At 45.7% G+C, this 576716-nt stretch overlaps 9 protein-coding genes across 19 annotated transcripts; 5 read left to right on the forward strand and 4 right to left on the reverse strand.

Moving 5' to 3' along the window:
* Positions 1-498: 498 nt before the first annotated feature.
* Positions 499-18052, reverse strand: LOC141201614 (gastrula zinc finger protein XlCGF53.1-like). Its single transcript, XM_073663618.1, has 8 exons — positions 18003-18052; positions 3129-3310; positions 2486-2635; positions 2177-2356; positions 1970-2093; positions 1789-1886; positions 1500-1590; positions 499-524 (listed from the first exon to the last, which is right to left on the reverse strand). Exons 2-8 carry the CDS (start codon positions 3150-3152, stop codon positions 499-501), a joined length of 693 nt encoding a protein of 230 aa, XP_073519719.1. The 5' UTR covers positions 3153-3310; positions 18003-18052.
* Positions 18053-93249: 75197 nt separating this feature from the next.
* On the forward strand, positions 93250-469140 carry LOC141201631 (uncharacterized). Of its 5 annotated transcripts, none has more exons than XM_073663645.1 (7): positions 438532-438616; positions 458843-458988; positions 459118-459297; positions 459381-459504; positions 459589-459686; positions 459885-459975; positions 466459-469140. In XM_073663645.1, exons 2-7 carry the CDS (start codon positions 458911-458913, stop codon positions 467817-467819), a joined length of 1932 nt encoding a protein of 643 aa, XP_073519746.1. In that variant the 5' UTR covers positions 438532-438616; positions 458843-458910; the 3' UTR covers positions 467820-469140. The 5 variants fall into 5 exon arrangements, with proteins under 5 accessions (XP_073519748.1, XP_073519746.1, XP_073519744.1 ...); XM_073663643.1 differs by lacking the exon at positions 438532-438616 and adding an exon at positions 457213-458725; XM_073663646.1 differs by lacking the exon at positions 438532-438616 and adding an exon at positions 457213-458725 and having other exon boundaries at positions 466462-469140.
* LOC141201625 (uncharacterized) lies at positions 127439-180372 on the reverse strand. Of its 2 annotated transcripts, XM_073663631.1 has the most exons (6): positions 133713-133792; positions 133404-133583; positions 133198-133321; positions 133020-133114; positions 132731-132821; positions 127439-129377 (listed from the first exon to the last, which is right to left on the reverse strand). In XM_073663631.1, the coding sequence occupies exons 1-6, from the start codon at positions 133788-133790 to the stop codon at positions 127774-127776; spliced, it is 2172 nt and encodes a 723-aa protein (XP_073519732.1). In that variant the 5' UTR covers positions 133791-133792; the 3' UTR covers positions 127439-127773. The 2 variants fall into 2 exon arrangements, with proteins under 2 accessions (XP_073519732.1, XP_073519733.1); XM_073663632.1 differs by lacking the exons at positions 132731-132821; positions 133020-133114; positions 133198-133321; positions 133404-133583; positions 133713-133792 and adding an exon at positions 179508-180372 and having other exon boundaries at positions 127439-128999.
* LOC141201647 (gastrula zinc finger protein XlCGF53.1-like) lies at positions 183227-191166 on the reverse strand. Its single transcript, XM_073663671.1, has 4 exons — positions 191100-191166; positions 183662-183799; positions 183428-183532; positions 183227-183344 (listed from the first exon to the last, which is right to left on the reverse strand). Exons 2-4 carry the CDS (start codon positions 183728-183730, stop codon positions 183291-183293), a joined length of 228 nt encoding a protein of 75 aa, XP_073519772.1. The 5' UTR covers positions 183731-183799; positions 191100-191166; the 3' UTR covers positions 183227-183290.
* On the forward strand, positions 198777-218148 carry LOC141201609 (zinc finger protein 878-like). The gene is made up of 8 exons (XM_073663612.1): positions 198777-198918; positions 199048-199227; positions 199311-199434; positions 199518-199615; positions 199814-199904; positions 217209-217275; positions 217399-217425; positions 218106-218148. Exons 1-8 carry the CDS (start codon positions 198841-198843, stop codon positions 218146-218148), a joined length of 708 nt encoding a protein of 235 aa, XP_073519713.1. The 5' UTR covers positions 198777-198840.
* LOC141201621 (uncharacterized) lies at positions 229351-261955 on the forward strand. Of its 2 annotated transcripts, XM_073663626.1 has the most exons (8): positions 229351-229715; positions 230891-231102; positions 243722-243845; positions 243975-244154; positions 244238-244361; positions 244445-244542; positions 244741-244831; positions 258087-261954. In XM_073663626.1, exons 3-8 carry the CDS (start codon positions 243768-243770, stop codon positions 259820-259822), a joined length of 2307 nt encoding a protein of 768 aa, XP_073519727.1. In that variant the 5' UTR covers positions 229351-229715; positions 230891-231102; positions 243722-243767; the 3' UTR covers positions 259823-261954. The 2 variants fall into 2 exon arrangements, with proteins under 2 accessions (XP_073519727.1, XP_073519728.1); XM_073663627.1 differs by lacking the exon at positions 230891-231102 and having other exon boundaries at positions 258087-261955.
* On the forward strand, positions 274178-281861 carry LOC141201643 (uncharacterized). 5 transcript variants are annotated; one of them, XR_012272957.1, is made up of 9 exons: positions 274178-274668; positions 276449-276598; positions 276728-276907; positions 276990-277113; positions 277197-277294; positions 277493-277583; positions 280490-281276; positions 281356-281433; positions 281510-281861. XR_012272957.1 is itself a non-coding variant. In XM_073663665.1 (8 exons), exons 3-8 carry the CDS (start codon positions 276521-276523, stop codon positions 280816-280818), a joined length of 900 nt encoding a protein of 299 aa, XP_073519766.1. In that variant the 5' UTR covers positions 274178-274668; positions 276159-276249; positions 276449-276520; the 3' UTR covers positions 280819-281861. The 5 variants fall into 5 exon arrangements, 3 of the variants coding, with proteins under 3 accessions (XP_073519766.1, XP_073519765.1, XP_073519768.1); XR_012272956.1 differs by having other exon boundaries at positions 280490-281433; XM_073663665.1 differs by adding an exon at positions 276159-276249 and having other exon boundaries at positions 280490-281861.
* LOC141201624 (uncharacterized) lies at positions 313922-339222 on the reverse strand. Its single transcript, XM_073663630.1, has 7 exons — positions 339134-339222; positions 319671-319790; positions 319437-319541; positions 319230-319353; positions 319049-319146; positions 318762-318852; positions 313922-315675 (listed from the first exon to the last, which is right to left on the reverse strand). The coding sequence occupies exons 2-7, from the start codon at positions 319737-319739 to the stop codon at positions 313922-313924; spliced, it is 2241 nt and encodes a 746-aa protein (XP_073519731.1). The 5' UTR covers positions 319740-319790; positions 339134-339222.
* An 88145-nt stretch (positions 469141-557285) lies between the features above and the next one.
* LOC141201615 (uncharacterized) lies at positions 557286-559210 on the forward strand (the record flags this gene model as incomplete). The annotated part of the gene is made up of 1 exon (XM_073663619.1): positions 557286-559210. A coding segment is annotated over one exon (759 nt), but the record flags the coding sequence as incomplete, so codon positions are not given.
* Between the last annotated feature and the right edge of the window lie 17506 nt (positions 559211-576716).

Genomic DNA, 576716 nt, shown 5'->3' on the forward strand with positions numbered 1-576716 from the left:
AATTTGTAAGGTCCATTTGTTTCCTTTTATCCTTTGTGAAGAATTCCAAAATTATCACCACATAAAGTGACACATGTCAGATTTGAAAATGGGCCCCGATTAGGGACAGAAAACTGGCTGCAGGAAGGGGTTAAATCAGAGTATTTTGGGCACTAACTACTGTAGTCAAAAACTGACTATAGACAAGAACACATCTACTAAAATGATCAAACTCAACAGTCTCCATCAGTAATAAATGAGTAACTAGTGGTGAAACCTCTCTGGGGTAATTAGAGTATGGGGCTCGGTGGCTCTTAGCAATCTAAACTATCATAAGGGACAATATTTTCTGTCAGGTGAGTTTCAAGAAGAAATATTAGACATTGAAACAGAACTTTTTATAATAGTGCAAAGATGAGGGGTCTTAAATTTAGATCTCGGGCATTGGGAAGCGGTAATGGAGACCTTCTTTTAAAGACTACCAGGGAGTTACAGAGTCACATAAGTGAGTCAGGCCGATCACACCAAAATCAAACAAAATGAACCTGTAAAAAAAGACAGAATAAAAAAGATATGTTACATCCCCAACAACAACGTATATACAAGGGAGAGCTCCAACACTAAACCGGAGTCACACTCATTTATGGTGGACCATTGGAGCTACTATGAGTCCTGACCAGAAGAGTAGAGAAAGTATTAGTGCGCCCATTTCAGGAGAGATTGTGCAGTAATCTGAATTCCTTAGGACTGAAAACATAATGGAATTTATGACGCGGTGTGAATCCATGAAACCAGGGCTGGAGCCAACACATCTCCTGCAGGTGTGAATAAATGTATATTTTTGCCATCACCTAGGCACAGCTTAGAGATATATCATGGCACAGGTGTAATGATTTTTATGTAGTTTATCAAGATCCTGTCTGAAGTTAGTTGGTTTAAAAAGAAATTGAAAAGTCAGGATAAAGGGAAACTCTGTTGTTATTGTACAGAAATTCACACTTGCCCCTCACTGCGCATTTAATGTTGTAGATCATAAAAGTGAAGTTTGGCCAGAAAGACTGGACCTGGTCTTGTAGGGACCATATGAGCACATTCAGCCACACAGAAGGGAGAGAAGGTAGATTCATCCAATAAGATATCAGGGATCTAGGAAGCCAACACCATCATTACCCTTCGCTTTCTCTTACAGGCCCATCATAATTTTGATTTTCTCACTTGTCAGCACATTCTATGTACGCTGTCATTTGGCTTTGTAGTTTATAGATCTGGGCAGGTAATGGTCAGCGTCTCCTAATCCCAGGGGGAGGTGGATCCTCCAGGTTGTAAGTTCTACAGAAAAGATATTTTACAATTACACATAGTAATGTGAAAATTTTCGGATGGAGGAAAATGTTGTGGTCTAGCGGTAAAATGATGATCACACGATTGTGATACAGCCGGACTACACCACCGATAAAGCAGCCACAGCCCGTGACTGAGAAGAATCTGTGACTTGTCAGCATTTAGTACCCAGTACTCACCTGGGTAGTCATATGTAGGAATCTCCTCTTTACACCGCTCATCACCCCTCACATATGTCTCTGTAGTATTAATATGGGTCAGATTTTCACCCTGAAACAAATATTGTAAAAGTCACAGACAGATGGAGAAGTCCCATCTATGATCAGCTCTAATCCTGCCATCTCCACCGTTCTCATTACACAAGTATAAAACATATAATACTGGTGGATAAAACAAAACTAAGCACAAGACCTTCACAGCCATCTACACATCATAGGGGAGATCTCATGATATCTTCTCTCCATCTACCTGATGATCCTGAGGAACATTGGGATCTTCTTGTTTACAGTCCTGTGGAAGAAGAGGATGGGGACATCTTTCTGGTGTTGTCCTCTTACTGGATAGATCTGGAGGAAACACATACAGAGATTGAATTCATTCTTTACATACAGATAATTATAGGCTGTGTGTATTTAGTCCTGTCTATTACCTGGTGATGTGAGGGGCTGGGGAACCTCCATCATGACGTCCTTGTACAGATCTTTGTGTCCTTCTAAATACTCCCACTCCTCCATGGAGAAATAGACGGCGACATCCTGACACTTTATAGGAACCTGACACATACAATGATATCGTCATCCCCCCGATCCCTTCATAGCATTACTGTATAATGTCCCAGCATTCCCAGCAGTGTCACCTCTCCAGTCAGCAGCTCAATCATCTTGTAGGTGAGTTCTAGGATCTTCTGGTCATTGATGTCCTCATGTATCAGGGGGTGAGGTGGAGGCCTCGTGATTGGGCTCAGGGGTCTTCCCCGTCCCTCAGACACAGGGTCCTGACAGCGCTCACTAGAGGTCTTCTTCACTACTGTGTAATCCTGGTTATGGAGAGACACATTAATAAATCTCACTACAGACATTTCCAGAGTCCTCACCTCTCCAGTTCTGTTCATCTGTTATTCCCATAGATAAGAATGATGTAATGTGATGTCATCAGAATCTCTCACCTCTCCAGTAAGCCGGAAGAGGATCTCTAGGGTGAGGTGTAATATCCTCTCCACCATCTTGTCTCTGTCCATATCCATCCTTGATAGGTGATTTAGAAAAATTCTCTTATATAGAAGATCTTCACTGAGAGGATCCGATATTGTAGAGACCTGAATGAGAAAAAGAGCTGATGTAAAATCATAAAGAATTCTGTGTAATAATACAATTACTGGAGACAATAAGGGAAATATATCAGTAGATGTGTAGATGTTGTATTCTCTAGTCTTTTATGGACTGGAACATAAGCTGATTTGCTGACTTAGACATCTCCTCCATACTTCCAATCACTGGCTAAGTTGGCCACTGCTGCAGTAAGAATCACCCAGAAACCCAAGCAGCAATGGTATTTTTATTATTTTACAACATTCTGCTTTTGTCCCTGACGTACTAATAAAACCTATATATTTTAGGCCACAGACAACAAGCAGTTTCTTCCTCGGAGTCTGCAGCTGAATACGTTTCTTATAGACTCATCTTCCATAAAGCTAATTCTTGTCATATACATTACACGTGACATGAGAAATAACAACTTCATGATGAGGACGACATCTTCATCTTCTAATACGGCTCTAGAAACAAATTTGGCCAGAGTCCGTCGCTGACCTCATCATCACCGACTGTCCACATGAATGTTTCCCGTCTTTCCCAGGTTGTAATCTTTTATCACGTTAGATCTCATTTATAAGAGCTTGTTTGTAAGAACACCAAGACAGGAGTTATTTGATGCGAATGTCTCCATGTACAGTGTTTTTTTTCCTGGATATTATGTTTCTTTTAGCATTTTCCTGTAGGTTTCCATATATTACATGAAAAACACCAAAAAAAGAAAACCAAGTGTTAATACATAAAATAAAATTGGGGTTGGCGGGACTGTGACAACATTATACTGTATGTGGGAAGACGGCGGTACTGTGGGAACATTATAGTGTATGTGGGAAGATGGCGGTACTGTGAGAACATTATACTGTATGTGGGAAGATTGCGGTACTGTGAGAACATTATACTGTATGTGGGTAGATGGCGGTACTGTGGGAACATTATACTGTATGTGGGAAGACGGCGGTACTGTGAGAACATTATACTGTATGTGGGAAGATGGCGGTACTGTGGGAACATTATACTGTATGTGGGAAGATTGCGGTACTGTGGGAACATTATACTGTATGTGGGAAGATGGAGGTACTGTGAGAACATTATACTGTATGTGGGTAGATGGCGGTACTGTGGGAACATTATACTGTATGTGGGAAGACGGCGGTACTGTGAGAACATTATACTGTATGTGGGAAGACGGCGGTACTGTGGGAACATTATACTGTATGTGGGTAGATGGCGGTACTGTGGGAACATTATACTGTATGTGGGAAGACGGCGGTACTGTGGGAACATTATACTGTATGTGGGAAGATGGCGGTACTGTGAGAACATTATACTGTATGTGGGAAGATGGCGATACTGTGAGAACATTATACTGTATGTGGGAAGATGGCGGTACTGTGGGAACATTATACTGTATGTGGGAAGACGGCGGTACTGTGGGAACATTATACTGTATGTGGGAAGACGGCGGTACTGTGAGAACATTATACTGTATGTGGGAAGATGGCGGTACTGTGGGAACATTATACTGTATGTGGGAAGACGGCGGTACTGTGAGAACATTATACTGTATGTGGGAAGATGGCGGTACTGTGGGAACATTATACTGTATGTGGGAAGATGGCGGTACTGTGGGAACATTATACTGTATGTGGGAAGATGGCGGTACTGTGGGAACATTATACAGTGTGGGGAAATAGAGGTACTATGAGAGCATTATATTGAGAGGCTTAATGACCGCAGTCGCTCCTGTGACCGGGCCCAGCGAACACCAACCCCTGCTGCAGCTGGATGTGTGTTCTCGGACTGACATTCAGCTGAAGTGCCACAATACACGCTGCCGACCAATCAGAGGCCAGCAGCTGACATCGGCATGTACGTCATTAGGGGCGCATGGAAGTAACATCATGCTCTCCTGTCGCTTCCAGCTGAAGTCAGCGGCAGCTCCAGAAAAGACACCGCGCGGTGAGGGAGCGGAGAGAAGGTGAGGATAATGTTTTGGTATTTTTTAAATCAGCGAGTACACGGTGCCCTTGGCCATAATACTACATGTAAGAGGATGGGCTGTGCATTATACTACATGTACGGACTATGGGCTGTGCATTATACTACATGTAAGAGTATGGGCTGTGCATTATACTACATGTACGGACTATGGGCTGTGCATTATACTACATGTACGGACTATGGGCTGTGCATTACACTACATGTACGGACTATGGGCTGTGCATTATACTACATGTACGGACTATGGGCTGTGCATTATACTACATGTACGGACTATGGGCTGTGCATTACACTACATGTGTGGACTATGGGCTGTGCATTACACTACATGTGTGGACTATGGGCTGTGCATTACACTACATGTACGGACTATGGGCTGTGCATTACACTACATGTACGGACTATGGGCTGTGCATTATACTACATGTACGGACTATGGGCTGTGCATTATACTACATGTACGGACTATGGGCTGTGCATTACACTACATGTACGGACTATGGGCTGTGCATTATACTACATGTATGGACTATGGGCTGTGCATTACACTACATGTACGGACTATGGGCTGTGCATTACACTACATGTATGGACTATGGGCTGTGCATTATACTACATGGATGACTGTGGGCTGTGCATTATACTACATGTACGGACTATGGGCTGTGCATTATACTACATGTACGGACTATGGGCTGTGCATTACACTACATGTATGGACTATGGGCTGTGCATTATACTACATGTACGGACTATGGGCTGTGCATTACACTACATGTACGGACTATGGGCTGTGCATTATACTACATGGATGACTGTGGGCTGTGCATTATACTACATGTACGGACTATGGGCTGTGCATTATACTACATGTACGGACTATGGGCTGTGCATTATACTACATGTACGGACTATGGGCTGTGCATTATACTACATGTACGGACTATGGGCTGTGCATTACACTACATGTACGGACTATGGGCTGTGCATTACACTACATGTACGGACTATGGGCTGTGCATTATACTACATGTACGGACTATGGGCTGTGCATTACACTACATGTATGGACTATGGGCTGTGCATTATACTACATGTACGGACTATGGGCTGTGCATTATACTACATGGATGACTGTGGGCTGTGCATTATACTACATGTACGGACTATGGGCTGTGCATTATACTACATGTACGGACTATGGGCTGTGCATTATACTACATGTACGGACTATGGGCTGTGCATTACACTACATGTACGGACTATGGGCTGTGCATTACACTACATGTACGGACTATGGGCTGTGCATTATACTACATGTACGGACTATGGGCTGTGCATTACACTACATGTATGGACTATGGGCTGTGCATTATACTACATGTACGGACTATGGGCTGTGCATTACACTACATGTACGGACTATGGGCTGTGCATTATACTACATGGATGACTGTGGGCTGTGCATTATACTACATGTACGGACTATGGGCTGTGCATTATACTACATGTACGGACTATGGGCTGTGCATTATACTACATGTACGGACTATGGGCTGTGCATTACACTACATGTACGGACTATGGGCTGTGCATTACACTACATGTACGGACTATGGGCTGTGCATTACACTACATGTACGGACTATGGGCTGTGCATTATACTACATGTACGGACTATGGGCTGCGCATTATACTACATGTACGGACTATGGGCTGTGCATTATACTACATGTACGGACTATGGGCTGTGCATTACACTACATGTACGGACTATGGGCTGTGCATTATACTACATGTACGGACTATGGGCTGTGCATTATACTACATGTACGGACTATGGGCTGTGCATTACACTACATGTACGGACTATGGGCTGTGCATTACACTACATGTACGGACTATGGGCTGTGCATTACACTACATGTGTGGACTATGGGCTGTGCATTACACTACATGTACGGACTATGGGCTGTGCATTACACTACATGTACGGACTATGGGCTGTGCATTATACTACATGTACGGACTATGGGCTGTGCATTATACTACATGTACGGACTATGGGCTGTGCATTACACTACATGTACGGACTATGGGCTGTGCATTATACTACATGTATGGACTATGGGCTGTGCATTACACTACATGTACGGACTATGGGCTGTGCATTACACTACATGTATGGACTATGGGCTGTGCATTATACTACATGGATGACTGTGGGCTGTGCATTATACTACATGTACGGACTATGGGCTGTGCATTATACTACATGTACGGACTATGGGCTGTGCATTACACTACATGTATGGACTATGGGCTGTGCATTATACTACATGTACGGACTATGGGCTGTGCATTACACTACATGTACGGACTATGGGCTGTGCATTATACTACATGGATGACTGTGGGCTGTGCATTATACTACATGTACGGACTATGGGCTGTGCATTATACTACATGTACGGACTATGGGCTGTGCATTATACTACATGTACGGACTATGGGCTGTGCATTATACTACATGTACGGACTATGGGCTGTGCATTACACTACATGTACGGACTATGGGCTGTGCATTACACTACATGTACGGACTATGGGCTGTGCATTATACTACATGTACGGACTATGGGCTGTGCATTACACTACATGTATGGACTATGGGCTGTGCATTATACTACATGTACGGACTATGGGCTGTGCATTATACTACATGGATGACTGTGGGCTGTGCATTATACTACATGTACGGACTATGGGCTGTGCATTATACTACATGTACGGACTATGGGCTGTGCATTATACTACATGTACGGACTATGGGCTGTGCATTACACTACATGTACGGACTATGGGCTGTGCATTACACTACATGTACGGACTATGGGCTGTGCATTATACTACATGTACGGACTATGGGCTGTGCATTACACTACATGTATGGACTATGGGCTGTGCATTATACTACATGTACGGACTATGGGCTGTGCATTACACTACATGTACGGACTATGGGCTGTGCATTATACTACATGTAAGAGTATGGGCTGTGCATTATACTACATGTACGGACTATGGGCTGTGCATTATACTACATGTACGGACTATGGGCTGTGCATTACACTACATGTACGGACTATGGGCTGTGCATTATACTACATGTACGGACTATGGGCTGTGCATTATACTACATGTACGGACTATGGGCTGTGCATTACACTACATGTACGGACTATGGGCTGTGCATTACACTACATGTGTGGACTATGGGCTGTGCATTACACTACATGTACGGACTATGGGCTGTGCATTACACTACATGTACGGACTATGGGCTGTGCATTATACTACATGTACGGACTATGGGCTGTGCATTATACTACATGTACGGACTATGGGCTGTGCATTACACTACATGTACGGACTATGGGCTGTGCATTATACTACATGTATGGACTATGGGCTGTGCATTACACTACATGTACGGACTATGGGCTGTGCATTATACTACATGTACGGACTATGGGCTGTGCATTATACTACATGTACGGACTATGGGCTGTGCATTACACTACATGTACGGACTATGGGCTGTGCATTACACTACATGTACGGACTATGGGCTGTGCATTACACTACATGTACGGACTATGGGCTGTGCATTATACTACATGTACGGACTATGGGCTGCGCATTATACTACATGTACGGACTATGGGCTGTGCATTATACTACATGTACGGACTATGGGCTGTGCATTACACTACATGTACGGACTATGGGCTGTGCATTATACTACATGTACGGACTATGGGCTGTGCATTATACTACATGTACGGACCATGGGCTGTGCATTATACTACATGTACGGACCATGGGCTGTGCATTACACTGTGTTCCAAATTATTATGCAAATAATATTTTCTCAGATTTTCCCAAATTACCTATATGAATTGCAGTCATTGTAATTTTCCAGTCAAATAACTATTAGAGTACAATTGAAAGGTTTTTGTACAAACTGCCTATGATAACAGTATATTTAAAAAAAAATAAAACACTCAAACTGCACTCAAAATGCATGTTCCAAATTATTATGCACAGCAGAGTTTTCAACCTTTTCATTTTAATAAAGAACAAAAAAATGGTCATTTTTGAAATTATAAGCATTAGCAGGTTATTACAAACTGAAATCAAACAGTTTTCAACTCAAAACTTTATTCTAGGTGATGTTACATTTTCACATAGGACCCCTTGTTGGAAAGGAGCTTCTGAACTCTCTCGTCCATTGAATTTGTCAGGTTTTGGATGGTTTCTGCTTCAATTGTTTTGCATGAGGACAGAATACCCTCCCAGAGCTGTTGCTTAGATGTGGCAAGCAATCCCCGCAATGTGCATATCCGAGCACCCGATGCAAACTCAAGTAGCGAACACTTGCGCTCAACACTAGTCGCCATATCGTCATCTATTTTTTTTTTAAATATCCCAACCTTACCCCCAACCCTAATACAACCCCAACCCTAACCCTAGAGTTTGTTTTTTGCGCCGTTCCTCGTGCGGTATAAGTGATTAGACGACTTTATTCTTCGGGTTGGTGCGATTGCAGCGATACTAGAATCATATCGGGTTTTTATGATTGACAGCTGTCACTCACTAAAGGACGCATTTTTTAGTAAAATCTAGCTTTTGCATCGCCATATTTTGAGAGCTATAATTTTTCTATATTTTGGCCGACAGAGTCATGTGACAGCTTGTTTTTTGCGGGATGAGTTGACGTATTTATTGGTATCATTTTCAGGCACGTGACATTGCTTTCTATTCCGATTTTTGGGAGGCAGAATAAACAAAAAACAACAATTCAGGAAATGGTTTTTTTTTTTATAATTTTTTTATGCCGTTCCGCGTGTGGTAAAATTGATAAGGTAGCTTTATTCTTCGGGTCAGTACGTTTACAGCGGTACCACATTTATATAGTTTTTCTATGTTTTGGTGCTTTTACACAATAAAAGCTATTTTATAGAATTTTTTTTTTTGCATCGCTTTATTCTGAGAGATATAACTTTTTTATTTTTCTGCTGATTGAGCTGTATGGCGGCTTGCTTTTTTGTGGGACAAGATGACGTTTTCAGCGGTACCATTTTTATTTATATTCGTCTTTTTGATCGTGTGTTATTCCATTTTTTGTTTTTGCGGTATGATGATAAAGCATTGGTTTCTGCTTAGTTTTTTTTTTACCGTGTTCACTAAAGGGGTTAACTAGTGGGACAGTTTTATAGGTCAGGTCGTTCCGGACGCAGCGATACCAAATATGTGTACTTTTATTGTTTTGTTTTCATAATAATATTTATTGATGGGTACATTATATTTTTATTTTTGGTGGATTATTTTTTTGATTTTTTTTTTTAAATATTTTTACAATTTTTTTTTTCATTTTTTAACAATTTTTTTTTTACTTTTAGACTTTTTCCCACAATAGGACTTTTTTCACTCTGATCATCTGTATAGCATAGGGATGGAGCACCATCCCTGTGCTATACAGGCTGTCAGTGCTGCAGATGCAGAAGATACTTTGGTCGTGCACTGCATATGACCAAAGTATCCTCCTGCTGTCTGGTGACCCGGATGTTTTTATGACATGGCAACATCCGGGAAGCCGCGGCAGACAGTGTTGGACGCCGGCAGGAGAGGTGAGTATGGGCGATCACCTCCCCAATCGACTTTGATCGTACATTGCATGGGTTAATGTGCCAGGCACATAGCACCGGGTGTCAGCTGTGACAATCAGCTGACACCCGGCGGCGATCACGCCCGCACAGCCTATGTGCGGGCAAAATCAACAGGGCGCACTAATACGTACCTGGCTCTGAAAGCCCAGGGGGCAGGTGCGTATTAGTACGCCCTGGGCTTTTAAGGGGTTAAAGTACACTCTGCACCCCATCTTGACTGAAAAAAAACTGAAATGTAGAAACTTTTGCAAATTTAATAAAAAAGAAAAACTGAAATATCACATGGTCATAAGTATTCAGACCCTTTGCTCAGTATTGAGTAGAAGCCCCCTTTTGAGCTAGTACAGCCATGAGTCTTCTTGGGAATGATGCAACAAGTTTTTCACACCTGGATTTGGGGATCCTCTGCCATTCTTCCATGCAGATCCTCTCCACTTCCGTCAGGTTGGATGGTGAACGTTGGTGGACAGCCATTTTCAGGTCTCTCCAGAGATGCTCAATTGGGCTTAGGTCAGGGCTCTGGCTGGGCCAGTCAAGAATGGTCACAGAGTTGTTCTGAAGCCACTCCTTTGTTATTTTAGCTGTGTGCTTAGGGTCATTGTCTTGTTGGAAGTTGAACCTTCAGCCAAGTCTGAGGTCCAAAGCACTCTGGAAGAAGTATTCATCCAGAATATGTACTTGGCCGCATTCATGTTTCCTTCAATTGCAAGCAGTCATCCTGTCCGTGCAGCTGAAAAACACCCCCATAGCATGATGCTGCCACCACCATGTTTCACAGTTGGGATTGTATTAGGCAGGTGATGAGCAGTGCCTGGTTTTCGCCACACATACCGCTTAGAACTTTTTGATGATAATTCTATCTTCGTCTCATCAGACCAGAGAATCTTATTTCTCATAGTCTGGGAGTCCTTCATGTGTTTTGTTCAAACTCTATGCTGGCTTTCATATGTTTTGCACTGCGGAGAGGCCTCCGTCGGGCCACTCAGCCATAAAAGCCCGACTGGTGGAGGGCTGCAGTGATAGTTGACTTTGTGGAACTTTCTTCCATCTCCCTACTGCATCTCTGGAGCTCAGCCAAGTGATCTTGGGGTTCCTCTTTACCTCGCTCACCAAGGTTCTTCTCTCACGATTCCTCAGTTTGGCTGGACAGCCATGTCTAGGAAGACTTCTGGTGGTCCTAAACTTCTTCCATTTAAGGAATATGGATGCCACTGTGCTCTTGGGAACCTTGAGTACTACAGAAATTCTTTTGTAACCTTGGCCAGATCTGTGCCTTGCCACAATTCTGTCTCTGAGCTCCTTGGGCAGATCCTTTGAGCTCATGATTCTCATCTGGTCTGACATGCACTGTGAGCTGTGAGGTCTTATATAGACAGGTGTGTGCCTTTCCAAATCAAGTCCTATCAGTTTAATTAAACACAGCTGGACTCCAATGAAGGAGTAGAACCATCTCAAGGAGGATCACAAGGAAATGGACAGCATGAGACTAAAATATGAGTGTCTGAGCAAAGGGTCTGAATACTTATGACCATGAGATATTTCAGTTTTTCTTTTTTAATAAATTTGAAAAAAATTCTACATTTGTTTTTTTTCCAGTCAAGATGGGGTGCAGAGTGTACTTTAATGAGAAAAATGACCTTTTTAGAAGTTACCAAATGGCTGCAATGAAAAAAAGAGTGAAAAATGTAAAGGGGTCTGAATACTTTCCGTACCCACTGTATATATCAGGATGGGTGGTGGTCAAAATCAACAAGCAACAGGTCCCATCATAGTTATGCCTCTGATTATACTGTGTGGGGGGATGGCGGTACTATGGGAACAATACACTGTGTGGGGGCGTCATACATCCTACATAAGGGGCATAATGGGGGAATTACACTGTGTGGGGCATCATACATCCTGCATAAGGGGTATAATGGGACATTACACTGTGTGGGAGCATCATACATCCTGCATAAGGGGCATAATGGGGGCATTACACTGTGTGGGGCATCATGCATCCTGCATAAGGAGCATAATGGGGGCATTACACTGCGTGGGGGGCATCATACATCCTGCATAAGGGGCATAATGGGGGCATTACACTGTGTGGGGGCATCATACATCCTGCATAAGGGGCATAATGGGGGCATTACACTGTGTGGGGGCATCATACATCCTGCATAAGGGGCATAATGGGGGCATTACACTGTGTGGGGGCATCATACATCCTGCATAAGGGGCATAATGGGGGCATCATACATCCTGCATAAGGGGCATAATGGGGGCATTACACTGTGTGAGGGCATCATACATCCTGCATAAGGGGCATAATGGGGGCATTACACTGTGTGAGGGCATCATACATCATGCATAAGGGGCATAATGGGGGCATCACACATACTGCATAAGGGGCATAATGGGGGCATCATACATCCTGCATAAGGGGCATAATGGGGCATCATACTTCCTGTATAAGGGGCATAATGGGGGCATTACACTGTGTGAGGGCATCATACATCCTGCATAAGGGGCATAATGGGGGCATTACATTGTGTGGGGGCATCATACATCCTGCATAAGGGGCATAATGGGGGCATTACACTGTGGGGGCATCATACATCCAGCATAAGGGGCATAATGGGGGCATTACACTGTGTGGGGGGCATCATACATCCTGCAAAAGGGGCATAATGGGGGCATTACACTGTGGGGGCATCATACATCCTGTATAAGGGGCATAATGGGGGCATTACACTGTGTGGGGGGCATCATACATCCTGCATAAGGGGCATAATGGGGGCATTACACTGTGTGGGGGCATCATACATCCTGCATAAGGGGCATAATGGGGGCATTACACTGTGGGGCATCATACATACTGTATAAGGGGCATAATGGGGGCATTACACTGTGTGGGGGGCATCATACATACTGTATAAGGGACATAATGGGGGCATTACACTGTGTGGGGCATCATACATCCTGCATAAGGGGCATAAGGGGGCATTACACTGTGGGGGGCATCATACATACTGCATAAGGGGCATAATGGGACATTACACTGTGGGGGCATCATACATACTGCATAAGGGGTATAATGGGGGCATTACACTGTGGGGGCATCATACATACTGCATAAGGGGCATAATGGGGGCATTACACTGTGGGGGCATCATACATCCTTCATAAGGGGCATAATGGGGGCATTACACTGTGGGGGCATCATACATCCTGTATAAGGGGCATAATGGGGGCATTACGCTGTGTGGGGGGCATCATACATCCTGCATAAGGGGCATAATGGGGGCATTACACTGTGTGGGGGCATCATACATCTTGCATAAGGGGCATAATGGGGGCATTACACTGTGGGGCATCATACATACTTTATAAGGGGCATAATGGGGGCATTACACTGTGTGGGGGGCATCATACATCCTGTATAAGGGACATAATGGGGGCATTACACTGTGTGGGGCATCATACATCCTGCATAAGGGGCATAATGGGGGCATTACACTGTGGGGGGCATCATACATACTGCATAAGGGGCATAATGAGGGCATTACACTGTGGGGGCATCATACATACTGCATAAGGGGTATAATGGGGGCATTACACTGTGGGGGCATCATACATACTGCATAAGGGGCATAATGGGGGCATTACACTGTGGGGGCATCATACATCCTTCATAAGGGGCATAATGGGGGCATTACACTGTGGGGGCATCATACATCCTGTATAAGGGGCATAATGGGGGCATTACACTGTGTGGGGGGCATCATACATCCTGCATAAGGGGCATAATGGGGGCATTACACTGTGTGGGGGCATCATACATCCTGCATAAGGGGCATAATGGGGGCATTACACTGTGGGGCATCATACATACTGTATAAGGGGCATAATGGGGGCATTACACTGTGTGGGGGGCATCATACATCGTGTATAAGGGACATAATGGGGGCATTACACTGTGTGGGGCATCATACATCCTGCATAAGGGGCATAATGGGGGCATTACACTGTGTGGGGGCATCATACATCCTGCATAAGGGGCATAATGGGGGCATTACACTGTGGGGGCATCATACATCCTGCATAAGGGGCATAATGGGGCATTACACTGTGTGGGGGCATCATACATCCTGCATAAGGGGCATAATGGGGGCATTACACTGTGTGAGGGCATCATACATCCTGCATAAGGGGCATAATGGGGGCATTACACTGTGTGAGGGCATCATACATCCTGCATAAGGGGCATAATGGGGGCATTACACTGTGGGGGCATCATACATACTGCATAAGGGGCATAATGGGGGCATTACACTGTGGGGGCATCATACATCCTGTATAAGGGGCATAATGGGGGCATTACACTGTGTGGGGGGCATCATACATCCTGCATAAGGGGCATAATGGGGGCATTACACTGTGTGGGGGCATCATACATCCTGCATAAGGGGCATAATGGGGGCATTACACTGTGGGGCATCATACATACTGTATAAGGGGCATAATGGGGGCATTACACTGTGTGGGCGGCATCATACATCGTGTATAAGGGACATAATGGGGGCATTACACTGTGTGGGGCATCATACATCCTGCATAAGGGGCATAATGGGGGCATTACACTGTGTGGGGGCATCATACATCCTGCATAAGGGGCATAATGGGGGCATTACACTGTGGGGGCATCATACATCCTGCATAAGGGGCAAAATGGGGCATTACACTGTGTGGGGGCATCATACATCCTGCATAAGGGGCATAATGGGGGCATTACACTGTGTGAGGGCATCATACATCCTGCATAAGGGGCATAATGGGGGCATTACACTGTGTGAGGGCATCATACATCCTGCATAAGGGGCATAATGGGGGCATTACACTGTGGGGGCATCATACATACTGCATAAGGGGCATAATGGGGGCATTACACTGTGGGGGCATCATACATCCTGCATAAGGGGCATAATGGGGCATTACACTGTGCGGGGGCATCATACTTCCTGCATAAGGGGCATAATGGGGGCATTACACTGTGCGAGGGCATCATACATCCTGCATAAGGGGCATAATGGGGGCATTACATTGTGTGGGGGCATCATACATCCTGCATAAGGGGCATAATGGGGGCATTACACTGTGGGGGCATCATACATCCTGCATAAGGGGCATAATGGGGGCATTACACTGTGTGGGGGCATCATACATCCTGCATAAGGGGCATAATGGGGGCATTACACTGTGTGGGGGGCATCATACATCCTGCATAAGGGGCATAATGGGGGCATTACACTGTGGGGGCATCATACATCCTGTATAAGGGGCATAATGGGGGCATTACACTGTGTGGGGGGCATCATACATCCTGCATAAGGGGCATAATGGGGGCATTACACTGTGTGGGGGCATCATACATCCTGCATAAGGGGCATAATGGGGGCATTACACTGTGTGGGGGGCATCATACATACTGTATAAGGGGCATAATGGGGGCATTACACTGTGTGGGGGGCATCATACATACTGTATAAGGGACATAATGGGGGCATTACACTGTGGGGGCATCATACATCCTGCATAAGGGGCATAATGGGGGCATTACACTCTGGGGGGCATCATACATACTGCATAAGGGGCATAATGGGGGCATTACACTGTGGGGGCATCATACATACTGCATAAGGGGTATAATGGGGGCATTACACTGTGGGGGCATCATACATACTGCATAAGGGGCATAATGGGGGCATTACACTGTGGGGGCATCAAACATCCTTCATAAGGGGCATAATGGGGGCATTACACTGTGGGGGCATCATACATCCTGTATAAGGGGCATAATGGGGGCATTACACTGTGTGGGGGGCATCATACATCCTGCATAAGGGGCATAATGGGGGCATTACACTGTGTGGGGGCACCATACATCCAGCATAAGGGGCATAATGGGGGCATTACACTGTGGGGCATCATACATACTGTATAAGGGGCATAATGGGGGCATTACACTGTGTGGGGGGCATCATACATCCTGTATAAGGGACATAATGGAGGCATTACACTGTGTGGGGCATCATACATCCTCCATAAGGGGCATAATGGGGGCATTACACTGTGGGGGGCATCATACATACTGCATAAGGGGCATAATGAGGGCCTTACACTGTGGGGGCATCATACATACTGCATGAGGGGTATAATGGAGGCATTACACTGTGGGGGCATCATACATACTGCATAAAGGGCATAATGGGGGCATTACACTGTGGGGGCATCATACATCCTTCATAAGGGGCATAATGGGGGCATTACACTGTGGGGGCATCATACATCCTGTATAAGGGGCATAATGGGGGCATTACACTGTGTGGGGGGCATCATACATCCTGCATAAGGGGCATAATGGGGGCATTACACTGTGTGGGGGCATCATACATCCTGCATAAGGGCATAATGGGGCCATTACACTGTGGGGCATCATACATACTGTATAAGGGGCATAATGGGGGCATTACACTGTGTGGGGGGCATCATACATCGTGTATAAGGGACATAATGGGGGCATTACACTGTGTGGGGCATCATACATCCTGCATAAGGGGCATAATGGGGGCATTACACTGTGGGGGGCATCATACATCCTGCATAAGGGGCATAATGGGGGCATTACACTGTGTGGGGGCATCATACATACTGCATAAGGGGCATAATGGGGGCATTACACTGTGTGGGGGCATCATACATCCTGCATAAGGGGCATAATGGGGGCATTACACTGTGGGGGCATCATACATCCTGCATAAGGGGCATAATGGGGGCATTACACTGTGGGGGCATCATACATCCTGCATAAGGGGCATAATAGGGGCATTACACTGTGTGGGGGCATCATACATCCTGCATAAGGGGCATAATGGGGGCATTACACTGTGGGGGCATCATACATCCTGCATAAGGGGCATAATGGGGGCATTACACTGTGTGGGGGCATCATACATACTGCATAAGGGGCATAATGGGGGCATTACACTGTGGGGGCATCATACATACTGCATAAGGGGCATAATGGGGGCATTACACTGTGGGGGCATCATACATCCTGCATAAGGGGCATAATGGGGGCATTACACTGTGGGGGCATCATACATCCTGCATAAGGGGCATAATAGGGGCATTACACTGTGTGGGGGCATCATACATACTACATAAGGGGCATAATGGGGGCATTACACTGTGGGGGCATCATACATCCTGCATAAGGGGCATAATGGGGGCATTACACTGTGGGGGCATCATACATCCTGCATAAGGGGCATAATGGGGGCATTACACTGTGGGGGGCATCATACATCCTGCATAAGGGGCATAATGGGGGCATTACACTGTGTGGGGGCATCATACATCCTGCATAAGGGGCATAATGGGGGCATTACACTGTGGGGCCAGTAAAGGAGTCCTGTACTATGAGAACAATACGTTTCCTCCCTTCCTGTCTCCATAGATGGGTCGTATGTATCTATTACAGGAAACAGAACAAAAGCCTTATGATTCTTATAAAGGGGCAACACAAGACCCCAAAAGAGTCTCGGTGCTGAAGGGGTTAATGCCCCCTGCGCCCAGTAATGGGGTCTCCACATACCTCCACCGCCACCACATATATGGCTGTTCTGTGCGCACAAGACCTGTGATGAGGTCACAGGAGGGGAGGAGTCAGGGGTCACATGATCAGGGGCCTCAGTGGATGCAGGACTCTGCTGTGCTGGTTGTCATGGTGCTGGATGAGCTGAAGTTTATGTGTGGGGTCAGGAGGGGTTTACAGTGTGGATGTAGCAGAGCCGCGCGTGTACGAGGTGTACGGAGCGGAGCCGTGTGTGTACGAGGTGTACGGAGCGGAGCCGCGTGTGTACGAGGTGTACGGAGCAGAGCCGCGTGTGTACGAGGTGTACGGAGCAGAGCCGTGTGTGTACGAGGTGTACGGAGCAGAGCCGCGCGTGTACGAGGTGTACGGAGCAGAGCCGCGTGTGTACGAGGTGTACGGAGCAGAGCCGCGTGTGTACGAGGTGTACGGAGCGGAGCCGTGTGTGTACGAGGTGTACGGAGCGGAGCCGCGTGTGTACGAGGTGTACGGAGCAGAGCCGTGTGTGTACGAGGTGTACGGAGCGGAGCCGCGTATACGAGGTGTACGGAGCGGAGCCGCGCGTGTACGAGGTGTACGGAGCGGAGCCGCGCGTGTACGAGGTGTACGGAGCGGAGCCGCGCGTGTACGAGGTGTACGGAGCGGAGCCGCGCGTGTACGAGGTGTACGGAGCGGAGCCGCGCGTGTACGAGGTGTACGGAGCGGAGCCGCGCGTGTACGAGGTGTACGGAGCGGAGCCGCGCGTGTACGAGGTGTACGGAGCTGAGCCGCGCGTGTACGAGGTGTACGGAGCGGAGCCGCGCGTGTACGAGGTGTACGGAGCGGAGCCGCGCGTGTACGAGGTGTACGGAGCGGAGCCGCGCGTGTACGAGGTGTACGGAGCGGAGCCGCGCGTGTACGAGGTGTACGGAGCGGAGCCGCGCGTGTACGAGGTGTACGGAGCGGAGCCGCCTGTGTACGAGGTGTACGGAGCGGAGCCGCGCGTGTACGAGGTGTACGGAGCGGAGCCGCGCGTGTACGAGGTGTACGGAGCAGAGCCGCGCATGTACGAGGTGTACGGAGCAGAGCCGCCTGTGTACGAGGTGTACGGAGCAGAGCCGCGTGTGTACGTGGCGTGCGGAGCGGGCGTGTACGAGGCGTGCGGAGCGGAGCAGCGCGTGTACGAGGTGTACGGAGCGGAGCCGGGCGTGTACGAGGTGTACCGAGCGGAGCCGCGCGTGTACGAGGTGTGCGGAGCCGCGCGTGTACGAGGCGTACGGAGCGGATGCTGCCCCTCTCCAGGAGCGATCACAGCAGCACGGCATGAGACGTTCTTGTACTACACGGACTGTCCTGACAGAACACAGCTCGTCAGGAGTAACAGTAGTAACCAGAAACTACTAGAAACTCTGCACCAAAATGAAGCAAATCCTTATTCTGGGACCTTCGCCTTGTACGTAACACCCCCGGATCCGGTACAAGCCGGGCAGATGTTCTCATTCATGTCATTTTCTGCTTAAGGTTCTGCGGTTTTCTGGCCAACTATAAAAAAAAAAAAGCGTAAAACAATATTTGTTTCTGCTGCATTGACATAAGTGCAATCTTTCATTACATATAAATCTATTACACGTCGGGTCAATGCTGTAAAGGACAGTAAAGTGCCAGGGTTGTGGTTGTGGTTTTTGGGTCTCTCTACTTCCCTCCCAAAAATGCAATCAGAAACTTGTAACTACTGATCTCTCCACAAGAAGAAGCCGACAACTCCATCAATGGGATCATTTTATAAAATTAGGTCTTCGCAAGATGAAAATGGTCTCACAAACCACATTTTTTTAAATGTTCCTAAAAAACCCCAAAGAAACAAAAATAATAACCTTACTTTGATTTTTTCCCCATTTTTCAATACTTTATGTGGTAAATTGAATGTTGTCATTCCAAACAACAACTAGTCCCACAAAACACAAGCCCTCCGTCTGTTAATGAAAAAACAAAGTTATATTTTTTGGGAAAAGGGAGGAAAAAAATAAAAAATTGGTCTTGTCAGAATAATGTAATTGCTATATATATATATTTTTTTAAAATTGAATAATTTTACCCCAAAATTTTGATCTCTTATAATATTATCATTCTTCTTGCGAGATTAATCATTAGTCTGTAAATAAATCCAAACATCTGGAAGATGTAGAACAATATATCTCTGATTCTCCTCTGCCAGGATAAGCGCGTCCTTTCTGTCCTTTCTGTGATGGAGAAAACGCTGGAAAGATTCAGAAAGTCCGATGAGTTTTTGGAGCTTATTGTAAAGGGCCTTAATGACGACCTGGGAAAGAAACCACCAGAAACAAAGGATCCAACCAGGTAAGTTCTAATGATCCCATCTGATAAAATGATCAGCTTTATTTCCATGGGATTGTTCTGTAGAAGAGATGGGACCTGCAGCATTTTGATCCTGAACTTCACTATGTATAGATGTAGCAAAGCTTAATGTGACAATTCACACACCGCATTGATAAACTGTCTCAGAAGGTTAGCTCTCATAACAGAATTAACATCACTTATAGTGGAACTAAACTTACAATTTGTTTTCAGAATTGTGAAAATTATGGCACTTTGCAAAGCACTTCATTAGTTTCTTTGGCGTCATATCCATAAAATGATCATATTAAAGTGGCCTCCAGACCCTGCTTTTCCCCAGTGCAGGAGCGTTGCTGGGGTCCTAAGAGATCAGGGACCCCAGCCCCAAAGTACATGTTTCCCCATATAACCTCCCCGCCACTTAAAAGAGGATTTATACATATATAATTACAGTATACCACTGTTACTAATCTAAAATACACTATACAAAGACCAATATTCCCAAAATTACTACTATACAAGGCCAAAATGATACTGCTACACAATGTCCTCTACCATCACCACCACACAGTGAGTACATACAGTACAGACCAAAAGTTTGGACACACCTTCTCATTTATATATTTTTCTGTATTTTCATGACTATGAAAATTGTACATTCACACTGAAGATATCAAAACTATGAATTAACACATGTGGAATTATATACTTAACAAAAAAGTGTGAAACAACTGAAAATATGTCTTATATTCTAGGTTCTTCAAAGTAGCCACCTTTTGCTTTGATGACTGCTTTGCACACTCTTGGCATTCTCTTGATGAGCTTCACGAGGTAGTCACCAGAAATGGTCTTCCAACAATCTTGAAGGAGTTCCCAGAGATGCTTAGCACTTGTTGGCCCTTTTGCCTTCACTCTGCGGTCCAGCTCACCCCAAACCATCTCGATTGGGTTCAGGTCTGGTGACTGTGGAGGCCAGGTCTACTGGCGTAGCACCCCATCACTCTCCTTCTTGGTCAAATAGCCCTTACACAGCCTGGAGGTGTGTTTGGGGTCATTGTCCTGTTGAAAAATAAATGATGGTCCAACTAAACGCAAACCGGATGGAATAGCATGCCGCTGCAAGATGCCTTGGTAGCCATGCTGGTTCAGTATGCCTTCAATTTTGAATAAATCCCCAACAGTGTCACCAGCAAAGCACCCCCACACCATCACACCTCCTCCTCCATGCTTCACTGTGGGAACCAGGCATGTAGAGTCCATCCATTCACCTTTTCTGCGTCGCACAAAGACACGGTGGTGGGAACCAAAGATCTCAAATTTAGACTCATCAGAGCAAAGCACAGATTTCCTCTGGTCTAATGTCCATTCCTTGTGTTCTTTAGCCCAAACAAGTCTCTTCTGCTTGTTGCCTGTCCTTAGCAGTGGTTTCCTAGCAGCTATTTTACCATGAAGGCCTGCTGCACAAAGTCTTCTCTTAACAGTTGTTGAAGAGATGTGTCTGCTGCTAGAACTCTGTGTGGCATTGACCTGGTCTCTAATCTGAGCTGCTGTTAACCTGCGATTTCTGAGACTGGTGACTCGGATAAACTTATCCTCAGAAGCAGAGGTGACTCTTGGTCTTCCTTTCCTGGGGCGGTCCTCATGTGAGCCAGTTTCTTTGTAGTGCTTGATGGTTTTTGCAACTGCACTTGGGGACACTTTCAAAGTTTGCCCAATTTTTCGGACTGACTGACCTTCATTTCTTAAAGTAATGATGGCCACTCGTTTTTCTTTACTTAGCTGCTTTTTTCTTGCCATAATACAAATTCTAACAGTCTATTCAGGAGGACTATCAGCTGTGTATCCACCTGACTTCTGCACAACACAACTAATGGTCCCAACCCCATTTATAAGGCAAGAAATCCCACTTATTAAACCTGACAGGGCACACCTGTGAACTGAAAACCATTTCCGGTGACTACCTCTTGAAGCTCATCAAGAGAATGCCAAGAGTGTGCAAAGCAGTCATCAAAGCTAAAGGTGGCTACTATGAAGAACCTAGATTATAAGACATATTTTCAGTTGTTTCACACTTTTTTGTTAAGTATATAATTCCACATGTGTTAATTCATAGTTTTGATGCCTTCAGTGTGAATGTACAATTTTCATAGTCATGAAAATACAGAAAAATCTTTAAATCAGAAGGTGTGTCCAAACTTTTGGTCTGTACTGTATATGAAAGAAAACCCCGCAGGGTAAAAGACGATCAAAGGAGTCCAGGGAGTATAAAATCTATAATATTTATTCAGCAATAGAAAAATAGGATGATGGGGGAAGGGACACAACACATATGTGATTGTTAGACATGTAAGCAAAAAAAAGCAAGGCACGCAAGGAAGGGGCCATTCCAGGTATAATGGCTGTCTATAGTATCATCATGGGTATACTAAAATATCCCAAAATAGACACCGCATATATTCCACTGGGGGCAACAGTCATCATATGCATGCGCATCTCACTAAATTAGAATATCATCAAAAAGTTAATTTATTTCAGTTCTTCAATAGAAAAAGTGAAACTCCTATATTATATAGAGTCATTACAAACAGAGAGATCTATTTCAAGTGTTTATTTCTGTTAATGTTAATGATTATGGCTTACAGCCAATGAAAACACAAAAGTCATTATCTCAGTAAATTAGAATAATTAACAAAAAACACCTGCAACGGCTTCCTAAGTGTTTAAAAATGTCCCATAGTCTGTTTCAGTAGGCTCCACAATCATGGGGAAGACTGCTGACTTGACAAATGCCAAGAAGGCAGTCATTGACACCATCCACAAGGTCCCAGAGTTCCAATTTTCCTTTGGAAATCAAGGTCCCAGAGACTGGAGGAAGAGTGAAGAGGCCACAATCTAAGCTGCTTGAGGTCTAGTGTGAAGTTTCCACAATCAGTGATGGTTTGGGGAGCCATGTCATCTGCTGGTGTAGGTCCACTGTGTTTTATCTAGACCAAAGTCAGCGCAGCTTTCTACCAGGACATTTTACAGCACTTCATGCTTCCCTCTGCCGGCAAGCTTTTTGGAGATGGAAATTTCATTCTCCAACAGGACTTGGCACCTGTCCACACTGCCAAAAGTACCAATACCTGGTTTAAAAACAACAGTATCACTGTGCTTGATTGGTCAGCTAACTCACATGACCTTAACCCCATAGAGAATCTATTATAGAGAATCTATGGGGTATTGTCAAGAGGAAGATAAGAGACACCAAACCCAACAAAGCAGACGAGCTGAAGGCTGCTATCAAAGCCACCTGGGCTTCCATAACACCTCAGCAGTGCCACAGGCTGATCGCCTCCATGTCACGCCGCATTGATGCAGTAATTGATGCAAAAGGAGCCCTGACCAAGTATTGAGGGCATTTACTGAACATACATTTCAGTAGGCCAACATTTCGGATTTTAAAAACATTTTTCAAGCTGATGTTATAAAGTATTTTAATTTACTGAGATAATGACTTTTGTGATCTCATTGGCTGTAAGCCATAATCAGTGGCGTACTGCAATGGTGGCAGGCCACACCACTGCTATGGGGCCCCTGAGCCTCGGTGGAGTGAGGAGGATAGGTGGGGGATGGGAGGTTGCAGCGGCGGAGGAGCAGGCACACGCAGTAGCGGCTGCTGTAGCTACCACGTGTGCCCGCTGCTAAAGGGATATGAATATTCCCTCTTCTCCACTTCCATGGGCGTGGAGAAGAGGGAATATTCATTCTCTTTAGTAGCGGGCACGGAGGAGCGCTGAGCCGTGGCTCCTGCTTACAGTGCCCGCTACTAAAGAGAATGCATATTCACGCTTGTCAACGCTCATAGTCCCGGCGTGGAGAGGAGTGAATATGCCGGCAGCAGCAGCAGCTCACCCCGACAACTGAGAGCGCGCGCTGCTCAGATACCAACATGAGCTGCTGGCAGACAGAACACAGCAGCTCTGGAGCAGAGGTGAGGAAGGAAGGTGAGTATAAGTGTTTATATTTTCTGTGTGCTGTGATGGGGTCACACATACCAGGATTGGGGGGTGAGAAGGCCATACATACCAGGATTGGGGGATGAGGGGGCCATGCATACCAGGATTGGGGGTTGTGGGGGCCAAACATACCAGGATTGGGGGATGAGAAGGCCACACATACCAGGATTGGGGGATGAGGAGGCCACACTTACCAGGATTGGGGGATGAGGAGGCGACACATACCAAGATTGGGGGATGAGGAGGCCACAGATACCAAGATTGGGGGATGAGAGGGGGCACGCATACCAGGATTGGGGGATAAGGGGTGCCATGCATACCAGGATTGGGGATGAGGGGGGCCATATATACCAGGAATGGGGGATGAAGAGGCCATGCATACCAGGATTGCGGGATGAAGAGGTCATACATACCAGGAGTGGGGGATGAGGAGACCATTCATATTAGGATTGGGGGATGAGGAGACCATGCATACCAGGATTGGGGGATGAGGGGGGGCCATGCATGCCAGGATTGGGGGATGAGGGGTGCTATGCATACCAGGATTGGTGGATGAGGAGGCCATACATACGAGGGTTGGAGGATGAGGAGGCCACACATACCAGGATTGGGGGATGAGGAGGCCACGCATAGCAGGATTGGGGGATGAGGGGGCCACGCATACCAAGATTGGGGGATGAGGGGGGCACGCATACCAGGATTGGGGGATGAGGGGGGGCACGCATACCAGGATTGGGGGATAAGGGGTGCCATGCATACCAGGATTTGGGATGAGGGGGGCCATATATACCAGGAATGGGGGATGAAGAGGCCATGCATACCAGGATTGGGGGATGAAGAGGTCATACATACCAGGATTGGGGGATGAGGAGACCATTCATATTAGGATTGGGGGATGAGGAGACCATGCATACCAGGATTGGGGGATGAGGGGGGCCATGCATGCCAGGATGGGGGGATGAGGGGTGCTATGCATACCAGGATTGGTGGATGAGGGGTGGCCATGCATACCAGGATTGGGGGATGAGGGGTGCCATACATACCAGGATTGGGGGATGAGGAGACCATTCATATTATGATTGGGGGATGAGGAGACCATGCATACCAGTATTGGGGGATGAGGGGGGCCATGCATGCCAGGATGGGGGGATGAGGGGTGCTATGCATACCAGGATTGGTGGATGAGGGGTGGCCATGCATACCAGGATTGGGGGATGAGGGGTGCCATACATACCAGGATTGGGGGATGAGGAGACCATTCATATTATGATTGGGGGATGAGGAGACCATGCATACCAGGATTTGGGGATGAGGGGGGCCATGCATGCCAGGATGGGGGGATGAGGGGTGCTATGCATACCAGGATTGGTGGATGAGGGGTGGCCATGCATACCAGGATTGGGGGATGAGGGGTGCCATACATACCAGGATTGGGGGATGAGGAGACCATTCATATTAGGATTGGGGGATGAGGAGACCATTCATATTAAGATTGGGGGATGAGGGGGGGCTATGCATGCCAGGATTGTGGGATGAGGGGTGCTATGCATACCAGGATTGGGGAATGAGGGGTGGCCATGCATACCAGGATTGGTGGATGAGGGGGAGCCATGCATACCAGGATTGGGGGATGAGGGGTGTCATATGTACCAGGATTGGGGGATGAGGAGTGCCATACATACCAGGATTGGTGATGAGGGTGCCATACATACCAGGATGGTGAAATTTTCCAGTAGCTGCTGCATTTCCAACCCTAGGCTTATACTCAACTCAATACGTTTTCCCAGTTTTTTTGTGGTAAAATTAGGGGCCTTGGCTTATACTCGGGTCGTCTTATTTAAAACATACGGTATTTTAAAATCAGTGAGTACGTGGTGCCCATAATACTGCAAGACTGTGTGGTGCATTATACTATATGGGGGCTGCATTTTACCCTTTGGGGTGTGAAATATACTGTATGGAGGACTATGGGGAGTGCATTATATTCTATCGAGGACCATGTCAAGTTCATTATACTATATGGAGGATTATGGGGGGTGCATTATACTATATGGAGGATTTTGGAGGGTGCATTATACTATATGGAGGATTATGGGTGGCATATTATACTATATGGAAGTCTATGTGGGGCCATTATGATATTTTGAGGGCTATGTGGGGGACCGTTATACTGTATGAAAGCAATTATACAGTGTGAAGGTTTGTGTGGGGTCCATCATACTGTTTGGAGGGCTGTGTGGGGCCATTATACTGTTTGAAAGGCTAGTGTGGGCCATTATAGTGTATGTAGGCCCATCATACTGTTTGGAGGGCTGTGTGGGGCCATTATACTGTTTGAAGGGCTAGTGTGGGCCATTATACTGTATGTAGGCCCATCATACTGTTTGGAGGGCTGTGTGGGGCCATTATACTGTTTGGAGGGCTAGTGTGGGCCATTATACTGTATGTAGGCCCATCATACTGTTTGGAGGGCTGTGTGGGGCCATTATACTGTTTGGAGGGCTAGTGTGGGCCATTATATTGTATGTAGGCCCATTATACTGTATGGAGGGCTGTGTGGGAGTCACAGTTGGGGGATCATACAGTGTTAGGGTCACCATACTTTGCCTTGGGAGTTGAAGTGGGGTACAATAAGGTCATTATACTGTTCATGTAGAGGCTAATGTGGAGGAATGCACCATGGGGGTATCATACTGTGTTTGGGGGGCACTTTTATTGGCATCATACTTCATGGGGGCAATGAAAGAGGGATCTAGGACTTCAGTAGGAGGAACATTAGAAAAGCGAAGTAAAGGCTGGAAAGTTGTGAGATCGGCTCTTCTGTGACACAGACAAATATTTCTTTATTTTTTTGGTGGGGGGGGGGTCCAATTAGAGCTTCTGCTATGGGGTCTCATGATTTCTATGTGCGCCCCTGGCCATAATCATCAACATTAACAGAAATAACCACTTGAAATAGATCACTTTGATTGTAATGACTTTATATAATATATGAGTTTCATTTTCAGCATTGAAGAACTAAAATAAATAAACTTTTTGATGATATTCTAATTTAGTGAGATGCACCTGTGTATATATAAGGGGTGTGGGTGCCATCATACTATAAGGGGCTATGGGAGTCATCCTGCTATATATAAGGGGCAGTGGGGCCATCATATTATATAAAATGGGGAGTGGGTGCCAGAATACAGTTTATAAGGGGCTGTGGGGCCATCATACAGTATAAAGGGAGCTGTAGGGGCCATAATATAGTGTACAAGTGGGTGTGGGGGCCATCATACAGTATATATTGGGCTGCGGGGGCCATCATACAGTATAAAGGGAGCTGTAGGGGCCATAATATAGTGTACAAGTGGGTGTGGGGGCCATCATACAGTATATATTGGGCTGCGGGGGCCATCATACAGTATAAAGGGAGCTGTGGGGGCCATAATATAGTGTACAAGTGGGTGTGGGGGCCATCATACAGTATATATTGGGCTGCGGGGGCCATCATACAGTATAAAGGGAGCTGTAGGGGCCATAATATAGTGTACAAGTGGGTGTGGGGGCCATCATACAGTATATATTGGGCTGCGGGGGCCATCATACAGTACTGTATATATGGGGCTGTGAGGGCCATTATGCAGGATATAGGGAGTTGTAGGGACCATCATGCCAGTTATAAGGAGTTGTAGAGACCATCATACAGTGCATAAGGAGCTGTGGGGACCATCAGACAATGCATAGGGAGCTGTGGAGACCATCATACAGTGCATAGGGAGCTGTGGAGACCATCATACAGTGCATAGGGAGCTGTGGGGACCATCAGACAATGCTTAGGGAGCTGTGGGGACCATCATACAGTGCATAAGGAGCTGTGGGGACCATCAGACAATGCATATGGAGCTGTGGAGACCATCATACAGTGCATAGGGAGTTGTGGAGACCACATACAGTGCATAGGGAGCTGTGGAGACCATCAGACAATGCATAGGGAGCTGTGGGGACCATCATACTATAAGGGGCTATGGAAGTCATCATGCTATATGTGGGGCCATCATACAGTATAAAGGGAGCTGTAGGGGCCATAATATAGTGTATAAGTGGGTGTGGGGGCCATCATACAGTATATATTGGGCTGCGGGGGCCATCATACAGTACTGTATATATGGGGCTGTGAGGGCCATTATGCAGGATATAGGGAGTTGTAGGGACCATCATGCCAGTTATAAGGAGTTGTAGAGACCATCATACAGTGCATAAGGAGCTGTGGGGACCATCAGACAATGCATAGGGAGCTGTGGAGACCATCATACAGTGCATAGGGAGCTGTGGAGACCATCATACAGTGCATAGGGAGCTGTGGGGACCATCAGACAATGCTTAGGGAGCTGTGGGGACCATCATACAGTGCATAAGGAGCTGTGGGGACCATCAGACAATGCATATGGAGCTGTGGAGACCATCATACAGTGCATAGGGAGTTGTGGAGACCACATACAGTGCATAGGGAGCTGTGGAGACCATCAGACAATGCATAGGGAGCTGTGGGGACCATCATACTATAAGGGGCTATGGAAGTCATCATGCTATATGTGGGGCCATCATACAGTATAAAGGGAGCTGTAGGGGCCATAATATAGTGTATAAGTGGGTGTGGGGGCCATCATACAGTATATATTGGGCTGTGGGGGCCATCATACAGTATAAAGGGAGCTGTAGGGCCATAATATAGTGTACAAGTGGGTGTGGGGGCCATCATACAGTATATATTGGGCTGTGGGGGCCATCATACAGGATATAGGGAGTTGTAGGGACCATCATGCCAGTTATAAGGAGTTGTAGAGACCATCATACCGAGCGTAGGGAGCTGCGGGGATCATCATACAGTACATAAGGAGCCGTGGTGACCATCATACAGTGTATAAGGAGCCGTGGGGACCATCATTCAGTGCATAAGGAGCTGCGGGGACCATCATACAGTGCGTAGAGAGCTGTGGGGACCATCATACAATGCATAGGGAGCTGTGGAGACCATCATACAAAGCATAGGGAGCTGTGGGAACCATCATACAGTGCATAGGGCACTGTGGAGACCATCATACAGAGCATAGGGAGCTGTGGGGACCATCATACAGAGTATAGGGATCTGTGGGGACCATCATACAGTGTCTAGGAAGCTGTGGGGACCCTCATACAGTATCTAAGGAGCTGTGGGGACCATCATACAGTGCATAGGGAGCTGTGGGGACCATCATACAGTGCATAGGGAGCTGTGGGGACCATCATACAGTGCATAGGGAGCTGTGGGTTCCATCATACAGGGTATAGGGAGCTGTGGGGAGTATTATGCAATGCATAGGGAGCTGTGGGGACCATCATACAGTGCATGGGGGAGCTGTGGGGATCATCATACAGTGTCTAGGGAGCTGTGGGGACCCTCACACAGTGTCTAAGGAGCTGTGGGGACAATCATACAGTGTGTAGGAAGCTGTGGGTTCCATCATACAGAGCGTAGATAGCTGTGGGGACCACCATACAGTGCATAGGAAGCTGTGGGTTCCATCATACAGGGCATAGAGAGCTGTGGGGAGTATTATGCAATGCATAGGGAGCTGTGGGGACCATCATACAGTGCATGGGGGAGCTGTGGGGATCATCATACAGTGTCTAGCGAGCTGTGGGCACCCTCATACAGTATCTAAGGAGCTGTGGGGACAATCATACAGTGTGTAGGAAGCTGTGGGGACCATCATACAGTGTCTAGGAAGCTGTGGGGACCATCGTACAGTATCTAAGGAGCTGTGGGGACCATCATACAGTGTGTAGGGAGCTGTGGGGACCATCATACAGTGTATAGGGACCTGTGGGGACCATCATACAGAGAGTAGTGAGGCAATGTAGAGGCAATGGTCATGTCATAATACTATGTACTCACTGTGTAGTGTTGGTGGTAGAGGGCATTGTGTAGCGGGATTATTATTGCCTTGTATAGAAGTAATTTTGGGAATATTGCTCTTTCAGTTGTGTATTTTAGGTTAGCAACAATGGTGTACTGTAATTATATATGTATAGGTCCTCTTTTAAGTGGCGGGGAGGTTGTATGGGGAAACACCTACTTTGGGGCTTTGGCCCCTGATCTTTTAGGACCCTAGCAACGTCCCGGCATACAAGGGATATCGGGGGGCACAAAGTGTTCTGGCCGTTTCCTTTACAGTATGAAGCATTTTCGACACAGTATCCTTCCTCTGTAATATACTCCAGGACTGGTGAGGCGCACTGTCGCTCCCTATTTCACCATAACTCGGCCTCGGCACTGCAGTGCTGATCAGCAGGTCTGCTTACTTGTTCTTGGGTTTCGCGCACTATGTCTTCCACTACTGGCGCCCTTGAACCCTTGCACTCGTGACTCCCACTAGTACATCATATTCAGTGCTGCTTTGGGGTCCGTAACTCGGCGTCCAATCCAAGGACCCTTCTCTGTAAGGCCACTCTGTCTCATCGGTCCAAAAAAGTCAGGCGCACTTCATGGCCGCCTCCTATAGAATGAATGGAGCAGCATTTTAGCATGCGGACCACCGTTCCAATCTAAAGGGGATGAAGGTTCCTGTAGATTGGAGCTTGTTTTCATTGGACAACCCCTTTAATTTGTCACACACTGTTTCTGCATTTAAGTCTATTTTTTGGTAAATATTCGATGACCTGGTGTAATTTGTGATGTGTTGTTGTTCACCTGAGGTTGTATTGACCTCATTTTATAACTTCTAAGGACCAGACTTTTTTTTAATATATCCTGAATAGAACACAATAGAATTGTATGGAAAACATTATTGTGTTCTTCACAATTCAAGGTGACGTGTCCTTATGAGATCTTTTTCTTGAAGGTATATGGCCCTCAGGTTCTTTATCACCATGCAATCTGAAGAGCCAACTTAGACTAAGAGTGGCCACCACTGGGCATACACCATGGTGCAGCAAGGGCCAGCAATCTGTCCCTCCAATTGTGTGGGTACTTATTGCTTAGGGAATGTCAGTCCAATTCTTCTTTTTAAGAGGGTTCACTCTCTGTGCATCTCTGTGCCCGAAGAATATTAACCTGGTGTTACTGTATTACTGCTGTTTCAAGTGGCAAGCACGTGGTTCTCTTAGAGACAGGACCCTTGTTTAAACCCAAGTAGACTTGAATTGGAAAGGCCACTGGTCTGGACCAGGACTCTGGTTGTGTCCGGTGATGGCGGCATGCACGGTTTCTATGTACGTGTCTGTGTGTAGTCAGAAAAGCATCTCAGTGGTGGCCTAATAACTGCAAGGAGCGACGGAGGTGATGGAAAAAGGTAAACGAGTAGCTGCAGAACGGTTGGTAAATGTGGCCACTTCATGCACATATTGGCCACTGATGACTGAGGCCTCCCTCCTGGTTTGGTCCTGGAGCCCCCCGGCCACTTGTTGGACATCTTTCCTGTTTTTTACTGTTACACAAGACCCTGTGTCTCCTGTATTCTGCGGCTGCGTCCCGCTCTTCAGTCTTCTTTCTGTAGCATGGTGTGTACGACGTCCTGGATACAATGTTACTGCTCTATCACAGACTGAACCCCAGAACAATTGTCATGGAATTTGGTACCAGAGTTCTCTCTGTGTATGGAGCCCCCATATTTTGTGATTACTCTTATCATTCTCACTGTGTAAGGTGAAATCCAGGAAAAAAACACACAAAACAATATATATATATAATTAATTTTTTTATTGAAATAGCAATAAGCAACATTGTAATGAAAATATTACTGGTCCTTTAAGAAATTAAACTATGGTCACAGTCACTCTCAGATTGGCCCCGGTGGAGACCACAAAACGAGCTGCGGTCATTGGGGACCACCTGAGAGTCATTGGGACCCAAAGATCCAGAAAAAGGCAAAGAAACCCCCCCAAAAGAATTCTGATTCAGGGGGGAAAAAAATTCCTTCCTGACCCCATTTCTGGCGATCGGATATTTCCCTGGATCTGGTGTATCCTGCTGCATATTGCTGTATATAACATAGGCTTACGTCATGTGAACAATGGCCAAATAGCTGTTGGCTGAGAACTCGTCCTGTATGATAAAATCTGCGATGGAGGTTCCTAATACGGCTTCCAACGAAGATGTGACATCATCCAAATGTGTATAAGAACTAGCGAGTGATAAAGGGGACAATGGCTGGTAGGTAATAAGTCATTACCTGTCTGCCAATATCTTCTTCTGGAAGACTTCAAGATATCATGTATTACATATTACATATTATTCTGAAAGAGCACCATGTAATACCACATGTGTCCTGGAGAGGCCACTACGTCCAGCAAAACACAGCTGATTGCTGAGGGTGTTCACTGCCGGACCCCCGACTATCAACTGATCGCCTGCAAGTCCTCATTTGGGGACAGGAGTTGTTCACACTTGGCATATTTTGTGATTCATGAGGGGAGGACAGTAGCCGGATATAGACTTTTTCTATAAAGTCAGGTTAAAGGGGTTTTCAGGAATGTTTTTATGTAATATATAGGAGGTTCCCAGTGGTAGAGAAAACACACAGAGCTTTACTTTCTCCTGCTGCTCCAGCTCTGGATCTTCAGCGCTTCCTGTGGTCTATTGTGACAGGCTGCAGGGGTGATGGCTCAACTTCAGCATACATCATTGCTGCAGCCAATCACTGAGCTTAGAAGCTCTGTCAGCATGGGCCACTGAGCCAAGTGATTGGCTGCAGAGCTGCAGTCATGATGTCACCCTTGAAGCCAGTGACTAAAGATCAGCGGCAGCGGTGAAGTGCTGGAGCTGGAGCAGGAGGTAGTAAAGCTTCATCTCTTCTACTTAAGTGACGATTTATAGGATTTATATTTAAGTGATGAAAAAAAAATTCAGAAATTTGTAAAAAAAATAATAAAAATAATTTGCTTGTGTCTCCACTTTCCGAGATCTGAAAGCCGCGGCGTTTCCATGTTTCGGGAATGGGGCTGCGTGAGGGCGAGTTTTTTGCACCACAAACTGATGGTTATATTGATATCATTTTGGGGTATATACAATGTTTTGATTGCCTGTTATTATATATTTTTTTCTTGCTGCAACAAATGAAAATCTGTAATTCTGGCATTTTATGTAATTTTCTAGTTACGCCGTTTACTAAATGGATTAATTTATTTTATATTTTGATGGATCTGACTTTTACAAACGCAGCGATACCAAATATGTGTATTTTTTAAATGTATTATATTTCTTAATTTTTAATGGGGGAAAACTGGGATGATTTGAACTTTTATACTTTTTTCATTTTTTTTTACTTTTCACTGTATTTGTTCGTCTCTTTAGGGGGCTTGAACCTGCAATCACCTAATTGCTTGTGCTATATACAGCATTGCTATATATAGCAGAAATCACAGTCTCCTATGAACACTAGCAACAGGCTGGCTGTCACAGGAATACAGTGATGACACACAGTGTGCAGTGATGGGGCCATGCATACCAGGATTGGGGGATGAGGGGGTCCATGCATACCAGGATTGGGGGATGAGGGGTGCCATATGTACCAGGATTGGGGGATGAGGGGTGCCATACATACCAGGATTGGTGATGAGGGGTGTCATACATACCAGGATGGTGAAATTTTCCAGTAGCTGCTGCATTTCCCACCCTAGGCTTATACTCAACTCAATACGTTTTCCCAGTTTTTTTGTGGTACAATTAGGGGCCTCGGCTTATACTCGGGTCGTCTTATATAAAACATACAGTATTTTAAAATCAGTGAGTACGTGGTGCCCATAATATTGCAGGAGTGTGGGGTGCATTATACTATATGGGGGCTGCATTTTACCCTTTGGGGTGTGAAATATACTGTATGGAGGACTATGGGGAGTGCATTATATTCTATCGAGGACCATGGGAAGTTCATTATACTATATGGAGGATTATGGGGGGTGCATTATACTATATGGAGGATTTTGGAGGGTGCATTATACTATATGGAGGATTATGGGTGGCATATTATACTATATCGAAGTCTATGTGGGGCCATTATGATATTTTGAGGGCTTTTTGGGGGGCCGTTATACTGTATGAAAGCAATTATACGGTATGAAGGTTTGTGTGGGGTCTATTATACTGTTTGGAGGGCTGTGTGGGGCCATTATACTGTTTGGAGGGCTAGTGTGGGCCATTATACTGTATGTAGGCCCATTATACTGTATGGAGGGCTGTGTGGGGCCATTATACTGTTTGGAGGGCTAGTGTGGGCCATTATACTGTATGTAGGCCCATTATACTGTATGGAGGGCTGTGTGGGAGTCACAGTTGGGGGAATCATACAGTGTTAGGGTCACCATACTTTGCCTTGGGAGTTGAAGTGGGGTACAATAAGGTCATTATACTGTTCATGTAGAGGCTAATGTGGAGGAATGCACCATGGTGGTATCATACTGTGTTTGGGGGGCACTTTTATTGGCATCATACTTCATGGGGGCAAAGAAAGAGGGATCTAGGACTTCAGTAGGAGGAACATTAGAAAAGCGAAGTAAAGGCTGGAAAGTTGTGAGATCGGCTCTTCTGTGACACAGACAAATATTTCTTTATTTTTTTGGTGGGGGTCCAATTAGAGCTTCTGCTATGGGGCCTCATGATTTCTATGTGCGCCCCTGGCCATAATCATCAACATTAACAGAAATAAACACGTGAAATAGATCACTTTGATTGTAATGACTTTATAGAATATATGAGTTTCATTTTCAGCATTGAAGAACTAAAATAAATAAACTTTTTGATGATATTCTAATTTAGTGAGATGCACCTGTATATATAAGGGGGGTGGGTGCCATCATACTATAAGGGGCTATGGGAGTCATCATGCTATATATAAGGGGCAGTGGGGCCATCATATTATATAAAATGGGGAGTGGGTGCCAGAATACAGTTTATAAGGGGCTGTGGGGCCATCATACAGTATAAAGGGAGCTGTAGGGGCCATAATATAGTGTACAAGTGGGTGTGGGGGCCATCATACAGTATATATTGGGCTGCGGGGGCCATCATACAGTACTGTATATATGGGGCTGTGAGGGCCATTATACAGGATATAGGGAGTTGTAGGGACCATCATGCCAGTTATAAGGAGTTGTTGTGGACCATCATACAGTGCATATGGAGCTGTGGGGACCATCATACAGTGCATAGGGAGCTGTGGGGACCATCATACAGTGCATAGGGAGCTGTGGGGACAATCATACAGGGCATAGGGAGCTGTGGAGACCATCAGACAATGCATAGGGAGCTGTGGAGACCATCATACAGGGCATAGGGAGCTGTGGGGACCATCATACAGTGCATAGGGAGCTGTGGGGACCATCAGACAGTGCATAGGGAGCTGTGGGGACCATCATGCAGTGCATAGGGAGCTGTGGGGACCATCATACAGTGCATAGGGAGCTGTGGGGACCATTATGCAGTTCATAGGGAGATGTGGGGACCATCATACAGGGCATAGGGAGCTGTGGGGACCATTATGCAGTGCATAGGGAGCTGTGGGGACCATTATGCAGTGCATAGGGAGTTGTGGGGACCATCATACTGAGCGTAGGGAGCTGTGGGGACTATCATACAGTACATAAGGAGCTGTGAGGACCATCATACAGTGTACAAGGAGCCGTGGGGACCATCATACAGTGCAAAAGGAGCCGTGGGGACCATCATACAGTGCATAGGGAGCTGCAGGGACCATCATACAGTGCGTATACAGCTGTGGGGACCATCAGACAATGCATAGGGAGCTGTGGAGACCATCATACAGTGCATAGGGAGATGTGGGGACCATCATACAGGGCAAAGGGAGCTGTGGAGACCATCATACAGTGCATAGGGAGATGTGGGGACCATCATACAGGGCATAGGGAGCTGTGGGGACCATTATGCAGTGCATAGGGAGCTGTGGGGACCATCATACCGAGCGTAGGGAGCTGCGGGGACCATCATACGGTACATAAGGAGCCTTGGGGACCATCATACAGTGTATAAGGAGCCGTGGGGACCATCATTCAGTGCATAAGGAGCTGCGGGGACCATCATACAGTGTGTAGAGAGCTATGAGGACCATCATAAAATGCATAGGGAGCTGTGGAGACCATCATACAATGCATAGGGAGCTGTGAAGACCATCATACAGTGCATAGGGCACTGTGGGGATTATCATACAGTGTCTAGGGAGCTGTGGGGACCCTCATACAGTATCTAAGGAGCTGCGGGGACCATCATACAGTGTGTAGGGAGCTGTGGGGACCATCATACAGTGTATAGGGAGCTGTGGGGACCATCATACAGAGCGTAGGGAGCTGTGGAGACCATGATACCAGTGCATAGGGAGCTGTGGGTACCATCATACAGGGTATAGGGAGCTACGGGGATCATCATACAGTGTGTAGGGAGCTGTGGGGATCATCATACAGTGCGTAGGGAGCTGTGGGGACCATCATACAGTGTCTAGGGAGCTGTGGGGACCATCATGCAGTGTATAGGGATCTGTGGGGACCATCATATAGTGCATAGGGAGCTGTGGGGACCATCATACAGTGTGTAGTGAGCTGTGGGACTATCATACAATATACAGGGTGCTATGGGTGCACTCATGACATTATTTCTTTTAAATGGGTGCATTATCAGAAATTTCTTCTTTCACCACCCCGAAATCATCGTCCATAGACTTGAAGAAGAACTTTGTAGTTGGGTGTAGTTTGATTGTGGCTTTAAGGGGGCATTATTACTTATAGGGGATACTCAACGGTATTTGTTGCTTGGAGGGAACACTTCAGATATTGAAACTTTCATAAGAGCATATCTGGCATTATTACTATGTAGCACAGTGGGGTCTTTACTACTTTCTATGGGACGCCATTATTTTTATCGGTCCCCTCTATCTGGCACACAGTCTTTGTAGCATTAATTGGTGGAGGGTAATCATAGTAATGACATAATTTTTGAAGTATTGAGGTTCCTATTCCACGTCGGAAGAGCAGGCAGCATGGGGAGGTTGTGCAGGGTGGGAATAGATGGGGACGGTGCTGGAAATGTGAGAAGTCAGATGGTCTTTGTACAGTGTGTTTTTTATGTAGAGGCAATGGTCATATCATAATACTATGTACTCACTGTGTAGTGTTGATGGTAGAGGGCATTGTGTAGCGGGATTATTATTGCCTTGTATAGAAGTAATTTTGGGAATATTGCTCTTTCAGTTGTGTATTTTAGGTTAGCAACAATGGTGTACTGTAATTATATATGTATAGGTCCTCTTTTAAGTGGCGGGGAGGTTGTATGGGGAAACACCTACTTTGGGGCTTTGGCCCCTGATCTTTTAGGACCCTAGCAACGTCCCGGCATACAAGGGATATCGGGCACAAAGTGTTCTGGACGTTTCCTTTACAGTATGAAGCATTTTCCGCACAGTATCCTTCCTCTGTAATATACTCCAGGACTGGTGAGGCGCACTGTCACTCCCTATTTCGCCATAACTCGGCCTCGGCACTGCAGTGCTGATCAGCAGGTCTGCTTACTCGTTCTTCGGTTTCGCGCACTATGTCTTCCACTACTGGCGCCCTTGAACCCTTGCACTCGTGACTCCCACTAGTACATCATATTCAGTGCTGCTTTGGGGTCCGTAACTCGGCGTCCAATCCAAGGACCCTTCTCTGTAAGGCCACTCTGTCTCATCGGTCCAAAAAAGTCAGGCGCACTTCATGGCCGCCTCATATAGAATGAATGGAGCAGCATTTTAGCATGCGGACCACCGTTCCAATCTAAAGGGGATGACGGTTCCTGTAGATTGGAGCTTGTGTTCATTGGACAACCCCTTTAATTTTTCACACTGTTTCTGCATTTAAGTCTATTTTTTGGTAAATATTCAATGACCTGGTGTAATTTGGGATGTGTTGTTCTTCACCTGAGGTTGTATTGACCTCATTTTATAAATTCTAAGGACCAGACTTTTTTTTAATATATCCTGAATAGAACACAATAGAATTGTATGGAAAACATTATTGTGTTCTTCACAATTCAAGGCGACGTGTCCTTATGAGATCTTTATCTTGAAGGTATATGGCCCTCAGGTTCTTTATCACCATGCAATCTGAAGAGCCAACTTAGACTAAGAGTGGCCACCACTGGGCATACACCATGGTGCAGCAAGGGCTAGCAATCTGTCCCTCCAATTGTGTGGGTACTTATTGCTTAGGGAATGTCAGTCCAATTCTTCTTTTTAAGAGGGTTCACTGTCTGTGCATCTCTGTGCCCGAAGAATATTAACCTGGTGTTACTGTATTACTGCTGTTCCAAGTGGCAAGCACATGGTTCTCTTAGAGACAGGACCCTTGTTTAAACCCAAGTAGACTTGAATTGGAAAGGCCACTGGTCTGGACCAGGACTCTGGTTGTGTCCGGTGATGGCGGCATGCACGGTTTCTATGTACGTGTCTGTGTGTAGTCAGAAAAGCATTTCAGTGGTGGCCTAATAACTGCAAGGACCTACGGAGGTGTTGGACAAAGGTAAACGAGTGGCTGCAGAACGGTTGGTAAATGTGGGCCACTTCATGCGAATATTGGCCACTGATGACTGAGGCCTCCCTCCTGGTTTGGTCCTGGAGCCCCCCGGCCACTTGTTGGACATCTTTCCTGTTTTTTACTGTTACACAAGACCCTGTGTCTCCTGTATTCTGCGTCTGCGTCCCGTTCTTCAGTCTTCTTTCTGTAGCATGGTGTGTACGACGTCCTGGATACAATGTTACTGCTCCATCACAGACTGAACCCCAGAACAATTGTCATGGAATTTGGTACCAGAGTTCTCTCTGTGTATGGAGCCCCCATATTTTGTGATTACTCTTATCATTCTCACGGTGTAAGGTGAAATCCAGGAAAAAAAAACACACAAAACAATATATATATATATATATATATATATATAATTAATTTTTTTTATTGAAATAGCAATAAGCAACATTGTAATGAAAATATTACTGGTCCTTTAAGAAATTAAACTATGGTCACAGTCACTCTCAGATTGGCCCCGGTGGAGACCACAAAACGAGCTGCGGTCATTGGGGACCACCTGAGAATCATTGGGACCCAAAGATCCAGAAGAAGGCAAAGAAACCCCCCCAAAAGAATTCTGATTCAAGGGGGAAAAAAATTCCTTCCTGACCCCATTTCTGGCGATCGGATATTTCCCTGGATCTGGTGTATCCTGCTGCATATTGCTGTATATAACATAGGCTTACGTCATGTGAACAATGGCCAAATAGCTGTTGGCTGAGAACTCGTCCTGTATGATAAAATCTGCGATGGAGGTTCCTAATACGGCTTCCAACGAAGATGTGACATCATACAAATGTGTATAAGAACTAGCGAGTGATAAAGGAGACAATGGCTGGTAGGTAATAAGTCATTACCTGTCTGCCAATATCTTCTTCTGGAAGACTTCAAGATATCATGTATTACATATTACATATTATTCTGAAAGAGCACCATGTAATACCACATGTGTCCTGGAGAGGCCACTACGTCCAGCAAAACACAGCTGATTGCTGAGGGGGTTCACTGCCAGACCCCCGACTATCAACTGATCTCCTGCAAGTCCTCATTTGGGGACAGGAGTTGTTCACACTTGGCATATTTTGTGATTCATGAGGGGAGGACAGCAGCCGGATATAGACTTTTTCTATAAAGTCAGATTAAAGGGGTTTTCAGGAATGTTTTTATGTAATATATAGGAGGGTCCCAGTGGTAGAGAAAACACACAGAGCTTTACTTTCTCCTGCTGCTCCAGCTCTGGATCTTCAGCGCTGCCTGTGCTCTATTGTGACCGGCTGCAGGGGTGAAGGCTCAACTTCAGCACACATCATTGCTGCAGCCAATCACTGAGCTTAGAAGCTCTGTCAGCATGGCCCACAGAGCCAAGTGATTGGCTGCAGAGCTGCAGTCATGATGTCACCCTTGAAGCCAGTGACTAAAGATCAGCAGCAGCGGTGAAGTGCTGGAGCTGGAGCAGGAGGTAGTAAAGCTTCATCTCTTCTACTTAAGTGACGATTTATAGGATTTATATTTAAGTGATGAAAAATAATTTGCTTGTGTCGCCACTTTCCGAGATCTGAAAGCCGCGACGTTTTCATGTTTCGGGAATGGGGCTGCGTGAGGACTAGTTTTTTGCACCACAAACTGATGGTTATATTGATATCATTTTGGGGTATATACAATGTTTTGATTGTCTGTTATTATATATTTTTTTTCTTGTTGCAACGGCTGAAAATCTGTAATTCTGGCATTTTATGTAATGTTCTAGTTACGCCGTTTACTAAATGGATTAATTTATTTTATATTTTGATGGATCTGACTTTTACAAACGCAGCGATACCAAATATGTGTATTTTTTAAATGTTTTATATTTCTTAATTTTTAATGGGGGGAAAACTGGGATGATTTGAACTTTTATACTTTTTTCATTTTTTTTTACTTTTCACTGTATTTGTTCGTCTCTTTAGGGGGCTTGAACCTGCAATCATCTGATTGCTTGTGCTATATACAGCATTGCTATATATAGCAGAAATCACGGTCTCCTATGAACACTAGCAACAGGCTGGCTGTCACAGGAATCCAGTGATGACAGACCCCGGGATCTTCAGTGATCAAGTCACGGGTGCGCCAATGAAGAGATGGAATGGTGCACCCCCTGCTGGCGCACATTAAATGCCGCTGTCACACACTGATAGCAAGATTTAATAGGCTAACTGTCGTGGGCAGAGCTCCGCTCAACCTGCGACTGTTAGAGGCATATGATTGCTGAATAACACAGCCATCATCTGCCGAGAAAGATGCAGACTCGGCGTGTGAGCCTGCAAGAAATGCGGGGAGCAAAATTATGACGGATATAGTCCTTCATAAGTTAAGATGCATTTCTTAGTTAAAGAGTGACCGTCATTAACTGTATTTTCTAGACTATATGACGCACTTTTTAACAACAAAAAATCGTGCTCAGTATTGTGTGCGTCCTATAGACCAGAAGCAGCGTCCTATCAAGTATGCTTATCATGTGTCTGGCACCTGCCGGAGCAGATTTCAGCTGATCGTGGGGGTGCCAGGTGTCAGACCCTCCGATCTCATACTGATCAGCTATCTTACAGATAGGTCATCAATTCTTAAGTCCCAAATAACCCTTTAAGGGGACTGGGAATGAAATCACCACCAAGGCACCAACAGAATAATACATATGTCCTTGTATAAACTGTTGGTTCATTATAAGCTCATTTTCTACACAATGCAGAAATGAATGATTTATACAGGGGCATCTTTATAAACTCATTACACAGTGGTATTTCACAATGGTGGTGGTTTAGGGGCCTGAAATGAAGTGATGGGTTACCTTTAATACATACATGAACATTCACACACATACACACTCACCTGAACACACACATACATACACACACAGACACAAATACACACTCACCTCTATACACATACAATAAACACACGTGCACACACCCCTTCAGTGCTGCAGTGCTCGGTAGACAAACACACAGACCAGGGACACACAAACCATCACACAGCCACCCCGTTATTGATGGGGTCACAGACACACACATCTTCAGTGCTGGGGTCACAGACACACATTTCTTTGGTGCTGAGGTCACACAAACAGATACAGACACACACCTTCAGTGCTGGAGCTACACACACAGCCCTTCAGTGCTGCATTTCAGGGGACATGTACACGTGTGCCAAACACACGTGCACACACCCCTTCAGTGTTGCAGTGATGAGGAAACAAGCACACACCCCATTAGTGCAGGGACACGCAAACCATCACACAGCCTCCCCGTTATTGATGGGGCCATAGAGACACACATCTTTATTGCTGGGGTCACAGACACACATCCCTTTGGTGCTGAGGTCACACAAACAGACACAGACACACACCTTCAGTGCTGGAGCCACACACACAGCCCTTCATTGCTGCATTTCAGGGAACAAGTACACGTGTGCCAAACACACGTGCACACACCCCTTGAGTGTTGCAGTGATGAGGAAACAAGCACACACCCCATTAGTGCAGAGACACGCAAACCATCACACAGCCTCCCCGTTATTGATGGGGCCATAGAGACACACATCTTTATTGCTGGGGTCACAGACACACATTCCTTTGGTGCTAAGGTCACACAAACTGACACAGACACACACCGTCAGTGCTGGGGCCACACACACAGCCCTTCAGTGCTGCATTTCAGGGGAAATGTACACGTGTGCCAAACACGCGAGCACAAACCCCTTCAGTGCTGCAGTGTTGAGGAAACAAGCACACACCCCATTAGTGGAGGGACACGCAAACCATCACACAGCCACCCCTTTATTGATGGGGCCATAGAGACACAACCCCTTCATTTCTGGGGTCACAGACACATCCCTTTGGTGCTGAGGTCACCCAAACAGACACACACCTTCAGTGCTGGGGCCACACACATAGCCCTTCAGTGCTGCATTTCAGGGGACATGTACACATGTGCCAAACACACGTGCACACACCCCTTCAGTGCTGCAGTGTTGAGGACACAAACACACACCCCATTAGTGCAGGGACACACAGACCATCACACAACCACCCCTTTATTGATGGGGCCATAGAGACAGAGCCCTTCATTGCTGGGGTCACAGACACACATCCCTTTGGTGCTGAGGTCACACAAACAGACACAGACACACACCTTCAGTGCTGGAGCCACACACACAGCCCTTCAGTGCTGCATTTCAGGGGACATGTACATGTGTGCCAAACACGAGAGCACAAACCCCTTCAGTGCTGCAGTGTTGAGGACACAAACACACACCCCATTAGTGCAGGGACACGCAAACCATCACACAGCCTCCCCGATATTGATGGGGCCATAGAGACACACATCTTTACTGCTGGGGTCACAGACACACATCCCTTTGGTGCTGAGGTCACACAAACTGAAACAGACACACACCTTCAGTGCTGGGGCCACACACACAGCCCTTCAGTGCTGCATTTCAGGGGAAATGTACACGTGTGCCAAACACATGTGCACACACCCCTTCAGTGCTGCAGTGTTGAGGACACAAACACACACCCCATTAGTGCAGGGACACACAAACCATCACACATCCACCCCTTAATTGATGTGGTCACAGAGACACCCTTTCATTTCTGGGGTCACAGACACACATCCCTTTGGTGCTGAGGTCACACAAACAGACACAGACACACACTTTCAGTGCTGGGGCCACACACACAGCCCTTCAGTGCTGCATTTCTGGAGACATGTACACGTGTGCCAAACACACGTGCACACACCACTTCAGTGCTGCAGTGTTGAGGACACAAACACACACCCCATTAGTGCAGGGACACACAAACCATCACACAGCCACCCCTTTATTGATGGGGCCATAGAGACACAGCCCTTCATTGCTGGGGTCACAGACACACATCCCTTTGGTGCTGAGGTCACACAAACAGACACAGACACACACCTTCAGTGCTGGGGCCACACACACAGCCCTTCAGTGCTGCATTTCAGGGGACATGTACACGTGTACCAAACACACGTGTACACACCCCTTCAGTGTTGCAGTGTTGAGGACACAAACACACCCCATTAGTGCAGGGACACGCAAACCATCACACAACCACCCCTTTTATTGATGGGGCCATAGAGACACACCCTTTCATTGCTGGGGTCACAGACACACATCCCTTTGGTGCTGAGGTCACACAAACAGACACACACCTTCAGTGCTGGGGCCACACACACACCCCTTCAGTGCTGCATTTCAGGGGACATGTACACGTGTGCCAAACACACGTGCACACACCCCTTCAGTGCTGCAGTGTTGAGGACACAAACACACACCCCATTAGTGCAGGGACACGCAAACCATCACACATCCACCCCTTTATTGATGTGGTCACATAGACACCCCTTCATTTCTGGGGTCACAGACACACATCCCTTTGGTGCTGAGGTCACACAAACAGACACAGACACGCCTTCAGTGCTGGAGCCACACACACAGCCCTTCAGTGCTGCATTTCAGGGGACATGTACATGTGTGCCAAACACACGTGCACACACCCCTTCAGTGTTGCAGTGTTGAGGAAACAAGCACACACCCCATTAGTGCAGGGACACGCAGACCATCAGACAGCCTCCCCGTTATTGATGGGGCCATAGAGACACACATCTTTATTGCTGGGGTCACAGACACACATCCCTTTGGTGCTGAGGTCACACAAACAGACACAGACACACACCTTCAGGGCTGGGGCCACACACACAGCCCTTCAGTGCTGCATTTCAGGGGACATGTACACGTGTGCCAAACACACGTTCACACACCCATTCTGTGCTGCAGTGTTGAGGAAACCAGCACACACCCCATTAGTGCAGGGACACGCAAACCATCACACATCCACCCCTTTATTGATGGGGTCACAGAGACACCCCTTCATTTCTGGGATCACAGACACACATCCCTTTGGTGCTGAGGTCACACAAACAGACACAGACACACAGTTTCAGTGCTGGGGCCACACACACAGCCCTTCAGTGTTGCATTTCTGGAGACATGTACATGTGTGCCAAACACACGTTCACACACACATTCAGTGCTGCAGTGTTGAGGACACAAACACACACCCCACTAGTGCAGGGACACACAAACCATCACACAGCCACCCCTTTATTGATGGGGCCATAGAGACACAGCTCTTCAATTTGTAGGGTCACAGACACACATCCCTTTGGTGCTGAGGTCACACAAACCAACACAGACACACACCTTCAGTGCTGGGGCCACACACACAGCCCTTCAGTGCTGCATTGCAGGGGACATGTACACGTGTGCCAAATACACGTGCACACACCCCTTCAGTGTTGCAGTGATGAGGAAACAAGCACACACCCCATTAGTGCAGGGACACGCAAACCATCACACAGCCTCCCCGTTATTGATGAGGCCATAGAGACACACATCTTTATTGCCGGGGTCACAGACACACATCCCTTTGGTGCTGAGGTCACACAAACGGACACAGACACACACCTTCAGTGCTGGGGCCACACACACAGCCCTTCAGTGCTGCATTTCAGGGGAAATGTACACTTGTGCCAAACACACGTGCACACACCCCTTCAGTGCTGCAGTGTTGAGGACACAAACACACACCCCATTAGTGCAGGGAGACACAAACCATCACACAACCACCCCTTTTATTGATGGGGCCATAGAGACACACCCCTTCATTGCTGGGGTCACAGACACACATCCCTTTGGTGCTGAGGTCACACAAACAGACACACACCTTCAGTGCTGGAGCCACACACACAGCCCTTCAATGCTGCATTTCAGGGGACATGTACACATGTGCCAAACACACGTGCACACACCCCTTCAGTGTTGCAGTGATGAGGAAACAAGCACACACCCCATTAGTGCAGGGACACGCAGACCATCAGACAGCCTCCCCGTTATTGATGGGGCCATAGAGACACACATCTTTATTGCTGGGGTCACAGACACACATCCCTTTGGTGCTGAGGTCACACAAACAGACACAGACACACGTTCAGTGCTGGGGCCACACACACAGCCCTTCAGTGCTGCATTTCAGGGGACATGTACACGTGTGCCAAACACACGTGTACACACCCCTTCAGTGTTGCAGTGATGAGGAAACAAGCACACACCCCATTAGTGCAGGGACACGCAAACCATCACACAGCCTCCCCGTAATTGATGGGGCCATAGAGACACACATCTTTATTGCTGGGGTCACAGACACACATCCCTTTGGTGCTGAGGTCACACAAACAGACACAGACACACACCTTCAGTGCTGGGGCCACACACATAGCCCTTCAGTGCTGCATTTCAGGGGACATGTACATGTGTGCCAAACACACGTGCACACACCCCTTCAGTGCTGCAGTGTTGAGGACACATACACACACCTCATTAGTGCAGAGACACACAAACCATCACACAACCATCCCTTTTATTGATGGGGCCATAGAGACACACCCCTTCATTGCTGGGGTCACAGACACACATCCCTTTGGTGCTGAGGTCACACAAACAGACACAGACACACACCTTCAGTGCTGGGGCCACACACACACAGCCCTTCAGTGCTGCATTTCATGGGACATGTACACGTGTGCCAAACAAACGTTCACACACCCCTTCTGTGCTGCAGTGTTGAGGAAACAAGCACACACCCCATTAGTGCAGGGACACTCAAACCATCACACATCCACCCCTTTATTGATGGGGTCACAGAGACACCCCTTCATTTCTGCGATCACAGACACACATCCCTTTGGTGCTGAGGTCACACAAACAGACACAGACACACACTTTCAGTGCTGGGGCCACATACACAGCCGTTCAGTGTTGCATTTCTGGAGACATGTACATGTGTGCCAAACACACGTGCACACACCCCTTCAGTGCTGCAGTGTTGAGGACACAAACACACACCCCATTAGTGCAGGGACACACAAACCATCACACAGCCACCCCTTTATTGATGGGGCCATAGAGACACAGCCCTTCATTGCTGGGGTCACAGACACACATCCCTTTGGTGCTGAGGTCACACAAACAGACACAGACACACACCTTCAGTGCTGGAGCCACACACACAGCCCTTCAGTGCTGCATTTCAGGGGACATGTACACGTGTGCCAAACACACGTGCACACACCCCTTCAGTGTTGCAGTGATGAGGAAACAAGCACACACCCCATTAATGCAGGGACATGCAAACCATCACACAGCCTCCCCGTTATTGATGGGGCCATTTAGACACACATCTTTATTGCCGGAGTCACAGACACACATCCCTTTGGTGCTGAGGTCACACAAACAGACACAGACACACACCTTCAGTGCTGGGGCCACACACATAGCCCTTCAGTGCTGCATTTCAGGGGACATGTACACTTGTGCCAAAAACACGTGCACACACCCCTTCAGTGCTGCAGTGTTGAGGACACAAACACACACCCCATTAGTGCAGGGACACACAAACCATCACACAACCACCCCTTTTATTGATGGAGCCATAGAGACACACCCCTTCATTGCTGGGGTCACAGACACACATACCTTTGGTGCTGAGGTCACACAAACAGACACAGACACACACCTTCAGTGCTGGGGCCACACACACAGCCCTTCAGTGCTGCATTTCTGGAGACATGTACACGTTTGCCAAACACACGTGCACACACCCCTTCAGTGCTGCAGTGTTGAGGAAACAAGCACACACCCCATTAGTGCAGGGACACGCAAACCATCACACATCCACCCCTTTATTGATGGGGTCACAGAGACACCCCTTCATTTCTGGGATCACAGACACACATCCCTTTGGTGCTGAGGTCACACAAACAGACACAGACACACACTTTCAGTGCTGGGGCTACACACACAGCCCTTCAGTGCTGCATTTCTGGAGACATGTACATGTGTGCCAAGCACACGTGCACACACCCCTTCAGTGCTGCAGTGTTGAGGACAGAAACACACACCCCATTAGTGCAGGGACACGCAAACCATCACACAGCCACCCCTTTATTGATGGGGCCATAGAGACACAGCCCTTCATTGCTGGGGTCACAGACACACATCCCTTTGGTGCTGAGGTCACACAAACAGACACAGACACACACCTTCAGTGCTGGAGCCACACACACAGCCCTTCAGTGCTGCATTTCAGGGGACATGTACACGTGTGCCAAACACACGTGCACACACCCCTTCAGTGTTGCAGTGATGAGGAAACAAACACACACCCCATTAGTGCAGGGACACGTAAATCATCACACAGCTTCCCCGTTATTGATGGGGCCATATAGACACACATCTTTATTGCTGGGGTCACAGACACACATCCCTTTTGTGCTGAGGTCACACAAACAGACACAGACACACACCTTCATTGCTGGAGCCACACACACAGCCCTTCAGTGCTGCATTTCAGAGGATATGTACACGTGTGCCAAACACACGTGCACACACCCCTTCAGTGCTGCAGTGTTGAGGAAACAAGCACACACCCCATTAGTGCAGGGTCACGCAAACCATCACACAGCCACCCCGTTATTGATGGGGTCACAGAGACACCCCTTCATTTCTGGGATCACAGACAGACATCCCTTTGGTGCTGAGGTCACACAAACAGACACAGACACACACTTTCAGTGCTGGGGCCACACACACAGCCCTTCAGTGCTGCATTTCTGGAGACATGTACATGTGTGCCAAACACACGTGCACACACCCCTTCAGTGCTGCAGTGTTGAGGACACAAACACACACCCCATTAGTGCAGGGACACACAAACCATCACACTGCCACCCCTTTATTGGTGGGGTCACAGGCACACATCCCTTTATTGGTGGGGTCACAGACACACATCCCTTTATTGGTGGGGTCACAGACACACATCCCTTTATTGGTGGGGTCACAGACACACATCCTTGTAGTGCTGGGGTCACAGACACACTTCCCTTTAGATCTGGGGTCACACAAACCTTTAATGCTGTGCCTACACACACACTCACATGCACGCACACCTACCTTCTTGCTGAATCCCAAAAAGTCTTCCACAGATCTCAGAACAGCCTTGAGGAAGGTCAGGAAGAAAGAAAACAATGCAGCTAATAATCATCTGGAAATATCATGGGGATGAGGACACAGTCCATACAGCACACACTGCAGATCTCTTCCTGATCCTACTCTGCTGTTTGTGCTGTGACACAATGCTGTGCAGCCAGTCCTCCTCCCTTTCCGAAGTGACCCGATCCCCAGCTTTCAGTGATGAGCTACTTACCTGGACTGGTCCTCTTCAAGCTGTGACACAAGATGGCTCAGGAATAGAACTTTGTACATTCTGTAGCAGTTATGATGTCATGTGAGGTCTATGATGTCATGTTCTCGTTGCTGTCATGTGCTTTGTGATGTCATCATAACGGACACTGCTGTTTTATGTATCAAGTTTACACTTCAGGAAATAAATTACTAAACAAAAAAGTCACAGACTGCAAATATCCCACAGCCCCATGTTATAATTCATGACAGCTATTTAAATGAACCTTTATTTTAATCCATATAACCTACTGCTATATGAAAAATCCTCGAGACCTGAACTGGAATTTAAATTGTCGTGCATGCAGCATGTAAGAGCATGTTCACACATGGCCACTAACCAGAAAAAAACTAAGACAGAAATACAATACTCAAACACCCTGCAGTAAATAAATAAATCGCAATAGTGCATGAAAATAATAAAGCGTACTTAGTTAACATAATTTTGATCGAAATAATGCGAAAGCCATCCCACCTCGTAACGGTGACCCTTATGGGACAGTCCTAACTCTAATATTTAAAACTTTACCGTTATTTGTGTATTGTGTTTCTGTCTTTGTCTTCTACTGCTATGTGAGTTACAGGAAAACACTGGACTAAAATCACTGACTGCGGTGGATTCCCCAATAAAATGTACATTTTATTTCCTTAAATAACATTTTCCTATACACACCTTACCTAATAATCGTGACATTTTGTGGAGCGTGCCAAATATTACCCTCCATTTAAAGTCTGCCAGCTGTGTTTTGTTGAACCTATTCACACTTGGTCGCAGACCAATACCACACTACAAGACCAGTGCCTAAAACCGTGATTTATACAGCTGACATGTGCCCCCAACAGCCGCGGGTGGAATCGCGATCCACTTGCGGCTGTTAACATGTTAAATGCTGCTGTCTGTAGCGTCGGTGTCCCTGCCTCCTGCTAGGCAGGGACGCCGTTCCCCTCACCTCTCCGCTCCGTGCCCGGCAGCTTCCTCCCGCTCTCTTAAAGGGGCCGCGCGCACCGTCCTAAGGAGTCCCCGGAGTACCTCACCATATATAAGGCACCTCCTCCAAAATGGAGGTGCCCGAGCAATGTTGTTGCAAAGCCTTTCAACTCTGCTTCAGCCCTCAGGTCCCATTACAAGATACCTGCCTGATACCTGCCTGATATCTGCCTGATGCCTACCTGATTCCTGTCTATCTGCTTGCATTCCTGCGGTCCGACAGTCTGCCTTCCAACACCTGTCAGTCTGTCTATGGATCTGCCCGCCCGCTCACCTGGGAGCGCTCACCTGCTACCTGCCTGCTAGCCTACCTGGAGGCTCTGCCGTCACTTGCCGAGACCACCTGCCTGTCCAGAGACTCCTGCCCGCTCACCTGGGAGCGCTCACCTGCTACCTGCCTGCTAGCCTACCTGGAGGCTCTGCCGTCACTTGCCGTGACCACCTGCCTGTCCAGAGACTCCTGCCCGCTCACCTGGGAATGCTCACCTGCTACCTGCCTGCTAGCCTACCTGGAGGCTCTGCCGTCACTTGCCGTGACCACCTGCCTGTCCAGAGACTCTTGCCCGCTCACCTGGGAGCGCTCACCTGCTACCTGCCTGCTAGCCTATCTGGAGGCTCTGCCGTCACTTGCCGTGACCACCTGCCTGTCCAGAGACTCCTGCCCGCTCACCTGGGAGCGCTCACCTGCTACCTGCCTGCTAACGTACCTGGAGGCTCTGCCGTCACTTGCCGTGACCACCTGCCTGTCCAGAGACTCCTGCCCGCTCACCTGGGAACGCTCACCTGCTAGCCTACCTGGAGGCTCTGCCGTCACTTGCCGTGACCACCTGCCTGTCCAGAGACTCTTGCCCGCTCACCTGGGTGCGCTCACCTGCTACCTGCCTGCTAGCCTACCTGGAGGCTCTGCCGTCACTTGCCGTGACCACCTGCCTGTCCAGAGACTCTTGCCTGCTCACCTGGGAGCGCTCACCTGCTACCTGCCTGCTAGCCTATCTGGAGGCTCTGCCGTCACTTGCTGTGACCACCTGCCTGTCCATAGACTCTTGCCTGCTCACCTGGGAGCGCTCACCTGCTACCTGCCTGCTAGTCTACCTGGAGGCTCTGCCGTCACTTGCCGTGACCACCTGCCTGTCCAGAGACTCTTGCCCGCTCACCTGGGAGCGCTCACCTGCTACCTGCCTGCTAGCCTATCTGGAGGCTCTGCCGTCACTTGCCGTGACCACCTGCCTGTCCAGAGACTCTTGCCCGCTCACCTGGGAGCGCTCACCTGCTACCTGCCTGCTAGCCTCTCTAGAGACTCTTATCCTGCTGTCACTTGCCTTGACCACCTGCCTGTCTAGAGACTCTTACCCTGCTGTCACTTGCCGTGACCATCCGCCTGTCAAGAGACTGTCCCCGTCACTTGCCGTGACCTCCTGCCCTTCTACCCAGAGACTGTCCCTGTCACTTGCCGTGACTACCTGCCCGCCTTCCCTGGGAGCCACCCGCTTCCTTACAAGGACTGCCCCTTTGTATAGTTGCTCTGAGGTTCCACCTCCCGGACCCGTTACACTGTCAATCTCTGACAGCGGCATTTAACAGCGCCGCGCCGGAAGCACGTCACTTACCCCGCCCATCTGTGACCCCGTCACGTAATCGCGGGTCACTGATGGGTGGGCATGACAACCCTGGGTCTGCAGCAGACCCCAGTGATTGTCATGTACTGACTCTATGAGCGCCACCTAGTGGTCGGCGCTCATAGCACAGGAGCATTTCTGCTACATAGAGCTGATCTGCTCATCCCCTGTATGTAGCAGAGGTGATTGGACAGTTGCTGCTTCTAGCCTCCTAATGAGACTATAGAAGCAAGCAAAAAGTGTAAAAAAAAAAAATGTTTTTAAAAATATAAAAAAAAATTAAAAATATATAAAAGTTTAAATCACCCCCCTTTCGCCCCATTCCAAATAAAATTCTAAAAATACCACCCACATACACATATTTGCTATTGCCGTGCTCAGAATCGCCCGATCTATCAATATAAAAAAATAATTAATCCAATCGGTAAACGGCGTAACGAGAAAAAAATTCTAAACGCCAGAATTACGTTTTTTGGTCTCCGCAACATTGCAATAAAATGCAATAACGGGCGATCAAAACATCGGATCTACCCCAAAATGGTATCAATAAAAACTTCAGCTCGGCGTGCAAAAAATAAACCCGGCCCCAGATCCCGAAAAATGGAGACGCTACGGGTCTTGTAAAATGGTTCCATTTTATTTTTTAATTATGGCACTTTGCAAAGCACTTCATTAGTTTCTTTGGCGTCATATCCATAAAATGATGATATTAAAGTGGCCTCCAGACCCTGCTTTTCACCAGTGCAGGAGCGTTGCTGGGGTCCTAAGAGATCAGGGACCCCAGCCCCAAAGTACATGTTTCTCCATATAACCTCCCTGCCACTTAAAAGAGGATTTATACATATATAATTACAGTATACCACTGTTACTAATCTAAAATACACTATACAAAGACCAATATTACCAAAATTACTACTATACAAGGCCAAAATGATCCTGCTACACAATGTCCTCTACCATCACCACCACCACACAGTGACTCCATGTATGAAAGAAGACCCCGCAGGGTAAAAGACCATCAAAGGAGTCCAGGGAGTATAAAATCTATCATATCTATTCAGCTATAGAAGAATAGAACGATGGGGGAAGGGACACAACACATATGTGATTGTTAGACATGTAAGCGAAAAAAAGCAAGGCACGCAAGGAAGGGGCCATTCCAGGTATAATGGCTGTCTATAGTATCATCATGGGTGTACTAAAATATCCCAAAATAGACACCGCATATATTCCACTGGGGGCAACAGTCATCATATGCAGGTGCATCTCACTAAATTAGAATATCATCAAAAAGTTAATTTATTTGAGTTCTTCAATACAAAAAGCGAAACTCCTATATTATATAGAGTCATTACAGACAGAGAGATCTATTTCAAGTGTTTATTTCTTTTAATGTTGACGATTATGGCTTACAGCCAATGAAAACACTAAAGTCATTATCTCAGTAAATTAGAATAATTAACATAAAACACCTGCAACGGCTTCCTAAGTGTTTAAAAATGTCCCATAGTCTGTTTCAGTAGGGTCCACAATCATGGGGAAAACTGCTGACTTGACAAATGCCAAGAAGGCAGTCATTGACACCATCCACAAGGTCCCAGAGTTCCAATTTTCCTTTGGAAATCAAGGTCCCAGAGTCTGGAGGAAGAGTGGAGAGGCCACAATCCAAGCTGCTTGAGGTCTAGGGTGAAGTTTCCACAATCACTGATGGTTTGGGGAGCCATGTCATCTGCTGGTGGAGGTCCACTGTGTTTTATCAACACCAAAGTCAGCGCAGCTGTCTACCAGGGAATTTTACAGCACTTCATGCTTCCCTCTGCTGACAAGCTCTTTGGAGATGGAAATTTCATTCTCCAGCAGGACTTGGCCCCTGTCCACACTGCCAAAAGTACCAATACCTGGTTTACACAACAGTATCACTGTGCTTGATTGGTCAGCAAACTCACATGACCTTAACCCCATAGAGAATCTATTATAGAGAATCTATGGGGTATTGTCAAGAGGAAGATAAGAGACACCAAACCAACAAAGCAGACAAGCTGAAGGCTGCCATCAAAACAACCTGGGCTTCCATAACACCTCAGCAGTGCCACAGGCTGATCGCCTCCATGCCACGCCGCATTGATGCAGTAATTGATGCAAAAGGAGCCTGACCAAGTATTGAGTGCATTTACTGAACATACATTTCAGTAGGCCAACATTTCGGATTTTAAAAACATTTTTCAAGCTGATGTTATAAAGTATTTTAATTTACTGAGATAATGACTTTTGTGATTTCATTGGCTATAAGCCATAATGAGTGGCGTACCGCCAATGATGGCAGGCCACACCACTGCTATGGGCCCCGTGAGCCTCGGGGGAGCGAGGAGGATAGGTGAGTATTGGGGGGTGGGAGGTTCCGGCGGCGGAGGAGCAGGCACACTCAGTAGCGGCTGCTGTAGCTACCACGTGTGCCCGCTGCTAAAGGGACATGAATATTACCTCTTCTCCACTTCCATGGGCGTGGAGAAGAGGGAATATTCATTCTCTTTAGTAGCGGGCACGGAGGAGCGCTGAGCCGTTCACCTGTTGGCATATTCACTCCTCTCCACGCCGGGACTATGAGCATTGACAAGCGTGAATATGCATTCTCTTTAGTAGCAGGCACTGTAAGCAGGAGCCACGGCTCAGCGCTCTTCCGTGCCCGCTACTAAAGAGAATGAATATTCCCTCTTCTCCACGCCCATGGAAGTGGAGAAGAGGTAATATTCATGTCCCTTTAGCAGCGGGCACACGTGGTAGCTACAGCAGCCGCTACTGAGTGTGCCCGCTCCTCCGCCGCCGCAACCTCCCACCCCCCAATACTCACCTATCCTCCTCGCTCCCCCGAGGCTCACGTGCTACATAGCAGTGGTGTGGCCTGAGGGTGTTCACTGCCAGATCCCCGACTATCAACTGATTGCCTGCAAGTCCTCATTTGGGGACAGGAGTTGTTCACACTTGGCATATTTTGTAATTCATGAGGGGAGGACAGTAGCCGGATATAGACTTTTTCTATAAAGTCAGATTAAAGGGGTTTTCAGGAATGAGGAGTGCCATATGTACCAGGATTGGGGGATGAGGAGTGCCATACACACCAGGATTGGTGATGAGGGAGCCATACATACCAGGATTGGGGGATGAGGGGGCCACACATAACAGGATTGGGGGATGAGGGGTACCATATGTACTAGGATTGAGGGATGAGGGGTGCCATACATACCAGGATTGGTGATGATGGAGCCATACATACCAGGATGGTGACATTTTACAGTAGCTGCTGCATTTCCTACCCTAGGCTTATACTCAACTCAATACGTTTTCCCAGTTTTTTTGTGGTAAAATTAGGGGCCTCAGCTTATACTCGGGTCGTCTTATTTAAAACATATGGTATTTTAAAATCAGTGAGTATGTGGTGCCCATAATACTGCAGGACTGTGTGGTGCATTATACTATATGGGGGCTGCATTTTACCCTTTGGGGTGTGAAATATACTGTATGGAGGACTATGGGGAGTGCATTATACTATATGGAGGATTATGGGGGGTGCATTATACTATATGGAGGATTTTGGAGGGTGCATTATACTATATGGAGGATTATGGGTGGCATATTATACTATATGGAAGTCTATGTGGGGTCATTATGATATTTTGAGGGCTATGTGGGGGGCCGTTATACTGTATGAAAGCAATTATACGGTGTGAAGGTTTGTGTGGGGTCATTATACTGTTTGGAGGGCTAGTGTGGGCCATTATACTGTATGTAGGCCCATTATACTGTATGGAGGGCTGTGTGGGAGTCACAGTTGGGGGAATCATACTGTGTTAGGGTCACCATACTTTGCCTTGGGAGTTGAAGTGGGGTACAATAAGGTCATTATACTGTTCATGTAGAGGCTAATGTGGAGGAATGCACCATGGGGTATCATACTGTGTTTGGGGGGCACTTTTATTGGCATCATACTTCATGGGGGCAATGAAAGAGGGATCTAGGACTTCAGTAGGAGGAACATTAGAAAAACGAAGTAAAGGCTGGAAAGTTGTGAGATCGGCTCTTCTGTGACACAGACAAATATTTCTTTATTTTTTTGGTGGGGGGGGGGTCCAATTAGAGCTTCTGCTATGGGGTCTCATGATTTCTATGTGCGCCCCTGGCCATAATCATCAACATTAACAGAAATAAACACTTGAAATAGATCACTTTGATTGTAATGACTTTATAGAATATATGAGTTTCATTTTCAGCATTGAAGAACTAAAATAAATAAACTTTTTAATGATATTCTAATTTAGTGAGATGCACCTGTATATATAAGGGGTGTGAGTGTCATCATACTATAAGGGGCTATGAGAGTCATCATGCTATATATAAGGGGCAGTGGGGCCATCATATTATATAAAATGGGGAGTGGGTGCCAGAATACAGTTTATAAGGGGCCGTGGGGCCATCATACAGTATAAAGGGAGCTGTAAGGGCCATAATATAGTGTACAAGTGGGTGTGGGGGCCATCATACAGTATATATTGGGCTGCGGGGGCCATCATACAGTACTGTATATATGGGGCTGTGAGGGCCATTATACAGGATATAGGTAGTTGTAGGGACAATCATGCCAGTTATAAGGAGTTATAGAGACCATCATACAGTGCATAGGGAGCTGTGGGGACCATCAGACAATGCATAGGGAGCTGTGGAGACCATCATACAGTGCATAGGGAGCTTTGGGGACCATTATGCAGTGCATAGGGAGCGTGGGGACCATTATGCAGTGCATAGGGAGATGTGGGGACCTTTATACAGGGCAAAGGGAGCTGTGGGGACCATTATGCAGTGCATAGAGAGCTGTGGGGACCATTATGCAGTGCATAGGGAGCTGTGGGGACCATTATGCAGTGCATAGGGAGCTGTGGGGACCATTATGCAGTGCATAGGGAGTTGTAGGGACCATCATACAGAGCGTAGGGAGCTGTGGGGAGTATCATACAGTACTTAAGGAGCCGTGGGGACCATCATACAGTGTATAAGGAGCCGTGGGGACCATCATACAGTGTATAAGGAGCCGTGGGGACCATCATACAGTGTATAAGGAGCCGTGAGGACCATCATACAGTGCATAAGGAGCTGCAGGGACCATCATACAATGTGTAGAGAGCTGTGGGGACCATCAGAAAATGCATAGGGAGCTGTGGAAACCATCATACAGTGCCTGAGGAGCTGTGGGGACCATCATACAGTGCATAGGGAGATGTGGGGACCATCATACAGTGCATAGGGAGCTGCGGGGACCATCATACAGTACATAAGGAGCCATGGGGACCATCATACAGTGTATAAGGGGCCATGGGGACCATCATTCAGTGCATGAGGAGCTGCGGGGACCATCATACAGTGCGTAGAGAGCTATGAGGACAATCATACAATGCATAGGGAGCTGTGGAGACCATCATACAATGCATAGGGAGCTGTGAAGACCATCATACAGTGCATAGGCCACTGTGGGGACCATCATACAGAGCATAGGTAGCTGTGGGGACCATCATACAGAGCATAGGGAGCTGTGGGGACCATCATACAGTGTCTAGGGAGCTGTGGGGACACTCATACAGTATCTAACGAGCTGTGGGGACCATCATACAGTGTGTAGGGAGCTGTGGGGACCATCATACAGTGTATAGGGAAGTATGAGGACCATCATACAGTATCTAAGGAGCAACGAGCTGTGGGGACCATCATACAGTGCATAGTGAGCTGTGGGGACCATCATACAGAGCGTAGATAGCTGTGGGGACCATCATACAGTGCATAGGCCACTGTGGGGACCATCATACAGAGCATAGGGAGCTGTGGGGACCATCATACAGAGCATAGGGAGCTGTGGGGACCATCATACAGTGTCTAGGGAGCTGTGGGGACACTCATACAGTATCTAAGGAGCTGTGGGGACCATCATACAGTGTGTAGGGAGCTGTGGGGACCATCATACAGTGTATAGGGAAGTATGAGGACCATCATACAGTATCTAAGGAGCAACGAGCTGTGGGGACCATCATACAGTGCATAGTGAGCTGTGGGGACCATCATACAGAGCGTAGATAGCTGTGGGGACCATCATACAGTGCATAGGGAGCTGTGGGTTCCATAATACAGAGCTTAGATAGCTGTGGGGACCATCATACAGTGCATAGGGAGCTGTGGGTTCCATCATACAGAGCATAGGGAGCTGTGGGGACCCTCATACAGAGCATAGAGAGCTGTGGGGACCATTATGCAATGCATAGGGAGCTGTGGGGACCATCATACAGTGCATGGGGGAGCTGTGGGGATCATCATACAGTGTCTAGGGAGCTGTGGGGACCATCGTACAGTGTCTAAGGAGCTGTGGGGACCATCATACAGTGTCTAGGGAGCTGTGGGGACCATCATACAGTGTATAGGGAGCTGTGGGGACCATCATACAGAGCGTAGGGAGCTGTGGGGACCATGATACCAGTGCATATGGAGCTGTGGGTACCATCATACAGTGCATAGGGAGCTGTGGGGACCATCATACAGTGCATAGGGAGCTGTGGGGACCATCATACAGAGCGTAGGGAGCTGTGGGGACCATGATACAGTGCATATGGAACTGTGGGTACCATCATACAGGGCATAGGGAGCTGTGGGGACCATTATGCAGTGCATACGGAGCTGTGGGGACCATCATACAGGGTATAGGGAGCTGTGGGGACCATGATACAGTGCATATGTAACTGTGGGTACCATCATACAGAGCATAGGGAGCTGTGGGGACCATTATGCAGTGCATACGGAGCTGTGGGGACCATTATGCAGTGCATACGGAGCTGTGGGGACCATCATACAGTGCGTAGGGAGCTGTGGGGACCATCATACAGTGCATAGGGAGCTGTGGGGACCATCATACAGTGTGTAGTGAGCTGTTGGACTATCATACAATATACAGGGTGCTATGGGGGCACTAAGGACATTATTTATTTTAAATGGGTGCATCATCAGAAATTTCTTCTTTCACCTCCCAGAAATCATCGTCCATAGACTTGAAGAAGAACTTTGTAGTTGGGTGTAGTTTGATTGTGGATTTAAGGGGGCATTATTACTTAAAGGGGATACTCAACGGTATTTGTTGCTTGGAGGGAACACTTCAGATATTGAAACTTTCATAAGAGCATATCTGGCATTATTACTTGCTAGGTAGCACAGTGGGGTCTTTACTACTTTCTATGGGACGCTATTATTTTTATAGGTCCCCTCTATCTGGCACACAGTCTTTGTAGCATTAATTGGTGGAGGGTAATCATAGTAATGACATAATTTTTGAAGTATTGAGGTTCCTATTCCACGTCGGAAGAGCAGGCAGCATGGGGAGGTTGTGCAGGGTGGGAATAGAAATGTGAGAAGTCAGATGGTCTTTGTACAGTGTGTTTTTTATGTAGAGGCAATGGTCATATCATAATACTATGTACTCACTGTGTAGTGTTGATGGTAGAGGGCATTGTGTAGCGGGATTATTATTGCATTGTCTAGAAGTAATTTTGGGAATATTGGTCTTTCAGTTGTGTATTTTAAGTTAGCAACAATGGTGTACTGTAATTATATATCTATAGGTCCTCTTTTAAGTGGCGGGGAGGTTGTATGGGGAAACACCTACTTTGGGGCTTTGGCCCCTGATCTTTTAGGACCCTAGCAACGTCCCGGCATACAAGGGATATCGGGGGGCACAAAGTGTTCTGGAGGTTTCCTTTACAGTATGAAGCATTTTCCACACAGTATCCTTCCTCTGTAATATACTCCAGGACTGGTGAGGCGCACTGTCGCTCCCTATTTCGCCATAACTCGGCCTCAGCACTGCAGTGCTGATCAGCAGGTCTGCTTACTTGTTCTTCGGTTTCGCGCACTATGTCTTCCACTACTGGCGCCCATGAACCCTTGCACTCGTGACTTCCACTAGTACAGGGGTCTCAAACTCGATAGAGTAAATGGGCCGCACTTAAAAAAAATTGTAAGCTGGCGGGCCGCATTCCTTTCAAATTTAATACAGTACAAAATTATTGTTAAACAATTATCTATTTGAACTACTATAACAATTCTCCATTACGTTACTATAATACTGCTAGGTTTAAACTTAACGGAAATTTGCCGGCTTACTCCACATGCTTATTTTAACAATCCAGTTTTCCACTTCAAGTGTCGCAGAATTCAATCTGGCTGCTCAGTTGGCAGCATTTGCCAGATACGAGAATGTCAAGATTGGGCTTGAAATCATGAGTGTCGGCCAATCGCAATGTTGCACGAAGATGTTCATCTGTAAGTCTTGACCATAATGCTGATTTGTTAAGCTTCATTGAAGAGAAAAACTGTTCTTATACAGTACAGACCAAAAGTTTGGACACACCTTCTCATTTAAAGATTTTTCTATATTTTCATGACTATGAAAATTGTACATTCACACTTAGGCATCTAAACTATGAATTAACACATGTGGAATTATATACTTAACAAAAAAGTGTGAAACAACTGAAAATATGTCTTATATTCTAGGTTCTTCTAAGTAGCCACCTTTTGCTTTGATGACTGCTTTGCACACTCTTGGCATTCTCTTGATGAGCTTCAAGAGGTAGTCACCGGAAATGGTTTTCACTTCACAGGTGTGCCCTGTCAGGTTTAATAAGTGGGATTTCTTGCCTTATAAATGGGGTTGGGACCATCAGTTTTGTTGTGCAGAAGTCTGGTGGATACACAGCTGATAGTCCTACTGAATAAACTGTTAGAATTTGTATTATGGCAAGAAAAAAGCAGCTAAGTAAAGAAAAACGAGTGGCCATCATTACTTTAAGAAATGAAGATCAGACAGTCCGAAAAATTGGGAAAACTTTGAAAGTGTCCCCGAGTGCAGTTGCTAAAACCATCAAGCGCTACAAAGAAACTGGCTCACATGAGGACCGCCCCAGGAAAGGAAGACCAAGAGTTACCTCTGCTTCTGAGGATAAGTTTATCCGAGTCACCAGCCTCAGAAATCGCAGGTTAACAGCAGCTCAGATTAGAGACCAGGTCAATGCCACACAGAGTTCTAGCAGCAGACACATCTCTACAACAATTGTTAAGAGCAGACTTTGTGCAGTAGGCCTTCATGGTAAAATAGCTGCTAGGAACCCACTGCTAAGGACAGGCAACAAGCAGAAGAGACTTGTTTGGGCTAAAGTACACAAGGAATGGACATTAGACCAGTAGAAATCTGTGCTTTGGTCTGATGAGTCCAAATTTGAGATCTTTGGTTCCAACCACCGTGTCTTTGTGCGACTCAGAAAAGGTGAACGGATGGACTCTACATGCTTCGTTCCCACCGTGAAGCATGGAGGAGGAGGTGTGATGGTGTGGGGGTGCTTTGCTGGTGAGACTGTTGGGGATTTATTCAAAATTGAAGGCATACTGAACCAGCATGGCTACGACAGCATCTTGCAGCGGCATGCTATTCCATGCAGTTTGCGTTTAGTTGGACCATCATTTATTTTTCAACAGGACAATGACCCCAAACACACCTCCAGGCTGTGTAAGGGCTATTTGACCAAGAAGGAGAGTGATGGGGTGCTACGTCAGATCACCTGGCCTCCACAGTCACCAAACCTGAACCCAATCGAGATGGTTTGGGGTGAGCTGGACCACAGAGTGAAGGCAAAAGGGCCAACAAGTGCTAAGCATCTCTGGGAACTCCTTCAAGATTGTTGGAAGACCATTTCCGGTGACTACCTCTTGAAGCTCATCAAGAGAATGCCAAGAGTGTGCAAAGCAGTCATCAAAGCAAAAGGTGGCTACTTTGAAGAACCTAGAATATAAGACATATTTTCAGTTGTTTCACACTTTTTTGTTAAGTATATAATTCCACATGTGTTAATTCATAGTTTTGATGCCTTCAGAGTGAATGTACAATTTTCAAAGTCATGAAAATACAGAAAAATCTTTAAATGAGAAGGTGTGTCCAAAATTCCGTCTGTACTGTACGTATGTACTTCCGAACATGGCCATGATCCTGGCAGCGGCTTTAAGAAGATTTGGAAATTTTTCTCGTGCGACAAACCTATAGAGATCTGGAACAGCAATGTCCATATACTTCTGTTTAAGAACAGCGTCGCATTGCAAGTCCACAATCTCCATCTGCAGATCTTCTGAAACACAAGCAATGTCTACCGCAAACGGAGTGGCAAAGAGTGTAAATTCAGCTTCAAGATCCTGAAACCCATGAAAACGTCTATCAAACTCTTGTAGTAACTGAGAAATTATATTGGAAGAGTAGTTCAAGCGTTCTGGTTCAGCTCGTACCAGCGACTGCACAGCTGAGAAATGAGCCAAATTGCCAGACTGCAGCTGCTGGGCCACATAGACAGCTACATCTGATTGCTTTTATACCAGCAATCATCATTGTAATCATCTGCTTTGGGCCCTGGAGCTTCAGGTTGAGTGCGTTGAGGTGTTCTGTGACATCTGTTAGAAACACTAAGTCAGATAGAAAAGCTGGGAAGGAAAGTTGGAAAGCGTCTTTATCTTTCAGCGCCATAAAAATCTATCTCCTGTCTCAAAGCAAAAAATCTTTTCAACCCTCTTCCCCGACTCAACCATCTGACCTCGGTATGCTACAGCAAGTCTCCATATTCACTGTCCATATCAGACAGGAATGAAGTGAACGGCCTATGGTTAAGACCTCTTGCCCGTATAAAGTTACCAGTCTTAAGCACAAAGTCCATAACTTCTTTCATTTGTACACTTTTTCCGCACAGCGCCCCCTGATGCAGAATGCGGTGTATAGCACTGAAAGGACCTGACTATGAACGCTGGCTTCGTTTTGCTTTCAATAATCCCACAACACCAATGTTTTCAGGACACATTGCTGGTGCCCCATCCGCTACCACAGACACCAGTTTATCCCATGGCAGTCCTGCTGGGTTACTACAACCTTCAAGTTCTTTAAAAATGTCCCGACCGGTCGTTGTCCCTTTCATTGGTAATAAATCCAATAATTCCTCGGTTATGTTTAGGTTTTCATCAACCCCACGAATGAACACAGCACAGTATGGAGTATCTGTTACCCTCAGTAAATGGTCGTGAATGATTTGCTCTCATGTTACTGAGTACAAAACTCGCTTTTCCAGAAGCTTCACTTGACCCGTTAATACTTGGGAAGTTTCGCTGTTTTTGAAGAGACGCTTTCAGCTGCTGAAGCTTTTCCTCTCTGTTTGCCAGACATTGCTCCATGCTTTCCTCCATGCTGCGTCATGTAATGTCCACGCATATTGTAGTCCTTAAGCTGCGACAAATGAAGACAAATCAGACTCCGGGCTCTCTCTCCGACCTCTGTGACAAAATATAAGTTTTCCCACTTTTCCTGAAATATTCGTTTTTCATCAGCAATCTTGCGCTTTTTTGATGACGATGCCATTTATGATGTTAAACAGGTGCTTTGTGTATTGAAAAATATGTCTGTTAGCAACTCCGTCCTGCTCCCATAGAAATGCATCATAGTCTGCGGGCGTATGCAGAGTATGGACTATAATGGTGCTGGCCGAGTGAACATGCGCTCTGTCGTGCATCGCCTACTTGAGGCAGACACTCGGACATAGTAGACTGCGTCCAGTAGGTGTATACGCCCGAAAATGATGCAGGACAGAGCACACGTTGACTCTGTCAGCACCATTATATATTCTATGATCCTCGTTGGCACATATGTCCAAATCCCATTTTATATTGGTTCGGACATAAGCCCCGACGGGACCAACACACATGGGCAAGAACACAATGTGAAAGGGGCGTCAGCAATATATGAGGCTGCTGTGTTCTGCCCATACATTGCTTAGTTCACTGCCAGAGCAGTTTTCAACTGATAAAGGGGTGTGCCGGGCGCCCGCACCCCACTGATTTCATATCACTGATTTATTCAATGAAGTGGCCATTTAATCATTAAAGGGGTTGTCAGACAATTTTATTTTGATGGCCTATCATTAGAACAGGTGATGGATATCTGATCGGTGGGATGCAACATCCAGCTCCCCCCACTGATCAGCAGTTCCCGGTGCCCGTGGTATGTGCTCACTTGCGGAGCGGAACTACACAGCTCCATCAACTGCATAGTGGGCACGGCTGGGCCCTTCATATCCACTCTTATTGAATAGGCGTAGATTTGCATTACCCAGTTGCAGCCATTATAAAGGATAGGCCATCAATATAAAAGCAATGGACAATCCCTTTAAGTCCTGCAGAATCTCTTTATGTAGCTTCTCACCATAGCAATGCCATACATGTCAATATTAAAGAGAACCTGTAATGTCAGAAAACGCTATTTACCTGGTGATATAGAGTCAATCTGCAGGTAAATATCTTTACAATGCTACATGGCCGTCTTACTGTAAGTGCAGCTACCAGGAAAGAATTAACTTATTTCCTCCCGGGAGCTATGGGCTTTCAGTCATAGAAGTTACATTCATCGCTCACAGCACTGCGCACTATACTGTAAGCACGCCCCAGAACTTTTGATTTTCTCCGCACAGATGTGCTGCACACTGAGCTGGCAATCCAAGTGCTGGAGCGTGCTTACAGCAACTACTCATAGTGTAGTAAGCCGGCTTAAGCAACTCCTTGCATGACTGAAAGCCAATGGCTCTTGAAAGAAATATAGTTCAGTTTCCCAGTAGCTGAACTTTTAGTAAAGCTGCCAGGAAACGTCGTAACACTATTTACCTGCAGATTATTCCTGTATCTGACATTTTCAGCTATACCATTTTTGGTATATGGGTTTTTGATCATTTTTTATTCTATTTTCTGTCAGTATGATGGAAAAGCTACATTTTTGGTGCGTTTATTATTTTTTATTCATCATGAGGCTATGATCATACATTACATTTTTGCAGTGTTTTCTCTGCAACCAAAATTTGCTCTTGCTTATAAGGGCTCTTTCACACGTCAGTATCTCCAGTACGAGTGGAGACAGTTTCCACACGTGCTGGAGACATCGATACACGATGAATGAATTGGTCTGTGCACATCTCAATGTGTTTCCACAGACCATGTGTCAGTGCGCTCCACGGGGAGAATGAGCGGCTTTGGAGCTGCGCTCAGTGAGTGACAGGACACGGCTCCTGAGCTCAGCTCCGGAGCCACTCATTCTCCCTGGCTCCTTGGTATCAGAGGATTACAGCGGGGGACACCTAGAAGAGGTGAGTATATGGATTTTATTGTTTTATTCTTTGTTTTACACAGGGACACAGCGGGAGCAGACACTACTACTACCCTCATCCTTGTCCCTGCTGGTGCTGATTGCAGCGCAGGCAAGGAATCATGATGAGTGCAGCATTCAGCACCCGGCGCTTGGGAACAACGTTAGCTGTACGCTGATTCCCTGGTGCCGGTATGTGTGATCCTGATGCAGCACATGGGCCGCACACGGATGCAACATGTAAAACGGATATCTCCGGTAACGTAAATATATGCGAAACCGGCCTAAAAAACAGGTTTTGTGGCGTTTTTTGGTGGAGATTATAGGAATCTACAGTACGTTTAATAAAGTCAGTTTTATTCACCAAAAAACCTGCAAAATCAGTGTTTTCCCACTTTCTTATTGCTATGGGTGAAAAACGCTGCAAAAACGCTTTTGTTCAATGTCCCCATTGGGGCATACGTTCAAACCCTACAAGAAAACGGGATACGGATATTTGTGCCTACAGGGCCATAGACTGTAATGATGCCGGCAGAGCAAACGTGTGCTCTGCATAATTTTCGGGAGTGCACGCCTACAGGAGGCGGACACTCAGACATAATAGACTGCATCTGAATGTCTGCTTCCAGTATGTGTACACTTCCGAAAATGATGCCGGCAGAACGCATGTTCACTCTGTCGGCACCATTACAGTATATGGCCCCATAGGCACATATGTCTGAATCCCGTTTTGTGGGGGGGTCCGGACGTATGTCCCGATGGGGACCTTGAGCGTAATGTGAAGGCACAGTAAGCCAGGGATATGGTACAGATTTATACCACAAATGTGTACTTTTTTTTTTCACTTTCAAGTTTAGTAGCAGAATACTTTTATTTCATATTTTATTTAGATTTTTTTATGTAGCTTTTAACTTTTACTTTACAGTCACTGATCTAATATCCTGCAATACTTCTGCACTGCAGAATATTAGGACTGTCAGTCTTATATTGACAGTTCACATGTAGGACCCTGCATATTCCAGGCCCCAAAGATGGCTAACCTAAAGCCATTACTTGGCCTCAGGTTACCATAGGCTTAAGAGTAAGCCCCTCCCCTGAAATAGCCATCTAGATGCCGCTGTCACAATTGATGGCGGTATCTAAAGGGTTAAACGGCTGCGATCGGTGTTAATACCAATCGTGGCCATTAAAGTAGGTTGTCAGCTGTGATGTACAGCTTACCTCAGCGGATGATAGGGTCGGCTCTGCATGTGAGCCAGCGCTATCATCTTGCTGTACATGTACAGCCACAGCATATGTCACCTACAAAATCCAGCAATGGGGGGGAAAGTCACGCCTCTGCTCTCTGTGCACTGGCGTGATGTCATCACGCAGCGCCAGAGGGATGTCATAATATAGTTTGGAAGAAAAAAGACTCAGGATATACAACCGTGCACACCCAATATTAGAAAAATGAAAAAATCTTTATTACATGATTACACACTGACAACACAAGAAAAAATAAAAACATTTAAAAACAGACAAGGCATAACAATATTCATGGGGGAAGAACAATAATAGTGTTCCAAAGCAATAAATCCCCCCTTAGGCCACAGGTATAATATATATAATTTTAATATCTCATAATACAATAATGGTTTTTAACCAAGCTATGTCGCCCTAGTGGAGGGTAGCACAGCACCACTAGACCAAACATAGGTAATGGACCAGGCACTCCCAAATAATCAGACTATACATCATAATAGATCAAGGAATGAAGGAATGAGTGGGAGTAATAACCTGCTAGCACTAGGGGCCCGTATAGTATCAGCATTTACCAAAAAGTGTCATCCCACGTAAGGTACGACATCGGATCATGAGTTAAATCATGTATGGCAAAACGGGCACTCCTGAGTAGTCAAGGGATAAATCAAAAATAATAAATTGACATAGTTACCTGTTGGCACCGAAGACCCTACGCGTTACGCTGCTGGACCGCAGCTTCGTCAGGGGTATGTTGTCAGTGAACACATGTGTACATTAAATAATCTATCCAATTTAGTGTGATTCCCTTCAGGTGAGTATAGATGCCCTCAGAAAGTCTCTCCAGCATCGTGGCAAATCGGACGGTAACTTCCTGTTTCCACAGCGTGCCGCCCACGTGCTGTGATGTAACGCAACCGGAACTGGATAAGACGTCATATCCGGTCGGCGAACCGCCGCCCCTTCCTATCTCTCATGCGTTCCACCCAGACGCTATGGTGGAACGCAACCGGAACTAGGTAAAAGATCATATCCGGTTTTGGAAACCGCCCCCTCAGAGATCAAGAGGGATGTAGTCCCTTGGGATGGTCACAATAGGAAAGAAGTTGGCATTCCCGGGGAAGATAGAACGCAAAAAATATATGTATACCCCCGGAAGTAGCGCGTCCGCTACAAAAAATTACCGGTACAAAGAAAAGAGGGCTGGCCCTGATCAAGGAAAGTGCCTGGCCAGGCCAAAGAGCAAGATGAAAAGTGTGATTGGAGTCAGAAAGTCACCAAATGTGCATAAAAGTGTGACCAATAATAACAATACAAACATAAACATAAAAGACTTACCAGACAAACCAACCACAAACAAACATAGAACAAACAACAATCATGTACAAATTGCGGGCCATTACAAAGGTGGCTAATGAAGCCAAACAGCAACATATATGGATATACGTACAATTATAAATAAGGACCTGGCATTTAAGATGATAAGAATGCTGGGGATTAACTTGTTATGGGATGGAGGAAATGCACAAGCCAGCCACACGAGAAGAGATGGAAGGATAAAAAGGATAAAGAGGAAAAAGGTTGAACCAGAGAGCCCTCAATCTAAAGCGGGATTCCAATAGCAAGGATACCATGGGAGTTTAAGCCAAGTAACCAGTAAATGAAAAGTCCTCATTTATACCCCTAGGGGCCACTGTATCAAGAACAAAGATCCACCTAGATTCAGATCTCAATAGATCCTTGGTGTGATCTGAATTACGTGAATTGGGCCTCATCTTCTGGAGGCCCATGACTCGCAATTTATTGGGGCTACCAGCGTGGCATTGGAAGAAGAGCAGAGCCACCGAAGAGATGGCTTTGCCCTTCTTCAAATCCTGTTCAGCAAGATGGATGTTGGAAACATGTTGCTGTACCCGTCTACGGAGTTCCTGCGACGTTTGACCAATATAAACCTTCGGACAGGGACAGGTCAATGCATATACAACATTAGTGGACCTACAATTGATAAAGTCCCTCAAAGGGTATTGATGGTTGTCAATCGGATTAGTGAAAGTTTTACCAGAAGAGAGAAATGGACAAGCAGAACAATCGCCACAAGGGAATGAGCCCTTAAATTTACTGCCGCCCGAGGTACTACAACTGGGGCGTGTATAGTGACTATGCATAAGTTTATCCCTTAAATTTGGGGCGCGTCTAGCCGTCAACAACGGTCTCTCTGGTAAAATGCTAGAAAGACGACTATCCGTCTTAAGTATATTCCAATGTTTCCGAAATAGACTACCCACTTCATTCCATTGATTGTTAAACCTGGTGATAAATCTAATATGTGTATCCTCCATATTGACACGTGATTGTAGCAACATCTCCCGTGGTTTGACCAAAACCTTCTGGTGAGCCTTGGAAATTACCGCTTTAGGATATCCGCGCTCCCGAAAACGTGAGGTTAAATTGCTGGCCTCGGTTTTGTAATCCTCCTGTGTTGTACAGTTCCTTTTGGCCCTTGAGAATTGTCCCACCGGTATGCTGTCTCTCAAGTTTCTAGGATGAAAACTTTAGTAGTGTAAGAGACTGTTTGTGGCAGTCGATTTCCTATGTAATTTGGATACAAGTGAGCCACCCACTTTCCTGATCTCCAGATCCAGGAAGTTAACTGCAGAGGAAGATATACAATGGGTAAGATGAATGTTAAAATCATTAACGTTCAGCCTATCAATGAAGGTAAGTGCCTCGGCTTCCGTGCCCGTCCAGATAATCAAGATATCATCTATGAAGCGTAGCCACTTGAAGACCCCCCGATTGTATGCCTGTGAGGGGTACACGTGTGTGTCCTCCCACCAACCCAGAAAAAGGTTGGCAAAGGAGGGCGCACACCGTGCCCCCATGGCGGTCCCAGAGATTTGTCGATAGAAGATATGATCAAACACAAAATAATTGTGGGTAAGAATGAAGTTCAAGAGGTCCACAATGAAAGAGTCATGTAAACGATTACCTCCACTTGTAGCATTCAGAAAATAGAGGACTGCTGCTATGCCATCTTTGTGGGCTATATTTGAATATAGCGATTCAACATCAACAGTGATGAATAAGAACTGGTCAGGTAAGCAAAGAGAGTTGAGAGTCCGTATCAGATGAGATGAATCTCTGAGATAAGAGGGTAAACTGGTAACGAGGGGCTGCAAGAAAAAATCTATGTAAATACATGCCTTTTCACAAATGCTTCCTATGCCTGACACAATAGGTCGACCCGGTGGACATTCCAGATTTTTGTGGACTTTGGGCAAGACATAGAAAGTGGGTATGGTAGGTTTCCTCACTATCATAAATTCCCTCTCTTGTTTATTAATGGTTCCCATAGAGAAAGCCTTCAAAAGTAGTCGTTCAAGCTTAGCCGAGAAGACCTGTGTGGGGTCCGAGGGAAGTCTCAAATAAAATCTGGTGTTATTGAGCTGCCTATGTACTTCAGCAGTGTACATGCCACGAGGCCATAAAACAATATTTCCCCCTTTGTCTGCTTCCTTTATCAGGAATTCCTGATTTTTCTGCAGGCAAAGGAGGGCACGCCTCTCCATCATGGTTAAATTTTGATGAGATATGTTATTGACAGGTAATCTCCTGATCTCATCTTTCATAACCTCAAAAAATGTAGAAACTGCTGGAACCAAAGACAGGGATGGTAGAATATTAGAAGGTAATCGATGCGGAAACTTTTTCCTACCTTGGTGTGACTGGTTGTCCTCTAGGAGTTCAAGTAAGTCACGGAAGACCTGTTTATCAGTAGGGGAAGAGAGGTCTGAGAATGAATCAGATTTAGTGTAGATGACTTTGAGAATAATTCTCATACAAAAAAGATACAAGTCTTTTAGCAAGATAAATTTATCGACCGGTACCATGGGAGAGAAAGAGAGACCCTTCTGTAATACAGACCTTTCAACATCATTTAATGTATAAGTAGAAAGGTTGATGATCTGAAGTTGGTCAGAGTTCTGACTTGAAATCTGTTCCTCTTCTTGTATGTCCTGGTGGCCATGGTCCTCACAGAATTTGATCCTGTTTTTTTGCTGCCGTTGCTTACATTTCCCCCGTCTCGTCCGCCGTCGGTATCGCTCGTTTCTGAGCTTAAAAAATGATCACTATGGCCTATACTTGACAGAGATCCTCCTTCCGTATATTTTACAGATGAAGGTTTACGCAAGTTACCCCTATGTTTCCATTTATAGGCTTGGTTCCTGTCATAATCAGCTTTATCCCTGTTTAACTTTGCTCTTTTCCTCTCCATGGTATCTTTATCAAGACGATCAATGGTGTCCCTCAACTCAGTTTGGAAGGGCACTATAAATTTATTATAATCATATTTGGACATCTGTGTTTCCAATGATTTAATACGAATTTTCAATGTCTGAAAAAGATCCCTGTCATGTTGGATTAGCATATTGACTAGGACATTAGAACACTGTGATAGACCTGATTCCCATGTGGCCTTAAATTCTGGGGTAGGTTCCCAGGCTGGAAATATCTGGACTCTCAATCCACGTGGATAGATAGAGAGTCTCTGATATTCCTCAAAGCTAGATATGTTCCACCAGACTCGTATGACTGACTTGTGCAGATCCGTCAAATCCCGTGCGAGACAATTAAATATCAGAGACTCTCTATCTATCCACGTGGATTGAGAGTCCAGATATTTCCAGCCTGGGAACCTACCCCAGAATTTAAGGCCACATGGGAATCAGGTCTATCACCGTGTTCTAATGTCCTAGTCAATATGCTAATCCAACATGACAGGGATCTTTTTCAGACATTGAAAATTCGTATTAAATTATTGGAAACACAGATGTCCAAATATGATTATAATAAATTTATAGTGCCCTTCCAAACTGAGTTGAGGGACACCATTGATCGTCTTGATAAAGATACCATGGAGAGGAAAAGAGCCAAGTTAAACAGGGATAAAGCTGATTATGACAGGAACCAAGCCTATAAATGGAAACATAGGGGTAACTTGCGTAAACCTTCATCTGTAAAATATACGGAAGGAGGATCTCTGTCAAGTATAGGCCATAGTGATCATTTTTTAAGCTCAGAAACGAGCGATACCGACGGCGGACGAGACGGGGGAAACGTAAGCAACGGCAGCAAAAAAACAGGATCAAATTCTGTGAGGACCATGGCCACCAGGACATACAAGAAGAGGAACAGATTTTAAGTCAGAACTCTGACCAACTTCAGATCATCAACCTTTCTACTTATACATTAAATGATGTTGAAAGTTCTGTATTACAGAAGGGTCTCTCTTTCTCTCCCATGGTACCGGTCGATAAATTTATCTTGCTAAAAGACTTGTATCTTTTTTGTAGAAGAATTATTCTCAAAGTCATCTACACTAAATCTGATTCATTCTCAGACCTCTCTTCCCCTACTGATAAACAGGTCTTCCGTGACTTACTTGAACTCCTAGAGGACAACCAGTCATACCAAGGTAGGAAAAAGTTTCCGCATCGATTACCTTCTAATATTCTACCATCCCTGTCTTTGGTTCCAGCAGTTTCTACATTTTTTGAGGTTATGAAAGATGAGATCAGGAGATTACCTGTCAATAACATATCTCATCAAAATTTAACCATGATGGAGAGGCGTGCCCTCCTTTGCCTGCAGAAAAATCAGGAATTCCTGATAAAGGAAGCAGACAAAGGGGGAAATATTGTTTTATGGCCTCGTGGCATGTACACTGCTGAAGTACATAGACAGCTCAATAACACCAGATTTTATTTGAGACTTCCCTCGGACCCCACACAGGTCTTCTCGGCTAAGCTTGAACGACTACTTTTGAAGGCTTTCTCTATGGGAACCATTAATAAACAAGAGAGGGAATTTATGATAGTGAGGAAACCTACCATACCCACTTTCTATGTCTTGCCCAAAGTCCACAAAAATCTGGAATGTCCACCGGGTCGACCTATTGTGTCAGGCATAGGAAGCATTTGTGAAAAGGCATGTATTTACATAGATTTTTTCTTGCAGCCCCTCGTTACCAGTTTACCCTCTTATCTCAGAGATTCATCTCATCTGATACGGACTCTCAACTCTCTTTGCTTACCTGACCAGTTCTTATTCATCACTGTTGATGTTGAATCGCTATATTCAAATATAGCCCACAAAGATGGCATAGCAGCAGTCCTCTATTTTCTGAATGCTACAAGTGGAGGTAATCGTTTACATGACTCTTTCATTGTGGACCTCTTGAACTTCATTCTTACCCACAATTATTTTGTGTTTGATCATATCTTCTATCGACAAATCTCTGGGACCGCCATGGGGGCACGGTGTGCGCCCTCCTTTGCCAACCTTTTTCTGGGTTGGTGGGAGGACACACACGTGTACCCCTCACAGGCATACAATCGGGGGGTCTTCAAGTGGCTACGCTTCATAGATGATATCTTGATTATCTGGACGGGCACGGAAGCCGAGGCACTTACCTTCATTGATAGGCTGAACGTTAATGATTTTAACATTCATCTTACCCATTGTATATCTTCCTCTGCAGTTAACTTCCTGGATCTGGAGATCAGGAAAGTGGGTGGCTCACTTGTATCCAAATTACATAGGAAATCTACTGCCACAAACAGTCTCTTACACTACCAAAGTTTTCATCCTAGAAACTTGAGAGACAGCATACCGGTGGGACAATTCTCAAGGGCCAAAAGGAACTGTACAACACAGGAGGATTACAAAACCGTGGCCAGCAATTTAACCTCACGTTTTCGGGAGCGCGGATATCCTAAAGCGGTAATTTCCAAGGCTCACCAGAAGGTTTTGGTCAAACCACGGGAGATGTTGCTACAATCACGTGTCAATATGGAGGATACACAGATTAGATTTATCACCACGTTTAACAATCAATGGAATAAAGTGGGTAGTCTATTTCGGAAACATTGGAATATACTTAAGACGGATAGTCGTCTTTCTAGCATTTTACCAGAGAGACCGTTGTTGACGGCTAGACGCGCCCCAAATTTAAGGGATAAACTTATGCATAGTCACTATACACGCCCCAGTTGTAGTACCTCGGGCGGCAGTAAATTTAAGGGCTCATTCCCTTGTGGCGATTGTTCTGCTTGTCCATTTCTCTCTTCTGGTAAAACTTTCACTAATCCGATTGACAACCATCAATACCCTTTGAGGGACTTTATCAATTGTAGGTCCACTAATGTTGTATATGCATTGACCTGTCCCTGTCCGAAGGTTTATATTGGTCAAACGTCGCAGGAACTCCGTAGACGGGTACAGCAACATGTTTCCAACATCCATCTTGCTGAACAGGATTTGAAGAAGGGCAAAGCCATCTCTTCGGTGGCTCTGCACTTCTTCCAATGCCACTCTGGTAGCCCCAATAAATTGCGAGTCATGGGCCTCCAGAAGATGAGGCCCAATTCACGTAATTCAGATCACACCAAGGATCTATTGAGATCTGAATCTAGGTGGATCTTTGTTCTTGATACAGTGGCCCCTAGGGGTATAAATGAGGACTTTTCATTTACTGGTTACTTGGCTTAAACTCCCATGGTATCCTTGCTATTGGAATCCCGCTTTAGATTGAGGGCTCTCTGGTTCAACCTTTTTCCTCTTTATCCTTTTTATCCTTCCATCTCTTCTCGTGTGGCTGGCTTGTGCATTTCCTCCATCCCATAACAAGTTAATCCCCAGCATTCTTATCATCTTAAATGCCAGGTCCTTATTTATAATTGTACGTATATCCATATATGTTGCTGTTTGGCTTCATTAGCCACCTTTGTAATGGCCCACAATTTGTACATGATTGTTGTTTGTTCTATGTTTGTTTGTGGTTGGTTTGTCTGGTAAGTCTTTTATGTTTATGTTTGTATTGTTATTATTGGTCACACTTTTATGCACATTTGGTGACTTTCTGACTCCAATCACACTTTTCATCTTGCTCTTTGGCCTGGCCAGGCACTTTCCTTGATCAGGGCCAGCCCTCTTTTCTTTGTACCGGTAATTTTTTGTAGCGGACGCGCTACTTCCGGGGGTATACATATATTTTTTGCGTTCTATCTTCCCCGGGAATGCCAGCTTCTTTCCTATTGTGACCATCCCAAGGGACTACATCCCTCTTGATCTCTGAGGGGGCGGTTTCCAAAACCGGATATGATCTTTTACCTAGTTCCGGTTGCGTTCCACCATAGCGTCTGGGTGGAACGCATGAGAGATAGGAAGGGGCGGCGGTTCGCCGACCGGATATGACGTCTTATCCAGTTCCGGTTGCGTTACATCACAGCACGTGGGCGGCACGCTGTGGAAACAGGAAGTTACCGTCCGATTTGCCACGATGCTGGAGAGACTTTCTGAGGGCATCTATACTCACCTGAAGGGAATCACACTAAATTGGATAGATTATTTAATGTACACATGTGTTCACTGACAACATACCCCTGACGAAGCTGCGGTCCAGCAGCGTAACGCGTAGGGTCTTCGGTGCCAACAGGTAACTATGTCAATTTATTATTTTTGATTTATCCCTTGACTACTCAGGAGTGCCCGTTTTGCCATACATGATTTAACTCATGATCCGATGTCGTACCTTACGTGGGATGACACTTTTTGGTAAATGCTGATACTATACGGGCCCCTAGTGCTAGCAGGTTATTACTCCCACTCATTCCTTCATTCCTTGATCTATTATGATGTATAGTCTGATTATTTGGGAGTGCCTGGTCCATTACCTATGTTTGGTCTAGTGGTGCTGTGCTACCCTCCACTAGGGCGACATAGCTTGGTTAAAAACCATTATTGTATTATGAGATATTAAAATTATATATATTATACCTGTGGCCTAAGGGGGGATTTATTGCTTTGGAACACTATTATTGTTCTTCCCCCATGAATATTGTTATGCCTTGTCTGTTTTTAAATGTTTTTATTTTTTCTTGTGTTGTCAGTGTGTAATCATGTAATAAAGATTTTTTCATTTTTCTAATATTGGGTGTGCACGGTTGTATATCCTGAGTCTTTTTTCTTCCAAACTATATTATACTATTATATCAGGTTACTGTAGCACCCCGTTTTGCTCACTATTCTATAGCAGTGCCCACCTCCTTGCAGAGGGATGTCATAACGCAGCGCCAGAGGGATGTCATAACGCAGGGCCATAGCCACTACAGAGCGGCGCACTCATCCTCTCTGCTAGGGTGAGACTTGTGGTGCACCGCGGGCTGCAGATGCCTGCCTCAGGGGCCGCATGTGGCCCGCGGGCCGCATGTTTGAGACCATGCTTTAGATGGTAAGAAATCTACATATATGGTCATTTTGGAGATAGAAAGTCTGATGTGGAAGCTCCCTTAACATTAGTATTAATTGTAATAATTTACATGATCTTTAATAAGATATTTTATTGTAATATCTATTTACTACAATATTATCCATGATCTGTGACATGGTTTTATTAACCAATTAAAATAAATTAATTATTTTAGATAAAACCCTCGACCTTTCAAATTTTAATATTTCGTTCTTATATAGATATATTTCCTATGATTAAGACATTTAACTATGGTACAATGATAATCTTTTAATATCCTATGTACAGGGTGGGCCATTTATATGGATACACCTAAATAAAATGGGAATGGTTGGTGATATCAACTTCCTGTTTGTGGCACATTAGTATATAGGAGGGGAAAAACTTTTCCAGATGGGTGGTGACCATGGCGGCCATTTTGAAGTCGGCCATTTTGGATCCAACTTTATTTTTTTCAATGGGAAGAGGGTCATGTGACACATTAAACTTATTGAGAATTTCATAAGAAAAACAATGGTGTGCTTGGTTTTAACGTAACTTTATTCTTTCATGAGTTATTACAAGTTTCTCTTTGTTTACAGCCATTGACATGTCACAGAGGTTAACACGTGAGGAGCGGATAGAAATTGTGTTGATGTTTGGTGAATGCAGTACCCGGGTCATTGCAGCAGATTTCAATGCAAGACACCCTATGAGACCACCCATCTCCCATGCTACATTTAGCAAATTCTTGCCAAATTTCTTGAAACAGGTTCAGTGTTGGATTTGCCAAAATGTGGATGCAAGGAAACTGTCACTAATGAAGAAACATCAGTGGCTGTCCTTGCTTCATTCAGCAAGAGCCCACAGCGTAGCACTCATCGCATGTCACCTGAGAGTGGCATCAGTCAAACATCCCTTCGATGGATATTAGCTACTCACAAATGACACCCTTACAAAATCCAGCTGCTGCAGCATCTCAACGAGGATGACCCAGATCGGCGCACTGAATTTGCAGAATGGGCAAAACAAAAATTGGAACAGGATCCTCAGTTTACACAGAACATTATGTTCAATGATGAGGCAAACTTTTTTGTGAATGGTGAACAAAACCACACACAAAACCACACACTGACACTAGCGCACAGTTCATAGATCCCTCCAAGACTGTTGGAACACAAAAATTGATGGTATTGTGTGGTATATGGGGTACAAAGATAGTGGGGCCATTCTTCATCAATGGAAACCTCAATGCCACTGGATATCTGAAATTGCTACATGATGATGTGTTGCTCTCTTTATGCACTGAAGATGGCATGTTCCCTAAGTTTTTCCAACAAGATGGTGCACCACCACATTATGGGTGTCAGGTCTGAGCATTCCTACATGAACATTTTCCTGGAAAGTGGATTGGTAGTCGTGGGTCAGTTGAATTGCCACCAAGGTCTCCCGATCTGACCCCCTTACACTTTTATCTTTGAGGTCATCTGAAAGCAATTGTCTTTGCTGTGAAGATACAAGATGTACAGCATCTGAAACAACAGATACTGGAAGCCTGTGCTAGCATTTCTTCTGCGGTGTTGCTATCAGTGTGTCAAGAGTGGGAGAAGAGGGTTGCATTGACAGTCCAACACAATGGGCAACACTTTGAACACATTTTATAAGTGGTCATAAACTTGTAAATAACTCATGAAAGAATAAAGTTATGTTAAAACCAAGCACACCATTGTTTTTCTTATAAAATGCTCAATAAGTTTGATGTGTCACATGACCCTATTCCCATTGAAAAAAATAAAGTTTGGATCAAAATGGCTGACTTCAAAATGGCCGCCATGGTCACCACTCATCTGGAAAAGTTTTCCCCCTCCCATATACTAATGTGCCACAAACAGGAAGTTAATATCACCAACCATTCCCATTTTATTTAGGTGTATCATATAAATGGCCCACCCTGTATATTTTTTAGATGTCACAATTTTATCAAACTCCCGGAACATCGAGCATTTAGATCTCCATGAAGTGATTGTCTTTTTTTCTCAGAGTATAAAACTCCCCTCATTGTAATTCCAGTCACTACCGTTTTACGTTCCAAGAGAATCCATGTAGCAAGCACGGGATTCCTCTGATGTTCCCCGTCCTCTATTACCTACAGTCCCTGATAACGAAGGCTTGTAGTAAAAAGAAAGATCTCCCTGACCGGATCCCCCCGTGACGTCACCACTGCCCTAGGTGACCCCTCAGCAGATGAAATCCTTCCAAGTTAAGCACATGGCCATATATTTACTCCAGCGGCCGTATTCACGGACAGAGGTAAACCACACTCTCCCCATATTTCACCATCACATTGTATGAGAAACTAAGTAATTAAAAAAGGAAGCGTGGAAATTATTTATAATGATATTTATTTTTCCTCTAATAAAATTATACAGGAATTGATAAAACACACTGATATCAGTATAATGACACAAAATAATATTCTGAGATATGAAACACGACAAATGGACTGTAACCAATATAATAAACTAAAATAATATTTAGAGGAATTCGGATAAGAGCATTTTAGCTCATCAAAAAGACATTAAATAAAATAAATCAAGAATTTATTGACATACAATGAGCTACAAGTTTTTTACACACTTTTCTCCGACCCTTGGATTTGCTTTTCTTTTTAATCATCTGCTAATTCCTAAATACACATAGCGGCTTAACGAGTAAAGAACACAGGACACAGTGGTTTTCCCTATAGAGACAGGTTCTAGCCCAACTCCTGCTATTAGAATAAGTGAATACATACATTTATTTTAGTGAACATTTGAACTTATATATATACAATTTTTAAATAATGCTGAATAGGTTTATAGTATATGAATCGTGATACATTTTTAGGAGGAATTTCTTTGTATAATTGAAATACACACAATTTTGTTATTTTCTGATGTAATCGTTTGCCAATCCAGTTAACTTTGACACAACTCAGACAGTCATGTGTTGATTTGGAGCCTTAATTCAAACCTCAAGCCTTCACATTGTCTTGCAGGATTTTGTCTGTATGTGGTTGTCTCCTGAAGAAGAAGTGCTTGTCACTTTGAAACTCCTCGAATAAAAACAGAAATTTAATAAACCTTTCTGAATTGACGTCTTGAATAAACCAGCAGCCTGGGAAGTATCCACAAATATCTCCAGATCCTGATATTCAATGATCTACCCTGCCAAGTTAAGGGTGGTAGCCCGAGGTACTGTGCACTTTATTCAAGATTCATAAACCCTTCACTGGCTGGATATGAATGAGAGGATCAAATATGAAATACTCCGGGATCACATTCAGGATGTTACAAGTTGTAGATCCTGTGGTACAAACCCTAATTCTTCAAAAACACAGTGATCCGTGAGTACAGTCATATGAAAAAGTTTGGGCACCCCTATTAATCTTAAGCTTAATATTTTCTTAAAATTGGTGTTTTTGCAACAGCTATTTCAGTTTGATATATGTAATAACTGTTGGACACAGTAATGTTTCTGCCTTGAAATGAGGTTTATTGTACTAACAGAAAATGTGCAATCTGCATTCAAACAAAATTTGACAGGTGCATAAGTATGGGCACCCTTATCATTTTCTTGTTTTAAATACTCCTACCTACTTTTTACTGACTTACTAAAGCACTTTTTTTTGTTTTGTAACCTCATTGAGCTTTGAACTTCAGAGCCAGGTGTATGCAATCATGAGAAAAGCTACTTAAAGTAGCCACTTGCAAGTTGTTCTCCTGTTTGAATCTCCTCTGAAGAGTGGCATCATGGGCTCCTCAAAACAACTGTCAAATGATCTGAAAACAAAGATTATTCAACATAGTTGTTCAGGGGAAGGATACAAAAAGCTGTCTCAGAGATTTAATCTGTCAGTTTCCACTGTGAGGAACATAGTAAGGAAATGGAAGAACACAGGGACAGTTCTTGTTAAGGCCAGAAGTGGCAGGCCAAGGAAAACATCAGAAAGGCAGAGAAGAAGAATTGTGAGATCAGTCAAGGACAATCCTCAGACCACCTCCAGAGAGCTGCAGCATCAACTTCCTGCAGATGTTGTCACTGTGCATCGGTCAACTATACAACGCACTTTGCACAAGGAGAAGCTGTATGGGAGAGTGATGCGAAAGAAGCCGTTTCTGCAAGCACGCCACAAACAGAGTCGGCTGAGGTATGCAAAAGCACATTTGGAGAAGCCAATTTCTTTTTGGAAGAAGGTCCTGTGGACTGATGAAACAAAGATTGAGTTGTTTGGTCATACAAAAAGGCGTTATGCATGGCGGCAAAAAAACACAGCATTCCAAGAAAAACACTTGCTACCCACAGTAAAATTTGGTGGAGGTTCCATCATGCTTTGGGGCTGTGTGGCCAATGCCGGAACCGGGAATCTTGTTAAAGTTGAGGGACGCATGGATTCCACTCAGTATCAGCAGATTCTTGACAATAATGTTCAAGAATCAGTGATAAAGTTGAAGTTACGCAGGGGATGGATCTTTCAGCAAGACAATGATCCAAAACACCGCTCCAAATCTACTCAGGCATTCATGCAGAGGAACAATTACAATGTTCTGGAATGGCCATCCCAGTCCCCAGACCTGAACATCATTGAACATCTGTGGGATCATTTGAAGAGGGCTGTCCATGCTCGGCGACCATCAAACTTAACTGAACTGGAATTGTTTTGTAAAGAGGAATGGTCAAAAATACCTTCATCCAGGATCCAGGAACTCATTAAAAGCTACAGGAAGCGACTAGAGGCTGTTATTTTTGCAAAAGGAGGATCTACTAAATATTAATGTCACTTTTCTGGTGGGGTGCCCATACTTATGCACCTGTCAAATTTTCTTTGAATGCAGATTGCACATTTTCTGTTAGTACAATAAACCTCATTTCAAGGCAGAAACATTACTGTGTCCAACAGTTATTACATATATCAAACTGAAATAGCTGTTGCAAAAACACCAATTTTTATAAAACAATAAGCTTAAGATTAATAGGGGTGCCCAAACTTTTTCATATAACTGTATATGGGAAGAAGTGTGTCCCTGCTTGTTGGACAGTTCTTTACAAATGTTGTTTTTTCTTCAGGTTCTATTATGATTTTATCACAGTCCTTATGTATAATTGGGGTTGAATTATCTCCCAAGGAGACGTAAATTCTAGGGGGGATTTTCCCATATGTTCAACAGTGACTGAGCCGCCATTTTTTATACTTTAAAAATGGAAATACTTCGCCCAGTCTCTCACCCGGAGAAAGGTGTTTTATATCTGACTATTATGGTTGGGGTTTTATGGGTGGAGGTCTTTTTTATTTTTTGGGGTATGTTTTATTTTGTTGACAATCTTGTAATTAGTGCTTAACTATCTATGTAAAACAGAAATGCTCTGCTGATAGGATATTGGAAACGACATATCTACTACATTAAATATGGCGGGGTCAGTGCAAATAGCTGGAATGTAAGGGGTCTTTCTTCTAGTGTTAAAAGACAGGTGATCTTTCAGTATCTTTAAATGGAAAAAACACATCTTACCTCTGAGAAACTTCATCTACTAAACAAGAAGAGATTACAGCCGACTATCACTCCACGCGCTCTCCATACTCTCGGGGAGTCAGTATATTAGTACACCCTAGTGCACAATGTGAGCGTCTTACAGTGAGATACAGAGGGTCACTAGATATGTTTGTTCTGTAAATTAATTACTAAATCTCTATTAATATAATCTATCTACATACCACCACTATATTCCAGGAGAATTATACATAAAATTCTCACTATTATTTCCGGCTTCTCACAAATCCCCTATATTATAATAGAGGACTTTAATAATATACCGGACTCTCACTGGGATAGAGGGATAAGAGGGTAGAAGGCAATTGTATGGCTTCCTGTATGAATGCCCACATTCATGCAGGAAGCCATAATAATGGTGTTACGTAAACAAGGCAAGGACCCTAGCTTGCCGGCATCCTATAGACCCATCCCTCTTTTAACAGTAAAGTCAAACTTCTTCCCAAGCTGCCATCCAGGGCTGGCGTCAGCCCTGAGCCAGCGGGGCGGGCCCACTCACCGTCGGGGACATTGGCGCTCTATGGGGCCAGTGAGTTGGGAGAGCCCAGTGCCAGTGCCGCACTTGCTCAGGCTGCCAGCACTTGGAATACTTACCTCTCCCTGTTCCCCACAGCTCCAGCTTCTTCCGCGTCTGCTGACTTGTGACTTCTCAAGTCAGAGGGAGCGATGACATCAGCGCACCCTGTGCTATGAGCATCACAGAGAGTAGGAAGATGGCGACGCTGAGGAGTCCAGAGCTGCAGCCAGCAAGGAACGAGGAGAGGGAAGTATTTGATTTTTTTTCATGTACACAGCATTATATGGGGGCCATCTTCCATGGAACATTATATGGGGCCCATCATGTATGGAGCATTATAGAGGGCCCATCATGTATGGAGCATTATATTGTGCCCATCTTCTATGGAGCATGATATGGGGCCCATCATGTAGGGAGTATTATATGGGGCCTATTCTGTATGGAGCATTATATGGGGCCAATTTTTCTGTATGGAGCATTATATGTGGCCCATTATTCTGTATTTAGTATTATATGGGGCCAATTTTTCTGTATGGAGCATTATATGTGGCCCATTATTCTGTAATTAGTATTATATGGGGTTCATTATTCTGTATGGAGCATTATATGGGGTCCATTATTCTGTATGGAGCATTATATGACGCCCATTATTCTGTATGGAGCAATACATGGGGTCCATTATTCTCTATGGAGCATTATATGGGGTCCATTATTCTCTATGGAGCAATATATAGGGTCCATTATTCTGTATGGAGCATTATATGGGGTCCATTATTCTGTTTGGAGCATTATATGTGGCCCATTATTCTGTATGGAGCATTATATGGGGTCCATTATTCTGTAAGGAGCAATATTTGGGGTCCATTAGTCTGTATGGAGCATTAAATGAGGCCCATTATTCTGTATGGAGCATTATATGGGGCTCATTATTCTGTATGGAGCATTATATGAGGTCCATTATTCTGTATGAAGCATTATATGATGCCCCATTATTCTGTATGGCGCAATATATGGGGTCCATTATTCTGTATGGAGCAATATATGGGGTCCATTATTCTGTATGGAGCAATATATGGGGTCCATTATTCTTCATGGAGCAATATATGGGGTCCATTATTCTGTATAGAGCATTATAAGGGGTCCTTTATTCTGTATGGAGCATTATATGAGGCCCATTATTCTGTATGGAGCATTATGTGGGTCCATTATTCTGTATAGAGCAATATATGGGGTCCATTATTCTGTATGGAGTATTATATGAGGTCTATTATTCTGTATGGAGCATTATATGACGCCCATTATTCTGTATGGAGCAATATATGGGGTCCATTATTCTGTATGGAGCATTATATGGAGTCCATTAATCTGTATGGAGCAATATGTGGGGTCCATTATTCTGCATGGAGCAATATGTGGGGTCCATTATTCTGTATGGAGCAATATATGGGGTCCATTATTCTGCATGGAGCAATATATGGGGGCCATTATTCTGTATGGAGCATTATATGGGGTCTGTTATTCTGTATGGAGCATTATGTGGGTCTATTATTCTTTATGGTGCATTATATGGAGTCCGTTATTCTGTATGGAGCATTATATGAGGCCCATTATTCTGTATGGAGCATTATATGGGGCCCATTATTCTGTATGGAGCATTATATGGGGCTCCTTATTCTGTATGGAGCAATATATGGGGTCCATTATTCTCTATGGAGCATTATATGGGGTCCATTATTCTGTATGGAGCAATATATGGGGTCCATTATTCTGCATGGAGCAATATATGGGGGCCATTATTCTGTATGGAGCATTATATGGGGTCCATTATTCTGTATGGAGCATTATATGGGGTCCGTTATTCTGTATGGAGCATTATGTGGGTCCATTATTCTGTATGGGGCATTATATGCAGTCCGTTATTCTGTATGGAGCATTATATGTGGTCCATTATTCTGTATGGAGTACTATATGGGGCTCATTATACTGTATGGAGCATTATATGGGGTCCATTATTCTGTATGGAGCAATATTTGGGGTCCATTATACTGTATGGAGGACTATATTGTCCGGTCTAAAATGAAAACGTTTGACTCCCCCCAGGGCACACACTGTGCGACAAATAGTACAATCTTTGGCATTGTACTATTTATATTTCTTATCTGTGCATCATGAATTGTGGTAAGTATTAAAGGGGCCCACTCTTTCGTCCCGGGGCCCACGAAAACCTGGAGCCGACCCTGGTGCTAGAAAACAGACTCTGAAAAGTGATCTCAATAATACATCTGGGTCAGTCTGGGTTTATGCCCAATATGTCCACCACGATCAATCTCGGAAAGCTTTATATTAATATGCAAGCAAGGGCTGATAATATTGGTCAAAGGGTGATCCTGTCTTTGGACGCCACTAAGGCCTTTGACAGTGTAGAATGGCAATACTTGTGGGCTACGTTGAGGCAGATTGGCTTTGGTGACAAATTTATATAATGGGTGCAATTGCTTTATTCAGACCCAAAGACTAAAATAAGAGCGAATGGCTCTATCACTAATCGATTTTTATTGCACAGAGGTACAAGACAAGGATGCCCCCTGTCTTCCTTACTGTTTGCAATAGCAATTGAAGTTCTTGCTGCAGTAATTAGATAAATTTATTTAAATATGGGACCCATTGTATGCCGTTTACTCTTATACCTAGGGTATGCTCGGGGGTCTCTGGACAGCACAATGGTATAAGGAATAAGTCTCTAGCGGACTTATTTCTTCCAAAGATGCTAAGGACTAGTGGGCACTCATTACAGGTGGCAGAATGATCATTCCGGCAAACAGGAAAGGGCTTTTTACAGTTAGAGCAGTCAGACTGTGGAACGCTTTACTATAAGAGGTAGTAATGGCAGACACTATAACAACTTTTAAAAAAGAGCTGGATGATTTCCTCAGTAAACATAACATTGTGGATTATAGATAATTTAGTGACAACAAATGTATAATTGGTGGAGAAAGCTTGAACTTGATGGACTTAGGTCTTTTTTCAACATAGGTAACATCCCCAACTTTCTGTATAGCGTTCTCCACCCCAGGACATTCAGAACTTATCTTATAAAATACACCAAAATGGGGATGAAAACCATAATTGAAAAAAACAGTGAGGTTCCAGTGGACTGATTGATCTGACTCTTAAAGGCAAAATCAGCAATAGGTAAGAATGAAGATCAGTCCTCCTGCTGAGCCGCAACAAAACACCTTAAAATTTGTTCCAAAGATTGATTTATCCTTTCTGTCTGACCGTTGGTTTCAGGGTGGTAGGCACAGGAAAATGACAAGTCAATCCCCAGTGTTTTACAAAAAGCTCTCCAGAATTTGGAAGCAAATTGCACTCCCCTATCAGACACAGTGTTAAGAGGAATTCCATGCAATCTCACAACATGACGAATAAACAACCTGGAGAGTGTCTCAGCATTAGGTAACCCTGACAAAGGAACAAAATGAGCCTGTTTACTGAATCAGTCAACCACAACCCAAATAACAGTCTTCTCACCACATCGAGGCAAATCCATGATGAAATCCATGGACAGATGAGTCCACTGTCTTTCAGGAATTAGCAATGGAGCCAATTACCGGCCGGTCAGTTATGACAGACTTTATCGTGTGCACAAACTTCACAAGTGGATGCAAAACCTTTAATATCATTATTCATAGATAGCCACCAAAAAGCCTAGCAATAGCTTTCTGCATAGCTGTGACCTCAGGATGACCATTCAAGATGGAATCATGAAACTCCTGCAACAGACGCAATCTTAGGTACAAAGCTACAAATAATTTGGACCCAGAAGTGGCGGAAGGGGCCAATGACTGGACTTTACGGATCTCAGCTTCCAACTCCAAGGATACCACAGAAAACCGCAGTGCCTTTAGGTAGACTGGAGGATGTAGGTTCTGGAGAAGAAACACGGACATGTTCCTGATGAGAATCCAAATCACGAGAAAAAATTATATATAATCAAGGAAAATCACAAGAAATCTCCCAATGTAATCAGAGAAATATTATTCAGAAAGCTGTGAAATCCTGTTGGTGCATTGGAGAATCCAAATAGCAGAACGAGATTATCGAGTAAACCCTCAGACGTTAAAAACTCTATTTTCCATTCATCACCGTTCTTGGTGCAAATCAAACTGTAGTAAACCCCTCAAGGTTAGAAAACCATTTAGCCCCCAAAAGCTGATTATAGTCACGGCTCCACTCCGCACACACACGGCTCCGCTCCATACACCTCGTACACACACGGCTCCTCTCCGTACACCTCGTACACACACGGCTCCGCTCCATACACCTCGTACACATGCGGCTCCGCTCCGTACACCTCGTACACATGCGGCTCCGCTCCATACACCTCGTACACACACGGCTCCTCTCCGTACAGCTCGTACACATGCGGCTCCTCTCCGTACACCTCGTACACACGCGGCTTCGCTCCGTACACCTCGTACACACGCGGCTCCGCTCCGTACACCTCGTACACACGCGGCTCCGCTCCGTACACTTCATACACACACGGCTCCTCTCCGTACACCTCATACACACACGGCTCTGCTCCGTACACCTCGTACACACGCGGCTCCTCTCCGTACACCTCGTACACACGCGGCTCCTCTCCGTACACCTCGTACACACGCGGCACCGCTCTGTACACCTCGTACATACACGGCTCTGCTCTGTAAACCGCGTACACACATGGGTCCGCTCCGTGCATGTCTTATACACAAAGCTCTGCTCCGTACACGTCTTATACACATGGCTACGCTCCGCACGCCTCGTACACACATGGCTCCGCTCAAAAAACCTCGCACACACCCGGCTCCGCTCCATAAACCTCGTATACACACGGCTCCGCTCTGTACACTTCGTACACACACGGCTCCGCTCCGCACACCTCATACACACACGGCTCCGCTCCGCACACCTCATACACACACGGCTCTGCTCCGTAAACCGCGTACACACATGGGTCCGCTCCGTGCATGTCTTATACACAAAGCTCTGCTCTGTACATGTCTTATACACATGGCTACACTCCGCACGCCTTGTACACACATGGCTCCGCTCCAAAAACCTCGCACACACCCGGCTCCGCTCCATAACCCTCGTATACACACGGCTCCGCTCTGTACACTTCGTACACGGCTCCGCTATGTACACCTCGTACACACACGGCTCTGCTCCCTACACATTGTACACACACGGCTCTGCTCCCTACACTTAGTACACATGTGGCTCCGCTCCGTACACCTCGTACACACATGGCTCCGCTCCGTACACACACGGCTCCGCTCCGTACACCTCGTACACACACGGCTCCGCTCCGTACACACACGGCTCCGCTCCGTACACCTCGTACACACACGGCTCCGCTCCGTACACACACGGCTCCGCTCCGTACACCTTGTACACACACGGCTCCGTACACCTCGTACACACGCGGCTCCGCTCCGTACACCTTGTACACACGCTGCTCTGCTCCGTACACCTCGTACACGCGCGGCTCCGCTCCGTACACCTCGTACACACACGGCTCTGCTCCGTACACATTGTACACGTGCGGCTCTGCTCCGTACACCTCGTACACACGCAGCTCCGCTCCGTACACCTCGTACACACGCGGCTCCGCTCCGTACACCTCGTACACACGCGGCTCCGCTCCGTACACCTCGTACACACGCGGCTCTGCTCCGTACACCTCGTACACACGCGGCTCCGCTCCGTACACCTCGTACACACGCGGCTCTGCTCCGTACACCTCGTACACACGCGGCTCCGCTCCGTACACCTCGTACACACACGGCTCTGCTCCGTACACCTCGTACACACGCGGCTCTGCTCTGTACACCTCGTACACACGCGGCTCCGCTCCGTACACCTCGTACACACGCGGCTCCGCTCCGTACACCTCGTACACACGTGGCTCTGCTACATCCACACTGTAAACCCCTCCTGACCCCACACATAAACTTCAGCTCATCCAGCACCATGACAACCAGCACAGCAGAGTCCTGCATCCACTGAGGCCCCTGATCATGTGACCCCTGACTCCTCCCCTCCTGTGACCTCATCACAGCTCCTGTGCGCACAGAGCAGCCATATATGTGGTGGCGGCTCTGCAGGTGGAGGTATGTGGAGATCCCCCATTATTGGCGCATTAAACCCTTCACCCCGAGGGTGGTTTGCACGTTAATGACCAGGCCAATTTTTACAATTCTGACCACTGTCATTTTATGAGGTAATTACTCTGGAACGCTTCAACGGATCCCCCTGATTCTGAGACTGTTTTTCGTGACATATTGTACTTCATGATTGTGGAAAAACTTCTTCGATATCACTTGCGTTTATTTGTGAAAAAAACGGAAATTTGGTGAAAATTGTGCAATTTTCAAAATTTTAATTTTTATGCCCCTAAATCAGAGAGATATGTCACACAAAATACTTAATAAATAACATTTCCCACATGTCTACTTTACATCAGCACAATATTGGAACCAAAATTTTTTTTTTGTTAGGGAGCTATAAGGGTTAAAATTTCACCAGCGATTTCTCATTTTTCCAACAAAATTTACAAAACCATTTTTTTAGGGACCACATCACATTTGGAGTCACTTTGAGAGGTCTTTGTGACAGAAAATATCCAAAAGTGACACCATTCTAAAAACTGCACCCCTCAAGGTGCTCAAAACCACATTCAAGAACTTTATTAACCCTTCAGGTGCTTCACAGGAATTTTTGGAATGGGGAAGAAAAAAATGAACATTTAACTTGTTTCACAAAAATGTTACTTTACACCCCAATTTTTTTATTTTCGCAAGAGTAACAGGAAAAAATGGACAAAATTTGTTATGCAATTTCTCCTGAGCACGCAGATACCCCATATGTGGGGAAAAACCACTGTTTGGGCGCACGGCAGGGTTTGGACGGAAGGAGCGCCATTTGACTTTTTGAATGTAAAATTTACTTGAATAATTAGCGGACGCCATATTGCATTTGGGGAGCCCCTGATGTGCCTAAACAGTGGAAACCCCCCACAAGTGACACCATTTTGGAAACTAGACCCCCCAGGGAACTTATCTAGATGTGTGGTGAGCACCCTGAACCCCCAGGTGCTTCACAGAAGTTTATAACACGGAGCTGTGAAAATAAAAAAATCAAACTTTTTCCACAAAAATTATGTTTTAGCTCTAATTTTTATATTTTTACAAGGGCAAGAGGAGAAAATGGACCCCAAAAACTTTTGTGCAATTTCTCCTGAGTACGCCAATACCCCATATGTGGGGAAAATACAGTGTTTGGGCGCACAGCAGAGTTCAGAAGGGAAGGAGCATTGTGTGACTTTTTGAACGCAAAATTGGCTGGAATTGAGTGCGGACGCCATGTCGCGTTTGGAGAGCCCCTGATGTGCCTAAATAGTGGAAACCCCCCACAAGTGACCCCATTTTGGAAACTAAACCCCTCAAGGATTTTATCAAGGGGTGTAGTGAACATTTTGAACCCAGAGGTACGACACAGAATTTGATAACATTAAGTCATCATATTGAATAAGTTGTCATCAGTCTTGAGCGCAAGTGCTCGCTACTTGAGTTTGCACCAGGTATGCAGTAACATGCTCGAGTCCCCGCCCCGCATGTTTCACGGTTATTAGACACCCAAAAAAAAACACGCGGGGTTCGCTCATGCATGGCAGGCAATCCCCGCGAGGTTTTTTTGGCCACGAAGCATATGAGGCGGAAACTCGAGCATGTTAGTCAAGCACCCGCGATACTCAGTGCATACCGAAGCACCTGGCACTCAACACTAGTCGCCATATCGTCATCATTTTTTTTTTCTTTTTTTTTTACTTTTGAAAAAATCCCAACCCTAGCGGAACCCTAACCCTAGCACAACCCTAACCCTAGAGTTTATTTTTTACACCGTTCCTTGTGCGGTATAAGTGATTAGACGACTTTATTCTTCGGGTCAGTGCGATTACAGCGATACCAGATTTATATCGGGTTTTTATGATTGACAGGTGTCACACACTAAAGATGCATTTTTTTGCAAAGACTATTTTTTGCATCGCCATACTTTGAGAGCTATAATTTTTACATATTTTGGCCGACAGAGTCATGTGACATCTTGTTTTTTGCGGAACAAGTTGATGTTTTTATTGGTACCATTTTCAGGCATGTGACATTTTTTGATCGCTTTCTATTCTGATTTTTGGGAGGCAGAATAAACAAAAACCAACAATTCAGGAATTGTTTTTTGGTTTGTTTTTTTATGCCGTTCCGCGTATGGTGAAATTCATAAGGCAGCTTTATTCTTCGGGTCAGTACGTTTACAGCGGTATCACATTTATATAGTTTTTTTATGTTTTGGCGCTTTTACACAATAAAAACTTTTATAAAAAAAATAATTTTTTTGTATCGCTTTATTCTGAGAGCTATAACTTTTTTTATTTTTCGGCTGATGGAGCTGTATGGCGCCTTGTTTTTTTGCGGGACAAGATGACGTTTTCAGCGGTACCATTTTTATTTACATTCGTTTTTTTTATCGCGTTTTATTCCATTTTTTGTTTGGCGGTATGATGATAAAGCATCATTTTTTGCTTAGTTTTTTTAATTTTTTTTACAGTGTTCACTAAAGGGGTTAACTAGTGGGACAGTTTTATAGGTCAGGTCATTCTAGACGCGGCGATACTAAATAAGTGTACTTTTTATTGTTTTGTTTTTTTCATAATATTACTTATTGATGGGTATATTATATTTTTATTTTTTGGGTATTATTTTTTTCATTTTTTTTTATATTTTTACAATTTTTTTTCTTTTAATTTTTTTTTTTAAACTTTCTTACACTTTTTTTGCTTTTACATTGTCCCATTATGGGACTTTCACTTTTTGCAGCCTGATCGGCTGTATAGCATAGAGAACAGCAGCAGCTCCCTATGCTATGCAGCCTGTCAGCGCTGCACACAGGGAGGTTACTTTGGTCATGCACTGCGCATGACCAAAGTAACTTCCTGCCTCCTGTTGACCCGGATGTTGTCATGACGACATCGAGCCGTCATGACAACATCCGAGACCAGACTCAGATGCCACGGGACGCCGGGAGAGGAGGTGAGTACCGATTCTTACTTCCGCAATGCTGCGATCAACTTCGATTGCAGCATTGTGGGAGCTAATGTGCCGGGAGCGGTGCGGGACCGCTCCTTGCACATAGCACCGGGTGTCAGCTGTGACCATGAGCTGACACCAGGCGGCGATCGCCCCGCACCGCTTGTGTGCGGACCCCATCGCCGCACGCGTAATAGTACATAGCTGGTCAATAAAGCCCAGGGCGCAGCTACGTAATATTACAGGCAAGGTCGTAAAGGGGTTAATACTAGAAATATATTGCTCAGGGGATATCGCAGCCAATTCCCACAAGAATAATCCTGGAAACACAGAATTAGAGAGAATTATTTCTCAGAAGTTTATATAGGACTTAATACATTCCTGAACTCTGGAGAGTAATATAAATACTTCAGAAAACAGAGCAATAAAGTTCAGAGAAGAAGCTTCATAGAAAGACAATGAAGTTACAGACGTCATTTAACCCTTTGGGAGAAAGTGATTCCAGGGAGTAAATTCAGAACACGTCTCTGTAGAAGTTTACTGCGTTGTGATTGTGAATCTGCGGGGGTCGTCTCTTCTAACACCGACCATCGGAGATCAGAACTTTTATCACCATCCAAGAAATGTCTGGCCACGGTGGTCTCACCAAACTTCTGCTCTTCTTCATTCTTTTTCTTGCAGTGGCCGCAGTGGATTTCATCCTAGGTTCATAGAGCTGAATAGAGGAGCCATGTTCCTTCAGTCTGATTGTAATTGATCATGACTTTTGTCCACTTTACCACAAGGCACTTTACAGAGTAAATCACATCAGAACTGTAGCTGGTAAAAAAACACCAATTTCCACAGGTGTCCCTTCTAATTGGTGGGAAAACTGTCACCTGTAATAATCCTCCAACAGTTCTGACATGACAAACACGGAAAAGTGCCCCTTTATGGATCTGAAAGAAAGTCTGTTTAGACACTTTAGCGTAATAGTATCAGCTCTAATCAAATGGTTAGATAGCGATTTACCCTGAAGATTCACAAATTGTGGGGTTGTTTTAAAAATGTTACATTTAGGGTGTTTTTGTGAAGGAATCATGTATTGCTCCCATAGTACAGTGCCCCTTTCTTGGCCCCCACACACAGTATACTGTTCCCCTAGTATCGCCATCCACCCACACACTGTATAATATTTCGACGGTACCTCCATCCCCAATTTTATTTTTTTGGGGTGTTTTTCATGTATCATATGGAAACCTATGCGAAAATGCTAAAAAAAAATCCCATCATATCCAGAGAGAAAAATACACTGTACATGGAGTATTTGGCATTAAATATCTCTTGTCTTTGTGTTCTTACAAACAAGCTTTTATAAATGTCTCAAATTTCTATGTCTGAATCAGACCTGAGATCTAACGTGATAGAACATTACAGTTCGAAGACGGGAAACATTCATATAGACGGCCGGTGGTGATGTAGTCAGTGACGGACTTTGGCCAAATATGTTTCTAGAACCAAAGTAGAAGATGAAGATGTCCTCATCATGAAGTAGTTATTTCTCATGTCACGTGTAAAATCTCCTGCAGTATTGCTAATGCCGATTCCGGTGTCTGTAAATGAGGCGAGAATTAGCTTTATGGAAGATGAGTCTATGAGAAACGTATTCAGCTACAGACTCCAAGGAAGAAACTGCTTGTTGTTTGTGGCTTAAATTATATATGTTTTATTAGTATATGTATATAAGAAAACTAAATACTGTAAAATAATATATCTCCTCATATGTTTCCCTTATTATCTCCAGTAATTGTATTATTACACAGGATTTTTATGACATTACATCTGCTCATCATCTTCTCATTCAGGTCTCTACAATATCAGATCCTCTCAGTGAATATCTTCTATATAAGCAAATTTTTCTGATTTACCCATCAAGGATGGATATGGATAGAGACTAGATGGCGGAGAGGATATTATACCTCACCCTAGAGATCCTCTTCCGGGTTACTGGAGAGGTGAGAGATTCTGATGACGTCACGTTACATCATTCTTATCTATGGGAATAACAGATGGACAGAACTGGAGAGGTGAGGACTCTGGAAATGTCTGTAGTGAGATTTATTAATGTGTCTCTCCATAACCAGGATTACACAGTAGTGAAGAAGACCTCTAGAGAGCGCTGTCAGGACCCTGTGTCTGAGGGATGGGGAAGACCCCTGAGCCCAAAAACCGGACCTCCATCTCACCCCCTGATACATGAGGACATCAATGACCAGAAGATCCTAGAACTCACCTACAAGATGATTGAGCTGCTGACTGGAGAGGTGACACTGCTGGGAATGCTGGGGCATTATACAGTAACGCTATGAAGGGATCGAGGGATGACAGTATCATTGTATGTGTCAGGTTCCTATAAGGTGTCACGATATCGCCGTCTATTTCTCCATGGAGGAGTGGGAGTATTTAGGACACAAAGATCTGTACAAAAACGTCATGATGGAGGTTCCCCAGCCCCTCACATCACCAGGTAATAGACAGGACTAAATACACATGGCCTATAATTATCTGTATGTAAAGAATGAATTCAGCCCCTGTATGTGTTTCCTCCAGATCTATCCAGTAAGAGGACAACACCAGAGAGATGTCCCCGTCCTCTTCTTCCACTGGACTGTAAACAAGAAGATCCCAATGTTCCTCAGGATCATCAGGTAGATGGAGAGAAGGTGTCATGAGATCTCCCCTATGATGTGTAGACGGCTGTGAAGGTCTTGTGTTCAGTCTTGTTTTATCCACCAGTATTATATGTTTTATACTTGTGTAATGAGAATGGTGGAGATGGCAGGATTAGAGCTGATCATAGATGGGACTTCTCCATCTGTCTGTGACTTTTACAATATTTGTTTCAGGGTGAAGATCTGACCCATATTAATACTACAGAGACATATGTGAGGGGTGATGAGCGGTGTAAAGAGGAGATTCCTACATATGACTACCCAGGTGAGTACTAACCACTGAATGCAGAGAAATCACAGATTCTTCTCAGACACCGGCTGTGGCTGCTTTATTGGTCATGTGATCACCATTTTGCCGTTAAAGTACAACATTGTCCTCCACCTAAAACTGTTCAAATGACTTTATGAAATTGTGAAAGTCCTTTTCTATAGAATTTACAACCTGGAGGATCCACCTACCCCCTGGGATTAGTAGATGCTGACTGTTAACTGCCCAGATCTGTAAATCCACTCATTGCTCTGACAAATTATTATATATCTCCAAAACTTATATTTCCAAAATTCACAGACTAATCCAATTGGAGTAAAGGGTAAAAATTAACTTTTATTTTTTCACGATTAAAACTAGAAATATAGTAGCAAAATGTAAAAATGATTGACTCAGTGGTCCCTGAACTGAAAGTCAGCTAGGATATTAGTAGTAAAGAGTTTGTCACTCAAAATTATTGCAATATACAGTACAGACCAAAAGTTTGGACACACCTTCTCATTTAAAGATTTTTCTGCATTTTCATGACTTTTAAAATTGTACATTCACACTGAAGGCATCAAAACTATGAATTAACACATGTGGAATTATATACTTAACAAAAAAGTGTGAAACAACTGAAAATATGTCTTATATTCTAGGTTCTTCAAAGTAGCCACCTTTTGCTTTGATGACTGCTTTGCACACTCTTGGCATTCTCTTGATGACCTTCAAGAGGTAGTCACCGGAAATGGTTTTCACTTCACAGGTGTGCCCGGTCAGGTTTAATAAGTGGGATTTCTTGCCTTATAAATGGGGTTGGGACCATCAGTTGTGCTGTGCAGAAGTCAGGTGGATACACAGCTGATAGTCCTACTGAATAGATTGTTAGAATTTGTATTATGGCAAGAAAAAAGCAGCTAAGTAAAGAAAAACGAGTGGCCATCATTACTTTAAGAAATGAAGGTCAGTCAGTCCAAAAAATTGGGCAAACTTTGAAAGTGTCCCCAAGTGCAGTTGCAAAAACCATCAAGCGCTACAAAGAAACTGTCTCACATGAGGACCGCCCCAGGAAAGGAAGACTAAGAGTCACCTCTGCTTCTGAGGATAACTTTATCTGAGTCACCAGCCTCAGAAATCGCAGGTTAACAGCAGCTCAGATTAAAGACCAGGTCAATGCCACACAGAGTTCTAGCAGCAGACACATCTCTACAACAACTGTTAAGAGGAGACTTTGTGCAGCTGGCCTTCATGGTAAAATAGCTGCTAGGAAACCACTGCTAAGGACAGGCAACAAGAAGAAGAGACTTGTTTGGGCTAAAGAACACAAGGAATGGACATTAGACCAGTGGAAATCTGTGCTTTGGTCTGATGAGTCCAAATTTGAGATCTTTGGTTCCAACCACCGTGTCTTTGTTCGACGCAGAAAAGGTGAACGGATTGACTCTACATGCCTGGTTCCCACCGTGAAGCATGGAGGAGGAGGTGTGATGGTGTGGGGGTGCTTTGCTGGTGACACTGTTGGGGATTTATTCAAAATTGAAGGCATACTGAACCAGCATGGCTACAACAGCAACTTGCAGCGGCATGCTATTCCATCCGGTTTGCATTTATTTTTCTACAGGACAATGACCCCAAACACACCTCCAGGCTGTGTAAGGGCTATTTGACCAAGAAGGAGAGTGATGGGGTGCTACGCCAGATGACTTGGCCTCCACAGTCACCAGATCTGAACCCAATCGAGATGGTTTGGGGTGAGCTGGACCGCAGAGTGAAGGCAAAAGGGCCAACAAGTGCTAAGCATTTCTGGGAACTCCTTCAAGATTGTTGGAAGACCATTTCCGGTGACTACCTCTTGAAGCTCATCAAGAGAATGCCAAGAGTGTGCAAAGCAGTCATCAAAGCAAAAGGTGGCTACTTAGAAGAACCTAGAATATAAGACATATTTTCAGTTGTTTCACACTTTTTTGTTAAGTATATAATTCCACATGTGTTAATTCATAGTTTTGATGCCTTCAGTGTGAATGTACAATTTTCATAGTCATGAAAATACAGAAAAATCTTTAAATGAGAAGGTGTGTCCAAACTTTTGGTCTGTACTGTATATCAATTATATTTATTTAATCAGGATAACAGATCTTCCTACCGTTTGTATCTAACAGAACAATTTATTCAGAAGAACTGTGAATAAATTCACTGTGGTAAGCTGCTTTAAAATTCATGAAGCCGACACATTGGCAGTTTCTCTTATCTTGTGCTTATAGCAGCAGTTATAGGATATTGAGAGATTCTCTTGCTTTATCCCTAATCTTGTCAACAGTCATATAGTACAATACACTGTCTCCTACATAATGCCAATCACAAGAGCCTGTTAGCTGAACTTCTCATATTATAGCATTAGCGATGAGGATGAAGCTATCGTGATGGACGTCCCTAGCTGCTGCTACAGTGGGGAAAATAAGTATATGCAAGACGGCCTTCATTTTTTAAAGTCGTGACGAAAAGACAACTAGGAAATACATAGCTTCTAATAGCCACAAGCCTACTCAATATTGAATGCAGATATAACAGGAGAAACAGAGTATATATAGGCATAAAATCAATATAGCTTTATTGGATACAAAATAGTAAAAAGGCCACAGCAGTGGCAACACAGAGTAAATAGCAGATTACAAAATACAGTACATGGTAACATATATAGAAAATGTATATATCAAAGGCCCCCCCAAACAAAAAAGGGGGAAGGGGAAAGGCAAGCAAATAGCATGTAAGATATACCATAGATGAGGGGTAGCCGCACAAGTGTGCAGGTATATATAAGATATCAAGAAAAATTCAAGTATCCCTTACCAATCGCTAGTAGGGGGGGCCAGTAGAGAAAAAGTGACAGGCAGACCAGGAACAGGATGAACTTAAGGTGCCAAGTGACCAGAAGAGAACCTCGACGCGCGTTTTGCCCCTATATTATGGGCTTTCTCAAGAGGCAAAAGAATGGGGAAAATAAGTATTTGATACACTGCTGATTTTTCAAGTTTATCGTAGGTACACTTCACCTGTGAGAGACAGAATGTAAAAAAAAATCCAGAAAATCACATTGTATGATTTTTAAATAATTAAATTGCATTTTATTGCATGAAATAAGTATTTGATCACCTACCAACCAGCAAGAATTCTGCCTCTCACAGACCTGTTAGTTTTTCTTTAAGAAGCCCTCCTACTCTGCACTCACTACCTGTATTAACTGCTGCTGTTTGAACTCGTTACCTGTATAAAAGACACCTGTCCACACACTCAATCAATCACACTCAAATCTCTCCCCCATGGCCAAGACCAAAGAGCTGTATAAGGACACCAGGGAGAAAATTGTAGACCTGTACAGGGCTCAGATGGGCTACAGGACAATAGAGAAGGCAACAACTGTTGGCACAATATTAGAAAATGGACGAAACACAAGATGACTGTCAATCTTCCTCTGGCTGGGGCTCCATACAAGATCTCGCCTGGTGGGGCAGCGATGATTCTGAGAAAGGTCAGGAATCAGCCCAGAACTACATGGGAGGACCTGGTCAATGACCTGAAGAGAGCTGGGTATAGAGACAAGAAGACCTGGCACCACACATTTATAAAGGAACGCTGTGCCCCAGCATCCAAGGAAATATATAGAGAAGAACAATAAAAGGGTGTAAAAATGGGCACCAGACATTCTGAATAAGTAAGTCAATAACAATAAATAATAATTTTAAGAAGAATTATAAATTTTATTAAATACCACACACAAGCACCAAAAAGTTAAAACATAATTAAAAAGGCAGAAAAAGCATTAGATGTAAACCACCTTATAAAAGGCACATACATAAATATACATAAATTTATGAAATATTACATGTAATAAGGTGCCCACCCTGGATCAAAGCATATATTTCTGGTAGATGTAAGATTATGAATAATGCTGCACAGATAGAAAGTACAGTGTGTATGGAAAGTATTCAGTCCCCTTTACATTTTTCACTCTTTGTTTCATTGCAGCCATTTGGTAAATTCTAAAAAGTTCATTTTTTTCTCAGTAAAGTACACTCTGCACACCATCTTGACTGAAAAAAAACAGAAATGTAGAAATTTTTGAATATTTATTAAAAAAGAAAAACTGAAATATCACATGGTCATAAGTATTCAGACCCTTTACTCAGTATTGAGTAGAAGCCCCCTTTCAGCTAGTACAGCCATGAGTCTTCTAGGGAATGATGCAATAAGTTTTTCACACTTCCGTCCAAGGATTGGTCAAGTTGAGAATAGGGAGGAAGGAGGTGGGATGTTCCTACCTATAAAGACATGCTTGCTTGGCCGCCGAACATGGCCAGCAACCATGCCGATATGTTTATCAAGAAACTATCATAGTAACGAATTCTATTTAGATATTAAACAGACCGCTAGCCCCTGATGATCATGGCAGTTATAAAAAAATGATGAAACACGTAAGGCTTGAACTTCGGCTTAGTGCTAGCTAGGAAGGTCTAATATCATGTTTTACAGGAGTCGATAGACACTGTGCTATCGTAGGAATCAAAACTAGGAAGCTCAGTGTGTCAGCGCTGTGGGTGTGTGTCAGTGCTGTGGGTGTGTGTCAGCGCTGTGGGTGTGTATCAGCGCTGTGGGTGGGTGTCAGTGCTGACGTCGGCGGTCGAGTGACCTGTCACATGGCTAAATGACGTCATGGAAGGTCCTTTTACACCACTGCGAGACACCGAGGAGACCGGACGCATCGGAGAAGGAGACCGGGGGCCATCGGAAGGTGAGTGTAATGGTTTTTTCCAGGACGTCCCTCCTGACAGCACACCAGGAGGTAGTCCTTCATGTCCGACTAGGGGCAGGAACACACGAGAGGTTAAAGGCCCCTCCCCACCCTCCATCGCCTGTGTTTTTCCTGTCCCTAGTCGGACAGGCACATGAGAGGGCGCAGCAGCGCTGAAAGCATAGGAGCAGCCCAGGGGACGGAGGGGTTGCCATACCTGTCTCCTCCCGCTGTCAAGACAGGCTGCCGGCTGAAACCCGTCCTGGTCCCTCAGCCAGCCCAGTGGAGCGGAGCTCCTGGAAGGCGCCGCTTCCCTCCTCGGAGGGCTCTGGGCGTGCTGCCTCTGCCGGCCAGCGCAATTCCAGTGACGCGGCTGCGGCATGAGTTCCACCCTGGAACGCACTTCCGGTTAGGAGGTCAGCAGGAAGGAGAAGCCTGGGGAAGATGGCGGCGAAGACGGCAGACAGGTAAAATCTGTCCATGTGTGTCTGTCGGTTAGGCACTGCACCTATAGTGAGCTATGGAGGGTAGCCCCGCGCAGCACACGGATTCCACGGCCATCTCCCTGGGTCATGTAAGTGAGCATCTATGGGCCCCCTTTTTTTGTAGCTGAGCTATGGTGATTTATCCTGACAAACTGCCTGTGTCTGATACTGTCCATAGAATAAAGGGACCCCAAAGGGATCAGTTCCTAAGAAGAGGGCTAGGCGATGCCCAACTTGTACTACCAGGCTTCTGGACACATATAACAAACAGCTGTGCAAGGACTGTATAGCAAAAGTTATGGCGGAGGAGCAGGCCACATTTAGAGCCGAAGTAAAGGCTATGATTAAAGAGGAAGTGCCTGGGAGGCTTCAGCTGCAATCATCAAGACCAATATTGCGGCCACGTCCATGGCCAGATCAGCAGGCTTATGGTTGGAGGACCTGGAAGCCAAACTGAGAAAGAGTGCTTCCAGGGAGGATATAGCCGAGGCTTTATACATGGTCAGGATGGCAGTAAATTTCATGGCAGATGCGTCAGCAGAATCTGTCCGGTTCGCGGCAAGTAACGATGCACTGTTGAATTCGGCCCGTAGGGCACTCTGGCTGAGGTCTTGGACAGGCGATATGCAGTCCAAAAACAAACTTTGTGCTATCCCATTTTCCGGCCTACAGGTTTTTGGACCTGTACTGGACAGCATTCGGCTGCAGCATTTCCTAGGAAGTTGGCAGAGAATAACCCAAAATCAGTGGATTTTACAACTTATAGAACACGGGTTCAAGATCGAGTTTTCTCAATTCCCCCCCCGACGATTTCAGATCACGGAAGCCAGTTCAACAGCGGCCCTCAGAAGGCTGGAAGTAGACATCAGGCAGCTTTTCCAGGACGGAGCAATAACACCGGTCCCTCGTTCAGAGAGATACAGGTGCCATTATTCAAGACTGTTCTCCATAAAAAAACCATCGGGAGAGTACAGGACAATTATAAACCTCAGACCCCTGAACCAGTGGGTAAAGTACAAGAGGTTCAAAATGGAGTCAATAAAATCGGTGATACTTCTGGTACCCAAAGACGCGGTGATGTGTACCTTGGATTTGAAGCAGGCATATTACCATATTCCCATACACCCTTCAAGACAGAGATACCTCAGGTTTGCAACAAGAGGGAAAGGTGGCGTAAGCCACTATCAGTTCCAATGTCTTCCGTTCGGCCTGTCATCGGCACCCCGTATTTTCACCAAAATAGTGACGGAAGTAGTCTCCCGTCTAAGGAGAGAGGGCATAGTCATAATTCCCTACCTAGACGACTTTCTTCTAGTAGCAGATTCAGACGCGCAGTTAATTCTTCATCAGCGTCGGGTAATGCGAGTATTGTCAGACTTGGGGTGAGTTCTAAATTTAGGAAAATCAGACCTAGCTCCAAGCAACCAGAAGATATTCTTGGGAGTGCTATTAGATTCGCACTGGGGCTTGTCCAAACTCCCTCAAAAGAAAGCTCGGGACATAGTAAAAAAATTCAGTTCCTTTTGCAGAAAGAGGGAAGTAACGGTCAGGGAAGCTATGAGTGTTCTGGGGACCATGACATTGTGCATCCCCTGTGTAAAGTGGTGTCAGGCACATTCCAGAATTCTTCAGAATGAAATCAGCTCCGCTTGGGACAAACGTCCGTCAGGCCTGGACAAAAAGATGCCCTTAACTCCAGACTTAAAAGGCTCCCTAGCCTGGTGGGTATCCCCTTTAAAGCTGGGAAGTTCCACAGTGGGACTAAGTAAAAAAGTGGAGAAATGTTGTAACAATATTTTTTAAAAAAATCACAAAATACTAATTAAAAAAATAAAAAATATATTGTACCCATAAATAAATATTATTATAAATCAAATGGATAAATAAACAATAAAAGTAGACATATTTGGTATCGCCGTGTCTAGAGCGACCCAACCATATTAAACCATCCCACTAGTTAATACAATTACTAAACACCATAAAAAAGTAAAAATCTAGGCAAAAAACAATGCTTTATCATCATACCGCAGAACAAGAAGTGGAATAAAATGCAATCAAAAAGATGAATGTACTGTACATAAAAATGGTATCTATGAAAACGTCACATTGTCCTGCAAAAAAACAAGCCGCCATACAGCTCCATCAGGGGAAAAATAAAAAAATTATAGCTCTCAGAATGAAGCAATGCAAAAATATTTTTTTTTCGATAAAATTGTTTTTATTCTGTAATAGCGTCAAAACATAAAAAAACTACATAATGTTGTATCGCTGTAATCGTACTGACTAGAAAAATAAAGCTGCCTTATCAATTTTACCATACGTGGAACGGCATAAAAAAAACAAAAAAAAAAACAATTCTTGAATTGTTGTTTTTTGTTTATTCTGCCTCTCAAAAATCGGAATAGAAAGCGATCAAAAAATGTAATCTGCCCAAATATGGTACCAATAAAAACGTCAACTCATCCTGCAAAAAACAAGCCCTCACATGACTTTTTCAGTAGAAATATGGAAAAATTATAGCTCACAAAATCTGGTTATGCAAAAACTAGTTTTTTGGGGGAAAAAAAGCGTATTTTAGTATGTGATAGCAGCCAAACATAAAAACCCGCTATAAATCTATCGCTGTAATTGCACCGACCCGAAGAATAAAGTCGTCTAATCACCTATACCGCACAGGAGCAGCGTAAAAAATAAATAAAACCAATTCTTCACCTGCTGTTGATTTGTTGATTCTAACTCCCAAATATCGCAGTAAGGCTCAGCTCACATTTATCCTGCGCTCTGAATATTCCCTATAATGAGGCAGGTGGAGGCACCATGGATGCTGTCTGGCCTTTGATCTGGCGGTGTCCGTCTTTTTAGGTTTGCATAAAAGTGTCATTGGCCACAGTTCTGTGCACCTCTGGGAAAAAAGGACATCACTGAACAGAGGCCAGACAGAGTCGAGAGTAACTCTGCTGCCTCGGGGTTTCATCTGAATTACGTCACTCTGAGATTTAAAAGGAAACCCTTATGTAAGTGCTCAGCATAGAGTGCAGGATAAATGTGATCCAAAATGTTATGTAAAATGTTCCCAAAATGTTCCCAGCTTCAACTCAATCCACAAAAAAAGCAAGTTCCCACTCGGGTTCGTCATCTGTTAGCGGAAATATAGGGGGCTTCCATGTTACTGATGGCACAAAGCCTCTGGAAAATCGAAATGGCCCTTGCACCCCAAAATAAATTCAGCAAATTCTGTGCTCCTAAAACTAAATGCCCCCTCCCTTCTGAGCACCAGTAAGCCTAAACCGCAGTTAGTGTCCACATGTTTGGCATTTCTGTAGTGATGAGAGCCCTCTTACTGTATGGGTGCATGTCTCCAGAAGCATAAGCCGGGAATAATCTACTGGTCACTACAGCGTACTGGTCACTACAACGGAAGTTTGCAATTTTCACTCAGCAACATCCACTGCTGCTTGTTTCTGGAAAACCCAAGGAGTCAAAATCGTCACAACACCTGTAGATAAATTCCCAAAGGGTATAATTTCCAAAATGGGGTAACTTGAGCGGTGATTGTGCTCTTGTAGCACTTAGGGGTTCTGTATATGGAGTCCGTAAACTAATACAGAAAATTCTGTGCTCCAGGATGCCTACTGTATTACTATACTGGGTTTCTGCTAAAACCAATAGCGCTCTGTCCCTCCCGAGTCTCACCGTATGGCTAAGCAGTTGACATGGATTTACTGTGACGGAGAGGAGCCAGAAGACTGCAGCTTCTAATTCCTCCCACTCATTAAAAGCCTTTCACCTTCATATTAAACAGTGCAGGTTTCTGCCGGGGGTTAATCTGCTCAGTTGTAAGCTCCTAGAAGCTTACCATCATTTAGGCTCTCACCTGTTCGCTGTTAGCCACTCCCCGCTCCTATATATACTGGGCTTTGGCAGGCTATCCTACCAGAGCTAGCTTATGCTGCATGGTTCTAGGAGTGTGCTGGACTGTTGTTGTTTGAGAAGGCGTTTGGAGGATTAAGCTAAGACTGTTGCGTGGTTTAGTTTGTGTGTTATCCTCTTCTTCTTCTATTTAGGTTTGTCCCCCATCCTCCACTTCCCAGTGTTAACCTCTGTTGTTTGTGTGCATTTATTTGTATGATTGGTATTTTCCTTTAGCCCTATTTGTATTACCTTGTTAGTCTGGTTGGGGTTCAGCCATACATTACTACTCCCCTCTTCCCTGGGTGGTGGAAGGGAACAGACTGTGGGCGGATTGAGGAACTCAGACAAGGTACGTGGCGCCCGGTGTCTTTACCTTCAGAAGTAATCCGGGGAGCAGGACCAGCTACGGTGCCCCTAATGTTAGGGACAGGAAGGAGCTCCTGCCCCCGGGATACCCGACAACAGAGTCATGCCAGCAGTACTGTGCAACCACATATGTGGGGTATACAGTCAGCAGAAATTGTGGGACAAATTTTGATGCAATTTTTACCCATTTCCCATTGTAAAAATGTAAAATCTGGGTCTAAAACAAAATTTTAGTGGTAAAAATGGAATTATTTTTTTAATTGCCCAATAGTATAAAATTCGGTGACCCACCTGTTGTGATCACTGCACCCCTAGATGAATTCCTTGAGAGGTGTAGTTTGTAAAATGAGGTCTCATATGGGGGGTTCTGCTCTTCTGACACCTCAGGGGCTCTGCCAATGTGACATGGTACCCTCAAACCAGTCCAGCAAAATGTGAACTCCAATATGGCACCTCTTCTTTTCTGAGCTTGGCACTGTGCCTCAAAAGTAGTTTTCGACCACATAAGGGGTATCTGCGCACTCAGGAGAAATTGCACAACAAATTTTGGTGTCCATTCTCTCCTGCAATCCTTGTGAAAATAAAAAAATTGGGGCTAAAATAACATTGTTTTTGGAAAAATGTGATTTTTATTTACACGATTCAATGTTATAAACTTCTGTGAAGCATCTGGGGATTCAAGGTGCTCACCGCACATCTAGATAAGTTCCCTGAGAGGTTTCCAAAATGGTGTCACTTGTGGTTGCACTGTTTAGACACATTAAAAGCTCTCCAAACGCGACATGGCGCCCGCTAATTATTCCAGAAAATTTTGCATTCAAAAAGTCAAATGGTGTTCCTTTCAAGTCCTGCTGCGCGCCCAAACAGTAGTTTTCCTCTACATATGGTATATCGGCGTGCTCAGGAGAAATTGCACAACAAATTTTGGGTCCATTTTTTCCTGTTACCCTTGCGAAAATAAAAAAAATTTGAGTCTAAAGTAAAATTTTTGTGACAAAGTTAAATGTTCATTTTTCCTTCCACAGTACAAAAATTCCTGTGAAGCATCTGAAGGGTTAATAAACTACTTGAATGTGGTTTTCAGCACATTGAGGGGTGCAATTTTTAGAATGGTGTCACTTTTGAGTATATGTCATCTGTCATATAGGCCCCTGAAGTCACTTCAAATGTGATGTGGTCCCTAAAAAAATGGTTTTGTAAATTTTGTTGGAAAAATGAGAAATCTCTGGTCAAATTTTAACCCTTTTAATTTCCTAACAGACAAGAAAATTGTTTAAAAAATTGTGCTGATATAAAGTAGACATGTGAGAAATGTTATTTATTAACTAATTTGTGTGATATAACTGATTTAAGTTCATAAAATTAAGTTTTTGCCAAATTTTGATTATTTTTACAAATAAACACAAGTAATATCAAAGAAATGTTACCACTAACATAAAGTTCAATATGTCACGAAAAAGCTCATAATCAGTGGGATCCGTTGAAGCGTTCCAGAGTTATTACCTCATAAAGTGACACTGTAAAACTGTAAAATTTGGCCTGGTCATGAAGGTGCAAACAGCCTTGGGGGGTAAAGGGGTTAACTCCTCTAAATAGATTTGGACTTAGACAGAGACCCCTATGTAAAAAAACATCACTAAGTTCTAGTGTATCTGTAGGGCCACAGTATTACCTGTTGTTCTGTAGTGTGAGATGGGAAGAAGAATAGTCCGTTAGCCGGGTCAGAACCAGGAGGGCAGAGAACATACAAAATCAGAAGACACAAGAGTAGTCAGTAAACGGGCCGAGGTCACAACAGGAAACAAATACACAAGCCGGGAGCTGAGCACAGAGGACTGACCCAGAGGAGAACAAGGCTGTATCTGGCAGCTTCCGGCAATATGCTTCCAGCTTTAGTAGGGTGTGGTGCTTTCCAGTTGGCTGAAGCAGGGAGCAGATTACTCCAGCTGGACAGCACACACACCCATACTGCCAGACTGGGTGGTACTACTGGTCCCAGCAACCCTAATCTTAGTGGCTGAACAGAGCCTGCGCCGCCCAGAGCTTCTGGTTCTGACGTCTCCTCCATCACCAGCGCCACCTGCAGGATGAATAAGGCGGCTTCTGGCGAGAGAAGCAGACATCGCAGGAGCAGATCCCAGAGGAGATGGGACCCACCAGAAACCTTAATATGACAAAATGTCAGAAAACCAGAGCAGTAGAAATCCCCATAAAGTGACTCCATTTTGGAAATTATAACCCTCAGTGAATTAATCTATAGGACTAGTGACGATTTTGACTCCACATCCACTTACTGGAAATTAGCACACAGACGATGTTGCAAAGTGAAAATTGCACATTTGCCATTTTATTGCGCAACACATAACAGTTAGGAAAATAAGTATTTGATACGCTGCCGATTTTGCAAGTTTTCCCACCTACAAAGAATGGAGAGATCAATAATTTTTATCGTAGGTACACTTCACCTGTGCGAGACAGAATCAAAAAAAAATCCAGAAAATCACATTGTATGGTTTTTACATAATTAATTTTCATTTTATTGCATGAAATAAATATTTGAAACAATAAACAAACAGATCTTAATATTTGGTCCAGAAACCTTTGTTACAATTACAGAGGTCAGATGTTTCCTGTAGTTCTTGACCAGGTTTGCACACACTGCAGCCGGGATTTTGGTCAACTCCTCCATACAGATCTTCTCCAGATGTTTCAGGTTCGGGGCTGTCGCTGGGCAACATTGAGTTTCAGCTCCCTCCAAAGATTTTCTATTGGGTTCAGGTTTGGAGACTGGCTAGGCCCTCCAGGACCTGAAATGTTTCTTACGGAGCCACTCCTTAGTTGCCCTGACTGTGTGTTTCGGGTCTTTGTCATGCTCGAAGACCCAGCCATGACCCATCTTCAATGCTCTTACTGAGGGAAGGTTATTGGCCAAAATCTCGCAATACATGACCCTTTGCAGAAAAGCATTCCCAAAGTATGATGTTTCCCCTACCATGCTTCACAGTTGGGACGGTGTTCTGGGGGTTGTACTCATTCTTCTTCCTCCAAACATTGAGAGTGGAGTTGATACCAAAAAGTTCTATTTTGGTTTCATCTGACCACATGACCTTCTCCCATGCCTCCTCTGGATCATCCAAATGGTCATTGGCGAACTTCAAACTGGCCTGGACATGTGCTGGCGTGAGCAGTGGGACCTTGGGAGTGCTTCAGGATTTTAATCCATGACGGCGAGGTGTTACTAACGGTAATGTTTGAGACTCTGGTCCCAGCTCTCTTCAGGTCATTGACCAGATCCTCCTGTGTAGTTCTGGGCTGATTATGACGTCTCTCAGAATCATCCTTACCGCACGAGGCGAGATGAAGCCTGCATGGAGCCTGTGAAGAAACAGGGTCTTTCGTGGGCATAAATCTACTCAGACAGCACAGGGTGAGGGTAAAACAGTGTGGCAATACTTTATTGAACCACCAAATGGACAATAAACCCATAGAACAGTCCCAGCAAATACCTAAGATGGTACAACATTACACAGTCTCACCCTTCTGCTGGCCCGCCTGGGATAGAACAGCTGCAACTTTTGGACTTCCAAGGCTAATTACCTCAACCAGAGGCTCCCCGCTTTTGGCGGGCCCCCACAGAGAGAAGGTATCGACAAGCTTAGGAAGCTGACAGTCCATCGAGGTACAAGGCCAGGAGACCCAAGGGTCCCACCCTGGCCTCTCCGAGAGTTTCCATGGGGCCAGATGACCAGCTGGTCTCAATCTGGCTTCTCAGATAGAATGTCTCCATGGGTTCCAGGCTACCGGAGGGTCCCACCTGGCAACCCCAAACAACATATCCAAGGGGCCAGGTGACTTCATCGTCCCAACCTGGTCTCTCCAAATGTTTCCATGGGCTCTCTGATGGTCAATGGAGCAGATACGTATCTTTCCAGTCAGGGCCATATACCCTTAGGCTGGAATCTTGTAGAATACAAATCTGTGTCTCTTTGAATAAACTGATGCTACCAAGCTGATGGTCTGAAGAGAGTCTGATCTTTGATTCTACTTGTAAAGTCTCTTTCAATTCTGCCTGCTACAGAGGCATGGGTTCTTTAAATAGTTCACATTTGTTCTTTCAAGTACACATCCACAGGGCAAGGGTTAGGGAGGGTATTATTCCACAGGGATCAGGTCTCATTGTTTCAGCATTCAATCACCCACACAGCCGACATAGCAGGGGGGGGGTGGTTCTTTAAATCAACATCTAGCTGGCTTTAGTATAATATGCAATTAGTATAATAACAAACGTCATTGTTTCAGAACCAAGAGAAGACAACATTCAGCGTTATACAAATACTGGTCTGTTCTTCTTGACCTACCAAAGAAACACACACAAGTTTTAAAGTCAACACAAACACAATAGTGCATTTCTCTTGGCTTAACAAATCTAGACGTATGGCTGATTAAGATAAGCTGTGTCGTCACAGAGCCTCAGACAAGAAGATTGACGGTCATCTTGTGTTTCTTCCATTTCCTATTAATTGCACTAACAGTTGTCTTCTCAACAAGCTGCTTGCCTATTGTCGCGGAGCCTATCCCTACCTTGTGTAGGTCTAAAATTTTGTCCTTGGTGTCCTTAGACATCTGTTTGGTCTTGGCCATGGTGGAGAGGTTGGAGTGATATTGATTATGTGTGGATAGGTGTCTTGTATAGAGGTAATGAGTTCAAACAAGTGCAATTAGAAAAGGTAGGAGTGCAGAGTAGGAGGGCTTCTTAAAGAAAAACCAACAGGTCTATGAGAGACAGAATTCTTGCTGGTTAGTAGATGATCAAATACTTATTTCATGCACTAAACCTACTCAAATAAATAATGACTAAACAGAAAAATGTATTTAAAATATAACATTTTTTAATTTTTATTAATATAAATGATAAAACCAAAAAAGGAAGAGATTACAAGGAGAAAACTATATATATGGGGTATAGCATGTAGATGACAATGAATGGTTAATCCTAAATATATGATAAAGTGCATAGATATAATAAATAAATGTAGCAACCAATAATCTATATAAAATATAAATAAATTCTTAATTAAATCCCAGTGGATATATAAATAAAAGTTCTATACTAGATACATTATATGCAAAAATAAATATAACATATAAGTAAGGATAAATACCATATGGTCAAGGCCCCACAACCTCCCAAGGGGACCAATTTATTTATTTATATTTTATATAGATTATTGGCTGCTACACTTATCGTATTTTTCAGACTAAAAGACGCACCAGACCATAGGACGCACCTAGGTTTTAGAGTAGCAAAATAGAAAAAAAAATTAAGCAAAAATTGTGGTCATGATGCATTATTTTAGGGGAAGGGGGTCTGCTGCTGACACTGTTAAAGGGGTAATGTCCCCCAATTCTTTTAATATCCCCATCCTGGTATATATGCCCCCCTCCTTCCTGTTATATGTGGCCCCCATCCCCATATGCATGGCACCCCTCATCCCCATCCTGGTATGAATGGCACTCCTTGATCCCCATCCTGGTATGCAAGGCACCTCCTGATCCCCATCCTGGTATGAATGGCACTCCTTGATCCCCATCCTGGTATGCAAGGCACCTCCTGATCCCCATCCTGGTATGCTTGGCATCCCCTGATCCCCAATCCTGGTATGCATGGCACCCCCTGATCCCCATCCTGGTATGCTTGGCACCCCCCGATCCCCATCCTGGTATGCTTGGCACCCCCTCCCTGATCCCCATCCTGATATGCATGGCACCCCCTGATCCCCATGCTGGTAATGCCTGGCCCCCCTCATCTCCATTCTGGTAATGCATGCCCTCCCTGATCCCCATCCTGGTAATGCATGCCCCCCCTGATCCCTGCCCTGGTAATGCATGGCGACCTCTGGTCCCCATACTGGTAAAACATGGCGTCCCGCTCTGCTGCCGACACTCACTGTGTGCGCCTCTCATGGCAGGGGGCGCATGGCGTCCCTGTCATGTACCCTCACACTGAGATGCTGTGCCGGAATAGTCACTGCTCCCCATGCTGGGACTGTGTGTGTTGAGAGCAGTGACCATTCACTCTCCATAACAGCGCACACACTGTAGCTGCAGTGCGGCTCCTGCTGTGCTCGGAGGTCTGTGTGCCCACTATTAAAAACCATGATTATTCACTACAATCCAGGAGAGTGGGTAGTAGTGAATATTCATGGTCTTTAATAGTAGGCACACTGACCGCCGAGCACAGCAGGAGCTGTGCTGTGGCTACAGTGTTCGCGCTATTAAGGAAGATGAATATTCATTGCTCTCCACGCCCTAGGGTGTATTTGTAGAGTATCTGAGCCACTAATAATGTGGAAACCTTTGTTTTTCCACTGACAGATGATGGACCTGAGTGGGGACTTGTTTTTTCGTGAGATGAGTAGAAGCTTTTCTTGTTATTATTTTCACCTATATAACACTGTTTGGTGGCTTTTATTCCATATTTGGGAGGCAGAATCAGTTGAACACCACGGTCAACTGCTTCATGCTATGAGGTTTTCTATTAGACTGTGAACTGTCATTGTCTTGGTGAATAATTAAATTTTTTTACATAAATTTCCATTTTTACAGACAGTTTAAGTAGAAATGTTCAAAAATATAAAATTCAAGGATATTTTATTCAAAAATAATAATTAGTTTTTTTTTTTCTTGTCAGATGACTGTACCAGGAGATCAGAGGGACAGCTGACATCTCCAGTTTTGAAATCAAATGGTCTTGAGATCCCAGATGTAATTGAAGTGAATGCCATTACTCCAGATATACCATCATCCCTTCACAGCAAAGATCTGTCATCTGATCCTATGAAACAGGTCCTGTCTTCTGATTCATTACCGACCACTATGGAAAATCAAAGTCACAAAATAAGCATTAAAAAACAAACTGCTCCTAATGCAAAGAAGCCATTTTCACATTCAGAAAATGGAAATAGTGTTTCCGTTGAAAAGTATATTCTTAAACATCAAAAAATTCACCCAGCAGGGAATAGATTTTTTTGTTTCAAATGTGGGAAATGTTTTAACCAGAAATCAGGTCTTGTTAATCACCAGAGAACTCACACAGGGGAGAAGCCATTTTCATGTTCAGAATGTGGGAAATGTTTTGCAGAGAAATCAAGTCTTATCAGACATCAGAGAATACACACAGGAGAGAAGCCTTTTTCCTGTTCAGAATGTGGGAAATGTTTTCTATGGAAATCAAATCTTGTTAATCACCGGAGAAGTCACACAGGGGAGAAGCCTTTTTCCTGTTCAGAATGTGGGAAAAGTTTTCATCACAAAGCAGATCTTGTTACACACCAGAGAACTCACACTGGGGAGAAGCCTTTTTCTTGTTCAGAATGTGGGAAATGTTTTAACCGGAAATCAGTTTTTGTTAAGCACCAGAGAACTCACACAGGGGAAAAGCCTTTTTTCTGTTCAGAATGTGGGAAATATTTTTCACAGAAATCAAATCTTGTCACGCACCAGAAAATTCACACAGGGGAGAAGTCTTTTTTCCTGTTCAGAATGTGGGAAATATTTTAATCATAAATGTAATCTCATTAAACACCAAAGAACTCACACAGGGGAGAAGCCTTTTTTTTGTTCAGAATGTAGGATATGTTTTAACCAGAAATCATATTTTGTTAGACACCAGAGAACCCACACAGGGGAGAAGCCTTTTTCACGTTCAGAATGTTGAAAATGTTTTGTGAAGAAATCATCTTTTCTTAGTCACCAGAGCAGTCACACAGGCAGAAGTCTTTTTCATGTTCTTAATGTGAGAAATAATTTATACGGAAATCAACTCTAAATAAGTATCAGCCTAATAAACATCAGAGTGTCACAATTTCTCTGCTTAGTGTGTCTCGGATGCTGTGACTGACAGCTCAGTCATGCCATGTGGTGCAGGGGTGTGCTGAGTTGTCGGTGTTTTGATGGACAGCTCAGCCATCCAATCCGAGTCTTGAGAGGTGTTGAGCTTCTTTCAGATGTTCCCTGTACCAGGTGATTACCCAGTAACTTAGCTGAGTCTCAGACCTCTGCTAGACATAGCATCTGCTCGGTTGTTTGCCTTGTAATTCTGTGCTCTGTTTGTTGGTCCTTTGCTGTATGACTTTAAACCTCGTTCTGACCATCCATTTGCCTAGCCCCTTTGCTCTGATCTGCTATCTTCCTGGTATTATGACCTCAGATCATGACTTGACTTCGCCTGTCTTTTCTCTTTTGTTTTCTAAGTGCTCTCTTGGTATCTGACCCCGGTATGTTTGACTAATCTGCCTCACAGCCTGTCCATGAGTGGTGACTAGCATCACATTATATCCAATAATGGATCCAATTCCTACACTCTGTGATCAGGCAGCGAATCTGACCCAGATGATCCAGGATCTGGCCAGGAAATACTACAAGCTAGGATCTTCACAGTCCCAGCTGCAGGGTCAGTTTTCTAGTACTATGAGTGCTTCCCAAAGCTCTCCGCTACCGACTGTAGTTATAACTGTGGTACCTGCTGACGTGCAGTTGGTTTCCTGAAACAGTAGTATGTGGAAAGGAACGAAAAGTGGAAAATCCGCGCTGCTGGAAGATGACAGTTAATCCAGGTCCACACTAGAAAAACATGCTTTATTTTATTGTCTATCCGTGTCAAAGTAATATACTTCCTCCTCAGGGCAAAAAACATATGACAAATGACAGAACACAGCCATATACAGTATATACACTGGTGAATTTGAAAAAATGTGGCGCCAAAAAAGAACACATGATATGTCAAAGTTTAATAATGTAAATAATTTAAGAAGAAATGATGATAAAAGCTTTCAAAATTACATATTTTTATTTTCTCAATTTCATTTATCTTGTAAACAATAATAAAATACACATTTCTGGTGATAAATTTAATCTAAATATAAATATAGTGTGATGTAAAAATATAGTTATGTAGGTTGGGCAAGAAGTCACAGAACAAAAGTATCGACATTGGCGTGAGCGATGTAATGGAGAAGAGTGAATGAACCAGAGGATTAAAAAGGGGCGATTGGGGTGTATAAAACCATAAATTTATTAAGAAGTGGATTGTAGTGAATAAAAGTGTTTGTCACATTGGAATGTTAGAATATTAATTATTAGACATTATATGGACATATAAAACACATTTTTAATGTTAATGTATAAGAGAAATAAGATACTAAACTAAAGATACTGGCCAAAGAAATCGCTAAGAGAATAGCGTGGGAAAAAATCTATGCTGCTGGGAAAGTCCCTCCGCTGAACTTAGATGAACTCAGCATTCGGGGATAACCCAGCTGTTAGAGTGAGAGGCTGGGTGAAATCGTGACATAGCGTGGGAAAATGTTAGTACAATCCTCCAGAGAAGCCATGAAAGAGGAATAAAGAAGAGATCTTCGAGCAAAATGAATGGCAAAACAAAAAATGAAGCGGGAGTGAGTTCAATTCCCACCCGAAATAACAAATTGAGGTAAACTGTGCAAATATTAAGAAATTATACCATACACAAAAATATAATTATTAAAAATATTTAAGATATATATACAGTATTAAAATATTTAAGAAATATATACAATATATATGTATATGATAAAAATGGTGACTGATAAAAGTAAATCAAGCATAACATGGGGGGCAGCATGGTGGCTCAGTGGTTAGCACTGCAGCGCTGCGGCTCTGGGCTCAAATCCCACCAAGGACAACATCTACAAGGAGTTTGTATGTTCCCCTCGTGTTTGCGTGAGTTTTCTCCGGGTTCTCCGGTTTCCTCCCACACTCCAAAGACATACTGATATGGAATGTAGATTGTGAGCCCCAATGGGGACAGCGACGATAATGTCTGTAAAGCGCTGTGGAATTAATGGCGCTATATAAGTTGTAATGTCCTCACAGTACAAGAAATTCAAGAGAGTAGATTTTATCTGTATTTTATTCTTGTCCTTCTTCCTCCAGCACAATGCATTACATGTTTCTCAGCAGACTAGAAACCGAAACTAAAACTCACTTCCAGTCTCTAACTCTCCGGTCACAAGACTTCCTTTTCTTAAAGAGACAGATCTAAACATTATACATTACACACCCCAAGTCATATCGTCCCATTTCTCTTCTATCGATAGACATATTGCAAAGGCCTGGCAAATAGATTATTTCACATTATTACGGAGATTATTCATAAGGATCAATCAGGCTTTATTCCAAACTGGTCCACAGCAATGAATTTACGAAGGCTTTTTCTTCAAAGATCAGATGTAATAATGGGACATAAGGCTATTCTTTCTTTCTCTCTCTTGATGCGGCTAAAGCATTCGATGGCGTAGAATGGAAATACCTGTGGGAGGTTCTTAAAAGGTTTGGGGTGGGTCCCAAATTCCTATCATACATACAGGTTTTGTACTCTGGACCTCAGGCTAAAATAAGAACTAATGGTCTCTTATCGGCTTCAATCGCGTTGGGGAGGGGCACTCGGCAGGGATGCCCCCTGTCTCCCCTCCTTCTCGCGATAGCCATTGAACCTTTGGCCTGTATGTTGATTGCTAGTCCGGATATTGTAGGCTATAAATATGGTATCCTAATGATGACGATTTACTTATATATATATATATACTGTATATACACACACACACACACACACACACACACACACACACACACACACACACACATATATATATATATATATATATATACATATATATACAGTTATATGAAAAAGTTTGGGCACCCCTATTAATCTTAAGCTTAATGTTTTATAAAAATTGGTGTTTTTGCAACAGCTATTTCAGTTTGATATATGTAATAACTGTTGGACACAGTAATGTTTCTGCCTTGAAATGAGGTTTATTGTGCTAACAGAAAATGTGCAATCTGCATTCAAACAAAATTTGACAGGTGCATAAGTATGGGCACCTCACCAGAAAAGTGACATTAATATTTAGTAGATCCTCCTTTTGCAAAAATAACAGCCTCTAGTCGCTTCCTGTAGCTTTTACTGATTTCCTGGATCCTGGATGAAGGTATTTTTGACCATTCCTCTTTACAAAACAATTCCAGTTCAGTTAAGTTTGATGGTCGCCAAGCATGGACAGCCCTCTTCAAATGATCCCACAGATGTTCAATGATATTCAGGTCTGGGGACTGGGATGGCCATTCCAGAACATTGTAATTGTTCCTCTGCATGAATACCTGAGTAGATTTGGAGCGGTGTTTTGGATCATTGTCTTGCTGAAAGATCCATCCCCTGCGTAACTTCAACTTTGTCACTGATTCTTGAACATTATTGTCAAGAATCTGCTGATACTGAGTGGAATCCATGCGTCCCTCAACTTTAACAAGATTCCCGGTGCCGGCATAGGCCACACAGCCCCAAAGCATGATGGAACCTCCACCAAATTTTACTGTGGGTAGCAAGTGTTTTTCTTGGAATGCTGTGTTTTTTTATCGCCATGCATAACGCCTTTTTGTATGACCAAACAACTCAATCTTGGTTTCATCAGTCCACAGGACCTTCTTCCAAAAAGAAATTGGCTTCTCCAAATGTGCTTTTGCATACCTCAGCCGACTCTGTTTGTGGCGTGCTTGCAGAAACGGCTTCTTTCGCATCACTCTCCCATACAGCTTCTCCTTGTGCAAAGTGCGTTGTATAGTTGACCGATGCACAGTGACACCATCTGCAGCAAGTTGATGCTGCAGCTCTCTGGAGGTGGTCTGAGGATTTCCTTGACTGATCTCACCATTCTTCTTCTCTGCCTTTCTGATGTTTTTCTTGGCCTGCCACTTCTGGCCTTAACAAGAACTGTCCCTGTGTTCTTCCATTTCATTACTATGTTCCTCACAGTGGAGACTGACAGGTTAAATCTCTGAGACAGCTTTTTGTATCCTTCCCCTGAACAACTATGATGAATAATCTTTGTTTTCAGATCATTTGACAGTTGTTTTGAGGAGCCCATGATGCCACTCTTCAGAGGAGATTCAAACAGGAGAACAACTTGCAAGTGGCCACTTTAAGAAGCATTTCTCATGATTGCATACACCTGGCTATGAAGTTCAAAGCTCAATGAGGTTACAAAACCAAAAAAAGTGCTTTAGTAAGTCAGTAAAAAGTAGGTAGGAGTATTTAAAACAAGAAAATGATAAGGGTGCCCATACTTATGCACCTGTCAAATTTTGATTGAATGCTGATTGCACATTTTCTGTTAGTACAATAAACCTCATTTCAAGGCAGAAACATTACTGTGTCCAACAGTTATAACATATATCAAACTGAAATAGCTGGTGCAAAAACACCAATATTTATAAAACATGAAGCTTAAGATTAATAGGGGTGCCCAAACTTTTTCATATAACTGTATATATACATATATATATATATACACACACACAGTACAGACCAAATTGTACATTCACACTGAAGGCATCAAAACTATGAATTAACACATGTGGAATTATATACTTAACAAAAAAGTGTGAAACAACTGAAAATATGTCTTATATTCTAGGTTCTTCAAAAGTAGCCACCTTTTGCTTTGATGACTGCTTTGCACACTCTTTGCATTCTCTTGATGAGCTTCAAGAGGTAGTCACCGGAAATGGTTTTCACTTCACAGGTGTGCCCTGTCACGTTTAATAAGTGGGATTTCTCGCCTTATAAATGGGGTTGGGACCATCACTTGTGTTGTGCAGAAGTCTGGTGGATACACAGCTGATAGTCCTCCTGAATAGACTGTTAGAATTTGTATTATGGCAAGAAAAAAGCAGCTAAGTAAAGAAAAACGAGTGACCATCATTACTTTAAGAAATGAAGGTCAGTCAGTCTGAAAAATTGGGTAAACTTTGAAAGTGTCCCCAAGTGCAGTTACAAAAACCATCAAGCGCTACAAAGAAACTGGCTCACATGAGGACCGCCCCAGGAAAGGAAAACAAAGAGTCACCTCTGCTTCTGAGGATAAGTTTATCCGAGTCATCAGCCTCAGAAATCGCAGGTTAACAGCAGCTCAGATTAGAGACCAGGTCAATGGCACCCAGAGTTCTAGCAGCAGACACATCTCTTCAACAACTGTTAAGAGGAGACTTTGTGCAGCAGGCCTTCATAGTAAAATAGCTGCTAGGAAACCACTGCTAAGGACAGGCAACAAGCAGAAGAGACTTGTTTGGGCTAAAGAACACAAGGAATGGACATTAGACCAGTGGAAATCTGCTTTGGTCTGATGAGTCCAAATTTGAGATCTTTGGTTCTAACCACCGTGTCTTTGTGCGACGCAGAAAAGGTGAACGGATGGACTCTACATGCCTGGTCCCCACCGTGAAGCATGGAGGAGGAGGTGTGATGGTGTGGGGGTGCTTTGCTGGTGACACTGTTGGGTATTTATTCAAAATTTAAGGCATACTGAACCAGCATGGCTACCACAGCATCTTGCAGCGGCATGCTATTCCATCCGGTTTGTGTTTAGTTGGACCATCATTTATTTTTCAACAGGACAATGACCCCAAACACACCTCCAGGCTGTGTAAGGGCTATTTAACCAAGAAGGAGAGTGATGGGGTGCTACGCCAGATGACCTGGCCTCCACAGTCACCAGACCTGAACCCAATCGAGATGGTTTGGGGTGAGCTGGACCGCAGAGTGAAGGCAAAAGGGCCAACAAGTGCTAAGCATCTCTGGGAACTCCTTCAAGATTGTTGGAAGACCATTTCCGGTGACTAGATGTGTCTGCTGCTAGAACTCTGTGTGGCATTGACTTGGTCTCTAATCTGAGCTGCTGTTAACCTGAGATTTCTGAGGCTGTTGACTCGGATAAACTTATCCTCAGAAGCAGAGGTGACTCTTGGTCTTCCTTTTCTGGAGCGGTCCTCATGTGAGCCAGTTTCTTTGTAGCGCTTGCTGGTTTTTGCAACTGCACTTGGGGACACTTTCAAAGTTTGCTCAATTTTTCTTACTGACTGACCTTCATTTCTTAAAGTAATGATGGCCACTCATTTTTCTTTACTTAGAATTTGTATTATAGCAAGAAAAAAGCAGCTAAGAGTCTATTCAGTAGGACTATCAGCTGTGTATCCACCTGACTTCTGCAGAACACAACTGATGGTCCCAACCCCATTTATAAGGCAAGAAATCCCACTTATTAAACGTGACAAGGCACACCTGTAAAGTGAAAACATTTCCGGTGACTACCTCTTCAAGCTCATCAAGAGAATGCCAAGAGTATTCAAAGCAGTTTTCAAAGCAAAAGGTGGCTACTTTGAAGAACCTAGAATATAAGACATATTTTCAGTTGTTTCACACTTTTTTGTTAAGTATATAATTCCACATGTGTCATAGTTTTGATGCCTTCAGTGTGAATGTACAATTTTCATAGTCATGAAAATAAAGAAAAATCTTTAAATGAGAAAGTGTGTCCAAACTTTTGGTCTGTACTGTATATATATATATATATATATATATATATATATATATATATATATATATACACACACACACACACAGACACAGTTGAAACCAGAAGTTTACATACACTATATAAAAAGACACATATGCATGTTTTTCTCAATATCTGAGATGAAATCAGAATAAACATTTCCCGTTTTAGGTCAATTAGTTTAAATTTGCCAAATGCCAGAACAATGAGAGAGAGAATGTTTTAAGGCATTTTTATTGCTTACTGCAAAAGTTTCCATACACTACGATTACTATACCTTTAAATAATTTTGGACTGCCCATATGATGATGTCATGTGTTTTGAAGCTTCTGATTTTTTTTTCTGAGCTTTTTGGCAGCATCTGTGTTAATTAGAAACACACCTGTGGATGTATTTTAATGCACATCTGAAACACACTGCTTCTTTGTGTACCATCATGGAAAAGTCTAAAGAAATCAGCCAAGATATCAGGAAGAGAATTGTGGATTACAAATTGTGGGTACAATTTCATGATACCTGAAGCTGCCTCGTTCATCTGTACAAACAATTATACGCAAGTACAAACAAAAATGGAATGTCAAGCCTTCATACCACTCAGGAAGGAGATGGGTTCTGTGTACCAGAGATGAACGTGCATTGGTCTGACATGTGCATATCAACCCAAGGACAAAAGCAAGAGACCTTGTGAAGATGATGGCGGAAGCTGATAAGATTGTGTAAATATCCACAGTGAAACGAGTACTGTATCAACATGGGCCGAAAGGCTACTCTGCCATTACTCAAGAAAAGGAAGAAACCATTACTCAAAAAAAAAACATAAAAAAGCCAGATTAATGTTTGCACATGCACACAGGAACAAAGAGCTTAATTTTTGGAGACATATTCTGTGGTCTGATGAAACTAAAATTGAACTTTTTGGGCATACTGACCATCGTTACCTTTTGAGGAAAAAGGGAGAAGCTTGGAAGCCTAAGAACACCATCCCAACTGTGAAACACGGGGGTGACAGCATCTTGTTGTTGAGTTGTTTTGCTGCAGGAGGGACTGATGCACTTCACAAAATAGATGGCATCATGAGAAAAGAAGATTATGTGGCAATACTGAAGCAACATCTCAAGACATTAGCCAGGAAGTTAAAGCTTGGGCGGAAATGGGTCTTCCAAATAGACAATGACCTGAAGCATACTGCCAAAATGGTAAGAAAGTGGCTTAAGGATAACAAAGTCAATGTTTTGGAGTGGCCATCACAAAGCCCTGATCTCAGTCCTATTGAAAAGGCAGATGCGAGCAAGGCGACCTACAATCCTGGATCAGTTACACCAGTTTTGTCAGGAGGAATCGGCCCAAATTCCGAACAACTATTCTGAAAAGCTTGTGGAAGGATATCCCAAACGTTTGACCCAAGTCATTCAGTTTAAGGGCAATGGTACCAAATACTAATGAAATATATGTAAACTTTTGACTTTGGAGTAAGTAATAAAAATGCCTTAAAACATTCTCTCTCTCATTATTCTGGCATTTGGAAAATATTAAAAATTATGGTAATCCTAATTGACCTAACACGGGAAAGGTTTATTCTGATTTCATCTCAGATATTGAGAAAAACATGCTGATGTGTCTTTTTATATAGTGTATGTAAACTTCTGGTTTCAAACTAATGTGCCTTTGATATCAGCCGTAATTGACAGAGTAACCACAAATAATACTTTTGAACTAGCGGCTGCCATGAGAAATAACACAATGAATAAGTAGGATATTCATTGGTCCTTATGGAACACTCTTAAATGCAAATCAAGATGGACGCCCTTTTGGGTAGAAAATAATACTTTTGTTAAGTTGGTATTAGAGAAGGGAAATACTAAGGGTCGTATTTCTGATATTTACTGAGTCTTTTTAATTCTTATTTAACAATATTTCCTTCTCCAGCTAGACAAAAATGGATGGAGATATAGGTCCAATTTCTGAGGATCAATGGAGAGCGGTATTAGAACTGGTTCCCCAATTATCTTTATATGAGACACAGAGATTTTCCCAGATCATATTAATACATAGGAAATATAAGACGCCTAGATTCCTATGCAACATAGGATACCGGACTGCTGCTGAATGTCCAGGATGTAACATGGATGCTGCGGGCCTATTACATCCGCTATGGGAATGCTGGGAGTTAGGAAAATACTGGAAAGGAGTTCTGTCTATTATAAAGAGGGTATATAAAATAGATATTCAACCAGACCCCAAAAAATGCCTATTAGGTATATTAGAGCAGGGGTTCTCAAACTTTTCAAACAGGGGGCCAGTTCACTGTCCCTTGGACCATTGGAGGGCCGGAATATAGTTTAAAAAAAACTATGAACAAATTCCTATGCACACTGCACATATCTTATTTTAAAGTAAAAAAAAACAAAACGGGAATAAATACAATATTTAAAATGAAGAACAAGTAAAGTTAAATCAACAAACTTACCGGTATGTCAATGGGAACTATGGGCCAGCTTTTGGCTAATGAGATGGTCCATGTCCGGTTCCATATTTGTCACTGCTAGTCGTAACAAGTGATGCAAGTGTGCATCAGTTAGTCTGGATCTGGTTGGAGATTTCACATGTTTCATTCTGGAAAAAGTCTGTTCACAGACATAAGTGCTGCCAAAGATGGTTGCCATTTTGAGTGCAAGGTTCCTGGGATTAGGATATGTCTCAGAGGGGAGAGATGCATAGAAATTAGGAAGGCTGCTTGACTTGAATGCATCTTTCAGAGTCACAATTATGCATTTCAGCCAGTTCCATTTGGTAAATTGTATCCACATTTTCAATGTCAATAAAAAAATGGGTTACGGAAAAGCTGCATGTCCTGTTCATGGAGATGAATCTTTAAATCTACATTGGAACTCCTTTTGGAACTTTTCCAGTGAATCCACACATGTTTTGTTTGGGAATGCAACCAATGGTTTTTCCACTAACAGATTTTGAGTTGTGGGGAGATGGCAGAGATTTTCCTCCTTCACTTCTTTGATGAGGAGGCCTAATTTTACTTCAAATGCTTTCACATGTGATTGCATATCACAGAGGAGCTTCCCCTTTCCTTGAAGTTGTACATTGAAACTGTTAAGTAACTCTGTTACATCGGTCAGAAAGGCAAGGTGCCATTTCCATTCCGCATCATTGAGCTCCGGTACTTCTTTGTTTTTGAAAGCAGAGAAGCTGTAATCTGTGGAAGTAAGCCATAGAAATGTCTCAAAACTCTCCCTCGACTCAGCCAACGCACTTCTGTGTGGTGCAGAACATCTTCATAGGCAACATTTAGCTCAGGCAGAAATTCCTGAAATTGTCAGTGGTTTAATGCATTAGCTCTAATGAAATTAACACAAGATACCACAATTTTCCTAACAGAGTCCCACTCCAGTGATTTACTACACAGCGCCTGTTGGTGGATGAGGCAGTATTGGATGAGAATGGTCATGTTTGTCCATCTCTTGGTTAATGCGAGCAATTACTCCTTCCTTAGACCCCACCATGCTAGGAGCACCATCAGTAGTCACACTGGCTTGTTTAGCCCAGTCCAGCTCCAAACCATTCACAGTTTGGCAAACCTTTTCATAGATCTCCTCTCCTGTAGTTCTTCCTTTCATGCCTTGCAGTGCAGCAAGCTCTTCTGTGACTTCGAAACAGTCATTCGTCCCACGAATAAAAATTAGAAGTTGTGCAGAATCACGAATATCATTACTTTCGTTGAGTGCCAAGGAAAAATAGGAAAGTGTTTTTGCAGAGTTTTGCAAATGCTGAAGCAAATTGTCTCCCATTTCTTCAATCCTTCGTGTAATGGTAGGTCCTGAAAGACTCACTGTACTAAATAATTCGGCCTTCTCTGGACACATCTCTTTGGCAACAGAAAGAAGGCATTCTGTAACAAATTCTCCCCCCAGGAATGGTCGGCCAGTGCCCGCTATTAGCTTGGCAACTTGAAAACTTACTCGCAGTGATGAAATATTTAGCTGCTTCTGCTTCACAGAAGTATTTTGCCGAGTTGTCAATGTATTTTTCAGTTTTAATATTTTATCCTTTCTCCTTTCTCCGACCAAACAATCATATTTATCTTTATATTGAGTTTGATAGTGTCGAAGCAAATTGTATCCTTAGAACACAGACACTATATTCTGACATATCAAACACTCAGCTCTTTCCTTGTACTGCATGAAAAAGTAATCATAAGTCCACTGTTCTTTGAATATCCTACACTCCGCGTCAATTTTTCTTTTTCTTGATATCATTATTTCCTAGGGATTCCAAATTGCTTTTAGTAAAATACCAATTATATATACAGCGCTACAAAAACATTATACCAGCAATAAAATTGCCCACATAGAGACATACAGACTGCACTGCCCAATAATGCAGTCTGATCAGTGCCCATCAATGAAGCCTTGCCAGTCTATATAATTTCAGCCTCACCAGTGCCCATATTGGTGGAACTCCGCTTTTACCTCAGGCTCAGACTGGTGTGGTGCGAGAGTCCCCAATAGGCAGGTAAATATCCCCAATAGGCAGCATAGGTTCCTAATAGGCAAGTAAAGGTCACTCTAATAGGCAGCATAGGTCCCCAATAGGCAGGTAAATGTCCCCAATAGGCAGGTAAACGTCCCCAATAGGCAGCATACATTGGTGGCCAAAAGTATTGGCACCCCTGCAATTCTGTCAGATAATACTCTGTTTCTTCCTGAAAATGATTGCAATCACAAATTCTTTGGTATTATTCTCTTCATTTAATTTGCTTGCAAGGAAAAAACACAAAAGAGAAGGAAGCAAAAATCAAATCATTGATCATTTCACACAAAACTCCAAAAAAGGGCCGGACAAAAGTATTGGCACCCTCAGCCTAATACTTGGTTGCACAACCTTTAGCCAAAATAACTGCGAACAACCCCTTTCGGTAACCATCAATGAATTTCTTACAATGCTCTGCTGGAATTGTAGACCATTCTTCTTTGGCAAACTGCTCCAGGTCCCTGATATTTGAAGGGTGCCTTCTCCAAACTGCCATTTTGAGATCTCTCCACAGGTGTTCTATGGGATTCAGGTCTGGACTCATTGCTGGCCACCTTAGAAGTCTCCAGTGCTTTCTCTCAAACCATTTTATAGTGCTTTTGGAAGTGTGTTTTGGGTCATTGTCATGCTGGAAGACCCTTGATCTCTGAGGGAGACCCATCTTTCTCACACTGGGCCCTACATTATACTGCAAAATTTGTTGGTAGTCTTCAGACTTCATAATGCCATGCACACGGTCAAGCAGTCCAGTGCCAGAGGCAGCAAAGCAACACCAAAACATCAGGGAACCTCCGCCATGTTTGACTGTAGGGACCGTGTTCTTTTCTTTGAATGCCTCTTTTTTTTCCTGTACACTCTATGTTGATGCTTTTTCCCAAAAAGCTCTACTTTTGCCTCATCTGACCAGAGAACATTCTTCCAAAACGTTTTAGGCTTTCTCAGGTAAGTTTTGGCAAACTCCAGCCTGGCTTTTTTATGTCTCGGGGTAAGAAGTGGGGTTTTCCTGGGTATCCTACCATACAGTCCCTTTTCATTCAGACGCCGATGGATAGTACGGGTTGACACTGTTGTGCCCTCCGACTGCAGGGCAGCTTGAACTTGTTTGGATGTTAGTCGAGGTTCTTTATCCACCATCCGCACAATCTTGCGTTGAAATCTCTCGTCAATTTTTATTTTCCGTCCACATCTAGGGAGGTTAACCACAGTGCCATGGGCTTTAAACTTCTTGATGACACTGCGCACGGAAGACACAGGAACATTCAGGTCTTTGGAGATGGACTTGTAGCCTTGAGATTGCTCATGCTTCCTCACAATTTGGTTTCTCAAGTCCTCAGACAGTTCTTCGGTCTTCTTTCTTTTCTCCATGCTCAATGTGGTACACACAAGGACACAGGACAGAGGTTGAGTCAACTTTAATCCTTGTTAACTGGCTGCAAGTGTGATTTAGTTATTGCCAACACCTGTCAGGTGCCACAGGTAAGTTACAGGTGCTGTTAATTACACGAATTAGAGAAGCATCACATGATTTTTCAAAGGGTACCAATACTTTTGTCCACCCCCTTCTTTAGGTTTGGTGTGGAATTGTATCCAATTTGGCTTTAGGACAATTCTTTTTGTGTTTTTTTCATTGAAGACAAATTAAATGAAGATAATAATACCAAAGAATTTGTGATTGCAATCATTTTCAGGAAGAAACTGAGTATTATCAGACAGAATTGCAGGGGTGCCAATACTTTTGGCCACCACTGTAGGTCCCCAATAGGCAGCATAGGTCCCCAGTAGGCAGGTTATATGTCCCCAATAGGCAGGTAAGTGTCCCCAATAGGCAGGTAAATGTCCCCAATAGACAAGTAAATGTCCCCAATAGGCAGCATAGGTCCCCAATAGGCAGGTAAATGTTCCCAATAGGCAGCATAGGTCCCCCATAGACAGGTAAATGTCCCCAATTGCAGGTAGACAATAATACCAAAAATAAAATTGCCCACATAGAGACATACAGACTGCACTGCCCATCAATGAAGCCTTGCCAGTCTATATAATTTCAGCCTCACCAGTGCCCATATTGGTGGAACTCCGCTTTTACCTCAGGCTCAGACTGGTGTGGTGTGAGAGTCCCCAATAGGCAAGTAAATGTCCCCAATAGGCAGCATAGGTTCCTAATAGGCAGGTAAAGGTCCCCAATAGGCAGGTAAATGTCCCCAATAGGCAAGTAAATGTCCCCAATAGGCAGCATAGGTTCCTAATACGTAGGTAAATGTTCCCAATAGGCAGCATAGGTCCCCAATAGGCAGGTAAATGTCCCCAATAGGCAGCATAGGTTCCTAATAGGCAAGTAAATGTTCCCAATAGGCAGCATAGGTCCCCAATAGGCAAGTAAATGTCCCCAATGGGCAGGTAAATGTTCCCAATAGGCAGGTAAATGTCCCCAATAGTCAAGTAAATCTCCCCAATAGGCAGGTAAATCTCCCCAATAGGCAGCATAGGTTCCTAATAGGCAGGTAGGCAGCATAGGTCCCCAATAGGCAGGTAAATGTCCCCTATAGGCAGCATAGGTCCCCAATAGGCAGGTAAAAGCCCCCAATAGGCAGGTAAATGTCCCCAATAGGCAGCATAGGTCCCCAATAGGCAGGTAAATGTCCCCAATAGGCAGGTAAATGTTCCCATAGGCAGCATAGGTCCCCAATAGGCAGGTGAATGTCCCCAATAGGCAGCATAGGTCCCCAATAGGCAGGTAAATATCCCCAATAGGCAGCATAGGTCCCCAATAGGCAGGTAAATATCCCCAATAGGCAGCATAGGTCCTCAATAGGCAGCTAAATGTCCCCAATAGGCAGCATAGGTCCCCAATGGGCAGGTAAATGTCCCCAATAGGCAACATAGGTCCCCAATAGGCAGGTAAATATCCCAAATAGGCAGCATAGGTCCCCAACAGGCAGGTAAATTTCCCCAATAGGCAGGTAAATGTCCCCAATAGGCAGGTAAATGTCCCCAATAGACAGCATAGGTTCCTAATAGGCAGGTTATATGTCCCCAATAGGCAGGTTATATGTCCCCAATAGGCAGGTTATATGTCCCCAATAGGCAGGTAAATGTTCCCAATAGGCAGGTAAGTGTCTCCAATAGGCAGGTAAATGTCCCCAATAGGCAGGTAAATGTCCCCAATAGGCAGCATAGGGCCGCAATAGGCAGGTAAATGTCCCCAATAGGCAGGTAAATGTCCCTAATAGGCAGCATAGGTCCCCAATAGGCAGGTAAGTGTCACCAATAGGCAGGTAAGTGTCCCCATAGGCAGCATAGGTCCCCAATAGGCAGGTAAATATCCCCAATAGGCAGGATAGGTCCCCAATTGGCAGGTAAATGTCCCTAATAGGCAGCATAGGTCCCCAATAGGCAGGTAAGTGTCACCAATAGGCAGGTAAGTGTCCCCAATAGGCAGGTAAATGTCCCCAATAGGCAACATAGGTCCCTAATAGGCAGGTAAATGTTCCCAATAGGCAGGATAGGTCCCCAATAGGCAGGTAAATATCCCAAATTGGCAGCATAGGTCCCCAATAGGCAGGTAAATATATCCAACAGGCAGCATAGGTCCCCAATAGGCAGGTAAATATCCCCAATAGGCAGCATAGGTCCCCAATAGGCAGGTAAATGTCCCCAATAGGCAACATAGGTCCCCAATAGGCAGGTAAATATCCCAAATAGGCAGCATAGGTCCCCAACAGGCAGGTAAATTTCCCCAATAGGCAGGTAAATGTCCCCAATAGGCAGGTAAATGTCCCCAATAGACAGCATAGGTTCCTAATAGGCAGGTTATATGTCCCCAATAGGCAGGTTATATGTCCCCAATAGGCAGGTTATATGTCCCCAATAGGCAGGTAAATGTTCCCAATAGGCAGGTAAGTGTCTCCAATAGGCAGGTAAATGTCCCCAATAGGCAGGTAAATGTCCCCAATAGGCAGCATAGGGCCGCAATAGGCAGGTAAATGTCCCCAATAGGCAGGTAAATGTCCCTAATAGGCAGCATAGGTCCCCAATAGGCAGGTAAGTGTCACCAATAGGCAGGTAAGTGTCCCCATAGGCAGCATAGGTCCCCAATAGGCAGGTAAATATCCCCAATAGGCAGGATAGGTCCCCAATTGGCAGGTAAATGTCCCTAATAGGCAGCATAGGTCCCCAATAGGCAGGTAAGTGTCACCAATAGGCAGGTAAGTGTCCCCAATAGGCAGGTAAATGTCCCCAATAGGCAACATAGGTCCCTAATAGGCAGGTAAATGTTCCCAATAGGCAGGATAGGTCCCCAATAGGCAGGTAAATATCCCAAATTGGCAGCATAGGTCCCCAATAGGCAGGTAAATATATCCAACAGGCAGCATAGGTCCCCAATAGGCAGGTAAATATCCCCAATAGGCAGCATAGGTCCCCAATAGGCAGCATAGGTCCCTAATAGGCAGGTACATGTCCCCAATAGGCAGGTAAATGTCCCCAATAAGCATGTCAGACCGGATCCAGTGTTAAAAATAAAAAAAAATACCAGTACTCACCCATGTATCCCACTGCTCTGAATAGGCGCCTGCTCGATTCTGTCTACTTCTGGCACAGGCGCGTGACGTCATCACGTCGTCTGTGCTGTATACGGAGGGCAGCAAGTCTTCCGGAGTGGCAGCGCATCGCCTTTACTCGCGGCATCGTCGTTCCGCCCACGATTACAGGGCCCGCCGGCATTGAACTGTCGTCTGCTAAGCAGGACAGGCAGCGGCGGCAAAAACACCCGGCAGGCCGGATAAACCTCCTCGGCGGGCCGCATGTGGCCCGCGGGCCGTAGTTTGAGGACCCCTGTATTAAAGGATGATATGGAATTTGACCCAATTTCAATAGGGATTTCACGTATTTTATTTCAAGCTAGGAAACATATTGCATCCAAATGGATTAACCCCTCACCTCCAGAAATTAGTGAACTAAAAAATAGGATAAATCATATTATCAGATTAGAAAAAGGGGTATATAAAAAACAAGATTTAATGTTTATGGTCGGATACACCTGGAATGACATCAAGGAGGTTATTGTTGGAGAGACCATGACTTATGGGGGAGGGGGGTATTGGCGAGGTCTAATGTTTCATTGTAATGTGTATTGGAATTCCTTAAATGTGGTATGGGTAATATAGCACACCTATATGTGTATAGGATTATAATGTTTATTACAATATTATAGTTATATAAAAGATTTCAAGAATGTGGAATGTTAAGTGTAAGATATAGTAACTGCAAGTTATCAGATGGTAATGGGCAAGCTGAAAGCATATATAGGAGAGATGCATGTATGTCATCCCTATGGTATGTTATCTTATTATTATATGTACTGGTTTCTTGTTTTGTAAAAAAAAAAGATTATGAAAAAAAATCTCAAAAATATATTGGATTAAAAAAAAAGATTAGGAAAAAGGCTTCTCCACTATGTGGGTTCTCTGGTGCTTAACCAAAGCTGATTTATGGTTAAAACATTTCCCACATTCTGAACATGAAAAAGGCTTCTCCCCTGTGTGAGTTCTCTGGTGCTTAACCAAAGCTGATTTATCATTAAAACATTTCCCACATTCTGAACATGAAAAAGGCTTCTCCCCTGTGTGAGTTCTCTGATGCGTAATCAAAGCTGATTTATCATTAAAACATTTCCCACATTCTGAACATGAAAAAGGCTTCTCCCCTGTGTGAGTTCTCTGATGCGTAACCAAAGTTGATTTATCATTAAAACATTTCCCACATGCTGAACATGAAAAAGGCTTCTCCCCTGTGTGAGTTCTCTGGTGCTTAACCAAAGCTGATTTATCACGAAAACATTTTCCACATTCTGAACATGAAAAAGGTTTCTCCCCTGTGTGAGTTCTCTGATGCGTAACCAAAGCTGATTTATCATTAAAACATTTCCCACATTCTGAACATGAAAAAGGCTTCTCCCCTGAGTGAGTTCTGTGGTGCTTAACCAAAGCTGATTTGTCACGAAAACATTTCGCACATTCTGAACATGAAAAAGGCTTCTCCCCTGTGTGAATTCTCTGGTGGTTAACCAAAAATGATTTACGGTTAAAACATTTGCCACATTCTGAACATGAAAAAGGCTTCTCCCCTGTGTGAATTCTCTGGTGCTTAACCAAAGCAGATTTAGTGTTAAAACATTTCCCACATTCGGAACATGAAAAAGGCTTCTCCCCTGTGTGAATTGTCTGGTGCGTAACCAAAGCAGATTTATCGTAAAAACATTTCCCACATTCTGAACATGAAAAATGCTTCTCCCCTGTGTGAGTTCTCTCATGTTTGATAAGACTTGAATGCTGTACAAAACATTTCCCGCATTCTGAACATGAAAAAGGCTTCTCTCCTGTGTGGGTTCTCTGGTGGATATTAAGATGTGCTTTGTGGTTGAAAAATTTTTCACATTCTGAACAGGTAAAAGGCTTCTCCCCTGTGTGAATTCTCTTGTGATTAACCAAAGCTGATTTATGGTTAAAACATTTCTCACATTCTGAACAGGAAAAGGGCTTCTCCCCTGTGTGGGTTCTCTGGTGGTTATAAAGATGCGCTTTCCGGTTAAAACATTTCCCACATTCTGAACATGAAAAAGGCTTCTCCCCTATGTGAAGTCTCTGGTGCTTGACAAAATCTGATTTGTGGTTAAAACATTTCCCACATTTTGAACAAAAAAATCTATTGTCCGCTGTGTGTATTTTTTGATGTTTAAGAATAGACTTTTCGAGGGTACAACTATTTCCATTTTCTGAACGTGAAAATGACTTCTTTCCTTTACGAGCAGTTTGTTTTGTAATGCTTATTTTTTTATTTTGATTTTCCTTAGTAGTCGGTAATGAATCAGAAGACAGGAGCTGTTTCATAGGATCAGATGACAGATCTTTGCTGTGAAGGGAAGATGGTATATCTGGAGTAATGGCATTCACTTCAATTGTATCCTGTGGGATTTCAAGATCATCCAATTTAAAAATTGAAGATGTCAGCTGTCCCTCTGATCTCCTGGTACAGTCATCTGCCAAGAAAAAAACAATTATTAATTTTGAATAAAATATCCTTGAAATTTATATTTTTGAACATTTCTACTTAAAACATCTGTAGAAATGACAAGTTATTGACAGAATGACAATTCACAGTCTAATAGAAAACCTCATAGGATGAACCAGTAGAGCGTGGTGTTCAACTGTTTGCTCATTCTGCCTCCAAAATATGGAATAAGAAGCCATCAAACAATGTTATGTAGGCAAAAATGATACCAATAAAAACTTCTTCTCATCCATAAACCAATGCAGCAAAATCCGCTTTCCCAAAGTCAGATCTCCCCCTCACTTCTGAGCCTTGCAGTGCGCCCAAACCACATTTAGCCTCCATGTATTTGGCATTACTATAGTGAGAAGAACCGACATTAATTTACCGTGTGTGTCTCCTGGAGCACAATCTGGGCACTATGTGTTGGGCAATAAAATGGCCAATGGGCAATTTTCACTCTCCACCATTCATTGTGTGCTAATTTCCGAAAGTGCCTGTGGAGTCAAAATACTCACTACTCCTATAGATTAATTCACTGCGGGTTATAATTTGCAAAATGGAGTCACTTTATGGTGATTTCTACTACTCTGGTTTTCTGCCATTTTGTTATATTAAAGAAGTAGTCCAGTACTTTTTTTCAATTTCGCCAATGTATTTAACCTGTGCCCATAAATCTTTTTGTAATTACCTTCTGCTGTCCTTCTTGCCTGTGAGCGGCAATATCGCTGGCCGCCTACAAGCATTACATGACCCCCGGCTGCAGCCGGCTCTTTCTTCCACTGATATCACGTTAAGTGAGGCGTGGCATCAGTGACGTGGTCCCCACGGTGGATGCTGGGCTGTGGGCAGAGTTACCCCGCGCGTCACACCCAGAATCCACCGCGCGCTTTCACAATGAATGAGGAGAGGGAAAGTGCGTGGTGGATGCCGGGTGTGAGGCATGGGGTAACCCCACCCACAGCCTAGCATTCACCGCGGGGACCATGTCACTGATGTCACGCCTCACGTGATGTCTGTAGGCGGCCAGTGATAGCGTCACTTACAGGCAAGAAGGACAGCAGAAGGTAATTACAAAAAGACTTATGGGCACAGGGTAAATACATTGGGGGACATTGGGGCAATTATAAAAAGTACTGGACAACTTCTTTAAGGTTTCTGTAAATAGTGTGTCCCATCTCCTTTGGGATCTGCTGCCCCAACGTCTCCATCTGTCACCAGGCGCCACCTTTATCATTCTGCAGGTGGCACTGGTGATGGAGGAGATGTCGGAACCAGAAGCTCTGGACGGCACAGGCTGTGTCCAGCCACTAAGATTAGGTAGCCTGGGACCTGTAGTACCATCCAGTCTGGCAGTATGGGTGTGTGTGCTGTCCAGCTGGAGTAATCTGCTTATTCCAATTGGAAAGCACCACATTCTACTAAAGCTGGAAGCATATTGCCGGAAGCTGCCAGTTACAGCCTTGTTCTCCTCTGGTTCAGTCCTCTGTGCTCAGCTCCCGGCTTGTGGATTTGTTTCTTGTTGTGACCTCGGCCCGTTTACTGACTACTCTTGTGTCTTCTGATCTTGTATTTTCTCTGTCCCCCTTGTTTTGACCCGGTTACCTGACTATTCTTCTTGGGATTAAAGGGTGATGAGCAAGGCAAACCCTGGTATCTGGAAAATGGAGTAGATAGTGCCAAGCCTGTTTGTGGTAGCCATCTTTTGAACTGCCAGGTGACCATGAACAGTGTCCCCAACACATTGTGTCTGCAAACTATTCTAGCAAGATCTGCATTCAAATAGCTAAATGTCGCTCCTTCCCTTCTTAACCTGCCATGTGCCCAGATAGTAGGGTACAACCGTGTATAGGGTATTGTTGGATTCAAGAGAAGTTGGAAAATAATTTGTAAGGTCCATTTGATTCCTATTATCCTTTGTGAAGAATTCCAAAGTTATCACCATATAAAGTGACACACGTCAGATTAAGAAAATGGTGCCTGATAGGAACACAAAACTGGCTGCAGGAAGGGGTTAAATCAGAGTATTTTGGGCACTAACTACTGTAGTCAAAAACTGTGACTATAGACAATAACACATCTACTGAAATTATCAAACTCAACAGTCTCCATCAGTAAGTAGTGAGTAACTAGTGGTGAAACCTCTCTGAGGTCTAAACAATGATAAGGGCCAATATTTTCTGTGAGATGAGTTTCAAGAAGAAATAGTAGACATTGAAAGAGAACTTTGTATAATAGTGCAGAGCTGAGGTGTCTTAAATTTAGACCTCGGGCATTGGGAAGAGGTAATGGAGACCTTCTTTTAAAGACTAGAGAGTTACAGAGTCACATAACTGAGTCAGGCCGATCCCACCACAATAAAGCTATCATACAAAATGAACCTGTTAAAAAATACAGAATAAAAGATATGTTACATCCTCAACAACAATATATGTATCAGGGAAGAGAACTTCAAATCTAAACCAGAGTCACACTCATTTATGGTGGACCATTGGAGCTACTATGACTCCTGAGCACAAGAGTAGAGAAAGTATTAGCGCCCCCATTTCAGGAGAGATTGTGCAGTAATCTGAATTCCTTAGGATTGAAAAATAATGTAATTTATGACGTGGAGTGAATCCATGAAACCAGGGCTGGAGCCAACACATCTCCTGCAGGCGTGAATAAATGTATATTACAGCCATCAGCCACGCACAGCTTAGAGATATATCATGGCACAGGTGTAATGTTTTCTGTATAGTTTATCACAATCCTGTTTGAAGTTAGTTGGTTTAAAAAGAAATTGAAAAGTCAGGATAAAGGGAAACTCTGCTGTTATTGTACAGAAATTCACACTTGGCCTCACTGCACATTTAATGTTGTCGATCATAAAAGTGAAGTTTGGCCAGAAAGGCTGGACCTGGTCTTGTAGGGACCATATGAGGACATTCAGCAGCACAGAAGGCAGAGAAGGTAGATTCATCCAATAAGATATCAGGGATCTAGGAAGCCAACAGCATCATTACCCTCCACTTTCTCTTCAACTGATTTTCTAACTTGTCAGCACATTCTAAGTACCCTGCCATTTGGTTTTGTATTTTACAAATCTGGACAGGTAAGGGTCAGCGTCTCCTAATCCCAGGGGGTAGGTGGATCCTCCAGGTTGTAAGTTCTATAGAAAAGGGCTTTCACAATTACACAAAGTAATGTGAACATTTTTGGATGGAGGAAAATGTTGTGGTCTAGAGGTAAAATTGTGATCACACAATTGTGACACAACCGGACTACACCACCGATAAAGCAGCCACAGCCGGTGACTGAGAAGAATCTTTGACTTCTCTGCATTTAGTGGTTACTACTCACCTGGGTAGTCATATGTAGGAATCTCCTCTTTACACCGCTCATCACCCCTTACATATGTCTCTGTAGTATTAATATGGGTCAGATCTTCACCCTGAAACAAATATTGTAAAAGTCACAGACAGATGGAGAAGTCCCATCTATGATCAGCTCTAATCCTGCCATCTCCACCGTTCTCATTACACAAGTATAAAACATATAATACTGGTGGATAAAACAAGACTGAGCACAAGACCTTCACAGCCGTCTACACATCATAGGGGAGATCTCATGACACCTTATCTCCATCTACCTGATGATCCTGAGGAACATTGGGGTCTTGTTTACAGTCCTGTGGAAGAAGTGGACGGGGACATCTCTCTGGTGTTGTCCTCTTACTGGATAGATCTGGAGGAAACACATACAGGGACTGAATTCATTCTTTACATACAGATAATTATAGGCCGTGTGTATTTAGTCCTGTCTATTACCTGGAGATGTGAGGGGCTGGGGAACCTCCATCATGACGTCCTTGTACAGATCTTTGTGTCCTTCTAAATACTCCCACTCCTCCATGCAGAAATAGACAGCGGCATCCTGACACCTTATAGGAACCTGACACATACAATGATACCGTCATCCCCCGATCCCTTCATAGCGTTACTGTATAATGTCCCAGCATTCCCAGCAGTGTCACCTCTCCAGTCAGCAGCTCAATCATCTTGTAGGCGAGTTCTAGGATCTTCTGGTCATTGATGTCCTCATGTATCAGGGGGTGAGGTGGAGGCCCCGTGATTGGGCTCAGGGGTCTTCCCCATCCCTCAGACACAGGGTCCTGACAGCGCTCACTAGAGGTCTTCTTCACTACTGTGTAATCCTGGTTATGGAGAGACACATTCATAAATCTCCCTCCAGACATTTCCAGAGTCCTCACCTCTCCAGTTCTGTCCATCTGTTATTCCCATAGATAAGAATGATGTAATGTGACGTCATCAGAATCTCTCACCTCTCCAGTAAGCCGGAAGAGGATCTCTAGGGTGAGGTGTAATATCCTCTCCGCCATCTTCTTTCTGTCTCTATCCATTCTTCTCTAGGAAAATTATATAGATAAATTATTAGTATCTCATATTGTGGGAATCTGAGTGGATTGAAGATGAGTTGGTGTAAAATATTTACAATTCTGTGTAATAATAAAATTAATAGTAAGTGAATAATGGGTGCTCACTGCTTGTGGTGCTCAGGAGTAAAATAGTGAAACAGTCAAAAAATATATATATATTCCAGCAAACAAATTATCATGAAAATGATTTTTTTATTATGCAATGAAGCAAAGAAAGTTTTCTTAATTTTGATAGACCCCTAATGAAATCAGATATTTCCAACGTTTCGGCCTATCATAGGCCTTTCTCATGGTGTCTGGTGTCTAGTGGGTCCCAGTCTGCGGCAGAGCGGCATCTGTGTGTATCGCCCAAAAACATTAATAGCATTGTGATGCCGGTATAAAGCAATAATGTGGTAGAGCACTTCATACATCTTCAGGTCACACAGAGATACCTATGTGCTATCAGTTGGGATTATGGAAGTTATAAAATAATTCAGGTAATTTAACAATATAAAGAACGTAACAGTCTTTATACAGCCAATAAAATATGTTAATGGTTTATTTGTATACTGTATATATTATCTATCATCTATCTATCATCTATTATCTATCTATTATCTATCTATTATCTACCGTCGATCTATTATCTATATATCATCTATCTATCTATTATCTATATCTCTATCATCTATTTAACTATCTATTATCTATCCATTTACCTATTATCTATCTATTATCTATCATCCATCTATTATCTATCTAATATCTATCATATTATTTATGTATCTATTATCTATCTATTATCTATCTATCTATATCATCTATCTATTCTCTATCTATCAATTATCTATCATCTATCTATTTATCATCTATCATCTATCTATCCATATATCTATCTATAATCTATCATCTATCTATCATCTCTCTATTATCTATCATCTATGTATTTATCATATATCTATTATCTATCTATTATCTATCATCTATATATTATATATCTATTTTCTATCTATTATCTATCTATCCATATATATAATATATGTATTATCTATCTATCTATCTATCATATATCTACACATATATATCTACATATATATATATATATATATATATATATATATATATATATATATATGCAAAAGACACCAAGGATATAGCCACATATATATAAGGGTTTTTCAGCAAGGACCAGTTGGTCAGTGTAAAATACCCATAGTATCACAAGTTGTGTGCTATATGGACATGCAATATGAATGGCAGACCATTGGGTTAAAACACACAGCAACCGAGAGAATCACCGAACGTGGGGTCCAATAATGAGCATGACATTTTGGAATCCATAAATAAAAAACCTTTATTACAAAAATGGTTACAATGGCACAACAAGCACAAGAATGCCCACATTCAGAATGGTAAATCAAGAACCAGTATATCAAATACCAAATATGCATAAAAACAATATCTATACAATGAATGAGAAAAATAGAGGCGAGGACCGCCAACCCATATGTAATATAATGACCTATCATTACCCCCTGACGAAGGACTTTGCGTCCGAAACGCGCGTCGGGGAGCGCTCCACATTCAGTTCCTGGACTGCCTATCAGGTATATTATGCCGCTTTACTTCCTTTTTCTCCCATTATGAGACCTTTACAACTACTCCCCTTTACATTTGTGGTGGCCCCTCTTTAGGTGCTTTTACATTCAGCAACATAGCAACATTATTTTCTGTGTCCGTCTGGTGTGCATGTCCTCTAACACCAGCACATGCTTTACATTATATGTTATTGTTATATTATATATTTCTTGTATAACTGGTGGGCACATTGCACTAGATAGTGTGCATCTTAATTGGCGCCTCCTTTCATCTACACATAATATTTGTTCATATCTTTCGCTATGATGTTGTAATGATAGGTCATTATATTACATATGGGTTGGCGGTCCTCGCCTCTATTTTTCTCATTCGTTGTATAGATATTGTTTTTATGCATATTTGGTATTTGATGTACTAGTTCTTGATTTACCATTCTGAATGTGGGCATTCTTGTGCTTGTTGTGCCATTGTAACCATTTTGTAATAAAGGTTTTTTATTTATGGATTCCAAAATGTCATGCTCATTATTGGACCCCATATATATATATATATATATATATATATATATATATATATATATATATATATACAGTGCCTACAAGTAGTATTCAACCCCCTGCAGATTTAGCTGGTTGACACATGCGGAATTAACTTGGCATTGTGACATTTGTACTGTAGATCAGCCTGGAAGTGGGAAATGCACTGCAGCAAATTTTTTTTTTTTTTTTTTTGTTTGTTTTTTTTAAAACGTTAAAAGTTAATTCAGAGTGTCATTTATTATTCAACCCCTCAAACCACAAGAATTCTGTTTGGTCCCCCTAAAGTAGTAAGAAGTAGTTCAGGCACCAAGAATAATGAGCTTCACATGTGTGGATTAAAGATCTCTTTTGCCAGCCTTTTCTGACTATTTAAGACCCTCCCCAAACTTGTGAACAGCACTCAGACATGGTCAACATGGGAATGACAAAGGAGCATTCCAAGGCCATCAGAGACAAGATCGTGGAGGGTCACAAGGCTGGCAAGGGGTACAAAACCCTTTCCAAGGAGTTGGGCTTACCTGTCTCCACTGTTGGGAGCATCATCCGTAAGTGGAAGGCTTATGGAACTACTGTTAGCCTTCCACGGCCTGGACAGCCTTTGAAAGTCTCCTCCCGTGCCGAGGCCAGGCTTGTCCGAAGAGTCAAGGCTAACCCAAGGACAACAAGGAAGGAGCTCCGGGAAGATCTCATGGCAGTGGGGACATTGGTTTCAGTCAATACCATAAGTAACGTACTCCACCGCAATGGTCTCCGTTCCAGACGAGCCCGTAAGGTACCTTTACTTTCAAAGCGTCATGTCAAGGCTCGTCTACAGTTTGCTCATGATCATTTGGAGGACTCTGAGACAGACTGGTTCAAGGTTCTATGGTCTGATGAGACCAAGATCGAGATCTTTGGTGCCATCCACACACGTGACGTTTGGAGACTGGGTGGCACTGCATACGACCCCAAGAATACCATCCCTACAGTCAAGCATGGTGGTGGCAGCATCATGCTGTGGGGCTGTTTCTCAGCCAAGGGGCCTGGCCATCTGGTCCGCATCCATGGGAAGATGGATAGCACGGCCTACCTGGAGATTTTGGCCAAGAACCTCCACTCCTCCATCAAGGATCTTAAGATGGGTCGTAATTTCATCTTCCAACAAGACAATGACCCAAAGCACACAGCCAAGAAAACCAAGGCCTGGTTCAAGAGGGAAAAAGTCAAGGTGTTGGAGTGGCCTAGTCAGTCTCCTGACCTTAACCCAATTGAAATCTTGTGGAAGGAGCTCAAGAATAAAGTCCACATGAGACACCCAAAGAACCTAGATAACTTGGAGAAGATCTGCATGGAGGAGTGGGCCAAGATAACTCCACAGACCTGTGCCGGCCTGATCAGGTCTTATAAAAGACGATTATTAGCTGTAATTGCAAACAAGGGTTATTCCACAAAATATTAAACATAGGGGTTGTATAATAATTGACCCACACTTTTATGTTTAAAATTTATTAAAATTCAACTGAGCAACATAACTTTTTGGTTTGTAAGATTTATGCTTCTGTTCATAAATCCTACTCTCGTTTGCAGTTTGAAGGCTCTAACTTATTTGCATCTTATCAAACCAGCTAAATCTGCAGGGGGTTGAATACTACTTGTAGGCACTGTATATGTATTATCTATCTATCTATAATCTATCATCTATCTATTATATATCATCTATCTATTTATCATCTATCTATTACCTATCATATATCTATTATCTAAATCTATCTATTTATCATCTGTCTATCATCCATGTATTTATCATGTATGTATTATCTATCTATTATCTATCTTTCTATCTATCCCATATTATCTATATCTCTATTTATCTATTATCTCTCAATCAATTATCTATCTATCAATTACCTGCAGGTTAATATTATAATGCAGACCTGGGCAAAGTGTGGGCCCCGGGCCTCACTCGGCCCTCTGGCTGTTCCCTTCTGGTCCAAGACAGCATAGGGGCTGATAACAGTGGTCCACGGGCCGCACCGTGCCCTATTCCACCCAACCGCTGACTCCATCCGCGGTGAATCTCCATCCGCGGTGAACGCACTGGTGGAGGAGGGGCCGCCAGCCCCTTCTTCCACCGATCAGCATGAGAAACAGCTGATGTGATGATGTCATTTCATCGCGTCAGCTGTGCATTGTGGAGAGTTAATGCATCGGAGACAAGAGCAGAGCGCTGGACATGGGGAGGATATGGGGGTCTCATGCTGGACAAGGTGAGGCTATGGGGTCTCGTGCTGGACATGGGAAGGCTTTGGGGGTCTCATGCTGAACATGGGAAGGCTATGGGGGTCTCGTGCTTGACATGAGAAGGCTATGGGGGTCTCATACTGGACATGGAGAGGCTATGGGGGTCTCATGCTGGACATGGGGAAGTTATGAGGGGTTCATACAGTATATAGGGAGGCTATGGGGGTTTCATTCTGGACATGGGGAGGATATGGGGATCTCATGTTGGACATGGGGAGGCTATGGGGATCTCGTGCTGGACATGGGAAGGCTATGGGGGGTCTCATGCTGGACTTGGGGATGCTATGGGGGTCTCATACTGGACATGGAGAGGCTATGGGGGTCTCATGCTGGACATGGGGAAGTTATGAGGGGTTCATACTGTATATAGGGAGGCTATGGGGGTTTCATTCTGGACATGGGGAGGCTATGGGGGACTCATGCTGGAAATGCAGAGGCTATGGGGGTCTCGTGCTAGACATGGGGAGGCTATGGGGGTCTCATGCTGGAAATACAGAGGCTATGGGGATCTCATGCTGGATATGGGGAGGCTATGGGGGTCTCATGCTGAACATGGGAATGCTATGGGGATCTCATGCAGGACATGGGGAGGCTATGGGGGTCTCATGCTGGACATGGGGAAGCTATGGGGGTTCATACTGTATATAGGGAGGCTGTGGGGGTCTCATTCTGGACATGGGCAGGCTATAGGGAACTCATGCTCAACATGGGGAGGCTATGGGGGTCTCATGCTGTTTATGTACAAAAAGGAGGACCACTGAGTTGGGTTACAAATCCCTCCATATACCTATAGGTTATCTCCAAAACAACACCAAATGGGATTTAATCGTAAAAATATTAACTTTATTGAAAAATATTGATTATACAAAAAATTAATTACTCTCAAATATGAATAAGTAAATGATGGGGGAGGAGTTACAGGGAGGGGGAGGGCAGCTAGAGAAGAAAAACAGGGTAGCATGGAAGAACCCTGCAAAGAGACTTATATCCCCTATGTAACAATCAATAAATAATGATTGTTAACCTTTTCAGCCAGCCACAAAATATAAGAAAATTAATTAAAGAAAGTCCGCGATGACATATGTATATGTCTCATGGCTATTAATATAAAAATCCAAAAATACACCCAAACAGACGTCCCTTCATCAGGAGTCACAGAGAAAGTATTCCATCAATGGGCACTGAAGTGATATATCATATGATAGCTCTCCCTATAGACAGTGTACAATCCAATGATAAAGATTTAAAGATATAGTGATGGACTATAGTCTAAAAATGGGTAGCAGATACATATCCCCAGAACTTCTTCCACGCCGCCACTAACCTTCCCAGCATGGCCCAAGGTAATGGAGTTATAATACTACTTACTTTGCGCGATGTGCATGTGTCTCTTGCACATGTAACCCTTGGTCTAATTGACTTATTCACAGAATGTAGAGAGGAGAGGACTGTATCCACACAGATACAGAGGACTGTATCCACACAGATACAGAGGACTGTATCCACACAGATACAGAGGACATTATTCACACAGATACAGAGGACTTTATCCACAAAGATACAGAGGACTGTATCCACACAGATACAGAGGACTTTATCCACAAAGATACAGAGGACTTTATCCACACAGATACAGAGGACTGTATCCACACAGATACAAAGGACTGTATCCACACAGATACAGAGGACTGTATCCACACAGATACAGAGGACTGTATCCACACAGATACAGAGGACTGTATCCACAAAGATACAGAGGACTTTATCCACACAGATACAGAGGACTGTATCCACACAGATACAGAGGACTGTATCCACACAGTTACAGAGGACTGTATCCACACAGATACAGAGGATGGTATCCACAAAGATACAGAGGACTTTATCCACACAGACACAGAGGGCTGTATCCACACAGATACAGAGGACTTTATCCACACAGATACAGAGGACTTTATCCACACAATACAGAGGACTTTATCCACACAGATACAGAGGACTGTATCCACACAGATACAGAGGACTTTATCCACACAGATACAGAGGACTGTATCCACACAGATACAGAGGACTTTATTCACACAGATACAGAGGACTGTATCCACACAGATACAGAGGACTTTATCCACAAAGATACAGAGGACTTTATCCACAGAGATACAGAGGACTGTATTCACACAGATACAAAGGACTTTATTCACACAGATACAGAGGACTTTATCCACACAGATACAGAGGACTGTATCCACACAGATACAAAGGACTGTATCCACACAGATACAGAGGACTTTATTCACACAGATACAGAGGACTTTATCCACACAGATACAGAGGACTGTATCCACACAGATACAGAGGACTGTATCCACACAGATACAGAGGACTTTATCCACACAGATACAGAGGACTGTATCCACACAGATACAGAGGACTGTATCCACACAGATACAGAGGGCTGTATCCACAAAGATACAGAGGACTTTATCCACAGAGATACAGAGGACTGTATTCACACAGATACAAAGGACTTTATTCACACAGATACAGAGGACTTTATCCACACAGATACAGAGGACTGTATCCACACAGATACAAAGGACTGTATCCACACAGATACAGAGGACTTTATTCACACAGATACAGAGGACTTTATCCACACAGATACAGAGGACTGTATCCACACAGATACAGAGGACTGTATCCACACAGATACAGAGGACTGTATCCACACAGATACAGAGGGCTGTATCCACACAGATACAGAGGGCTGTATCCACACAGATACAGAGGACTTTATTCACACAGATATAGAGGACTGTATCCACACAGATACGGAGGACTGTATCCACACAGATACAGAGGACTGTATCCACACAGATACGGAGGACTGTATCCACACAGATACAGAGGACAGTATCCACACAGATACAGAGGACTGTATCCACACAGACACAGAGGACTGTATCCACACAGATACAGAGGACTGTATCCACACAGACACAGAGGACTGTATCCACACAGATACAGAGGACTGTATCCACACAGATACAGAGGGCTGTATCCACACAGATACAGAGGACTTTATTCACACAGATATAGAGGACTGTATCCACACAGATACAGAGGACTGTATCCACACAGATACAGAGGACTGTATCCACACAGATACAGAGGATGGTATCCACAAAGATACAGAGGACTTTATTCACACAGATACAGAGGACTTTATCCACACAGACACAGAGGGCTGTATCCACACAGATACAGAGGACTTTATCCACACAGATACAGAGGACTTTATCCACACAATACAGAGGACTTTATCCACACAGATACAGAGGACTGTATCCACACAGATACAGAGGACTTTATCCACACAGATACAGAGGACTGTATCCACACAGATACAGAGGACTTTATTCACACAGATACAGAGGACTGTATCCACACAGATACAGAGGACTTTATCCACAAAGATACAGAGGACTGTATCCACACAGATACAGAGGACTTTATCCACAGAGATACAGAGGACTGTATTCACACAGATACAAAGGACTTTATTCACACAGATACAGAGGACTTTATCCACACAGATACAGAGGACTGTATCCACACAGATACAAAGGACTGTATCCACACAGATACAGAGGACTTTATTCACACAGATACAGAGGACTTTATCCACACAGATACAGAGGACTGTATCCACACAGATACAGAGGACTTTATCCACACAGATACAGAGGACTTTATCCACACAGATACAGAGGACTGTATCCACACAGATACAGAGGACTGTATCCACACAGATACAGAGGACTGTATCCACACAGATACAGAGGACTGTATCCACACAGATACAGAGGACTGTATCCACAAAGATACAGAGGACTGTATCCACACAGATACAGAGGGCTGTATCCACAAAGATACAGAGGACTTTATTCACAGAGATACAGAGGACTGTATTCACACAGATACAAAGGACTTTATTCACACAGATACAGAGGACTTTATCCACACAGATACAGAGGACTGTATCCACACAGATACAGAGGACTTTATCCACACAGATACAGAGGACTTTATCCACACAGATATAGAGGACTTAAAGGCAAGAGGAGATCGCATGTAGCGATGCCCAAATATTTGAACAGCCACAGTCACACAAAGGCGACGGTGGGAAAATGTCACAAGAGGTGGACGATGATGAGACACATTTGTCAGAAAGTCAGGAGGAGGACCAGGGTGCGGAAGTGGAAGACGAGGCTGTGGATGAATTAGTAAATGACTCAACCTGGTAGGAGTACATGCAGAACGAGGCCAGCAGCACACAGGGAGGGGGGGGAGGCAGAGTACCCCAACAGGCAAGAAGAAGCAGTGTGGTGGCCGCAGACAGAAGCAGGCAACCGTTCCCCATAACACCAACACAAAGGAAGTTGCCAGTACAACTGTTAGGTCTTCCCGAGTCTGGTTGTTTTTTAAAGACTCTGCCGATAACCCCAAAAAGGCCATTTGCATCACCTGCCAGGCCAGCATCAGCAAATGCTGCACATAACACATCTGCATCTCTGGCTGCTGTGGGCCTAAAAGGGGGCAAACTTATGGTGTGGCCCCCATGCTCCCCTGACCTCTACCCCATTGAGAACCTCTGGAGCATCATCAAAAGGAGTGTCTATGATGGCGGGAGGCAGCTCACATCTAAGCAACAGCTCTGGGAGGGTATTCTGTCCTCATGCAAAACAATTGAAGCAGAAACCATCCAAAACCTGACAAATTCAATGGACGAGAGAGTTCAGAAGCTCCTTTCGAACAAGCGGTCCTATGTGCAAATGTAACATCACCTAGAATAAAGTTTTGAGCTGAAAACTGTTTGATTTCAGTTTGTAATAACCTGCTAATGCTTATAATTTCAAAAATGACCATTTTTTTGTTCTTTATTAAAATGAAAAGGTTGAAAACTCTGCTGTGCATAATAATTTGGAACATGCATTTCGAGTGCAGTTTGAGTGTTTTATGTTTTTTTTAAAATATACTGTTATCATAGGCAGTTTGTACAAAAACCTTTCAATTGTTCTCGAATAGTTATTTGACTGGAAAATTATAATGACTGCAATTCATATAGGTAATTTGGGAAAATCTGAGAAAATATTATTTGCATACTAATTTGGAACACAGTGTAGAATAGACAATAGATGATAATTATTGGTAATTATCAAGACACACTCAATAAAGGAGTGGTTCTGCAGGTGGGGACCACAGACCACATCTCAGTACCAATGCTTTATGGCTGATGTTTTGGTCACTTTTGAATGTTGGTTGTGCTTTCACACTCGCGGTAGCACGAGATGGACTCTCCAACCCACAGAAGTTGCTCAGGTAGTGCAGCTCATCCAGGACGGCACATCAATGCAAGCTGTGGCAAGAAGGTTTGCTGTGTCTGTCAGCGTAGTGTCCAGAGGCTGGAGGCGCTATCAGGAGACAGGCCAGTACACCAGGAGACATGGAGGAGGCCGTAGGAGGGAAACAACCCAGCAGCAGGAACGCTACCTCCGCCTTTGTGCAAGGAGGAACACTGCCAGAGCCCTGCAAAATGACCTCCAGCAGGCCACAAATGTGCATGTGTCTGCACAAAGTTAGAAACCGACTCCATGAGGGTGGTATGAGGGCCCGACATCCACAGATAGGGGTTGTGCTCACAGCCCAACACCGTGCAGGACGCTTGGCATTTGCCACAGAACACCAGGATTGGCAAAGTCACCACTGGCATCCTGTGCTCTTCACAGATGAAAGCAGGTTCACACTGAGCACATGTGACAGACATGACAGAGTCTGGAGACGCCGTGGAGAGCGATGTGCTGCCTGCAACATCCTTCAGCATGACAGGCTTGGCAGTGGGTCAGTAATAGTGCGGGGTGGCATTTCTTTTGAGGGCCGCACAGCCCTCCATGTGCTCGCCAGAGTTAGCCTGACTGCCATTAGGTAGTCGAGATGAGATCCTCAGACCCCTTGTGAGACCATATGCTGGTGCGGTTGGCCCTGGGTTCCTCCTAATGCAGGACAATGCCAAACCTCATGTGGCTGGAATGTGTCAGCAGTTCCTGCAAGATGAAGCCATTGAAGCTATGGACTGGCCCGTCCGTTCCCCAGACCTGAATCCGATTGAGCACATCTGGAACATCATGTCTCGCTCCATCCACCGTCACGTTGCACCACAGACTGTCCAGGAGTTGGCAGATGCTTTAGTCCAGGTCTAGGAAATCCCACAGGAGACCATCCGCAACCTCATCAGGAGCATGCCCAGGTGTTGTAGGGAGGTCATACAGGCACGTGGAGGCCACACACAATACTGAGCCTCATTTTGACTTGTTTAAAGGACATTACATCAAAGTTGGATCAGCCTGTAGTGTGTTTTTCCACTTTAATTTTGGGAGTGACTCCAAATCCAGGCCTCCATTGGTTAATAAATTTGATTTACATTGATGATTTTTATGTGATTTTGTTGTCAGCACATTCAACTTTGTACAGAACAAAGTATTCAATGAGAATATTTCATTCATTCATTCAGATCTAGGATGTGTTATTTGAGTGTGTTTGGGCAGTGTATAAGATAATTCACATAAATAAATATAAGGAAAATTCCCCACTACCACAGAATGTGCGCATGGAAAGAGGAATGGTCCTCGGTAAAACACAGTAAGTATCAGTATTTTGATAGACACAGTGGCCTTTTCACCCTCTATATATATTCCATATAGGGATCTAATTATAAGTATTTCTACCTACCTATATGGGACATTTATCGAATATATATTGTATATCCCATTTTAGGCATTCAATCACTAGCACTTTATTCCACTCTTTTGGGGTGCCTTTTTATACTTATTTATTTATTCACTTGTACTTTATCATCTGCGGCTGGTACATATCATACATATATATTTTGTGTCTGTGCATTTTTCTGAGTTTTCATGCTATGGTGCTTCCTGCAAACTTATACTTTTGTGTATAAGTGATTTTTTTTCCGGATTGCCACCTGGAATTGTGTCCTTTTTTCTCCCACCCTGATATGTTACAACTTGACCCAATAAAATTAAGATTTTGATGGCTTACTTTGGATTCTTGATCTCTGTGTTTTTTTCGTCCTTTGTGCTTCCCTCAGGGAACTTATCTAGATGTGTGGTGAGCACCCTGAACCCACAGGTGCTTTACAGAAGTTTATTGAGCCATAAAAATAAAATGTTCACATTTTTCCAACAAAAATGTTTTTCAGCCTCCAATCTTGCATTTTCATAAGGGAAGCAGGAGAAATTGCACCATGCAGTTTGTTGTTCAATTTCTCCTGAGTAAGCAGATACCCCATATGTGGGAGAAAACCACTGTTTGGGAGCATGGCAGGGTTCGGAAGAGAAGGAGCACCATTTCACTTTTTGAATGTAAAATTTGCTTGAATAATTAGCGGACGCCATGTTGCATTTGAGGAGCCCCTGATGTGCCTAAACAGTGGAAACCCCCCACAAGTGACCCCATTTTAGAAACTACACCATTCAAGGATTTTATCAAGGGGTATAGTGAACATTTTGAACCCAGACGTACGACACAGAATTTTGATAACATTAGGTCATCATATTGAATAAGTTGTCATTAGTTTTGAGCGCAAGTGCTCGCTACTTGAGTTTGCATAGGGTACTCGGGCATGCACCAAGTATCGTGGGTCCTCAAGTGACATGCTCGAGTCCCCGCCCCGCATCTTTCACTGTTATTAGACACCCAAAAAAAAACATGCGGTTATCGCTCGTGCATGGCAAACAATCACCGCAAGTTTTTTTGGGCTGTATAACAGCTGCAAAATATATGGGGTGGAGACTCAAGCATGTCACTCGAGCACCTGCGATACTCGGTGCATGCCCAAGCATCCGATGCAAACTCAAGTAGCGAGCACTTGTACTCAACACTAGTCGCCATATCGTCATTTTTTTTCTTTACTTTTGAAAAAATACCAACCCCAACACAACCCTAACCCCAATCTTAATACAAACCCAACCCTAGCACAACCCTAACCTTAGCCCAACCGTAACCTTAGCACAACCCTAACCCTAGCCCAACCCTAACTCTAACACAACCCTAACCCTAGCCCAACCTTTACTCTAACCCTAACCCTAACACTAGCACAACCCTAACCATAGTTTCTTTTTTACGCTGTTCCTCATGTGGTATAAGTGATTAGACGACTTTATTCTTTGGGTTGGTGCGATTACAGCGATGCCAGACTCATATCGGGTTTTTATGATTGACAGATGTCACACACTAAAAAAACATTTTTTTTTCAAAGACTAATTTTTGCATTGCCATATTTTGAGAGCTATAATTTTTCCATATTTTGGCCGACAGAGTCATGTGACAGCTAGTTTTTTGGGGGACAAGTTGACATTTTTATTGGTACAATTTTAGGGCACGTGACATTTTTTTGATCGCTTTCTATTCTGTTTTTTGGGAGACAGAATAAACAAAAACTAACAATTCCGGAATTTTTTTTTTTATGCCATTCCGAGTGTGGTAAAATTAATAAGGTAGCTTCATTTTTAACGTCAGTACATTTACAGCGGTACCATATTTATATTGTTATTTTATGTTTTGGTGCTTTTACACAATAAAAACTATTTTATAGAAAAATTAAATTTTTTGTATTGCTTTATTCTGAGAGCTATAACTTTTTTATTTTTTGGCTGATGGAGCTGTATGGCGGCTTGTTTTTTTGCAGGAGAAGATGATGTTTTCAGCGGTACCATTTTTATTTAAGCTCGTCTTTTAAGATCGCGTTTTATCACAATTTTTGTTTGGCGGTATGATGATAAAGAATCATTTTTTGCTTAGTTTTTTTTTAAAAAAATTTTTTCCATGTTCAGTAAAGGGGTGAACTAGTGAGACAGTTTTATACCGACTCCACCAAAATGGGCTCCGACTCCACAGCCCTGCTATGACGTGCAGTCACCATGTCCAAGTCCCACGTATTTCACTTTTTACTGCAGTGATCTTGTGCGCAGGCGAGTCACTGTGACTTCCCGGCACCTGGGCACAAGATCCCTGCAGTGAAATGACAGCATTGTACACAGTACAAGTGCATCACTACCGTAAAAAGTGCACAGGCGCAGGATCTGGACATAAGTATAAGTATAGATTCACATTTCTATCATCTGTATGCCCATTTTAAAGGTCAGATAAGCCAGGGGTGACAGATTCCCTTTAATCAGCCATGGGGCAGTCATGAAACCAGATATGTATCAAGGTATGTATAAAGGGAAGGGTATGGTACTCAGAGAATGTTTCAGTAATCTGCCTCAACGCGTTTCCCCAACAGCTTCATCAGGAGGCTTGATACAAGGATGTTAATTCATGATGTTCAGCATAGTGTGCCTAATAGCCAGGTCTCCATGTATAAATATCTCACATCATCCAAAATCCCTCCCCAGACTAGGAGACCCATTCTCATTCCTAGAGGTGAATTGTCATAGGATATATAGAATGGAGTCTTTCTACAATAATGTACTGCGCCTGCGCTACTTCTCATGCGCTAGAAGTCCAATAATCTCCATCCTCTAGTGTGCATGTTCAGATAAACTGATTGCCACCGCCCCACTGGTACCCGTGAGTGCGCATTCCCATAGTTATGCATAACACACTGGAACATTGTCTGCGAATGCGCATGCTCGAATGTCTGCGTTCCACGCCGGAGCGCATATGGTATTGGATTGCATTCCATCATCAGAAAAATCCTCTCTCTGAGATCATCATGGGAGATTAAAAACAAGCATTGCACATCCTCCCATCATGCAATAGGCATGTAGATCTACTTTATCACTACATAAAATATGGGATGATGGCCCACAGTATATTTCTAAATGGTCATATTTGACCCCTGTTGCATAATTAGAGATACACAAGGATCACCACACTTGTTATTTAAGAAATAGTATATGTAGGAGATAACTGATAAGAAAAAATTCTGATATAGGAGCTCAGATATCTTGATGAAGTACAACATGTGAACCCCATTCACAGGGAACTGAGTAGCAATGGGTAGAGTATAAAATCCAAAAATATAATCCAGAATGGGGCTGTATTCCCACAAAACAGGCATAGAAAATTTGTTCATTCAGTCCCTTAGGGCCTAGTGAATCCAGTCTAAAAATCCACTCACTTTCTTTTTTGAGGATACATGTATTGTGATCACCTCCTCTCACATTGGGTTTAACCACCTCAATGATACAAAAGGAGATGTCTCCGGTTTCACCTCGATGTACACTGTTTATGTGTCTCACTAATGGGGTGTCCCGAAGATGGCATATATCACCCAAATGCTCCCCCACCCTCCTCCTAGACTCTCTCTTGGTCTTGCCTACATAATCTAGGGGGCAGGTGCATGTGGTTCTGAGGTTTTACAGTTGGAATAATCCCACTTACTAGTGGAGGAACTCAAGAAAGATTTACATGGTCTCATCCAACTAAATGTACAACATTCTCCACATCTAAAGAAACAGCAGATTCTTCTATCTAGCCAAGTCCCCTTGGGTGAAGGTTTTTTGTAGAAACTATGCACTAAATGGTCCCTAATTAATCGACCCTTTCTGAAAGTTATTGTGGGAGTAGATCACACAGCACCCTCAGGTCCGGGTCAGCCACAAGTACATCCTAGAGTTTTCTGAGTATATTAAAGATATGGTCACTCTGATTGTCATAAGTTTTTCTTACTCGTGTTATCCCATCTTTTTCTTGGTCTCTTGGTTAGGTATGGAGGAGTGTCTGTCTCTCCCATTTTTCTGCAAACGATGATGTGGAATCCAAAATGTACCATGAGTATCCTTTTTCCCTCAATCTGGTGTTCAGGTCTATTGCCTGTATATTAAAATCTGTGACATTATGGCAGTACCTTCTCAACCATAAAAATTGGTCCTTGGGTATTCCTCTTTTTATGGGGATGGGGGTGGTGGTTATCCCACTTCAATAGTTTATTAGTGCTTGAAGGTTTATGATAGATGAGAGTCCATATGGTCCCATCCAGTTCTTTCTTGATTAGTACATCCAGGAAAGGCAACTGGTATTAATTAAATTTAGATGTAAATCTCAGGCCCACTGTATTGATGTTGCGTTCCCTGACAATTTCAAGATTGTTCACTCGTCCCTGACCAGATGATAAAAAAGTCGTCAATATATTTGTACCATGCCCCAATATATGAATGCCATCACTTATGATCATCCCTGAATATTGTGGTTTCCTCCTACCAGCCCGAGAATAGGTTAGCATACGAGTGGGCACAGAGGCTCCCCATCGCAGTACCCCTGAGCTGGTGGAAGTAATTCATGTCAAAAAGAAAGAAGTTATGAGTAAGAGTGAATTTTAGAAGATCCTCCATAAATTCATTATGTCTGCTACACTCTTATTGATCTCGATTTCAAGAAATGTCTTACTCCTCTGATACCATCCTCATGCGGTATATTACTGTACAAAGCCTCGAAATCTAGTAAGGCCTGCTCCCCTACATGAATGTATACATGCTCGAGGGTCTACATGTAGGGGAGCAGGCAAAGGGAAAACCATTTTCCAGAGGAATTATTCCAACTGTAAAACCTCAGGACTTATTCCAACTGCAGGACCTCAGGCGGTACTGGGGGAACATTATACTGTGTGGGGGCATCATACATACTGCATAAGGTGCATAATGGGGAAATTACACTGTGTGGGGGCATCATACATACTGCATAAGGGGCATAATGGGGGCATTACACTGTGTGGTGGCATCATACATATTGCATAAGGGGCATAATGGGGAATTACACTGTGTGGGGGCATCATACATACTGCATAAGGGGCATAATGGGGAATTACACTGTGTGGGGTCATCATACATACTGCATAAGGGGCATAATGGGTGCATAACACTGTGTGGGGGCATCATACATCCTGCATAAGGGGTATAATGGGGGCATTACACTGTGGGGGCAGTAAAGGGGTCCTGTACTATGAGAACAATACGTTTCCTCCCTTCCTGTCTCCATAGTTGGGTCGTATGTATCTATTACAGGAAACAGAACAAAACCATATGATTCTTATAAAGGGGCAACACAAGACCCCAAAAGAGTCTCGGTGCTGAAGGGGTTAATGCCCCCTGCGCCCAATAATGGGGGTCTCCACATACCTCCACCTGCAGAGCCGCCACCACATATATGGCTGCTCTGTGCGCACAGGAGCTGTGATGAGGTCACAGGAGGGGAGGAGTCAGGGGTCACATGATCAGGGGCCTCAGTGGATGCAGGACTCTGCTGTGCTGGTTGTCATGGTGCTGGATGAGCTGAAGTTTATGTGTGGGGTCAGGAGGGGTTTACAGTGTGGATGTAGCAGAGCCGCGTGTGTACGAGGTGTATGGAGCGGAGCCGCGTGTGTACGAGGTGTACGGAGCGGAGCCGCGCATGTAAGAGGTGTATGGAGCGAAGCCGCGTGTGTACAAGGTGTACGGAGCAGAGCCGCATGTGTACGAGGAGTAGAGAGCTGAGCCGTGCGTGTACGAGGTGTACGGAGCGAAGCCGTATGTGTACGAGGTGTACGGAGCGGAGCCGCGTGTGTACAAGATGTAGAGAGCGGAGCTGCGGGTGTACGAGGTGTACGGAGCGAAGCCGTATGTGTACGAGGTGTACGGAGCGGAGCCTCCTGCCGGGCAGAGACGCCGTTTCCCTCACCGTCGCGGTCCTGGTCCGGCGTCCTCCAGCTCCCCTGCACCTGCTGTTGCTTCCCGGGCACTGTGCTTAGGCCGCGCGCGCCGTCCTAAAGAGTCCCCGGCCAATGGCCAGAGGACCACTCCTATATAAAGCACCTCCTCCAAAATGGAGGTGCCTGTGCAAGGTTGTTGTTTGTGTGCTAACACTTTCCTCAGCCCTCAGGTCCCGCTGCCTGTCAGCCGTGCCCGCCAGCCTGTCTAGCAGCCGTGCCCGCCAGCCTGTCTAGCAGCCGTGCCCGCCAGCCTGTCTAGCAGCCGTGCCCGCCAGCCTGTCTACCCGGATCACCTGTCAGGCCACCTGCCGTGCCCGCCTTCTCGCCAACCCGGATCACCCATCTGGCTACCTGCCAAGCCCGCCTGCTTGCCAACCCAGATCACCCGTCAGGCTACCTGCCGTGCTTTCCTGCTGTATCTGTCAGCTTCAGCCATCTGACCCGTGGGAGTCGCCTGCTCTCACACAAGGTCAGTCCCAGTGTGGCACCTGGTCCACCTGCCCGGTCTCTCCTTGGTTCACGGAGTTGACTAAGCCACCGTGCGACCAGGGTCGGTCCGAGTAGGCACTTAATTACGCCCCTTTGGTCCCTCCTTGCATCCCAGCATAGAGGTTCCACCACCCGGATCCGTAACAGTTTGCACAGGCCATGGAACCCAGTGGCTCCCAGGCTCCTTCGCTCTCTGACCTGTACCAAGAGGTCTCTCACCAGAGATCCCAACAGGATACTATCCTGTCCTATCTGCGGACAGTCAACTCCCACCTGGACGCGCTGTCCACCCCTACTGTGTCCGCCTCTATCCAAGCGGCACCTGCTCCAGCGGCACCTCAACCCTGCGGCGCTGTGGCACCCGGCTTTGGACCCCGGCTCTCTGCGCATCCACATTTTGGTGGTGACCCCGTACTATGTCGGGGCTTCATAAATCAGTGCACGCTGCACTTTGAACTCCTGGCACACCAGTTCACCTCCAACAGGGCCAAGGTGGCATTCATCATGTCTCACCTCACCGGAGAGGCGTTGGCGTGGCTTAATCCTCTGTGGGAGAGAGGGGATCCTCTGGTGTCCGATCTTCAGGCTTTCCTCGCGGCCTTCCGGAAGGTGTTCAATGAGCCCGGACGAAAATCTTCTACCGCCTCCTCACTTCTCCGACTCTGCCAAGGGAGTCTCACTGTGGGCCAGTATGCCGTACATTTCCGAACCCTCGCATCTGAACTTGCCTGGAGCAATGAGGCCCTGGTGTCCACCTTTTGGGAGGGCCTTTCCGGACGGATCAAGGATGAGCTAGCCGGACGTAACATACCTCCCTCCCTGGACGACCTGGTGTCATTAGCTACCCGGATTGACCTTCGTTTCCTGGAACGCGCTAAGGAGATGACCCGTGAGAGGAAACCTCCCCGCCTCGCTCCCGTCCTCCAAAGTCTAGTCTGCCAACCTGCACTCCCCCGGGTGTCTTCTCCAGAGCCTATGCAAATTGACCAAGTCAAGATGCTGAGGGGAGTTGCTTCTATTGTGGCAATAATGAGCATCTTATCTGCTCTTGCCCGGTGAGACCGGGAAACTCCAGTGTCTAGAACCGCTCGGAGAGGTCGTCCTAGGCAAGAGTTTTTCCTCTCTGCCCTTGACTCTGTCTGTTTCCGTTACCAGTGGTGAGACCCGCTTTTTTGAGACTACCCATCTGGATTCCGGAGCCGCTGGGAATCTCATGCAACAAGCCGTTGCGGAGCACTTTCAGATTCCTACCATATGTCTGACTGACCCTTTAGCAGTCTCCTCTGTGGATGGAAAGCTTCTCCCTGAAACCATTGTAACATACCTAGCGGCGTCCTTGCATGGTGGTCCATCTCCCACTGTGCAAGAGCGCGCACTTGGTCTCCAGTCCAGAATGTCTCTCTGGCTTCCCTCCATGCTGTCTGTTTGTGTCTGTTTCTGCTGCTTAAGGGCGGCGCCCGATCACTTCCTGCTTTTTGTACCTGCTGTGGGTCACACCCCTTGTGCGTCCTCAGCCTATTGCTGTCTGTCACCTGGTATATAGCTCAGCTGCTCTAATCTATCCCTGCCTGAGCATAGTGTTTCATTCAGTGTGTGCTTGCATTCTGAAGGTGCCAGGTCCCGTTCTTTGTCTCCTGCCTTGCGGTATCAGTTCCCGTGTCTGAACTGAGTCCTGTCTTTGTCTCCTGCCTTGCGGTATCGGTTCCCGTGTCTGAACTGAGTCCTGTCTATGTCTCCTGCCTTGCGGTATCAGTTCCCGTGTCTGAACTGAGTCCTGTCTGTGTACTCTTGCCTGCTGCCTCTCCTGGAGGCTGTATTTCCAGGCCTGTCTGAACACGCTCCTAGCCTGTTCCTCCCGCCTTCTAGGGGCCGATTACCTAGACCCGCTCCAGTATCTTGTCTGTCCTGTCTGAACACGCTCCTTGCCTGTTCGTCCCGCCTCTCTGGGGGCCGTATTCCCAGACCCGCTCCTGTATCCCGCTGCAGTGTCGGTCTCCTCCGTACACTCAGTTCCAGTCTGAACTCTCTCCTATCCTTTACCTGTTTTGCCTCTATGTCCGTTCCCTTCCTTTTTCTGCAGAGTCTGAACTCGTACCTAACTCCTGCTTGTTGTCTCTGTACTCCCGTTTGTGAGTTTGTGGTCCACTCGCTACTTCACTGCAAGTACCCTGTGGGTATCTGGCTCTGCCTTTCTCTTCCTGTCTGTTCCGTGTGAACAGAGCCCTGTCCCCCCTGCTCTGCCTTGCTTGCCGCTCCGGCGGTTTCCGCTCTGCTCCTGCCTTGTTTGTCGCTCTGCGGTTTCCGCTCGGCTCCTGCCTTGTTTGCCGCTCTGCGGTTTCCGCTCTGCTCCTGCCTTCTTAGCCGCTCTGTGGTTTCCGCTCTGCTCCTGCCTTGTTTACCGCTCTGCGGTTTCCGCTCTGCTCCTGCTTAGCTTCCCGCTCTTGCGGTTTCTGCTCTGCTCTTGCCTTGTTTGTCGCTCTGCGGTTTCCGCTCGGCTCCTGCCTTGTTTGCCGCTCTGCGGTTTCCGCTCTGCTCCTGCCTTCTTAGCCGCTCTGCGGTTTCCGCTCTGCTCCTGCCTTGTTTGCCGCTCTGCGGTTTCTGCTCTGCTCCTGCCTTCTTAGCCGCTCTGCGGTTTCCGCTCTGCTCCTGCCTTCTTAGCCGCTCTGCGGTTTCCGCTCTGCTCCTGCCTTGTTTGCCGCTCTGCGGTTTCCGCTCGGCTCCTGCCTTGTTTGCCGCTCTGCGGTTTCCGCTCTGCTCCTGCCTTCTTAGCCGCTCTGCGGTTTCCGCTCTGCTCTTGCCTTGTTTACCGCTCTGCGGTTTCCGCTCTGCTCCTGCTTAGCTTGCCGCTCTTGCGGTTTCTGCTCTGCTCTTGCCTTGTTTGTCGCTCTGCGGTTTCCGCTCAGCTCCTGCCTTGTTTGCCGCTCTGCGGTTTCCGCTCTGCTCCTGCCTTCTTAGCCGCTCTGCGGTTTCCGCTCTGCTCCTGCCTTGTTTGCCGCTCTGCGGTTTCCGCTCTGCTCCTGCCTTCTTTGCCGCTCTGCGGTTTCCGCTCTGCTCCTGCCTTCTTAGCCGCTCTGCGGTTTCCGCTCTGCTCCTGCCTTGTTTGCCGCTCTGTGGTTTCCGCTCGGCTCCTGCCTTGTTTGCCGCTCTGCTCCTGCCTTCTTAGCCGCTCTGCGGTTTCCGCTCTGTTCCTTCCTTGTTTACCGCTCTGCAGTTTCCGCTCTGCTCCTGCTTAGCTTGCCGCTCTTGCGGTTTCTGCTCTGCTCTTGCCTTGTTTGCCGCTCCTGCGGTTTCCGCTCTGCTCCTGCCTTGTTTGCCGCTCTGCGGTTTCCGCTCTGCTCCTGCCTTGTTTGCCGCTCTGCGGTTTCCGCTCTGCTCCTGCCTTGTTTACCGCTCTGCGGTTTCCGCTCTGCTCCTGCCTTGTTTACCGCTCTGCGGTTTCCGCTCTGCTCCTGCCTTGTTTACTGCTCTGCGGTTTCCGCCCTGCTCCTGCCTTGTTTACCGCTCTGCGGTTTCCGCTCTGCTCCTGCTTAGCTTGCCGCTCTTGCGGTTTCCACTCTGCTCTTGCCTTGCTTGCCGCTCCTGTGGTTTCTGCTCTGCATCTGCCCGCTGCTCCGGCAGTCCCGTCCTGCTCTGCTTCTGCTCGCTGCTCCGGCAGCCCCGTCCTGCTCTGCATCTGCTCGCTGCTCCGGCAGCCCCGTCCTGCTCTGCATCTGCTCGCTGCTCCGGCAGTCCTGTCCTGCTCTGCTTGTGCTCGCTGCTCCGGCAGTCCCGTCCTGCTCTGCTCTTGCCCACCGCTTCGGGCGTTCCCTCTCTGCTGTGTTTGGCTACCGCATCTGCGGTTCTGTTTCTGTGACCCAGTCTGTACTGGGTCTTGTCCTCTCTGTGCTCCAGCCCGTCCTTTCGGCCAGTACCTCCCCGCCTGCATACTCGCCTGTATCCACCCGTCTGCATACCTGCCGTGTTCGCTTATATCCACCAGTCTGTGCCAGCCTAACCTGCCTGTTCCAGTAATCCCTGTGTGGGTCAACCCCCGTGTCCGGAGTTTGACCTGGAGTAGCACCTGGTCCCTCTGCCCGGTTTCTCCCTGGTGCACTGGCGTCGTATGCCGTCGTGCCACCTTGGTCGGATCGGCCAGATACTTAGTCACGCCCCTCCAGGCACTCTCCGGTTCATGGTCCAGTGGAACCACTACTCCCGCACACGCCAGTCAGTCCGGGCGTGTGCATAACAGCATGCTCAGGCCATGGTTCCCGTTGAGCCCCACGGCCTTCGCTCTCTGAGAAGTTTTCCAGCGAATACATGCATTAAAAATAAATAAATAATTTTTTTTTTTTCTCAGCTGAGTTCCAGGCGAATTACGCACCCGTCCAGATGGATCTATCTGCTCTCGTTCCTGCGGATCCGCCACGTTACTATGGGGATCCAAGACAAAGTCGTGCATTTGTGGAGCAATGCATGCTACACTTCAAGTTCTACCCTCTATGTTTTCCCACCGATCGGGTTAAGGTGGCATTCATTATGTCTTACTGGCGGGTGATGCCTTGGAATGGATCAACCCCCTATATGAAACACAGGATCCGATCCTCCTGGACCTAATGGCCTTCCTGGTGGCCTTTCTAATGGTCTTCGATGATCCTAACCCGGAGGCTCCTGCTGAAGCTTCACCTCCCAATATCCCGGAGCAGCCCCGATGGGTAATGTGTGTGGGTAGCGCAATAGTCCGCCAGCCCAATGAGACTACTGCACACCCAGAATCCTCACAGGGTGACTACGCTTTCCGGAATACTTCTCCCAACCTCAAGAGGCAGTCCAGACGTACTAGACGTAGAAGCAAGCCGTCACGCCAGGGTCTGTCCTCCCTGAGACCTCCTGACCCCAACCTTGAAGTCCCTACTGAAGCTTCATCTCCCTGTATCCCGGAGAAGCCCCAACGGGTAATGTGCGTGGGTAGTGCACCGGTTCTCCTGCCCGAAGAGACTTCTGCCCATCCAGACTCCACACAGGAGAACTTCCTGCACCCGGCATCAGATGCTTCACCCACTTTAACCGGTGTGCATGTCCAAGGATGCTCCAAAGCTGTGGTTACCTCTGAGTCTGTGCACCTCTACTACCTGGCGGAGGACCCCCTGTTGCCTCCTGAATCCTCCGGGATACCACTCGATGACAAATGGAGAGAGACTTCTCTACACTCGGTACTCAATACTTTGTCCGCTTCGTCCTGTGAGCCTGACGATGGGTACCCCAAAGTGGTAGTTACCCCCGAGTCTCTACATCCCTCCGACCAGGCGGAGGACCTCCAGTTGTCTCCAGAACCCTTCGGGGTGCTACCTGGTAGCGAAAGGACAGAGACTCTCCTATACTCTGTACCTGATACCTCGCTCGCTTCGTCCAGTGAGTCCAACCTAGTGTACTCCGAAGCAGAGGTTACTCCCGAGTCTCTACACCCCTCCGACCAGGCGGAGGACCTCCAGTTGTCTCCAGAACCCTTCGGGGTGCTACCTGGTAGCGAAAGGACAGAGACTCTCCTATACTCTGTACCTGATACCTCGCTCGCTTCGTCCAGTGAGTCCGACCTAGTGTACTCTGAAGCAGAGGTTACCCGTGAGTCTCTACACCCCTCTGACCAGGCGGAGGACCTCCAGTTGCCTCCAGAACCCTTCGGGGTGCCACCTGGTGGTGAATGGACAGAGACTTTCCTATATCCTGGATCTGATACCTCGCTTGCTTCCTCCAGTGAGTCCGACCTAGTGTACTCTGAAGCAGATGTTTTCTCTGAGCCTCTGCACTCTTCTGACCCAGCGGAGGACCTCCAGTTGTTTCCTGAATTCTCCGGGGTACCACCAGATCACAAAGAGACAGTGACTTTTTCTCATTATGTACCTGATAACCTGTCTATTTCTTCCAGTGAGCTTGACAAGATGGACCTCGAAGCAGAGATTACCCCCAAGTCTCTGTCCCCTTCCAACCCGGTGAAGGACTTCCAGTTGTCTCCTGTACCCTCTGGGGTGCCACCTGAAAATATGTGGAGAGAGACTTCCTTGTGTGCTGTTCCTGGTACTCCACCCGTTTCGTCTGTTGCTGAGGATGGCTGGATAGGAGGTAGCATCCTAGCTAACCAGATGGGATCAATTTTTCCTGTGGACAGTGGAAGTGATCTCCTTGAAGTGAACGACTGGTCCAAGAATTCCCTGCGGAAGATTCTGGCAGGCCTGAAGAAGAGGGGGCGTAAGGGGGGGGGTACTGTAACATACCTGGCGACGTCCTTGCATGGTGGTCCATCTCCCACTGTGCAAGAGCGCGCACTTGGTCTCCAGTCCAGAATGTCTCTCTGGCTTCCCTCCATGCTGTCTGTTTGTGTCTGTTTCTGCTGCTTAAGGGCGGCGCCCGATCACTTCCTGCTTTTTGTACCTGCTGTGGGTCACACCCCTTGTGCGTCCTCAGCCTATTGCTGTCTGTCACCTGGTATATAGCTCAGCTGCTCCCATCTATCCCTGCCTGAGCATAGTGTTTCATTCAGTGTGTGCTTGCATTCTGAAGGTGCCAGGTCCCGTTCTTTGTCTCCTGCCTTGCGGTATCAGTTCCCGTGTCTGAACTGAGTCCTGTCTTTGTCTCCTGCCTTGCGGTATCGGTTCCCATGTCTGAACTGAGTCCTGTCTATGTCTCCTGCCTTGCGGTATCAGTTCCCGTGTCTGAACTGAGTCCTGTCTGTGTACTCTTGCCTGCTGCCTCTCCTGGAGGCTGTATTTCCAGGCCTGTCTGAACACGCTCCTAGCCTGTTCCTCCCGCCTTCTAGGGGCCGATTACCTAGACCCGCTCCAGTATCTTGTCTGTCCTGTCTGAACACGCTCCTTGCCTGTTCGTCCCGCCTCTCTGGGGGCCGTATTCCCAGACCCGCTCCTGTATCCCGCTGCAGTGTCGGTCTCCTCCGTACACTCAGTTCCAGTCTGAACTCTCTCCTATCCTTTACCTGTTTTGCCTCTATGTCCGTTCCCTTCCTTTTTCTGCAGAGTCTGAACTCGTACCTAACTCCTGCTTGTTGTCTCTGTACTCCCGTTTGTGAGTTTGTGGTCCACTCGCTACTTCACTGCAAGTACCCTGTGGGTATCTGGCTCTGCCTTTCTCTTCCTGTCTGTTCCGTGTGAACAGAGCCCTGTCCCCCCTGCTCTGCCTTGCTTGCCGCTCCGGCGGTTTCCGCTCTGCTCCTGCCTTGTTTGTCGCTCTGCGGTTTCCGCTCGGCTCCTGCCTTGTTTGCCGCTCTGCGGTTTCCGCTCTGCTCCTGCCTTCTTAGCCACTCTGCTCCTGCCTTGTTTACCGCTCTGCGGTTTCCGCTCTGCTCCTGCTTAGCTTGCCGCTCTTGCGGTTTCTGCTCTGCTCTTGCCTTGTTTGTCGCTCTGCGGTTTCCGCTCGGCTCCTGTCTTGTTTGCCGCTCTGCGGTTTCCGCTCTGCTCCTGCCTTCTTAGCCGCTCTGCGGTTTCCGCTCTGCTCCTGCCGTGTTTGCCACTCTGCGGTTTCCGCTCTGCTCCTGCCTTCTTAGCCGCTCTGCGGTTTCCGCTCTGCTCCTGCCTTCTTAGCCGCTCTGCGGTTTCCGCTCTGCTCCTGCCTTGTTTGCCGCTCTGCGGTTTCCGCTCGGCTCCTGCCTTGTTTGCCGCTCTGCGGTTTCCGCTCTGCTCCTGCCTTCTTAGCCGCTCTGCGGTTTCCGCTCTGCTCCTGCCTTGTTTACCGCTCTGCGGTTTCCGCTCTGCTCCTGCTTAGCTTGCCGCTCTTGCGGTTTCTGCTCTGCTCTTGCCTTGCTTGCCGCTCCTGCGGTTTCCGCTCTGCTCCTGCCTTGTTTGCCGCTCTGCGGTTTCCGCTCTGCTCCTGCCTTGTTTGCCGCTCTGCGGTTTCCGCTCTGCTCCTGCCTTGTTTACCGCTCTGCGGTTTCCGCTCTGCTCCTGCCTTGTTTACCGCTCTGCGGTTTCCGCTCTGCTCCTGCCTTGTTTACCGCTCTGCGGTTTCTGCCCTGCTCCTGCCTTGTTTACCGCTCTGCGGTTTCCGCTCTGCTCCTGCTTAGCTTGCCGCTCTTGCGGTTTCCACTCTGCTCTTGCCTTGCTTGCCGCTCCTGCGGTTTCTGCTCTGCATCTGCCCGCTGCTCCGGCAGTCCCGTCCTGCTCTGCTTCTGCTCGCTGCTCCGGCAGCCCCGTCCTGCTCTGCATCTGCTCGCTGCTCCGGCAGCCCCGTCCTGCTCTGCATCTGCTCGCTGCTCCGGCAGTCCTGTCCTGCTCTGCTTGTGCTCGCTGCTCCGGCAGTCCCGTCCTGCTCTGCTCTTGCCCACCGCTTTGGGCGTTCCCTCTCTGCTGTGTTTGGCTACCGCATCTGCGGTTCTGTTTCTGTGACCCAGTCTGTACTGGGTCTTGTCCTCTTTGTGCTCCAGCCCGTCCTTTCGGCCAGTACCTCCCCGCCTGCATACTCGCCTGTATCCACCCGTCTGCATACCTGCCGTGTTCGCTTATATCCACCAGTCTGTGCCAGCCTAACCTGCCTGTTCCAGTAATCCCTGTGTGGGTCAACCCCCGTGTCCGGAGTTTGACCTGGAGTAGCACCTGGTCCCTCTGCCCGGTTTCTCCCTGGTGCACTGGCGTCGTATGCCGTCGTGCCACCTTGGTCGGATCGGCCAGATACTTAGTCACGCCCCTCCAGGCACTCTCCGGTTCATGGTCCAGTGGAACCACTACTCCCGCACATGCCAGTCAGTCCGGGCGTGTGCATAACAACCATCTTGCTGGTCACTGAGCCGGTAACTCTTCAGGTGGGAATGCTGCACTCTCCTTTTTCGTACTGTCCGGTCTCTCTCATTCCATCTTGCTAGGCCTGCCTTGGTTACAAAGACATGAGCCTGTCCTGAACAGGAGCTCGGGAGACGTGCTCCGTTGGGGTCAGGAATGCCATAAGACCTGTCTGGTTCCAGTTCGTCCTGCTCGACCCCTGTCTACTCCGGCTAACGTACCAGGCCTGTCAGCACCCTACTGGTCCTATGCGGACGTTTTTGATAAAAAGGAGGCAGAGACACTACAACCTCATAGGCCGTATGATTGCCCCATCGACCTAATACCTGGTGCTTCACCTCCTCACGGGCGAATCTACCCCTTGTCGCTGGCCGAGACCCGTGCCATGTCTGAATATATTGAAGAAAATCTTGCTAGGGGATTTATCCAGAAATCCACCTCTCCAGCTGGAGCAGGATTCTTCTTCGCCAAGAAGAAGAACGGCTCTCTTCATCCTTGTATCGACTATAGGGGCCTCAACCAGATTACCATCAAGAATAAGTACCCCCTGTCTCTCATCTTGGAGCTGTTTGACCGCCTAAAGGGCGCAAAGGTCTTCACTAAACTCGACCTGCGTGGGGCGTACAATCTGGTCCGGATCTGCCAGGGAGACGAGTGGAAGACTGCATTCAACACCCGGGATGGTCACTACGAGTACCGCATGATGCCCTTCGGTCTCTGTAATGCTCCAGCCATCTTCCAGGAGTTACTAAACTATATCTTTCGAGACCTCCTGTATTCCTGCGTGGTGCTGTACCTGGACGATATCTTGGTGTTCTCCCCTGATCTGCCCTCTCACCGGAGGGATGTTCATCAGGTACTGCTGAGGCTCCGGAAGAATCACCTGTATGCTAAGTACGAGAAATGCCTCTTTGAGCAGACCTTCCTGCCATTTCTGGGGTATAGCAACTCGGAGACCGGACTGCGGATGGATCCCGAGAACATGTCTGCCGTATTAAAGTGGCCCCGACCGGAGGGGTTAAAGGCTATTCAGCGGTGTCTGGGATTCACTATTACCGCCTCTCCATTCCTCATTTCTCCTCCCGGACAGCTCCCATCTCTGCTCTTACCCGTAAGGGAGCAAATCCCAGGGAGTGGTCTCCTGAGGCAGAGAATGCCTTTATCTCTCTTAAACAAGACTTTTCCTCAGCTCCTCTGCTACACCATCCTGATGGCAATAAACAGTTCTTCCTGGAGGTTGATGCCTCTTCCTCCGGAGCCGGAGCAGTGCTCACCCAGAAATCCTCGTCCGGGCGAATGGTGACCTGCGGCTTCTTCTCCAAACTCTTCTCTCCGGCCGAGCATAATTACTCCATAGGAGATCGAGAACTGCTGGCCATTAAATTAGCGCTGGAGGAGTGGCGCTACTTGCTTGAGGGGGCTCTGCACCCAGTGGTCATCTACACTAACCATAAAAACCTCACGTATTTGCAGACCGCCCAGAGACTTATCCCGCGTCAGGCCAGATGGTTTTTGTTCTTTGCTCGATTCTGCTTCAATCTCCATTACCGCCCAGCAGACAAGAACATTAAAGCCGACGCTCTATCCCGCTCTTTTCTGTCTTCCGAACTGGAGGAGGAGCCTCTACACATCATTGATCCCTCCAGAATAATGACTGTTGCTCCGTTTGACCTGTCTCATCTACCTCCTGGTAAGACCTTTGTAGCGGCTCAAGATCGGAAGAGGGTCTTACTCTGGGGCCATTCATCCAAACTGGCTGGCCATGCCGGCCAGAGGAAGACACTTCTGCTCATTGCCCGACACTATTGGTGGCCCACCCTGCGCAAGGACATTGCAGATTTTGTCTCGACTTGTTCCTCTTGTGCCAGTAACAAAATACCTAGGCACCTTACAGCCGGTCACCTCATTCCTCTTCCCATGCCTTCCTCTCCGTGGTAACATATTGCAATCGATTTCATCACAGATCTCCCTGTATCGGCCGGTTGTACAGTCATTTGGGTGGTCGCAGACCGCTTCTCCAAGATGGCTCACTTCATCGCTCTGCCTGGTCTTCCGTTTGCACCTGTGCTGGCTAAGGACTTCATCCGTCAAATCTTCCGTCTCCATGGCTTACCCCTCCACATTGTCTCGGACCGAGGAGTTCAGTTCACTTCTCGCTTTTGGAGAGCCACGTGCAAGCTGCTGGATGTCTCTTTGGATTTCTCTTCAGCCTATCATCCTCAGTCCAATGGTCAAGTGGAAAGTATCAATCAGATCCTTACCAGCTTTCTTCGGCACTTTGTCAATGCTCACCATAGCGATTGGTTTGAGCTCCTGCCCTGGGCCGAGTTTTCCTATAACAACCATGTGAGTGGGTCCTCTGCTAAGTCTCCATTTTTTGTGGTCTACGGTCAACACCCCCGGATTCCGTTTCCCGTCTCCGCTGCAGTGGACAATCCTGCCACGGAGTCTCTCATCAGTGAATTTTCTGTGATTTGGGAGGACACTAGATCTGCGCTTTTTCAGTCCTCCGAGCGGATGAAGAAGCATGCTGATAAGAGACGTCTGGATCCGTCAAAATTCCGTCTGGGAGACAAGGTCTAGCTTTTCTCCAAATATGTCCGTCTCAAGATACCATCATATAAGTTGAGTCCGCGGTTCATCGGTCCGGTCGAGATTCAGAACCAAATAAATCGAGTGGCTTACAAGCTGAAACTCCCGGCCTCCTTACGGATTCCCAACTCCTTTCACATGTCTCTCCTCAACCCTGTTGTCCTTAATTCATTCTCTGACGATCCAGGTACCGCTCCAGCTCCAGTCTCCACTGAGGACGTCTTTGAGGTAGAGAACATTTTGGCCATCAAGAGGGTAAGAGGAAAGACTATCTTTCTTGTGGATTGGAAGGGATGCCTGTGCAAGTTTGTCGTTTGTGTACTAACACTCTCCTCAGCCCTCAGGTTCCAGTTCCCGCCAGCCAGTCTGTTAGCCGTGCCCGCCAGTCTGTCTATCACCTGTGCCCGCCAGCCGTGCATGCCAGCCGTGCATGCCAGCCTGTCAGCCGTGCCCGCCAGCCTGTCAGCCGTGTCCCGCCAGCCTGTCTGTCAGCTGTTCCTGCTAGCCTGTCTGCCATCCGTGTCCCGCCAGCCTGTCTACCCAGATCACCTGTCAGGCCACCTGCCGTGCCCGCCTGCTTGCCAACCTGGATCACCCATCTGGCTACCTGCCGTGCCCGCTTGCCAACCTGGATCACCCATCTGGCTACCTGCCGTGCCCGCTTGCCAACCTGGATCACCCATCTGGCTACCTGCCGTGCCCGCTTGCCAACCTGGATCACCCGTCAGGCTACCTGCTGTGCTCTCCCACTGTACCTGTCAGCTTCAGCCATCTGACCCATGGGAGTTGCCTGTTCTCACACAAGGTCGGTCCCAGTGTGGTACCTAGTCCACCTGTCCGATCCCTCCTTGGTTCACGGAGTCAACTAAGCCGCCGTGTGACCAGGGTCGGTCAGAGTAGGCACTTAGTTACGCCCCTCTAGTCCCTCCTTGCATCCCAGCACAGAGGTTCCACCACCTGGATCCGTAACAATGTCATGTGTTTCGAAGCTTCTCAGACACACCTGTGGATGTATTTTAATGCACACCTGAAATACACTGCTTCTTTGTGGAGCATCATGGGAAAGTCTAAAGAAATCATCCAAGATACCAGAAAGAGAATTGTGGACTTGCACTTGTCTGGCTCATCCTTGGGTACAATTTCAAGATACCTGAAGGTGCCTCGTTCATCTATACAAACAATTATACGCAAGTACAAACAGGATGGGAATGTCCAGCCATCATACCGCTCAGAAAGGAGATGGATTCTGGGTCCCAGAGATGAACGTGCTTTAGTCCGACATGTACATATCAACCCAAGGACCAAAGCAAAAGACCTTGTGAAGATGATGGCGGAAGCTGGTAAGATTTATTTTTTTGAGCAGTGTAGTTATTTCACATATCACTTTCACTATGGTGTTAGTAATGGGGACGTCTTATAGACGCCTCTCCATTACTAAGCTGGGTTTGATGTCAGCTGGCCTTATAAGCTGACATCAACCCCAGCCCTATAACCCCACTGCCACCGCTACAGGGCAGTGGGCAGAGCGGAGGCTAAGTGACAGAACTGGTGCATCCTATGGATGCGCCACTTCTGGGGCGGCTGAGGGCTGTTGTTTCTAGCCTCGGAGGGGGCCAATATTCATGAACCCTTCCTAGGCTATTAATAATATTAATGCCCCGTCTCATGCTGCACATAACACATCCTGCATCTCTGGCTGCTGTGGGCATAAAAGGGGACAAACTTATGGTGTGGCCCCCATGCTCCCCTGACCTCAACCCCATTGAGAACCTGTGGAGCATCATCAAAAGGAGTGTCTATGATGGCTGGAGGCAGTTCACATCTAAGCAACAGCTCTGGGAGGGTATTCTGTCCTCATGCAAAACAATTGAAGCAAAAACCATCCAAAACCTGACAAAATCAATGGACGAGAGAGTTCAGAAGCTCCTTTCGAACAAGGGGTCCTATGTGCAAATGTAACATCACCTAGAATAAAGTTTTGAGTTGAAAACTGTTTGATTTCAGTTTGTAATAACCTGCTAATGCTTATAATTTCAAAAATGACCATTTTTTTGTTCTTTATTAAAATGAAAAGGTTGAAAACTCTGCTGTGCATAATAATTTGGAACATGCATTTTGAGCGCAGTTTGAGTTTTTTATTTTTTTAAAACTATACTGTTATCATAGGCAGTTTGTATAAAAACCTTTCAATTGTACTCTAATAGTTATTTGACTGGAAAATTACAATGACTGCAATTCATATAGGTAATTTGGGAAAATCTGAGAAAATATTATTTGCATAATAATTTGGAACACAGTGTAACTTTATTCTTCAGGTCGGTGCGATTACTGAGATACCAGATTTATATTGGGTTTTTATGACTGACAGCTGTCAGGCTATGTGCCCACGTTGCGGAAATGAAGCATATTTTTCACGCTTCTCCCTGGCAGGAAAAACGCATGCGGATTTTACATACATTTTTCCCGCCAGGTAGAAGCGTTTGTAAAGCGTCTTTGCATGCATTTCTGCATGCGGGTTATCAAGCGCTTTTCCAAGCGATTTTAGCATCACTTGGAAAAGTGCTTGACAACTTGTTCACATTATATAAATCCATGCAACCGGCATGGATTTATAGTAGTGTGACCAAGTTAGTTAAAAAAAAAGAATAAAATGGTAAAAAATAAAAAAATAAAGTTTATACTCACCTTCCAGTGTCCTCCCGGTGTTCTCTCCGCCGCGTAAGGTGTGTTGGGCGGCTCACGATGGTGTGAAGGACCTGCGGTGACGTCATTGAGCCATGTGATGGGTCACATGACTCAGTGACGTCATGGCAGGTCCTTCACAACAGTGGGAGCAATGCAAGAGAGCGGACGCGGCAGAGATAACACCGGGAGGACATCGGAAGGTGAGTATAAACTTTATTTTTTATTTTCAATTCTTTTTTTCACAGTTTCTATGGTACCCAGGTCTGGATGAGAATCTCCTCTCCTCCAGACTTGGGTACCATCCGCACATTGAACCGTGTGATATCTGCTTGTGCACATGTAGTGATGCGGATGTCACGCAGTCCAATGCAAGTCAATGGCGGCAATTACGCTGCGTGTCCGCAAAATTAATAGACATGCTGCGGATTTTTGAGCGCAGCATAAACGCTGCGGAAAAATTCGCAGCATGGGCATTGACAGTGCGGCTTGTCATTGAGGACCATGGGGGGCAGATTACCATGCGTTTTTGAATTCCGCAGCATATACGCTTGTAAAACGCTACGTGAGCACATACCCTCACAAACTAAAAGACGCTTTTTTTTTTGCAAAATCTAGTTTTTGCATCGCCATATTTTGAGAGCTATAATTTTTCCATATTTCGGCCGACAGTCATGTGATGGCTTGTCTTTTGCGGGACGAGCTGACATTTTTATTGGTACCATTTTTGGGTACGTGATATTTTTTGATCGCTTTCTATTCCGTTTTTTTGGGAGGTAAAATTAACAAAAACCAACAATTCAGGATTTCTTTTTTGAGTTTTTTTTTATGCCGTTCTGCATGTGGTAAAAGTGATAAGGCAGCATTATTCTTCGGGTCAGTACGTTTACAGTGATACTACACTTACTGTATATTTTTTTATGTTTTGGCGCTTTTACACAATAAAACTATTTTATAGAAAAAAAATTTTTTTGCATCGCTTTATTCTGAGAGCTATAACTTTTTTATTTTTCAGCTGATGGAGCTGTATGGCGGCCTTTTTTTGGGGAACAAGATGACGTTTTCAGCGGTACCATTTTTATTTCCATTTTGCTTTTTGATCGCATTTTTTTCCACTTTTTGTTTGGCCGTTATTACGGTGTGCACAGAAGGAGTTAATTAGTGTGACAATTTTATAGATCGGGTTGTTTCGGACGCGGCGATACCAAATATGTGTACTTTTTTTGTTTTTACATAAATATACGGATTTATTGGTTTAATATTTTATTTATTTATTTTTATTTATTTTGTGATTTATTTTTAACAGTTTGAAAACATTTTTTGACTCTTTTTTTTTTACATTTTTACTTAGTCCCTGTATGGGACATTAATTTTTATTTTTCTAATCACTGATCTCATGCAATGCAATAGACATGTATTGCATTGCATGAGATCTTTGCTGACTGTTTCACAGTCAGTGTCTCCTGCTAGAGTTCAGCTGCAGGCTGAGCCTAGCAGGACACCATATATGGCAGATCCGGAGGTGGTCATGTGACCTCCGGCTGCCATAACAACGGCAGGTCCTGGAAGACATCAGGGGGCCGTCGGAGAGGTAAGTTGACGACTCCCTCTCCGCTCACTATCTTCTATATGCTGCGATCACTAAAAATCGCGGCATATACAGTACAGACCAAAAGTTTGGACACACCTTCTCATTTAAAGATTTTTCTGTATTTTTATGACTATGAAAATTGTAAATTCACACTGAAGGCATCAAAACTATGAATTAACACATGTGGAATTATATACTTAACAAAAAAGTGTGAAACAACTGAAAATATGTCTTATATTCTAGGTTCTTCAAAGTAGCCACCTTTTGCTTTGATGACTGCTTTGCACACACTTGGCATTCTCTTGATGAGCTTCAAGAGGTAGTCACCGGAAATGGTCTTCCAACAATCTTGAAGGAGTTCCCAGAGATGCTTAGCACTTGTTGGCCCTTTTGCCTTCACTCTGCGGTCCAGCTCACCCCAAACCATCTCAATTGGGTTCAGGTCTGGTGACCCCCATCACTCTCCCTCTTGGTCAAATAGCCCTTACACAACCTGGAGGTGTGTTTGGGTCATTGTCCTGTTGAAAAATAAATGATGGTCCAACTAAACACAAACCGGATGGAATAGCATGCCGCTGCAAGATGCTGTGGTAGCCATGCTGGTTCAGTATACCTTCAATTTTGCATAAATCCCCAACAGTGTCACCAGCAAAGCACCCCCAACACCACCACACCTCCTCCTCCATGCTTCACAGTGGGAACCAGGCATGTAGAGTCCATCCGTTCACCTTTTCTGCGTCGCACAAAGACACGGTGGTTGGAACCAAAGATCTCAAATTTGGACTCATCAGACCAAAGCACAGATTTTCACTGGTCTAATGTCCATTCCTTGTGTTCTTTAGCCCAAACAAGTCTCTTCTGCTTGTTGCCTGTCCTTAGCAGTGGTTTCCTAGCAGCTATTTTACCATGAAGGCCTGCTGCACAAAGTCTCCTCTTAACAGTTGTTGTAGAGATGTGTCTGCTGCTAGAACTCTGTGTGGCATTGACCTGGTCTCCAATCTGAGCTGCTGTTAACCTGCTATTTCTGAGGCTAGTGACTTGGATAAACTTATCCTCAGAAGCAGAGGTGACTCTTGGTCTTCCTTTCCTGGGGCGGTCCTCATGTGAGCCAGTTTCTTTGTAGTGCTTGATGATTTTTGCAACTGCACTTGGGGATACTTTCAAAGTTTGCCCAATTTTTCGCACTGACTGACCTTCATTTCTTAAAGTAATGATGGCCACTCGTTTTTATTTACTTAGAATTTGTATTATGGGAAGAAAAAAGCAGCTAAGTCTATTCAGTAGGACTATCAGCTGTGTATCCACCAGACTTCTGCACAACACAACTGATGGTCCCAACCTCATTTATAAGGCAAGAAATCCCACTTATGAAACCTGACAGTGCACACCTGTGAAGTGAAAACCATTTCCGGTGACTACCTCTTGAAGCTCATCAAGAGAATGCCAAGAGTGTGCAAAGCAGTCATCAAAGCAAAAGGTGGCTACTTTGAAGAACCTAGAATATAAGACATATTTTCAGTTGTTTCACACTTTTTTGTTAAGTATATAATTCCACATGTGTTAATTCATAGTTTTGATGCCTTCAGTGTGAATGTACAATTTTCAAAGTCATGAAAATACAGAAAAATCTTTAAATGAGAAGGTGTGTCCAAACTTTTGGTCTGTACTGTAGAAGATAGCAAAGGGTTAATTAACACCATTGGGACCTGATCCAATCAGGTCCCAAAGATGTCCCCTGTCAGAGCTGTCGCTCTGAACCGCAACCGCAGCACTTGCAGGACCCTGGGGGTCCTGAGGGCTGCGGGACCGCCGACCGTTCATAAACGTCGGCGCTGCACAGAGCCCAGGCATCGCCGACGTTTATGTACAGTGGGCGGTCAGGAAGCGGTTAAAAAAATTTGAGGGGACCTCAAGACATAATTGAGGTGGATTTGGAAGGGTATTGGGAGTATGAAGTAAGGCGAATTCTTGGTTCCAGGTGGGTCAGGTATCGTCTGCATTATCTCGTCAAGTGGAAAGATTATGGTCCTTAAGATAATTCCTAAGTTAATTTGGGATGTTATAGATAAATATATGTATGATTATGGAAGTTATATGAAAATGGAACTCCATACTTTTATGTATTAAGAATTGCAGACAATCCAAAATGCCCTCCTCCTGCCCGTACCACATTGCACCAATAACCTCATAATGATCAAACATCCACATACTACGTGGAACATGGAATTATGGAAAATCCCTAATGATTATTGACTAACATATTAATCTGATAATAAGAGCTTGCTAATGATCTTTATTTCTTTTAGGGAAATTACAGAATAATAAAAGATAAGTGACTATACTGATTGACCTTTGAACCTTACTTGCAAGACAGACTTAACTGATTTAATTGAGAGTCAGCTTGACTTAATTGTTTACATATTAAAATAATGACCCATTAGCGACAGATGTCAGCCATAATTATGAGATAAGGCAATGAGGTAATGTGTGGAAAGGTCCTTGATATTTCCTATAAAAAGCCTATTTGAGACACTACTCAGTTTTCATTTGTGATTTCTCCAACCGTATAGATCCTATATACAGTTTGGCGGCAGACAACTTAAGACGAGAACACACACATTTTGTGTGCCCCTAACAGGGGGATCTTCAGGCGATCAGATAGACAGATTATTGGGTGGGGCTGGGGAAAACCTAGCAGTCATTGTACACATTGGTACCAATGACAAAGTTAGAGGGAGGTGAAAGGTCTTTAAAAATGATTACAGGGAATTAGGAGAGAAGCTGAAGTACAGGTGGTGTCTTCAGAAATACTGCTGATTCCACTACGTCACTAAAAAGTCAGCGGGAACTTAAGGAGATAATTGTCAGGAAGAAAGAGCTTAGGTTCATGGAGAACTGAGCTGACTTCTCTGTCGGCTACAGGCTTTACGATAGGGACAGGCTGCACCTCAATGGGGAGAATGCAGATGTGCTGGGGGAAAAAATGGTCAGATGGATGGAGGAGCTTTCAACCTAGGATCTGGGGGGAGGGAAGGTAGCTGTGCAAATAAGGGGGTAGAGTAGACAGAGAGTGAGACATTCAAGGAAAGTAAGGAGACGAGTAGCAGTAATAAATGTGTTAATAGTATTAAATGTCTGCAGGCAAATGCAAGAAGTCTTGAAAACAAAATGAATGAATCAGAGTCTCTTAGGTCAGCCACAGATTACGACGTGGTGGGCATTACAGAAAGCTGGCTGGGTGAAAGCCATGACTGGGTGACAAACAGAGGGTTAGACTACATTGAAACGGATAGGAAAGAAAAATAGGTAGAGGGGTATTTTCGTTAAAACCAACTTAAGACCTCAAGCTCAATGACGATATGGGGGGGAGCTTCGACAATGTACTGCACACATGCCCAACTCTTGGTGATTATATTTGACCCACGACACCAGAACCACCACACCTATGTGGGGCCATTATTTTGCATGGAGGACTATGTGAGGCCCATTATACTGTATGGAAAGCTATGTGGGGCTCATTGTACTGTATGGAAAGTTATGTGGGGCCCATTATACTGTATGGAAAGTTATGTGGGGCCCATTATACTGTATGGAAAGTTATGTGAGGCCAATCATACTGTATGCAGGACTATGTGGGGCCCATTATTCTGTATGGAGGACTATGTGGGGCCCATTATTCTGTATACTGGTTGGTCCACAACTTTGTCCAAGTTTTTCATTTTGGCCCTCTGCATTTTAAAACCAGTATGGGTAGATGTACATGGAAATGGCAATAATGGAAAGCTGCTAATTGGACTTTGCTACAAGCTTCCTAATATACAGTGGTGGCCAAAAGTATTGGCACCCCTGCAATTCTGTCAGATAATACTCCGTTTCTTCCTGAAAATGATTGAAATCACAAATTCTTTGGTATTATTATCTTCATTTAATTTGTCTTCAATGAAAAAACACAAAAAGAATTGTCCTAAAGCCAAATTGGATATAATTCCACACCAAACCTAAAAAAGGGGGTGGACAAAAGTATTGGCACTGTTTGAAAAATCATGTGATGCTTCTCTAATTCATGTAATTAACAGCACCTGTAACTTACCTGTGGCACCTAACAGGTGTTGGCAATAACTAAATCACACTTGCAGCCAGTTAACATGGATTAAAGTTGACTCAACGTCTGTCCTGTGTCCTTGTGTGTACCACATTGAGCATGGAGAAAAGAAAGAAGACCAAAGAACTGTCTGAGGACTTGAGAAACCAAATTGTGAGGAAGCATGAGCAATCTCAACGCTACAAGTCAGTCCATCTCCAAAGACCTGAATGTTCCTGTGTCTTCCAAGCGCAGTGTCATCAAGAAGTTTAAAGCCCATGGCACTGTGGCTAACCTCCCTAGATCCAATATAAGTTTCTCAATTGGTGCATATTAAAGATAATATATATACTGCTCAATGGCTAGCACCTAATGGTAGGAATATAGGTTAAGTCGTTCGACATAGATAAATACTTGAAGAAATAAATACGACCATATCAACCCAAAATAATAATAAAATTTAACTTTTATTCATAAATAGTATAAAAAGTTACTTCATAATCAATATAGGGCACAGTACAAGAATACAGAAAAACACATATCATGTATGATGACCATCTCACTGAAGGGACGATCCAGTCCACATGTAATAGGGTCCGAGGCACCACAGCAAAAAAGCATATATATAGTCCTTCATATAACAGACCAATAAAGAATTTCTTTTAGATACATGTGATCTACTTAAGAAAGTTGATGGATTGTATTTGGACCCAGAAATGATTCTTGTGACGGGTGATGTGGAATCACTTTATACTAATATCAAGCATGTGGATGGTCTAAGAGCTTGCGCTTTTTTCCTCAATACCTCTAATCCAGAGGTCCCCAACCGCCGGTCCGCGGACCAGGACCGGGCCGTTGGGGTTTTTCAGCCGGTCCGCGGGGAGAGGGGGCCCCTCCAGCCTCCAGCAGGGCCGCCATCAGGGCATGACTGCCCTGACTCCAGTATGGGGCCCGGCCGGTAGGAGCCCCCTCGGAGCCCCCCTCTTGTGCGTCTCTCTCCTCATGGGGCCCCCGGCCGCATGCTAAGCGCCGGGTCCGGGACATCTTAGCGCTGCGCTGCTGCGGCAGCACCTTCATGATTCCCCTGACTTCCGGTCATGTGACGGCGCCGTCACATGGCCGGAAGTCAGGAGAACCTGGTGTCAGCGATTTGGACGAGCGCCAGGATTCTGCAGGGATCGCATGGGGGTAAGTATAACAAGTTTTATTTTTTTTTAAATACAATTAACTAGGAGTGGGGGGAATGGGAGATGCACATGGGGGGAGGGGAGAGATGAGAGATGCACATGGGGGAGGGGAGAGATGAGAGATCCACATGGGGGGAGGGGAGAGATGCACATGGGGGAGGGGAGAGATGAGAGATCCACATGGGGGGGAGGGGAGAGATGAGATGCACATGGGGGAGGGGAGAGATCCACATGGGGGGAGGGGAGAGATGAGAGATGCACATGGGGGGAGGGGAGAGATGAGAGATGCACATGGGGGGAGGGGAGAGATGAGAGATGCACATGGGAGGGAGGGGAGAGATGAGAGATGCACGGGGTGGATGAGAGATGCACGGGGGGGTGAGAGATGCACGGGGGGGTGAGAGATGCACGGGGGGGGTGAGAGATGCACGGGGGGGTGAGAGATGCACGGGGGGTGGATGAGAGATGCACGGGGGGGTGAGAGATGCACGGGGGGGATGAGAGATGCACGGGGGGTGGATGAGAGATGCACGGGGGGGGTGAGAGATGCACGGGGGGGTGAGAGATGCACGGGGGGGTGAGAGATGCACGGGGGGGATGAGAGATGCACGGGGGGGTGAGAGATGCATGGGGGGGATGAGAGATGCACGGGGGGTGGATGAGAGATGCACGGGGGGGTGAGAGATGCACGGGGGGGTGAGAGATGCACGGGGGGTGGATGAGAGATGCACGGGGGGGTGAGAGATGCACGGGGGGGATGAGAGATGCACGGAGGGGGATGAGAGATGCACGGGGGGTGGATGAGAGATGCACGGGGGGGTGAGAGATGCACGGGGGGGATGAGAGATGCACGGAGGGGATGAGAGATGCACGGGGGGTGGATGAGAGATGCACGGAGGGGGATGAGAGATGCACGGAGGGGGATGAGAGATGCACGGGGGTGAGCTGCACATGGGGTGGTGAGAGATGCACATGGGGGGGTTATGTTTACATAACTTTGTTGCCTTATGAAGGGCGGGGGGGGCCCCCAAAAATTTCTTGCACAGGGGCCCACTACAGTCTGTGTCCGCCCCTGGGATGAAGTAAATGCAGCTGAACAGCAGCTGTCAGGACAGCTGCCCTGTCCTGCTGCAGGGCGTGATGGGGCCTCAGTGATGCGGCTCCTGGCACAGCACATTATGTGGGGCTCCTGGCATAGCTCCTGGCGGGGACCTGGTCTACACTATATGATAAGTATGCACTAAACTCCAAATCCCTCCATTACCCCGCCCCCATATGACCAAAGCCCCGCCCACCCCACCCCCTCCTTGCTGGGCCATGGAAAAATGATCTTGCTTCAAGCCGGTCCCTGGTGCAAAAAAGGTTGGGGACCACTGCTCTAATCTACCGAGAGATATTGTCGACTTGGTGATGTGCCTCTTGGAATTTTCCCTTACCCACAACTTTTTCACTTTTAAGGGGTCCTTCTACCTACAGCTCCAGGGTACTGCAATGGGTGCATCTTTTGCGCTGGCCTATGCTAATTTGTTCCTGGGGCTGTGGGAGAGGGGCCTCTCCCTGCCGGATCGGCGGGCGTCAATGGATCGCGTCCCTTTTTGGACGCGCTACATTGACGATATCCTGCTGATCTGGCAGGGTTCGGTTGAGGACTTGCAAACATTTGTGCAACTCCTCAACACTAATGAGATGAATATCTATATTACTTTCAATTGGGATATTGACACAGTGAACTTTCTTGATGTTACCCTTACAAGGGATCATAATAATTTGATACAAACAAACATCTATAGAAAGGATACCTCCAAGAATATGTTGCTCCACGCATCGTCCTCCCATCTCCCGTGGATGGTTCGATCTGTACCCACTGGGCAATTTCTGGGTCTCCGCAGACTTTGTTGCAGTGATGAAGATTTGGTTAGACAGTCCAAGGACATGAAGAAGAGATTCTATGAGAGGGGCTACAGTAAACGGGTGGTTAAAAGAGCGTACCATCGCGCTAAATATTCAAATAGGTACGATTTGCTTTATTTGCAAAGAAATCCTAAGATCAATGACAAACCTAGATTTATAACAAACTACCATGGACAATTCGGACGGATGAGGAAATGCTTGACTCAAGCTTGGCCCATCCTCCTGATAGATCCGGTATTGTCAAAAATCCTTCCTGATCGCTCACCCATTACTGTACGCCGCTCCAAGAATCTCCGTGACTATCTTGTACATAGTCACTACCAAACTGTGTCTGGCATGTCTACAATTTTTGGTGCATCGGGTCCTGAATGTGGTAGTTTTCCGTGCGGTCGATGCGTCGCTTGCCCCAATATGGATAGAACCAATATTTTCTTCAATGCAGCTGGCACGAAAACCTATGAAATAAGGAGCCGCATTACATGTATCTCACGCTTTGTTATTTATTATGCTACTTGCCCCTGTGGGCTTATTTATGTTGGCCTAACAACGCGCCAACTCAAAGTGAGAATAAGAGAACATGTATTGGGGATATTGGCGGCGATCGACTGCGCGGATCCCTCCACACTCAGGACTATACCTAAACATTTTAAACTCCATCATGACTGCGATAGCTCCCTCCTGAGGGTTCGTGGGATAGATGCGTTAAGAGTTGGTATTCGTGGAGGTAAACTGAGCCAACGCTTGGCTCAGCTCGAATCTAGATGGATTTGGCGATTAAATACTGTACATCCCAATGGACTGAATGAGAATCTCAGCTTCGCTCCCTTTCTTTAATCTCTCCCCTGTCACATATTTTGTTGTGGTTTTTATGATTTTAACATTTTTTTATTATTATTTTTAGTATTCTTCATCATCCGTTTGCAGTTTACTTCCTCTGGCGTGTTGTCTCTTCATTATGGCTGATATCATATGGATGAATATGTGAATAAGAATATACTGAATAATCTATTTCATCCGGGAACGACTACTGCAGTGTATATATATTGTGGATCTTCCTTTCGCGTTTGAAGATCCTTATATGTTAATTGGTTTAAATGGAAGTTATATCTGGGAAGTTCGCTACCCCTACATTAGATATTGTCCCCCTTGATTTAATCATGGTGATATATAGGATGTTATCTTTTGATATTCCACCTACTATATATTAATGCTAGGACAATATGATTTTTCCACATTCCTCTCTCTATATATATATGGGATTGAACATGATCTGTATAGGCATTTTGTCATATTGTTATATATACTACTTGATGTGATGATATATTGTATGCAGATTGCCATATTGTTAATTCATTTGGTTGGGATACTGTCTCTATTATACGATCTACCTATATATCTATGTGGTGGTAGTGGAAGTATATATATCATTTAATTGAGCTTATACCTCTTGCTATGGTTCCTGACTATGGGAGGTTTAAGGACCTTACGCGCGAGCGTCGCCGCTTTCTGAGTACCCCGTGCCACCTGGCGTCTCTATGCAAGGACCTGTATCGCTTGGGTCCATGTGACCATCACGTGATCCCTTGCATGACGCCCGCGCCACCGGTTGCTTGGTAGCGGGGACGCTGCGCGCATTACTGCGGGTCCACCCCCTTCACTCGATTGGCCAACACAACATTTAAATATACACGCCCCTAGAGGAAGTTGACACCCCCTGAAGAAGGCAAACGCCGAAACGTGCGTTGGGGTGGACGAGCGGTCCACGTGAGGGTGCCCTGACATCACAGCTTGTGGCCCAGGTAATTCTCCCCTACATAACGCAGCACTTGTTTTTTACTCACCTATCTTTATACTCGCTTGGTATACACCCTGTCAACATAACTCTATTAACTGAACCATTCTAGCTGTTATACCTCGATTATAATGGTGCTATAGTGGCTATTACTAGTGTCCCTTATGTGGCGTTTGATATGATGAAGGTATATCTTAGCCTAGGTATATGGCACCCTGACAGTATAGGTTATGAACTGTGGTCATTTGATAATCCTCTTTATTGGTCTGTTATATGAAGGACTATATATATGCTTTTTTGCTGTGGTGCCTCGGAGCCTATTACATGTGGACTGGATCGTCCCTTCAATGAGATGGTCATCATACATGATATGTGTTTTTATGTATTCTTGTACTGTGCCCTATATTGATTATGAAGTAACTTTTTATACTATTTATGAATAAAAGTTAAATTTTATTATTATTTTGGGTTGATATGGTCGTATTTCTTTCTTCAAGTATTTAACCTCCCTAGATGTGGATGGAAAAGAAAAATTGACGAGAGATTTCAACGCAAGATTGTGCGGATGGTGGATAAAGAACCTCGACTAACATCCAAACAAGTTCAAGCTGCCCTGCAGTCCGAGGGTACAACAGTGTCAACCCGTACTATCCGTCGGCGTCTGAATGAAAAGGGAGACTGTATGGTAGGATACCCAGGAAGACCCCACTTCTTACCCCGAGACATAAGAAAGCCAGGCTGGAGTTTGCCAAAACTTACCTGAGAAAGCCTAAAACGTTTTGGAAGAATGTTCTATGGTCAGATGAGACAAAAGTCGAGCTTTTTGGGAAAAAGCATCAACATAGAGTGTAAAGGAAAAAAAAAGAGGCATTCAAAGAAAAGAACACGGTCCCTACAGTCAAACATGGCGGAGGTTCCCTGATGTTTTGGGGTTGCTTTGCTGCCTCTGGCACTGGACTGCTTGACCATGTGCATGGCATTATGAAGTCTGCAGACTACCAACAAATTTTGCAGCATAATGTAGGGGCCAGTGTGAGAAAGCTGGGTCTCCCTCAGAGGTCATGGGTCTTCTAGCAGGACAATTACCCAAAACACACTTCCAAAAGCACTATAAAATGGTTGGAGAGAAAGCACTGGAGACTTCTAAGGTGGCCAGCAATGAGTCCAGACCTGAATCCCATAGAACACCTGTGGAGAGATCTCAAAATGGCAGTTTGGAGAAGGCACCCTTCAAATATCAGGGACCTGGAGCAGTTTGCCAAAGAAGAATGGTCTACAATTCCAGCAGAGCATTGTAAGAAACTCATTGATGGTTACCGGAAGCGGTTGTTCGCAGTTATTTTAGCTAAAGGTTGTGCAACCAAGTATTAGGCTGAGGGTGCCAATACTTTTGTCTGGCCCATTTTTGGAGTTTTGTGTGAAATGATCAATGATTTCATTTTTGCTTCATTCTCTTTTGTGTTTTTTTCCTTGCAAGCAAATTAAATGAAGATAATAAGACCAAAGAATGTGATTGCAATCATTTTCAGGAAGAAACTGAGTATTATCTGACAGAATTGCAGGGGTGCCAATACTTTTGACCACCACTGTAGCTGAACATGAAAAGGATGATATGCTGCAACAAATTAAAAAGGCAACAAAAACAAGTCATGGTGAAAAGTGTTGGATCCCTTGAAATTGTTCCAGAAAATGAAGTAATTCTCCCAGAAAATTATTGCAATTACATGTTTTGTTATACAGGCTTATTTCCTTTGTGTGTATTGGAACAACACAAGAAAACACAGAAAAAAAAGGCAACTTGAACATAATTTCACACAAAACCACATAAAATAGGTCGGACAAAATTGTTGACACCTTGCCAAAATTGTGGGTAAACAACTTTGTTTCAATCATGTGAAGCTTGTTCAAACACAATTGTCGCAAATAGTAGGTGTGGGCAATATGAAAATCACAACTAAAACCAGATAAAAAAGGGAGAAGTTGATTCAATCTTCGCATGAGTCTGAGGACTTGAAAACCAAAATTGTTGAAAAATATCAATAATTTCAAGGTTATAAGTCCATCTTTAGAGATCCGGATGTTCCTCTGTCCAAGGTGCGCAACATAACCAATAAATTTACAACACATACAGTCAAATATGGTGGCCCTTCAAAGATGTTTTGGGTTGTTTTGCTGCCTCTGGCACTAGGTACCTTAACTGTGCAAGGCATCATGAAATCTGAAGATTAGCAAAGGATTTTGGGGCACAATGTAGTGCCTAGTGTCAGAAAGCTGGGTTTGCGTCCTAGGTCATGGGTCTTTCAGCATGACAATGACCCCAAACATAATTCAAGAAGCACCCAGAAAATGGATGGAAACAAAGTTCTGGACAGTTCTGACCAGCAATGAATCCGGACCTAAATCCCATTGAACACCTGTGGAGAGATCTTAAAATTGCTGTATGGAGAAAAATATTAAAATTTGCAAGTCCTCAGTGGTTGATACCATCTTTTCAGTTAGCCATTAGTCAGTAAGCTTTCGAGACTACTCAGGTCCTTCATCAGATATAGTATAACACAAAAATCTGAAGAGTCACATATTTATGCACAACAGGGCACAGGAATAGTGCAATAAATAAGACAAGTGACGTGAAGCAGAACTATCAGTATGGGAAAGGGATAAGCAGTTGTGGCCGTAAATATGCGTGGACACAAGTAGGTCTATTCTTTCTTTTCTTTTTTTGTGTGGCGATAAGAATTCATCCTTGTTTTTAGTTTTTGCCCTGTCTCCCCTACATACAGACCCCCAGTTGGACATTTGGAACATATAATTAAGTTCATTGTGATGCAGCTGAAAGTACCTGGGATCTTGTGGTCCTGATGTGAGTTGGGAATCTTTATCTTGTCCGTGGTCATTATAAATGGACGGGTTTTACATATACAGTTGGTGAGGATGAATTTTGTAAGTTTCACCACAAAGGTGAAACTATCCTCCCGGTCAGTTTGCTTTCCTTCCCAGTACCTTTTCATTCAAACAATGTTAGGTTTCTGGGAGATTATACTTGTTCCTTTTATTTTTGGTTCTCCTTAGCTTGCCTTCTTTGCCCTATATTAATGAGTTTTTGTTTCTCATTCAGGGTCTTCGTATTTTACTTCATACTTTCCTTTCCCCTTGTTGACAGTGTGTTGCAGCCTCCCCTCTGATTCCTAAGGAGGTATGAGAAACTCCTCAACGACTTATTAGGGAGTTAGGTCTGTGGTGGCGTTTCTAGTTGTGCAGCTAGGGTCTTTCTTGTCTGTACAGAGACTAGTTGGGCGTAGCTGCGGCATTCTTCCCTGTGTGGGTTCTCTGGTGGTTATCAAAATGCGCTTTCTGTACAAAACATTTCCCACAATCTGAACATGAAAAAGCCTTTGCCCCCGTGTGGGTTCTCTGGTGCTTAAGAAAACTAGATTTCTGGTTAAAACATTTTCCACATTCTGAACATGGAAAAGGCTTCTCCCCTGTGTGAGTTTTCTGATGTTTGATAAGATTTGATTTCACAGTAAAATATTTCCCACATTCTGAACATGAAAATGGCTTCTCTCCTGTGTGAGTTCTCTGATGGTTGATAAGAGTTGATTTCTCTGTAAAACATTTTCCACATTCTGAACATGGAAAAGGCTTCTCCCCTGTGTGAGTTCTCTGATGTTGGAAAAGATTTGATTTCTTTGCAAAACATTTCCCAGATTCTGCACATGAAAATGGCTTCTCCACTGTGTGAGTTCTCTGATGTATATTAAGATATGATTTTTGGTTAAAACATTTTCTACATTCTGAACATGGAAAAGGCTTCTCCCCTGTGTGAGTTCTCTGATGTTTGATAAGAGTTGATTTCTCTGTAAAACATTTCCCACATTCTGAACAGGAAAATGGCTTCTCTCCTGTGTGAGTTATCTGGTGCCTAACAAGACTTGATTTCTGATTAAAACATCTCCCACACTTGGAGCAAGAAAATCTTTTCTCTGCTGTGTGAATTTTTTGATTTTTAAGAAAAGACTTTTTGAGAGGAAAACTATTTCCATATCCTGAATGTGAAAATGGCTTCTTTGCATTAGGAGCAGTTTGTTTTTTAATGCTTATTTTGTGACTTTGATTTTCCTTAGTAGTCGGTAATGAATGAGAAGACAGGACCTGTTTCATAGGATCAGATGATTGAGGTCTGCTGTGAAGGGATGATGGTATATCTGGAGTAATGTCATTCATTTCAATTGTATCCTGTGAGATCTCAAAATTATCTGATTTGAAAATTGAAGGTGTCAGCTGTCCCTCTGATCTCCTGGTACAGTCATCTGCCAAGAAGAAAATCAATTATTATTTTTTAATAAAAAATCCTTGAATTTTATATATTTGAACATTTCTACTTAAACTGACTGTAAAAAAGGCAAGTTATATTAAACAATTCACTTATTCACCAGGACAATGACCATCTAATAGAAAATCTCATAGGATGAACCAGTGGAGAGTGGTGTTCAACTGTTTGTTCATTCTGCCTCCCAAATATGGAGTAAAAGGCGCAGGCTCTGTCCAGCCACTAAGATTAGGGAGCCTGGGACCTGTAGTACCATCCTGTCTGGCAGTATGGGTGTGCGTGCTGTCCAGCTGGAGTAATCTGCTCCCTGCTTCAGCCATTTGGAGAGCACCGCACCCTACTAAAGCTGGAAGCATATTGCCGGAAGCTGCCAGATCCAGCCTTGTTCTCCTCTGGTTCAGTCATCTGTGCTCAGCTCCCGGCTTGTGTATTTGTTTCCTGTTGTGGCCCCGGCCCGTTTACTGACTACTCTTATGTCTTCTGATTTTGTACTTTCTCTGCTCTCCTGGCTCTGACCCGGCTACCTGACTGTTCTTCTTCCCATCTCACTCCACAGAACAGCAGGTAACACCGTGGCCCAAGCCTAGGGGTCTCTGTGTAAGTCCAGATCCATGTAGAGGGGTTAAACGGCGATGAGCAAAGTAATTTGTGAAATCTGTAAAAAAGGTAGATAGTGACAAGCCTGTTCGTGGTAACAATCTTTTGAGCTTCCAGGTGACCAAGACCAGCTCCCCCAATACATTGTGTCTGCAAACTATTCCAGCAAAATCTGCATTCCTAATAGCTTAATGGCGCTTCTTCCCTTCTTAACCTGCCATGTGCCCAGATAGTAGTGTACAACCGTATATAGGGGATTGTCAGATTCAAGAGAAGTTGGAAAATAATTTGTAAGGTCCATTTGTTTTCTATTATCCTTTGTGAAGAATTCCAAAGTTATCACCACATAAAGTGACACATGTCAGATTTGAAAAATGGGTCTGATTAGAAACATAATACTGGCTGCAGGAAGAGGTTAAATCAGAGGATTACTGAAGTCAAAAACTGTGACTACAGACAATAAAACATCTACTGAAATGATCAAACTGAACAGTCTTCATCAGGGAAAAATGAGTAACTACAATCTAAACTATCGTAAGGGACAATATTTTCTGTCAGATGAGTGTCAAGAAGAAATATTAGACATTTAAAGTGAACTTTTATATAATACTGCAGAGATGAGGCGTCTTAAATTTAGATCTCGGGCATTTGGAAGAGATAATGGAGATCTTTTTGAAAGACGACCAGGGAGTTATAGAGTCACATAAGTGAGGCCGGCTGATCCAACCACAATGAAACTATCATACAGAATGAACTTGTAAAAAAAAGAAAGAATATAAAAACATGTAACATCCCCAACAACAACGTATGTATGAAGGGAGAAATCCAACACTAAACTGGACTTGCACTCATTTATGGTGGACCATTGGAGCAACTATGAGTCCTGACCAGAAGAGTAGAGAAAGTATTAGTGCCCCCCATTTCAGGAGAGATTGTGCAGTGATCTGAATTCCTTAGGATTGAAAACATAATGGAATTTATGACGTGGAGTGAATCCATGAAACCAGGGCTCGAGCCATGCCAACACATCTCCTGCAGGCGTGAATAAATGTATATTACAGCCATCAGCCACGCACAGCTTAGAGATCTATCATGGCACAGGTGTAATGTTTTCTGTATAGTTTATCACAATCCTGTTTGAAGTTAGTTGGTTTTAAAAGAAATTGAAAAGTCAGGATAAAGGGAAACTCTGCTGTTATTGTACAGAAATTCACACTTGGCCCTCACCGCACATTTAATGTCGATAATAAAAGTGATCTTTGGTCAGAAAGACTGGACCTGGTCTTGTAGGGACCATATGGGCACATTCAGCAGCACAGAAGGGAGAGAAGGTAGATTCATCCAATAAGATATCAGGGATCTAGGAAGCCAACAGCATCATTACCCTCCGCTTTCTCTTACAGGCCCATCATAATATTTTTCTTCAAGTGATTTTCTAACTTGTCAGCACATTCTACATACGCGATCATTTGTCTTTATAGTTTGCAGATCTGAGCAGGTAACGGTCAGCATCTCCTAATCCCAGGGGGTTGGTGGATCCTCCAGGTTGTAAGGTCTATAGAAAAGGGCTTTCACAATTACACAAAGAAATTTGAATATTTTCAGACGGAGGAGAATGTTGTGGTCTAGCGGCAAAATGGTGATCACACGATTGTGATATGGCCGGACTACACAACCGATAAAGCAGCCACAGATGGGGACTGAGAAGAATCTGTGACTTGTCTGCATTTAGTGGTTACTACTCACCTGGGTGGTCATATGTAGGAATCTCCTCTTTACACCGCTCATCACCCCTCACATATGTCTCTGTAGTATTAATATGGGTCAGATCTTCACCCTGAAACAAATATTGTAAAAGTCACAGACAGATGGAGAAGTCCCATCTATGATCAGCTCTAATCCTGTCATCTCCACCGTTCTCATTACACAAGTATAAAACATAATAATGGTGGATAAAACAGAACTGAAGACATGACCTTTACAGCCGTCCACACATCATAGGGGAAATCTCATGACACCTTCTCTCCATCTACCTGATGATCCTGAGGAACATTGGGATCTTCTTGTTTACAGTCCTGTGGAAGAAGAGGACGAGGACATCTCTCTGGTGTTGTCCTCTTACTGGATAGATCTGGAGGAAACACATACAGGGACTGAATTCATTCTTTACATACAGATTATTATAGGACGTGTGCATTTAGTCCTGTCTATTACCTGGTGATGTGAGGGGCTGGGGAACCTCCATCATGACGTCCTTGTACAGATCTTTGTGTCCTTCTAAATACTACCACTCCTCCATGGAGAAATAGACAGCGACATCCTGACACCTTATAGGAACCTGACACATACAATGATACCGTCATCCCGCCAATCCCTTCATATCATTACTGTATAATTTCCCAGCATTCCCAGCAGTGTCACCTCTCCAGTCAGCAGCTCAATCATCTTGTAGGCGAGTTCTAGGATCTTCTGGTCATTGATGTCCTCATGTATCAGGGGGTGAGGTGGAGGCCTCGTGATTAATCTCTGGTTATGGAGAGACACATTAATAAATCTCACTACAGACATTTCCAGAGTCCTCACCTCTCCAGTTCTGTCCATCTGTTATTCCCATAGATAAGAATGATGTAATGTGACGTCATCAGAATCTCTCACCTCTCCAGTAAGCCGGAAAAGGATCTCTAGGGTGAGGTGTAATATCCTCTCCACCATCTTGTCCATCATTTTCCTGGATAAATCAGGAAAATGTTCTTATATAGATGACTTTCACTGAGAGGATCCGGTATTTTAGATCTGAATGAGAAAAAGATAAGCTGATGGATAAGACCATTTTTCTGCAAACGATGATGCGGAATCTAAACTGTACCATGAGTACCCTTCATCCCTTAATCTGGTGTTCAGGTCTATTGCCTGTATATTAAAATCTGTGACATTCTAGCAGTACCTTCTCAACCATAAAATTTGGCCCTTGGGTTTTCCTCTTTTTATGGGGATGGGGGTGGGGGTGGTGGTTATCCCACTTCAATAGTTTATTAGTGCTTGAAGGTTTATGGTAGATGAGTGTCCCTATGGTCCCATTACAATCCTTCTTGATCAGTACATACAGGAAAGGCAACTGGTAATAATTGGTGTTGGTCTGCTTCTTTAAACAAAATGTACTTTTCAGGTTATCCCCCAGTACCCTCACTTTTCATCCCTTCTTTTGAGGTCCACACAGTCAGACTCTACCGGCCCTTCTCCCTGCCAGTGGCGGTTGTGTATCGCCCTCCGGCCCCCTCCCGTCAGTTTGTGGATCACTTTGCCACTTAACTTCCAAACTTTCTATCCTATGACATCCCCACCCCCATCATGGGAGACTTTAACATCCCAATTAGCGATTCCCTCTCCCTATCTGCCGCTCATCTTTTATCGCTAACTTCCTCCTTCGGCCTTTCACAGCTTACTAATTCTCCTACACATAAAGATGGAAATACTCTTTGACCTGATCTTCGCACAGCTCTGTTCAATACATGACATTACTAACTCTCCTCTTCCACTCTCTGATCACAACCTTCTCCCATTCTCTGTCAAGAACTGTCACCCTGCTCAAGACACCCCTACTTTCCACACTTATAGAAATATACATGCCATTAACACCCAGAAATTTATGAAAACGTTGCAATGATCATTGGCCCCAATCTCCTCCCTCTCATGCCCTGACTCTGCACTGAAGCATTATAACGAAACATTGCAATGCGCCCTGGATGAAGGCACACCTCCTACACAGAGAACAACTCGGCACAGACGGCGACAACCCTGGAACACGCTGCAAGCACATTTTTTCCAGTGGTGCTCCAGGTGTGCCGAACGGCTGTGGACAAAATCTTGTCTGGCCGAAGATTTCCTCCATTATAAATTTATGCTTAAAACCTATAAAGCCGCCCTTCACCTATCCAAACAAACCTACTTTGACAACCTAATCATCTCATGGTCCAATAATCCTAAACACCTGTTTGACACTTTTCACTCTCTCCTTAATCAATAAGCACAGGCCCCAACCACCGACCTCAGCACTGACGATCTCGCCAATTATTTCAAAGAAAAAATTGACCATATCCGACAGGAAATTTTTTTCTCAATCCCCACATGTTATGCATGCTCCTCCCTCCCACATTGTATCTTGCTCATTTTCTGACTTCGAAACAGTAACGGAAGAAGAAGTGACAAGGCTCCTTGCTTCCTCTCGCTCTACCACCTGCACCAGTGACCCTATTCCTTCACATCTCCTTCAGTCCCTTTCTCCAGCTGCCACCACTCACCTAACTAGTTTTCAAAATTTTAATTTTTATGCCCTTAAATCAGAGAGATATGTTACACAAAATAGTTAATAAATAAAATTTCCCACATGTCTACTTTACATCAGCGCAATTTTGGAACCAAAATTTTTTTCTAGTAAGGAGCTATAAGGGTTAAAAGTTGACCAGCGATTTCTCATTTTTACAACAAAATTTACAAAACCATTTTTTTTAGGGACCACATCACATTTGAAGTGACTTTGAAGGGCTTTTATGACAGAAAATACCCAAGAGTGACACCATTCTAAAAACTGCACCCCTCAAGGTGCTCAAAACCACATTCAAGAAGTTTAAAAACCCTTCAGGTTCTTCACAGGAATTTTTGGAATGTGGAAGAAAAAAATTAACATTTAACTTTTTTCACAAAAATGTTACTTTAGACCCAAATTTTTTTGTTTTCGCAGGGGTAACAGAAAAAAATGGACCCCAAAATTTGTGGTGAAATTTCCTCAGAGCACGCAGATACCCCATAAGTGAGGAAAAAACACTGTTTGAGAACACAGCAGGGCTCGGAAGGGAAGGAGCGCCATTTGACTTTTTGAATGTAAAATTTGCTTGAATAATTAGCGGACGCCATGTTACGTTTGGAGAGCTCCTGATGTGCCTAAACAGTGGAAACCCCCCACAAGTGAACCCATTTTGGAAACTATACCCCTTAGGGAACCTATCTAGATGTGTGGTGAGCAACTTGAACACCCAGGTGCTTCACAGAAGTTTATAACATTGAACCGTAAAAATAAAATGTTCACATTTTTTCAGCAAAAATGTTTTTCAGCTCCCAATTTTGCATTTTCATAAGGGTAAGAGAAATTGCACTATGCAATTTGTTGTGCAATTTCTCCTGAGTAAGCCGATACTCCATATGTGCGGGAAAACCACTGTTTGGGCGCGCGGCAGGGTTCAGAAGGGAAGGAGCGCTATTTGACTTTTTGAATGTAAAATTTGCTTGAATAATTAGCAGACACCATGTTGTGTTTGGACAGCCCCTGATGTGCCTAAACAGTGGAAACCCCCCACAAGTGACACCATTTTGGAAACTAGACCCCTCAGGGAACTTATCTAGATGTGTGGTGAGCATCCTGAACCCCAAAGTGTTTTACAGAAGTTTATAACATGGAGCCGTGAAAATAAAAAAATCTAACTTTTACCACAAAAATTATGTTTTAGCCCCAATTTTTTTATTTTCACAAGGGTAAGAGGGGAAAATGGAACCCAAAAACTGTTGTGCAATTTTTCCTGAGTAAGCCAATACCCCATATGTGGGGAAAATACAGTGTTTGGGCGCACGGCAGAGTTCAGAAGGGAAGGAGCACTGTGTGACTTTTTGAATGCAAAATTGTCTGGAATCGAGGGCGGATGCCATGTTGCGTTTGGAGAGCCCCTGATGTGCCTAAGTAGTGGAAACCCCCCACAAGTGACCCCATTTTGGAAACTACACACCTCAAGGATTTTATCAAGGGGTATAGTGAACATTTTGAACCTAGAGGTACGACACAGAATTTGATAACATTAGGTCATCATATTAATAAGTTGTCATTAGTCTTGAGTGCAAGTGCTCGCTATTTGAGTTTGCATCGGGTGCTCAGATATGCACCATGTATCGCGGGTGCTCGAGTGACATGCTCGTGTCCCCGCCCCGCATGCTTCACGGTTATTAGACACCAAAAAAAAAACATGCGGGGATCGCTGGTGCATGGCAATCCCCGCAAGGTTTTTTTGGCTGTATAACAGCTGCAAAACATTTGGGACGGAGACTCGAGCATGTCACCCGAGCACCCGATGCAAACTCAAGTAGCGAGCACTTGCGTTCAACATTAGTCACCTTATCGTCATTTTTTTTTTCTACTTCTGAAAAAATCCCAGCCCCAACCCTAACCCTAACCTTAGCCCAACCCTAACTCTAGCCTAACCCTAGCCCAACCCCAACCCTAACCCTAGCACAACCCTAACCCTAAAGTTTATTTTTTACACCGTTCCTCGTGCGGTATAAGTGATTAGACGACTTTATTATTCGGGTCGGTGCAATTACAGTGATGCCAGATTCATAACGGGTTTTTATGATTGACAGCTGTCACACACTTAAAAGACACATTTTTTTGCAGACTAGTTTTTACATCGCCATATTTTGAGAGCTATAATTTTTCCATATTTCGGCCGACAGTCATTTACATTTGTCTTTTTGATCGCGTTTTATTCCATTTTTTGTTTGGCGGTATGATGATAAAGCATGGTTTTATGTTTCGTTTTTTTGCTTTTTTTTTATCGTGTTCACTAAAAGGGTTAACTAGCAGGACAGTTTTATAGGTCAGGTCGTTCCGGACGCGGCGATACCAAATATGTGTACTTTTATTGGTTTATTTTTTTTTTCATAAGATTATTTTTTTATGGGTACAATATATATATATATATATATATATTTTTTATTTATTTTTTTCTGACATTTTTATTACTTTTACACATTGTCCCACTATGGGATTTTCACTTTTTGCAGCCTGATCGGCTGCATGGCATAGAGAGCAGCAGCTCCCTATGCCATGCAGTCTGTCAGCGCTGCACAGGGAGAAGTTACTTTGGTCGTGCACTGTGCATGACCAAAGCAACTTCCTGCCTCCTGGTGTCCCAGATGTTGTCATGATGACGTCGGGTCACCATGGCAACATCCGGGACCGGACTCCGATGCCGCTGGACGCCGGCAGACAAGGTAAGTATCGAGCTTACCTCCTCTTGCCACCGGAATGCTGCGATTGATTTCGATCGCATTTCGGAGGTTAATGTGCGGGGAGCGGTGCGGGGCTGCTCCCTGCACATAGCACTGGGTGTCAGCTGTAACAATCAGCTGACACCCGGTGGCGATCTCGCCCGCACCGCTTGTGTGTGGGCGAAATCGCCAGGGTGTATTAATACGCATCAGGCCCAGGGCACAGATACGTACTAATATGCCCTGGGTCATAAAGGGGTTAAACACGCCAGCATACATCCATTACTTAAATAAACATCCCTCGACCAGAACTGTGCTGCTAACTACAGACCTATTTCCAATCTTCCCTTTATCTCTAAACTCCTGGAATGACTGGTCCACTGCTGTCTAATCTGCTATCTCTCAGATAACTCCCTTCTTGACCCTTTACAATCTGGTTTCCGCTCTTTACATTCTACTGAAACTGCACTCACTAAAATGTCTAATGATCTACTAACAGCCAAATCTAATGGTCACTACTCCCTGCTGATTCTCCTGGATCTCTCTGCAGCATTCGACACTGTGGATCTACCTCACTGCCTGCTCCTTCACTGTGTCTTTTGCTGGCTCCTCTTCCTCTCCCCTTCCCCTTATTGTCGTGGTTCCTCAATGATCAGTCTTAGGCCCCCTTCTTTTCTCCTTATATTCCGCTCCTATTGGACAAACAATCAGCAGATTCGGTTTTTAGTACCATCTCTATGCTGATGACACCCAATTATACACCTCTTCTTCGGACATCACCCCTGCATTATTACAAAATACCAGTGATTGTCTTTCCGCTGTCTCTAACACTATGTCCTCCCTCTATCTAAAATTGAATCTGTCAAAAACTGAACTACTCGTATTTCCTCCCTCCACTAACCTACCTATGCCCAATATTGCCATCTCCGTTTGTGGCTCCATCATTACTCGCCAGCAAAATGCCCGCTGTCTTGGGGTCATACTTGATTCAGATCTTTCCTTCACTCCTCACATCAAATCGCTCGCTCGTGTCATCTACACCTCCAAAACATCTCTAGAATCAGAAATTTTCTTACCTTTGACTCTGTAAAAACTCTTACTGTAGCTCTTATTCATTCTCGTCTGGACTATTGCAACTCTTTACTTATCGGTCTCCCTCTTTCTAAACATTCCCCTCTCCAATCCGTCCTGAACGCAGCAGTCAGGGTCATATTCCTCACCAACCGATACAACAATGCCTCTTCCCTGTGCCAGTCATTGCACTGATTGCCCATCCAATACAGAGTTCAATATAAACTTATTGCTCTTACCCACAAAGCTCTTGACGATTCTGCACCGCCCTACATCACCTCCCTCGTGTCAGTCTATCACCCTACCCGTGCCCTCCGTTCTGCTAATGACTTAAAACTAAAATCCTCCATAATCTGAACCTCTCACTCCCGTCTCCAAGTTTTCTCGCATGCTGCACCAATTCTTTGGAATGCATTACCCAGGACAATTTGATTAATTCCCAATACTCACAGTTTTAAGCGTGCCGTAAAAACCCATCTCTTTAGATTGGCCTATCACCTCAACACACTTATCTAACTGTCCCAGTTTGGCCCATATTAAAATTTTCTTCAAAAATACTGGCACATACTGGCTGGCGACCAGTTCATGTGGTGTTATGTACTTACCCTATTTAGTATATTAAGGCTGTATTATACAATATATATACATTTTACCTTTTGTGTCTCCCCTATTTCCTTACAGACTGTAAGCTTGCGAGCAGGGCCCTCACTCCTTTTAATTTCTGAGTTATGCTTATTCTGTAAAGTCTGTATTGTCTGTATAAGTCCCCCCTAAAATTGTAAAGTGCTGTGGAATATGTTGTCGCTATAAAAATAAAAATTATTATTATAATAAATTCAGATGTAAATCTCAGGCCCACTCTATTGATGTTGAGTTCCCCGACAAATTCAAAAGATTGTTCACTCGTCCCTGACCAGGTGATAAAAATGTCATCAAGATATTTGTACCATACCCCAATATATGGATGCCATCACTTATCATCATCCCTGAATATTGTGGATTCCTCCCACCAGTCCAGGGATAAGTTAGCATATGAGGGGGCACAGAGGCTACCCATCGCAGTACCCCTGAGCTGGTGGAAGTACTTCCTGTCAAAAACAAAGGAGTTATGAGTAAGAGTGAATTTTAGAAGATCCTCCATGAAGTCATTATGTCTGCTACACTCTATTGATCTCGATTTCAAGAAACGTCTTACTCCTCTGATACCATCCTCATGCGGTATATTACTGTACAAAGCCTCGATATCTAGTAAGGCCTGCTCCCCTACATGCATGTATACATGCTCGAGGGTCTACATGTAGGGGAGCAGGCAAAGGGAAAACCAACTCCAGAGGGATTATTCCAACTGTAAAACCTCAGGTGGTACTATGGGAACATTATACTGTGTGGGGGGCATCATACACACTGCATAAGGGGCATAATGGGGGCATTACACTGTGTGGGGGGCATCATACATACTGCATAAGGGACATAACGGGGACATTACACTGTGTGGGGGCATCATACATCCTGCATAAGGGGCATTACACTGTGGGGGCATCATACATACTGCATAAGGGGCATAATGGGGGCATTACACTGTGTGGGGGCATCATACAAACTGCATAACGGGCATAATGGGGGCATTATACTGTGTGGGGGCATCATACATCCTGTATAAGGGGCATAATGGGGGCATTACACTGTGTGGGGGCATCATACATCCTGCATAAGGGGCATAATGGGGGCATTACACTGTGTGGGGGCATCAACATCCTGCATAAGGGGCATAATGGGGGCATTACACTGTGGGGCCAGTAAAGGGGTCCTGTACTATGAGAACAATACGTTTCCTCCCTTCCTGTCTCCATAGTTGGGTCGTATGTATCTATTACAGGAAACAGAACAAAGACCTTATGATTCTTATAAAGGGGCAACACAAGACCCCAAAAGAGTCTCGGTGCTGAAGGGGTTAATACCCCCTGCGCCCAGTAATGGGGTCTCCACATACCTCCACCTGCAGAGCCGCCACCACATATATGGCTGCTCTGTGCGCACAGGAGCTGTGATGAGGTCACAGGAGGGGAGGAGTCAGGGGTCACATGATCAGGGGCCTCAGTGGATGCAGGACTCTGCTGTGCTGGTTGTCATGGTGCTGGATGAGCTGAAGTTTATGTGTGGGGTCAGGAGGGGTTTACAGTGTGGATGTAGCAGAGCCACGTGTGTACGAGGTGTACGGAGCAGAGCCGTGTGTGTACGAGGCGTACGGAGTAGAGCTGCACGTGTACGAGGCGTACGGAGCAGAGCCGCGTGTGTACGAGGTGTACGGAGCGGAGCCGTGTGTGTACGGAGCAGAGCTGCGCGTGTACGAGGTGTACGGAGCAGAGCCGCGCGTGTACGAGGTGTACGGAGCAGAGCCGCGCGTGTACGAGGCGTACGGAGCGGAGCCGCGCGTGTACGAGGCGTACGGAGCGGAGCCGCGTGTGTACGAGGTGTACGGAGCGGAGCCGAGTGTGTACGAGGTGTACGGAGTGGAGCCGCGTGTGTACGAGGTGTACAGAGCGGAGCCGCATGTGTACGAGGTGTACGGAGCAGAGCCGCACGTGTGTACGAGATGTACGGGGCGGAGCCGCGTGTGTACGAGGAGTACGGAGCGGAGCCGCGTGTTTACGAGATGTACGGAGCGGAGCCGCGTGTTTACGAGGTGTACGGAGCAGATCCGTGTGTGTACGAGATGTACGGAGCGGAGGCACGAGTGTACGAGGTGTACGGAGCGGAGCCGCACATGTACTAGGTGCACGGAGCGGAGCCGTGCATGTACGAGGTGTACGGAGCGGAGCCGCACATGTACGAGGTGTACGGAGCGGAGCCGCGTGTGTACGAGATGTATGGAGCGGATCCGCGTTTGTACGAGGTGTACGGAGCGGAGCCACGCGTGTACAAGGTGTACGGAGCAGAGCGGTGTGTGTACGAGGTGTACGATCACTATATCACTTATCTTTATAAATCTACACATGCAGTACAGAATATATACATACTGACCCTATACACATACAGTACAGAATATATACATACTGACCCTATACACATACAGTACAGACCAAAAGTTTGGACACACCTTCTCATTTAAAGATTTTTCTGTATTTTCATGACTATGAAAATTGTACATTCACACTGAAGGCATCAAAACTATGAATTAACACATGTGGAATTATATACTTAACAAAAAAGTGTGAAACAGCTGAAAATATGTCTTACATTCTAGGTTCTTCAAAGGAGCCACCTTTTGCTTTGATGACTGCTTTGCAAAACTCTTGGCATTCTCTTGATGAGCTTCAAGAGGTAGTCACCAGAAATGGTTTTCACTTCACAGGTGTGCCCTGTCAGGTTTAATAAGTGGGACTTCTTGCCTTCCAACAATCTTGAAGGAGTTCCCAGAGATGCTTAGCACTTGTTGGCCCTTTTGCCTTCACTCTGCGGTCCAGCTCACCCCAAACCATCTCGATTGGGTTCAGGTCTGGTGACTGTGGAGGCCAGGTCATCTGGCGTAGCACCCCATCACTCTCCTTCTTGGTCAAATAGCCCTTAAACAGCCTGGAGGTGTGTTTGGGGTCATTGTCCTGTTGAAAAATAAATGATGATCCAGCTAAACGCAAACCGTATGGAATAGCATGCCGCTGCAAGATGCTGTGGTAGCCATGCTGGTTCAGTATGCCTTCAATTTTGAATAAATCCCCAACAGTGTCACCAGCAAAGCACCCCCGCACCAGTTGTTTCACACTTTTTTGTTAAGTATATAATTCCACATGTGTTAATTCATAGTTTTGATGCCTTTAGGGTGAATGTATAATTTTCATAGTCATGAAAATACAGAATAATCTTTAAGAGAGAAGGTGTGTCCAAACTTTTGGTCTGTACTGTATATATATATATATATATATATATATATATATATATATATATATTGTAAGGTGGCTGCCGGAGAGGTCGTGGACGGGAGGTATGTGTCCCCGAAGTGCCAAGCTTCGGTGATATAGGACTGGGAGAAGCCGGCTCCAGCACACATAGTACTGAGAGGAATTTAATTGGCCCGGATTACAGGGCCGGTTTTACGAGCAGCTGAAAGAGCTGGGGGGTGGGGAAACAGCTGCTCACTTACCTCCAGTCCAGGTCTTGGAAGGCTGATTTAAGACAACGGCGCCTGTCTCTATCAGTCTGTGTGTGTTGGGCAAGGTGAGCAGACCTTGCATGTGCTCCTTAGACTCTGCAGGAGGCAGAGGAAGGCACTTTGTTTAAACGGCTGAAGCCGTGCTGCATGGACTTGTTATTTTGAGCTTTGTTCTGTTATTCCTTTTTGTGCCAGGAAAAGGCTGTTACTTTTGTTTCCTCACTGTTGTATGGACACTAAATAAACCACCAGTTTGTTTGAACCCGCGGACTGCATCACTGTGTGAATCTGTGCCTACCTCCAACGCGGCTCAGTGAGTACAAATCCCTACAATTGGTGCTAGAAGCACGGGCACAGATCCCAAGCAGCAGTGTGACTGCTGCAAGAAGACGTATATGTCCTGGGTGAAGTCCGCCATAAGCCAGCAAGTGTCGCCAGACAAAATGGAGTACCTGCTTAAACATTTGTTGCAGGCACAGCAGGCGCAACAAGCGCAACACCAGCAGCAGTACCAGCAGAGCATGCTGCAGCAGGAAACAAATAAACTTCTGATGCAGCAGATCCAACAGCAGCAAAGACAAATGAAAATCTTGGCAGAGCAGATCCATGGCAGGACGACCGCCACATCCTCAGATCCAGGTGATGACTCATACGTCAGGAAGACGGTAAGAAGAGCATTACAAAAGAAGACCCCGGGTGATGACGTTGAGGCGTTCCTGACTGTCTTTGAGAGGGTGGCAGAGCGGGAAAAATTGTCTCCGGAGCAGTAGGCGGAGGTGCTGGCGCCACATTTGACAGGTGAGCCGCAGAAGGCCTATGACTTGGCCTTGCAGGACGCGAAAGAGTACGCTAAGTTGAAAACTGAGATTTTGGCATGCTTAGCAGTGACTCTGACTGTCAGGGCGCAATGGGTGCACTACTGGGCCTATTGCAGTGACAAACCTCCCCGGTCCCAGATGTTCGACCTCCTACACCTGGTCCAAAAGTGGTTGCAACCTGAAACTTCTTCCCCAGCACAGATGGTGGAGAAGGTCATTATAGACAGTTTTATACACTCTCTTCCGAAGTTGGTGAAATCCTGGGTTGCTCAGGGAGATCCCCATAATGCCGATGACTTGGTGGGGTTGGTGGAAAGATACCAGGCGGTTGAGAGTCCGTTGGAAAAACAAGGGGTCGTAGCCTCTCAATACTGGGGTTCTCAAAAGGCAGCGGACAACCAAAAGAAGGTAGCTAGCGCCACACCTGGGGGGCGTCATAGAGTTCAGGAGGGGTCTGAGTTGCTGCCCAACGTCCCACCCCATAATATAGTGTGTTGGAGATGTCATACCCCTGGCCATACTGCCGCCCGGTGTTCCGTAAACTCTGAGCCAATGGACTGCAACATGGGCCGACGTTGCTCTTATTTTGCCTACCCTGCCTGCGACGCGTTTTCTCAACATGGCAAGGGCCCTCAGGCATGCTCAGTGTCAGTAAAGGGGGCACAAGTCTCTGGACTATTGGACTCAGGAAGTTTGGAGACCCTGATAAGGGCCACACTCCCTCATGGACTGATTCCTGGGCCAATGGCCCCGGTGGATGTAAACACGGACTGTGGCACCACATCTCATGAAGTGGCGGTCGTTAAGGACCTATTGAATCCCATAATAATTGGACGTGACTTTGCATTATTCTGGGAAATGTGGGGGAAAGCGGGGACACACGTGGCTCCGCTCCGTACACCTCATACGCACACGGTTCCGCTCCGCACGCCTCGTACACACGCAGTTTCGCTCCGTACACCTCGTACACACGCGGCGCCGCTCCGAATGCCTCGAACACTCGGCTCCTCTCCGTACGCCTCGTACACGCGCGGCTCCGCTCAGTACACCTCGTAAACGCGCGGCTCCGCTCAGTACACCTCGTACACGCGCTGCTCCGCTCAGTACACCTCGTACAGGCCCGGCTTCGCTCAGTACACCTCGTACACACACGGTTCCGCTCAGTACACCTCGTACACACACGGTTCCGCTCAGTACACCTCGTACACACACGGTTCCGCTCCGTACACCTCGTACACACACGGTTCCGCTCTGAACGCCTCGTACACACACGGTTCTGCTCCGTATGCCTCGTACACACACGGTTCCGCTCCGTGCGCCTCGTACACGCACGGTTCCGCTCCGTACTCCTCGTATACGCACGGTTCCGCTCCGTAAGCATCGTACACACGCGGTTCCGCTCCGTACGCCTCGTACACGCGCGGTTCCGCTCCGTACGCCTCGTACACGCGCGGCTCCGCTCCGTACGCCTCGTACACGCGCGGCTCCGCTCCGTACGCCTCGTACACGCGCGGCTCCGCTCCGTACGCCTCGTTCACGTGCGGCTCCGCTCCGTACGCCTCGTACACGCGCGGCTCCGCTCCGTACGCCTCGTACACGCGCGGCTCCGCTCCGTACGCCTCGTACACGCGCGGTTCCGCTCCGTACGCCTCGTACACGCGCGGCTCCGCTCCGTACGCCTTGTACACGCGCGGCTCCGCTCCGTACACCTCGTACACACGCGGCTCCGCTCCGTACACCTCGTACACACGCGGCTCTGCTCCGTACGCCTCGTACACACGGCTCCGCTCCATACGCCTCGTACACACGGCTCCGCTCCATACACCTCATACACACGCGGCTCTGCTACATCCACACTGTAAACCCCTCCTGACCCCACACATAAACTTCAGCTCATCCAGCACCATGACAACCAGCACAGCAGAGTCCTGCATCCACTGAGGCCCCTGATCATGTGACCCCTGACTCCTCCCCTCCTGTGACCTCCTCACAGCTCCTGTGCGCACAGAGCAGCCATATATGTGGTGGCGGCTCTGCAGGTGGAGGTATGTGGAGATCCCCCATTACTGGAGCATTAATACTAGATATATATTGCACAGGGGATATCGCAGCCGATTCCCTCTAGAATAATCCTGGAATCGCAGCATTAGATGATTATTTCTCAGCGGTTTCTGTGGCACAGCTCCCAGCGTCCCGTACTCTATGGGACTGTCCCGTCCAGTCCCGTCCCGTCTCCGCTGTTCTCCGGCTCATACTCCCCTCTCGGACATCTTCGTAGCTCCTCCCTGTGAAGCGCATAAATTACACTTATAATATTCACTTCACTTTATGGGAATCAGTAAATGGCGTGATTGATATTTTTTCTCTATTAAACTTATAAGAAATGTATTAACAGCGTAACGCTGTGGTCGTGTTCACATGTAGATTAAGTGCGGCGTTTTCTTTAATGCTTCTTTTCTGCACGTTTTCTGTAGATGTCTGCAGCACACGACGCAGTAACAATCTTCTCTGACTATTGGTATTTCCTGCGTTTCTTTTATGCGTTTTCCTGCTTATTTGATGCAATTTTGGTGCAGATGTGAAGATGCGTTTTTAATGCTTTTTTATTAGTACAGAAAAGCTTTGATTCTGCACTTAAAAATGCTACAGTGTTTTTTTCTTCATGCTTTTTTTTTCAGAAGAAGCCTATAGAGAAAAAATACACCAAAACCGCAGATTTCTGCAGCGTCTTCAGACCACAGAGGGCGGATATTTCATGGAATCACATTCCGGAGCGTGTGTCCGTGTGATCCACGTGTAGACATATCCGTTTTTGGCCGTCAGCACGGATCACACAGCTCCATTCAAGTCAAAGGATCCATATAAACACATACCGCACCCGGATGCCATCCATGTGACACATACCGGCAGTTGGGAATTAGTGTACAGTTAGCGCTGTTCCCAAGCGCCAGGGGGTGCTGGGCGTTGCCCTCATCATTGGTCCCTGCTGGCGCTGCGATCAACACCAGCAGGGACAATGATGAGAGTAGTAGTCTGCTCCCGGTTTCTACACCTGTAAAAATAGAAAAAAAAAAATCCATATTCTCACCTAAGTGTCACCTGCTGTAATCCATGTGACCGATCACACCGAGGAACTGAAGAGAATGACTCCTGCAGCGAGCGGGCCCCAGAGCTGCGCTGAGCTCATGAGCGGTTTCCTGTCACTTGCTGAGGGCAGCTCTGGGGCCCGCTTGCTGCAGGAGTGATCTGTCCCATGGATTACAGCTACTACTCTCATCATTGTCCCTGCTGGTGCTGATCACAGCGCCAGCAGGAAACAATGATGAGGAACAGCGCAAACTGTACACTGATTCCTAAGCGCCGATATGTGTGGTCCTGATGCGGCACACGGGCAGCACATGGTTGCCACACGTGTGCCACACACGGCTGCGGATATCTCCGGTACTGGTTTTTCCTGTACCGGAAATATCCGGACGTGTGAAACCGGCCTAACTGTCCAAGCAAAGTGGATGTGATTTCATGAGAATTGTGCCCCCTTGTGATAAATAAGGAGGAAAAGGCCTAAAAAATGCGGCAATAATTAGAGAAGATTGTTATTCTGTAGTTTGGTGCGAATCTTGCAGAAAGCCAAAAACACAGTATTTCTGCACTGTATGAACACGGCCTTACAGAAAAGCCGGATGTCGTATAGTGAAGCTACAAAGAAATGAGAAAGTTCTGCCGGCTCCGACTGTGAATGAAGGAACAAAAAAATAATCTACAGGTCCCAACAAGAGATGAGCAGGACGCACAGATGACGGCGCGCTGCCCTGGGTGATCAAAAGTCGCGCTGGGGACTAATTGGTGGGAAAACTATCACCTTTAATAATCCTCCAACAGTTCTGGCATGAAAAACACGGAAAAGTGCCCCTTTATGGATTTGAAGAAAGTCTGTTTAGAAACTTTAGCTTAATAGTATCAGCTCTAATCAAATGGTTAGATAGTGATTTACCCTGAAGATAGACAAATTGTGAGGTGATTTTTTGTGCAGGAATCATGTATTGCTCCCATAGTACAGTGCCCCTTTCTTGGTTCCCACACACAGTATAATGTTCCCCCAGTACCTCCATCCCCAATTTTATTTTTTTGGGGTGTTTTTCATGCAATGTAGGGAAACCTGCATGAAAATGTTAAAAAATATCCCATCATATCCAGAGAAAGAAAAATACATATGGAGAATTTGGCATTAAATATCTCTTGTCTCCATGCTTTTTCAAACAAACTTTTATAAAAGCCTCAAACTTCTGAGTGTGAATCAAACATGAGATCTAACGTGATAGAAAATTACAGTCCAGTGAAGACGGGAAACATTCATATAGACGGCCGGAGGAGATGTAGTCAGTGACCGACTCTGGCTAAATATGTCTCTAGAGACATAGTAGAAGATGAAGATGTCGTCCTCATCATGAAGTAATTATTTTTCATTTAGCTTTATGGAAGATGAGTCTATGAGAAACGTATTCAGATGCAAACTCCAAGGAAGAAACTGCTTGTTGTCTGTGGCCTAAAATATATAGGTTTTATTAGTAGATGTAAAGAAGAAAACTAAATACTGTAAAATAATAAATCTCCTCATATGTTTCCCTTATTATCTCCAGTAATTGTATTATTACACAGGATTTTTATGATGTTACATCGGCTCATCATCTTCTCATTCAGGTCTCTACAATATCAGATCCTCTCAGTGAAGATCTATATAAGAGAATTTCCTGATTTACTCATCAAGGATGGATATGGATAGAGACAAGATGGCGGAGAGGATATTCCACCTCACCCTAGAGATCCTCTTCCGGCTTACTGGAGAGGTGAGAGATTCTGATGACGTCACATTACATCATTCTTATCTATGGAAATAACAGATGGACAGAACTGGAGAGGTGAGGACTCTGGAAATGTCTGTAGTGAGATTTATTAATGTGTCTCTCTATAACCAGGATTACAGAATAGTGAAGAAGACCTCTAGTGAGCGCTGTCAGGACCCTGTGTCTGAGGGATGGGGAAGACCCCTGAGCCCAATCACGGGACCTCCACCTCACCCCCTGATACATGAAGACATCAATGACCAGAAGATCCTAGAACTCACCTACAAGATGATTGAGCTGCTGACTGGAGAGGTGACACTGCTGGGAATGCTGGCACATTATACAGTAACGCTATGAAGGGATCAGGGGGATGACAGTATCATTGTATGTGTCAGGTTCCTATAAGGTGTCAGGATGTCGCTGTCTATTTTTCCATGGAGGAGTGGGAGTATTTAGAAGGACACAAAGATCTGTACAAGGACGTCATGATGGCGGTTCCTCAGCCCCTCATATCACCAGGTAATAGACAGGACTAAATACACACGGCCTATAATTATCTGTATGTAAAGAATGAATTCAGTCCCTGTATGTGTTTCCTCCAGATCTATCCAGTTACAGGACAACACCAGAGAGATGTCCCCGTCCTCTTCTTCCACAGGACTGTAAACAAGAAGATCCCAATATTCCTCAGGATCATCAGGTAGATGGAGAGAAGGTGTCATGAGATCTCCCCTATGATGTGTAGACAGCTGTGAAGGTCTTGTGTTCAGTCTTGTTTTATCCACCAGTATTATATGTTTTATACTTGTGTAATGAGAACGGTGGAGATGACAGGATTAGAGCCGATCATAGATGTGACTTCTCCATCTGTCTGTGACTTTTACAATATTTGTTTCAGGGTGAAGATCTGACCCATATTAATACTACAGAGACATATGTGAGGGGTGATGAGCGGTGTAAAGAGGAGATTCCTACATATGACTACCCAGGTGAGTAGTAACCAATAAATGCAGAGAAGTCACAGATTCTTCTCAGTCAGCGGCTGTGGCTGCTTTATCGGTGGTGTAGTCCGGACGTATCACAATCGTGTGATCACCATTTTGCCGCTGGAGCATAACATTCTCCTCCACCCAAAAACTGTTCAAATGAATTAGGGCAAGGGTGGGCAATTCATTTTCCCGAGGGGCCACATTAGAGATCGTGACTGTTGTGAAGGGCCGAACCAATTGGCTGAAATTAATTCTGCTCAATATTAATATCAATATATTAATGATAATATTAATATAATTAATAATTAATTGCATCAATTAATTACATTAATATGGAGCTGAATTAAGCATGCTGACCTCTAACTATATACCACTTAAACCTGAATACAGCCCCTTCTATATATCGTATGAGCCCCCACACAGCCTCCCCATATACAGCATGAGCCCCCACACAGCCTCCCCATATACAGCATGAGCCCCCACACAGCCTCCCCATATACAGCATGAGCCCCCACACAGCCTCCTCAAATAAAGCATGAGCCCCACACAGCCTGCTCATATGCAGTATGTGCCCCACACAGCCACCCCATATACAGCATGAGCCCCACACAGCCTGCTCATATGCAGTATGAGCCCCACACAGCCTGCTCATATGCAGTATGAGCCCCACACAGCCTCCCCATATACAGCATGAGTTCAACACAGCTTCCCCATATACAGCATGAGCCCCCACCCAGCCTCCCCATACACAGCATGAGTTCAACACAGCCTCCCCATATACAACATGAGCCCCCGCACAGCTTCCCCATATACAGCATGAGCCCCCACCCAACCTCCCCATATACGGCATGAGCCCCACACAGCCTCCCCATATACAGCATGAGCCCCCACACAGCCTCCCCATATACAGCATGAGCCCCCACACAGCCTCCCCATATACAGCATGAGCCCCCTCACAGCCTCCCCATATACAGCATGAGCCCCCACACAGCCTCCCCATATACAGCATGAGCCCCCACACAGCCCATATTCAGCATGAGCCCCACACAGCCTCCCCATATACAGCATGAGCTCCACACAGCCTGCCCATATGCAGCATGAGCCCCATGCTCGGCATGAGAGCCCCATGGCCTGCCCCATGCTCGGCATGAGAGCCCCATGTCCTGCCCCATGCTCAGCATGAGAGCCCCATGGCCTTCCCCATGCTCGGCATGAGAGCCCAATGGCCTGCCCCATGCTCGGCATGAGAGCCCATGCTCACCTCGCTTCACCCGACGCTCTGCCTCTGTTGCCCTCTCCGCTGCTTCACATACTGATTTGTGGAGGAAGGGGCCAAAGGCCCCTCCTCCACCAATGTAGTCGGCGCGGATGGAGAGTTTGGAGACAGCAGACGGCCGGCGAGCAGGCGGTGGGGGAGGGCGTGGTGCGTCCCGTAGGCCACTGTTTTCCAGCCCCTCGGCCATTTCAGTCCGTGGGCTGGACTCGAGCAGCCAGAGGGCCGGATGTGCGGGCCGCACTTTGTCCAGGTTTGGCTTAGGGCAGTGAAAGCCCTTTTCTAGAGAACTTGCAACCTGGGAGGTCCACTGACCCCCTGGGATTAGAAGACGCTGACCATTACCTGCCCAGATCTGTAAACTACAAAGCCAAATGACAGCGTACGTAGAACGTGCTGACAAGTGAGAAAATCACTTGAAAAATAAATAGAAATTTTAGATTGCCAAGAGCCATTGAGCCCCATACTCCAATTACCCCAGAGAGGTTTCACCACTAGTTACTTATTTATTACTGATGAAGACTGTTGAGTTTGATCATTTCAGTAGATGTGTTGTTGTCTATACTCACAGTTTTGACTATAGTAGTTAGTGTCCAAAATACTCTGATTTAACCCCTTCCTGCAGCCAGTTTTGTTTTCCTAATTAGGCCCCATTTTTCAAATCTGACATGTGTCACTTTATGTGGTGATAACTTTGGAATTCTTCACAAAGGATAATAGGAAACAAATGGACCTTACAAATTATTTTCCAACTTCTCTTGAATCTGACAATCCCCTATATACGGTTGTACCCTACTGTCTGGCACATGGCAGGTTAAGAAGGGAAGGAGTGCCATTTAGCTATTTGAATGCAGATCTTGCTGGAATAGTTTGCAGACACAATGTATTGGGGTCACTGTTCGTGGTCACCTGGCAGCTCAAAAAATGGCCACCACAAACAGGCTTGGCTCTATCTATTCCGTTTTCCAAATCCCAGGGATTGTCTTGCTCATCACCCTTTAACACCTTCATGACCTTGACTTATGTATACGTCCAGGCGATTTTGTGTGCCCAGGAGCTATGCACACACAATCGCCACTGGCTGTCAGCTGATCTGATAGCTGACACCCAACACTCAGGGCACCGCTCCCAGCACTTTAACCCCCGAATTACTGTGATTGACATCCATCGCAGCATTTAGAAGACAGGCAGAGGGACAGAGCCCCCTCTGCCATCCGATCGGATTGCAAAAATCGGTGGTGGGCTCAGTGGCGTTTTTTTTTCCAACACCGATTAGATTACGATCGCGCTGAAAAAAAATCGCAGCATGCTGGATTCAGATCACACACACATATATAAGACTTTGGGTGCGTGTGAAACATCGCACTGCACTCGGATATCACCCGAGCGCAGTTGATTCCCTCCGACACCAGCAACAGAGGAGTTGGAGAAATTGATTTCTCCATTCCCTCCGCAGCTGTGCTGCGATCCTCTCTGTGCTAGAGGATCAGAGCACTGACATTCGACTCCCGCTCGCAGCAAGCATGAGCTGAATGTCATTAGCATATCGGATCAGATACCTTATGCTAGTGGGCTCCCGGCCTTTCAGAGCATTTAGTGTGGAGAGGGCCTGGAGGCACGAGCTCTGGAGCTGTGATGTTCATGTTAAGCAAAGCTAAACCTTTGGTTGTTTATACTGAAGCGTGGCAAGGCAGGCACAGATCTGGCCAAGGTTACGAAAGAATTTCTGCATTACTCAAGGTTCTTAAGAGCACAATGTCCTCCATAATCCTTAAATGGAAGAAGTTTGGGACCACCAGAAGCCTTCCTAGACCTGGCCGTCCAGCCAAACTGAGCAATCGTGGGAGAAGAACCTTGGTGAGAGAGGTAAAGAAAAACCCCAAGATCACTGTGTCTGAGATCCAGAGATGCAGCAGGGAGATGGGAGAAAGTTTCACAAAGTCACTGCAGTCCTCCACCAGTGGACCGACATACAGTGCCTACAAGTAGTATTCAACCCCCTGCAGATTTAGCTGGTTTGATAAGATGCAAATAAGTTAGAGCCTTCAAACTGCAAACGAGAGTAGGATTTATGAACAGAAGCATAAATCTTACAAACCAAAAAGTTATGTTGCTCAGTTGAATTTTATTAAATTTTAAACATAAAAGTGTGGGTCAATTATTATACAACCCCTATGTTTAATATTTTGTGGAATAACCCTTGTTTGCAATTACAGCTAATAATCGTCTTTTATAAGACCTGATCAGGCCGGCACAGGTCTGTGGAGTTATCTTGGCCCACTCCTCCAAGCAGATCTTCTCCAAGTTATCTAGGTTCTTTGGGTGTCTCATGTGGACTTTATTCTTGAGCTCCTTCCACAAGTTTTCAATTGGGTTAAGGTCAGGAGACTGACTAGGCCACTCCAACACCTTGACTTTTTCCCTCTTGAACCAGGATTTGGTTTTCTTGGTTGTGTGCTTTGGGTCGTTGTCTTGTTGGAAGATGAAATTACGACCCATCTTAAGATCCTTGATGGAGGAGCGGAGGTTCTTGGCCAAAATCTCCAGGTAGGCCGTGCTATCCATCTTCCCATGGATGCGGACCAGATGGCCAGGCCCCTTGGCTGAGAAACAGCCCCACAGCATGATGCTGCCACCACCATGCTTGACTGTAGGGATGGTATTCTTGGGGTCGTATGCAGTGCCATCCAGTCTCCAAACGTCACGTGTGTGGTTGGCACCAAAGATCTCGATCTTGGTCTCATCTGACCATAGAACCTTGAACCAGTCTGTCTCAGAGTCCTCCAAGTGATCATGAGCAAACTGTAGACGAGCCTTGACATGACGCTTTGAAAGTAAAGGTACCTTACGGGCTCGTCTGGAACGGAGACCATTGCGGTGGAGTACGTTACTTATGGTATTGACTGAAACCAATGTCCCCACTGCCATGAGATCTTCCCGGAGCTCCTTCCTTGTTGTCCTTGGGTTAGCCTTGACTCTTTGGACAAGCCTGGCCTCGGCACGGGAGGACACTTTCAAAGGCTGTCCAGGCCGTGGAAGGCTAACAGTAGTACCATAAGCCTTCCACTTACGGATGATGCTCCCAACAGTGGAAACAGGTAGGCCCAACTCCTTGGAAAGGGTTTTGTACCCCTTGCCAGCCTTGTGACCCTCCACGATCTTGTCTCTGATGGCCTTGGAATGCTCCTTTATCTTTCCCATGTTGACCATGTCTGAGTGCTGTTCACAAGTTTGGGGAGGGTCTTAAATAGTCACAAAAGGCTGGCAAAAGAGATCTTTAATCCACACATGTGAAGCTCATTATTCTTGGTGCCTGAACTACTTCTTAATACTTTAGGGGGACCAAACAGAATTCTTGTGGTTTGAGGGGTTGAATAATAAATGACACTCTGAATTAACTTTTAACGTTAAAAAAAAAAAAAAAAAAAAGCAATATTTGCTGCAGTGCATTTCCCACTTCCAGGCTGATCTACAGTACAAATGTCACAATGCCAAGTTAATTCTGCATGTGTCAACCAGCTAAATCTGCAGGGGGTTGAATACTACTTGTAGGCACTGTAAGTCTCTCCTCAGTGCAAGACATGAAATCCTGCATAGAGTTTGCTCAAAAACACATGAAGGAATCCCAGACTATGAGAAATAAGATTCTATGGTCTGATGAGGCGAAGGTAGAACTTTTTGGTGATAATTCTAAGCGGTATGTGTGGAGAAAACCAGGCACTGCTCATCACCTGCCCAATACAATCCCAACAGTGAAACATGGTGGTCGCAGCATCATGTTATGGGGGTGTTTTTCCAGCTGCAGGGACAGGACGACTGGTTGCAATTGAAGGAAACATGAATGCGGCCAAGTACAGAGATATCCTGGATGAAAACCTCTTCCAGACTTGGCCGAAGGTTCCCCTTCCAACAAGACAATTACCCTAAGTACACAGCTAAAATAACAAAGGAGTGGCTTCAGAACAACTCTGTGACCATTCTTGACTGGCTCAGCCAGAGCCCTGACCTAAATCCAATTGAGCATCCCTGGAGAGACCTGAAAATGGCTGTCCACCAATGTACACCATCCAACCTGACGGAACTGGAGAAGATCTGCAAGGAAGAATGGCAGAGGATCCCCAAATCCAAGTGTGAAAAACTTGTTGCGTCATTCCTGAGAAGACTCATTGCTGTACTACATCAAAAGGGGGCTTCTACTCAATACTGAGCAAAGGGTCTGAACACTTTCCGCACCCATTGTGTGTGTGTGTGTGTGTGTGTGTGTGTGTGTGTGTGTGTATGTATATATATATATATATATATATATATATATATATATATATATATATATATATATATATATATATATATATATATATATGTACCCGTAAATATTGTTATGAAAAAACAAAGTAAACCACATGCACTATATACAGTGCCTACAAGTAGTATTCAACCCCCCGCAGATTTAGCTGGTTTGATAAGATGCAAATAAGTTAGAGCCTTCAAACTGCAAACGAGAGTAGGTTTTATGAACAGAAGCATAAATCTTACAAACCAAAAAGTTATGTTGCTCAGTTGAATTTTATTAAATTTTAAACATAAAAGTGTGGGTCAATTATTATACAACCCCTATGTTTAATATTTTGTGGAATAACCCTTGTTTGCAATTACAGCTAATAATCATCTTTTATAAGACCTGATCAGGCCGGCACAGGTCTGTGGAGTTATCTTGGCCCACTCCTCCAAGCAGATCTTCTCCAAGTTATCTAGGTTCTTTGGGTGTCTCATGTGGACTTTATTCTTGAGCTCCTTCCACAAGTTTTCAATTGGGTTAAGGTCAGGAGACTGACTAGGCCACTCCAACACCTTGACTTTTTCCCTCTTGAACCAGGCCTTGGTTTTCTTGGCTGTGTGCTTTGGGTCGTTGTCTTGTTGGAAGATGAAATTACGACCCATCTTAAGATCCTTGATGGAGGAGCGGAGGTTCTTGGCCAAAATCTCCAGGTAGGCCGTGCTATCCATCTTCCCATGGATGCGGACCAGATGGCCAGGCCCCTTGGCAGAGAAACAGCCCCACAGCATGATGCTGCCACCACCATGCTTGACTGTAGGGATGGTATTCTTGGGGTCGTATGCAGTGCCATCCAGTCTCCAAACGTCACGTGTGTGGTTGACACCAAAGATCTCGATCTTGGTCTCATCAGACCATAGAACCTTGAACCAGTCTGTCTCAGAGTCCTCCAAGTGATCATGAGCAAACTGTAGACGAGCCTTGACATGACGTTTTGAAAGTAAAGGTACCTTACGGGCTCGTCTGGAACGGAGACCATTGCGGTGGAGTACGTTACTTATGGTATTGACTGAAACCATTGTCCCCACTGCCATGAGATCTTCCCGGAGCTCCTTCCTTGTTGTCCTTGGGTTAGCCTTGACTCTTCGGACAAGCCTGGCCTCGGCACGGGAGAACACTTTCAAAGGCTGTCCAGGCCGTGGAAGGCTAACAGTAGTTTCATAAGCCTTCCACTTACGGCTGATGCTCCCAACAGTGGAGACAGGTAGGCCCAACTCCTTGGAAAGGGTTTTGTACCCCTTGCCTGCCTTGTGACCCTCCACGATCTTGTCTCTGATGGCCTTGGAATGCTCCTTTGTCTTTCCCATGTTGACCATGTCTGAGTGCTGTTCACAAGTTTGGGGAGGGTCTTAAATAGTCAGAAAAGGCTGGCAAAAGATATCTTTAATCCACACATGTGAAGCTCATTATTCTTGGTGCCTGAACTACTTCTTAATACTTTAGGGGGACCAAACAGAATTCTTGTGGTTTGAGGGGTTGAATAATAAATGACACTCTGAATTAACTTTTAACATTTAAAAAAAAAAAAAAAAAAGTTGCTGCAGTGCATTTCCCACTTCCAGGCTGATCTACAGTACAAATGTCACAATGCCAAGTTAATTCTGCATGTGTCAACCAGCTAAATCTGCAGGGGGTTGAATACTACTTGTAGGCACTGTATACAGTACAGACCAAAAGTTTGTACAAACCAAAAGTTTGGACACACCTCATTTAAAGATTTTTCTGTATTTTCATGACTATGAAAATTGTACATTCACACTGAAGGCATCAAAACTATGAATTAACACATGTGGAATTATATACTTAACAAAAAAGTGTGAAACAACTGAAAATATGTCTTATATTCTAGGTTCTTCAAAGTAGCCACCTTTTGCTTTGATGACTGCTTTGCACGCTCTTGGCATTCTCTTGATGAGCTTCAATAGGTAGTCACCGGAAATGGTTTTCACTTCACAGGTGTGCCCTGTCAGGTTTAATAAGTGGGATTTCTTGCCTTATAAATGGGGTTGGGACCATCAGTTGTGTTGTGCAGAAGTCAGGTGGATACACAGCTGATAGTCCTACTGAATAGACTGTTAGCTGCTTTTTTCTTGCCATAATACAAATTCTAAGTAAAGAAAAACGAGTGGCCATCATTACTTTAAGAAATGAAGGTCAGTCAGTGCGAAAAATTGGGAAAACTTTGAATGTGTCCCCAAGTGCAGTTGCAAAAATCATCAAGCGCTACAAAGAAACTGGCTCACATGAGGACCACCCCAGGAAAGGAAGACCAAGAGTCACCTCTGCTTCTGAGGATAAGTTTATCCGAGTCACCAGCCTCAGAAATCGCAGGTCAACAGCAGCTCAGATTAGAGACCAGGTCAATGCCACACAGAGTTCTAGCAGCAGACACATCTCTACAACAACTGTTAAGAGGAGACTTTGTGCAGCAGGCCTTCATGGTAAAATAGCTGCTAGGAAACCACTGCTAAGGACAGGCAACAAGCAGAAGAGACTTGTTTGGGCTAAAGAACACAAGGAATGGACATTAGACCAGTGGAAATCTGTGCTTTGGTCTGATGAGTCCAAATTTGAGATCTTTAGTTCCAACCACCGTGTCTTTGTGCGACGCAGAAAAGGTGAACGGATGGACTCTACATGCCTGGTTCCCACCGTGAAGCATGGAGGAGGAGGTGTGATGGTGTGGGGGTGCTTTGCTGGTGACACTGTTGGGAATTTATTCAAAATTGAAGGCATACTGAACCAGCATGGCTACCACAGCATCTTGCAGCAACATGCTATTCCATCCGGTTTGCGTTTAGTTGGACCATCATTTATTTTTCAACAGGACAATGACCCCAAACACACCTCCAGGCTGTGTAAGGGCTATTTGACCAAGAAGGAGAGTGATGGGGTGCTACGCCAGATGACCTGGCCTCCACAGTCACCAGACCTGAATGGTTTGGTGTGAGCTGGACCGCAGAGTGAAGGCAAAAGGGCCAACAAGTGCTAAGCAGCTCTGGGAACTCCTCCAAGATTGTTGGAAGACCATTTCCGGTGACTACCTCTTGAAGCTCATCAAGAGAATGCCAAGAGTGTGCAAAGCAGTCATCAAAGCAAAAGGTGGCTACTTTGAAGAACCTAGAATATAAGACATATTTTCAGTTGTTTCACACTTTTTTTTTAAGTATATAATTCCACATGTGTTAATTCATAGTTTTGATGCCTTCAGTGTGAATGTACAATTTTCATAATCATGAAAATACAGAAAAATCTTTAAATGAGAAGGTGTGTCCAAACTTTTGGTCTGTACTGTATATGTTGTGGAGGATCCTGCAGTCTGATCCTTATTGGTCAATCTAGACTGTATAAATGACATCAATGCAGTTTAATAGCCATATAATAGCAATCTGTATATCAAAAAACAATACCTCACTGGTTATGCTATATCATATATAATCAATCCAATGACCGCACAAATGAAGAAAAATTTGCATATAAACCGATAAAAAAAAAAAAAATATATATATATATATATATATATATATATATATACAACCAATGAGGTTTACATGGACCTGCACGATTTTGCATATACACCATACACACCATGTGTTTAGAGCTTGTATGCAAGTTAGAAGTTACTTACCGTCCATTAACATTCCTGACTGACAGTCCACGAGAGACGAGCAGCGGGACCTATGTAAGAAGGTCCGCAATAACTCACTGTGTCAGCGTTTTATTGCCCGATGCTTGTATGCAAGTTAGAAGTTAATTACTGTCCATTAACATTCCTGAATGACAGTCCACGAGAGACGAGCAGCGGGACCTATGTGAGAAGGTCCGCAATAACTCGTTGCGTCGGCGTTTTGATGTCCGATGCTTGAAGCTGTCAGTGCTGATTACTTGGATGTGGAGCTGGCGGCATGAGCACGCAGGGAGCCCCGGCCGGTGGCTTGCCTGCGGCTGAACTTGCCGCGTGTGAAGGAGCAGTGGCATTTTCCAGTTTTTATTTGTCAGTTCCACAGTTATTACCTCATAAAGTGATACTTGTCAGAATTGTAAAATTTGGACTGGTCATGAAGGTGAAAACAGGCTTTGGGGGGGTAAAGGAGTTAACCCCTACACATATATCTGGACTTACACAGAGACCTCAAGGCTTGGGCCACGGTGTAAGGCCACGGCCCCACTATCAGTATTTGGTCAGTATTTTCTCAGGAATGGTAGCCAAAACCAGGAGTGGGTGATAAATGCAGAATTGGTGACTTGTTTCTATTATACCTTTTCTCTGATTGTTCCTCACCTGGTTTTGGCTCCCACTCCGGAGAGAAAATACTGACCGAATCCTGAACAAATACTGATAGTGGGGCTGTGGCCTTACCTGCAGTTCTGTGGAGTGAGACAGCAAGAAGAATAGTCAGGTAGCCGGGTCAGAACCAGCAGGGCCGAGAAAATACAAAATCAGAAGACACCAGTAGTCAGTAAACGGGCCGAGGTCACAACAGAAACAAATACACAAGCCGGGAGCTGAGCACAGAGGACTGAACCAGAGGAGAACAAGGCTGTATCTGGCAGCTTCCAGCAATATGCTTCCAGCTTTAGTAGGGTGTGGTGCTTTCCAGTTGGCTGAAGCAGGGAGCAGATTACTCCAGCTGGACAGCACACACACCCATACTGCTAGACTGGATGGTACTACTGGTCCCAGGCACCCTAATCTTACTGGCTGGACAGAGCCTGCACCACCCAGAACTTCTGGTTCTGACGTCTCCTCCATCACCAGCGCCACCTGCAGGATGAATAAGGCGGCTCCTAGTGACGTCACAGGAGCAGATCCCGGAGGAGATGGGACACAATTACAGAAGCCCTAATATAACAAAATGGCAGAAAACCAGAGCAGTAGAAATCCCCATAAAGTGACTCAATTTTGGAAATTATAATTCTCAGTGAAATAATCTATAGGAGTAGTGAGTATTTTGACTCCACAGCACTTTCCTGAAATTAACACACACTGGATGTTGTAGATTGAAAATTGCAAATATATTATTTCATTACCCAACACATAGTGCCCATATTGTGCTAAAGGAGACACACAACATCAATTAAGTGGGTTCTTCTCACTATAGTAATGTCAAATACATGGAGGCTAAATGTGGCTTGGGGGCACTGCAAGGCTCAGAAGTGAGGGGGAGATCTGACTTTAGGGGAGTGGATATTGCTGGATTGGTTTATGGAAGCCATGTTGCTTTTCAAAAGCCTTTGAGCCACTAATAATGTGGAAACCTCTGTTTTTCCATTGACATATGATGGACCTGAGTGGGGACTTGTTTTTTGTGAGATGAGTAGAAGTTTTTATTGGTATTATTTTTGACTGCATAATATTCTTTTGTGGCTTTTTATTCCATATTTGGGAGGCAGAATGAACAATCAGTTGAACACCACGGTCTACTGCTTCATGCTATGAGGTTTTCTATTAGACTGTGAACTATCAGTGTCTTGGTGAATAATTCAATTTTTTTGCATAACTTGCCATTTTTACTGACAGTTTAAGTAGAAATGTTCAAAAATATAAAATTCAAGGATACTTTATTAAAAAAAATAATAATTTGCTTTCTTCTTGGCAGATGACTGTACCAGGAGATCAGAGGAACAGCTGACGTCTTCAATTTTCAAATCAAATAATTTTGAGATCTCACAGGATACAATTGAAGTGAATGCCATTATTCCAGATATACCATCATCCCTTCACAGCAAAGATCTGTCATCTGATCCTTTGAAACAGGTCCTGTCTTCTGATTCATTACCGACTACTAAGGAAAATCAAAGTCACAAAATAAGCATTAAAAAACGAATTGCTTCTAAAGCAAAAAAGCCATTTTCACATTCAGAATATGGAAATCATTTTCCGCTTGAAACGTCTTTTCTTAAACATCAAAAAATTCACACAGCAGATAATAGATTTTCGTGTGGGAGTTGTTTTAACCAGAAATCAGATCTTGTTAGTCACCAGAGAGTTCACACAGGGGAGAAGCCATTTTCATGTTCAGAATGTGGGAAATGTTTTGTGAAGAATATATCTCTTCTCAATCACCAGAGAGTCCACACAGGGGAAAAGCCTTTTTCATGTTCAGAATGTGGGAAATGTTTTAAATGGAAAACAAATCTTGATAGCCACCAGAGAATCCACAGAAGCGAGAAGCCATTTTTATGTTCAGAATGTGAGAAATCTTTTACAGAGAAAACACATCTCATCACACATCAGAGAACTCACTGTAACATACCTGGCGGCGTCCTTGCATGGTGGTCCATCTCCCACTGTGCAAGAGGGCGCACTTGATCTCCTGTCCAGAATGTCTCTCTGGCTTCCCTCCATGCTGTCTGTTTGTGTCTGTTTCTGCTGCTTAAGGGCGGCGCCCGATCACTTCCTGCCTTTTGTACCTGCTGTGGGTCACGCCCCTTGTGCGTCCTCAGCCTATTGCTGTCTGTCACTTGGTATATAGCTCAGCAGCTCCCTTCTATCCCTGCCTGAGCATAGTGTTTCCTTCAGTGTGTGCTTGCACTCTGAAGGTGCCAGGTCCCGTCTCTTGTCTCCTGCTTTTTGTATCAGTTCCCGTGTCTGAACTGAGTCCTGTATGTCTCCTGCTTTGCGGTATCAGCTCCCGTGTCTGAACTGAGTCCTTTCTGTGTTCTCTTGTCTGTCCTGTCTGAACACGCTCCTAGCCTGTTCCTCCTGCCTTCTAGGGGCCGATTACCTAGACCCGTTCCTGTATCTTGTCTGACCTGTCTGAACTCGCTCCTAGCCTGTTCCTCTCGCCTTCTCCTGTCTGAACACGCTCCTTGCCTGTTCGTTCCGCCTTTTAGTGGCCGATTTCCTAGACCCGCTCCTGTGTCTGGTCTGTCCTGTCTGAACACGCTCCTTGCCTGTTCGTTCCGCCTTCTAGTGGCCGATTTCCTAGACCCGCTCCTGTGTCTGGTCTGTCCTGTCTGAACACGCTCCTTGCCTGTTCGTCCCGCCTCTCTGGGGGCCGTATTCCCAGACCCGCTCCTGTATCCCTCTGCAGTGTCGGTCTCCTCCGTACACTCAGTTCCAGTCTGAACTCTCTCCTGTCCTTTACCTGTTTTGCCTCTATGTCCGTTCCCTTCCTTTTTCTGCAGAGTTTGAACTCGTACCTAACTCCTGCTTGTTGTCTCTGCAAGTACTGTGTGAGTATCTGGCTCTGTCTTTCCCTTCCTGTCTGTTCCGTGTGAACAGAGCCCTGTCCTCCCTGCTCAGCCTTGTCTGCACTCTAGCTGTGCTTGCCTGTAACCCTCTGCCTGTATTGTTCCTGAGTCCCGGTGTGTACTGGGTCCTATCCCGCCTGTGTTCCTACCTGCTAGTGCCTCCCTGTCTGCACTCTAGCTGTGCTTGTCTTTACCCCCCTGCCTGCATACCCGCCTGCCTGCATACCAGTCGTGCCTGCCTATACCCACCAGTCTGTGTGCCAGCCTACCAGCCTGTTCCTGTATTCCCCTGTGTGGGTCAACAGCCGTGTCCGGGGTCTGTCCTGGAGTAGCACCTGGTCCCTCTGCTCGGTTCCTCCTTGGTGCACTGGCGTCGTATGCCGTCGTGCGACCCTGGTCGGATCGGGTGAATACTTAGTCACGCCCCTCCAGGCATTCACTCTCCGGCACGGTCCAGTGGAATCACTACCAATCACACGCACACGCCGCTTAGCCCGGGCGTGTGCATAACAGCATGCTCAGGCCATGGTTCCCGTTGAGCCCCACGGCCTTCGCTCTTTGAGAAGTTTTTCCAGCGAATACATGCATTAAAATAAAATAAATAAATTTTTTTCCCCCTTTAGCTGAGTTCCAGGCGAATTACGCACCCGTCCAGATGGATCTATCAGCCCTCGTTCCTGCGGATCCGCCACGTTACTATGGGGATCCAAGACAGTGTCGTGCATTTGTGGAGCAATGCATGCTACACTTTAAGGCCTACCCTCTCTATTTTCCTTCCGATTGGGCTAAAGTGGCCTTTATGATTGACTACCTAGCGGGTGATGCCTTGAAATGGGTCACCCCCCTATGGGAAGCATGGGATCCTGTCATCCTTGACCTGCAGGCCTTCCTGGTGGCCTTTCGTATGGTCTTCGAGGACCCTAACTCTGAAGCCCCTGCTGAAGCTTCACTTCCCAATATCCCGGAGCAGCCCCGACGGGTAATGTGTGTGGGTAGCGCAATAGTCCTCCAGCCCAATGAGACTACTGCCCACCCAGAATCCTCACAGGGTGACTACGCTTTCCGGAATACTTCTCTCAACCTCAAGAGGCAGTCCAGACGTGCTAGACTTAGAGGCAAGCCGTCACGCCAGGGTCTGTCCTCCCTGAGACCTCCTGACCCCAGCCTTGGAGTCCCTACTGAAGCTTCATCTCCCTGTATCCCGGAGAAACCCCAATGGGTAATGTGCGTGGGTAGTGCACCAGTTCTCCTGGCCGAAGAGACTTCTGCCCATCCAGACTCCACACAGGAGAACTTCCTGCACCTGGCATCAGATGCTTCTTTCTCTTTAACCGGTGTGCATGTCCAAGGATGCTCCAAAGCTGTGGTTACCTCAGAGTCTGTGCACCTCTACTACCTGGCGGAGGATCCCCTGTTGCCTCCTGAACCCTCCGGGATACCACTCGATGACAAATGGAGAGAGACTTCTCTACACCCGGTACTCAATACTTTGTCCGCTTCGTCCTGTGAGCCTGACAATGGGTACCCCAAAGTGGTAGTTACCTCCGAGTCTCTACACCCCTCCGACCAGGCGGAGGATCTCCAGTTGTCTCCTGAACCCTTCGGGGTGCTACCTGGTAGCGAAAGGACAGAGACTCTCCTATACTCTGTACCTGATACCTCGCTCGCTTCGTCCAGTGAGTCCAACTTAGTGTACTCCGAAGCAGAGGTTACTCCTGAGTCTCTACACCCCTCCGACCAGGCGGAGGACCTCCAGTTGTGTTCAGAATCCTTCGGGGTGCCACCTGGTGGTGAATGGACAGAGACTTTCCTATATCCTGGATCTGATACCTCGCTTGCTTCGTCCAGTGAGCCCGACCTAGTGTACTCTGAAGCAGAGGTTACCCGTGAGTCTCTATACCCCTCTGACCAGGCGGAGGACCGCCAGCTGTCTCCAGAACCCTTCGGGGTGCCACCTGGTGGTGAATGGACAGAGACTTTCCTATACTCGGTACCCGATACCTCGCCTGCTTCCTCCAGTGAGTCCGACCTAGTGTACTCTGAAGCAGAGGTTACCCGTGAGTCTCTACACCCCTCTGACCAGGCGGAGGACCGCCAGCTGTCTCCAGAACCCTTCGGGGTGCCACCTGGTGGTGAATGGACAGAGACTTTCCTATACTCGGTACCCGATACCTCGCCTGCTTCCTCCAGTGAGTCCGACCTAGTGTACTCTGAAGCAGTTGTTTTCTCTGAGCCTCTGCACTCTTCTGACCCGGCGGAGGACCTCCAGTTGTTTCCTGAATCCTCCGGGATACCACCAGATAACAAAGAGACAGTGACTTTTCCTCATTATGTACGTGATAACCCGTCTATTTCTTCCTGTGAGCTTGACAAGATGTACCTCGAAGCAGAGATTACCCTTAAGTCTCTGTCCCCCTCCAACCCAGTGAACGACTGGCCCTCGAATTCCCTGCGGAAGATTCTGGCAGGCCTGAAGAAGAGGGGGCGTAAGGGGGGAGGTACTGTAACATACCTGGCGGCGTCCTTGCATGGTGGTCCATCTCCCACTGTGCAAGAGGGCGCACTTGATCTCCTGTCCAGAATGTCTCTCTGGCTTCCCTCCATGCTGTCTGTTTGTGTCTGTTTCTGCTGCTTAAGGGCGGCGCCCGATCACTTCCTGCCTTTTGTACCTGCTGTGGGTCACGCCCCTTGTGCGTCCTCAGCCTATTGCTGTCTGTCACTTGGTATATAGCTCAGCAGCTCCCTTCTATCCCTGCCTGAGCATAGTGTTTCCTTCAGTGTGTGCTTGCACTCTGAAGGTGCCAGGTCCCGTCTCTTGTCTCCTGCTTTTTGTATCAGTTCCCGTGTCTGAACTGAGTCCTGTATGTCTCCTGCTTTGCGGTATCAGCTCCCGTGTCTGAACTGAGTCCTTTCTGTGTTCTCTTGTCTGTCCTGTCTGAACACGCTCCTAGCCTGTTCCTCCTGCCTTCTAGGGGCCGATTACCTAGACCCGTTCCTGTATCTTGTCTGACCTGTCTGAACTCGCTCCTAGCCTGTTCCTCTCGCCTTCTCCTGTCTGAACACGCTCCTTGCCTGTTCGTTCCGCCTTTTAGTGGCCGATTTCCTAGACCCGCTCCTGTGTCTGGTCTGTCCTGTCTGAACACGCTCCTTGCCTGTTCGTTCCGCCTTCTAGTGGCCGATTTCCTAGACCCGCTCCTGTGTCTGGTCTGTCCTGTCTGAACACGCTCCTTGCCTGTTCGTCCCGCCTCTCTGGGGGCCGTATTCCCAGACCCGCTCCTGTATCCCTCTGCAGTGTCGGTCTCCTCCGTACACTCAGTTCCAGTCTGAACTCTCTCCTGTCCTTTACCTGTTTTGCCTCTATGTCCGTTCCCTTCCTTTTTCTGCAGAGTCTGAACTCGTACCTAACTCCTGCTTGTTGTCTCTGCAAGTACTGTGTGAGTATCTGGCTCTGTCTTTCCCTTCCTGTCTGTTCCGTGTGAACAGAGCCCTGTCCTCCCTGCTCAGCCTTGTCTGCACTCTAGCTGTGCTTGCCTGTAACCCTCTGCCTGTATTGTTCCTGAGTCCCGGTGTGTACTGGGTCCTATCCCGCCTGTGTTCCTACCTGCTAGTGCCTCCCTGTCTGCACTCTAGCTGTGCTTGTCTTTACCCCCCTGCCTGCATACCCGCCTGCCTGCATACCAGTCGTGCCTGCCTATACCCACCAGTCTGTGTGCCAGCCTACCAGCCTGTTCCTGTATTCCCCTGTGTGGGTCAACAGCCGTGTCCGGGGTCTGTCCTGGAGTAGCACCTGGTCCCTCTGCTCGGTTCCTCCTTGGTGCACTGGCGTCGTATGCCGTCGTGCGACCCTGGTCGGATCGGGTGAATACTTAGTCACGCCCCTCCAGGCATTCACTCTCCGGCACGGTCCAGTGGAATCACTACCAATCACACGCACACGCCGCTTAGCCCGGGCGTGTGCATAACACTCACACAGGGGAGAAGCCTTTTTCATGTTCAGAATGTGGGAAATGTTTTGCAAAGAAATCAACTCTTAATACACATCAGAGAACTCACACAGGGGAGAAGCCATTTTCATGTTCAGAATGTGGAAAATGTTTTATAGAGAAATCAAAGCTTATCAGACATCAGATAACTCACACAGGGAAGATGCCTTTTTCATGTTCAGAATGTGGAAAATGTTTTCTAGATAAATCAACTCTTTTTACACATCAAAGAACTCACACAGGGGAGAAGCCTTTTTCATGTTCAGAATGTGGGAAATGTTTTAACCAGAAATCAGATTTTGTTAAGCACCAGAGAATCCACACAGGGGAGAAGCCTTTTTCATGTTCAGAATGTGGGAAATGTTTTCGCCAGAAATCAGATTTTGTTAAGCACCAGAGAACCCACACAGGGGAGAAGCCTTTTTCATGTTCAGATTGTGGGAAAAGTTTTGTACAGAAATCACATCTTAATATACATCAGAGAACTCACACAGGGGAGAAGCCTTTTTCATGTTCAGAATGTGGGATATATTTTACACGGAAATCATCTCTTAAGAAACATCAGAGACGTCACACAGGGGAGAAGTGTTTTTCATGTTCAGAATGTGGGAAATGTTTTGTAGATAAATCATCTCTTCTTAGTCACCAGAGAAGTCACACAGGGTAAAAGCCTTTTTTATTTTCTTAAATTATATTCTTATTGTTCAGAATACATTTCCTCTTCTCAGACGGGACGTAAGCCCCTTAAGAAAAGTCTTTAAACGAGTATTTGAACCATAAAATCAAATTTTATTGGAAAAAAATCATTATTTAAAACATGATAAAACTAATCACAGTGCTTCACAAATATGGACGGGCTAATAAATATGCAATCTAAACAGTATATGTGTAAACTTTTTATATCCCAATGTCACCAAAAATCATGAATCACTAGTTTACAATATATTATTCACAAATGTGACTATATTGCTATCTCATGACATGTAAAAGTAAAAATGAATCTAATAATAGCATTGAAAAATACCTATGTCTGTGAAGCAATTGTCACTATTAATTTGTATGGTGCTGTGTAATGACCATGCTGCCACCTTATGGAGAACTTAAAACTACAACCAATATTGTTAATAGTGTAGAAAGGTGCCCATAGGGAACAGAAACAGCTGTCAAAAAGTATGAAGCGCAATCACTATGTCACGTGGACAAAGGGATAAAAGCTAATGAATGGCATTACCTGAATCAATGTTATGTGCTGAAGCCCGTCCGTCCGTTATTGTTCAGAATGTAGGAAATATTTCATACAGAAATCAAATTTTGTTAAGCACCAGACTGAGCAGTCACACAGGTGAGAAGCTTTTTTCCTGTTCTTAATGTGGGAAATGTTTTACTTGGAAATCAATTCTTAATAAACTTCAAAGAAATCACACAGAGGAGAAGCCTTTTTCATGTTCAGAATGTTGAAAACGTTTTAACAGAAAATTGGATCTTCTTAAAGGGGTTGTTCACTACTAGGACAACCCTTTTTTCATGTTTGGCCTTGATAAAATAAAAAAACTCATACTCGGGTCCCGTGTTGGTGCTGTTCCAGCAGTGTTGTGACTCACATTATTTTACACGGAAATCAACTCTTAATACACATCAGAAAAGTCACACAGGGGTGAAACTTTTTCATGTTCAGAGTGTGGGAAATATTTTACATGGGAATCATCTCTTAAGAAACATCAGAAAAGTCACACAGAGGAGAAGCTTTTTTCATGTTCAAAATGTGGGAAATGTTTTAACTAGAAAGTGCATCTTGATAGCCACGGGAGAACCCACACAGAGGAGAATGCCGCGACTGCACCCTACTGGTCTCTGTACAGATTAGAAAGGCCATAGCTGCACAACTAAAAACACAACCTAGGACCTAACCCTTAAATAGGCATTTGAGGAGTTTCTCATACCAGAGAGGAGGCCGCAACACACTGTCAATAAAGGGAAAGAAAAGTGTGAAGTAAGATATGAAAAACCCTGAGTGAGAAACCCATTCATATAGGGCAAAGAAGACAAGCTAATGAGAACCAAAAATAAAAGGAATAAGTATAACTTTCCAGAAACCTAACCTTGGTAGAAAGAAAAGGTACTGGGAGGGAAAGCAAACAGAGAAGGAGGATTGTTTCACCTTTGTGGTGAAACTTACAAAATTCATTCTCACTCACAATTATTTGAATTTCATAACAACATTTATCTACAGGAGACTGGTACAGCAATGGGAAGTAAAATGGCTCCACAGTGCGCAAATCTTTTTCTGGTTTTCTGTTGTTTATCCCTCTGTGGATTCAGTGCTGCCTGCAGCCCTCCATTATACATACCACATGTGTTATGCATTTCACAACCCAGAAAGGTGAGAAATTTCTGTTTTCTCACAACTTAATCTGGTAACAGCGCAATTTGCGCTCCCTTTTTATTTATTTTTAGTTTCCAGGTGGAGCATAGGCCTGGGAAAAAACATGGGAATGATGATACCTTATCAAGGGTCTTTGTATGGTGGCAGAAGGTGCCAAAGGTGGGCAGATGGGGGAGGGATTGTAAGGTTGCAGCTGGACATGTCGTGGACGGGAGGTAAGTGTCCTCAAGGTGCCAAGCCTTGGTGATGTACGGAAGACCAATTTTCCTCTTTACTCTCCAAATCACACCTCACCACCTGTGAACTTGACCCAATCCCGTCCCATCTCATCCCCAACCTTACCACAGTCTTCATCCCAACCCTTACCCACCTTTTCAACCTGTCAATAACAACTGGTATTTTCCCCTCATACTTCAAACATGCCTCGATCACACCCATCCTCAAAAAGCCCTCCCTTGACCCATCCTCTCTGACTAGCTATTGCCCCATATCACTTCTCCCTTACGTCTCAAAACTACTGGAACAACACATCCATTCTGAACTGTCTTCCCACCTCTTCTCCTGCTCTCTCTTTGACCGCCTCCAATCTGGCTTTCGACCGCACCATTCTACTGAGACTGCCCTGACTAAAGTCACCAACAACCAACTAACCACCAAATCCAAGCGACACTACTCTGTCTTCCTCCTCCTAGACCTGTCATCTGCCTTCGACACAGTGAACCATACCCTCTTACTACAAATTCTCTCATCTCTTGGCATCAAAGACTTGGCCGTATCTTGGATCTCCTCATACTTAACAGACAGGACATTCAGTGTCTCCCACTAACACACCACCTCCTCATCTCACCCCCTATCTGTCGATGTCCCCCAAGGTTCAGTCCTAAGACCCCTGCTCTTCTCCATCTACACCATTGGCTAGGACAACTCATAGAGTCTCATGGCTTTCAGTACCACCTCTATGCTGACGGCACACAGATCTACCTCTCTGGACCCGATATCTCCTCCCTACTAACCAAAATCCCACAATGTCTGTCCGCCATCTCATCCTTCTTCTCTGACAGATTTCTAAAACTTAACATGGATAAAACAGAATTCATGGTCTTTCCGCCATCTCATTCATCCCCCCGCCTGACCTATCTATCAACGTCAATGGCTGCCCACTCTACCCAGTCCCTCAAGCTCACTGCCCGATTAATCCACCTGTCCCCACGCTATTCCCCGGCCTCTCCCCTCTGTCAATCCCTTCACTGGCTCCCCGTTGCCCAGAGAATCCAGTTCAAAACCCTAACCCTGGCCTACAAAGCCATCCACAACCTGTCTCCTTATATCTCTGACCTAGTCTCCTGGTACATACCCGCACGCAACCTCCGATCCTCACAAGATCTCCTTCTCTACTCCCCTCTTATCTCCTCTTCCCACAATCGCGTACAAGATTTCTCCCGTGCATCCCCCCTACTCTGGAATTCTCTACCCCAACATATCAGACTCTCACCTACCATGGAAACCTTCAAAAGGAACCTGAAGACTCACCTCTTCCGACAAGCCTACAATCTGCAGTAACCATTGCTCCACCATACTGGTGCACGACTAGCTCTACCCTCACTTACTGTATGCTGAACTATCCCTTGTAGATATCCCCTGGATTTATAATTTTAACAGCATGATTTTAAAGGAATTCTAATAAACATGAAGTTTTAACACACATTCAGATTCCTATTTGGATGTTTGTTGTTGGATCCTTGCTTTTTGTTGATATCCCTTGTAGATTGTGAGCCCTCGTGGGCAGGGTCCTCGTTCCTCCTGTACCAGTTGTTGTCACGTTTTGTTAAAGATCTTTGTAATAGTTCATGTATGTATACCCCTTTTTCACATGTAAAGCGCCATGGAATAAATAGAGCTATAATAATAAATAATAATAATAATGTAGGACTCGGAAAAGTAGGCTGCAGCACACATAGTGCTGAGAGGTATTTAATGGGCTCGGATTATAGGGCCGTGTTTTACGGGCATCTAAAAGAGCTGGGGTGATCAGCTGCTCACTTACCTCCAGTCCAGGTCTTGGAAGGCCTGATTTAAGACAGCTGAGCTTGTCTCAGTCTGTGTGTGTGTGTTGTGCAAAGTGAGCAGACCTTGCATGTGCTGCTCAGACCTTGCTGAAGGCAGAGAAAGGCATCTGCATTTAAACGACTGAGGCCGCGCTGTATGGACTAGATATTTTGTGTTTTGTTCTGTTATACCTTTTTGGAACCTGAAATAGGCTGTTATGTTTTGTTTCCTGCCTGGTTTATGGACATTTAATAAACCACCAGTTTGTTTGAACCTGCGCACTGCATCCCTGTATGAACCAGCGCCTACCACAGAGCAGACTCCTCACAACACTTTAATATATTTCATCCCACCATCAACTCATCACGCAACTATTCACTCCTGTACTGAATTTAACTTTTTAGACACCTTCAAGCTATTGAACAATGAAATAGAGATGTCCCTGTCCCTCTACTTGGGTCAGTCTCCATCCAAAACACATAATAAAACTCTATTGTCTACAACCAACCCATTAGATATGTGATGGTGTGATATGATATGTGGGTATCTTTTTGTGTATAGTTATATTTTACTGATTTTCATAGTGTTCTCTTGTTGCTCTGTGTCCCTCTAATGTTGACTTCTCTTGTAGGATGAGTTGATATTTGTTAATTGATGAATAGCTGGTATTTATCATCTGATATCAGCTCCCACAGTTTATTATACTGTTATCTTTGCCCAGGGTCAGTGAATAATGCTGTTTGCTAATATGCTAATGACATATTGAACCAGGCTAGCTTGTTGATTTTGCAATGTAATGGAAATACCAGCAATGGGACCTCCCTCCCTGACCTGTGAATGAGGAGAAGGGACTTTTAAATATCACAGCCAGGAGAGACACTGGTGGGATTCTGTATGGGACGAGGATGTGAGGACAGCATGCCAGAGAGAATGGGAGAAGCCTGGATGACTTTGGAAATATTTCTTGAAGGAATATATATGGAGAAACATATGGACTATTTTATCCTCTGTCTGCTGGATTGTTGGACTCTCATCTCCCAGGGCGTTAGTACCATTACCGGACTGCATTCATGTTTCTGGACTATTTTTATCCTCTGTGTGGTGGATTGTATATGGATCTTTCAGTATTGCCTATAATAAAGGTCTTGGAATTGTTCAATCTTCTCTTGCTCTGTTGATTGTGTGATGTTGGAGAAGGACCCCGTGACAAGATACAATCAGATATGTTCCAACCCTATGGACAGAGACAACACCTTGGTGGCCTCAGAAGGACTTTTTTGAACGAGGGATACCATACAAGAAGAATTGAAAACCAGATTGCAAGAGCCACCAGAATATCAAGGAATCATCTCCTACATTACAAAACTAAACAAGAAAGCAATCTGGTGCCTCTAATAGTCCCCTAAAATCCAATTCTGGGGGTGCTAAGTAGAGCTACATGGAAATTACAACCATTATTACAAAAAGATGCCCGCTTACAATCTATATTTCCAGATCCCCCACTTCTGTGTTTTAGGCAGCCCCCAAAACTAAAAAGCATCATTTCAGAAGCTCCATGTCCTCACCAACAGCTACAGGAACTTTTCCCTGCAACCAGAAACAAATGTAAAATCTGTCTATTTATAATGAACACAGACAAGATAAAGATTCCCAACTCAAATCAGGAGACAACCACAAGATCCCAAGTACTTTCAGCTGCATCACATCTAATGTAGCGTGCTTAATTATATGTACCAAATGTCCAGATAGGGGTCTGTACGTAGGGGAGACAGGGCAAAAACTTAGAACAAGGATGAATTGTTATCGCCACACAATAAAAGAAAAAAGATTAGATCTACCTGTGGCCTAACATTTTTTTATCCCTGATCACAGCATCATGGACATGAAATTACTTGTATTAAAAGGTAACTTCAAATCTCAGACGGAAAAATGTGGAATTACAAACTTATGACAATCTTTGACACACTCAGGGAGCAGGAATTAATGTGTCACATGGATATATGTCTTTCTACATCAACTAAGGAATGTGCTCCTCAGACTGTTTGGGGGCATCACAATCATGGACCAGATCTCAATCACAGGGCAATAAAACTTTTATACTTCTTCTCAATGAACTGTTCCAATATTCACAGCCACAACTGCTTCTCCCTCTCCCATACTGATAGTTCTGTTTCACATCACTTGTCTTATCTATTGCATTATTCCTGTGCCCTGTTGTGTATAAATATGTGACTCTTCAGATTTTGTGTTATACTATGTCTACTGAAGAGATCTGAGTAGTCTCGAAAGCTTGTAATTTGTTACCATCTTTTCAGTTAAACAAAGGTATCAACCACTGAAGACTCTCAAATTTTAATATTTTTTTCCAAACAGCAATTTTAAGATCTATACACAGGTGTTCAATGGGATTTAGATCCGGACTCATTGCTGGTCACTTCACAACTCTACAGCACTTTGTTTCCATCCATTTCTGGGTGCTTCTTGATGTATGCTTGGGGTCATTGTCATTCTGGAAGACTCATTACCTAGAACATAAACCCAGCTTTTTGACACTAGGCACTACATTGCCACACAAAATCCTTTCTTAATCTTCAGATTTCAGGATGCCTTGCACACAGTCAAGGCACCCAGTGCCAGAGGCAGCAAAAGAACTCAAAAACATATTTGAACCTCCACCATATTTGACTGTAGTTACTGTGTTCTGTTCTTTTCTTTGTAGGCTTCATTTTCTTTAAACAGTAGAATGATGTGCTTTACCAAAAACTCTATATTGGTCTCATCTGTCCACAAGACGCTTCCCCAGAAGGATTTTGGCTTATTCATGTACATTTTGGCCAACTGCAGTGTAGCTTCTTTATGCCTCTGTGTCAGCAGTGAGGTCCTCCTGGGTCTCCTGCCATAGCGTTTCATTTAATTCAAATGTTGACTGATAGTTCACACTGGCACTGATGCACCCTGAGCATGCAAGATGGCTTGAATTTATTTGGAACTTTAGTGGGGCTGCTTATCCACCATCTGGACTATCCTGCGTTGCAACCTTTCGTCAGTTTCTCTCTTCTGTCCACATCCAGAGAGATTAGCTACAGTTCCATGGGTTGTAAATGTGTTGATTATGTTGCGCACCATGGACAAAGGAACATCCAGATCTCTGGAGATGGACTTGAAAATTATCAACAATTTCAAGGTTACAACAATTTTGGTTCTCAAGTCCTCAAACAGTTCTCTTCTTCTCTTTCGTTCTCCATACTTAGTGTGGCACACACATGCACACAATGCAAAGATTGAATCAACTTCTCCCTTTTTTATCTGGTTTCAGGTGTAATTTTCATGTTGCCACAATTGAGTTTGAACGAGCTTCACATGCATGAAATAAAGTTGTTTACCCACACCCCACAATTTTGACAAGGTGCCAACAATTTTGTCCGGCGCATTTTTGGTGGTTTTGTGTGAAATTATGTTCAATTTGCCTTTTTTTCTCTTTTTTTTTATTGTGTTGTTCCAATACACACAAAGGAAATAAACGTGTATAACAAAACATGTGTGATTGTAATAATTTTCTGGAACAATTTCAAGGGAGCCAACACTATGGCCATGACTTGTTTTTGTTGCCTTTTAAATGTGTTGCAGCATATCATCCTCTACATGTTCAGCTATATTAGGAGGCTTGCAGCAATCGCAAATTAGCAGCTTTCCATTATTGCCATTTCCATGTACATTTACCCATACTGGCCCTACATTGTCGTCATTGAGCACAGGTTATAAATTGGATTTAACGAAAATACCCATCCCTCTATCTTTTGTTTCTTTCCTAACTTTTTAAGTGTAGTGTAACCCTCTGTTTGTCACCCAGTCATGGCTTTCTAGCCAGGTTTCCGTAATGCCCACCACATTGTAATCTGTGGCTGACACAAGAGCCTCTAATTCATTCATTTTGTTTGCAAGTCTTATTGCATTTGCCAGCAGACATTTATTACTCCTACTCGCCTACTTAATTTCCTTGCATGTCCTAGCCCCCATAAATCCTCATTGACCCCTACTGTCTCTCTGTCTACTGTATGTCCTTATTTACACAAGTACCCTCCCTCCCCCCAGATCCTACTTTAAAAGCTCCTTCATCCATCTGACCATTTTTTCCCGCAGCACAGCTGCACCCTCCCCGTTAAGGTGCAGCCTGTCCCTATCGTAGCGCCTGTAGCTGACAGAGAAGCTGGCCCAGTTCTCCATGAATCCAAACCCTTTCTTCCTGCCACTTATTTAACTCTTTAAGATCCAGTTAACTTTCTAGTGATGATAGTGGAATCTGCAGTATTTCTGAAGACACTTCCTTGGAGGCCCTGTACTTCAGCTTCTCTCCTAATTCCCTGTAATCATTTTCAAAGACCCTCCACCTCCCTCTAACTTTGTCATTGGTACCCATGTGTACCATGACTGCTGGATTTTCCCCAGCCCCACCCAATAATCTGTCTATCTGATCACATGAAGATCCCCAAATTAATTTAGGAGCTATCTTAAGGACCATAATCTTTCCACTTAACGAGATAATGCAGACGGCACCTGACCCACCTGGAACAAAGCACTCGCCCTACCTCATACTACTTACACCCTTCCAAATCCACCTCAATTATGTCTTGAGGCCCCATCAATTTTTTTTTTAAAAGAGAAGAATAGAAAGAATTATGATTTTCCAGGCCATAGGAAGTTGCAACTTAACTTACAGGATTTAACATTTTTATAATTTTATAAGGACCTACAAATTTAGGCACAAACTTTCTAGATGTGATCTTTAAGTGCAGATATTTTGAAGACAACCACACAAAATCTCCCTCCCTAAAGATAGAAGCCTTCCTACCTCTGTGGTTAGCACCACTTTTGGCCTGGTCACTAGCTACTAAAAGATCCCTTTTGACCTCCCTCCAGACCTTAATTAATTGGGGACAAAATCTCTCCTCCTCTGACATGGAGGATTGTAATCCTGAAAAATTCCCAAACACTACAAACTACAGCAGCTAAAAAAAAAGCAAGGTCCCGGTAGTCTTAGAGGAATGGTTATTTAGAGCACACTTGGTATGGGACAAAAATTCCACCCAGTCTTTCTGATTAGAGGAGACAAAACATCCCTAATACTGCTCTATTTCCAGGATCATCCTTTTCTGTTTGACTGTTAGTCTCGGGATGATACACTAAGAGAAAAAACAGATTGATACCCAATCTGGAGCAAAAACTAAGCCAAAAACTAGCCAGAAATTGAACTCCTCAATCGAAAATTATGTTTTTGGGAACACCATGAAGTTTAACGATTTGAGAAATTAACAAAGTTGCTAAGATCCTAGCAGTTTGCATGTTTTGAAGTGGGACCAAAAGAACGATTTTGCTAAAACGGTCTACAACCACCCACATGACAGTAATACCACCAGTTAAGCAAATCAGTGACAAAGTCCATAGACAAGTGGGTCCAGGTTTGTAATGGAACATCGTTAGGGAAGAGATAACTAGAGGCTTTAGCCCTGGCACAGACTTTCAGACTTTGCATTTTCAGACATACTCTTCAATATCCTTAAGAGCATTCTGCCACTAAAAAGACCCAGAAAGTGATCTTGAAGAGGCAGAAGAACCCACATGGCCAGCGAAAAAGGAATCATGTACTTCATTAAGAAGATCTATGACTAAAGAGGGCAGTACATAAAGCTTATTTATAGGTAAACCTTCCTGCGCACTGTCCTGAGCATCCTGAATGTGTGAAGCCCAGCTGTGCTTGGTATCACAAATCCTAGAAGGGTGTGTTGAAGGATTCCTCCACAAGAGGCCCCCATAACCATTCACACATCTCCACCTTCCACCTCAGACCACCAGAGGGAGACCGTTAGGGATATAAAAGGGAAGGTGGAGCCAGGCAGCAGTTGGTTTGAGTCAGAGTCTAGTTCAGTCTGGTTTAGCAGTGAATCCAGTGCAGTCTGAGAGGAGTTACCTCAGAGGACAAAAGCCTGTTCCAGCTCCTGCAATTGCTAACCTGCAGTGGAGCTTATCCAGATCAAGACTCCGTGTAGCTCAGAGAGGTGAGCTTCAGGTGTGCCGGCGCCATAAGATCGGTGAAGCGCGGCAAGCTGCCGTTAGTGTGAGTAGCCTAGAGAGGGCCCAAGTAGGCCGAAGGCGAGTAGACAGAGTTAGTTCATAGGGGGCAGAGGAGCTTAACTAGCTCACCCCGAAGAAGCAGTTACCGGACACCGGGTCCGAAGCTTACCGGGATCTCCATGACCCAGTAAGATAAACCAGAATCCCTGGAGAACTACAAGTCCCAGGATCGCTAAAGTGCTGATACGTACCAGAGCCAGGAGACACATAGGCCCCGTAGGTCGGGAGCGTTCACTCCAAGAGAAGGCCCTACCACAAGGTCAGCCAGCGCAGGACAGAGACAAAGTTAGGCCTAGCTCCAGGCAGGTCAGAAACTTACTACGCAGAGTCAAGAAGCATGAGGCCCAAAACCTGCTCATTGGGGAAGATCCGGACATACACCCTTCACCCTACAGTGCTCCGGGGAGTGCCTGAATTTCCATCAGTAAAAGGTACTGAAGTGACTATTGTGTCCATCCCTGTTCTTGCTCTGACCCGGCTGAGTCTCTCCGTCCTGCATACCCCGTCCGTACCCTGCCCTGAGGCCTAGCTCCACCTGTGGGGAGCCATACCATCTAGCTGCCTGATCACCGGCCTCAGTGGACTGCGCAGCGCTGGTGAATATCATCAGAAACCATAGGTGGCGTCACAAACTCTTTTATAAACTTAACAAATCACTAACCCTTTTTTAAAGGAGAGGCCCAGGGTACGGGCCCGGGAGCCGACCACCGCGACATCCCTAAAGGCCAGGCTAAAGGCCCGGGTACCGATTCATCCCCATCTCCCCCTGGGCTAGTCAAATGCGCTGCCTGAGATCTTCCCCACCCCTTCACTAAGAATCTTGACTTGAATTTCGTGTTGACATTCGTAGAGCCAGGGAGATAAGTAACGGCAAAATCAAACCGGGCAAAAAATACAAGGCCCACCAAGCCTGTCTGGTGTTTAAGCACTTAGCACCGTCAACGTACAACAGGTTCTTATGATCGGTCAAGACAGTCACCTTATCTGCTGGACCTCAAATTGACATTTCTCCAGTTTAGCAAATAAATGGTTGTCACATAGAGCCTGAAGAAACTCTCTGACATGCTCGTGATGCTCCTCCAGAGTATGTGAATAAATCAATATGTCATACAGGTAAATCACCACAAGTCTACCCACTAGTGAGCAAAAAATATTATGATATTTTAAAAGACTGAAGGTGCATTGCTTAACCCAAATGGCATCACCAAATTTTTAAAATGACACTGAGGCGTAATGAATGCGGTCTTCCGTTCGTCACCCTGATGTATGAGTATAAAGTTATATGCCCCTCTCAAGTCAAGTTTGGAAAACCATTTAGCTCCAGATAATTGCTTAAACTGGTTCGGTATAAGGGGCAAAGGACAGGGATTGTGAACCGTGATTTTATTAATCTCTCTAAAATTCAAGCACGGATGCAACTCTCCATCCTTTTTTTAACAAGTAAAAACCCCCACTACAACTGGAGAGGTGGATGGCCGTATATGACCCTTAGGGCAGAGACACACTGCCGTATAACTCGTGTGAGGATCGCATCGCACTGAATGGACTGGCCCGCACCTCTCCTGACCTGAACATGACAGCATGATGGATTTCTTTGCAGCTGTCAAGCTCAGGTCAGGAGAGGTGTCGGCCAGTATGAGGTTCGAGGCGATCCTCGCAGGAGAAGTACGGCCATCTGTCTCTGCCCTCAGCCGGACTCTTCTGAATATAGTCTGTCAAGGCCGCCCTCCCTGGAAAGGGTTAAACAAACTAGATTTCGGCCTTTTAGCTCCTGGTATGAGGTGGATAGCACAATCATATGCCGCCATATAGTAGACGTCCGGTAACTGGTAATAATCACCTCATGTGTCGTCTATTTGTCTCCAAGCAGGAAAATCCCACGTTACATCCTCACATAAAACTGTAGAAAAGGCGGCGCGGGGTAATTGTGCCCGTAGTGAGGGGCAAATAATGCCGGAAATGTCACTGACTGCGGAGACGTCTCCATGTAGCGTCTTCACTCCGGATATCACTGTACAGGAGCCACACTGTTCACACTGTGCATCCACTGAGGCCCCTGATCATGTGACCCCTGACTCCTCCCCTCCTGTGACCTCATCACAGGTCCTATGCGCACAGAACAGCCATATATGTGGTGGCGGCTCTGCAGGTGGAGGTATGTGGATATTCCCCATTACTGGGCATTAACCCCTTCTGCACGGAGACTCTTTTGGGGTCTCTGTGTGGTGTGAACAGTGAGATAACAGCTGTGGACAGAATGCGGCTTAGCTGGTTCCCGTCCACATTAGATCCATTCAGACGACTGCAGGATGAAGGACAGAAGCCCAGAGAAGTCCTCACACAACGCCATTATTCCTCTCCTAGCTCCAGCACAGTAATGTAGATGCTAGTGATGACATTCGGGGGATTTGCAGGAATATGTGGCAGATACTTGCTGGATCTTCTGCTTTCTGGACCGGTTCCACTTGTAAGTCTTATTAACCCTTTCACCCCAGAGTCTGTTTCACCTTCCTTACAGGTCACTTTTTTCAATTCTGACCAGTGTGTGAAGAATTAAAGCAATGGCAAAGGGAAAAAATTAAAATGTTACTTTTTCCCACAAAAATCTTACTTTACCCCCAAATTTTGCATTTTCAAAAGGGTAACAGGAGAAAGTGCATCATACAATTTGTTGTGCAATTTTTCCTGAGTAAGCCGATATCCTATGTGTGGTAGGAAAACTACTGTTTGGGTGTATGGCAGGGCTCGGAAGGGAAGGAGTCCACTTGACTTTTTGTATGCAAAAATTTTTGGAATCGAGAGCATACCCCATGTCGGCCCCTGATGTGCCTATACAGTGGCAACCCCCCACAAGGGACCCCATTTTTGAAGCTAGACCCCTCAAGGAATTTATCTAGTTTTGTGGTGAGCACCTGGAACACACAGGTGCTTCACATAATGTTATAATAAGCCGAAGACGAACAACTCCCATACAACAAACTGTAATAATTATGTTATTGAACATATATTAAAAAGACAACAATTAAAAACAAAACCAGAATTAAAAAAGGGAAATCTACTGCAAATGAACAAGTAACAGGTAAAAAAGTTTTACTTATAGTTTATGCCAGATGTGAAAATACATATATAGATCCATATGGAGAAATATCTAATAAACACTAACTATATGATTACTTCATACATATAAATAAAAAGAGCATAGTGCGTGTATGAGCACCACATATCTGTTAGTAGTGTCAGTTCATTTTTTAATGTCTCCCCCGAGTGGGACCATATGGAATCTTATGAAAACTCCAGAAATAAAGATATTTGGTCTCATTCAAAATCCTCTATGGCTAGTTGCTGAGGTTATGCTATACAAATACAAAATTATTATTATTATTTATATAGCTCCATTGATTCCATGGCGCTGTACATAAGAAGGGGTTACATACAAAATACAGATATCACTTACAGTAAGCAAACTAACAATGATAGACTGGTACAGAGGGAAGAGGACCCTGCCCTTGTGGGCTTACATTCTACTGGACGATGGGGAAGGAGACAGTAGGTTGGGGGGTTGCAGTAGCTCCGGTGTTGTTGAGGTGGCAGCAAGCAAGGTCATGGCAGGCTGTAAGCTTGTTTAAAGAGATGTATTTTCAGGTTCCATCTGAAGGATAAAAGTGTGGTGGATAATCGGACGTGTTGAGGCACAGAATTTCATAGGATGAGGGATATTCGGAAGAAATCTTGGAGGCGATTAACCTCCACCTGTAGAGCCGCCACCACATATATGGTTGGTAGAGACTAAATCCAAGTTGACAAAATACAACTAGTGCTGTGATAGGGTAACAAGAGGTACACAATGTATTCAGGTATATTAATAACCCCTACAGAGCCATCTTTAATTGTTTAGCACAGGCTTTTGCAGAGCCTTTGTACTACCAGTAACGTGGAAGCCCCCTATATTTCCATTGACAGAAGACGCACCTGAGCGGGGACTTGCATTTTTTGTAGATTGAATTGAAGCATTTTTTGAAAACATTTTACATAACATTTTCTATCACATTTATCCTGCGCTCTACGTTGAGCACTTACATTGGGGTTTCCATCTACAGTGGGGGAAATAATTATTTGATCCCTTGCTGTTTTTGCAAGTTTGCCCACTGACAAAGACATGAACAGTCTATAATTTTAAGGGTAGGTTAATTTTAACATTAAAAAATGGAATATCCAAAACAATCAAGAAAATCACATTGTATAAATTATATATTTTTTTGCATTTGGCAGTGAGAAATAAGTATTTGATCCCTCTGGCAAACATCACTTAATACTTGGTGGCAAAACCCTTGTTGGCAAGCACAGCAGTCAGACGTTGTTTGTAGTTGATGATGAGGTTTGCGCACATGTCATGAGGAATTTTGGTCCACTCCTCTTTGCAGGTCATCTCTAAATCATTAAGATTTTGAGGCTGTCGCTTGGCAACTCAGAGCTTCAACTCCCTCCATAAGTTTTCTATGGGGCATGAACCCATCTATCTTCCTTTCAGTAAGGTGAAGTCATCTTGTCCCCTTTGCAGAAAAGCACCCTCAAAGTATAATGTTTCCCCCACCATGCTTCACGGTTGGGACGATGTTCTTAGGGTTGTACTCATTCTTCTTCTTCCTCCAAACATGGCGAGTTGAGTTAATGCCAAAGAGCTCAATTTTTGTCTCATCTGACCACAGCACCTTATCCCAATAACTCACAGAATCATCCAGGTGTTCATTGACAAAATTCAGACAAGCCTGCACATGTGCCTTGCTGAGCAGGGGGACCTTGAGGGCACTGCAGGATTTTAAACCTTTAATGTGTAATCTGTTACCAATGGTTTTCTTGGTGACTGTAGTCGCAGGTGCCTTGAGATCATTAACAAATTCCAGCCCATGTAGTTATAGCCTGATCTCTCACCTTCCTCATGATCAAGGATACCCCATGAGGTGAGATTTTGCATGGTGCCCCAGATCGATGTCGATTGACAGTCATTTTGTATTTCTTCCATTGTCTTACTATTGCACCAACAGTTGTCTCGTTCTCACCCAGCGTCTTACTTATGGTTTTGTAGCCCATTCCAGCTTTGTGCAGGTCTATAATCTTGTCCCTGACATCCTTAGAAAGCTCTTTGGTCTTGCCCATTTTGTAGAGGTTAGAGTCTGACTGATTAATTAAGTCTGTGGATAGTAGTCTTTTTCAGGTGACTATATAAGACAGCTGTCTTTAATGCAGGTAATGAGTTGATTAGGAGCATCTAACTGGTCTGTAGGAGTCAGAACTCATAATGGTTTGTAGGGCATCAAATACTTTTTTCTCACTGCAAAATACAAAAAATTATCTAATGTATACAATGAGATTTTCTTGATTTTATTTTTTGGATATTCTATCTCTCAATGTTAAAATTAACCTACCCTTAAAATTATAGACTGTTCATGTCTTTGTCAGTGGGCGAACTTACAAAAACAGCAAGGGATCAAATAATTATTTCCCTCCACTGTAAATCTCTGAGTGACATGATTCAGATAAAACCCATTCACTATAATGAGGCAGCAGAGTTACTGTCGACTCCATTTCGTCTCTGTTTAGCGTTGTCTTTTTTTCCAGAAGTACACAAAACTTTGGTCTATTGCGCTTTTATGCACGCTTAAAAATATGGACACTGCCAAATCATAGGACAGACTTGAGTCCACAGTGTCTTAATCTGCCTTATTATAGGGAATCTTCCATTGGGTTTTCCGTCTGAATCACATATTTCAGAGATCTACACGGAAACCCTGTTGTAAGCGCTCAGCGTAGAGCGCAGGATAAATGTGCGCCATGCCTTATTGCGATCTTTGGGAGGAAGAATGAACAAATCAACAGCAGGTGAAGAATTGTTTTTATTTATTTTTTATGCCATTCCTCATGTGGACGACTTTATTCTATGGGTTTTTGCCACCTTTTTTATTTTTTACACTGTTCACTGAAGGGGTTAACTAGTGTGACAGTTTTATAGATCAGATCGTTCTGGACGCGGTATTTGAGTACCAGGGGGTGACAGTAAGAGAGACATAACCAGTCCGGGATGAAAGCACTGTACCAGAAATGTATTTTTATTCAATAAGGAGTACTTCCACCAGTTCAGGGGCACCGCGATAGGCAGCCCGTGTGCACCATCATATGCCAACCTGCTCCTGGGCTAGTGGGAGGAAACTATTGTTTTTGGTGACACTTCGCAGTGCCCTGAGGAGAGTATTATCATGTGGCTCCGCTACATTGATGATATCTTTGTCATCTGGAAGGGCACTGCGGAGACGTTCAAGGATTTTGTCAAGAAACTCAATGTCAACAATATTGGGTTACATTTTATGTATGAGTTGAATTCATCTAGCCTGGCCTTTTTGGACATTAAAATTGAGATCAATTCCAAGGGTGAAATTATCACTAAGACCCATAGGAAAGAAACGGCCACAAATTCCCTCCTGAGGTGGGAGAGCAACCATCCGGCCCCCCTCAGGAGGGAAATCCCCAAGAGACAATATTTAAGAATGCACCAGAATTGCTCTACCTTGTGGTCCTTCAAGAAGCAGGCAGATGACCTCAAGATAAGGTTTAAAGACAGAGGTTACCTCGAAAGAGCCTTGAGGGAGGCATACAACAAGGCGTTAAAAAACCTGATCAAAGTGAAACTACACGATTCGTCATGAGATATTGCAATAGAGAGGAGATTAGATCAATCCTCCAAAGGAGTATTAAAGATGGACACAGACATGGAGAATGAGATCACACCTTACCCACAAATCACATACCGAAAAGGTAAATCTTTGAGGGATAGGCTAGTGCGTAGCCAGTGTCAGCTGAGAACCACCCCAACTTGGTTGGATAGAGGAATCAAAGGGTGTTTCACATGTGGGGTAAGATGTAAGATGTGTGAATCGATCCAGTCAGGCAATGTTCAGAAGCAATGTTACTGGTATCAGGTACTCCATTCGGCACTTCATAAATTGTCGCACTAAGGGCATCATCTATAAGGGCACATGTGAGAATGTGGTGGAGTACGTTGAAAAAACAAGAAGAGAATTTCGTAGGCGGGTGGGGAAACATACGAGATATATGGAATAAAAAAGACACACTGGTCGCTAATCACATCAACCTACTGCATCACGGAGATGTAAGGAAGATCCTATTTATGGGGGTAGAGAAAATTACATCTCCGGTGAAAGGAGGTAACTGGGATAGGTCGATTTTACAGAGGGAGACCCGTTGGATTTTCAACCTCACAACGGTACACCCGAATGGCCTGAATAAGCAAATGTCCTTAACTCCTTTCTTTGAAATAGAGGTGTAATAGGGACATATAGTCAGGGACAGCCACCGATGAGTGGGGGTGCCATTGCGCAGGACAGGGTGCCAACCTCCGCGTTAGGTAGGTGTGCAGATAGAGAGGGAAACGCTAGGGCATTTATAGATCTTTTCCACCCATTCTTTGGCAGTTTGGTTTGGTAGGGCAGTTCTGTATTGACTAGACACACCTGCCCACACTGTAACAAAACCCTCACTGGCAACAACAGTCGCTGATGAATAGCACTCTCTTTGATGTCTCCAACATCGTTGACAGCCATCATTTCTGCTCAGCGTGAATCGATTTTAACCAATGAACAGCACTGAAGTCCACTGTTCCCTCGTCCAGCGTAGATGCTACCTGGCCCATGCAAGTCGATGACGCCTGTGCCTGGTGGTGTGGTCAGGTACCCTAGCAGACCACACTGATGTAAACTGTTTCGAATGGTCTGACATGACACTTGGGTGCCTCTCACCTCCCTTAAATGTGCCTGCAGTTGTGTGGCGTTCATCATCCAGTTCCGAAAGGCATTGTTCACAATGAAGCAGTCATCAGTGTGGGGTGTGGCCAAAAGATGTCCACTTCTCTGCCTTTCTGTGACTTTTCCACTCTCTCTGTATCTCTATTGCAACCTGCTGATGATGACACTCGGTGACACTCAAAGCTCAGTGACCACTTTCATCTGAAAACATCCTGCTTCAATTTCAACGCCTACATTTTTTGGGCGATTCATGGATCAAACACTTGTTGTGAATTTTGCCATTAGGCTCCTTGTTAGAGAACAGCAAGTTGTGCAAAAAGTACTGTAGGGTTTCTACTCACTCAGCAGCGGTTGAGCAAGGCACCGGTTTCATTAAAATGTCCAGGCTAGTTTATTAGAACTTCATAAACCACTCAGCATAAGCTAACAAAAAGACGCCTGTAACATACCTGGCGGCGTCCTTGCATAGTGGTCCATCTCCCACTGTACAAGGGCGCGCACTTGATCTCCAGTCCAGTCTCCAGTTCAGTCAGTTGGCTTCTGGTCACTGATATGCCAGGTCCCGTTTATGTTTCCTGCCTCTGGTATCAGTTCCCGTGTTTGAACTGTGTCCTGTCTGTATTATCTTCTAGCCTGTTGTCTTCTGCCTATCCTGGAGGCTGTATTTCTAGGCCTGTGTGAACACGCTCCTTGCCTGTTCGTTCCGCCTTCTAGAGGCCGCATACCTAGACCCGCTCCTGTATCTTGCTGCTGTGTCTGTTCTTGTCTGAATACTCTCCTAGCCCCTTTCCTGTTTTTCTCTATGTCCGTACCTTCCCTTTTTCTGCAGAGTCTGAACTCGTACCTAACTCCTGCTCGTTGTCACTGTCACTTCCGTTTGTGAGTTTGTGGTCCACTCGCTACTTCACTGCAAGTACCCTGTGGGTATCTGGTTCTGCCTTTCCCTTCCTGTCTGTTCCGTGTGTACTGAGCCCTGTCCCCTCCGCTCTGCCTTGCTTGCCCCTTCGGCGGTTCTTGCTTGCTCAGCCCTGTCCACCGCGTCTGCGGTTTCGCCTTGCTCAGCCCTGTCCACCGCGTCTGCGGTTTCGCTTTGCTCAGCCCTGTCCACCGCGTCTGCGGTTTCGCTTTGCTCAGCCCTGTCCACCGCGTCTGCGGTTTCGCTTTGCTCAGCCCTGTCCACCGCGTCTGCGGTTTCGCTTTGCTCAGCCCTGTCCACCGCTTCTGCGGTTTCGCTTTGCTCAGCCCTGTCCACCGCGTCTGCGGTTTCGCTTTGCTCAGCCCTGTCCACCGCGTCTGCGGTTTCGCTTTGCTCAGCCCTGTCCACCGCGTCTGCGGTTTCGCTTTGCTCAGCCCTGTCCACCGCATCTGCGGTTTCGCTTTGCTCAGCCCTGTCCACCGCGTCTGCGGTTTCGCTTTGCTCAGCCCTGTCCACCGCGTCTGCGGTTTCGCTTTGCTCAGCCCTGTAGACCGCGTCTGCGGTTTCGCTTTGCTCAGCCCTGTCCACCGCGTCTGTGGTTCTGCTCTGCTCTGCCTTGACTACCGCACCTGCGGTTTCGCTTTACTCTGTTTGTTTGCCAAATGTGCGGCTCCGAATTTGTCTCCCAGTCTGTACTGGACCCTACCCAGCCTGCGCTCTAGTCTGCCTGTTCCTGTATTCCCCGGTGTGGGTCAACAGCCGTGTCCGGAGTCTGACCTGGAGTAGACCCTGGTCCCTCTGCTCGGTTCCTCCCTGGTGCACTGGCGTCGTATGCCGTCGTGCGACCTTGGTCGGATCGGGCAGATACTTAGTTACGCCCCTCCAGACACTCTCCGGTTCATGGCACAGTGGAACCACTAAACACGCACACGCCAGTCAGTCCGGGCGTGTGCATTACAGCATGCTCATGCCATGGTTCCCGTTGAGCCCCACGGCCTTCGCTCTCTGAGACGTTTTCCAGCGAATATGTGCATTAAAAATAAATAAAAAAAAATATATATATATTTTTTTTGTTTAGCTGAGTTCCAGGCGAATTACGCACCCGTCCAGATGGATCTTTCTGCACTCGTTCCTGCGGATCCGCCACGGTACTATGGGGATCCAAGACAGAGTCGTACATTTGTGGAGCAATGCATGCTACACTTCAAGTTCTACCCTCTTTGTTTTCCCACCGATCGGGCTAAGGTGGGATTCATGATGTCTTACCTAGCGGGTGATGCCTTGAAATGGATTACCCCCCTATGGGACGCACAGGATCCTATCGTCCTGGACATAATGGCCTTCCTGGTGGCCTTTCTAATGGTCTTCGATGATCCGAACCTGGAGGCTCCTGCTGAAGCTTCACTTTCCAATATCCCGGAGCAGCCCCGATGGGTAATGTGTGTGGGTAGCGCACTAGTCCTCCTGCCCGAAGAGACTACTGCCCATCCAGAATCCACACAGGATGACTACGCTCTTCGGAATACTTCTCCCAACCTCAAGAGGCAGTCCAGACGTGCTAGGCGTAGAGGCAAGCCGTCACGCCTGGGTCTGTCCTCCCAAAGACCTCCTGATTCCAACCTTGAAGTCCCTGCTGAAGCTTCATTTCCCTGTATCCCAGAGCAGCCCCTACGGGTAATATGCATGGGTAGCGCACCTGTTCTCCTGCCCGAAGAGACTTCTGCCCACCTAGAATCCTCCGGGATACCACCTGATGACAAATGGAGAGAGACTTCCCTACACCCGGTACCCGATACTTCGTCGGCTCCGTCCTGTGAGCCTGACAATGGGTACCTCAAAGCGGTAGTTAACCCCGAGTCTCTATACCCCTCCGACCAGGCGGAGGACCTCCAGTTGTCTCCAGAACCCTTCGGGGTGCTACCTGGTAGCAAATGTACAGAGTCTTCCCTATACTCTGTACCTGATACCTCGCCCGCTTCGTCCAGTGAGTCCGACCTAGTGTACTCCAAAGCAGAGGTTATCCCCGAGTCTCTACACCCCTCCGACCAGGCGGAGGACCTCCAGTTGTCTCCTGAACCCTTCGGAGTGCTACCTGATAGCAAATGGACAGAGACTCTCCTATACTCGGTATCTGATACCTCGCCCGCTTCTTCCAGTGAGTCCGACCTAGTGTACTCCGAAGCAGAGGTTATCCCCGAGTCTCTACACCCCTCCGACCAGGCGGAGGACCTCCAGTTGTCTCCTGAACCCTTCGGGGTGCTACCTGATAGCGAATGGACAGAGACTCTCCTATACTCGGTTCCTGATACGTCGCCCGCTTCTTCCAGTGAGTCCGACCTACTGCACTCCGAAGCAGAGGTTACCCATGAGTCTCTTCACCCTTCCGACCTGGCGGAGGACCTCCAGTTGTCTCCTGAACCCTTCGGGGTGCTACCTGGTAGCGAAAGGACAGAGACTCTCCTATACTCTGTACCTGATACCTCGCTCGCTTTGTCCAGTGAGTCCAACCTAGTGTACTCCGAAGCAGAGTTTACTCCCAAGTCTCTACACCCCTCCGACCAGGCGGAGGACCTCCAGTTGTCTCCAGAACCCTTCGGGGTGCCACCTGGTGGTGAATGGACAGAGACTTTTCTATATTCGGCACCCGATACCTCGCCTGCTTCGTCCAGTGAGTCCGACCTAGTGTACTCTGAAGCAGAGGTTACCCCCGAGTCTCTGCACTCGTCTGACCCGGCAGAAGACCTCCAGGTGTCTCCTGAACCCTTCGGGGTGCTACTTGATAGCGAAGGAACAGAGACTCTCCTATACTCGGTACCTGATACCTCGCCTGCTTCATCCAGTGAGTCTGAACAAGTGTAGTCCGAAGCGGAGGTTACCCCCGAGTCTCTGCCCCCCTCCAACCCGGTGGAGGACTTCCAGTTGTCTTCTGTACCCTCTGGGGTGCCACCTGAAAATATGTGGAGAGAGACTTCCTTGTGTGCTGTTCCTGGTACTCCACCCGTTTCGTCTGTTGCTGAGGATGGCTGGATAGGAGGAAGCATCCAAGCTACCCAGAGGAGACCAGTTTTTCCGGTGGACAGTGGAAGTGATCTCCTTGAAGTGAAGGATTGGCCCTCGAATTCCCTGCGGAAGATTCTGGCAGGCCTGAAGAAGAGGGGGCGTAAGGGGGGGGTACTGTAACATACCTGGCGGCGTCCTTGCATAGTGGTCCATCTCCCACTGTACAAGGGCGTGCACTTGATCTCCAGTCCAGTCTGCCAGCCTGGCTTCCCTCCATGCTGTCTGTTTGCCTCTGTGTCTGCTGCTTAAGGGTGGCGCCCGATCACTTCCTGCTTTTTGTACCTGCTGCAGGCACACCCCTTGTGCATCCTCAGCCTATTGCTGTCTGTCACCTGGTATTTAAGCCAGCTGCTCCAATTAACCCATGCCTGAGCATTGTGTTCAGTTAGTTGGCTTCTGGTCACTGATATGCCAGGTCCCGTTTATGTTTCCTGCCTTTGGTATCAGTTCCCGTGTCTGAACTGTGTCCTGTCTGTATTATCTTCTAGCCTGTTGTCTTCTGCCTATCCTGGAGGCAGTATTTCCAGGCCTGTGTGAACACGCTCCTTGCCTGTTCGTTCCGCCTTCTAGGGGCCGCATACCTAGACTCGCTCCTGTATCTTGCTGCTGTGTCTGTTCTTGTCTGAATACTCTCCTAGCCCCTTTCCTGTTTTTCTCTATGTCCGTACCTTCCCTTTTTCTGCAGAGTCTGAACTCGTACCTAACTCCTGCTCGTTGTCACTGTACTTCCGTTTGTGATTTTGTGGTCCACTCGCTACTTCACTGCAAGTACCCTGTGGGTATCTGGTTCTGGCTTTCCCTTCCTGTCTGTTCCATGTGTACTGAGCCCTGTCCCCTCCGCTCTGCCTTGCTTGCCCCTTCGGCGGTTCTTGCTTGCTCAGCCCTGTCCACCGCGTCTGCGGTTTCACTTTGCTCAGCCCTGTCCACTGCGTCTGCGGTTTCGCTTTGCTCAGCCTTGTCCACCGCGTCTGCAGTTTCGCTTTGCTCAGCCCTGTCCACCGCGTCTGTGGTTTCGCCTTGCTCAGCCCTGTCCACCACGGCTGCGGTTTCGCTTTGCTCAGCCCTGTCCACCGCGTCTGCGGTTTCGCTTTGCTCAGCCCTGTCCACCGCGTCTGCGGTTTCTCTTTGCTCAGCCCTGTCCACCGCGTCTGCGGTTTCGCTTTGCTCAGCCCTGTCCACCGCGTCTGCGGTTTCACTTTGCTCAGCCCTGTCCACCGCGTCTGCGGTTTCGCTTTGCTCAGCCCTGTCCACCACGTCTGCGGTTTCGCTTTGCTCAGCCCTGTCCACCGCGTCTGCGGTTTCGCTTTGCTCAGCACTGTCCACCGCGTCTGCGGTTTCGCTTTGCTCAGCCCTGTCCACCGCGTCTGCGGTTTCACTTTGCTCAGCACTGTCCTCCGCGTCTGCGGTTTCGCTTTGCTCAGCCCTGTCCACCGCGTCTGCGGTTTCGCTTTGCTCAGCCCTGTCCACCGCGTCTGCAGTTTCGCTTTGCTCAGCCCTGTCCACTGCGTCTGCGGTTTCGCTTTGCTCAGCCCTGTCCACCACGTCTGCGGTTTCGCTGTGCTCAGCCCTGTCCATCGCGTCTGCGGTTTTGCTTTGCTCAGCCCTGTCCACCGCGTCTGCGGTTTTGCTTTGCTCAGCCCTGTCCACCGCGTCTGCGGTTTCGCTTTGCTCAGCCCTGTCCACCGCGTCTGCGGTTTCGCTTTGCTCAGCCCTGCCACCGCGTCTGCGGTTTCGCTTTGCTCAGCCCTATCCACCGCGGCTGCGGTTTCGCTTTACTCAGCCTTGTCCACAGCGTCTGCGGTTTCGCTTTACTCAGCCTTGTCCACCGCGTCTGCGGTTCTGCTCTGCTCAGCCTTGTCTACCGCGTCTGCGGTTCTGCTCTGCTCTGCCTTGACTACCGCACCTGCGGTTTCGCTTTACTCTGTTTGTTTACCGCATGTGCGGCTCCGAATTTGTCTCCCAGTCTGTACTGGACCCTACCCAGCCTGCGCTCTAGTCTGCCTGTTCCTGTATTCCCCGGTGTGGGTCAACAGCCGTGTCCGGAGTCTGACCTGGAGTAGACCCTGGTCCCTCTGCTCGGTTCCTCCCTGGTGCACTGGCGTCTTATGCCGTCGTGCGACCTTGGTCGGATCGGGCAGATACTTAGTTACGCCCCTCCAGACACTCTCCGGTTCATGGCACAGTGGAACCACTAAACACGCACACGCCAGTCAGCCCGGGCGTGTGCATTACAACGCCCTTTTCCAGCACAGTGAAAAACAGAAAGTAAATAGTTCAGACAGTGCTGTGGGTTCGCCTACTCAGGTCAGTGTCCTTTAGCAGATAGCCTGTAGGTCTCCACAGTTCCAGTCACAGACACTGAATGAGACACTTGGTCTTCATTTTATCTGCCATACCACACCCCCGGCTGGGACTATGTGAGCCCCACTCTTTGACTGCTCGTAAACTCGGCCCTGATACGCCCTATTAACCCTCAGCACTATCTGTCCTTGAGTCTGCTTTCCAAGGCTTACATCACCGAAGCTACCAACCTCGATGATATATATCTCCCCTCAAGCACCTGTGTTACATGCACGCCGCCTAAGCTCAGATAGGGGCGAGACCGATTACATGAATTCGTTGGAATTCTGGGGGAACAGTTATTCCGGGCGACCATAGGCTGCAGCTTCTCTGAGGCACAGGACAGATTCAGTTGCTGACCAGACACATTTGAAAGAGTCCTCATAAACGGTAGAACAGTAACATTTAATGAGGTATGGCCAATGCAATGTACATGTCTCTTTGAGCAACAGGCTCCAGTAATAACAGTACAATCTTCTTTGCAACTCAGCAGTACACAGTGTATTATCCTGTAGCACAGTTTAAATGCATACACAACCACAGGCTTTTCCTTCACAAGGACTCAATTGTACACAGCATTCTTTATCCTGCATGGAGATGGGGGGGGGTGTTTGATGAGGGAGACGATCCCTATGACAGGATTACTTCCAGTCCTTATCTTCCTGGTCGACAATGCTCCACACTGTTAGTTCAGGGAGTCTATCTGACCTGTGTTTAGCTTCCCACCTGACCTGAATTCTGTTTTCTTGCCTTCTATGAGATACAGATCATAAGCCACCTTTCTCTTCGGCTCTGGACAGAGAGTAAACAACTTCCCCACAATCCCCCTGGGGCTCTGCTAAAACACTCCCCTTCTTCTGTGACTGTGTTAACCCCTCTAGTTGGTGGATGCTTCTGGAGCACAACACTTCCTGTCTCCTGTGCTTGTGTTACTTCTAATAGTTGCTGAATGCTTTTAAAGCAGCAGCACTACTTCTGCACGTCACACCTGTCCGGCGGCCATCTTACAGTACTGAAACATTGAACAGTTGGACATGTGTATCAAAACATTAAGAAATGGTCACATTAAAGAGGTTATCCACTGCAATGTGTAGTTGGCAGATGGATTTAAACCTAGGAAATAAGGCTTTCTTCAAATACCTTGTGTTTCCAAATGTGCCTGTGAGCAGCGCTATCGTTGTCCTCTTAGCACCATCATGTGACCCCCGGCTGCAGTTGCCTCTGATGTCTGGTGACTTCACGTCAAGTTCCGGAATTGATTGACTGGGCTGTGGGCGGCGTTTCACCACATGTCACAGCCCAGCATCGTGTGCGCTCTCTCTTCACTGCTTTCATTAACAGAGTGCCGCAAGCCCGCGAGATGCTGGGCTATGAAGTGATGAAACTTCGCCCACAGCCCGGTCAATCATTGAGACTGGGACATCAGTGATGTCGGGTCAACTTCCAGTTCTGGGAGTTGCCATTTTTGCCCAGTCTCTTTCTTATGGTGGAGTCATGAACATTGACCTTAACTGAGGCACGTGAGGTCTGCAGTTATTTGGATGTTGTTGTGGGGTCTTTTGTGAGCTCTAGGATGAGTCGTCGCTGCACTCTTGGGGTAATTTTGATCGGCAGGCCACTACTGGGAACATTCACCACTGTTCCATGTTTTTTGCTATTTGTGAATAATGGCTCTCACTGTGGTTCGCTGGCATGTCAAAGCTTTAGAAATGGCTTTATAACCTTTTCCAGACTGACAGATCCCAATTACTTTGTTTCTCATTTGTTCCTGAATTTCTTTGGATCGCAGCATGATGGCTAGCTTTTGAGGATCTTTTAGTCTACTTTACTTTTTCAGGCAGGTTCTATTTAAGTGATTCCTTGATTGAGAACAGGTGTGGCAGTAATCAGGCCTCTATATGGCTAGCGAAATTGAACTCCGCTTCCCAAAGATGTGATAAACCACAGTTAATTTATGTTTTAATGGGGAGTTGGGGGGGGGGCAATCACTTTTTCACACAGGGCTCTGTAGGTTTGGATTTCTTTTTCCCTTAATAATAAAGACCTTCATTTAAAAACTGCATTTTGTGTTTACTTGTGTTACCTTTGGCTAATGTTTAAATTTAATTTGTGATCTGAAACATTTAAGTGTGAAAGAATAAGAAATCAGGAAAGGGTCGAACACTTTTTCACACCACTGTTGGTTTTATTAGTAGATGTAAAGGAATCTAAATACTGTACAATAATCTCCTCATATGTTCCCCTTATTATTCCCAGTAATTGTATTATTACACAGGATTTTTATGATATTACATCGGCTCATCATCTTCTCATTCTGATCTCTACAATATCGGATCCTCTTAGTGAATATCTTCTATATAAGAGAATTTTCCTGAATTACGCATCAAAGATGGATATGGACAGAGACAAGATGGCTGAGAAAATATTACACCTCACCCTAGAGATCCTCTTCCGACTTACTGGAGAGGTGAGAGATTCTGATGATGTCTCATTACATCATTCTTATCTAAGGGAATAACAGATGGACAGAACTGGAGAGGTGAGGACTCTGTAAATGTCTGGAGGGAGATTTATTAATGTGTCTCTCCATAATCAGGATTACACACTAGTGAAGAAGACCTCTAGCGAGCGCTGTCAGGACCCTGTGTCTGAATTATGGGGAAGACCCCTGAGTCCAATCACATGGCCTCCACCTCACCCCCTGATGCATGAGGACATCAATGACCAGAAGATCCTAGAACTCATCTACAAGATGATTGAGCTACTGACTGGAGAGGTGACACTGCTGGGAATGCTGGGACATTATACAGTAACGCTATGAAGGGATCGGGGGGATGACTGTATCATTGTATATGTCAGGTTCCTATAAGATGTCAGGATGTTGCTGTCTATTTCTCCATCGAGGAGTGGGAGTATTTAGAAGGACACAAAGATCTGTACAAGGACGTCATGATGGAGGTTCCCCAGCCCCTCACATCACCAGGTAATAGACAGGACTGAATACACACAGCCTATAATTATCTGTATGTAAAGAATAAATTCAGTCCCTGTATGTGTTTCCTCCAGATCTATCCAGTAAGAGGACAACACCAGAGAGATGTCCCCGTCCTCTTCTTCCACAGGACTGTGAACAAGAAGATCCCAATGTTCCTCAGGATCATCAGGTAGGTGGAGAGAAGGTGTCATGTGATCTCCCCTATGATGTATAGACGGCTGTGAAGGTCTTGTGTTCAGTCTTGTTTTATCCACCAGTATTATATGTTTTATACTTGTGTAATGAGAACGGTGGAGATGACAGGATTAGAGCTGCTCATAGATGTGACTTCTCCATCTGTCTGTGACTTTTATAATATTTGTTTCAGGGTGAAGATCTGACCCATATTAATACTACAGAGACATATGTGAGGGGTGATGAGCGGTGTAAAGAGCAGATTCCTACATATGACTACCCAGGTGAGTAGTAACCACTAAATGCAGAGAAGTCACAGATTCTTCTTAGGCACCGGCTGTGGCTGCTTTATCAGTGGTGTAGTCCGGCCGTATCACAATCGTGTGATCACCATTTTGCCTCTAGACCACAACATTCTCTCAAGACCAGGTCCCGTCTCCCTGAGCTAACTTAACTTTTATGATTGAAAATATTAAATGTGCAGTGAGGGCCAAGTGTGAATTTCTGTAAAATAACAGCAGTTTTACCCTTAATCCTGACTTTTCAATTTCTTTTTAAACCGACTAACTTCAAACCAGATTGTGATAAACTATACAGAAAACATTACATCTGTGCCATGATATATCTCTAAGCTGTGTGTGGCTGATGGCTGTAATATACATTTATTCACGTCTGCAGGAGATGTGTGGCCATGGCTCGAGCCCTGGTTTCATGGATTTGTTGAGGGCAATAACCCTTCATGGTTGACCAAGTGAGTGTCAAATTATTATGTTGATTGCAATCCACAGAAAACCAAACGGAAACAATGTTCTGTATTGGGAGGATTCAAAGAATCTCTGATCCCGTTTATTTTGCTTAGCATTTTATATTGTTTTGAGCATATCAATAGCCAATCACCTACAGGCTGACCAATGTTAGTACAATTATTACGGAAACACATATATGGTCACAGTAGTTCGAAGCACGATGGAATTTTACAAGGTCCATCCTGGCCTAAACTAGTTAGATAACAGGAGCGGAGTGTCTGACAAAAAAAAAATGTTATTGTGAGAAAAGTTAGTGTGGGAAAGATGAGGCGAGAGAAAAGAAGGAAAGAATGTATGTTGTGCAAGGAGTGATAATAACATGATTTTGAAACAAGCAGACAAAATGGAGTTGCTATAGCATGAATATCATTATGTCCTTTACATTTTCCCCCCTAAAAATTATGTTATTATCAACATTAGAGGTGCTATCCCAGGGTCATGCTTTGAGCCTGAGGGACATTGGTCTTCACTCAATTAGTGCCCTTGTTACCAATCGAGGCTGTCGCGGCATGTCCATCCCCCCTTGTTGGTTGATATAATCATAAAGCTCTGATCTTCAGACGTGAGTTTGGTCGGGGCGTGCGGGTGAAGGTCATCATTCCCTTGTCGTCCAGGTCCTCAATGCTGGTCACATCTGGGAGGTCCGTGTACAGTAGCACTGGATGTCGGTTAACAGCGTTCTCCTTGCTCTCTGATGACTGGCAGGTTTTCCTCATGCAAAATGGGATACAATAAAAGACTAGTTTTAGTAAGACATATATTAACAAGATGCAAGCAACAATATGCAACATTCCTTGTAATATTCCAGCAATCCACCCACCAATCCCTTTAAACCAATTAGCAGGATTTAAAAAGGAGAATGTATCAGACCACCAACTGTCTTTGATCAATTCGTTATGTTTGTTATATTCTTCCCTGAGTTTCCTAATGTCTTCCATTTTAGTCTTTAACCGTATGGTAGAGTCGGGGTCAATATAGTGACAACAGGCTGGGCCTATAACCTGACACATCCCTCCTTGAGCTGCTGTCAAATAGTCCAGCACTAAAGTATGTTGATTAGCTACTGTAATATGTTGATTCTGCACTGCAACAGTAGTATTAATTACTTCCAGCACACTCCAAATCTGGTCATCTAAGTAGTCAGTGACTTCCACTAATTTGTCCCACATTTGTGTTACAATAGGGTAGAGGAAGACAGTACTGGCTATCTTATTGGGTATACTCATTTGTACTAAATGAGGTCTTCCTGATGGGCGTGGATGGCTCTCATATCTACTTTACTATGGGGAATAAGATAAGTGGCTGGAGTAAGCCGGGCCAACGTACAAGTCCACCCTACTCTGACTGGGAGCCATTTATACGCATTATTCCCACAGACCCAATATGTGGCTGATGGCTGATCCCATAAAGCAGAGTGCTGTAATACTAATTTATGTACCAAATCGATAAAAGCGGTGTTATTTGATAACATACACCATGAAGGCATTTGTCCCAGGGGGCTACAGTATCCAATATCCGGATTGCCACATGTTGGATCACTAGGCTTATATTCAGAAGATTCATTGCAAGGGATGTTACCAGATATTTTATAACATGTGTCATTGGTACCTTTTATAAACAGATTTGCATGTACCCATGAGTGATTATGAATGTATCTTTCCAACAATGACAGTTTAAAAGCATCTGCCGTACTAGGAGTAGCATTAAAACTGATTTGTAGACCTTCAGTTGGTATGAAGCCTAAATTAGTCAAGGAAGACTTGTTTCTGGGCACCCATTTGTTTCCTTTAAGGGCAAGAAATTGTAGGTGTCTACTGGTAGCAGTAAGATTTCCTTGCCACCAGGGGAGATACAGTGGTGTTCCATAATCTACTAAACTTAGTAGCGTTATTAGCAAGGGCGTCGCTACAATTGGGCCAGTTTAGTATTTCTTCCAGAGTGACTGGGACCGCCAGAAAAGGCATACTAGTGGCTGAAACTGGTGAGTGAGTACATATCCAACAGTCACTGATCGGGTTGTTCTCTAATTGACTCAATTCTTGTACCAAAATCTGGTGGTGAGTAATGAACTTGTTATTAAAAGGGTCAGTACTCTGTTGTAGGCTATTCCAGGTATTGACTAGTCTAACCATACATATTATCATAAAACATCTCAGGATGGTTGACGTTTGCAGTGTGAAGCATGGATCCATGTTGACTTCCCTTCAAGTTTTACTGCTGTTTGGGTTGTAAGGAGCACTTGGTATGGTCCGTCATACAATGGTTCTAGTCCGTGTTTCCGAACATGCCTCTTCACATACACATAATCTCCGGGCTTGAGGGTTATGATAACCTTCTGCATCAGCTGGATCTGGAATAGAAGATGATACTAACGCATGGGTGTTAGTTAAGGCTTTGGCAAGCTGAATCACATATTGCACAACATGATCTGTTTCTTCTGATAATCGGTGTGGGGTAAATCGAGCTATAGCTGGTTGTGACCGAAATAGTATCTCATAGGGTGACAGTTTATGTTTCCCTATGGGGGTGGTGTGTATGTGATATAGTGCAATGGGAAGGAGCTCAGGCCACTGGGCCGTAGTCTCCTGCATCATTTTGATCAATTGCCTTTTCAGTGTGCCATTCAATCTCTCCACCTTGCCGCTTGACTGTGGATGGTAAGGAGTATGCAGCACCACTGTTGATCCGATCATGGTAAGTATTTCTTGATATACGCATGAGGAAAAGGCTGGTCCCTGATCACTTTCAATAACTTCTGGGACTCCATACCGGCAAACAACTTCAGAGACCAGTTTCATGGCGGTAGTCTTGGCAGTCATATTTGGAACAGCAAATGCTTCTGGCCAGCTGGAAAACATATCCACTACCACTAAGCAGTATTCATATCGTCCTGCTTTACGGAGAGTGATATGATCAACTTGCAATCATTGGAACGGATACTCTGGTTTAGCAAGGTGTTTTGTCGGTACATTCTGTAATCTGCCTGGGTTGCAGGTTTGGCATATTGTGCAAACTTTGTTTTGTGCGCTCAACATGGTGGAAATTCATGGGGCCCAATAGAGTTTCTGTACCAGTAGCAAAGCTTGATTCTTCCCTCGATGCACCGGTCCATGGGCCAAGGCTGCAAAGGCCTGATATAGGAGTAGAGGCAAACAATACAGTTGTCCCTTTTTCCATAGCCCATCTATCAATTTAGCTCCCGCCTCCTTCCGTGACTCGTTCTTCTTTAGAGACTTTTTGCTATGTGCAGCGTAGCTTTGTGATTGGAGGGACCAGTTGATGAATTTCTGCAAGTTAATCCTGGGTTGGCACGGAATTTAGCTGTTTGGTCTGCTGCCACGTAACAGCCATGGACATGGATGTCGGAAGAAGAGCTGCTCGCTTAGCATGGAGATCAGCAAGTGCATTACCTCTTGCTTCAGGGGCATCTGGTTGGGTATGAGCTTTTACCTTTACGACAGCCAACTGTCTTGGTAGTTGTACCGCTTCCATCAATTGTCTGACGCTTTCAGCATTTTTCACAGGAGAACCTGCAGTCGTGACAAAGCCTCTCCTTGCCCAGATCTCCCCAAAGTCATGTGCAATCCCAAAGGCGTATCTCGAGTCAGTAAATATATTCACATGTTTTCCTTCGGCCTGTTAACAAGCAGCAATCCGAGCTTTGAGCTCTGCTTCATGTGCTGACATACTGGGAGGTAAGGCTGCAGCCTCTACCAATGTATCTTCAGTTGTGACAGCATATCCAGTATGAAACCTGCCAGAGGTGTCAGCATATCTGGATCCATCCGTATATAACGTAAGTTCTTGGTCATCCAAGGGTACTTCCCCCCACTAAAACAAGTGGAGTTGACTCCGCAGTAATTTTCTTCCAGACAATCATGTGGTGGAGCCTCTTTCCCCTCTCCCTCAGGTGCTGGTAGCAGGGTGGCCGGGTTGATGGTGGTGCACTGGTGTAATTTCACATTTTCTGGCAAAATCAACGTACATTGCAGGTGTCTCTGTGTGGACAGATGTTTAGGTTGCTGTAAAGCCAAAACAGCCGCAATATCGTGTGGAGCATAAATGTGAGTCTCATGTCCAAGGATGATGTCCGTCGTTTTTTCAAGTAACTGCTGTGTGGCATGAACCGCTTGTAGACAGCTGGGGGAGGCCCTGTCTACCGGGTCCAGACGCGCTGAGTAATAAACGACCGGGCGCTGCTTTGTACAGTGTCTCTGCGTGAGAACCCTGGCTGCATGCCCTCCTGTCTCGGAGACATACAAATGGAAAGGTTGAGCATAATCCGGGTTTCCAAGGGCAGGGACTGTCATTAGCCTTGATTTTAGTTGCTCAAAGGCTTGTTGCAGCAGTTCTTGGTGGTCCTTGTTGTTTACACCAGCCAGAGTGTCTTCTTTTAATGCATCATATAGGGGTTGCATCAGACGTGAGGCTCCTGGGATCCATTGTCTGCAATATGTACATAGTCCGAGGACCCGTTGCACCTCTATGGGATCTTTTGGGAATGGTACTAGGTAGATGGCCATCTTTCTTTCTTCTGTGAGATGTCTGGCACCCTGAGTAAGGCAGTGGCCTAAGAAAACCACTTGACCGAGGCAAAACTGAAGTTTCGAGGCTGAGACTCGACAATTCAGTTTTGCTAGATGCTTGAGGAGGCTAACACTGGCCCTGATGGACACTTGCTCCGTGGGGGGACACAAAAGAAGATCATCAACGTATTGTAATAGTACTACCTCAGAGTTGTCCAGCTGCCACAGCAGCAGACAGCTAGACATGTTCTTTGCAAACTGATTAGGGCTATTCTGCGCTCCGTGCGGCATCACCGTCCAAGTCAATTGCCTTCCCTGATATGTAAATGCAAACAGAAACTGACAGTCTTTATGTAGTGGAATGCTGAAAAAGGCGTTTGCTAAATCAATTACTGTAAACCAGGCTGTGGTAGATGGTATTTGTGAGAGAAGTGTATGTGGGTTAGGCACCACAGGAGTTTCCACGACTGTCGCTGCATTTACTGCCCTCAAATCCTGCAGCAATCGATAAGCGGGCGGCAGCCCCGGTTGGGATTTTTTCCTTACGGGGAACAACGGCTTATTGAATGGGGAGACACAGGGGATTAGTGCCCCTTTCTCTAACAAGGTGTGAATTTGCTGGTGTAGACCTTGTTCTTGTGCATGTGTGAGCGGGTACTGGCGAACCTTGGGAAAGGGCGCTTCGGGCTTGAGGTACACCTGTATTGGTTCTACCGGCAATCTCCCAATGTCGTCTGGGCCTTGTGACCACAGATGAGAAGGGATTTCCTCTGTGTATGGAGCTAACCTGGGATCTTTTGGGAGATTTCCAATCGTATTTGATATGTTAATCATAACCGTGGGTAGCGCCCGTAAGATGCAGACCTACTCTATGTGTGCATCATAGTTTGGATCCTTTAAAGTAAGGATCATCTGACCATTGTCCTGGTATTGAATTCGGGATCAGAATTTAGGTTTGCTCCTAAAAGATTTACCGGGCAGGTCGGGGATATGACAAATTGTGCCATTACTTCCGGAAATGGGCCAATCGGAATAGGTTTAGTGAGAGTGTGTTTGTTAGGTCTGCCATCTACACCGATCAATATTAGATTGTCGTTAGAAAATTGGACTGGGAGACCCTGAGGCAATTCAGTGGATTTTAAAATGGAGTTGGCCGCCCCAATGTCTACCATGAACTTCACCGGATTTCCTCCTATTGGGAGAACTACAGATGAACAGAGCCCGGGGGTGGTTACGGGCATCACGATGGCAGACTCTGGTTGGCCTCCATTTCAGACTGGATGGTTTTGGGGGACATTGTCTCGTGGGACGTGCGTCCTATTTCTAGATAGGGGGGCTTGGGCGGTGCACTGGCTAGCAGGGGTGTGACAGTCCCTTTGGAAATGTCCCGTCCGGCCACACCTCCAACACTGATGACAGGAATTCACTACTGGCCTTTTCCCGGGATACATTACTCGCTGATCAGGTACCACCATGGGGTAATAGTGGGGCTGTAAGGGAGGATACTGTGTTGCGGGTACTGCGGATGCATCAACTGCCACTGCAGCGGGTTTGGATTTAGGCTTAACCGCAGAAGCGGTCCGGGCGACACTTTTCTGGAAGCTTTTTGCTACCTTTAGGGCATCTCCTGGGGTGGCTGACACAACATCTGGTCGTACAGCCAATATCACGTCCTTGATTTCAGTCCGTAACCCCTGGATAAAGGTGGATACTAACAGCTGGCAATGACTTTTAGTATGTAAGGAGAACCCAAGGTCCTTATAGACCCGTATAAGGCCTCCATAAAACTTCTCAGCCGACTCTCCCTTCTCTTGAGTGACATCTGTGAGGGTAGTGGATTGATCAGCCAACTTATCCAGAGCCTATATTTTAGGGCTTGACAGAAGTCAACCCCACTCTCATTACGTATTGGCGTCTAATGCTCTATTATATGAGACATCAGCCTCTACCATGGGATAATATCCTTCACCGGCTTTTACATGGAGCAGGTGTAAAGGATCTTGCCTTGTTGTTGACTATATCTCTCTGTTTGCAGACATGCCCCTTTAAAAAGCCATGGGGGAATGTTCGGGATCCGGGAGACGGTTACACAGAGTATCCGTCTGTACTGGGGTAAACTGGGAATATTTGGGTGGGCTGGTATTGTGGTCCGCTTCCTCCATTTCCTCCATCTTTGTGAGAGGGGGTGAAGGTGGAAGAAAATCAGCATGAGTACTCTCTGTTGGGAGATCTTGGAGGTAGGGGAACACTGGGGGAGACCAGATATCGGGTTTGATTAGTTGAGCGGCATAATCAACGAGATCCCTGTCGATGGCCAAGAGTCTTATCTCTCTCAATTTAGTTGGATGCGTGTTGATGTTGCTTTATAGCCCCGACTATTATTTTGGCCACATCTTGTTTTGGATGTCAAAAAATACCGGTGGAAATAAATGGCAGGGCTAGGGTTGAGACCACATGAAGCTGTGATGCGTATGCTATGGTGTTTTGAATTATTTCTGTAAGCAGGTGTTGTGACCTGGGTACATCCAGAGGATCATATTTTGGTACCACCGCATGTATAACATACTGACATGATAGCTGTCCCGCTCTTGTAGCCATCACTTCTCCTTCTGTTAATGGACCGTGGTCACGGATGTAATCGTTGGATGCAGTTTGTATTGTAAATCCCCCAATACAAAATATTTCTGCTAGCCCTCCCCCCATGCTGTAGATTTGCATTTGCTGCGTTTACAATGATCCCAACTTGCTGTTGCGTTATACTCCCCATGCCTATTCTCAGTATAGTAGAAAATTCTGAAGGACCATTCAGTAATACAGACGCCACCTCCTGGTACTCGTGTCCATGTTCTATTTCCCCAGTTCGGAAGAGGGTGAATAGGGTAGAGTTCGGAGGTCCCTGGGTCTCCCCGAATGGAGTGTGGACCATGGCGGGAGCAGGTGGGGGCAATGGTTTATAATACCCGCCGTCAGCGTTAAGTAATGGGAAGGTTGGTGCTACAGCACTGGGTCTGCGGGTTCCATTATTATTATGTCTCGCGCCATCCCAGATTGGTGGACCCAACACACATTACAAAGACAGCCATCTGGGTTATATGGTGGTGGCTGGCCACCAGTGGGAAGTGCAGGGTATTTAATCTCCTTAGGTATAAACTGCTCAGTTTCCGGATTCAGGGGCTGGGGTACGGCTACATTTGTGGGGGTAGGGGATGCTTCTTTAGGGGCTTCTGATTCAGTTTGTGGACACATAAGTTGGGAAGGGGAATCTTCTTCCTCCTCTACCTTTTTCCCATCAGCTTCATTTTGTAGCACAAAACAGCCAGTCTTTGTTACAGTGCTAGATAATTTTCCTTTCTTGACATAAAGATAATTGAAATAACCAGGCTTCATCTCCTCCTCTATTTGAACATATCCATCACCACAAATCTCATGTGCAACTTTCCTAAACTTTTCAGCATCTTCCAACAATCCACAGTCAACTAGTCTTCCCCTTTTCTGCCGGATTCCTTCGTCCCACAATGTAGGCTGAAGTCTCCCCTCCATGGGAAAATTTAACACCTTAAACACTTTTGGTGCATTCTTAAATGATCTTTTCCCCTCTCGACCGACCATGATAGTGATCACATCCTCTCCCTCCTGAGGGGGAGACACTTTCTTTCTGCTCCACGGAAACATTGATTAATCACTGCACTTCTGCCTTTCGACTAACAAAGATCCTTGATTTGTGCAGAGTATGAGTCCAGCCGGCCTCAACTGTTCCACTGACTCACCCCTCCCTTCGGGGAAGTTACGTACAGTACTAGGTGAAAGGAGGAGAGCTCGCGTCTGCAGCCGTCCGGACACTCGACATACTTATATCTGTGTGTGTGTCCTACCCAATCTTCTATCACCTGCCGCGACTTATACTAATAGTGTTCAGTCTCCTAAGAATCTTTGTCAGAAGTTAAGGAAGATTCATACAATATTCACTTGTCAATCCGAGGTGGTTCTGCTTTAAAAGTTATCAATATCAGACCCCTAATGGGACTACACCCCTATAGTCTCACCTTTGACTATATCCAACCAAGACATCCGGAGATACTGCAAACAACCATGCACCACGTGGAAACCACACCAAATGGTCAGTATCACTAGTAAAGAACTCGTGCACTTATCGTGGCTTTTGTGGGGGATGATCAGTCCCAATTCCAGTGGGGGAGGCCGAAAGCAAGTCTCTCTTTGTGGATGTCCAGAGGTGGTGGGGCCTCCCTGGTTAGGGATCCGAGTTACGGCACCAAGCTGTTGAGGTAGGGCAGCAATGACCCTTCACATTTGACCAAGTGAGTGTCAAATTATTATGTTACAAGGTTGATGTAAAGGACATATCGATATTCATGCTATAGTTACTTCATTTTGTGCTTGCTTCTAAAATCATGTTATTATTACACCTTGCATAGCATACATTCTTTCATTCTTTTCTCCAGCTTCACATGCAATTTTCTCACAAGAACCTTTTCTCTCAAGAACATTCTATGAAACACCCTGCTCCTGTTATCTAACTAGTCTGAGCCGGGATGTATAACCTTGTAACTTTCCATCATGTGCCGAACTAACAATAATATGACCATATGTGTGTTTCCGTAATAATCGTACTAACATTGGTTTAAGCCTGTAGTATGGCTGTAGGTGATTGGCTATTGATATACTCAAAACAATATATAATGCTAAGTAAAATAAACGGGATTAGAGATTCTCCGAACAGGAAACAAATACACAAGCCGGGAGCTGAGAACAGAGGACTGAACCAGAGGAGGAGAAGAAGGCTGTATCTGGCAGCTTCCGGCAATATGCTTCCAGCTTTAGTAGGGTGCAGTGCTTCCAGTTGGCTGAAGCAGGAAGCCGATTACTCCAGCTGGACAGCACACACACCCATACTGCCAGACTGGATAGTACTAATGGTCCCAGGCACCCTAATCTTAGTGGCTGGACAGAGCCTGCGCCGCCCAGAGTTTATGGTTCTGATGTCTCCTCCATCACCAGCGCCGCCTGCAGGATGAATAAGGCGGCTTCTGGTTAGAGAAGCAGACGTCGCAGGAGCAGATCCCAGAGGAGATGGGACCCACCATTTGCAGAAGCCCTAATGTGACCAAATTGCAGAAAACCAGAGCAATAGAAATCCCCATAAAGTGACTCCATTTTGGAAATTATAACCCTCAGTGAAATAATCTATAGGAGTAGTGACTATTTTGACTCCACAGGCACTTTCCAGAAATTAGCACGCAGTGGATGTTGGAGAGTGAAAATTACAAATATATAATTTCATTACCCAACACATAGTGCCCAGATTGTGCTCCAGGAGACACACACCATCAATTAAGTGGGTTCTTCTCACTATAGTAATGTCAAATATGTAACATACCTGGCGGCGTCCTTGCATAGTGGTTCATCTCCCACTGTGCAAGAGCGCGTACCTGATTTCCAGTCCAGACTTTGGCATCTTTCCATGTTGTCTGCTCTGCTCTGCTCTGTCTGCTTAGGGCGACGCCTGCTGAACTTCCTGTTACTTGTAGCTGCTGCAGACACACCCCTAATGCGTCCTCAGCCTATTGCTGTCTGTCACCTGGTATTTAACCCAGCTCCTCCCTGGAATCCTCGCCTGAGTATTGTGTTCTGTCAATTGGCTTCTAATCACTGATGTGCCAGGTCCTGTCTGTTTCCTGCCTTGCGGTATCAGTTCCCGTGTCTGAACTGTGTCCTGTCTGAACTATCTCCTAGCCTGTTATTTCCGCTATCTAGGGGCCGCATACCTAGACCCGTTCCTGTATCTTGCCTGTTCCTGTCTGAACACGCTCCTAGCCTGTTCTTTCCGCCTTCTAGGGGCCGCATACCTAGACCCGCTCCTGTATCTTGCTGTTGTGTCTGTTCTTGTCTGAATACTCTCCTAGCCTGTTTCCTATTTTTCTCTATGTCTGTACCTTCCCTTTTTCTGCAGAGTCTGAACTCGTACCTAACTCCTGCTCGTTGTCACTGTACTTCCGTTTGTGAGTTTGTGGTCCACTCGCTACTTCACTGCAAGTACCCTGTGGGTATCTGGTTCTGCCATTCCCTTCCTGTCTGTTCCATGTGAACAGAGCCCTGTCCCCCCTGCTCTGCCTTGCTCACCGTTCCGGTGGTTCTTGCCTGCTCTGCCTTGCTCACCGCTCCGGTGGTTCTAGCCTGCTCTGCCTTGCTCACTGCTCCGGTGGTTCTAGCCTGCTCTGCCTTGCTCACCGCTCCGGCGGTTCTAGCCTGCTCTGCCTTGCTCACCGCTCCGGCGGTTCTAGCCTGCTCTGCCTTGCTCACCGCTCCGGCGGTTCTAACCTGCTCTGCCTTGCTCACCGCTCCGGCGGTTCTAGCCTGCTCTGCCTTGCTCACCGCTCCGGTGGTTCTAGCCTGCTCTGCCTTTGCTCACCGCTCCGGTGGTTCTAGCTTGCTCTGCCTTTGCTCACCGTTCTGGTGGTTCTAGCCTGCTCTGCCTTTGCTCACTGCTCCGGCAGTTCTAGCCTGCTCTGACCCTTTGCTCACCGCTCCGGCAGTCTCGCTCTGCTCTGACCCTTTGCTCACTGCTCCGGCAGTCTTGCTCTGCTCTGACCCTTTGCTCACTGCTCCGGCAGTCTCGCTCTGCTCTGACCCTTTGCTCACTGTTCCGGCAGTCTCGCTATGCTCTGACCCTTTGCTCACTGCTCCGGCAGTCTCGCTCTGCTCTGACTCCTTGCTCACTGCTCCGGCAGTCTCGCCCTGCTCTGACCCTTTGCTCACCGCTCCAGGTGGCCTTGTCCTGCTCTACTCTCACTCACCGCTACTGGCGGTCTCGTCTTGCTCTGCTCTTGCTTGCCGCTCCGGGCGGTCTCACTCTGCTGTGTTTGTCCACCGCATCTGCGGTTCTGTTCCTGAGTCCCAGTCTGAACTGGGTCCTCTCCACTCTGTGCTCCAGCCTGTCGTACCAGCCAGTACCTGCCTGCCTGCATACCAGTCATGCTCGCCAGCATCCACCCGTCTGCATTCCAGCCTTGTCTGCCTATACCCACCAGTCCATGTGCCAGCCTAACCTGCCTGTTCCAGTATTCCCCTGTGTGGGTTAACAGCGGTGTGCGGAGTCTGACCTGGAGTAGCACCTGGTCCCTCTGCCCGGTTCCTCCTTGGTGCACTGGCATCGTATGCCGTCGTGCGACCTTGGCAGATACTTAGTTACGCCCCTCCAGGCACTCTCCGGTTCATGGCACAGTGGAATCACTAAACACGCACACGCCAGTCAGTCCGGGTGTGTGCATTACAAAATACATGGATGCTAAATGTGTTTTGTGCACATGCAAGGCTTTCAAGTGAAGGTGAGGTTTGACTTTGGGGGAGCGGATATTGCTGGATTGGTTTATGGAAGCCATGTTGCTTTTCAAAAGCCTTTGAGCCACTAATAATGTGGAAACCACTGGTTTTCCATTGACAGATGATGGACCTGAGTGGTGACTTGTTTTTTGTGAGATGAGTAGTTTTATTGGTGTTATTTCACCTACATAACATTGGTTGGTGGCTTTTTATTCCATATTTGGGAGGCAGAATTAACAAACAGTTGAACACTACGATCCACTGGTTCATCCTATGAGGTTTTTTATTAGACTGTGAACTGTTATTGTCTTGAATAATGACGGCTAACATAGGGCAAAATTAAAAAAAAATCACAGAAAAAGATACAGCTTTACTAACACCAAATCATATAACAAATGCACTAGCAGGATGCCACAGACCCCCATGATAAAGGTGGGGGCAGCGCAGGTGCAAAATACTGATGGAGCAACCACTCACAATCATACCAATTCATGGAGGGGGTGGTATTAAAGATGCACACAGAAGAAGCTTGCATAGGACGCCAGTCACACAGGTAGGTGAGATGCACAGTGTCTGGCGTAGCCTAATGATGCCCATACTATTACATCAGGAAGGCTGCCCAGCACTATATAAGTGCACCCCACATGGACAGACACCTCAGTACACCCAACCAACACTAAAATGCTAATGCATGTGTTAACTGATTTGGTGTTGGTAAGGCTGATTTTTTTCTGTGATATGTTTTCTTGCTAAATAATGATACTTTTACACAAAGTTCATTTTTACAGAGAGTTTAAGTAGAAATAATCAACAATACAAATTTTAAGGATATGTTATTCATAAATAATAATTGGTTTTATTCTTGGCAGATGACTGTACCAGGAGATCAGAGGAACAGCTGACATCTTCAATTTTTAAATCAGATGATCTTGAGATTACACAAGATACAATTGAAGTGAATGCCATTACTCCAGATATACCATCATCCCTTCACAGCAAAGATCTGTCATCTGATCATTTGAAACAGGTCCTGTCTTCTGATTCATTACCGACTACTAAGGAAAATCAAAGTCACAAAATAAGCATTAAAAAACAAATTGCTCCTAAAGCAAAGAAGCCATTTTCATGTTCAGAATATGGAAATAGTTTTTCTCTAGAAAAGTCTTTTCTTAAATATCAAAGCATTCACACAGCAGAAAATAGATTTTTTTGTTTCAAGTGTGGGAAATTTTTTAACCAGAAATCAAATCTTGTTAATCACCAGAGAAGTCACAAAGAGGAGAAGCCATTTTCTTGTTCAGAAAGTGGAAAATGTTTTACAGAGAAATCAAGTTTAATCAAATATCAGAGAACTCACACAGGGGAGAAGCCTTTTTGCTGTTCAGAATGTCAGAAATGTTTTAACCAGAAATCTTTTTCCTGTTCAGAATGTGGAAAATGTTTTAGCCGGAAAACAGATTTGGTTGAGCACAAGAGAACTCACACAGAAGAGAAGCCTTTTTCCTGTTCAGAATGTGGGAAATGTTTTAGCCGGAGATCAGTTTTGGTTGAGCACAAGAGAACTCACACAGGGGAGAAGCCTTTTTTCTGTTCAGAATGTGGAAAATATTTTAGCTGGAAATCAGTTTTGGTTAAGCACCAGAGAATTCACACAAGGGAGAAGCCTTTTTCCTGTTCAGAATGTGGAAAATGTTTTAGCCAGAAAACAGATTTGGTTGAGCACAAGAAAACTCACACAGGGGAGAAGCCTTTTTCCTGTTCAGAATGTGGAAAATATTTTAGCTGGAAATCAGGTTTGGTTGAGCACAAGAGAACTCACACAGGGGAGAAACCTTTTTCCTGTTCAGAATGTGGCAAATGTTTTAGCCGGAAATCAGTTTTGGTTCAGCACAACAGAACTCACACAGGGGAAAAACCTTTTTGCTGTTCAGAATGTGGGAAATGTTTTATCTGGAAATCAGATTTGGTTATACACCAGAGAACTCACACAGGGGAGAAGCCTTTTTCCTGTTCAGAATGTGAGAAATGTTTTATCCAGAAATCAGAGTTGCTTAAGCACAAGAGAACTCACACAGGGGAGAAGCCTTTTTTCTGTTCAGAATGTGGGAAATATTTTAGCTGGAAATCAGGTTTGGTTAATCACAACAGAACTCACACAGGGGAGAAGCCTTTTTCCTGTTCAGAATGTGGGAAATGTTTTATCCAGAAATCAGAGTTGCTTAAGCACAAGAGAACTCACACAGGGGAGAAGCCTTTTTTCTGTTCAGAATGTGGGAAATGTTTTAGCCGGAAATCAGGTTTGGTTAATCACAACAGAACTCACATAGGGGAAAAGCCTTTTTGCTGTTCAGAATGTGGGAAATGTTTTAGCCGGAAATCAGATTTGGTTATACACCAGAGAAATCACACAAGGGAGAAGCCTTTTTCCTGTTCAGAATGTGGGAAATGTTTTAAAGATAAATCAGAGTTGGTTAAGCACCAGAGAACTCACACAGGGAAGAAACCTTTTTCCTGTTCAGAATGTGGGAAATGTTTTGTGAAGAAATCATCACTTCGTATTCACCAGAGAACTCACACAGACGAGAAGCCATTTTCATGTTTTTAATGCGGGAAATGTTTTACACGGAAATCAACCCTTGACAAACTTCAGAGAAGTCACACAGGGGAGAAGTCTTTTTCATTTTTAACCGAAAATTATATCTTCATAAAGGGGTTGTCCACTACTAGGACAACTTCTTCTCATTCCTCATGTTTGGCCTTTTTAAAATAAAAACACTCATACGCACTTCCTGTTCTGCCGCCGTTCCATTGGTGTCACAACTCGCATTTCCGTAAGGATGTTAAATCACACAATCCTGCTCCCAATCAACGCCACCTTCAGACGTATTGTACATCAACAGGAAGGACATGGCCTGGACATAGCACCAAGAGGATGCACACACTGAGAGCACTCTCTTCAGACCGTGCTCCTGGGGGAATTATAAGCAATTTACAGCCTCAAACCAGGGGAGAAGTCCTGAGGAGATAATTTGCATATTCCCACTGCATTTTGGGGTAAGTGAAGAGTCTCCGCGAGCTCAAAGAACACTGGATTTTGGCTGTTGGAGCTGAAAAGAGGACATCGGTAAACCGCGCGCCTACCGGCGCGCGCATTTTGAAGCTTTTTTTTTAAGCTTTTTTCACTGTTTTCAGAACATTAACAATAAGAACATGGAAGAGTCCAGGAGCCATTTGGTGAACTGCATATCCTGCTACATGTTCACAGACTTGCCAGTGGAAAAGCCAAACTTCACATGCCAGAAATGCAAGCTTGTGTCCCTGTTGGAGGAAAAGTTGCGAAATCTAGAAGAGAGGTTAACTACCTTGAAAATCATTAAGGAAGGTGAAGAGTTCTTAGACAGAGCAGAATTATCTCTTCATGATTCAGAAAGAGAAGAAATTCGAACTGCACCTGAGGAAACAGAGGAATGGAAGCATGTGACCCACAGAAGCAGGAGGATCGAGAGGCAGTCAGCACCCATACTGCTCAGGAACCAGTACCAGGCTCTCACCCAGGAGAACCATGAAGAAATACAGCAAAATAAGACTTTGCCAGCAATGAATAACCTTGTAAGCCCTCAAAATCCTCCTGGATGGAGAAAGAAGAATGTTGTGAAGAAAAAAACGGAGAGTGGTGGTCATGGGGGATTCCCTGTTAAGAGGAACAGAGGCCGCTATCTGCAGACCAGACATAACCTCAAGAGAAATGTGCTGTCTTCCAGGAGCAAAAATTAAAGATGTGTCTGACAGGATATCAAGACTCTTCAGACCTACAGATCACTACCCATTCCTGCTAATACATGTGGGGACAAATGACACCGCAAGAAAGGACCTGGAAACCATCTGCAGTGACTTTGAAGACTTAGGCAAGAAAGTGAAAGAATTGGGAGCGCAGGTGGTCTTCTCATCCATCCTCCCAGTGGATGGCCATGGAACAATGAGGTGGAATAAGATTCTACAGGTGAACAACTGGCTACGTCGATGGTGCCGTCAACAAGGATTTGGATTTCTGGATCACGGAATGAATTACCTATACGATGGACTACTTGCTAGAGATGGGGTGCACCTTACGAAGACTGGAAAACATGTATTTGGAAGTCGCCTTGCTACACTCATCAGAAGAGCTTTAAACTAGAACAATGTGGGAAGGGAAGCAAAAGGCCAGAAAAAGCCATACAACTGACAAATACTATTGAGATCTCTGCTACTGGAAGTGGAAAGGAAGAACAAAGACAAAACAATTTAAATAATAAAAATATGGGAGGAAGAGAAACCAATCACAAACTAAAATGTTTTTATACAAATGCACAAAGCATGGGCAACAAACAAGGAGAATTGGAACTACTAATGCAGGAAAAGGAATATGATGTCATTGGAATCACTGAAACTTGGTGGGACGATACACATGATTGGAATAAAAGGCTAAAAGGATACAACTTATTTGCAAGAAACAGACTTGATAAACGAGGAGGAGGTGTTGCATTGTATGTTAGAAAAGCGTATATCTGCACAGAGATTGAAGCTTCAGAGACTGGGAGTTCTGTGGAAACTGTTTGGGTAAGAATACAAGGAGAGAACAACGGAAAGGACACCATTGTAGGCATTTACTACAGGCCACCTGGGCAAGCTGAAGATATGGATGAACTCTTTATGTATCAAATGACCAAGTTCTCCAAAAAATATGACGTAGTGGTCATGGGAGATTTCAACTATCCAGACATTTGTTGGGAATCTCTCTCAAGTAAAACTAACAGGTCAAGCAAATTCTTATCCTCTCTTGCTGACAACTTTATCTTCCAAAAGGTAGGGGAGAAAACAAGGGGATCTGCTACTTTGGATCTAATCCTTATAAACAGGGAGGAAATGGTTGAGGAGGTAAAGGTGGCTGGGACCCTAGGAGGCAGCGATCATGCTATTATAGAATTTTGGATAACTAGAGGAGGAAGACATGTGAAGACTCAAACTTCAAGGTTAGATTTTAGAAAGGCAGATTTTAAGAGACTCAGAAAGAGAATAGGAGGGATCCAATGGCTGGATGTCCTTAAGGACAAAAATGTCCAGGAAGGATGGGAAATTTTTAAAAATGAGATTCTCAAAGCACAATCGTTAACAATCCCGAAAAGTAGGAAGAATGGGAAGCATTTAAGGAAACCAGGATGGATGAACACAGAACTTAAACACATGCTAAAAAGAAAGAAAGAAATGTTTATTAAATGGAAAGAGGGAGGCATATCTAAAGAAGATTATAATGCAGTCTGCAGATCCTGCAGGGCACGTATCAGGTTAGCTAAAGCTGACAATGAATTAAGGCTTGCAAGAGATGTCAAAAGCAATAAAAAAGGATTTTGGGGGTATGTCAAAAGTAAAAGAAAAGTCAAAGATGCTATAGGATTTTTACAGGATGAAAATGGAGAAATGGTAAGAGAGGATGTTGAGAAGGCCGAACTTTTTAATTCCTATTTTGCATCTGTTTTCTCTCAGAAACAAAATGTAACATCAACTGATCTTCACTGTCCTTTTAAAGGAACAGAGGAATCCAAGTTATCTGTAAACAGAAAGATTGTGAGGGAATTTTTAGCTAACATAAATGAGTTCAAGTCTCCAGGTCCAGATGAATTACACCCCAGAGTACTGAAGGAGATCGTAGAAGAAATTTTAGAACCACTCTCCATAATCTTTGAAAATTCTTGGAGAACAGGAGAAGTCCCAGAAGACTGGAGAAGAGCAAATGTTGTTCCTATCTTCAAAAAGGGGAAGAAGGTGGACCCAGGGAACTATAGGCCGGTGAGTCTGACTTCTATACCAGGAAAGATCTTTGAACAAATTATTAAACAACATGTATGTAAGTACATGGATAAGAATGAAGTGATTAACCAGAGTCAGCATGGGTTTGTAACTAACAAGTCATGTCAGACTAACTTAATTTCCTTCTATGACAGAATCACTGACTGGGTGGATCAGGGAAATGCTGTAGATATAGTATATCTTGACTTCAGCAAAGCATTTGACAAAGTATCTCACACCATCCTTATTGAAAAAATGACCAAGTATGCAATGGACCAGGCAACTGTTAGGTGGATTCATAACTGGCTTAGTGATCGGACTCAAAGGGTGGTTGTAAATGGCTTCACATCCAGCTGGATGAATGTCTCAAGTGGGGTACCACAGGGCTCCGTCCTGGGACCTGTATTGTTCAACATCTTTATCAATGATTTAGATGAAGGAATTGAGGGTAAACTGATTAAATTTGCTGATGACACAAAGCTAGGAGGGATAGCTAATACTAGAGAAGAGAGAGAGAGGATTCAAAAAGACCTAAATAAACTGGAGCAGTGGGCAGCAACCAACAGAATGGTTTTTAACAGGGAAAAATGCAAAGTACTACATCTGGGCAATAAAAATGAAAAAAGCATATACAGAATGGGAGGAATAGAGCTAAGCAACAGTACATGTGAAAAAGACTTAGGTATACTAATAGATCATAGACTGAACATGAGTCAACAGTGTGATGCAGCAGCAAAAAAGGCAAATACAATTCTGGGATGTATTAACAGAAGCATACAGTCTAGATCACGTGAAGTCATTATCGGTCTTTACTCCTCTTTGGTCAGACCTCATCTGGAATACTGTGTACAGTTTTGGGCACCACATTTTAAAAAAGACATAGACAAACTGGAGCAAGTTCAGAGAAGAGCGACCAGAATGGTGACTGGTCTGCAAACCATGTCCTATGAGGAACGGTTGCAGGATTTGGGAATGTTTAGCTTGCAAAAAAGAAGACTGAGAGGAGACTTAATAGCTGTCTACAAATATGTCAAGGGCTGTCACATTGTAGAAGGATCATCTTTATTCTCATTTGCACAAGGAAAGACTAGAAGCAATGGGATGAAACTAAATGGGAGGAGACACAGATTAAATATTAGAAAAAACTTTTTGACAGTTAGGGTGATTAATGAGTGGAACAGGCTGCCACGAGAGGTGGTGAGTTCCCCTTCAATGGACGTCTTCAAACAGAGGCTGGACAGACATCTGTCTGAGATGATCTAGTGAATCCTGCTTTGAGCAGGGGGTTGGACCAGATGACCCAGGAGGTCCCTTCCAACTCTACCATTCTATGATTCTATGATTCTATGATTCTATGACTTTCGATATGGGAAAGAAAGAAGAGATCAGAGGTTAATCGGAGGTCCTCCACCTCTGTCAGCATGTCTGGTATGCAGCGTTTCTTATGGAAGGTCTTATCTTCTTGCTCCGGAGCTATTACTGCCTCACCTCAGCGTGGAAAAAGAAGCAGCCTTAACCCTCATGATGCCAGACAGCTCCAGGCTGTAAGTCCTGCACCAACTTCTCTCTTAATGTAGACCTCACAAAAAAACAGCTCCACAAGTCTCCCTGTACTCTCACCAAAGCCCACATACTGAGCAGTGCTTGCTTCACAGGGACATTTACCCCCCAGCCACAGGTTATTCTGATATGGGGAACAACATAACTTATTTGTATATCAGATTGCGTCTATCCCTACTAAAGAAGATATGGAGCAATATATTCAGAGGCTGGAGACCACATACAATACTGAAATACATCCCCTCACTTCTATCCTGTCACAGCTTACTGACAAGGTACAGAGATTAGAGGATAATATCGTCCCAGTTAGAGGCCATTATAATGCTCAGAAACTAACACTGGATCTTCACAGCCAGTAAATAAACCATCTGTTTAATATGGTTGATGATCAAGAAAATCACAATAATATCTGGATAAGGGGTATACCTGAAAGCATCAATGCACAAGTGATTATGCCAACACTGCGATCATTATTCAATAATATCCTTGGTGATCCTATTGATAAGAAGCTGGAGATTTATAAGGCGCACCGTACAATAGGCAATCATGGCCCAGATCCTGAGTGTCCAAGGGACATTATCTGTCGCATACATTTTTTTCAATGTAGAAGAGGCCATTGTGAGGAAAGCAGAGGAGTTGGATCCTGGTGACTTAAATGGAAAACGCATATAATTGCTCACATATCTATCCTGAATGACACTTGCTAAAAGAAGGGTATTGAAACCGCTACTGGCCTGATGTACTCCTGGGGGTACCCATTCCAGCTGTATATTTTCAAAGATCCAAGCAACATGAGACCTATTTGTGATGCCCTGGACATTCCATATGTCTGACTGGCCACCTGCTCCACCATTGCCACAGAGAGTTCCAGCACATCACAGAAGGTGTTCAATGGATCAGGAACTTGATGGTGATGCAGCCAGATGGGAAAGGAACCAGCCAATCATATGAGCTCCTGAAATGAATCTTGTCTTCCCTGATGAGAGACAGTTTGCAGATGCTTACTTATTTCTTTAAGCATATAATAAGATATATCTAAATAGAGCATTAGGTGACACTCTTCCACTATATAGAATGTCTAAGTTCATATAAGATCTTAGACCAGGATATAAGTTGAGTTCACATGATACTACTGTAATATCAGGCTGTATTACTTTACTCGCTATATATTCCATGGTTACACCTAATGGGAATCCTAGAACTGAAAGTTTGACTTACGCCTGTAAAGATCACCCCCAGTTAGGGACTTGCATTGGGATCTGCTTGTTTCGCAATTTCCTACTGTTTTGATATAGTCATAATCTATACTTCTTAGACACAGAGAGGTAGACGTTACTATCTACCGTCTATACTTCCTCTTTGCTCTTAATCTTTCTCTCTTCCATTCCCCCTTTTTTCATATAGTATGGCACAACTCAAAACTTGTTCATTGAATGTCAGAGGACTTAATGTTCCAGAGAAAGGAGCTCAAGTGTTTTATCGTAGGCATAAACAGCACGTACATTTTCTCTTTCTTCAGGAGTCACACTTTAGAGGCGATCATATACTGTACCTCAGATTACTAATAGATATTATTCATCTTGGTGTCCCAGAAAAATGCAGTTTTGAAGTCTAAGGTGTTGAGTATAGGCCACCACAGATCACTGCTGCATACTATTGTAGAAACACTGTCTGACACGGAGGGGAGGTATGTGTTTGTTAAGATCTCCATCTACTAAAAATTTTGACTTTAGAAAACTTCTGTCTCCTTAATTGTGAATAAATTAAGACATGTCGTCATTACTTAAACAAGCTAAAATATTTTGCGGAGCACCTTATCATCATTGGAGGTGACTCTAATTTTGTCTTGGATCCTTCTTTAGACGCGTCCCTGGGCTGGAGTCACCAATCTAAAACACAAACAAAAGCTTTGCTAAACGTGCTCCGGTCTCAACCGGGCAATGTATGGAGGATACTACATCCAGACGTAAAGAATTATACCTATTATTCTCCTTTACACAATATGCATAGCCATATAGTCCTTTTCTTAATTAGCCGTCACTTGCCTACATGGCAACCTACATCACAGGTAGGAACTACTGTATGGTCAGATCATGCTACTGTATATTGTAATCTGACTATGCCAGACTCCACCAAGGCTTCACATGTTGGAACCTAAATGATAATCTGCTGAAAGACTCACTCTGTGTCTCAGACCTTCTTGAGACTATAGACTCCTTCAAATATATGAGCATGATGAAACTGCCTTACCATTTAAATGGGAAGCACTCACATGTGTCCCCAGAGGGATAATAATAAAACATAGATAAAGGCTAAAAAAAGGAGAGAACAGCTAAAGTCTCCCATTTGCTTGTCAAGGAGATCAATCCGCTCAAACAACGTAAACGATCTGCTTCCCTCCAGGTATATGTAGACCTGCTTAACACTAGAAGGGAGCTAAAGTAGTTTCATGGATGGGGTACTTGAAAATATTGTGTAATTTCAGGGCACCTACTTATGGAAGGAACAAAGTGGAAGCTTCCATTCTCAGTACTAGATATGGGGCCTCCTCGAGAAAATGACTTAAAATGTCCTACACTAAAGTTAATATATAAGGCGTGGGATAGGGGTAAAAATATTCTGGGGATTGGAAAGTACACAAACTATACTCCTTTATGGCACAGCTATAACTTACCAGAGCTACATAAACTAAAAAATGTTAGTGAGTGTGAGGATAGGGGTATACGTTTGGTGTCACAACTCTTGAGGGATGGATTATTCAAGATGTTTGAACAAATAAAGGCAGATTTTAACCTTCTGCATAGGGTGTTTTATCAATATCTGCAAATACATCTTCATATAGTTCACAACTAGAATAAACGCCATACTGATTGACATTACTCAATAGACACCATTACTACATCGTTAGATACAAAAGGTCTAATATCCCTTATTTATAGGCAGTTACTGGCCCTACATTTGGATAAATATCCTTTGATAGTTAAGACATGGGATGGGGATGAGGGTCCCTTATCTGAGGAGCAATGGGGGAAATACTGGATTTGACACCGAAACTTTCATTGTCAGAGTCACAAAGATTGTCCCGAATTCTTCTCATTCATAGGGTATATAGATCCCCAAGTATTTTATTTAAAATTGAAATACAAACGGATGACACATGTCCTAGATGTGGTCAAAAGGACACCCACCTGATGCATATGATGTGGGAATGTGTGAATATTGGCGACTAATGGAAGGGGGTGATCGCTCTTGTACTATCTGTATTTGGGATACAACTTCAGTTGGAACCTAAAATCTGTATCCTAGGACTCCTGGGAGAGGACGTAGATCCAGACTCCCATATGGCAGTAGCTAGCTCAAGAATATCATTCCAAGCCAGATAGTTGTTGGCCCTACATTGGATAGACAATTATCCCCCAACGATAACAGAACTAAAATCCAGGATAAATAACACTCTATGCTTGGAAAGTGGAGCTTATATAAAAAGGAACGCTCTCAAGAAATCCATACACATATGGGAGCAATGGTTAATTACCCCAGGTATTGCTTCAGAAATACTATACTGGACCATTTGTACATATCCCTGCAGTAAACCAGGAATTTATATCCTTATACCCAAGGTGTCAGCAAATAATAATTGTCTCAGTCCACACAATTGCCCCTTCTTAGATAGATTATTTTTCTTTTGACGTCCCAATAGGGGAAAAAAAGCCGTCAGGAAGTATTCAGATATTTATGTACAAATGTAAAATTACTATTCCAAAACCTTGTACTATAGAGCGATATTGGGATTTATATCATTGTAAACCGGTTGTTGTATTGTTTACTGGTTTTTCTTTCTTTTTATTTTTTTTGTCACAAAGTTTATATGACAAAAACAAAATGTTGGTCTTTCTTTGTTTTGTTAAATAAAAATTATCTGATTGAAAAAAAGAAAGGAGCGAAGGTCTTTACTAGATCAAACATATACAAAATATCAAGATCGCATGTGAAGGTACTCGTATGAATTCACAGATAAATGTGGTCTCTCATTGACAAGGAAGTTACATCCACGGATACAAAGGACATACGGCTCCGGCAAAGATTAAGAGACCACTGAACAGTTTTCTGTTGGAAAGCATGGAAAGACTGGTGGAAAGCATGGCAAGAGGAATGAAAGCTGTGATTAAAAATCATGGTTAGTCCACCAAATATTGATTTCACATTTAAAACATGAGTAATTTGAGGTCTGAAAGCACTGTGTTTCTTTTTTAGTATTTTGACACTTTATCATTTGCTGCAAATAAATACAACATTTTTAGCTTTGAATTTCGGAGACCTGTTGTCAGTAGTTTATAGACTAAAACAACAATGTACATTTTACTCTATAATACAGTTATATGAAAAAGTTTGGGCACCCCTATTAATCTTAAGCTTAATGTTTTATAAAAATTGGTGTTTTTGCAACAGCTATTTCAGTTTGATATATGCAATAACTGTTGGACACAGTAATGTTTCTGCCTTGAAATGAGGTTTATTGTACTAACAGAAAATGTGCAATCTGCATTCAAACAAAATTTGACAGGTGCATAAGTATGGGCACCCTTATCATTTTCTTGTTTTAAATACTCCTACCTACTTTTTACTGACTTACTAAAGCACTTTTTTTGGCTTTGTAACCTCATTGAGCTTTGAACGTCATAGCCAGGTGTATGCAATCTTGAGAAAAGCTACTTAAAGTGGCCACTTGCAAGTTGTTCTCCTGTTTGAATCTCCTCTGAAGAGTGGCATCATGGGCTCCTCAAAACAACTGTCAAATGATCTGAAAACAAAGATTATTCAACATAGTTGTTCAGGGGAAGGATACAAAAATCTGTCTCAGAGATTTAACCTGTCAGTTTCCACTGTGAGGAACATAGTAAGGAAATGGAAGAACACAGGGACAGTTCTTGTTAAGGCCAGAAGTGGCAGGCCAAGAAAAACATCAGAAAGGCAGAGAAGAAGAATGGTGAGATCAGTCAAGGACAATCCTCAGATCACCTCCAGAGAGCTGCAGCATCAACTTGCTGCAGATGGTGTCACTGTGCATCGGTCAACTATACAACGCACTTTGCACAAGGAGAAGCTGTATGGGAGAGTGATGCAAAAGAAGCCGTTTCTGCAAGCACGCCACAAACAGAGTCGGCTGAGGTATGCAAAAGCACATTTGGAGAAGCTAATTTCTTTTTGGAAGAATGTCCTGTGGACTGATGAAACTAAAAATTAAGTTGTTTGGTCATACAAAAAGGCGTTATGCATGGTGGCAAAAAAACACAGCATTCCAAGAAAAACACTTGCTACCCACAGTAAAATTTGGTGGAGGTTCCATCATGCTTTGGGGCTGTGTGGCCAATGCCGGCACCGGGAATCTTGTAAAGTTGAGGGACGCATGGATTCCACTCAGTATCAGTAGATTCTTGACAATAATGTTCAAGAATCAGTGACAAAGTTGAAGTTACGCAGGGGATGGATCTTTCAGCAAGACAATGATCCAAAACACCGCTCCAAATCTACTCAGGCATTCATGCAGAGGAACAATTACAATGTTCTGGAATGGCCATCCCAGTCCCCAGACCTGAATATCATTGAACATCTGTGGGATCATTTGAAGAGGGCTGTCCATGCTCGGCGACCATCAAACTTAACTGAACTGGAATTGTTTTGGAAAGAGGAATGGTCAAAAATACCTTCATCCAGGATCCAGGAACTCATTAAAAGCTACAGGAAGCGACTAGAGGCTGTTATTTTTGCAAAAGGAGGATCTACTAAATATTAATGTCACTTTTATGGTGAGGTGCCCATACTTATGCACCTGTCAAATTTTGTTTGAATGCAGATTGCACATTTTGTGTTAGTACAATAAACCTCATTTCAAGGCCGAAACATTACTGTGTCCAACAGTTATTACATATATCAAACTGAAATAGCTGCTGCAAAAACACCAATTTTTATAAAACATTAAGCTTAAGATTAATAGGGGTGCCCAAACTTTTTCATATAACTGTATACCTATAAAGAGAAAAATCAGAGAAACTGAAAATTTTGCAGTGGTCTCTTAATTTTTGCCAGAGCTGTATGTATCCAAAACAAAAGGAGCCGCACTGCTATAAATTCATAACCCCACTGACATAGCTGACGCATTTCATTGCTGTTATAGCTCACTTCATAATATTCATGGAAAATACCACGACATGCCACCTAATTTTCTTGAAACAAAAATTGACAAATATATTATGGACACTGCCGTTCCTTCCTTACAGACCCCTGAGCAGGAGGTACTAGACAAAGCTTTCACTAAACAACAGGTAGGGAATGATTTAATGGCCTGTCCTATCGGGAAGAGCCCTGGGCCAGATGGATTCAATAATAGATTTTATAACATGTTTGCACCTCTGTTGTTACCATTAGTGTTCAATAATATCTCAGAAGACTCCACTTTGCCCCCCAATCACTTGATGCTCACATAACAGTTTTACCAAAGCCTGGAAAAGAACTAAATGCCTGCCCTAATGTTCATCCAATTTCATTAATTAGTGTAGATGTCACTATATTCTCTAATATAATTGTATCATGGCTCTCCCACTACTTACCCTCAATTGTTAGCAACGTTCAGGTTGGCTTCGTTAAGGGTAGAGAAGTGCGTGATAATACAAATAAAACATTGTTAGTTTCACGTGCAAAAAAAACGGGATCCCAATGTGCCTTGTTTCTGTGGACGCTGAAAAAGGGTTTGACAGAATGCACTGGACTTTCTTGAAGAGCACCTTACGAAAAATTGGGTTAGGCTCTTTTTTATTATCTAAAATTCTATCCTTTTACACTGACCCTAAAGCGATAGGGTAAACGGCCTTCTATGACACATTTTCTGTTAAAAATTAGACAAAGCAAGAGTGTCCCTTATCGCCTCTCCTATACACATTGGTGATGGAACATTTCTCGGTAGCATTACAAAAAAATCCAGATATTAGTGGAGTTACTATAGGCTCACATCACTGTAAACTAGCTCTATACGCAGATGACCTATTGCTCTATTTTCAAACCCAATTATCTAATTCCCTTCTATACTAAAGGAATTTGAAGAATTTGGCCAAGTAAGCGATTTTAAAGTCAACTACTCTAAATCAGAAGCAATAACATAAGACAACAGCTAATTTTTAACTTTCCCTTTAAGTGGCAGAAAGACACATCTAAGTACCTCAGTACACAAATTCCAGGCAACATGGATGATCTGTATAGTTTAAATTATATCCCTGTCCTTGAACAAACTCTTCAAAATTTAATGAATTATAAATTCAGACCCTTGTCCTGGTTTGGTTGTATTTATGTGATAAAATGGACATTTTGCCAAAACTTCTTTATATATTCCAGATCGTTCCTGTCTGCGTTCCTCAGACCTTTTTCTCCCATTTCGACAACGCTATTAGGTAGTATGGGGAACGTCGAGGTCTAGGATACGTTTTAAAATATTGTGATGTTCCAAAAATAAAGGGGGTACTAGTATGCCTGATCTAAAAAAATTACCATCAATCTTTGATTCTTATTAGAGCAGTGGACTGGTTTACGTCTGTGGAACATAAGCAATGGGTGAAACTGGAAGGGGACCTCTATCCCTGGATACTCACATCTCTACCTTGGATTGACTAAATACATGTACAAACTAAACAATTACCAATACCCATTCAACACATTTTGAAAACATGGGATCAAGTCTTAATCTCTTCATCTATACCACGTAGGTTGGGTCCATTAATGCCCTTGTTTGGCAACCCAGATTTTCCCTCTGCTTCAGGTACGGGCTCATTTCTAATCTGGGACTGATCTGATGGGGTTAGATTGAGACATGTTCTCATGGGATCAGGCTCTTTTCCTTCCTTTATAGAACTTCGTGGCTCCTTTCCAATTAGGAGTCTATCCTGCCTGACTTTTTTTCAGCTCAGGTCATTTATAAATTCTCACATGTTACTAGTATAAAGGATGAACTCACTCCGTTTGAACCCATAATCACTCAAGTAGGTCCTTGTTCTAAACTATCTTGCATACACAGAGCAACACAAATGGACACCAGCAATGACCCTCTACCCTTTACTGGGGTTGGGAGAAGGAATTGGGTCGTCAAATTTCAGAGAAGGATAGGCAAAAAACATTCACACTCTCCCACAAATTATCTATTACTTGCCGTGCCCAGGAGAAAAACGATAAGATTTTATCTAGATGGCACCATTGTCGCACTATGCTATGTAGCATCTTCGAACTTGTGCTGGCGGTGTGGTGGTGCAGACAGGTCTGTGTTACATATATGGTGGGAATGCCCATCATCGTCGGATTCGGTGGACTACGTTGGACCTGCATGCTTCTTTTTTTGGGGGGGGGGGTTAATAAAATAGTGAACCAGGAAAAGTGTTGAGGAGTGTTTATTCAAATTAAGTATTTTTTCGTGGGTGTTTTTATTTTTGATTACTGGGTCAGTAATGGGTTTGTCTGATAGACACCTCTCCATTACTATCATCAGAGTTTGATGCCAGCTGTGATTTTTGACAAACCACAGCTGCCATTAACCCCAAGATACTTTACACCAATTGTCAATGCATCTGGGCAATTGGGAAGAGCAAAGGCAAAAAGCCATAATTGGAGCATTTCATGTGATGCACCACTTCTGGGGCAGCTATGAGCTGGTATTTTTAGGCTGGGGAGGGCCCAATAACCAGGGACCTTCCCAACTTGATAATATCAGCTCTCAGCTGTCTGCTTTACCTTTGCTGGTTACAAAAAAATAGAGGGAACCCATGTTGTTGTTTTTTAATTATTTATTAGGTTAAACAAGGCTCAACTCCCTTTAGTTCCACATGAAAGGCTCTAAAGGGCGCAAATTTATAACATATAGGGGGTTGTGAAATGATATATCTGCAGGACATCTATCTATTATCTATCATATCTCTAACATCTTTCTATCGATAACTGTATATAAGATTGTTTTCTTAGTTTTGTAATCAGCTTTTCGTTACATAGAGGATTATAGTCAGTAAAAGACGATGTTAATAACGCATTGTACATGGATGTAGGCGAGAAAAACATTGCGCACTCGCATGACACTCGTCTAACTATTCGAGATGAACATTGGAGCGATTTATAATCCGCTGATGTGAACGAACCCTCAGCCGGACTCTTCTGAACATAGTCTTTCAAAGCCGCCCTCCCTGGAAGGGGTTAAACATACGAGATTTCTGCCTTATAGCTCCTGGTATGAAGTGGATAGCACAATCATATGCCGCCATATAGTAGACGTCCGGTAACTGGTAATAATCACTTCATGTGTCGTCTATTTGTCTCCAAGCAGGAAAATCCCACATTACATTCCTCACATAAAACTGTAGAAAAGGCGGCGCGGGGTAATTGTGCCAGTAGTGAGGGGCAAATAATGCCGGAAATGTCACTGACTGCGGAGACGTCTCCATGTAGCGTCTTCACTCCGGATATCACTGTACAGGAGCCGCACAGTTCACACTGTGCATTCACTGAAGCCCCTGATCATGTGACCCCTGACTCCTCCCCTCCTGTGACCTCATCACAGGTCCTGTGCGCACAGAACAGCCATATATGTGGTGGCGGCTCTGCAGGTGGAGTTATGTGGAGATCCCCCATTACTGGGCGCAGGGGGCATTAACCCCTTCAGCACGGAGACTCTTTTGGGGTCTCTGTGTGGTGTGAACAGTGAGGTAACAGCTGTGGACAGAATGCGGCTTAGCTGGTTCCCGTCCACATTAGATCCATTCAGACGACTGCAGGATGAAGGACAGAAGCCCAGAGAAGTCCTCACACAACGCCATTATTCCTCTCCTAGTTCCAGCACAGTAATGTAGATAGTGGTGATAACTGTCCACACATAGAGGACGATCCAGGACCTCAAATAACATAAAACTTTTATTCCTTCATTTTATAACCTTATGTCACAATAATGATGGGACGTCATCAGAACATTGGAGGAAAGAATCCAGAGAGAATTAATGTGGAGGTGACGCGTTTCGGAGTGATACTTCATACCCAGAACCGAAGGTAAGAATGAAACCTGAGCCGGATATAAATGTCTCTGGAGCAGCCGCTCCTGTGCACAGGATGAATGGCGGCATTAATAGATGTAATAGATATTATACAAAGAAAGACAATGAAGAAACACAATCATCTTACAGTCATCACAATATGGCCCCTTCACCGGTCTGGTAATGTAAGATCAGATCCCTCCTTCTCTTTATACCCTCCGGTACGATGGATTTGGCCTCAGTGTCCAGGAAGCTTCACGGTTCAGCAATGCTCCTCTGCCATCTCCCCGACACCTGAACGATTTACCCTTTCACTGCCACAAAACTGAAAGTTCTTGAAGTCACCATTGTGTTCTCTTAGGCTGAGTTCACACGATGCGTTTTTCGTGCGTTTCCGCGGCGTTTTTGCAGTTGCGTAAACGCCGCGGAAAAGCATGAAAAACGCATGGTAGAAGGGCAGCAATGTTCCCCAATGGAAATCCGCATGTACTGTGCCCATGATGCCCATGATGCGCATGTCACTTAATTTTGCAGAAACGCTGCTCTTTTGCCGCCATTGACTTGCATTAGACCGCATGGAATCCGCATCACTGTATATGTTGATGCGCTTTTCATGCGGTCTAATGTGCGGATGGTACCCGGGTGTGGATGAGAGGACTCTCATCCAGACCCAGGTACCATTAAAAAAAAAAGAATAAAATAAAAAATACATATTATTCTCACCTTCTGACGGCCCGCGCTGCGTCCTGCCGGCTTCCCGCGCACTTCGCGGTTGAATGAAGGACCTTCGCTGACGTCAGAGTCATGTGACGGGTCACGTGACGCTGACGTCGGAAGGTCCTACAGTCTTCACTGCCGGCAGCCGGGACCGATGAAGCAGGACACCGGGGGCCATCAGAGGGTAACGTATAGATTTATTTTTTATTTTTTGACATCACACACTATATAAATCCATGCCGGTTGCATGGATTTATATAGTGTGACCAAGTTGTCAAGCACTTTTCCAAGTGATGCTAAAATCGCTTGGGAAGCGCTTGTCAACCCGCATGCGGAAATGAAAGTGAAGACCGCTTCATTTCCGCATGTCCCTGGCAGGAAACCGCATGTACAATCCGCATGCGTTTTTTCCTGCCAGAGAGATGCAGAAACGCTCAGGAAAAAATCCTGAGCATTTCTGCATCGTGTGCACATACCCTTAGGAAATGTGTGGAAACGTTGGAAGGGTTAATGGCCGCGGGATTAGTGGGGTCTCCTATGTGCTCATTAATTCTCTGCCTTATTTACAGGAGGAGCAGCCGACATATCTGACATTACATCCCAGACACTGAATACAATATACTACAAATTCTCTGCGGCAGCTGATACATTGTGTAATGAAATGTTTTATTTAATGTGATTAAATCTATTTCTTGTGTTCGGCATATTTACATGGTGGACATTTATCAATGCCGCATTTGTGAAAACCCAGAGGTGTAAGCCAGGTTCTCATTATGTGTTTCTCTTGAGATTAAACTAGGAGACAGGAGTTGTGAAAGGGTCGGGGCTGAGAACAAACAACCATCTTGTAAAACCATCAGATAACCATCTTGTGAGAAAGGTATTCAACTACAGACTCCAAGGAAGAAACTGCTTGTTGTCTGTGGCCGAAAATATATAGGTTTTATTACTAGATGTAAAGAAAAAACTAAATACTGTAAAATAATAAATCTCATATCTTTCCACTTATTATCTCCAGTAATTGTATTATTACACAGGATTTTTATGATGTTACATCGGCTCATCTTCTTCTCATTCAGATCTCTACAATATCGGATCCTCTCAGTGAAGATCTTCTATAGAAGAGAATTTTCCTGATTTACCAATCAAAGATGGATATGGACAGAGACAAGATGGTGGAGAGGATATTACACCTCACCCTAGAGATCCTCTTCCGGCTTACTGGAGAGGTGAGAGATTCTGATGACGTCACATTACATCATTCTTATCTATGGGAATAACAGATGGACAGAACTGGAGAGGTGAGGACTCTGGAAATGTCTGGAGTGAGATTTATTAATGTGTCTCTCCATAACCAGGATTACACAGTAGTGAAGAAGACCTCTAGTGAGCGCTGTCAGGACCCTGTGTCTGAGGGATGGGGAAGACCCCTGAGCCCAATCACAGAGCCTCCACCTCACCCCCTCATACATGAGGACATCAATGACCACAAGATCCTAGAACTCGCATACAAGATGATTGAGCTGCTGACTGGAGAGGTGACACTGCTGGGAATGCTGGGACATTATACAGTAATGCTATGAAGGGATTGGGGGATGACGGTATCATTGTATGTGTCAGGTTCCTATAAGGTGTCAGGATGTCACAGTCTATTTCTCCATGGAGGAGTGGGAGTATTTAGAAGGACACAAAGATCTGTACAAGGACATCATGATGGAGGTTCCCCAGCCCCTCACATCACCAGGTAATAGACAGGACTAAATACACACGGCCTATAATTATCTGTATGTAAAGAATGAATCCAGTCCCTGTATGTGTTTTCTCCAGATCTATCCAGTAAGAGGACAACACCAGAGAGATGTCCCCGTCCTCTTCCTCCACAGGACTGTAAACAAGAAGATCTCAGTGTTCCTCAGGATCATCAGGTAGATGGAGAGAAGGTATCATGAGATCTCCCCTATGATGTGTAGACGGCTGTGAAGGTCTTGTGTTCAGTCTTGTTTTATCCACCAGTATTATATGGTTTATACTTGTGTAATGAGAACGGTGGAGATGGCAGGATTAGAGTTGATCATAGATGGGACTTCTCCATCTGTCTGTGACTTTTACAATATTTGTTTCAGGGTGAAGATCTGTCCCATATTAATACCACAGAGACATATGTGAGGGGTGATGAGTGGTGTAAAGAGGAGATTCTTACATATGACTACCCAGGTGAGTAGTAACCACTAAATGCAGAGTAGTCACAGATTCTTCTCAGTCACCGGCTGTGGCTGCTTTATCGGTGGTGTAGTCCGGCCGTATCACAATCGTGTGATCACCATTTTGCCTCTAGATCAAAACGTTCTCCTCCACCCAAAACAAAACTGTTCAAATGACTTTGGGCATTGAAAGTCCTTTCTGTGCTGCTGAATGTCCTCATATGGTCCCTACAAGACCAGGTCCAGTCTTTCTGACCAAACTTTGCTTTTATAATCGACAACATCAAATGTGCAGTGAGGGACAAGTGTGAATTTCTGTACAATAACAACAGAGTTTCCCTTTATCCTGACTTTTCAATTTATTTTAAAAGCATCTAACTTCAAATAGTATTGCGATAAACTACATAAAAACATTTCACCTGTGCGATGATATATCTCTAAGCTAAATTTAAGACACCTCAGCTCTGCAGTATTATAAAAAGTTCTCTTTGAATGTCTAATATTTCTTCTTGACACTCATCTGACAGAAAATATTGGCCCTTACAATAGTTTAGATTGCCAAGAGCCACCGAGCCCCATACTCCAATTACCCCAGAGAGGTTTCACCACTAGTTACTCATTTATTACTGATGAAAACTGTTGAGCTTGATCATTTCAGAAAATGTGTAATTATCTATACTCACAGTTTTTGACTACAGCAGTTAGTTCCCAAAATACTCTGATTAATCCACTTCCCGCTGACGGTTTTGTGTTCCTATCAGTGCCCATTTTTTATATCTGACGTGTGTCACATTATATGGTGATATCTTTGGAATTCTTCACAAAGGATAATAAGAAACAGATACACCTTACAAATTATTTTACGGTTGTATCCTACTATCTGGGCACATGGCAGGTTAAGAAGGGAAGGAGCGCCATTTAGCTATTTGAATGCAGATCTTGCTGGAATAGTTTGCAGACACAATGTATTGGGGGCACTGTTCATGGTCACCTGGCAGCTCAAAAGATGGTCACCATGAACAGGCTTGGCGCTATCTACTCTGTTTTCTCCGTATCTGGACTTACACAGAGGCCCCTAGGCTTGGGCCATGGTGTTACCTGCTGTTCTGCGGTGTGAGATGGGACGAGGAATAGTCAGGTAGCCGGATCAGAACCAGGAGAGCAGAGAAAATGCAAAATCAGAAGACACAAGAGTAGTCAGTAAACGGGCCGAGGTCACAACAGGAAACAAATACACAAGCCGTGAGCTGAGCACACAGGACTGAACCAGAGGAGAACAAGGCTGTATTTGGCAGCTTCCGGCAATATGCTTCCAGCTTTAGTAGGGTGTGGTGCTTTCCAGTTGGCTGAAGTAGGGAGCAGATTACTTCAGCTGGACAGCATACACACCCATACTGCCAGACTGGATGGTACTACAGGTCCCAGGCTACCTAATCTTAGTGGCTGGACAGGGCCTGTGCCGCCCAGAGCTTCTGGTTCTGACGTCTCCTCCATCACCAGCGCTGCCTGCAGAATGAATAAGGTGGCGCTTGGTGACAGAAGCAGACGTCGCAGGAGCAGGTCCCAGTGGAGATGGGTCACACCATTTGCAGAAGCCCTTACTATGACAAAAGGCAGAAAACTAGAGCAGTAGAAATCCCCATAAAGTGACCCCATTTTGGAAATTATAACCGTGAATGAATTAATCTTTAGAAGTAGGGAATATTTGGACTCTACAGGTACTTTATCGGAAATTAGCACTCAGTGGATGTTGCAGAGTGAAAATTGTGCATTTGCCATTTTGTTACCCAACACATAGTGCCCAGATTGTGCTCCAGGAGACACATGACTTGCCCAGGGGGATATGGGGGAAGCTCGGTACCCAGGCCTTGACCTTCTGTGGGATGTCACGGCAGTCGGCTCCCGGCCCGTACCCTGGGGTCACTCTTTAAAAGGGGGTTTGTTAACAGTTTTGTCTTGTGACGCCACCTGTGGTTCCCAGTAATGAGTACCGGCGCTGCTGCAGACCTCCGGGGGTGATGGGATGGCAGCTGGAATGTTTCTGCTCCCCACAGGCGGAGCGGGCCCCCAGGGCAGAGTTGATGGAAGGGATGCAAGTGAGAGGTGGCCCGGTTGGGTCAGGGGGAATGATGGTCACGCACACAGGGGATTCGCTTCAGTACCTTTACTGGTGTAACGGCAGGTATGGTCCAGGGTACCTAGTAGGAAGGGTGCACTTCTGGACTCTCCCCAGTGAGCAGGTAGTAGGCCTCCTGGTCCGTTTCTTCCTTTCTCTAAAGCTTCTGGCCAGCCTGGAACTAGGCCTAGCTTCTATGCTGTTTCACTCTCTCACCTGTCTGCTTGGTAATAGAACTTTTCTCCGGCTACCACTATCCCTGGACGCTGGGGCCTTCGTGGTTCCTAGTTCTGTAAAATGATGGTAGCTTCAGGTTGACCAGGGATCTGGAATCCTCCTGGTATGCCGGTTGTCCCTACTGGGTGTAGAGGACCCTGTAGGCGCGGACCCGGTGTCCGGCTTGTGTCCTGGGGTGAGCTTCAGATGCTCCTCTGCCCCCTTAACTCCTCTCTCCTCTCCTTGCCTCGGCCACACTCGGGGCCCTCAACACAGCAGCAGACGTGCTGCTCCTTCACTGATCTAAAGTGTCAGCACACTCCGACTACCTAACTCCACCCTCCAATATATATATTCCTAAGATGGGCCTGAGTGGGGACTTGTTCTTTGTGGGATGAGTGGAAGTTTTTATTGGTATTATTTTCCCCAACATAACAGGTTCATCCTATGAGGTTTTCTATTAGACTGTGAACTGTCATTGTCTTGCTGAATAATTCATAATTTTACAGAGAGTTTAAGTAGAAATGTTAAAAAATATAAAATTCAAGGATATTTTATTGAAAAATAATAATTGATTTTTATCATAGCAGATGACTGTACCAGGAGATCAGAGGGACAGCTGACATCTTCAATTTTTAAATCAGATGATCTTGAGATCCCACAGGATACAATTGAAGTGAATGCCATTACTCCAGATATCCCATCATCCCCTCACAGCAAAGATCTGTCATCTGATCCTTTGAAACAGGTCCGGTCTTCTGATACATTACCGACTACTAAGGAAAATCAAAGTCACAAACTAAGCATTAAAAAACAAACTGCTCATATAGCAAAGACGCCATACAAAAGTCCTCAGTGCTATCCGTACCAACCTCATTGCGAGACATCACGTGACCTGACGTCACGCGGGTCCTAGCCCGGACGAAAAGGTACCGCCATATCTGGGTGCCCGCCTCCACTGGAGCCTCTGGCCGGGACTCCGTGTACGGCGAGACACCCACACTGCAGAGCGTCATACGCTCCCACCCGCAGGTCAGTAAAGTGACAGGCGCCTGGAACGACCACCGACTACTGCCAGCTAATACCGCTACCACAAGGTACGTGATCGATAAGCTGGCGTCTGTCACGCACGACCTCAACCACATTGCGTGCCACCTTTTACTATCAGTAAGCCAACGTTAGTCTAAAGTACTGGCTGCCCATCCCTGTCAGCCATCTACTGACAGACCACCTTGGAGCAGAAAGAACACAATCATTTCATGCTCGTCCTGCATACAAGTGATTAGCAACTCTCAATTTTATCCGCCAATCCGCCAATCCAGGACCTCACAGGATTGCGCTTTCCAGGAGAGAAACGCCACTTACCAACTCAGGGTAATTCACCACATCACCACCCAGTTACCATTCTGAATTTAGTATAATTCCTATTTATAATCTTTTAACCCTTACCCAGATACAGTGTAAAGCCGGCAGTGACCTAATGACCTTGGAGCCAATTACACCTGTGCCTTCACTCCTTCTATAAATCCAGGTAAAACCCTGTTATACCGCTATTAACATATCAACCCTGAGTATGCTCCTCCTTACTTTCTCCTCTGTCCCTACAGACAGCTGACCTACAGCATCCCTACGGATCTGAAGCCACCACTAGAACCGCCCTCTCACACCAAGCTCTAATACTCCACATTAATATTATAACCTATGTAAAAATCAAATAGTGATTAGGGCATCCTCTAACTGCCATTCCCTTTCCTTTCAGGTGATCCTCACCCAACATCAAGCCTCCTACCCACTAACCCCATCTAGCACGTTCCAATCAGGAATTTGTCTACTATGTGGTTTTAAAACGAACTTGGTCAGCCATCTCTAGTCTGACAATTTTATTCTACATGTGCTTTTAGACAAACTACTATTTGAGCCTTTTTAACCACTGAATAAAATAATATAAGTTTTACCTCACCCGCTCATAGCCTGTTTATTAGTACCTAAAGCTGACCAGGACCAGCGCAGGTACTCTATACACTTACTACTTAAACCCTTGCAGTCTTTTTTGGTTTACTGCGCGTATCAGCAGCAGGTCACGGTTGTGAGTCCACCAGCGCCCCCTAAATATTATTTATATAATAAAACATCACATTTACAGGATTTAAAAAAACACCCCCAACCCTCCCCACCAGAACCCCCCTTTTCATCCCTTAACTATCTGATTTGGCATAAGACTGTCGTCCCTCCTTGACGTACAAATACCAAATGTATCATGAATTGCACAACATTCTATCCATCCTATTATGTTGCTATTAAAGAACTAGCATATCAAATATTATGTCTCTGACCAACTCATCCAACACCACACTTGAGCATTTAACCCAATTCCCCCACTGTTTCCCCAGCTGAAAACTGCTGTTCATAAACGCCCTCCATCCAACCTCACTGAGCTTGAGCTGTTTTGCAAGGAAGAATGGGCAAGAATTTCAGCCTCTCGATGTGCAAAACTGATAGAGACATACCCCAAGCGACTTGCAGCTGTAATCGCAGCAAAATGTGGCGCTACAAAGTATTAACTCAAGGGGGCCGAATAATATTGCACGCCCCACTTTTCAGTTTTAAATTTTGTTAAAAAAGTTTAAAATATCCAATAGATTTCGTTCCACTTCACGATTGTGTCCCACTTGTTGTTGATTCTTCCCCAAAAAATTAGAATTTTATATCTTTATGTTTGAAGCCAGAAATGTGGCAAAAGGTAGAAAAGTTCAAGGGGGCCAAATACTTTCACAAGGCACTGTAAGATGCATAATTGTTATAGGGGCACTGCGGCTATTGTGACTGTCAAGTTTTATTATGTATATTTTATATTATTTTCTATGGGAAAAATGTGGGCACTGTTTTCGGGGGCACAGTTTTACCATCTAAGGGTACAAAGGAGGCATTTTACTTTGTAAGAGGCACATTGGTGGGCATTACTATGTGAGCAATAAGAGGATCAGGAATAGGGGCACAGCAGTGGTTCAGCATTGGGGTGACAGCGGGATGAGGAGTTTGTGCAGGTTGGGAATAGATGGGGACGGTGCTGGAGGTGTGAGAAGTCAAATGTTTCTTTGTTGTAATCTCTGCAGATGTCGCTGGAGAAGTTGTGATATCGGCCCGGCCCAGATGGAAAAGACGGGAAAAGTGAACGACTCCATCAGAAATAAAACGTCAGTTGTGAGTTAATTTAATATAACATATATGTAGCATCGGCGTCCCGTCCCTCTCACCTCCACGCTCCTCACGTGGGTCCCTCCAGCGCTTCTCTCTCTCGCCCCCCGGCTCCTGGCGCGGCTTCTCCCTGCGCTCCGTTCCCTGCTGTGGCCGGCGCGCGTCCCTCCTCCAGCAGAGTGCTTAGGGCGCGCGCACTCCCCCCCTCTTAAAGGGACTGCGCGCGTCTTCCTAAAAAGTCCACGGCCAATGGCCAGAGGACTTCCCACATTTAAGGCACCTCCTCCAAAATGGATGTGCCTGAGCAACAGTTGTCGCACTGTGTCTTCACCTCTGCTTCAGCCCTCTGGTCCCTCCGCTAGCCTGACTAGTCCAGCCTGATTCCTGCCTGACACTTGTCTGCTACCTGGAAGCACCTGCCAGCACCCGCTGAGTCTATCTTCCTGCTTACCTGGGAGCACCTGCCAGCACCCGCTGAGTTTATCCACCTGCTTATCCGGAAGTGCCCGCCAGCACCTGCCGCGGCTATCCACCAGCTTACCCCGAAGCACCTGCCAGTACCTGCAGTGTCGATCTGCCCGCTGGGTTGAAGGTACCTGTCGTCTACCCAGAGACTGTCCCCGTCACTTGCCGTGACCACCTGCCTGTCTACCCGGAGACTGTCCCCGTCACTTGCCGTGACCACCTGCCTGTCCACCCAGAGACTGTCCCCGTCACTTGCTGTGACCACCTGCCAGTCTACCCAGAGACTGTCCCCATCACTTGCCGTGACCACCTGCCGGTCTACCCAGAGACTGTCCCCGTCACTTGCCGTGACCACCTGCCTGCTTACCCAGAGACTGTCCCCGTCACTTGCTGTGATTACCTGCTTGCCTTCCCTGGGAGTCACCCGCTTCCTTACAAGGACTTCCCCTTTGTATTGCAGCTCAGAGGTTCCACCTCCCGGTCCTGTTACAGTTTGCTCGGGCCATGGAACCCGGTGGCACCCAAGCTCCCTCGCTCTCGGACCTATGCCATGAACTTTCCCGTCAGAGGTCTCAACAGGAGTCCATCCTGAGCCACCTGCGTAATGTTAACTCCCGCCTGGACACACTGACTGCCTCATCGGGACCTGCTTCCAGTCACACGACTCCTACCCCGGCAGCGTCGCTGCCCATCAATACCATGGCATCCCTTCCCGGTCCCCGCCTATCCGCCCCGCCTCGTTTTGGTGGAGACCCCGGTCTGGCACGAGGCTTCATTAACCAGTGCACCCTGCACTTCGAACTTTTGGCACACCAATTCACCACCGACCGGGCCAAAGTGGCCTTCATCATGTCCCATCTCACTGGGGAGGCACTGGCTTGGCTAAATCCCCTATGGGAAAGAGGAGACCCCCTGGTGTCCAACCTGCCAGCCTTTCTCACGGCTTTCTGGAAAGTCTTCGACGAACCAGGACGAAAGACCTCATCCGCCTCCTCTCTGCTACGCCTCCGCCAAGGGAGTCTCACCGTGGGCCAATATGCCATACGGTTCCGTACCCTTGCTTCTGAGCTTACCTGGGATAACGAGGCCCTGGTGTCTGTCTTCTGGGAAGGCCTATCCGGCCAGATTAAAGATGAACTCGCCGGTCGGGACATTCCAACCTCCCTGGATGACTCAGTAACACTTGCCACCCGGATTGACATCCGGTCCCAAGAGTGTACCAAAGAGGTCATCCGTGAGAGGAGGTTTTCCCGCCTTGCTCCCACTTTCCAGAGACCCGTCTCTTCCTCTGTAACTCCCCAGGCGCACTCGCCAGAGTCCATGCAGGTCGACCAGACCAAGATGGTCAAAACCCGTCAAGAGTCACGCCCTGCTAAGGGGAGCTGTTTCTACTGTGGCAGTAAGGAGCACCAGATCCGTTCCTGCCCAGAGAGGCCGGGAAACGCCAGTGTCTAGGATCGCTCGGAGAGGTCATCCTAGACAAGAGTAAACCCTCTCCATCTCTGATGCTGTCGGTCTCTATCATCTGCGGGGAGAACCGCTACTTTGAACTAGCTCAACTCGATTCTGGAGCTGTCGGAAACCTTATTTCCCAGTGCCTGGTAGAGAAATACCGCATTCCCACTAAACCTTTTGCTGAACCCTTATCTGTCGCCTCCGTGGATGGAGGGCTCTTACCGCTAACCATCCAACTCATCACCGAACCCATAACTCTGCAGGTGGGAATGCTGCACTCTGAGAGGATCTTCTTCCATGTTCTACCTGGACTCTCTCACGCCCTCTTGTTAGGCCTTCCTTGGCTCCAGAGACATGCACCCGTGCTGAATTGGCAGACCGGAGAAGTCCTTCTCTGGGGGCAGGACTGTCATAAGACTTGTTTAGTTCCTGTTCGTCCTGCTCGTCCTTCTCCTACTCCAGCCAATCTACCCGGTCTACCGGTTCCTTATTGGTCTTATGCTGATGTTTTCAACAAGAAAGAAGCAGAGACATTACCCCCCCATAGACCATACTGTTGCCCAATCGACCTGGTACCCGGCGCTACTCCACCCCGTGGGCGTATTTACCCTTTGTCCGCTGCCGAGACCCGGGCCATGTCTGAATATATCGAGGAAAATCTGGCCCGGGGATTTATCCGGAAATCTACCTCCCCGGCAGGAGCAGGCTTCTTCTTCGTTAAAAAGAAGGATGGCTCACTTCGTCCTTGTATAGACTATAGAGGTCTTAACCAGATCACGGTGAAGAATAAATACCCCCTTCCACTCATTCCTGAATTATTTGACCGTCTGAGGGGTGCCAGAATCTTCACCAAGCTGGATCTCCGTGGGGCATATAACCTGGTCTGTATCCGCCAGGGGGATGAATGGAAGACGGCATTCAACACCCAGGATGGCCACTATGAATACCTCGTAATGCCCTTTGGCCTTTGTAATGCTCCCGCCGTCTTTCAAGAGTTGGTCAATGACATCTTCCATGACCTTCTCTACTCCTGCGTGGTGGTGTGCCTGGACGACATCTTGATCTTCTCTCCGGATCTTCCCACACACCGGAGGGACATTCGTCAGGTCCTGCTCAGGCTCAGGCAGAACCATCTCTACGCAAAATTTGAGAAGTGCCTCTTTGAGCAGACCTCGCTTCCATTTCTGGGCTACGTCATCTCCCAGACCGGCCTACGAATGGATCCTGAGAAACTTTCTGCCATCCTGAAGTGGCCCCGACCGGAGGGGTTGAAGGCTATTCAGTGGTTCCTGGGCTTCGCCAATTACTACCGCCTCTTCATTCCGCACTTCTCTTCCCGGACTGCCCCTATCTCTGCGCTCACCCGTAAAGGCGCTAGTCCCAAAGAATAGCCGCCCGAGGCTGAAGAGGCCTTCCTTTCTTTGAAACAAGCTTTCTCCTCCGCTTCTGTGCTGCACCATCCGGACTACAACAAACAATTCTTCTTAGAAGTAGATGCTTCCTCCTCCGGAGCGGTGCTCACCCAAAAGTCGCCATCCGGGAGAATGGTAACCTGCGGCTTCTTCTCCAAGCTCTTATCTTCGTCTGAGCGCAATTATTCTATAGGAGACCGAGAATTGTTAGCCGTTAAATTGGCACTGGAGGAGTGGCGTTACCTGCTCGAGGGGGCTCTTCACCCGGTAATAATTTATACGGACCACAAAAACTTGGCTTACCTCCAGAGTGCCCAAAGACTTAACCCGCGCCAGGTGGTCCTTGTTCTTCGCCCACTTTGATTTCATTCTTCATTTCCGCCCGGCAGACAAGAATATCAAAGCCGATGCCTTGTCCCAATCCTTTCAGTTCTCCGATCTAGAGGAGGAGCCTAAGCACATCATCGACCCCGCCAAGGTAATGCAGGTGGCTCCCTTGGATCTGAATCGTCTTCCACCCGGTAAGACGTTCGTGACCGTACCTGATCGTGAGAAGGTTCTGCACTGGGGACATTCATCTAAGCTAGCTGGCCATGCTGGCCAAAAGAAGACCCTCCAGCTTATTGCCCGGCATTACTGGTGGCCTACCCTGCGCAAGGAGGTAATAGACTTTGTCTCGGCCTGTGCGTCCTGCGCCCATAACAAGGTTCCTAGACATCTGCCAGCCGGCCGCCTTCTGCCTCTTCCCGTACCTGCTGCCCCATGGCAGCATATAGCCATGGACTTTATAACGGATCTCCCTGTCTCTGCTGGTTGTACGGTCATTTGGATGGTCGCTGATCGCTTCTCTAAAATGGCTCACTTAATTTCCCTGCCGGGTCTTCCGTCTGCATCGGAATTGGCTAAGGACTTTATTCATCATATTTTCTGTCTCCATGGTCTTCCTCTCCACATCATATCCGATCGAGGGGTTCAGTTCACCTCTTGCTTCTGGAGAGCCACGTGTAAACTGCTGGGGGTCACCTTGGACTTCTCTTCTGCTTATCACCCACAGTCCAATGGTCAAGTAGAGCAGATCAACCAAATCTTAACCAGTTACCTCCAGCACTTTGTTAATGCCCACCATTCCGATTGGGTGGATCTTTTACCGTGGGCCGAATTCTCCTACAATAATCACGAGAGCGAACCCTCTTCCAAATCCCCGTTTTTTACAGTCTACGGCCAACATCCCCGAATCCCGTTTCCCATCTCCGCCTCGGTGGACAACCCATCCGCGGAATCTCTTGTTAGCGAATTCTCCACCATTTGGGAGAGTACCAGATCCGCACTTCTTCAATCCTCCGAGCGGATGAAGAGACAGGCTGACAAGAGACGTCTGGATCCGCCCCAATTCCGTCCTGGAGATAAGGTCTGTCTCTCGTCCAAATATGTCTGGCTCAAGATTCCTTCCTACAAGTTAGGGCCCCAGTTCATCGGCCCACTGGAAATTATCAAGCAAATCAACCCGGTGGCCTATAAATTGAAACTCCCGGCCAACTTGCGGATCCCCAACTCCTTCCATGTATCTCTGCTCAAACCCGTGGTTCTTAACTCTTTTTCCAAGACTACAGGTACGCCTCCTGCTCCGGTTTCTGCTGAAAACGAATTTGAGGTAGAGAGCATTCTGGCCACCAAGAGGGTAAGAGGAAAGACCTTTTTTCTAGTGGATTGGAAGGGGTTTGGTCCTGAGGAAAGAACGTGGGAGCCCCGGGAGAACATCCATGCCCCGCTCCTCCTTGATAAATTTCTTTCTGGCCTAAAGAAGAGGGGGCATAAAGGGGGGGGTACTGTAGCATCGGCGTCCCTGCCCTCTGCTAGGCAGGGACGCCGTCCCTCTCACCTCCACGCTCCTCACGTGGGTCCCTCCAGCGCTTCTCTCTCTCGCCCCCCGGCTCCTGGCGCGGCTTCTCCCTGCGCTCTGTTCCCTGCTGTGTCCCTCCTCCAGCAGAGTGCTTAGGGCGCGCGCGCGCGCACTCCCCCCCTCTTAAAAGGACTGCGCGCGTCTTCCTAAAAAGTCCCCGGCCAATGGCCAGAGGACTTCCCACATTTAAGGCACCTCCTCCAAAATGGAGGTGCCCGAGCAACAGTTGCCGCACTGTGTCTTCACCTCTGCTTCAGCCCTCTGGTCCCTCCGCTAGCCTGACTAGTCCAGCCTGATTCCTGCCTGTCACACCAGTCTGCTACCTGGAAGCACCTGCCAGCACCCGCTGAGTCTATCTTCCTGCTTACCTGGGAGCACCTGCCAGCACCCGCTGAGTTTATCTACCTGCTTATCCGGAAGCGCCCGCCAGCACCTGCCGCGGCTATCCACCAGCTTACCCGGAAGCACCTGCCAGTACCTGCCGTGTCGATCTGCCCGCTGGGTTGAAGGTACATGCCGTCTACCCAGAGACTGTCCCCGTCACTTGCCGTGACCACCTGCCTGTCTACCCGGAGACTTTCCCCGTCACTTGCCGTGACCACCTGCCTGTCTACCCAGAGACTGTCCCCGTCACTTGCCGTGACCACCTGCCAGTCTACCCAGAGACTGTCCCCGTCACTTGCCGTGACCACCTGCCGGTCTACCCAGAGACTGTCCCCGTCACTTGCCGTGATCACCTGCCTGCTTACCCAGAGACTGTCCCCGTCACTTGCTGTGACTACCTGCTTGCCTTCCCTGGGAGTCACCCGCTTCCTTACAAGGACTTCCCCTTTGTATTGCAGCTCAGAGGTTCCACCTCCCGGTCCCGTTACAATATATATACAGTTGAAACCAGAAGTTTACATACACTATATAAAAAGACACATCTGCATGTTTTTCTCAATATCTGAAATTAAATCAAAATAAACCTTTCCCATTTCAGGTTAATTAGGATTACCATAATTTTCAATATTTGCCAAATGCCAGAATAATGAGAGAGAGAATGTTTAAGGCGTTTTTATTACTTACTGCAAAGTAAAAAGTTTACATACATTTCATTAGTATTTGGTACCATTGCCCTTAAACTGAATGACTTGGGTCAAACGTTTGGGATATCCTTCCACAAGCTTCTCACAATAGTTGGTCGGAATTTGGGCCCATTCCTCCAGACAAAACTGGTGTAACTGATCCAGGGTTGTAGGTTACCTTGCTCGCAACCTTTTCAGCTTTGCCCATACATTTTCAATAGGATTGAGATCAGGGCTTTTGTGATGACCACTCCAAAACATTGATTTTGTTATCCTTAAGCCACTTTTTTAACATTTTGGCAGTATGCTTTGGGTCATTGTTCATGTGGAAGACCCATCTCCGCCCAAACTTTAACTTCCTGGCTGATGTGTTGAGATGTTGCTTCAGTATTGCCACATAATCTTTTTTTCTCATGATGTCATTGAGACAACACAGCTTTTCTTCTTAATTATGCCAGACATACTTTCTGATGGCAAGAGCAATATACCTTTATTTTTATGTTGACTTTTTAACCTGTGATCTTCTGTGGTTGATTAACACAGACTATTGTTTGAATAATCCTGATTGTTGACACTTGAGTTAAGATGATCTACAACTTATTGTCTGCAAATCTTGCAAGATAGGGTGAGCAATACTGTTTGATAATATGCTGATTACATATTATACCAGCTAAAGGGAGTTGTTAATTTGCCGAGCAATAGAGGACAAACTATTCAAGTTGATTAAATGCACAAACATGAGCTCTTTCCACCTTCATCCCTGACCCTTGACTTGTGAATGATGGCTGCAAGGAAAATTGTGATCTATAAAAAGGGGGTCTCTGTCTCTATTCGGTGAGCATGTCAGCTTAGGGGACTTCGGCCCCAGCTGGAGAAATACAGATTGGCTCCATTGACCATTGCTGAACCCTCAGAGACGTCTTAAAGAATCCAGGTTGGGACAAACAGGTCACCTGGCCCCAGACCTCACTGCCCTCGGCTAGTTTCCTAAGCTTGTCATTACCTCCTCTCTTTGGGGGCCCGCAAAAAGCGGCGTGCCACTGGTGGGGGTAGTCAGCCCTGGAAGCCCCAAAATCGCGACTGTTCTATCCTAGATGGGCCAGCGGAAGGGTGAGGACTCTGTAACTTGCACCATCTTGGGTACTTGCTGGGACTGTTCTATGTGTTTATTGTCCTGTTTTGTGGTTCAATAAAGTATTGCCACACTGTTTAACCCTCACCCTGTGTTGTCTGAGTAGTGTTACGCCCACGGAAAACCCCTGGTCTTCACGGCCATCTATTTTGTGAATTGCACCAGTCCCTCCTGCAGCAAAACAACACCACAACATGATGCTTCCACCCCCGTGTTTCACAGTTAGGATGGTGTTTTTAGGCTTACAAGCTTCTCCCTTTTTCCCCCAAACGTACCTATAGTCATTATGCACAAAAAGTTAAATTTTAGTTTCATCAGACCACAGGACATGTCTCCAAAAATTAAGGTCTATGTTCCTGTGTGCATTTGCAAACATTAATCTGGCTTTTTTATATTTCTTTTGGAGCAATGACTTATTCCTGGCAGAGTGGCCTTTCAGCCCATGTTGATACACTACTCATTTCACTGTGGATATTGACACACTCTTAACAGCTTCCGCCATCATCTTCACAATGTCTTTTGCTTTTGTCCTTGTGTTGATATGCAATTATCGGAAAAAAGCATGTTCATATCTGGGACACAGAACCCATCTCCTTCCTCAGCGGTATAATGGCTGGACATTCCCATCTTTTTTGTACTTGCATATAATTGTTTGTACAGATGAACGAGGCACCTTCAGGTATCTTGAAATTGTACCCAAGGATGAGCCAGACTTGTGCAAGTCCACAATTCTCTTCCTGATATCTTGGCTGATTTCTTTACACTTTCCCATGATGCTACACAAAGAAGCAGTGTGTTTCAGGTGTGCATTTAAAAACATCAATAGGTGTGTCTCTAATTAACTCAGATGTTGCCAAAAAAAAAGAAGCTTCCAAACGCTTGACATCATCATATGGGCAGTACAGAATTGTTTAAAGGCATAATGATCTTAGTGTATGTAAACTTTTGACTTTGCAGTAATAAAAATGCCTTAAAACATTCTCTCTCTCCCTTTCTTTCTCTCTCATTATTCTGGCATTTGGCAAATATTAAAAATTATGGTAATCCTAATTGACCTAAAATGGGAAAGGTTTATTCTGATTTCATGTCAGATATTGAGTAAAACATGCAGATGTGTCTTTTTATATAGTGTATGTAAATTTCTGGTTTCAAATGTATATATCCCGGGGTGGGTTAAGGATAGCTAGGCCCCGGGCAGTTCGGACTGTGGACCCCCGACGGGTCACGTGACGGGTCATCATATACCTGAAACAGATTATTTCTGAAAAAAATAGGTGCTGAGTGAAACTATGACCAAAAAAACCCCATCAATTTATATAAAATTTACCTACAGTTAAAAGATTGTTTAAGCCATAGTATTGAACAGACCAATTGTAATATGTAACAAGTCTTTTTCCAATTGTCACAAGCTTTTCATATCGATAGTGCAGCACAAACACAGAATACTGTAGAAAACATTTACACTATCACATTTCCATCACAATAGAAACATCAGTCATTATATCAATAAAAAAATGTCAAATGTATAATGTAAAATAAATATATATACAGTACAGACCAAAAGTTTGGACACACCTTCTCATTTAAAGATTTTTCTGTATTTTCATAACTATGAAAATTGTACATTCACACTGAAGGCATCAAAACTATGAATTAACACATGTGGAATTATATACTTAACAAAAAAGTGTGAAACGACTGAAAATATGTCTTATATTCTAGGTTCTTCAAAGTAGCCACCTTTTGCTTTGATGACTGCTTTGCACACTCTTGGCATTCTTTTGATGAGCTTCAAATGGTAGTCACCAGAAATGGTTTTCACTTCACAGGTGTGCCCTGTCAGGTTTAATAAGTGGGATTTCTTGCCTTATGAATGGGGTTGGGACCATCAGTTGTGTTGTGCAGAAGTCTGGTGGATACACAGCTGATAGTCCTACTGAATAGACTGTTAGAATTTGTATTATGGCAAGAAAAAAGCAGCTAAGTAGAGAAAAACGAGTGGCCATCATTACTTTAAGAAATGAAGGTCAGTCAGTGCGAAAAATTGGGAAAACTTTGAAAGTGTCCCCAGGGGCAGTTGCAAAAACCAGCTACAAAGAAACTGGCTCACATGAGGACCGCCCCAGGAAAGGAAGACCAAGAGTCACCTCTGCTTCTGAGGATAAGTTTATCCGAGTCACCAGCCTCATAAATCACAGGTTAACAGCAGCTCAGATTAGAGACCAGGTCAATGTCACACAGAGTTCTAGCAGCAGACACATCTCTTCAACAACTGTTAAGAGGAGACTTTGTGCAGCAGGCCTTCATGGTAAAATAGCTGCTAGGAAACCACTGCTAAGGACAGGCAACAAGCAGAAGAGATTTGTTTGGGCTAAAGTACACAAGGAATGGACATTAGACCAGTGGAAATCTATGCTTTTGTCTGATGAGTCTAAATTTGAGATCTTTGGTTCCAACCACCGTGTCTTTGTGCGACGCAGAAAAGGTGAACGGATGGACTCTACATGCCTGGTTCCCACCGTGAAGCATGGAGGAGAAGGTGTGATGGTGTGGGGGTGCTTTGCTGGTGACACTGTTGGGGATTTATTCAAAATTGAAGGCATACTGAACCAGCATGGCTACCACAGCATCTTGCAGCGGCATGCTATTCCATCTGGTTTGCGTTTAGTTGGACTATCATTTATTTTTCAACAGGACAATGACCCCAAACACACCTCCAGGCTGTGTAAGGGCTATTTGACCAAGAAGGAGAGTGATGGGGTGCTACGCCAGATGACCTGGCCTCCACAGTCATCAGACCTGAACCCAATCGAGATGGTTTGGGGTGAGCTGGACCGCAGAGTGAAGGCAAAAGGGCCAACAAGTGCTAAGCATCTCTGGGAACTCCTTCAAGATTGTTGGAAGACCATTTCCGGTGACTACCACTTGAAGCTCATCAAGATAATGCAAAGAGTGTGCAAAGCAGTCATCAAAGCAAAAGGTGGCTACTTTGAAGAACCTAGAATATAAGACATATTTTCAGTTGTTTCACACTTTTTTGTTAAGTATATAATTCCACATGTGTTAATTCATAGTTTTGATGCCTTCAAATGTACAATTTTCATAGTCATGAAAATACAGAAAAATCTTTAAATGAGAAGGTGTGTCCAAACTTTTGGTCTGTACTGTATATATTTCATAAAGCCACCAGAACCATAAACTGTAGAAATTATCCTCTCACTAAGCCTAAGCTCAAGCACAGCAGATAGTTTGGGGTTTGTTACTTGTTACATTTTATAAGTTAATTTGACCTTCAACCAAGGGGACTTAGTAGAGATTTGTCTCTGGAAGCGTTACCCTTTTCCCCTGTATGATGCTGACCAATCATAAACTGGAGGCAACATGGAGGGAATAAAAGAAAACACTCCCAGATTAGGTAAAACCTGACCTTTTCTGTGTAATAGAAGACTCGTGTTTGAAGCACTACTCCAGGAACTTCGTTTAGTTGCACCATTCCAGCACTGAAATAAAAAACAAAACACTAGACCGTAGCTTTAACCAGGTCACAAAACTCTCACTAGCGGTGATTACTGTGCAGGGGAGGAGAGCGGAGGAGTGTGATTCCATGTACTGCTCTGTATCTATCCCAGGCTGTGTGGAATAATGTCCTGGGACCTGGGGTAAACGCTGAGCGCTGTATGTGACACGTGCTGATCGGACACTGCAGCTCTCATCTCAGTCCTGTCCTGCTGCTGTGAGACTAGAGCTGTAGTGTGCGATCAGCATTTATCCCAGGTACCGGGAAGTTATTCCCCAAAGCCTGGGACGGATGCAGAGCAGTATATGGAATCTCACATCTCAGCATAGTAATCGCTGGAAGTGAGATTTTTTTAACTAGTTAGACGTGTATTATATCAGATACAGAGAAAGCCAGTTCTGATATTCTCTGGGGGTGTGCTCTTTATCCTCTGCATGACACCTCTTGCATATTATTGGACAACGTCATACAGGGGAAAAGTAAACGCCCCCTTAGTTGAATGGAAAATTGGCATAAAGTTTACAAGTTGATATCTCTGCAATGGAGATGAGAAATAAAAGAAACCATGTTTTATTCATATCTTCAGTCACTTGAATGTAAAGTAACTAGTTCCTCTTTAAAGGGAATCGTTTAATAATATGAACCTGGCCCAAACCACATATATAGGCATGCAGGTCCTTGAAACCTAAATCCAATGACAACTTTATATATTTTATCTGCTGCTGCATACCCAAGAAATCAGTTTTGTAACTGGACTTGAAATATGATGACTAATGGGTGACTGGTCTGGTGGGCGTTGTTTTCCTTAGACTAATTGTTCCACAGTCCCACTAATCATGTTATCATGCCCTGTGGGTTTAAGTGATATTATTTGCAAGAGCGGTGCCACTAACAGCTCTTTGTAAATTTCAGCATCCCTGATAATGCACAGTAAGCCAGGTGTCTACCTTGGCTTCATTGGAACACTGAGCATGCCAGGTATGCAGCACGGACGCAGGACACAGCCAGCTGCGGAATTTGCAGAGAACCGTCTGTGAAGGCTGGCTGTGTCCTGTCATCATTGCCTGCAGTTAATACACTGTGCCCTGATAAAGTTGGGGTGCATACGCCTGGCTGACTGCGCAATGTCAAAGAGCCAGTGGTAGCAATGCTCTTGTAAATAATCTGACTCATGCTCACAGGGGTATAACGTGATTAGTGGGACAATTAGTCTGGGAAAACAACACCCCCACAACTAGTCCCCCACTACTTAGCAAATTTCAAGCCATGTTATAAAACTGATTTTATGCATAGGCAGCAATTAATAAGCCCAAAAAAAGCCTTGTAAGAAAGGTATAAAGGGATCAATAAATACGTGGTTACAGATTGGAGATCCTGACCAGTTCCCTTTAACCCCTTTACAACCCAAGGTGGTTTGCACGTTAATGACCAGGCCAATTTTTACAATTCTGACCACTGTCACTTTATGAGGTAATTACTCTGGAACTCTTTAAAGGATCCCCCTGATTCTGAGACTGTTTTTTCGGGACATATTGTACTTCATGATTGTGGTAAAATTTCTTCGATATCACTTGCCTTTATTTGTGAAAAAAAACTAAAATTTGGCGAAAATTTTGAAAATTTTGCAATTTTCAAACTTTGAATTCTTATGCCCTCAAATCAGAGAGATGTGACTCGCCCCGTGGGGCACTCGCAGTCGGGCAATAGGGAGATGATGGGGGTAGTAGTGGCAACCCCGTCCGTGGCTCAGGGTGGTCAGACCAGTGGCAGTCCTTTATAAGTTTTAAGTGATGTCCGACTACGCCACCCGTGGATTGCGGTCAGTGCTTACCGCCGCTGCAGCGCAGACCTCTGGGGCAGATGTGAATGTGCAGCTCAGAATAGTACAACTCCCCACGGGAAGAGTAGGGCCCCAGGGCAGTGTATGATGGATGATGGAGGGGATGATTCCGACCGCGATAGCCAGGAGACGGAGGCCTCTTCAACAGTTCAGGGTCTTTATTATAACAGGTAAAACGACCCAGAAACAGGCCCGGCTAGGAGGGGGCCTGGATGTCTGAGAACAAGTGGGAAGCTGGCCCTGGTCAGGGTGAGGGTGTAGGCCTACCGTGCTCTCTGTGCTCCTTCTGGCTATTTCCCTTCTGGTAATGTACAGCCCACGTTCCTGAGCTCACCGTGTCCTCTCGCCCGTATGGCTTGCAACTTGGGTCCCTTTCTACTCCCGGCCTGGTACGGCTTTGCTGGTCCCTTCTGCTGTGGCGGAGCCTCCGGGCTTCTTAGGCCAAGGAACATACAGTCCCCTGTGGACTGGTTATCTGCTGTAGGACGTGGAATCCTAACAGCCTCAGACACCAAAGTCTGGTAGATTAGTCTCTTTATCTGCCAGGACAGGCTCACTTCGCCTTTGTTCCTGGCTCGTGGCTCTCCTACTGCCACACGTCCTCTTAGGCTGCAACACAACTGTCTCTCCCTGCTCTGGGACACTTCTCTATCCAGAGACAGGTCGTCCAGTTCTCTCTAACCCTGCCCCCAGTTCCAGCTTTTATAGGGGCAGCCTGCTCCCCCTACTGGCCTGAGACAGGAGGTATTGCATGCTAATGTTCCCCTGACTAAAGAACCTCCCCCTTGCTCTCAGACACAGCTTTATTATATTTGTGGCATCCAGGCCAGGGTGACACAGATGACATGTGGGAAATAACATTTCCCACATGTATACTTTACATTAGCACAATTTTGGAACCAACATTTTTTTTTATTAGGGAGCTATAAGGGTTAAAAGTTGACCAGTGATTTCTCATTTTTCCAACAAAATTTACAAAACCATTTTTTTAGGGGCCACATCTCATTTGAAGTCACTTTGAGGGGTCTTTATGACAGAAAATACCCAAAAGTGACACCATTCTAACAACTGCACCCCTCAAGATGCTCAAAACCACATTCAAGAACTTTATTACCCCTTCAGGTGCTTCATAGAAATTTTGGGAATATGGAAGAAAAAAATTAACATTTAACTTTTTTCACAAAAATATTACTTTAGACCCAATTTTTTTGATTTTCGCAGGGGTAACAGGAAGAAATGGACCCCAAAATTTGTGGTGAAATTTCCTCTGAGCACGCAGATACCCCATATGTGGGGAAAAAACACAGTTTAGGCGCACGGCAGGGTTCGGAAGTGAAGGAGCTCCATTTGACTTTTTGAATGTAAAATTTGCTTGAATAATTAGCGGACGCCATGTTGCATTTTTTGGAGCCCCTGATTTGCCTAAACAGTGGAAACCCCCCATAAGTGACACTATTTTGGAAACAAAACCCCTCAGGGAACTTATCTAGATGTGTGGTGAGCACCTTGAACCCCCAAGTGCTTCACAGAAGTTTATAACATTGAGCTGTAAAAATAAAATTTTCACATTTTTCCCACAAAAATGTTTTTCAGCCCCCAATTTTGCATTTTCATAAGGGTAACAGGAGAAAAATTGCTCCATGCAGATTGTTGTGCAATTTCCCCTGAGTAAGCAGATACCCCATATGTGGGGGAAAACCACTATTTGGGCGTAAGGCAGGGTTCGGAAGGGAAGGAGCGCCATTTAACTTTTTGATTGTAAAATTTGATTGAATAATTAGCGGACGCCATGTTGCATTTGGAGAGCCCCTGATGTGCCTAAACAGTGGAAACCCCCCACAAGTGACAATATTTTGGAAACTAGACCCCTCAGGGCACTTATCTAGATGTGTGGTGAGCACTTTGAACCCTCAGGTGCTTCACAGAAGTTTAGAACATTGAGCCGTAAAAATAAAATGTTCACATTTTTGCAACAAAAATATTTTTCAGCCTCCAATTTTGCATTTTCATGAGGGTAACAGGAGAAATTGCACCATGCTATTTGTTGTGCAATCCCCCCTGAGCATGCCAATACACAATATGTTTGGGAAAACCACTGTTTGGGCGCACTGCAGGGTTCGGAAGGGAAGGAGCGCCATTTGACTTTTTCAATGTAAAATTTGTTTGAATAATTAGCGGTCGCCATGTTGAGTTTGGAGAGCCCCTGATGTGACTAAACAGTGGAAACCCCCCACAAGTGACACCATTTTGGAAACTAGACCCCTCAGGGAACTTGGCTAGATGTGTGGTGAGCACCTTGAACCCTCAGGTGCTTCACAGAAGTTTATAACATGCAGCCATGAAAATAACATTTTCACATTTTTCCCACAAAAATGTTTTTCAGCCCCCAGTTTTGCATTTTCATAAGGGTAACAGGAGACATTGCACCATGCAACTTGTTGTGCAATCTCTCCTGAGTAAGCCGATACCCCATATGTAGAGGAAAACCACTGCTTGGGCATACGGCAGGGTTCGGAAGGGAAGGAGCACCATTTGACTTTTTGAATGTAAAATTTGCTTGAATAATTAGCAGATGTGCCCCTGATGTGCCTAAACAGTGGAAAACCCCAACAAGTGACACCATTTTGGAAACTAGACCCCTAGGGAACTTATCTAGATGTGTGGTGAGCACCCTGAACCACCAAGTGCTTTACAGAAGTTTATAACATGGAGCCATGAAAATAAAAAAATCTAACTTTTTCCACAAAAATGATGTTTTAGCCCCAATTTTTTTATTTTCACAAGGATAAGAGGAGAAAATGGACCCCAAAAACTTTTGTGCAATGTCTCCTGAGTACGCCAATACCCTATATGTGGGGAAAATATAGTGTTTGGGCGCACGGCAGAGTTCAGAAGGGAAGGAGCACTGTGTGACTTTTTGAACACAAAATTGGCTGGAATTGAGAGCGAACGCCATGTCACGTTTAGAGAGCCCCTGATGTGCCTAAATAGTGGAAACCCCCCACAAGTAACCGCATTTTGGATTCTACACCCCTCAAGGATTTTATCAAGGGGTATAGTGAACATTTTGAACCCAGAGGTATGACACAGAATTTGATAACATTAGATCATCATATTGAATAAGTTGTCAATAGTCTTGAGTGCAAGTGCTCGCTACTTGAGTTTGCATCGGGTACTCAGGTATGCACCATGTATTGCGTGTGCTCGAGTGACATGCTGGAATCCCTGCCTGCATGTTTCACGGTTATTAGACACCCTAAAAAAACCATGCGGGGATCGCTCGTGCATGGCAGACAATCCCCGCAAGGTTTTTGGCCGCAAAGCATATGGGGCGGAGACTCGAGCATGTCACTCTAGCACTCGCAATACTCAGTGAATACCCGAGCACCTGATGCAAACTTAAGTAGCGAGCATTTGCGCTCAACACTAGTTGCCATATCGTCATCTCTTTTTTTTTTTACTTTTGAAAAAAATCCCAACCCTAACCCCAACCCTTCTACAACCCCAACAATAACCCTAGCCCAACCCTAACCCCAATCCTAACCCTAACCCTAGCACAACCCTAACCCTAGAGTTTATCTTTTACGCCGTTCCTCGTGTGGTATAAGTGATTAGATGACTTTATTCTTCGGGTCGGTGCGACTACAGCGATACCAGAATCATATAGTTTTTTTATGATTGACAGCTGTCACACACTAAAAGACGCATTTTTTGGTAAAATCTAGTTTTTGCATCACCATATTTTGAGAGCTATAATTTTTCCATATTTTGGCCAACAGAGTTATGTGACGCTTGTTTTTTGGGGGATGATTTGACGTTTTTATTGGTATCATTTTCAGGCACGTGACATTTTTTGATCGCTTTTTATTCTGATTTATGGGAGGCAGAATAAACAAAAACCAACAATTCAGGAATTGCTTTTTTAAAAAAAAAATGTTATGCTGTTCCGCGTGTGGTAAAATTCATAATGCAGTGTTATTCTTTGGGTCAGTACGTTTACAGCGATACTACATTTATATTGTTTTTTAATGTTTTGACGCTTTTACACAATAAAAACTATTTTATAGAAAAAATAATTTTTTTGCATCACTTTATTCTGAGAGCTATAACTTTTTTCATTTTCAGATGATGAAGCTGTATGGCAGCTTGTTTTTTTGCGGAACAAGATGACGTTTTCAGCGGTATCATTTTTATTTACTGTATATTCGTCTTTTTGATCGCGTGTTATTCCATTTTTTGTTTGGCGGTATGATGATAAAGCATTGTTTTTTGCTTCGTTTTTTATTTTTATTTTTTACCGTGTTCACTAAAGGGGTTAACTAGTGGGACAGTTTTATAGATCAGTTCGTTCCGGATGCTGCGATACCAAATATGTGTACTTTTATTGTTTTTTTTTTCATAATAATATTTATTGATGGGTACATTATATTTTTATTTTTGGTGGATTATTTTTTTGATTTTTTTCTTTTTTTTTTTAAATATTTTCTACAATTTTTTTTTCCCATTTTTTAACACTTTTTTTTACTTTTATACTTTGTCCCACTATGGGACTTTCACTTTTTTTACTCTGATCGCCTGTATAGCATAGGGATGGAGCACCATCCCTGTGATATACAGGCTGTCAGCGCTGCAGATGCAAAAGATACTTTGGTCATGCACTGCGCATGCCCAAAGTATCTTTCTGCTGTCTGGTGACCCGGATGTTGTCATGACGACATCGGGTCATCATGGTAACATCCGGGAAGCTGCGGCAGACAGAGTTGAACGCCGACAGGAGAGGTGAGTATCGCGATCACCTCCCCTTGCCCCCGCAATGCTGCGATCGACTTCGATCGCAGCATTGCGGGGGTTAATGTGCCGGGAGTGGTGCGGGACCGCTCCCTGCACATAGCACCGGGTGTCAGCTATGACAATCAGCTAACACCCGGCGGCTATCTCGCCCGCACAGCCTGTGTGCGGGCGAAATCAACAGGGCGTACTAATACGTACCTGGCTCTTAAAGCCCAGGGTGCAGGTACGTATTAGTACACCTTGGGCTTTTAAGGGATTAAAGTTAAAATTTCTTGGAAATTAATAGACCTGAAAATTAGTGATGGGCGAGCACTAAAATGCTCGGGTACTCGTTGCTCGGGTTGAGCAAATTGAGATGCTCGGGTGTTCGACCCGAGAAACGAGCCCAATGAAAGTCTATGGGAAACTCGAGCATTTTTCAGGCTGCTTCCCTTGGTGGTCTGCAAAGGGCCTAAAAATTGCCCAAATCGATGGGAACAAATGGCATGGGAACAGCATGGGGAAGACCCCTGGAAGCATTTCTGACTCCCCGGTCACTGCTGTGAACAACGTTGTCAGATGTATTACGCCACTTTTATGGACTTACAATAAAACATACAAAAACGAAACCAAAATGGATTTTCCTGGGAAATATGTTAAGGAACATCCTTTCCAGGGTAATGACTTGTATATAAGGCAAAATAAATAACCAAAACCAAAAATACTCCTCCACACCTTGGGCTATGTTCACACGTAGTGTTTTTGATGCGTTTTTGCACTTTTGGACTGCTTTCAACCGTGAGAAATGCATTCACTGGGAAATGTCATTTTAACATTTTACAACGTTATCTGGCCATGTGGTGTGCGAGACATGATCAGACACATCCTGTTTCATTTATGAAGGAGGTACTCTGAAGGTCACAAAGCCTATTTTTATAGGGTCATCAGGCAGCCTTTACTATTCTTAGAGAGCCATCAGCTGGCTATGCTTTGTTGTTCCCATTACTAAAGAGTGGGTTTCCTATACTGTTATTGCATATGCAGTGAGTGGCAGGGCTGCCCAAAATTTGGACGCACCCCAATACCCCATTGAAGAGACGTAGAGGAGGGCCTCCTGAAAAAAAATGTTCCCATTATTAGAAAGTGGGTCTCCCATTGTGTTTGCCTATGCAGTGAATGCAAGGGTTGCCAAAAAATTGGAGGCACTCCAATGCCCCTTGGAAGAGACGTGGAGGTCAGAGGGACTCCTGAAAACAATGTTCCCATTATTAGGAAGTGAACCTCCCATTGTGTTTGCCTATGCAGTGAATGCAAGGGCTGCCAAAAATTGGGAGGCACTCCAATGCCCCATGGAAGAGATGTAGAGGGCCTCATGAAAAAATATTCCCATTATTAGGAAATGGGTCTCCCATAGTGTTGGCCTATGCAGTGAATGCAAGGGCTGCCAAAAATTGTGAGGCACTCCAATGCCCCTTGGAAGAGACGTAGAGGGCCTCATGAAAAAATGTTCCCATTATTAGGAAGTGGGTCTCCCATAGTGTTGGCCTATGCAGTGAATGCAAGGGCTGCCAAAAATTGGGAAGCACTCCAATGCACCTTGGAAAAGGCGTGGAGGAGGGCCTCATAAATTTTTTTTCCCATTAGAAAAGAGCGGGACTCCTATACTTGTAACGCCCATGCACTAAATGTATGGGCTGACAAACATTTACCTTTGGGTGGTATACATGAACATACTGTATAATTTTTTTTTTTTACAGGCATCATAAACACCCTTTAAAAATTTTACGGGCATCATAAACACCCTTTAAAAAAAGTATGTGGGTGTTGCATCACGGACCACGGTCACCCTGGTGATATGGTGGTGGAGGATGAGGAGAAGGAGGGGGACAAGAGCAAATAGCCAAAATCAGGAAGAGTATACCCATATGTGGGTCTGAAAAGATGCATGGGAATACATCTCCCAAAAAAAGACACTGGATTTGAGTTTAGGTTACGCTTCTATCATTCAGTGGTGTTGAGAAGTCTGGCCCAATCCAGCCCTTGTTCATTATTATAAGAGTCAGCCTGTCAGCATTTTCAGTTGACAGGCGGATGTGCTTATCAATTATAATTCCACCAGAGATAAAAAAACCCCGCTCTGATAAAACGCTGGCGGCAGGACAGCCAGGACCACCAAGGCGTAGATAGCCAGTTCATTCCACATGTCCAGCTTGGATACCCAGTAATTATAAGGCCCAGAGGAATCATGGAGGACGTCGGTATGGTCGGCAAGGTACTCCTTCAGCATCTTCCCAAACTTTGCACTCCTTGTGAGAGTAACCCGCACCTCAGGGCCTGTGCGATGGGAGGGGCTGAGAAAACGCTCCCAGAACTTTGACAGTGTTCCCCTGCCTCTGCTGGATTGGAGTTGTCTCTCTCTCGCCTGTACTCCTTGGTTGTCCAACGAACTGTGGCCTCTGCAGTCAGTGTTTTCAGATGGGAATTTTTTTAATAGTTCCGCAACAAGGGCCTTCTGGTACTGCCCCATTTTTGTAGACCTGTCCACCTCAGGAATAAGAGATATAAAGTTCTCCTTGTAGCGTGGGTGTAGAAGTGTCACCAACCAGTAATGACTGTCACCCAAAATTTTGAGAACGCGAGGGTCATGGGAAAGGCAGCGTAACATAAACTCAGCCATGCGTGTCAGACTGCTAACAGTCAAGACTTCCGTGTCCTCACGAAGAGGACGACTGAGCATGCTCTCCTCCTCCTCTCTGTCCTCATGCCATCCACGCTGAACAGACGGTATGACAGTTGTGCAGGTAGTACCATCTATAGCGTGTGAAACTAGCTCCTGTTCTTCCTCCTCCTCCTCCTCTTCCTCATTGTCACCCAATCCACGTTGGGAGACGAAATGAGGCTGGGCTGTGTGTAATCACCCTGTATGGTTCCTTGCTCCATCTCAACGTGCTGCACCTACAATGCATTCTCTTTGATTGTGAGCAGATAGCGTTTCAGAATACAGAGAAGTGGGATGGTGTTGCTAATTATGGCATCATCGCTGCTCACCATCTTGGTGGAGTCCTCAAAGTTTTGGAGGATGGTACAGATGTCTGACATCCATGTCCACTTCTGAGGTCTTATGTGTGGAGTCTGAACTCCGACAGCCTTGTTGATGCTGGTAGTCAACAACTGCCCTCTTCTGCTCACAAATCCTTCCCAACATCTGCAGTGTAGAGTTCCAACGTGTTGGGACATCACACACCAGTCAGTGAGCTGGAAGCTGCAAATGCTGCTGAAGCATGGCAAGGGCGGCGGAAGCTGTAGCTGACTTTCTAAAATGGGCACACAGGCGGCGTACTTTGACAAGCAGATCTGGCAGCTCCGGGTAGCTTTTGAGAAACCGCTGAACCATGAGATTAAAACACATGGGCCAGGCATGGTACATTTGTGAGGTCGCCTTGCCTCAGAGCCACCACCAGGTTCTGGCCATTGTCACACACGACCATGCCTGGCTGTAGGTTCAGCAGTGTCAGCCACAGATCAACCTGCTCTTTCAGAGCTGTCCACAACTCTTCACCATTGTGCGGTTTGTCACCTAAGCATATTAGCTTCAGCACAGCCTGTTGCCATTTGGCCGAGGCAGTGCTTCCAGCTTTTGACTGATGTGGTCATTTCGGAGATGGAGGCTGAGGAGGATGAGGTGAAGGAGCTGTAGACTGTGGGGGACAACCCTGACTGACCTAGGACCCGCAATCCTCGGCGTCGGGAGGATGTGTTCCATCCCAAGGTCCGACTGGGTCCCTGCTTCCACTATGTTAACCCAGTGTGCAGTCAGCGAGATGTACCGTCCTTGCCCTCAAGCACTTGTCCACGTGTCCATGGTTAGGTGGACTTTCCCTGTAACTGCATTGTTGAGGGCATGGCTAATGTTGTGAGACACGTGCTTGTGTAATGCGGACAGCACACCGGAAGAAATAGTTTCGACTGGGGACCGAGTACAGAGGGACGGCCACAGCCATCAGGTTGTGGAAAGCTTCTGTCTCCACGAGCCTAAAAGGCAACATTTCGAGTGAAAGCAGTCGCGAAATGTGGGAATTTAGTAGTGTGGCCTGTTGGGCGTTGGCTGCGTATTTGCGCTTGCGTTCCAAGGACAGGAGTATGAACAACTGAATGCTGCGCTGGGACAAGGAGGTGCTTGATGATGGTGCTAGTTGAGAGTGTGCAATGACAGGTGCAGGGCAGGAGGCATCTTCACATACACTATGGACAGAGGATTGGCTTGCACTCACAACAGCAGAAGAAGCAGTGGTGTCACCCGCAGACAATGTTCCTGGACCCTGGGGTTCGGCCCACAAAGTCGGGTGCTTTGCTGCCATGTGCCTGATCTTGCTGGTGGTGGTCAGGCTGGTAGTTTTGCTACCCCTGCGGATGCTGGCCTGGCAGGTGGTGCAAATGGCTTTTTTGGTGTTATCGGCAGAGTCTTTAAAAAATAACCAGACTCGGGAAGACCTAACAGTTGTACTGGCATCTTCTGTCATGTCGGTGTTACGGGGAACAATCGCCCGCCTTCTGTCTGTGGCCAGCACACTGCTTCTTCCTGCCTGTTGGGAGGCTCTGCCCCCATCCCCCTGTGTGCTTCTGTCCTTGCTCTGCATGTCCTCCTGCCAGGTTGGGTCAGTTACTATATCATGCACCACCTTGCCTTCCACTTCCGCACCCTGGTCCTCCTCCTGACTTTCTGGCAATTGTGTCTCATCATCGTCCACCTCTTGTGACACTTACCTACTGTCGCCTTTGTATGACCGTGGCTGCTCAAATATTTGGGCATTCCTACATGCGATCTCCTCTTGCCCCGCTTCAAGTGGACCAGGTGAGGCACCCGAATCTACAAATGGAAAAGTGAACAGCTCTTCGGCATGTCCAAATGTGCAATTAGTTGTCTCTGGGCACTCGGCATGGTGGGAGGAAGGAGGATCAGGGTGAAAAATATGCGCTCCAGATTCTTGGCTACTGACACTTCACCATGTGGAAGACAGGGTGGTGGTGGTGGTGGTGGCTAAGTGACTGAAAGCATTATCTGTTATCGAACCAATAACCTTTTCACACTGCTCTGTGTTCAATAGTCGTAAACTGCGGTCCCCTATTAATTGGGATAGGAAGGTCGAGCAAGAAGATGTGGGTGATTGTTGTGGCACAATTTCAGCTTGCCCAAGGCCTTGGCCTCTGCATGCACCATCACGATCACCATCATGTCCAGTTCCTCATCCATTGCTACGTGCCTTGCCCATTTTAAAGGGAGGACAATATCTTCCATGCTCACTACAAATGGCTGAATTTGGAGCAAACTTATATGTGATCTGTGTGACGGACAAAACAGTTTTAAATAGCTGGCCTGTAGGTAACTATTTTTAACAGCGCTGACGTCCTGTCAATAAGTTCACTGACACACTGAAACAAAATTTCAATGGAGGCCAGAAATGGCAATATTTTCAATGCAATTATATGTGATCCCTGTGACGGACAAACGACAGTTTTAAATAGCTGGATTTTTAGCGCTGTAATATGGAAATAACCTGGCAGTATTCTGCAGTGCCAACAAGCAAATGGCCAAGATAAACGATGTTCTCTGGATTGCTTTTTAAGCAAATAATCAGGATTAAGATAAAAAATAAATTATTCCTGGCCCCTGATACCTGGGCCTATTTCTACAAATATTTGTAAAAGCACCAGCAGACAGAACTGGAATGGACCCTCTTGCTATGTGCACTGCAGTCTGCTATATACCCTGCCAGCCTGCCTAGCATGGCGGCGCCAGGTCTGATATAGACCTGATGACGCTGTGCGGCCAGCCAATCACTGTAATGCCACAAACAACATGGCTGCGGCATTACAGTGTGTGGCAGACAATCACTGCATGTTGATTGGTGCTCTAATGATCGCCAAACATGCAGGGAAGGGACCCGAGCTCCCGCCGAGCAACTCCGGAAATACTCGGTGAGCGCCGAGCATCTCAAGCAGTGAGATGCTCGGGTGAGCACTGAGCAGTAGCGAGCATGCTCACTCATCACTAGTTAAGGTTCATTACAACATTCCACTCTAAAGCGACAGAATTACGTGACTGTCTTATCAAATCATGGCCCATCTTAATGGCTGACCCCATATTGGCAAAATATCTACCAGAGAGACAGAAAATCACTTTCAGATAGGCAAAAAATCTCTGTGATCACCTTATGAGAAGCCACTATTATCCTACCACTCTCCCTAATTTTCTGAAAAGTCCACCTCCAGTAAATGTATGTGTACCATGTGGTAGATGTGTGGCGTGTCCTAATGTTGAACATGCTAACTCTTTCACAGATTCCCAGGGCTCTAGGACCTATTACATCACCAAACTGATAACTTGTACCTCTAAAGCGGTGGTCTATTATGCGATATGCCTGTGTCCTAAAATCTATGTAAGGTTCACAACTAGACAACTTAAGACAAGAATACGTGAACACGTCCTAGGTATTGAAGCGGCGGTAAATGAAACTGATATTTCTACGTTAAAAACTATTCCCAAGCATTTTAGAATACACCATAAGTGTGACGCATCTAAACTTAAAGTTCGGGGTATTAACATGATCACCACTAATATTAGGGAAGGTAGAGTGAGCCAACTATTAGCCCAGAAAGAGAGCAGATGGATGTGGACTTTAAAAACACTCCATCCATTGGGCTTGAACGAAAATACTAGTTATGCCCCATTTCTCTGATCACCTATATCCACATTGTTTTAGCTATTTTGTCTTACCTTTTTATCTAGTATGGTTGGGTAGTTTTTTGTTATTTTAACTTTTTCCTATTTTTTTAGTGTTCCCCTATGAGAGGTCGTCGTCTTTTTCTACCAAATTTTCATAAAGGCATTACATGGTGATTGGCATGTTTGTATACGTGATATCTCCATTTCTACCAGTCAATGACGTTGAGGACTTCCATTCTGCTATTGGATAACATAGACATAATTGCTGGCATTATTTGGCTCTCAAGATCTGTAACTTTTTTTCTGTGTGCACATTTTTCATCCATATAGTTAATATTGTATATCTTTCGCATTTATAGATCGATATTTTGAGAGATATTTTCTTAGATCTTATTATGCATTTATACTATGATCTCATATAATCATGTTATACTTCAAGCTTTTCTTAAAGATATACTTTGTTTCGTCATTGCCAATTAACTTCTCTTACTTATATATAATTGGCTATCGCCTATACCCCATATATATATATATATATGTATATGGTACAGACCAAAAGTTTGGACACACCTTCTCATTTAAAGATTTTTCTGTATTTTCATGACTATGAAAATAGTACATTCACACTGAAGGCATCAAAACTATGAATTAACACATGTGGAATTATATACTTAACAAAAAAGTGTGAAACAACTGAAAATATGTCTTATATTCTAGGTTCTTCAAAGCAGCCACCTTTTGCTTTGATGACTGCTTTGCACACTCTCGGCATTCTCTTGATGAGCTTCAAGAGGTAGTCACCGGAAATGGTCTTCCAACAATCTTGAAGGAGTTCCCAGAGATGCTTAGCACTTGTTGGCCCTTTTGCCTTCTGGCGTAGCACCCCATCGCTCTCCTTCTTGGTCAAATAGCCCTTACACAGCCTGGAGGTGTGTTTGGGGTCATTGTCCTGTTGAAAAATAAATGATGGTCCAACTAAACGCAAACCGTATGGAATAGCATGCCGCTGCAAGATGCTGTGGTAGCCATGCTGGTTCAGTATGCCTTCAATTTTGAATAAATCCCCAACAGTGTCACCAGCAAAGCACCCCCACACCATCACACCTCCTACTCCATGCTTCACGGTGGGAACCAGGCATGTAGAGTCCATCCGTTCACCTTTTCTGCATCGCACAAAGACACGGTGGTTGGAACCAAAGATCTCAAATTTGGACTCATCAGACCAAAGCACAGATTTCCCCTGGTCTAATGTCCATTCCTTGTGTTCTTTAGCCCAAACAAGTCTCTTCTGCTTGTTGCCTGTCCTTAGCAGTGGTTTCCTAGCAGCTATTTTACCATGAAGGCCTGCTGCACAAAGTCTCCTCTTAACAGTTGTTGAAGAGATGTGTCTGCTGCTAGAACTCTGTGTGGCATTGACCTGGTCTCTAATCTGAGCTGCTGTTAACCTGCGATTTCTGAGGCTGGTGACTCGGATAAACTTATCCTCAGAAGCAGAGGTGACTCTTGGTCTTCCTTTCCTGGGGCGGTCCTCATGTGAGCCAGTTTCTTTGTAGCGGTTGATAATTTTTGCAACTGCACTTGGGGACACTTTCAAAGTTTTCCCAATTTTTCAGACTGACTGACCTTCATTTCTTAAAGTAATGATGGCCACTCGTTTTTCTTTACTTAGCTGCTTTTTCTTGCCATAATACAAATTCTAACAGTCTATTCAGTAGGACTATCAGCTGTCTATCCACCAGACTTCTGCACAACTGATGGTCCCAACCCCATTTATAAGGCAAGAAATCCCACTTATTAAACCTGACAGGGCACACCTGTGAAGTGAAAACCATTTCCGGTGACTACCTCTTGAAGCTCATCAAGAGAATGCCAAGAGTGTGCAAAGCAGTCATTAAAGCAAAAGGTGGCTACTTTGAAGAACCTAGAATATAAGACATATTTTCAGTTGTTTCACACTTTTTTGTTAAGTATATAATTCCACATGTGTTAATTCATAGTTTTGATGCCTTCAGTGTGAATGTACAATTTCCATAGTCAAGAAAATACAGAAAAATCTTTAAATGAAAAGGTGTGTCCAAACTTTTGGTCTGTACTGTATATACATTTGGGTTATGCTATTATTGACAGTTTACCCCATTATGCTAGTTTCCTTTTCTCTCCGGTTGTATTTGACTATATATGTCTGTGGACTGGGCAGTACGCATGGCTTCACTGTTCTCTGTGGTGTCCTCACTGGCCGTATCAATATTTGCTCCATGATGCGCGGTCACGTGGTTCCCCACGTGCTTGCGGCATCATGGATGATGTTGCCGAGGATGCGGCGGTGATTGCCATGTGTCATGCCACTCCCTCCCCACACCCATTGGCAGAGAGACTACACACCCCCTTTTCTATTGGCTCAAGGGTTTCTAAACCCTACCCACCTTCATTGACGCCACCTCCTGACGAAGGCAGCCGTGCCAAAACGCGCATTAGGGTGAGTGCCATTGAGGAGCGTGTTCACATCCACTGTGGCTGTAAGTATTCTATAGGAATCATGCTACACTCTTTTTGGTGCCGTTCTTTAATCTTTTTTCCTACTTAGGTGCATTTTCTAGTCTTTAATATGTATTAGGATATACTTTTACTCTGCAGCCTGTAACGGGTCTGGGAGGTGGAACCTCTGAGCTATTATACAAAGGGGCAGTCTTTGTAAGGAGGCAGGTGGCTCCCAGGGAAGGCGGGAAGGTAGACACGGCAGGTGACAAGAACAGTCTCAGGGTAGAAGGACAGAACGGACACGGCAAGTGACGGGAGCAGTCTCTTGACAGGCGGGTGGTCACGGCAAGTGACAGCAGAGCCTCCAGGTAGGCTAGCAGGCAGGTAACAGGTGAGCGCTCCCAGGTGAGCGGGCAAGAGTCTCTGGACAGGCAGGTGGTCACAGCAAGTGACGGCAGAGCCTCCAGGTAGGCTAGCAGGCAGGTAGCAGGTGGGCGCTCCCAGGTGAGCGGGCAAGAGTCTCTGGACAGGCAGGTGGTCACAGCAAGTGACGGCAGAGCCTCCAGGTAGGCTAGCAGGCAGGTAGCAGGTGGGCGCTCCCAGGTGAGCGGGCAAGAGTCTCTGGACAGGCAGGTGGTCACAGCAAGTGACGGCTAAGCCTCCAGGTAGGCTAGCAGGCGAGTAGCAGGTGAGCGGGTAAGAGTCTCACGGCTGGCTGGCAGGTGGTCACGGCAAGTGACGGCAGAGCCTCCAGGGAGGCTAGCAGGCAGGTAGCAGGTGGGCGCTCCCAGGTGAGCGGGCAGACTGATCCATAGACAGACTGGCAGGTGCTGGTAGGCAGACTGTCGGACCGCAGGAATGCCAGCAGATAGACAGGAATCAGGCAGGTATCAAGCAGGAATCTGGTAACGGGACCTGAGGGCTGAAGCAGAGTAGATAGGCTTTGCAACAACATTGCTCGGGCACTTCCATTTTGGAGGAGGTGCCTTATATATGGTGAGATCCTCCGGCCATTGGCCGGGGACTCCTTAGGACGGCGCGCGTGGCCCCTTTAAGAGAGGGGGAGCGCGCGCGCCCTAAGCACAGTGGCCGGGAAGCAGCGCGCGCTGCCAGCAGAGCGGGAGGAAGATGCGGGGCACGGAGCGGAGAGGTGAGGGGAACGGCGTCCCTGCCTAGCAGGAGGCAGGGACGCCGACGCTACATAGCCTAAGGGGTCAGGGCAATGATACCACTTGTAAAGATCTGCTTCCCCCGGTATGAGCTATCTAGATTAGTACCTATATATAGACAGCGGTATGACTAACCTCTTATATAGCAACTACTTCTAACCTGCCTCATAAGCACCTGCACTTTTATTGAATGCTTCACTGCATTTTAACAATATATTCTTATTTTTTTGGCAGCCCAATTATGTACTTACATCAGAAAAGAATCATGTTAATTTGTCTCATGCTCCTCATTAGTGCTCCTCCATTGTTTTACTATTAACTGTCTGTTTCTGCAATTCATATTTTTTTCCTGTATAAATTATAATTAATACAATTTTGTAATTTTTTTCAGTATTATATGGGACTCTGACTTGAAGTTTTTTCCTCGTTTCTTATGTATGGAGGACTATGTGGGGCCCATTATACTGTATAGAGGACTATGTGGGGCCCATTATACTGTATGGAGGACTATGTGGGGCCCATTATACTGTATGGAGGACTATGTGGGGCCATTATTCTGTATGGAGGACTATGTGGGGCCATTATTCTGTATGGAGGACTATGTGGGGCTCATTATACTGTATACTGGTCGGCCCACGACTTTGTCAGAGTTTTTCATTTTGGCCCTCTGCATGTTTTGAGTTTTACATCCCTGATGTAAAATCAGTATGGGTAATGTACATGGAAATGGCAATAATGGAAAGCTGCTAATTGGTCTTTGCTACAAGCCTCCTAATATAGCTGAACACGTAGAGGATGATATGCTGCAACAAATTAAAAAGGCGACAAAAACAAGTCATGGTCAAAAGTGCTGGCTCCCTTGAAATTGTTCCAGAAAATGAAGTAATTCTCCCAGAAAATTATTGAAATGACACGTTTTGTTATACACGTTTATTTCCTTTGCATGTATTGGAACAACACAAGAAAACAGAGGAAAAAAGGCAAATTGAACATAATTTCACACAAAATAGGCCGGACAAAATTGTTGGCACCTTGCCAAAATTGTGGGTAAACAACTTTGTTTCAAGCATGTGAAGCTTGTTCAAACGCAATTGAGGCAAGTAACAGGTGTGGGCAATATGAAAATCACAACTAAAACCAGATAAAAATGGGAGAAATGGATTCAAATCTTTGCATTGTGTGCATATGTGGGCCACACTAAGCATGGAGAAAACAGAAAAAGGAGAAAAGAACTGCATAATCAATAAATTTACAACCCATACAGTCAAATATGGTGGAGGTTCAAAGGTGTTTTGCTGCCTCTGACTGTGTGCAAGGCATCATGAAATCTGAAGATTAGCAAAGGATTTTGGGTCACAATGTAGTGCCTAGTGTCAGAAAGCTGGGTTGAGTCCTAGGTCATGGGTCATCCAGCAGGACAATGACCCCATACTTCAAGAAGCACCCAGAAAATGGATGGAAACAAAGTGCTGGAGAGTTCTGACCAGCAATGAGTCTGGATTTAAATCCCATTGAACACCTGTGGAGATATCTTAAAATTGCTGTATGGAGAAAAATATTAAAATTTCAGAGTCTTCAGTGGTTGATACCATCTTTTCAGTTAGCCATTAGTCAGTAAGCTTTCGAGACTACTCAGGTCTCATCATCAGACATAGTATAACACAAAATCTGAACAGTCACATATTTATACATAATAGGGCTCAGGAATAATGCAATAGATAAGACAAGTGACGTGAAGCAGAACTATCAGTTTCGGAAAGGGATAAGCAGTTGTGGCAGTAAATGTGTGGACACAAGTAGATCTATTCTTTTTATCTTTTTTTGTGTGGCGATGAGAATTCATCCTTGTTTTAAGTTTTTGCCCCATCTCCCCTACATACAGACCCCCAGTTGGACATTTGGTAGATATAATTAAGTACACTACATTAGATGTGATGCAGCTGAAAGTACCTGGGATCTTGTGGTCCTGATGTGAGTTGGGAATCTTTATCTTGTCCGTGGTCATTATAATGGACGGGTTTTACATATACAGTTGGTGAGGATGAATTTTGTAAGTTTCACCACAAAGGTGAAACTATCCTCCCGGTCAGTTTGCTTTCCCTCCCAGTACCTTTTCATTCTAACAATGTTAGGTTTCTGGGAGATTATACTTGTTCCTTTTATTTTTGGTTCTCCTTAGCTTGCCTTCTTTGCCCTATATGAATGTGTTTTTGTTTCTCATTCAGGTTTTTCGTATTTTACTTCATACTTTCCTTTCCCCTTGTTGATAGTGTGTTGCGGCCTCCCCTCTGGTTCCTCAGGAGGTATGAGAAACTCCTCAACGACTTATTAGGGAGTTAGGTCTGTGGTGGCGTTTCTAGTTGTGCAGCTAGGGCCTTTCTTGTCTGTACAGAGACTAGTTGGGCGTAGTTGCGGCATTTTCCCCTGTGTGGGTTCTCCGATGGTTATCAAAATGCGCTTTCTGGTTAAAACAATTCCCACAATCTGAACATGAAAAAGGCTTCGCCCCTGTTTGGGTTCTCTGGTGCTTATCAATATCAGATTTCTGGTTAAAACATTTTCCATATTCTGAACATGGAAAATTCTTCTCCCCTGTGTGAGTTCTCAGATGTTTGATAAGAGTTGATTTTGTCAGTAAAACATTTCCCACATTCTGAACATGAAAATGGCTTCTCTCCTGTGTGAGTTCTCAGATGTTTGATAAGAGTTGATTTTGTCTGTAAAACATTTCCCACATTCTGAACTATGTGTGAGTTTTGTGATGTTTGATAAGATTTGATTTTGCTGTAAAATATTTCCCACATTCTGAACATGAAAATGGCTTCTCTCCTGTGTGAGTTCTCAGATGTTTGATAAGAGTTGATTTTGTCTGTAAAACATTTCCCACATTCTGAACTATGTGTGAGTTTTGTGATGTTTGATAAGATTTGATTTTGCTGTAAAATATTTCCCACATTCTGAACATGAAAATGGCTTCTCTCCTGTGTGAGTTCTCTGATGGTTGATAAGAGTTGATTTCACTGCAAAACATTTTCCACATTCTGAACATGGAAAAGGCTTCTCCACTGTGTGAGTTGTCTGATGTTTGATAAGAGTAGATTTCTGGTTAAAACATTTTTCACATTCTGAACATGGAAAAGGCATTTCCCCTGTGTGAGTTGTCTGATGTTTGATAAGAGTAGATTTCTCTGTAAAACATTTCCCACATTCTGAACATGGAAAAGGCTTGTCCCCTGTGTGAGTTCTCTGATGTTGGAAAAGATTTGATTTCTTTGCAAAACATTTCCCACATTCTGAACATGAAAATGGCTTCTCTCCTGTGTGAGTTCTCTGATGGTTGATAAGAGTTGATTTCTCTGTAAAACATTTTCCACATTCTGAACATGGAAAAGGCTTGTCCCCTGTGTGAGTTGTCTGATGTTTGATAAGAGTAGATTTCTCTGTAAAACATTTCCCACATTCTGAACATGGAAAAGGCTTGCCCCCTGTGTGAGTTCTCTGATGTTTGATAAGATTTGATTTCACTGTAAAATATTTACCACATTCTGAACATGAAAATGGCTTCTCTCCTGTGTGAGTTCTCTGATGGTTGATAAGAGTTGATTTCTCTGTAAAACATTTTCCACATTCTGAACATGGAAAAGGCTTGTCTCCTGTATGAGTTCTCTGATGTTGGAAAAGATTTGATTTCTTTGCAAAACATTTCCCACATTCTGAACATGAAAATGGCTTCTCTCCTGTGTGAGTTCTCTGATGGTTGATAAGAGTTGATTTCTCTGTAAAACATTTTCCACATTCTGTACATGGAAAAGGCTTGTCCCCTGTATGGGTTCTCTGATGTTTGAAAAGATTTGATTTGTGGTTAAAACATTTCCCACAATCTGAACATGAAAAAGGCTTCTCCATTGTGTGAGTTCGCTGGTGCGCAACAAGACGTGATTTGTAGTTAAAACATTTCCCACAATCTGAACAGGAAAAAGGCTTCTCGCCTGTGTGGGTTCTCCAGTGGCTATCAAGATGCCCTCTCTGGTTAAAACACTTCCCACATTCTGAACATGAATAAGGCTTCTCACCTGTTTGAGTTCTCTGGTGCCTATCAAAATATGATTTATTGTTAAAACATTTCCCACATTCTGAACATGAATAAGGCTTCTCCCCTGTGTGAGTTCTCTGATGTTTGATAAGAGTTGATTTCTCTGAAAAACATTTCCTACATTCTGAACAGGAAAATGGCTTCTCCCCTGTGTGAGTTCTCTGGTGCCTAACAAGACTTGATTTCTGATTAAAACATCTCCCACACTTGGAGCAGGAAAATCTATTCTTCACTGTGTGAATTTTTTGATGTTTAAGAAAAGACTTTTTGAGAGGAAAACTATTTCTATATTCTGAACGTGAAAATGGCTTCTTTGCATTAGAAGCAGTTTGTTTTTTAATGCTTATTTTGTGACTTTGATTTTCCTTAGTAGTCGGTAATGAATCAGAAGACAGGACCTGTTTCAAAGGATCAGATGACAGATCTTTGCTGTGAAGGGATGATGGTATATCTGGAGTAATGGCATTCACTTCAATTATATCCTGTGGGATCTGAAAATTATCTGATTTGAAAATTGAAGGTATCAGCTGTCCCTCTGATCTCCTGGTACAGACATCTGCCAAGAATAAAATCAATTATTATTTTTTAATAAAAAATCCTTGAATTTTACATTTTTGAACATTTCTACTTAAACTGTCTGTAAAAAAGGCAAGTTATATAAAAAAAATTCACTTATTCACCAGGACAATGACTAATAGAAAACCTCATTGCATGAACCAGTGGAGCGTGGTGTTCAACTGTTTATTCATTCTGCCTCCCAAATATGGAGTAAAAGGAGCAGGCTCTGTCAAACCACTAAGATTAGGGTGCCTGGGACCTGTAGTACCATCCAGTCTGGCAGTATGGGTGTGTCTGCTGTCCAGCTGGAGTAATCTGCTCCCTGCTTCAGCAATTTGGAGAGCACCGCACCCTACTAAAGCTGGAAGCATATTGCCGGAAGCGGCCAGATCCAGCCTTGTTCTCCTCTGGTTCAGTCCTCTGTGCTCAGCTCCCGGCTTGTGTATTTGTTTCCTGTTGTGACCTCGACCCGTTTACTCTGCCCTCCTGGTTCTGACTCGGCTACCTGACTATTCTTCTTCCCATGTCACTCCACCGAATAGCAGGTAACACCGTGGCCAAAGCCTAGGGGTCTCTGTGTAGGTTCAGATCTATGTAGAGGGTTAAAGGGTGATGAGCAAAGTAATTTGTGAAATCTATAAACAGGGTAGATAGTGACAAGCCTGTTCGTAGTAGCCATCTTTTAAGCTTCCAGATAACCAAGACCAGCTCCCCCAATACATTGTGTCTGCAAACTATTCCAGTAAAATCTGCATTCCTAATAGCTAAATGTCGCTCCTTCCCTTCTTAGCCTGCCATGTGCCCAGACAGTAGGGTACAACCGTATATAGGGGATTGTCAGATTCAAGAGAAGTTGGAAAATAATTTGTAAGGTCCATTTGTTTCCTATTATCATTTGTGAAGAATTCCAAAGTTATCACCACATAAAGTGACACACGTCAGATTTAAAAAATGAGGCCTGATTAGAAACATAATACTGGCTGCAGGAAGGGGTTAAATCAGAGGATTACTGAAGTCAAAAACTGTGACTATAGACAATAAAACATCGACTGAAATGATCAAACTCAACAGTCTTCATCAGAGAAAAATGGGTAACTAGTGGTGAAACCTCTCTGGGGTAATTAGAGTATGGGGCTCGGGGGCTCTTCTCAATCTAAACTATCGCTAAGGGACAATATTTTCTGGCAGATGAGTGTCAAGAAGAAATATTAGACATTCAAAGAGAACTTTTTTATAATACTGAAGAGCTGAGGTGTCTTAAATTTAGATCTCGGACATTTGGAAGAGGCAATGGAGATCTTTTTGAAAGACTACCAGGGAGTTACAGAGTCACATAAGTGAGGCCGGCCGATCCCACCACAATCACACTATCATACAGAATGAACTTGTAAAAAAAATGAAAGAATATATAAACTCTAGATGGTGGCCCGATTCTAATGCATCAGGTATTCTAGAATATGTATGCGGCTGACCGGGCGCGACTAATCAGCGAAGCAGTATTTAAATGGGTTGTGCACTACTTTAAATTAACCTCACAATGTATCCCCCGGGGCCCCTAATGAATTTTGTAATTACGTCATGTTGTCAATACTGCTTGTGACAACATCGCTGACCACGCACAGCCAGGACGTAATTCCTCCGGCTGCAGCCGGCTCTTGCTTCCGCTTACATCACGACTATTTGCGGCTGCAGCCAGGGGTCTCCTGTTCCGTGTACCACAGTGAATGACGGGCTGTGGGCGGGGTTATCCCCCATCGTGTCACACCCAGCATCCACCGCGCGCTTTGTCAATGAATGCGTGTGCGGTGAATGCCGGGTGTGATGGGATGGGGGATAACCCCGCCCACAGCCCATCACTCACCGTGGAACGCGAAACAGGAGACCCCTTGGCTGCAGCCGCAAATAGTCTTGACATAAGCGGAAGCAAGAGCCAGCTGCAGCCGGGGGTCACATGCAGCCTGTGCGCGGTGACCCGAGTATAAGCCGAGACCCCGAATTTTACAACAAAAAACTGGGAAAATGTATTGACTTGAGTATAAGCCTAGGGTGGGAAATGCAGCAGCTACTGATAAATTTCCATATCCTGGTATGCCTGACGGTGGCGTACTTATTTTAAATCCGGAGCCAATTGGCCGGAGAGCGTGTTTAAATTTGCCGCCAAAATCCCTGATTGGTTGCGGCGGCACCAATCAGCAGAGCGTTGCTTAAATTTTGCGCCAATATAGCTGATTTGTCAAGGACGCGACTAATCAGCAGAGCCGTGTTTAAATTTTGCGCCAATATCGCTGATTGGTCGCAGCCGGCGACCACGACCAATCAGCGATCCGTGTTAGTGAGGACCGGGGAGCGGCGCTGCCTGTGCAGGTACTTCCACTGCAAGCCGGTCATCTCCCGGCTGCATCGCCGCTGACCTCCAAGCAGCTACCGTCAGGAGATCAGCGGCTAGGGCCGCGACCAATCACAGAAGTGGGGTTTTAAATTTCGCGCCAATATCACTGATTGGTTGCGGCGGCCAATGAGCAGAGCGGTGTTGAAATTTGGCACCAATATCGCTGATGGGTCGCGGCTGCGAACAATCAGCGAACCATGTTAGTGAGGGCTGGCGAGCAGCGCTGGCTGTGCGGGTACTTCCGCTGCGAGCAGCCAGATGACCGGCTAGCGCTGGTCATCTCCCGGCTTCATCGCTGCTGACCTCTATGCGGCTACCGTCGGGAGATCAGCGGCTAGGGCCGCTGATCTACCGACGGTAAGTGTGAAGGGAGGACCGGGGAGCGAGGCCACCAGCCGGGGTACTTCTACACTGTCATTTGGCTTTGTAGTTTACAGATCTGGGCAAGTAATGGTCAGCGCCTCCTAATCCCAGGGGGGAGGTGGATCCTCCAGGTTGTAAATTCTATAGAAAAGGTCTTTCACAATTACACAAAGTAATTTGAACATTTTCGCATGGAGGAGAATGTTGTGGTCTAGCGGCAAAATGGTGATCACACGATTGTGATATGGCCGGACTACACCACCGATAAAGCAGCCACAGACGGTGACTGAGAAGAATCTGTGACTTCTCTGCATTTAGAGGTCACTACTCACCTGCGTAGTCATATGTAGGAATCTCCTCTTTACACCGCTCATCACCCCTCACATATGCCTCTATAGTATTAATATGGGTCAGATCTTCACCCTAAAACAAATATGATAAAAGTCAAAGACAGATGGAGAAGTCACATCTATGATCAGCTCTAATCCTGCCATCTCCACCGCTCTCATTACACAAGTATAAAACATAATAATGGTGGATAAAACAAGACTGAGCACAAGACCTTTACAGCCATCTACACATCATAGGGGAGATCTCATGACACCTTCTCTCCATCTACCTGATGATCCTGAGGAACATTGGGATCTTCTTGTTTACAGTTCTGTGGAAGAAGAGGACGGGGACATCTCTCTGGTGTTGTCCTCTTACTGGAGAGATCTGGAGGAAACACATACAGGGACTGAATTCATTCTTTACATACAGATAATTATAGGTCGTGTGTATTTAGTCCTGTCTATTACCTGGTGATGTGAGGGGCTGGTGAACCTCCATCATGATGTCCCTGTACAGATCTTTGCGTCCTTCTAAATACTCCCACTCCTTCATGGAGAAATAGATGGCGACATCCTGACACCTTATAGGAACCTGACACATACAATGATACCGTCATCTCCCCGATCCCTTCATAGCGTTACTGTATAATGTCCCAGAATTCCCAGCAATATCACCTCTCCAGTCAGCAGCTCAATCATCTTGTAGGTGAGTTCTAGGATCTTCTGGTCATTGATGTCCTCATATATCAGGGGGTGAGGTGGAGGCCTCGTGATTAATCTCTGGTTATGGAGAGACACATTAATAAATCTCACTAGAGACATTTCCAGAGTCCTCACCTCTCAAGTTCTGTCCATCTGTTATTCCCATAGATAAGAATGATGTAATGTGATGTCATCAGAATCTCTCACCTCTCCAGTAAGCCGGAAGAGGATCTCTAGGGCGAGGTGTAATATCCTCTCCGCCATCTTGTCCATCATTTTCCTGGATAAATCACGATCTTCACTGAGAGGATCCGGTATTTTAGAGATCTGAATAAGAAAAAGATAAGCTGATGGAACATCATAAAAATCCTATGTAATAATACAATTACTGGAGATAATAAGGGGAAACATATGAGGAGATTTATTATTTTCCAGTATTTAGTTTTTTCTTTACATCTAGTAATAAAACCTATATATTTTAGGCCACAGACAACAAGCAGTTTCTTCCTCGGAGTCTGCAGCTGAACACGTTTCTCATAGACTCATCTTTCATAATGCTAATTCTCGTCTCATTTTCCGACACTGGAATCGGCATTAGTAATACTGCAGGAGATATTCATTACACGTGACATGAGAAATAACTACTTCATGATGAGGCAACATCTTCTACTACGGCTCTAAAACCATATTTGGCCACAGTCCGTCACTGACTACATCTCCACCGGCCGTCTATATGAATGTTTCCCGTCTTCCCCGAACTGTAATCTTCTATCAAGTTACAGCTCATGTCTGATTCACACACAGAAGTTTGAGGATTTTATAAAAGCTGTTTTGTTTGCACAAACACCGCAGACAGAAATGATTTGATACTAAAGTCTACATGTATAGTGTATTATGGGTTTTATTTCTGGCCTTAGGCTTTCCTATATTACAAGAAAACCCCCAGAAAAAGAGCTGATATTAAAATGTTTCAAAAGAAAATTGTCAGCAACAATTCTTGTAAAAAGAAAAAACATGCAAAAAGCACAAGACACATTTTGTCATTTTTTAACAAGTTAAACATTTGTTATTTTTTCTATATGAACTCTTTTGGGCACCAGAACATAGATGTACACCGCAGGGATGGCACAGGTGCGGCTGCAATAAAATCCCTGGCAGTTTAACCACTTGCTCGTGCAAAAAGCAAACTTGGCATCTAAGAAGGTGTGACAGAGTTCAGCTCAATGCCCCTTCTCCCCCCAAGTACTCGATAGTATGGGGCTGACTTGTTCCTACAATAATTAAATGCCTAATAATGGTGGCTGGACATGCAATGTACAAAAGTCTATTAGGCCGGGCCAGAGGCAGCGTTCCAAACGTTACCTTTTAACTCCTCCATAAATATTAGACTAAAGTTGCATGGAAGCACTGATTTTGGTCGACTATATAATGTATTTGGGGGCCTCCCTACAGATGCAGTCAGTCAAACAAATCACAGGAAAGCTGGAATATTTATGTATGGGGGAGTCTGGAGAGATAGCCGTCTGCCAAATGACAGTTCAGCCAACACTTATCTCATGTGTATGGGGCCGTTAGTATTACACTGACAGGCAGGGATAATACACGTCACTACAGTAGTACAGTGCATCACCTGAGCAATCAGAGGCTTCTGTTTACAAAAAAGGTTTAAAAAAAATCTTTAAAGTGAAAATATCACAGTTTTAGCAAAAATAAATATTTGTCACTATAGGGAAAACATGCATATAATGGTAAAATGGAGAGGGAGGTCAGCTCACTGTTTATTCAATGCACCTTGTCTGAAGATCACCGCATGGAGCCGACCTGGTCAGGGATTGTGAAGACCCGGGGTCTTCCGTGGGTGTAACGTTACTCAAACAACACAGGGTGAGGGTAAAACAGCATGGCAATACTTTATTGAACCACAAAGTGGACAATAAAGACACAGAATAGTCCCAGCAAATACCCAAGATGGTACAACACAGTCTCACCCTTCATTCTCCACCCACCTGGGACAGAAAAGCTGCGACTTTGGAGACTTCCAGGGCCGACTACCTCCACCAGTGGCCCCCCACTTCTGGCGGGCCCCCACAGAGAGAAGGTAGCGGCAAGCTTAGGAAGCCAACAGTCCATTGAGGTACAAGACCAGGAGACCCGATGGTCCCCATCCTGGCCTCTCCGAGAGTTTTCATGGGGCCAGGCGACCGGTGGGTCCCTCCTAGCAACCCCAAAACAACATATCCATGAGGCCAAGTGACTTTTTCATCCTCTCCTGGACTCCCCAAAAGTATCCATGGTCTCTCTGATGGTTAATGGAGCAGATCTGAATCTTTCCAGTCAGGGCCAATACCCTTAGACTAGAATCATGTAGAATACAAATCTGTGTCTCTTTAGATGCCATGCAATCCATCTACTTTCCTGATGGATGTCTCCCATTCTCCTTCCAAAGTCCTTCTGATGTTCCTTGATTCTCTGTCCCAAGTCTCATTCTGTCTACAGCACTACAGACATCTTTGTTTATATTAACATCTGTGTGAGGTCATCGGGCCCAGGTAAAAGAGGTACAGGTGCAGGGATCACCTATCATTGTTTGACCTAATCTATTTACATAGTTGGTATCACAGGGGCTGTTGTAACTAAACTTTCAGCTGACTTAGTACAATTTGTCATTAGCATAGTAAACATAATTGTTTCCAAACGAATAGAATTCAGCATTCAGGGTTATACAAATACTATGACCTTTTTGATCAGCAAGAGAAATACAAATACATTTGTAAGTCAACACAACACAATAGTGTATTTCTCTTGACTTAAAAAATCTAATCATCTGGCTTATTAAGATTTTACTCTGTATCGTCACAGGGAAATTTCAAGTATAGAAAGGAGGAGAGATGGATTCTCCAGCATTTTCTATATTGTTAAAACCTCACATTTATTGTAAATTCATAAAAACTGTTGTGATGGCATACCACCAAGTGCCCACATACCCAACCAATGCTTATTCATGATTTGCAACATGTGAGTCTCTGTGATACTTTTATACAGGGTCGGTCTGGGCTGGCGGGATACCGGGAATTTTCCCGGTGGGCCAAGCCCCCAGCTGCAGAGGAGAGGGGGAGAAGAGAACAAAAAAAAAATCCTGCGGTTTTAAGGGGCACGGGCCCTTTAAAAGCGCAGGCACAGTGTATGCAGGGACGCGCGCACGCAGCGTTCATTACCCGAACCACCGCGGAGCACGTCCCAGTGAAGCAGCTGAAGCTGCGTGTCTCCCTTCGCTGGCCAGCGTATGACGTCATCGTCATGCGCCTGCTGTGAAGGAGCCGCGCAACTCAGGAGAAGGAGGACACCGCACGGGAGCGCAGGAAGGTAAGAGGTGTGTGTGTGTAATGGTCTGGACCCACTGGCTGGACACACAAGGCGGGGGCCGGCTGGACACACAAGGCGGGGGCCAGCTGGACACACAAGGCGGGGGCCAGCTGGGCACACAAGGCGGGGGCCAGCTGGACACACAAGGCGGGGGCCAGTTGGACACACAAGGCGGGGGCCAGCTGGACACACAAGGCGGGGGCCAGGTGGACACACAAGGCGGGGGCCAGGTGGACACACAAGGCGGGGGCCAGGTGGACACACAAGGGGGGGCCCAGCTGGACAGACACACAAGGGGGTAGCCTGGCTGGACACAAAAGGGGGATCCTGGCTGGACACACAAGGGGCAACCCTGGCTGGACACACAAGGGGGTAGGCTGGCTGGACACACAAGGGGGGAGCCGACTGGACACAAAAGGGGGGGTCCTGGATGGACACACTAGGGGGGAACCCTGGCTGGACACACAAGGGGGGGCCCAGCTGGACACACAAGGGGGGAGCCGACTGGACACACAAGGGGGAGCCGACTGGACACACAAGGGGGGGCCCTGGCTGTACACACAAGGGGGAACCCTGGCTGGACACACAAGGGGGGCCTAGCTGGACACACAAGGGGGGACCCAGCTGGACACACAAGGGGGGGCCCAGCTGGACACACAAGAGGGGGCCCAGCTGGACAGACACACAAGGGGGTAGCCTGGCTGGACACACAAGGGGGTAGCCGACTGGACACACAAGGGGGGAACCCTGGCTGGACACACAAGGGGGGAACCCTGGCTGGACACACAAGGGGGGAACCCTGGCTGGACACACAAGGGGGGAACCCTGGCTGGACACACAAGGGGGGAACCCTGGCTGGACACACAAGGGGGGAACCCTGGCTGGACACACAAGGGGGGAACCCTGGCTGGACACACAAGGGGGGAACCCTGGCTGGACACACAAGGGGGGAACCCTGGCTGGACACACAAGGGGGGAACCCTGGCTGGACACACAAGGGGGGAACCCTGGCTGGACACACAAGGGGGGGCCCTGGCTGGACACACAAGGGGGGGCCCTGGCTGGACACACAAGGGGGGGGCAAGCTGGACACACAAGGGGGGAGCCCTGGCTGGATACGCAAGGGGGTCCCTAGATGGACACGCAAGGGGGGCCGGTTGGACACACAAAGGGGGGGGCCCTGGCTGGACACACAAGGGGGGGGAGCCCTGGCTGGACACACAAGGAGGGAGAGCCCTGGCTGGACACACCACACAAGGGGGAGCCCTGGATGGACATACAAGGGGGGGCCCTGGCTGGATACACAAGGGGGAACCCTGGCTGGATACACAAGGGGGAACCCTGGCTGGACCCAGGCAAAGGGGGGTAGGCAGGATGGGTATATGGGGGGGCAGGCTGGACACACCACACAAGGGGGAGCCCTGGATGGACACACAAGGGGGGGCCCTGGCTGGATACACAAGGGGGAACCCTGGCTGGACCCAGGCAAAGGGGGGTAGGCAGGATGGGTATATGGGGGGGCAGGCTGGACACATGGAGGCCAGGATGGATATATGGGGGGCAGGATGGATATATGGGGGGGTAGGCTGGACATTTGGAGGCCAGGATGGATATATGGGGGGGCAGGCTGGACTCATGGAGGCCAGGATGGATATATGGGGGGGGAAAGGAAGGATGGACTCATGGAGGCCAGGATGGATATATGGGGGGGCAGGCTGAACACATGGAGGCCAGGATGGATATATGGGGGGGGGGACAGGCTGGACACATGGGGCGCTAGGATGGATATGTGGGGGGGCGGGCTCGATACACATGGGCTAGCATAAATATATGGAGGGGCACGCTGGATATATAGGGGGTGTCAGGATGGATATATGCAGGGGGTAAGGGCAGTATGGATATATGAGGGGGGAGGCTGGACACATGGAGGCCAGGATGGATATGTAGAGGGCAGGCTGAACACATGGAGGATATATGGGGGGGGATATATGGGGGCGCAGGCTGGAAACATGGAGGCAAGGATGGATATGTGGGGGGGGCAGACTGGCCACATGGGGGGGCTAGGATGGGTATATGGGAGGGGGCAGGCTCGATACACGTGTGCTAGGATAAATATATGGAGGGGTCACACTAAACAAATGGGGGCCAGAAGGGACATATGGGGGTGCCTGGCTAGACAAGGGACTTAATTACTGTTTGGGGGCCAGATTGAGGAACATACTTTATTAGTTTATGGTGACCAGTGGGGAACATTATTACTTTAGATTCCAATTATTATTATTACATTATTACTTCTGTAATATAATTTACTTTTTAGGAAATGGTTTTCCATGGGATGGGACAAAAGAGGGGTCCTGTTACTGTGCAGGACGGCACTATGTTGCTTTTTTTCTTCAACTGGTGTAGTGTAGAAGTCGGGGGGGGGGGGGGGGGAGGAGTGGGAATATTCTCTAGAAGAGATCAGTTATTGATAACTGTGTGTTATTTTCTGCAGAGACGATTCCTGGCTGGAAGAAGTGATGGCTGTCTGTGCCAGATGAAGAAGAAAAGCGAAGATGAAGGACTTCACCTAGAGACATCACTGGTGAGTCAGTGTATTGCATGTACACTTACACTGCACACGTGGTCAAAATTGTTGGTACCCCTCGTTTAATGAAAGAAAAACCCACAATGGTCACAGAAATAACTTGAATCTGATAAATTACAATTTTTTGAAAATGAACAAATGAAAGTCAGACATTGCTTTTCTGCTTCCACAGAAATTAAAAAAAAATTAAACTCATGAAATCGGCCTGGACAGAAATGATGGTTCTTCTTAACTTAATATTTTGTTGAACAACCTTTTGAGGCAATCACTGCAATCAAACCATTCCTGTAACTGTCAATGAGAATTCTACACCTCTCGACAGCTATTTTGGCCCACTCCTCATGAGCAAACTGCTCCAGTTGTCTTGTGTGTGAAGGTTGCCTTCTCCAGACGGCATGTTTCAGCTCTTTCCAAAGATGCTCAATAGGATTTAGGTCAGGGCTCATAGAAGCCACTTCAGAATAGTCTAATGTTTTCCTCTTAGCCATTCTTGGGTGTTTTTAGCTGTGTGTTTTGGGTCATTATCCTGTTGCAAGACCCATGACCTGCGACTGAGACCAAGCTTTCTGACACTGGGCAGCACATTTCTCTCTAGAATCCCTTAAAAGTCTTGAGATTTCATTGTACCCTGCAGATTCAAGACACCCTGTACAGATGCAGCAAAGCAGCCCCAGAACATAACAGCCTCCCCCATGTTTCACAGTAGGGACAGTGTTCTTTTCTTGATATGCTTCATTTTTCCGTCTGTGAACATAGAGCTGATGTGCCTTGCCAAAAACTTCCATTTTTGTCTCATCTGTCCATAGTACATTCTCCCAGAAGCTTTGTGGCTTGTCAACATGTAGTTTGGCAAATTCCAGTCTGGCTTTTTTATTATTTTTTTTTTCAACAATGGAGTTCTCCTTGGTAGTCTTCCATGAAGTTCACTTTGGATCAAACAACGGTGGATAGTACGATCTGACACTGATGTTCCTTGAGCTTGAAGTTCACCTTTAATCTCTTTAGAAGTTTTCCTGGACTCTTTTGTTACCATTCATATTATCCGTCTCTTTGATTTGTCATCAATTTTCCTCCTGCTTCCACGTCCAGGGAGGTTGGCTACAGTCCCGTGGATCTTAAATTTCTGAATAATATGTGCACCTGTAGTCACAGGAACATCAAGCTGCTTGGAGATGGTCTTATAACCTTTACCTTTTAACATGCTTTTCTATAATTTTCTTTCTAATCTCCTGAAACAACTCTTTCCTTTGCTTCCTCTGGTCCATGTTGAGCGTGGTACACACCATGTCACCAAACAACACAGTGAGTATCTGTAGCCCTATATACAGGCCCACTGACTGATTACAAGATTGTAGACACATGTGATGCTAATTAGTGGACACAACTTGATTTAACAGGTCCCTTTTGTTACATTATTTTCAAGGGTACCATCATTTCTGTCCAGGCCTATTTCATGAGATTAATTTTTTTTTTAAATTCAGTGGAAGCAGAAAAGCAATGTCTGACTTTCATTTGTTCATTTTCATAGATTTTTAATTTATTATTACTTTTGTCAGATTCAAGTTATTTCTGTGACCATTGTGGGTTTTTCTTTCATTAAACGAGGGGTACCAACAATTCTGACCACGTGTGTATATAGTATATACAGAACTCCTGTGTATGTCACTGGTGATCACTGTATTACGTAAACACTATATACAGAGCTTCTGTGTATAATGTCACTGGTGACCACTGTATTACCTGTACACTATATATAGAGCTCCAGTGTATAATGTCACTGGTGATCACTGTATTACCTGTACACTATACACTATATACAGAGCTCCTGTGTATAACATCACTGGTGACCACTGTATTACCTGTACACCATATACAGAGCTCCTGTGTATAATGTCACTGGTGACCACTGTATTACCTGTGCACTATATACAGAGCTCCTGTGTATAATGTCACTGGTGATCACTGTATTACCTGTACACTATACACTATGTACAGAGCTCCTGTGTATAATGTCACTGGTGACCACTGTATTACCTGTACACTATATACAGAGCTCCTGTGTATAATGTCACTGGTGACCACTGTATTACCTGTACACTATATACAGAGCTCCTATGTATAATGTCACTGGTGATCACTGTATTACCTGTACACTATACACTATGTACAAAGCTCCTGTGTATAATGTCACTGGTGACCACTGTGATACCTGTACACTATACACAGAGCTCCAGTGTATAATGTCACTGGTGATCACTGTATTACCTGTACACTGACACTATATACAGAGCTCCTGTGTATAATGTCACTGGTGAACCCAGTATTACCTGTACACTGACACTATATACTGAGCTCCAGTGTATAATGTCACTGGTGATCACTGTATTACCTGTACACTGTACACTATATACAGAGCTCCTGTGTATAATGTCGCTGGTGGTAATAACAGTGTTGTTAGTATTGTGGTTTGCATTCATGATCAGTATTGTAGTATTTGGTCACTTTGGGGTGGTAATATGTGGTCTGGTCATGGTGTGGCCGTATTTGTTCCTTGCATGTGGTATTATTCGGTCACTATGTGGTGGTAATATGTGATCTAGTCATGGTGTGGCGATATTTGTCCCTTTTGTATGTGGTATTATTGGTGTTGATATAGTGGACTGTGTTGTGTATGGCGGTCATTTTGTTCTTGCTGATATTAACTAGGAAAAGATTTTTTTCCATTAGGCCACAGCCCCACCATTAGTATTTGGTTAGTATTTTTTCTCAGGAGTCGCTGCCAAAACCAGGAGTGGGTGATAAATGCAGAATTGGTGACTTGTTTCTATTCTACCTTTTCTCTGATTGTTCCTCACCTGGTTTTGGCTCCCATTCCTGAGAAAAAATACTGACCGAATACTGACCAAATACTGATAGTGGGGCCGTGACCTTAGAGATTAAATACTTGGACCAGAGCAGCAGATATGCACTTACAGGGGTTCTCTGGTGAAAACAAGTAATCACCTCTCCACAGGATCAGTGATGATATTGATTGGTGGGGGTCTGACTGCTGGCACACAATCGGCAGAATGTGAAGCTTTTCTCCCCATTAGACTGGAGCGGCATGTGAGATGCGACCACTGATCCATTCATTCCCTCAGTGACTGTGAGTGCTGCTCTTTTTTTGGAAGCCCCAAAGAGAATGAATGGAGCTGCGGTCAGACGTCCCACCTGCCGCAGCATTTTAAAATGGGGATAAGTGTCCTGTCAGGGATAAAGCTTCCCCATTCTTCCGATAGGTGCGTTTTCCAATGTTTGGACCCAAACGATCAATAAGTGATCACCGATCCTGTGGATCCCATGGATCAGTGATAACTTGTTTTAACCAAAGAACCCCTTTAATGCAAACTACCGTAATTATACATCCCAGTTAGTGTCGCACAGTAGATGTGCAGGAGCCGCCAGTCAATGCTCCACTATTACAGGGATAGCGGATAACAGATATTTGCATATGGCTGTAGGTGGTCAGTTCTCCCTGTGGGCCCCAGACACCCCAGTCCGACCCTGCTTTTATATCCTTCCATTTGGAACACCTGGGTGTCCATTGATTACTGAGCACTTCTCAGACAATTTAACCCTGTATTGTATGGAAGAAAATGATAATACATGTGAGGAGCTGCCCACTTACTAAACACTATGATACTTTTCCAGCACGGACCACCATTTTCATCAATATTATTATTGTGTGTTATTAGTGATTTACTTGTTATGTTTTATATAGTTCTGCATACTTGTCAGTATGTAAGATTCACTTGTAAAATGTCCAGCATTTCACTAATCTCATCTTTATCTCAAGAGTCCATTGTTTCAACAACCAATAATCTCATTAGGTGAGTGTAGATTGTAGACACAGTGGAGCCGTCACCACAGGGGGTCTTACAAGTAGTCTCAGATGAAGGCTTCTAGAATATTCTTCATTGCTTTAGCAAACAGTAAATGCTTAAGGAAAGGGGGTCATCATTTCTGAGCTGGGAGGGGGCTGACCTCAGAGAAGGAGAGGAGAGACATGTTTTAGTTTTGGGAGTTGGTGGAAGGATGTCAGAGGGTTAGGATTTGTGGCTGTGGACCTGGAGCTGATGGATGGATGGCTTACGGAGTGTTGAAGATCTGTTATCAACTAAAGTGGATAAACGTGCTTCAGTTGTGGATATGTCATTTGGATTTAACCTCTATTGAAGGACTGCTGCTACTGGATATCTGTGCTTTCATCTGTTGTCTGGAGGATCATGGACTGTGGCTACAGACTATACTGGCTGGAGATACGAAATCTGTGGGCCAACCAAAAGTTGGGAGAAAGTGGGCATCACCTGATACAAAGCCAGGGGAACTACTGATCCCAGGTTGAGAACTTAAGGACTGAGAGAACTGTATTTTGGGCCATTTACCTGGAATAGCTGCATTACCATGGCTGTGATTAATAAAATATTGTTGCATCGTTAACCTGCCTAGGTGATTACTTACAACCCACAACCTCAGGTCTCTACAATACACAAATACAACTCATGCATGAGACATTCAATAAAATCACTGGAAATCAAAGACAAATACAATTAATTGCACTGTAATATTAATCCTGTCTGATGTTCATTCCCTGTGGGGCTCTAGTGTGTAATTTAAATATCCAATATGACTTTCTATTTAAGATTTTTCTTTTCATATCTCCACCTCTTAATGGTTTATAAGACTTTTCTATTCCTAATATCTGAATGATCTGATATCCCCTTTATGTTTTTGTGAAAAGCATCTTGAAACCACAGACAGGTTTAATGCTGTGGGATTGATTGCGTCAGATAAATGTCTTCTAATACATGTTTATAGCGGATCTGACGTCCATCCCACATATTGTAGTTAACTCTCTATACATTCTATTAAATAGATGACCCCTATAGTGTTACAAATGATGAAATTGTGTATTGCAAATTGTTGTCCCGTTAGTTTTTTGTTCAAATGTGCCGGTTTTATTAACATAGTTGCATGCTTTACAGGGTGTATGTCCACATTTAAAAAAACCCTTAGGCTGTGTGCCCACTATGCGTTTTTCAAGCGTTTTTGATGAGGATTTTCCGCAGCGTAAACGCTTGCAAAACTCTTGGTAATCCGTGCCCCATGATCCCCACTGAAAATCTGCATGTTCTGTTCCCATGCTGCGGAATTTTGAGGAAAATCCTTGAGGAAAAATCCGCAGCATGTCCATTATTTGTGCGTTTCTGCTTGCGGATTTGAGGTCCCAATGCACTTGAAAAACGCAAGTCAAATCTGCATGTAAAAATGCTGCAAAAACGTGTGTAAAATCCGCAAGCGTTTTTGACTGCCAAGACCATGCAGAAAAGCTGCAGAAATTTTCTGCTTCATTTCTGCATCATGGGCACATACCCTTTGGCTATGTGCCCACGATGCAGAAATGTTCCGGATTTTTCCGGAGCGTTTCTGCATCTCCCTGGCAGAAAAAACGCATGCGGATTGTACATGCGTTTTTCCTGCCAGGGACAAGCGGATGTGAAGCGGTCTAAACATGCATTTCCGCATGCGCGTTGACAAGCACTTTCCAAGCGATTTTAGCATCACTTGGAAAGTGCTTGACAACTTGGTCACACTATATAAATCCATGCAACCGGCATGGTTTGATATAGTGTGACCGTAAAAGAATGGTAAAAAATAAATATTATACTTACCTTCTGATGGCCCCCGGTGTCCTTATTCAATCCGTCTTGGCTTGCCGGCAGCTCGCGGTGGACTAAAAGGACCTGCCATAACGTCATTTAGTCATGTGATGGGTCACGCGGCCGCCGACGTCAGCGGTCGCGTGACCCGTCACATGACTAAATGACGTCATGGCAGGTCCTTTTTAGACCATCGCGAGCTGCCGGCAAGCCAGGTCGGATTGCTATGGAGACCGGGGGCCATCAGAAGTTAAGTATAATGTATATTTTTTATTTATTCTTTTTTTTACAGGTACTATGGTAGTCGTGTCCGGAGGAGAGTCTCCTCTTCTCCAAACCCGGGTACCATCCGCACATTGAACCGCATGGTATCCGCATCTGCAGATGCAGTGATGCGGATGTCATGCGGTCCAATGCACAGCACATGCGGATTATCTTTGGGGAACATGGCAGATCTTCTACCAAGCGTTTTTTAAGCGATTCTGCAGCGGAATTGCTTAAAAAACGCATAGTGGGCACACAGCCTTAAGGATAAACAAGTCACATTGCGTTTGATATTTGTTTCTTGAAAAAAAACTCGGTGAAAGTTTTCCGCCAAGTGTAGAAGACTTTTGGGATACTAAACTCAAACAAAATATGCAAAAGAATTTACAAAGTCTGGAGGATGCTATCTCAGAGATCAAAAAAACTAAGTTTGAAATAGATATCAAAGACTATGAGTCAAATTCAATTTACACATGGAAATGAAACAGACCAAGAGCTGTTTTGAAATACAGATCACACAATAAATTCAAAGGAAATAGAGGAGAGCGGAGGTCAGCTTCACAAATCCTAATGTGTCCATGGGTTCCTCTAATTATAATTCTCTGAGGACTTATCTGATGCATCAGTGGGATCAACTAAAGACAGATGGAACAAAAATAAATTCTCAAGTACTCCCCACAATCCAGCACAAAACAACGGACGGGCAGAAAGATCAAACGTGCCCGGACATGTGCGTTCCATGCCGGAGTGCATCACGGTCTCCTATATGCGAATGCGCATGTCCGGAAGCATGCATTCCACGCCGGAGCGCATAATAGTTTTCGATGGCATATCACAAACATGGAAAAATCCTATCCTATCTCTGAGATGATCATCATGGGAGACTAAAAACAAGTATTGCACATCCTCCCATCATGCAATAGGCATGTAGATCTACTTTATCACTACAAAAAATATGGGATGATGGCCCACAGTATACTCCTAAATGGTCATATTTGACCTCTATTGCACAATTAGAGATACACAAGGATCACCACACTTGTTAATTATGAAATAGTATAAGTGGAATATAATTGATAAGTAATAAATCTGATATAGAAGCTCAGACAGAATATGTAAACCCCATTCACAGGGAACTGAGTAGCAATGGGTATAGTATACAATCTAAAAATATAATCCAGAATGGGACTGTATTCACACTAAACAGGTATAGGAAATTTGCTCATTGAGTCCCTTAGGGGCTTGTGAATCCAGCCTTAAAATCCACTTACTTTCCTTTTTGAGGATACATCTATTGTGATCACCTCCTCTCACATTGGGTTTAACCATCTCAATGATACAAAAGGAGATGTCTCAGGTTTCACCACAATATACACTGTTCTTGTATCTCACTAATGGGATCTACCGACCATGGCGTATATCGCCCAAATGTTCCCCTACTCTCCTCCTAGACTCCCTCTTGATCTTGTCTACATATTCTAGGGGGCGGGTGCATGTGGCCATATATACACTAGTCCTGAGGTTTTACAGTTGGAATAATCCCACTGGAAACATTTTTTAACCATGGAGCTACTTGAGGAAGATTTACATGGTCTCATCCAATTACATGTACAACATTCTCCAGATCTAAAGAAACCACAGATTCTTCTATCTAGCCAAGTCCTCTTGGTTGCAGGTGCAGTAGAAACTATGCACTAAATGGTCCCTAATTGACCGACCCTTTCTGAAAGTTATTGTGGGAGTAGAACCCACAGCACCCCTCAAGTCCGAGTCGACCACAAGTATATCCTAGTGTTTTCTGAGGATATGAAAGATAGTCACTCTGATTGTCGTAAGTTTTTCTTATTCGTGTTGTCTTATCTTCTTCTTGGTCTCTTGGATTGGTATGGAGGAGTGTCTCTCTCTCTCCCATTTTTCTGCAAACGATGATGCGGAATCCAAAATGTACCACGAGTACCCTTCATCCCTTAATCTGGTGTTCAGGTCTATTGCCTGTATATTAAAATCTGTGACATTTGAGCAGTACCTTCTCAACCGTAAAAATTGGCCTTTGGGTTTTCCTCTTTTTATGGGGATGGGGGTGGTGGTTATCCCACTTCAATAGTTTATTAGTGCTTGAAGGTTTATGGTAGATGAGTGTCCCTAGGGTCCCATTACAATCTTTCTTGATCAGTACATACAGGAAATGCAAGTGGTAATAATTGGTGCTGGTCTGCTCCTTTAAATAAAATGTACTTTTCAGGTTATATCCTCAGTACCCTCACTTATCTTCCCTTCTTTTGAGGCCCACACAGTCAGACTCTACTGGCCCTTCTCCTAGGGAGTGGCGGTTGTGTATCGCCCTCCGGGCCCCTCCCGTCAGCTTGTAGATCACTTTGACACTTGGCTTCCAAACTTTCTATCCTATGACATCCCCATCCTCATCATGGGAGACTTTAACATCCCAATTGGCGATTCCCTCTCCCCATCAGCCGCTCATCTTTTATCGCTAACTTCCTCCTTCGGCCTTTCACAGCTTACTAATTCTCCTGCACATGAAGATGGAAATACTCTTTGACCTGATCTTCACCTGGCTCTGTTCAATACATAACATTACTAACTCTCCTCTTCCCCTCTCTGATCACAACCCTCTTTCATTCTCTGTCAAGAACTGTCACCCTGCTAAAGACACCCCCACTTTCCACACTTATAGAAATATACATGCCATTAACACCCAGAAATTTATGAAAATGTTGCAATCATCTTTGGCCTCAATCTCCTCCTTCTTATGCCCTGACTCTGCACTGAAGCATTATAACGAAACATTGCAATGCGCCCTGGATGAAGGCGCACCTTCTACACAGAGAACAACTCGGCATAGATGGCGACAACCCTGGAACACGCTGCAAACACGTTTTATCCAGCGGTGCTCCAGGTGGGCCGAACGGCTGTGGACAAAATCTAATCTGGCCGAAGATTTCCTCCATTATTAATTTACGCTTAAAACCTATAACTCTGCTCTTCACTTCTCCAAACAAACCTACTTTAACAACCTCATCATCTCATGTTCCAATAATCCTAAACACCTGTTTGACACTTTTCACTCTCTTCTTAATCAAACAGCACAGGCCCCAACCACCGACCTCAGCACTGACGATCTGGCCAATTATTTCAAAGAAAAAATTGACCATATCCGACAGGAAATTTTCTCTCTATCCCCAAATGTTATGCATGCTCCTCCCTCCCACACTGCATCTTGCTCATTTTCTGACTTCAAGCCAGTCACGGAAGAAGTGACAAGGCTCCTACCTTCCTCTCGCCCTACCACCTGCACCAGTGACCCTACTACCTCACATCTCCTTAAGTCCCTTTCTCCAGCTGTCACCACTCAACTAACTAAAATATTCAAGTTCTACCTCTCATCTTGTATTTTTCTCTTCTTTTTTAAACACGCAAGCATACATCCATTACGTAAAAAACCATCCCTCGACCAGAACTGTGCCACTAACTACAGACCTGTTTCCAATCTTCCCTTTATCTCTAAACTCCTGGAAGGACTGGTCCACTCCTGTCTAAAATGCCATCTCTCAGATAACTCCCTTCTTGACCCTTTACAATCCGGTTTCCGCTCTTTACATTCTACTGAAACTGCACTCACTAAAGTCTCTAATGATCTACTAACAGCCTAATCTAATGGTCACTACTCCCTGCTGATTCTCCTGGATCTCTCTGCAGCATTCGACACTGTGGATCAACCTCTCTGACCGCTCCTTCACTGTGTCTTTTGCTGGCTCCCCTTCTTCTCCCCTTCCCCTTATTGTCGGGGTTCCTCAAGGATCAGTCCTAGACGCCCTTCTTTTCTCCTTATATACCACTCCTATTGGACAAACAATCAGCAGATTCGGTTTTTAGTACCATCTCTATGCTGATGACACCCAATTATACACCTCTTCTCTGGACATCACTCCTGCATTATTACAAAATACCAGTGATTGTCTTTCCGCTGTCTCTAACACTATGTCCTCCCTCTATCTAAAATTGAATCTGTCAAAAACTGAACTACTCGTATTTCCTCCCTCCATTAACCTACCTGTGCCCGATATTGCCATCTCCGTTTGTGGCTCCACCATTACTCCCCAGCAACAAGCCCACTGTCTTGGGGTCATACTCAATTCAGATCTTTCCTTCACTCCTCACATCAAATCACTCGCTCGCTCGTGTCATCTACACCTCAAAAACATCTCTAGAATCAGAAATTTTCTTACCTTTGACTCGGTAAAAACTCTTACTGTAGCTTTTATTCATTCTAGTCTGGAGTATTGCAACTCTTTACTTATCGGTCTCCCTCTTTCTACACTTTCCCCTCTCCAAACCATCCTGAACGCAGCAGTCAGGGTCATATTCCTCACCAACCAACACAACGATGCCTCTTCCCTGTGCCAGTCATTGCACTGATTGCCCATCCAATACAGAGTTCAATATAAACTTATTGCTCTTACCCACAAAGCTCTCCACGATTCAGCACCACTCTACAACTCCTCCCTCATCTCAGTCTACCACCTTACCCGTGCCCTCCGTTCTGCTAATGACTTAAAACTAAAATCCTCCATAATCCGAACCTCTCCCTCCCGTCTCTCACATGCTGCACCAATTCTTTGGAATGCACTACCCAGGACAATTTGATTACTTCCCAATACCCACAGTTTTAAGCATGCCCTAAAAACCCATTTCTTTAGACTGGCTATCACCTCAACACACTTATCTAACTGTCCCAGTTTGGCCCATATTAAAATTTTCTTCAAAATCCTGCTCATACCATCCATGCACTGATTAGCCTCTGTCTTTACTGTACACATACTGGCTGGCGACCAGTTCATGTAGTGTTATGTACTTACCCTATTTAGTATATTAAGGCTGTATTATACAATATATGTACATTTTACCTTTTGTGTCTCCCCTATTTCCTTATAGACTGTAAGCTTGTGAGCAGGGCCCTCACTCCTTTTAATATCTGAGTTATGCTTATTCTGGAAAGTCTGTATTGTCTGTATAAGTCCCCCCTAAAATTGTAAAGTGCTGTGGAATATGTTGGCGCTATAAAAATAAAAATTATTATTAGAATTAAATTCAGATGTAAATCTCAGGCCCACTCTATTGATGTTCAGTTCCCCAACAAATTAAAAAGATTGTTCACTCGTCTCTGTCCAGGTAATAAAAATGTAGTCAATATATTTGTACCATAACCCAATATATGGATGCCATCACTTATGATCATCCCTGAATATTGTGGATTCCTCCCACCAGTCCAGGGATAGGTTAGCATATAAGGGGGCACAGGGGCTCCCCATCGCAGTACCCCTGAGCTCGGTTAAGTACTTCCTGTCAAAAAGAAAGAAGTTATGAGTAAGAGTGAATTTTAGAAGATCCTCCATGAAGTCATTATGTCTGCTACACTCTACTGATCTCGATTTCTATAAACATCTTACTCCTCTGATACCATCCGCATGCGATATATTACTGTACAAAGCCTCGATATCTAGTAATGCCTGCTCCCCTACATGAATGTACATATGATCGAGGGTCTATATGTAGGGGAGCAGGCAGAGGGAAAACCAATCCCAGAGGGATTATTCCAACTGTAAAACCTCAGGTGGTACTGGGGGAACATTATACTGTGGGGGGAGGGGGCATCATACACACTGCATAAGGGGCATAATGGGGGCATTACACTGTGTGGGGGCATCATACATCCTGCATAAGGAGCATAATGGGGGCATTACACTGTGTGGGGGCATCATACATACTGCATAATGGGGGCATTACACTGTGTGGGGGCATCATACATACTGCATAAGGGGCATTACACTGTGTGGGGGCATCATACATCCTGCATAAGGGGCATAATGGGGCATTACACTGTGTGGGGGCATCATACATACTGCATATGGGGCATAATGGGGGCATTACAGTGTGTGGGGGCATCATACATCCAGCATATGAGGCATAATTGAGGCATTACACTGTGTGGGGGCATCATACTTCCTGCATAAGGGGCATAATGGGGGCATTACACTGTGTGGGGGCATCATACATACTGCTTAAGGGGCATAATGGGGGCATTACACTGTGTGGGGGGCATCATACATCCTGCATAAGGGGCATAATGGGGGCATTACACTGTGTGGGGGGCATCATACATCCTGCATAAGGGGCATAATGGGGGCATTACACTGTGTGGGGGCATCATACATCCTGCATAAGGGGCATAATGGGGGCATTACACTGTGTGGGGGCATCATACATCCTGCATAAGGGGCATAAAGGGGGCATTACAGTGTGTGGGGAGTCATACATCCTGCATAAGGGGCATAATGGGGGCATTACAGTGTGTGGGGCATCATACATCCCACATAAGGGCATAATGAGGGCATCATACATACTGCATAAGGGACATAATGGGGGCATTACACTGTGTGGGGGCATCATACATACTGCATAAGGGGCATAATGGGGGCATTACACTGTGGGGGGGATCATAAATCCGGCATAATGGGGGCATTACACTGTGTGGGTGGCATCATACATCCTGCATAAGGGGCATAATGGGGGGCATTACACTGTGTGGGGACATCATACATACTGCATAAGGGGCATAATGGGGGCATTACACTGTGTGGGGGGCATCATACATCCTGCATAAGGGGCATAATGGGGGCATTACACTGTGTGGGGGGCATCATACATCCTGCATAAGGGGCATAATGGGGGGCATTACACTGCGTGGGGGCATCATACATACTGCATAAGGGGCATAATGGGGGCATTACACTGTGTGGGGGGCATCATACATCCTGCATAAGGGGCATAATGGGGGGCATTACACTGTGTGGGGGCATCATACATACTGCATAAGGGGCATAATGGGGGCATTACACTGTGGGGGGGATCATAAATCCAGCATAAGGGGCATAATGGGGGCATTACACTGTGTGGGTGGCATCATACATCCTGCATAAGGGGCATAATGGGGGGCATTACACTGTGTGGGGACATCATACATACTGCATAAGGGGCATAATGGGGGCATTACACTGTGTGTGGGCATCATACATACTGCATAAGGGGCATAATGGGGGCATTACACTGTGTGGGGGGCATCATACATCCTGCATAAGGGGCATAATGGGGGGCATTACACTGCGTGGGGGCATCATACATACTGCATAAGGGGCATAATGGGGGCATTACACTGTGTGGGGGGCATCATACATCCTGCATAAGGGGCATAATGGGGGGCATTACACTGTGTGGGGGCATCATACATACTGCATAAGGGGCATAATGGGGGCATTACACTGTGTGGGGGCATCATACATCCTGCATAAGGGGCATAATGGAGGCATTACACTGTGTGGGGGCATCATACATCCTGCATAAGGGGCATAATGGGGGCATTACACTGTGTGGGGGCATCATACATTCTGCATAAGGGGCATAATGGGGGCATTACAGTGTGTGGGGGGCATCATACATACTACATAAGGAGCATAATGGGGACATTACACTGTGTGGGGGGCATCATACATACTGCATAATGGGGGCATTACACTGTGGGGCCAGTAAAGGGGTCCTGTACTATGAGAACAATATGTTTCCTCCCTTCCTGTCTCCACAGTTGGGTCGTATGTATCTATTACAGGAAACACAAGACCCCAAAAGAGTCTCGGTGCTGAAGGGATTAATGCCCCCTGCGCCCAGTAATGGGGGTCTCCACATACCTCCACCTGCAGAGCCGCCACCACATATATGGCTGCTCTGTGCGCACAGGAGCTGTGATGAGGTCACAGGAGGGGAGGAGTCAGGGGTCACATGATCAGGGGCCTCAGTGGATGCAGGACTCTGCTGTGCTGGTTGTCATGGTGCTGGATGAGCTGAAGTTTATGTGTGGGGTCAGGAGGGGTTTACAGTGTGGATGTAGCAGAGCCGCGTGTGTACGAGGTGTACGGAGCGGAGCCGCGTGTGTACGAGGTGTACGGAGCGGAGCCGCGTGTGTACGAGGTGTACGGAGCAGAGCCACGTGTGTACGAGGTGTACGGAGCGGAGCCGTCTGTGTACGAGGTGTACGGATCGGAGCCGCGTGTGTACGAGGTGTACGGGGCAGAGCCGCGTGTGTACGAGGTGTACGGAGCGGAGCCGCGTGTGTACGAGGTGTACGGAGCGGAGCCGCGTGTGTACGAGGTGTACGGAGCGGAGCCGCGTGTGTACGAGGTGTACGGAGCGGAGCCGCGTGTGTACGAGGTGTACGGAGCAGAGCCGCGTGTGTACGAGGTGTACGGAGCAGAGCCGCGTGTGTACGAGGTGTACGGAGCAGAGCCGCGTGTGTACGAGGTGTACGGAGCGGAGCCGCGTGTGTACGAGGTGTACGGAGCGGAGCCGCGTGTGTACGAGGTGTACGGAGCAGAGCCGCATGTGTACGAGGTGTACGGAGCAGAGCCGCGCGTGTACGAGGTGTACGGAGCAGAGCCGCGCGTGTACGAGGTGTACGGAGCAGAGCCGCGCGTGTACGAGGTGTACGGAGCAGAGCCGCGCGTGTACGAGGTGTACGGAGCAGAGCCGCGCGTGTACGAGGTGTACGGAGCGGAGCCGCATGTGTACGAGGTGTACGGAGCAGAGCCGCGTGTGTACGAGGTGTGCGGAGCAGGGCCGCGTGTGTACGAGGTGTACGGAGCGGAGCCGCGTGTGTACGAGGTGTACGGAGCGGAGCCGCGTGTGTACGAGGTGTACGGAGCGGAGCCGCGTGTGTACGAGGTGTACGGAGCGGAGCCGCGTGTGTACGAGGTGTACGGAGCAGAGCCGCGCGTGTACGAGGTGTACGGAGCAGAGCCGCGCGTGTACGAGGTGTACGGAGCAGAGCCGCGCGTGTACGAGGTGTACAGAGCGGAGCCGCGTGTGTATGAGGTGTACGGAGCGGAGCCGCATGTGTACGAGGTGTACGGAGCAGAGCCGCGCGTGTACGAGGTGAGCGGAACGGAGCCGCGTGTGTACGAGGTGTACGGAGCAGAGCCGCGCGTGTACGAGGTGTACGGAGCAGAGCCGCGTGTGTACGAGGTGTACGGAGCGGAGCCGCGCGTGTACGAGGTGTACGGAGCGGAGCCGCGCGTGTACGAGGTGAGCGGAACGGAGCCGCGTGTGTACGAGGTGTACGGAGCGGAGCCGCGTGTGTACGAGGTGTACGGAGCAGAGCCGCGTGTGTACGAGGTGTACGGAGCAGAGCCGCGTGTACGAGGTGTACGGAGCAGAGCCGCGTGTGTACGAGGTGTACGGAGCGGAGCCGCGTGTGTACGAGGTGTACAGAGCAGAACCGCGTGTGTACGAGGTGTACGGAGCAGAGCCGCGCGTGTACGAGGTGAGCGGAACGGAGCCGCGTGTGTACGAGGTGTACGGAGCAGAGTCGCGTGTGTACGAGGTGTACGGAGCGGAGCTGCATGTGTACGAGGTGTACGGAGCGGAGCCGGGCGTGTACGAGATGCACGGAGCGGAGCCGCACGTGTACGAGGCGTACGGAGCGGAGCCGGGCGTGTACGAGGCGTGCGGAGCGGAGCCGTGTGTGTACGAGGCGTACGGAGCGGAGCCGGGCGTGTACGAGGCGTACGGAGCGGAGCCGGGCGTGTACGAGGCGTGCGGAGCCGTGTGTGTACGAGGCGTACGGAGCGGTGCCGCGCGTGTACGAGGTGTACGGAGCGGAGCCGGGTGTGTACGAGGCGTACGGAGCGGAGCCGCGTGTACGAGGCGTGCGGAGCCGGGCTTGCATGAGGCGTGCGGAGCGGAGCCGGGCGTGCATGAGGCGTGCGGAGCGGATGCTGCCCCTCTCCAGGAGCGATCACAGCAGCACGGCATGAGACTTTCTTGTACTACACACACTGTCCTGACAGAACACAGCTCGTCAGGACATAGCCCCGACCTCCAGCGACAGCCGGACAGTCCCATTGGATCGGGGACGGTTGGGGGGTTTCTGTATATATGTTGTGTGTGATAATTGTAGAATTATTAATGTCTTAGCATAAAAGGATGTACCTGGGTGTTTGTGCCGGGGTCCACATGCATGGAGGGGGTTGAGGCGGTGCTGGCTGTATTATGCAGACGGCATCTGCCTGTAACAGTAGTAACCAGAAACTACTAGAAACTCTGCACCAGAATGAAGCAAATCCTTATTCTGGGACCTTCGCCTTGTACGTAACACCCCCGGATCCGGTACAAGCCGGGCCGATGTTCTCATTTATGTCATTTTCTGCTTAAGGTTCTGTGGTTTTCTGGCCAACTATAAAAAAGAAAAAGCGTAAAACAATATTTGTTTCTGCTGCATTGACATAAGTACAATCTTTCATTATATATAAATCTATTACACGTCGGGTCAATGCTGTAAAGGACAGTAAAGTGCCAGGGTTGTGGTTGTGGTTTTTGGGTCACTCTACTTCCCTCCCAAAAATGCAATCAGAAACTTGTAACTACTGATCTCTCCACAAGAAGAAGCCGACAACTCCATCAATGGGATCATTTTATAAAATTAGGTCTTCGCAAGATGAAAATGGTCTCACAAACCACATTTTTTTTAAATGTTCATAAAAAAACCCCAAACAAACAAAAATAATAACCTTACTTTGATTTTTTCCCCATTTTTCAATACTTTATGTGCTAAATTGAATGTTGTCATTCCAAAGAACAACTAGTCCCACAAAACACAAGCCCTCCGTCTATGTGAATGAAAAAACAAAGTTATATTTTTTGGGAAAAAGGGGAGGAAAAAAACAAAAAATTGGTCTTGTCAGAATAATGTAATTGCTATATATATATTTTTTTCAAATTGAATAATTTTACCCAAAAATTGTGATCTCTTATAATATTATCATTATTCTTGCGAGATTAATCATTAGTCTGTAGATAAATCCAAACATCTGGAAGATGTAGAACAATATATCTGTGATTCTTTTCTGCCAGGATAAGCGCCTCCTTTCTGTCCTTTCTGTGATGGAGAAAACGCTTGAAAGATTCAGAAAGTCCGATGAGTTTTTGGAGCTTATTGTAAAGGGCCTTAATGACGACCTGGGAAAGAAACCACCAGAAACAAAGGATCCAACCAGGTAAGTTCTAATGATCCCATCTGATAAAATGATCAGCTTTATTTCCATGGGATTGTTCTGTAGAAGAGATGGGACCTGCAGCATTTTGATCCTGAACGTCACTATGTATAGATGTAGCAAAGCTTAATGTCACAATTCACACACCGCAGTGATAAACTGTCTCAGAAGGTTAGCTCTCATAACAGAATTAACATCACTTATAGTGGAACTAAACTTACAATTTATTTTCAGAATTGTGAAAATTCTGGCACTTTGCAAAGCACTTCATTAGTTTCTTTGGCGTCATATCCATAAAATGATCATATTAAAGTGGCCTCCAGACCCTGCTTTTCCCCAGTGCAGGAGCGTTGCTGGGGTCCTAAGAGATCAGGGACCCCAGCCCCAAAGTACATGTTTCCCCATATAACCTCCCTGTCACTTAAAAGAGGATTTATACATATATAATTACAGTATACCACTGTTACTAATCTAAAATACACTATACAAAGACCAATATTCCCAAAATTACTACTATACAAGGCCAAAATGATCCTGCTACACAATGTCCTCTACCATCACCACCACACAGTGAGTCCATATATGAAAGAAAACCCCGCAGGGTGAAAGACCATCAAAGGAGTCCAGGGAGTATAAAATCTATCATATCTATTCAGCAATAGAACAATAGGATGATGGGGGAAGGAACACAACACATATGTGATTGTTAGACATGTAAGCAAAAAAAGCAAGGCACGCAAGGAAGGGGCCATTCCAGGTATAATGGCTGTCTATAGTATCATCATGGGTGTACTAAAATATCCCAAAATAGACACCGCATATATTCCACTGGGGGCAACAGTCATCATATGCAGGTGCATCTCACTAAATTAGAATATCATCAAAAAGTTAATTTATTTGAGTTCTTCAATACAAAAAGTGAAACTCATATATTATATAGAGTCATTACAGACAGAGAGATCTATTTCAAGTGTTTATTTCTGTTAATGTTGACGATTATGGCTTACAGCCAATGAAAACACAAAAGTCATTATCTCAGTAAATTAGAATAATTAACAAAAAACACCTGCAATTGCTTCCTAAGTGTTTAAAAATATCCCATAGTCTGTTTCAGTAGGCTCCACAATCATGGGGAAGACTGCTGACTTGACAAATGCCAAGAAGGCAGTCATTGACACCATCCACAAGGTCCCAGAGTTCCAATTTTCCTTTGGAAATCAAGGTCCCAGAGTCTGGAGGAAGAGTGGAGAAGCCACAATCCAAGCTGCTTGAGGTCTAGGGTGAAGTTTCCACAATCAGTGATGGCTTGGAGAGCCATGTCATCTGCTGGTGTAGGTCCACTGTGTTTTATCAAGACCAAAGTCAGCGCAGCCGTCTACCAGGACATTAGAGCACTTCATGCTTCCCTCTGCCGACAAGCTTTTTGGAGATGGAAATTTCATTCTCCAGCAGGACTTGGCCCCTGTCCACACTGCCAAAAGTACCAATACCTGGTTTACAAACAACAGTATCCCTCTGCTTAATTGGTCAGCAAACTCACATGACCTTGACCCCATAGAGAATCTATTATAGAGAATCTATGGGGTATTGTCAAGAGGAAGATAAGAGACACCAAACCCAACAAAGCAGACGAGCTGAAGGCTGCTATCACAGCCACCTGGGCTTCCATAACACCTCAGCAGTGCCACAGGCTGATCGCCTCCATGCCACGCCGCATTGATGCAGAAATTGATGCAAAAGGAGACCTGAGTCAGCATGGGTTTGTAACTAACAAGTCATGTCAGACTAACTTAATTTCCTTCTATGACAGAATCACTGACTGGGTGGATCAGGGAAATGCTGTAGATATAGTATATCTTGACTTCAGCAAAGCATTTGACAAAGTATCTCACACCATCCTTATTGAAAAAATGACCAAGTATGCAATGGACCAGGCAACTGTTAGGTGGATTCATAACTGGCTTAGTGATCGGACTCAAAGGGTGGTTGTAAATGGCTTCACATCCAGCTGGATGAATGTCTCAAGTGGGGTACCACAGGGCTCCGTCCTGGGACCTGTATTGTTCAACATCTTTATCAATGATTTAGATGAAGGAATTGAGGGTAAACTGATTAAATTTGCTGATGACACAAAGCTAGGAGGGATAGCTAATACTAGAGAAGAGAGAGAGAGGATTCAAAATGACCTAAATAAACTGGAGCAGTGGGCAGCAACCAACAGAATGGTTTTTAACAGGGAAAAATGCAAAGTACTATATCTGGGCAATAAAAATGAAAAAAGCATATACAGAATGGGAGGAATAGAGCTAAGCAACAGTACATGTGAAAAAGACTTAGGTATACTAATAGATCATAGACTGAACATGAGTCAACAGTGTGATGCAGCAGCAAAAAAGGCAAATACAATTCTGGGATGTATTAACAGAAGCATACAGTCTAGATCACGTGAAGTCATTATCGGTCTTTACTCCTCTTTGGTCAGACCTCATATGGAATACTGTGTACAGTTTTGGGCACCACATTTTAAAAAAGACATAGACAAACTGGAGCAAGTTCAGAGAAGAGCGACCAGAATGGTGACTGGTCTGCAAACCATGTCCTATGAGGAACGGTTGCAGGATTTGGGAATGTTTAGCTTGCAAAAAAGAAGACTGAGAGGAGACTTAATAGCTGTCTACAAATATGTCAAGGGCTGTCACATTGTAGAAGGATCATCTTTATTCTCATTTGCACAAGGAAAGACTAGAAGCAATGGGATGAAACTAAATGGGAGGAGACACAGATTAGATATTAGAAAAAACTTTTTGACAGTTAGGGTGATTAATGAGTGGAACAGGCTGCCACGAGAGGTGGTGAGTTCCCCTTCAATGGACGTCTTCAAACAGAGGCTGGACAGACATCTGTCTGAGATGATCTAGTGAATCCTGCTTTGAGCAGGGGGTTGGACCAGATGACCCAGGAGGTCCCTTCCAACTCTACCATTCTATGATTCTATGACCAAGTACTGAGTGCATTTACTGAACATACATTTCAGTAGGCCAACATTTCGGTTTTTAAAAACATTTTTCAAGCTGATGTTATAAAGTATTTTAATTTACTGAGATAATGACTTTTGTGATTTCATTGGCTGTAAGCCATAATCAGTGGCGTACCGCCAATGGTGGCAGGCCACACCACTGCTATGGGGCCTGTGAGCCTCGGGGAACGAGGAGGATAGGTGAGTATTGGGAGGGTGGGAGGTTGCGGCGGCGGAGGAGTGGGCACACGCAGTAGCGGCTGCTGTAGCTACCACGTGTGTCCGCTGCTAAAGGGACATGAATATTCCCTCTTCTTCACTTCCATGGGCGAGGAGAAGAGGGAATATTCATTCTCTTTAGTAGCGGGCACGGAGGAGCGCTGAGCCGTGGCTCCTGCTTACAGTGCCCGCTACTAAGAGAATGCATATTGATGCTTGTCAACGCTCATAGTCCCGGCGTGGAGAGGAGTGAATATGCCGGCAGCAGTAGCAGCACACCTCGGCAACTGAGAGCGCGCGCTGCTCAGATACCAACATGAGCTGCTGGCAGACAGAACACAGCAGCTCTGGAGCACAGGTGAGGAAGGAAGGTGAGTATAAGTGTTTATTTTTTGTGTGTGCAGTGATGGGGCCACACATACCAGGATTGGGGGGTGAGGAGGACATACATACCAGGATTGGGGGATGAGGGGGCCATGCATACCAGGATTGGGGGATGAGGGGGCCACACATACCAGGATTGGGGGGTGAGGAGGCCATACATACCAGGATTGGGGAGTGAGGGGGCCATGCATACCAGGATTGGGGGGTGAGGAGGCCATAAATACCAGGATTGGGGGTGAGGGGGCCACACATACCAGGATTGGGGGATGAGGGGGCCATGCATACCAGGATTGGGGGATGAGAAGGCCACACATACCAGGATTGGAGGATGAGGAGGCCACACATACCAGGATAGGGGGATTAGGAGGCCACACATACCAGGATTGGGGGATGAGGAGGCCACACATACCAGGATTGGGGGATGAGGAGGCCACAGATACCAAGATTGGGGGATGAGGAGGCCATACATACTAGGATTGGGGGATGAGGAGGCCACACATACCAGGATTGAGGGATGAGGAGGCCACACATACCAGGATTGGGGGATGAGGGGGCCACGCATACCAGGATTGGGGGATGAGGGGGGCACGCATACCAGGATTGGGGGATGAGGGGTGCCATGCATACCAGGATTGGGGATGAGGGGGGCCATATATACCAGGAATGGGGGATGAAGAGGCCATGCATCCTAGAATTAGGGTACGAAGAGGCCATTCATACCAGGATTGGGGGGATGAGGAGACCATTCATATTAGGATTGGGGTATGAGGAGACCATGCATACCAGGATTAGGGGATGAGGAGGGGCCATGCATGCCAGGATTGGGGGATGAGGGGTGCTATGCATACCAGGATTGGTGGATGAGGGGTGGCCATGCATACCAGGATTGGGGGATGAGGGGGCCACGCATACCAGGATTGGGGGATGAAGGGGGCCACTCATACCAGGATTGGGGGATGAGGGGTACCATGCATTCCAGGATTGGGGATGAGGGGGGCCATATATAACAGGAATGGGGGATGAAGAGGCCATGCATACCTGGATTGGGGGATGAAGAGGCCATACATACCAGGATTGGGGGATGAGGGGTGCCATATGTACCAGGATTGGGGGATGAGGGGTGCCATACATACCAGGTTTGGTGATGAGGGAGCCATACATACCAGGATGGTGAAATTTTCCAGTAGCTGCTGAATTTCCCACCCTAGGCTTATACTCAACTCAATACGTTTTCTCAGTTTTTTGTGGTAAAATTAGGGCCCTCAGCTTATACTCAGGTCGTCTTATTTAAAACATACGGTATTTTAAAATCAGTGAGTACGTGGTGCCCATAATACTGCAGGACTGTGTGGTGCATTATACTATATGGGGGCTGCATTTTACCCTTTGGGGTGTGAAATATACTGTATGGAGGACTATGGGGAGTGCATTAAATTCTATTGAGGACCATGGGAAGTTCATTATACTATATGGAGGATTATAGGGGGTGCATTATACTATATGGAGGATTTTGGAGGGTGCATTATACTATATGGAGGATTATGGGTGGCATATTATACTATATGGAAGTCTATGTGGGGCCATTATGATATTTTGAGGGCTATGTGGGGGGCCGTTATACTGTATGAAAGCAATTATACGGTGTGAAGGTTTGTGTGGGGTCCATCATACTGTTTGGAGGGCTAGTGTGGGCCATTATACTGTATGTAGGCCCATTATACTGTATGGAGGGCTGTGTGGGAGTCACAGTTGGGGGATCATACAGTGTTAGGGTCACCATACTTTGCCTTGGGAGTTGAAGTGGGGTACAATAAGGTCATTATACTGTTCATGTAGAGGCTAATGTGGAGGAATGCACCATGGGGGTATCATACTGTGTTTGGGGGGCACTTTTATTGGCATCATACTTCATGGGGGCAATGAAAGAGGGATCTAGGACTTCAGTAGGAGGAAAATTAGAAAAACAAAGTAAAGGCTGGAAAGTTGTGAGATCGGCTCTTCTGTGACACAGATAAATATTTCTTTATTTTTTTGGTGGGGGGGTCCAATTAGAGCTTCTGCTATGGGGCCGCATGATTTCTATGTGCGCCCCTAGCCATAATCATCAACATTAACAGAAATAAACACTTGAAATAGATCACTTTGATTGTAATGACTTTATATAATATATGAGTTTCATTTTCAGCTTTGAAGAACTAAAATAAGTAAACTTTTGATGATATTCTAATTTAGTGAGATGCACCTGCATATATAAGGGGTGTGGGTGCCATCATACTATAAGGGGCTATGGGAGTCATCATGCTATATATAAGGGGCAGTGGGGCCATCATATTATATAAAATGGGGAGTGGGTGCCAGAATACAGTTTATAAGGGGCCGTGGGGCCATCATACAGTATAAAGGGAGCTGTAGGGGCCATAATATAGTGTACAAGTGGGTGTGGGGGCCATCATACAGTATATATTGGGCTGCGGGGGCCATCATACAGTACTGTATATATGGGGCTGTGAGGGCCATTATACAGGATATAGGGAGTTGTAGGGACCATCATGCCAGTTATAAGGAGTTGTAGAGACCATCATACAGTGCATAGGGAGCTGTGGGGACCATCAGACAATGCATAGGGAGCTGTGGAGACCATCATACAGTGCATAGGGAGCTGTGGAGACCATCATACAGTGTGTAGGGAGCTGTGGGGCCCATCATACAGGGCATAGGGAGCTGTGGAGACCATCATACAGTGTGTAGGGAGCTGTGGAGACCATCAGACAATGCATAGGGAGCTGTGGAGACCATCAGACAATGCATAGGGAGCTGTGGGGACCATCAGACAATGCATAGGGAGCTGTGGGGACCATTATGCAGTGCATAGGGAGCTGTGGGGACCATCAGACAATGCATAGGGAGCTGTGGAGATCATCATACAGTGCATAGGGAGCTGTGGGTTCCATCATACAGAGCGTAGATAGCTGTGGGGACCATTATGCAGTGCATAGGGAGGTGTGGGGACCATTATGCAGTGCATAGGGAATTGTGGGGACCATCATACAGAGCGTAGGGAGCTGTGGGGACTATCATACAGTACATAAGGAGCTGTGGGGACCATCATACAGTGTATGAGGAGCCGTGGGGACCATCATACAGTGTATAAGGAGCTGTGGGGACCATCATGCAGTGTATAAGGAGCTGCGGGGACCATCATTCAGTGGGTAGAGAGCTGTGGGGACCATCAGACAATGCATAAGGAGCTGTGGGGACCATCATACAGTGCATAGGGAGATGTGGGGACCATCATACAGTGCATAGGGAGATGTGGGGACCATCATACAGTGTATAGGGAGCTGTGGGGACCATTATGCAGTGTATAGGGAGCTGTGGAGACCATTATGCAGTGCATAGGGAGCTGCGGGGACCTTCATACAGTATATAAGGAGCCGTGGGGACCATCATACAGTTTATAGGGAGCTGTGGAGACCATTATGCAGTGTATAGGGAGCTGTGGGGACCATTATGCAGTGCGTAGGGAGCTGTGGGGACCATTATGCAGTGCATAGGGAGTTGTGGGGACCATCAGACAATGCATTGGGAGCTGTGGAGACCATCATACAGTGCCTAAGGAGCTGTGGGGACCATCATACAGTGCATAGGGAGTTGTGGGGACCATCATACAGGGCATAGGGAGCTATGTGGACCTTTATGCAGTGCATAGGGAGCTGTGGGGACCATCATACCAAGCATAGGGAGCTGCGGGGACCATCATACAGTACATAAGAAGCCATGGGGACCATCATACATTGTATAAGGAGCCATGGGGACCATCATACATTGTATAGGGAGCTGTGGGGACCATCATGCAGTGTATAGGGAGCTGTGGGGACCATCATTCAGTGCATAAGGAGCTGCGGGGACCATTATACAGTGCGTAGAGAGCTATGAGGACCATCATACAATGCATAGGGAGCTGTGGAGACCATCATACAATGCATAGGGAGCTGTGAAGACTATCATACAGTGCATAGGGCACTGTGGGGGCCATCATGCACAGCGTAGGGAGCTGTGGGGACCATCATGCAGAGCATAGGGAGCTGTGTGGACCATCATACGGAGCATAGGGAGCTGTGGGGACCATCATACAGTGTCTAGGGAGCTGTGGGGACCCTCATACAGTATCTAAGGAGCTGTTGGGACCATCATACAGTGTGTAGGGAGCTGTGGGGACCATCATACAGTGCATAGTGAGCTGTGGGGACCATCATACAGAGCGTAGATAGCTGTGGGGACCATCATACAGTGCATAGGGAGCTGTGGGTTCCTCGTACAGGGCATAGGGAGATTTGGGGAGCATCATACAGAGCATAGAGAGCTGTAGGGACCATTATGCAATGCATAGGGAGCTGTGGGGACCATCATACAGTGCATGGGGAAGCTGTGGGGATCATCATACAGTGTCTAGGGAGCTGTGGGGACCCTCATACAGTATCTAAGGAGCTGTGGTGACAATCATACAGTGTGTAGGAAGCTGTGGGGACCATCATATAGTGTCTAGGGAGCTGTGGGGACCATCATACAGTATCTAAGGAGCTGTGGGGACCATCGTACAGTATCTAAGGAGCTGTGGGGACCATCATACAGTGTGTAGGGAGTTATGGGGACCATTATACAGTGTATAGGGAGCTGTGGGGACCATCATACAGAGCGTAGGGAGCTGTGGGGACCATGATACCAGTGCACATGGAGCTGTTGGTACCATCATACAGTGCATAGGGAGCTGTGGGTACCATCATACAGTGCATAGGGAGCTGTGGGGACCATCATACAGTGCATAGGGAGCTGTAGGGACCATCATAAAGAGCCTATGGAGCTGTGGGGACCATGATACAGTGCATATGGAACTGTGGGTACCATCATACAGGGCATAGGGAGCTGTGGGGACCATTATGCAGTGCATACGGAGCTGTGGGGACCATCATACAGTGTATAACGAGCTGTGGGGACCATCATATAGTGTATATGGAGCCGTGGGGGCCATCATACAGTGTATAAGGAGCTACGGGGACCATCATACAGTGCGTAGAGAGCTGTGGGGACCATCAGACAATGCATAGGGAGCTGTGGAGACCATCATACAGTGCCTAAGGAGCTGTGGGGACCATCATACAGTGCATAGGGAGATGTGGGGACCATCATACAGTGCATAGGGAGCTGTGGGGACCATTATGCAGTATATAGGGAGCTGTGGAGACCATTATGCAGTGTATAGGGAGCTGCGGGGACCTTCATACAGTACATAAGGAGCCGTGGGGACCATCATACAGTGTATAGGGAGCTGTGGAGACCATTATGCAGTGCATAGGAAGCTGTGGGGACCATTATGCAGAGCATAGGGAGCTGTGGGGACCATCAGACAATGCATAAGGAAATGTAGGGACCATCATACAGGTCATAGAGAGCTGTGGGGACCATTATGCAGTGCATAGGGAGCTGTAGGGACCATTATGCAGTGCATAGGGAGCTGTGGGGACCATTATGCAGTGCATAGGGAGCTGTGGGGACCATCAGACAATGCATAGGGAAATATGGGGACCATCATACAGTACATAAGGAGCTGTGGGGACCATCATACAGTGTATAAGGAGCCGTGGGGACCATCATACAGTGTATAAGGAGCCGTGGGGACCATCATACAGTGCATTAGGAGCTGCAGGGACCATCATACAGTGCGTAGAGAGCTGTGGGGACCATCAGACAATGCATAGGGAGCTGTGGAGACCATCATACAGTGCATAGGGAGATGTGGGAACCATCATACAGTGCATAGGAAGCTGTGGGGACCATTATGCAGTGTATAGGGAGCTGGTGAGACCATTATGCAGTGTATAGGGAGCTGCGGGGACCTTCATACAGTACATAAGGAGCCGTGGGGACCATCATACAGTGTATAGGGAGCTGTGGAGACCATCATACAGTACATAAGGAGCTGTGGGGACCATCATACAGTGCCTAGGGAGCTGTGGGGACCATCAGACAATGCATAGGGAAATGTGGGGACCATCATACAGGTCATAGGGAGCTGTGGGGACCATTATGCAGTGCATAGGGAGCTGTGGGGACCATTATGCAGTGCATAGGGAGCTGTGGGGACCATTATGCAGTGCATAGGGAGCTGTGTGGACCATCAGACAATGCATAGGGAAATGTGGGGACCATCATACAGTACATAAGGAGCTGTGGGGACCATCATACAGTGTATAAGGAGCCGTGGGGACCATCATACAGTGTTTAAGGAGCCGTGGGGACCATCATACAGTGCATAAGGAGCTGCAGGGACCATCATACAGTGCGTAGAGAGCTGTGGGGACCATCAGACAATGCATAGGGAGCTGTGGAGACCATCATACAGTGCCTAAGAAGCTGTGGGGACTATCATACAGTGCATAGGGAGATGTGGGGACCATCATACAGGGCATAGGGAGCTGTGGGGACCATTATGCAGTGCGTAGTGAGCTGTGGGGACCATTATGCAGTGCATAGGGAGCTGTGGGGACCATTATGCAGTGCATAGGGAGCTGTGGGGACCATCATACAGAGCGTAGGGAGCTGTGGGGACTATCATACAGTACATAAGGAGCTGTAGGGACCATCATACCGTGTATAAGCAGCCGTGGGGACCATCATACAGTGTATAAGGAGCCGTGGGGACCATCATACAGTGCATAAGGAGCTGCAGGGACCATCATACAGTGCGTAGAGAGCTGTGGGGACCATCAGACAGTGCATAGGGAGCTGTGAAGACCATCATACAGTGCATAGGGCACTGTGGGGACCATCATGCGGAGCGTAGGGAGCTGTGGGGACCATCATACAGAGCATAGGGAGCTGTGGGGACCATCATACAGTGTCTTGGGAGCTGTGGGGACCCTCATACAGTATCTAAGGAGCTGTGGGGACCATCATACAGTGTGTAGGGAGCTGTGGGGACCATCATACAGTGTATAGGGAAGTATGAGGACCATCATACAGTATTTAAGGAGCTGTGGGGACCATCATACAGTGCATAGTGAGCTGTGGGGACCATCATACAGAGCGTAGATAGCTGTGGGGACCATCATACAGTGCATAGGGAGCTGTGGGTTCCATCATGCAGAGCGTAGATAGCTGTGGGGACCATCATACAGTGCTTAGGGAGCTGTGGGTTCCTCGTACAGGGCATAGGGAGATGTGGGGACCATCATACAGAGCATAGAGAGCTGTAGGGACCATTATGCAATGCATAGGGAGCTGTGGGGACCATCATACAGTGCATGGGGAAGCTGTGGGGATCATCATACAGTGTCTAGGGAGCTGTGGGGACCCTCATACAGTATCTAAGGAGCTGTGGTGACAATCACACAGTGTGTAGGAAGCTGTGGGGACCATCATATAGTGTCTAGGGAGCTGTGGGGACCATCGTACAGTATCTAAGAAGCTGTGGGGACCATCATACAGTGTGTAGGGAGTTATGGGGACCATTATACAGTGTATAGGGAGCTGTGGGGACCATCATACAGAGCGTAGGGAGCTGTGGGGACCATCATACAGAGCGTAGGGAGCTGTGGGGACCATGATACCAGTGCATATGGAGCTGTTGGTACCATCATACAGTGCATAGGGAGCTGTGGGGACCATCATACAGTGCATAGGGAGCTGTAGGGACCATCATAAACAGCCTAGGGAGCTGTGGGGACCATGATACAGTGCATATGGAACTGTGGGTACCATCATACAGGGTATAGGGAGCTGTGGGGACCATTATGCAGTGCATACGGAGCTGTGGGGACCATCATACAGTGTATAACGAGCCGTGGGGACCATCATATAGTGTATAAAGAGCCGTGGGGACCATCATACAGTGTATAAGGAGCTGCGGGGACCATCATACAGTGCGTAGAGAGCTGTGGGGACCATCAAACAATGCATAGGGAGCTGTGAAGACCATCATACAGTGCCTAAGGAGCTGTGGGGACCATCATACAGTGCATAGGGAGATGTGGGGACCATCATACAGTGCATAGGGAGCTGTGGGAACCATTATGCAGTGTATAGGGAGCTGTGGAGACCATTATGCAGTGTATAGGGAGCTGCGGGGACCTTCATACAGTACATAAGGAGCCGTGGGGACCATCATATAGTGTATAGGGAGATGTGGAGACCATTATGCAGTGCATAGGAAGCTGTGGGGACCATTATGCAGTGCATAGGGAGCTGTGGGGACCATCAGACAATGCATAGGGAAATGTAGGGACCATCATACAGGTCATAGGGAGCTGTGGGGACCATTATGCAGTGCATAGGGAGCTGTGGAGACCATCATACAGTGCATAGGGAGATGTGGCGACCATCATACAGTGCATAAGAAGCTGTGGGGACCATTATGCAGTGTATAGGGAGCTGCGGGGACCTTCATACAGTACATAAGGAGCCGTGGGGACCATCATACAATGCATAGGGAGCTGTGGAGACCATCATACAATGCATAGGGAGCTGTGAAGACCATCATACAGTGCATAGGGCACTGTGGGGACCATCATACAGTGCATAGGGAGCTGTGGGGACCATTATGCAGTGTATAGGGAGCTGTGGAGACCATTATGCAGTGCATAGGGAGCTGCGGGGACCTTCATACAGTATATAAGGAGCCGTGGGGACCATCATACAGTTTATAGGGAGCTGTGGAGACCATTATGCAGTGTATAGGGAGCTGTGGGGACCATTATGCAGTGCGTAGGGAGCTGTGGGGACCATTATGCAGTGCATAGGGAGTTGTGGGGACCATCAGACAATGCATTGGGAGCTGTGGAGACCATCATACAGTGCCTAAGGAGCTGTGGGGACCATCATACAGTGCATAGGGAGTTGTGGGGACCATCATACAGGGCATAGGGAGCTGTGTGGACCTTTATGCAGTGCATAGGGAGCTGTGGGGACCATCATACCAAGCATAGGGAGCTGCGGGGACCATCATACAGTACTTAAGAAGCCATGGGGACCATCATACATTGTATAAGGAGCCATGGGGACCATCATACAGTGTATAGGGAGCTGTGGGGACCATCATGCAGTGTATAGGGAGCTGTGGGGACCATCATTCAGTGCATAAGGAGCTGCGGGGACCATCATACAGTGCGTAGAGAGCTATGAGGACCATCATACAATGCATAGGGAGCTGTGGAGACCATCATACAATGCATAGGGAGCTGTGAAGACTATCATACAGTGCATAGGGCACTGTGGGGGCCATCATGCACAGCGTAGGGAGCTGTGGGGACCATCATGCAGAGCATAGGGAGCTGTGTGGACCATCATGCAGAGCATAGGGAGCTGTGGGGACCATCATACAGTGTCTAGGGAGCTGTGGGGACCCTCATACAGTATCTAAGGAGCTGTTGGGACCATCATACAGTGTGTAGGGAGCTGTGGGGACCATCATACAGTGTATAGGGAAGTATGAGGACCATCATACAGTATTTAAGGAGCTGTGGGGACCATCATACAGTGCATAGTGAGCTGTGGGGACCATCATACAGAGCGTAGATAGCTGTGGGGACCATCATACAGTGCATAGGGAGCTGTGGGTTCCTCGTACAGGGCATAGGGAGATGTGGGGAGCATCATACAGAGCATAGAGAGCTGTAGGGACCATTATGCAATGCATAGGGAGCTGTGGGGACCATCATACAGTGCATGGGGAAGCTGTGGGGATCATCATACAGTGTCTAGGGAGCTGTGGGGACCCTCATACAGTATCTAAGGAGCTGTGGTGACAATCATACAGTGTGTAGGAAGCTGTGGGGACCATCATATAGTGTCTAGGGAGCTGTGGGGACCATCGTACAGTATCTAAGGAGCTGTGGGGACCATCGTACAGTATCTAAGGAGCTGTGGGGACCATCATACAGTGTGTAGGGAGTTATGGGGACCATTATACAGTGTATAGGGAGCTGTGGGGACCATCATACAGAGCGTAGGGAGCTGTGGGGACCATGATACCAGTGCACATGGAGCTGTTGGTACCATCATACAGTGCATAGGGAGCTGTGGGTACCATCATACAGTGCATAGGGAGCTGTGGGGACCATCATACAGTGCATAGGGAGCTGTAGGGACCATCATAAAGAGCCTATGGAGCTGTGGGGACCATGATACAGTGCATATGGAACTGTGGGTACCATCATACAGGGCATAGGGAGCTGTGGGGACCATTATGCAGTGCATACGGAGCTGTGGGGACCATCATACAGTGTATAACGAGCTGTGGGGACCATCATATAGTGTATATGGAGCCGTGGGGGCCATCATACAGTGTATAAGGAGCTACGGGGACCATCATACAGTGCGTAGAGAGCTGTGGGGACCATCAGACAATGCATAGGGAGCTGTGGAGACCATCATACAGTGCCTAAGGAGCTGTGGGGACCATCATACAGTGCATAGGGAGATGTGGGGACCATCATACAGTGCATAGGGAGCTGTGGGGACCATTATGCAGTATATAGGGAGCTGTGGAGACCATTATGCAGTGTATAGGGAGCTGCGGGGACCTTCATACAGTACATAAGGAGCCGTGGGGACCATCATACAGTGTATAGGGAGCTGTGGAGACCATTATGCAGAGCATAGGGAGCTGTGGGGACCATCAGACAATGCATAAGGAAATGTAGGGACCATCATACAGGTCATAGGGAGCTGTGGGGACCATTATGCAGTGCATAGGGAGCTGTGGGGACCATCAGACAATGCATAGGGAAATATGGGGACCATCATACAGTACATAAGGAGCTGTGGGGACCATCATACAGTGTATAAGGAGCCGTGGGGACCATCATACAGTGTATAAGGAGCCGTGGGGACCATCATACAGTGCATTAGGAGCTGCAGGGACCATCATACAGTGCGTAGAGAGCTGTGGGGACCATCAGACAATGCATAGGGAGCTGTGGAGACCATCATACAGTGCATAGGGAGATGTGGGAACCATCATACAGTGCATAGGAAGCTGTGGGGACCATTATGCAGTGTATAGGGAGCTGGTGAGACCATTATGCAGTGTATAGGGAGCTGCGGGGACCTTCATACAGTACATAAGGAGCCGTGGGGACCATCATACAGTGTATAGGGAGCTGTGGAGACCATCATACAGTACATAAGGAGCTGTGGGGACCATCATACAGTGCCTAGGGAGCTGTGGGGACCATCAGACAATGCATAGGGAAATGTGGGGACCATAATACAGGTCATAGGGAGCTGTGGGGACCATTATGCAGTGCATAGGGAGCTGTGGGGACCATTATGCAGTGCATAGGGAGCTGTGGGGACCATTATGCAGTGCATAGGGAGCTGTGTGGACCATCAGACAATGCATAGGGAAATGTGGGGACCATCATACAGTACATAAGGAGCTGTGGGGACCATCATACAGTGTATAAGGAGCCGTGGGGACCATCATACAGTGTTTAAGGAGCCGTGGGGACCATTATACAGTGCATAAGGAGCTGCAGGGACCATCATACAGTGCGTAGAGAGCTGTGGGGACCATCAGACAATGCATAGGGAGCTGTGGAGACCATCATACAGTGCCTAAGAAGCTGTGGGGACTATCATACAGTGCATAGGGAGATGTGGGGACCATCATACAGGGCATAGGGAGCTGTGGGGACCATTATGCAGTGCGTAGTGAGCTGTGGGGACCATTATGCAGTGCATAGGGAGCTGTGGGGACCATTATGCAGTGCATAGGGAGCTGTGGGGACCATCATACAGAGCGTAGGGAGCTGTGGGGACTATCATACAATACATAAGGAGCTGTAGGGACCATCATACCGTGTATAAGCAGCCGTGGGGACCATCATACAGTGTATAAGGAGCCGTGGGGACCATCATACAGTGCATAAGGAGCTGCAGGGACCATCATACAGTGCGTAGAGAGCTGTGGGGACCATCAGACAGTGCATAGGGAGCTGTGAAGACCATCATACAGTGCATAGGGCACTGTGGGGACCATCATGCGGAGCGTAGGGAGCTGTGGGGACCATCATACAGAGCATAGCGAGCTGTGGGGACCATCATACAGAGCATAGGGAGCTGTGGGGACCATCATACAGTGTCTTGGGAGCTGTGGGGACCCTCATACAGTATCTAAGGAGCTGTGGGGACCATCATACAGTGTGTAGGGAGCTGTGGGGACCATCATACAGTGTATAGGGAAGTATGAGGACCATGATACAGTATTTAAGGAGCTGTGGGGACCATCATACAGAGCATAGGGAGCTGTGGGGACCATCATACAGTGTCTTGGGAGCTGTGGGGACCCTCATACAGTATCTAAGGAGCTGTGGGGACCATCATACAGTGTGTAGGGAGCTGTGGGGACCATCATACAGTGTATAGGGAAGTATGAGGACCATCATACAGTATTTAAGGAGCTGTGGGGACCATCATACAGTGCATAGTGAGCTGTGGGGACCATCATACAGAGCGTAGATAGCTGTGGGGACCATCATACAGTGCATAGGGAGCTGTGGGTTCCATCATGCAGAGCGTAGATAGCTGTGGGGACCATCATACAGTGCTTAGGGAGCTGTGGGTTCCTCGTACAGGGCATAGGGAGATGTGGGGACCATCATACAGAGCATAGAGAGCTGTAGGGACCATTATGCAATGCATAGGGAGCTGTGGGGACCATCATACAGTGCATGGGGAAGCTGTGGGGATCATCATACAGTGTCTAGGGAGCTGTGTGGACCCTCATACAGTATCTAAGGAGCTGTGGTGACAATCACACAGTGTGTAGGAAGCTGTGGGGACCATCATATAGTGTCTAGGGAGCTGTGGGGACCATCGTACAGTATCTAAGAAGCTGTGGGGACCATCATACAGTGTGTAGGGAGTTATGGGGACCATTATACAGTGTATAGGGAGCTGTAGGGACCATCATACAGAGCGTAGGGAGCTGTGGGGACCATGATACCAGTGCATATGGAGCTGTTGGTACCATCATACAGTGCATAGGGAGCTGTGGGGACCATCATACAGTGCATAGGGAGCTGTAGGGACCATCATAAACAGCCTAGGGAGCTGTGGGGACCATGATACAGTGCATATGGAACTGTGGGTACCATCATACAGGGTATAGGGAGCTGTGGGGACCATTATGCAGTGCATACGGAGCTGTGGGGACCATCATACAGTGTATAACGAGCCGTGGGGACCATCATATAGTGTATAAAGAGCCGTGGGGACCATCATACAGTGTATAAGGAGCTGCGGGGACCATCATACAGTGCGTAGAGAGCTGTGGGGACCATCAAACAATGCATAGGGAGCTGTGAAGACCATCATACAGTGCCTAAGGAGCTGTGGGGACCATCATACAGTGCATAGGGAGATGTGGGGACCATCATACAGTGCATAGGGAGCTGTGGGAACCATTATGCAGTGTATAGGGAGCTGTGGAGACCATTATGCAGTGTATAGGGAGCTGCGGGGACCTTCATACAGTACATAAGGAGCCGTGGGGACCATCATATAGTGTATAGGGAGATGTGGAGACCATTATGCAGTGCATAGGAAGCTGTGGGGACCATTATGCAGTGCATAGGGAGCTGTGGGGACCATCAGACAATGCATAGGGAAATGTAGGGACCATCATACAGGTCATAGGGAGCTGTGGGGACCATTATGCAGTGCATAGGGAGCTGTGGAGACCATCATACAGTGCATAGGGAGATGTGGCGACCATCATACAGTGCATAAGAAGCTGTGGGGACCATTATGCAGTGTATAGGGAGCTGCGGGGACCTTCATACAGTATATAAGGAGCCGTGGGGACCATCATACAATGCATAGGAAGCTGTGGAGACCATCATACAATGCATAGGGAGCTGTGAAGACCATCATACAGTGCATAGGGCACTGTGGGGACCATCATGCAGAGCGTAGGGAGCTGTGGGGACCATCATACAGAGCATAGCGAGCTGTGGGGACCATCATACAGAGCATAGGGAGCTGTGGGGACCATCATACAGTGTCTAGGGAGCTGTGGGGACCCTCATACAGTATCTAAGGAGCTGTGGGGACCATCATACAGTGTGTAGGGAGCTGTGGGGACCATCATACAGTGTGTAGGGAGCTGTGGGGACCATCATACAGTGTATAGGGAAGTATGAGGACCATCATACGGTATCTAAGGAGCTGTGGGGACCATCATACAGAGCGTAGATAGCTGTGGGGACCATCATACAGTGCATAGGGAGCTGTGGGTTCCATCATGCAGAGCGTAGATAGCTGTGGGGACCATCATACAGTGCATAGGGAGCTGTGGGTTCCATCATGCAGAGCGTAGATAGCTGTGGGGACCATCATACAGTGCATACGGAGCTGTGGGGAAAATCATACAGTGTGTAGTGAGCTGTGGGACTATCATACAATATACAGGGTGCTATGGGGGCACTCAGGACATTATTTCTTTTAAATGGGTGCATCATCAGAAATTTCTTCTTTCACCACCCCGAAATCATCGTCCATAGACTTGAAGAAGAACTTTGTAGTTGAGTGTAGTTTGATTGTGGCTTTAAGGGGGCATTATTACTTAAAGGGGATACTCAACGGTATTTGTTGTTTGGAGGGAACACTTCAGATATTGAAACTTTCATAAGAGCATATCTGGCATTATTACTTGCTAGGTAGCACAGTGGGGTCTTTACTACTTTCTATGGGACGCTATTATTTTTATAGGTCCCCTCTATCTGGCACACAGTCTTTGTAGCATTAATTGGTGGAGGGTAATCATAGTAATAACATAATTTTTGAAGTATTGAGGTTCCTATTCCACGTCGGAAGAGCAGGCAGCATGGGGAGGTTGTGCAGGGTGGGAATAGATGGGGACGGTGCTGGAAATGTGAGAAGTCAGATGGTCTTTGTACAGGGTGTTTTTTATGTAGAGGCAATGGTCATATCATAATACTATGTACTCACTGTGTAGTGTTGATGGTAGAGGGCATTGTGTAGCGGGATTATTATTGCCTTGTATAGAAGTAATTTTGGGAATATTGGTCTTTCAGTTGTGTATTTTAGGTTAGCAACAATGGTGTACTGTAATTATATATGTATAGGTCCTCTTTTAAGTGGCAGGGAGGTTGTATGGGGAAACACCTAGTTTGGGGCTTTGGCCCCTGATCTTTTAGGACCCCAGCAACGTCCCGGCATACAAGGGATATCGGGGGGCACAAAGTGTTCTGGAGGTTTCCTTTACAGTATGAAGCATTTTCCACACAGTATCCTTCCTCTGTAATATACTCCAGGACTGGTGAGGCGCACTGTCGCTCCCTATTTCACCATAACTCGGCCTCGGCACTGCAGTGCTGATCAGCAGGTCTCCTTACTTGTTCTTCGGTTTCGCGCACTATGTCTTCCACTACTGGCGCCCTTGAACCCTTGCACTCGTGACTCCCACTACTACATCATATTCAGTGCTGCTTTGGGGTCCGTAACTCGGCCTCCAATCCAAGGACCCTTCTCTGTAAGGCCACTCTGTCTCATCGGTCCAAAAAAGTCGGGCGCACTTCATGGCCGCCTCATATAGAATGAATGGAGCAGCATTTTAGCATGCGTACCACTGTTCCAATCTAAAGGGGATGAAGGTTCCTGTAGATTGGAGCTTGTTTTCATTGGACAACCCCTTTAATTTTTCACACACTGTTTCTGCATTTCATTCTATTTTTTGGTAAATATTCGGTGACCTGGTGTAATTTGTGATGTGTTGTTGTTCACCTGAGGTTGTATTGACCTCATTTTATAACTTCTAAGGACCAGACTTTTTTTTAATATATCCTGAATAGAACACAATAGAATTGTATGGAAAACATTATTGTGTTCTTCACAATTCAAGGCGACGTGTCCTTATGAGATCTTTTTCTTGAAGGTATATGGCCCTCAGGTTCTTTATCACCATGCAATCTGAAGAGCCAACTTAGACTAAGAGTGGCCACCACTGGGCATACACCATGGTGCAGCAAGGGCTAGCAATCTGTCCTTCCAATTGTGTGGGTACTTATTGCTTAGGGAATGTCAGTCCAATTCTTCTTTTTAAGAGGGTTCACTGTCTGTGCATCTCTGTGCCCGAAGAATATTAACCTGGTGTTACTGTATTACTGCTGTTCCAAGTGGCAAGCACATGGTTCTCTTAGAGACAGTGCCCTTGTTTAAACCCAAGTAGACTTGAATTGAAAAGGCCACTGGTCTGGACCAGGACTCTGGTTGTGGACGGTGATGGCGGCATGCACGGTTTCTATGTACGTGTCTGTGTGTAGTCAGAAAAGCATTTCAGTGGTGGCCTAATAACTGCAAGGACCGACTGAGGTGTTGGACAAAGGTAAACGAGTGGCTGCAGAGCGGTTGGTAAATGTGGCCACTTCATGGGAATATTGGCCACTGATGACTGAGGCCTCCCTCCTGGTTTGGTCCTGGAGCCCCCTGGCCACTTGTTGGACATCTTTCCTGTTTTTTACTGTTACACAAGACCCTGTGTCTCCTGTATTCTGCGGCTGCGTCCCGTTCTTCAGTCTTCTTTCTGTAGCATGGTGTGTACGACGTCCTGGATACAATGTTACTGCTCCATCACAGACTGAACCCCAGAACAATTGTCATGGAATTTGGTACCAGAGTTCTCTCTGTGTATGGAGCCCCCATATTTTGTGATTACTCTTATCATTCTCACTGTGTAAGGTGAAATCCAGGAAAAAAAACACACAAAACAATATATATATATAATTAATTATTTTATTGAAATAGCAATAAGCAACATTGTAATGAAAATATTACTGGTCCTTTAAGAAATTAAACTATGGTCACAGTCACTCTCAGATTGGCCCCGGTGGAGACCACAAAACGAGCTGCGGTCATTGGGGACCACCTGAGAGTCATTGGGACCCAAAGATCCAGAAGAAGGCAAAGAAACCCCCCAAAAGAATTCTGATTCAGGGGGGAAAAAAATTCCTTCCTGACCCCATTTCTGGCGATTGGATATTTCCCTGGATCTGGTGTTTCCTGCTGCATATTGCTGTATATAACATAGGCTTCCGTCATGTGAACAATGGCCAAATAGCTGTTGGCTGAGAACTCGTCCTGTATGATAAAATCTGCGATGGAGGTTCCTAATACGGCTTCCAACGAAGATGTGAAATCATCCAAATGTGTATAAGAACTAGCGAGTGATAAAGGAGACAATGGCTGGTAGGTAATAAGTCATTACCTGTCTGCCAATATCTTCTTCTGGAAGACTTCAAGATATCATGTATTACATATTACATATTATTCTGAAAGAGCACCATGTAATACCACATATGTCCTGGAGAGGCCACTACGTCCAGCAAAACACAGCTGATTGCTGAGGGTGTCACTGCCAGACCCCCGACTATCAACTGATCGCCTGCAATTCAGGGGACAGGAGCTGTTCACACTTGGCATATTTTGTGATTCATGAGGGGAGGACAGTAGCCGGATATAGACTTTTTCTATAAAGTCAGATTAAAGGGGTTTTCAGGAATGTTTTTATGTAATATATAGGAGGTTCCCAGTGGTAGAGAAAACACACAGAGCTTTACTTTCTCCTGCTGCTCCAGCTCTGGATCTTCAGCGCTTCCTGTGCTCTATTGTGACTGGCTGCAGGGGTGATGGCTCAACTTCAGCACACATCATTGCTGCAGCCAATCACTGAGCTTAGAAGCTCTGTCAGCATGGCCCACTGAGCCAAGTGATTGGCTGCAGAGCTGCAGTCATGATGTCACCCTTGAAGCCAGTGACTAAAGATCAGCGGCAGCGGTGAAGTGCTGGAGCTGGAGCAGGAGGTAGTAAAGCTTCATCTCTTCTACTTAAGTGACGATTTATAGGATTTATATTTAAGTGATGAAAAATAATTTGCTTGTGTCGCCACTTTCCGAGATCCGAAAGCCGCGGCGTTTTCATGTTTCGGGAATGGGGCTGCGTGAGGGCTGGTTTTTTGCACCACAAACTGATGGTTATATTGATATCATTTTGGGGTATATACAATGTTTTGATTGTCTGTTATTATATATTTTTTTCTTGTTGCAACAAATGAAAATCTGTAATTCTGGCATTTTATGTAATGTTCTAGTTACGCCGTTTACTAAATGGATTAATTTATTTTAGATTTTGATGGATCTGACTTTTACTAACGCAGCGATACCAAATATGTGTATTTTTTAAATGTTTTATATTTCTTAATTTTTAATGGGGGGAAAACTGGGATGATTTGAACTTTTATACTTTTTTCATTTTTTTTTTACTTTTCACTGTATTTGTTCGTCTCTTTAGGGGGCTTGAACCTGCAATCATCTGATTGCTTGTGCTATATACAGCATTGCTATACATAGCAGAGATCACGGTCTCCTATGAACACTAGCAACAGGCTGGCTGTCACAGGAATACAGTGATGACAGACACAGGGATCTTCAGTGATCAAGTCACGGGTGCGCCAATGAAGAGATGGAATGGTGCACCCCCTGCTGGCGCACATTAAATGCCGCTGTCACAAACTGATAGCAAGATTTAATAGGCTAACTGTCGTGGGCAGAGCTCCGCTCAACCTGCGACTGTTAGAGGCATATGATTGCTGAATAACACAGTCATCATCTGCCAATAAAGATGCAGACTCGGCGTGTGAGCCTGCAAGAAATGCGGGGAGCAGAATTATGACGGATATAGTCCTTCATAAGTTAAGATGTATTTCTTAGTTATAGAGTGACCGTCATTAACTGTATTTTCTAGACTATATGACGCACTTTTTAACAACAAAAAATCTTGCTCAGTATTGTGTGCGTCCTATAGACCAGAAGCAGCGTCCTATCAAGTATGCTTATCATGTGTCTGGCAACTGCCGGAGCAGATTTCAGCTGACCGTGGGGGTGCCAGGTGTCAGACCCTCCGATCTCATACTGATGAGCTATCTTACAGATAGGTCATCAATTCTTAAGTCCCAAATAACCCTTTAAGGGGAATGGGAATGAAATCACCACCAAGGCGCCAACAGAATAATAAATATGTCCTTGTATAAACTGTTGGTTCATTATAAGCTCATTTTCTACACAATGCAGAAATGAATGATTTATACAGTGGCATCTTTATAAACTCATTACACAGTGGTATTTCACAATGGTGGTGGTTTAGGGGCCTGAAATGAAGTGATGGGTTACCTTTAATACATACATGAACATTCACACACATACACACTCACCTCAACACACACATACATACACACACAGACACAAATACACACTCACCTCTATACACATACAATAAACACACGTGCACACCCCCCTTCAGTGCTGCAGTGCTCGGTACACAAACACACAGACCGTTAGTCCAGGGACACACAAACCATCACACAGCCACCCCTTTATTGAAGGGGTCACAGAGACACACCCCTTCATTTCTGGGGTCACAGACACACATCCCTTTGGTGCTGAGGTCATATAAACAGACACAGACACACACCTTCAGTGCTGGAGCCACACACACAGCCCTTCAGTGCTGCATTTCAGGGGACATGTACACATGTGCCAAACACACGTGCACACACCCCTTCAGTGCTGCAGTGTTGAGAACACAAACACACACCCCATTAGTGCAGGGACACACAAACCATCACACAACCACCCCTTTATTGATGGGGCCATAGAGACACAGCCCTTCATTGCTGGGGTCACAGACACACATCCCTTTGGTGCTGAGGTCACACAGACACAGACACACACCTTCAGTGCTGGGGCCACAAACACAGCCCTTCAGTGCTGCATTTCAGGGGACATGTACACGTGTGCCAAACACACGAGCACAAACCCCTTCACTGCTGCAGTGTTGAGGACACAAACACACACCCCATTAGTGCAGGGACACGCAAACCATCACACATCCACCCCTTTATTGATGGGGTCACATAGACGCCCCTTAATTTCTGGGGTCACAGACACACATCCCTTTGGTGCTGAGGTCACACAAACAGACACAGACACACACCTTCAGTGCTGGAGCCACACACACAGCCCTTCAGTGCTGCATTTCAGGGGACATGTACACATGTGCCAAACACACGTGCACACACCCCTTCAGTGCTGCAGTGTTGAGAACACAAACACACACCCCATTAGTGCAGGGACACACAAACCATCACACAACCACCCCTTTATTGATGGGGCCATAGAGACACAGCCCTTCATTGCTGGGGTCACAGACACACATCCCTTTGGTGCTGAGGTCACACAGACACAGACACACACCTTCAGTGCTGGGGCCACAAACACAGCCCTTCAGTGCTGCATTTCAGGGGACATGTACACGTGTGCCAAACACACGAGCACAAACCCCTTCACTGCTGCAGTGTTGAGGACACAAACACACACCCCATTAGTGCAGGGACACGCAAACCATCACACATCCACCCCTTTATTGATGGGGTCACATAGACGCCCCTTAATTTCTGGGGTCACAGACACACATCCCTTTGGTGCTGAGGTCACACAAACAGACACAGACACACACCTTCAGTGCTGGAGCCACACACACAGCCCTTCAGTGCTGCATTTCAGGGGACATGTATACGTCTGCGAAACACACGTGCACACACCCCTTCAGTGTTGCAGTGATGAGGAAACAAGCACACACCCCATTAGTGCAGGGACATGCAGACCATTACACAGCCTCCCCGTTATTGATGGGGCCATAGAGACACACATCTTTATTGCTGGGGTCACAGACACACATCCCTTTGGTGCTGAGGTCACACAAACAGACACAGACACACACGTTCAGTGCTGGGGCCACACACACAGCTCTTCAGTGCTGCATTTCATGGGACATGTACACTTGTGCCAAACACACGTGCACACACCCCATCAGTGCTGCAGTGTTGAGGACACAAACACCCACCCCATTAGTGCAGGGACACACAAACCATCACACAACCACCCCTTTATTGATGGGGCCATAGAGACACACCGCTTTATTGCTGGGGTCACAGATACACATCCCTTTGGTGCTGAGGTCACACAAACAGACAGAGACACACACCTTCAGTGCTGGGGCCACACACACAGCCCTTCAGTGCTGCATTTCAGGGGACATGTACACATGTGCCAAACACACGTGCACACACCCCTTCAGTGCTGCAGTGTTGAGGACACAAACACACACCCCATTAGTGCAGGGACACACAAACCATCACACATCCACCCCTTTATTGATGGGGTCACAGAGACACCCCTTCATTTCTGGGATCACAGACACACATCCCTTTTATGCTGAGGTCACACAAACAGACACACACTTTCAGTGCTGGGGCCACACACACAGCCCTTCAGTGCTGCATTTCTGGAGACATGTACGTGTGTGCCAAACACACGTTCACACACCCCTTCAGTGCTGCAGTGTTGAGGACACAAACACACACCCCATTAGTGCAGGGACACACAAACCATCACACAGCCACCCCTTTATTGATGGGGTCATAGAGACACAGCCCTTCATTGCTGGGGTCACAGACACACATCCCTTTGGTGCTGAGGTCACACAAACAGACACAGACACACACCTTCAGTGCTGGGGCCACACACACAGCCCTTCAGTGCTGCATTTCAGGGGACATGTACACGTGTGCCAAACACACGTTCACACACCCCTTCTGTGCTGCAGTGTTGAGGACACAAACACACACCCCATTAGTGCAGGGACACGCAAACCATCACACATCCACCCCTTTATTGATGGGGTCACAGACACACCCCTTCATTTCTGGGATCACAGACACACATCCCTTTGGTGCTGAGGTCACACAAACAGACACAGACACACTTTCAGTGCTGGGGCCACACAGCCTTTCAGTGCTGCATTTCAGGGGACATCTACACATATGCCAAACACATGTGAACACACCCCTTCAGTGCTGCAGTGTTGAGGACACAAACACACACCCCATTAGTGCAGGGACACACAAACCATCACACTTCCACCCCTTTATTGATGGGGTCACGGAGACACCCCTTCATTTCTGGGATCACAGACACACATCCCTTTGGTGCTGAGGTCACACAAACAGACACAGACACACACTTTCAGTGCTGGGGCCACACACACAGCCCTTCAGTGCTGCATTTCTGGAGACATGTACATGTGTGCCAAACACACGTTCACACACCCCTTCAGTGCTGCAGTGTTGAGGACACAAACACACACACCATTAGTGCAGGGACACACAAACCATCACACAGCCACCCCTTTATTGATGGGGCCATAGAGACACAGCCCTTCATTGCTGGCGTCACAGACACACATCCCTTTGGTGCTGAGGTCACACAAACAGACACAGACACACACCTTCAGTGCTGGAGCCACACACACAGCCCTTCAATGCTGCATTTCTGGAGACATGTACACGTGTGCCAAACACATGTGCACACACCCCTTCAGTGCTGCAGTGTTGAGGAAACAAGCACACACCCCATTAGTGCAGGGACACGCAAACCATCACACAGCCACCCCGTTATTGATGGGGTCACAGACACACACATCTTCAGTGCTGGGCTTACAGGCACACATCCCTTTGGTGCTGAGGTCACACAAACAGACACAGACACACACCTTCAGTGCTGGGGCCACACACACAGCCCTTCAGTGCTGCATTTCAGGGAACATGTACACGTGTGCCAAACACACGTGCACACACCCCTTCAGTGATGCAGTGTTGAGGACAAAAACACACACCCCATTAGTACAGGGACACGCAAACCATCACACATCCACCCCTTTATTGATGGGGTCACAGAGACACCCCTTCATTTCTGGGGTCACAGACACACATCCCTTTGGTGCTGAGGTCACACAAACAGACACAGACACACACTTTCAGTGCTGGGGCTACACACACAGCCCTTCAGTGCTGCATTTCTGGAGACAGGTACATGTGTGCCAAACACACGTGCACACACCCCTTCAGTGCTGCAGTGTTGAGGACACAAACACTTCACCCACCTGGGACAGAACAGCTGCGACTTTGGAAGTCTTCCAGGGCAGACTACCTCCACCAGTGGCCCCCTGCTTCTGGCGGGCCCCCACAGAGAGAAGGTAGCGACAAGCTTAAGAAGCCAACAGTCCATCGAGGTACAAGACCAGGAGACCCGATGGTCCCATCCTGGCCTCTCCGAGAGTTTTCATGGGGCCAGGTGACCAGTGGGTCACTCCTGGCAACTCCAAATGTCTCCATGGGTTCTAGGCAACCGGTGGGTCCCTCCTAGCAACCCCAAAACAACCTATACATGGGGCCAAGTGACTTTTTCGTCCTCTCCTGGACTCCCCAAAAGTAGCGATGGTCTCTCTGAGGGTTAATGGAGCAGATCTGAATCTTTCTAGTCAGGGCCGATACCCTTAGACTAGAATCATGTAGAATACAAATCTGTGTCTCTTTAGATGACATGCAATCCATCTACTTTCCTGAAGGATGTCTCCCATTCTCCTTCCAAAGTCCTTCTGATGTTCCTTGATTCTCTGTCCCAAGTCTCATTCTGTCTACAGCACTACAGACATCCCTGTTTATATTTACATCTGTGTGAGGTCATCAGGCCCAGGTAAAAGAGGTTAAGGTGCAGGGATCACCTATCATTGTTTGAGCTAATCTATTTACATAGTTGGTATCACAGAGGCTGTTGTAAAATAACTTTCAGGAAACTTAGTACAATTTGTCATTAGCATAGTAAACATGATTGTTTCCAAACGAATAGAATTCAGCATTCAGGGTTATACAAATACTATGACCTTATTGATCAGCAAGAGAAATACAAATACATTTGTAAGTCAACACAACACGATAGTGTATTTCTCTTGACTTAAGAAATCTAATCGCCTGGCTCAGATTTTACTCTGTATCGTCACAGGGACATTTCAAGGTTCAAGTAGAGAAAGGAGGAGAGATGGATTCTCCAGCATTGTCTATATTGTTAAAACCTCACATTTATTGTGAATTCATAAAACCTGTTGTGATGGCATACCAAGTGCCGACCAAACCAATGCTTATTCCTGATTTGTAACATGTGAGTCTCTGTGATACTTTTATATCCTTCCCTTTGGAATGCCTGGGTGTCCATTGATTACGGAGCACTTCTCAGACAATTTAACCCTGTATTGTATGGAAAAAAAAAGATAATACACAAATACAACTCATGCATGAGACATTCAATAAAATCACTGGAAATCAAAAACAAATACAATTAATTGTACTGTAATATTAATCCTGTCTGATGCTCATTCCCTGTGGGGCTCTAGTTTGTAAATTAAATATCCAATATGACTTTCTATTTAAGATTTTCTTTTCATATCTCCACCTCTTAATGGTTTATAAGACTTTTCTATTCCTAAAACCTAAGGAATATGATGTCCCCTTTATGTTTTTGTGAAAAGCATCTTGAAACCACAGACAGGTTTAATGCTGTGGGATTGATTGCGTCAGATAAATGTCTTCTAATACAGGTTTATAGCGGATCTGACGTCCATCCCACATATTGTAGTTTACTCTCTATACACTCTATTAAATATATGACCCCTATAGTGGTAGAACTGATGAAATTGTGTATTGCAAATTGCTGTCCTGTTAGGTTTTCTTCAAATGTGTCGGTTTTAGTAACATAGTTGCATGTTTTACAGGATGTATGTCCACATGTAAAAAAAACCCTTATAGGATAATCAAGTCACATTGCGTTTGATATTTGTTTCTTGAAAAAAACTAGGTGAAAGTTTTCCGCCTTTTTGGATACAAAACGCAAACAAAATATGCAGAAGAATTTACAAAGTCTGGAGGATGGATCTCAGACATCAAAAAAACTAAGTTTGAAAGAGATATCAAAGACTACGAGTCAAATTCAATTTACACATGGAAATGAAACAAACCCACAGCTACTGTTCTGAAATACAGGTCACACAATAAATTCAAAGGAAATAGAGGAGAGTTGAGGTCAGCTTCACAAATCCTAATGTGTCCATGGGCTCCTCTAATTATAATTCTCTGAGGACTTATCTGATGCATCAGTGGGATCAACTAAAGACAGATGGAACAAAAATAAATTCTCAAGTATTCCCCACAATTCAGCACAAAACAACAGGCTGGAAGAAAGCTCAAATGTGCCCGGACATGTGCGTTCCATGCCGGAGTGCATCACGGTCTCCTGTCTGCGAGTGCGCATGTCCGGAAGCATGCGTTCCACGCATATGGTATTGGATTGCATCCCACCAATATAGAAAAGTCCTATCTCTGAGATCAGCATCATGGGAGACTAAAAACAACTATTGCACATCCTCCCATCATGCAATAGGCATGTAGATCTACTTTATCACTTCATAAGATATGGGATGATGGCCCACAGTATATTCCTAAATGGTCAAATTTGACCTCTATTGCACAATTAGAGATACACAAGGATCACCACACTTGTTAATTATGAAATAGTATAAGTGGAATATAATTGATAATAATTCTGATATAGAAGCTCAGACACAATATGTGAACCCCATTCACAGGGAACTTACTAGCAATGGGTAGAGTTTACAATCCAAAATTATAATCCAGAATGGGATTGTATTCACACTAAACAGGTATAGGAAATTTGCTCATTGAGTCCATTAGGGGCTAGTGAATCCAAAAAATCCGCTCACTTTCTTTTTTGAGGATATATCTATTGTGATCACCTCCTCTCACATTGGGTTTAACCACCACAATGAAACAAAAGGAGATGTCTCCGGTTTCACCTCAATGTACACTGTTCATGTGTCTCACTAATGGAGTCTCCCGACCATGGCGTATATTGCCCAAATGCTCCCCTACTCTCATCCTAGACACCCTCTTGATCTTGTCTACATATTCTAGGGGGCGGGTGCATGTGGCCATATATACACTAGTCCTGAGGTTTTACAGTTGGAATAATCCCACTGGAAAAAGAATTTAACCATGGAGGAACTTGAGAAAGATTTACATGGTCTCATCCAATTACATGTACAACATTCTCCAGATGTAAAGAAACCACAGATTCTTCTATCTAGCCAAGTCCCCTTGGATGCAAGTTTTTTATAGAAACTATGCACTAAATGGTCTCTAACTGACCAACCCTTTCTGAAAGTTATTGTGAGAGTAGATCCCACAGCACCCTCAGGTCCGGGTCGACCACAAGTATATCCCAGTGTTTTCTGAGGATATGAAAGATACAGTCACTCTGATTGTCGTAAGTTTTTCTTACTCGTGTTGTTCAATCTTCTTCTTGGTCTCTTGGATTGGTATGGAGGAGTGTCTCTTTCTCCCATTTTTCTGCAAACGATGATGCGGAATCCAAAATGTACCAAGAGTACCCTTTTTCCCTGAATCTGATGTTCAGGTCTATTGCCTGTATATTAAAATCTGTGACATTTGAGCAGTATCTTCTCAACCGTAAAAATTGGCCCTTGGGTTTTCCTCTTTTTATGGGGATGGGGTGGTGGTTATCCCACTTCAATAGTTTATTAGTGCTTGAAGGTTTATGGTAGATGAGAGTCCCAAGGGTCCCATTCCAATCTTTCTTGATCAGTACATACAGCAAAGGCAACTGGTAATAATTGGTGTTGGTCTGCTCCTTTAAATAAAATGTACTTTTCAGGTTATCCCCCCAGTACCCTCACTTATCTTCCCTTCTTTTGAGACCCACTCAGTCAGACTCTACCGACCCTTCTCCCTGCGAGTGGCGGTTGTGTATCGCCCTTCGGGCCCCTCCCGTCACTTTCTGGACCACTTTGCCACTTGGCTTCCAAACTTTCTATCCTATGACATCCCCACACTAATCATGGGAGACTTTAACATCCCAATTGGCGATTCCCTCTCCCCATCTGCCGCTCATCTTTTATCGCTAACTTCCTCCTTCGGTCTTTCACAGCTTACTAATTCTACTACACATTAAGATGGAAATACTCTTGACCTGATCTTCGCCTGGCTCTGTTTAATACATGACTTTACTAACTCTCCTCTTTCGCTCTCTGATCACCACCTTCTTTCATTCTCTGTCAAGAACTGTCACCCTGCTAAAGACACCCCCACTTTCCACACTTATAGAAATATACATGCCATTAACACCCAGAAATTTATGAAAACGTTGCAATCATCATTGGCCCCAATCTTCTTCTCATGCCCAGACTCTGCACTGAAGCATTATAACGAAACATTGCAATGCGCCCTGGATGAAGGCGCACCTCCTACACAGAGAACAACTTGGCACAGATGGCGACAACCCTGGAACACGCTGCGAACACGTTTTCTCCAGTGGTACTCCAGGGGTGCCGAACAGCTGTGGACAAAATCTAATCTGGCCGAAGATTTCCTCCATTATAAATTTATGCTTAAAACCTATAACTCCTTCACCTCTCCAAACAAACTTACTTTAACAACCTCATCATCTCATGGTCCAATAACCCTAAGTACATGTTTGCCACTTTTCACTCTCTCCTTAATTAAACAGCACAGGCCCCGACCACCGACCCCAGCGATGACGATCTGGCCAATTATTTCAAAGAAAAAATGGACCATATCCGACAAGAAATTTTCTCCCAATCCCCAAATGTTAAGCATGCTCCTCCCTCCCACACTGCATCTTGCTCATTTTCTGACTTCGAACCAGTCACGGAAGAAGAAGTGACAAGGCTCCTTGCTTCCTCTCGCTCTACCACCTGCACTAGTGACCCTATTCTCTCACATCTCTTTCAGTCCCTTTCTCCAGCTGTCACCACTCACCTAACTAAAATATTCAACCTCTACCTCTCATCGGGTATTTTTCCCACCTCTTTTAAACACGCCAGCATACATCCATTACTTAAATAAACATTCCTCGACCAGAACTGTGCTGCTTACTACGGACCTGTTTCCAATCTTCCCTTTATCTCTAAACTCCTGGAAGGACTGGTCCACTCCTGTCTAATCCGCTATCTCTCAGATAACTCCCTTTTTGACCCTTTACAATCTGGTTTCCGCTCTTTACATTCTACTGAAACTGCACTCACTAAAGTTTCTAATGATCAACTAACAGCCAAATCTAATGGTCACTACTCCCTGCTGATTCTCCTGGATCTCTCTGCAGCATTCAACGCTGTGAATCTACCTCTCTGACCGCTCCTTCACCGTGTCTTTTGCTGGCACCTCTTCCTCTCCCCTTATTGTCGGGTTTCCTCAATGATCAGTCCCAGGCCCCCTTCTTTTCTCCTTATACACCGCTCCTATTGGACAAACAATCAGCAGATTCGGTTTTCAGTACCATCTCTATGCTGATGACACCCAATTATACACATCTTCTCCGGACATCACTCCTGCATTATTACAAAATACCAGTGATTGTCTTTCAGCTGTCTCTAACACTATGTCCTCCCTCTATCTAAAATTAAATCTGTCAAAAACTGAACTACACGTATTTCCTCCCTCAACTAACCTACCTATGCCTGATACTGCCATTTACGTTAATGGCTCCACCATTACTCGCCAGCAACATGCTGGCTGTCTTGGAGTCATACTTGATTCAGATCTTTCCTTCACTCCTCACATCAAATCACTTGCTCGCTCGTGTCTTCTATACCTCAAAAACATCTCTAGAATCAGAACTTTTCTTACCTTTGACTCTGTAAAAACTCTTACTGTAGCTCTTATTCATTCTCATCTGGACTATTGAAACTCTTTACTTATCGGTCTCCCTTTCTAAACTTTCCCCTTTCCAATCCGTCCTGAACGCAGCTGTCAGGGTCATATTCCTCACTAACCGATACACCGATGCCTCTTCCCTGTGCCAGTCATTTAACTGATGGCCCATCCAATACAGAGTTCAATATAAACTTATTGCTCTTACCCACAAAGCTATCCATGATTCAGCACCACTCTACAACTCCTCCCTCGTCTCAGTCTACCACCCTACCCGTGCCCTCCGTTCTGCTAATGACTTAAAACTAAAATCCTCCGTAAGCCGAACCTCCCACTCCCGTCTCCAAGATTTCTCGCATGCTGCACCAATTCTTTGGAATGCACTACCCAGGACAATTTGACTAATTCTCAATACCCACAGTTTTAAGCGTGCCCTAAAAACCCATTTCTTTAGACTAGCCTATCACCTCAACGCACTTATCTAACTGTCCCAGTTTGGCCCATATTAAAATTTTCTTCAAAATCATGCTCCTACCATCCATGCACTGAATAGCCTCTGTCTGTACTGTACACATACTGGCTGGCGATCAGTTCATGTAGTGTTATATACTTACCCTATTTAGTATACTAAGGCTGTATTATACAATATATGTACATTTTACCTTTTGTGTCTCCTCTATTTCCTTATAGACTGTAAGCTTGTGAGCAGGGCCCTCACTCCTTTTAATATCTGAGTTATGCTTATTCTGTAAAGTCTGTATGGTCTGTATAAGTCCCCCCTAAAATTGTAAAGTGCTGTGGAATATGTTGTCGCTCTAAAAATAAAAATTATTATTATAATTAAATTCAGATGTAAATCTCAGGCCCACTCTATTGAGTAAATATATCTGTACCATACCCCAATATATGGATGCCATCACTTATGATCATCCCTGAATATTGAGGATTCCTCCCACCAGTCCAGGGATAAGTTAGCATATGAGGGGGCACAGGGTCTCCCCATCGCAGTACCCCTGAGCTGGTGGAAATACTTCCTGTCAAAAAGAAAGAAGTTATGAGTAAGAGTGAATTTTAGAAGATCCTCCATGAAGTCATTATGTCTGCTACATTCTATTGATATCGATTTCAAGAAATGTCTTACTCCTCTGATACCATCCTCATGCGGAATATTACTGTACAAAGCCTCAATATCTAGTAAGGCCTGCACCCCTACATGCCTGTATACATGCTCGAGGGTATACATGTAGGGGAGCAGGCAGAGGGAAAAACATTCTCCAGAGGGATTATTCGAACTGTAAAACCTCAAGTGGTACTGGGGAACATTATACTGTGGGGGGCATCATACATACTGCATTAGGGGTATAATGGGGGCATAACACTGTGTGGGGGCATCATACATACTGCATAATGGGGGCATTACACTGTGGGGGCATCATACATCCTGCATAAAGGGCATAATGGGGGCATTACACTGTGTGGGGGGATCATACATACTGCATAAGGGGCATAATGGGGGCATTACACTGTTTAAGGGCATCATACTACTGTATAAGGGGCATAATGGGGGCATTACACTGTGTGGGGGGCATCATACATCCTGCATAAGGGGCATAAAGGGGGCATTACACTGTGTGGGGGGCATCATACATCCTGCATAATGGGGGCATTACACTATGTGGGGGCATCATACATCCAGCATAAGGGGCATAATGGGGGCATTACACTGTGGGGGGGCATCATACATCCTGTATAAGGGGCATAATGGCATTACACTGTGTGGGGGCATCATACATCCTGCATAAGGGGCATAATGGGGGCATTACACTGTGTGGGGGCATCATACATCCTGCATAAGGGGCATAATGGGGGCATTACACTATGTGGGGGCATCATACATCCAGCATAAGGGGCATAATGGGGGCATTACACTGTGTGGGGGCATCATACATCCTGCATAAGGGGCATAATGGGGGCATTACACTGTGTGGGGGGATCATACATACTGCATAAGGGGCATAATGGGGGCATTACACTGTGGGGCCAGTAAAGGGGTCCTGTACTATGAGAACAATACGTTTCCTCCCTTCCTGTCTCCATAGTTGGGTCGTATGTATCTATTACAGGAAACAGACCAAAAACCTTATGATTCTTATAAAGGGGCAACACAAGACCCCAAAAGAGTCTCGGTGCTGAAGGGGTTAATGCCCCCTGCGCCCAATAATGGGGTCTCCACATACCTCCACCTGCAGAGCCGCCACCACATATATGGCTGCTCTGTGCGCACAGGAGCTGTGATGAGGTCACAGGAGGGGAGGAGTCAGGGGTCACATGATCAGGGGCCTCAGTGGATGCAGGACTCTGCTGTGCTGGTTGTCATGGTGCTGGATGAGCTGAAGTTTATGTGTGGGGTCAGGAGGGGTTTACAGTGTGGATGTAGCAGAGCCGCGCGTGTACGAGGGGTACGGAGCAGAGCCGCGCGTGTACGAGGTGTACGGAGCGGAGCCGCGTGTGTACGAGGTGTACGGAGCGGAGCCGCGTGTGTACGAGGCGTACGGAGCGGAGCCGCGTGTGTACGAGGCGTACGGAGCGGAGCCGCGCGTGTACGAGGCGTACGGAGCGGAGCCGCGCGTGTACGAGGCGTACGGAGCGGAGCCGCGCGTGTACGAGGCGTACGGAGCGGAGCCGCGCGTGTACGAGGCGTACGGAGCGGAGCCGCGCGTGTACGAGGCGTACGGAGCGGAGCCGCGCGTGTACGAGGCGTACGGAGCGGAGCCGCGCGTGTACGAGGCGTACGGAGCGGTGCCGCGCGTGTACGAGGCGTACGGAGCGGAGCCGCGCGTGTGCGAGGCGTACGGAGCGGAGCCGCGCGTGTGCGAGGCGTACGGAGCGGAGCCGCTCGTGTACGAGGCGTACGGAGCGGAGCCGCTCGTGTACGAGGCGTACGGAGCGGAGCCGCTCGTGTACGAGGCGTACGGTGCGGAGCCGAGCGTGTGCGAGGCGTACGGATCGGAGCCGCGCGTGTGCGAGGCGTACGGAGCGGAGCCGGGCGTGTACGAGGCGTGCGGAGCGGAGCCGGGCGTGTACGAGGCGTGCGGAGCGGAGCCGCGCGTGTACGAGGCGTACGGAGCGGAGCCGGGCGTGTACGAGGCGTACGGAGCGGAGCCGCGCGTGTACGAGGCGTGCTGAGCGGAGCCGGGCGTGTACGAGGCGTACGGAGCGGATGCTGCCCCTCTCCAGGAGCGATCACAGCAGCATGCTCGGCATGAGACGTTCTTGTACTACACAGACTGTCTGTCTTGTCAGAACACAGCTCGTCAGGACGTAGCCCCGACCTCCAGCGACAGCCGGACAGTCCCATTGGATCGGGGACGGTTGGGAGGTTTCTGTATATAAGTTGTGTGTGATAATTGTAGAATTATTAATGTCTCAGCATTAAAGGATGTACCTGGGTGTTTGTGCCGGGGTCCACATGCATGGAGGGGGTTGAGGCGGTGCTGGCTGTATTATGCAGACGGCATCTGCCTGTAACAGTAGTAACCAGAAACTACTAGAAACTCTGCACCAGAATGAAGCAAATCCTTATTCTGGGACCTTCGCCTTGTGCGTAACACCCCCGGATCCGGTACAAGCCGGGCCGATGTTCTCATTCATGTCATTTTCTGCTTAAGGTTCTGCGGTTTTCTGGCCAACTATAAAAAAGAAAAAGCGTAAAACAATATTTGTTTCTGCTGCATTGACATAAGTACAATCTTTCATTATATATAAATCTATTACACGTCGGGACAATGCTGTAAAGGACAGTAAAGTGCCAGGGTTGTGGTTTTTGGGTCTCTCTACTTGCCTCCCAAAAATACAATCAGAAACTTGTAACTACTGATCTCTCCACAAGAAAAAGCCGACAACTCCATCAATGGGATCATTTTATATAATTAGGTCTTCGTAAGATGAAAATGGTCTCACAAACCACATTTTTTTTTAAATGTTCATGAAAAAACCCCAAACAAACAAAAATAATAACCTTACTTTGATTTTTTTTCCCCATTTTTCAATACTTTATGTGCTAAATTGAATGTTGTCATTCCAAACAACAACTAGTCCCACAAAACACAAGCCCTCCGTCTATGTGAATGAAAAAACAAAGTTATATTTTTTGGGAAAAAGGGGAGGAAAAAAACAAAAAATTGGTCTTGTCAGAATAATGTAATTGCTATATATATATTTTTTTTTTAAATTGAATAATTTTACCCCAAAATTGTGATCTCTGATAATATTATCATTCTTCATGTGAGATTAATCATTAGTCTGTAAATAAATCCAAACATCTGGAAGATGTAGAACAATATATCTGTGATCCTCTTCTGCCGGGATAAGCGCCTCCTTTCTGTCCTTTCTGTGATGGAGAAAACGCTTGAAAGATTCAGAAAGTCCGATGAGTTTTTGGAGCTTATTGTAAAGGGCCTTAATGACGACCTGGGAAAGAAACCACCAGAAACAAAGGATCCAACCAGGTAAGTTCTAATGATCCCGTCTGATAAAATGATCAGCTTTATTTCCATGGGATTGTTCTGTAGAAGAGATGGAACCTGCAGCATTTTGATCCTGAACTTCACTATGTATCGATGTAGCAAAGCTTAATGTGACAATTCACACAGCGCAGTGATAAACTGTCCCAACTAGAGGGACGGCCCTTTTAGACTTAATATTAACTAACAGGCCAGACAGAATAACTGAGGTGCAGGTCGGGGGGCACCTGGGAAATAGTGACCACAACATTATACAATTCCACATGTGCTTCAGTAGGGTGCCCAGCAAGGGAGTCACAAAAACACTGAACTTCAGGAGGGCAACGTTTGATCAGCTAAGAGATGCCCTTCACCTTATAGACTGGGATAGTATCTTTAGTAATAGGAGCACGGATAGAAAATGGGAAATTTTCAAAACAGTCCTACATGGTCAATGTAGAAGGTACATACCTTATGGGAATAAAAGGGCTAGGAATAGGAGGAAGCCAATGTGGCTAAATAAGGAAGTCAAGAGAGCAATGAAAAACAAAAAAAGGGCTTTCGGTAAACTTAAACAAGAAGGCAGCGAGGAAGCGCTAATATCTTATAGGGAAAAAAACAAAATCTGTAAGAAACAAATAAGAATAGCAAAAGAGGAGACAGAGAGACTAATTGCCAAGGAAAGTAAAACGAATCCCAAACTGTTCTTTAACTATATAAACAGTAAAAGGATTAAAACTGATGGAGTTGGCCCATTGAAAAATAACCTGGGTAAAATCATAGAGGGCGATGAGGGTAAAGCAAACCTACTCAATAGCTTCTTCTCCACTGTTTTCACAAAAGAAAACAATTTATCGGAGGAAATGCAGAGTGATAAAGTAAACCCTCCGCTAAATATCACCCACCTAACCCAGGAGGAAGTTCAGAAACGCCTAAATAATATCAAAATAGACAAGTCACCAGGCCCAGATGGCATACACCCCCGGGTACTAAAAGAATTAAGTAATGTGATAGACAGACCGCTGTATCTTATATTCAAGCACTCTTTATGGACAGGGACTGTCCCACTAGACTGGCGCCAAGCAAATGTGGTACCAATATTCAAAAAGGGGTCTAAAAGTGACACTGGGAACTATAGACCAGTCAGCTTAACGTCTGTTGTGGGTAAATTGTTTGAAGGATTTCTTAGAGATGCTATTGTAGAATATCTTAATGATAATAACTGTCTAACTCCATATCAACATGGATTCATGAGGGATCGCTCCTGCCAAACAAACCTGATCGCCTTCTACGAGGAGGTGAGCTCACAGCTGGACCGGGGAGAGCCAGTGGATGTTGTATACCTTGACTTCTCCAAAGCGTTTGATACCGTGCCACACAAAAGGTTGGTATATAAAATGAGAATGCTTGGTCTGGGGGATAATGTGTGCAAGTGGGTAAATAGCTGGCTGAGTGATAGAAAGCAGAGGGTGGTTATCAATGGAGTAAGCTCAGGGTGTGTCAGGGTTACTAGCGGGGTGCCTCAAGGGTCTGTCTTGGGCCCTATATTATTTAATATATTTATTAATGATCTAGTGGAAGGGTTGCATAGTAAAATAGCAATATTTGCAGATGATACTAAACTTTGTAAAGTAGTTAATACAGATGAGGATAGGGCACAGCTACAGGAGGATTTAGATAAATTGGGGAGTTGGGCCAAAAAATGGCAAATGGGGTTCAATGCCGATAAATGTAAGGTCATGCACATGGGAAAGAAAAACAGCAGTCACCCATACATATTAAATGGAAAACCGTTGGGGAAATCTGACATGGAGAAGGACCTGGGCGTCTTGGTTAATAGCAAATTAAATTGGAGTGCCCAGTGTCAGGCAGCAGCTGCGAAGGCAAATAGAGTCATGGCATGCATCAGAAGAGGAATAGGGGCATATGATGAGAACATTGTTCTTCCTCTGTATAAAGCGCTGGTAAGGCCGCACTTAGAATATTGTGCACAGTTCTGGGCTCCGCTGCTCAGGAAAGACATATTGGAGCTAGAGAGGGTACAAAGGAGGGCGACTAAGGTAATAAAGGGAATGGAGGGACTAGAATACCCAGAGAGGTTGTCAAAATTAGGCCTATTTACATTGGAAAAGAGAAGGCTTAGGGGAGACCTCATAAACATGTATAAATACATCAGGGGGCAGTACAGAGATCTCTCCCATGACCTGTTTATACCAAGGATGGTGACAAAGACGAGGGGGCACACTATGCGTCTGGAGGAAAGGAGGTTCCTGCACCAGCATAGAAGGGGATTCTTTACGGTCAGAGCCGTGAGACTCTGGAACTCTCTGGGAGAGGAAGTGGTGATGTCCAACTCACTTAAAGAGTTCAAGAGAGGCCTGGACGCCTTTCTTGAGAACAATAAAATTACATCTTATGCTTAGTTAATTAATCCAGGGATTTAATCTGACTGCCAGATTGGTGTCGGGAAGTGAATTTTTCCTCAATGATGTAAATTGGCCTATACCGCATGTTTTTTTGTTGCCTTTCCCTGGATCAATGCTGCGGAATAGCTGCAGTGCACAAGAAATAGGCTGAACTGGATGGACGCTTGTCTTTTTTCGGCCTTATAAACTATGTAAGGTTAGCTCTCATAACATATTTCAGTTCTTCAATACAAAAAGTGAAACTCATATATTATATAGAGTCATTACACACAGAGAGATCTATTTCAAGTGTTTATTTCTGTTTATGTTGATGATTATGGCTTACAGCCAATGAAAACACTAAAGTCATTATCTCAGTAAATTAGAATAATTAATAAAAAACACCTGCAACGGCTTCCTAAGTGTTTAAAAATGTCCCATAGTCTGTTTCAGTAGGCTCCACAATCATGGGGAAGACTTCAGACTTGACAAATGCCAAGAAGGCAGTGATTGACACCATCCACAAGGTCCCAGAGTTCCAATTTTCCTTTGGAAATCAAGGTCCCTGTAGCATCGGCGTCTCTGCACCTTGCTAGGCAGAGACGCCGTCCCTCTCACCTTCCCACTCCTGGCGCGGCGTCCTCCAGCGCTTCTCCCCCCGCTGCTGCCGGCGCGCGCTCCTTCCCCGGCAATGTGCTTAGGGTCCGTGCTCTCCCCCTCTCTTAAAGAGACCGCGCGCGTCGTCCTAAGGAGTCCCTGGCCTATTGCCGGAGGACCTCCCATATATAAGGCACTTCCTTCAAAATGGAGGTGCCCGAGCAAAGTTGTTGCACAGTTTCTGATCTCTGCTTCAGCCCTCAGGTCCAACTGCTAGCCTGACTCCTCGTCCTCCCTGCCAGCCTGTTATCTGCCCTTTATCTGCCGAGCCTACCAGCCTGCTCACCTGGAGCGCTCAAGGTCGTCCCCAGAGTAGCACCTGGTCCCTCAGCCCGGATCCTCCCTGGTCTCGGTGTCGTTAGCTGCTGTCCGACCAGGGTCGGTTCGGGTTGATACTTAGTCACACCCCTCTGGGTCCCTCCTTGCACCTCGGCACACAGGTTCCACCACCCGGACCCGTAACAGTCCCAGAGTCTGGAAGAATAGTGAAGAGGCACAGAATCCAAGCTGCTTGAGGTCTAGTGTGAAGTTTCCACAATCAGTGATGGTTTGGGGAGCCATGTCATCTGCTGGTGTAGGTCCACTGTGTTTTATCAACACCAAAGTCAGCGCGGCCGTCTACCAGGAAATTTTAGAGCAGTTCAAGCTTCCCTCTGCTGACAAGCTTTTAGGAGATGGAAATGTCATTCTCCAGCAGGACTTGGCACCTGTCCACACTGCAAAAAGTACCAATACCTGGTTTAAAAACAACAGTATCACTGTGCTTGATTGGCAGCAAACTCACATGATCTTAACCCCATAGAGAATCTATTATAGAGAATCGATGGGGAAGATAAGAGACACCAAACCAACAAAGCAGACGAGCTGAAGGCTGCTATCAAAGCCACCTGGGCTTCCATAACATCTCAGCAGTGCTACAGGCTGATCACCTCCATGCCACATTGCCGCATTGATGCAGAAATTGATGCAACAGGAGCCCTGACCAAGTATTGAGGGCATTTACTGAACATACATTTCAGTAGGACAACATTTCAGATTTTAAAAACATTTTTCAAGCTGATGTTATAAAGTATTTTAATTTACTGAGATAATGACTTTTGTGATTTCATTGGCTGTAAGCCATAATCAGTGGCGTACCGCCAATGGTGGCAGGCCACACCACTGCTATGGGGCCCGTGAGCCTCAGGGGAGCAAGGAGGATAGGTGAGTATTGGGGGGGTGGGAGGTTGCGGCGGCGGAGGAGCGGGCACACGCAGTACCGGCTGCTGTAGCTAGCACGTGTGCCCGCTGCTAAAGGGACATGAATATTCCCTCTTCTCCACTTCCATGGGCATGGAGAAGAGGGAATATTCATTCTCTTTAGTAGCGGGCACGGAGGAGCGCTGAGCCATGGCTCCTGCTTACAGTGCCCGCTACTAAAGAGAATGCATATTCACGCTTGTCAACGCTCATAGTCCCGGCGTGGAGAGGAGTGAATATGCCGGCAGCAGCAGCAGCTCACCTCGGCAACTGAGAGCGCGCGCTGCTCAGATACCAACATGAGCTGCTGGCAGACAGAACACAGCAGCTATGGAGCAGAGGTGAGCAAGGAAGGTGAGTATAAGTGTTTATTTTTTGTGTGTGCAGTGATGGGGCCACACATACCAGGATTGGGGGGTGAGGAGGCCATACATACCAGGATTGGGGAATGAGGGGCCATGCATACCAGGATTGGAGGATGAGGGGGCCACACATACCAGGATTGGGGGATGAGAAGGCCACACATACCATTCTTGACCCCATTTCTGGCGATTGGATATTTCCCTGGATCTCGCTGATTGCTGAGGGTGTTCACTGCCAGACCCGCGACTGTCAACTGATCGCCTGCAAGTCCTCATTTGGGGACAGGAGTTGTTCACACTTGGCATATTTTGTGATTCATGAGGGGAGGACAGTAGCCAGATATAGACTTTTTCTATAAAGTCAGGTTAAAGGGGTTTTCAGGAATGTTTTTATGTAATATATAGGAGGTTCCCAGTGGTAGAGAAAACACACAGAGCTTTACTTTCTCCTGCTGCTCCAGCTCTGGATCTTCAGCGCTTCCTGTGCTCTATTGTGACAGGCTGCAGGGGTGATGGCTCAACTTCAGCACACATCATTGCTGCAGCCAATCACTGAGCTTAGAAGCTCTGTCAGCGTGGGCCACTGAGCCAAGTGATTGGCTGCAGAGCTGCAGTCATGATGTCACCCTTGAAGCCAGTGACTAAAGATCAGCGGTGAAGTGCTGGAACTGGAGCAGGAGGTAGTAAAGCTTCATCTCTTCTACTTAAGTGACGATTTATAGGATTTATATTTAAGTGATGAAAAAAAATTCAGAAATTTGTAAAAAAAAAATTGCTTGTGTCGCCACTTTCCGAGATCCGAAAGCCGTGGTGTTTTCATTTTTCGTGAATGGGGCTCCGTGAGGGCTAGTTTTTTGCACTACAAACTGACGGTTATATTGATATGATTTTGGGGTATATACAATGTTTTGATTGCCTGTTATTATATATTTTTTTCTTGTTGCAACGACTGAAAATCTGTAATTCTGGCATTTTATGTAATGTTCTAGTTACGCCGTTTACTAAATGGATTAATTTATTTTATATTTTGATGGATCTGACTTTTACAAACGCAGCGATACCAAATATGTGTATTTTTTAAATGTTTTATATTTCTTAATTTTTAATGGGGGGAAAACTGGGATGATTTTAATTTTTTATACTTTTTTCATTTTTTTTTTACTTTTCACTGTATTTGTTCGTCTCTTTAGGGGGCTTGAACCTGCAGTCATCTGATTGCTTGTGCTATATACAGCATTGCTATATATAGCAGAAATCACGGTCTCCTATGAACACTAGCAACAGGCTGGCTGTCACAGGAATCCAGTGATGACAGACAGTGTGCAGTGATGGGGCCACACATATCATGATTGGGAGGTGAGGAGGCCCCACATACCAGGATTGGGGGATGAGGGGGCCATACATATCAGGATTGGGGGTTGAGGGGGCCTCACATACCAGGATTTGGGGATGAGAAAGCCACACATACCAGTATTAGGGGATGAGGAGGCCACACAAACCAGGATTGGGGGATGAGGAGGCCACACATACCAGGATTGGGGGATGAGGAGGCCACACATACCAAGATTGGGGGATGAGGAGGCCACAGATACCAAGATTGGGGGATGAGGAGGCCATACATACCAGGATTGGGGGATGAGGAGGCCACACATACCAGGATTGGAGGATGAGCAGGTCACGCATACCAGGATTGGGGGATGAGGGGGGCCACGCATACCAGGATTGAGGGATGAGGGGGCCACGCATACCAGGATTTGGGGATGAGAGGGGGCACGCATACCAGGATTGGGGGATGAGGGGTGCCATGCATACCAGGATTGGGGATGAGGGGGGCCATATATACCAGGAATGGGGGATGAAGAGGCCATGCATACCAGGATTGGGGGGTGAAGAGGCCATACATACCAGGATTGGGGGATGAGGAGACCATTCATATTAGGATTGGGGGATGAGGAGACCATGCATACCAGGATTGGAGGATGAGGGGGGAGCATGCATGCCAGGATTGGTGGATGAGGGGTGCTATGCATACCAGGATTGGGGGATGATGGGTGGCCATGCATACCAGGATTGGGGGATGAGGGGGGGGCCATGCATACCAGGATTGGGGGATGAGGGGTGTCATATGTGCCTGGACTGGGGGATGAGGGGTGCCATACGTTCCAGGATTGGGGGATGAGGGGTGCCATATGTACCAGGATTGGGGGATGAGGGGTGCCATACATACCAGGATTGGTGATGAGGGAGCCATACATACCAGGATGGTGAAATTTTCCAGTAGCTGCTGCATTTCCCACCCTAGGCTTATACTCAACTCAATACGTTTTCCCAGTTTTTTTGTGGTAAAATTAGGGGCCTCGGCTTATACTCGGGTCGTTTTATTTAAAACATACGTTATTTTAAAATCAGTGAGTACGTGGTGCCCATAATACTGCAGGGCTGTATGGTGCATTATAATATATGGGGGCTGCATTTTACTCTTTGTGGTGTTAAATATACTGTATGGAGGACTATGGGGAGTGCATTATATTCTATCAAGGACCATGGGAAGTTCATTATACTATATGGAGGATTATGGGGGGTGCATTATACTATATGGAGGATTTTGGAGGGTTCATTATACTATATGGAGGATTATGGGTGGCATATTATACTATATGGAAGTCTATGTGGGGCCATTATGATATTTTGAGGGCTATGTGGGGGGCCGTTATACTGTATGAAAGCAATTATACGGTGTGAAGCTTTGTGTGGGGTCCATCATACTGTTTGGAGGGCTGTGTGGGGCCATTATACTGTTTGGAGGGCTAGTGTGGGCTATTATACTGTATGTAGGCCCATTATACTGTATGGAGGGCTGTGTGGGAGTCACAGTTGGGGGAATCATACTGTGTTAGGGTCACCATACTTTGCCTTGGGAGTTGAAGTGGGGTACAATAAGGTCATTATAATGTTCATGTAGAGGCTAATGTGGAGGAATGCACCATGGGGGTATCATACTGTGTTTGGGGGGCACTTTTATTGGCATCATACTTCATGGGGGCAATGAAAGAGGGATCTAGGACTTCAGTAGGAGGAAAATTAGAAAAACGAAGTAAAGGCTGGAAAGTTGTGAGATCGGCTCTTCTGTGACACAGACAAATATTTCTTTATTTTTTTGGTGGTGGGGGGTCCCATGAGAGCTTCTGCTATGGGGCCTCATGATTTCTATGTGCGCCCCTGGCCATAATCATCAACATTAACAGAAATAAACACTTGAAATAGATCACTTTGATTGTAATGACTTTATATAATATAGGAGTTTCATTTTCAGCATTGAAGAACTAAAATAAATAAACTTTTTGATGATATTCTAATTTAGTGAGATGCACCTGTATATATAAGGCGTGTGGGTGCCATCATACTATAAGGGGCTATGGGAGTCATCATGCTATATATAAGGGGCAGTGGGGCCATCATATTATATAAAATGGAGAGTGGGTGCCAGAATACAGTTTATAAGGGGCTGTGGGGCCATCATATTATATAAAATGGGGAGTGGGTGCCAGAATACAGTTTATAAGGGGCTGTGGGGCCATCATACAGTATAAAGGGAGCTGTAGGGGCCATAATATAGTGTACAAGTGGGTGTGGGGGCCATCATACAGTATATATTGGGCTGCGGGGGCCATCATACAGTACTGTATATATGGGGCTGTGAGGGCCATTATACAGGATATAGGGAGTTGTAGGGACCATCATGACAGTTATAAGGAGTTGTAGAGACCATCATACAGTGCATAGGGAGCTGTGGGGACCATCATTCAGTGCATAGGGAGCTGTGAAGACCATCATACAGTGCATAGAGAGCTGTGGGGACCATTATGCAGTGCATAGAGAACTGTGGGGACCATTATGCAGTGCATAGGGAGATGTGGGGACCATCATACAGGGCATAAGGAGCTGTGGGGACCATTATGCAGTGCATAGAGAACTGTGGGGACCATTATGCAGTGCATAGGGAGATGTGGGGACCATCATACAGGGCATAAGGAGCTGTGGGGACCATTATGCAGTGCATAGGGAGCTGTGGGTTCCATCATACAATGCATAGGGAGCTGTGGAGACCATCATACAGTGCCTAAGGAGCTGTGGGGACCATCATACAGTGCATAGTGAGATGTGGGGACCATCATACAGGGCATAGGGAGCTGTGGGGACCACTATGCAGTGCATAGGGAGCTGTGGGGACCATCATACCGAGCGTAGGGAGCCGTGGGGACCATCATGCAGTGTATAAGGACCCGTGGGGACCATCATTCAATGCATAAGGAGCTGCGGGGACCATCATACAGTGCGTAGAGAGCTATGAGAACCATCATACAATGCATAGGGAGCTGTGGAGACCATCATACAATGAATAGGGAGCTGTAAAGACCATCATACAGAGCGTAGGGCGCTGTGGGGACCATCATACAGAGCATAGGGAGCTGTGGGGACCATCATACAGTGTATAGGGAGCTGTGGAGACCATGATACCAGTGCATATGGAGCTGTGGGTACCATCATACAGTGCATAGGGAGCTGTGGGGACCATCATACAGTGCATAGGGAGCTGTGGGGACCATCATACAGTGCATAGGGAGCTGTGAGGACCATCATACATTGCATAGGGAGCTGTGGGGACCATCATACAGGGCATAGGGAGCTGTGGGGACCATCATACAGAGCGTAGGGAGCTGTGGGGACCATAATACAGTGCATATGGAACTGTGGGGACCATCATACAGGGTATAGGGAGCTGTGGGGACCATCATACAGTGCATAGGGAGCTGTGGGGACCATCATACAGTGTGTAGTAAGCTTTGGGACTATCATACAATATACAGGGTGCTATGGGGGCACTCATAACATTATTTTTTTTTAAATGGGTGCATCATCAGAAATTTCTTCTTTCACCACCCCGAAATCATCGTCCATAGACTTGAAGAAGAACTTTGTAGTTGGGTGTAGTTTGATTGTGGCTTTAAGGGGGCATTATTACTTAAAGGGGATACTCAACGGTATTTGTTGCTTGGAGGGAACACTTCAGATATTGAAACTTTCATAAGAGCATATCTGGCATTATTACTTGCAAGGTAGCACAGTGGGGTCTTTACTACTTTCTATGGGACGCTATTATTTTTATAGGTCCCCTCTATCTGGCACAAAGTCTTTGTAGCATTAATTGGTGGAGGGTAATCATAGTAATGACATAATTTTTGAAGTATTTAGGTTCCTATTCCACGTCGGAAGAGCAGGCAGCATGGGGAGGTTGTGCAGGGTGGGAATAGATGGGGACGGTGCTGGAAATGTGAGAAGTCAGATGGTCTTTGTACGGTGTGTTTTTTATGTAGAGGCAATGGTCATATCATAATACTATGTACTCACTGTGTAGTGTTGATGGTAGAGGGCATTGTGTAGCGGGATTATTATTGCCTTGTATAGAAGTAATTTTGGGAATATTGGTCTTTCAGTTGTGTATTTTAGGTTAGCAACAATGGTGTACTGTAATTATATATGTATAGATAAACACTTCGGCCAACATAATACGAATAACGAATATGGAGTGTGGAAGAATCACAGCTCGCACCCCATAATCACATAAAAAATTGCTAACTCACGATCAATATGAGAAACACAAGAGAAAGCTGAGTGTGCAGCATATAGAAAAGAGCTTTATTAGTAGAAGTATAAATATAGATACATCATATTACATCTATAAAAAATAGATACAAATAGGGAGACCATACAAGACCATAAAAATACAACACGGTTACCCATAGTTAACCATAATGGCAGGACCATGTGAGGAAGGGAAGGGAGGAAGGGAAAGAGCGACCCATGAAAGTGTGTACTAAAACATATCAAATGGCAAAATGGGAGAGGTATATGCACAAGGATACCAATGCTAAGGATAATGATAGAAACATGTCCCTTATAATCCCCCTAGCGGGGTCAGAGTAGATGTAGTCCCTAATGTCAAATACACTCACCCGTAGAGTAACCAAGGGACGCTCAGAGAAAGGGGAGGGAAGAGAAGGGGGGGCCGGGGGACAAGGCAGGAGCAGACCAAGATGGAACCTGCAAACCTCGACGCACGTTTCGCGACTCCGCTTTATCAAGAGGCATAATGGTGAAGACGCCGGCATCTTTTTAAATATCCCCCAAACAGAGTCACATGTGGGTGTGTGTGACCGGAAGAAAATGGCCGCTGACCGGAAGGCATGAACGGCGCATGCTCGGGGATCGTCAGACCGTCCCGCCCCCAGAGCGCCCGTCATGACGTCGGCGCCAACCCGGAAATGCCAGGAAGCAGAGTCCGGGGTAGCTCCGACGTCACGGAGACAGGCGCCTGGGTAGGCAGGGAGGGCGAGTAGCCCCGAGCATGCGCACTGCCACAGTGGGAGACCAAATGAAAATACCATATTATTCATATATACCAGTGTATAAGAACCCCCTGAATAAAAACGCATAAGTGTCGCATTCCACATATATAGGTGCAAACAGCTACATAGATAAAAATACATCAAAGCAAAAATTGCAAAGTATAAAGAGTGAAAGGTAGCTGAGTCCATAATATGACGGCAATCTCAGGGCAGTATCCAGAGATGTCAGTGGTCAGTCCATTTTCGTGTACCCGGTCGAATCAGCAGTGGGGGGGGGGGGAGGATTTTTACACAAGGAGCCAGCGTAACGATAGGTACAGGGTCCAGAAAAGGAAGTGCTATAAATACACAAAAACAAAAAAAGTAAAAAATAACGAATGAACAAACACACAGAAAAATAAATAAAAAATAAAGAATAACAATAAAATATGCAAAAGAATAAAAAAGAAAAAATAATAACACAAAACAGATAAAATAACTAGGCCAGAAAAGCTCACTGCCGTAAGATAATTAAAACAGGAGGGGCCACAGGAGAGCATGCGAACAAGGAGCATAAGCTACATAGCATCCCAAAGGGGATAATAATAAACGCATATGGACAGAAATGACTCCTCCATGGCACCAAAAAGGTGAGCCATGGTGGCTGTCATTCAAAAAGAAGGAGGCGCAGGACTAAAAAGCACGAAAAATGTATCATAAAAAAGATGAGAAGCCCAGATTTTCATTCAGACCCCGCGGCGCCAAGGTGTTAAGGGTGATGATCCATCTCGCCTCCTTCTGGGCAAGGAGGCGTTTGGCATTACCCCCCCGGGAGCCAAGGCATACCTTATCGATCCCCCGTACTCTAAGTGAGCGGGGGTCACAGTTATGGACGGCCTTGAAATGCCGTGGTAATGTCTTCAGCTCCCGGGGGTCCGTGGTAGTGCGAGCAGCGACAATGTCCCGGACGTGCTCCCGAACTCTGATTCTAAGCTCCCTGCTAGTTAATCCTATATAGATTAACTGGCACTCACATGTGGCAAAGTAAACCACATGTGTAGTGCCACATGATATATAATGACGAATGTCAAATTGGCGGGAGCCATCAGAGTTGGAGAACGACGTACAACGTAGGACATTGTCGCATGCGACGCAATGGCCACAGGGAAAGGAGCCCACCGTGGGGCCGCGGGATCCAAAGAAATTGGGGCGCGAGGGGACGTAATGGCTGGAAACCAGAACGTCCCCTAGCGTCCTCGATCGTCGTGGCGTCATGTGAGGAAAGTCTCCTAAGCAGTCACGAAGGGAGGGCTCCGTGTGAAGAACACTCCAGTATCGAGAGAGGATCCGCCGCATTGATCCCCACTCATGATTGAATGTGGATATGTAGCGGATCCTCTCAGGAGTCCCATGTCTAGGCACTACCACGGACCCCCGGGAGCTGAAGACATTACCACGGCATTTCAAGGCCGTCCATAACTGTGACCCCCGCTCACTTAGAGTACGGGGGATCGATAAGGTATGCCTTGGCTCCCGGGGGGGTAATGCCAAACGCCTCCTTGCCCAGAAGGAGGCGAGATGGATCATCACCCTTAACACCTTGGCGCCGCGGGGTCTGAATGAAAATCTGGGCTTCTCACTTTTTATGATACATTTTTCGTGCTTTTTAGTCCTGCGCCTCCTTCTTTTTGAATGACAGCCACCATGGCTCACCTTTTTGGTGCCATGGAGGAGTCATTTCTGTCCATATGCGTTTATTATTATCCCCTTTGGGATGCTATGTAGCTTATGCTCCTTGTTCGCATGCTCTCCTGTGGCCCCTCCTGTTTTAATTATCTTACGGCAGTGAGCTTTTCTGGCCTAGTTATTTTATCTGTTTTGTGTTATTATTTTTTCTTTTTTATTCTTTTGCATATTTTATTGTTATTCTTTATTTTTTATTTATTTTTCTGTGTGTTTGTTCATTCGTTATTTTTTACTTTTTTTGTTTTTGTGTATTTATAGCACTTCCTTTTCTGGACCCTGTACCTATCGTTACGCTGGCTCCTTGTGTAAAAATCCTCCCCCCCCCCCCACTGCTGATTCGACCGGGTACACGAAAATGGACTGACCACTGACATCTCTGGATACTGCCCTGAGATTGCCGTCATATTATGGACTCAGCTACCTTTCACTCTTTATACTTTGCAATTTTTGCTTTGATGTATTTTTATCTATGTAGCTGTTTGCACCTATATATGTGGAATGCGACACTTATGCGTTTTTATTCAGGGGGTTCTTATACACTGGTATATATGAATAATATGGTATTTTCATTTGGTCTCCCACTGTGGCAGTGCGCATGCTCGGGGCTACTCGCCCTCCCTGCCTACCCAGGCGCCTGTCTCCGTGACGTCGGAGCTACCCCGGACTCTGCTTCCTGGCATTTCCGGGTTGGCGCCGACGTCATGACGGGCGCTCTGGGGGCGGGACGGTCTGACGATCCCCGAGCATGCGCCGTTCATGCCTTCCGGTCAGCGGCCATTTTCTTCCGGTCACACACACCCACATGTGACTCTGTTTGGGGGATATTTAAAAAGATGCCGGCGTCTTCACCATTATGCCTCTTGATAAAGCGGAGTCGCGAAACGTGCGTCGAGGTTTGCAGGTTCCATCTTGGTCTGCTCCTGCCTTGTCCCCCGGCCCCCCCTTCTCTTCCCTCCCCTTTCTCTGAGCGTCCCTTGGTTACTCTACGGGTGAGTGTATTTGACATTAGGGACTACATCTACTCTGACCCCGCTAGGGGGATTATAAGGGACATGTTTCTATCATTATCCTTAGCATTGGTATCCTTGTGCATATACCTCTCCCATTTTGCCATTTGATATGTTTTAGTACACACTTTCATGGGTCGCTCTTTCCCTTCCTCCCTTCCCTTCCTCACATGGTCCTGCCATTATGGTTAACTATGGGTAACCGTGTTGTATTTTTATGGTCTTGTATGGTCTCCCTATTTGTATCTATTTTTTATAGATGTAATATGATGTATCTATATTTATACTTCTACTAATAAAGCTCTTTTCTATATGCTGCACACTCAGCTTTCTCTTGTGTTTCTCTTATATATGTATAGGTCCTCTTTTAAGTGGCGGGGAGGTTGTATGGGGAAACACCTACTTTGGGGCTTTGGCCCCTGATCTTTTAGGACCCTAGCAACGTCCCGGCATACAAGGGATATCGGAGAGCACAAAGTGTTCTGGAGGTTTCCTTTACAGTATGAAGCATTTTCCACACAGTATCCTTCCTCTGTAATATACTCCAGGACTGGTGAGGCGCACTGTCGCTCCCTATTTCGCCATAACTCGGCCTCAGCACTGCAGTGCTGATCAGCAGGTCTGCTTACTTGTTCTTCGGTTTCGCGCACTATGTCTTCCACTACTGGCGCCCTTGAACCCTTGCACTCGTGACTCCCACTAGTACATAATATTCAGTGCTGCTTTGGGGTCCGTAACTCGGCGTCCAATCCAAGGACCCTTCTCTGTAAGGCCACTCTGTCTCATCGGTCCAAAAAAGTCGGGCGCACGTCATGGCCTCCTCATATAGAATGAATGGAGCAGCATTTTAGCATGCGGACCACCGTTCCAATCTAAAGGGGATGACGGTTCCTGTAGATTGGAGCTTGTTTTCATTGGACAACCCCTTTAATTTTTCACACCCTGTTTCTGCATTTCAGTCTATTTTTTGGTAAATATTCGATGACCTGGTGTAATTTGTGATGTGTTGTTCTTCACCTGAGGTTGTATTGACCTCATTTTATAACTTCTAAGGACCAGACTTTTTTTTTAATATATCCTGAATAGAACACATTAGAATTGTATGGAAAACATGATTGAGTTCTTCACAATTCAAGGCAACGTGTCCTTATGAGATCTTTTTCTTGAAGGTATATGGCCCTCAGGTTCTTTATCACCATGCTATCTGAAGAGCCAACTTAGACTAAGAGTGGTCACCACTGGGCATACACCATGGTGCAGCAAGGGCTAGCAATCTGTCCCTCCAATTGTGTGGGTACTTATTGCTTAGGGAATGTCAGTCCAATTCTTCTTTTTAAGAGGGTTCACTGTCTGTGCATCTCTGTGCCCGAAGAATATTAACCTGGTGTTACTGTATTACTGCTGTTCCAAGTGGCAAGCACATGGTTCTCTTAGAGACAGGACCCTTGTTTAAACCCAAGTAGACTTGAATTGGAAAGGCCACTGGTCTGGACCAGGACTCTGGTTGTGTACGGTGATGGCGGCATGCACGGTTTCTATGTACGTGTCTGTGTGTAGTCAGAAAAGAATTTCAGTGGTGGCCTAATAACTGCAAGGACCGACGGAGGTGTTGGACAAAGGTAAACGAGTGGCTGCAGAACGGTTGGTAAATGTGGCCACTTCATGCGAATATTGGCCACTGATGACTGAGGCCTCCCTCCTGGTTTGGTCCTGGAGCCCCCCGGCCACTTGTTGGACATTTTTCCTGTTTTTTACTGTTACACAAGACCCTGTGTCTCCTGTATTCTGCAGCTGCGTCCCGTTCTTCAGTCTTCTTTCTGTAGCATGGTGTGTACGACGTCCTGGATACAATGTTACTGCTCCATCACAGACTGAACCCCAGAACAATTGTCATGGAATTTGGTACCAGAGTTCTCTCTGTGTATGGAGCCCCCATATTTTGTGATTACTCTTATGATTCCCTCTGTGTAAGGTGAAATCCAGGAAAAAAACACACAAAACAATATATATATATATATATATAATTAATTTTTTTATTGAAATAGCAATAAGCAACATTGTAATGAAAATATTACTGGTCCTTTAAGAAATGAAACTATGGTCACAGTCACTCTCAGATTGGCCCCGGTGGAGACCACAAAACGAGCTGCGGTCATTGGGGACCACCTGAGAGTCATTGGGACCCAAAGATCCAGAAGAAGGCAAAGAAACCCCCCAAAAGAATTCTGATTCAGGGGGGAAAAAAATTCCTTCCTGACCCCATTTCTGGCGATCGGATATTTCCCTGGATCTCATGTATCCTGCTGCATATTGCTGTATATAACATAAGGTTACATCATGTGAACAATGGCCAAATAGCTGTTGGCTGAGAACTCGTCCTGTATGATAAAATCTGCGATGGAGGTTCCTAATACGGCTTCCAACGAAGATGTGACATCATCTAAATGTGTATAAGAACTAGCGAGTGATAAAGGAGACAATGGCTGGTAGGTAATAAGTCATTACCTGTCTGCCAATATCTTCTTCTGGAAGACTTCAAGATATCATGTATTACATATTACATATTATTCTGAAAGAGCACCATGTAATACCACTTGTGTCCTGGAGAGGCCGCTACGTCCAGCAAAACACAGCTGATTGCTGAGGGTGTTCACTGCCGGACCCCCGACTATCAACTGATCGCCTGCAAGTCCTCATTTGGGGACAGGAGTTGTTCACACTTGGCATATTTTGTGATTCATGAGGGGAGGACAGTAGTCGGATATAGACTTTTTCTATAAAGTCAGATTAAAGGGGTTTTCAGGAATGTTTTTATGTAATATATAGGAGGTTCCCAGTGGTAGAGAAAACACACAGAGCTTTACTTTCTCCTGCTGCTCCAGCTCTGGATCTTCAGCGCTTCCTGTGCTCTATTGTGACAGGCTGCAGGGGTGATGGCTCAACTTCAGCACACATCATTGCTGCAGCCAATCACTGAGCTTAGAAGCTCTGTCAGCATGGTCCACTGAGCCAAGTGATCGGCTGCAGAGCTGCAGTCATGATGTCACCCTTGAAGCCAGTGACTAAAGATCAGCGGCAGCGGTGAAGTGCTGGAGCTGGAGCAGGAGGTAGTAAAGCTTCATCTCTTCTACGTAAGTGACGATTTATAGGATTTATATTTAAGTGATGAAAAATAATTTGCTTGTGTCGCCACTTTCCGAGATCTGAAAGCCGCGGCGTTTTCATGTTTCGGGAATGGGGCTGCGTGAGGGATAGTTTTTTGCACCACAGACTGATGGTTATATTGATATCATTTTGGGGTATATACAATGTTTTGATTGTCTGTTATTATATATTTTTTTCTTGTTGCAATGACTGAAAATCTGTAATTCTGGCATTTTATTTAATGTTCTAGTTACGCCGTTTACTAAATGGATTAATTTATTTTAGATTTTGATGGATCTGACTTTTACAAACGCAGCGATACCAAATATGTGTATTGTTTAAATGTTTTATATTTCTTAATTTTTAATGGGGGGAAAACTGGGATGATTTGAACTTTTATACTTTTTTAATTTTTTTTACTTTTCACTGTATTTGTTCATCTCTTTAGGGGGCTTGAACCTGCAATCATCTGATTGCTTGTGCTATATACAGCATTGCTATATATAGCAGAGATCACGGTCTCCTATGAACACTAGCAACAGGCTGGCTGTCACAGGAATCCAGTGATGACAGACACAGGGATCTTCAGTGATCAAGTCACGGGTGCGCCAATGAAGAGATGGAATGGTGCACCCCCTGCTGGCGCACATTAAATGCCGCTGTCACACACTGATAGCAAGATTTAATAGGCTAACTGTCGTGGGCAGAGCTCCGCTCAACCTGCGACTGTTAGAGGCATATGATTGCTGAATAACACAGCCATCATCTGCCGAGAAAGATGCAGACTCGGCGTGTGAGCCTGCAAGAAATGCGGGGAGCAGAATTATGACGGATATAGTCCTTCATAAGTTAAGATGCATTTCTTAGTTAAAGAGTGACCGTCATTAACTGTATTTTCTAGACTATATGACGCACTTTTTAACAACAAAAAATCTTGCTCAGTATTGTGTGCGTCCTATAGACCAGAAGCAGCGTCCTATCAAGTATGCTTATCATGTGTCTGGCACCTGCCGGAGCAGATTTCAGCTGATCGTGGGGGTGCCAGGTGTCAGACCCCCCGATCTCATACTGATGAGCTATCTTACAGATAGGTCATCAATTCTTAAGTCCCAAATAACCCTTTAAGGGGACTGGGAATGAAATCACCACCAAGGCACCAACAGAATAATAAATATGTCCTTGTATAAACTGTTGGTTCATTATAAGCTCATTGTCTACACAATGCAGAAATGAATGATTTATACAGGGGCATCTTTATAAACTCATTACACAGTGGTATTTCACAATGGTGGTGGTTTAGGGGCCTGAAATGAAGTGATGGGTTACCTTTAATACATACATGAACATTCACACACATACACACTCACTTCAACACACACATACATACACACACAAACACACAGACACAAATACACACTCACCTCTATGCACATACAATAAACACACGTGCACACACCCCTTCAGTGCTGCAGTGCTCAGTACACAAACACACAGACCGTTAGTCCAGGGACACACAAACCATCACACAGCCACCCCTTTATTGAAGGGGTCACAGATACACACCCCTTCAGTGCTGGGGTCACAGACACACATCCCTTTGGTACTGAGGTCACACAAACAGACACCAACACACACCTTCAGTGCTGGAGCCACACACACAGCCCTTCAGTGCTGCATTTCAGGGGACATGTACACATGTGCCAAACACACGTGCACACACACCTTCAGTGCTGCAGTGTTGAAGACAGAAACACACTCCCCATTAGAGCAGGGACACACAAACCATCACACAGCCACCCCTTTATTGATGGGGCCATAGAGACACACCCCTTCATTGCTGGGTTCACAGACACACATCCCTTTGGTGCTGAGGTCACACAAACAGACACAGGCACACACCTTCAGTGCTGGGGCCACAGACACAGCCCTTCAGTGCTGCATTTCAGGGGACATGTACACGTGTGCCAAACACACGTGCGTACACCCCTTCAGTGCTGCAGTGTTGAGGAAACAAGCACACACCCCATTAGTGCAGGGACACGCAAACCATCACACAGCCTCCCGGTTATTGATGGGGCCATAGAGACACACATCTTTATTGCTGGGGTCACAGACACACATCCCTTTGGTGCTGAGGTCACACAAACAGACACATGCACACACCTTCAGTGCTGGGGCCACACACACAGCCCTTCAGTGCTGCATTTCAGGGGACATGTACACGTGTGCCAAACACACGTGCACACACCCCTTCAGTGCTGCAGTGTTGAGGAAACAAGCACACACCCCATTAGTGCAGGGACACGCAAACCATCACACAGCCTCCCGGTTATTGATGGGGCCATAGAGACACACATCTTTATTGCTGGGGTCACAGACACACATCCCTTTGGTGCTGAGGTCACACAAACAGACACAGACACACACTTTCAGTGCTGGGGCCACACACACAGCCCTTCAGTGCTACATTTCTGGAGACATGTACATGTGTGCCAAACACACGTGCACACTCCCCTTCAGTGCTGCAGTGTTGAGGACACAAACACACACCCCATTAGTGCAGGGACACACAAACCATCACACAGCCACCCCTTTATTAATGGGGCCATAGAGACACAGCCCTTCATTGCTGGGGTCACAGACACACATCCCTTTGATGCTGAGGTCACACAAACAGACACAGACACACACCTTCAGTGCTGGGGCCACACACACAGCCCTTCAGTGCTGCATTTCAGGGAACATGTACACGTGTGCCAAACACACGTGCACACACCCCTTCAGTGTTGCAGTGTTGAGGAAACAAGCACACACCCCATTAGTGCAGGGACACGCAAACCATCACACAGCCACCCCTTTATTGATGGGGCCATAGAGACACACATCTTTATTGCTGGGGTCACAGACACACATCCTTTGGTGCTGAGGTCACATAAACAGACACACACTTTCAGTGCTGGGGCCACACACACAGCCCTTAAGTGCTGCATTTCTGGAGACATGTACATGTGTGCCAAACACACGTGCACACTCCCCTTCAGTGCTGCAGTGTTGAGGACACAAACACACACCCCATTAGTGCAGGGACACACAAACCATCACACAGCCACCCCTTTATTGATGGGGCCATAGAGACACAACCCCTTCATTGCTGGGGTCACAGACACACATCCCTTTGGTGCTGAGGTCACACAAACAGACACACACCTTCAGTGCTGGGGCCACCAACACAGTCCTTCAGTGCTGCATTTCAGGGGACATGTACATGTGTGCCAAACACACGTGCACACACCCCTTTAGTGCTGCGGTGTTGAGGAAACAAGCACACACCTCATTAGTGCAGGGACACGCAAACCATCACACAGCCTCCCCGTTATTGGTGGGGCCATAGAGACACACATCTTTATTGCTGGGGTAACAGACACGCATCCCTTTGGTGCTGAGGTCACACAAACAGACACACACCTTCAGTGCTGGGGCCACATACACAGCCCTTCAGTGCTGCATTTCAGGGGACATTTACACGTGTGCCAAACACACGTGCACACACCCCTTCAGTGCTGCAGTGTTGAGGACACAAACACACACCCCATTAGTGCAGGGACACACAAACCATCACATATCCACCCCTTTATTGATGGGGTCACAGAGACACCCCTTCATTTCTGGGGTCACAGACACACATCCTTTTGGTGCTGAGGTCACACAAACAGACACAGACATACACCTTCCGTGCTGGGGCCACACACACAGCCCTTCAGTGCTGCATTTCTGGAGACATGTACATGTGTGCCAAACACACGTGCACACAACCCTTCAGTGCTGCAGTGTTGAGGACACAATGCACACCCCATTAGTGCAGGGTCACACAAACCATCACACAGCCACCCCTTTATTAATGGGGCCATAGAGACACAGCCCTTCATTGCTGGGGTCACAGACACACATCCCTTTGGTGCTGAGGTCACACAAACAGACACAGACACACACCTTCAGTGCTGGGGCCACACACACAGCCCTTCAGTGCTGCATTTCAGGGAACATGTACACGTGTGCCAAACACACGTGCACACACCCCTTCAGTGTTGCAGTGATGAGTAAACAAGCACACACCCCATTAGTGCAGGGACACATAAACCATCACACAGCCACCCCGTTATTGATGGGGCCATAAAGACACACATCTTTATTGCTGGGGTCACAGACACACATCCCTTTGGTGCTGATGTCACACAAACAGACACAGACTTTCAGTGCTGGGGCCACACACACAGCCCTTAAGTGCTGCATTTCTGGAGACATGTACATGTGTGCCAAACACACGTGCACATACCCCTTCAGTGCTGCAGTGTTGAGGACACAAACACACACCCCATTAGTGCAGGGACACACAAACCATCACACAGCCTCCCCTTTATTGATGGGGCCATAGAGACACAACCCCTTCATTGCTGGGGTCGCAGACACACATCCCTTTGGTGCTGAGGTCACACAAACAGACACACACCTTCAGTGCTGGGGCCACCCACACAGTCCTTCAGTGCTGCATTTCAGGGGACATGTACACGTGTGCCAAACACACGTGCACACACCCCTTTAGTGCTGCGGTGTTGAGGAAACAAGCACACACCTCATTAGTGCAGGGACATGCAAACCATCACACAGCCTCCCCGTTATTGATGGGGCCATAGAGACACACATCTTTATTGCTGGGGTCACAGACACACATCCCTTTGGTGCTGAGGTCACACAAACAGACACAGACACACACCTTCAGTGCTGGGGCCACATGCACAGCCCTTCAGTGCTGCATTTCAGGGAACATGTACACGTGTGCCAAACACACGTGCACACACCCCTTCAGTGCTGCAGTGTTGAGGACACAAACACACACCCCATTAGTGCAGGGACACACAAACCATCACATATCCACCCCTTTATTGATGGGGTCACAGAGACACCCCTTCATTTCTGGGGTCACAGACACACATCCTTTTGGTGCTGAGGTCACACAAACAGACACAGACACACACCTTCCGTGCTGGGGCCACACACACAGCCCTTCAGTGCTGCATTTCTGGAGACATGTACATGTGTGCCAAACACACGTGCACACAACCCTTCAGTGCTGCAGTGTTGAGGACACAATACACACCCCATTAGTGCAGGGGCACACAAACCATCACACAGCCACCCCTTTATTAATGGGGCCATAGAGACACAGCCCTTCATTGCTGGGGTCACAGACACACATCCCTTTGGTGCTGAGGTCACACAAACAGACACAGACACACACCTTCAGTGCTGGGGCCACACACACAGCCCTTCAGTGCTGCATTTCAGGGAACATGTACACGTGTGCCAAACACACGTGCACACACCCCTTCAGTGTTGCAGTGATGAGGAAACAAGCACACACCCCATTAGTGCAGGGACACATAAACCATCACACAGCCACCCCGTTATTGATGGGGCCATAAAGACACACATCTTTATTGCTGGGGTCACAGACACACATCCCTTTGGTGCTGATGTCACACAAACAGACACAGACACAGACTTTCAGTGCTGGGGCCACACACACAGCCCTTAAGTGCTGCATTTCTGGAGACATGTACATGTGTGCCAAACACACGTGCACATACCCCTTCAGTGCTGCAGTGTTGAGGACACAAACACACACCCCATTAGTGCAGGGACACACAAACCATCACACAGCCACCCCTTTATTGATGGGGCCATAGAGACACAACCCCTTCATTGCTGGGGTCGCAGTCACACATCCCTTTGGTGCTGAGGTCACACAAACAGACACACACCTTCAGTGCTGGGGCCACCCACACAGTCCTTCAGTGCTGCATTTCAGGGGACATGTACACGTGTGCCAAACACACGTGCACACACCCCTTTAGTGCTGCGGTGTTGAGGAAACAAGCACACACCTCAATAGTGCAGGGACATGCAAACCATCACACAGCCTCCCCGTTATTGATGGGGCCAAAGAGACACACATCTTTATTGCTGGGGTCACAGACACACATCCCTTTGGTGCTGAGGTCACACAAACAGACACAGACACACACCTTCAGTGCTGGGGCCACATACACAGCCCTTCAGTGCTGCATTTCAGGGGAAATGTACACGTGTGCCAAACACACGTGCACACACCCCTTCAGTGCTGCAGTGTTGAGGACACAAGCACACACCCCATTAGTGCAGGGACACACAAACCATCACACATCCACCCCTTTATTGATGGGGTCACAGAGACACCCCTTCATTTCTGGGGTCACAGACACACATCCCTTTGGTGCTGAGGTCACAAACAGACACAGACACACACCTTCAGTGCTGGGGCCACACACACAGCCCTTCAGTGCTAGATTTCTGGAGACATGTACATGTGTGCCAAACACACGTGCACACTCCCCTTCAGTGCTGCAGAGTTGAGGACACAAACACACACCCCATTAGTGCAGGGACACACAAACCATCACACAGCCACCCCTTTATTAATGGGGCCATAGAGACACAGCCCTTCATTGCTGGGGTCACAGACACACATCCCTTTGGTGCTGAGGTCACACAAACAGACACAGACACACACCTTCAGTGCTGGGGCCACACACACAGCCCTTCAGTGCTGCATTTCTGGAGACATGTACATGTGTGCCAAACACACGTGCACACACCCCTTCAGTGCTGCAGTGTTGAGGACACAAACACACACCCCATTAGTGCAGGGACACACAAACCATCACACAGCCACCCCTTTATTGATGGGGCCATAGAGACACAACCCCTTCATTGCTGGGGTCACAGACACACATCCCTTTGGTGCTGAGGTCACACAAACAGACACACACCTTCAGTGCTGGGGCCACCCACACAGTCCTTCAGTGCTGCATTTCAGGGGACATGTACACGTGTGCCAAACACACGTGCACACACCCCTTTAGTGCTGCGGTGTTGAGGAAACAAGCACACACCTCATTAGTGCAGGGACACGCAAACCATCACACAGCCTCCCCGTTATTGATGGGGCCATAGAGACACAGCCCTTCATTGCTGGGGTCACAGACACACATCCCTTTGGTGCTGAGGTCACACAGACACACACCTTCAGTGCTGGGGCCACACACACAGCCCTTCAGTGCTGAATTTCAGGGAACATGTACACGTGTGCCAAACACACGTGCACACACCCCTTTAGTGCTGCGGTGTTGAGGAAACAAGCACACACCTCCTTAGTGCAGGGACACGCAAACCATCACACAGCCTCCCCTTTATTGATGGGGCTATAGAGACACACATCTTTATTGCTGGGGTCACAGACACACATCCCTCTGGTGCTGAGGTCACACAAACAGACACAGACACACACCTTCAGTGCTGGGGCCACATGCACAGCCCTTCAGTGCTGCATTTCAGGGAACATGTACACGTGTGCCAAACACACGTGCACACACCCCTTCAGTGCTGCAGTGTTGTGGACACAAACACACACCCCATTAGTGCAGGGACACACAAACCATCACACATCCACCCCTTTATTGATGGGGTCACAGAGACACCCCTTCATTTCTGGGGTCACAGACACACATCCCTTTGGTGCTGAGGTCACACAAACAGACACAAACACACACCTTCAGTGCTGGGGCCACACACACAGCCCTTCATTGCTACATTTCTGGAGACATATACATGTGTGCCAAACACACGTGCACACTCCCCTTCAGTGCTGCAGTGTTGAGGACACAAACACACACCCCATTAGTGCAGGGACACACAAACCATCACACAGCCGCCCCTTTATTAATGGGGCCATAGAGACACAGCCCTTCATTGCTGGGGTCACAGACACACATCCCTTTGGTGCTGAGGTCACACAAACAGACACAGACACACACCTTCAGTGCTGGGGCCACACACACAGCCCTTCAGTGCTGCATTTCAGGGAACATGTACACGTGTGCCAAACACACGTGCACACACCCCTTCAGTGTTGCAGTGATGAGGAAACAAGCACACACCCCATTAGTGCAGGGACACACAAACCATCGCACAGCCACCCCTTTATTGATGGGGCCATAGAGACACACATCTTTATTGCTGGGGTCACAGACACACATCCCTTTGGTGCTGAGGTCACACAAACAGACACACACCTTCAGTGCTGGGGCCACCCACACAGTCCTTCAGTGCTGCATTTCAGGGGATATGTACACGTGTGCCAAACACACGTGCACACACCCCTTTAGTGCTGCGGTGTTGAGGAAACAAGCACACACCTATTAGTGCAGGGACACGCAAACCATCACACAGCCTCCCCGTTATTGATGGGGCTATAGAGACACACATCTTTATTGCTGGGGTCACAGACACACATCCCTTTGGTGCTGAGGTCACACAAACAGACACAGACACACACCTTCAGTGCTGGGGCCACATGCACAGCCCTTCAGTGCTGCATTTCAGGGAACATGTACACGTGTGCCAAACACACGTGCACACACCCCTTCAGTGCTGCAGTGTTGAGGACACAAACACACACCCCATTAGTGCAGGGACACACAAACCATCACACAGCCACCCCTTTATTAATGGGGCCATAGAGACACAGCCCTTCTTTGCTGGGGTCACAGACACACATCCCTTTGGTGCTGAGGTCACACAAACAGACAGAGACACACACCTTCAGTGCTGGGGCCACACACACAGCCCTTCAGTGCTGCATTTCAGGGGACATGTACACGTGTGCCAAACACACGTGCACACACCCCTTTAGTGCTGCGGTGTTGAGTAAACAAGCACACACCCCATTAGTGCAGGGACACACAAACCATCACACAGCCACCCCGTTATTGATGGGGCCATAGAGACACACATCTTTATTGCTGGGGTCACAGACACACATCCCTTTGGTGCTGAGGTCACACAAACAGACACAGACACACACTTTCCGTGCTGGGGCCACACACACAGCCCTTAAGTGCTGCATTTCTGGAGACATGTACATGTGTGCCAAACACACGTGCACACACCCCTTCAGTGCTGCAGTGCTGAGGACACAAACACACACCCCATTAGTGCAGGGACACACAAACCATCACACAGCCACCCCTTTATTGATGGGGCCATAGAGACACAACCCCTCCATTGCTGGGGTCACAGACACACATCCCTTTGGTGCGGAGGTCACACAAACAGACACACACCTTCAGTGCTGGGGCCACCCACACAGTCCTTCAGTGCTGCATTTCAGGGGATATGTACACGTGTGCCAAACACACGTGCACACACCCCTTTAGTGCTGCGGTGTTGAGGACACAAACACACACCCCATTAGTGCAGGGACACACAAACCATCAAACATGCACCCCTTTATTGATGGGGTCACAGAGACACCCCTTCATTTCTGGGGTCACAGACACACATCCCTTTGGTGTTGAGGTCACACAAACAGACACAGACACACACCTTCAGTGCTGGGGCCACACACACAGCCCTTCAGTGCTGCATTTCAGGTAACATGTACACGTGTGCCAAACACACGTGCACACACCCCTTGTTGCAGTGATGAGGAAACAAGCACACACCCCATTAGTGCAGGGACACACAAACCATCACACAGCCACCCCGTTATTGATGGGGCCATAGAGACACACATCTTTATTGCTGGGGTCACAGACACACATCCCTTTGGTGCTGAGGTCACACAAACAGACACACACCTTCAGTGCTGGGACCACACACACAGTCCTTCAGTGCTGCATTTCAGGGGATATGTACACGTGTGCCAAACACACGTGCACACACCCCTTTAGTGCTGCGGTGTTGAGGACACAAACACGCACCCCATTAGTGCACGGACACACAAACCATCACACATGCACCCCTTTATTGATGGGGTCACAGAGACACCCCTTCATTTCTGGGGTCACAGACACACATCCCTTTGGTACTGAGATCACACAAACAGACACAGACACACACCTTCAGTGCTGGGGCCACACACACAGCCCTTCAGTGCTACATTTCTGGAGACATGTACATGTGTGCCAAACACACGTGCACACTCCCCTTCAGTGCTGCAGTGTTGAGGACACAAACACACACCCCATTAGTGCAGGGACACACAAACCATCACACAGCCACCCCTTTATTAATGGGGCCATAGAGACACAGCCCTTCATTGCTGGGGTCACAGACACACATCCCTTTGGTGCTGAGGTCACACAAACAGAAACAGACACACACCTTCAGTGCTGGAGCCACACACACAGCCCTTCAGTGCTGCATTTCAGGGGAGATGTACACGTGTGCCAAACACACGTGCACACACCCCTTCAGTGTTGCAGTGTTGAGGAAACAACCACACACCCCATTAGTGCAGGGACACGCAAACCATCACACAGCCTCCCCGTTATTGATGGGGCCATAGAGACGCACATCTTTATTGCTGGGGTCACAGACACACATCCCTTTAGTGCTGAGGTCAAACAAACAGACACAGACACACACCTTCAGTGCTGGGCCACACACACAGCCCTTCAGTGCTGCATTTCAGGGGACATGTACACATGTGCCAAACACACGTGCACACACCCCTTCAGTGCTGCAGTGTTGAGGACACAAACAAACACCCCATTAGTGCAGGGACACACAAACCATCACACAGCCACCCCTTTATTGATGGGGCCATAGAGACACAACCCCTTCATTGCCGGGGTCACAGACACACATCCCTTTGGTGCTGAGGTCACACAGACAGACACAAACCTTCAGTGCTGGGGCCACCCACACAGCCCTTCAGTGCTGCATTTCAGGGGAAATATACACGTGTGCCAAACACACGTGCACACACCCCTTCAGTGTTGCAGTGTTGAGGAAACAAGCACACACGCCATTAGTGCAGGGACACGCAAACCATCACACAGCCTCCCCGTTATTGATGGGGCCATAGAGACACACATCTTTATTGCTGGGGTCACAGACACACATCTCTTTGGTGCTGAGGTCACACAAACAGACACAGACACACACCTTCAGTGCTGGGGCCACATACACAGCCCTTCAGTTCTGCATTTCAGGGGAAATGTACACGTGTGCCAAACACACGTGCACACACCCCTTCAGTGCTGCAGTGTTGAGGACACAAACACACACCCCATTAGTGCAGGGACACACAAACCATCACACAGCCACCCCTTTATTGATGGGGCCATAGAGACACAACCCCTTCATTGCTGGGGTCACAGACACACATCCCTTTGGTGCTGAGGTCACACAAACAGACACACACCTTCAGTGCTGGGGCCACCCACACAGCCCTTCAGTGCTGCATTCCAGGGGAAATATACACGTGTGCCAAACACACGTGCACACACCCCTTCAGTGCTGCAGTGTTGAGGAAACAAGCACACACCCCATTAGTGCAGGGACACGCAAACCATCACACAGCCTCCCCGTTATTGATGGGGCCATAGAGACACACATCTTTATTGCTGGAGTCACAGACACACATCCCTTTGGTGCTGAGGTCACACAAACAGACACAGACACACACCTTCAGTGCTGGAGCCACACACACAGCCCTTCAGTGCTGCATTTCAGGGGAGATGTACACGTGTGCCAAACACACGTGCACACACCCCTTCAGTGTTGCAGTGTTGAGGACACAAACACACACCCCATTAGTGCAGGGACACACAAACCATCACATATGCACCCCTTTATTGATGCGATCACAGAGACACCCCTTCATTTCTGGGGTCACAGACACACATCCCTTTGGTGCTGAGGTCACACAAAGAGACACAGACACACACCTTCAGTGCTGGGGCCACACAAACAGCCCTTCAGTGCTACATTTCTGGAGACATGTACATGTGTGCCAAACACACGTGCACACTCCCCTTCAGTGCTGCAGTGTTGAGGACACAAACACACACCCCATTAGTGCAGGGACACACAAACCATCACACAGCCACCCCTTTATTAATGGGGCCATAGAGACACAGCCCTTCATTGCTGGGGTCACAGACACACATCCCTTTGGTGCTGAGGTCACACAAACAGACACAGACACACACCTTCAGTGCTGGAGCCACACACACAGCCCTTCAGTGCTGCATTTCAGGGGAGATGTACACGTGTGCCAAACACACTTGCACACACCCCTTCAGTGTTGCAGTGTTGAGGACACAAGCACACACCCCATTAGTGCAGGGACACACAAACCATCACACATGCACCCCTTTATTGATGGGGTCACAGAGACACCCCTTCATTTCTGGGGTCACAGACACACATCCCTTTGGTGCTGAGGTCACACAAACAGACACAGACACACACCTTCAGTGCTGGGGCCACACACACAGCCCTTCAGTGCTACATTTCTGGAGACATGTATATGTGTGCCAAACACACGTGCACACTCCCCTTCAGTGCTGCAGTGTTGAGGACACAAACACACACCCCATTAGTGCAGGGACACACAAACCATCACACAGCCACCCCTTTATTAATGGGGCCATAGAGACACAGCCCTTTATTGCTGCGGTCACAGACACACATCCCTTTGGTGCTGAGGTCACACAAACAGACACAGACACACACCTTCAGTGCTGGAGCCACACACACAGCCCTTCAGTGCTGCATTTCAGGGGAGATGTACACGTGTGCCAAACACACGTGCACACACCCCTTCAGTATTGCAGTGTTGAGGAAACAAGCACACACCCCATTAGTGCAGGGACACGCAAACCATCACACAGCCTCCCCGTTATTGATGGGGCCCTAGAGACGCACATCTTTATTGCTGGGGTCACAGACACACATCCCTTTAGTGCTGAGGTCAAACAAACAGACACAGACACACACCTTCAGTGCTGGGCCACACACACAACCCTTCAGTGCTGCATTTCAGGGGACATGTACACATGTGCCAAACACACGTGCACACACCCGTTCAGTGCTGCAGTGTTGAGGACACAAACACACACCCCATTAGTGCAGGGACACACAAACCATCACACAGCCACCCCTTTATTGGTGGGGTCATAGGCACACATCCCTTTATTGGTGGGGTCAGAGACACACATCCCTTTATTGGTGGGATCACAGACACACATCCTTTTAGTGCTGGGGTCACAGACACACATGCCTTTATTGGTGGGGTCACAGACACACATCCTTTTAGTGCTGGGGTCACAGACACACTTCCCTTTAGATCTGGGGTCACACAAACCTTCAATGCTGTACCTACACACACACTCACATGCACGCACACCTACCTTCTTGCTGAATCCCAAAAAGTCTACTCACTTGATAATTGCCAGACGTATGATAGTTACTCCACAGATCTCAGAACAGCCTTGAGGAAGGTCAGGAAGAAAGAAAACAATGCAGCTAATAATCATCTGGAAATATCATGGGGATGAGGACACAGTCCATACAGCACACACTGCAGATCTCTTCCTGATCCTACTCTGCTGTTTGTGCTGTGACACAATGCTGTGCAGCCAGTCCTCCTCCCTTTCCGATGTGACCCGATCCCCAGCTACTTACCTGGACTGGTCCTCTTCAAGCTGTGACACAAGATGGCTCAGGAATAGAACTTTGTACATTCTGTAGCAGTTATGATGTCATGTGAGGTCTATGATGTCATGTTGTCGGTGCTGTCATGTGCTTTGTGATGTCATCATAATGGACACTGCTGTTTTATGTATCAAGTTTACACTTCAGGAAATAAATTACTAAACAAAAAAGTCACAGACTGCAAATATCCCACAGCCCCATGTTATAATTCATGACAGCTATTTAAATGAACCTTTATTTTAATCCATATAATCTACTGCTATATGAAAAACACTCGAGACCTGAACTGGAATTTTAATTGTCGTGCATGCAGCATGTAAGAGCATGTTCACACATGGCCACTAGCCAGAAAAAAAACGAAGACAGAAATACAATACACAAACACCCTGCAATAAATAAATAAATCGCAATAGTGCATGAAAATAATAAAGCGTACTTAGTTAACATAATTTTGATTGAAATAATGCGAAAGCCATCCCGTGTCGTCACGGCGACCCTTATGGGACAGTCCTAACTCTAATATTTAAAACTTTACCGATGGCTTTCACATTATTTTGATCACAATTCTGTTAACTAAGTCCCCTTTGTTATTTTCATGCACTATTGCGGCTTATTTTACTGCAGGGGATTTGTGTATTGTGTTTCTGTCTTTGTCTTCTACTGCTATGTGAGTTACAGGAAAACACTGGACTAAAATCACTGACTGTGGTGGAATCCCCAATAAAATGTACATTTTATTTCCTTAAATAACATTTTCCTATACACACCTTACCTAATAATCGTGACATTTTGTGGAGCGTGCCAAATACTACTCTCCATTTAAAGTCTACCAGCTGTGTTTTCTTGAACCTATTCACACTTGGTCGCAGACCAATACCACACTACAAGGCCAATGCCTAAAACCGTGGTCATCAGACGTGATCCCATATTACTGCCGTAAACATCCTGAAATTTTTGGGAACTGTCAAATATTATACTCCATTTAACCCCTTTAAAGCATGGGGCGTAATAGTACGCACTAGGCTATCACCCCCGGTTCAGTGAGGGCTCCGGCGCTGAGCCCCCACTGAACCGGGCACATGTCGGCTGATTTATACAGCTGACATGTGCCCCCAACAGCCGCGGGTGGAATCGCAATCCACCCGCGGCTGTTAACATGTTAAATGCCGCTGTCAATCTCTGACAGCGGCATTTAACAGCGCTGCGCCGGAAGCGCATCACTTACCCCGCCCATCGGTGACCCCGTCACGTAATCGCGGGTCACTGATGGGTGGGCATGACAACTCTGGGTCTGCAGCAGACCCCAGTGATTGTCATGTACTGACGCTATGAGCGCCACCTAGTGGTCGGCGCTCATAGCACAGGAGCATTTCTGCTACATAGAGCTGATCTGCTCATCACCTCTATGTAGCAGAGGTGATTGGACAGTTGCTGCTTCTAGTCTCCTAATGAGACTATAGAAGCAAGCAAAAAGTGTACAAAAAAAATGTTTTTGAAAATATTAAAAAAAAATAAAAAATATATAAAAGTTTAAATCACCCCCCTTTCGTCCCATTCAAAATAAAATTCTAAAAATACCACCCACATACACATATTTGCTATTGCCGTGCTCAGAATCGCCCGATCTATCAATATAAAAAAGAATTAATCCGATCGGTAAACGGCGTAACGAGAAAAAAATTCTAAACGCCAGAATTATGTTTTTTGGTCGCCGCAACATTGCAATAAAATGCAATAACGGGTGATCAAAACATCGGATCTACCCCAAAATGGTATCAATAAAAACTTCAGCTCGGTGTGCAAAAAATACACCCGGTCCCAGATCCCGAAAAATGGAGACGCTACGGGTCTTGTAAAATTGCGCCATTTTATTTTTTTAATTATGGCACTTTGCAAAGCACTTCATTAGTTTCTTTGGCGTCATATCCATAAAATGGTGATATTAAAGTGGCCTCCAGACCCTGCTTTTCCCCAGTGCAGGAGCGTTGCTGGGGTCCTAAGAGATCAGGGACCCCAGCCCCAAAGTACATGTTTCCCCATATAACCTCCCTGCCACTTAAAAGAGGATTTATACATATATAATTACACTATACCACTGTTACTAATCTAAAATACACTATACAAAGACCAATATTCCCAAAATTACTACTATACAAGGCCAAAATGATCCTGCTACACAATGTCCTCTACCATCACCACCACACAGTGAGTCCATATATGTAAGAAAACCCCGCAGGGTAAAAGACCATCAAAGGAGTCCAGGGAGTATAAAATCTATCATATTTATTCAGCAATAGAAAAATAGGATGATGGGGGAAGGGACACAACACATATGTGATTGTTAGACATGTAAGCCAAAAAAAGCAAGGCACGCAAGGAAGGGGCCATTCCAGGTATAATGGCTGTCTATAGTATCATCATGGGTATACTAAAATATCCCAAAATAGACACCGCACATATTCCACTGGGGGCAACAGTCATCATATGCAGGTGCATCTCACTAAATTAGAATATCATCAAAAAGTTAATTTATTTGAGTTCTTCAATACAAAGAGTGAAACTCCTATATTATATAGAGTCATTACAGACAGAGAGATCTATTTCAAGTGTTTATTTCTTTTAATGTTGACGATTATGGCTTACAGCCAATGAAAACACTAAAGTCATTATCTCAGTAAATTAGAATAATTAACATAAAACACCTGCAACGGCTTCCTAAGTGTTTAAAAATGTCCCATAGTCTGTTTCAGTAGGCTCCACAATCATGGGGAAAACTGCTGACTTGACAAATGCCAAGAAGGCAGTCATTGACACCATCCACAAGGTCCCAGAGTTCCAATTTTCCTTTGGAAATCAAGGTCCCAGAGTCTGGAGGAAGAGTGGAGAGGCCACAATCCAAGCTGCTTGAGGTCTAGGGTGAAGTTTCCACAATCAGTGATGGTTTGGGGAGCCATGTCATCTGCTGGTGTAGGTCCACTGTGTTTTATCAACACCAAAGTCAGCGCAGCCGTCTACCAGGACATTTTACAGCACTTCATGCTTCCCTCTGCTGACAAGCTTTTTGTAGATGGAAATTTCATTCTCCAGCAGGACTTGGCACCTGTCCACACTGCCAAAAGTACCAATACCTGGTTTACACAACAGTATCACTGTGCTTGATTGGTCAGCAAACTCACATGACCTTAACCCCATGGAGAATCTATTATAGAGAATCTATGGGGTATTGTCAAGAGGAAGATAAGAGACACCAAACCAACAAAGCAGACAAGCTGAAGGCTGCTATCAAAACAACCTGGGCTTCCATAACACCTCAGCAGTGCCACAGGCTGATCACCTCCATGCCACGCCGCATTGATGCAGTAATTTATGCAAAAGGAGCCTGACCAAGTATTGAGTGCATTTACTGAACATACATTTCAGTAGACCAACATTTCGGATTTTAAAAACATTTTTCAAGCTGATGTTATAAAGTATTTTAATTTACTGAGATAATGACTTTTGTGATTTCATTGGCTATAAGCCATAATGAGTGGCGTACCGCCAATGATGGCAGGCCACACCACTGCTATGGGGCCCGTGAGCCTCGGGGGAGCGAGGAGGATAGGTGAGTATTGGGGGGTGGGAGGTTCCGGCGGCGGAGGAGCGGGCACACTCAGTAGCGGCTGCTGTAGCTACCACGTGTGCCCGCTGCTAAAGGGACATGAATATTACCTCTTCTCCACTTCCATGGGCGTGGAGAAGAGGGAATATTCATTCTCTTTAGTAGCGGGCACGGAGGAGCGCTGAGCCGTTCACCTGTTGGCATATTCACTCCTCTCCACGCCGGGACTATGAGCATTGACAAGTGTGAATATGCATTCTCTTTAGTAGCAGGCACTGTAAGCAGGAGCCACGGCTCAGCGCTCCTCCGTGCCCGCTACTAAAGAGAATGAATATTCCCTCTTCTCCACGCCCATGGAAGTGGAGAAGAGGTAATATTCATGTCCCTTTATCAGCGGGCACACGTGGTAGCTACAGCAGCCGCTACTGAGTGTGCCCGCTCCTCCGCCGCCGCAACCTCCCACCCCCCAATACTCACCTATCCTCCTCGCTCCCCCGAGGCTCACGTGCTACATAGCAGTGGTGTGGCCTGAGGGTGTTCACTGCCAGATCCCCGACTATCAACTGATCGCCTGCAAGTCCTCATTTGGGGACAGGAGTTGTTCACACTTGGCATATTTTGTGATTCATGAGGGGAGGACAGTAGCCGGATATAGACTTTTTCTATAAAGTCAGATTAAAGGGGTTTTCAGGAATGAGGGGTGCCATATGTACCAGGATTGGGGGATGAGGGGTGCCATACACACCAGGATTGGTGATGAGGGAGCCATACATACCAGGATTGGGGGATGAGGGGGCCACACATAACAGGATTGGGGGATGAGGGTTACCATATGTACTAGGATTGGGGGATGAGGGGTGCCATACATACCAGGATTGGTGATGATGGAGCCATACATACCAGGATGGTGAAATTTTCCAGTAGCTGCTGCATTTCCTACCCTAGGCTTATACTCAACTCAATACGTTTTCCCAGTTTTTTTGTGGTAAAATTAGGGGCCTCAGCTTATACTCGGGTCGTCTTATTTAAAACATATGGTATTTTAAAATCAGTGAGTATGTGGTGCCCATAATACTGCAGGACTGTGTGGTGCATTATACTATATGAGGGCTGCATTTTACCCTTTGGGGTGTGAAATATACTGTATGGAGGACTATGGGGAGTGCATTATACTATATGGAGGATTATGGGGGGTGCATTATACTATATGGAGGATTTTGGAGGGTGCATTATACTATATGGAGGATTATGGGTGGCATATTATACTATATGGAAGTCTATGTGGGGTCATTATGATATTTTGAGGGCTATGTGGGGGGCCGTTATACTGTATGAAAGCAGTTATACGGTGTGAAGGTTTGTGTGGGGTCCATCATACTGTTTGGAGGGCTAGTGTGGGCCATTATACTGTATGTAGGCCCATTATACTGTATGGAGGGCTGTGTGGGAGTCACAGTTGGGTGAATCATACTGTATTAGGGTCACCATACTTTGCCTTGGGAGTTGAAGTGGGGTACAATAAGGTCATTATACTGTTCATGTAGAGGAGAATGTGGAGGAATGCACCATGGGGTATCATACTGTGTTTGGGGGGCACTTTTATTGGCATCATACTTCATGGGGGCAATGAAAGAGGGATCTAGGACTTCAGTAGGAGGAACATTAGAAAAACGAAGTAAAGGCTGGAAAGTTGTGAGATCGGCTCTTCTGTGACACAGACAAATATTTCTTTATTTTTTTGGTGGGGGGGTCCAATTAGAGCTTCTGCTATGGGGCCTCATGATTTCTATGTGCGCCCCTGGCCATAATCATCAACATTAACAGAAATAAACACTTGAAATAGATCACTTTGATTGTAATGATTTTATAGAATATATGAGTTTCATTTTCACCATTGAAGAACTAAAATAAATAAACTTTTTAATGATATTCTAATTTAGTGAGATGCACCTGTATATATAAGGGGTGTGAGTGTCATCATACTATAAGGGGCTATGAGAGTCATCATGCTATATATAAGGGGCAGTGGGGCCATCATATTATATAAAATGGGGAGTGGGTGCCAGAATACAGTTTATAAGGGGCCGTGGGGCCATCATACAGTATAAAGGGAGCTGTAAGGGCCATAATATAGTGTACAAGTGGGTGTGGGGGCCAACATACAGTATATATTGGGCTGCGGGGGCCATCATACAGTACTGTATATATGGGGCTGTGAGGGCCATTATACAGGATATAGGTAGTTGTAGGGACAATCATGCCAGTTATAAGGAGTTATAGAGACCATCATACAGTGCATAGGGAGCTGTGGGGACCATCAGACAATGCATAGGGAGCTGTGGAGACCATCATACAGTGCATAGGGAGCTTTGGGGACCATTATGCAGTGCATAGGGAGCTGTGGGGACCATTATGCAGTGCATAGGGAGCTGTGGGGACCATTATGCAGTGCATAGGGAGCTGTGGGGACCATTATGCAGTGCATATGGAGCTGTGGGGACCATTATGCAGTGCATAGGGAGTTGTAGGGACCATCATACAGAGCGTAGGGAGCTGTGGGGAGTATCATACAGTACTTAAGGAGCCGTGGGGACCATCATACAGTGTATAAGGAGCCGTGGGGACCATCATACAGTGTATAAGGAGCCGTGGGGACCATCATACAGTGTATAAGGAGCCGTGAGGACCATCATACAGTGCATAAGGAGCTGCAGGGACCATCATACAATGCGTAGAGAGCTGTGGGGACCATCAGAAAATGCATAGGGAGCTGTGGAAACCATCATACAGTGCCTGAGGAGCTGTGGGGACCATCATACAGTGCATAGGGAGATGTGGGGACCATCATACCGAGCGTAGGGAGCTGCGGGGACCATCATACAGTACATAAGGAGCCATGGGGACCATCATACAGTGTATAAGGGGCCATGGGGACCATCATTCAGTGCATGAGGAGCTGCGGGGACCATCATACAGTGCGTAGAGAGCTATGAGGACAATCATACAATGCATAGGGAGCTGTGGAGACCATCATACAATGCATAGGGAGCTGTGAAGACCATCATACAGTGCATAGGCCACTGTGGGGACCATCATACAGAGCATAGGGAGCTGTGGGGACCATCATACAGAGCATAGGGAGCTGTGGGGACCATCATACAGTGTCTAGGGAGCTGTGGGGACACTCATACAGTATCTAAGGAGCTGTGGGGACCATCATACAGTGTGTAGGGAGCTGTGGGGACCATCATACAGTGTATAGGGAAGTATGAGGACCATCATACAGTATCTAAGGAGCAACGAGCTGTGGGGACCATCATACAGTGCATAGTGAGCTGTGGGGACCATCATACAGAGCGTAGATAGCTGTGGGGACCATCATACAGTGCATAGGCCACTGTGGGGACCATCATACAGAGCATAGGGAGCTGTGGGGACCATCATACAGAGCATAGGGAGCTGTGGGGACCATCATACAGTGTCTAGGGAGCTGTGGGGACACTCATACAGTATCTAAGGAGCTGTGGGGACCATCATACAGTGTGTAGGGAGCTGTGGGGACCATCATACAGTGTATAGGGAAGTATGAGGACCATCATACAGTATCTAAGGAGCAACGAGCTGTGGGGACCATCATACAGTGCATAGTGAGCTGTGGGGACCATCATACAGAGCGTAGATAGCTGTGGGGACCATCATACAGTGCATAGGGAGCTGTGGGTTCCATAATACAGAGCTTAGATAGCTGTGGGGACCATCATACAGTGCATAGGGAGCTGTGGGTTCCATCATACAGAGCATAGGGAGCTGTGGGGACCCTCATACAGAGCATAGAGAGCTGTGGGGACCATTATGCAATGCATAGGGAGCTGTGGGGACCATCATACAGTGCATGGGGGAGCTGTGGGGATCATCATACAGTGTCTAGGGAGCTGTGGGGACCATCGTACAGTGTCTAAGGAGCTGTGGGGACCATCATACAGTGCATAGGGAGCTGTGGGGACCATCATACAGAGCGTAGGGAGCTGTGGGGACCATGATACAGTGCATATGGAACTGTGGGTACCATCATACAGGGCATAGGGAGCTGTGGGGACCATTATGCAGTGCATACGGAGCTGTGGGGACCATCATACAGGGTATAGGGAGCTGTGGGGACCATGATACAGTGCATATGTAACTGTGGGTACCATCATACAGGGCATAGGGAGCTGTGGGGACCATTATGCAGTGCATACGGAGCTGTGGGGACCATTATGCAGTGCATACGGAGCTGTGGGGACCATTATGCAGTGCATACGGAGCTGTGGGGACCATCATACAGTGCGTAGGGAGCTGTGGGGACCATCATACAGTGCATAGGGAGCTGTGGGGACCATCATACAGTGTGTAGTGAGCTGTTGGACTATCATACAATATACAGGGTGCTATGGGGGCACTAAGGACATTATTTATTTTAAATGGGTGCATCATCAGAAATTTCTTCTTTCACCTCCCAGAAATTATCGTCCATAGACTTGAAGAAGAACTTTGTAGTTGGGTGTAGTTTGATTGTGGATTTAAGGGGGCATTATTACTTAAAGGGGATACTCAACGGTATTTGTTGCTTGGAGGGAACACTTCAGATATTGAAACTTTCATAAGAGCATATCTGGCATTATTACTTGCTAGGCAGCACAGTGGGGTCTTTACTACTTTCTATGGGATGCTATTATTTTTATAGGTCCCCTCTATCTGGCACACAGTCTTTGTAGCATTAATTGGTGGAGGGTAATCATAGTAATGACATAATTTTTGAAGTATTGAGGTTCCTATTCCACGTCGGATGAGCAGGCAGCATGCGGAGGTTGTGCAGGGTGGGAATAGAAATGTGAGAAGTCAGATGGTCTTTGTACAGTGTGTTTTTTATGTAGAGGCAATGGTCATATCATAATACTATGTACTCACTGTGTAGTGTTGATGGTAGAGGGCATTGTGTAGCGGGATTATTATTGCATTGTGTAGAAGTAATTTTGGGAATATTGGTCTTTCAGTTGTGTATTTTAGGTTAGCAACAATGGTGTACTGTAATTATATATGTATAGGTCCTCTTTTAAGTGGCGGGGAGGTTGTATGGGGAAACACCTACTTTGGGGCTTTGGCCCCTGATCTTTTAGGACCCTAGCAACGTCCCGGCATACAAGGGATATCGGGGGGCACAAAGTGTTCTGGAGGTTTCCTTTACAGTATGAAGCATTTTCCACACAGTATCCTTCCTCTGTAATATACTCCAGGACTGGTGAGGCGCACTGTCGCTCCCTATTTCGCCATAACTCGGCCTCAGCACTGCAGTGCTGATCAGCAGGTCTGCTTACTTGTTCTTCGGTTTCGCGCACTATGTCTTCCACTACTGGCGCCCATGAACCCTTGCACTCGTGACTTCCACTAGTACATGGGTCTCAAACTCGATAGAGTAAATGGGCCGCACTTAAAAAAAATTGTAAGCTGGCGGGCCGCATTCCTTTCAAATTTAATACAGTACAAAATTATTGTTAAACAATTATCTATTTGAACTACTATAACAATTCTCCATTACGTTACTATAATACTGCTAGGTTTAAACTTAACGGAAATTTGCCGGCTTACTCCACATGCTTATTTTAACAATCCAGTTTTCCACTTCAAGTGTCGCAGAATTCAATCTGGCTGCTCAGTTGGCAGCATTTGCCAGATACGAGAATGTCAAGATTGGGCTTGAAATCCTGAGTGTTGGCCAATCGCAATGTTGCACGAAGATGTTCATCTGTAAGTCTTAACCATAATGCTGATTTGTTAAGCTTCATTGAAGAGAAAAACTGTTCTTATACAGTACAGACCAAAAGTTTGGACACACCTTCTCATTTAAAAATTTTTCTATATTTTCATGACTATGAAAATTGTACATTCACACTGAAGGCATCTAAACTATGAATTAACACATGTGGAATTATATACTTAACAAAAAAGTGTGAAACAACTGAAAATATGTCTTATATTCTAGGTTCTTCTAAGTGGCCACCTTTTGCTTTGATGACTGCTTTGCACACTCTTGGCATTCTCTTGATGAGCTTCAAGAGGTAGTCACCGGAAATGGTTTTCACAGGTGTGCCCTGTCAGGTTTAATAAGTGGGATTTCTTGCCTTATAAATGGGGTTGGGACCATCAGTTGTGTTGTGCAGAAGTCTGGTGGATACACAGCTGATAGTCCTACTGAATAAACTGTTAGAATTTGTATTATGGCAAGAAAAAAGCAGCTAAGTAAAGAAAAACGAGTGGCCATCATTACTTTAAGAAATGAAGATCAGACAGTCCGAAAAATTGGGAAAACTTTGAAAGTGTCCCCGAGTGCAGTTGCTAAAACCATCAAGCGCTACAAAGAAACTGGCTCACATGAGGACCGCCCCAGGAAAGGAAGACCAAGAGTTACCTCTGCTTCTGAGGATAAGTTTATCCGAGTCACCAGCCTCAGAAATCGCAGGTTAACAGCAGCTCAGATTAGAGACCAGGTCAATGCCACACAGAGTTCTAGCAGCAGACACATCTCTACAACAACTGTTAAGAGCAGACTTTGTGCAGTAGGCCTTCATGGTAAAATAGCTGCTAGGAACCCACTGCTAAGGACAGGCAACAAGCAAAAGAGACTTGTTTGGGCTAAAGTACACAAGGAATGGACATTAGACCAGTAGAAATCTGTGCTTTGGTCTGATGAGTCCAAATTTGAGATCTTTGGTTCCAACCACCGTGTCTTTGTGTGACTCAGAAAAGGTGAACGGATGGACTCTACATGCTTGGTTCCCACCGTGAAGCATGGAGGAGGAGGTGTGATGGTGTGGGGGTGCTTTGCTGGTGAGACTGTTGGGGATTTATTCAAAATTGAAGGCATACTGAACCAGCATGGCTACGACAGCATCTTGCAGCGGCATGCTATTCCATGCAGTTTGCGTTTAGTTGGACCATCATTTATTTTTCAACAGGACAATGATCCCAAACACACCTCCAGGCTGTGTAAGGGCTATTTGACCAAGAAGGAGAGTGATGGGGTGCTACGTCAGATCACCTGGCCTCCACAGTCACCAGACCTGAACCTAATCGAGATGGTTTGGGGTGAGCTGGACCGCAGAGTGGAGGCAAAAGGGCCAACAAGTGCTAAGCACCTCTGGGAACTCCTTCAAGATTGTTGGAAGACCATTTCCGGTGACTACCTCTTGAAGCTCATCAAGAGAATGCCAAGAGTGTGCAAAGCAGTCATCAAAGCAAAAGGTGGCTACTTTGAAGAACCTAGAATATAAGACATATTTTCAGTTGTTTCACACTTTTTTGTTAAGTATATAATTCCACATGTGTTAATTCATAGTTTTGATGCCTTCAGAGTGAATGTACAATTTTCAAAGTCATGAAAATACAGAAAAATCTTTAAATGAGAAGGTGTGTCCAAACTTTTCGTCTGTACTGTACGTATGTACTTCCGAACATGGCCATGATCCTGGCAGCGGCTTTAAGAAGATTTGGAAATTTTTCTCGTGCGACAAACCTATAGAGATCTGGAACAGCAATGTCCATATACTTCTGTTTAAGAACAGCGTCGCATTGCAAGTCCACAATCTCCATCTGCAGATCTTCTGAAACACAAGCAATGTCTACCGCAAACGGAGTGGCAAAGAGTGTAAATTCAGCTTCAAGATCCTGAAACCCATGAAAACGTCTATCAAACTCTTGTAGTAACTGAGAAATTATATTGGAAGAGTAGTTCAAGCGTTCGGGTTCCGCTCGTACCAGCGACTGCACAGCTGAGAAATGAGCCAAATTGCCAGACTGCAGCTGCTGGGCCACAAAGACAGCTACATCTGATTGCTTTTATACCAGCAATCATCATTGTAATCATCTGCTTTGGGCCCCGGAGCTTCAAGTTGAGTGCGTTGAGGTGTTCTGTGACATCTGTTAGAAACACTAAGTCAGATAGAAAAGCTGGGAAGGAAAGTTGGAAAGCGTCTTTATCTTTCAGCGCCATAAAAATCTATCTCCTGTCTCAAAGCAAAAAATCTTTCCAACCCTCTTCACCGACTCAACCATCTGACCTCGGTATGCTACAGCAAGTCTCCATATTCACTGTCCATATCAGACAGGAATGAAGTGAACGGCCTATGGTTAAGACCTCTTGCCCGTATAAAGTTACCAGTCTTAAGCACAAAGTCCATAACTTCTTTCATTTGTACACTTTTTCCGCACAGCGCCCCCTGATGCAGAATGCAGTGTATAGCACTGAAAGGACCTGACAATGAACGCTGGCTTCGTTTTGCTTTCAATAATCCCACAACACCAATGTTTTCAGGACACATTGCTGGTGCCCCATCCGCTACCACAGACACCAGTTTATCCCATGGCGGTCCTGCTGGGTTAATACAACCTTCAAGCTCTTTAAAAATGTCCCGACCGGTCGTTGTGCCTTTCATTGGTAATAAATCCAATAATTCCTCGGTTATGTTTAGGTTTTCATCAACCCCACGAATGAACACAGCACAGTATGGAGTATCTGTTACCTTCAGTAAATGGTGGTGAATGATTTGCTCTCATGTTACTGAGTAACTCGCTTTTCCAGAAGCTTCACTTGACCCGTTAATACTTGGGAAGAAGTTTCGCTGTTTTTGAAGAGACGCTTTCATCTGCTGAAGCTTTTCCTCTCTGTTTGCCAGACATTGCTCCATACTGTCCTCCATGCTGCGTCATGTAATGACAACGCACATTGTAGTCCTTAAGCTGCGACAAATGAAGACAAATCAGACTCCGGGCTCTCTCTCCGACCTCTGTGACAAAATATAAGTTTTCCCACTTTTCCTGAAATATTCGTTTTTCATCAGCAATCTTGCGCTTTTTTGATGACGATGCCATTTATGATGTTAAACAGGTGCTTTGTGTATTGAAAAATATGTCTGTTAGCAACTCCGTCCTGCTCCCATAGAAATGCATCATAGTCTGCGGGCGTATGCAGAGTATGGACTATAATGGTGCTGGCCGAGTGAACATGCGCTCTGTCGTGCATCGCCTACTTGAGGCAGACACTCGGACATAGTAGACTGCGTCCAGTAGGTGTATACGCCCGAAAATGATGCAGGACAGAGCACACGTTGACTCTGTCAGCACCATTATATATTCTATGATCCTCGTTGGCACATATGTCCAAATCCCATTTTATATTGGTTCGGACATAAGCCCCGACGGGACCAACACACATGGGCAAGAACACAATGTGAAAGGGGCGTCAGCAATATATGAGGCTGCTGTGTTCTGCCCATACATTGCTTAGTTCACTGCCAGAGCAGTTTTCAACTGATAAAGGGGTGTGCCGGGCGCCCGCACCCCACTGATTTCATATCACTGATTTATTCAATGAAGTGGCCATTTAATCATTAAAGGGGTTGTCAGACAATTTTATTTTGATGGCCTATCATTAGAACAGGTGAGCGATATCTGATCAGTGGGATGCAACATCCAGCTCCCCCCACTGATCAGCAGTTCCCGGTGCCCGTGGTATGTGCTCACTTGCGGAGCTGAACTTCACAGCTCCATCAACTGCATAGTGGGCACGGCTGGGCACTTCATATCCACTCTTATTGAGGCGTAGATTTGCATTACCCAGTTGCAGCCATTATAAAGGATAGGCCATCAATATAAAAGCAATGGACAATCCCTTTAAGTCCTGCAGAATCTCTTTATGTAGCTTCTCACCATAGCAATGCCATACATGTCAATATTAAAGAGAACCTGTAATGTCAGGAAACGCTATTTACCTGGAGATATAGAGTCAATCTGCAGGTAAATATCTTTACAATGCTACATGGCCGTCTTACTGTAAGTGCAGCTACCAGGAAAGAAGTAACTTATTTCCTCCCGGGAGCTATGGGCTTTCAGTCATAGAAGTTACATTCATCGCTCACAGCACTGCTCACTATACTGTAAGCACGCCCCAGAACTTTTGATTTTCTCCGCACAGATGCGCTGCACACTGAGCAGGCAATCCAAGTGCTGGAGCGTGCTTACAGCAACTACTCATAGTGTAGTAAGCCGGCTTAAGCAACTCCTTGCATGACTGAAAGCCAATGGCTCTTGAAAGAAATATAGTTCAGTTTCCCAGTAGCTGAACTTTTAGTAAAGCTGCCAGGAAACGTCGTAACACTATTTACCTGCAGATTATTCCTGTATCTGACATTTTCAGCTATACCATTTTTGGTATATGGCTTTTTGATAATTTTTTATTCTACTTTCTGTCAGTATGATGGAAAAGCTACATTTTTGGTGCATTTATTATTTTTTATTCATCATAAGGCTATGATCACACATTACGTTTTTGCAGTGTTTTTTTCTGCAACCAAAATTTGCTCTTGCTTATAAGGGCTCTTTCACATGTCAGTATCTCCAATGCTGGAGACATTGATACAGGTAGACCCATTCAAATGAATTGGTCTGTGCACATCTCAGTGTGTTTCCACAGACCGTGTGTCCATGTGCTCCACATACTGACATGTCTGTTTTTTTGCAGATGCACGGTCCGCAAAATGTACCACACGGATGACATCCATGTGACACGTACCGGTGCCTGGGAATCAGCGCTACAGTTAACGCTGTTCCCAAGCGCTGGGTGCTGAATGCTGCCCTCATCATGGTTCCCTGCCGGCGCTGCGATCAGCACCAGCAGGGACAATGATGACGGTAGTAGTGTCTGATCTCTCAGTTTCCAACTATAAAAATAATAAAATCCATATACTCACCTCTCCTAGGTGTCCCCCGCTGTAATCCTCTGACCAATGCTGCCAAGGAGCAGGGGAGAATGAGCGGCTCCGGAGCTGCGCTCAGTGAGTAACAGGACACGGCTTCTGAGCTCAGCTCTGGAGCCACTCATTCTCCCCGGCTCCTCGGTATCAAAGGATTACAGCGGGGGACACCTAGGAGAGGTGAGTATATGGATTTTATTGCTTTATTCTTAGTTTTACACAGGGACACAGTGGGAGCAGACACTACCACTACCCTCATCCTTGTCCCTGCTGGTGCTGATTGCAGCGCAGGCAAGGAATCATGATGAGGGCTAGCTGTACGCTGATTCCCTGGTGCCGGTATGTGTGATCCTGATGCAGCACATGGGCCGCACACGGATGCAACATGTAAAACGGATATCTCCGGTAACGGAAATATATGTGATACCGGCCTAAAAAACAGGTTTTGTGGCGTTTTTTGGTGGAGATTATAGGAATCTACAGTACTTTTAATAAAGTCAGTTTTATTCACCAAAAAAACTGCAAAATCAGTGTTTTCCCACTTTCTTATTGCTATGGGTGAAAAACGCTGCAAAAATGCTTTTGTTCAATGTCCCCGTTGGGGCATACGTTCGAACCCTACAAGAAAACGGTATACGGATATTTGTGCCTACAGGGCCATAGACTGTAATGATGCCGGCAGAGCAAACGTGCGCTCTGCCTGATTTTCTGGAGTGCACGCCTACAGGAGGCGGACAGTCAGACATAATAGACTGCATCTGAATGTCTGCTTCCAGTATGTGTACACTTCCGAAAATGATGCCAGCAGAACGCACGTTCGCTCTGTCGGCACCATTACAGTATATGGCCCCATAGGCACATATGTCTGAATCCCGTTTTGTGGGGGGTCCGGACGTATGCTCCGATGGGGACATTGAGTGTAATGTGAAAGCACAGTAAGCCAGGGATATGGTACAGATTTATACCACAAATGTGTACTTTTTTTTTTTTTTAACTTTCAAGTTTAGTAGCAAAATACTTTTATTTCATATTTTATTTAGATTCTTTTTATGTAGCTTTTAACTATTACTTTATAGTAACTGATCTAATATCCTGCAATACTTCTGTACTGCAGAATATTAGGTCTGTCTGTCTGTCTTATATTGACAGTTCACATGTAGGACCCTGCATATTCCAGGCCCCAAAGATGGCTAACCCAAAGCCATTACTTGGCCTCAGGTTACCATAGGCTTAAGAGTAAGCCCCTCCCCTGAAATAGCCATCTACACTGTGTTCCAAATTATTATGCAAATAATATTTTCTCTGATTTTCCCAAATTACCTATATGAATTGCAGTCATTGTAATTTTCCAGTCAAATAACTATTAGAGTACAATTGAAAGGTTTTTGTACAAACTGCCTATGATAACAGTATATTTAAAAAAAAAAAAAAACTCAAACTGCACTCAAAATGCATGTTCCAAATTATTATGCACAGCCGAGTTTTCAACCTTTTCATTTTAATAAAGAATAAAAAAATGGTCATTTTTTAAATTATAAGCATTAGCAGGTTATTACAAACTGAAATCAAACAGTTTTCAACTCAAAACTTTATTCTAGGTGATGTTACATTTGCACATAGGACCCCTTGTTCGAAAGGAGCTTCTGAACTCTCTCGTCCATTGAATTTGTCAGGTTTTGGATGTTTTCTGCTTTAATTGTTTTGCATGAGGACAGAATACCCTCCCAGAGCTGTTGCTTAGATGTGAACTGCCTCCCGCCATCATAGACACTCCTTCTGATGATGCTCCAGAGGTTCTCAATGGGGTTGCGGTCAGGGGAGCATGGGTGCCACACCATAAGTTTGTCCCCTTTTATGCCCATAGCAGCCAGTGATGCAGATGTGTTATGTGCAGCATGAGACAGGGCATTATCATGCATGAAAATGATCTTGCTGCGGAATGCACGGTTCTTCTTCTTGAACCATGGAAGGAAGTGCTGTTTGAGAAACTCCACATACATTATGGAGTTCATCTTTACCCCTTCAGGGATCCTAAAGGGGCCGACAATCTCTCTCCCCATGATTCCAGCCCAAAACATTACTCCACCTCCTCCTTGTTAGCGCCGTAGCCGTGTTTGCATGGGGTGTCCACAGCCATCCTCCACTCCATCCATCTGGACCATTGAGATCATTTCATGCATGATAATGCATTAAATGAATCAGAAATACACTCTATACATTGTTAATGTGGTAAATGAATATTCTAGCTGCAAACGTCTTGTTTTTATTACAATATCTACATAGGTGTATAGTGGCCCATTTCCAACAACGACCATTCCAGTGTTTTAATGGTACATTGTGTTTGCTAACTGTGTAAGAAGGCTTATGGATGTTTAGAAAACCCTAGAAAACCCTTGCACAAGTATGTTAGCCCAGCTGAAAACAGTTTGGCTGATTTGAGAAGCTATAAAATTGACCTTCCTTTGAGCTAGTTGAGAATCTGGAGCATTACATTTGTTTGTTCTATGAAACTGTCAAAATGGCCGGAAACTCGACAGTCTATTCTTGTTCTTACAAATAAAGGCTATTCTATGCGAGAAGTTGCCAAGAAACTGAAGATTTCCTACAACAGTGTGTACTACTCCCTTCAGAGGAGAGCACAAACAGGCTCTAACCAGAGTAGAAAGAGAAGTGGGAAGCCCCTCTGTACAACTGAGCAACAAGACAAGTACATTAGAGTCTCTAGTTTGAGAAATCTACGCCTCACAGCTCCTCAACTGGCAGCTTCATTAAATAGTACACACAAAATGCCAGTGTCAACGTCTACAGTGAAGAGGTGACTCCGGGATGCTGGCCTTCAGGGCAAAGTGGCAAAGAAAAAGCCATATCTGACACTGGCTAATGAAAGGAAAAGATTACTATGGGCAAAAGAACACAGACATTGGACAGAGGAAGATTGGAAAAAAGTTTTACGGGCAGACGAATCAAAGTTTGAGGTGTTTGGATCACACAGAAGAACATTTGTGAGATGTAGAACAACTGAAAAGATGCTGGAAGAGTGCCTAAAGTCATCTGTCGATCATGGTGGAGGTAATATGATGGTCTGAGGTTGCTTTGGTGCTGTGAGAGATTTGTACAAGGTAAATAGGCTATCACTCCATTTTGCAACGCCATGCCATACCCTGTGGACAGCGCTTGATTGGAGCCAATTTCATCCTACAACAGGACAATGACCCAAAGCACACCTCCAAATTATACATGGACTATTTAGGGAAGAAGCAGGCAGCTGGTATTCTATCTGTAATGGAGTGGCCAGCGCAGTCACCAGATCTCAACCCCATTGAGCTGTTGTGGGAGCAGCTTGACCGTATGGTACGCAAAAAGTGTCCATCAAGCCAATCCAACTTGTGGGAGGGGCTTCAGGAAGCATGAGGGGAAATTTCTCAAGATTGTCTCAGCAAATTAACAGCTAGAATGACAAAGGTCTGCAATGCTGGAATTGCTGCAAAGGGAGGATTCTGTGACGAAAGCAAAGTTTGAAGGAGAAAATTATTCTTTCAAATAAAAATCATTATTTCTAACCTTCTCAATGTCTGGACTATATTTTCTAATCATTTTTCAACTCATTTGGTAAATAAAAGTATGAGTTTTCATGGAAAACACAAAATTGACTGGGTGACCCCAAACTTTTGAACAGTAGTGTACATCTATAGATATAGACATAAAGTTCAAAGGAAAACACAGTTTGAGGTATAAATTTCCACAATAAAACAAGTGTTGTGTGCATAAAGTCTTATTGTGAAGGATGTGTCCTTGTTAATCTCTGAATCTCTGAGACTATTGGAGCAGAATCATAGAATCATAGAATGGTAGAGTTGGAAGGGACCTCCTGGGTCATCTGGTCCAACCCCCTGCTCAAAGCAGGATTCACTAGATCATCTCAGACAGATGTCTGTCCAGCCTCTGTTTGAAGACGTCCATTGAAGGGGAACTCACCACCTCTCGTGGCAGCCTGTTCCACTCATTAATCACCCTAACTGTCAAAAAGTTTTTTCTAATATCTAATCTGTGTCTCCTCCCATTTAGTTTCATCCCATTGTTTCTAGTCTTTCCTTGTGCAAATGAGAATAAAGATGATCCTTCTACAATGTAACAGCCCTTGACATATTTGTAGACAGCTATTAAGTCTCCTCTCAGTCTTCTTTTTTGCAAGCTAAACATTCCCAAATCCTGCAACCGTTCCTCATAGGACATGGTTTGCAGACCGGTCACCATTCTGGTCGTTCTTCTCTGAACTTGCTCCAGTTTGTCTATGTCTTTTTTAAAATGTGGTGCCCAAAACTACACAGTATTCCAGATGAAGTCTGACCAAAGAGGGGTAAAGACCGATAATGACTTCACGTGATCTAGACTGTATGCTTCTGTTAATACATCCCAGAATTGTATTTGCCTTTTTTGCTGCTGCATCACACTGTTGACTCATGTTTAGTCTATGATCTATTAGTATACCTAAGTCTTTTTCACATGTACTGTTGCTTAGCTCTATTCCTCTCATTCTGTATATGCTTTTTTCATTTTTATTGCCCAGATGTAGTACTTTGCATTTTTCCCTGTTAAAAACCATTCTGTTGGTTGCTGCCCACTGCTCCAGTTTATTTAGGTCTTTTTGAATCCTCTCTCTCTTCTCTAGTATTAGCTATCCCTCCTAGCTTTGTGTCATCAGCAAATTTAATCAGTTTACCCTCAATTCCTTCATCTAAATCATTGATAAAGATGTTGAACAATACAGGTCCCAGGACGGAGCCCTGTGGTACCCCACTTGAGAACAGAAGCTTCAGGCCGGAGTCACACTACACGGAGACAAAATTGTCCCAATCCTCACTGATGAGAGTCGCACGAGTGTTCTTCGTATGGTAATCCATGTGTAATGCGATTGCAATGCAATAATGTGATAGATTGTCACCCATCATCAGTATGCAATGCTTTTTTTTCTCTGCAACTAATTCTCCAATCATTTACAGGACCATTTACAGTGTTCTGTGCTACAGAATGATGATAATGTGTCCATAAAAATCGGATGCCACATGGATGGTCTGTGTGGTGTCCGATTGTTTCTCGCACCCATAGGCTTGTATTCATAGGCGGATTATAATGAGGGCAATCCGGGCGACCGCCCGGGGCCCCGAACCTCCAGAGGGCCCGCGGCTCCGGGCGGGGTGTCTATGTCCGGATTGCCCTCATTATATGTGCAGGCCACCGCCGCGGCACATACCGGCAGCAGTGGCGGGAGGGGGGGTCCGGGCCAGACCACTCCCCCAGCAGCGGCGCACGGCCGCTACTTCTTCATCGGCCGGGCCAGCACTGCAGCAGTTAACTTCCCTGTGCTGGCCCGGCCGCGTCACTGCTAGGAGACACGGCCCTGTGCGCGGCCATGTCTCCTAGCTGTGACGTCACACGGTGCGCGCCCGGCCTGCACTGCTACTTACCACCGGAGAGGAGCAGGAGCCAGGAGGACTGGAGCCGAGCTGGAGCCAGGAGAACTGGATCCGAGCCTGGGGATGGTGTGTGTGTGTGTGTGTGTGTGTGTGTGTGTGTGTGTGTGTGTGTGTGTGTGTGTGTGTGTGTATGTGTATGTGTATGTGTATGTATGTATGTATGTATGTATGTGTGTGTGTGTGTGTATGTATGTATGTATGTGTGTGTGTGTGTGTGTGTATGTATGTATGTATGTATGTGTGTGTGTGTATATGTATGTATGTATGTATGTATGTGTGTGTGTTTATGTATGTATGTATGTGTGTGTGTTGTAAGGCAGCGCTAGTCATCATACTGGGGTTACTCGCTTCGCTGCGTCAATCAATGCACACGTGCAATGTCTTTACGTATTTTCTCACAATGCTGCAGTTTATTACTTCATAAGCCACAGTTCGCCGGGTCCAACTCCGTGGCACGCCGACACACATTAACACAATGTTCATGAGCCAAGTGGCACACAGGCCCACTTGCTCCAGGTTACAGCTTACAGCAAGGTAAAAATAGCAATGTTCATATCACAATGTCCATATAGCACGGGGTATTACCTTTGCCGGGTTTAGCTGTCTCAGTCCATTACGCTTGCCACCACTGTGGCTTTGTGGCTTCCCAGGTAGGGGTCTCTAGCCGTCGTCCCCTCAAAGGCCACTGACATCCACACAGGATCCAGGCTCTGCCTTTCAGGACTCTTACTCAAGCCGGCTCTCCCTCAACGGCCACTGACATCCACACAGGATCCAGGCTCGACCTTCCAGGTGCCAGGCTTCACTCCAAAGCCGCTGCCTTCCAAGGCCACTAGCATCCGCACAGGATCCAGTCTTTGCCTTTCAGGCTGCCAGGCTTCACTCGGCCTCACTAGGCCTCTCACAAACGGTGTCCCACTCACAAGGAGCACAGGCCTCACGCCTCACACCGAACACCTGTCTCAAATTAAGCAGGGTTTATATATGCATCCTGTGCACATACACACACACTGATAGGACCTTGCTGATGTCACAGTCATGTGATCAGACAGACATTCTGTGCATGCAGGACCTGTGCTATGTCACAGTCATGTGACCAGTCAGTTAAAGGGGAAGGTACATGGTTAGGTAAAACACATCCTGGACCATTTACAGTAATGCTAGCAAGCTGCTGCATTACATATCCCCCCCTCTGTTCAAACTTGTGGGGTTGAACACATAATATACACAATAACATTATAACCCCCAGCTCACATAGAGACCATGTACTTTACAATTGTGCTACTCAGCCCCTGGAACCTTAGTCAATGACATTAGCCCATTCCTTAGGGACCTACGATTTGTCACTGTCACTGACTTCGTCAGGTCACCTCTCCGGGTCGTAACCTTGTCAGGTCTTCCCCGCTCCCAGCGGTCAGTCATAATCTTGTCAGACCTCCCCCGCTCCCAGCGGTCAGTCGTAACCTTGTCAGGTCTTCCCCGCTCCCAGCGGTCAGTCATAATCTTGTCAGACCTCCCCCGTTCCCAGCGGTCAGTCATACAGCGGTGTGACTCACATGCCCTGGTATCTAAGGTCCGATTCGAGTCCGTAATGTCCCGTCCTCTATTGGGTCGTTTGTATGGGCCTTTCAAACCTGAGTTACTGGAGGTCTCACTACCTCTAAACCCACGCCCACTACTCTCAGGACATCTTGAAAGGTCCCTAACTCCAGCTATAGCTGTTCTGTTATTTAGGGGGCCCTTTCTCTGTCTGGTCTCGTAATTTCTAGACGGCTGCCATCTTCTGTTACTCAGATGATGCTGTCTATCCACTCGCAGTCTAGCGAGATTCAACTGTTCTACCTCTCGCAGGTAGGTCACTCGGTACTCCAACAGCATGCGCAGGCTTTCTTCTGTACCTACAGCGGAGAATGATACCATGCCGTCTTCGTCTGGTTTCCAGTCCTGACGATCACGTGGACTGCTTACTTTCACCACACCAGACTTCTTGACCATCATCTGCATGGCTTGACCATTTCTCCCAATGAGCTTCCTCACCAAAACATGCGGCACCCGGACGACCTCTTCACGCATACTGTGAGCTTTCCTCATCAACTCCAGTTGTCTAACGGCTTGTTCCGTCTTCAACCGGAGAAACCGTTTCGTGCGAATACATCGCCAGTGCATGTCACTTAGGATAGCCACCCTCTTCACTGTGACTTCGGTCGTGGACAAGACCACCAGCTGTTTAGCTTCTGAGGTCAAGTACACCTTACAGGCTCCCACGGCCTTCTTAAACTCCTCATGCACGGACTCACGGGTGCATTCTTCCCTCAAATCCTCAGGTACATCTACGAGGCACTTTTACCGAGACGTTTCGGTCTCACCAGTGGTTTCCAGATGACCAACCAGCTCAGGTTTCAGGGACAACTGACCTCCAGCTTCTTCACCCTGTATGCTTCTCCTGAGCTGACTCACAGCTACAAATTCACGAATTTTCGTCTTGACCACTTCCATCTCATATTTATCTGTGGTTAACACTCTCTTAGCTCTCCTCAGGTCCACCTTCTCATGGTATAAGGGAGTGGGTGCAACGTGTTCGCCCTTTTCCTTCTCCAAGAAGGCCTTGTTCACTGAGTGATACTTTGTCAGGCGACTTTTGAGCCCGGAAACTTCTTCCTCTAGCTCCGCCACTCGCCTCTCAGCGGCCCGTCTCTGAAGCTCTTCCTGCTTCAACTGCTCTTCCAGCTGCAGAGTTCTCTCAGACCTCACCGTCTCCAATGCGCCCACTCGGCTCTCAATAGCTAGTCTCTCACGCTTCTCTTGCGTCCACTGGGTTTGTAGCAACTCCTTGAGCTGCTTGATCTCGGCTCCGACATCCACCGAACCCTCCGAGCCCACATCACTCGAGGGGGTATCTGCTTCATACCTCCCATCACCAGCGGTCAACTCCTGGCCCTGGTCTGTGGCTTTTCCGATGGACTCCTCCATCCTCTCTCGCTCAGCTTCCATCTTGCTGACTGTTTCCTTAAGGTACGTCTCCGCCTTCTGGAGAGTATCACAGGACATCTGTAGCTCCTTCACCTGAGCTTCCAGATCTAGGGTCTCTCCCCGGAGACCAACATTCTCCTCACGGGTGTCTTGCAGAGTGGTCTCAACCACTTGGCGCACTTGCTCTGCACCCGCCTTATCCTCCTCTAGTTTTTTCTTCACCTTGAGGAGATCCTCATAATCTCTCTTACTCTGTTGCAGTTCACTACTGCGTTCACCACACTCCTTCTTGGAGTCACACAGCTCCTGGTTGAGCTGTTTGTGCAGTCGTTCTAGGATTTGTTCACGTCCAGAAACACCATCCTGCTGCGCCTCCTTCTCAAGCTTCAACTGCAAAACCTCTTCCTTGATTTTGTGGCGGTCCTCCTTAATTGCGTAGAACATTTCCTTCCAATGGTTAATTTCCGCGTTGCTTCCCTCCACGTCTCGCTGCCAGTTCCTCATAACCTGGTATATTTTCTGCTGTTCAGACTCCAGGTTCAGCTGGTCTGCGGACACGTTCCCCAGGTTTTCACATAACTGCTGCACGTCACTCTGACACTGTTGCCTGATAGGCTCCAGCTCTTGGTCATGACTGGCCACCTTCTCTTTCAGGGCGGTCAGATCCTGATCCATCAGTCTCAGTACCGTACCGGAGGTTGCTACTGGCAACGTCATCTCCTCTTCTACCTCTACAGGAGGACCCACACTTGAAGCAAAGGCACACAGTACTACATTCTCTTTATTTTCATTTTCAACGAGGACTACCGGAGCAACCTTTTTGTGGCCCTTGCGCCGTCGACGACGAGAGGGGGACTCTCTCCCCTCGTCTAGCCCCTCCTGACTGAACTCACTTTTTACTTTCATAGTGTCACAGTCAGCTACGGGGCCTGTGTCACTCCCCATGGTGTTGTGGACTAACAGGTCACCTCCCACTTTGACGTCACCCCCTTCTACTGGAGTTACCCCGTTATCAACGGTCACATTGTCATTTTTAGGAGGTACCAACCCACAACCAGTAACAATTTTCAGTTTTCTACACTCCACACTCTTGTGAAAATCCGTCCCTTTTTTAGACTCCGCCCCCTTTTTAACAACCACACCGGCAGGGTAATTTTTACACAAAAAATCAGCAGTAGTCTTAGGACTCAGTTCACAACATCTCTTACCACCTCCCCGGGCACTCTGCGACAACGATGGCGCCCCTGGAGAGTTCATAGAATGGTCCACTGCCGCCATTCCATATGGTGCCCACAGCTCCTGTGGTTCCTGCACCATGTCCAGTTTCATGTCCAGTAGACGTTTCTCAAATACCTGCTCCGGTTTTAACAGGCACTTTAATCGCTCTAATCGCTCAATAGCTTCAGACCCAGTTGCTGCTCCTTTCACAGCCATTTTTATCTGCTCCTGCATTTCCTCAGGACACTATTCACACACCGCTCTCCCCGGAAAAAATCTTCGTGGCCCCGCCGAGCTACAGCAAACCGGATTTGAGTGCGACGCCAATCTTCGCAACCCCGCCGAGTTGCCGCAAGATGCTTTAATCCACACTCGTCCTGAGCCGTTGCCCCTAGCAACCGGGCTGCAGTTGCCCCTAGCAACCGGGTTGCAGTTGCCCGCACCCTCGAACCATATGTAAGGCAGCGCTAGTCATCATACTGGGGTTACTCGCTTCGCTGCGTCAATCAATGCACACGTGCAATGTCTTTACGTATTTTCTCACAATGCTGCAGTTTATTACTTCATAAGCCACAGTTCGCCGGGTCCAACTCCGTGGCACGCTGACACACATTAACACAATGTTCATGAGCCAAGTGGCACACAGGCCCACTTGCTCCAGGTTACAGCTTACGGCAAGGTAAAAATAGCAATGTTCATATCACAATGTCCATATAGCACGGGGTATTGCCTTTGCCGGGTTTAGCTGTCTCAGTCCATTACGCTTGCCACCACTGTGGCTTCCCAGGTAGGGGTCTCTAGCCGTCGTCCCCTCAAAGGCCACTGACATCCACACAGGATCCAGGCTCTGCCTTTCAGGACTCTTACTCAAGCCGGCTCTCCCTCAAAGGCCACTGACATCCACACAGGAACCAGGCTCGACCTTCCAGGTACCAGGCTTCACTCCAAAGCCGCTGCCTTCCAAGGCCACTAGCATCCGCACAGGATCCAGTCTTTGCCTTTCAGGCTGCCAGGCTTCACTCGGCCTCACTAGGCCTCTCACAAACGGTGTCCCACTCACACGGAGCACAGGCCTCACACCGAACACCTGTCTCAAATTAAGCAGGGTTTATATATGCATCCTGTGCACACACACACACACTGATAGGACCTTGCTGATGTCACAGTCATGTGATCAGACAGACATTCTGTGCACGCAGGACCTGTGCTATGTCACAGTCATGTGACCAGTCAGTTAAAGGGGAAGGTACATGGTTAGGTAAAACACATCCTGGACCATTTACAGTAATGCTAGCAAGCTGCTGCATTACAGTGTGTATATGTATGTATGTATGTGTGTGTGTGTGTATATGTATGTATGTGTGTGTATATGTATGTATGTGTGTGTGTGTGTGCAGGCAGATATCATTGTGTGATGTTTGTTTATATGTATTTTTGTGTTTCAAATGTGTTTATTCGTGTATGTATATCTGTATATGTTTGTGTGTGTGTGCGACTGCATGCTGCCTCCTGCTGAGTATAGATGGCGCCGTGCGGCCTCCTGCTGTTTCTGGGGTGGGGTGGGGGGGGCGCCGTGCGGCCTCCCACTGTGTATAGATGGCACCGTGCGGCCTCACGCTGTGTATAGATGGCGCCACGCGGCCCCCTGCTGTGTATAGATGGCGCTGTGCGGACCCCTGCTGTGTATAGATGGCGCCGTGCGGCCCCCTGCTGTGTATAGATGGCGCCGTGCGGACCCCTGCTGTGTATAGATGGTGCCGTGCGGCCCCCTGCTGTGTATAGATGGCTACGTGCGGCCTCCTGCTGAGTATAGATGGCGCCGTGCGGTCTCCTGCTGTCTCTGGGGGGGCGCCGTGCGGCCTCCTGCTGAGTATAGATGGTGCCGTGCGGTCTCCTGCTGTCTCTGGGGGGGGAGCCGTGCGGCCTCCCACTGTGTATAGATGGCACCGTACTGCTCCCTGCTGAGTATAGGTGGCACCGTGCGGTCTCCTGCTGTCTCTGGGGGGGGCGCCGTGCGGCCTCCTGCTGAGTATAGATGGCGCCGTGCGGTCTCCTGCTGTCTCTGGGGGGGGCGCCGTGCGGCCTCCCGCTGTGTATAGATGGCACCGTGCGGCCTCCCACTGTGTATAGATGGCTACATGTGCTCAATATTGAGTCATACAATTAATGTAAGGCTATGTGCCCACGATACAGAAATGTTCCGGATTTTTTTTAGCGTTTCTGCATCTCCCTGGCAGAAAAAACGCATGCGGATTGTACATGCGGATTTTACATGCGGATTGTACAATCGTTTTTCCTGCCAGGGACAAGCGGAAGTGAAGCGTTCTTCACATGCATTTCCGCATGCGGGTTGACAAGCGATTTTAGCATCACTTGGAAAGTGCTTGACAACTGGCAATCAGCATGGATTTATATAGTGTGACCGTAAAAGAATGGTAAAAAATAAAAAATATATACTTACCTTCTGATGGCCTGCCGACGTCAGCGGTCGCATGACCCGTCACATGACTAAATGACGTCACAGCAGGTCCTTTTCAGACCATCGCGAGCTGCCGGCAAGCCAGGACACATGGGATAAAGACACCGGGGGCCATCAGAAGGTAAGTAGAATATATTTTTTTTATTTTATTCTTTTTTTACAGGTTCTATGGTACCCGGGTCCGGAGGAGAGTCTCCTGTCCTCCGCACCCGGGTACCATCCGCACATTGAAACGCATGGATTACGCATCTACAGATGCAGTGATGCGGATTCCATGCGTTCTAATGCAAGTCAATGGCGGCGAGAACGCAGCGCTTCCGCAAAATAATTGGTAATGCTGCGGATTTTTCCGCAATGATAATCCGCAGCGGAAATTTCCGCAGCATGTACACAGCACATGGGGATTATCATTGGGGAACATGGCAGACCTTTTACCAAGCGTTTTTTTAAGCATTTCCGCAGCGGAATTGCCGCTGCAGAAACGCTTAAGAAACGCATAGTGGGCACACAGCCTAAAAAAAAAAATATTATAATTAATATTGTGCCAAATTAATTTCACGTGAACTATCACAGGGAATCATGTGACATGTCACGTGATAAATCAGGTGTGTGTGTGTTGGTGGGGGGGGCGCGCCTTCTAAACTGCCCGGGGCCCTTACTACTCTTAATCCACCCCTGCTTGTATTAGCGAGTCTTGCGCGATATACGCCTGCAATCACAGCACGCACTCCGAATACGCCTGAGAAACAAAACGGTGATCTGAGCTGCCCCATAGAATAACACTGGGCCGAGTGCTGTGCGATGTTTTATGTGTTATACGGTGTCGCAATGATTTCATTAGAGCTGGTGGCTCAGCAGGGGCCGCTGTGGCTATAATGTATTAAGGTTGTGGATTCAAGACCCAGGGACTCCCAGAAAAATATATATTTTTGTAATTGTTCACAAATTTTCTACTTTTGTTTAGAGGGTCAAAAAATCATTTTCTTCACCTCAGTATACAGGCACCATAAAAATACATTGCTATATACAATGTATTTCTATGGAGATGCATACTCAGCTTCTGTACTGTCTGTGCTTTTTTGACTCTACAATGCATTGCCTGCAATCTAGAGTTAAGTTAACGAAATCCTCCTCTGTTCACCATTGAGAGCTGTAGCTCAGTGGTTAGAGATAAAGCCTCTGACTACTGAGATGTAGGTCTGAGTCCCAGCAGAGGCCACAGCAGGCAAAGGAAGAGGGGAGTGTAATATAATGTAATTTATTCACTGACCAGTGAGTGGCCTGCCCCCAAGGAGGAAGAGCTACACCCCAACACCAGAGAGGTGAGTATAAATAGAACCGTAGTGACAGGACAGTCCTGCAGAATACGGGACGGTTGGGAGCTATGCGTACACACTCTGTGCTCCGCGTACACACTCTGTGCTCCTCGTACACACGGCTCTGCTCCGTAAGCCTCGTACACATGTGGCTCCGCTCCGTACACCTTGTACACGCGCAGCTCTGCTTCGTACACACGGCTCCGCTCCGTACACCTCGTACACACGCGGCTCTGCTCCGTACACCTCGGACACACGCGGCTCTGCTCCGTACACCTCGTACACACGCGGCTCTGCTCCGTACACCTCGTACACACGCGGCTCCGCTCCGTACACCTCGTACACACGCGGCTCCGCTCCGTACACCTCGTACACACGTGGCTCCGCTCCGTACACCTCGTACACACGCGGCTCCGCTCCGTACACCTCGTACACACGCGGCTCCGCTCCGTACACCTCGTACACACGCGGCTCCGCTCCGTACGCCTCGTACACACGTGGCTCCGCTCCGTACGCCTCGTACACACGCGGCTCTGCTCCGTACGCCTCGTACACGCGCGGCTCCGCTCCGTACACCTCGTACACACGCGGCTCTGCTCCGTACACCTCGTACACACGCGGCTCTGCTCCGTACACCTCGTACACACGCGGCTCTGCTCCGTACACCTCGTACACACGCGGCTCTGCTACATCCACACTGTAAACCCCTCCTGACCCCACACATAAACTTCAGCTCATCCAGCACCATGACAACCAGCACAGCAGAGTCCTGCATCCACTGAGGCCCCTGATCATGTGACCCCTGACTCCTCCCCTCCTGTGACCTCATCACAGCTCTTGTGCGCACAGAGCAGCCATATATGTGGTGGCGGCTCTGCAGGTGGAGGTATGTGGAGACCCCATTACTGGGCGCAGGGTGCATTAACCCCTTCAGCACAGAGACTCTTTTGGGGTCTTGTGTTGCCCCTTTTTAAGAATCATAAGGTTTTTGTTCTGTTTCCTGTAATAGATGCATACGACCCAACTATGGAGACAGGAAGGGAGGAAACCTATTGTTCTCATAGTACAGGACCCCTTTACTGGCCCCACAGTGTAATGCCCCCATTATGCCCCTTATGCATGATTTATGATGCCCCCACACAGTGTAATGCCCCCATTATGCCCCTTATGCAGGATGTATGATGCCTCCACACAGTGTAATGCCCCCATTATGCCCCTTATGCAGGATGTATGTATGATGCCCCCCACAGTGTAATGCCCCATTATGCCCCTTATGCAGGATGTATGATGCCCCCCACACAGTGTAATGCCCCCATTATGCCCCTTATGCAGGATGTATGATGCCCCCACACAGTGTAATGCCCCATTATGCCCCTTATGCAGGATGTATGATGCTCCCACACAGTGTAATGCCCCCATTATGTCCCTTATGCAGGATGTATGATGCCCGCACACAGTGTAATGCCCCCATTATGCCCCTTATGCAGGATGTATGATGCCCCCACACACTATATGCCCCCATTATGCCCCTTATGCAGGATGTATGATGCCCCCACACAGTGTAATGCCCCCATTATGCCCCTTATGCAGAATGTATGATGCCCCCACACAGTGTAATGCCCCCATTATGCCCCTTATGCAGGATGTATGATGCCCCCACACAGTGTTATGCCCCTTATACAGTATGTATGATGCCCCCATACAGTGTAATGCCCCCATTATGCCCCTTATGCAGGATGTATGATGCCCCCCCACAGTGTAATGCCCCCATTATGCCCCTTATGCAGTATGTATGATGCCCCCACACAGTGTAATGTTCCCCCAGTACCACCTGAGGTTTTACAGTTGGAATAATCCTTCTGGAATTGGTTTTCCCTTTGCCTGCTCCCCTACATGTAGACCCTCGAGCATGTATACATCCATGTAGGGGAGCAGGCCTTACTAGATATCGAGGCTTTGTACAGTAATATACCGCATGAGGATGGTATCAGAGGAGTAAGACATTTCTTGAAATTGTGATCAATAGAGTGTAGCAGACTTAATGACTTCATGGAGGATCTTCTAAAATTGACTCTTACTCATAACTTCTTTCTTTTTGACAGGAAATACTTCCACCAGCTCAGGGGTACTGCGATGGGGAGCCCTTGTGCCCCGTCGTATGCTAAATTATTCCTGGACTGGTGGGAGGAATCCACAATATTCAGGGATGATCATAAGTGATGGCAGCCATATATTGGGGTGTGGTATAGATATATTGACAACATTTTTATCATCTGGTCAGGGACGAGTGAACAATTTATTGAATTTGTCAGAGAACTCATCAATAGAGTCGGCCTGAGATTTACATTGGAGGTTAATTATAACCCTTTGCCTTTCCTGGATGTACTAATGAAGAAAAAACTGGATGGGACCCTAGGGACACTCATCTACCATAAACCTTCAAGCATTAATGGTCTATTTATGGTCTATGAAAGTGGGATAGCCACCACTCCCTCCTCCTAAAAAAAAGGAATTCCCAAGAGCCAATTTTTATTGTTGAGAAGGAACTGTTCTAATGTCACAGATTTTAATATACAGGCAATAGACATGAACACCAGATTCAGGGAAAAGGGTACTCCTGGTACATTTTGGATTCCTCATGATAGTTTGCAGAAAAGCGGGAGAGACAGACACTCCTCCATACCTAACCAAGACACCAAGAAAAAGATGGGATAACACGAGTAATAGGAAGTTATGACAATAAGAGTGACCACTTCTTTAATATCCTCAGAAAACACTGGGATATACTTGTGGCCGACCCAGACCTGAGGGTGCTGTGTGATCTACTCCCACAATAACTTCCAGAAAGGGTCAGTACAATTAGGGGCCGTTTAGTGAATAGTTTCTACTAAAAACCTGCACTCAAGTGGACTTGGCTGAATAGAAGAGTCTGCGGTTTCTTTAGATGTGGAGAATGTTGCACATGTAATTGCATGAGACCATGTAAATCTTTCTTGAATTTCTCCATGGGTAATACCTTTTTTAAGGGATTATTGCAACTGTAAAACTTCAGGACTTATATATATGGCCACATGCACCTGCCCCCTAGATTATGTAGGCACGACTTAGAGGGAGTCTGGAAGGAGAGTGGGGGAGCATTTGGTCGATATATATGCAATGGTTGGGACACCTCATTAGCGAGACACCTGAACAGTATACATCGAGGTGAAACCGGAGACCTTCTTTTGTATCATTGAGGTGTTTAAGCCCAATTTGAGAGGTAGTGATCACAACAGATGTATCCTCAAAAAAGGAAAATGAGTGGATTTCCATACTGAATCCAATAGCCCCTAAGGGACTCAATAAGCAAAATTTCCTATGCCTGTTTTGTATGAATACAGTTCCATTCTGGATTACATTTTTGGATTTTATACTCTACCCATTGCTACTCAGTTCCCTGTGAATGGGGTTCACATATAGTTGTACTTCATCGAGATATCTGAGCTAGTGATGGGCGAGCCCTAAAATGCTCGGGTGCCCGATGCTCGGGTCAAGCACATTGGAATACTCAGGTGCCCGACCTGAGCAACGAGCCCAATGTACACTGTGCAGAATTATTAGGCAAGTTGTATTTTAGAGGATTATTTTTATTATTGATCAACAACTATGTTCTCAATCAACCGAAAAGACTCATAAATATCCAAGCTTAATATTTTTGGAAGTTGGAGTGTTTTTTTTTTAGATTTAGCTATTTTAGGAGGATATCTGTTTATGCAGGTAACTATTAGGCTATGTGCCCACGATGTAGAAATGAAGCAGAAAATTTCTGCAGCATTTCTGCATCTCCCTGGCAGAAAAAACGCATGCAGATTGACGAGCGCTTTCCAGGCGATAGCATCACTTGGAAAGTGCTTGACAACTAGGTCACACTGTATAAATCCATGCAAATAGCATGGATTTATACAGTGTGAACCGTAAAAATTAAAACAAATAAAACTATACTCACCCCCGAGGCCCCGGCGTGGCTGCAGCGCTCGTTCCTGTCTGCTTCCTGGATGCCGGCATATCGCGAGACAGAGCGGTGAAGGACCTGCGGTCACATGACTGTGACGTCACCGCAGGTCCTTCAGCGATGCCGGCATTCAGAGAGAAGCCTTCGGAAAGGTGAGTATAAACTTTATTTGTTATTTTATTCCTTTTTCACAGGTACAATGGTACCCAGGTCTGGATGAGAGTCGTCTCTCCTCCAGAACTGGGTACCATCCGCACATAGAGACGCATAGAAGCCGCTTGTACAAATGTACAGTCGCGTTTTCTATGTGTCTCAATGCAAGTCAATGGCGGGAGTTCCGCTGCGCTTCCGCAAAATTAAATGACATGCTGCGGATTTTTGTACGCAGCATAAACGCTGCGGAAAAATCCGCAGCATGTGCATAGAACATGCGGAATCCCCTTGGGGACCATGGGGTGCGGATTACCTAGCGTTTCACAAGCATTTATGCTGCGGAAATTCCGCAGCATAAACGCTTGAAAAACGCTATGTGGGCACCCAGCCTTACTGTGCAGAATTATTAGGCAACTTAATAAAAACCAAATATAATCCCATCTCACTTGTTTATTTTCACCAGGTAAACCAATATCAGTGCACAAAATTTAGAAATAAACATTTCTGACATGCAAAAACAAAAACCCAAAAAATTAGTGATCAATATAGCAACCTTTCTTTATGATGACACTCAACAGCCTTCCTTTCATAGATTCTGTCAGTTGCTTGATCTGTTTTCGATCAACATTGCGTGCAGCAGTCACCACAGCCTCCCAGACACTGTTCCGAGAGGTGTACTGTTTTCCCTTCCTGTGGGTCTCACATTTTATGATGGACCACAGGTTCTCTATGGCGTTCAGATCAGGTGAACAAGGCAGCCATGTCATTATTTTTTCTTCTTTTAGACCTTTACTGGCCAGCCACGCTGTGGAGTAGTTGGATGCATGTGATGGAGCATTGTCCTGCATGAAAATCATGTTTTTCCTGAACGATACCGACTTCTTACTTACCACTGCTTGAAGAAGTTGTCTTCCAGAAACTGGCAGTAGGTTTGGGAGTTGAGCTTCACTCCATCCTCAACCCTAAAAGGTCCCACAAGTTCATCTTTGATGATACCAGCCCATACCAGTACCCCACCTCCACCTTGCTGGCGTCTGAGTCGGAGTGGAGCTCTCTGCCCTTTATTGATCCAGGCTCTGGCCCATCAAGAGTCACTCTCATTTCATCAGTCCATAAAACCTTTGAAAAATCAGTCTTAAGATATTTCTTGACCCATTCTTGACGTTTTATCTTATGTTTCTTGTTCAAAGGTGGTCGTTTTTCAGCCTTCCTTACCTTGGCCATGTCCCTGAGTATCGCACACCTTGTGCTTTTTGATACTCCAGTAACGTTGCAGCTCTGAAATATGGCAAAACTGGTGGCGAATGGCATCTTGGCAGCTTCACGCTTGATTTTCCTCAATTCATGGACAGTTATTTTGCGCCTTTTTTGGCAACACGCTTCTTGCGACCCTGTTGGCTATTTGCCATGAAACGCTTGATTGTTCTCTGATCACGCTTCAAAAGTTTGGAAATTTCAAGACTACTGCATCCCTCTGCAAGACATCTCACAATTTTGGACTTTTCAGAGCCCGTCAAATCTCTCTTCTGACCCATTTTGCCAACGGAAAGGAAGTTAACTAATAATTAAGCACACCTTATATAGAGTGTTGATGTCATTAGTCAACACCCCTCCTCATTACAGAGATGCTCATCACCAGATTTACTTAATTGGTAGTTGGCTCTCAAGCCTATGCAGCTTAGAGTAGGACAACATGTATAAAAAGTATCATGTGATCAAAATACTCATTTGCCTAATAATTCTGCACGCGGTGTAAGTCTATGGGAAACTCGAGCTTTTTTCCAGTGTCTCCCCAAGAGGGACTAAAAATTGCCCAAATCGATGGGAACAGTGCTCAAATGGCATGGGAAGACCCCTGGAAGCATTTCTGACACCCAGGTCACTGCTGTCAACAATGTTGTCAGAGTTATTACGCCACTTTTACGGACTCACAATAAAACATACAAAAACAAAATGGATTTTCCTGGGATTTATGTTAATGAACATCCTTTCCAGGGTAATGACTTGTATATAAGGCAAAATAAATAACCAAAAACAAAAATACTCAGCCTATAAGGTGGAGATCTTCACACGTAGTGCTTTTGAATCGTGACAAATGCTTTCACCAGGAAATGTCATTTTAACATTTTACAACCTTATCTGGCCATGTGGTGTGTGAGACATGATCAGACACATCCTGTTTCATTTATGAAGGAGGGACTCTGAAAGTCACAAAGCCTATTTTTATAGGGCCATCAGGCGACCTTTACTATTCTTAAAGGGCCAGCAATCGGCCCTCACTATTCTTAGAGAACCATTAGCCGGCTATGCTTTGTTGTTCCCATTACTAAAGAGTGGGTCTCCTATACTGTTATTGCATATGCAGTGAGTGGCAGGGCTGCCCAAAATTTGGACGCACCCCAATATCCCTTTGAAAATTTGGACGCACCCCAATACCCCTTTGAAGAGACTTAGAGGAGGGCCTCCTGAAAACAATGCTCCCATTATTAGAAAGTTGGTCTCCCATTGTGTTTGCCTATGCAGTGAATGCAAGGGTTTCCAAAAATTTGGAGGCACTCCAATGCCCCTTGGAAGAAACGTGGAGGTCAGAGGGCCTCCTGAAAACAATGTTCCCATTATTAGGAAGTGGGTCTTCCATTGTGTTTGCCTATGCAGTGAATGCAAGGGTTGACAAAAATTTGGAGGCACTTCAATGCCCCTTGGAAGAGACATGGAGGTCAGAGGACCTCCTGAAAACAATGCTCCCATTATTAGGAAGTGGGTCTTCCATTGCGTTTGCCTATGCAGTGAATGCAAGGGTTGCCAAAAATTTGGAGGCACTCCAATGCCCTTTGGAAGAGATGTGGAGGAGGGCCTCATAAAAAAATGTTCCCATTAGAAAGGAGCAGGTCTCCTATACTTGTAATGCCCATGTACTAAGTGTATGGGCTGACAAACATTTATCCCTGGGGGGTTTACATGAACATACTGTATAAAAAAAATTTTTTTTACGGGCATCATAAACACCCTTCAAAAAAAATTATGTGGGTGTTGCATCACGGACCACGCTCACCCTGGTAATATGTTGGTGGAGGATGAGGATAAGGAGGAGGACAAGAGCAAATAGCCCAAATCAGGAAGCGTATACCCATGTGTGGGTGTGAAGAGGTGCATAGGAATGCATCTCCCAAAAAAGACACTGGATTTGAGTTTATGTTTTGCTGCTATCATTCGGTGGTGTTGAGAAGTCTGGGCCAATCCAGCCCTTGTTCATTTTTATAAGAGTCAGCCTGTCAGCATTTTCAGTTGTCAGGCGGATGCGCTTATCAGTTATAATTCCACCAGAGGCACTAAAAACCCTCTCAGATAAAATGCTACAGTGGTGGCCAAAAGTATTGGCACCCCTGCAATTCTGTCAGATAATACTCAGCTTCTTCCTGAAAATGATTGCAATCACATTCTTTGGTATTATTATCTTCATTTAATTTGTCTTCAATGAAAAAACACAAAAAGAATTGTCCTAAAGCCAAATTGGATACAATTCCACACCAAACCTAAAAAAGGGGTGGACAAAAGTATTGGCACTGTTTGGAAAATCATGTGATGCTTCTCTAATTCATGTAATTAACAGCACCTGTAACTTACCTGTGGCATCTAACAGGTGTTGGCAATAACTAAATCACACTTGCAGCCAGTTAACATGGATTAAAGTTGACTCAACCTCTGTCCTGTGTCCTTGTGTGTACCACATTGAGCATGGAGAAAAGAAAGAAGACCAAAGAACTGTCTGAGGACTTGAGAAACCAAATTGTGAGGAAGCATGAGCAATCTCAAGTCTACAAGTCCATCTCCAAAGACCTGAATGTTCCTGTGTCTTCCGTGCGCAGTGTCATCAAGAAGTTTAAAGCCCATGGCACTGTGGCTAACCTCCCTAGATGTGGACGGAAAAGAAAAATTAACGAGAAATTTCAACGCAAGATTGTGCGGATGGTGGATAAAGAACCTCGACTAACATCCAAACAAGTTCAAGCTGCCCTGCAGTCCGAGGGTACAACAGTGTCAACCCGTACTATCCGTCGGCATCTGAATGAAAAGGGACTGTATGGCAGGATACCCAGGAAGACCCCACTTCTTACCCCGAGACATAAAAAAAGCCAGGCTGGAGTTTGCCAAAACTTACCTGAGAAAGCCTAAAATGTTTTGGAAGAATGTTCTCTGGTCAGATGAGACAAAAGTAGAGCTTTTTGGCAAAAAGAATCAACATAGAGTGTACAGGAAAAAATAAGAGGCATTCAAAGAAAAGAACACGGTCCCTAACAGTCAAAAATGGCGGAGGTTCCCTGATGTTTTGTAGTTGCTTAGCTGCCTCTGGCACTGGACTGCTTGATCGTGTGCATGGCATTATGAATTCTGAAGACTACCAACATATTTTGCAGCATGTAGGGCCCAGTGTGAGAAAGCTGGGTCTCCCTCAGAGGTCATGGGTCTTCCAGCAGGACAATGACCCAAAACACACTTCCAAAAGCACTATAAAATGGTTTGAGAGAAAGCACTGGAGACTTCTAAGGTGGCCAGCAATGAGTCCAGACCTGAATCCCATAGAACACCTGTGGAGAGATCTCAAAATGGCAGTTTGGAGAAGGCACCCTTCAAATATCAGGGACCTGGAGCAGTTTGCCAAAGAAGAATGGTCTACAATTCCAGCAGAGCATTGTAAGAAACTCATTGATGGTTACCGGAAGCGGTTGTTCGCAGTTATTTTGGCTAAAGGTTGTGCAACCAAGTATTAGGCTGAGGGTGCCAGTACTTTTGTCTGGCCCATTTTTGGAGTTTTGTGTGAAATGATCAATGATTTGATTTTTGCTTCATTCTCTTTTGTGTTTTTTCCTTGCAAGCAAATTAAATGAAGATAATAAGACCAAAGAATTTGTGATTGCAATCATTTTCAGGAAGAAACTGAGTATTATCTGACAGAATTGAAGGGGTGCCAATACTTTTGGCCACCACTGTAGCTCCAAGACGAAGAGAGCCATTTCATTTCACATATGCAGCTTGGATGCCCAATAATAATAAGGCACAGAGGAATCACAGAGGACGTTGGTACGGTCGGCAAGGTACTCCCTCAGCATCTTCCCAAACTTTGCACCCCTTGTGAAAGTACCCCGCGCCTCAGGGCCTGTGCGATGGGATGGGCTGAGAAAATTTTCCCAGAACTTTTACAGTGTTCCCCTGCCTCTGCTGGATTGGAGTTGTGTCTCTCTCACCTGTAGTCCTTGGTTGTCCAACGAACTGTGACCGCTGCCGTCATCGTTTTCAGATGGGAATTTTTTTAATAGTTCCGCAACAAGGGCCTTCTGGTACTGCCACATTTTTGTAGACCTGTCCGCCTCAGGAATAAGAGATATAAAGTTCTCCTTGTAGCGTGGGTCTGGAAGTGTCACCAACCAGTAATGACTGTCACACAAAATTTTGAGAACGCGAGGGTCATGGGAAAGGCAATGTAACATAAACTCAGCCATGCGTGCCAGACTGCTAACAGGCAAGACTTCCGTGTCCTCACCAAGAGGACGACTGACCATGCTCTCCACCTCCTCCTCCTCTCTGTCCTCAGGCCATCCACGCTGAACAGATGGTATTACAGTTGTGCAGGTAGTACCGTCTATAGCGCAGGAAACTAGCGCCTGTTCTTCCTCCTCCTACTCCTCTTCCTCATTGTCACCCAATCCACGTTGGGATGAGATGAGGCTGGGCTGTGTGTAATCACCATGTATGGTTCCTTGCTCCATCTCATTGTTCTCCACTTGCAATGCATCCTCTTTGATTGTGAACAGAGAGCGTTTCAGAAGACAGAGAAGCAGGATGGTGATGCTAATTATGGCTTCATCACCGCTCACCATCTTGTTGGAGTCATCAAAGTTTTGGAGGATGGTACATATGTCTGACATCCATGTCCACTCCTGAGGTCTTATGTGTGGAGTCTGAACTAAATATAGACGGCCTTGTTGATGCTGGTTCTCAACAACTGCCCTCTTCTGCTCACAAATCCTTCCCAGCATCTGCACTGTGGGGACATCACACACCAGTCTGTGAGCCGGAAGCTGCAAACGCTGCTGAAACACGGCAAGGGCTGCGGAAGCTGTAGGTGACTTTCTAAAATGGGCACACCGGCGGCGTATTTTAAAAAGCTGATCCGGAAGCTCCGGGTAGGATTTGAGAAACCGCTGAACCACGAGGTTAAGCACATGGGCCAGGCATGGTACGTGTGTGAGTTTGCCTTGCCTCAGAGCCACCACTAGGTTCCGGCCATTGTCACACACGACTATGCCTGGCTGTAGGTTCAGCGGTGTGAGCCAAAGATCTGCCTGCTCTTTCAGAGCGGTCCACAACTCGGCATTGTTTGTCACCTAAGCATATTAGCTTCAGCACAGCCTGTTGCCGCGTGGCCGAGGCAGTGCTTCCAGCTTGTGACTGATGTGGTCATTTCGGAAATGGAGGCTGAGATGCAGGAGCTGTAGACTGTGGGGAAAACCCTGATTGACCTAAAGCCCGCAATCTTAGGCGTCGGGAGGACGTGTTCCATCCCAAGGTCCGACTGGGTCCCGGCTTCCACTATGTTAACCCAGTGTGCCGTCAGCAAGATGTACCGTTCCCTGCCCACGAGCACTTGTCCATGTGTCCCTGGTTAGGAGGACTTTCACGGTAACTGCATTATTGAGGGCACGGCTAATGTTTTGGGACACGTGCTTGTGTAATGCGGGGACAGCACGCCGGGAGAAATAGTGGCGGCTGGGGACCTAGGGACGGCCACCGCCATCAGATTGCTGAATGCTTCTGTCTCCATGAGCCTAAAAGGCAACATTTCGAACGCAAACAGTCACGAAATGTGGGAATTTAGTAGAGTGGCCTGTGGGGCGTTGGCTGCGTATTTGCTCTTGCGTTTTAAGGACTGGGGTATGCACAACTGAACGCTGCGCTGGTACAAGGATGTGGACATGCTTCCTGACCCTGCTACTTGAGAGTGTGCAATTACAGGTGCAGGGCAGGAGGCATCTTCGCATGCACCATGGACAGGTGATTGGCTTGCATGCACAACAGTGGAAGAAGCGGTGGTGCCACCTGCAGACACTCTTCCTGGACCCTGGAGTTCGGCCCACAAAGTCGGGTGCTTTGCTGCCATGTGCCTGATCATGGTGGTGGTGGTCAGGCTGGTAGTTTTGCCATCCCTGATGCTGATGCTGGCCTGGTAGGTGGTGCAAATGGCCTTTGTGTGGTTATCGGCAGAGTCTTTAAAAAACAACCAGACTCGGGAAGACCTAACAGTTGTACTGGCAACTTCCTTCGTGTTGGTGTTACGGTGAACGTTTGCCTGCCTTCTGTCTGCGGCCACCACACTACTTCTTCCTGCCTGTTGGCATGCTCTGCCTCCCTCCCCCTGTGTCCTGCTGTCCTCGCTCTTCCACTTCCGCACCCTGGTCCTCCTTTTGAATTTCTGGCAATTGTGTCTCCTCATCGTCCACCTCTTGTGACACTTGTCGCCTTCGTGTGACCGTGGCTGCTCAAATATTTGGGCATCGCTACATGTGATCTCCTCTTGCCCCTCTCAAGTGGACTGGGCAAGAGACCCGAATCTATAAATGGAAAAGTGAACAGCTCTTCGGAGTGTCCAAGTGTGGGATCTGTTGTCTCCAGGCACTCGGCATTATCTGCTATTCAACCAACAACCTTTTGACACTGCTCTGGGTTCAATAGTGGTGTGCTGCGGTCCCCTAGGCATTGGTACAGGAAGGTCAGGCGAGAAGATATGGGTGTTTGTTGTGGCACAATTTCAGCTTGCCCACGGCCTCTGCATGCACCATCACCATTACGCCCAGTTCCCCGTCCCTTGCCACGCGCCTTGCCCATTTTAAATGGAGGCCAATATCTTCCACACTCACTACAAATGGCTGAATTTGGAGCGAAGTTATATGTGATCTATGTGACGGAGAAACCACAGTTTTAAATACCTGGCCTGTAGGTAACTATTTTAAACAGCAAACCGGTGTCAAACACTTCGCTGACACACTGAAACAAATTTTTAATGGAGGCCAGAAATGGTAGTATTTTCTGAAAACGTATATATGATCCGTGTGACGGAGAAAATACATTTTTAAATAGCTGGATTTTTAGCACTGTATTATTGAAAGGACCTGGCTGTATTCTGCAGTGCAAACAAGCAAATGTCGCAGAAAACTGTGTTCTCTGGATTGCTTTTTAAGCAAATAATGAGGATTAAGATCCAAAAAAAAATTATTCCTGGCCCCTGAGACCTGGGCCTTTGTATAGAAATATCTAACAGCAGCAGAAGGCAGAATTGGAATGGAGCCTCTTGTGCTATATGCACTGCAGTCTGCTATATACACTGCCTGCCTGCCTATGTACACTGCCTGCCTGATATCTCTGAAGTTGGATTAGTCCTCACGACTGTTTGTTGAGATGCATATGTTTGGATCTGTTCTACCTACACTACCTAATAAACAAGCGAATCTCTCCCTAGCTCAGCAGTACCTCTCCCTACTCTGCCTGATTGCGGAGTAGACTGACGAGTACAGCGGCGCCAGGTCTGATATAGACCTGATGACGCTGTGCGGCCAGCCAATCACTGTAATGCCACAACCAACATGGCTGCGGCATTACAGTGAGTGATAAGCTATCCCTGCATGTTCATTGGCTCTGTAAAGAGAGCCAAACATGCAGGGAGGGGACCCGAGCATCCGCCCGAGCATCTCGCAAGTACTCAGCGAGCTCCAAGCATCTCGAGTACTGAGATGCTCAGGCGAGTACCGAGTACTTGCGAGTATGCTCGCTCATCACTAATCTGAACTTCTATATCAGAATTGTGTTATCAGTTATTTCCCACATATACTATTTAGTAATTAACAAGTGTGGTGATCCTTTTGTGTCTCTAATTATGTATTAGTGGTTAAATTTGACCATTTAGGAATATACTATGGGCTATTGTACATGGAAGTGACCCAAAGTGTACATATACTGTATATACAGTGTGGAAAATAAGTATTTGACATACTGACTATTTTGCCAGTTTTCCCACCTACAAAGAATGGAGAGGTCTCTAATATTTATTGTAGGTACACATCAACTGTGGAAGAATCTAAAAATAAAAAACAGAATATCACATTGTATGATTTTTAAATAATTAAATTACATTTTATTGCATGAAATAAGTAATTGATCATCTACCAACCTGCAAGAATTCTGGCTCTCACAGACCTGTTAATTTTTCCTTAAGAAGCCCTGTTGCTCTTCTCTTCTTACCTATATTAATTGCTCCTTTGTTACATGTATAAAAGACACCTGTCCACACACTCAATCAATCAGACTCCAACCTCTCCCCCATGGCCAAGACCAAAGAGCTGTGTAAGGACACCAGGGACAAAATTGTAGACCTACACAAGGCTGAGATGGGCTACAGGACAATTTGCGAGCAGCTTGGTGAGAGGGCAACAATTGTTGGCACAATTATTAGTGATGCGCGAACGTGCTCGGATAAGGGGTTGTCCAAGCATGCTTTGGTGCTAACTGAGTATCTTTGGCGTACTCTAAAAACATGTTCGCATTACCATGACTTCATGTCTCGTGGCTGTTAGACATCCAAAACATATGCAGGGATTGCCTGTTTGTTAGGCAATCCCTGTATGTGTTGTAGGTGTCTAACAGCCATGAGACATGCAGCCACGGCGAAACAAACATATATATTTTTAGCATGTAGATTATTTATTATCAGAAAATGGAACAAATACAAGATGACTGTCAATCTTCCTCAGCCTGAGGCTCCATGCTACATTTCGCCTCGTGCGGTAAGGATGATTCTGAGAAAGGTCTGGAATTCGTCCAGAACTACATGGTAGGACCTGGTCAATCATCTGAAGAGAGCTGGGAACACAGTAACAAACATTACCGTTAGTAACACACCATGATGTCATGGATTAAAATCCTGCAGGGCACCCAAGGTTCCCCTGCTCACACCAGCACATGTCCAGGCCTGTTTGAAGTTCGGCAGTGACCATCTGGATGATCCAGAGGAGGCATGGGAGAAGGTCATGTGTATCAGATGAGACCAAAATAGAACTTTTTGGAATCAACTCCCCTCGCCGTGTTTGGAAGAAGAAGGATGAGTACAACCCCAAGAATACCGTCGCAACTGTGAAGCATGGTGAGGGGAAACATCATACTTTGCGGGTGCTTTTCTGCAAAGAGGATAGGAAGACTGCACCTTATTAAAGGGAGGATGGGGTCATGTATCTCGAGATTTTGCCCAACAACCTAATTCCCTCAGTAAGAGTATTGAAGATGGGTCGTAGCTGGGTCTTCCAGCATGACAATGACCTTAAACACACAGACAGGGCAACTAAGGAGTGGCTCCGTAAGAAGCATTTCAAAGTCCTGGACTGGCCTAGCCAGTCTCGAGACCTGAACCCAATAGAAAATCTTTGGAGGCAACTGAAAATGTTGTGCATCGACAGCCCCGAAACCAGAAAGATCTGGAGCAGATCTGTATGGAGGAGTGGGCCAAAATCCCTGCTGCAGTGTGTGCAAAGCTGGCCAAGAACTACAGGAAACGTCTAACCACTCTAATTGCCAACAAAGGTTTTTGTACCAAATATTAATTTCGGTTTTTCTTTTCTATCAAATTCTTATTTCATGCAATAAAATGCAAATTAATTATGTAATAACCATACAATGTGATTTTCTGGATTTTTTTTCAAGATTCTGCCTCTCACAGTTGAAGTCTACCTGCGATAAAAATTACAGACCTCTCCATTCTTTGTAGGTGGGAAAGCTTGCAAAATCCGCAGAGTATCAAATACTTAATTTCCACTCTGTATGTATGTTGGTGTGTGTGTGTTGCCGTGGTAGCCCTTTCAAGAAGAGCTAATTTGGATTAAGATATATTATCTCTAAATCTGCCATTTTTGTTCAAATGAAATAAATACGATGCATTGGAGAAATAACACACAGCCAGTGTCTGAGTGTATAATTCTTGTCTGCTCTCAGAGCACAAGCAACACGTATGGACAAATTCACAAATAAATGTGGTCTCCGACTGGGAAGGAGGTTACATCCATGCATGTAAAGACATATGTATACAAAATAAAAGGACACCTGTGCCAGAAATTCATAACCCCATTGACATAGCTGAAGCATTTTGTTGCTGTTATAGCTCGCTGTATAATATTCATGGACAATACCACGACATGCCACCTAATATTCTTGAAACAAAATATGGACACTGCTTTTCCTTCCAGACAGACCCCTGAGCAGGATTTACTAGACAAAGCTTTCACTGAACAAGAGATAGGAGAGGCCAATAAATCATTCCCTATCGGGAAGAGCCCTGGGCCAGATGGATTCAATAATAGATTTTATAAGATATTTGTACCCATGTTATTACCATTTTAGCCGAAGAGCTCAATAATATCTCAGAAGACTCCCCTCCTTTGCCCCCAATCAGTTAAGAGTCATATAATGGTTTTTCTCAAAGCCTGGAAAAGAACCAAATGCCTGCCCTAATATTCATCCAATATCATTCATTAATGTAGATGTCAAAATATTCTCTAAAATAATTGCACCATGGCTCTCCCACTACCTACCCTCAATTGTTAGCAGCGATCAGGTTGGCTGCATTAAAGGTAGAGAGGCTCGTGATAATACGGATAAAACATTGTTAATTTCACATACAAAAAAAAACCAGGGGATCCCAATGTGCCTTGTTTTTGTCAACACTGAAAAGGCGTTCAACAGAGTGCACTGGACTTTCTTGAAGAGCATATTGCCACAGATTGAGTTGAGCTCTTTCTTGTTATCTAAAATTCTATCCTTCACTGACCCTAAAGTGATAGGGTAACCGGCCTTCTATCTGACACATTTTCTATTAAAAAGGGGACAAGACAAGCGTGTCCCTTATCACCTCTGCTATACACATTGATGATGGAACATTTAGCTGTAGAATTACATAAAATTCCTGATATTAGTGGAGTTACTATAGGCTCACACAGCGTCGGACTGGAGTACATTGGGCCCACCAGAGAAAATCATTCTTGGGGCCCACTACGTAGCTACATAGAAATAAATATAAGACCTCCAATTGTGTGGTAACACGCTAATATCAGGGTATAATATAAGATAGTACACTTCTTATTGTTATAGAAAGAGATGGCGCCCACATTTTGGTGCAAACTCAATGATAAATGTCCCCTGATGTGTAATAACAGCTAAACCAATGTTTTATAGCACCAGCGTAGTGGATGGGATTTTATGACATCTCATCCATACGCTGAGAAAATCCAGAGCGTGAATTAACCGATGCTGCGGATATTCACCACCGACTTCATCCTTTGCAATACAAAAGGATCAAGTCAGGCTACATTCCCACAGAGTGAAGCCGCTGCGGCCCCGACACTGCAGTAGAGTCGCAGCACTTCCGCCCTCATTATGCTAATGAGCAGCGCCATTTTTTTTTTCTCCTGTGGACTTTCCTAATAGATGTTAGTCTATTGGGAAAGTCCACATGTGGACCCGCAAGAGAAATTGACATGCTGCGGATCTGAAAGACGTGCCACTTGTCAGAATCCGCGGGTGATCCGCAGCCTGAGATGCACACATAGTGGACATGGGATTTCTAGAAATCCCATCCACTATGCTTTAACATCTGGCCACTGCAGTTTTGACACTGCATAAACACACAGTTTCAAAACCGCAGAGAATCCTGAACGTGGGAACATAGCCTCAGTGGTAAAGGTGAACCAGCAGTAAAGACAACAATATCTGCACTATATCTGTGTGGATATTACCGCTGTTAATTTGCTATGGGTTTTCCATTGTAGAAATTCTGCAGCAAATGCATAATGTGAATGTATCCACTAATAGTGGTGGGGGCCCTAAATCACTTATGTATGGCGTTATTAGTGATATAAAAAAAGAGCTTTCCCTTACTTAAATCTCTCTGCCACATTTAAGGCCATAACTTCTTATCAAGGGCCTCACTTTGCTAGTAACTTTTAGTAAGACTTTTAGTAAGTCAGGGGTGATACAGGGAGAGGGGACTAAGTCAGTCATGGGTGATACAGGGAGAAGGGGCTAAGTCAGTCAGGGGTGATACAGGGAGAGGGGGCTAAGTCTGTCTGAGGTGATAAAGGGAGAGAGGTCACATGGGTTGATACAGGAAAGGGGTCGCAGTCAGAGGTGATACAGGGAGAGGGGGCTCAGCTCAGGGATGATACAGGGAGAGGAGGTGCAGTCAGGGGTGATACAGGGAGAGGGGGCTCAGGTCAGGGGTGATACAGGGAGAGAAGGTGCAGTCAGGGTGATACAAGGAGAGGGGGCTCAGGTCAGGGGTAATACGGGGGATGAGGATCAGTTAGGGGGTGCAGTCAGGTGTGATACAGGGAGGGGGTGCAGCCAGGGGTGATATGGAGGGAAAAGCCTCAGTCAGAGGGGATAAGGGAATGGGGTGCACCGTGCAGTCAGTCAGTTGTGAAAGGGGCGATGAGGGAATATGGCCCCCATTCATCCTTAAGTAACTTAACCCCTTCCCCTCTATCATCCCTGACTAAAGGCCCCCCCATTTGTATTTACTCACTGTTAGGCTGGCAGGGGGGACCTCCTTCAATCATTGCCAGCAGCTGTAAGGCTGCGTGCCCACTATGCGTTTTTCAAGCGTTTTTGCCGCGGAATTTCCGCAGCGAAAACGCTTGATAATACATGCCCCATGGTCCCCAATGAGAATCCGCATGTGCTGTGCACATGCTGCGGAAATTTCCGATGCGGGTATCATTGCGGAAAAATACGCAGCATGTCCATTAATTTTGCGGACACGCAGCGTAATTGCCGCCATTGACTTGCATTGAAATGCTTAACATCCGTATGTATACATGCGGATGTTAATGCGGTTCAATGTGTGGATGGTACCCGGGGCTGGAGAAGAGGAGACTCTCACCTCCAGACCCAGGTACCATGGTACCTGTAAAAAAAAGAATTTAAAATAAAAAATAAATATATATTTACATAGAATTATATAGAAGGTTTGCTGTGTCTGTTAACGTAGTGTCCAGAGGCTGGAGGCGCTACCAGGAGACAGGCCAGTACACCAGGAGACGTGGAGGGAGCCATAGGATGGCAACAACCCAGCAGCAGAACTGTTACCTCCTCCTTTGTGCAAGGAGGAACAGGAGGAGCACTGCCAGAGCCCTGCAAAATGACCTCCAGCAGGCCACAAATGTGCATGTGTCTGCACAAACGGTTAGAAACCAACTCCATGAGGGTGGTATGAGGGCCCGTCGTCCATATATGGGGGTTGTGCTCACAGCCCAACACAATGCAGGACGCTTGGCATTTGCCACAGATCACCAGGATTGGCAAAGTCGCCACTGGCGCCCTGTGCTTTTCACACATGAAAGCAGGTTCACACTGAGCACATGTGACAGAGTCTGGAGACGCCGTGGAGAGCGATCTGCAGCCTGCAACATCCTTCAGCATGAACGGTTTGGCAGTGGGTCAGTAATGGTGTGGGGTGGCATTTCTTTGGAGGGCCGCACAGCCCTCCATGTGCTCGCCAGAGGTAGCCTGACTGCCATTAGGTACAGAGATGAGATCCTCACACCCCTTGTGAGACCATATGCTGGTGCGCTTGGCCCTGGGTTCCTCCTAATGCAGGACAATGGCAGATCTCATGTGGCTGGAGTGTGTCAGCAGTTCCTGCAAGATGAAGGCATTGAAGCTATGGACTGGCCCGCCCTTTCCCTAGACCTGAATCCGATTGAGCACATCTGGGACATCATGTCTCGCTCCATCCACCAACGTCACGTTGCAGCACAGACTGTCCAGGAGTTGGCGGATGCTTTAGTCCAGGTCTGGGAGGAGATCCCACAGGAGACCATCCGCAACCTCATCAGGAGCATGCCCAGGCATTGTAGGGAGGTCATACAGGCACGTGGAGGCCACACACAATACTGAGCCTCATTTTGACTTGTTTTAAGGACATTACATCAACCTTGGATCAGCCTGTAGTGTGTTTTTCCACTTTAATTTTGGGGGTGACTCCAAATCCAGGCCTCCATTGGTTAATACATTTGATTTCCATTAATGATTTATGTGTGATTTTGTTGTCAGCACATTCAACTTTGTACAGAACAAAGTATTCAATGAGAATATTTCATTCATTCAGATCTAGGATGTGTTATTTGAGTGTTCCCTTTATTTTTTTGAGCAGTGTATATAGGTTTTATTACTAGATGTAAAGAAGAAAACTAAAGACTGTAAAATAATAAATCTCCTCATATGTTTCCCCTTATTATCTCCAGTAATTGTATTATTACTGTTATGCACACGCCCGGACTGACTGGGGTGTGCTTGATTAGTGATCCCACTGTACCATAAACCGAGGAGTGCCTGGAGGGGCGTAACTAAGTATCAACCCGATCCGACCAAGGTCGCATGGCAGCTCAGTCGACTCCGTGCACCAGGGAGGAACCGAGCAGAAGGACCAGGTGCTACTCCAGGTCAGACCCCGGACATCGCTGTTGGAATGCAGGAACTGGGGAATGCAGGAACAGGCAGGTTAGGCTGGCATACAGACAGGTGGGTATTGGCAGGCACAGTTGGTATGCAGACAGGTGGGTACTGGTAAGCACGGCTGGTATGCCGACAGGGTGGTACTGGCAGGCACGGCTGGCGTGCAGATAGGGAGGCACTAGCAGGTTGGAGCGCAGGCTGGATAGGGTTCAGTACAGACTGGGATACAGGAACAGAGCCGCAGATGCGGTAGACAAGCAGAGTAAAGCGAAACCGCCGGAGCGGAGGACAAGGCAGAGCAGAGCGAAACCGCCGGAGCGGTGGACAAAGCAGAGCAGAGAGGAACCGCTGGTTCGGTGAGCAAGCAGAGCAGAGCGAAACCGCTGGAGTGGTGGACCAGGCAGAGCTGAAAGAAACCACTAGTGCGGTGAGCAAGCAGACAGAGCGAAACCGCAGGTGCGGTGGACAAGGTAGAGCAGAGCAAAACCGCCGGAGCGGTGGACAAGGCAGAGCAGAGAGAAACCGCTGGTGCGGTGAGCAAGCAGACAGAGCGAAACCGCAGGTGCGCTGGACAAGGTAGAGCAGAGCGAAACCGCCGGAGCGGTGGACAAGCAGAGCAGAGAAGAACCACCGGAGCGGTGGACAAGGGGGAGCAGAGCGAAACCGCAGGAGCGGTGGACAAGCAGAGCAGGACAGGGCTGAAGGTGCAGGCAGAGAGGACTGGGCTCTGTTCACATGTAACAGACAGGAAAATACAGGAAGACGGTTAGAACACAGGAGGTAGATATGGAGGAAGGGAAAAGGGACAAGCAGAACCAGATACACACAAGGTACTTACAACGAAGTAGCGAGTGGACTCTAAAGTCACAAACAGAAGTAGAGAGACAACGAGTTGGAGCTAGGTGCAGGTTCAGACACTGCAGAAAAAGGGAAGGTACGGATATAGAAATAAACAGACAACAGGCTAGGAGATAGTTCAGACAGGAACTGACACTGGAACGAAGTCACAGGTAACAGGCCTGGGAATACAGCCCCCAGGATGGCGGAAACAGACAAGATGAGAACAGGACCTGGCAACTCAGAGGCGAAGGAGCACACTGATTGTTAGTGTTGCTCAGGCACCACCTTCAGGGTGGAGGGGGTTTAAATATCCAGTGACTCACAGCAATAGGCTGGGGATGCATTAGGAGCGCGCCCACAGCAGCTATAAGAATCAGGAAGCAACCGGGCCGCCGCCCTAAGCAGTCAGACAAGGGACAAGCACACAGCATGAACTGGAGCAAGGTTTGCAGGCTGGACTGATGGGTAAGATTGCGGTCTTGCATAGTGGGAGGTGGTGCACTATGCAAGCACACCACCAGGGATGTTACAATTACACAGGATTTTTATGATGTTACATCGGCTCATCTTCTTCTCATTCAGGTCTCTACAATATCAAATCAGTGAAGATCTTCTATATAAGAGAATTTTCCTGATTTTATCCATCAAGGATGGATATGGACAGAGACAAGATGGTGGAGAGGATGTTACACCTCACCCTAGAGATCCTCTTCCGGCTTACTGGAGAGGTGAGAGATTCTGATGACGTTACATTACATCATTCTTATCTATGGGAATAACAGATGGACAGAACTGGAGAGGTGAGGACTCTGGAAATGTCTAGAGTGAGATGTATTAATGTGTCTCTCCATAACCAGGATTACACAGTAGTGAAGAAGACCTCTAGTGAGCGCTGTCAGGCCCCTGTGTCTGAGGGATGGGGAAGACCCCTGAGCCCAATCACAGGGCCTCCACCTCACCCCCTGATACATGAGGACATCAGTGACCAGAAGATCCTAGAACTCGCCTACAAGATGATTGAGCTGCTGACTGGAGAGGTGACACTGCTGGGAATGCTGGGACATTATACAGTAACGCTATGAAGGGATCGGGGGGATGATGGTATCATTGTATGTGTCAGGTTCTTATAAGGTGTCAGGATGTCGCTGTCTATTTCTCCATGGAGGAGTGGGAGTATTTAGAAGGACACAAAGATCTGTACAAGGACGTCATGATGGAGGTTCCCCAGCCCCTCACATCACCAGGTAATAGACAGGACTAAATACACACGGCCCATAATTATCTGTATGTAAAGAACGAATTCAGTCCATGAATTTTCTTTCCTCCAGTTCTATCCAGTAAGAGGACAACACCAGAGAGATGTCCCCGTCCTCTTCTTCGACAGGACTGTAAACAAGAAGATCCCAATGTTCCTCAGGATCATCAGGTAGATGGAGAGAAGGTGTCATGAGATTTCCCCTATGATGTGTAGACGGCTGTGAAGGTCTTGTGCTCAGTCTTGTTTTATCCACCAGTATTATATGTTTTATACTTGTGTAATGAGAACGGTGAAGATGGCAGGATTAGAGCTGATCATAGATGGGACTTCTCCATCTGTCTGTGACTTTTACGATATTTGTTTCAGGGTGAAGATCTGACCCATATTAATACTACAGAGACATATGTGAGGGGTGTTGAGTGGTGTAAAGAGGAGATTCCTACATATGGCTGGCCAGGTGAGTAGTGACCACTAAATACAGAGAAGTCATTGATTCTTCTCAGTCACCGGCTGTGGTTGCTTTATCAGTAGTGTAGTCCGACCTTATCACAATCGTGTGATCTCCATTTTGCCTCTAGATCACAACATTCTCCTCCACTCAAAACTGTTGAAATGACTTTGGGTATTGAAAACCCTTTTCTATAGAACTTGCAACCAGGAAGATCCACCTCCCCCTGGGATCTCAAATTTGGACTCATTAGACCAAAGCACAGATTTCCACTGGTCTAATGTCCATTCCTTGTGTTCTTTAGCCCAAACAAGTCTCTTCTGCTTGTTGCCTGTCCTTAGCAGTGGTTTCCTAGCAGCTATTTTACCATGAAGGCCTGCTGCACAAAGTCTCCTCTTAACAGTTGTTGAAGAGATGTGTCGGCTGCTAGAACTCTGTGTGGCATTGACCTGGTCTCTAATCTGAGCTGCTGTTAACCTGCGATTTCCAAGGCTGGTGACTTGGATAAACTTATCCTCAGAAGCAGAGGTGACTCTTGGTCTTCCTTTCCTGGGGCGGTCCTCATGTGAGCCAGTCTCTTTGTAGCGCTTGATGGTTTTTGCAACTGCACTTGGGGACACTTTCAAAGTTTTCCAAATTTTTCAGACTGACTGACCTTTGTTTTTTAAAGTAATGATGGCCACTCGTTTTTCTTTACTTAGCTGCTTTTTTCTTGCCATAATACAAATTCTAACAGTCAATTCAGTAGGACTATCAGCTGTGTATCTACCAGACTTCTGCACAACACATCTGATGGTCCCAAGCACATTTATAAGGCAAGAAATTTCACTTATTAAACCTGACAGAGCACACCTGTGAAGTGAAAACCATTTCCGGTGACTACCTCTTGAAGCTCATCAAGAGAATGCCAAGAGTGTGCAAAGCAGTCATCAAAGCAAAAGGTGGCTACTTTTAAGAACCTAGAATATAAGACATATTTTCAGTTGTTTCACACTTTTTTGTTAAGTATATAATTCCACATGTGTTAATTCATAGTTTTGATGCCTTCAGTGTGAATGTGCAATTTTCATAGTCATGAAAATACAGAAAAATGTTTAAATTTAGAGAAGGTGTGTCCAAACTTTTGGTCTGTACTGTATACCCGTGCCTTCGGAGATGAGTATATGGTGCGTATATATTCATAGAAGGGGCCTACAAAAGACATTCCTCTCAACACTATATACATCCAATCCCATCTTACATTGTCAAAAGCTTTTTCAGCATCTATTGCAGGTAAAGCTGGTGTTTCTCTTGTCCTTGGGTTAAGATTTATCTTAAGTGTCAATAGTACTTTTCTAATGTTTATCGTGGCCGGTCTACCCTTGATGAAACCTGACTGTGCGCGTGATATTAGCTTTGGCATGATGGTGGCCAATCTATCTGCCATTATCTTGGAGAGTATTTTGTCAACATTTCTGAGAGAAATCGGTCTGTATAAGCCCAGGGCCATTGGGTCTTTTCCTGGTTTATGTAATAATTTGATATAGGCCATGACGCTTGAATTAATCATTCCTTTTCCCTCCAGTATGTCATTAAATAGATCTGTTAAAAGAGGGGCTATGTCTTCTATTATCGTTTTGTATAATTCACTTGTGTATTCATCTGAGCCTGGTGCTTTGTGGTTGTGGAGTTTTTTGATGGTGGTTATTTTCTCTTCTAGTGTGATTTTGGCGTTTAGGTGTTGTTTAAACTCATCTGTCAGTTTTGGTAGTTTAACCCTTTCTAGTAAAGTGCTATTTCCAAACTTTTCAGTAGAGGTGTTGCTATACAGATCTCTGTAAAAGGATCCTAGTCTTTCTGTTATTTCCCTGGGATGTTACCCTTCGAGTCCTTCAAACATTGGGGGCCTTGTACTGTTAACTTATTTCTCACCAGATTCGCCATCATTTTCTCTGATTTATTTCCATATTTGGATAAGTTAATTTCGAGATCCCGCTGGTATAATTGTTCCCTTTTTTCCACCCACACGATCTTTGTTCCTTCAACCACTTTTCCCTGTTATGTTTATTCATACTGGTTTGAAATTTGGTGTAGGCATCTCTAAGTTTCTCAGAGGCCTCCTCGAATTTTTTTTGAGTGTTTCTTTTTTTGCCACAGACATATGACATTATTCTGCCTCTTGTTACCGCTTTTACCATTTCCCATAGTCATTTATTATTTTCCCTATTCTCTTCGTTATCTATTAGAAAATCTGACCACTAATCCTTTACTCTTAGGGTGAAGCCTTCATCATCTTTCAATAAGGAGGAGTATCTCCATAACAAATCTGAACCTTTTGGCGTGTATCAGCTATATCTAACAGTATCAATGCATGATCAGATATTACTATGTTTTGCATCTGGGTATCCTCTACCCTTCTTAGTATGTTTGCCGATATGAGAAAATAATCTGTTCTGGATAGCGAGCCACACGCATGCGAATAGAGAGTGGACTCCCTATTCTGAGGGTGTAGTAGTCTCCATGCATCACCTAACCCCGTAGACAAACAAAATGGGTAAAACTCTATCCTGTCTTTTGGCGGTTTTGGTCGCCTTTTGATAGTTCTTCCTGTCCTCCTCAACATTGACCACCTAACTTAGAGCACCTCCCACTATTCTATTTGTGCCCAGGTCTGCTATTACCTTTTTCTCCAGTTGATGAAAGAAGATTTTATTATTTGTATTTGGTGCATAGACATTGTATAAGCTATACGTTTCTCCCCTACAGGTAATGACAGAATACGAAGTCTACCGTCTTCTCCCACATAAGTTTCACTCATCTGCCCATTTATATTTTTATTCATTAATGTGAGCACCCCTGCTTTCTTATCAACTGATGATGCCCCGAAAACTTTACCCACCCACATTTTTTTCATTCTCCGGAAATCTTTTTTTTCAAAATGGGTTTCTTGGAGTAGAGCTACATCTGGCTTCAGGCGTTTCAGGTGACAAAGAATCATCATATGCTCTTGCGGAGAGCGTATCCTTTTAACATTCCATGAAATTATTCTCATAATTTTTTCCAACATTTTTTTGGGTTACCTTTTCCCCCAACTGTCTGGTTTTTCTCCCCCATTTTTTCCCTTTTCTCCCCCTTTCCCTGCTTTCAGCTGCAACTGTTCAAGTGAGATAACGTGTGTAGATGAACCGCTCCAGGATTGTATTTTATTATAGATCCCTACAAACAAAACTTGGCTTTTTTAAACTGTAAACATGAACCAAACTTGATGACCATGTTAATAAATGACCCTAAGCTTATATACAGTATTTTAAGCTTCTTTGACTTCACTTCTTCCTGGTCAAATCTCCCTCACCACGGCACCTCCTGTATCATTTTATTTATTTATCTATCACCCCCTTTTTTTTGCCACATTTTCCTTTCCGATTGTTCCTATAGCCCCTCTTTTCAAATTATACCCTTATTATTGTCTCCCCCCCCCCCCTCCCCCAGACTCGTCCAACATATTACATGAAAATACAAAACATTCAGTACCCTCCTACCAGTTAGCCCTTAACGGATATTACTGGGGAGTGACCAAGATCTGGATGAGGCAAGGTGGTGAGACACTTGGAGGGTATATGTGAGAAATATCACAGAGTCTTATATAATCAACGTCCTGAGTAGACTCCCATATCTTTCCCCAAGAGTGCTTTTACTCACTGTCCCAACAGTTCTTTCTTTTCATGGGGTTTTTGATCTCCTGTCTTGCCTTTGCTTTCTCGGTGAATTTGATGAGGAGGGGGGTGATCACCCGATGTCTTCTTCAGGTGTTCCTTGAGACTCTCTAGGATCTGTTCTTCGTGCATAGGGGCTGTACTGTTGTTGTAGATTCAAGATGTTATCCATGAATGCTTCCGCTGCTTTCGGATCTGTGAAGGGTCTGGAGTATCCATCCCACAGTCTTATATGAAGAATTGCTGGATATCTTAATTGAAAACGTATATTTTTGCTAAATAAGACTGAAAAGATTAAAGCAAAGGATCTGTGTTGTCTGGTTACTTCAGCTGAAAAGTCTTCAAATAGTGGAAGTTTTACCCCTCGGACCAACAGGGGCTGTCTGAGGCGGCGATATTTCTGTATAATGTCATTTTTATCAGAAAAATCAAGATACTTTACTATTACTTGTCTTGGTCTTTTATTGTCCCCTTTCTCCATATTTCCTGGTGGACCAATGCGGTGCACCCTTTCAGATTTGCGTCCTGTTATGATGTCCGGTGCTTTGGGTATGTCTATTTCACAGAGTTTTTTCAGCTCTTCATAGGGGAATGTCTCTGGCAGTCCCACTATTCCGAGATTACTCCTTCTGGATCTGTTCTTCAGGTTGTCTATTCAGTCTCTCAATACAACATTTTCTCTTGTAAGTCTAGCCAGACTCTCTTGATCAGTGTGCGCATCGTCCTCTATTGCAGATATCCTTGTTTCTATTCTGTTTATTTACTCAGTGGCCTCATGTAGCTGTTCCTGCATTGCCTGCAGTGCCTGTGTCACTGATTATTTCAAGGTATGTAATATCTCAGGTAATAGTTTATAGGCCACCTCCGAGGCCAGTCTCTTATAGTCCAATCTCAGTACCTGGGTGTCTCTGTTAGCATCGGTGCCAGTGTTCATGTGCGTCTCCAGCCTGCTTTCCTCTGCAGTGGCGCGAGCGTCTGCATGTACCAGCACCATGACACCTCCCTGAAAGCGCGGGCTGTCTTGTTTTTGGCATTGCTGCGCAGTAGATATCATTCCATGTAGGTGGGACGCGTGCCCCACCGTTCAGTCTTCCTGACTTGCCTGGTTACGGAGCCTATCGCCGCTATTTGTAGCCGGTACTTTAGTAAGGTCTGTGGAGGTGCCGGGAGCTCAGGAGTCATCCTCCCTACATTACCAGCGCTGGAACCAGAAGTCCTCAATTTTGCATTTCTTTTGGAAATCAAGATCCTAGAGTCTGGAGGAAGAGTGGACAGGCCACTATCCAAGCTGCTTGAGGTCTAGTGTGAAGTCAGTGATGGTTGGGGAGCCATCTCTTCTGCTGGTGTAGGTTCAATGTGTTTTATCAAGACCAAAGTCAGCGCAGCCGTCTACCAGGACATTTTACAGCACTTCATGCTTTCCTCTGCAGACAAGCTTTTTGGAGATGGAAATTTCATTCTCCAGCAGGACTTGGCACCTGTCCACACTGCCAAAAGTACCAATACCTGGTTTAAAAACAACAGTATCACGGTGCTTGATTGGCCAGCAAACTCGCCTGACCTTAACCCCATAAAGAATCAATGGGGTATTGTCAAGAGGAAGACGAGAGACACCAGACCCAACAATGGAGACGAGCTGAAGTCTGTTATCAAAGCCACCTGGCCTTCCATAACACCTCAGCAGTGCCACAGGCTGATTGCCTCCATGCCACGCCACATTGATGCAGTAATTGATGCAAAAGGAGCCCCAACCAAGTATTGAGTGCATTTACTAAACATACATTTCATTAGGTCAACATTTCGGATTTTAAAATCATTTTTCAAGCTGGTGCTATAAAGTATTCTAATTTACTGAGATAATGACTTTTGTGTTTTCATTGGCTGTAAGCCATAGTCATCAACATTAACAGAAATAAACACTTGAAATAGATCACTCTATTTGTAATGACTCTATATACTATGAGTTTCACTTTTTGTATTGAAGAACTGAAATAAATTAACTTTTTGATGATATTCTAATTTAGTGAGATGCACCTGTATAAAACCAAGAGGCTTGGTTTTTATGACAGAAAATGTGTTGGTATTAATACAAACCGTATTGGAATCCCAAGGCTTTTCATTTCCGGAGCCCAGCCCGCCTAAACGTGTCAGCTTCCATTTTTACCATTATACCTCTGGAAGAACCTTTCCTCCAGCCACGGGGCAGCTGCAGCGGCTTTTTATGTTCTTATAGGTGTTGTGCCTACACACAACAGCCTTAGGTTAGTGCTATCATCGATTATAACCTATCCCTAACCAGGCGGAATTGCCCTATTTTGTATGCGCTTCTGTCCCTCTCCAGAGCTTTTCAGTCTATAGCAAAAGTGACTATTTTGATTCCACAGCCACTTTCTGGAAATTATCAAGAAGTGCATGTTGGAGAGTGAAAATTGCAAATGTGTCATTTTATTACCCAACACATAGTGCTCAGATTGTGCTCCAGGAGACACACACCGTAAATTAAGTGGGTTCTTCTCACAATAGTAATTCCAAATACATGGATGCTGAGTATGGTTTGGTCACACTGCAAGGCTCAGAAGCGAGGGGGAGATTTGACTTTGGGAGAGCGGATATTGCTGGATGGGTTTATGGAAGCCATGTTGCTTTTCAAGAGCCTTTATTAGACTATGAACTGTCATTGTCTTGGTGAATAATGTAATTTTTTAAAGAACATGCATTTTAAGGAGTGTTTGTAGAAATGTTCAAAAATATAAATTTTAAAGATATTTTATTTAAAATTAATAATTGTTTTTTTTCTTAGCAGATGATTATACCAGGAGAGCAGAGGGACAGCTGACAACTTCAATTTTTAAATCAGATGATCTCGAGATCCCACAGGATACAACTGAAGTGAATGCCATTACTACAGATATAACATCATCCCTTCACAGCAAAGATCTATCATCTGATCCTTTGAAACAGATCCTGTCTTCTGATTCATTATCGACTACTAAGGAAAATCAAAGTCACAAAATAAGCATTAAAAAACAAACTGCTTCTAAAGCAAAGAAGCCATTTTCACTTTCAGAACCTAGAAAAAGTTTTCCCCTCGAAAAATCTTTCCTTAAATATCAAAAAATTCACACAGCGGAGAATAGATTTTCTTGTTCCAAGTGTGGGAAATGTTTTAACCAGATATCAGATCTTGTTTCTCACCAGAGAATTCACACAGGGGAGAAGCCTTTTTCATGTTTAGAATGTGGGAAATGTTTTAACCGGAAAGCGCATCTTGATTGCCACCAGAGAACTCACACAGGGGAGAAGCCTTTTTCCTGTTCAGAATGTGGGAAATGTTTTAACCAGAAATCAAATTTTATGAAACATCAGAATACTCACACAGGGGAGAAGCCATTTTCCTGTTCAGATTGTGGGAAATGTTTTAATCAGAAATTAGATTTTGTTACTCACCAGAGAACTCACACAGGGGAGAAGCCATTTTCATGTTCAGAATGTGGGAAATGTTTTAACCGGAAAGCGCATCTTAATAACCACCAGAGAATTCACACAGGGGAGAAGCCTTTTTCATGTTCAGAATGTGGGAAATGTTTTACAGAGAAATCAAGTCTTATGAAACATCAGAATACTCACACAGGGGAGAAGCGATTTTCCTGTTCAGACTGTGGGAAGTGTTTTAATCAGAAATTAGATTTTGTTACTCACCAGAGAACTCACACAGGGGAGAAGCCATTTTCATGTTCAGAATGTGGGAAATGTTTTAACCGGAAAGCACATCTTATTAACCACCAGAGAATTCACACAGGGGAGAAGCCTTTTTCCTGTTCAGAATGTGGGAAATGTTTTAATCAGAAATCAGATTTTGTTAAGCACCAGAGAATACACACAGGGGAGAAGCCTTTTTCATGTTCAGAATGTGGGAAATATTTTAAACAGAAAGCTCACCTTGTTATCCACCAGAGAACTCACACAGGGAAGAAGCCTTTTTCCTGTTCAGAATGTGGGAAATGTTTTAACCAGAAATCAAATGTTGTTATACACCTAAGAACCCACACAGGGAAGAAGCCCTTTTCCTGTTCAGAATGTGGGAAATGTTTTACAGAGAAATCAAGTCTTATCAAACATCAGGGAACTCACACAGAGAAGAAGCCCCTTTTTCCAGCTTAGAATGTGGAAAATGTTTGACCAGAAATCCGATTTGGTTAAACACCAGAGAACCCACATAGCTGAGAAGCCTTTTCCATGTTCAAAATGTGGGAGATGTTTTGTGAATAAATAATCTCTTCTTGGTCACCAGAGAACTCATACTGGGGAGAAATCTTTTTCATGTTCAGAATGTTGGAAATGTTTTAACCGAAAATTGTATCTTCATAAAGGGGTTGTTCACTACTAGGACAACTCCTTCTCATTCCTCATGTTTGGCCTTGTTAAAATAAAAACACTCATACGCACCTCCCGTTCTGGCACTGTTCCATTGGTGTCACAACTTGCTTTCCCGGGGCTCACATAAAGTTGTTACATCACACAAGCTCTGTGCCCAATCAACGCCGCCTTCACTGTCCTCGCCTTTGGATGTATTGAACATCAACAGGAGGGACATAGCCTGGACATAGCACCAAGAGAATGCACACATTGAAAGCACTCTCGTCAGACTGTGTTCCTGGGGGAATTATAAGCAATTTACAGCCTCCAACATGACTTTCGATATGGGAAAGAAAGAAGAGATCAGAGGTTAGTCTGAGGTCCTCCACCTCTGTCAGCATGCCTGGTATGCCGCGTTTCTTATGGAAGGTCTTATCTTCCTGCTCCGGAGCTATTACTGCCTCACCTCAGCATGGAAAAAAAGCAGTCTAAACCCTCATGATGCCAGACAGCTCCAGCCTGTAAGTCCTGCAGCAATTTCTCTCTTAATGTCGGCCTCACAAGAAAACAGCTCCACAAATCTCCCTGTACGCTCACCAAAGCCCCCACTGTGCAGTGCTTGCTTCACAGGGACATTTACCTCCCAGCCACAGGTTATTCTGATGTGGGGAACAACATAACTTATTTGTATATCAGATTGCGTCTATCCCTACTAAAGAAGATATGGAGCAATATATTCAGAGTCTGGAGACCACATCCAATACTGAAATACGTCCCCTCACTTCTATCCTGTCACAGCTTACTGACAAGGTACAGAGATTAGAGGATAATGTCGTCCAGGTTAGAGGCCATCAAAATGCTCAGAAACTAACACTGGATCTTCACAGGCAGTAAATAAACCATCTGTTTAATATGGTTGATGATCAAGAAAATCACAATAATATCTGGATAAGGGGTATACCTGAAAGCATCAATGCACAAGCGATTATGCCAACACTGCGATCATTATTCAATAATATCCTTGGTGATCCTATTGATAAGGAGGTGGAGATTTATAAGGCGCACCGTACATTAGGCAATCATGGCCCAGATCCTGAGCGTCCAAGGGACATTACCTGTCGCATACATTTTTTCAATGTAAAAGAGGCCGTTGTGAGGAAAGCAGAGGAGTTGGGTCCTGGTGATTTCAATGGAAAACGCATATAATTGCTCACATATCTATCCTGAATGACACTTGCTAAAAGAAGGGTATTGAAACCACTACTTGATGCCCTCTGGGAAAATGGCCTGATGTACTCCTGGGGCTACCCATTCTAGCTGTAAATTTTCAAAGATCCAAGCAACATGAGACCTATTTGTGATGTCCTGGACATTCCATATATCTGACTGGCCACCTGCTCCACCATTGCCACAGAGAGTTCCAGCACGTCGCAGAAGGCGTTCAGTGGATCAGGAACTTGATGGTGATGCAGCCAGATGGAAAAGGAACCTGCCAATCATATGAGCTCCTGAAATGAATCTAGTCTTCCTTGATGAGAGAGACAGTTTTCAGATGATTACTTATTTCTTTAAGCATATAATTAGATACAGTTGTGCACAAAAGTTTACATACCCCGGCAGAATTTTTGCTTTCTTGGCCTTGTCTCAGAGAATATGAATGATAACAAAAAAACTTTTTCTCCACTCATGGCTATTGGTTGGATGAAGCCATTTATTGTCAAACTACTGTGTTTTCTCTTTTTTAAATCTTAATGACAACCAAAAACATCCAAATGACCCTGATCAAAAGTTCACATACCCCAGTTCTTAATACCGTGTATTGCCCCCTTTAACATCAATGACAGCTTGAAGTCTTTTGTGGTAGTTGTGGATGAGGTTTTTTATTTCCTCAGATGGTAAAGCTGCCCATTCTTCTTGGCAAAAAGCCTGCAGTTCCTGTAAATTCTTGGGCTGTCTAGCATGAATTGCGCGCTTGAGATCTCCCCAGAGTGACTCAATGATATTGAGGTCAGTAGACTGATATGGCCACTCCAGAACCTTCACTTTGTTCTGCTGTAGCCAATGACAGGTCGACTTGGCCTTGTGTTTTGGATGGTTGTCATGTTGAAACGTCCAAGTACATCCCATGTGCAGCTTCCGGGCTGATGAGTGAAAATTTATCTTCAGTATTTGCTGATAACGTGCTGCATTAATCTTTCCTTCAACTTTTACCAAGTTTCCTGTGCCTTTGTAGTTCACACATCCCCAAAACATCAGCGATCCACCTCTGTGCTTTACAGTAGGAAAGGTGTTCCTTTCATCATAGGCCTTGTTGACCTCTCTCCAAATGTAACGTTTATGGTTGTGGCCAAAAAGTTAAATTTTGGTCTCATCACTCCAAATTGCCTTGTTCCAGAAGTTTTGAGGCTTCTTTGGCGTATTCTAGGTGAGATACTTTGTGGCATTTGCGCAGTAATGGCTTTCTTCTGACGACTCATCCATGCAGCCCATTTTTCTTCACGTGCCTCCTTATTGTGCATCTTGAAACAGCCACACCGCTAGTTTTCAGAGAGTCCTGAATTTCAGATGATGTTATTTGTGGGTTTTTCTTTGCATCCAGAACAATTTTCCTTGCCGTTGTGGCTGAAATCTTTGTTCGTCTACCTTTGCTGTGTTATACAGTTCAACTACCTTTTTCCATAGATCCGTTGAAAATTCTTTTGCTTTCCCCATGACTCACAATCCAGAAATGTCAGTGCACACACACTGATTACAAGCAAACAGGTCACAGGTGAGGATGTTAATTCTGCTGGGGTATGTAAACTTTTGAGCAGAACTGTACCATTGCTACAGCAGTGGATACAAAAGGTCTAATATCCCTTATTTATAGGCAGTTACTGGCCCTATAGTTGGATAAATATCCTTTGATAGTTAAGACAAAATGGGAGGAGGATGTGGGTCCCTTATCTGAGGAGCAATGGGGGAAAATACTGAAATGACACCGAAACTTTCATTGTCGGAGTCACAAAGATTGTCCCGAATTCTTCTGATTCATAGGGTATATAGATCCCCAAGTATTTTATTTAAAATTGAAATACAAAAGGATGACGCATGTCTTAGATGTGATCAAAATGACGCCCACCTGATACATATGATGTGGGAATGTGTAAATATTGGCGACTACTGGAATGGGGTGATCGCTCTTGTACTATCTGTATTTGGGATACAACTTCAGTTGGAACCTAAAATCTGTATCCTGGGACTCCTGGGAGAAGATGTAGACCCAGACTCCCATATAGCAATAGCTACCTCAAGAATATTATTCCAAGCCAGAAAGTTGTTGGCACTACATTGGATAGACAATTCTCCCCCAACGATAACAGAACTAAAATCCAGGATAAATAACACTCTATGCTTGGAAAGGGGATCTTATATTAAAGGAACGCTCTCAAGAAATCTATACACATATGGGAGCAATGGTTAATTACCCCAGGTATTGCTTCAGAAAACCTTCTCAGAAATACTATACTGGACCATTTGTACATTTCCTTATAGTAAACCAGGAATTTATATCCTTATACCTAAGGTGTCAGCTAATAATAATTGTCTCAGTCCACACAATTGCCCCTTCTTAGATATATTCTTTTTCTTTTGATGTCCCAATAGGGAAAAAAATAAGCCGTCAGGAAGTATTCAGATATTTATGTACAAATGTAAAATTACTATTCCAAAACATTGTACTATAGAGCGATATTGGGATTTATATCATTGTAAACCGTTTCTTGTATTGTTACTGGTTTTTCTTTCTTTTTATTTTTTTTGTCACAAAGTTTATTTAAAAAAAAAGAAAATGTTGGTCTTTCTTTGTTTTGTTAAATAAAAATGATCTGATTGAAAAAAAGAAATGAGGGAAGGTCTTTACTAGATCAAACGTATACAAAATGCCAAGATCACATGTGAAGGTTCTCGTATGAATTCACAGATAAATGTGGTCTCTCATTGACAAGGAGGTTACATCCTGCAATGCAAAGGACATACGTATCCAAAATAAAAGGATCACCAAGACTATAAATTCATAGCCCCACTGACATAGCGGAAGCATTTTGTTGCCATTGTAGCTCGCTATATAATATTCATGGACAATACCACGACATGCCACCTAATATTCTTGAAACAAAAATTTATAAATATATTAAGGACACTGCCGTTCCTTCCTTACAGACCCCTGAGCAGGAGATACTAGACTAAGCTTTCACTGAACAGGAGATATGAGAGGCCAATAAATCATTCCCTATCGGGAAGAGCCCTGGGCCAGATGGATTCAATAATAGATTTTGTAACATGTTTGCACCTCTGTTATTACCATTTTTAGCCAAAGTGCTCAATAATATCTCAGAAGACTCCCCGTTTTGCCCCCCAATCACTTAAGGCTCATATAATGGTTTCATCAAAGCCTGGAAAAGAACTAAATGCCTGCCCTAATATTCTTCCAATATCATTAAATAATGTAGACGTCAAAATATTCTCTAAAGTGATTACAACACGGCTCTCCCACTGTCTACCCTCAATTGTTAGCAACGATCAGGGCAGAGAAGCTCGTGATAATACAAATAAAACATTGTTAATTTCACATGCAATAAACAGGGGCTCCCAATGTGCCTTGTTTCTGCCTACACTAAAGAAGCGTTCAACACAGTGCATTGGTCTTTCTTGAAGAGCACCCTACCACAAATTAGGTTGGACTCTTTCTTGTTATCTAAAATTCTATCCTTCTACACTGACCCTAAAGCGATAGGGTAAACGGCCTACTATCTGACACATTTTCTATTAAAAAGGGGACGAGACAAGATTGTCCCTTATCACCTCTCATATACACATTGGTGATGGAACATTTCGCGGTAGCATTACATACAAATCCAGATATTAGTGGAGTTACTATAGACTCACATCACTATAAACTAGCTCTATGCGCAGATGAGCTGTTGCTCTATGTTTCAAACCCAGTGATCTCATTTCTCTCTGTAATAAAGGAATTATAACTCGGCCATGTAAGCAATTTTAAAGTCAACTACTCTAAAACAGAGGCCATGAACATAACTTTTAACCCTGAACTGACACAATAACTAATTTCTAATTTCCCCTTTAAGTGGCAGAAAGACACAATTAAGTACCTGGGTATACAAATTCTGGGGAACTTGGATGATCTGTATATTTTAAATTATATCCCCCATCCTTGAACAAATGGTTAAAAATCGAATGAATTATAACTTGAAACCCTTGTCCTGGTCTGGTTGTATTAGTGTGATCAAAATGGACATTTTACCAGATCTTCTTTATATATTTCAGTCCGTTCCGGTCTGCGTTCCTCAGACCTTTTTCTCCCGTCTCAACAATTCTAACAGCAAGTTTGTATGGGGAACATCGAGGCCTAGGATACGTGTTACAATATTGTGAAGAAACAGGAGGGAGGGTTAGGGAGCTGCAACGCAGAATCCAAACAGGGTGAAGATAGTCCACTGAAGGGTGCCGGTCCGGCTGGTGAGCACAGACATATGAAGAAAACGAAAAGGAGAAAATCAGCACTCCAACAGGTAAAATATGAAAAAAATGTATTGGATCATTTAAAAAAAAAAAAAAAAATGTAAAATTCTTATGCGCTTCTGGCGCTAGGTGTAGCGCTGGCGTCCCTGCCCTCTGCTAGGCAGGGACGCTGCTCCCCTCACCGCTCTGCTCCGTGCCCGGCGTCCTCTCCCCGCTCTGCTGTCAGCGCGCGCTCCTTCCCGGCGTCCTCCTCCCGCTCTGCTCTCAGCGCGCGCTCCTTCCCGGCCCCTGTGCTTAGGGCGCGCGCTCCCCTCCTCTTAAAGGGGCCGCGCGCGCCGTCCTAAGGAGTCCCCGGCCAATGGCCGGAGGACTTCATCATATATAAGGCACCTCCTCCAAAATGGAGGTGCCCGAGCAATGTTGTTTGCACCTGTGTCTCACCTGTGCTTCAGCCCTCAGGTCCCGTTGCCAGTTACCTGCCAGTTACCTGCCAGTTTCCTGCCAGTTTCCTGCTAGTTACCTGCCTGATTCCTGCCTGAATACTTGTTACCTGTCTGCCAGTCTGAGGTCCGACGGTCTGCCTTACTACTCCTGTCAGTCTGTCTAAAGGACCAGCCTGCCCGCTCACCTGGGAGCGCATACCAGTTACCTGCCTGCTTGCCTGAGGTCCGACGGTCTGCCTTACTACTCCGGTCAGTCTGTCTATGGACCAGCTTGCCCGCTCACCTGGGAGCGCTTCTCCGTTATCTGCCTGCTTGCCAGCCCGGAGGCTCCGTTGTCACGTGCTGTGACCACCAGCTATCTCAGAGACTCTTGCCCGCTCACCTGGGAGCGCATCTCCGTTACCTGCCTGCTTGCCAGCCCGGAGGTCCCGTTGTCACGTGCGGTGACCACCAGCTATTCCAGAGACTCTTGCCCGCTCACCTGGGAGCGCTTCTCCGTTACCTACCTGCCTGCCAGCCCGGAGGTTCCGCCGTCACGTGCCGTGACCACCTGCTATTCCAGAGACTCTCGCTTGCTCACCTGGGAGCACACATCTACCATCTGCCATCACAGGTCGTACCTACCCCTTACCTAGAGACTGCCACCCGCTCCCTTACAAGGGCCGCCCCCTTGTATAGTAGCTCAGAGGTTCCGCCTCCCGGACCCGTTACAGTTTGCTCGGGCCATGGAACCCGGTGGCACCCAAGCTCCCTCGCTCTCGGACCTCTGTCTTGAACTGTCCCGTCAGAGGTCCCAACAGGAGGCCATCCTGGGTCACCTGCGGAATGTTAATACTCGCCTGAACACTCTGTCTGATCCACCAACAACCTCCGCCAGTGCCATATCTTGCAATCCGGCAGCTCCGCTGCCCACTAATACTATGGTATCCTACCCCGGACCCCGGCTTTCTGCACCTCCTCGCTTCGGAGGCGACCCCGTCCTGGCTTGGGGCTTCATAAATCAGTGCACCCTGCACTTTGAACTTTTGTCCCATCAGTTTAATTCCGACCGGGCCAAAATTGCCTTTATCATGTCCCATCTCACCGGGGAGGCCCTGGCCTGGCTAAATCCTCTATGGGAGAGAGGAGACCCCCTGGTGTCCAACTTGCCTGCCTTTCTCTCGGCTTTCCGGAAAGTCTTCGACGAACCCGGACGGAAGACCTCATCCGCATCCTCTCTGCTACGCCTCCGTCAGGAGGGTCTCACCGTGGGCCAATATGCCATACGGTTCCGCACCCTTGCCTCGGAGCTGGCCTGGGATAACGACGCTCTGGTATCCGTCTTCTGGGAGGGTCTGTCCGGTCGTATTAAAGATGAACTTGCTGGTCGGGACATTCCTACCTCTCTCGATGATCTAATAACCCTTGCCACCCGGATTGACCTACGGTTCCAGGAGCGTGCCAAAGAGGTCACCCGTGAGAGAAGGATTCCACGTTTAGCTCCTACTTTCCAGAAACCCGTCATTCCCTCCATCTCTCCCCAGGTACACTCTCCTGAGCCTATGCAGGTCGACCAGACCAAGATGGTCAAGACCCGTCAGGACTTACGCCGTGCCGAGGGGAGCTGCTTCTACTGTGGCAGTAAGGAGCACCGGATCCGTGCCTGCCCGGAGAGGTCGGGAAACGCCTGTGTCTAGGTTCGCTCAGAGAGGTCCACCTAGACAAGAATAAATCCTCTCCATCCCTGCTGTTGTCAGTTTCGATCATCTACGGGGAGAACCGTTATTTCGAACTAGCCCAACTTGACTCTGGAGCAGCCGGGAACCTTATTTCACAGTCCCTGGTTGAGAAATACCGCATCCCCACCAAACCTCTGGCTGTACCCTTGTCTGTCGCTGCCGTGGATGGGGGCCTCTTACCTCGCCCCATTCAACTCATCACCGAATCCATTACCCTGCAGGTGGGAATGCTGCATTCTGAAAGTATCTCCTTTCATGTTCTGCCTGGACTCTCTCACGCCCTCTTGCTAGGTCTGCCCTGGCTCCAGAGACATGCACCCGTGCTAGACTGGCAAACCGGAGAGGTCCTTCGCTGGGGACAAGACTGTCATAAAACCTGCCTGGTTCCCGTCCATCCCGTCCGTCCCTCTCCTACCCCAGCTAATCTACCTGGACTTCCGATTCCTTATTGGTCTTATGCAGATGTCTTTAATAAAAAGGAGGCAGAGACATTACCACCACATAGACCATACGACTGTCCCATCGATCTGCTACCCGGTACTACTCCTCCCCGTGGGCGTATCTATCCTTTATCCGCTGCTGAGACCCGGTCAATGTCCGAATATATTGAGGAGAATCTGGCCAGAGGATTCATCCGGAAATCTACCTCCCCGGCGGGAGCAGGCTTCTTTTTCGTCAAAAAGGACGGCTCTCTCCGTCCCTGTATAGACTATAGAGGCCTAAACCTGATCACGGTGAAGAATAAGTACCCCCTTCCGCTCATTCCAGAATTATTTGATCGCCTGAGGGGGGCTAGGATCTTCACCAAACTGGACCTTCGTGGGGCGTACAACCTGGTTCGTATTCGTCAGGGGGATGAATGGAAGACGGCATTCAACACCCGGGACGGCCACTATGAATACCTGGTAATGCCCTTTGGTCTCTGTAACGCTCCTGCCGTCTTTCAAGAGTTGGTCAATGACATCTTCCGGGACCTTCTCTACTCCTGCGTAGTGGTGTACCTGGACGACATCTTGGTCTTCTCTCCGGATCTCCAGACTCACCGGAGGGACGTTCGTCAGGTCCTGCTCAGGCTAAGGCAGAACCATCTCTACGCTAAATTTGAGAAGTGCCTCTTTGAGCAGACCTCGCTTCCGTTTCTGGGCTACATTATCTCTCAGACCGGCCTACAAATGGATCCTGAGAAACTGTCTGCCATCGAGAAATGGCCCCGACCGGAGGGGTTGAAGGCCATTCAGCGATTCCTGGGCTTCGCCAACTACTACCGCCTCTTCATACCACACTTCTCTTCCCGGACGGCCCCAATTTCTGCGCTCACCCGTAAAGGTACTAATCCCAAAGAGTGGCCACCCGAAGCAGAGGAGGCCTTTCTTTCCCTTAAACAGGCCTTCTCTTCCGCCCCGGTGCTGCATCGCCCAGATGGCAACAAACAGTTCTTCCTGGAAGTTGACGCCTCCTCCTCTGGAGCCGGAGCGGTACTTACTCAAAAATCATCTTCCGGGAGGATGGTAACTTGTGGCTTCTTCTCTAAACTCTTCTCCTCCTCTGAGCGCAACTATTCCATAGGAGACCGAGAGTTATTGGCCATCAAACTGGCATTGGAGGAGTGGCGTTACCTGCTCGAGGGGGCTCTTCACCCGGTAATAATTTACACTGACCACAAGAACTTGGCTTACCTCCAGCATGCCCAGAGACTTAACCCGCGCCAAGCCCGGTGGTCCTTGTTTTTTGCTCGTTTTGATTTTGTCCTTCATTTTCGCCCGGCTGACAAAAACGTCAAGGCGGACGCCTTGTCTCGGTCCTTTCTGGTGTCTGATCTCGAGGAGGATCCGAAACATATCATCGATCCCGCCAGAGTAATGCAGGTGGCTCCCGTGAGTCTAAATCGTCTTCCTCCTGGTAAGACGTTCGTACCAGTACCTGATCGGGAGAAGATCCTACACTGGGGTCATTCGTCTAAACTAGCTGGCCACGCCGGTCAGAAAAAGACCCTCCAGCTTATTACCCGGCACTACTGGTGGCCTAACCTGCACAAGGATGTAATAGACTTTGTTTCTGCCTGTGTGTCCTGCGCCCGCAACAAAGTTCCGAGACACCTGCCGGCCGGCCGCCTCCTACCTCTGCCAGTACCTGCTGCCCCCTGGCAGCATATAGCGATGGACTTCATTACTGATCTACCCGTCTCTGCCGGTTGTACGGTCATTTGGGTGGTCGCTGACCGCTTCTCCAAGATGGCTCACTTCATTCCACTGCCAGGTCTTCCGTCTGCACCCGAGCTGGCTAAAGACTTTATCCGCCACATCTTCCGTCTTCATGGCCTGCCCCGTCACATCGTGTCGGATCGTGGGGTACAGTTCACTTCCCGTTTCTGGAGAGCCACTTGTAAATTGCTGGACGTCACCCTGGACTTCTCCTCCGCTTACCACCCACAGTCTAATGGTCAAGTGGAGCGGATCAATCAGAACCTGACCAGTTACCTTCGGCACTTCGTTAATGCCCACCATTCTGACTGGGTGGATCTCCTGCCATGGGCCGAATTCTCGTACAACAATCACGAGAGCGAGTCTTCCTCCAAATCCCCGTTTTTTGTAGTCTACGGTCAGCATCCTCGGATCCCGTTTCCCGTCTCCACCTCGGCGGACAATCCGGCTGCGGAATCTCTTGTTAACAAATTTTCCTCCATATGGGAGAGTACCCGGTCCGCACTCCTTCTGTCATCCGAGCGTATGAAAAGACACGCTGACAAAAAACGTCTGGACCCTCCTCAATTCCGCCCTGGGGATAAAGTCTGGCTCTCGTCCAAATATGTCCGGCTCAAGATCCCTTCCTATAAGTTAGGGCCTCGGTTCATCGGCCCACTGGAGGTCATCAGTCAGATCAACCCGGTGGCCTATAAATTGAAACTCCCGGCCAACTTACGGATCCCTAACTCCTTCCATGTGTCTCTCCTCAAACCTGTGGTGCTTAACTCTTTTTCCAAGTCTACAGGTACGCCTCCTGCTCCGGTTTCTGCTGAGGACGAGTTTGAGGTAGAGAACATTCTTGCCACCAAAAGGGTAAGAGGAAAGACCTTTTTTCTGGTAGATTGGAAGGGGTTTGGTCCTGAGGAGAGAACGTGGGAGCCCCGGGAGAACATCCATGCCCCTCTCATCCTAGCTAAATTTCTGTCTGGCCTAAAAAAGGGGGGGCCTAAAGGGGGGGGTACTGTAGCGCTGGCGTCCCTGCCCTCTGCTAGGCAGGGACGCTGCTCCCCTCACCGCTCTGCTCCGTGCCCGGCGTCCTCTCCCCGCTCTGCTGTCAGCGCGCGCTCCTTCCCGGCGTCCTCCTCCCGCTCTGCTCTCAGCGCGCGCTCCTTCCCGGCCCCTGTGCTTAGGGCGCGCGCGCGCGCGCTCCCCTCCTCTTCAAGGGGCCGCGCGCGCCGTCCTAAGGAGTCCCCGGCCAATGGCCGGAGGACTTCATCATATATAAGGCACCTCCTCCAAAATGGAGGTGCCCGAGCAATGTTGTTTGCACCTGTGTCTCACCTGTGCTTCAGCCCTCAGGTCCCGTTGCCAGTTACCTGCCAGTTACCTGCCAGTTTCCTGCCAGTTTCCTGCTAGTTACCTGCCTGATTCCTGCCTGAATACTTGTTACCTGTCTGCCAGTCTGAGGTCCGACGGTCTGCCTTACTACTCCTGTCAGTCTGTCTAAAGGACCAGCCTGCCCGCTCACCTGGGAGCGCATACCAGTTACCTGCCTGCTTGCCTGAGGTCCGACGGTCTGCCTTACTACTCCGGTCAGTCTGTCTATGGACCAGCTTGCCCGCTCACCTGGGAGCGCTTCTCCGTTATCTGCCTGCTTGCCAGCCCGGAGGCTCCGTTGTCACGTGCTGTGACCACCAGCTATCTCAGAGACTCTTGCCCGCTCACCTGGGAGCGCATCTCCGTTACCTGCCTGCTTGCCAGCCCGGAGGTCCCGTTGTCACGTGCGGTGACCACCAGCTATTCCAGAGACTCTTGCCCGCTCACCTGGGAGCGCTTCTCCGTTACCTACCTGCCTGCCAGCCCGGAGGTTCCGCCGTCACGTGCCGTGACCACCTGCTATTCCAGAGACTCTCGCTTGCTCACCTGGGAGCACACATCTACCATCTGCCATCACAGGTCGTACCTACCCCTTACCTAGAGACTGCCACCCGCTCCCTTACAAGGGCCGCCCCCTTGTATAGTAGCTCAGAGGTTCCGCCTCCCGGACCCGTTACACTAGGGTTGTGTCCTTAGTTATAGCAGATGAGAAAAGGACAATGAAGTCATATATATATATATACAGGCACAATGGAGACACATGACACGAAATGAGAAATCAATTAGACATGCAAAAGGTGTGAAGAAAATCCCGGCCACAGTTCACATTGAAGGCAACGAGATCAAATACAGACAAGATGATCATTGCAAGCGTCACACAACAAGCCAGAAATGCAAAACACCATGATGGTGAAAAATAAGATAGAATTAGACCTCATACTCTTATTGATGCATATCCGTATCCCCCTCTGTATATAAACTGTTTATTGCAGGACATTTGTGTGAAGACCACCATTGTTAGTTGCCAGGGGATTATCCCATATAGGAACACAACACCGGGATTAAGTGTACAGGTGTGAGATCACAGGGTCAGAACATCGCAAATGCCATCAACTATAGCAACGGAAGGTGGGAGGATATACTGATAATAGAGGGACAGGAACATGTATGTATGAGATGGATGATAGATTCAGTATAGAGCATCGCAATAACAATGTCCAATAAACAGAGAAAACGCATCAGTGTCTAAATTGTGAATAGAAATATTGTTCTTATCGATCTGACACGTAAAAATATAATATAAAATAATATGCACAATAACCAATATGGAGAAACTATAACCTATAACAATGAACATATAAAGGGGAAAAAAATATGCAAATCAAAACTGATTACATAGTAGAAGATTTACAAGGAAATCCACCCGCATCTGATCTGGTGCAAAGTATAATATCCTGGCAAAGGATCATAGAGCCGCAGATATACCGAGCATTATCTGTCATATCAACGGGAGGCAAATAGATGCATCATTGTAAAACAGACAAGAACAAGTACAGAACACTGGTGAGATTACTGTGGAGCATTGTAATGGCGAATCAGATTACTGTGGAGCATTGTAATGGCGAATCAGATTACTGTGGAGCATTGTAATGGCGAATCAGATTACTGTGGAGCATTGTAATGGCGAATCAGATTACTGTGGAGCATTGTAATGGCGAATCAGATTATTGTGGAGCATTGTAATGGCGAATCAGATTACTGTGGAGCATTGTAATGGCGAATCAGATTAGATGGAGCGTACAAATCCATGATATCCAAGAGCTGGATGTATAACAGATCAATGGCAATGGGAGACGTCTGCATAGAGTCTGATGGAGAACCTAATCGTGAGGCTATAGATGGAGCAAGCATTTCTATCTGTATCAACGAAAAACAGGTAATTACATTATAATAAAACTCACAAAAACAAATATCTGATGCAGAACTGAATCGTGAAGCTGTGGATGTAGCGGGAATTTCTATCTGTATCAACGAAAAACAAATCATTGGATTATATTGCGAAAAAACTGACAAAAATAAATATATGAGAAATGGAAGATAAATAAGCTGCAGAACATTGAATGGAAATACTCTGTCATTGCTGAAAAATCTATAAGATATTTGCATCATTTATGTGCGTTCTGCGAAGATGAATCAGCGATGATAGCGCAATATACAGAAAGGAAAATAAGTACACCGGCAAATAATAACCGGAAAAACACAAAATAAATTCAGAAAACCTGGAATGTCACCATATAGATGTCTGCTGGGAATAAACCAGTATGAATTTCATCAATAGATGTAAAACAGGTCATTGCGGAAATTCATTACCCGAAGGGTATTTAGTATTTACACGTCAGATCCAGAAGGCTTCACGCATATTAAGGTGTTTCTGTCTGTTTCCACCCCTTACAGAATAATTAACTTATACAAGACCAAAGAAAGAAAAATGTGTGAGATCAGTATTATGTATGGACACAATGTTTTGATGCCCCGGAGTATGTGCTATTAGAACTGTTGATATTGGAAATCTGCTCCGGTGGTCTCTATGAATCCTACCAATTTGTGTAAAACAATGTTGTCCACTATTCTGGAGGAAGGCATTTATTTGTCGGTGTTTAATAACAAAATTCAGCGCTGACTGTTACCTGATTATCCCATTTTACCCATTTTTCATGGGCTCCCCAAAACACACAAGGGTATCTCCCCCCTCACCCTATTATCTTGGGTATGGGTTCATTGAATGAGAATTTAAACCAATGGCTGGTGAACATTTGTATCCTCTGGTTATTCAAACACCAGGCTATGTGAAAGATACTACGTCTGTCCTGAGGGTTTTTGACAGGTTCGTGTGGCAGGAAGAATATAGGTTTGTCACCAGCAATGTTGTCAACCTGTATTCCTCCATCCCTCACGCATTGGCCATCATTGCCGTTCAACACCATTTAAATAAATATAGTAGATATTCTGTGAATTTAAAAAGGTTCATTATAACATAAAATATTTGTTGTCCCACAACAATTTTATGTTTGATTCTAAATATTATTTACAAGTACTTGGAGCCCCCCCATGGACTCCAAATTCTCACCATCTTTGGCTATTCTGTACATGTTGTGGTGGGAAGAAATTTACATTTTTTCTGATGACAATCCATTTCTTGAGCACATTTTTTGGTTTGGTAGATATGTTGATGATGTACTTTTGGTATGGAGAGGTGACCCCCAGTTAGTGTCACAATTTGTTTTGTATTTGAATTCTTATTCCTTAAATTTAAATTTAACTGTCAGTGAACCTTTGATTTCCACTCCATTTCTGGATATTTTCTTGACAGGGATAGTAACATCTCATAAAGCGGACACGACACTCTATAGAAAACCTTTGTCAGGCAACACATTACTGTTGTCTTCCAATTCTCAACTTACTCTATACAGTTCGCAGGGGCGACTCAGTATAGTTGGAGGGAAGCACTCCAATCCTGTTCAGCGAATGTGACCCGTGCTACACAAAATATGTAACTTCCAACATAAGTGCTGATCTATCCTCTGTGGATTATTTTATGCCTAAGGGGAGACCTGCCCACATACCCCCTATGATGACATCACAGGGGCTAGTCTCCAGCCTTTATATTCTTGTTACATATCTGGTTTTTGCGATAACTTATCGTGGGTTGATCGTAGAGGCCCAAAACTGACTCCATATGTTCTGTTATGATTTTACCTTTCTCCAGAGACCACACACGGTATAGCTGCCGTCTGCTATTTTGTTACTTTTGCGGCACAGCTCCCCAGAGAGGCTTACAGAGACAGGAAAATATCCATATTATTCCTTAGCTGACCAAAATATAGGCCCCATTATTATCGGACATATGGAACTTTAGTTATTCCATATTGGCTTTGGGCCGTCTGCAGGCCTTTGTTACATTCCCTTTGAAGCACTGGGAATACAACCTTCTCAGTTAGCTGTAAATCTATCACAAGCCTGTGTTAATTGGGTTTGGTAGCAACTTTTGGGCCAGCATTTGCTTACAAGGCCCTTCTCATGTGTGTGTTGATTTGTATAGAGGCAACTGGCCAAAGTATCAGCTCTTCTCCCGTGGACAATTACTATAGCGGAGGAGGGAAGAGGAGTCTGGGAGAGAGACTTAATATCTATGACAGGGGAGAAGAAAAGATTTTCAATATTTCCATGACAATCTGTTTTTCATTGATACAGATAGAAATGCTTGCTATACCTATAGCCTCACGATCAAGTTTTGCATCAGACTATGCAGACATATCCCATTGCAATTGATCTGTTATACATCCAACTCCTGGATAGCATGGATTTGTATGCTCCATCTAATCTGATTCACCATTGCAATGTTCTACAGTAATCTCACCAGTGTTTTGTACATACTTGTTTTCGTCTGTTTTACAATGATGCATCTATTTGCCTCCCGTTGATGATTGATAATGCTCGGTATATCTGCGGCTCTATGATCCTTTTCCAGGATATTATGCTTTGCACCAGATCAGATGCGGGTGGATTTCCTAACATCGGTGGTTTTCACACAAATTTCCTGCAATAAACAGTTTATATACAGGGTGGGATACAAATATGCATGAACAAGAGTATGAGGTTTAATTCTATGTTCCTTGTATATAGTATTACTTGTATGTAGTAATATGTGGTCTGGTCATGGTGTGGTGGCATTTCTTCCTTGTATGTGGTGTTCAGTCACCATGTGGTGGTAATATGTGGTCCGGCCACGGTGTGACGGTTTTTGTCCCTTTGTATGTGATATTATTTGAAAAAATGTATGCGACACTTTCCCTTAAAGAAAAATAAAGAAAAATATACCTAGATAGAGTACTGGATATTTTAAGAAATGTTTAATAGGTTAGAGTAGAGTAGGGCCCTGCCAGAAGCGTCTACCTTGTCGTGGCGGCAGCTTACAAAATCTTTTGGCCAAAACAAAAGCTGCTGCTATGTACAGTGCCTTGTGAAAGTATTTGGCCCCCTTGAACTTTTCTACCTTTTGCCACATTTCTGGCTTCAAACATAAAGATATAAAATTCTAATTTTTGGGGGAAGAATCAACAAGTGGGACACAATCGTGAAGTGGAACGAAATTTATTGGATATTTTAAACTTTTTAAAAAAATTAAAAACTGAAAAGTGGGGCGTGAAATATTATTCGGCCTCTTTGAGTTAATACTTTGTAGTGCCACCTTTTGCTGCGATTACAGCTGCAAGTCGCTTGGGGTATGTCTCTATCAGTTTTGCACATCGAGAGGCTGAAATTCTTGCCCATTCTTCCTTGCAAATCAGCTCGAGCTCATTGAGGTTGGATGGAGGGCGTTTATGAAGAGCAGTTTTCAGCTCTTTCCACAGATTCTCGATTGGATTCAGGTCTGGACTTTGACTTGGCCATTCTAACACCTAGATACGTTTATTTTTGAACCATTCCATTGTAGATTTTGCTTTATGTTTGGGATAAATATCCTTCCCAGTCTCAGGTCTTTTGCAGACTCCAACAGGTTTTCTTCCAGAATGGTCCTGTATTTGGCTCCGTCCATCTTCCCATCAATTTAAACCATCTTCCCTGTCCCTGATGAAGAAAAGCAGGCCCAAACCATGATCCTGCCACCACCATGTTTGAGAGTGAGGATGGTGTTTTGAGGGTGATGAGCTGTGTTGCTTTTACGCCAAACATATCGTTTTGCATTGTGGCCAAAAAGTTTGATTTTGGTTTCATCTGACCAGAGCACCTTATTCCACATGTTTGGTGTGTCTCCCAGGTGGCTTGTGACAAGCTTCAAACGAGACTTTTCATGGATATCTTTGAGAAATGGCTTTATTTTTGCCACTCTTCCATAAAGGCCAGATTTGTGCAGTTTACGACTGATTGTTGTCCTATGGACAGACTCTCCCACCTCAGCTGTAGATCTCTGCAGTTCATCCAGAGTGATCATGGGCCTTTTGGCTGCATCTCTGATCAGTCTTCTCCTTGTTCGAGATGAAAGTTTAGTGGGACGGCCGGGTCTTGGTAGATTTGCAGTGGTCTGATACTCCTTCCATTTCAATATGATCGCTTGCACAGTGCTTGAGACGTTTAAAACTTGGGAAATCTTTTTGTATCCAAATCCGGCTTTAAACTTCGCCACAACAGTATCTCGGACCTGCCTGGTGTGTTCCTTGGTCTTCATGATGCTCTCTGAACCCTGAGACTATCACAGAGCAGATGCATTTATACGGAGACTTCATTACACAAGATGGATTCTATTTATCATTATCAGTCATTTAGGACAACATTGGATCATTCAGAGATCCTCACTGAACTTCTGGAGTGAGTTTGCTGCACTGAAAGTATAGGGGCCGAATAATATTGCATGCCCCACTTTTTTAATTTTTTAAAAAGTTTAAAATATCCAATAATTTTTGTCCCACTTGTTGATTCTTCCGAAAAAAAGTAGAATTTTATATCTTTATGTTTGAAGCCAGAAATGTTGCAAATCGTAGAAAAGTTCAAGGGGGCCAAATACTTTCATAAGGCACTGTATGTGAACTGGTGTTCTATGGGAACTGTTAGGGTATGTGCACATGGTCAGGAGCTGTTGCGGGTTTGACACTGCAGCTTATGCAGCAACAAACCTGCAGCGGCCAGGTGTTACAGCATAGTGGATAGGATTTCTAGAAATCCCATGTCCACTATGCGACTCTGTGCACCAATGGATCACCCACGAAAACTGGCATGCGTCGCATCTTTCAGACCCGCATCATGTCAATTTCTCTTGCGGGTCCACATGTGGACTTTCTCCACAGTCTAACTTCTATGAGGAAACTCCACATGTACAAAAAAAAAAATTTGCACCACTCAATTGCATAAAATGAGGGCAGAAACCGCACGGCTATCCCGCAGCTTCGGGGCTGCAGGCGCCTCCTGAGCGTGGGCACATACACTTAATGTGTGATTGATAAGGATGTGGTGCAGAACTGGAGTTTTTCCAAGAGTGGCCTGTGTGACTGTGGAAGGTTCGAGGAGTGGAGGTGGAGTCTCCAGGGTGCCTAAAAAGTTTTTGCCAGTATGGGGCCTGAAATTCTTGGTGCCAGCCCTGCACACATATACATGCACTCATATACTAATCTTTTATGATATCAGGGTCTTCTGGAGAGGGCTGCAGAACGCACTGTGGAGGAGGGGACACAGCAGACAGGACTGATTTCAGCTTCCTGCCCCTGCGTGCGGTCCGATGCTGTGGACTCTCCTCCCCCACCCTCTACTCTTTGAGGAAATGCTGCTGGGAAAGGAACAGCAGGAGACAGAAGACCCCCTGTAAGTCCCTGCAGGAGGACAAACACAGCAGCCAATGAGCGCTCTCATCAGTCTGATGAGGAAGCGTTCATTGGCCAGCGGCCTCTCTCCTGCATGACATGCCCCAGTTTTCAATGGCCACACTCTGCCCAGGGTATCAAAAATCTTTACGGGTGGGAGTGGACGGGGTTAAGCAGCATCAGCCCTCAGTCAAGGGGCACCATAGCAGCTGCGTGGTCTACTGCCTGAGCACTACGCTTCTTCCTGCATGGGCCCCCCTTCACCTCTGGGCCCGGGTGTGGCTGCATCGGCGGTGTGTCCACCCCTGGCTGAACCCCTCGCTGCGGCTCTGAGCAAATGCAATATTATTTACACACAACCGAGTGGTAAAGAAATCAGTGAGACACCTGTGGGATAAGAACGTAAGAACGCCCATTACACCCTCAGATGACTTCCCTGGTGGGTACAGTGTCCGAAATGGGGTCACTTTAGGGGGTCGTATGTTCATCACACCTCGAGGGCTTTGCTATTGGCTGCTCCGTACACCTTGCACACACATGGCTACGCTCCGTACACACAGCTCCAATCTGTACACCTCGTAAACACGCGGCTCTGCTCCCTACACCTCGTACACGCACGACTCCTCTCCGTACGCCTCGTACACGCGCGGCTCCTCTCCGTACGCCTCGTACACGCGCGGCTCCTCTCCGTACGCCTCGTACACGCGCCGCTCCTCTCCGTATGCCTCGTACACGCGCGGCTCCGCTCCCAACGCCTCGTACACGCGCGGCTCCGCTCCCAACGCCTCGTATACGTGCGGCTCCGCTCCCAACGCCTCGTACACGCGCGGCTCCGCTCCGTACGCCTCGTACACGCGCGGCTCCGCTCAGTACGCCTCGTACACGCGCGGCTCCGCTCAGTACGCCTCGTACACGCGCGGCTCCGCTCAGTACGCCTCGTACACGCTCGGCTCCGCTCCGTACACCTCGTACACACGCGGCTCTGCTCCGTACACCTCGTACACACGCGGCTCCGCTCCGTACACCTCGTACACACGCGGCTCTGCTCCGTACGCCTCGTACACACGCTGCTCCGCTCCGTACGCCTCGTACACACGCGGCTCTGCTCCGTACACCTCGTACACACGCGGCTCTGCTCCGTACACCTCGTACACACACGGCTCTGCTCCGTACACCTCGTACACACGCGGCTCTGCTCCGTACACCTCGTACACACGCGGCTCTGCTCCGTACACCTCGTACACACGCGGCTCCGCTCCGTACACCTCGTACACACGCGGCTCTGCTCCGTACGCCTCGTACACACGCTGCTCCGCTCCGTACGCCTCGTACACACGCGGCTCTGCTCCGTACACCTCGTACACACGCGGCTCTGCTCCGTACACCTCGTACACACGCGGCTCTGCTCCGTACACCTCGTACACACGCAGCTCTGCTCCGTACACCTCGTACACACACGGCTCTGCTCCGTACACCTCGTACACACGCGGCTCTGCTCCGTACACCTCGTACACACGCGGCTCTGCTCCGTACACCTCGTACACACGCGGCTCTGCTCCGTACACCTCGTACACACGCGGCTCCGCTCCGTACACCTCGTACACACGCGGCTCCGCTCCGTACGCCTCGTACACACGCGGCTCTGCTACATCCACACTGTAAACCCCTCCTGACCCCACACATAAACTTCAGCTCATCCAGCACCATGACAACCAGCACAGCAGAGTCCTGCATCCACTGAGGCCGCTGATCATGTGACCCCTGACTCCTCCCCTCCTGTGACCTCATCACAGCTCCTGTGCGCACAGAGCAGCCATATATGTGGTGGCGGCTCTGCAGGTGGAGGTATGTGGAGACCCCATTACTGGGCGCAGGGGGCATTAACCCCTTCAGCACCGAGACTCTTTTGGGGTCTTGTGTTGCCCCTTTATAACAATCATAAGGTTTTTGTTCTGTTTCCTGTAATAGATACATACGACCCAACTATGGAGACAGGAAGGGAGGAAACGTATTGTTCTCATAGTACGGGACCCCTTTACTGGCCCCACAGTGTAATGCCCCCATTATGCCCCTTATGCAGGATGTATGATGCCCCCACACAGTGTAATGCCCCCATTATGCCCCTTATGCAGGATGTGTGATGCCCCCCACACAGTGTAATGCCCCCATTATGCCCCTTATGCAGGATGTATGATGCCCCCACACAGTGTAATGCCCCCATTATGCCCCTTATGCAATATGTATGATGCCCCCCACACAGTGTAATGCCCCCATTATGCCCCTTATGCAATATGTATGATGCCCCCACACAGTGTAATGCCCCCATTATGCCTCTTATGCAGGATGTATGATGCCCCCACACAGTGTAATGCCCCCATTATGCCTCTTATGCAGGATGTATGATGCCCCCACACAGTGTAATGCCCCCATTATGCACCTTATGCAGTATGTATGATGCCCCCACACAATGTAATGCCCCCATTATGCCCCTTATGCTGTATATATGATGCCCCCACACAGTGTAATGCCCCCATTATGCCCCTTATGCAGTATGTATGATGCCCCCACACAGTGCAATGCCCTCATTATGCCCCTTATGCAGGATGTATGATGCCCCCACACAGTGTAATGCCCCCATTATGCCCCTTATGCAGTATGTATGATGCCCCACAGTGTAATGCCCCCATTATGCCCCTTGTGCAGGATGTATGATGCCCCCACACAGTGTAATGCCTCCATTATGCCCCTTATGCAGGATGTATGATGCCCCCATACAGTGTAATGCCCCCATTATGATCCTTATGTAGTATGTATGATGCCCCCACACAGTGTAATGCCCCCATTATGCCCCTTATGCAGTATGTATGATGCCCCCACACAGTGCAATGCCCTCATTATGCCCCTTATGCAGGATGTATGATGCCCCCACACAGTGTAATGTCCCCATTATGCCCCTTATGCAGGGTGTATGATGCCCCCACACAGTGTAATGCCCCCATTATGATCCTTATGCAGTATGTATGATGCCCCCACACAGTGTAATGCCTCCATTATGCCCCTTATGCAGTATGTATGATGCCTCCACACAGTGTAATGCCCCCATTATGCCCCTTATGCAGTATGTATGATGCCCCCACACAGTGTAATGCCCCCATTATGCCCCTTATGCAGTATGTATGATGCCCCCACACACTGTAATGCCCCCCTTATGCCCCTTATGTAGTATATATGATACCCCCACAAAGTGTAATATCCCCATTATGCCCCTTAGACAGTATATATGATGCCCCCACACAGTGTAATGCCCCCATTATGCCCCTTATGCAGTATGTATGATGCCCCCCACACAGTATAATGTTCCCACAGTACCGCCTGAGGTTGGAAAAAACTTTCTGGAAAATGGTCTTCCCTTTCCCTGCTCCCCTCCATGTATACCCTCGAGCATGTATACATGCATGTAGGGGAGCAGGCCTTACTAGATATCGAGGCTTTGTACAGTAATATATCACATGAGGATGATATCAGAGGAGTAAGACGTTTATTGAAATCGAGATCAATAGAGTGTAGCAGACATAATGACTTCATGGAGGATCTTCTAAAATTCACTTTTACTCATAACTTCTTCCTTTTTGACAGGAAGTACTTCCCCCGAGCTCAGCGGTACTGTGATGGGGAGCCCCTGTGCCCCCTCGTATGCTAACCTATTCCTGGGCTAGTGGGAGGAAACCACAATATTCATAATGATCATAAGTGGTGGAATCCATATACTGGGACATAGTATAGAAATATTGACGACATTCTTATTATCTGCTCGAGGACGAGTGAAAAGTTTCTTGAATTTGTCAGGGAACTCAACATCAATAGAGTGGGCCTTAGATTTACATCAGAGGTTAATTATTACCAGTTGCCTTTCCTGGATGTTCTAAATAAGATATAGCGGGATGGGACCCTAGGGACACTTATCTACAAAATACTTACAAGCACTAGTAAACTATTGAAGTGGGATAGCCACCACCTCATCCCCCTAAAAAAACAAAACAAAAAAAACACAATATCCATGGGCCAATTTTTATGGTTGAGAAGAAACTGCTCTAATGTCACAGATTTTAATATACGGGCAATAGACATGAACACCAGATTCATGGAACAAGGGTACAGACACTCCTTCATACCTAACCAAGAGACCAAGAAAATGATGGGATAACACGAGTAATAGGAACTTAGGACAATCAGAGTGACCATATCTTTAATATCCTCAGAAAACACTAGGGTGTACTTGTAGTCAACCCGGACCTGGGAGTGCCCTGTGATCTACTCCCACAATAACTTTCAGAAAGTGTCGGTCAATTAGGGACCGTTTAGTTTACAATTCTGAACAGCCAATCACAGCATTTCTCACTATTTCTGGCAATCAGATTGCCGGAAACAGTGATGTGCAGCCTGGGATCGGTGCTTATAAGAGCTTCGATCCTAGGCTGTTGCTAAGAGACCCCAGCCCTCTCCCCAACCCGCTATGATCGGTGTAATCGCCAATCACATCGATCGCACCGATCATAGCGCCACCGCTTGGTGACTGGGCGGTCACGGGGCGGTGACCGGCTTGTGACCTACCTGTCACCACCCCATAACCCCTTGTGATGTCAGCAGAGGCCCCAGACAGCTCTGATTGGAGCGATCGATGATGACATCGATCTCTCCAATCAGAGTACCTGAACACAGGTGACAAGGCGGTCACAGGGCGGTGACCGTCTTGTCACCTCCCTGTGACCCCCTGTGATGCTGCCCAGGCCCCAGCCATCTCTGGTGCGATCGATGCCATCATCGATCGCACCAATCAGAGTTCCTGACTGGGAGGTGACTGGCCTGTGACCTGTCTGTCACTACCCTATCATTCCCCCTTTGACCGCCCTGCAGTTCCTCACACATGGTGAGGATTTCTACGGAGCGGTCACGTATGATCACCTCTGTGCTGGGCCTTGTGTTGCCACAGAAGCATCTGTGACACCACAAGACCTTCTCGCCTGCTCCAGTCGCTGCTGCTCTGGCATCCTGCTGCGGTCTCCTGCTCCATGTCCTGCTGCTGCAGATCTTACTCCTGGACCTGCTGCTGAAAGAAGAACAGAGAAGACTTTGGTAAGTCCATCTCTGTTCTCCCCTCATCCACCCCAAACCACTCCTTTTTACCCACCCTGCCCCCAGTTTGTTTGTTTGTTTTGTGCGTCCTGCAGCGACCGAGCGCTAACCAGTGACTACGTCACTGAACAACGTCCAAGCTCGCTGCATTTCATGACTTTATTTCATCCCTGTCAATTCTTTCTCCTCCCCCCTCACTTTGCACCACCTCCATGCGGACATCCAGCAGCCACCGAGAGTTTATCGGTGACGAAAATCACCGATCAGCACTCGTGCTTGCTACTTTACCTTTTTTTTCAACTAACCTTTTTTTTTTCTTTCAAACATCTTTTTATTAAGATTTTTTAAAGAAGGTTAACAATTGAACAAAGAAAATTCACAATTGTTAATGAAACAATTCAAAAATATCGATATCACATAGATTATAAGAAAAGAAATTATACAGACTGCATAAATTTCAGCCAAACATTGACACGTTTCAGAAAAGAAAAAAAATATATATATATAAAAGAGAGGTTCAATTCTTTTGAACATGTCATAGTACAAAATTGTGGTCACATAACTTGTTTTCATATTCAAGAAGGTTTATTGTGATATCTAGGAAATAAAACTTCAGAAAGGAAAAAAAAACTGGAGAAAAGGGGAAGATTAAAGGGAAGTGGGACAAACGGGGAGATGAGATGGGGGGGGACTCAAAGATATAGATGATGGGAAGGGGGGGGGGAAGGGAATTGGGGTTAGACTGGGCTAGCGATCTAAGTATTTTAGGTTAGTATTGTGTGGTCTGTAATATATTTGTGCCAGGGACACCATATCAACGAGAATTGTTTATGCCTTTTTTCATCCCAACTAGCCAGTTCCTCCAGCCTGTATATTTGTTCGACCTTCATTTCCCAGAGTGAGATATTTGGGGTCTTCGCAGATTTCCATAAGGATGTCACAAGTAACTTAGCCGAGGCCAGGAGCTGTCTAAGAAGGGTTAATTTTATTTTAGGGATGTTGTCTGGGAACAGAAAAAGAAGACATATCTCCGGCGAGGTCAAGAGTTGCAAGTTTAAAATTTTATTAATAGTTTGAATTATTTTTGTCCAGAAGGGCTTAATCAGTGTGTAGTTCCACCACATGTGGAGCATAGTGCCCACATCTGAAGAGCATCTCCAGCAGTTAGGATCAAGTCCTTTGTAAAATTTCTGAAGTTTTGATGGAGTCATATACCACCTGGAGAGAACTTTATAGCCATTCTCTTGTACTCTAACACATCTAGAGGAGACTTTAGGTGCTAGTAGTATTCTTTTAATTTCAGATGGGGTGAAAGATCTATTCAGATCTTGTTCCCACTTCGTTACATATGGTAGTTTCTTAGGGGTTCTGGCTGAGCATAATTGTTTTTGTAGAGCAGATAACGTTCTTTTTTTTTTTTTTTTTTTGCAGCTATAAGTTTCTCAAAATCAGTCATCTCCCTAGTATAATTTGGAGTTTTAAAGACTAGTTTTAAGTTAGACATAAATTTCTGGTACATAAAGGGGTGAAAAGAGATTGTATCTAGCATTTGATTGAGTTCTGCCAAGGAGGGCATGACCCCATTATCTGTAATTTTTTGGAGTGGTGTTGTCAAGTTGCGAATTGAGTTATGTATTGTGGCATTATGGGCTGGAGAAGTGGAGAGAACTAGGTCTCTAACTTGTAGGAGAGGGGAGGGAAACGGGGAGCATATTTGTCTTATATGGAGGTTGGACCAGATTTTAAAAGTAGTGGCTGTGAAAGGGTTTTTTTTAATTGATGTATGGCTAATACTACTTGGGGGCGTGAGGATGAGTTGTCTAAGGGGGAATTTAAGGGTTGTTTCATAGAATCATAGAATGGTAGAGTTGGAAGGGACCTCCTGGGTCATCTGGTCCAACCCCCTGCTCAAAGCAGGATTCACTAGATCATCTCAGACAGATGTCTGTCCAGCCTCTGTTTGAAGACGTCCATTGAAGGGGAACTCACCACCTGTCGTGGCAGCCTGTTCCACTCATTAATCACCCTAACTGTCAAAAAGTTTTTTCTAATATCTAATCTGTGTCTCCTCCCATTTAGTTTCATCCCATTGCTTCTAGTCTTTCCTTGTGCAAATGAGAATAAAGATGATCCTTCTACAATGTGACAGCCCTTGACATATTTGTAGACAGCTATTAAGTCTCCTCTCAGTCTTCTTTTTTGCAAGCTAAACATTCCCAAATCCTGCAACCGTTCCTCATAGGACATGGTTTGCAGACCAGTCACCATTCTGGTCGCTCTTCTCTGAACTTGCTCCAGTTTGTCTATGTCTTTTTTAAAATGTGGTGCCCAAAACTGTACACAGTATTCCAGATGAGGTCTGACCAAAGAGGAGTAAAGACCGATAATGACTTCACGTGATCTAGACTGTATGCTTCTGTTAATACATCCCAGAATTGTATTTGCCTTTTTTGCTGCTGCATCACACTGTTGACTCATGTTCAGTCTATGATCTATTAGTATACCTAAGTCTTTTTCACATGTACTGTTGCTTAGCTCTATTCCTCCCATTCTGTATATGCTTTTTTCATTTTTATTGCCCAGATGTAGTACTTTGCATTTTTCCCTGTTAAAAACCATTCTGTTGGTTGCTGCCCACTGCTCCAGTTTATTTAGGTCTTTTTGAATCCTCTCTCTCTCTTCTCTAGTATTAGCTATCCCTCCTAGCTTTGTGTCATCAGCAAATTTAATCAGTTTACCCTCAAATCCTTCATCTAAATCTTCTACTTCAATCCATTGCTTCTGTGGTGGGAGTCTGATCCAATCCACGACTCTCTGGAGATGAGTGGCTTGTTGAAGTATCTTTAGATCTGGCAGGTCTATACCTCCTTCAGAGTGTGGGAGGGATAATATGTGTAAAGGAAGTCTGGGTTTTTGGTTGTGCCACAAAAAACGGCTGAGGAATTTTCGTATGTCAACGAAGAAAGAATTAGGTAGGTGGATTGGAAGGGCTTGCACTAGGTAGGTTATTTTTGGCCAAATCATACATTTAAGGAGATTTTTCCTACCCAACCAGGAGATGTATGAGATATTCCAGTTGGGGGTAAGTTTCTGGATTTTCTGTAATAGCGGTGGGAAGTTTAACTTATAAAGTTCTTGTAGGTTTGGAGAAATCTCAGCTCCCAAGAAACGTATTGATGGGGGGGACCAGTTAAAGGGGGACCCAATTGCCATTTGAGTTTTTTGCGGTTCTGGGATATTTATATTTAAGACTTGAGATTTGCTAAGGTTCACCTTAAAATTTGATAGTGCACCATATTCCTTGAGTAATGTCAGGATAACTGGAACAGATACTCTCGGGTTAGAGGTCATGATAAGTAGATCGTCTGCGTATGCTGCGACTTTATGTTCAGCACCAGCTGATTTGATGCCAACGATCCTCCCCTCCTCTCTGAGCTTTTGTAATAAAGGTTCTAGTGTTAGAATAAAAAGGAGAGGGGAAAGCGGGCAACCCTGCCTGGTGCCGTTAGAAATATTAAAAGATGAAGACATAACATCGTTGACTAATACTTTCGCGGTTGACTTGTTATACATTGAGAAGATTGCTTCAGTAAACTGATTGGGGATATTAAATGCTGCCAGCATTTCCCGCATAAACAGCCAGTCCACACGATCAAATGCCTTTTCTGCATCCGTCCCCAGTAGAATTAACGGTGAGGAAGTAGATTGGGAAAGGTGTATTATTTGAATTACACGGTGAATGTTATCTTTACCCTCTCTGCCAGGAACGAAGCCGACTTGATCTATATTGATAATATCTGGGAGTATGGCCCTCAGCCTATTGGCAAGAATCTTAGCGAAAAGTTTTAGATCTGTGTTTAACAGGGATTTGGGCCTATAACTACTACACAAGGTACTGTCTTTGCCCTCTTTAGGGATTATAGAAATTTTAGCAGATAGCGTTTGAGGATGGAAAGGGATCCCATTGAGGGCTTCATTGAATAATTTTACTAAATAAGGGCGAAGAATTTGGCCAAATTCATTATAATAAAAGGAAGAGAGACCATCCGGTCCAGGAGATTTGTTCTTAGGAGCTGCGATTATTATGTCTGCAACTTCCTTTTCTGTAATTGGGGCGCAGAGGGTATTCTTGTGGGATTCTGAGATCTGTGGTAATGAAATTGATTTAAGGAATTTTTGAGTATTTGATCTCTGATCCTCTGACCGATCTTGAGAGGGGGTTTTCAGGTTATATAACTTCTCGTAATATTTCCTGAACTCAGATGCTATCTCCTCTGTTTTATAGATAATAGATCCAGCATCTGATTTTAATCGTGATATAAATGATTTTGCTTTCCTCTGTTTAATTTGTGCCATCATAAATCTCGTCGGTTTGTCACCGTGAGCGTAGTATTTGAACTTGGAGAATAAATAATTCTTGGCAGACTGAAGGTTTAGTAGGTTGCTCAATTTGGATCTTAGTTCATTGAGTTGGGAAAGTTGGGAGACGAGCACAGATTGTTTATGTTGTTTTTCTATGTGTTGGATTTTATTTAGCAGATCTTGTTGTTCTTTCCCTTTTTGTTTTTTAATATGGGCTACTAATGAGATAAATTCTCCCCTGATGAATGCTTTGTGGGCTTCCCATATTGTTTGTGTTGGGACTTCCCCATTGTCGTTAATCTCAAAGAATTCGAGAAGCTTATGGGAAATTTTTTTACTATTATCTGTTTTTGAGAATTTAATCATTAAGCTTCCAGCTGAATTCTTTTTTTGGTAAGTGAGTGATATTCAGACTAACTTCTACTGGAGAGTGATCTGAAAATATATGAGAACCTATTTTTGGATCAATGAATTGGTTTAGATATTGCGATTGAACTAGGAAATAATCCAACCTTTGGTAAGAGCTATGGGGGGCTGAGAAGTGGGTGTAGTCTTTCACAGTGGGGTTGGCTAATCTCCAGAGGTCTATTAAGTGCGAGTTCTGTAGTTTGTTTAAGTTTAGCAAGTGCTCTCTGGGAGATAGCGGATTTCCCTGAAGAGGTGTCTAAGTTTGGTTCTAATGCAATGTTTAAATCCCCTCCCAGAACGAGGATCCCATCTGTAAAATCTTGTAAAATATCAAGGGTTTCAATAAGCCAATTAATCTGGTCGGTGTTTGGTGCATATATGTTGGCGATGGTGAGGGGAGTCAAACCAATTTTGCCCTTTAGAAAGATATATCTGCCCTCATTGTCTCTCAGTTGATCAGAGAGGATGAATGGGACTTGGTTGCTTATTCCGATACTAACTCCTTTCGATTTACCAGAGTCAGAGGGACTATGTACCCATTTAGAGAAGGGTGAGTTATGAAAAGAGGGTATATGTCCGTCTCTAAAATGTGTTTCTTGTATTAGGCAGAAATCAACCTTGCTCTTTTTGAGAAATTTGATGACTTGACCTCTTTTTGAAGGGGAGTTGATTCCCCTGATATTATATGACAAAATCTTAATGCGGGACATACTCACAAAAATATGGATCAGTGGGTTTTTTGATCAGCTGGATGAACACTCCAGGCGGCGGTGAAGAGGACGGAGGAGGGCAAGAGATGGTGAAGGCTCTGGCTGTTCGCAAGTACGCTGCTCCTGGAGGGAGCCATGAGAGTCTGTTTATGTAGACCGGCTGCTCTATTTGGGGAAAAAGGAGAAGGGGGGGGAAGGAGAGAAGAAGATAGGAGGACTGAAAATTAGGGGGGAGAGAAACATTAAGATGTTCAACAGGAACATCTATTATGTCAAGAGAACAAGTGAACCTTATTCTTATGTTGTTAAAGGCACATAAAAATACATTGTACAACATTTGTATGAATACAATGAGAACATTGTCAACACTAGAACTCAATCTAGTAGCAACTTCTGTCAAAGGAAATTATTACAAATTGGACCGGAAGGTCGAAGGGGGAAACCAAAAAGGCCCAATAGAGTATAGATACTAGTTTTTTCTCTAAAAAGGAGAGTAGTGTCAGGAACTCCGGGTGGTTTGCCCACAGATAGAGTTTCCGGTCTGATTGTTTAGAAACTGGGGTAAAGTTTTCTAAATGGGTCCCGTACTGAGTTAATCAGTGATAAGACGCTTAGGTGCTAACTTTTCTTGTCGCTTTCTTTGTTTGCCCGGGCGTCCAGTCGGAGCTGCTTCCCATGAAGGTGGAGGAAGTACAGCTTGTATTGTCGATAAATCTTGTACGAAGCTCCAGTCTTCAATGCGTGTATCCGGGATGTCCAAAAGTATTAGGGCTTCATTTAGTTCTGTTCTGTTGTGAATGGTCAGTCTTTTCCCTTCGATGGAAAATGAAATACCAAAAGGGAACAACCAAGAGTATAGGATTTTCTTTTGCCTTAAGACATCCGTGAGCGGTTTTAGAATCCTTCTCTTTTGAAGAGTCTGAGGGGAGATATCTTGGAAAATTAAGATACGAGTTTCTTCGAAAAAGATACCCTCTGGGCTTCTGGAGCTTTTAAGGATGTCTTCTTTGACTTTGTAATTCAGAAGGCGACAAATTACATCTCTGGGTGGTTCAGAGGGTCTAGGTTTTTTTCTGAGGGCTCTGTGAGCTCTTTCTATGATAATCTCCTCCCGGTATTCTCCTCCTAAAATCTGAATAAAGAGAGTTTTAATCGTTGAGGGAATGGTTTCCGGCAGGACAGTTTCAGGTAGGCCTCTTATACGAAGGTTATTGCGGCGACCACGATTTTCTTGATCCTCGAGAGCCTCAAAAGCTGAGTTTAGGTAGTGCTGGCATTTCTTAAGGCCGTCTGAAGTATCTACTGAAAATTTGCACAGTGACTCTTGTGTTGTTTCTAGTGAGTCAACCCTTGATCCAACTTGTGTAATTTCTTGTTTTAAGTCCTTTAGCTCTTTAATAAGTTGATCCAGTGCCGACTGTAGCGCCTTATGAATAAATGAGCGAGACACTGGTCTTGTGTCCTGTAGAGTATCTTCTGCATCACTATTTTGCTCTTCATTTAAGAGGGTCTTTGAGGATGGGTTAGAGGCCTTTGAAGATGGTGATGTTCTATTAGAAGAAATAGAACTAGAAGGGGGGTTGTTATTTTTATTGATAAATTTCTCCATTTCCCCTTTCAAATTTTTTGGATGCGTGCTTGTATTTCTGGAAGGGCCGCCTCCAATTTTGACCATTTTTCAAGAAATTCCTTAGATATAGATTTAAATTTAGAGTTCAGTGTTGAGCTACTTGTAAAGATTACATATTATTCGCTGAGGAAATAATGTTTAATTAAGTGGACGGTTTTGGCACCCCAGACCTTTAGAGAAAGATCCACAACTGGAAAATTATTATAGAAATGAAGTTGCTGTTTTAATTTTCAGCCACTAGGTGTTGCCATTATACAGCCATTAATTAGCATATAGTGTTCTCTCTCTCTCTCTCTCTCTCTCTCTCTCTCTCTCTCTCTCTCTCTCTCTCTCTCTCTCTCTCTCTCTCTCTCTCTCTCTCTCTCTCTCTCTCTCTCTCTCTCTCCTTTTTTTTTTTTTTTTTTGAAAGTATGAGAGAAAAGAAAAAGGGCAGAAAAAATAAACTGGTCTCTTCACATAAGGTATTGTGTCCAGTCCAGAGAGGGGCAGGTAGGTATATATTGGGCTGTAAAGCTGTGCAGATTATAAGATTGAGGGGAGACCGGAATTTAGATTAGAAGAGAGTCTGTGTTCTATAGCTGGGTCTCCTTTTCTCTCTTATCTTCCTTCTCTGCAGCTTTCTTTGAGGGGGAGGGGAGGGGATGTCTGTGCCAGATCTGGGTTCTGTCTCTAGGGCCCAACAGTTCACTGTCAGTGTGCAACAAGGCAAGATAGTGGAGGCCGCTGCGGGGTTAAACCTCGGACAGGTCTATGACAGGTACACACAAGGGGCTCACAGTCTTTGGTGCAAGGGAGCGACACGTCCCAGATCCCAGGGGGGCCACTGCACTAGCCACCACAACACTACAAGGGCCCTCCAGAAGCAGAGTCCCGGGCTGTGAGTACCGCCGGCTCTCCCCCTCCGTTCTATGGGTGTCGCCGACGGGGGGCTGTAGTACCTTACAGTCAGATCCGCAGCTCTCTCCTGTGCCCCTTTGTCCCAGCCGGGTTTAGCGGTGTGGCCTCCGTCACAGTCCAGGGAAAACTGCAGGCCCCAGCGTGACACGTGCCGAGCCCTCTCTCGCAGCTCCGCTCACAGCGGCCTCGGCTCTACGTGGATATCGGGTCCTCTAGCAGCAGGAACTCACCGCCGGTGCTCGTCTGGATACCAGAGGGAGAGTCAGGTAGCGCCCGGCTTGCTGCTCCAAATCGCGCTCCTCGGGTCCGTCGTGCACACGTGGGGAGGGCCGCAGGTCCCGGCCCACCAGCAGGCCTCAGCTCTCTGTGTATGAGTGGACCAGGTTAGAGCCTCAGTTCTGGGCCAGATGGGTTGGGGGGAACCTCTGGTGGATATAAATGAGTCAGGGAGGGAGAAAGGACCCGAAGGAATAAGGGGATTGAAGTGGATTTTTCCCTGGCACAGGAGCTCTCTGAGATACGTCCTTCTCCTTCAGATGCTGGCTCCCACCTTTTTTTTTTCTAGAGGGCGGTCACGCTGTCCGATTGTGGTCCGTGCTGGGCCACAGAAGCCTGTGACACCACAATCGCCGCTCCTGCTCCAGAAGACATCTGATAGACGACATCTGAAAGACAACAACTGTAAGTAGGATTTTTTGATCCCTCCTCATCCACCCCAATCCTCCTCTCCCCCTTCCCATACCCCTTTCTGCCTCCAAGTGCTGATCATCACTTCATCGCTCGACTGTTGTCCGTTTTTCTTTTTTTTTGCATTTCGTGCAGCGGCCGAGCGCTGATCAGTGACCACAGATCTTATTCCAATCGCATACCTTTTTGCCGTCCAGTGAGCGTCAGTCACAAATAGCCAGGGATCGCTAATCAGCAGGTGCTCTGCCCAAAGAAAGATTTTTCCTTTGATATCCTGTTAGCTGATAGAAGGTGGCACTCCAGCAAGCGATTGAATATGAAGATCCTTTATTCTTTACAATTTTAAAACATGGAGCCGGGAAAGCGGGAGTCCTTCAGGTGCTGCTGAACCGCCACTCAGACGCCCCAGGAGAAAAGATGAACCAGCGCCCTCCCCCCACTACTGACCCCGTGTGGACCTCGCCCCCCCCCCCCAAAATTATGAGCCACTGATTCCTGATTTTGTGGTGGAATTAGGAATCAAGTTTGACACCAACGGCCTGACAGAACTAGACTTTTTCAAAGTCTTTTTCTCTGAGGATCTTGTAAACCTCATGGTGGGCCAAACTAATTTATACGCTCATCAATTTTTGGAGCAAAACCCCTCTTCATCATTTTCTAACTGGTCTCCTATACACGCAGTAGAAATAATGAAGTTTTGGGGCCTGGGATCCTGAAGAAGCCAGAACTTTGGCAATATTGGAGCGTTGACGTTTTGTATAACACTCCAGTGTTACAAATGGTCATGACCCGGAAATGTTTTTAGGCCATCCAATAGTTCTTGCATTACAACGATAATGCAAGGTGTTCTGCACGTGATGACCCGAACTTTGATCATCTTTTCAAAGTTCGGCCGATTATCGACCACTTCAACAACAAGTTTGCTGAAGTGTACGTGCTCCAAAGGGACATCTGCGTGGATGAGTCCTTAATGGCTTTTATGGAGCGGCTTGGATTCCGGCAGTACCTGCCCAATAATAAGGCCAGGTACGGAATCAAGCTGTATAAACTTTGTGAGAGTACCTCAGGGTACACTCACAAGTTTAGAGTTTATGAAGGGAAGGACTCCCGGATTAAATCCCCTGAATGCCTCCCTGTTTTGGGAGTGAGTGGGAAAATTGTGTGGGACTCGTTGCACACACTGCTGGATAAAGGTTATCACTTGTACTTTAACTTTTATACTGGTGCCCCTCTCTTCAAGTCCCTCTCTGCACTACGTACCGCAGCCTGCGATACTGTCCGCAAAAATAAAGAGGCCTCCCAAAGACGCTAATTGGGCAGCTGCTCAGAAGGGGTGAGAGCAGAGCCCAATGTAGCGACCACTTTCTGGTGGTCAAGTACAAGGACAAGAGGGATGTCCTTTTCTTGACCACCATACATGGTGATGGCAGCACCCTCAGCACTGTACAAGGTTCCACTACACAGGTCGTCAAACCAGATTGTGTAGTGGGGTACAACAAGTACACGGGGGGAGTTGATCTCTCTGATCAAGTCCTCCTGCCGTACAGTGCTTTGAGAAAGGCCAAGGTGTGGTACAAGAAGTTGGCCGTACACATTGTACAGATGGCAATGCACAACGCTTTCCTTCTATCACAATGTAAAGGCCAGACTTCTACGTTGTACCTTCAGTTCCAGGAGGTAGTTATCAAGGCCCTGATATTTTGCAGTGGTGACGGAACGGGCCCCAGTACTTCCAGAACTGAAGGTCCTCGAATTGTACCAGACCAGCATTTCCCAGGGCAGATGCGTCACAGCTAAAAAAAAAGGTCACAAAAGAAGTGCCGAGTGTGTTTATAAAAGGTGAATACGCAAGGACACCATTCATCAATGTGACACCTGCCCCGACAAACCTGGCCTGTGCATGAAAGAATGCTTCAAAAAGTACCATACTTCCATGGACTACTAAATTAATTTCTGACGTATGACAACCTGACGAACACTACACAACTGACGTATGACACTACATTATAAGATTCACAAATCGGGTATCCGTTCCAAAAAGGGGGCACTTGTTGGCCATTTCCACTGTTTAGGCACATTAGGGGCTCTGAGAACGTGACATGATGCCCGCAGACTATTCCATCAAAGTCTGCATTCCAAAGCGTCACTCCTTCGCTTCCTAGCCCTGACGTGCACCCAAACAGTAGTTTTCTCCAACACATGGGGTATCAGCGTACTCAGGAGGAATTGGACAACAGATTTTGAGGTCCACTTTCTCCTGGTACCCTTGGGAAAGTAAAAAAAAATTTAGGCTAAAAGATCGTTTTTGTGGAAAAAAAAATTATTTTTTTTTCATGACTCTACGTCATAAACTTTTGCGGAACGCTTGGGGGTCCAAAGTGCTCACCACACTTCTAAATAAGTTCCTTAAGGGGTCTAGTTTCCAAAATGGGGTCACTTGTGGGGGGTTTCCACTGTTTAGGCACATGGGGTCCGCTGTCAATTCCAGCGAATTTTGCATTGAAAACGTCAAATGGCGCTCCTTCCCTTCCAAGCCCTGCCGTGCGCCCAAACAATGGCTTTCCCCCACATCTGGGGTATCAGCATACTCAGGAGAAATTGCACAATAACTTTTGGTTTCCTATTTCTCCTGGTACGCTTGTAAAAATAAAAAAAAATTGGGGGTTAAAGTAAAATTTTAGTGAAAAAAAGTTAAATGTTCAATTAATTGCTGTGAAGCATGTGAAGGGTTAATAAACTTCTTGAATGTGGTTTTGAGCACCTTGAGGGGTGCAGTTGTTAGAATGGTGTCACTTTTGGATATTTTCTGTCATAAAGACCCCTCAAAGTGACTTCAAATGTGACGGGGACCCCAAAAAATGGTTTGTAAACTTTGTTGTAAAAATGAGAAATCGCTGGTCAACTTTTAACCCTTATAGCTCCCTAAAAAAAAAAAAAATTGTTTCCAAAATTGTGCTGATGTAAAGTAGACATATGGGAAATGTTATTTATTAATTATTGTGTGTGACATATCTCTCTGATGTAAGGGCATGAAAGTTCAAAGTTTGAAAATTGTAAAACTTTCCCCAAATTTCCATTTTTTTCACAAATAAACGCAAGTGATATCGAAGAAATTTTACCACTGTCATGAAGTACAATATGTCACGAAAAAACAGTCTCGGAATCAGGGGAATCCATTGAAGCATTCCAGAGTTCTTACCTCATAAAGTGACAGTGGTCAGAATTGTAAAAATTGTCCTGGTCATTAACGTGCAAACCACCCTGGGGCGTAAAGGGGTTAAACTGAATGATTTGGGTCAAACGTTTGGGATATCCTTCCACAAGCTTCTCACAATAGTTCGGTCGGAATTTGGGCCCATTCCTCCTGACAAAACTGGTATAACTGATCCAGGTTTGTAGGTCGCCTTGCTCGCAGCCTTTTCAGCTTTGCCCATAAATTTTCAATAAGACTGAGATCAGGGCTTTGTGATGGCCACTCCAAACCATTGACTTTGTTATCACTTTGTTACCATTTTGGCAGTATGCTTCGGGTCATTGTCCATTTGGAAGACCCTTTTTGCCCATGCTTTAACTTCATGGCTAATGTCTTGAGATGTTGCTTCAGTATTGCCAAATAATATTCTTTTCTCATTATGCCAAATATTTTGTGAAGTGCATCAGTCCCTCCTGCAGCAAGACAACTCCACATCATGATGCGGTCACCCCCGTGTTTCACAGTTGGGATGGTGTTCTTAGGCTTCCAAGCTTCTCCCTTTTTCCTCCAAATGTAACAATGGTAATTATGCCCAAAATTTTAGTTTAATCAAACCACAGGACATGCCTCCAAAAATTAAGGTCTTTGTTCCTGTGAGCATTTGCCAACATTAATCTGGCTTTTTTAGGTTTCTTTTGGAGTAATGGCTTCTTCTTGGCATAGTGGCCTTTCAGCCCATGTTGATACAGCACTCGTTTCACTGTGGATATTGACACAGTCTTACCAGCTTCCGCCATCATCTTCACAAGGTCTCTCGCTTTTGTCCTTGGGTTGATATGCACATGTTGGACCAAAAGCACGTTCATCTCTGGGACACAGAACCCGCCTACTTCCTGAGCGGTATGATGGCTGGACATTCCCATCTTGTTTGTACTTGCGTATAATTGTTTGTACAGATGAATGAGGCACCTTCAGGTATCTTGAAATTGTACCCAAGGATGAGCTGGACTTGTGCAAGTCCACAATTCTCTTCCTGGTATCTTGGCTGATTTCTTTAGACTTTCGCATGATGCTACACAAAGAAGCAGTGTGTGTCAGGTGTGTATTAAAATACATCCATACGTGTGTCTCTAAATAACTAAGATGTTGCCAAAAAAACGGAAGCTTCCAAACACGTGATATGTGTTGTGTCGGCGTCTCTGCCTCCTGCGCGGCAGAGACATCGATCCACTCATCACCGTGGCTATGGTTCGGCGTTCCCCGCTATTTCCTCTGGTCTCACCGCAGCATCTTCCCAGGGTGCGTGCACCACCGCGCAGATCCCCCCGGGCACTGTACTCTTAAAGGGGCCGCGCGCGCCGTCCTAAAAAGTCCCTGGCCAATGGCCGGAGGACTGCCCCTATTTAAAGCACCTCCTCAAAAATGGAGGTGCCTGTGCAAAGTTGTGGTTTGTGTTCTAAACACTCTTTCCAGCCCTCAGGTCCCAGTGCTGCCTGCCTGTCTATCAGCCATGTCCGCCTGTCAGTCTGCCTGCCAAGCCTGCCCGTTTACCTGCATTGTCTATCAACCATGCTCATCTGTTGTGCCTCTTGGCTTTAGCCATCAGTCCCGTGGGAGTCGCCTGCTCTCACTGGAGGTCTGTCCCAGTGTGGCACCTGTTCCACCTTCTCCGTCCCTCCTTGGTTCACGGAGTCGATTAAGCCGCCGTGTAGCCAGGGTCCAGTTACGCCCCTCTGGTCCCTCCTCATATCTCAGCACAGAGGTTCCACCACCCGGACCCGTAACAGTATGATCATATGGGCAGTCCAAAATTGTTTAAAGGCATAGTAATCTTAGTGTATGTAAACTTTTGACTTTGCAGTAAGTAATAAATATGCCTTAAAACATTCTCTCTCTCTCATTATTCTGGCATTTGACAAATATTAAAAATTATGGTAATCCTAATTGACCTATAATGGGAAAGGTTTATTCTGATTTAATTTCAGATATTGAGAAAAACGTGGATACAGTGAAGGAAATAATTATTTGATCCCTTGCTGTTTTTGTAAGTTTACCCACTGACAAGGACATGAACAGTCTGTAATTTTAAGGGTAGGTTAATTTTAACATTGGGAGATAGAATATCCAAAAAAAAATAAAAAAAATACATTGTATAAATTAGATAAATTTATTTTCATTTTGTAGTGACAAATAAGTATTTGATTCCTCTTGCAAACAACACTTAGTACTTGGTGGCAAAACCCTTGTTGGCAGGCACAGCAGTCAGAGTTTTTTTGTAATTGATGATGAAGTTTGCTCACATGTAAGGATGAATTATTGTCCACTCCTCTTTGCAGATCATCTCTAAACCATTCAGATTTTGAGGCTGTCGCTTGGCAACTCGGAGCGTCAACTCCCTCCATAAGTTCTCAATGAGATTAAGGTCTGGAGACTGGCTAGGCCACTCCATGACCTTAATGTGCTTCTTTTTAAGCCACTCCTTTGTTGCCTTGGCTGTATGTTTTGGGTCATTGTCTTGATGGAAGACCCAGCCACGACTCATTTTAATGTCCTGGCAGAGGGAAAGAGGTTGTCACTCAGGATTTTATGGCACATGGCTCCATCCATTCTCCCATTGATGCGGTGAAGTCGTCCTGTGCCCTTAGCAGAGCAACACCCCCAGAACATAATGTTTCCACCTCCATGCTTGACAGTGGGGACGGTGTTCTTTGGGTCATAGGCAGCATTTCTCTTCCTCCAAACACACCGAGTTGAGTTAATGCCAAAGAGCTAAATTTTTGTCTCATCTGACCACAGCACCTTCTCCCAATAACTCACAGAATCATCCAGGTGTTCATTGTGCAGGTTCGTCTGAAGTTTGCCATGTGCCTCCTTGAGCAGGGGGACCTTGCGGGCACTGCTAGATTTTAAACCTTTAAGGCGTAATGTGTTACCAATGGTTTTCTTGGAGATCATTAACAAGTTCACCTGTGTAGTTTTAGGTTGATTTCTCACCTTCCTCATGATCAAGGATACCCCACAAGGTGAGATTTTGAATGGTGCCCCAGATAGATGTCGATTGACAGTCATTTTGTATTTCTTCCATTTTCTTACTATTGCACCAACAGTTGTCTCCTTCTCACCCAGCGTCTTACTTACAATTTTGTAGCCCATTCCAGCTTTCTGCAGGTCTATGATCTTGTCACTGACATCCTTAGAAAGCTCTTTGGTCTTGCCCATGTTGTAGAGGTTAGAGTCTGACTGATTGAGTCTGTGGACAGGAGTCTTTTATACAGGTGACTATGTAAGACAGCTGTTTTTAATGCAGGTAACGAGTTGATTAGGAGCGTCTAACTGGCCTGTAGGATCCAGAACTCATAATGGTTTGTAGGGGATCAAATACTTATTTCTCACTGCAAAATGCAAATAAATATATCTAATTTATACAATGTGATTTTCTTGACTTTTTTTTGGATATTCTATCTCTCAATGTTAAAATTAACCTACCCGTAAAATTATAGACTGTTCATGTCTTTGTCAGTGGGCAAACTTACAAAAACAGCAAGGGATCACAAGGGCTTCTGAGGTACAGCCTCCAGTGAGCGGGGTCACCTCGTCGGCTAGGCAGTATCAGCTTTGTTTAGGTACAGGATAGGGTAAGGTAGTGACTGTGTCAATTATTTAGCAGCATCATTGTTTAGATTTGTTTATATACATCCACAACAAGCCATTCAGCTTGTAATTTTGCTAGTTTTAAGAACATATGTGCTGTTAGTCCAGTTTTTAATGCATATATTTAATAAATGTTTAAGATTTTACTTTAGGGAGGTTTTCCCACAGTACTGCCCCCTACACCCACAATATGGTTTCATCCACTCCACCGACTACCCCAGTGCTGATTAATAAATACTCACTTAGCCCCATTCTTGGTGCAGATACTAATAAATCCAGAACCTATGAGATTTTTACTACATCATAGTTGGATAGTTAGAGGCGTATTATCCATAGCGGCAGCCCACCCGGCCACTATTGTGCCCATGAGAAAAACAAGAATTTGAGCTTGGTTTAAATTGGCATACATTCAGCACATAATGCATGTTTACAATGGCCATTAATCAGAAAAAAACTACAAGAAGAAAAATGATCATAAACCCTGCTGTAAATAAATAAATAAAAAGCAAAAGTGCTTTTAAATAAAATAGGGTTCTTAGTAACACTGTTTTTGATCAAAAATAGCATGAAAGCTACCATGGCAAGGTGCACCTATTCGGGATAGTCCTACTCTGTCTAATATTAAAAACTTTACCATGTGTCAAAGCCTCAAACTTCTGTGTGTGAATCAGACATGAGATCTAATGTGATATAAGATTACAGTGCAGGGAAGATGGGAAACATTCATATAGCCTGCCAGTGGTGATGTAGTCAGTGACGGACTCTGGCCAAATATGTTTCTAGAGCTGTAGTAGAAGATGAAGATGTCGTCCTCATGATGAAGTAGTTATTCCTCATGTCACGTGTAATGAATATCTCCTGCAGTATTGCTAATGCTGATTCCAGTGTCGGTAAATGAGACGAGAATTAGCTTTATGGAAGATGAGTCTTTGAGAAACGTGGTCAGCTGCCGACTCCAAGGAAGAAACTGCTTGTTGTCTGTGGCCTAAAATATATATGTTTTATTACTAGATGTAAAGCAGAAAACTAAATACCGTATTTTTCGGACTATTAGACGCACTTTTTTCCTCCAAAGTTTTGGAGGAAAATAGTTGATGCGTCTTATAGTCCGAATGTTGGGGGATGAGGGGGTATATATATGATGTGTGGGGGGAGCGGTAGCGGCGGAGGAGTGGGGCACAGGAGGCAGCAGCCTACACTGTCCCCGCTGCTAAAGAAAATTAATATTCAGTGCTCCCCACGCCCATGGGAGCGTGAATGAATATTTAACCTGTCTCTATGCTCATGGTCGTGGAGAGGGAGTGAATATTCATGCCCTTTAATAGCTTGCACACGCGATCTCCCAGCAGGAGCTGTTCTGCAGCTGTGTGCCGGCTATTAAGGAGCATGAAGTCACTGTGACTTCCGGGAGCTGATCTCTCCTTGTGAGCCGCGCATGGTAGTGACGCCAGGCGTGGCTCACATGACAAGATCAGTGGGGCAGACAGGACGCAGCGCTGGAGGAGAGAAGAAAGGGGAGTAGGAGTGTTTATTTTTATTTTTTTATGTGCAGCATGATGGGGATGAGGGGGACCATACATACCAGGATAAGGATGAGGGGGCCATACATACCAGGATAAGGATGAGGGGGCCATACATACCAGGATAAGGATGAGGGGGCCATACATATCAGGACAGGGATGAGGGGTGCCATGCATATCAGGACAGGGATGAGGGGTGCCATGCATATCAGGACAGGGATGAGGGGTGCCATGCATATCAGGACAGGGATGAGGGGTGCCATGCATATCAGGACAGGGATGAGGGGGGTGCCATGCCCACCAGGACAGTGATGAGGGGGGTGCCATGCATGCCAGGATCGGGATGTGGGGTGCCATGCATGCCAGGATAGGGATGAGGGGGGTGCCATGCATGCCAGGATAGGGATGGGGGGTGCCATGCATGCCAGGACAGGGATGAGGGGGGTGCCATGCATACCAGGACAGGGATGAGGGGGTTGCCATGCATGCCAGGATAGGGATGGGGGGGTGCCATGCATGCCAGGATAGGGATGGGGGGTGCCATGCATGCCAGGATAGGGATGGGGGGTGCCATGCATGCCAGGATAGGGATGGGGGGTGCCATGCATGCCAGGACAGGGATGGGGGGTGCCATGCATGCCAGGACAGGGATGAGGGGTGCCATGCATGCCAGGGCAGGAATGAGGGGTGACATGCATGCCAGGATAGGGATGGGGGGTGCCATGCATACCAGGATAGGGATGGGGGGTGCCATGCATGCCAGGATAGGGATGGGGGGTGCCATGCATGCCAGGATAGGGATGAGGGGTGCCATGCTTGCCAGGATAGGGATGAGGGGTGCCATGCATACCAGGATGGAGGGGTGCCATGCATACCTGGATGGAGGGATGCCAGGCATACCAGGATGGGGATGGGGGCCACGTATAAAAGGAAGGGGGGCATATAAACCAAGATGGGGGATATTGTTAGAATTTGAGGACATTACCCCTATACCAGTGTCAGCAATGTCAACACATTTTTTGCTTATTTTTTTTTTCTATTTTCTTCCTCTAAAACCTAGGTGCATCTTATAGTCCGAAAAATACGGTACTGTAAAATAATATATCTCCTCATATGTTTCTGTGGCATCCCGGTTCACGTTCTACTGCTGCTAAATGAGACAGTTGTAGTGTGATGATAGACTTGTTCCAGTGTGGGCACTGTGAGTTAGGAGATATAATACATTGCATTGTAAATTGGACTTTCCTGCCATCTACTGGCCAATGTGTGTATATGAAAGGTAAGTGATTCTCCTCACAATAAGCTGCCATAGAAATGTCTGGGAGGAGTCTCCCAGCTCAGGGCTCGCACACTGACTGAGCACTGGTACAAATCAGTAGTGGGGGGTTCACGTTGCCTAATGAAGATATAGGAGACAGACACTATTTCTCACAGAAGAGTTTCCATGCCAGTCCTCGCTGGGGGGACATTTTTCTCCACATAATCTCCTTCCAAAAAAGACAAGCGTCTTCCAGTCAGGAGAGATAACGCTGTTCATGTGCTCTCCTGCACGCTGGTTATACTGTTTGCTTCTAGCCGGGACCAGATCCACGTGGCGGCCACACCACCGACTTTTTGTTTAAACCTACCCCCTGCGAAAGGGAACGGTGGGCTAAAAACTGTGAGCACACCCAGACTTTAGTGTGTTTCCACGGAGAGCCAATCTGTGAAGGTCCCTCCATCAGTGTAATATTTCTTAGACTGCACATAGCATTTCCTCTACTAGCAAGTGAAGAGGACTCGGCTCCAGCCACCCTGAGAGGCCATAACCTCGCTTGTCTCATGGGGAGAGAACCATTACTTTCATATGCACAAAATACTGTAAACTTTGCCTTCAAGAGAGACTGTACCCCGTTACCTCCTTCAGTAAAATTGTTATGTTTACAAGTTCACCTGCATGTCTGGCTGCGTGTGATTGCACAAACATCACGGGCACTCCAAACTTGCACCCAGACACCACAACTACAGGAGTGCCCCCTGGGGGTCCTATACCATCCACAAGTGCCACCTTCCGCTTTTGACAATTGTTGTGGACACTAGGGAAGTGTTTAGGGGTCCAGAGACCCATTTCAATTACTGTGACATCATTATCTGCTGCCTTTGAGACTACATACCCCAGCTGGCCCTTCTGCAACATCTGGCGCCTCCCCAGTGGCCCACCACATTTCCCCTTATTATCTCCAGTAATTGTATTATTACACAGGATTTTTATGATGTTACATCGGCTCATCATCTTCTCATTCAGGTCCCTACAATATTGGATCCTCTCAGTGAAGATCTTCTATATAAGAGAATTATCCTTATTGACCCATCAAAGATGGATATGGACAGAGACAAGATGGCGGAGAGGATAGTCCACCTCACCCTAGAGATCCTCTTCCGGCTTACTGGAGAGTTGAGAGATTCTGATGACGTCACATTACCTCATTCTTATCTATGGGAATAACAGATGGACAGAACTGGAGAGGTGAGGACTCTGGAAATGTCTGTAGTGAGATTTATTAATGTGTCTCTCCATAACCAGGATTACACAGTAGTGAAGAAGACCTCTAGTGAGCGCTGTCAGGACCCTGTGTCTGAGGGAGGGGGAAGACCACTGAGCCCTCCACCTCACCCCCTGATACATGAGGACATTAATGACCTGAAGATCCTAGAACTCGCCTACAAGATGATTGAGCTGCTGACTGGAGAGGTGACACTGCTGGGACATTATACAGTAACGCTATGAAGGGATCGGGGATGACGGTATCATTGTATGTGTCAGGTTCCTATAAGATGTCAGGATGTCGCCGTCTATTTCTCCATGGAGGAGTGGGAGTATTTAGAAGGACACAAAGATCTGTACAAGGACGTCATGATGGAGGTTCCCCAGCCCCTCACATCACCAGGTAATAGACCGGACTGAAGCCTATAACTATCTGTATGTAAAGAATGAATTCCCTGTATGTGTTTCCTCCAGATATATCCAGTAAGAGGACAACACCAGAGAGATGTCCCCGTCCTCTTCTTCCACTGGACTGTAAACAAGAAGATCCCAATGTTCCTCAAAATCATCAGGTAGATGGAGAGAAGGTGTCATGAGATCTATAATGTGTAGACAGCTGTGAAGGTCTTGTGCTCAGTCTTGTTTTATCCACCAGTATTATATGTTTTATACTAGCTATTGAACCCATTCTACGCCCAGGTGGCGAGCATTTTTATTGGTATATGGTCTCCCATGCTGGTATTTGTGCTGCCCCCATCCTGTCCCCACCATCCTATTCTGGTATGCATGGCACCCCTCACCCCCAAATCCTGGTATGCATGGCACCCCTCACCCCCAATCCTGGTATGCATGGCACCCCTCACCCCCAATCCTGGTATGCATGGCAACCCTCACCCCCACATCCTGGTATGCATGGCACCCCTCACCCCCAATCCTGGTATGCATGGTACCCCTCACCCCCCAATCCTGGTATGCATGGTCCCCTCACCCCGCAATCCTGATATGTGTGGTACCCGTCATCATGGTATGCATGATCCCCCTCATCCCACAATCCTGGTATGCATGGTCCCCTCACCCCCCAATCCTGATATGTGTCGCCCCCTCATTCCTTTCACACTGTACACACATACAAAAAAATAAACAGTTATACTCACCTTTCTTCTCTGTGCTCCAGCGCTTCTGCGCCCTGTTCTGCCGGAGGCCGGGGGAGGAGTGCGTCGCCGGAGCACTGCGCTGTCTGGCGCCATTTTGCTGAACATACACTGTAAATGTGTCTTCAGTAAAATGGCGCCAGATAGCGCTATGCGCATGCGCCGATCCGACGCCTCACTCCTGCCCCATCTCCGACGAAGAGAGGCGCCGCGGCAACGCTCCTCCCGATCAGGTAAGTATGGCGCCGGAGATTGCGGTATGCGTTCAGTGCCTACGCATACAGCGATCTCCGGAGCCATACACACCCCTCTTACCTGTAACGGCTGGATGGGTGATTCTGTCTGGAGCCAGACTGCGCATCGCGCATGCGCAGTCTATCGAGGCTTCAGACAGAGACACACATCCCCGGTTATATTATAGACTATTGTAATGAGAACAGTCGAGATGGCAGGATTAGAGCTGATCATACATGTGACTTCTCCATCTGTCTGTGACTTTTACAATATTTGTTTCAGGGTGAAGATCTGACCCATATTAATACTACAGAGACATATGTGAGGGGTGATGAGCGGTGTAAAGAGGAGATTCCTACATATGACCACCCAGGTGAGTAGTGACCACTAAATGCTGAGAAGTCACAGATTCTTCTTAGTCACCGGCTGTGGCTGCTTTATCAGTGGTGTAGTCCGGCCGTATCACAATCGTGTGATCAGCATTTTGCCTCTAGACCACAACATTCTCCTCCACCCAAAACTGTTCAAATCATTTTGGACATTGAAATCCCTTTTCTATAGAACTTACAACCTGGAGAATCCACCTACCTCCTGGGATTAGTAGACAATGACCGTTACCTGCCCAGATCTGTAAACTATAAAGCCAGATGACAGCGTACGTAGAATGTGCTGACAAGTGAGAAAATCACTTGAAGAAAAATATTATGATGGGTCTGTAAGAGAAAGCGGAGGGTAATGATGCTGTTGGCTTCCTAGAACCCTGATATCTTATTGGATGAATCTACCTTCTCTCCCTTCTGTGCTGCTGAATGTGCTCATATGGTCCCTACAAGACCAGGTCCAGTCTTTCTGGCCAAACTTCACTTTTATGATCGACAACATTAAATGTGCAGTGAGGGGGCCAAGTGTGAATTTCTGTACAATAACAACAGAGTTTCCCTTTATTCTGACTTTTCAATTTCTTCTAAAACCAACTAACTTCAAACAGGATTGTGATAAACTATACAGAAAACATTACACCTGTGCCATGATATATCTCTAAGCTGTGCATGGCTGATGGCTGTAATATACATTTATTCACGCCTGCAGGAGATGTGTTGGCATGGCTCGAGCCCTGGTTTCATGGATTCACTCCACGTCATAAATTCCATTATGTTTTCAATCCTAAGGAATTCAGATTACTGCACAATCTCTCCTGAAATGGGGGCGCTAATACTTTCTCTACTCTTCTGGTCAGGACTCATAGTAGCTCCAATGGTCCACCACAAATGAGTGCAACTCCAGTTTAGTTTGTAGTTCTCCTCTCATACATACATTGTTATTGAGGATGTAACATAGAATAAAAAAAGAAGTTATTTTTTCCAGGTTCATTCTGTATGATAGTTTGATTGTGGTGGGATCGTCCGGCCTCACTTACTTCAGTCTGTAACTCCTTGGTAGCCTTTAAAAAAAAAGGTCTCCATTGACTCTCCCAGATGCCCGAGATCTAAAATTAAGACATTTTCAGCTCTGCACTATTATAAATAGTTCTCTTTAATAAAAGTATATTTTTTTCTTTAATCTCATGTGATAGAAAATATTTATTAGACCTTACAATAATTTAGATGGCCAAGAGCCACCAAGCCGCATACTATAATTACCCCAGAGAGGTTTCACCACTAGTTACTCATTTATTACTGATGGAGACTGTTGAGTTTGATCATTTCAGGAGATGTGTTATTGTCTATACTCACAGTTTAGCTCATCATCCTTTAACCCCCTCTACATGGATCTGGCGTTACACAGAGACCCCTAGGCTTGGGCCTTGGTGTTACCTGCTGTTCTGTGGAGTGAGATGGGATGAAGTATAGTCAGGTAGTTGGGACAGGACCAGGAAAGCAGAGAAAATACAAAATCAGAAAACACAAGAGTAGTCAGTAAACAGGTCAGAGTCCCAACAAGAAACAAATACACAAGCCGGGAGCTGATCACAGAGGACTGAACCAGAGGAGAACAAGGCTGTATCCGGCAGCTTCCGGCAATGGCAATATCCTTCCAGCTTTAGTAGGGTGCGGTGCTTTCCAGTTGGCTGAAGCAGGGAGCAGATTACTCCAGCTGGACAGAACACACACCCATACTGCCAGACTGGATGGTACTACAGGTCCCAGGCACCCTAATCTTAGTGGCTGGACAGAGCCGTCGCCATACAGAGCTTCTGGTTCTGACGTCTCCTCCATCACCAGCGCCGCCTGCAGGATGAATAAGGCGGCTTCTGGTGAGAGAAGCAGACGTCGGGGAGCAGATCCCAGAGGAGATGAGACCCACCATTTGCAGAAGCCCTAATATGACATAATAACAGAAAACCAGAGCAGTAATAATCTTTATTTTCTTTATATATATATAGCGCCAACATATTCCTCAGCGGTTTACATACATCATCATCGCTGTCCCCATTGGGGCTCACAATCTAAATTCCCTATCAGTAGTATGTCTTTGAAGTGTGGGAAGAAACCAGAGAAACACGGGGAGAACATACAAACTCCTTGCAGATGTTGTCCTTGGTGGCATTTGAGCCCAGGACCCCAGGCTGCAGTACGAACCACTGAGCTATCGTGCTGCCCTAAGCAGGGCAGCACGGTGAAATCCACATAAAGTGACTCCATTGCTCCATTGTGTAATTTTTAACCCTCAGGTAATTAATCTAAAGGGGTAGTGACTATTTTGATTCTACTGGCACTTTCTGGATATTAGAATACAGTGGATGTTGGAGAGTGAAAATTGCAATTATGCCATTTTATTACCCAGCACATAGTGCCCAGATTGTGCTCCAGGAGACACACACCGTAAATTAAGTGGGTTCTTCTCACTATAGTAATGTCAAATACATGGATGCTAAATGTGGTTTGGGCACACTGCAAGGCTCAGAAGCAAGGGGGAGATTTGACTTTGGGGGAGCAGATATTGCTGGATTGGGTTATGGAAGCCATGTTGCTTTTCAAGAGCCTTTATGGAAACCTCTGTTTTTTTTCCCTTTTTCACCACCTGAGAGAGGGTATCCGCCCACCAAGGGTACACGCGGGAGTGCAGTGGTATTATGCACCCTGTGGCTAAGCGCGCTGGCAAGTGGGACTTCCGGGGTTGTGCAAATGCAGGGCACGTGTCAAGAGGTTCCGGTGCTCCCTGCTGACGTAGCGTGCCGGGACCAGGACTACACACACGCAGAGCGCATGTTAGTTTCCGGCGCACCCTGCTGACGTTGCGCGCCGGAATGCTGGTCCATGGGGCTGCGCACACGCAGGGCGTGTGTCAGGAAATGAAGCGCCCTGCGGCAAGAGCCGCAGTCACCAGAGCAGCAGCAGCAGAAGCCACCAAAGCAGCCTCAGCAGCAACAGCAGCTCCATCAAGGCCGCAGCAGTGTCAGTCGGACAAGCGGCAGCAAGACCAGCCAGAGGAGCAGTGCAGGTCGCGAGTCCACCACCTCCAGCCGGGAGCGATCATATGAATTGATCCAGCCTCAATCTCCAGTACCCTGAACGGCAGAGTAGTGAGTGATCTATGTGAAAGTTCACCATAGTAGATGGGTCCCTTTTTTCTATGTATTTTTTCTACTAGGAAAAACCCAAAAAGTGTAGTGCCAAGAGGAATAACATGGAGTGTGCGCTGTGCAGGGTTAATTTTCCGAGCACTTATACTAAAAAGCTTAGCCCGAGTTGTATCCAAGAAACCATATCAGAGGAAACACCTAATTTTGCTATGGATTTAAAATCTTTAATCCAGACGGAGGTTAGGGACTCCCTAAAGACGTTGGCTATACGTAAAAAGAGTAGGAAGCTGAGACGTCATACATCAGACTCAGAAATTCTGTAGTATTCCAGGGCAAGGTGAAGTCTGTTTCCTCTCCTACCTACTTGTCATCCTCATCATCATCATCTTCCTCAGATAGCAATACAGGAGGTAGGCCATGTTTTCCAGTGCAAAACACGGATAAGCTGATTAAAGCCATCAGAACAACTATGGCCATAGCCGATACCAAGACCCCTAGTACTGTTCAGGACATCATGATTGGGGGTCTGGATCAGAAGAAGAGGCGCACATTCCCCGTCAATGAGAGGATCGTTTATCGACAGGGAATAGAAAGGACCTGATGGGAGAGGGCAGTTACCATCACCTTCAAAGAGAAGATACCCGTTTGAGGAAGAAGAATCAACCAGGTGAGATAAAACCCCAAAAATTGACGTGACAGTATCAAAATTCTCTAAATAAAATCCACCCTGCCGTTTGAGGATTTAGAAGCTTTCAAGGATCCTCTTGATAAAAAAGCGGAAACCTTATTAAAACAAACCTGGGAGTGACCAGCGAGAGCATTGAAACCGGAAGTCGCAGCCACTTGCACAGCCAGGTCAATGATGGTCTGGTTTCAGCATCTAGAAGACCAGATTAAAGGGGACATTCCAAGGGAAAAAATCCTGGCCAGTCTTCCGTTAATGCAGGGGGCGGCTGCTTTCCTCGCGGACGCGTCGGCAGATTCAGTAAGACTGGCCGCCAGATCAGCGAATTTATCCATCGCAGCTCGCAGAGCTCTGTGGCTCAAGAGCTGGTCAGGTGATGTACAGTCTAAGATGAAACTGTGTTCAATCCCGTGTGAAGGGGAGTTTCTTTTTGGCAAAGCTCTGGATGACATACTGGATAAAGCCACAGATAAGAAACACAGGTTTTCCAGTGTGTTGATGCCTCAGTACAAGACTTCCTTTCGTAAAAGGAAGTGTAGTATAGGTACATTTTCCAGAGACCAGTGCAGATGGAAGGACAAGGAATGGAGGCTTCATGTTCGGAGGTCCTTCCTCTGAGAACAGAAAATCCCCTAAGTGACGGGCCTCCCCAGGTAGGAGGAAGACTGTCCCACTTCCTGCCTACCTGGAAAAAAATTCCATCCAGTGCCTGGATATCAGGAATTATAAAGACAGGACTGAGACTGGAATTCAGATCCATTCCCCTGCAGACCTTCAGGATTTCGTCTCCCAGGAGGCCCAGAGAGCAAAGAGCCCTGGAGCAAGAGGTATTAAACTTAGTGGAAAAGAAGGTTCTGAGAGAGACTAATAAGCGAGCAGGGGAAAGGATTCTATTCACCCCTGTTTCTGATAAAGAAGCTGGTTGTCTCCTTTAGAACCATAATCAACTTGAATGGCCTAAACAACTTTCTAATCTACAGACCCTTCAAGATGGAATCTATAATATCAGCCATAAAGATGTTGTTCCCGGGTTGTTATACGAGTGTCCTTGACCTGAAGGACGCCTATTACCACGTCCCAATCCATACAGGATACCAGCAGTATCTGAGAGTAGCTGTGTATATCATCAATCGTGTGAGGCAATTTCAGTTCACAGCTCTGCCCTTCGACCTCTCCATGGCTCCAAGAATCTTTACGAAGATCATTCTGGAAGTCATGGCGCATTTGAGAGAACAAGATACTCTAGTTGTCCCTTACCTGAACGACTTCCTGGTAGTAGGCAGGTCAATGCGAGTTTTCAATGCTCTCTTGATAAGAGCCTGAGCCAGCCTGATCAATCCTTGATTGTTACTGAATCTAGAGAAGTCAAGCCTGGAGCCTCGGAAGGTTCCGTCTTTTTTAGGGCTTATCTTCGACTCAGAGGGATAGACTTGTCTGTTACCAGAAGGCAAGAAAAACAGAATTACGTCCCTAGCCTCAGGAGTAGTCAGGAATCCATCCATGACCCTAAGGAAAGCAATGACTCTTTTAGGTACAATGACATCATGTATCCCAGCAGTCCAGTGGGCTCAGATACACTCCCGATATCTGCAGCTTGATATCCTAGCAGCGGAGAAACAACTCAGGGGACACTTGGACAGGAAGATGACACTTTCCAATACAGCCATCAGCTCATTCGCATGGTGGCTGGATCGGGAGAACCTGTCACAGCGAGTTCCTTGGTCGTATCAGGTCAGGGACATAATTACAGCGGACTCAAGCTCAGATGGCTGGGAGCAAATCTGGGAGATCGTGTAATACAAGGAGTCTGGTCAGACAGCGAGAAAGCCTTCTCCTCAAAACATGAAGGAGCTGTTGGCGGTAAAGAATGAAGTGATGAAGTTCAGTTCCCGACTACAGGGACAACACATCCGAATTATGTCAGACAACAGTCGACTATGTCAATCATCAGGGGGGCACGAGATCCCGACCTCTCCTGTTGGTGAAAGAGCAGATTCTACATTTTGCAGAACAACATCAATTTATGCTCTCGGTTCTGCATATCAGAGGCAAAGAAAACTGAGGATCAGATTTTCTGAGTCAGAATATACTGAAGCAGGGTGAATGTTAATGCCAACGATTTTGAGGAAGATTCGAGAGGTACAAGCAAGGGTCATACTAATCGCCCCATTCTGGCCCAAGAGACCCTGGTTCACCTGGATAAAGAGGATGTCCCAGTCAGATCCATGGGTCCTTCCAGATGCTCCAGATCTCCTCAAGCAAGGCCCAGTCTTCTGTAGCGCCGGCGTCCCTGCCCTCTGCTAGGCAGGGACGCTGTTCCCCTCACCTCTCTGCTCCGTGCCCGGCGTCCTCCTCCCGCTCTGCTGGCAGCGTGCGCTCCTTCCCGGCCACTGTGCTTAGGGCGCGCGCGCGCGCTCTCCCTCTCTCTTAAAGGGGCCGCGCGCGCCGTCCTAAGGAGTCCCCAGCCAATGGCCGGAGGACTTCACCATATATAAGGCACCTCCTCCAAAATGGAGGTGCCCGAGCAATGTTGTTGCACTGTTCACTACTCTGCTTCAGCCCTCAGGTCCCGTTGCCAGTTACCTGCCAGATACCTGCCAGATTCCTGCCAGCTTGCTGTCTTATTCCTGCCTGATATTCTGCTACCTGCCTGCTAGCCTGAGGTCCGACGGTCTGCCTTACTACTCCTGTCAGTCTGTCTAAGGACCAGCTTGCCCGCTCACCTGGGAGCGCACATCAACTACCTGCCTGCTTGCCTGAGGTCCGACGGTCTGCCTTCCAACTCTTGTCAGTCTGTCTATGGACCAGCTTGCCCGTTCACCTGGGAGCGCACATCTGCTACCTGCCTGCTAGCCTACCTGGAGGCTCTGCCGTCACGTGCTGTGACCACCTGCCTGTCCAGAGACTCCTGCCCGCTCACCTGGGAGCGCTCATCTGCTGCCTGTCTGCTAGCCTACCTGGAGGCTCTGCCGTCACGTGCTGTGACCACCCGCCTGTCCAGAGACTTCTGCCCGCTCACCTGGGAGCGCTCATCTGCCGCCTGTCTGTTGGTCTTCCTGGAGGCTCCGCCGTCACATGCTGTGACCACCCGTTTATCCAGAGACTCTCGCCTGCTCACCTGGGAGCTCACGTCTACCATCAGCCGCCACAGGTCGTACCAACCCTTTACCCAGAGACTGCCCCGGTCACTTGCCGTGACCATCTGCCCGTTCACCCAGAGACTGCCCCGGTCACTTGCCGTGACCATCTGCCCGTTCACCCAGAGACTGCCCTGGTCACTTGCCGTGACCATCTGCCCGTTCACCCAGAGACTGCCCCGGTCACTTGCCGTGACCTCCTGCCCGTTCTTCTAGAGACTGTCCCGGTCACCTGCTGTGACTGCCTGCCTGGTCGCCACCCGCTCCCTTACAAGGACCGCCCCCTTGTATAGTAGCTCAGAGGTTCCGCCTCCCAGACCCGTTACATCTTCCATGCTCAGAGGTTGGGCATTTGATGGCCTGGAGTTTGAAAGGTCATTACTAATCCAGGAAGGGTTTTCCCAAGGTCTATTCACTACTCTGTTCAAAAGCAGGAAGCCTGTGACGACTAAGATCTATGGTAGGACATGGGCAAAATTCCTATGTATTTCGGCGCAGTCGGCTAAGGTTAAAATTCTTATTAAAGCTATTCTGGAATTTCTTCAAAGGGTCTTAGATATGGGGTTTGCTATCAGTACCCTTTAGGTGCAAGTATCAGCGCTAGGAGCTTTATATAACTATAATTTGGTAGCAGATAGATGGGTTATCAGGTTTAAAAAGGCGTGCGATAGATCCAGACCTATTGTTACCCCGAGAATGCCTCCCTGGGATCTAAACCTGGTCCTGGAAGCCCTGACTAAGTCTCCTTTTTGAGCCCTTAGAAAGCGTGACAGAAAGAACTCTCACTCTGAACACAGTGATACTGATAGCTGTAGCATCGGCGTCTCTGCCCCGTACTAGGCAGAGACGCCGTCCCTCTCACCTCCCCGCTCCTGGCGCGGCGTCCTCCAGCGCTTCTCTCCCCGCTGCTTCCGGCACGCGCTCCTTCCCTGGCAGTGTGCTTAGGGCGCGCGCGCTCCCCCTCACTTAAAGGGACCGCGCGCGCCGTCCTAAGGAGTCCCCGGCCAATTGCCGGAGGACCTCCCATATATAAGGCACCTCCTCCAAAATGGAGGTGCCCGAGCATTGCTGTTGCAAAGCCTTCACTCTGCTTCAGTCCTCAGGTCCCGCTACCAGTTACCTGCCAGTCACCTGCCAGATTCCTGCTTGTTACCTGCCAGTCACCTGCCAGATTCCTGCTTGATACCTGCCTGATATCCGCTTACCTGCTTGCAAGCCTGCGGTCCGACGGTCTGCCTTCCGACACCTGTCAGTCTGTCTATGGACCAGCCTGCCCGCTCACCTGGGAGCGCTCACCTGCTACCAGCCTGCTAGCCTACCTGGAGGATCTGCCGTCACTTGCTGTGACCACCTGCCTGTTAGAACCTTGCTGTTAGGTTTTTTTTTCCTTTGCTGGTCACATGACCTTGTTGGCCTATTTAATCCTGCTCCGCCCTTCTGGCTTTGCTGGACTTCATTGTATATCTACTTTCTAGCTAGCCTGTGCTCTGTATCTAACTCTGTTAGTTTGCTTGGTCTACGGACCTCTATGTTCTATCTATTTTGTTTGTTCGTCTGTCTGCTACTATTTCTGTTAGGAGGTGTCCCATATTCCTCCCAGTCCTTAGTACTTGTAGGGATTCCCTCCTCACATCTATAGGTCTCCGTACAGACTAGATTAGGACTTTAGCAGGTCTGATCGCAGGATCAGGTTCCCTGTTACATCGTAGGGATTCAGCTGAGTATTATAGTAGGGACAGATCTCCTCTCTTTCCTTAGCTTTGGTAGCAGAACATAACAGTAAGTCCAGCCTGCAAATTCTCTAAGGAAAGATTTTTTTTTTTTTTTTTTTTTTTTTTTTTTTTTTTTGTTCCATCATGGTGTCGGTTCAGGATTTGGCTAAACACCTGCAGGGACTCTCTCTGGAAGTGGCCGAGCTCCGTCAGCACGTGAGTAACTGTCCTGGAGCATATTTCTTGGAGCCTAAGGTATGTTTGCCGGATTTATTTTTTGGTGAACATCGAGAATTTTTTTCATTTAAAAATGCTTGCTTATTGTATTTTCATTTGAGACCCAAGTCCTCTGGGGATGAATCCCAGCGCGTAGGGTTCATAATGTCACTTTTGCGCAAAGAGCCTCAGGAGTGGGCCTTTTCTTTGCAACCTAGTGATACATGCTTCAGATCAGTGGATAGTTTTTTTTCTGCTTTAGGACTATTATATGATGATCCTGACCGTGTGGCATCAGCTGAGACTGAGTTGAGACGTTTAAAACAGGGATCAGGTAATGTCGAAAAATATTGTACTCATTTTCGTCGTTGGTCCACTCAAACAGGGTGGAACGATTCTGCTCTGAAAAGTCTATTTCTTGCTGGGCTCAGTGAAAGAGTTAAAGACCTGCTAATTGCTTATCCTACACCTGAGGATTTGCAACAGGCTATGCAATTAGCTATACGGGTGGATAGAAGACTGCGTGCTAGGGTTAATGAGAGCAAATCCTCTGCTATGTCAGTTTCTGGTTATGATAATGTGTGTACTAACAGTGGTGAACCGATGGAGATTGGATCGGTGGCACCTCGCTCTCAAGAAAAAGACCGTCGTTTTTCAGAAGGCTTGTGTTTCTATTGCGGAAAATCTGGTCATTTGATTAAAGGCTGTGAGCTTCGTATGAAGAAAGAAAAAAAAATGGTCAGTCACGCCCGTATTGCCTGTTTAAATTCCAAGGGTATATTTTTAGCTGCTTCCACGATTGCTCAGGAAAAATTAATGGAATTTCGGGTGTTTGTTGATTGCGGGTCTACACTGAATGTAATTGATGGGGGATTCGTGGAAAAACTCAATTTAAAACCTGAACCTTTATCATCCCCCATTGCTGTGGTTTCTGTGGATGGTTCCCCTTTGAAGAATATTACTCTCAAGGTCAGTGAATTTCCTCTCACTATTAATGGTGTTCACCATGAGAAATTGGATTTGGTAGTGTTGAATAACTTGCCTTCTCCAGTAATATTGGGATTGCCCTGGTTAAAATTTCACAATCCTGTACTGGATTGGTCTACCAGTGAAATTAAATCCTGGAGCCATAAATGTTATGACAAGTGTTGTAACGGGCGTATTGCAGTTTTGGATAGGGGAGAATTGCCTGTTCCTATTCAGGATTTTTGGAGAGTTTTTTTCTGAGAAGGAATCGCAGGTTTTGCCTCCCCATAGAGACTATGATTGTTCTATTGAATTTGTCCCTGGAGCGACTCTTCCTAAGAGTCGTTTATTTAACCTTACTATTCCTGAGAGGAAGGCTTTGGAGGAATACATACAGACAAGTTTGGCCGCCGGTCACATTAGGCCCTCTAAGTCTCCTGTGGCGGTTGGATTTTTTTTTGTAAAAAAAAAGGACGGCGGTTTACGTCCTTGTCTGGATTTTCGTGAGATTAACAAAATTACGGTACGCAATCCTTACCCACTGCCATTGATTCCTGATCTGTTTAACCAGTTATTGGGGGCCAAGTGGTTCTCTAAAATTGACCTTAAGGGGGCATACAATCTGTTGCGCATGAAGGAGGGTGATGAATGGAAGACTGCTTTTAATACTCCTGTGGGTCATTTTGAGAATCTGGTTATGCCTTTTGGTCTTACTAATGCTCCTGCATTTTTTCAGAATCTGATTAATGACATCCTTAGACCTTTGATCGGTAAAAATGTGGTTGTGTATTTGGATGACATTTTGATTTATTCGCCAGATCTGGAGTCTCATTGGCGGAGCGTGCGTGAGGTATTACAGTTATTAATGGACAATTCGCTTTTTGCTAAGCTGGAGAAATGTGAGTTCGCTGTACAGAGAATTAGTTTTTTGGGCTACATTATCTCCAGCAAAGGTTTTGAGATGGATCCGGTTAAGGTTCAGGCTGTGCAGGAATGGCCTAGGCCTATTGGTTTGAAATCGATACAGAGGTTTTTGGGTTTCGCCAATTACTACAGAAAATTCATAAAAAATTTTTCTAGTATTGTCAAACCTCTGACTGATCTCACCAGGAAAGGTGCTTATGCGGTTCAGTGGTCTTCTGAGGCCATTGAAGCTTTTGTGTATCTCAAGGAGAGGTTCACCTCTGCTCCCATCCTTATGCAGCCTGATGTTACTAGGCCGTTTTTGGTTGAGGTTGATGCTTCCTCTGTGGGGGTTGGCGCAGTATTGTCTCAGGATAACGGGGATGGATTACATCCCTGTGCCTTTTTTTCAAAAAAATTTTCGGAGACTGAACTGAATTACGATATTGGTAATCGGGAATTATTGGCTATTAAACTCGCATTTGAACACTGGCGCCACTTCTTGGAAGGTGCGGAATTTCCCGTTCAGGTTCTTACGGATCATAAAAATCTGATATATCTTGATGCTGCCAAGCGCCTGAATGCCCGTCAGGCTAGGTGGGCACTGTTTTTCTCGCGGTTTAATTTCTCCGTTACTTACATCCCTGGTACTAAGAATGTTAAGGCGGATGCCTTGTCTCGCAGTTTTTCTCCCATAGTCGGTGCTGAGAAAGAGGAAAACATTTTACAAGAAGGTGTTGTGATAGCTGCTTTAGACTCCGTTTTGGAAGATGAGATTCTTAAAGCTCAGGAGAATGCCCCATCTAACACTCCTCATGGGAGGTTGTTTGTGCCTGGGACCTTTAGGAGAGATTTGTTTGTTGAGTGTCACGAATCTCGGTTGGCAGGTCATCCCGGAATCTCTGAGACCAAGAGACTGGTGGGTCGCAGTTTTTGGTGGCCTGGATGGCAGAAGGAAGTCATTAAGTGGGTGCGCCAATGTACTATATGTGCTAGATCTAAGTCCTCACATACTCCTGCTGCGGGGTTGCTTTGTCCTTTGGAGGTCCCCAGTGCTCCTTGGACACATTTGGCTATGGACTTTATAACTGACCTTCCCTCCTCTGAGGGTTTTACTGTCATCTGGGTGGTCGTGGACCGTTTTAGCAAGATGTGTCACTTGGTTCCCTTCGTCAAACTGCCCTGCGCTAAAACTCTCGCTAAGGCCTTTGTCAAGGAAATTGTCAGACTTCATGGCGTTCCTACTGACATTGTTTCTGATAGGGGTCATCAGTTCGTGGCTCGTTTTTGGCGTGCCTTTTGTGACAGGTTGGGAATTCATTTGTCGTTTTCGTCCTGATATCATCCTGAATCTAATGGCCAGACAGAAAGGAAAAACCAGGATGTTGAGCAGTTCTTGCGTTGTTTTGTGGCAGACAATCAAGAGGGGTGGTCTGAGTTTCTGCCACTTGCCGAATTTGCTCTGAACAATCATACATCTTCTTCTGCTGGTTGTTCGCCTTTTTTTTGTTGTTCTGGGAGACATCCGTCGTTTGGGTCGTTCTCCAAGTTGGGATCTGCCGTGCCTGAGGAGGAGAATTTTTCCGGTGATTTGGAAAGAGTTTGGACGGATGTGCGTGGTAATCTTCAGGAGGCCAACAGAAAATCTAAAGACTACTTTGATAGGAAACGACAGGAGGTTTTGTTCGCTGTTGGTGACATGGTTTGGTTGTCCTCTAGGAATCTGCGGTTGAGGATTCCTTCTAAGAAATTGGGTCCCAAGTTTGTAGGGCCCTTTAAGGTGCTTCAGGTTGTCAACCAATCTGCTGTTAGGTTGGAGGTTCCTACCTCCTGGAGAATTAATCCGGTCTTTCATGTCTCTCTGTTAAAAAAAGCTGTTGTGTCGGATGGTGACTCCTCTGCCTCTGTTCCTCCGGTGGTGGAGGACGGGGAATATGAAATTTCTCGCATCCTTGACTCTAGACGGTATAGAGGTAGTTTGCAGTATCTTGTGGCCTGGAAAGGTTTCGGACCCGAGGATAACTCTTGGGTGAGGTCAGATGATGTTTCCGCGTCCAGACTTATCAGAGCGTTTCACAGGAGATTTCCTGATAAGCCTGGTCCTAGGGGATCCGGAGGATCCTCTTAGAAGGGGGGGTACTGTTAGAACCTTGCTGTTAGGTTTTTTTTTCCTTTGCTGGTCACATGACCTTGTTGGCCTATTTAATCCTGCTCCGCCCTTCTGGCTTTGCTGGACTTCATTGTATATCTACTTTCTAGCTAGCCTGTGCTCTGTATCTAACTCTGTTAGTTTGCTTGGTCTACGGACCTCTATGTTCTATTTTGTTTGTTCGTCTGTCTGCTACTATTTCTGTTAGGAGGTGTCCCATATTCCTCCCAGTCCTTAGTACTTGTAGGGATTCCCTCCTCACATCTATAGGTCTCCGTACAGACTAGATTAGGACTTTAGCAGGTCTGATCGCAGGATCAGGTTCCCTGTTACATCGTAGGGATTCAGCTGAGTATTATAGTAGGGACAGATCTCCTCTCTTTCCTTAGCTTTGGTAGCAGAACATAACACTGCCTGTCCAGAGTCTCCTGCCCGCTCACCTGGGAGCGCTCACCTGCTACCTGCCTGCTAGCCTACCTGGAGGCTCTGCCATCACTTGCTGTGACCACCTGCCTGTCCAGAGTCTCCTGCCCGCTCACCTGCTACCTGCCTGCTAGCCTACCTGGAGGCTCTGCCGTCACTTGCCGTGACCACCTGCCTGTCCAGAGACTCCTGCCCGCTCACCTGGGAGCGCTCACCTGCTACCTGCCTGCTAGCTTACCTGGAGGTTCTGCCGTCACTTGCCGTGACCACCTGCCTGTCCAGAGACTCTTGCCCGCTCACCTGGGAGCGCTTACCAGCCACCTGCCTGCTGTCCTTCTACCCAGAGACTGTCCCTGTCACTTGCTGTGACTACCTGCCCCTCTACCCAGCGACTGTCCCTGTCACTTGCCGTGACTACCTGCCCCTCTACCCAGAGACTGTCCCTATCACTTGCCGTGACTACCTGCCCGTCTTCCCTGGGAGCCACCCGCTTCCTTACAAGGACCGCCCCCTTGTATAGTTGCTCAGAGGTTCCACCTCCCATACCCGTTACAGTTTGCTCGGGCCATGGAACCCGGTGGCACCCAAGCTCCCTCGCTCTCGGACCTGTGTCATGAACTGTCCCGTCAGAGGTCCCAACAGGAGTCCATGCTGAGTCACCTGCGGAATGTCAACTCTCGCCTGGACACTCTGACTGCTCCACCAGCAACCACCGCTAGTGTCATGACTCGCAACCCGGCAACGCCGCTGCCCACCAGTTTATCTCCGACCGGTCCAAAGTAGCTTTTATCATGTCCCACCTCACGGGGGAGGCTCTGGCTTGGCTAAATCCTCTATGGGAGAGAGGAGACCCCCTGGTGTCCGACCTGCCAGCCTTTCTCACGGCTTTCCGGAAAGTCTTCGACGAACCCGGACGGAAGACCTCATCCGCATAGTCTCTGCTACGCCTCCATCAAGGAAATCTCACCGTGGGCCAATATGCCATACGGTTCCGTACCCTTGCTTCGGAGCTGGCCTGGGATAACGACGCCCTGGTGTCTGTCTTCTGGGAGGGTCTGTCCGGCCGTATTAAAGATGAACTCGCCGGGCGGGACATTCCTACCACTCTTGACGACTTAATAACACTTGCCACCCGGATTGACATCCGGTTCCAGGAGCGCGCCAAAGAGGTCATCCGTGAGAGGAGGTTTCCACGTCTAGCCCCTATCTTCCAGAAACCCATCACTCCCTCCGTTACTCCCCAGGCACACTCACCTGAGCCTATGCAGGTCGACCAGACCAAGATGGTCAAAACCCGTCAAGACTTACGCCGTGCCGAGGGGAGATGCTTCTACTGTGGCAGTAAGGAGCACCGGATCCGTTCCTGTCCAGAGAGGTCGGGAAACGCCTGTGTCTAGGATCGCTCAGAGAGGTCGCCCTAGACAAAAATAAACCCTCTCCATCCCTGATGCTGTCAGTCTCTATCATCTGCGGAGAGAACCGCTATTTTGAACTGGCTCAACTTGACTCTGGAGCTGCTGGAAACCTCATCTCTCAATCCCTGGTAGAAAAATACCGCATTCCCACCAAACCTCTGGCCGTACCTTTATCTGTCGCCGCCGTGGATGGGGGTCTCTTACCACATCCCATCCAACTCATCACCGAAGCTCTAACTCTACAGGTGGGAATGCTGCATTCTGAGAGCATCTCCTTTCATGTTCTGCCAGGACTCTCTCACGCCCTCTTACTAGGCCTACCTTGGCTTCAGAAACATGCACCCGTGCTTGATTGGCAGACCGGAGAAGTCCTTCGCTGGGGACAGGACTGCCATAAGACTTGTTTAGTTCCCGTCCATCCTGTCCGTCCTTCTCTTACTCCAGCCAATCTACCTGGTCTTCCAGCTCCTTATTGGTCGTATGCGGATGTCTTTAATAAAAAGGAGGCAGAGACATTACCCCCTCATAGACCATACGACTGCCCAATCGACCTGATGCCCGTGGGCGCATTTACCCTTTGTCCGCTGCTGAGACTCGATCCATGTCAGAATATATTGAGGAGAATCTGGCCCGGGGATTCATCCGGAAATCTACTTCCCCGGCGGGAGCAGGCTTCTTCTTTGTCAAAAAGAAGGACGGCTCACTCCGTCCCTGTATAGACTATAGAGGCCTTAACCAGATCACGGTGAAGAATAAATACCCCCTTCCGCTCATTCCGGAATTATTTGACCGTCTGAGGGGGGCTAGAATCTTCACCAAGCTGGACCTCCGTGGGGCGTATAACCTGGTCCGTATCCGTCAGGGGGATGAATGGAAGACGGCATTCAACACCCGGGACGGCCACTATGAATACCTGGTAATGCCCTTCAGTCTCTGTAACGCTCCCGCCGTCTTTCAAGAATTGGTCAATGACATCTTCCGGGACCTTCTCTACTCCTGCGTAGTGGTATACCTGGACGACATCTTGGTCTTCTCTCCGGATCTCCCCACACACCGGAGGGATGTTCGTCAGGTTCTGCTCGGGCTCAGGCAGAACCATCTCTACGCTAAATATGAGAAGAGCCTCTTTGAGCAGACCTCGCTTCCGTTTTTGGGCTACATAATCTCTCAGACCTGCCTACGAATGGATCCTGAGAAACTGTCTGCCATCGAGAAGTGGCCTCGACCTGAGGGGTTGAAGGCTATTCAGCGGTTCCTGGGCTTCGCCAACTACTACCGCCTCTTCATACCGCACTTCTCTTCTCGGACTGCCCCAATCTCTGCGCTCACCCGTAAGGGCACTAATCCCAGAGAATGGCCGCCCGAAGCAGAGGAAGCCTTTCTTTCCTTAAAACAGGCTTTCTCTACCGCCCAGGTGTTGCATCGTCCGGACGTCAACAAACAATTCTTCCTGGAAGTTGATGCCTCCTCCTCTGGAGCCGGAGCGGTACTTACCCAAAAGTCGCCTTCCGGAAGAATGGTAACCTGCGGCTTCTTCTCCAAACTCTTCTCCTCTTCTGAGCGCAATTATTCTATTGGAGACCGAGAATTGTTAGCCATTAAGCTGGCACTGGAGGAGTGGCGTTACCTGCTCGAGGGGGCTCTTCACCCGGTAATAATTTACACGGGCCACAAGAACTTGGCTTACCCTCAGAGCGCCCAGAGACTTAACCCGCGCCAAGCCCGGTGGTCCTTGTTTTTTGCCCGCTTTGATTTTGTTCTTCATTTTCGCCCGGCAGACAAAAACATCAAAGCTGACGCCTTGTCCCGATCCTTCCTGGTATCTGATCTAGAGGAGGAACCTAAGCACATCATTGATCCCGCCAGAGTAATGCAAGTGGCCCCCGTGAATCTAAATCGTCTCCCTCCCGGTAAGACGTTCGTAACAGTACCTGATCGGAAGAAGGTCCTACACTGGGGTCACTCGTCTAAGCTAGCTGGCCACGCCGGTCAGAAAAAGACCCTCCAGCTTATTACCCGGCATTACTGGTGGCCTACCCTGCACAAGGATGTAATAGACTTTGTTTCAGCCTGTGTGTCCTGCGCCCGCAACAAAGTTCCGAGACATCTGCCAGCCGGTCGCCTCCTTCCTCTTCCAGTACCTGCTGCCCCGTGGCAGCATATAGCTATGGACTTTATAACGGATCTCCCTGTCTCTGCCGGTTGTACGGTCATTTGGGTGGTCGCTGATCGCTTTTCCAAGATGGCGCACTTCATTCCCCTGCCGGGCCTCCCGTCTGCACCCGAACTGGCTAAAGACTTTATCCGCCACATCTTCCGTCTCCATGGCCTGCCCCTCCACATCGTGTCGGATCGTGGGGTTCAGTTCACCTCACGCTTCTGGAGAGCCACATGTAAGTTGCTTGACGTCATTCTGGACTTCTCCTCCGCTTACCATCCACAGTCCAATGGTCAAGTGGAGCGGATCAATCAGAACCTGACCAGTTACCTCCGGCACTTCGTTAATGCCCACCATTCTTACTGGGTGGATCTCCTACCATGGGCCGAGTTCTCTTACAATAATCACGAGAGCGAATCTTCCTCCAAATCCCCGTTTTTTGTAGTCTTCGGTCAGCATCCTCGGATCCCATTTCCCGTCTCCACCTCTGTGGACAATCCGGCTGCGGAATCTCTCGTTAGCGAATTCTCCTCCATTTGGGAGAGTACCCGATTCGCACTCCTTCAGTCGTCCGAGCGGATGAAAAAAACACGCTGACAAAAAACGCCTGGATCCTCCACAATTCCGTCCTGGAGATAAAGTCTGGCTCTCGTCCAAGTATGTCCGGCTCAAGATTCCCTCCTACAAGTTAGGGCTTCGGTTCATCGGCCCACTGGAAGTTATCAAACAAATCAATCCGGTGGCCTACAAATTGAAACTCCCGGCCAACTTACGGATCCCTAACTCCTTCCATGTATCTCTCCTCAAACCCGTGGTGCTTAACTCTTTTTCCAAGTCTACAGGTACGCCCCCTGCTCCGGTTTCCGCTGAGAACGAGTTTGAGGTAGAGAACATTCTGGCCACCAAAAGGGTAAGAGGAAAAACCTTTTTTCTGGTAGATTGGAAGGGGTTTGGTCCTGAGGAGAGAACGTGGGAGCCCCGGGAGAACATCCATGCCCCTCTCATCCTTGATAAATTTCTCTCTGGCCTAAAAAAGGGGGGGCCTAAAGGGGGGGGTACTGTAGCATCGGCGTCTCTGCCCCCTACTAGGCAGAGACGCCGTCCCTCTCACCTCCCCGCTCCTGGCGCGGCGTCCTCCAGCGCTTCTCTCCCCGCTGCTTCCGGCACGTGCTCTTTCCCCGGCAGTGTGCTTAGGGCGCGCGCGCTCCCCCTCTCTTAAAGGGACCGCGCGCGCCGTCCTAAGGAGTCCCCGGCCAATTGCCTGAGGACCTCCCATATATAAGGCACCTCCTCCAAAATGGAGGTGCCCGAGCATTGCTGTTGCAAAGCCTTCACTCTGCTTCAGTCCTCAGGTCCCGCTACCAGTTACCTGCCAGTCACCTGCCAGATTCCTGCTTGTTACCTGCCAGTCACCTGCCAGATTCCTGCCTGTTACCTGCCAGTCACCTGCCAGATTCCTGCTTGATACCTGCCTGATATCCGCTTACCTGCTTGCAAGCCTGCGGTCCGACGGTCTGCCTTCCGACACCTGTCAGTCTGTCTATGGACCAGCCTGCCCGCTCACCTGGGAGCGCTCACCTGCTACCTGCCTGCTAGCCTACCTGGAGGCTCTGCCGTCACTTGCCGTGACCACCTGCCTGTCCAGAGACTCCTGCCCGCTCACCTGGGAGCGCTCACCTGCTACCTGCCTGCTAGCTTACCTGGAGGCTCTGCCGTCACTTGCCGTGACCACCTGCCTGTCCAGAGACTCTTGCCCGCTCACCTGGGAGCGCTCACCTGCTACATGCCTGCTAGCCTACCTGGAGGCTCTGCCGTCACTTGCCGTGACCACCTGCCCGTCCAGAGACTCTTACCCGCTCACCTGGGAGTGCTCACCAGCCACCTGCCTGCTGTCCTTCTACCCAGAGACTGTCCCTGTCACTTGCCGTGACTACCTGCCCCTCTACCCAGCGACTGTCCCTATCACTTGCCGTGACTACCTGCCCGTCTTCCCTGGGAGCCACCCGCTTCCTTACAAGGACCGCCCCCTTGTATAGTTGCTCAGAGGTTCCACCTCCCAGACCCGTTACAATAGCTATAACATCAGCCCGTAGAGTTATTGACTTACAAGCTCTGTCAGTAAATCATCCTTTTACACAGGTCACTGTAGATGGAGTTACGTTAAGACCAGACCCGGCCTATTTTTCGAAGGTGGCCTCCAAATTCCACAGAACACAGGAGATCATTCTCCCCTCATTGTATCCTAACCCAACAGATTTAGGGGAACAGAGGCTTCATACTCTAGATGTTAGACTGGTTTTGCTTCAGTATTTGGAGGTAACAAGGCCTTGGAGGAGAAGTGATGCCTTATTTGTCTCCTTCCAGGGAGCTAGTAAGGGACTTAAAGTTACAAGGGGAACTATAGCTAGATGGATCAGGGACGCCGTTAGCTTAGCATATTCCCCTAGTAATGTGCCAGTTTCAGAGAACCTGAAGGGCCATTCCACAGAGCTGGTGCAGCCTCCTGGGCTGAGAAGGCGGAAGTGTCCATTGATAACATATGTAAGGCAGCAACATGGTAATCTCCTTCTACCTTCTATAACCATTACTGGCTTGATCTTTCTTCATCTGCTGATCTATCCTTTGGGAGAAAGGTGTTGCAAGCGGTGATCCATCCCTAAGGTGTCTGTTCTATATAAATCTCTCAGGTGGTGCTGTCAAAGGAAAAGGGGGAAAAAATCATAGTTACCTACCGGTAACGGGATTTTACAGAGCCCATGACAGCACCCTTATATCCCCCCCCCCCCCTTTTGATCACTTATGGTGTTTTCTATATATGGGTGTATAGTGAGAAATGTTTTATTGGTGGTAGTTGTGTACTAACATACTGTCTGGAGGTCCTCTCGTGCTCTAAAACAAAACTGATGCGGAGGAGAGGTACCGCCTTTTTTATTCAGCAGGTTTCCTGTCCTTGGTGGGCGGATACCGTCTCTCAGGTGGTGCTATCATGGGCTCTGTAAAATCCTGTTACCGGTAACTATGATTTTTTTCATTTACAGACGATGGACCTGAGTGGGGCTTGTTGTTTGTGAGATGAGTAGAAGTTTCTATTGTTATTATTTTGCGTACATAACTTGGTGGCTTTTTATTCCATATTTGGGAGGCAGAATGAACAAACAGTTGAAAACCACGCTCTACTGGTTCATCCTATGAGGTTTTCTATTAGATTGTGAAATGTCAGTGTCTTGGTGAATAATTAATTCAATATATTTACATAACTTGCCATTATTATAGACAGTTTAAGTAGAAATGTAAAAAAATATAAAATCCAAGGATATTTTATTGAAAAATAATAGATTTTTATCTTAGCAGATGACTGTACCTGGAGATCAGAGGGACAGCTGACATCTTCAATTTTTAAATCAGACGATCTTGAGATCCCACAGGATACAATTGAAGTGAATGTCATTACTCCAGATATACCATCATCCCTTCACAGCAAAGATCTGTCACCTGATCCTTTGAAACAGGTCCTGTCTTCTGATTCATTACCAACTACTAAGGAAAATCATAGTCACAAATTAAGCATTAAAAAACAAACTGCTCCTAAAGCAAAGAAGACATTTTTAGAATATGGAAATAGTTTTCCTCTCGAAAAATCTTTTACTAAACGTCAAAAAATTCACACAGCCAAGAATAGATTTTCTTGTTCCAAGTGTGGGAAATATTTTAACAAGAAATCAGATCTTGTTAAACACCAGGGAACTCACACAGGGGAGAAGCCTTTTTCATGTTCAGAATGTGGGAAATGTTTTACTAAAAAATCCAGTGTTGTTAAGCACCAGAAAACTCACACAGGGGAGAAGCCGTTTTCATGTTCAGAATGTGAGAAATGTTTTTACCAAAAATCAGATTTAGTTATTCACCAGAGAATTCACACTGGGAAGAAGCCTTTTTCATGTTCAGAATGTGAGAAATGTTTTAACCAGAAATCAAGTCTTGTTAAACACCACAGAACTCACATAGGGGAGAAGCCTTTTTCATGTTCAGAATGTGGTAAACATTTTACACGGAAAGCAACTCTTAATAAACATCAGAGAAGTCACACAGGGGAGAAGCCTTTTTCATGTTCAGAATGTGGTAAACATTTTAAACAGAAATACGGTCTTGTTATACACCAGATAACTCATACAGAGGAGAAGCCTTTTTCCTGTTCAGAATGTGGGAAATATTTTACACGGAAAGCAGCTCTTAATAAACATCAGAGAAGTCACACAGGGGAGAAGCCTTTTTCATGTTCAGAATGTGGTAAACATTTTAAACAGAAATACGGTCTTGTTTTACACCAGAGAACTCATACAGAGGAGAAGCCTTTTTCATGTTCAGAATGTGGGAAATATTTTACACGGAAATCAACTCTTAATACACATCAGAGAAGTCACACAGGGGAGAAGCCTTTTTCATGTTCAAAATGTGGGAAATATTTTACACGGAAAGCAACTGTTAAGAAACATCAGAAAAGTCACACAGGGTAGAAGCCTTTTTCATATTCAAAATGTGGGAAATTTTTTAAACAGAAAGTGCATCTTGATTGCCACCGGAGAACCCACACAAAGGAGAATGCCACGACTGGTCTCTGTACAGACTAGAAACATCAGAGAAGTCACACGGGAGAAGCCTTTTTCAAAATTCAATTTTTATTGAAAGGTTAAATAATTTTCAATTACAAAAATACAAAAAAAATAAAAATAATAACCAGGACAATATCAGCATCAGTATATCATAGAATATAAGTATAACGTCCAATAAAACATCAAGTTATAGGAAGAAAAAGGAAGGAAGGGAACATTTTAGGCCATCAGTATTACAATTATGAAGTTACTAAAATCCAATGGAAACCATACGTAGTGCAGCCAGGCACGAACCAATGCGGAGCAAAATCCGGACAGAGAAGAAATGCACCAGGGGAAAGGGTGGGTCACATCAGTCTGGGGAGATAGGGCAAAAACTTAGAACAAGGATGAATTCTCATCGCCACACAATAAAAGAAAAAAGATTAGATCTACCTGTGGCCTAACATTTTTTATCCCTGATCACAGCATCATGGACATGAAATTACTTGTATTAAAAGGTAACTTCAAATCTCAGAGAGACAGAAAAATGTGGAATTACAAACTTATGACAATCTTTGACACACTCACAGAGCAGGAGTTAATGTTTCGCATGGATTTATGTCTTTCTACATTAACTAAGGAATGTGCTCCTCAGACCATGTGGCGGCATCACAATCATGGACCAGACCTCAATCACAGGACAATAAAACTTTCACACTCCTTATCAATGAACTGTTCCAATATTCATGGCCACAACTGCTTCTCCCTCTCCCATACTAATAGTTCTACATCACGCTACTTGTCTTATCTATTGCATTATTCTTGTGCCCTGTTGTGTATAAATATGTGACACTTCAGATGTTGTGTTATACTATGTCTGAAGAAGAGACCTGAGTAGTCTTAAAATTTTTCAGTTTGTTACCATCTTTTCAGTTAGCCAAAGGTATCAACTACTGAAGATTCTCAAATTTTAATATTTTTCTCCAAACAGCAATATTAAGATCTCTTTACAAGTGTTCAATGGGATTTAGATCCAAGCTCATTGGCGGTCACTTCACACCTCTCCAGCACTTTGTTTCCATTCATTTCTCTGTGCTTTTTGATGTATGTTTGGGGTCATTGCCATGCTGGCAACCCATGACCTAGAACGCAAACCCAGCTTTCTGACACTAGGCACTACATTGCCACACAACATCTTTTGGTAATCTTCAGATTTCATGATGCCTTGCACACAGTGCACACCCAATGCCAGAGGCAGCAAAACAACTCCAAAACATCTTTGAACATCCACCATATTCCACTGTAGTTACTGTGATCTTTTCTTTGTTGGCTTCCTTCTGTTTAAACAGTAGAATGTGCTTTACCAAAAAGCTCTATATTGGTCTCCTCTGTTCACAAGACGCTTCCCCAGAAGGGTTTTAGCTTACTCATGTACATTTTGGCAAACTGCAGTGTAGCTTTTTTATGCCTCTGTGTCAGCAGTGGGGTCCGCTTTATTCTCCTGCCATAGCATTTCATTTAATTCAAATGTTGACGGAGGGTTCACGCTGACAGCTTGACTTTCTTTGAAATTTTGGTGGGGCTACTTATTCAACATCTGGACTATCCTGCATTGCAACATTTCATCAATTTTTCTCGTCTGTCCGCATCCAGGGAGATTAGCTACAGTGACATGGGTTGTAAATGTATTGATTATGCTGTGCACCAAGGACAAAGGAACATCCGGATCTCTGGAGATGGACTTGAAAAATATCAAGAATTTCAAGATTAGAACAGTTCTCTTCTCTTTCTGTTCTCCATGCTTAGTGTGGCACACGCATGCACACGATGCAAAGATTGAATCAACTTCTCCCTTTTTATTTGGTTTCAGGTGTGATTTTCATGTTGCCCACACCTGTTACTTGCCACAATTGAGTTTGAATGAGCTTCACATGCTTGAAATAAAGTTCTTTACCTACACCCCACAATTTTGACCGGCCCATTTTTGATGGTTTTGTGTGAAATTATGTTCACTTTGCCTTTTTTTTTATCTGTTTTTTTTTGTTGTTCCTATACACATAAAGGAAATAAACATGTATAGCAAAATGTGTAATTGCAGTAATTTTCTGGGAGAATTACTTCATTTTTTGGAACAATTTTAAGGAAGCCAACACTTTGACCATGACTTTTTTTTGTTGCAGCATTTCATCCTCTACATGTTCAGCTATATTAGAAGGCTTGTAGCAAACTCCAATTAGCAGCGTTCCATTATTGGCATTTCCATGTACATTTACCCATACTGACTCTACATTGTCGAAGCTCCCCTCCAATGTCGTCATTTAGCACAGGTCTTAAGTTGGATTTAATGAAAATACCCACCCCTCCACCTTTTTTCATTCCTAACCTTTTGAATGTAGTGTAATCCTCTATGTTTGTCACTCAGTCATGGCTTTCCAGCCAGGTTCCCGTAATGCCCACCACATCGTAATCTGTGGCTGACATTAGAGTCTCTAATTCATTAATTTTGTTTGCAAGACCTCTTGCATTTGCCAGCAGACATTTACTATTAACTATTTATTACTCCTACTTGCCTCCTTACTTTCCTTGAATGTCCCAGCCCCCTAAATCCTCATTGACCCCTACTGTCTCTCTCTCTCTCTCTCTGTCTACTCTATGCCCTTATTTGCACAAAAAACCTCCCCCCCTCCCAGATCCTAGTTTAAAAGCTCCTCCATCCATCTGACCATTTTTCACTGCAGCACATCTGCACCCTCCCAGTTGAGGTGCAGTTTGTCCTTATCGTAGAGCCTGTAGCCGACAGAAGTAGGCCCAGTTCTCCATGAACCCAAACCCTTTATCCTGCAGCTTATTTATCTCCTTAAGTTCCCGCTAACTTTCTAGTGACGCTAGTGGAATCGGCATTATTTCTGCAAACACTACCTTGGATGTCCTGTACTTCAGCTTCTCTCCTAATTCCCTGTGATCATTTTTAAAGACCTTCCACCTTCCTCTAACTTTGTCATTGGTACCAATGTGTACTGCTGCACAATCTTTCCACTTAACGAGATGGTGCAGACACCGCCTGACCCACCTGGAACTAAGAACTCGCTCTACCTCATACTCCCAAAACCCTTCCAAATCCACCTTATTTATGTCTTAAGGTCCCCTCAAATTTTTTTAAAAGAGAAGAATGGAAAGAATTATGATTTTCCAGGTAATAAGAAGTTGCAACTTAACTGTCACATGATTTAACCCCTTAACAACATCTGACGTACTAATACGCGTCTGTGCCCTGGGATTTAAGAGCCAGACCCGTATTAGTACGTCATGGCGATCGCGCGCGCACACAGGCTGTGCGGGCGCGATCGCCGCTGGGTGTCAGCTGATTGTCACAGCTGACACCCAATACTATGTGCAGGGAGTGGTCCTGCACCGCTCCCAGCACATTAACCCCCGCGATGCTGCGATCGAAGTCGATCGCAGCATTGCGGGGGCAAGGGGAGGTGATCGCAGATACTCACCTCCTCTTCCAGCGCTGTCTGACGCGGCTTTCCGGGTGTTGCCATGACGACCCGATGTCGTCATGACAACATCCGGGTCACCAGAAAAGCAGGAAGATTGTTTGGACATGCGCAGTGCATCTTCAAACAATCTCCCTGTCCAGCGCTGACAGCCTGCATGGCACACGGATGGTGCTGCATTCCTGTGCCATGCAGGCGATCAGAGAAAAAAAAGTGAAAGTCCCATAGTGGGACAAAGTAATAAAGTATAAAAGCTGTCTGAAAGTGAAAAAAAAAAATTGTAAAAATATAAAAAAAAAAATAATCACTAAAAATCAAAATATAATGTACCCATCAATACATATTATTATAAAAAAAAGAACAATAAAAGTACACATATTTGGAATCGCCGCGTCCGGAACAACCTGACCTATAAAACTGTCCCACTAGTTAACCCCTTCAGTGAACACGGTAAAAAAAAAAAAAAAAACCGAAGCAAAAAACAATGCTTTATCACCATATCGCCAAACAAAAAATGGAATAACACGCGATCAAAAAGACCACTATGAATAAGAATGGTACCGCTGAAAACGTCATCTCATCCCGCAAAAAACAAGCCACCATACAGCTCCATCAGCCGAAAAATAAAAAAGTTATAGCTCTCAGAATAAAGCTATGCTAAAAAATAATTTTTTCTATAAAATAGCTTTTATTGTGTAAAAGCGCCAAAACATAAAAAACAATATAAATGTGGTACCGCTGTAAACGTACTGACCCGAAGAATAAAGCTGCCTTATCAATTTTACCACACGCGGAACAGAATAAAAAAAAAAAAAAACAATTCCTGAATTGTTGGTTTTTGTTTATTCTGCCTCTCAAAAATCGGAATAGAAAGCGATCAAAAAATGTCACGTGCCTGAAAATGGCACCAATAACAACGTCAACTCATCCCGCAAAAAACGAGCCGTCACATGACTGTCTGCCAAAATCTGGAAAAATTATAGCTCTCAAAATATGGCGATGCAAAAACTAGATTTTACAAAAAATGCGTCTTTTAGTGTGAGACAGCTGTCAATCATAAAAACCCGATATGATTCTGGTATTGCTGTAATCACACCGACCCGAAGAATAAAGTCGTCTAATCACTTATACCGCACGAGGAACGGCGTCAAAAATAAACTCTCGGGTTAGGGTTGGGCTAGGGTTAGGGCTGGGTTTGGGGTTAGGGTTGTGATGGGGTTGGGATTTTTTTCAAAAGTAAGAAAAAAAGATGACGATATGGCGACTAGTGTTGAGCGCAAGTGCTCGCTACTTGAGTTTGCATCGGGTGCTCTAGTATGCATTGAGTATTGTGGGTATTTGAGTGACATGCTCGAGTCCCCGCCCCATATGCTTCGCGGCCAAAAAAACTTTACGGGGATTGCCTGCCATGCACGAGCGATCCCCGCATGTTTTTTTTTGGGTGTCTAATAACCGTGAAACATGCGGAGCAGGACTCGAGCATGTCACTCGAGCACATGCTGTACATGGTGCATACCTGAGTACCCGATGCAAACTCAAGTAGCGAGCACTTGCGCTCAAGACTAATGACAACTTATTCAATATGATGACCTAATGTTATCAAATTCTGTGTCGTACCTCTGGGTTCAAAATGTTCACTATACACCTTAATAAAATCCTTGAGGGGTATAGTTTCCAAAATGGGGTCACTTGTGGGGGAGCTCCACTGTTTAGGCACATCACGGGCTCTCCAAACGCGACATGGTGTCCGCTAACAAATTGAATGGAAAATCGGCTCAAATTGTTAGCGGACGCCATGTTGCGTTTGGAGAGTTCCTGTGTGCCCAAACATTGGAGCTCCCCCACAAGTGACCCCATTTTGGAAACTAGACCCCCCAAGGCACCTATCTAGATGCATAGTGAGCACTTGGAACCCCCAGGTGCTTCACAAATTGATTCATAAAAATGAAAAAGTGTTTTTTTTTTCACTTTTTCATTTTTACGAATCAATTTGTGAAGCACCTGGGGGTTTCAAGTGCTCACTATGCATCTAGATAGGTGCCTTTGGGGGTCTAGTTTCCAAAATGGGGTCACTTGTGGGGGAGCTCCAATTTTTGGGCACACAGGGGCTCTCCAAACGCAACATGGTGTCCGCTAACAATTTGAGCCGACAATTTGTTAGCGGATACCATGTTGCATCTGGAGAGTCCCTGTGTGCCCAAACATTGGAGCTCCCCCACAAGTGACCCCATTTTGGAAACTAGACCCCCTAAGGCACCTATCTAGATGCATAGTGAGCACTTGGAACCCCCAGGTGCTTCACAAATTGATTCATAAAAATGAAAAAGTGTTTTTTTTTTCACTTTCATTTTTACGAATCAATTTGTGAAGCACCTGGGGGTTCCAAGTGCTCACTATGCATCTAGATAGGTGCTTTGGGGGGTCTAGTTTCCAAAATGGGGTCACTTGTGGGGGAGCTCCAATGTTTGGGCACACAGGCGCTCTCCAAACGCAACATGGTGTCCGCTAACAATTTGAGCCGATTTTCCATTCAATTTGTTAGCGGATACCATGTTGCATTTGGAGAGTCCCTGTGTGCCCAAACATTAGAGCTCCCCCACAAGTGACCCCATTTTGGAAACTAGACCCCCCAAGGCACTTATCTAGATGCATAGTGAGCACTTGGAACCCCCAGGTGCTTCACAAATTGATTCGTAAAAATGAAAAAGTGAAAAAAAAACACTTTTTCATTTTTATGAATCAATTTGTGAAGCACCTGGGGGTTCCAAGTGCTCACTATGCATCTAGATAGGTGCCTTGGGGGGTCTAGTTTCCAAAATGGGGTCACTTGTGGGGGAGCTCCAATGTTTGGGCACACAGGGGCTCTCCAAACACAACATGGCGTCCGCTAATTATTCAAGCAAATTTGCAATCAAAAAGTCAAATGGCGCTCCTTCCCTTCCGAGCCCTGCCGTGCGCCCAAACAGTGTTTTTTCCCCACATATTGGGTATCTGCGTGCCCAGGGGAAATTGCACAACAAATTTTGGGGTCCATTTTTTCTTGTTACCCCTGTGAAAATAAAAAAAATTGGGTCTAAAGTAACATTTTTGTGAAAAAAGTTAAATGTTCATTTTTTTCTTCCACATTCAAAAAATTCCTGTGAAGCACCTGAAGGGTTAATAAAGTTCTTGAATGTGGTTTTGAGCACCTTGAGGGGTGCAGTTTTTAGAATGGTGTCACTTTTGGGTATTTTCTGTCATAAAGACCCCTCAAAGTGACTTCAAATGTGATGTGATGTGGTCCCTAAAAAAATGGTTTTGTAAATTTTGTTGGAAAAATGAGAAATCGCTGGTCAACTTTTAACCCTTATAGCTCCCTAACAAAAAAAAATTTTGATTCCAAAATTGTGCTGATGTAAAGTAGACATGTGGGAAATGTTATTTATTAACTCTTTTGAGTGACATATCTCTCTGATTTAAGGGCATAAAAATTAAAATTTTGAAAATTGCAAAATTTTCAAAATTTTCACCAAATTTCCGTTTTTTTCACAAATAAACGCAAGTGATATCGAAGAAATTTTACCACAGTCATGAAGTACAATATGTCACGAAAAAACAATCTCAGAATCAGGGAGATCCGTTGAAGCCTTCCAGAGTAATTACCTCATAAAGTGACAGTGGTCAGAATTGTAAAAATTGGCCTGGTCATTAACGTGCAAACCACCCTCGGGGCTTAAGGGGTTAAATTTGTAATAATTTTATAAGGACCTACAAATTTAGGTGCAAACTTTCTATATGTGACCTTTAAGCGCAGATATTTTGAGGACAACCACACAAAATACCCCACCCTAAAGATAGAAGCTTTCCTATGTCTGCAGTTAGCACCACTTTTGGCCTGGTCACTAGATACCAAAAAGACCCTTTTGTCCTCCCTCCGGACCTTAATTAGTTGGGGACAAAATCTCTCCTCCACTGGCAGGGATGATTGTAATCCAGAAATATTCCCAAACTCTGGATTAAAACTACAGCAGCTAAAAAAAGGCAAGGTCCCGGTAGCCTTTGAGGAACGGTTATTTAGAGCACACTCGATAAGGGGCAGAAATTCCACCCGGTCTTCCTGATTAGAGGAGACAAAACATCACTAATACTGCTCTATTTCCTGGTTCATCTTTCTGGTTGACCATTAGTCTCGGTATGATAGACTGTGAGAAAAAAGCAGCTTATTACCCAATCTGGAGCAAAAACTAGCCAGAAATTGAACCCCTGAATCAAAAATTATATTTTTGGGAACACCATGAAATTTAATCTATGAGAAATGAACAAAGTTGCTAAGATCCTAGCTGTTGGCAACTTTTGAAGCAGGACCAAAAGAACCTTTTTGCTCAAACGGTCCACCACCACCCACACGACAGTAATACCACCAGAGTTAAGCAAATCATTGACAAAGTCCATGGACAAGTGGGTCCAGGGCTGCAACGAAACATCGTTAGGGAAGAGATAACCCACTGAGCTTGATGAGAGGCTTTAGCCCTGGCACAGACTTTGCATTTCCAAACATACTCTCCAATATCCTTAAGAGCATTCTGCCACCAAAAGGACCTAGAAAGAGATCTCCAAGTGGCAGACGAACCCGCGTGCCCAGCTAAAACGGAATCATGTTCTTCATTAAGAAGATCTACATGTAAAGAGGGCAATACATAAAGCTTGTTCATAGGTAAACCTTCCTGAGCATCCTGAATGCGCTGCCTAAGATCTTCACCCACCCCTCTGTGACTGGAGAGGTGGATGGCCGTATATGACCCTTAGGGCTCATACCCATATGTGTGAAAAACGTTTCGATATCTGGACCAAAAATCGTATGAGTGTCATGCGATTTTCATGAGGACAATGCGATTTTTCACACCTAGCATCCATATGACATCCGTATGCAATGCATTTTGCTTTCTCTGCAACTATTATTCGATAATCATTTACAGTGTTATATGCTACAGAATGGTAATGTATCCGTAAAAATTGGATGCCATATGGATGGTCCGTGTGCCATCCTTTTTTTTTTTCTCGCACTCATTGACTTGCATTGGCGAGTCTTGTCCGATATATGTGGCAAATTGCAGCATGCTTCGATTTTTTGCGCAGATGAGCAGGGACTCATAGATTAACATTGATCAGAGTGCAATCCAATTTTTTAGCGGATTGCACTCATCCGTTTTTCACGCAGATGAGTATGAGCCCTATGCAAGAAAAACAGACTAGAGCAATCCGATAATAAATCGGATTGCACTCTGATCAATGTTAATCTATGAGGTACATCTCATCTGTGATTTTTTTTCTCAGCTGAAATCGGACTGAGAAAAAAATCGCAGCATACTGCGTATATCGGACGAGACTCGCCAATGCAAGTTAATGGGACCAGCCGTATGCCATCCGATTTTTATGGATACATTATCATTCTGTAGCACAGAACACTGTAAATGGTCTTGTAAATGATGGCAGAATAATAGTTGCAGAGAAAAAAAACTCATACGGATGTCATACGGATGCTAGGTGCGAAAAATCACATTTTCCTCTCATGAAAATCGCATGGAACTTCCGTTTTTTCGGTCCAGAATACGGAATTTTTTTGTTCACACATGTGGGTATGAGCCCTTAGCCGGACTCTTCTGAATATAGTTTTTCAAGGCCGCCCTCCCTGGAAGGGGTTAAACATACGAGATTTCTGCATTTTAGCTCCTGGTATGAAGTGGATAGCACAATCATATGCCGCCATATAGTAGACGTCCGGTAACTGGTAATAATCACCTCATGTGTCGTCTATTTATCTCCAAGCAGGAAAATCCCACATTACATTCCCCACATAAAACTGTAGAAAAGAGGTAATTGTGCCAGTAGTGAGGGGCAAATAATGCCGGAAATGTCACTGACTGCGGAGAAGTTTCTCCACCGGTTCTGCAGGTGGAGGTATGTGGAGATTCCCCATTACTGGGCGCAGGGGGGCATTAACCCCTTCTGCACGGAGACTCTTTTGGGGTCTCTGTGTGGTGTGAACAGTGAGGTAACAGCTGTGGGCAGAATGCGGCTTAGCTGGTTCCCGTCCACATTAGATCCATTCAGACGACTGCAGGATGAAGGACAGAAGCCCAGAGAAGTCCTCACACAACGCCATTATTTCTCTTCTAGTTCTATCACAGAATATGTGGCAGTTACTTGATTTATCTTCTGCTTTCTGGACCGGTTCCTCCTGTAAGTCCTATTAACCCTTTCTCCCCAGAGCCTGTTTTTTCACCTTCCTGAGCAGCATCCCTTTATGAGGTAATAACTCTGGAGCTTCGGCGGACCCCATTGATTCTGAGATTGATTTTTCTTGACAAATTGTTCTTCATGTTAGTGGTAAATTTAGGACGATATTTTTTGCTTTTATTTGTGAAAATATCAGAAATTTGGAGAAAGTTTCACAATTTTCAAATTTTTATGCCATTAAACCTAAGAGTTCTGCGACACAAAATAGTTCATAAATAACATTTCCCACATGTCTACTTTACATCAACACCATTATTGAAATATAATTTTTTATGTTAGGAAGTTAGAAGGGTTAAAAGTTTATCATCAATTTCTCATTTTTCCAATGTGTGGTGAGCACATTGAACCTCCAGGTGCTTCATGAGCCGTGAAAATAAAAAAAACTAATTTTCCCCACAAAAATGTTGTTTTAGCCCCAATTTTTTTATTTTCAGAAAAGTTACAGGAGAAAATCGACTCCAAAATTGTTTGTGCAATTTCTTCTGAGTAAGCTGTTAACCCATATGTGGTGGAAAACTAACGCATTGCGCGGCTCTGAAGGGAAGGGACGCCATTTTGGCTGGAATAGGTAGCGGACGCCATGTCTCATTTGAAGAGCCCCTGACATGCCAAAACAGCAGAGACCCCCTCAGGTGCCCCCATTTTGGAAACTACACCTCTAGAGGAATTCAACTAAGGAAGTAGTGGGCATTTTTAACCCTCAGGCGATTCACAGAATTGTATAACATTGAGCTGAGCAAAAGAAATATTACCATTTTTTCCACCAAAATGTTACTTTGGCCCTAAGTTTGTAATTGGAGAAAACAAACAATACAATTTATTATGCAATTTCTCCTGAATACGTCAATACCCCATACGTGGTCAAAAACTACTTTTGAGGCACAGTGCATAGCTCAGAAGGGAAGGAACGCCATTTTACAGTGCAGATTTTTCTGTTATGGTTTGTGGGTGCCATGTCACATTGGCAGAGCCCCTGAGGTCCCAGAACAGCAGAATCCCCCTTAAGTGAATAGAAGAATGGTAGCACTCACCATAAGTATGTGGGATCTGCAATATTTATTTGGATAAAGACATAAAGGAACAGCGGTGCAGGAGGAGTGCGGGAGAGAACGTTACTGGACTATGGCCGTTTCACGCTTTATTTCGCTTCTACCGGTCTACATCCGTATAATGTACAGTGGACCTGTAGAAGCGCAATCAAACGTGAAATGGCCGTCGTCCAGTAACTTTCTTCCTCGCACTCCTCCTGCACCACTTCTCCTTTATGTCTATCCAAATAAAGATTGCAGATCCCGAGGGGCGTGGCCTGGCCGGGCATGTGAGAAGACATGAGGCAGAAGAGCTCCTATAACCCTGTCCTATAATCCTTCCTGCCCGAGGGAATCATTGCTTCTAAAAGATCTCACCAGGTGGCCTGGGGTCTCAGGAGTGCGGGGGAGCAGTCGGTGGTGCAGAACGAGATGACCCGGCGAGATAGCAAGCAGAGGCAGGCGGCTGGCTCATCACAGCACGAGGGCCAAAATGGAGCCGTGGCCTCTGAGGCGGGAGCTGAAACTCCAAGACAGCGGGAGAAGCGCATGGAGGTGGTGAACAGGCTCTCCAAATATGCGCATGGCGGAGGAGCTGAGGAGCTTACACCCGACCGGAATGTGCAGACATTGAAGAGCACGGTAACTGAAGGGGATGTGGAGAGGGCAGCGGGGGAGACACATGAGAGGAATGTGCAGGCTGCTAAAACAACAACTCCCCCCAGCAGAGAGGCTCAGGTTACCAGTGGTGCTGACTCACTGGCCAAGGATGATGAGCCTACTTTAAAAGACGTGCTGCTGGCCATCTCACATAGTAAGGCAGATCTTACTGAACACATAGGGTCTGTGAAAGTGGACATATCTCATATACGCCATGACATGCAGAAAATGAGGGAGCGCCTCACTGCAACAGAAGGCAGAGTGGGGGATTTGGAGGATACTGTGTCTCCTATGACTAAAACGCTTAAAACAGCTACTGACTCTATTAACTATTTACTCAATAAAGCGGATGATCTTGAAAATCGTCTGAGAAGATAACGTGCGTATTGTGGGTGTGCCTGAGAAGGCGGAGGGCAGGGAGGTGGTGGACTTTTTTGAGAAATGGCTGTTGCAATCCTTTGGAAAGGATAAATTCTCTAGAATGTTCGCTATTGAGAGGGCACACAGGGTCCCCACCAGACCTCGGCCGCCTGGGGCAATGCCGCATACAGTTCTAATCAAAATGCTGCATTTTCGTGACAGAGATAAAATCCTACAATTGGCGCGGTCGGCTAATGATTTATGTATAGAGGGGACGAGAGTGTCCTTCTATCCTGATTTTTCTGTGGAGGTTCAAAGGAGACGTGCCCAATTTCAAGATGTCAAGCGCAGACTGAGAGCACTTCAAGTACCCTATGCAATGTTATATCCTGCACTGCTGCGGGTCACAGCACTGGGTGAAACTCATTTCTTTGATTCACCAAAGGAGGCTGCAAAGTGGATGGACTTAAAAGAGAGACAAATCCAGGCGGGCTGACGCCAATTTTGAGAAGATTCTTGACAGATTATAATATAATAATTCAAGAAATTTGAATTCTAGTGGATAATACTCCACTGTTGGCTAATGAATCTCTGTTTATAAATGTTATGATTATTATTTTTCAGTTTTTGTATACTGCTTATAACCTGGCTCTCATATATACCTCGGGCAGGCCAATATACTTATATGGTTGTTGAGGTGCTGGTTTCACCTACAATGTATAGGCAGGGTTAAGACATTCTGCTGTTTGAATGTTTTGGCAACGTTGTGTAAGGGGGGGAGTGAGGGAGTCTGTGATGCAACTCATGCTGCGGCGCCTCGTGTGCTTAAGGCCTACTAGGCTGCATGAGGCTAAACACCAGACTCTACATGTTACGGCTGTTGGTATTCATTTGATCAAGGGGGGGGGATGTTAAATGAGGTAGTGAGTGGGGGTAAAAGAACAGAATTTACTTTGATTGGTGCCGACTGTGTATTATTACAATACCATAATCTTGATGATCAGACACACGTGTGGGTACAGAGGGGGACATGTGACAGTTCATCTTTAATCATTAAAACATGGTTAAGCAGATTAATGTAGTATCCTGGAATATTAGAGGTATGGGAGATCACAAAAAAAGATTTGTGGCACTTAAATATCTTAAGGAATATCGGGAGTCGATAATCTGTCTGCAAGAGACGCATTGCAATAAGGAGGCCGCTGCGGCACTGAGCAAACTTTGGAGGGGGCCGGCCTATCATTCTACACATAGTACTTACTCTAGGGGGGTTAATATATTGATTCATCCGAATTTACCCTTTGAATGTGAGAGAAGTATTTGTGACAGGGAGGGTAGGTATGTGTGTCTAGTGTGCAGAGTGGCTGGACTTAGAATTTGCCTAATTGCTCTATATGTTCCTCCACCTTTCTCTATACAGACTTTGCGCCAACTATTCCCGTGGATAACGGAATTTGCTACTATACCCCTGTTAGTTATCGGTGATTTTAATATGTATCTACACGCTGAGCTTGATAAGTATAGGGGTAATGTGGGGGGAGGGGCTGCTCAAGAGACATCATTGGCAAGGGTCCTACAGGAAATTAGCTTGGTAGATGTGTGGCGGGCTCGATTCCCAAATGTTAAGCAGTATTCGTGTTATTCAGCATCCTATTCCTCTCTGTCCAGAATTGACCTGGCTCTGGGAAATAGTCATCTAGTCCCTTTAGTTACTAAAGTAGAATACTGCACAAGATTGTTATCTGATCATTCTCCATTATTGGTTGTTCTGGGGGTCGATCATGGCATCATAAACAGAAGGGCACTGTGGAGGTTTAATCCCTACTGGCTGGACGTATTCGGGGAACAGATAGATTTAGCAGGTAAATTGGATCATTTCTTTAAAGACAATATAGGCTCTGCTCCTTTAAATACGGTATGAGAAGCCATGAATGCGTTCTTAAGGGGGATCCTGATTAAGGAAATTTCCATGATCAAATCAAAAAATATGGCTCGTACTCAGGAGTTGCGGAGGGAAGTAGACATATTGGAACAGAGGTATGTTGGGTCTCCAATCATAGAAAATAGGGAACACTGGACACGGGCACAGGCTACACTAAATGATCATATATTGAAACAAGCAGAACATAAACTGATTTTTCTTAAACAGCAATTTTATGTGGAGGGAGAGAGTGCAGGGCACTTGCTGGCCACTATAGCTAAGGCCCAAACTGGGGCTCCTATGATTGCAGCTATCAAGGATACTAAGGGTGTGGTAATTACTGATTCAAAAACTATAATGGAAGAATTTTTTCAGTTCTACAGACAATTATATGCGTCCAAACTGACTAAGGCGCAAAGGGACATAGATCTATACCTTCATGATATGCAAATACCATGTCTGACAGATAGCCAGAGAGAGCAACTAGATGCACCAATCACCCTGGAGGAGATGCAGGAAGCTTTAAAAGATTTTCAAAATAACAAAGCCCCTGGTGCTGATGGGATCCCCGCGGAAATTTATAAGGAGGCTGGGGGGGTTTTACTTCCCAGGTTACTGGAAGTGTTTAAGGAAGCGAGGGAGGGGAGGGCCTTGCCGACTTCAATGAGGGAGGCTAACATAGTTCTTTTGCCAAAACCTGGAAAGGATGCACTAAACCCCGAATCATATAGGCCAATATCCTTACTCTCGGTAGATGTTAAAATTTTAGCTAAGGTCTTGGCTACCAGATTGGTGGTGGTTATTACACATCTGGTTGCAGAAGACCAGACTGGGTTTTTACCGGCCAAGTCGACGGCAATTAACTTGCGTCGGCTTTTTTTTAATCTACAAATGCAGTCACAAAATGCGGGTGGTAGGGCAGTACTATCACTTGATGCTGCTAAGGCTTTTGATAGTGTCGAATGGGAGTATTTATGGGCTGTTTTGCGAAAGATGGGGTTCGGTACTGGATTTCGGGCCTGGGTACGGCTTCTATATAACAATCCGGTAGCTCGGATTAGAATTAATGGTAATCTTTCTGGTAGCATTGAAATGGGCAGGGGCACGCGTCAGGGCTGCCCGTTGTCTCCCCTACTGTTCGCCTTGGCTATGGAGCCATTGGCTGTTAAGCTTCATTCCAGCAGTGAAATTCAGGGTTTCCGCTACAAAACACTGGAGGAGCGGGTGGCCCTATACGCTGACGACCTTCTGTTGTTTTTGGGTGACACGGTGCAATCTCTGATGACAGCTATGAATTTAATAAGGGAGTTTGGAGATCATTCTGGCTTACGGATTAATTGGGACAAATCAGTTCTTATGCCGGTTGATGGTTTGTCTCAGAATACTAGGGTAGGGAGTACTTGCTTGAAGGTGGTGCGAGAATTTAAATATCTCGGAGTTAGAGTGACCATATCTATCGGAGATTATATTCCTTTAAATTTACTTGAACTGCTTACTAAATTTCAACAAAAGGCCAATACTTGGAGCAAACTTCCCATATCAATGGTAGGTCGAACTAACTTAATTAAAATGGTGTTAATGCCCCAATTATTATATATCCTTCATAATTCACCGGTTTGGATCCCCATGAGAATATTTTATAAATTTCAGGCACTGTTTCGGGAATTGATCTGGAAAAAAGGGGTGGCCAGAATCAGTTTGGATACACTTCAAAGGCCCAAAGATCAGGGGGGACTAGCCGCACCTAATCCATGGATATATTTTCTAGCCTCTCAAATGCAACAGCTCTGGTTAATCCAGGGGAACCTAGATAAACTGATACGTCTACTCTCACACAATCTGCCAATTACCTCCTTTCTAGAAACAGGAATCTCGGGGTGGGATGCTAGGCGACACCTCCCGACCTTAACACTTATGGGGAAAACGTGGCAGAAAATCAAATTGTTGTTGGGAATAAAAGGCTTTACCCCGTTTACCCCGTTGTGGCATAATGCGGGCCTTCCAGAGATCCATAAATTGAAAGGATTCTTAATATGGGAAAAATTGGGAAAAACTAATGTGGCGCAAATATTACAGGGGGAAATATTTAAATCGTTCCAACAGATAAAAGAAGAATATTGTATTCCACAAACTAGTTTTTACTTTTATCTCCAATTGAGGCATGCATGGTTTGTACAGCCACGACGTATGCAAAGTAAAATCCAACATTATCTACTGTTTAACACATTATTATGCCATAGAGGTGGGAAGGGATTGATTTCCAGAATTTACTGGATACTTATGCAGCAATTTCAGTGGGACAGACCCTTAAATGTTAAGGAGAGGTGGGAATGCGACATTGGTACTATAACCTCTGAAGAATGGGAAGATGAGGTGGGGAGCGTTCCGATTCTATCTACATGTGAGGCACATAGACTTTCACAGGTGTACTTATTACATAGGGTATATAGAACCCCCAAATTTCTACAGCGCATTGGGGCAAGGAATGACAGTGCGTGTCCAAAATGTGGAGAGGAAGGAGCAGATCTTATTCATATGATGTGGACGTGTAGAAGGGTTGCTGTATTCTGGAATGAGTGTGTGCAATACATTAATAATGTGTTTGAGTGTAATTTACCCCTATATCCTAAAGTGTGTGTATTAGGCCTTGTAGAAATAATAGGATGTGAAGAGGATGAAATAATAGCTGTTAAGAGGACTCTATACCAGGTCAGAAAGCTTATAGCTGCACATTGGTTGGATCCCTCCCCTCTCAGGTTCCAGGAATTTTTGGATAGAATGCGTCTTTTATTGAGATTAGAAGAGGGAGTGTACAAAAAGCGGAAGGCTATACGTAAATGTGATAAAATCTGGGGTAAATGGAATATGTTTCATGGTTATCATATTATGTCTATTTTAAATATCACTTGAGTTTGAAATGTTGTGGTCTCTCATGTTCTGTATAACTAATTACTGATTATCAGATATTAAGCTCTGTATCCATGGATCAAATTATTAATGCTTTAACAGTCGGATAAGCTATATGATGGTATACGGTCTGTAACAAAAATTTGCTTTTGCCATATGGTTCTTTGGGCTGTTATGGGTGGGGGGAAGGGGAACGGGTGGGTCTTGAGAGGCACTGCTAGTTTAGTGATGCCTCACTGTTGTTTATGTATAATGTTATAAAAAGTTTTTTAATAAAAATTATCTGATTTAAAAAAAAAGAAACTTTAGTGAGTGCAGTTTCAGTAGAATGTTAGTTATCTGAGAGATAGCGGATTAGACAGGAGTGGACCAGTCGTTCCAGGAGTTTAGAGATAAAGGGAAGATTGGAAACAGGTCTGTAGTTAGCAGCAGTTCTGGTCGAGGGATTTTTTTAAAGTAATGGATGTATGCTGGCGTGCTTAAAAAAGGAGGGAAAAATAATATGAGAGGTAGAGGTTTAATATTTTAGTTAGGTGAGTAGTGACAGCTGGAGAAAGGGACTGAAGAAGATGTGAGGGAATAGGGTCACTAGTGCAGGTGGTAGAGCGAGAGGAAGAAAGGAGCCTTTTCACTTCTTCTTCCCTGGCTGGTTCGAAGTCAGAAAATTGAGCAAGATGCAGTGTGGGAGGGAGGAGTATGCATAACATTTGGGGATTGAGAGAAAATTTCCTATCGGATATGGTCAATTTTTTCTTTTAAATAATTGGCCAGATCGTCAGTGCTGAGGTTGGTGGTTGGGGCCTGTGCTGTTTGATTAAGGAGAGAATGAAAAGTGTCAAACAGGTGTTTAGGATTATTGGACCATGAGATGATGAGCTTGATAAGGTAGGTTTGTTTGGAGAGGTGAAGGGCGGAGTTATAGGTTTTAAGCATAAATTTATAATGGAGGAAATCTTCGGCCAGATTAGATTTTGTCCACAGCCGTTCGGCACACCTGGCGCACCACTGGAGAAAACGTGTTTGCAGCGTGTTCCAGGGTTGTCGCTGTCTGTGCAGAGTTGTTCTCTGTGTAGGAGGTGTGACTTCATCCAGGGCGCATTGCAATGTTTTGTTATAATGCTTCAGTGCAAAGTCAGGGCATGAGAGGGAGGAGATTGGGGCCAATGATGATTGCAACGTTTTCATAAATTTCTGGGTGTTAATGGCATGTATATTTCTATAAGTGTGGAAAGTGGGGGTGTCTTGAGCAGGGTGACAGTTCTTGACAGAGAATGAAAGAAGGTTGTGATCAGAGAGCGGAAGAGGAGAGTTAGTAAAGTCATGTATTGAACAGAGCCGGGCGAAGATCAGGTCAAAGAATATTTCCATCTTTATGTGTAGGAAAATTATTAAGCTGTGAAAGGCTGAAGGAGCAAGTTAGCGATTAAAAGATGAGTGGCAGATGAGGAGAGGGAATCACCAATTGGGATGTTAAAGTCTCCCATGATGAGGGTGGGGGATGTCATAGGATAGAGAGTTTGGAAGCCAAGTGGCAAAGTGATCCACAAACTGACGGGAGGGGCCCGGAGGGTGATACACAACCGCCACTCGCAGGGAGAAGGGCCAGTAGAGTCTTACTGTGTGGGCCTCAAAAGAAGGGAAGAAAAGTGAGGGTACTGGGGGGATAACCTGAAAAGTACATTTTGTTTAAAGGAGCAGACCAACACCAATTATTACCAGTTGCTTTTCCTGTATGTACTGATCAAGAAGGATTGTAATGGGACTCTAGGGACACTCATCTACCATAAACCTTCAAGGACTAATAAACTATTGAAGTGGGATAACCACCACCCCATCCCCATAAAAAGAGGAAAACCCAAGGGCCAATTTTTACGGGTGAGAAGGTACTGCTCAAATGTCACAGATTTTAATATACAGGCAATAGACCTGAACACCGGATAAAGGGTACTCGTGGTACATTTTGGATTCCGCATCATTGTTTGCAGAAAAATGGTCTTATCCATCAGCTTATCTTTTTCTCATTCAGATCTATAAAATACCGGATCTTCTCAGTGAAGATCGTCTATATAAGAAAATTTTCCTGATTTATCCAGGAAAATGATGGACAAGATGGTGGAGAGGATATTACACCTCACCCTAGAGATCCTCTTCTGGATTACTGGAGAGGTGAGAGATTCTGATGACGTCACATTATATCATTCTTATCTATGGGAATAACACATGAACAGAACTGGAGAGGTGAGGACTCTGGAAATGTCTATAGTGAGATTTATTACTGTGTCTCTCCATAACCAGGATTACACAGTAGTGAAGAAGACCTCTAGTGGGTGCTGTCAGGACCCTGTGTCTGAGGGATGGGGAAGACCCCTGAGCCCAATCACAGGGCCTCCACCTCACCCCCTGATACATGAGGAGTTCAATGACCAGAAGATCCTAGAACTCGCCTACAAGATGATTGAGCTGCTGACTGGAGAGGTTACACTGCTGGGAATCATGGGACTTTATACAGTAACGCTATGGAGTGATTGGGTGCATGACGGTATCATTGTATGTGTCAGGTTCCTATAAGGTGTCAGGATGTCGCCGTCTATTTCTCCATGGAGGAGTGGGAGTATTTAGAAGGACACAAAGATCTGTACAAGGACGTCATGATGAGGGTTCCCCAGCCCCTCACATCACCAGGTAATAGATAGGACTAAATACACACGGCCTATAATTATCTGTATGTAAAAAATGAATTCAGTCCTTGTATGTGTTTCCTCCAGATCTATCCAGTAAGAGGACAACACCAGAGAGATGTCCCCGTCGTCTTCTTCCACAGGACTGTAAACAAGAAGATCCCAATGTTCCTCAGGATCATCAGGTAGATGGAGAGAAGGTGTCATGAGATTTCCCCTATGATGTGTAAACGGCTGTAAAGGTCATGTCTTCAATTTTGTTTTATCCACCATTATTATGTTTTATATTTGTGTTATGAGAACGGTGGAGATGGCAGGATTAGAGCCGATCAAACTTGTGACTTCTCCATCTGTCTTTGACTTTTATAATATTTGTTTCAGGGTGAAAATCAGACCCATATTACAGAGACATATGTGAGGGGTGATGAGCGGTGTAAAGAGGAGATTCCTACATATGACTACCCAGGTGAGTAGTAACCACTGAATACAGAGAAGTCACATATTCTTCTCAGACATCGGCTGTGGCTGCTTTATCAGTGATGTAGTCCAGCCATATCACAATCGTGTGATCACCATTTTGCCGCTAGACCACAACATTCTCCTCCGTCCGAAAATATTCAGATTACTTTGTGTTATTGTGAAAGCCCTTTGCTATAGCACTTACAACCTGGAGGATCCACCTACCCCCTGGGATTATAAGACGCTGACCGTTACCTGCCCAGATCTGTAAACTACAAAGCCAAATGACAGCGTACGTAGAATGTGCTGACAAGTGAGAAAATCACTTGAAGAAAAATATTATGATGGGCCTGTAAGAGAAAGCGGAGGGTAATGATGGTGTTGGCTTCCTAGAACCCTGATATCTTATTGGATGAATCTACCTTCTCTCCCTTCTGTGCTGCTGAATGTGCTCATATGGTCCCTACAAGACCAGGTCCAGACTTTATGACTAAACTTCACTTTTATGATCGACAACATTAAATGTGCAGTGAGGCCAAGTGTGAATATCTGTACAATAACAACAGAGTTTCCCTTTATCCTGACTTTTCAATTTCTTTTAAAACCAACTAACTTCAAACAGGATTGCAATAACCTACAGAAAACATTACACCTGTGCCATGATATATCTCTAAGCTGTGCGTGGCTGATGGCTGTAATATACATTTATTCACGCCTGCAGGAGATGTGTTGGCTTGAGCCCTGGTTTCATAGATTCACTCCACATCATAAATAGTATTGAGCGAATTTGTTCGGCATTTCAAATTCAGGTTCGTGTTCGGGGATCCGGCTTGTTTACGCCAAATGGTCAACCATAAATGAGTGCAACTCCAGTTTAGTGTTGGATTTCTCCCTTCATACATATGTTGTTGTTGGGGATGTTACATGTTTGGATATTCTTTCTTTTTTTTACAAATTCACTCTCTGATAGTTTGATTGTGGTGGGATCGGCCTGCCTCACTTATGTGAGTCTGTAACTCCTTGGTAGTCTTTCAAAAAGGTCTCCATTACCTCTTCCAGATGCCAGAGATCTAAATTTAAGACACCTCAGCTCTGCAGTATTATAAAAAAGTTCTCTTTGAATGTCTAATATTTCTTCTTGAAAGTCATCTGACAGAAAATATTGTCCCTTACGATAGTTTAGATTGCCAAGAGCCACCGAGCCCCATACTCTAATTACCCCAGAGAGGTTTCACTACTAGTTATTCATTTTTCTCTGATGAAGACTGTTGAGTTTGATCATTTCAGTAGATGTGTTATTGTCTATAGTCACAGTTTTTGACTTCAGAAATCCTCTGATTTAACCCCTTCCTGCAGACAGTTTTGTGTTCCTAATCAGACCCATTTTTCAAATCTGACGTGTCACTTTATGTGGTGATAATTTTGGAATTCTTCACAAAGGATAATAGGAAACAAATGGACCTTACAAATTATTTTACAACTTCTTTTGACTCTGACAATCCCCTATATACGGTTGTACACTACTGTCTGGGCACATGGCAGGTTAAGAAGGGAAGGAGTGACATTTAGCTATTAGGAATGCTCGAAAGATGGCTACCAGGAACAGGCTTATAACTATCTACCCTGTTTACAGATTTCACAAATTACTTTGCTCATCACCCTTTAACCCCTCTACATGGATCTGAACCTACACAGAGACCCCTAGGCTTGGGCCACGGTGTTACCTGCTATTCGGTGGAGTGAGATGGAAAGAATAATAGTCAGGTAGCCGGGTCAGAACCAAGAGGATAGAGAAAATACAAAATCAGAAGACACCAGTAGTCAGTAAATGGGCCGGGGTCACAACAGGAAACAAATACACAAGCCGGGAGCTGAGTACAGAGGACTGAACCAGAGGAGAACAAGGCTGTATCTGGCAGCTTCCGGCAATATGCTTCCAGCTTTAGTAGGGTGCGGTGCTTTCCAAATGGCTGAAGCAGGGAGCAGATTACTCCAGCTGGACAGCACACACACCCATACTGTCAGACTCGATGGTACTACAGGTACCAGCAACCCTAATCTTAGTGGCTGGACAGAGCCTGCGCCTTTTACTCCATATTTGGGGGGCAGAATGAACAAACAGTTGAACACCACGCTCCACTGCTTCATCCTATGAGATTTTCTATTAGATGGTCATTGTCCTGGTGAATAAGTGAATTTTTTTTATATAACTTGCCTTTTTTACAGACAATTTAAGTAGAAATGTTCAAAAATATAAAATTCAAGGATTCTTTATTAAAAAATAATAATTGTTTTTCTTCTTGGCAGATGACTGTACCAGGAGATCAGAGGGACAGCTGACATCTTCAATTTTCAAATCAGATAATTTTCAGATTCCACAGGATACAATTGAAGTGAATGCCATTTCTCCAGATTTACCATCATCCCTTCACAGCAAAGATCTGTCATCTGATCCTTTGAAACACGTCCTATCTTCTGATTCATTACCGACTAATAAGGAAAATCAAAGTCACAAAATAAGCATTAAAAAACAAACTGCTCCTAAAGCAAAGAAGCCATTTTCACATTCAGAATATAGAAATAGTTTTCCTCTCAAAAAGTCTTTTCTTAAACATCAAAAAAATTCACACAGCGAAGAATAGATTTTCTTGCTCCAAGTGTGGGAGATGTTTTAATCAGAAAACAAGTCTCTTTAGGCACCAGATAACTCACACAGGAGAGAAGCCATTTTCCTGTTCAGAATGTGGGAAATGCTTTACAGAGAAATCAACTCTTATCAATCATCAGAGAACTCACACAGGCGAGAAGCCATTTTCATGTTCAGAATGTGGGAAATGTTTTGCAAAGAAATTAAATCTTATCAAACATGTGAGAACTCACACAGGGGACAAGCCTTTTCCATGTTTATAATGTGGAAAAAGTTTTACAGAGAAATCAACTCTTATCAACCATCAGAAAACTCACACAGGAGAGAAGCCATTTTCATGTTCAGAATGTGGGAAATATTTTACAGCGAAATCTGCTCTTATCAAACATCAGAGAACTCACCTAGGGGAGAACCCTTTTCCATGTTCAGAATGTGGAAAATGTTTTAACCATAAATCTAGTTTTCTTAAGCACCAGAGAACCCACACAGGAGAGAAGCCTTTTTCATGTTCAGAGTGTGGGAAATGTTTTGTACAGAAATCATATCTTAATATACATCAGAGAACTCACACAGGGGAGAAGCCATTTTCATGTTCAGAATGTGGGAAATGTTTTGCAAAGAATTCAAATCTTTTCAAACATCAGAGAACTCACACAGGGGAGAAGCCTTTTCCATGTTCAGAATGTGGAAAATGTTTTGCAGAGAAATCAACTCTTATCTACCATCAGAAAACTCACACAGGAGAGAAGCCATTTTCATGTTCAGAATGTGGGAAATATTTTACAAAGAAATCAACTCTTATCAACCATCAGAGAACTCACACAGGAGAGAAGCCTTTTTCATGTTCAGATTGTGGGAAATGTTTTGTACAGAAATCATATCTTAATAAACATCAGAGAATTCTCACAGGGAAGAAGTCTTTTTTATGTTCAAAATGTGGGAAATGTTTTAAACGGAAAGCGCATCTTGATAACCACCAGAGAACCCACACAGGGGAGAATGCCGCAACTACACCCAACTAGTCTCTGTACAGACAAGAAAGGCCCTAGCTGTACAACTAAAAACGCCTCCACAGACCTAACTCTCTAATAAGCCGTTGAGGAGTTTCTTATACCTCCTGAGCAACCAGAGGGGAGGCCGCAACACACTATCAACAAGGGGAAAGGAAAGTATGAAGTAAAATATGAAAACCCTGAATGAGAAACAAAAACACATTCATATAGGGCAAAGAAGGCAAGCTAAGGAGAACCAAAAATAAAAGGAACAAGTATAATCTCCCAGAAACCAAACATTGTTAGAATGAAAAGATACTGGGAGAAAAAGCAAACTGACTGCGAGGATAGTTTCACCTTTGTGGTGAAACTTACAAAATTCATCCTCACCAACTGTATATGTAAAACCCGTCCATTTATAATGACCACGGACAAGATAAAGATTCCCAACTCACATCAGGACCACAAGATCCCAGGTACTTTCAGCTGCATCACAACTAATGTAATGTACTTAATTATATGTAGCAAATGTCCAACTGGGGGTCTGTATGTAGGGGAGACAGGGCAAAAACTTAGATGAATTCTCATCGCCACACAAAAAAAGAAAAAAAAGAATAGATCTACTTGTGTCCATACATTTTTACGGCCACAACTGCTTATCCCTTTCCGAAACTGATAGTTCTGCTTCACATCACTTGTCTTATCTATTGCATTATTCCTGTGCCCTGTTGTGTATAAATATGTGACTCTTCAGATTTTGTGTTATACTTTGTCTGATGAAGAGACCTGAGTAGTCTCGAAAGCTTACTGACTAATGGCTAACTGAAAAGATGGTATCAACCACTGAGGACTCTCAAATTTTAATATTTTTCTCCATACAGCAATTTTAAGATCTCTCCACAAGTGTTCAATGGGATTTAGATCCAGACTCATTGCTGGTCAGAACTCTCCAGCACTTTGTTTCCATCTGTTTTCTGGGTGCTTCTTGAAGTATGTTTGGGCTCATTTTCATGCTGGAAGACCTATGACCTAGGACGCAAACTCGGCTTTCTGACACTAGGAACTATATTGTGACCCAAAATCCTTTGCTGATATTCAGATTTCATGATGCCTTGCACACAGTCAGAGGCAGCAAAGCAACCCCAAAACACTTTTGAACCTCCACCATATTTGACTGTATGTGTTGTAAATTTATTGCTTATCTGTGCACCTTGGACAAAGGAACATGTGGATCTCTAAAGATGGACTTATAACCTTGAAATTGTTGATATTTTTCAACAATTTTGGTTCTCCAGTCCTCAGACAGTTCTCTTCTCCTTTTTCTGTTTTCTCCATGTTTAGTGTGGCACACATATGCACACAATACAAAGATTGAATCAACTTCTCCCTTTTTTGTCTGATTTTAGTTGTGATTTTCATATTGCCCACACCTGTTACTTGCCACAATTGCGTTTGAACAAGCTTCACATGCTTGAAACAAAGTTGTTTACCCACAATTTTGGCAAGGTGCCAACAACTTTGTCTGGCCTATTTTGTATGAAATTATGTTCAATTTCCCTTTTTTTCTCTGTTTTCTTGTGTTGTTCCAATACATGCAAAGGAAATAAACGTGTATAGCAAAAAGTGTAATTTCAATAATTTTCTGGGAGAATTAAAAGGGATCCAACACTTTTGACCATGACTTGTTTTTGTTCCCTTTTTAATTTGTTGCAGCATATTATCCTCTTCATGTTCAGCTATATTAGGAGGCTTATGGCAAAGTCCAATTAGCAGCTTTCCATTATTGCCATTTCCATGTACATTACCCATACTGATTTTACATCAGGGATGTAAAACTCAAAACATGCAGAGGGCCAAAATGAAAAACTTTGACAAAGTCGTGGACCAACCAGTATACAGTATAATGGGCCCACATAGTCCTCCATACATAAGAAACAGGAAAAAACTTTGAGTCAGAGTCCCATATAATAGTGAAAAAAATTACAAAATGTTATTAATTATAATTTATACAGGAAAAAAATATGAATGACAGAGACAGTTAATAGTAAAACAATGGAGGAGCACTAATGAGGAGCATGAGACAAATTAACATGATTATTTTCTGATGTAAATACATAATTGGGCTACCAAAAATAAGAATATATTGTTAAAATTCAGTGAAGCATTCAATAAAAGTGCAGGTGCTTATGAGGTAGGTCAGAAGTAGTTGCTATATAAGAAGTTAGTCATACCGCTGTCTATATATAGGTACTAATATAGATAGCTCATACTGGGGGTAGCAGATCTTTATTAGTGGTATCAGTGCCCTGACCTCTTAGGCTACAGGGTAAAAGTATATCATAATACATATTAAAGCCTAGAAAATGCACCTAAGTAGGAAAAAAGATTAAAGAACGACAGCAAAAAGAGTGTAGCATGAATCCTATAGAATACTTACAGCCACAGTGGATTTGAACACGCTCCTCAATGGCGCTCACCCTGATGCGCGTTTCAGCACGGCTGCCTTCGTCAGGAGGTGGCGTCAGTGAAGGTGGGTAGGGTTTAAAAAGGGCCCTTGAGCCAATAGAAAAGGGGGTGTGTAGTCTCTCCGCCAATGGGTGTGGGGAGGGTGTGGCATGACACATGGCAATCACCGCGGCATCCACGGCAACCGCGTCATATGATCCATGATGCCGCAAGCATGTGGGGAACCACGTGACCGCGCGTCATGGAGCAAATATTGATACGACCAGTGAGGACACCACAGAGAACAGTGAAGCCATGCGTACTGTCGAGTCAACAGACATATATAGTCAAATACAACCGGAGAGAAAAAGAAACTAGCATAATGGGGTAAACTGTCAATAATAGCACATCCCAAATGTATATATATCTAAGGGGTATAGGCGATAGCCAATTATATATAAGTCAGAGAAGTTAATTGGTCATGACAAAACAAATAAAGTATATCTTTAAGAAAAGCATGAACTATAACATGATTATATGAGATCATAGTATAAATGCATAATAAGATATAAGAAAATATCGATCTATAAATGCAAAAGATATACAATAATAACTGCATGGACAAAAAATGCACATACAGAAAAAAGTTACAGATCTTGAGAGACAATACAGCGCCAGCAATTATGTCCATGTTATCCAATAGCAGAATGGAAGTCCTCAACGTCATTGACGGATAGAATTGGAGATATCACGTATACAAGCATGCCAATCACCATGTAATGCCTTTATGAATATTTGGTAGAAAAAGACGACGAACTCTCATGGAGGAACAGTAAAGAAATAGAAAAAAGTTAAAACAATGTGGATATAGGTGATCAGAGAAATGGGGCATAAGTAATATTTTCGTTCAAGCCCAATGGATGGAGTGTTTTTAAAGTCCAAATCCATCTGCTCTCTTTCTGGGCTAATAGTTGGCTCACTCTACCTTCCCTAATATTAGTGGTGATCATGTCAATACCCTGAACTTTAAGTTTAGATGCGTCACACTTATGGTGTATTCTAAAATGCTTGGGAATAGTTTTTAACGTATAAATATCAGTTTCATTTACCGCCGCTTCAATACCTAGGACGTGCTCACGTATTGTTGTCTTAAGTTGTCTAGTTGTGAACCTTACATAGATTTTAGGACACAGGCATATCGCATAATAGACCACCGCTTTAGAGGTACAAGTTATCGGTTTGGTGATGTAATAGGTCCTAGAGCCCTGGGAATCTGTGAAAGTGTTAGCATGTTCGACATTAGGACACGCCACACATCTACCACATGCTACACATCCATTTACTGGAGGTGGTCTTTTCAAAAACTTAGGGGGAGTGGTAGGATAATAGAGTCTTTTCATAAGGTGATCACACAGATTTTTTGCCTTTCTGAAGGTGATTTGCTGTCTCTCTGGTAGATATTTTGCCAATATGGGGTCAGCCATTAAGATGGGACATGATTTGATAAGACAGTCACGAAATTCTGTCGCTTTAGAGTGGAATGTTGTAATGAACCGTTACTAGTGATGAGCGAGCATGCTCGCTACTGCTCGGTGCATGCCTGAGCATCTCACTGCTCTTGTGACACTTTCCAGGGTTGCTCGGCGGGAGCTCGGGTCCCCACCCTGCATGTGTGGCGCACTTTAGATCGCCAATCAACATGCAGGGATTTTCTGCCACACACTGTAATGCCGCAGCCATGTTGGTTGTTGCATTACAGGGATTGGCTGGCCGCACAGCGTCATCAGGTCTATATCAGACCTGGCGCCGCCATGCTAAGCAGGCAGGCCGGGTATATAGCAGACTGCAGTGCACATAGCAAGAGGGTCCATTCCAGTTCTGTCTGCTATTTGTAGAAATAGGCCCAGGTATCAGGGGCCAGGAATAATTTATTTTTTATCTTAATCCTGATTATTTGCTTAAAAAGCAATCCAGAGAACACCGTTTATCTGCCCCATTTGCTTGTTGGCACTGCAGAATACAGCCAGGTCCTTTCCATATTAAAGTACTAAAAATCCAGCTATTTAAAACTGTGGTTTGTCCGTCACATGGATCACATATAATTGCACTGAAAATACTGCCATTTCTGGCCTCCATTGAAATTTTGTTGCAGCGTCAGTGAACTTATTGACACGAGGTCAACGCTTTTAAAAATAGTTACCTACAGGCCAGCTATTTATAACTGTGGTTTGTCCGTCACACTTATCACATATAAGTTTGCTCCAAATTCAGCTATTTGTAGTGAGCGTGGAAGATATTGTCCTCCATTTAAAATGGGCAAGGCACGTGACAAGGGACAGGGAACTGGACGTGATGGTGCATGCCGAGGCCGTGGGCAAGCTGAAATTGTGCCACAACAAATGCCCACATCTTCTCGCTCGACCTTCCTGTCCCAATTAATAGGGGACCGCAATACACCACTATTGAACACAGGGCAGTGTGAAAAGGCTCTTGGTTGGATAGCAGATAATGCTTCCGTCACTTAGCCACCACCACCACCCTGTCTTCCACACGGTGAAATCTCAGTAGCTGTGAGTCTGGACCGCATATTCCTCACCATGAACCTCCTTCCTCCCACCATGCCGAGTGCCCGGAGCCAACTGATCCCACACTTGGACAATCTGAAGAGCTGTTCACTTTTCCATTTATAAATTCGGGCATCTCGCCTGGTCCACTTGAAGCGGGGCAAGAGGAGATCACATGTAGCGATGCCCAAATATTTGAGCAGCCACGGTCATATGAAGGTGACGGTGGGAAAGTGTCACAAGAGGTGGACGATGATGAGACACAATTGCCAGAAAGTCAGAAGGAAGACCGGGGTGAGGAAGTGGAAGACAAGGTGGTGAATGATATAGTAACTGACCTAACCTGGCAGGAGGACATGCAGAGCAAGGACAGCAGTACACAGGAGGAGAGAGGCAGAGCACCCCAACAGGCAGGAAGAAGCAGTGTGGTGACCACAGACAGAAGGCGGGCAACCGTTCCCAGTAACACCAACACGACTGAAGTTGCCAGTACAACTGTTAAGTCTTCCCGAGTCTGGTTGTTTTTTAAATACTCTGCTGATAACCCCAAAAAGGCCATTTGCACCACCTGCCTGGCCAGCATCAGCAGGGGTAGCAAAACTACCAGCCTGACCACCACCAGCATGATCAGGCACATGGCAGCAAAGCACCCGACTTTGTGGACCGAATCCCAGGGTCCAGGAACAGTGTCTGCGGGTGACACCACTGCTTCTTCTGCTGTTGTGCGTGCAAGCCAATCCCCTGCCCATGGCGCATGCCATGCGAAGATGCCTCCTGCCCTGCACCTGTCATTGCACACTCTCAACTAGCACCATCAGCAAGCATGTCCTTGTCCCAGCGCAGTGTTCAGTTGTCCATACCCCAGTCCTTGGAATGTAAGCGCAAATACGCAGTTGACACCCCACAGGCCACACTACTAAATTCCCACATTTCACGACTGCTTGCGCTTGAAATGTTGCCTTTTAGGCTCATGGAGAAGGAAGCTTTGCGCAACCTGATTGCAGTGGCCGTCCCTCGGTACTCGGTCCCCAGCCGCCACTATTTTTCCCGGTGTGCCGTCCCCACAAGCATGTGTCCCACAACATTAGCAGTGCCCTCAACAATGCAGATACAGGGAAAGTTCACCTAACCACGGACACGTGGAAAAGTGCTTGTGGGCAGGGACAGTACATGTCGCTGACGGCACACTGGGTTAACATAGTGGAAGCCGGGACCCAGCCAGACCTTAGGACGGAACACATCCTCCCGACGCCGAGGATTTTGGGCCCTAGGTCAATCGGGGTTGCCCCCACAGTCTACAACTCCTGCACCTCAGCCTCCTCCTACTCTTCAGCCTCTATCTCCGAAATGACCACATCAGTCACAAGCTGGAAGCACTGCCTCGGCCAAGCGGCAACAGGCTATTCTGAAACTAATATGCTTAGGTGACAAACCGCACAATGCTGAAGAGTTGTGGAGCGCTCTGAAAGAGCAGGCAGATCTGTGGCTGACACTGCTGAACCTACAGCCAGGCATGATCATGTGTGACAATGGCCGGAACCTGGTGGCGGCTCTGAGGCGAGCTCACACGTGTACCATTCCTGGTCCATGTGCTTAACCTCGTGTTTCAGTGGTTTCTCAAAAGCTACCCGGAACTGCCGGATCTGCTTGTCAAAGTACGCCGCCTGTGTGCCCATTTTAGAAAGTCAGCTACAGCTTCCGCCGCCCTTGCCGTACTTCAGCAGCGTTTGCAGCTTCCGGCTCACTGATTGGTGTGTGATGTCCCAACGTGTTGGAACTCTACACTGCAGATGTTGGGAAGGATTTGTGAGGAGAAGAGGGCAGTTGTTGACTACTTGCATCAACAAGGCCGTTGGTATTCAGTTCAGACTCCACGCATAAGACCTCAGGAGTGGACAAGGATGTCAGACATCTGTACCATCCTCCAAAACTTTGAGGACTCCACCAAGATAGTGAGCGCAATGACACCATAATTAGCTTCACCATCCCACTTCTCTGTCTTCTGAAACACTCTCTGCTCACAATCAAAGAGGATGCATTGCAGGCGGAGCACGATAAGATGGAGCAAGGAACCATACAGCGTGATTACACAGAGCCCAGCCTCATCTCGTCCCAACGTAGATTGGGTGACAATGAGGAAGAGGAGGAGGAAGAACAGGAGCTAGTTTCATGCGCTATAGATGGTACTACCTGTACAACTGTCATACCGTCTGTTCAGCGTGGATGGCCTGAGGACAGGGAGGAGGAGGAGGAGGGCATGGTCAGTCGTCCTCTTGGTGAGGACATGGAAGTCTTGCCTGTTAGCAATCTGGCATGCATGGCTGAGTTTATGTTATGCTGCCTTTCCCGTGACCCTCGCGTTCTCAAAATTTTTGGTGACAGTCATTACTGGTTGGTGACACTTCTAGACCCACGCTACAAGGAGAACTTTATATCTCTTATTCCTGAGGCGGACAGGTCTACAAAAATGGGGCAGTACCAGAAGGCCCTTGTTGCGTAACTATTAAAAAAATTCCCATCTGAAAACGCTGGCAGCAGAGGTCACAGTTCGTTGGGCAACCAAGGAGTACAGTCGAGAGAGACACAACTCCAACAGAGGCAGGGGAACACTGTGAAAGTTCTGGGAGAGTTTTCTCAGCCCCTCCCATCGCACAGGCCCTGAGGCGCTGGTTACTCTCAGAAGGAGTGCAAAGTTTGGGAAGATGCTGAGGAAGTACCTTGCCGACCGTACCAACGTCCTCCGTGATTCCTCTGTGCCTTATACTTATTGGGTATCCAAGCTGGACACGTGGAATGAACTGTCTCTCTACGCCTTGGAGGTCCTGGCCTGCCTTCCACTAGCGTTTTATCAGAGCGGGTTTTTAGTGCCTCTGGTGGAATTATAACTGATAAGCGCTTCCGCCTGTCAACTGAAAATGCTGACAGGCTGATTCTTATAAAAATGAACAAGGGCTGGATTGGGCCAGACTTCTCAACACCATCGAATGATAGCAGCGTAACATAAACTCAAATCCAGTGTCTTTTTTTGGGAGGTGTATTCCCATGCACCTTTTCACACCCACACATGGGTATACGCTTCCTGATTTTGGCTATTTGCTCTTGTCCTCCTCCTCCACCACTTATCACCTGGGTGACCATGGTCCATGATGCAACACCCACCCAATTTTTTTAAAGGGTGTTTATGATGCCCGTAAAAAAATTTTTTATACAGTATGTTCATGTATAGCCCCCAGGGGTAAATGTTTGTCATCACATACACTCATACACTTAGTGCATGGGCATTACAAGTATAGAAGACCCGCTCCATTCTAAAGGGAATATTTTTTTATGAGGCCCTCCTCCGCGTCTCTTCCAAGAGGCAATGGAGTGCCTCCCAATTTTTGGCAGCCCTTGCATTCACTGCATAGACAAACACAATGGGAAACCCACTTTTTAATAATGGGAACATTGTTTTGAGGAGGCCTTCTGACCTCCGCGTCTCTTCCAAGGGGCATTGGAGTGCCTTCAAATTTTTGACAACCCTTGCATTCACTGCATAGGTAAACAGTATGGAGACACACTTCCTAATAATGGGAACATTGTTTTCAGGAGGCCCTCCTCTAAGTCGCTTCAAAGGGGTATTGGGGTGCGTCCAAATTTTCAAAGGGGTATTGGGGTGCTTCCAAATTTTGGGCAGCCCTGCCACTCACTGCATACGTAATAACAGTATAGGAGACCCACTCTTTAGTAATGGGAACAACAAAGCATAGCCGGCTGATGGCTCTCTAAGAATAGTGAGGGCCGATTGCTGGCCCTTTAAGAATAGTAAAGGCCGCCTGATGGCCCTATAAAAATAGGCTTTGTGACTTTCAGAGTCTCTCCTTTATAAATGAAACAGGATGTGTCTGATCATGTCTCACACACCACCTGGCCAGATAATGTTGTAAAATATTAAAATGACATTTACTGTTGAATGCATATGTCAAGGTTGAAAGCAATACAAAAGTGCAAAAGCGCATCAAAAACACTTCTTGTGAACATAGCCTATGGTGTGGAGGAGTATTTTTGTTTATGGTTATTTATTTTGCCTTATATACAAGTCATTACCCTGGAAAGGATGTTCCTTAACATATTTCCCAGGAAAATCCATTTTGGCTTTGTTTTTATATATTTTATTGTGAGTCCGTAAAAGTGGCGTAATACCTCGACAACATTGTTGACAGCAGTGACCTGGGAGTCAGGAATGCCTCCAGGGGTCTTCTCCATGCTGTTCCCATGTTATTTGAGCACTGTTCCCATCGATTTAGGCAATTTTTAGGCCCTCTGCAGACCGCTGGGGGGAGCAGCCTAAAAAATGCTCAAGTTTGCCATAGACTTACATTGGGCTCGTTGCTCAGGTCAACCACCCGAGTATTCCAATGTGCTCAACCCAAGCAACAAGCACCCGAGCATTTTAGTGCTCGCTCATCACTAATATTCATGTCTATTAATTTCCAAGAAATTTTAACTTTAAAGGGAACCGGTCAGGATCTCCAATCTGTAACCACGTATTTATTGATCCCTTTATACCCTTCTTACTAGGCTTTTTTGGGGCTTATTAATTGCTGCCTATGCATAAAATCAGTTTTATAACAGGGCTTGCAATTTGCTAAGTAGTGGGGGACTAGTTGTGGGGGTGTTGTTTTCCCAGACTAATTGTCCCACTAATCACGTTATACCCCTGTGAGCATGAGTCACATTATTTACAAGAGTGTTGTTACCACTGGCTCTTTGACATTGCGCAGTCAGCCAGGCGTATGCACCCCAACTTTATCAGGGCACAGTGTATTAACTGCAGGCAATGATGACAGGACACAGCCAGCCTTCACAGACGGTTCTCTGCAAATTCCGCAGCTGGCTGTGTCCTGCGTCCATGCTGCATACCCGGCATGATCAGTGTCCGATGAAGCCAAGGTGCACACCTGGCTTACTGTGCAATATCAGAGATGCTGAAATTTATAAAGAGCTGTTGGTGGCACCGCTCTTGCAAATAATGTCACTTAAACCCACAGGGCATGATAACATGATTAGTGGGACTGTGGAACAATTAGTCTAAGGAAAACAATGCCCACCAGACCAGTCACCCATTAGTTATCATATTGCAAGTCCAGTTACAAAACTGATTTCTTGGGTATGCAGCAACGGATAAAAGATATAAAGGTGTTATTGGATTTAGGTTTCAAGGACCTGCATGCCTATATATGTGGTTTGGGCCAGGTTCATATTATTAAACGATTCCCTTTAAAGAGGAACTAGTTACTTCACATTCAAGTGTCTGAAGATATGAATAAAACACGGTTTCTTTTATTTCTCATCTCCATTGCAGAGATATTAACTTGTAAACTTTACGCCAATTTCCCCTTCAACTAAGGGGGCATTTACTTTTCCCCTGTATGACATTGTCCAATAATATGCAGGAGGTGTCAGGCAGAGGATAAAGAGCACACCCCCAGAGAATATCAGAACTGGCTTTCTCTGTATCTGATATAATACACGTCTAACTAGTTTAAAAAAAATCTCACTTCCAGCGATTACTATGCAGAGATGTGAGATTCCATATATTGCTCTGCATCTGACGCGCCCCCTGGGCCGTGTTGAGGGAAAACCCGGAGCCGGATCTGGATAGGGGTAGTAGTCCTTGTGGCGGTGACCCGGTCCGTGCCCAGGGTGTCAAACTCAGTGTGTGGCAGTCTTGATAGGTGTTATTTGAGTGTCGACTATGCCACCCGTTGATTTGCAGCTATGGAGCTGCCGCTGCAGGGCAGACTGCTGAGGCCAGTGTAGGATTGTGCAGCGTGATAGTATAACCCCCAACGGGAGGGGTATGGCCTCAGGGCAGCCGACGTGTAAGATGGGGGTAGCAGGAACCACTCAGAGACGGTGCGGTGTAATTCAGGGTCTTTACTGGTAACAACGACAGACCCTCCCGGAGTACTTGCTAGCGAACAGGGCCTGGTCAGTCTTTGAGCAGATGGGATCTCCCCTGGCCAGGCGGAGTTGTAGGCCTCCCAAACTGACTGTACTCTTCTGGCTACCTTGCTAGAAGTGGATATAAGTAGCCCACGTCCCTGAGTGTGCCGTGTGGTGCTCACCCGTATGGCCGGTGACTCGGGGCCTTCTAATGGCTTCCGCTCCACGATGGCGGTGCTGGTCCCACGCGTGTGACCTTGCCTTCGGGTTTCTGGGCCTGAGGACCTGAAATCCCCTGCCGGTCGGCTTCTGCTGCTGGGTAAGAGTTAGTCCCCACAGCCTCGGACGCCGGGTCCGGTAAGAAAGCTTCTCAGTCAGGGCGAGCTCTGCAGCTGCCAGCCCCTGACTCGTAGTAGTATTGCTCCCACTGAGCTTCTGCTGTTTCTTCCTATGACTGTTTCTTGTCTCTACTCTCCTTGACTCCTCACCCTGCCTCAGCCCCGGGTTTATATAGGGGAAGTTCTTCCCCTCCCAAGACTGGGCAGGAGGTGTGGCATGCACAGGATCCCTGACCAAAGGACCTCCCACCTGCTCTCAGACATAACATTACATTACTGTGGGAAACCAGACCCCTGGGGTGCCACATTCCCCCCTAGTGAAATTTAGTACTCCGGGACTAAACATATTTTAGAAAAACATAACAAGATATAACAACAATAATAGTACAATAAGAAGAAACACATAAAGGTGGTCACGGCATGTCCGTAACCGGGTGCAGTCTTTGAAGAAAAGCAAGGTGTCCATTTCACCAAAACAGGGAGACGTAACCAGGTAGGGGTTTGTCCTGCCCCGAGTCCTTAACAGTCTTTAGTCCATCCTGGGTTACGCTCCAACTGTGTACAAGGGATTCCCGGTAAATCCACCAAGGACTCCTACAAATAACTAGAAACACAAAATTATACACAAGCAACAATACACAGGTAAACATAAATAAAACAATTTATACACTTCAAATCCTCCAACGTGCGGGTAACTGGCCTCTAGTGGCCCTAGTGGACCTACGGAGCTGACTGTCTAGCCCTGAACTACAGGGTGTAGGAGCTGTCAAGGGTAAACTGGGCAGCTGTCTACCGGCTCTTTGGCTCACTAGGGATATGGCAGGCTCACTGCAAGCAGAGGGTTGATCCTCCTGGTCTGCGGGTGTGGGGTCTTCTGCCTCCTGGACCGGCTGTTCTTCCAGCTCTACCTGTTGCTCCGTAGGTGCTTGGGATGCTGGTTGGAGGAAGGTGAGTACGGGTACCACAACTGCACCATTGACTTGAGTCCAAGACCGAGGGAAGTCCCCGAGCACAGTACTAACCATATCTTCCCTTTCCTCTACGGGTCGATGGTCTTCTGGTTCCTCTTCAGGGTTCCTCAGTTGTTCGGGACACTTCTTCAGGTGGTCCCGGGATACAATGGCTGTGGTTTCCCCTCCGTCTTTACTGATGGTACAAACCTTCGGGTTCTCGTGGCTTGAGGGCAGTACGGTGTATGGGTCCTTCTCCCACTGGTCGTCCAACTTGTGGAGCCGTCTCTTCCTCTTCAAGACCTGCTCTCCGGATACCAGGGGAACAGCGGGAGCATACTGGTTGTAAGTTTTCTCTTGTCTTTCCCTAGCCTGACAGAGACTTCGCTCCACGCTCTCCTGTACTCTCCGGTACTGCTGCTGCCTCTCTGTGTCCCAGTCTGCTTCTGGTGAAGTGTCCTCGGGTGTCAGGACTCCCATTTCCAGGTCAACAGGTAACTTACCAGGTCTTGCCCTCATTAGGTAAGCCGGGGTACAGTTGGTGGAACCTACCGGGATGTGGTTGTATAGGTCCACCAGATCGGGCAGCTTCTCAGGCCACAGACTGCGTTCTTCCAGGGGCAACGTTTTCAGAAGATCCATTACCGCCTGGTTCATTTTCTCACAAAGTCCATTAGTTTGCGGATGATAGGGTGTCGTCCTTATCTTCCGGCAGCCATACAGAGTGCAGAATTCTTGGAAGACCTCCGCTTCAAAGGCAGGTCCCTGGTCTGTCAACACTTGGTCCGGGTACCCGTGTGGACGGCAGAAATGCTGCTGGAAGGCTCTCGCTGCTGTCCGAGCTGTTAAGTCCTTGACGGGGACGACAACCAAGAACCAGGAGTAGTGATCCACGATGGTTAGTGCGTAGACGTAGCCACTTCTGCTTGGGGTCAGTTTAACATGATCCAAGGCTACCAGTTCCAACTGCTGCCGGGTGACGATGGACTGCAGGGGAGTCTTCTGGCTGGCACGGTCCTTCCTTCTTAGGTTGCACGGGCCACAGTCTCTGCACCACTTCTCAATGGTTCCCCTCATGCCTACCCAGTGGAATCGCTCGCGCAGCAGGAACTCCAGCTTCTTCCACCCGAAGTGTCCAGCTCCGTCGTGGTATGCCTCCATCACCATGGCTGCGTCTCTTCGTGGCACCACTACTTGCCAGAGTAGTTCATGCGTCCGGGAGTTAACCATTCTGCGGCACAACTTCCCCTTGTAAAGGAACAGTCGACTCCTCTCTGCCCATAGTTGTTTGGCTTCCTCCGGAGCGTCTGGTTCAAGGCAAGCCTCCGGGCGAGTCAGCATCTCCTTCACCAGTCGGACGGCAGGGTCGCTGTCTTGCGTTTCCGCCCAGTTGTAGTGAGGTAAGGGGTTCAACGTAGCAGCCTGCTTACTCCTTACCCGGTGGGAATACTGGATAGTCCCATGACGGTGGAACGCAGGGAGTTCAACTTCTTCCAGTCCCTCCGGATCTTCTCCTTCGTCCGGCAGGTTGGGCATCCTGGACAGGGCGTCCGCGTTGGTATTGGAGCGTCCGGCCCGGTATTTGATTGTGAACTCGTAGTTGGACAGACGGGCCATCCACCTCTGCTCCAGGGCACCGAGTCTTGCCGTGTCCAGGTGTGTCAACGGGTTGTTATCCGTGTACACGGTGAACCGGGAAGAAGCGAGGTAATGCTTAAAGCGCTCGGTGACTGCCCATACTACGGCCAGGAACTCTAGCTTAAATGAGCTGTAATTCTCGGGGTTCCTTTCGGTGGGTCGCAGCTTTCGGCTGGCGTAGGCAATTACTCGTTCCTTCCCCTGCTGGATCTGGGACAGTACGGCTCCTAGCCCGATGTTACTGGCGTCGGTGTAGAGGATAAAGGGCTGGCTATAATCCGGGTACGCCAGTATTTCGTCCCCCGTGAGGGCCATCTTCAGCTGGCGGAAGGACTCTTCTTCCAGCTCCTCCCATTTGAAGGGCGGCTTCTGGTTCTTGGCCTTCCGGGACTGGCCTATCAGGAGGTCCTGCATAGGTGCTGCCTTTTTGGTGAAACCGGGAATAAACCTTCGGTAGTAGCCTACCAACCCGAGGAACTGCCGCACTTCTTTTACGCTGGAGGGGCTTGGCCATTCCTTAATTGAGGTGATCTTATCAGGGTCGGGAGCCACTCCGTCAGCGCTCACCACGTGTCCCAGGTACTGCACCTTTGGTTTCAGGAAGTGACACTTGGAGGGTTTCACCTTTAGGCCGTAACTCGCCAGAGCTTCGAACACTTCCGCCAGGTGTTTCAGGTGGTCCTCATACGTCTTGGAATATACGATGACATCGTCCAGGTACAACAGGACCGTCTCGAAGTTTCTGTGGCCCAGACAACACTCCATTAGTCGTTGGAAGGTTCCTGGTGCGTTGCAGAGTCCGAACGGCATGCAGGTGAACTCACTAAGTCCCATCGGGGTGGTGAATGCGGTCTTCTCCCGGTCCGCCTCTGCTACAGGAACCTGCCAGTACCCGCTAGTGAGATCCAAGGTAGAGAAGAAGTTAGCAGATCTTAAAGCAGCCAATGACTCCTCTATCCTTGGTAAGGGGTACGCATCCTTGTGTGTGATACGGTTGATTTTCCGGTAATCTACACACATCCTCATGGTGTTGTCTTTTTTTCTGACTAAGACTAGTGGAGCTGCCCAGGGGCTACAGCTATCCCTGATCACCCCAGCCTCCTTCATGTCTCTAAGCATCCCCTTGGCGTGTTGGTAGTGTGCAGGGGGTACGGGTCGATACCTCTCTTTTATGGGAGGATGGTCTCCCGTGGGGATGTGGTGTTCTACCCCCTCGACTCGCCCGAAGTCTAACGGGTGTTTACTAAACACTCTCTCGTACTCTTGAACCACCCGATAGACTCCCTGTTTCTGATGTGAGGGAGTGGAGTCAGTACCCAAATGTAGTTGCTGACACCAGTCCTCCATTGTTTTCTTAGAGCCATTACCTTCCTCCGGGTGAGATGGAGGCAAGGGTTCTACAGAGTGTATAGCATTTTGGTTAATGGTATATAATTTGGCTAGCGTAGCATACCGGGGCAGGTACACTTCCCTCTTCCCGATATTGATTATGCGAACGGGCACCCTCCCATGGCGTACATTAACCACCCCCCGTGCTGTCAAGATGGTGGGCCTACTGTCTGAGTAAACTGGTTCTACCATTGCCTGGTAATCTCTACCTCTCAGACCAATAGCTGCCCGGCACCAAATCATCATTTCACTTTTTGGGGGCATGGCAATAGGAAAAGGGTCACACATTCTTACGCTACCAATCTCACCGCCGGAGAGTTCCACCTGTTGCCGTCGCATCAGTGCCCGGATCTCTTTCTGGAGCACCCGCTGCTCGCTGGAGCTGGCGTTCTTGGCAACCTGTTGTAAAAGGAAAATCACCTCTGCAAGACAATTTTCAATTACATTAGTTCCTAGCGTTATCTTTGGGTGACTCTCGTGTTTGTCAATGTCTACAATAATCAGTCCCTGTGCTGCTAGTTCGACTCTACCAATTTTAATGGTCGCCTCTTTAAATCCGATCTGTGGCACGGGCTGACCATTGCTGGCGATGATACTCAAGTCGTCGTCAGGGTAGCGGGTTATATCCGAGTCATTCCAGTACTGCTTGAAGAGCACGTACGGGATGGTGGTGACCTGTGACCCGGTGTCCAGTAGGGCACTCATAGGGATGCCATCCAGTACCACAGGCAAGACTGGACGTCCTCCGACATATTTGTCGCGCCAGTTCGATGGGCCTGGTGATCTTTTTCCTGGGGGTTGGCCCTCCACCCCCAGGCTGCGCCAGTCTAAAGGACAGTACCTTGCCATATGTCCGGGTTGATTGCAGCGGCGGCAGATGGGTCGTCCGTCCTCGTGGTACCGGTCACTGGGTCTTCCTCTGCCCGGTGGGGTCCTCCTTGGTCGACGCCACAGGATGTTCTCCGGTCCGGATGCCAGCTGGATCTTCCCTGGAGTGGAAGCCTGTAAAGACTGCACAGTTCGGGTTAACGCGGCAACGCTTTTAGCTAGCTCTTGGACCTGATGGTGCAGGTCTGGAGCCGGGTCATTGTTCAAAGCCTGCGCATCAGCCCCTACAGGCCCTGCCGACAAGGGCGCCGCCTCCTGGTGGTAAGTGATAGCTGGGCGCCTGTGGGTCACAACGCCATCCGGTGCCGGTTCTCAGAGCACCCGGATGGCTCTGTCCTTGAACTGTGCAAATCCCAGATGAGGGTCCTGTAGGGCCATTGCCCGCAACTGGGTTCGGTGGGCATTGCAATATAAACCCTCTATAAATTGTTCAGTCAACAGCCTGTCCTCGTCTCCCACGCCGTCAGGGTCGGTCTGCTTAACGGCTCTCAGGGCCTCTTGTAGGTTCAGGGCATAGTCCCTTATACTCTCATGGGCCCGCTGTTTGCACCCGTAGAATCTAAGCTTGATCTCGGCTGAGGTGCGGGTATCAAAGGTGTCCCTCAGCCGGGTTAGTATCCCTGCGACAGTCCTCCTCCCAGGTGGCCAGGACTTTACCTCCCTTCGGGCTGCTCCGGTTAATTGGGCCACCAGGATGCTCACTTTTTGCTCTTCTGTGAGGGGGTACACCTGGAAGAGGCTATCCAGCCTTTCTCTAAAGTCCTGCAGGGTATGTGACTCCCCTGAGTACTGGGGTAGCCAGGCTGCCCCCGGGATATAGGGCATGGTGAAAGGCATGACCGCGACAGCGGTGGCGCTGGCGGGGGTTGAAGCGGTGAAGCTCTCCTCCGTATCCGACATCCTTCTCCCCCCTAGTGGACCGTGGCCTACCTTGCGATGATCCTCTTCCGTAGGCCGCGGCTCCGCAGTGGATCGTCAGGGTTGAGGACCTTCCGTCGCGCTCCGGTGACGTCGGCGTCTGCTGGGCTCCTTCCAGGACCTTACGCAACGTCCGGACGTGAGGCGGGGCTTCAGTTCTCACGGGCTTTTCGGAGTCCACGCCCCTCTTCTTCCCGCGCGGCGTCCTCAAGATGGCGTCCAACGGCGGGAAAACTCCACGGATGGCGGGAAGAAGGCTGAAGATGGCGCCGGATGGCGGGAATCTTCACAGATGGCGGGAAAACTTCACGGATGGTAAGTTTTAAAAGTCTCTTTTTCAGGCACGCAGTACCCGGTGGTTGCGGGCACGAAATCCTGCCGACTACGCCAAAGTTGACGCGCCCCCTGGGCCGTGTTGAGGGAAAACCCGGAGCCGGATCTGGATAGGGGTAGTAGTCCTTGTGGCGGTGACCCGGTCCGTGCCCAGGGTGTCAAACTCAGTGTGTGGCAGTCTTGATAGGTGTTATTTGAGTGTCGACTACGCCACCCGTTGATTTGCAGCTATGGAGCTGCCGCTGCAGGGCAGACTGCTGAGGCCGGTGTAGAATTGTGCAGCGTGATAGTATAACCCCCAACGGGAGGGGTATGGCCTCAGGGCAGCCGACGTGGAAGATGGGGGTAGCAGGAACCACTCAGAGACAGTGCGGTGTAATTCAGGGTCTTTACTGGTAACAACGACAGACCCTCCCGGAGTACTTGCTAGCGAACAGGGCCTGGTCAGTCTTTGAGCAGATGGGATCTCCCCTGGCCAGGCGGAGTTGTAGGCCTCCCAAACTGACTGTACTCTTCTGGCTACCTTGCTAGAAGTGGATATAAGTAGCCCACGTCCCTGAGTGTGCCGTGTGGTGCTCACCCGTATGGCCGGTGACTCGGGGCCTTCTAATGGCTTCCGCTCCACGATGGCGGTGCTGGTCCCACGCGTGTGACCTTGCCTTCGGGTTTCTGGGCCTGAGGACCTGAAATCCCCTGCCGGTCGGCTTCTGCTGCTGGGTAAGAGTTAGTCCCCACAGCCTCGGACGCCGGGTCCGGTAAGAAAGCTTCTCAGTCAGGGCGAGCTCTGCAGCTGCCAGCCCCTGACTCGTAGTAGTATTGCTCCCACTGAGCTTCTGCTGTTTCTTCCTATGACTGTTTCTTGTCTCTACTCTCCTTGACTCCTCACCCTGCCTCAGCCCCGGGTTTATATAGGGGAAGTTCTTCCCCTCCCAAGACTGGGCAGGAGGTGTGGCATGCATAAGATCCCTGACCAAAGGACCTCCCACCTGCTCTCAGACATAACATTACATTACTGTGGGAAACCAGACCCCTGGGGTGCCACACATCCATCCCAGGCTTTGGGGAATAACTTCCCGGTACCTGTGATCAATGCTGATCGCACACTACAGCTCTAGTCTCACAGCAGCAGGACAGGACTGAGATGAGAGCTGCAGTGTCCGATCAGCACGTGTCACATACAGCGCTCAGCGTTTACCCCAGGTCCCAGGACATTATTCCACACAGCCTGGGATAGGTGCAGAGCAGTACATGGAATCACACACCTCCGCTCTCCTCCCCTGCACAGTAATCACCGCTAGTGAGAGTTTTGTG

This window comes from Phyllobates terribilis, unplaced genomic scaffold (genome assembly GCF_046119375.1).
Source record: "Phyllobates terribilis strain yellow unplaced genomic scaffold, ASM4611937v1 Scaffold_120__1_contigs__length_5212024, whole genome shotgun sequence".
In the NCBI taxonomy this organism is placed as follows: Eukaryota; Metazoa; Chordata; class Amphibia; order Anura; family Dendrobatidae; genus Phyllobates; species Phyllobates terribilis.

What these genes read in the sequence shown, in the direction of transcription:
- LOC141201625 (XM_073663631.1), bottom strand. Translation starts at nt 133,790, where the DNA reads ATGGATAGAGACAGAAAGAAGATGGCGGAGAGGATATTACACCTCACC. An exon ending in TCTTCCGGCTTACTGGAGAG is followed by an intron (nt 133,584 to 133,712) that starts GTGAGAGATTCT and finishes CTCCATAACCAG; the next exon opens with GATTACACAGTAGTGAAGAA. An exon ending in TCCTACATATGACTACCCAG is followed by an intron (nt 129,378 to 132,730) that starts GTGAGTAGTAAC and finishes TTTTCTTGGCAG; the next exon opens with ATGACTGTACCAGGAGATCA.
- LOC141201609 (XM_073663612.1), top strand. Translation starts at nt 198,841, where the DNA reads ATGGATATGGATAGAGACAAGATGGCGGAGAGGATATTCCACCTCACC. An exon ending in TCAGCCCCTCATATCACCAG is followed by an intron (nt 199,435 to 199,517) that starts GTAATAGACAGG and finishes TGTTTCCTCCAG; the next exon opens with ATCTATCCAGTTACAGGACA. An exon ending in TTCCTCTTCTCAGACGGGAC is followed by an intron (nt 217,426 to 218,105) that starts GTAAGCCCCTTA and finishes TAAACTTCAAAG; the next exon opens with AAATCACACAGAGGAGAAGC.
- LOC141201614 (XM_073663618.1), bottom strand. Translation starts at nt 3,152, where the DNA reads ATGTGGACAGTCGGTGATGATGAG. An exon ending in TCTTCCGGCTTACTGGAGAG is followed by an intron (nt 2,357 to 2,485) that starts GTGAGAGATTCT and finishes CTCCATAACCAG; the next exon opens with GATTACACAGTAGTGAAGAA. An exon ending in TCCTACATATGACTACCCAG is followed by an intron (nt 525 to 1,499) that starts GTGAGTACTGGG and finishes CTTTTTTTACAG; the next exon opens with GTTCATTTTGTTTGATTTTG.
- LOC141201624 (XM_073663630.1), bottom strand. Translation starts at nt 319,739, where the DNA reads ATGATGGACAAGATGGCGGAGAGGATATTACACCTCGCCCTAGAGATC. An exon ending in TCTTCCGGCTTACTGGAGAG is followed by an intron (nt 319,542 to 319,670) that starts GTGAGAGATTCT and finishes CTCCATAACCAG; the next exon opens with AGATTAATCACGAGGCCTCC. An exon ending in CCAGCCCCTCACATCACCAG is followed by an intron (nt 319,147 to 319,229) that starts GTAATAGACAGG and finishes TGTTTCCTCCAG; the next exon opens with ATCTCTCCAGTAAGAGGACA.
- LOC141201647 (XM_073663671.1), bottom strand. Translation starts at nt 183,730, where the DNA reads ATGATGGACAAGATGGTGGAGAGGATATTACACCTCACCCTAGAGATC. An exon ending in TTTTCCGGCTTACTGGAGAG is followed by an intron (nt 183,533 to 183,661) that starts GTGAGAGATTCT and finishes CTCCATAACCAG; the next exon opens with AGATTAATCACGAGGCCTCC. An exon ending in TTGAGCTGCTGACTGGAGAG is followed by an intron (nt 183,345 to 183,427) that starts GTGACACTGCTG and finishes TGTATGTGTCAG; the next exon opens with GTTCCTATAAGGTGTCAGGA.
- LOC141201631 (XM_073663645.1), top strand. Translation starts at nt 458,911, where the DNA reads ATGGATATGGACAGAGACAAGATGGTGGAGAGGATGTTACACCTCACC. An exon ending in TCTTCCGGCTTACTGGAGAG is followed by an intron (nt 458,989 to 459,117) that starts GTGAGAGATTCT and finishes CTCCATAACCAG; the next exon opens with GATTACACAGTAGTGAAGAA. An exon ending in CCAGCCCCTCACATCACCAG is followed by an intron (nt 459,505 to 459,588) that starts GTAATAGACAGG and finishes TCTTTCCTCCAG; the next exon opens with TTCTATCCAGTAAGAGGACA.
- LOC141201621 (XM_073663627.1), top strand. Translation starts at nt 243,768, where the DNA reads ATGGATATGGACAGAGACAAGATGGCTGAGAAAATATTACACCTCACC. An exon ending in TTGAGCTACTGACTGGAGAG is followed by an intron (nt 244,155 to 244,237) that starts GTGACACTGCTG and finishes TGTATATGTCAG; the next exon opens with GTTCCTATAAGATGTCAGGA. An exon ending in CCAGCCCCTCACATCACCAG is followed by an intron (nt 244,362 to 244,444) that starts GTAATAGACAGG and finishes TGTTTCCTCCAG; the next exon opens with ATCTATCCAGTAAGAGGACA.
- LOC141201643 (XM_073663665.1), top strand. Translation starts at nt 276,521, where the DNA reads ATGGATATGGACAGAGACAAGATGGTGGAGAGGATATTACACCTCACC. An exon ending in CCAGCCCCTCACATCACCAG is followed by an intron (nt 277,114 to 277,196) that starts GTAATAGACAGG and finishes TGTTTTCTCCAG; the next exon opens with ATCTATCCAGTAAGAGGACA. An exon ending in GTGTTCCTCAGGATCATCAG is followed by an intron (nt 277,295 to 277,492) that starts GTAGATGGAGAG and finishes TATTTGTTTCAG; the next exon opens with GGTGAAGATCTGTCCCATAT.